Genomic DNA, 576716 nt, shown 5'->3' on the forward strand with positions numbered 1-576716 from the left:
GATGGTCTCTTAATTTTTTTTCTAATATTTTTTGCAGTTAGTTGTAGATATTGTCTTTTAATTAATTCACCAACAACTGTGTTCACTTTTCACGTAACAGACTGCTTTAGCACTCTTCGATAAACTTCATTTATTCAAATTAAGAGGTGAAGCTCTGGATAGGAAAGGTGAATTTGGGTACCAGACAACTGCTTAGAAAATTTTTATTAATAAGAACAAATATTTGATTCAAACACTACATAAGGAATGGCACAGAGCACCAACACTTATTTGTATTATGTTTTGCTTTGTTTGCATAACTAGGTAATAGCCTAATTTCAACCTTAGGATGTTGCTTTGATAATAAAATACTTCCATGTATAATTTAGGCCTGACCTCACCTTCACCTCAGACATACGAAGCACGTTTTATAAAAGAAAGGAGATCAGTTTTCAAAATAATCTTGCACTGCTATATTGATGAAGTGATCTAACTTCCTAATTGATCCAGCAGCCCATTACATACTTTCTATTGCTCAAGTGATTAAGTGATAATTGCAGTTGTTGTAGGTTTTACACCACGAAACCAGCAGTTCATCTCACCAAAAAATGATGAGGCTGCAGACCAGACAATCAAATGATCCATACGGCATTTCTGTCACACTCTATAATATCACTGATACTATATTGCATTGGAAAACACCACTTAAGCTCTCATTTTTTAACCCTTTCCTGCAAATTGTTGTAGATAAGAGTACTTACAGAGTCAGTCATGCTGCATTAGTTTCCTCTTTCCAAATATCATTGAAAACCAGCAGTTCATAAGGCCACTGGATGCCCAGGCAGCTGTCTTTGAGTGTTCCTTGAGTACATGCTGAAACATTAGACATCTTTTTCATTGCTTTTTATGAACCTTGGATAATGTTGTGGGGTGGGTTTTTTAATCTTGACTCTCAAACACCAAATTTCAGTTACTTCCCTTTTGGTTACTTCCCATTGGCAAAAAGTGCTCCTTCAAAACCAGCATGTGGGTGGTGTCAGGAACAGTATTGTGCCTTGTCTCCTGACTACTGAAATGGTACAAAGCTCCACAAAAGGCAGCTATAAAACTGTCTCCTCTAGCTTGCTTTAATATTCCTCTAAGAAATAAAAGTTCAGAACATGAAAATTCTTTCCCCTCACTCAGAGATTGTTCTGACCTGGTGCAGCATGCCAGTGCTGTGTAAGCCTTCTGTAAAATGGGAGTTACAAAAAATGAACTCTTAAATCACTTGTCAGCAGTCTCCTCTTCTTATTTTTCCTGCAGTTTGACCATAACCACAGACCCAAGCAACTCTTCTGAGTCCATGTTTGCAATCATAAGTGATTCATTTTAGGATGTTTGGCAGTTCAAGAAAAGGAGGCAAAATGGGGACTGAATGTTAAATAAATGAGTATAAGACAAAATGGAATTTTCAAACAGAATAACTACCACCGTGATGTTTAATTTACTTGTTTTAGTCATCTGCCTCATCTTTGCACATCATGATTTGTGTTGTCAGTGTCTCAAAGCTTCCATTCCCTCTGAAACATTGAGATCAATGAAATGGGGCTGAACCAGCTGAGAATTGGACCAAAGAGCTTTTCAAGAAGCTATTTTTCTCCAAAAAATAAACAGTCTATCAGGCTCTCATTGATTCTCAGGATGTTGGTAATACTGCTTGGCTGCAGATGAGGCCACTATTATTGTGTCATTTAAAGCATGGACTGCATGTCTGAATCCACTAATGTCAGTCAGTAACAACAGATGCTCTCAAAGTAAGCTTTTACCCATAGAAACCAGCTTTTGGAAGGTAAATGTGCATTTCTGCTGGGTATTGGGAGCAACTAGAGCTGCTTACAGTATAGTGAAAATCTCAAGAGACAGATAGGACAGACAAGAAAACCAAAAGCAATAACTGAGCTAGAGGAACTGAAATTACTTATCCTTCATCCTGGGCATATTCATTCAGTAATGAGTCTGGTTGCCTTTTTTTCTTCTTATATAGATTTTTTTTTGTTTTTTTGCTCTATTTAACTAATTTTAACTAATCTCCAGATCCATAGTTCCTAAGTGGACTGCAAAACACTTCCAGAAATACCCAAGACCTGCATTAAACCAGTTCAACTGGGATAATCCTTGCTTTAGAAAAATTATATCACTATGTCAACAAATGATTCCAAGCATCTTGCACATTTCAAGTGGACAACAAACAGGACATGCTGCTGTGGATGTCTGGCTAGTGCCAGGACAGGGATAAGGAGTGCTGCTTGCCAGGCTGCAAGAAAATTTACAATCTTCTTTTCAAATGGTCTCAAGAGTCCCTCACTTTCTTTGAGGTCAGCACACTCACAATTTACCAAGAAATAAAGTTTGGATAAAAAAAAACAAACAAAGAAACTTGTCAGAAAAACTCCTGGAAATGAGCATTGGCCTGTTTTGTCTTCTGTGAAGAAGCTGCTCCTCTACAGCATTCAAGGGATGAACTAATCCATTGTAAACTCTCATAAAGTTCCGTGTTATGTAGTCTTGATTATTGGATTATTATTTCTGGACTCAAGATTTAGGAGAATTAGATAATCTATGCTGAAGTAACAAATTTTAATTAATTTCCTAAATTTCCCAAACCACTGGATTAGGCTGAGCTTTGCTGGACACAAGCCTTTGCTAAAAAGCAAATGGCCCCAGTTTGAACAATTCTGTAGTTCCCTTTGTTGCTTATTCTCTCACATCCATAAGGGTTTAGATCATGTTATAATCTTCAAGTCATTACACTGAAACCAGTCCATTTTTGGATGCAATTTCACAGTAATTTCACTGCCTCAAAAGCCTGCTGCTCCTCCATTGGAAGCCTGCCCTATTCATTTTGTTTTGAATACCTAGATGAATGAAAGTAAGATTTTTTTAGTCAATCCAAGAATGCAATAGCAATCTGAATATATTTTTATTTTATATACATTATATATATACTTATAATAATGTATATATATATAATATATATTATGATATATGATATATATATATTTATAATGTATATATGATTATATACACAATTCCTGTTAACACAGGGACAGCTATTTACAAAGGGACATTCATGCCCCCTATGACCTTTATTCCAAATGAAGAACATTCCTCTCTGCTATGTATTTTTGTCCATACTCCTGCCTTTTTCTGTGACCTTTGTCTGACTTAACTTTAGATACTTTTGCTTTTTCTCACTGCTTTCCCCTTTTGCCCATCTTCCATAACTTTAGGATAGAAAACCATGAAGAGTTAAATGCCAATTACTGCTGGAATGCCAAAGCTCCGGCTCTTAAGTTTGGGATTGAAGAGACAGAAGAACTTGCAGGATAAGGTATTTTTCATTATCTCAGTCTTTGCCTGAACATACACAATGAATGTGCTTGACAAACCAAGTATGAAATTGCTACAGGCAAGGAGCATAAACAAATTGGCAAATCTGGTGCCTTAGGGAAGTGACCAAGATGACGTTGCCTATCTGAAACTGCTGTTCTGTCACTGTCTAAATATACACGTTCTTCAAGTGCCGCAGGGTGTAAACTGACAGTAGCTTGCTGAGAGGGTGCTGACTGAATACTCTAAAGGAGGCTTCATTCGTGATGGCAGAGCAGCACGTCAGCACATGCCAGTGATACATTCAGGGAACTCTTCTTGGGGTTAAGGAAGGGTATTTGTCAAGCCTGTATCATGGTGCTGTGTGGAGTATCTTGTCAAACTCATGGGTATCTGATATAACTGTAACTATTTTATAAGACCTAGGACATTGAACTAGAAATTGTCTGCTTCTGCACGACCCACATGGCCTTCATCTGCCTCATTTATGGAAGTATAAGCTGACCTGTTCATGCACTCATTTTCCTTATAAAAGACAGTTTGAGATATAATACTCATATGCAAAGTAATGAGGCAAAAGTACACTTCCAGATCAATATGCAAAACTTGTCCTCCTGTTAAGATATGGCTTGTTGTGCAAGAGTTTTAAGAAGATGACAAATTTCTAAGCATTCTAACTAGAATTTTGGTGAGCAGTTAACTGTGCTTACAGCTATGTATGATGATCACCTTTAGGTCTAGAAAAACTCAAATAAATACTTTACTACTACTGCTGGTGGTGTTAGCAAGGAACGTGGCTGCTGTCTGTAATGCAGCATCAAAGCTGACAGGAGATACACAGCTACTCATTTATCAGAGATTCCTGAGAGACAAGAGTGACCTGCTGCTTGGTTCTACAGCATTAGTGGAAATTTGCAGCTTCAGACAAATTGCAATGCTAGTTTTACAGACTTATAACAGCAGAAAAATTCACACTACTGAGGTGACAGCACAGATAGCTTCTAGGACTTGGTGTGAATTAACAGTTAAAAAGCTAGGAGATGCATTTCCTGAGAAAGGTGAGAACCACTGCATTAAAAATTTCAGACGAGGTTAGGCACAGCTGAGGAAACAGGCAAGAGTAAACACTATTCAAATGTGAAAAGAGAAGCATATCAAAGAGGGGTGTAAAAGTGCAATTTTTGTAAGTAATAAATGGTTCAGTGGGAAGCCAGGCAGCAGCAATCTTTCAGCACTTGAGTTTATGAAAATTTGTGATTTTAGCTGTATAACCTCGTTGTTTGCAACATTTTGTTTCTTCTGGAACTTACAAAAAATGTCCTTATTAGGCCTTAGCAATAGAGTTTTCCAGTTCCTAATTTGATTGCTACTCAGTAACACAAAATTTCTTCTAAAAGACACCAAGCCCAGGATATCTACAAAACAGACCTTCAGAGATTAAAGTTGCTTAAAGATCATGGCTATCACATTTTAAAAGTTATATTGTAGATAATGAAGTCCACACTAAAACAGAAGTTATCGACTTCTTTCTACCAAGAGCTGTCAACCAATAATTGGAATTTGAGGCCTCTGAACTCTGCTCTCATCTAATCTGCAGAAAACCCATACAAATTCCACTGCAGTGGAATTCTCCCTCAGTGAAATCAGTGCCACCAAGAATACTGGCAGGTGACAGAGGCCCCTGCAAAGACTTTTACTCAGGTACCCTCTGCTCAAGGCCTTTCAGCTGCCATTTCAACTCAGGGATAATAGTCTGAACACTATAAGTCCTTGAACAAAATCATTATGACAAAAAGTTGCAGTACACATTGTAATACTTGCTTCTTTAACCAGACAGGACTCTTATGGCAGAGAAATTCAAAGAACCAAAATAACAAAATAGAAGAAATTATACTTGTTTTATACTTGTTTCCAGAAATATAATGTCTGGCACCTCTGGAGTACTTCATATGGTAACATGTTGCCAGTGAAATCCCAAAGCTTTTCTAGTTTTAGATGCCTCAAAACATCAGTTTATAGGATAATATTACTTCCACATTGTTTACTCTTTGTCGGAAGCCAAGCGAGATTATTTTGCTTAGCCTTAACTCCCCTCAACATGATGCCAAAGCTCAGCACCTGATCTCATTGGAGTGGTAAATAAAGACCTTAGCAGAGCCAGCCCACTTCTAACACAACAATAGGGACTATTCAAATTCCTACTGGGAAAAGCATTCATCACTGAAGGATCACATGTACAGCATTGATATGTTCTAATGCAACCTGGGAAAAGGAAAATTGATTGATAAATATACTCTGCACTGTAGAGTAACTGCTGTTATCACAGATACAAAAGCACAAGCAAAGGTTAAAATGTGCATACCCCTGCGAGCAAGAGACAAAGAGAATAAACATGTGGAACTGGGGTAAAAAGCAAACGTGAAAGAGATGCTGCTTTTGTTTTAAATTACTTCTATATCTGATTAAGCAGGTCTCTATTAAAATCATGATCACAAGCCAACAGTTTCAGTAATAATTTCAGCAAAGCTCTGAGTTTTAGACAGTGCTGACTATTCCACTCACAGAAATAATAAGAATTCAAGATGCTTCAGACTGCCCACAAATTAAGGCAATAAAAATCCTCAGTGTGTTTGTGGAAGAAAATAATTTTCAACATATATCTGTGGTGAGTTTGATGAAAATAAAAAGCAGCAGCTGTTAGTCTCTGTATTTATTATATATAATTAATTAGCAACTCTGGTGCCTGCTCTTACTGGATAAATACTGACATATCAAAAAATAGTAGAATATTTAGCCTTGTGAGTGGCAGTCATTGTAAAGTAGTTGATTAAATCACTATAGCTCTGTCTCCTATGTCACAAAAACTTGAATCTTTCTTGTACACAGGAAAGCACTTACTGAAGAATCTATCTAGTCTGGCTAAATCAATTTCAAACGTGTAGAGCTCTGCAAACTCATATTTTCTCTTCACTGTGTTGCAATTGCAGAAATGAATCTGAGAATGGTGATTACACATTTCTCTAGCTCTCTGACCTTTTCCCCCTGCCCTGATGCACAGCGTGTTTGGGAGAAACATCTATTAGGATTTTTTTTGTCCAGCTTATATGAAACCTGCTAGGGATGTATATCTAGATCATTTATGTGTTTGGGATTTTTGGATGGAACATCTAAAAATTAAAGAGCCACTTGTATGACCAGATATTTGTAGGATAGCAGTATCTGATATACTGTATTTCCTAAGGAGACGTAGAGATCGACCTTATCCAGCAAAAAAATGGAAAGAGTTGATTGCATTCACAGAGAGAATTTGTGGCAGCTGCAGCAACTGATTCATTCCCTCAGCAGATTCTGTTTAAACTCATTTCCGAGTGTGCAAGAGTTCCATATTTCTTAATAGGATGGGAACATAAACCTTTTTTCCCCAGAAATACTTACTGCCTTTGGTGATATTAAAGCATCAGTTCAGTGCCTTACCCACATAAGCAAGGACATGTGGCTTTCTAAGAAGGCTGTCAGGGGTTTCCTACTTCACCACTCTCAGAGAGTTAGCAAAGTCCACGTCACTACCAATGGCATTTTAACTCATGCTTGAAGCACTCTCCTGTTCTTAAATCCATTTTCTTTAAGTAATCTTGCTCAGAGAAGCAAACAAAAAAATAAAAAAACAAAAAACAAACAAGTTTTAGGCTTCTCATAGGAAGAAATATTCTTTTGATTCTAAGCTAAACATAATCAGCTTATTTATTGAGTCTTGCAGTTAGTTCATTTCTACAGCTGACACTGAGTGGACCAATTACAGTGCCATTCACCGAAGTGGTTAAAAATTAATGATAAGCCAAAGAAGCCAATGCTAAATAAGTAAAGAGTAATAAGGCATAAATAATAAACCATTTAAACTGACACAAATGAGATGGTGACAAGAAAGACTGTGTTCAGCATGCAACCCTGGCCTATGACCCTATAAACAATATAGATTATTCCTGTTTAGGGAGCACTCAGAAATGAAGATCCGTGAACACGTAACATCAGAACAGCGGCATCCCACTGTCTTACTGTGTGGCCAAAGACTGGCAACAGGATTTACATTTTAACCTTGGATAAACAGAGCATAATGTTTCCCAGTAATCCTCGGTGGGAAGTCACATAGGAACTGACACATAGCTGAAAAAATAAAATTTCTCCTTGAGCGGGTCAAGCAATCTATATTAAGCTGTGTTTGAGTTCAGTTCAGGTCATACATACAAATATTGATCAATCACTAGTTGAAATACGGGTTGGCAAATCTAGAAATTACATTTAAAATGCCAGAACCCAGGACTACCTTCAGAAAAAGGCCAAATTAGATCTTCATTACTTTAAGTACTACAACAGATGCAGCAGAAGGAAGAAGACAAAGGACAGTGTGACTTATTTGAAATTACTCCAGGATTCAATCACAAGGAGGTCGAAGAATCTTTATGAAGCTGCATAAGATCTTCAGCTAATCCTTCTATTTATTTAAGTCAGTGAAACACTTGACTGGTGAAGATGGAAATGAATAGACTAAAATTCAACTCAGCCCTCTCCAGCCCCTTAATGATCTGAAAACAGCAGTTAAAAATACACAAAAATGGAGAAAACAAATATTAATGTGTCTATTACTGACAAACCTTGGCCTGCTTTCTCTGTTGCATCATTAGATGGCCCATTTGAAAAACAATATTTTTGTCTTTATTAAAATATACCTTTTTACTGAACTTCAACTATTTCAAGGAAGCATTATGAGCTTTGAAAGACTTATTTGGAAGATAAAGACATTCAACACAGTCAGAAAATGTAATAATTTAGGCACACTGGTAATCGGAGAACTCTGGTCCAAGCTTCTGTTCTGTAATTCAGCATTTTGAGAGAGAAGTGTTAATTTTATGTTTAAAAAGTAAAATTCTCTATTTTGCCTGTGATTGAACTGAGAACACATTATTCACCAAGAGCAATAGTCTTTTTCTACCAAACTTCATTTCTATTGAAATGAATAATGGCTCATATCTGGATCAACATTAATTTGCTGCCAGCCTTCCAAATCAACATTCCCTGGTAAAGATAGCATACACATATTAGTATTTTATTCTATTTTTCTACATCCTTTCATTTAACATCCCTGCTCATATTTTATGTTTTCAACCTTTTATTTTTATAACCAGAATGTCAATTTTAGGTATTTCCCATATTAATAAACTGATATGCTACATTTTAAATTACCAATAAAAGTGAATATAATCTAATATTTTTCCTGATGATTTAGACCCCAAATTAAAGAGGGAAAACTCATGGGAAACATAAAATCAAGTAGGTACCAAAAGCAAAGGAAACACTGACATGATGGAAGAAAATAGCACAACTTTGTAAGAGACTTTTAATACGGTCATACAACTTACCAAAAGCTTGGCTTTGGGAGAAAGCATCAGATGTTTTGATCTAATAAACAGCCAAATGGATCAAATGAATGCAGCTATTCACAGCTAGAGCAGGCCTATATGTGCCAAAGAGGGAAACGAGATCTGCGAAGACACAATCATGGGCTGGAGGTCAGAGCTCGTGTCAGCCGCCCTGCAGCAGCACCCTCACTGTACTGCTTGTCAGTGCTGCCCTTCTCAGTTTGCATTTATTTTGACTTACAAGAAACCAGGTGGCACCAAAAGAAATTACACTTTTATCACAATTTCTTTGCTGTTTTGTTGGTTTTTTCCTAGGTGGTGACGCTTCTTTATATGTGCAACAGCCCCATTTTTTCTCTTCGAAATATCTGTGTCTTAAAGCACCTTCAGTCACAAAAGGACAACAGAATAGGGCTTGATGCATAACATATTATAAAGTTGAACAACATCAGCTTTTGAGTCAGCTCATGAAAAGCTCTCAGGATAAAGCACATTTTCTCCTTGACCTTTACTTGCTGCTGGGCTCTGACTCACAAGATCGTGTTTTCCCTCGTAGTGAACATTCATTAAACCTCAGCATCATTTATCATGAATTCTCACACAGACTTTCCACAAAGAGATAAATGCAAAAAATTAATCGGTCTTTTTGACTAGACACCTGGGCAGACATTACAACAATGATGCCTGAGGTAGATCCCTGCTGTCATTTGGCTTTAGCTATGTTCCTCTTCCATCATCTTGTCATAAACAGAGTACTTGCCTGGCAATTTGCTGAAGGTGCCACTGAAAAGAAAGACTGGAAAAGTTGCTAAATACTGAAGACTAAAACTTAACATAAATTTTTTGCAGTTTGTTACTGTCACACAGAACTCTAATAAGAATAAATGATATAAAAGCATATGTGGCCATTACAGGCCCAGGAAGAATCTTAAAGGATTTTTCCAGGCTGGCTTTCTCAGGCTCAGCTGGGATTTTTCCCAAGCTAGAGACATTTCTCTAATGTAAACATAAGAGAAAGAATTATAACAAAGATAAACACCTGCTGGATCCATGAGAAAGCCTGGGACAAGAGGTGTCTCCTTCTCTGACCAATGAACTGTGTGCATTTTGTTTTTCACGAACACTTTTATTTAAAGCAACGGCTTTAGTCAATAAATTGCTCTCTTTCTTGCTCTTTCCTGCACCATGCAAGAGGGAGTCATGTTACTGTGTCCTTTCACTGCTCTGTAACCCCTATACAGTACAAGCACAGGGAAAAAAGAAGCTGTTTATATTCTTTATTAGTTCACAGAGTGTAGTATATGATAATCTTTTCCCAACTGGATGCACAAAACGGCAGACTTTTATCTTTATTTCTAAGTGTTAAGACAATGATATGAAAGGCAAAGTTGCAGTGTTTTCCAAAAATCACATTTCCAAGTAGCATCAGAAACAGGGCAGAAAACAAAATATAGGCGGTGGCTGCTATCCAGGCTTAGAACTGAAATAGAAATAGAGAATTCTGTTCTGTGAAATATTTACCTTATCAAAGAATCAACCATGCAAAAAGGAAGTTTCTATAACTTTTAACCTCATCAGCAGGAGCATACAAAGCTTCCATCAGAGGACAGTTACATAACATTCAGAGTTTTAAAAGCTCTAGCCCTGCTCCAATATTCTTGCTTGATCCTAAGTGTAACCCACCGAACCATGGCATCACCTCCTCTTGTCAGGCTGGTCTTACACCTGCACTGCTCCCACCAGCTGAGCCTGAGGTCACAATAGCACTGAGGCAGAGCTGCACAAAAGCCCTGTGACAAGGCCACTGGATCCTCAGTGCCACCAGCCTCACTCCACAGATCTCCCTTTATCATCCCACGTTCAAACTGATGTAGCTACAGCCTCTATCCTCCTCCTGAGCCCTGGCTCAGTGCAGGAAACCCAAGCCTAACAACTCGTTAACCCACAGTTTTCTAACAGTTCCTTAAGGCTGGGATTGATTAACTAAAAAAATTATCGTCAAATATGCCATAACCTGGATTAGAGCAGGCTTTGGCAGGCTGGAAATGTGAAAGGCACCAAGAACAAGTCAGACTTGGAGCTTCTTTTGAAGTGAACAGAGAAAGATGGGCTGAACCACAGGAAGAGCCTGGTTTGGGCCACTGCAGGAAGGAGGGAGGATCACCCTCAGGAGACAGATATTTCCCTTCAGGGTCTGGGAAACAATAGGCACCTAAAGTTGGGTGAAATACATCCACCATTTGCAGAATCTAAAATCTTTGGGTTTGAACTCTAACATGCTGCTTGCTTAATCTGGTCAGTTCAAATTCAATTTAATTTTATTTTAATAACTTTTTAGTTTAAGTGTAGCTACAAAACCAACAGGTGCAATTAGAGGAATTCAGAGCATTAAGCAGTATTTTGGGACAGCTCTCAAATGGAAATGAAAAGCAGAATTCATCAGCAGATTCGAAAAGTCAAACTATCTGTTTAGTTTTAAATATAACATACGTAACAAGGCTTCCCTATTCTTTCACACAGCTCCTACACCACACATGCAGTTTCCTTTGAGTTCCCTTGTTTTGTGATTACAATTGTGGTCATCATTAAAAATAGTCTTTCTCTTTTGTTTCTACCGAGCTTTGGGACTTTCGTATGAAAAAAGCCTTTTTGTTTTAAATTGAATACTATTAGATGCAGCCTTTCATACTGTGACTTTAGAGCCTAAATGTATAATTTATAGAAGTGATCAGCTATACGATGTTCCATTATATTGCATACCTAAATTGGATCCTTTCCTATTATAACCCACATTTTCTAGTATCTAAATTGCCTTCATGCTGACTTACACTGATTTACTGGCATGTCATTTACACCACTTATGACACCACTAAATTTGGCTCAAGCAAAGTTCCTGCAAGTGGCAGCATGCTGTGCTACAGGTAGATTTGTTGGGCCAGACCAGATGGCAGAATTCTGTTTTGCAATTGTGCTGTTGTGTGTGTGTGTGTGTGTGTCTGTGTGGAAATGACAAGACAAGAAAATACAACCAAAAAATCCTCACAAGAAAAAGATGGGGAAGCACTGTGAAGAAGGAGGCACCATTAGAAGGCGGATTAAATGTATTAATGTGTTTATGTATCTCCTTTTAATTAAGGGGATCTTGCTTTCTACAAAAACTCCTTAGAGTCGTGCTGGTGGGTTTGATCCCCCTATAGGCCATCTAATGTTGGCCAGGGATTTAAGCACAAAAGCACGAATGGGACAGGACTGCTGTGGAACTCATCTAGAGCTGCTTTATTATTATTTTTTCCTCCCAAGCATCAGTCTTATTACAAGGTTGGAACAATGGGAAGATGCCAGCAGCTCACATCCTCGGCAGCAGCTGCAGAACATGATGTTATAATGCACTTTGAAAGTTTTTTGACCAATCGCAAAAAGCAAAAACATACTGACAGTAGTTCTATCCAATCACTATAAGTACATGTACCTTTGGTTAAAACAATACTTGCTTATTTAAAATACAATACCTACTTGTAAGCCTTAAAATACAACGCACAGAGCTCCATTTTTAAGCTTAGACCTTCCTAATATCTTGCTATATATACTTTTCTGCAGCTTAGATAATTATTCCAGCCAAGCATTAATACACAGACCATTGTTCTATTTGTCCTTGCTTTCTACATCTCACAGAACCTTTCTGCTGACATGCCTTATGTTTTCTGCTTAGCTCTAATTGCAGTTCTGCCTCTGAGGCCTGCTTTCTTGCAGCTTTCCCAAAACCCTCAGATTTTAAGGATTCTCACAGCTATCCACTTGAGAGTTGGACTCAATGATCCTTCCAACTCAAAATATTCTGTGATTCATTTATTGTAATTTCAGTAGAAGTAGTGTTAGTTCATTCAGGCAATGTGAATAATGGCTATTAGACGAATTCTATCTTTCACTGAATAATTGTGGGAAGGAGAGTAGACACCACTCTGACTTAGATTTGTCAGTTCTGATTCCTAGAGGAGAGATTTGCATACCGAGTAAAATATCAAGAACTTGCTTGTTTTAGGACATGAAGTACAAAAGCTCTGTGCGTAACTCTGATCTCAAACTGTCAACATCTGAACAAATGAAGAAAAAATTCACATTTAAATCAGAAAATAAATTGAGAACTCTTTTCCCTTTGTTCACTGAAGTAGCACAGCTGTTTCAGATATATTATCAGATAACAGATCTCCTCTTCCAGAAGTTAAATTCCTAATGCATATTTGTACTTCAAATATCCAAAGTTTATTAAAAGCAGGTATATGCAACTTGGCGTGTATCATTTAGTGCAAATTCAGACAAAGTTGAGCCAGTTTGGAACTTAACAAAAGGCTCCTAATGAATTCCACCATTGAACTCACAGAGCTTTTACCTTCATGGGGATGTCTATATTTTTCATGACTGAAAAAGACTTAACATCTCTGAAAGCAAATACACTATTGAGAGAAAAAGAGATCCATTTTCCTTATGTCCACTCACAAATTTAAAATTCATTGCCAGGACTCCAATGTCAGGTGGAGAACCTAAGTGCATATCTCTGTTGGTGAGCTCTTGTTGCTGAGAATGCAGTACCTAGACTAGAGGTGGTTTAGGGGTTTTATTTTGGAATATTTATAACCTGAGTGCTCTTTAATGGTTGTGGCAAATCAGGCTAACTCTCTGAGCACATCTCTTAATTTAGTTGTATCTGAGAGCAAAACAGCTGGCAGGCTCTGAAACAAAAGGATCAGAGATAATGAGGATATTCTCTTCAAAAGCGTGAATCTCCAGCCAAATTAAAGGCAGATTCATGTACACTGCTCATCCCTAATTTAAGCATCAAAGGCAAGCATCATCAAAAGTGGGCATACTGAATTTTAAACTGAATTCTTAGCCAGAGGGGTGGCCAGAAGAATGAACAATCAATACTTTTGAATGCATGATTCTTATTTCAAATGGCTACAACCCTCAGCCTTCCCTTCCTTGACCTTTCTTAAATACCCTCTTGTTTGATGCAATGATCCTTCACTAAATATCTAGACCCATTTTGCAATTTCTTACATTTTATCTGTAATATCACTACATAAGACTATAAACTGACACATTAACTTCAGGGAATATCCCTGGAAAACACATAATAATTTAGATAATTTTCTTTTTTTTTTCCTAAGAATTTAGGGTCACATTGATACAGGATTCCCTTTTTATTTCATAACTGTAGCTCATGAAATGTCTTTTCTAAGCCAGACAACATCAGTTGCTTTCAGAACAGTAATTGACATCAAGTTTTTCTACAATCACTCCTATTTCTTTATACTTTGGGAGGTGGTCTCACTCTTTGGGGCTGCAGTGCTCCCAAAGTACGCTGACATTCCATTGCAGCCAGCAGCTGAATTTTCACATCCTCCTCATGGCAGAATTATCCTGTGATTTCCCCACTCCCCTCTGCAATCTAATAAATCGCTGGCTACATACACTAAAAATCTCAGGGAGTTCAGGGAGGGTGGAGGGTTTGGGGTGGTGGGTTAAGATAAAATAAAATGTAATTATATCCTCAGGAGCTGTGGTATTGAATCAGGGCCTAATCAACACAATCAAAAGTTCAGTATGGAAATAAAAATGTCACCACACTTGTTCGACTATTCTGCAGTACTTCTCACAGCCTTGGCTAAACAGAAAGCATTATCCAAACCTCACCAGGAGAAGCAATTTCATTGCTTCTGCACCACACAGCCCCTGCAACTCAGAGATAATCAAAGCAGCACACAAGCAGGTCACGACATGTGTTTGAGTGCTCTGCAAACACCAACCTAAATTCTGCTTTCATCTGCAGGGTTCCATGCAGTTATTAGCATTATCTGCTCCAATCAGCCTAGTTCATGAACTGGTCAGTCAATGAATCATTGTCTGCCTTGTAAAAGCAGAGAGAATTCCTTGTGCAAAACCAAAGAAGATGCTAGTACTTACCGCTGGGGGATAAGACTTGAGAATTTCTTCCGTTCGCTTGTGTGCTGAAATTACAGTTTTGTCAGAAGAGAAACTAAATCTCTTGGTAGGAAATCTTGCTTTGGCGACTCTCAGGTACCCTCTACAAAACTTCTGAAAGGGAGAAAAGATATAATGGAAAAGAAAAGGTAACAGAGTCATTTCAGCTGTGTTAAAAGGACCTTTAAATTATCTCTGCTTCTATTAACACATTGCACTCAAATTATTATTAGGCCAGAGCTATGCTGCAAATATAAGCTAACATAGGAACTCCACTTATACAATTCAACCTCCACTTTTTTTTTCCCCATCCAATGGGGCTGACTAAAAAGCATCTACAAGGAATAAGACAACAATGGCTTAACGTTTCTAGGCAGGGGAAGAACTACACACCAGAAAATATTCAGGAAGAGGTACTGTGGCCTTCTGTGCCTGTGTACAGAGACAGAGAATAGTTCAGGAGTTTAGTGCCTACATTCCTAATGTGGAGTACTGCCTGAGTCTACATTGTTTATCATTATTATTTGGTACTGCTGATGATATACAGAAACATAAGGAGAAAAGATAAAAAAAAACCCTAATAAAAATAAAGCTATGGGGAGATAGAAACCTTTTTAGCTGTGTGGAAGATTTTTTGCTCTCTCTTTGCTCCCTACTTTAAATTAAGATGCTGAGATGCGATATTTTCAACAGAAGAAATGGCAGAGGGTCTTCATTCATAACACAAATTATGTAAGATATGATTCACAGACATCAGAGGTAGAAAATGTTTTTATAAACAGCTACTGTGGGGCTATATAAAGATGTAAAGATGGCCTATATGGAGTACTTACTGGTTAGATGGCAGTGTCTATTTGTATAACAATAATAATCAAGTCACAATCATCTTTTCAATGACAAACAGCAGCATTAGTGTGAAGGATTGTTCTCATCCACTTTTAGATGCTATGAACTTTCAGAGGTATAAATATGAAACTGCGTGGTAATTTGGATAAGAGGGCAGTAAGTACTCTATTGCAGATCCTCAAAGACGAAAGAGGTGGATCAGCAGTGAGAAGACTGAAAGACAAAGGTTCCTTGTTTTAACTACAGGTCTACCCAGTCCTATAGTTAAATGCAGGCTTCCAGATGTCATTCCAAGCCAACTCATTAAAAAGAGCACTGCTTGACTTAGCTAAAGTTGAATGTATGCAGTCCAGAAAATGGAAGTAACAAGAAAAACCTAGGAAAAAAAAAAGCACTGCTAAGTAGATTAATGATTTTCAAAACAAAACAAAACAAAACAAAACAAAACAAAACAAAACAAAACAAAACAAAACAAAAAAACCCCAGCAGATACATATATAACTTTCTCTTAAATAAATGCCCATTTTCACACTATGGACATTCCTTGAAAAAAGGTGTTACCAGAAGTTCTTGGCCCACTCAAATGCTTATTTTGGTTTTGTTCTTTCGAAATTTCAAGCAAAACATTCAGAATACCTCAGTGAAGCTTGAACCCAATGCAGTCATTTTTTTAAATTACTGTTTTCTCCAACTTATAAACTATGGCAGTCTGACATTTGTACTCCACTTCTTTGTTTTCTGTGAACAATGTCCAAACACTTACAGAAAGCAAGATTCCAGTAAAGGTACGGCAGGGCATACATATTTCAAACAGAATTTTGATAATTGTTTTGCTCCCATCTAAAATAAAAAATCAATATGTTTCCTTGTTCTCCGCAAAGGGGTTCTGACAGGCTGAGCCAGAGGCATGGGAGCCACATCATCTGTTAAAGCAGAGCTGGCTGTATAGAGCAGATCCAGGCACTGTCAGCTACCAGCAAGGCTCTACCAGAATTTCCAGCCAGGCCTTCTTGATGAAAGTAGACTTAGACAATCACATAATCCATTCATCTTTCACACTATCCTGCATTCTAAATTTACTGGCCAAATCACAAACATTGAAAGAGATCTCCAAGGTAGAAAGAATTTTGGCAGGTTTGAGGTGTGGGACTGCCTTTTGGGGTGAGTGGGTGCTGTTGGTTTTCAGACTGGGGATGGGAATTTTTGAGTTTTATGAGAATGTCCAGATGGATAAAGGGAAGGAACATGCAGTGTAGGCAGAGCTGTTGGATTGGATTTGCTCATTGGGCTGTGAGCACCCGCATGGCCTTGGCCAAGGCCAGCTGCTCCTGCCCAGGGAACCAGGTGGGATCTGCAGAGCAGCAGAGCATCACAGGAGTTTCAGAGCACACCCTGGAGAATGCCCTGGGGAAGCTGAAAATGGTGGACAACACAGGAATTTAATGGAAGGATTTATGAAGAAATGAAGCTGCTGCCATAGGTATGTGAGATAAATTCTCAGAAAACCAAGCTTCATTAGTTCTATTGCTTACAAAAGAGCATTTTTAACTTAGCTATTGCTGTGGAACATTTTAATTATACTTAATTAGGTAGTTCTGGTGGAATTCTGATAAAACCTTATTTCAGACACCACTGATGAATTGCCAACAGTTTGGGGCACTATAGGCACTAGAAGCAGCAATGAAAAAGAAGCATTTGAGGTACCTAAGCGATATTACATTATTAAATCCAAAACCCAAGCACTTGCACTGATTAAATATGTTTGAATGGTGAATACCATGACAATCAATTACATCTCAATCAATTAATTGGTATTTCCTCATTAAAAATGCACTTCTCCTTCTGTAACACTCTGGATCATAAAAATACAGAAACACAAAGCTGACTGAACTGAATTTGTCAAAGGTCTGTCCTCCTCACAACCTCCTTTGACAGAGGTCAAATGGGAAGATCGAGAGCATGACTCCCCCACAAGTGAAGTTTGTGTGTGCTTACCCATCTATGCTTTTCAGAGCTGGTTTGGAGTCTGACAATAATTTATATTGTGAATAACCTTTAAGATCAATTCCAACCTTTACCCCTGCACTGCCAAGTCCACCATTAAACCATATCCCCAAGAACCACTTTCAAACGTGTTTTGAATCCCTCCAGAGACAGTGACATCATCTGCCCTGGGCAGACTGTTCCATAGCTTGAATTCCCTTTCAGATAAGAAATTTTTCCTAATATTCAGTCTAAATATGGTGCAATTCACATTGTGGATGGATGAGAGGGTATTTTTATTGAGCTCCAGTATCAACAAAAATGCATTGAGTATTTTCCAGGTATTATCCAAACCTACTTGCTCCTTTGAAATCTTGTTTTAAATGACAAATGAAGAAGTAATGGCCAAGGAAATTGCAGTGAGAATAATAGCAGAGTTGTAAAATGGATTGTCTAAGACATCCTAGGATGAGGTACAAAAATCTGGAGCTCATAACTGGAATGGTGCCTGATTGAATGAGAAGAATCTGCACAGACCAAAAGAATAACAATATTGCTGTGGCCAACTTTATTCTTCCCAATTTCTAAGTTTGCCATTACTTTCCCAGCTTAGTTTTGCTACGAGGTTGTTTCCTAGTTATTGAGAGAGGCGGCTGCAAAGAGACTTTTTTGGGGTACTGAATACAGAAAAAGTGCAGCAGAGGGCAGCTAGAAATGTATATTGCAGGCTCTCTTTAAGACAGAGAATAAAGATCTGTGTTGAGACAACTTATTACAGAGTGAGGGGAAGACATATTCACAAAGTATTCAGAGATTATGAGATTATTTTCCCAGACTATAAAACACTTTTATTTTCCTTAAATAGCAGCCTTCAGTCCATTAGTGTCAGTAAAACACTAATCAACAGCAGCTTGAAAACAGAATGCCAAATTTGCCCTATGTAACCAGCAGTACAGCAATGAAGAAACATCAGAGTGAGGATGATGTCCTTTTGTTTAAACTATTGTTCATACCTTGTAGGAAAATTTGTTCTTTTACTCATAAAGTGGCATCAATAGTAATGCCTAAGGTGGTAGGAAGGAGACAACTAATTTTTTGCTCTCTTTTTCATGTTACAAACTGGCTCTTCAAAAATAAAATGTCCTTGCTGCCATAGGAAAATACAAAAAATTCCAGTTGCCTTTTTCGCTTCATTCAATGCTCTTGGCCATCTACAGTATCAGCTTTAGTGAAGAGGTAGGGCACAGCATCAGTTGCTATTGCTGATAAAAATTTTCTTCTCTCTACTTGTAAATCAGGAACTGATTGAATGAAAACACCATGGCAGGAAAAATAAATATTATTTGATAATCTGCTTGAATTTTAGTAGAAAGCATAACTTATCACTAAACTCTACAAATAGAAGCGGCAGCAAATGTCTATAAAGATAGAAGTCCAGAAAGTTAATTTATACCAAATATATTTTAAATATTTAAGAAATGGAAAGTACATGTAAATATGTACATGTATGTATTACAAGGTCTCAGCCTCCAATTGGGAATGGGTGGTATATTATCCAAAAAAAAGACAAATCCACACTTACTTTCATCTGCCTCAGCAACAGCACACTCATTTCCCATAACAAGATTCTCCTTTTCATTTTCTTCTGCTGCTAGAAAAATGGCGAGTGATGGATGTAATAGAAAATAAGAGATTTTCAGAAGCTTGGATTCAGGAGCACAAATCCCAGCAGCAAAGAGATTTAGGAGCCAACTGACTAGGATACCTGAAAAACTCCTTTGATTATCTTTTGTGGAGCAAGGTCTCTCACTTTGCTTTTATTGTTGCTGTTTTATCTTGGAAGACGATTCTTTTAAAAGCTTGAATAGTTTTGCAAAGGCAGACTGTCAAAAGTTACATAAAGGTTTTTCAGGTAGGCTTCTGCAACTAACAAACCCTGTAAGAGCAGCCTTCTAAATTTTCAGTGAATACAAGAGGGAGGAAACCACGTGAAATTAAAAATAACAATTTACAGGGAAAATTCAGGGAATGGATTCTTATTTACAGGTCATATTCTTAGGCTCTCAGTCCAGATGCCAGACCCCTTGACTTTCAAATAGTCCAGTCACTGAAACTTTACCCAGGCAAAACTGTAACAGTTTTTAACTGAAAATCTAAGACACCATGCCCTGAAATGTCAATACATAGCACTCCTTTACTTCCATTGCCAGTTTTCTCCGTTGATTTGTCTCCTATCATGACCCAAGTCTAGCTCAGGAGAAATCAAATCATAAGGAAATGCAAAAATAGACTGTAGGCAAATGCAGAAGGATATAGATTTCATTTAAAATTGCACCATTATTCCATATGTTCAAGGTAAATTTCGTACCTCTACAAATCCTGAGATTTTCATGTCAGACTCTCAGAACTGTGCCATTTTAAGGTAAAATAATGTCCCTATCCATGAGTAGTCAGGAATCTTTCACCTCTATCATCCTGTCATCAGTCAATTTTGCATTCCACACTGCGACTCTGCATACAGAAAACAAAAAGTTTTCACATAAAAGAAGATGAAATATTTAAAGCTTGTCTTCTGGAGAATCAAATGATCCAGTATTCCAAACTGTCTGCTGACTGAGAGGATATCTGATACCTTTCTTCTTACTGGTGCTCATACTTAAAGGCTACATGCTTTTAGCACATCTTATTAAAGTCTTAGAGATTAGCTTCTCCTGAGAGATTATTACAGGTGTGCACTGAATTGAGGACAACCTGTCCTCTCAATTATTTTAACACTTTTTCCCAGCACTTAGAGATTTCAAAAGAAGCGCCTGCACAGCTTGGTCTTATTAGCTCTGATTGAGCATGAGGCTGGACTAAAAGTCCTTGGCGGTACCTTCCTAAACATATAATTCTATCATTCTAAACCAGAGCATATTTTATAGCACAAACACTAGCACTAATAAAAATTTATAATAAGCAAAAATGAAATCTTCACCCCAAGATCTAAATACACCTTCAGGAAATGTCATCTGTGAATCAGCAGCAGCAGCATCTGATGAATCCTACTTATTTTGCAGCTTGCCGTTATGAGAAAAAAAATCACAATTTTTACCAGAAGATATGCGTGAGCCACACTTAAGGCTTAGAGTCTTATGGTCCCTCTCCAATTTCTCTTTCTGAGAATAAGAGTACCTCAACCCATTCTTCATTCCTGTATCAATAGCACTTGGCTCCTGTTGTTTGGCTTTGGTTAAGCTTCTCTAACACAACTCAGAAACTTCGGTCAAAGGAGTGAGATGGTCACACAAATCAATATTAATTCCTTATAAATCTTAGTAAAAGCAGCTTCTTCATGTGTATCTCACACTTTCAGGAGGAGTGTGTGCATAGTTCATCCAGCAGCTGAAAGGGCAGAGAATGCCAGCACCTCAGACCCTTAGGCAGTGGCATTATTCTGATACAGCTGCTGGGGACATCATCCCAGCTCTGTGGAAAGTCCTTCCTTGAAGCCTGGACTGGATCAGCACATCCTTTAGTTATCAAACACTGCTTGTATCACAATACCATCTGTTAAGTGAAATAATCTCCAGAGAAGGTGGGATTCACCTTTCAAGAACTTAATTGTCAGCTTGAACTAAATCTGGCTAAAGCATTTCTACACTTGAAGCACTTTGCTTGTACCATGAAGGACAATACCTCACATCTCCTTCTCCATCTCACTTTATTTTAATCTAAAAAAGGATTCTAAACTCCTATTAAAAATTATGAGCTAGAATTAAAATTAATCACGCTCCATTTCCCTTTAATGTCTACATAGGATTGTATTAGCTCATATTCCTAGAGCAGAAAAGGTAAAAACAACTGATCCTCAAGAGATTTAAGTTCATAGGGAATTTTCTTACCACTCTTTGACATTGTGCTATTCATTAAAACAAATAAAACTGTGGTAAACACAAAACTATTCAGAACTTGACCCTGTTCACAGACACTCATGTTTCTGATGTCTTCAGAGGATTTCTAGGCAAATCAATAAGTTACAAATGCAGAATCTCTTAAGGTCTTGCCTTGGATTCATGGACAGTAAGTCACTGAGAAATGTTTTGACAGAAATGTTTCAGGTTTTACAAAACAGTATTTTCTGATTATATTTTTTTTAGGATTTTTCAATCAAATGAAAACTTTTTTTCTAAATATTTTACCTACCCATTTTGCAACTAAAATATGCTGACCCAATATTATGTGTATTTTTGACATTAGATGGTAATCTCCCTTCTCAAAGTTCACATAAAATGTCACTTTTTAGATATTAAGCCTTTATAAGCAGCTATTTTGGCAACATTTGGCTGGTATTGCTATTTTGGCTGGTTTTATAGTAATTAGGAGAATACAGAACTATATGGGAAAATAGTCTCACACTTCAATATGGACACTGATGCTAATAGATTTAATCATAAGTAGATTTTTGTTCAATGTTGACTAACTTTTGGCAGCCCAGTAAAAAATAAACTGCAGCTTTATGACACCAACTGCACAGCAAACACAATTATTGTAAGAGTTACAGTTTCAATGTTGCTTGGGAGTAAAAGGAGATGATGGCCAATTTATGAAGAATAGGTAAAATTTTATGAGTGGAAGCACCGACACATACCTCTGTTCTAAGAAAATGTATATTTGGCTAGAAACAGATAGTATAATCTGTAACATTATCTTCCCTCTGCTGACTTATGGTGGGGAAATGCTGCACCAAATTTAAAAGGGGCCACACCAAATTTAAAAGGAAACATGATGAGTGAGGATAGATTTATTAAATTATGGTAAGCTACCAGCATTACCATTTTCCAGTGCTATAAGCATAGGAGTTAGTGGGATTTGATGCACATATAACTACACATTACCATTTTTATTTTCTTCTTCAGTAAGTTGCCATTTTTGTGAAAAGAGAAATTACTGTCAGCTTCCATCCAGCCAAGACAGATTCTTTGTCTGCTGTCTTATAAAAGTGTCATCATTAGGCCTTTCCATATCTGTCTCCTTATTTCATTTGATTTGACATACATTCTTCTCTGAAGTCAGAGGTTAAAAGGTTTTCAAAATGGAGCAATTCCTTCCCCCTCCTCACCTCATTCTTGATTGCTGCCTCTCTCCTGCAGACATCTGAAGGCTCTATCAAGGTGCTGCTGTTGTCCCTCTTGCCTCTTAGAACAAATGAACCCAAGCTGAGTTTCAACATCATGCTGCTGTCATGGGCTCATGCTTCCAAACTCCTAAATAAACTGCATCTGACTTGGCAGCTGTGTTTTCTAGCATCAGTGTCCTGGCAACAGCTACAGGATACCCTAAAGCTTCACAGACTGCTTACCTTAGATAGCATAATAGTATAGTTTACATGGAGATTGCTTGTTGCTCTTCCCAAAGAAAGAGCCAACAAGACTGTGGTTATAGGCTGTTGGCTTCAAACACAACCCCAATTTTATGGTGCACTCCACAGTGTTGGCACAAGTTTACTTCCCCATGGAAACAGTCAGGTTTTTACCAATCCAGTAATGTAAGATCCATAAAAAAACATGTAGATAAATGTAAAAGGGAAAATAGCACAAAATCATTGTGAAAGTTCGAATACCTGGCTAAATGGCTTGACCTTTAAAAAAATAAAAGTCGGTAACAGAATAGATGTTCAAGGTGGCCTTGAAGTAGGCAGGAGTACAAAGCACAGGTGTTCAGCAGACTTGCTCTCAAGCAACTTGTGCATGTATTTGAGCCCACAGCTCTCTATAAATTAAAATTTTGGCTCACCTAATGAGTAGCATACTTTTGAAGGCAAGAGGATACTAAATTTTGACCATAAGATATGTGCATCTGCCAAAAAGTTTAACAGTTCCTGACGTCCTTTGAAATGAGGGATCTCTCATTTATTTCAAGGAGAGAAAGTTGGGAATTCTGCTTTCAGAGAAGCAGTAGAAAGAAATGGAGCAACTGAGTGTGCCAAGGCAATTCATCAGACTTACAGTCCACTCTCACAAACTGCAGGTGTAGAAATAGCATTTGTGCAGAGGGATACAGAAGAGCACTGTGAGATAGGAAGGGAAATAGTGGCATACAGAGCAGCATGGAGATATACAGATGGAAAGAATGATTTCCTATGGCCATGTACTTCTGTTCCTTGTGTGCTGAATCCCATTTCAGGAAGAAAAAATGTAGTGAGTTTTACTCCAGAATTTTTTCACTCTGGAAGTGGCAATATCTCATGGATCCACTCATAGCTGTATCTTAGAAAAGTGCATTCTCAGCTGCTAAGGCATTACTTCAGTCATTTCATCAGTTTCTTTCCCCATTGCTGCCCCGATGAAGAGGAGGCAGTGATAGCACTTTGAGCACTTACATGACACCCCAAGATTCCACCTCCTACTTTTCCTTGATGTGTTGAGTCTTACCTGGGCTTGGGTTTACAGAATTCTCCAACCTGTAGCAAAAATTCCTTCACCTCCTTTCAGAAGAATTGGTATATGTCCATCTGAAGGCATGCCTTCTGCTTGAGTAAGGTCCTTTGAACAGAAGAGTCCTTAAATAAAAAACCAAACACGTATATGGTGCTCCCAAATCTAGTCTTTGTCCTACTCCTTGCTTTCTTATCCTTAATATCTTGTCTTTTATGAGGATCCAATTCACATGCCCCTCTACCTGGGATTATCTTTTACATAATTTGGGATTTAATATAAGTGTCCACTCATAGAAGCCAGCAATTTTTGTCAGTGTCCCCACACATGCTTTTCTGAAACCATAAACCCATGGCAACTGTACTGCTACAGACCACCCTCAGCCAGTGCCATTACAAGAATCACTTTGCAGAGAGGATCTGTGTAGGATTATGTTAATCCTTATATCTCTGCATTATCTGTTACAATAAGAGCTGCAAGCTGGAAAGACATTTTTGAAACAGATTTTTGATGAAGACAGGTGGAGCTGGCATAGCATTTCTTGCATTGATTTGGCTCATAGTCATTCCTATCCTCCCAAAGAACATAAACATTGGTGTTTTGGACCTCTAATTGCAGAGAGCTAGATAAGAAATTTGGGAAAAAATTCCTGTGTTGAAAAGTCAAAATAAATGATGAAAGGATAAGGGAAAACCAGTATAAGAATGCCCTGAGAGACAGTAAAGTTAGACACTCCAGTAGCTTGACACATTGTGACCTATTAAAAGATCAAGTATGTAATTTACAGTTTGCAGCTATTATAGTAGTTATTTACATATTTACTTCACTGCATGCATTTCACTTATTACACTACAGTAATGTGGGCCATGACTGTTATATGCAAAAGACAAAATTAAGGAAAATCCTTTTCTTAAACACCAAAAGTTACCTTCGTGTATTCGAAGAAAGACATCTGCCTAATTAATTTTGCCATTCCTGCCCTCTCATGGAAGTCTAAATTCCTAAATAACTGAAGGATAGACTCAATACAGGCCCATTTTTAGGGCCCATTCCTACTAGCTGATCCCCCTCTAAGTGTTATCTCTACTAGATACCATTTAGAGAAATTCTATAATAGGTTTCATTGTGGTCTGCAAGGTAAGATACTACAGATAAAACCTCAAACTCCCTCCCCTTCTGCTGTTGTGCACTGTAGGATCATATTTGCAGGAAAATGGACATATACTAAGTGAACCAGCCTAAACCTTCTAAAAATAGGTCATCTCTGTGGGTAAAAAAGCTAATGTTGCAAGAAGAAAGAATAAGCAGAAAGTTATTGACAATCATGGGGTGTCAACCAGAGTAAAATGACGCTTATAGTATCAACCAATTAGATGAAGAAAAAAGGATGCCTGCTTGCCTTGTGGACAATATAGAGCTACCAATTAAAGGATGCGTGGATAAAGTTGAGCTACAAATAAAATAATGTGTGACTTTTTAATCAAAGATAAGAAGTAAATATAAACAATGTTCAGAGGCACAATAAACAGCTTTTGTTGGATTCACATTGAATCGTGCAGAGTCCCTTTGTTTTTTCCTAACAGTGCACTGTTATCAGACTTTATAACTAATTCATAAGGGAATTCAACACTAACAAACTGTGTGTTCATATTTATGTGTGTGTTTCTATCTGCATAGGGTGAAAAAGCAATTTAGATGTGAAAGACAGAGTAAACTGACTTCACATCATACACAGAAATATTTTCAGCTTGTTTGCCTGAAAATGCATCTTATATAACACAACTATTTCTGAGTGACTGATTATGGGAATCCTACTCATAAATCCCAAACATGACATTTTAAAATCAGATTTTCTTTTCATTTTGAAGCAGTAAAAGGACTTCTCCATCACGACATGATTTATCATTTTTTTTCTAGTTGAACTAACTCACTAAACAGGCCAAAACTCTGGCTGCAAAGACTCACTATAAAATATCATTCTCTATTCATGGCATGCATCCTTTTCTTTCATATTTGTCTTAAAGGAAAGAGTTAAAAATATTTAATTTAAACATAATAGGTTGATTTCTTTAAGATCCTCGTTCCTGTCAATGAACGCATTTGTTTATTTCCAGCTGCATACAAAAGCTGCTATACAATACATAACTGAGTGAATATGGGAGTATGGAGATTTTTCTTAGTTTCTAGTTGTCCTTTTCAACTTGAGTAGGAAAATTACTGATTTAACTTTTCATAAACAGTCCATGTGAAAAGATTTGTTCTGGCCTGATCTGTTCCTGCAGGATGTATCTCATCACGGAGTAATTTTCACCCTCTTTGCAAGTCTCAGGAAAACTTAACAGTCTACATAGATTTGGAGATATTTTTTTCCTACAGACAGAACATTGTAAAAAGTACATAGAGGATGACTTCAGCTTTATGGGTACAGACTGACATCAATTAAAAGTGTGCCCGTGACTAAACTATATGGACTTCTAGAACTCCCCTATTTTATCAACTCTACTTCTGGGCATCTGCTATTTTACAGAAGTCTTGGATCACACACTTCTGTGGAGCCAAGTAAGTTACATAAAATAATAAATCCCCTCCTATCCAGAGCAGAAAAAACTTGCCTCAAGAAATACTTTAAGAAACTTTGCACATATAGGTCACTACGTTATTAACCGGGAAAGCAAAGTGCTGTGCCACTGAAAGCTGAATCCACATTTTCAAAATGAAATTTATTTTACAGCAGTTTATAATTTGGCCATGAAAAACTCCTTTGGGCTGAATTTCTGTGACAGAGACTCAGCTCAAACACAAGTTCTCTCTGAAAGTCTAAGACCTGGTTCAGACATTAAGGAGATGAGTGAAAATTACAGAAATAACATTTTTCAAATGAAATTTTTAACAAAATCTGTTGCAACGGGTGGGCAACTGATTAAATTGTCAGAGTTTCATTTTTCCAGACTCATTCTCAGAAAATCCATTCCATGCACATTTATGCAAACCTAACTCTAGACTGGGAAAGCACAGGGCTCATGGGCCCAGCACACTGTGTGATTTTCACAATTATACACTTAAAAATGCAAGGGTTTGAGAAGCTTGTGTACATTTCTAATAGCTATAAGCCATATTTGTCAATCTTGCAACCAAAGGACTCAAATTTTAAAAACTTTCAAATGTATAAAACTTGCACAATCCCAGAGTTGACTCCAAATAGATGCCAAAATGTGCACCACACCATTCTGCCATGGATGCACCGTTTTGTTCGAAACAGCTGAAAAAACACCACACTAAGTAGACAACTGGGATGATGTTTTCTTCATTTTTGGTTGTGGGTTTGGAAGGTAATAGCTTTTTAATTTATTTTTTTTTTCTGCCAGTCTTGGTATTAGTCTTGTGGGGTAGAGAGAAAAGCAAGGATTCCAAACCAGATCCACAGTCAGTGAAAAACACCCCAACTAAGCCTCCTTTCAGACACACAGAATCCTCCCTCCATCTATGGGAACAGACTGGAGAGCTGAAGATTTCCTCCTACAGACTCCCACACAGAGTACATATAGATGCCTCTATTAGTGGAGACCTCATTAATTTTAGGATAACACATAGGCAGAAACATCTAAATATAATTTTTTGTACATTATTTATCCCAGCATAATCTGGATCACAGGTTGGGTGGTCTTAAAAGAGAAGAAAAGGCACTTTGACACTTTTTTTCAAAATAGAAAAGAAATTTGACAACAGCACTGTTTTTCATGAGTGCCATGAAATTGCATCTTTTAGGTTGCCTGCAAGGTGATTCCTGCTCTTTACAGAGGAACAAATTTAGTTTCAGTAAAATAAACTAAGAATTCTTCTTAAGGGGAAGTTGTACATTAAGGATATAAAGGGCTGGATTCTATCCACATGACAAAGACTGACGTGTGTATTTAAGGGCTGTGTAGGACTATTTGGTTGGTCAGAGCAGTAGAGAATTTCTGGTTTGAGTCACCTAAGCTTTCTCTCCAGTAGTCATTTATCAGCAAACTGCCACACCTTTGTGCTTCATCAGTCAATTTTGCCAGTTTCACACCTATGAAATAATTTCATCTTCCAAACTACTGCAAATGAAACAGAACCTAAAGCATAGATTTGAAATTGCTATGATGCTGTACAATTATTAGAAAATCTCTTTGCCATTAAGGTTTTGCTCATTATTTCACTAAAATACCCTCCAAATAGTCTCTATTAAAAAATAGTCTATTCATTTGATTTTGGATCTAATCTGTGTTGCTTCTTCTTTGGCCTTGAGCATGAGCAGAGATTCTTGTGAACTAAAATTAGTGAGCTATTTAAACAAGATAGAATATTTCTGACAAAATTACCCTCCAAAGTAAGTGCCAGAGATTATACAAAAATAAAACAGACCTTGTACTAAAACCTGAGGCAACAGACCTCAGGCTATTGTCATTATGTTAAGTGCCTGAACATTCCATCTACCTGAAACTTTTTTACCTTACACTCAGATATGTTACCCTGAATTAGAAGCACCAGTTTTGTTGTTCATAGAATGAACTCCTGGATATCTTTATCAGCAGATTTTTTATAAGTGAATACAGATCAGGATATAAAAGGCCTGAAGGGTCAAAATAAAATATAAAATGCCTAAAAGTGAAAACAGAAATACCTTGCCAGTGTTCTGGCTTCTAACTTTGGCTCCCTGTGCTGTCTTAGCATGAAATCCAATTAATTTTAAGTGAAAAACCACTAAGCAGTCCTTGAAATCCAGAAGAAATTGCTCCACTCCATTATTCTTCTTGTTTTATAGCTATCAACAGTATTTTCATGCATTTCCCAAATTTTAATTGGGTTTCATAACATGAGGAATAAATTTTTGTCCTTAGGCTAAACTATCAAAGATCCATTAGCTTCAGTGGACACCCATAACTAATATTCCTAAACCAAGAAAAAATATAACCTGAGCCACTCAACCATCATTCAATACACGTGCAAATAACCGTTATTGCTTCAGGATGCCACCGGCTAAAGCACAATTCTGATTTTTCCTAAAGCAATCTTTAATCTTCTGGGTTTGCAACTCCAAATGTTGCTGAGCTGCCACACAGAATCCAGACTGGTTTCTCTCACTCTGGGAGCCTATGAGAAATATTATCAGACACAGGCATCCCAATTCCCTTACCACAGTTTCTACAGGTCAATAGGAACCACTCTCTTGCAACTTGAGCATCCATTTAATGTGAGAAAGAGAAGCCATAAATCAGGGAGGACATTTTCCTCTCTTTTGAAGGGAATTGGGAATTCTAGTGACAATGACCAGATCTCATATACCAGCTAAGTCCCTTGATAATTAATTGAATTACTACATCATTAGATCCACCCACTAGCTGCCCAACCAACATATTTTTTCCCCAGCTATAGGTGATGTAAGGAGCTGCAGATCCCTCTCAGCAGCACACAGAACACAGAAAGAGAGACCGTTTGGAAAATGAAAAATTGAAGTGACATCAGTACGTCATTGTTTGAGGAAAACCAGCATTTTTAGGAAAAAGCAGAATAAACTTCCCTGTCTCAGCCTTTTAGATAATTTCATGACATTTTCCTTTCAGATTCTGCTTGTACTTTTTACTAACTTATGGTTTCTGTGTTGTCTGTACTGGACGATATTATTTTTCATATTGCACATAGTTATATATTTTTATATGCAGAAAAGAACAAGTGGCACTTGCTCTTTTATCATTTCTAGAAGCATAAGGACATTTGCAAATAATAAGTTAGTAAATGTTTTGTAAAATAAAATGTTGCTGAGATTTCATAAATGCTACATTTTGCAAGTTCTGCTACTACTACTTAGATATCAATTTTCTAGCTGATACTTCTGCATTACTGTTGACCACACTGGAAAGAAGCAATGCAGATTTCAGCAGCAGCTATATCACTCATTGATGGGACATCAGAACAGTCAAGTATGGAAAAATGCCCCAGAAGAGAAAAACCCAGGCCAATATTTATAAGCAGGGTCCTATATTCATCTTTGCAAATCAATGACTGTTTTTGAAGTGTGACAATTTGTTTTTCTCCCTTGCTTTAATTTTTACATTAGGAAATTAAAAGGAAATGACCTGTTTTTCTGTAGGTATAAATCCCAGAAACCTTTACAAATCTCATAATGCATGTGAGCTGAGAAGAATGTCTGAATTTGGAAGAGATCCCTCATGTAGGCATCTGAATAAAAACCTAAAATGCATTCACACACACACAAGTGACTAATCTCTTGCTCAGACTTGAAGTAATTGAAAGAGAGCTTTAGAAAAAAGGGAATTTGGAGGAGATGGAAGGCAATGATGTTTCCATGTTGGTTTGCTTCAGCATAATAAAACCTGAACTCCTGGTTAATGTTGGTTTTTATGAAAGTTATCAAACTATTAATGCAGTCACTAATAACTTGACTGCAAAAGCTCTCTACTTGACATGTAGAGACTTTACTTATTTTGGTGTCTTGAGCACCAGTCAGTGCTCTCCTGGAATGAGTAAGTTGGTTTGTAAAGGTCCAATGAGATCTGAGACCAAACTGTTAGATGGCCTGTGTAAGACAGAGCAAAGGCTTTTCCAACAGGTCGTGTTTGGAATCATTACTCTTGCACTTCCTACCTCATCTTTAGAAGTTCTGGTACATACCCAAGAAAACATTTTATCCAGAATTTCTTCTGTGCTTTTTACCTTTTAAGCAAATGAGAAACATCTCATAACAGCAGAAGAAGTCAGTAGAAAAAATTCCCAATTAACCAGCTACATCTTTTTAAATAAGTTCCTCATGGTCCATTCTCTATTTGCTTGAAAGCTGGCTGAACAGTAGACGTTTGTTTTTTGGTAAAATACTGATTCATAAAATTAAGTAAAATCCCCCACAATACAATCATGAGTGTTGAATGTATCTTAGGAAATTCTTAGATATCTACTCAGTGATTACATTTCCCACAGTCATAAAATTACTTCTAAAATGTGGCATTTCCAACACAACAACAAAAATCTATCAACTCTAGGTGAGACTCAGTGGATGAGCTGAAATGAACTAGATTCCACATGAGCCTCAATAAACCATTTCTAGTGGTAATCTTTGCCCTTATTCCCCTGATCAGTTTTTTCCAGCACCAGGTGCAGTGGGTATCTACTTTCCTGGTGGTAAGTGCCAGCAGATCCACACAGTGAGTTGGATCTCAGTGCTGCTCACTTGGTTTGCAATCCAGGCAGCTGCTGCTCTTCTGCACAAATACCTTCCTGAGAAACTCTATTCTGTCTAATCTCTAAAACAGACGGTTATAAAGTTTGTTAGCCAAGGGCTGATATAGGAGATCTTCTACACAGAAACAGAGAGTACGACTGTCCCTGGTAGTTCTAAAGACATCATTCAAATCATTGGTTATTTCTGTAATTTCCCCAATGAAAGCCTGTTTGTACAACCCTTGAATCTCACATTAATTGCTACTGATAAAAAATTTTAAAACTCAGCTTTTAACTTATGGAGTTCAATAGAAATGTAAATAAAACACTGTGGCTGGAATAACAGTTCCACTGCTTGAACTACCCTCTACATCCTAGGAGCCTACATTCTTTTTTGCCAATTTACCTGTCTCCCATTTAAATTTGCCAATTTGCCCTTTCCACTCCAGCACTGGTTGGTTTTTTGTTTTTTTTTTTTTAAATAACCAAGTACCAGAAATGTTGATGTGTCCTCTATACACCAGGAACAGGTGCAAGCCACATAGTCTGCCACAAGACCCTACTTCTGCACTGGAAATACAAAATACCAAAAGAAATCAGCTGCAGAGACATAGAGATTTGCATTGCCCCAGGTTACTATAAATGAAAATGAACTTCTGAGTGAAAAACCCATGGTAAGCTTACAAAGTGAATTAAATCTCATGATCCATAGAAAGGTTATGTGATCTCTGACAAATGAGACACAGGTTAATATTCTTGGCTTACTCTTGAATATAATGATAAAGGAAATGCAAGAGTCATGTGACTCTGCAGCCTGTTGCCCAGTAGGACACTGAAAGTAAAAAAACCTTCCAAAGCACAGAGTGCACGCTCTATGCTGTCACTCCTCAGAAGGCAGATGTGGGACTTGTGTGTTGCTATGATTTTCAGCCTCCAGGCTGAAATATCTGCTCCATTCTCCATTTCCAAGAGATTGCAGGTCTATTTTAATGGACAAAACACCAGTTTGGGAGGTATGGCTGATCCCAGATCATTTTCCTGTCCAAACCTCGCTTCTCTGACAGGCCATTGGTTTGGTGCATGGACTGCCTCTCATGGATGCTCATCTCACCAGAACAGGCCATCCCCAAAGGACAAAGATTTGGTCACATACAGAGGTGTTATGAAGCATCCGCTGAGTGCAGTGATAGGCAGATTCCACCTAAGCTGGTTTCCTACAGTCTGGTCAGATGCAGTTTTAATTTTCAAACAGCAAATCAATACTTAAAAGAGCACTGAGTTTTAGTTTATGCAACTGTATAAGCTAATAGATTTGGCCCATTGCTGAGAAATGGGATGTGAATTCATTGCTAATTAATTTCCCTTTACACAGCGTATGTCACATTCATTGGTCACTGTCCAACTTAATAAATGCTTAGCACTTTACAGGAATTTCTTATGATTGCAATTCTGAAAATATCTGCCGGAACTATGCCAATAAATCCTTTGGCATTTTATCCTAACACAGGCATCTTAAAAGCCAGCTTCTCTTACAGCCATTTGGAGTTTTATTGACAATAGGCTATTTAGCCTGTTAAAGAGACAGAATAAAAGCACAGTTACGCAAAACTTTTTAAATAAAAGAGGTGCTTCTTCATTCCCAAAGGCTGTATGCATAAGAAAAGCAGTTTAAAAAAGCCCCAACCAAACCAAACAAATCCCATACTTCAACATTTTCCATATTTCTCAAAATAAAATTATGGCTCCAGCCACTAAACCAAGGTATTTAAAGCAAAAAGTATAGTATAAAACCACAATAAAAATATTTCAAGAGTTTTTTACTTAATTACTTGTTATCAGATTGTCAGTTACCAAGTGATAATTATTCTTCCAAACCCATTGACATGTTAAGCATAGACACAATTTTGGCCTTTTCATGTATCTCACTAAAAATAAAAGAAAAAATAAAGAAGGAAACATGGCAGAAAATTAAAAAGAGAGACTTTTGTAAACTGACAGATTCTTCCAGAACAAGTAATGTAAAAAAGGATTTACAGAGGCCAATTTCAATGCAACTTAATTAGAGAGAAGCATTAGAAAGTGTCAGCACTGAAGGTATCATATATTTCACTTATCTCTCACTGCCCAAAGCATTAGTCATGAGGCATTTTGGAATCTTTTCAGAACATGTTTTCACCAGAATTGGCAGGGAAAACAACAGTAACAACCAAAATAATAGAGAGGGAACAAAAGACAGATAGAGAGTGCCTAAGGGAGGTAAGAGTGTTCAACCTCCTGGTGAAGCCTTGCCTTTTTTTGGTCAGTGTTTTCAGCTTTACATGACCAACAATAAACAGAAGAAAAGCTTCTTGTTGTCCTTGATGACATTATTTAGTTTCCTAGAGAAAATACTAAAATTATCAAAATAAGAGCTTGACACCAGTAACCAACTGATTTTATAAAATACTCCTTGAAACTAGAATTGCAGTCTATGAATCAGCTGTAGTAGACTGGGAGATGGATATGACAGCATACATCAGAAAAAGGCTGCAGAGTAGGACTGCTTTCAAAGATCTATTTAATTTATGGTTCCTCTCTCTTTAATCACTCTATGGTGTGTATGGCCAGGATTTATTAGTTTACTTTTAAAATGCACACAACAAAAATGATAAGGAAATAGTCTTCATAACTGTTCTTCCACCAGCCCCAAGATTCTGGCAGTGCAGTTACAGAGCAAGGAGCCAGGCTCTCCTCAAGTGTTAATTCTGCACTATTGTTCCAGGAAAATAACACATTTTTGTAGAGAAGTTCTACTCATGCACACATTCATAATTTCTTCTGTAGAAGTTAATTTTTTGGGTTTTTTTTGTTTAATTCCTACCAGTAACCTCTACTGGCCTTCATCAGGTTTTGCAGTTACTTTTCTAATGCATGATATATGCTGTGATTGTGAATCAGCTCACACTCACACCAGTTTTGTTCCCGAAGTCAAGTTAGATTTCGAAGAACTGTCTCTCATGGCTTTTTTCCTGCTCCCATCAGCTCATCCATCAGCTATGCTTTGCTATATGCAGTGGAAAAGCTGCTTACTTCAAGTTTGTGGATAACTTTTAGTTTGTTTCAGTTTGTTCCTTTGATGCACTCTGAATGTAAAACTGTTTTAACACTCTTTGGTTTCATTATTTATTAACAATTCCTGTCATGCATAATGAAAAAAACTGAAATTATGTTGATCTGATGGGGTGTTTTTCTCCCTGTACTTGCACTCCTAAAATGTATTTTGTTTTCCACATTCATGAAAATGAAACATTTTGCACAACTTTTATTATTATAAAGGCATACTCTGTGGTCCAGCAATAAATCCTGTTTTGGCAAACATGCTAGTGCACATGGACATTGTTGAAGTAAACAATATCGACTACAGGCTATGGTACAAAAAGGTAACAAAACCAATTTTAAAATTACTACATTGATATTCACTAAAGTTTTGGGATGAAAGAGCTAATTTAGATTAAATAAGGGCTGGTCACGAATAAACCATAGGATCCCATAAGCTTAAACAGAATCGGGTCCATTTATTTTCTTTCAATTTCTTTCCCTTCAATATCAAAATGTTTGAACAGATAGAATTTTAAACCCAAGGGTAATACTAAAACCAGCATTCTCAGAGGAGCTCAGATGAAATCTGAGATAAATGTCCAGCTCTTCTACACAACCATAGTACTTTGCTGCTAAGAAATTTTAGAAGGCTTATCTTTAACAATGTCCCTATGAACAAAAGGACATATTACCTGTTTAAAAATAGATGAGGAGAGGAGTATAAAATAAGAGCTTGCTCAAAGTTCAGTAGAAGGAAGGGAAAACCAAAACACAGGTTATCTTATAATTATTTAAGACTGCAGAATAAAAGATTACTCTTCTGAGCAAGCCCAGGAAGGATTAAAAGTCTCTGATACAGTTCATCTGGGGAAAATTTCCAATCCATTTTTCATCTGCTTAATTCTATTTTAGATAAACACCCAGATTCTTGAGCACTTACTGAAACCAAATTGAAATTCTGGATGCTCATTCATTATTACCAAGTACCATATGTCTAATTTTATTTTTGGAATTGTCTTTGGCAATTACACACCCTGTCTGAAGCTCTGTAGCACAGACTCAAATCTGATGGTTCTGAAATGAAATGTCAGGGGGAAGACTGTATTGCAGAATACTGTGCAGCTTCTGCCTTGGCTTTGCACAGAGGCTGTTTTGGAGACCTGTTGTCCACTAAGAATAAACAGAAGTGTGAAGAGATGAACAAAAATCTTTGCTGTGACTCATGCACAAAGGTAGAAGTAAAAAAGCTTGATAAACAAATCCAGTAATGTAATTTCCTCTCGTTCGAGTTAGACTGCAAATGCACCACAATGCCATTAACTGAGGTAAAGCAAAAAGCCCAGCCCCGAATTCTTGGAAGCATAGCAATTTTTATCAAATGAAGGAATTTTTAAATCAGATTCTGAGTACTTATATGCACAGTACATAAGGAGAGAGAGATAATAGTGAGGAAAAATGGGACACGTATAAGTTTATTTGGTTTCCTAGGACCTACAAAAAATGTAAGCAAATTTACACCACCCAGGAAGACTCATTTGTTGCCCAGCACTAATCTGGCAATCACTGAGGGCAGAAGAGGAATAGTACCTACACCTACAATTAACATAGAGCAGCTAATGAGAGACTGCAGCTTAGCCTACTGACTGACCAGGCTAGTGCAAATAGTAAATAATATTAAGAGAAGAAACAAATCAACAGCATATCCTCTAACATTATTTTTAAAAATGAAATTAAGTAGGAATAGACAATTAAAAAATATTGAGCACCCTATAAGCACTATACAATAGTATAGTTGAGGATTAAATGCGTAAGTGATTGGAGCTGCAGGGTTCAAAAAGCTAAAATTGAGAGGAGGATATGGAACAATGGGGTGGCAAAGACCTCGAGGAGCAGAGAGGGGGAAGGACAGGAGAAATGCCCAAGCAATGGCTGGAGCCAGAAGACTCCCAAGTGGAGAATAATTTGCAGCTTATTTAACTTATGCCCTTGACAAACATTTTGTTCCAGACATTTTCATTGCTCCAGACACATTGAAACGATGACCCTATAAATGCTGTTCACCAACACAATGACTATTTTGATTTTGTGAACATCCTAAAATATTTTAAAATCGATATGATAACAAAAAATTCAAGGAAATTGAAGTGCTGGACTGCTAAAATACAACAGTCAAAATGACTGTCTGACAATAGTGCAGCCTTTTTGGCAAAAAGCAGATCAGCTCTGCTTAAGAACATTCTAGGCCTTGACTGCAAAGCAGTAGTAGGAAATTACGAGCAGGGAATAAACCAGAGTAGTTAAACTGGGAGGTGACTTGTCCTAGTGACTGAAAACAAGAAAAGCTCAGTAACAGCTCACACCCTGGAAGGATGATGAAAGGGACACTACTCTCAAGCCCAATTTCAGCACATCAGTGTCACAACTGCTCTACTGTTCTACTGCTACTTCAGAGCTTCATTAGCGAATCAAATAAACCCTCAATTCTGTATACCTTGCATTATTAATAGAGTTATTCTTCATTTTTCTGTGTTTATTTCTTCATACTGTTATGTTCATTTCCTTCTATCTCTTTAAGCTTTTTTCCAGCTCCATGCTTGCTGTTTACCTGATTGAAGGAAAAGAAAACAATGGCTTCTATTAAAAAATATTGATTTTTCTTAAACTGAGCGCAAATTCAACCTTGTGAAAACATTACACTAGGTGATATTGTTTACATTAGAAAGTTACCCTCTGGGATTAAAAATACTGGAAGAAAGTTTAAAAAAAATTGATGTATTAATCACAGATTTGATTGTGCTCTGGTTTATAAATGCTTCAGGTTTCTTCTGCACAACTTCCTATGCAGTAATTTAGCCATAATAGTGGCATTCAAGTAATTTAGAAAGCACAATGCAATCTTTTGAAAACAAGAACTATGAAAATCCCAGATGAAATAATTGACTTTTCACTGAATATTAAAGAGAATATTTCTGCAAATCAAGCTGGAAAATAGTAGAGACTTTTCTTACAGTGAAATATTTTATTCAAAACATATTGAAATAAATTTCCACTTCAAAAGCCAATTTTTTTCCTCATGCAATCATTTGCTTCTGTACCCAAACATTAAGAAAAAGGCAACAGTGTCCTCCTTAGCATATAAAGGAAAATGACTGGGGAACTCACTCTGTCTGGAAATTATTAGGTCAGAGTTTGACACCACAAACACTTCCTAGAGAATTTTGCATACATATCTCCGTCCTGATTAATTCCTCATATACATGTGTATATACCTATAATATATATTTAAATATAAAACCTGTAAGATGTACTTTCAGGAGTACCTATATCACCTATTTACTCCATTTGCAGAAGCATTATGATATCTCTCAAGCAAATAGGTAATTAGTTAATAGTTAGTTAAATAGCCACTGAATTAAGTGTAATTAAGGGGATATTAAAATGTGCATTCTATGACAATTGTGATGGTCACCATGGACCTTGCAGTGCTCTGCCAACCCCAGAGAGACCCCCTGATGCTGTGCACTCTTCCAAAAGAACTCCAAGAGATGCTGCTGTTGACTCTTCATCCCTGGGCTCCTTGCACTTAGCCATCTCAAGGGAATTAAGCAAAGGGTCGCCACTGCTGTCATCCCATGGCTAAAAGGTGAAGCTTTGAGGTGAAGCCTCAAAGTGGAAATCGTGTATTACCGTCGAACACTCTGTACCTCTGTAATGAAATTGTGTTCTGTAACCCTCCCTAGGTAAAGCACACCTTTAGATTGGGATGGCCTCTGCATACAGAAATGCACTGACTGAATAAAATTCACCTGAAATCATGGCAGGCCAGGGAGATTTGCCTCACCTAAACCAGCACTGAGGAATATCTTTTCATTACTCTTAGAACTGAAAAATAAAATGAAAATAATCTGCTCCTCTACGGTGGCTTTCCCAAAGATAGATTAAAGGGATGAAAAAATGAGAGATACAAATTCACTGCTCTTTATAGACTGACTGACATGACTTCATAAACAATATTGAGCAAATTAAAAGTTGAGCTAGCAATGTAGGGGGAAAGGTAGAAAAGCAAAGGTTCTCCCTTGACTGCAAAACATATAGGAAGCGTCACCTTCCTTTTATTTATTGAAGCTGAACTCTCAGCTCTCCATTCTCCTTGGATACTGCAATCTAAACTCCCTCAGTTTATCAGCTGCCTGGACTTTCCTCTTTTATCAGCAGAAGAGGTGTTGGCTAGCAGATTTCTGAGGAAACAGAGCTTCTGTGTAGTGGAGAGCTGGCTGGGCTGAGTGAAGAGAGCAGAATGCCTCACACTGAGTCTTCCTCTAATGCAATCATTTAAATGAGCCTGGTTTCCCTTTTATTAAACAGGAGAAGATCTATAATGGTTGATCACAACTCTTACCAATTAGGCTATTTCTAGAATGAGCCCACACATCTGAACTTGAAGCGAGGCATAGTTAAGAATAGGAAATATGTTAATAACAAAACAATGATTTAGCACTAAATTTCAATAAATAGGCATTTTGTATCACTGCTGCTTTTTAATTGACATTACTGCTACTATTTTAAGTAGTCTTAAAAAGTAGACAGAAATTAATTGCTAAAAGGATAGACTGGCAGTGTATGGATGAATAACGTCGTTATCACCTTTAAATAAAAATCCACAGGTATATGAATTAATGAAAACCTGGCTTGTTCACTTTCCCTAGTAGGGATTTCTACAGGTTCTCGAACATTCCCTTTTGTTTATGAGTCCTGATGTAATTTAATTGTTTTGCCGTTACGGATGGACACAAAAACTTGACTATTTGAGCATCTGGGTACTGGGAAACATGGTTAACATTGGTTTATATAGGCAAGAAACAATAGATGATATTATTTCCTTTCCTTGCTTTTATTGTGCTTGTGTTCTGTAGGAGAGACAAAAGCTTACCAGATGGTAAGATTGATAAGTAACAATCTTAACAATATTTAAACAATTCACCTCTGTGACTTCTTTTCCTTTCAGAAATATCTGAATTGATTCATTCTGAAGGTAGGAGTCAGCTAAAGGACAAGAGTGGATCTTTCAGAAGTCTGCAGAAAGTTAAGTTCAAGTGAAGTGTGTGACAGCTCCCCATGTTGTCCTACTTGTAGGGCTTCAGACAGAAAGAGAGAAAATAGTCTCAGATCTCACAGAATCAACTGCCCCCCCCCTCCAGACTAATCTATAGCTTTCTGTCAAAAAATATGACCAAAGGTTTAACATATAAATATAGAACAGGAGGAGACAGCTAATGCAACCACATGAACACTTTGCTGAAGGAATGGCAGAAATAGAAATGTAATGATGTGATGAGATTGCTCATCTCAGTAGGAGGTGTCTCCCGCAAGTGCTAAAGTTGAATTTAATCTGGAATGATTTTTTAGTATTCTCCTGCACTCTTTTCTGACTTTCTTCCAGAAAGATATTCCTGAGGCATTACCATACATAATGTATAAATGATCTCTGCTTAGTGTTACATTTATTGCAATATGAAGTATTTAAAAAGTTCATCATATGTTTCTTCATGGTGACATACTGGGACAAATTTTGAAATATAAGTCCCCTAGGTGTCTCTAGAGGAACTTTGTGCATACAGATGAATGTGTAGAGAAAGTAGTCAAAATAACCTAAATCTTCAAAAAGCAGCAAACTATTTTTTTCTTGTTAATAAGATCAAGTTGCAATACTTGCATCTGTCTCTTTCATGTTACGGCATTTAAGACCCAATCCTAGAGAAAGGAGTTTGAAGAAAATTTGATAAGTAACATTTTTTCAGGATAGTTTTGAATTTTAATGAAATTTCTATCCAAATTATGTGGGAAAGTTTTCCAGCTTTCAGATTGGACCTATTATCAAATGATCCTTTAGTATTCTGATGTGATATAACCCAGAAAGATTAATTTTGATTTTAATCCTTAGTTGAAACAAAAAAATTAAAGTACAATGCACAGGACAGCAGCTATCTACATTTTCTTTTTCTTAACAACAACAACAAAGTTTTTTAAAAACCTCCAAAAATGAAAACCCAAGGCAAAACAAATTAGAGTAAAAGTAATAATGCCTTACACAGCTTCTAAAATACAAAATACAAATGATGCTCATGCATTTAGGAGAATGCTTACTGCTAAAGCTTTGCTCATTAGCCTCATGGGTCACCACCAGCACTGCTGTTGAAAATATTGGCCTCCCAATAAAACAGCAAACCCATATCATTGGAGAAAAGTTCCCAGCTCAACATACTTTAAGGATGTGACTGCTGCTTGCATTAATAGAGCACTTGCATTATTTTTGTCTCCCCAAAACCAATTTCTAATTTATTTTCATGTACAGTGAAAATCCAGTCACCGAGGGGCATTAACTTATTATGTGGAAATGCATACAGATACTCTTACTCAGCACAATTCCCTCTGATGTCAGTGAAAATTTTGACCAAGTGAGAAGTAAGAACAAAATTATTTGCTGTTAAATTTTTCAGTTGATATTTTGGATCCGAGGATAAGATACTCCATCTTTCCAAGTGACATGCTGGCTAAGGAGACTTTGAACAAGGTACTTCAGCTGAAACAGAAGATTTGGAAGGGACTGCCCAGGCTATGAAGTTCTCTCTACCCTCACTAATAATTATATTGTGCAATCTCTTTCAAGGTCCTCCTAAAAACTGGGCTTTTTTTTCTCTGTACTAAAATGCTGTTCTAGAATCTCGTTTGTGTGGTGACAAAAACCCATGTTCTGATTTCCAGCCTCAACAAACACTTGGAAAGTTTGTATATAATTATTCCTTAGCTTAAGCACTTGCTTAGTGTTATTGCACTATTTGCCAATTCAAGGTTCATTTTCTTCTATAAATTACTTCATCTGTCCGGATCTACCTGTTTTCAAGAGTTTAATTATACTGTACTTCACTTTTTAAAGATATTTCAAAGGAAGTAGCAGCATTTCTTCAGTCCATATCACAAATTTGAGGTTTTTCAGGCTTGAGAAAAGAATATTGAGAGTTAACAGTTCCCACCTTATTGAAAACTACTGCAGGAACATGGGTAAAAGATTTTTCTCCCCTATCAACAGGGGAAGGGACAACATGGAATGGGTTTATGGAGGAAAGAGCCTTTAGGTCAGATACCACAAAAAACTTCCAGCTGAGCCACTGGACTTGATTGCTACATCTCCTTTGCTATGGGTTTTTGTAGGAAGTGAGACAAGAGTCAGTCAGGGATGTACTGGGTGCAGCTGCCCACGGGCAGAGGGGCAGCCCAAGAGATGCTCTCCAGGTCACTCTCCAAACTTCCTGCCAGAGTAAATTCAACCTTTTCAAGGGGAATATTTATTATATAGCAAGTTGGAACTGATAGTGGCCATGCAGACCTAGTAATTTTTCATGACAATGAAGAGATAATGGAAATATCTCTGGGATCAATATCTTCTTTCTCAAGAAGCAGCATTGAATATCTCTTTTAAGATTCTTTTCTTTAGAGGCAGCAATAAAAAGCACCTTGGACTTTACTGCATATTCCTTTTTTAGAATCTAAGCCATGAGAATTCCCCTATTTTCAAGGGCCATGAAACCACAGCTCTTTATAGTTTTATTCTTCTTCAAATAGCCCACAACAGCATTATGTAGTGTCCTGTTCTTAGTTAAGAAAACTTACTCAAAGTCTAATAAGCATACTTAACCTCCAAACACACTTTACCTCAAAATATTGATTGGAGATATATTTTTAAAATTTTTTTAAGTGATAAACTGAAGTTATTTCTAAGTAAAATAAGCACCTTAAAATTATCAGTGCTTTGTACATATTGTCATTACTTTTAGTATGAAGCCAAACTGAATAAAATAGGAGAGATATTGAGCAACTTTATCTGGATTTTGATCCTTTTGTGCTCAGTTTAATACAAAAATATGGCTTTGGTTATGAGTAATATGAGTAATTGCAGAATGCACAAGGAGACTGTACCTAGTAGCAAAAGCAATGCAAGTTTGAAGTCACCTACATCTAAAATTACATCTCTATAAACCACCTTTAACACTGAAAAGCAAAACAAAACCAATGTGGATTGCTATGCAGAGTGCATCTTTGGAAGTTATGCCATTCAGCTGTAACTCCAAAAAATACTATTTGGAAGCCAAAATCGAACAGTAAATCACAGAGCAAACTCAGGTACAAATCATTTGGATATAAAAGTTATCTCACAAGTTAATAAATGCACACGCATCATGTAAAGACAGGGATTAAACTAGGAATCTCTTAGCAGAAAGGGTCTGGCTCTCCATCAGTTTTGAAGTTTTAATGGAGAACAGATAAAGAGGAAGTTTTCATTAGGAAAAGAAACAACCTGGAAGTGTTTCTCTGAGGAAAGCACTGTGGCCTAGAAGCTGCCATCATCTATCAACCTCCAGGTGCCTTCTTTAAAAGTCAGTTCTTTGGTTGCTGGACATGTCCAGCATTGCTCCATCACTCACTGAGAACAAACAATGCCAGCACACTTTAAATCCCTTCCCACAAGCCTGTGCCCCATGGAAGGAATTGCTTCCCAAATAAGAAATTAGCAAGCAAAAAGGATGACAAAACACAACCTATCATTCATTTTCTTCTTTCCATCACTATTAAGTAAACTGAAAGTCATACTCCCACTGACAACTGCAGTTGAGACTGATGAGATTAATTGAATGCAAAGACATTCTTCAGTGTGCTTGGCTTCAAAGTCACCACTCCTTTTTAAACACCAGGGATTGCCAATTACTCCTGCTTGAGGCACTCTGTCCTCCTGCTTTCCACAGCACTGGAGGGAGGATTTGCCTTGCACGGAGTTCTCCCTACATATTTTAAAAGTTAGTAATCCCTACTGGCCAACATCTTTCAGTTCACTGTCTCAGGAAATTCTGCATTAAAAAAAATGTAAAAGCATCATGGCTTGTGACAGAACCATTCAGTATTTCTTCTTGTCTCTCTCCCTATGACAATTTGGCCCATGCTATTTCCCTGAACTGATTACTTCCTCTTTCTAGTAGCTAAGTATTCCCAAAAGCACATTTTACATCTGTTTCCACCAGCCAGGGAAATATGAGCTGCAAAGGAAAATAACACCAACACCAAATGTCCCATGGGACAGAGTGCCAACTGAAATGGCCGGATCAGTCAGCATCACAGCCTAGTCTGTGGAATCTGCTTTTATCCATCAGCTCTGGCAGCTGGGATCAGGTTGTCCTCTTTTCTTTGCAGCAACAAACAGCTCATCCTTTGCCTTGACTGATCAAGTTCCACTATGAATGCTATCTATGTTTCTGGAACAATTTACACTTTTTGAAACACCCTTGCTGCACACCTATTCTACAATTACTCCAGCATTCATTGCAAAATGGGAGAAAGTCTGTTACACTGAAGAGAAGAGCAATACACAGGTGGGGAACCAACTCTCCCTAAAATTCAAGTGCAGCTATTGAGAATAATGTACAAATGGCTATTTTTTTAATCTGGAACATGTTAAGTTCTTGACAACTTCATTCCAATAGTTATGGATTCATTCCTTATAATTTGCTGTGTACTTTTGCAATTTATGACAGAGAAATTATATATTTGAAATGGAATGCCTCATGTGTTCAGCAGATTACCATTGTGAGCAGCACTGCTTTGACATTTTCAGTAGCTGTCATTTCATTTGCTGCCAGGACTATTTAGGTTGTTCTCTTCTGTGTCAGGTTCTTGAAACTGGAGGTAACAGACAAGAATGGCCAACAAGCCAAACAAAAACAACAAAAAAAAATTAAAATTAAATCTCAAAGTATAATAAAAAAGGTTATTACACCTCACAACAGGAACCCTGTATTGAAATGAAGTTCCACCCTGGCATTGCAGTTGATTCTGGACACTGTGACCGGTAACAGGTGAATCCATTCATCCAGCCAAACCTGTAAGGACAATGAGATGAAAAACCCAGCTACAACAGCTATTTCAGCTACAACTAAACCCATTTCAGCTAAACAGCTAAAACACTGTCATCCTCCATTCTGGAATACTAAAATGTCTCTGGGAAGAGCCACAACTTTGTCTCTTCTTGGGTTTAAGGTGTTTCAAATGACTCACAATGGAATCTGTCCATAGTACTGACTGAATCTCTTTTACAGAGTAGTAAAATTTATATTAAGACAGGAGCGATACCTTGATATAATAAAAAAGAAAACCAACCAAACAAAAAAAAAACAAAAAACAAAAAAAAAAACAAACAAAAAAAACACAACAAAAAAACCCCAAAACAAAACCTCAAACCATAAATATTGTCTAAGTATATGTATTTATGAAAATTAACAAACCTGAAGAAAGACAAGAATAGATGCAGTGTTTGTGACCTGCTCTTTAGATTGCTGATATTTTAAAATAGATTTCTTCTTAAAAACAATAATTTGATATTTTCAGAGTATTAGCTTTGCCCTTCCTTTTCACTGAATAAGTTCTTTTACCTTTTCATCTCTAAACACATTATTAACTCTATCATTCTATCTCCATTCTCTGTAAAGTTTATAATGCTAACACAGTTGTATAAGACAAGAACACAATTTCTTTCATTGTTAAATGCATGGATGTTTATTCATTCTACACACTGCAGCAGTTACTAATTTATTATTTTAGAAAAGTACTATTCTTTCTGTGTAAGATAAAGGCTCAAAAGTTAGCATAAAACATCATGGTCCTAGACAGCAACTGCTTGATTCAATACATCTACATTTAGAAATACTAAATTGAACACAGCAGTTCAGGTCCTTCTGTTCCTATTTTACCTTTAAAGCAAGGCTCAACACATCACTTCTCTGTGGAGTAAGGAAAGGTATAAACTGAGAATAACTGGAAAAATGCATTTATTAAAGAATGTTCACTCCTCCTGTGAAATATGCCTTAGATAAGTCATTACACATTGTTTTCATTTCTTGCACCATTTACATCTCCTGTGATTTTACAGCTCTTCTCTACCGTGCCTGTACTGTCAGCACCTCTGTAGTACAGGACAAATACTCAAGTGCCTTGCAGACAATGCAAAAGATGGCAAAGAGAGGCCTTGAGCCAGACAGGAAGTGCCTCTAGATGGGAGTTGGAGCAATAAGCAGAGCAAGAGAAAGAAAAAGGGGGACATTCAAAACTGACCAAGCCAGGATAGCTATTTGTAAGCAGATGACAGAGAATCTGAAAGGAATTGAAGCATTGAAAACCTTTTTTATTAATTCCTAAGTACATCACAGCATTCTCTACATTTACCAAAGTGCTCCCTTTAGCCACAGTCCTCTCATAATCATCCCTTCCCACATAGGTAAAGACAAAAATGGGAAGTAATTATTTTAATTTTCAGCACCCAAAAAGATGCTCCATCTTCTGACAAGAAAATACGCTGCAACAACTCTCCTGTCACATGTACAGCTATTTATTGGCAACTTCTGTTTGCTTATTAAATAGAATTATTTATTTCTGATAGAGGTTCATTGAGAGTTCTTGGAACACATTGCAAATTTGTGCCAGACTACCCTACAGAAAAAGAGCTCTTGGAGTCATCCAATTCATATGCTTAATGAGGCTGGGGTAAACAATGGAGAGGAAAGGAGCCAGAATTTTTGCAGTTTGCAAGTGTATTTTCATTCTTGTGCTTTTGTGGGGTTTGTGTTTGTTGGACTTCTTTCAGCATTTGCTGACAATGCTTATAGCATTTTTCTCAAAGTACAGCTTTGGGTTTGATCTCTGCATAACTTTTTTTTTTACTGCTAATGCAGGCTGTCCCGTATGCAGATCATATGGGCGCATATAGCACAGATGGGAAGAATAATTATTCCTATTGAGAAGAATCTGTGTTGGGTTTTTTATTTTAGAAAATTAGAAACAAAAGATTTTATGTAATCTTACTGGTATCACATAGTAAGATAATTGAGAAAGTCTACTAACTTTAATTAATAATTCAGGGCAATACTTATCATCTTATCATCTGGGTTTTTTCCTGACACATCAGTCATGCACCTCCAGGAACAGCCTTCAGAGCCCTCCTGAACATGAAGGGGCAATGGGTGTCTCCATGACCACTGCTGTGATGGAGCACGGGTGCCGTGCAGGAAACCCAGAAGTGCAGCATCTGTCAGCTATCTGAGGCACATACTGACTAAACCCAGACCCACCTCTCTGTCTCTAGCCTCTTGTACTCATAGGCTAAAACACTGATGTGAACTTTTCCTGGTTTTATCCTGTTACCGGATCTCTGTACTGGAACTTGTTTTTACCACCTAATGAGATCCTGTTTCCACCAGGAGTCACCAAAATGTTTACTGCAAACTGCAGTGGGGAAGGAATACCAGTGAGATAGTCAAATAATGAAAAGGTGTTACTTCTAGGTGGAGTCCAGAGGAGAATAGTATGATCTCGCATAATTAAAATTTCAGCATGTTTCTTCTGTGACCCAAATATTTTTGGTAGCTCCCCAGGGACTGATCTATCTTCTCAAGAGCAGTCTAAACGCTACACTAGGACTTACCACAATTTAATCGTATTTTATGTAAGTGTTACCTCGTATTTTTCACTGGCTGTTCTCTGTGCTGCTTAAGCATCTCTGCTGCCACTTGCACTGCTCACACCAAGTAACCTCAGGTTCTGTTGTTTCCCTCTTAGCAATCAGCTACTGCTTTGAAGGGTGGGCCATAATGGTGACAGCATCTCCAGGAGAGCTCTGAAAGAATTTCTGGTGCTCGTACCAAGACATTGGTCTGGCTGTTCCACCCTAATCTAACCAATCTAACTCCTAAAGTTCACACCCTCAAACAATGTTAAAAACCTGAATACTAATTTGTTCTCAGATACTAAGAACCTTAGATGTAAATTACCTCAACTGAAGTCGCAGAGTTCACCAGTTCAGGAAACTGGGTTCAGCTTCTTCAGCTTCTTCAGGTTCAGTGAGTAACAGATTAATGTGTCAAGGTGAGAAAAACAGGTCTCAGTAATACCAGTGTTAATTACCTGTTAAGTACCCAAACTCCACTTAATGATGTGACTGTAGGCAGCACAGAAGCTGGGAACACATATGACCTGGTGTATAAAACTGGTGAGAAGTTAGTGCGTCCTGCACATAGATTTGCTGAACTGGAAAACCAGATTGGGGGGAAGAGGAGGTGGAGGGGGCGGGGGGGTGGGAGGAGCAGGGAGAAACAACAAAATACCTCCTTTACGAATTACCAGGAAGTCTTGAAAAACTTTCTTTTAACAGATGTAAACGAACCTTTGGGCTACACATCTTTCCCAAGAAATACAGCTATCTTGACAAAACCCTACACAGTTTTACTTTAAAACCACATGGATTAAAAAAAAAAATAATCTGGCTTATTTCTGTGGCAAAGAGTGTGTAAAGAAAGAAAAGAATGAACCTTCATTTGCCACACGGATTCAAGTTCCCATATTATCTAATAAAACAATAATTCAGGTTGCAAAGAGCAAGATCTCAAAATCGTTTCTCTCATTTTTGTGTAAAGTAATCTTGAGCGGAAAAGGAAGGATCTGTCAGTAAATACACTGTGATGGGATAAGCGATGGGGAAAACAAACAGAGAAGTAACATTCATTTTTTAAATGTGTCAGTTCAAAGAAGGAGTGGCATGAGTTTTACTGCCATTGGTAAAGTGTGACATCAGTGAGCATGGCCTGTTCCTGAAATCAACTAATAACCATCGGAACAAAACAACCAGGTTTTGAGATGGTTATAATACTTCAAAAAATCCCAAGCATCCCATCTGCTGTACCAGAAGTGATATACTTCACAGGGTGTTGAGTCCCCTTGGGGATTCATATCAGTGTTCCTATTGCTATTTCTGTAAATATTAACCTGTGTTATTTATGGGGAAAGAGTTGCCAAAAATCTATGCAGCTTTGTGTCACTATAAACACAGAAAATTCAAAAATTAGCAACAAGCCCTTTTCTACCTCTATAAAAATCAGCAAGTTACATCAGAAACTGAGTGTCTTGGACCTCTGTCCCAGGCAGAGGAAACTACAGCAGCCCTTTCTCAGTGTGATCCAAGCACAGGTGACACTATGGAGGAAGGGGCAGCAACTTTGGTTAACTGCAATTATCAGTTCCTTGTTTTCAAGGTAAGAGAGGGAAAAGTTGGGCAAAACTTCTGCTTTTCCCTCAAATACTGCACTATCCTTGAAGAGGTGGGAAGACTCCAGGTCTGAAGTAGGATAATATCTGTCTGTAGTTGCTACTTTGTATTTTATTTTTCACCAGAAGATAATGACAGGCAGTGCACATAGCACTGTTTTAAGGTGATGAAGATACAGTTCAGGACCCAGAATTTTGGGTAGAAATCAGTTATGCTGCAACAGCTGCTGCAGAATATAGTACTGGAGCTCTGCCAATGAAACTGTTGAATTTACTCCTGCCTGTGTGACTGGATTTACCTCTCACAAAACTACAGATTTCTACAGATGCAGAGAGAAATCATAGCCTTAGAGCAGAGAGAAAGTGGTGATGGTGGAGAGGGAGGAGAGAATCACAAGTTTTTGCAATGTGTGAAGTTATTGATGGGTTCTGATAGCACAGCCAAAGAATTTTTCCCTTTCTACTTAAGTGTTGTGGCTTGATGCTGTCTGGATGCCAGGCACCACAAAAAAAAGCTTCTTGCTCACTCTCCTCTGAACTGGACAGAGGAGACAAAATATAATAATGGGTTCAAGGGTTGAGATAAGGACTGGGAGAAAACCCTCATCAATTACCATCAAGGGCAAAACCAGACCAACTTGGAGATATAGAGTGAATTTATTATCAACAAAATCAGAACAAGATAATGAGAAATAAAATCAGCCATTAAAAGCACCTTTCCTCCACAATCTCTCCCACTGACAGTGCAGAGAGACAAGGAATGGGGTTTATGGTCCATCCACAACCCCTGGTTTCTCTTGCAGCTCAGGGAGAGGAGACCCTCTCCTGTTGCACCGTGCTTCTCACAGAGACCCACTCTGTGCCCCCTGCACTCCCAAAAACCAGGCCACGCAAAACCAATACAAAGAAAACAAACAAACAAAACAACAACAACAACAACAACAAAAACAAACAAACAAACAAACAAACAAACAAACAAACAAAAATAAGCTAAATTTGAGAGTCTAAATAAGTGAGAAAACAATTAAGAGCAGCCAATTCGCAACAGAGATAAGGCATGCACTGTGTAAGGATGTTCACATCCATGCTTTCCCACAGCATGCTACTGAAGAGACAGGAACATAAGGTAAAAAAAAAAAAAAAAAAAAAAAAAAAAAAAAAGGCTTTGCTCTAGGAAGCTCACAATATATTCTTTTAAAAAGAAAAAATTAAAATAGTGTCCACTGCACAATTTATCGCACTTGCCAGAAGAAGTCCCTGTGGGCACATATCTAAAAGCACATACTTTTAATAAATATACATTGGCAGATCAAGATAAATTAATTGTTTTCTGCATTATGAAATATTAACTTTATAGGTGCAGTTAACGAACTTTCAAACCCTGCACTCCTTCTGTTGCTGTGTGCAAGACCAATTTAAAATGAGCCCCAAACCCTTAACTTAGTCTCCTGTCTGAGGCAGGATTATTAACCAGCAGAGCTATTAAGTTTCTTGCAAACCTGTACATCGTCTTGTATTTACACCTTATATTCAAATGCTCGTGTAATATTGTTACAAGCACAATTGTTCTGGATTTGGTTTTGAAATAGGGCTATTTTGTAGGATTGCACATGAAAGCTATTCAAGTTTCTACACACAGATTTCTCTATGCCCTTTATGACCTCAAACCCCCTAATTATTTAATTCCTTTTCCCCTCTTGAGCACAGTAAGAAAAAGAATGTTTGCAAAGCATCACCCAGAATTAACAGTAGAAAGCACTATAATGCCCACTTCTGTTAAGAAGCCAACAGTGATCACCTAAAGCTCAAAGCTATATTCTATGTGAAAATTGAAAAAACTGAGTCATGCTGCTTTACCTCTGCTGTTTCCAGTAATTCTACTCTTCCTTCTGGAGTTTGTTCCTGGGTTTACCTGAGCCATCTCCCTAGTGAAAGGAATCTATCTCTGAGCAGTCTCAACAGCAGAACAGAGCTGGATATTTAAGGTTAAACTGCTGAACAGAAGTACACGGAAAATAAGGATATAAGCACGGCTGATAAGTTCTCCCAAATTCCTTGAGTGATATTTTTAAGATAAAGACTATTAGTTCATGTCTCTCCACAGGGTTAGGCTGTGACTGATCCTTGAAAAAACCATGCAGAAAATAAATTTGCAAAAAGCTTAAATACAGGTCTCTCACGGTGCAGAATTTGCATTCAGACTGATCCCCCCGAGAGGATCCCTGTTTTACTGGATCAGTCACCGGTTGAAGGAGTAACTGCTCCCTCCTGTGGACTGTGCACCATCTCTTCTTTCACACTAATATCATTGTGTACACTCATAAGCACGGTTCAGAACAAAACCCAGTGATTCTACAACCCAAAGACAGCAGTCTGGTAAAACAGGAGAGCTCTGCCTTAATTTTTCTTAGCTCTTTTAGACAGCTCTTTTCTCGTCCCAGGCTTTGAGAAACACCCAAAAGAGGCACAGGATCGGGCAGTGAGCCAGGCTCTGTGCTAAATACACACACCACATCTGCATCTCCACAGGGCAGGTGTTCATCTCCTTGGGCTGGACATGCCTGAAGCCTACTGTTTTGCTCCCTCTGGGAAAGTGGCAGTGGTCTTCAATGACATAGTCACTGCAGCATTTGACATTAGCAAACTACTTCTAACATCCTTTCCATGCTGCCTCTTTCTCCACAGAGCCCATTAATCTCAAATATTTGTATTCCAAGACAGCCAGATGGTTAGAGAGAGAAGCTCCCTGAAACCTCTGCTTTTTAGTGTTAGATTAGCACATTCTTCCTTGAAAATACTAGTCTGACTTTCCTGCACAGTGAATATGATCCTTCTTGGCAGACAATGAGCATTTGAGTACTTTCACGCTGCTGAAGCAGTAAATGCACAGAGAATTTCAAGTAAGTATTCATTTGGTTGTCTCCATGCATGAAAAGATTCATAACCTTGTTACATATCAGCTTTACATCTGTCATCTCTCTTATTTTCCCTTTCTTTAATAATTTTTTTCTGGTCTTCCTCCAGTTCATCTTTCTTTTGTATTCTATATTTTTCTTCTATTCCCTTTTATTCCACTTGCTTTTTGATCTTGTTGCCAGAGGGCAAGAACTGATAGTGGTGGCACAGAGAACGCATTCAAGTTTGGAAAACATAGGGGAATGAAGAAATCTCTCACATACATAATGATAGATTTCATTCATATTCTGGAACATCTAAATGAACAAATTTTAATTTTTTTTTTTTTTAATAACAAAGAAATTCAAGTTTCTAGTTGTTGGAGAAGATGAAACTGAGGAATCTTGCAAATATGAATGCTCAGATTCGGGGCAATTGTTGGGGAAGGTAGAACAGGAAAGCCCTAGTTACTGCATTACCATAAACACAATAGGATGGCTGGATGAAGTTAATCCACTCTTAATTAAACAATGCTTTTGGCCAGAGGGCAAGGCCAAAAGACACAAAAGACTGGCCAACACCCAAAGATTAGATCTTAGAGTTTAGAATGTCACATGCTATGCTAATATAAGGATTCCTATAGGCTGCATGTAAATGCTATAGAATTAGTATTTTGTACTAGATTGGTTCTTAGAGATCAGAATATTCATGATGAAAATGGATTTATTGTGTTACAAACGGGAAGTTCCTTTCTCTTCTCTTCTCTTCTCTTCTCTTCTCTTCTCTTCTCTTCTCTTCTCTTCTCTTCTCTTCTCTTCTCTTCTCTTCTCTTCTCTTCTCTTCTCTTCTCTTCTCTTCTCTTCTCTTCTCTTCTCTTCTCTTCCCCTCTTTACCTTCTTTACTCTCTCTCTCTACCCTCCCCCTTCTTTCTGTCTTTCCCTCCTTTTATCTCTTTAATCTGCATGTGGCTGTGCCGGGCAGCTCCTTGCAGACTCTCTTATAATAAAATGCAACTGTAGCTTTTAGCATTTACAGAGCGTCTGAGTCTAGTTCCAGGCATCTACCCTGATACAAAGAATCCAGGAGTCTCCCGCATCTAGTCTTGAATTATTTGGCACAAGTGAAAATATCCTGCCTTTCAAGCAAGAAATGTAACTTCAGCAGTGCTATTTTTGCAGGTCTGACAAGTAAGTTGTTAGAAAATAAAGGAAGATTACCTTACTATTTGCAGAACTTCAATGTGTAAATACTATTTATTTTCAAATGTATAAAAGAATGAATGTTAGTGGTGTTAAAAACATCCATGAAAATTATGTAAAGCTTCCACAGAGACTCAGTCTTTCATTCATACCGTGTTGTGGACATATGGTCACCATACCAAGTTCTAATACTGCATAAGTTTGTGGGTCAGGCTGGATACACACGGAACTTCACTGCTGTGAATAACATTTCTATTAAAAGAACCATGATTCAGATGTTATATACTTTGCTAGGAAATGCAGTTTCTTCATATTGACATTTGGAAGATGTTAAAATGTTTTGAAGGTTATTCTTGTTCTATAGCAGCCTGATTCAGCACCAAGCAAGCACAAAGGGATCAATTAAGTTCTGCTGGACTGCCCAGATTTCTTCAGTTTTACATTGTAGGGCTTGAGAAGAGGTGGTAGAGACTGAAGGGATCCTTTTGTGTTCAATAGCACAGCTTTTTGTCTCCTTAGTTTATGGGCTAGCCAGCACCTTTTAAACTTCTTTTACTGTCATAAAAGCACAGAGGGAATGAATGCCGTCTCTTATTTATTGCAAATCTATTTTGCTATTAGAAGGAATAAATAATAATACACATCCTAAAATCAAATCAATCTGCATCTATATTTGTTCTGACAAAAGTAATAGACACAGAAGTAATGTTACCTCAGCAATAGTTTCTGTAGTGCAGTTCCAACACTGCATATTAACCCAAGCACAGAATCCACAGCACAGTACAGGAAAATATGGAATATAACCACAGTGGGATACCTTGCTGATTTAGTCATTTTGCTTTCGTTACCCAGCCCATCTCTTTTTATTATAAAGTATGAAATTGAGCTGCTTCATTTTGTGCAGCACTGAATATAGAACTGGATCAGAACTTTCCAACGTTCAATTCGAGTATCTGATTATTTTGCATTTTGGTTCATCGCTTCTAAGAGGAAAAAATGAATTTGTTTTCCTAAATAACTTATGTATGTGTTATACTGGTTAGCATTGTACAGTTTTAAAATGAGAACTAAACTAAATGTTAATGTGCTTCAAAAAGTTAGGGATCCAGTGTCTTTATGTCACCAAATACAAGTTTGACATTAACTGAACTTTAGCCCTAGGCAAAACCAGAAGTTACTTAATAGACCTGTAACCTTGTGTGGTGGTTTGTAAATGAGCTGGTTTGAAGGACAGTTATCTGCCAATAAAGGCAGAGGCTTCTTTTTGAAATGGAGAATGTAAACCCCCTCCCTCTAAATTACTATAAATTTGAAATTAAGGGGCGTGGTTTCTGTTCCAAATTTGCTGTTACTTATTTGTATGGCAAGTTACTGAAATTGAATTAAAAACTATATGAATGCTGGAGACATTCTTAAGAATACAAAATTACTTCATTAATAGTATCTACTCTTCTAAAAGCAGCAGGACAAAAGAACTGGTTGCCTGTTGTATGTGCATGCCTGTTGGTCCATGGTGATATTTTAGCTGTAATTCATTTAAAGAACTGATACGATTTTTACTTTTTGATTCCTGGGGAGTTGGTACATAGCTAGAAGGTGATTTTTTCTCATGCTATTTTTTACTAATTAGGAAGAAAATTCCCTCAGTTTAGTGTATTTTCTATCAACTTTGTACTTGTGCTCAAGTGAAATTCCTTTCTTGCAGAAAGTGCAACCTTGATACCACACAGACCCAATCAGATTTGAGAGTAAGACCTCTGAGTATTCCTGTTAATTTTCAATATGACAACTCAAATTCACAAAGTCAAATATATCAATAATAAAAGACCACTTCTCCTCACAACATTTGCTAAAATCTTAGCTTTTGATTTGATTGCAGCACCTTTGGCCTAAAATTGAATTGCTTATATTTTCAGACTTCTAACTTCAGACCTCTTTTCTCCCAACCAAAACCCACATGTGACACACCTAAAGTCTAATTTATTCTGCAAGTATTTTTTGAATACTTATCACTTTCTTTAGGCAACTTATTTACTCACTAGAATTGCAAGGAAAAGTGCAATTTGAAATGCGGTAAAAGACACTGCATAGAAAAAGAACCACTGGGCAGTCGGTTGCTGTATAAACTGTCAAGAGCACAAGTTCACCAATTTTGAATACTCCAACTAAAGTGGCTTTGTGGTATAGAAAGGAAAAAAAGCCTCTGTATAGAAAAAGGAATATCTCCAGCATCATTCCCAGCTGACCCTGACCTTAGCTCATCAGCTGTATGAATTCCATGAGCATTTCCTACAGAAATGATCAAATTTGTCTGCCTTCAACAGCCAGGTTACACTTAATACATCCATAAAGTAAATGTTGCTTAAGTTATACTTTTAACATTCAGAAATATTAATATTTTTCTTTTTATACTTTTTTTTATCATACACCAGGCTACAATTACCCAGGAGGGCTCTACACAGAGACCTGCAACAGTTGGATGGATGGGCAGAGTTCAATAGGATGAGGTTTAATAAGTCCAAGTGCCGTGTCCTGCATTTTGGCCACAGCAACCCCCTGCAATGTTATAGGCTGGAGATGGTGTGGCTGGACAGTGCCCAGGCAGAAAAGGACCTGGGAGTGCTGGTCAACAGCTGACTGAACATGAGCCAGCAGTGTGCCCTGGTGGCCAAGAAGGCCAATGGCAGCCTGGCCTGGATCAGGAATGGTATGGTCAGCAGGAGCAGGGAGGTTATTCTTCACCTGTACTCAGCACTGGTGAGGCCACACCTTGAATGCTGTGTCCAGTTTTGGCTACTCAGTTTAGGAAGGACATTGAGACACTTGAATGTGTCCAGAGGAGGCAACAAGGCTGGTGAGGGGCTTGGAACACAAACCCTGTGAGGAATGGCTGAGGGAGCTGGGGTTGTTTATCCTGGAGAAAAGGAGACTCAGGGGTGACCTTATCACTCTCTACAGCTTCCAGAAAGGTGGTTGTATTCAGGTGGGGTTGGTCTCTTTCACCAGGCAGCAGAGACAGAACCACAGGACACAGTCTCAAGCTGTGCCAAGGGAGATATAAGTTGGGTATTAAGAAGTTTTTCACAGAAAGAATAAAAAAGTATTGGAATGCTTTGCCTCAGGATGTGGTGGAGTCACCATACCTGGATGTATTTAAAAAAAGACTGGATGTGGCACTTGGTGTTATGGTCTAGTTGAGGTGTTAGGGCATGGGTTGGACTTGATCATCTTGGAGGTCTCTTCCAACCTATTTACTCCATGATAACAGGAAATATGATGACCTCTGGGTCATATTTTCCAAATATAGAGCCAAAGAAAAGTTCAGAGAGTCTATTCCTAAGTACCACTGACCATCACTTTTCCTTGCAGACCTCTTCAGAGCTTCTTGTGAGTAAAGGACAATGACATTGTAGCAGCATAACAGACACCATACTGGGTGTTCTGTACTAAGAGAATTATGTGTTTGATTTAGCATGACTAAGGGCAGCTAGGGACATGATTGCTGCTGAAGTTAAATTACCCTTAAAACATTATCCCTGGTGAATGCTGTGCAGAATAGAGCTGCACGGGGAGTTTGTGCACAGCAGGGTGCCTACACAATCCACACAGGCCAACAGAGGAGCTCAAGAACTGCCCTGCTGCACAGAAGCTGCAGGGATGGGACAGTACGGACCCAAATTGACCAGAGCAGAGTCCATTAGCAAATCTTTACCACACACTGCAGCTCATTTCAAATCCTTGGGATTTTGAAAGCATGCAGGAAGTTTCACTCCTCTGGAAAATAGAAAGCATGTGCAATCTCGTCAGTAGGGGTTACTGGATAGCAAGTAATCATTATACTCTTTTGCTCTTTAATCTTCTTAATTGTAATCTTAATTTACTTTAGAGCATTTTTGTAGTGTAATGTCCCACTAGGATGATACAAAGTATTAAACCATATGTTTATATAAATTGTGTGAGTTACTGCCAATGACATTATAAAGGGTACGTGGAGCATTTAATTGAATACTCTAATTTACATTGTAATGGCTCTTTTGCAAGCAGTGCTATTGAAGGGACATAGGGCACCACGACTTATTGTCAGTCACTCAACTGCTTTAGTGGTATTATATCATCATTTCCACAACTCTCCCTTCACCTGTCCTGCAGTTAGTGCTGCTCAGCACAATCATATTAATTCCTTCTTTACTACTTGCCTGCAGTAGCCAAGTCTGATAAACGTAAATTACTCAAGTTGCTTTGCAAAATGCAGGAATTTTTATTTTTCATCTTCTTTTGTAAATCCTTGAAACCAAACTTGCTTGTCTTCAATTATTTACAGAGGAAAATATTTCAGCCTGAATGAAATAAATGAATGCAGTATCTGGGTGTTACTTTTTGAACTCATAGCAGTATACTCATAAAGGATGCAAATGAGGTGGGTTGTTTTTAATTACAAGAAATAGCAAATTAAATAGGACAAGAAGATTGAAAAAACATTGAGACAACTCTGATAAAATGCTCATTAAGTAATTTTTGAGAAAACCTGAGATGCGCCTCCTCTTCCCTACCACAAACTGTTACAAAATACTTGAGAATAAACCTCATCCCTTTAAAGTTAGAATTTCACCTTTTAATAGAGTACTATGTCCCAACTGTAACTGAGATTAGGATATAGATAATGTGGAATGGCGCACATATTGTCAGTCACAAACTGGCAGTTAATGTAAGTATAAAAGAGTTTCATGTAACATTTAACAAATTAATTTAAAAAAATCAATTGAAATAAATTTAAAAATCAAATAATAGCTCCTGTTTACTGTAGATAAACACACGTCATTCTAATTTTCAATTTACTTTAACTTCATATAATAGGCCTGTTTTGTTTGCCAGACAAATTATTTGTCACTTTTCCTTTGATTTTGATTGACACATGCACAATTAGAGCTACAGACATGTTAATTAATTTAGCAATTGAACATTATGACTGAAGAATGTTCATTAAATGGAAGAACAAAATTCAATCACAACTAAATGTGTTTAAACAAGTCAACTTTGTTTCAAGAGCATAGACTTATTCTAATAAATTGATTTGGATGTATAAGTGTACCATTATTCAAATAGTTTTAAAAGTAAAGACTCAAACGAAAATGCCATTTTCTCCATCAACAGAGCATGTAATAGTTTGTCATTGCAAGCAAACTTTAATTTGCCAGAAGTTGACTCTAGTTTCTTCCAAGCTTTATTTTAGAAGGAATGGGTCATACTTCAGTATGATGCAGCATATTGTCATGTTGACTGCTTGTTGTGACCCATTTCTGACCTTTATTTTAGAGGCATAAAATAATCTTTTCTTTCCATGGTGTGTTCCTCACTTTTAGCGGCCTGAATTGACTGTAAATACTGAACTGCATTCATCAGCCCACTTAAAACATCCACCCAAAAAGTCTCAAACACACTCTGAAAAGCAGTTCACAACACATACGTACATCAAATCTCTCTATAGAATTGTTTTGGCTTGAAAGACAGGTGTCTGCCAGGGAAGGCAGGATGTTCCCTTGGAATGGAAAATGTAAACCCCCTTATTCTGAATTATTATAATTTTGAAATTAAGGAGCTCTCAGGAAAAGATATGAGGATAGGAATAAGAGTTCTTAACTAGTATGTACAACAAAGCAAACAAGCATCAACAACAATGGAATGAATAACAAACAGAACCAGGGACCCTGTGGCAGCCTTCTGGGCCGAGACAGGAAAGGATAGAGGAGAGGCTTTGCTTCACAAACCCTTGGGCAGTCGACCCCAGTGTGCCTGCAGGACTCTGAGCACTAAGCTGGAATGGCAGGACTGAGACAAAGTAGTTGTGGTAGTAGTAGCAGTCGTCGTCATAGCAGTAGTAGTGTTCCTATGGCCCTGGCCTATGTTTCTGGTGCCCTCATGGCTGTTGCACTTCCAGAGCGGCTTTTGCGGCTGCTCCCTCGGGAGCCAAGCGCATACCCTGCATTTGTAACTCGGGAAGCTGCTGCCAGGGCCCCAGGCACTAAAAGCACCGAGTATTTTAATAAAAAAATCTATGAGCTGGGAGAGGCTGATAAAGCACTTTTTAGTGGAATGTATCACAGTTTGAACAATTAAAGAAACAAGAGTAAAATGCAGCATGATGGTGTGGGTTGGGTTGATGGGGCCAGAAGTGTGTATTCTATTACCATCTGTTAAAACCGGGTGGGGTAGTGATTTCCTTATCTTCGTGGCGCATATTATCTGCTAATGGTCATCTTTAAGACAAGGTGAAGCAATCTCTTTATCTTTTCCACAACCCATCCTCCCTCCAGGAAGATATCATCTGCTGATAGCCCATTAAGTCCCATTGTATGACTGATAAAATTACATCATCCCACTGGGAGATGCTCCAGCCAGGGGGAGGAACCAAGTCTTTCCTACCTAGATAGAAACTGAGATTTTGGACAGCAAGTTATCCATCTTTCCACTGGATTCCAGAGGAACACCCGAGCTTTTCACATCATCTCTGGACCTTCAGAGGAAATCTGCACCTTCTACAGGAGCACTGCTTCAGCTGAACCACATCTGCCACTGCAGGAGGATGCAGCCACCATTGAATGGGACTGTGCCAACACCCTGACTGACTGACGGGTGTCAGCTTGGATTCTGACTCTGTCAGGGCTGGGATTGTTCTTTGTAATACTGTATTTCTATTTTAATTTTCCTAGAAAATAATTGTTATTCCTAATTCCCCTATCTTTCCCTGACAGCCCCTTAATTTCAAAATTATGTTAATAATTTGGAGGAAGGGGGTTTATATTCTCCATTTCAAAGAGAAACTTCTGCCTTTATTGGCAGATACCTGTCCTTAAAACCAGGACATGGTGCTAATAAGACTCTGCAAACAATAAATATTATCAAAATTAGGAGACATATCCTAAAAAATATTATCTCTAGTTATCAAACTCAACTGAAATACATCCATGATAAGCAGATGAATATCCAATCTAGGCATCCACCAATATATAATTGAATCCATTCAGAGAATCTAAACGTGTAGCCATTTTGCAGCAACAAATTGAAGCACATGAGTATTTACTACTGATTTGAAGGAAAACAGGACTCAGGAGAATTCACATGCTTAAATACTGTTAATTATCTTGAAGAAATAAGTAAAAAAGTCTGTGGATGCCCTTGGAAATCAGTCTATTACTATTGCTGTCTAAGGATATACAAAAAACTTTGTCAACAGGCTTTCATACTAAGAAACATTGATTTAATGATCATGGTACTGCCCAAAGAATTTGCTTTTAGTAACTCCTTCAGAGTGTGTCAACTGCATGTCAATCATTACAATTTTGACTGCACTGTAATACTTCCCTGGGTTTCTGATACCACCGGTTCTGGCACCACTGATCACAAACAGTTCCAAAAACTCATTGTTGACTGGCATAGACTAAAGTAACTCTATTCCAGTAGAAATAAGAGATTTGTTACCTTGATTTATCTAAATGAAAATAAAATAATCATCATAATCTTTTACTACATCTGTCACTAAGAATTTCACTCTGGTTTTTAGTCTTATCAAATTGAAAACAGGCTCTTTGATCATTCAGAGAGAAAATGCACAGAGAAATTTCCAGACATGCAGGACTCCTGCATCTAATGCAATTGTGAAATTCTGCTACATTACTGAGAGAAAAACATTACACTATATTGATTGTAATAATATCTAGTTTGACTAGAAGCAAAAATTATGTAGATGACTATTTGTGTAGCTTGAAGAAAAACCGATAGGAAATGAAGACTCCAGACCAGAAATAAAAGGCTATATAAACTTACAAGATGTTCTGGCACAAATAAACATAAAATCTGGATTCTTTCAGAAGCAATTTTTGAGTGACTTGAAATAAACATTTTTTTAATTATTCCGTTTCCCTGCTGCAAAAATCCAAGCAGGTACAAATGAGAGACAAAGAAAATGGTGATTCAAAAATGATGAGGTTTGCAATGCTGACACCAAACATTTTAAAACTAATTAGTGCAGCAATGAAGAATGGTGAAGCTGATGCTGGACCCATTGAGAAAAGGCTACAGACCTCATCCAGTTTCAGTAAGAGCTTGATTATTTCTTATGTATTTGGACATCCTTGTTGATTTGAGTTTAGTAATAATACATGATAATATCAATAAAGTCCTATATTAAATCACTCTCATTAGTTAACATTTTTAAATGTGTGCCCCCAAGCCTCCAGAAAGTTTTATGTTTCAGAGACAGAGAAAACTTCAAGCAGTAATTTTATTAAATATTTTCGTGTCTGGAAAATCAGTCTGCACTTAGAGGTGTCAAACTGCAGACCGGTTTGGGGTACATTCTGCAGCTCAACAATTTTTTGGGGGGTAAAATGTTTGATTGTGCAGTGGAATGAAAATTGTGTTGCAGAAGAAGCAGAGAAGTGGTAGAGAAGTTGTAAAGAAGCAGTCAGAGACAGTGCATTTAAAGACTAGAATTATATAGGCAATTATAGATTATTTTGCTCACTATGTCGTTTCACTTTCAAACCAAACCAAACCAAACAAAAGAAAAAAACCAACCAAAACCCCCTCCAACTAAGTTCAGACAACATTTTTAAGATGGCTATGATTTATTAATTGCAAATTCTTTCAAATTCTGGGATTAGAAATATCATAAATTAAAGCCATCTAGATGGGCAGCCACTAGCAAATCCATTTTCTATTGAATTAGTGCAATCTGAGAAATATGAAATAGTTCTGGTGCTATTTTATTTTCTTAAATATACAGAGTAGCCAGAGATTTAACTTAAACTCTCTTGCAGAAATGTATTTATTACTCAGGAAAGGCAGGCTGATTTTTTTCTTGGTACAGTATATAGATGCTGATTTCTGTAGCATTGGAATTTAAGGATATAGTCTTATTTTATGCTCTACTTCACACGGGTGTAGGAGCTACCAATCTATGTCATTGATAAAGTCTAACATTTGTCTTTAAACTTTCTGAAAAAGAAGAAAAGAATGAAATTGGGGGCAAGGCCACCTACTGCTTGCAAAAAAAGGAGTTAGGACTTTGAAAAGCTAATATTTTATTAATTGAAACAGGAATCTTTTTCTAGGCTCTCTAAAAATATAGTTGTCTTTAAGCTCCTGGTATAGCAGCATTTAAAATAAATTTCTGACATCCTCAAGTTGTGGTTGTATTTTCATTTGATCTCTTTTCAAACGTGCTTAACCAAAAAGCAAAATCAGTTCTTAGAGCCTGACATATCTTTATGGAAAAGCAGGTTATGGAATAAAGGAAAATCCATTAATTTATATCAAACTGCAGTCTTTTTATTAATACAGATCTTTAGTCTTAATATGGGTTTAGTATTTTACATTTTATGCATTTTTGGAAGTAGATTTCAACACATTCTGCTCATTAAAAGCATTTTGTCGCTATAATACAAGATCACAGGGCAGAGAGTACTGAGGGTAAATCAAAACATATGGTTTCCCTTTTCTTTAACATGATAATCCTGGTGTGCATAAAAGCTCTATGCCAGAAAGATCAGTGAATTGTGATTTGATGAAAGCAAATCTGTTTGCCAGGAGCTAATTTGTGCAAAAATCTTCTCATGAAGCTGCTATGATTTAGGCTTCTACTTAGAATGAAAATATGATTTTTATAATTCTTTGTATCTCAGATTCTTATCAGGAATATTTGCTTTAGTAATTGACAATGTTGATGAGACAGTAAATCTGTTTGCTGTGAAAGTAAACAAATGAACTGTGCTTGTCTTGGGAGTGGTTTGATTATTTAGAAATTGTATTTATCCCTGTAATTATTTCATCTTGATACTGCAATAGAAGTGGTTTTTCCTTCTTGGTACATAGCTGACAAAACTGTTTCCACATGGATAAAGAAATTTAAGGGAACAGTATTTTCCCCACCATCCTCAATGTGTTTTATCAGTATTCTAATCTTTCATTACTATAGTAGAGATTAATATGTAAATGTTGGATTATGGGCCAGTCCTGTCAGCACCTACAGCAAAAATGTGAATGCAGGATAGCTGATGTAGTATATAATTTTAACAATTGTATCAGATCTCCCCTGTCTTTTCCGTAGTGGACTGTTTAGCAGACAAGCTTATTGGGAGATTTAAGGATATTGTTGATTTAAGGATATCAACACATTTAAAATTCGACATTATTTTCCATTCCATAAAGAAGTATCAGTTTGGCTGAATTCTCAGCTTCCACATATATCCTTTCACCTACATGTTTTCTCATTTTGTAATTTTATAACAATGAATCATTGCATTTAGCAAATGAGTTGTAGATCTCTCCTACTTCCTCAGCTGCTGCTTGCAGATTGATTTCCCTCTGAACTCCTCCTTTTTTGTGGCAGTATTTCCATTAATGCATTATTACAAAACCTGATATTATTTAATTCCAAGTAAGAGAGGAGATGACCTTTCTTCTGAAGACACCAATTGCTGCCGGACAGCTGAGCTCTCAGTCCCCTTCTGCAGCAGGATGTGTCCTCTGAGGCTGTGCAAGCAACTATGAAGCATAAAACAATTTGTTTTGCTAAGAAGCTGATATTAGTAATTGTACTACAAGGGAGTCTGGGGAGCCCAGGCACAGATGAGGACATTGCATGAACCTGAAACTAATTCTTCACTGATGGTAAGGGAATTTGGCTTGATAATGAACTAACAAAACTAAAGTTCTGAAGACCTGGCAAATAGAATGGGTGGTAGTGGACTTCAGCATGTATCATGTGTCATGTTTTGTGTTTGTTCTTGGGAAACCACTACAACCACTTTCATTCAGAAGTTATGCTGAATTTTTGAAATTCGGGAATACAGCATGATTGATAAATACCTGCTGGTGTAAAACCAAGAATGACTGCCTCCAAATGTCCATACACTTCTAATATTACAATGCAAGAAAATTAGATTAGAAGGAAAGTCTACTCTGTACAAGAATGTTTTGACTTATTTTGGCTGAAACTTATTTTTCCCAGTTTTTCTTAGGAAGAAAATTACTGTGAAGGCTTTTCATGCCAAGAAGCAAACTGTCTCTTTATGTAAGTCTAGGATTGACCATTTTGCCAGTTTTTCTGCTGAGGGGAAGATAGTAATTTTTTCAAAGAACTTATAGTGTGTGACTGAATAAACACTATAAGTGGTAGGCAGATGCAGTGGACCTTGGAGAAAGCTATTTCAGTGATTAATCAACTTCATATTTCTGACACCTCTGATTCCTTGGCTCCTAAATATGATAGAAAGTGCTGTGTGAACTGCAGTTCATAATGGTTTATAAAATGTAAGCACAGTCCCTGGTTCCATGATGCTTGAAGTGAATTCTTCATCTTCACTGCATTTAGGCAGTGATTGGACAGTGTGTTATCTGAAACCCATCCTAGAAATTTTAGGGGAAAAGTGAGGCCCTAATATCTGGGAATAGCATTGCCAATGTGTGTCAGAAAAACAAAATGGCTTTTTATGTAATGATAGACACCGAATCTTGGAGTAATTACTAATTTCAGGATATTAACTTCTGTTGCATAGCTCCTGGTAAACCAACAATACATTGTTGAGCAAAGTAAATGAGGAATCTTTATTCCTATTGGTAGGCATGATTCTGAAATATCAGTATTCACACCTCTCTTGTTCTGACTGCAAACCCAATAATTTCCAGGTTTACCCTTTTGTTACTCAGAATATCTGACTTAAAAACCACACTGTGTTTTTTAGGGAAGACACAATCCATATACCCACAATGAATGCTTAGCAATCAAACTGGAGCAAAATCAGGGCAATTCTGCTCAGAAATAAGGACCTGCTGATGAAATATCTCAAAGGACTGGAAGGAAGACACCATATTTTACTCTCTTGTTCCTTCGCTCAGATGACCAAAGAGGCACCTGGAAGACTTGTAGTAAGCTACAGTCAAAGTAAAAGAAATAAAATACGTTTATTTCACTGCAGCTATTAAGATAGCAAGGTTGTAAATTTATCTTTTTAAGAAAACAAAGTAGTGAAACTGTTTATAGCCTTGAGATTAATTATTTGTGTGTGTATGTACACATATACCAACAAACATGCATATATGTTTAATGGAAATACATTTTTAAAAGTTTAATTATTTCAAACATAAATCTACATCATGGGGTGGGAGAGAAGAAAAAGACTACATGATAGTGTTGCCCGATGCCCCAAACAGAACACAAACTAACAGAGTTAGTTTATGCGGTGCTTTATTCAGGGCCCAGGGAACCTGCGGACTAGCGTCCAAAGTCAGGATCCCACAGTTCCCTTTTTCTGTCAGGTTTTTATACCTTTTTACAAAATGGTCTACTTGCAAAAGTACACATGCTTCAAGACAATACAGATACATAAATCTTGTAGATATCATTCCTAAAAGTTATAAATTCTGCATGCTTGTCTACTCAGAACTATAGGCTACCCCCCTTAGTCCCCCCTTGCATGTTTTCCCATCACCAGAACCCTTTATTCATTATTATACTTTAGCCTTATCTTGTAAGTTTCTAAATGTTCTATATGCCCTACTAATTCCTTATTGTTTTCACAGTTCTAAGTGTCCTATACGCTCTACTAATTTCTTTAACTATTGTTTCACAATGTTGGTTTCCAGGGCCTGTCCGAAAGCTGCAGTTTTCTAAGCCTTAGCATGACTACTACTATATCTACATTAGTCCTTTTTCTCATTATTTCGGTATCAACTGAAGATTCTAGCCTTCAGAGTTGTTAGTGTGACAATAAAATGTGTCTTAGAAATACATAACAGAACTTAAAAAGCATTTATGGAATTTAGTGACTGCCAAAATTGCAACTCCTGGTATTTGGAGTAGTAGGAGAATAGTACTTTTTTCAGAAAATTACGTCTTTATTGCCTTTTGCTGTCTATAATCATTGTTTGCACGTCTGTAGGAAACATATGAGGCTTGAATAAGTGTCTTGTATGGAGATGACACGAAACATTGTGTTTTTTCTTAATTACTCGTCAGTAAGTATGAAATGTAGGTTATTTTTAATTTGACTAATTTTAAACCCAAAGTGGGAAATATTCATATAATCTGTGACATATATCTAGAGTCATTAGAACTCCTAATACAGAGTTAAGCAGGCTGTAAACATTTCTTTCTCTGGACTTTTGCCCATCTCTGTGACAGCAAAGTTAGTGCAGCACACAGTGCAGCATAATGCATGAAAAACTGTCACTGTGTGGCTTAGAGAGGTTGGAGTTTAACATTAATTTGAAAAACTTTCTGTATTTTTTTCAATATCATTATTGTAACCAACAGATTTTCTGTGAATCTTATCTCACTCATGTGAATAACGTTTCAGAAGGAGGAGTCAAGATCCAGCTATCAGATCCCTTTCTCTCCCTCATGTGATGCTGACTATGTACAGTTTTTCAGGCTGATGCTGCTGAACGTTGGACATGTAAAACACCTAACCTGTAATGGATGAATGCAATGTAATTTGTGTAAGAATTATGTAGCAGTGTAAAGTAAGCAATATTTGTAAGAGCAAAGTAAAAAGCTAAAACCAAACCACAGACAGTAAAGACACAGATCGCTTGATTATATCATTATAACATCCAACAAAAGCAGGACAGCCCAAATTAACAACTTAATAGACCTAGCCACAGCAGAGATGGCCCTCTCTAGGGAGGCAGCCAAGCTACAAGGACCAGATAAGCACCCTTGATTAAAGATAATCAACACATCAAGAAAAATACATCTGAATTCCCGGTTTCCCGTAAACTGAGATAGACAGGATACATCTCCATGTCGCCTTCCCAAAAGCCAGGACATGTCCTCATCAGAATTCATCATCTCCCAGGATATGGTTTTGTCCAGCCCTACGTGGTGGAAGAAAACCGTATGAATATGAGGAACGACAAGAGAAGACAAAGACCTCCGTTCCAGGCTAGGAAAAACTGTATAAAAACTGGACTAACCAAAGCTGTTTTGTGAACACTTGGGGATTCGGAGAGATAGAGTTCTGTTGTAGATAAAAACGAGATCAAGCCAAATTAAATATGATTAAAATAAGCGATATTTATTTTGCGACCGAAACACGGTCCTCGATAGCCACAATTAAAAATGACAATGCCGCCCAGGGTTGGCGTCGGGTGAACACACAATGATTCAAACTCTATCTCTCCGAATCCCCAAGTGTGTTCACCAGACTCCGACCCCGGGGTCGGCGCTGTTCCTTTTTGATTGTGGCTATCAAGGACTGTGTTTCGGTCCCAAACTAAATATGGCTTATTTTAATAATTTTAATTCAGCTTGATCACGTTTGATAAACATAACCTGAATAATACATTTTGTTTTGAGTAAGATTGTTGTAACCCAATACCTAAAAAGGTATAAGGAATATGCTACCCTAACTCCTTGTCCACATCCTATTGGCTTCTTTCCAAGTCCCCTCCCTGACCTTTTCCCTAGAAAAGTCCGTTCGCTGAGACCCTAACCCTCTTTGTTCCGGAGTCATCATGCAATAAACAAGATCCCTGAGAAAGACAAAGAGCCTCTTTTAGATTCCTTCGTTTATCTAATGTAGCACACTTTAGCTCCCTCAAAGTAACTAGGAGGGAGTTACAGGGTGTTACAGTTGGTGCCCAAAGTGTGCAGCTTGTTTTAATTACTAGCCCACAAGTAGCTCAATCCCGTTTTCAGGGATTTAATAAACTCGTTGGTCTGATCAACTACTCCCCTTGCTTGGCTAGCTGGATTTTAAACAGCTCCCAGGTAGGGAGAGAGAACGGCCGATAACTCCTCTCTCAGAGCTGGAGAGAGTCAGCCGTAGAAGATAAACATCCTTCACGAATCACAGGAGAAGCCGAGGTCCGTCAGGACAGGTAAAGTCTACTCCCTGGAGGGAGGCGGGGATTCCCAGAGGGACAGGGTTTTCCCCGGGCGGAGACGGTCCTGGCGTGGCAGCAGGACGGGCTTTAGGACCGGGGCTGCCGCGGGAGCTGCGGCACCTCGAGCAGTGCAGCAGCGGCTCGAAGGAGCAGTCCCCCGCCGAGACAAGCGGGATCGCTACATTAACCCCTTTCGAACCATTGCAGCAAGCGGCTCCGGCGCTGCGCAGCTCTTGGGGGCTCCCCAGAACCTTGAGGCGGCAGGGGTTCCCCGGAGCTGGCACGGCCGGCGGAACGCGGGCCACTTGTTCAGGGTTTCATCCCGACCGTGGAGAGCCCGCGCTCCCTTTTCTGGTGGGGTTTTTTAAACTCGAGTCGGAAAAGAGTCGTTGTTCTCTGTGTGATTATTCCGTGAAGGTATAGGATATTGTGCAAATTGCTCTTATAACATCAAAATGGGCTCACAATTATCGGCACAACAAAATAATGCAGAGGATGTAACAATTAGAAAGAAAACAATAGCACAATTTGTATCTTGGCTTTCTAAAGAAATTCCAGATTTTGAAAAACAACATATGAATTTGGTTTTATTTTGAGATGATATAGGGAATTTATTGACTTCTAAAACAGAAAAAGGTAATTCTGCTACAGCTTTGTTCCTCCCTATATTTTTAAATATTCACAAACTATTATTGCAATTGGAAAATAAAGGACAGCCACAGATAAAAGCTTTGCAACCCCCCCCCATCTTTTCCAAATTCCCCTGTCCCTGAAAAGGATCCAAATTTTGTAAATTCTGAGCAGTCTGTCAAGCAATCCTGTTTATACCCATCTCTTTCGAATTTACCTCAACAGAACTCTGATGATACTCCAAAAAGTAATCTTCCTTTGTCTTACAGTGATGTGGACCACATGGTCCATGGCGGCAAGCATGCCCCAGCTTCTTCATCCCACAATCCTTTCTTCTCCACCCCCATCCCTACCCCCTATCCTCATCCTACACCTATAGTTGACCCTAGCCACCTCTTCCCGGCTCAGGTTACAAATAACAATCCTCCAGGCTACAGCGGGGCACCGGGGGACAGCCCAGAGGCTGAGGGAGGAGGAGGAGGGGGAGGGGAATCCTCGGCTGATAGCAGCGAGGGAATACAGGCTGTACCTAGCTCTGCAGTCCAGATTTTTAAGGGAGATAATATACCATCAGACGCTCCTGTAATCTATGTGGGTAGAAGAAATGGAAAGAGGGAGTATAACCCTCTCTCATATCAAGATAAAAAAGAAATTTGTAAAGTGCAAAGAGAATTTGGTAGAAGCAGTGATATTTTCAAGGGTATGCTAAGAGCAACTTTCACTTCAAATGAAATGACACCTCATGATATAAAAGATATTTTCAGGTGTTTGCTAACTCCCTCAGAATATGATGTGTGGTTTAATATGTGGAAACGTTCTTTAGGGATTCTTTTAACAGAGCTTCACCAAAGCACTGACAATTCCAAGGATTTGGAAGATAATGAATTAACTTTAGATCATTTAAGTGGTGAAGGGACTTGGCATTGCCCTGAAAAACAAACTCGAGTATTATCCAAATTTGTTTTAGATAAAATTTGCAAAATGGCTGAAAAAAGTTTTAATCAGTTACTAACAGTTGAGATAACTGGCAGTTATGTTAATATAAAACAATATGCTTCTGAGAATTTTTTGCAGTTTGTGGATTGTCTGCATGCACAGGTGGAAAAACAAGTGCATGATCCAGCAACCCAGGCTGAATTGATAAAAGAGATGGAAAAAAAAATGCCAATGAGGCCTGTCGCAGAGTCATTCTAAGTCTTCCTATTTACCCTGAACCAAACCTAGCACAAATGATAGAAGCCTGCGCCAGTAAAGCAGAATTGTTCAGAGTACCAAAAAGGAATCCAAGGCCAGCTCCCTCCAAGCCTGCAGCAGCTGAAACACCATGAGAAAGGAAGCAACCTGTGCCACCTGAACTGCTGCAGCATATCACCTGTTTCCAGTGTAAAAAGCAAGGACATTTCGCTAGGGATTTCCCTCTTAACCAGAAACACAAGAAGTCCAACAAAAGAAAAAACTGAGTTTGGAGCACGTGCCTGCTCTTAACATCATAACGTGCAAAGATATAAATACTGCAGGCACTACTGTGGCTAAAGCCTCTCTCTTAAAAACAAAGCAGGAGGATGGGATGAAAAGTGTGAGTATACCAAATAATTTAAATGTCAAATTTTCTGTTAACCAGGTCTGGCAGCCTTGCGGTCGTGTCAGGCTGGAGACTACCAAAGGTTTTCATTTCAGGACTACTGATTGGACAATTATTACAGTGGATCTGTCAAGTAGCCTAGTAGACGTGACCATATTGCACATGGAAATGGAGAGTGAGTGAGAATTTTGTTGTTGGAGACACAGCACACACACCCTTAGAAATTGAAGTAGCTCCCATGGTTATGAAAGGAAAAGTATCCTGTCTCATAATATTAGCACGCTGTCCTCAGCCACTATTCTACCTGGGCAAGGGGCAGATATTAGCTCAGGCTATTCCCATTCCAGCAGAAGTCACAGCAGATGGGAAAGGACCTGAGGCCTATTGGGCAGAAGCGGTGGGTGAGGAAAAACTTTCTTTGGCATGCAACCTAACACATGGATCAGATCACTTCCTTGTGGAAGGGGTGCTTGATACAGGGGCAGATGTGACGATCATACCTGAAAGGATATGGCCTTCACACTGGGAACTGCAACCTGTGGCTGGGAAAATTCAAGGTATAGGAGGAATTAAATTGGCTAAAATATCAAAAACCATCTTGCAAATTGAGGGTCCAGATGGGAGATTGGTTAGTGTTCCTCCATTTATAATAGATTACAAATGTCCTTTGTGGGGGAGGGACTCCATGTCACAGTGGGGAATTAAAATGATTATTCCAAAAACTCCATGGGATTTTTAGAGTTGGCTACTGTGGAGCGCCCTGCCCAGAAACTAACATGGCTAAGTGACACCCCAATTTGGGTAGCACAATGGCCAATGAAAAAGGAAAAGTTGTAGGCACTTGAGGAACTTGTGGAGGAGCAATTAGCAAAAAACCATATTAAGGAAACCACAAGCTCTTGGAATTCCCCCATCTTTGTAATAAAGAAACCGGGGAAGGACAAGTGGAAATTATTACATGACCTCAGAGAAATAAACAAAGTGATTCAGGACATGGGGTCTCCTCAACCTGGGATGCCATCCCCAACAATGTTACCCCGAGATTGGCAATTGGCTGTAATAGACATCAAAGATTGCTTTTTCCAAATCTCCCTACACCCTGAAGATGCGCAAAGGTTTGCTTTCTCAGTTCTCTCCGTAAATCGAGAAGCACCAATGAAGCGGTACCACTGGAAAGTGCTGCCACAAGGCATGAAGTGCAGTCCTTCTATCTACCAGTGGTATGTAGCCTCATTGCTGTCCCCTGTGCGTGCACAAAGAAGGGAAGCCATAATATTACATTATATCAATGATGTGCTTGTGTGTGCTCCCAATAACTCGATACTCCAACACACACTTGACCTAGTGGTTAAAGTTTTAACCTCTGCTGGATTTCAATTACAGGAAGACAAAGTTCAGAGGATGCCACCTTGGAAGTACCTGGGCTTGGAGATTACTGCACGGACTATTGTCCCACAGAAATTAGAAATTAATTGTAATCCCGAAACCTTGGCAGATGTCCATTCCCTGTGTTTAAATTGAGTAAGGCCCTGGTTAGGCCTCACTAATGAGGACCTAAAACCTATCTTTAATTTATTGAAAGGAGAAAGAGAGCTGGTTTCTCCCAGAGAACTGACCCCAGAGGCAAGGATTGCAATTGAAAAGGTACAAAAAGCCTTAGCAGAGAGACAGGCTCACCGTTATCAACCTGAGCTGCCTTTCGAATTCATTGTTTTGGGAAAACTGCCACACCTGCATGGTCTAATATTTCAGTGGATCAAGGGGCAGGATGATTCATTCTTAATCATAGAGTGGGTTTTCCTCTCCCATCAAAGATCCAAGACCATCACTCAGCCACAAGAGCTGATGGCTCAGCTAATTCAGAAGGCAAGGATGAGGCTGCGTGAGCTGGCTGGTTGTGACTTTGCATGCATTTACCTGCCAATCAAACTTTCTGAGGAGGGAAGAAACTCTCCTGAAAGGATGACCAAAGAGATGTTTGAGCACTTGCTCCAGAGCAATGCCAGCCTCCAAATATCTCTAGACAGCTACAGTGGACAAATATCAGTCCAGGACCCGGCTCATAAGTTGTTCAATGAGGAATTCCACCTCATTCCTCGTGAGAAGAGGAGTAGGAGACCACTCAAAGCGCTCACAGTGTTCACAGATGGGTCAGGGGCCTCTCATAAGTCGGTGATGACTTGGAGAAACCCACAGACTAAGCATTGGGAAGCTGATGTAGAGTTTGTGGAGGGCTCGCCCCAAATAGTAGAGCTGGCTGCAGTTGTTAGAGCCTTTGAGGAGCTCTTGGAGCCATTTAACTTGGTAACAGACTCAGCTTATGTTGCTGGGATAGTGTCTAGAGTAGAGCAGGCAGTGCTCAAAGATATCGATAATGAGCATCTCTTTAGACTGTTCTCAAAGCTAATCTATTTGGTCTCACACAGAGAGCATCCTTTCTATGTGATGCATGTGAGGTCGCACACCGACTTGCCAGGCGAGATTGCAGAAGGGAATCGTAAGGCAGAATCTCTTGCAGCCCCAGCTGAGAAAGCACGCCTACCTGACATCTTCCAGCAGGCAAAGCTGAGCCACCAGCAATACCACCAGAATGCTCCAGGTCTGGTCCGTCAGTTTCAGCTAACACGGAGTCAGGCTCGAGCCATCGTGGCCACCTGTCCCAGCTGCCAGCCCCAGGCCATGCCATCACTGGGTATGGGGGTTAATCCCCGAGGCCTTGGCAGCTGTGAAGTGAGGCAGACAGACATCACACACATTCCTAGTTTCGGACGCCTCAAATATGTCCATGTAAGCATTGACACATATTCAGGTGCAGTTTATGCCTCTGCCCATGCAGGAGAAAGGGCTGTGCATGCCAAACAACACCTAGTGCAAGCCTTTTCAGTGTTGGGAATACCTAGGGAAATCAAAACAGATAATGGTCCAGCGTACATATCCAAGGAGTTCCTGGAATTTGTCCAGCAGTGGGGAGTGGAACATAAAACTGGCATCCCCCACTCCCCCACAGGCCAAGCTGTGATTGAGCATGCACACCAGACGCTCAAGCAGGTTCTAGCTAGACAGAGCAGTTCAACTGGGTGGATGTCTCCACAGCAAAAGCTGTGCAAAGCCCTTTTCACTATCAATTTCTTAAATTGTTCATTTGAAAATATGAGTCCTCCTGTGGTATGATCAGCACCAGCTCGCTCCGGAGGAACCCTGCGGCCTGCCTCTGGACACCGGCCAGAGAAGCATCTCGTCCTTCTAGTGAAGATCGAATCATCCACGTCTCTCTTTCTCTCTCGGAGAAAATTTTTTTGTCATCTGGATCTGTGCTGGGAAGTGTTTCTCCTGTATGTGTTAATAAATAGGTTTTTTCCACTTTTCCCCCTGAGTGAAATATTTTTTTTCTTAAGTCCAGTGGGATAAAGAATTGGGGTTTTATTCCCTGGGGAGCTCTTCTGGGGGTTTTTTCCCCTAAGTTTGTCCAAACTAGGACAGTCACTTTAACATCAGTAAACAGTTCAAGTTGTTTCAGCATCCACCAGTTTTGATTAGGGACCCAGAAATGTGGGAAACCAAAGATCTTTATGAGCTGGTAACCTGGGGAAGGGGTTATGCGTGCATATCCACTCCCTCAGGCCCTCGGTGGATTCCTCAGAAGTGGGTCAAACCGTTTGTTCCAAAGAATCCAGCTCCAGCAGAAGGAGATGAGAAGCAAGTAACCCTTGCTTCAAAAAGAAGACGTCGCCGGAAGGAAGAGAAAAAAGCTTTATAAAGGACTACATTCTGGTAGACAGCGACTCATAAAATGTTTTAAAATGTTTGTTTTTCTTTTCCTTGTAATAATGGCGTTCGGGATCCTATGATATTTAATTTTCAAGGCCGTTAATGGTATCATTCCTTCTACCTCTGTAGTCAATCACATAGAAATGAAAAACATAAAACAATCTAATTCTCCCGTCAATTATCAATGGTGGGCAAAATCATAATTCGAATCAAAACAAATAGAATATCCTTCCATCACTTAAAAACAAAAAAACGGGGAGATGTTGTAACCCAATGCCTAAAGAGGTATAAGGAATGTACTACCCTAACTCCGTGTCCACATCCTATAGGCTTCTTTCCAAGTCCCCTCCCTGACCTTTTCCCTAGAAAAGTCCGTTCGCTGAGACCCTAACCCTCTTTGTTCCGGAGTCATCATGCAATAAACAAGATCCCTGAGAAAGACAAAGAGCCTCTTTTAGATTCCTTCGTTTATCTAATGTAGCACACTTTAGCTCCCTCAGAGTAAGTAACTCGGAGGGAGTTACAGGGTGTTACATAAGATAATGCAGAAATAAGCGTAAAGGTCTGAGTTTCTCAGCAAAGTGCCTTACCTTCATAGCTAAACAACCACCATCCCCTTTGGGGGTATGGATAAAGAATAGAAAAATGTGGAGAAGGAGCTGTTTTGCTAATGTACAAGACAAAAAAATTAAAAATACAGTAAAGACATTGCTGATTCAATTTCAATATCCCATAATAGACCCTTGAATCCTTTCCAACACATTCCCTCTTTTCAACTGGCTTCTTAGCTTATCTTATTTCTTTGCTTTGTAAGATCTCCAGCCTTATCATTAATTCTGGTTTTGCACAATGCCTGGTACCATAAATCTCTCATCCTGGCTGAGATCACAGTGTACCACTTAATTTTGTTTTGGCACAGGGTAAATACTGCTCTTATGCTGAACAGTGACCATGTTTGCCAAACAAGTAGGAATAAAGGGTAGGGAAGACATGCCCCATTGAAATCAATGGCCTTGCCAAGTGCTCTTTCTCAGGCTTATCAGGAACACTCCAGCTCTCTTTTCTCATTAAAAAAACTACCAGACACCCTCAAGATTTCTGCTCAAGACAGAAATAAATAGCCTGGAGATAGTAAAGGCAAACAGATCACCTTTGAGTGAACCGTGACAAATGGTCAGAGATAATGCTTGAACCTTTTATTTTTATATGAGAAGTAGCACAAATAAGATTTAAAAAAGGAAATATTGACTTCTCTGGACATGGACTGTGCAGGCTATAACTGCCCACAAGGCAGTCTGCCTAGCTCATAGCTTTCTTCTTCTCTCAGCAGCAATTTCCCCACAACAGTTGTATAGCACAGCAATGAGAAGGGACTGGATTTGGGTATTTTATTTTTCCCCCCTCATCTTATAATTAATAAATAGCAACCAAAAATTTTAACCTCAAAAGGAATGAAAACTGTTGTAGACATCTTTCAACACTGTATTCTGTATCTAGCTGAAAACTGGGTTGTCTGCTTCCTAACTCAAATTTTGTCTCAGGTGGTTTTGAAAATATTTCTGCTATTTTGAGTTGGTTTTGGTAGGTAATCTTCAGTGGGAGCCCTGCAGACAGAAGGAAGCATTACATCAACCTAACTGGGGCATATTCACCATGAAAAGGAGGCACAGGGATCAGCTTGTGGTGACAGCAGAAGGGGCAGATAGATCACACAGAGATGTTTTTTTATTCTCCAAGAAAATTGTGTCCTTTTATCTATTGCCATGTATTTCTAACCCTTCTGCTGCCTTTTGCTACCTTGTGCCCCTGCTTATTTCCTGTAGTGGCAGCACAACAATAAGGATTTTATTTATAACAGTAATGTACATCTATGGAGTTTTGTGAACTGGGGAGCACTCTACATCTGCTAATCTGTTTTCTTTCTTCACAAGGTGGAGGGCTGCAAGATTTAAATATACCTCTTGCTCAAGAAACGGAAAATGGTGGTGACATAAAACATCAGGCGCCAAAAAACATGATCAGATACAACCAGATGCACTAGAACAGCAAATGCAAAATGTTTGGAATTCTACACTGTCATAACAGTAATCTTGATGTAGGGCTCCATAGATTCTCTACTTTTATTGCATATAGAGCAAAATGCAAAGAGAGAAATCAGAATGATTTCTAACATGCTTTTTGATGACTGGTTTGAACCAAGATCCAGAAACATGCATCTCAGAGAAGTACTTCTTAGAAAAATCAATCATATCCATTGATAAATTCTCCAAGACATTCACTATAATTTGTTTTGTGACAATGTAGCATAACTTGAAATCTTGTGTGTGCAAAAAAGATCAATGTAAAGTCACTATTACAAAGATTTATTCATGGGTACACAATAGTTTCTGTCTGCCTAATTAAATCTATGGTATCCAAACCAATTCAATTGGGTCAAAGTTTGTGCACAGAGTAGCTGGCAAGTGCTGCATCTGCAGTGCCATTTAGTTATGGGAATTTGTCAGTGGCAGTCTTAAATGATGAGATGTTACACAGACATTGTCATTTCAGGCCTTCTTAATGACATTATAATTTTTATTGTTGTTGTTTGCTCTTTCATTCCTTCCCAGAAATGACTCTGAGGCTTTTCAAAATAACTCATAAACTCAGAAAGTAGAAGTCACTTATAATTCTTTGCCCACTTCCTCACAACTTTGTCGTCTATAGAAAAACTTGGCAAAGTAGAGTTTGCCTAAAGAAAATTAAAAGGTATGTGAAGTTGCTTATCTAAAGTCCTAGTTTAATGAATCAAAGATGAAAGCTCTCCATTTCAAGGACATCTATTCAGTTTTTGAAGATAATTACTGTGATTACATGGGTGTGTCTACATAGTGAGTAATTTTCTGGGTAAGAGGAAAGATAGGTGAGAAAGAGTAGGTGTCATAGCTCACTAGGTAAAAAAAAAGAAAGGAAAATGTGTAAAACTTTTATTCTCTCTGCATTCCTATAATATCTGTGTTTGGCTGCATTAAAGATCTTTACAGCTTTCTGTCCAGTTCCACGATTTTCTTGAAGGGAAGAAAATGTAGCTTGCAGGTTTTTAAGAAGGGTGTTTGTCAAGTGGTTTTGTAGCGCTAAGATACCTCAGATGGGGTATTTCTTTCACACCTCCTGTGTTGCATTTGAAAGAGAACAGCTCACAGGCACTTGAGTGGAGAGGGACATTGAGACCTTTTGGTTAAGATACCAGCTATATGGTTTGCTTCTTGAATCCAAGGGAATACATCAGGGGGCAGGGAAGATGAAACCAAACCGAACAATAAAAATAGTGCTCTGTATGCTGCCCATTACATCTTGAACAAGCTTTTTGTGTTGGGTCCAGAACTGGAGTTTCAATAGCAACATGATCTTTAGTCAGCTGGAAAATTTTAAAAGAAAGCCAATTATTAATGTGGAGACTCTGGTCGTAGTGTCATCCTCGTTCCATCTGTATGATGCTGACATATTTCATTCTTTGTTGTAACCAGTCTCGAGATTCCACATATAGATAAATACCAAAGGATTTTCTCTTGTAGACCACAGAGAGTTTTCCTTACTAATATCGTTTAAATCACCATAAAACTCAGGGCATTTTTAAGTAGGTAATGAATAGTGAAGATATTGATTGACTGATTGATTGAAAAGATCGCAGGGTAAACAAAAGCAGAGAGGAGGGATAGGACTGAAAAAGAGTTCACACATGCAAATAGCTGTCAAAGAAAAAAAGAGAATATAATAAGGCTAAACCCACCATAAAACAGAGAAATACAGTACTGGTAGTGACTTGCATTCTTGCAGCATCTTTCATCCAGAATTGTCTTCAGATACTGTAGAGATCTCATCATTCATCCCTCCAAAGAAGTCACCTTTCAGGTGAAGGTGAGAAAAACAGATTAGAAGGATATGGAGAAGAAATATTGCTAAAATCTAGGGAAAGGGAGGCAGAGTAGGCAAACCTATTTTTCAAGAATATTTTGCAAAGCATCCCACTCATAAACAAGTCATGGTCCTGAACTGAAGGCATATATATTCCATAATAATTTATATTGTGTCTGGGACCTCATCTTGGGAAAAATAGTTGGATGTCTTACCTACTATGAAACTTGAAAACGTAACTCCTTCTATGCTATATTTTGGGGCTGGTCTTGCCACATGCAGGCATCATCTCCTGAGCACATCCTAGCTTCCCTAGGGAATGGCCATCTCTACCCAGTCCCTGATTTGGACTGAGGATATAATACACTGCAGAGGAAATCCACAAGTCTTCCAACAAAAATATAATTTCAGTGATAGTTGAGGACTTAAATATTGTTTTCAACTTTTTTAAAACAGGAAAAAAAAATGGTAGCATAATTTTCTGCCTATTGTTTCCAATAAATATGGCAGACTTGTTGGAAGGGTAAAGTTGTTTCTTTGCTTTGCAGGTGCAGGGGCTTTTCATCTCCGATCCCTCACAGGCTGGGACCACTTCAGGTGCAGTGGGATACTCAGTGGTGGAACTGCAGATAGAGGCAGTCCCGTTTAGAAACAGAGCATGATCATCTAATGTACATTCATGCCCACAGTTCCTAAACACAGGCAGGAGGACGCTCTTTTTCTCTCCTCATTCCATGTTTCTCATTCCTAAAGAATAGATTTTCATTTTGCAGCAACCCTGGCTGTAATAAAGAGACACCAGTCCAGCTCCAGCAGCGGCACTTCAGCGTGGCAGGAGATGCAGTAATTTGCTGAAGAGCACTGGAGTTTAATACCCATTTCTGGGTGAGAACAGCTGTACATGGTAGCATGAGAAGGGACAAACCTTTGCTCCTGAGCTGCCCCAGTTTCTGTATTCCTCGTGTGCAGCATGCCGGGGCTGCTGTAGAGAATTCCTTGCGAGGTGCTGCGTGGCCGTGAGTGACACTGAGTGATCACACCTGTCACTTTTCATCTTCAGACACGTTCATATTGACCTTCCCTACTGGAAAGTGCAGTCCCCTTTCCCAGTGCCTCAGGCTGAATTTCTGAGAACACACCTTGTGCTCCTGCTTTGAAAAAGGCAGAAGGATGTTTAACAAAATGCTGCTGGAGGACTTGAATCCTCTCCACATTGCCTTGCCCTGTCCCCTATTGCCATTCTCCCATCAGGCAGATAGTGTGTCATTCAGTTTAAACAGCAGAAGCTACATAGTTCTCGTACCTCCAGGTCAACTGGTGCATGAAATAAAGATGTGTGTGCAGTCCAGGGATGCCCTTCACACCTGAGAAAAGCAGATAACTTACCTGAATGATTTAAAAATTCCCACTCTATCTGCCAAATTTTATTTTACTCAACTCATTTACAATAAAATGCTCCCTTCTTGTGCTTCTGTATTTACAGAACTTCATACTTAACTTCACAGTAGGTCTGCTTCAAGTTTTGGGTTTTTTTTTCTTGAGGAGCAGGGATGCTTTTTATTTTCATTTTGTCTTCTTGTTCTGGGATTTATTCCCATTATCTCTATGCTTTTATTCTGATAATTTATACTTTATTTAATCTGAGCCAACATTCTGTCTCTTTAATTTGTACCCATTTTACTGATATTCCTTTGTCACCTGTGTTTACATGCTCAACTAAGAATTTCTGTGATAAATTAAGCTATCAGATAAAGTTATTTTCATTATGAATAAGCCCAAAACATCCAATCCAAAGCTGGAGTTTTAAAGCATTTGTTACACAACTTTGTTGTTGCCTGGTGAAGAAGTAGCTCCAGATTTCACTTTTAAAAGTGAAAATATCTCTCAAAAATGTACAATGTAGTGGCATTCCACTAGCAAAACTTCAAGGAATATTAAAAGCAATTCTGCGTAGATTTTTACAACCTGTATTTATGCTAGAATGTCCTTTCCAGGTTCTGAAGGGATTCCAGAACAAGCTGTAAACTGTGAGAGACTCTTCTAAACCAGTGGGTTCTATGCAGCAACATCTACAAAATGAGTGTGGCTGAACATTGCATTTGGACAAACTGCCTCCTGTGGCTTTTCTAGCCTGCCCAGTGAGCAGCAGAGTCAAATGGCTTCTGGAAAACTCGTATCACGCTGTGGTAAATGTTGTTAGAAGAAGACATAAAAAATGTTAGAGATTATAAGACGTCAGAAGTTTCCCGGTGCAAGCAGACAGCTCCAGCAGCTGATGCTGCCTGGGTAGATTTTAGTACTTGTCTCCTTAATTTGTGCAAGTAGATAAAAAGTAACACTGAGAGACCTCTGTTCCAGCCTTGCCATTCCTTGTGCTGGGCTCTGGATAGCCCTTTCTCCCTCTCTTTGCACCTGAGGACTTCAGCCATTAGTGCTGATCAAAGTAACACCTCTGATGTGTTTGCAGAAGCACACAGGTTTCTGAATGGAAGTTATAGGAAGGGAAATCTGTAAGAAAAAAATGAAACAGTTATTCCTGGCTTGTGCTGTAAAGCAGGACAATTAAATTTTTTTCTGTGATTTACACCAAATGTCTCATCCAGTAACTTACACTAAAGCCGTACTCACTGAACAATTTTGCATAGGATACTGGGTGATTTTTCATTCATCCAGCAAAGCAATTTATTATCATTGTTGGTTAGCCTTTAATTATAGTTTTAATAGCTCTTAGAACACCACAGCTTTTTCTCTCTTTTCCCTCCTTTCTTTTTTTAAAGTACTGATAATCTAAATATGCTTGTCCCTTAGTACAATAAAACTTTTTGTTTGTTGTTTTCTTGCAAACTATTCAGTTTATTCAAATGCTCAGCAGAGACTTTTGTAACCAGGTCAAAAACACAAACTGATAAAGTTCTCCGGATGTCAGTGAAATGACTGAAAGAAGAAACCACATCTGCAAATGACTGGCAGAGAAAAGCACATGCTGCTGCAGCAAGAGAAATGATCTTTGTTTTGTTTTTTTTTTTTCTAAACACTGCTGACTCACTGAATAAACACCAAAATTATATTTCTGTATGTAGAAAGCTTTTACTGTTCTTTGTAAATAAGATAAACTGCATTTCTAAAAGGCCTGTTTTATCTGCAAGCAAATTCCTTTGCTACAGAGAAAAAACCTCTGATGATCTTATGAGTGGTGGTTTATAATAGACCCAGGATATCAAATACTGTTTTGCCATCAGTCTGCTCTAACCCAGAACCACCAACACTTGGGAAAAAGATAAGGTTAAATTATTTATTAGACAAAATATTACTAGAGGGCAGTAAGCCTTTTGTTTAATTTTCGATCTGTTCTGTAATTCGATTGGTACATTTCAGAAGAGAGATTATAGGACAGAAGTCATGTGCTAGTGAATTGCTGGGTTACAGATGACAATCAGCATCAGCCTTGTCAGCAGACATGATTTATTGAAGGCTAACAAGCAACCTTTATCAGGGTCCATGGAAAGTGCAAGGGAATATTGCCACACTGCCAATAATGAAGTGTCAAAAAGTGGGATTTCTAATGTATAAATGAAACATGGCTACTTTGATTTCAGGAAATACAGCCAAGTTCTAGTGATTTGCTTATGAGTAATGGATTTTTTTCCTCTGTCCTTTATTTTTTCCTCTGTTGTTCTTTATCTTCTTTTTATCATTCAAGTGCCTGGAGGAAATCTGTTCCAAATGTTTTCTTCTGGCATGATGATCAAAAGAAGCTTTCAGCATAAAAATCCACAAGCTATTTATAACTATTTACATGTAGAGGTTTTTTTCTGCTTTGGTAGTCAGAGGGCTATGTACAGGTCTCAAATCCCCAGGGCAGCCAATTCAGAGGAAGTTAGACATTAAAAGACATAAAACCCTGACAGCTGTAGTTGCAAGAATTGTCACCTTTTGTTGGCTTCAATCAGCAGGACAGCCTAGAGAACAAGGTGAAAAACTTCCTGTGCTGCGTGGTGACAGTCAGAAGCAGTAAAGTAAACAGACATTTTGTGTCTTCCCTTAGCTGCTGTTCAGTGCTAGAAGCACCTGGAATCTGTAGATAGTTCTCCTTCTGTACTATGTGTTTGGAGATAAAGCAGAGTGTGATAATTCATAAAACTCAGAAAAATTACTGCTTCAAATCAAAGTCTGTTAAAAGAGCTACATAAAGAACAACAGGAAGATTAAAATATAAACAAAAAGACAAATTGGCATGGATGTTTTAAGATGAATTAGAAGGTTTGTGAGACCATGGGAAAAAGTGCCTGTAGAATGTAAACAGAATGACATCCCCTGCAGTGAGGGCATTGTGGGCATGGAGCTGATTGCCAGGAATCAGTCACTGCTCTCTGGTGAAAGCAAACACATTCCTGGTGGGTCTTTGGTAAAATTATTTACTCTGAAACACAGGAAATATGGGGAAACTCTGCTCTGCTGGGACTGTGTTAGGCCTACGTGGGTATTTCTGCAAAGGGTCTGGGTTGTCACCTGGTCCTGCAGAATGTGCTCAAAACCGGGGAAAGCTCTGGAAGCAATAGAGCTGTTTGAAGGAATTTGGGAAAAGACCAAAAGCAGCAGACAGTCATAGCAGCCAGTCATAGCAGCAGACAGCCATAGATAGACTTCAAGTCTATCTCAAGTGACAATTGGGCAGTATCTATATGATGTCTGCCACAACAAACTTGTGGAAATTCATCAATGTGGTAGAGACTCTAATATGGATTTGTGGCTTTTTAAACAAGGTGCTGATCAAAAGAAGAATATTAATCTGTCACAAAAACTTTTTCTTACCAGCAAGGGTGGAAGTAGGAGGTTTCATCTGGATGTATGAAAAGCCTGTGATGATACATTAGATTAATGCAAAATAAAAATTTGCTATGAGTAGATTAGGAACATTCATGGGTTTCTAGCTTGTTAAATTGCTGTAAAATGTGCAGAAACTACAACAGTATATGTTGTGCTGAAACAAAATCCTGGTATATATTTCTTGCAGCTGAGATGGAAATAAGTTATGTTGTATGTCTTACTGTTTCCTGATTTTGACTGTATATGGAATGTGACAGATTTCAGTTGGGAAAAATTAATAATTTCTGTCTGCTTCTATGCGTGAAATCTGTGATATGAGAACAAGAACACTGAACTGAGAACCCAGAGGAGTTTAATGACTGATCACATACACTGAGGTCTCCTCAATCCAAAGAAGGCAGATACTGAAATTCTGTTTGTGTTGGATTGTTTAGTGCTTTAAATACCTCTTTTGTTAAGGACGTGGAGGAAATTTATTTGCTGAACGTGAGCGAGAAATTAATTGATTTCCTTTGTAGTAGTAGAGGATGTCTTGGCCATTTGGTGCTACCTCAGGCTGTGTCAAAGCTCCCTATGCAACAGGGACTGCTGTGGATGCAGGGAATAGAGGTGACATGTGGTTCTTACCATTTGAGGAGACATCATAAACAAACAACGCCACAGTCCAGCCGGATGAACTGATGCATCTTTGCATTCCAGAGCAAGCTGCTGTGCAGACCTTGGCCACAGGTTCTCTTCCCACGTCCTCAGAGCTAAAGGATCATCAGTGTTCTGTGCTAGTGGCTTCCTGGCTGTCTGACAGTACAAATAATGTGCAGTTCTTGTAACTCATCAGATAATAGCAACTGGCTTAAATCCTGATAGCAGATGAGCACTATTATATATGATGTCCAAAAAGAGCATTTGAAAGACTGAAATCTGGTCTCAGTTCTGTTTGTGTAAAGTCCTCCAGTGGTATGTCACAATTATCAGAAAAGGAAATGGTTTTTCCAGCTCACAAAACCTGCATCTGACTAGTACATTGAGGCACACTGAAAAAGTTACTGTCTGGAATCAAAAATGCAGGCAGAGGGACAGGGCCTAAACAGAACAATTATCAAAGTAAGACCTTAAAAGGAAAGGATCAAAGCTATTGATGATCCCTTTTCCTGAATATAAAATACTTTCTGAAAAATAACTGCTTTTGCCTTTCATTTCAGTGGCTGTGTATCAGTGTCTGGCAGCAGTATTTACATTATCAACTTTCAGCAGATGGTAAGTGTTGACTCATCAGGATGTCCCCTGGGTATTTCTTGGCCATGTGATCAAACAAGGCATTTTTCCTAACTTGCCTCCTTTGATATCACAGGAGGTATCATTCTTTGGAGTCATATTTGAGGTATCAAGTTGATGAGAAAAAGGATTCAGCAAGTGAACAGCAGCACAGGTTTCTTGATTTTGGCTTCAAGAACAAGCATATTGCCTTTGACCAATAAAAATCAGGCAGTGCTCTCACTGTGTCAATCGCTGTCTTTTGCATGCAGTTTCTGAACAGAATTTCTCTTAGCTGAGGGGAAATTCTGTAAGGGAAAGCTTAGAAAAAAATCAAGGCTTAGCTCAGTATCTACTCAGATCCTAATGAAAATCTACCTTAAGGTTACTTTACTCACAAGAAACTCTCTTCCCATTATATTTGCTTTCTGAGACTTTATACAGACTTCATTGTTGTCCTGATTCAGTGAAGTATATACACAGTGAAACTCTGGAGTAGCTCCACAGAGAAATAAACAAGTCACAAAGCCAGCGTGCTACTTTTGATTTGTATCAATGTGCATTCTGATTTACAGCTCAAAATGGTATCAGGAAGTCAAAATTAAAGAAAAGGGTTGACTTTAAAATTAAATGTTACATAACAGTTTTTAAATCCATCAAAGCATTAAAAAGTGGCCTAACTTTCATTGTAGCAAAATTTGTGTGTTGATGTGACTCTGGTGTGTTCTTATCCATTGTAGTTCAAACCAGGTGGAAACATAGGTTAAGGTAATTGGGCCTTTTATTTCTCTATAGTGACTTTTTCTAACTAACCACAACAGACTTTCTTGTTCCTTTTACCCAGGACTATGATGAAAACAATCCCAATAAGGCAAGCAATATTTTAAAATTATAAACCTTCTTGTAGGGTTTCCATCCTGTACACAATACACAGTACAGGAACCCCTAAGTAATATTTCCTTCCCATTGTAGACTTCCAGCAGCATAACTTCAAACACAGGTTAAAAAAAAAAAAATAAAAAAAGTCTGAGTCTTAAGAGATCTTTCCATCAATCATATTCTATTCATGTTTTACAGTGAAGAAGTGCATAATATGTTCACAGGCTGCAATTCCTTGTTGTTTTAGAGGTAAATAGTTCATATCATTGTGTTGCTGGGGATGACTTGTATATCATTGGAAGAAAAAGAATCTATCCAGATTTCTCTTTGGCTTTAATTAAAAAATAACACCCAGAATATTATGTCTCTCACTTCATAAGGGAAGTATCACACAGTGCAAATTATTTCAAAATTTTCATGGAATTTGTGCAAGTAATTACTGTTTGAATGTGCTCCTTTGCAAAGGAGAAAAGAAGAAAACTATACTTCTTAAGAGACTTGCTTATATTATCCTAGAGCCCACCAAACAAGGCTGCTTCTCTGTTTTGGCTATTACTGTCAGAATTTTGTTCAGAGAGAAATACATAAAATCTGCATAGCTGGAGGGATATAATTAGGTTGGTCTATCTATAAGGAGACTCCAAAGGAGTCATAGAATCATACGTATAGTCCTCACTGGTAGCTTTTTATGGGCATCTGTAAATTAGCTGGAAGATCCAAAGTCAGGAACGGGTTTTAGTGGCTGTTTTGATGAGTGCTCTGTGTTTTTCCAGTATGAAAGGACCGGGGAAATGGGCTGTGTGCATGGCAAGGACTTCTTAGGAGCAGCTCTCAGAGGTGTCTCTGTGAACCACTTAGTTATTACTCAGTTACACTAAGAACATTCTTTGTTTCAGGAATTCCAAGGTGAAAATACACCAAATCAGTGGTGGTGTAACTGAACAGATGGATAACTAGATGGTGGGATAAAGTTGGGTCAGAAGTTCTTTTGTACCCCTGTTATATTCAGATTTTTGTGAAGTTCTCATACATGGCTTGTCTGCTGTGGAAATATACATCTGAGGACCATGTACAAGATGTGCTTGCTATTATCCTACGTTGTAGTTTGAGAGAAGGAAGGTCTGCATTTTTATTCCACTTTTGATATCCTGGTGTCAGCTTCTGTCCCTTTCTTTCTCAGTCTGTAAAATGAAAAAGGCTTCATTGAACCTCAACCTTGAAAGGTAGTCAGAAATTTTCCAAATAGCCCTGAAATTTTTGCTTTGCTGTCATCTATTATGTCTAGTCTGAGTTTTTGCTCTGTAGTAGAAAACAACTCTCAGAGATATGAAGGAGAGTTTTTTACTTTTTTTCTGCAGGTATCAAGAAGTGGGGCTCTTATTCAAGCAAAATCAATATATATACACCAATGTCATTAAATGTAGCAAGTATTAGAAATTGCAAATTACAGAGGATACAGGCAGACATCTTCACAATCTAATCCTATGTCAAGTTTTTGTCAAAAGAAATTGCAAGAAATCCTGCATTGTGTGAGACTATATCTGAATCTGAGCCAAATAAAAGACTTGCTCATGCCCTTGGGAATCAATACGGCCAAGTTTTATGCAGCTCCAATTAAAATACAGCTCACAAGGGATGCTCAGGCCAAAACCCACAAACTTGATTTCAATACTGGTGCAGTACCTTATTCTTCCTTCAGTGCCGATTATTAATTAATAATGGATATTTTATTTGTTATTTAGATAAACAATTTTCTGTCTGCACTTTGATGTTCTGCTGTTTGCTCAAGTTATAAGAATTTGCATATACTGCATGAAATTAAATGAAAAATTCAAATTACCATGGTCTTTTGGCCTCTGCAAGAATGAATGGGAAACCTAAAGGAGGCAGAGTTTCTGGGAGATGCCTTCTTACAATTGTTGGGGCTGGCAACAATTTTGGTATCACATAAGCAGATCAACAATTTCTTATCTCAAATCCAAAACCCAAATGTAGTTGCATATACAATATTTCCATGTATTTTTTTTTTGTTTGGCAGTGAAGAAAATGATGTCAACTATCTTCTGTCCATCTCTTGTTAAGCTTACATGTAAACTTTTTGCCTGTATGCCCTAAAGTCAGAAGAAATACATTAAAATGGATCTTAGAAAAAAGTCTTTTGTCACCTTTTCTCATTGAACTGCCCATAAAGTGTTAGCAAAACTGTGTGTGCTGTTAGTAAATGGCTTATATATTGGTCTAGCCTACAAATTTGGAATAATAAAGCAAGATTTTTTTCAGAACTTTTTCAGAAACTTGTTAAACTTTACTGAGTTGTTTTACACATGAAATAATTTTAAGTCTTCTACTGCAGAAATGGAGAGGAGCAGTTTGTTCCTCTGTGGTTTAAGTTTCTTTATTTTGGTGTACTGATTTTGCAGCTGAGAAAGGAAGCTGCAGGTAATGACTCTGGGGCTTCTGAAAATCTGGAGTTTGCAGAAGATACACTTCCAAAGTGAAACGGGGGAATGACTGGGTAATGAAACTGAGCCAGCAGGGGCAGCAGCGTCAGGATACTGAGATGTAAGATGGGGACAATTCTGGTGTATGACAGCAGTTACATAGAAAACCCTATTCTCCAGAGCCTGTGCACACCAATGCCTTCTGCCTGCCTGTGTTCACCGCCGCCGCCTCACACACAGAACAGATGCAGCACCTGCAGCCACATGGCACAATCCATCGGTACAATCCATTGGTACAACCCATCAGTACAGTCCATCAGCAAAATCAATCAGCACAATCCATCAGCACAATCCATTTGTACAATCTATCGATACAATCCATTGGTACAACCCATTGACGCAATCCATCAGCACAATCCATCGGTACAATCCATCAGTACAATTCATAAGTACAATCCATCAGCATGATCCATCAGCACAATCTATCAGCACAATTCATTGGTACAATCCATTGACACAGTCCATCAGTACAATCCATTGACACAATCTATCAGTACAATCCATCAGTACAATCCATTGACACAATCTATCAGTACAATCCATCAGTACAACCCATTGGTACAATCCATCGGCACAATCCTCCAGCAAAATTAATTGGAGCAACCCATAAGCATGATCCATCAGCTCAATCATCCATCAGTACACTCAACCATTGACATAATCCATCAGCATGATCCATCAGCACAACCCACCAGCAAAATCATCCATCAGCACAATCCATTGGCACAATTATCCACTGACACAATCCACTGGCACAGCCCAGCCTCAGTGTAGACAGGCTTACCACTGAAAATTTAGGACCCTTAAATTTAGAGCTGCTTTGTGAGTGCAGAACTTCTCCAAGTTTGGCCCTATAATCCTTTGGGCTTTAATTCTGTCTGATGGGGTTAATGATGGGCTTTTTAACCCATTTTTTCACTTAGTCTTTGTGGCAGGGACTGCCTTTAACAGAGTTCCACTGTCAGCAAAAACGTTGAGATGCCTCTTGATTAAATTTGATGAATAACATACATACAATGCAACTAAAATCTTCAAAATTTCTCTCCCCTTCAGCCAAGTGAGAGCATTATGTTTCTTCATCTTTTCATATAATGTGTTGAGTTAGAAGGGACCTGTCAAGATCAGTATAAGGTAAAAGGTAATAAATAAAAGGTAAAAAATCTGCGTAGTAACTCAAAAGTGTGTCACATAAGATCTGCATGAACTTACTCTTGCAAATGCCATTCCAAAAATGAGACTGTACCATTTCTTCAAATATATACTTTATTTTCAAAATTCATGTTATTAAAATTATAGCAAATAAATAATGCCATGACATATTATTAAAAAAGCTGCTTGTTTTCATAAGAAGCTGGAAATTAATTTTATAGGACATTATTGTTGCTTTTGGTCTAATGCAAACAGGGTTATTTTACCTTTATGTGACTGTTATATGGAGCAGAATTTAACTTTACAAGTGTTCTAATTGAATTGAACAACTATATACAAGAAATATTCATTTCTTTATTATTGCTTTTTCCAGCCACTGTTGTGATAGCCAGGCGTAACTTTTATTTCCTTTTCCCTCTGACAATTTTAGCTCCCTGTCTCTGGGGAAATAAATCAGCAGAACATTGTCTTTGCTTTTTAGAAGCTCAAGACTGATGAAGAGAAGAGAAGAGAAGAGAAGAGAAGAGAAGAGAAGAGAAGAGAAGAGAAGAGAAGAGAAGAGAAGAGAAGAGAAGAGAAGAGAAGAGAAGAGAAGAGAAGAGAAGAGAAGAGAAGAGAAGAGAAGAGGAGAGAAGAGGAGAGAAGAGGAGAGGAGAGGAGAGGAGAGGAGAGGAGAGGAGAGAAGAGGAGAGGAGAGGAGAGGAGAGGAGAGGAGAGGAGAGGAGAGGAGAGGAGAGGAGAGGAGAGGAGAGGAGAGGAGAGGAGAGGAGAGGAGAGGAGAGGAGAGGAGAGGAGAGGAGAGGAGAGGAGAGGAGAGGAGAGGAGAGGAGAGGAGAGGAGAGGAGAGGAGAGGAGAGGAGAGGAGAGGAGAGGAGAGGAGAGGAGAGGAGAGGAGAGGAGAGGAGAGGAGAGGAGAGGAGAGGAGAGGAGAGGAGAGGAGAGGCCCTGTTCCCTCTCTGTGAGGAGTGGTAGCTGCCTGTTCCAAGGATGCACAAGCATTTAATCCAGCTGAGGACAGCTGCAGGACATGTGACTTCTGAATTTCCCTGTTGGATATGTGACTTCTAAATTTCCCCATTACATTATCATTCTAGCTTTGCCCCATGTCTGTCTTCTCATCTGCTTCACCTGACAGGTCTGTTCATATTCAACACTTCCTTCTTGTGCAAGTTCTCATCCTCTTTCTTTAGAGCAGAGTGCTCAAAACCTCTGGCAACTGAGGAGCACAGCCTGGTCCTGTCAGGAATAGCTTGAGAGGATGCAGCTCTTCATGTGCTCCAGCGTACAAGGATGAGATCCTTGCTCAAAGAGGCATGTGAGTCCACAATCAGGCATCCCTCACACCTTCTATGGAATCTAATTAATCACAACTGACAATTCTAATAGCTTTGAAATAGGCTTGTGTCCCTGGCCACACCACACTCCTTTCCCAGACCCAAGCAGAGAGAAATGTGGTTAAAATGCTGCTCCGTAGAGAAGGACTCCTCTGTTTCTATTCTTATCTGGCCCACGTACTCTGCAGGGTCTCATATTTGACAAAGTTTAGAGTTTTCTCCTCTTGGAGACAGGTAATACCAGTATTTTCTGGTTTTAATATGGATCTTGTTCAAACATCCATTGTAATACAGCTTTTGCTAAACTTCCTTGTTTCATGCAAAAATTTCTGGGTTAAGAAAGACTGATTATAGTTAATCTGTGTTATTTTGTGCTGTTGGATTTTTGTTCTTGAGTGTATACAAAAATTAGGACCATAGTGTCTGGAGATGGACTACTAACCTGTTTTGACAGGTTTTTTTTAAATGCACTTACATAGAATTAAATTTATGGGGGTTTCTCATTTTCCAGTAGAAGCTTTTCTTCATTGATGTCAACATGATGCAAAATATCAAGAGTAATTATTTAGTCCTAGCTAAATAATGACCTCCTGAGGTGTCAGTGGTCATCCAAAGCAGCCATGAAAGAAATCACACAAGTATGTTGTCACAAAGCTTTAGGGAATAAAATGCTAAAGGAATCTACAGTCCACACAGCCTATTTTTACGATACATTAGCACTACCTTTCAGTAGTCTCAATTCCCTTGAATCTGTTTGCTCCATGATTTTAGTCTTCTGGGCTTAGAGTTCTGTCCTTCTCCTTTACTACTGAGTTGCTTTAAGCAACCTCAATCCTAAAGATTTTTTTCTTGCATTTTTCTTTGAGAATGCACATTTGCTGCATAGGATGAAAGCATTCCTAGAGTAAATCTATGCATATGAAAGTCTAAACTTTGGGTTTTGTGATTGTTTATACCACTGACATTTCAATCTGTTTGACTTCAGGGAAATTCTACTTTGAATACAAAAGGACAATGAGAAAAATAATTTCTAAAAAAAAAATATGATAAATTGTCTAAGTGCATAACACATTAATATTGTTAGTAACAATAATCCTAACAACTATGCTATTGCGCAATTAAATTCCAAATTTCATTATTTTAAAGCAGTTACATAGCTGAAAGTCAAGGAAATAAAAAATTGCTGGGAGGTATTCTCTCTGCCAGGATGAAATTAAGCAGGTTACTCTGAGAGCAGGTTGAAACCATAAGTTTAATTAATTAACAGCTCAGGGCACAAGACCTCTGATAAAGCAGAGTCTTTGTGAAAACATATAAATAAAAAATAAATAAATTTTTATTTTCCCAAGAAAATTAATTAAGTCCTGGTTGCTTTTAATAGGTTTTGCTCCTGCTGCCTTGCCCACCCTTACCTGGTTTCCTAATTAGACTACATGTCATCAAGAGATGATCAAGACTCCTCGTACATGGAGTCCCTGCAGAGACTGTCTGACTGCCTCAGGCTGGAAGTTTTCAAAACCAGTTAGAAATAGTGCAGTAAAAAAGATTAGAGCTCTGGAGACAACAAAATCAATGAGCACAAAAGGAACATGAATTTTCAAGCAGTTCAGGCTATAAGATTTGGTTACAATTGTAATATTTTATTAACCTTCTTACTACACAGCGAAATTTTTTTCTTCATCATTTTTAAAGTGACCTGTCTGTGTTCATTAAAGTCAACAGACAAGACTTTTACATGACAAATTTGTAAAGTTTGATGAAACCAAGAAAAGTTCAGCTGATTTGAATCAAACACAGAACATATGCAATTTAGATGGCATTAAAATACCGTGAGAGTGAAAAGAAGAAAAGGAACATCCATAACAGCACCCTGGGTTTCCAAATCCCAGGGTGTCCTGCTTCATCAGTTCAGCTGTGGTGTTCACCTGGACAATATAAAGTGAGACTTTGCAGAATGTCCTTCTGTTTTTAAACTTGTTTGTCTGTTTAGCTGCAGCAGTGAAACACTAGGTCAGAACTACCCTGATCTATCCCAATCCAGCTGCCCTTGTGGGTGTCAACCTGGCTTCAGGCTGCAGCGGAAACTTGAGGGCAAAACAGTGGCTGGGGGACAAAGAAGGCTTAACTCCCTCTGAGCTCTTTCCTTTATGAGCTAAATGCTTAATGACATTGCTAAAGGCCATGAGAAATGAGTGTTCAGATAAGCACTTGAAAGCTCACACAGAGCTGTGGTGTGAGCTGGAGCCTGGTCCCAAGCTGGGTGCCTTCTGCCTTGGACACAGGGCAGCACTGTGGCTCTAAAGAAAATGGGAAAAATGCAAAGATATCAGTTCATCTAATACTCCTCCACCCTTCAGAAATGTGCAAATGTAGGAATTCTTGAACTGGAGACAACACTTTTTTTGCTTAATGGCTCTTGATAGATGTTTTCTTTTTGCTTGCCTCAGGTTTGTGCTGTTTCTGACAGCCTGCACAGCCCCTTGTCCCATATACTGTGGTCAGGGATAATCTCCCATAGGCTGATCTTTGTGACAGCTACTGAAAGCAGATTCTATAAAAGTGCTAGACTTGATCACCTTCTAGACAAATGAAATTAAAAAATTATTAAACTTCTTCTATTAAATTGAACTCCTTGGTCAAAGAAGTGGAAGATTCAAAGCAGAAGATGTATCAGTGGTTAAAGACGATAATTATCCCTGAGGTAGTGAGAGAGAAATCACAGCAATTGAAAACTTTTACCCCAGAGAACAAAACTTTTCCTATTAGAAAATCTGTTAGAGTGCCTTAGGGATTAATGATCTTGTAATTAATGATCTTGTATATACATTAAATGTTTCTGTTTTTTAAATAATGCCTTAAACAATGTGGTAAGTTGTAAGCATGTTTTTTTCTTATGCTCTCCTTCTGAATTAAGAAATGGATTTTTCTGGGGGAGGTCATGGACACATGAGGTGTGCAGTTTTAGTATTCTACTTGGGAAGTAATCTTTTCAGATATGATCTGGATGTACTGGCCCTGATTCTCTGCCCTTTGTACCAATTTTGTATTGGCAGCTGAAGAGTGATGCTCTCACATGGTGTCCCTCTGGGTCAATGTGCTTGAACCTCTATAAAGTTCCTATTACTGAGGAGGATCTTTTGTTTGAATGTCTGCTTTTCAGATTTTTAGCTCTGCTGGTAACACCATCGTGTCAAGTGGTATCATTTGGATTGAAAGGCTATTCCTGATCAAGCCACTTTGTCCATTGGTTCCAGTTGTTCCACATTGCATTCCATTTTTAATCAGTTGGAGAACAGAATAATTGCCAGCTCTCCATGAGAACATCTCGGAAGGGACATTCTTGATTTTTTGTTTTTGTTAGTTTGTTTACTCCTTCTCCTCAAAATCTGAAGCAAATATTAGTCTCAGCACTAAGGTATGAACAGGCAATTCAATCATCATGGCTTTAAAAAGTCCTCATGTTCTATAAGGCATGTTCCCATGTCCATGTGCATGTTTTTAGATCTAGCATTCTGATTAATTTATTCTGCGTTTGACAAGCGGCAATTTACTGCTTGTTCTGTCACTTTGGATCACTGGCTTAACCCTAAGAAGAGACTTTTCCAGCTGAGTATTAAACACCATGTTTTTGAAGGCTTTAGAACCTTAAAGAAAGCAGGAGGAATTGGATTTATAATTTTGAATTTATATTTGCAGATTTGTCTAGATCTCCACCAACAAACTGTGTTATTGCCTCTTATTGATCTCTGTTTCTTAACATGTTTCTATACCAGGATTTATTATCAGAAAATATTTCTGCAGGCAGCTGGACTACCCGGACATTTTGTTTAGATCCAGAACTTTAGAGTCCTTTTAGGAGTATCCTGTCTTTTTATGGAACCATTCCAAGCTTTGGAGATCTGCTAACTGAGACTGTCTGCCATATGAGTTAAATAGTGTGGATTAGCTGCAGTGTCTTCAGAGAACTACTGACCAATCTTAATGTTTGGTTGTCATGGGAAAATGTTAAAAAAAAAAAAAAAAAAAAATTTCATTTTCATTCCAGAGATAAGTAGGAAGGAAAAAATATGATCTTGGTACTTAGTAATGCAGTGAAGTTTCCTGCAAGGTGCAATTTTCCCTCTCAAAATAAGTAGCTCCAAGTAATGCATAATAAATATGAGTGTGAGCTGTGAAAGCAATGAGAGCACTGCTGAATATGCTTTGCCTGTAAATTTGTTTCTCTCATGATTTCATTCTTTCACTTATAAATCACAGGATGTTTGTTAAATATTCTCAAGCACAAGTAGCTTATCAAATACCATACATAATGTGCCCACAAGCTGCCTGTGGTCTTTTCTGCATCTGAGGCTTAACATGAGAAATGTCAGAAGAAAAAATGCTTTACATTAAACTTGGGCTAGAAATACAACAGGCTTTCAGTAATGATATATGATCAGAATTATGCAAAGATGATGAAAATATCCCAGTGGAATTCTGTTCAAAAATGTTTCCCTTTTGGGAGCATCCTATGAAACCAATTAAGAACAAACTCTAGAGGATTCTATTGAATTTGTTTCAAAGAGATACTGTATGTAATAAAGACCAATTGCTCTCTTTTTAGAGTTTTCTTTTTTTAATTATCCTCTGCTAGCAAATCTCAGAGGCTAGCTTTAAAAATCTGCAGAATTTCCCAGAGGAATTAATTGTTTTTGTCAGTATGATCATATTATTTAGGACAATTGCTCATTTCTTTTGTGATACCTTTGAGGATTGAGCTTTTTTACAGAGCTTCACCAAACCTTGAGGTAGAAGAGTCATATTTTGGTTCTTTAAGAAATCCCCTTGATGTTTACACTTGAAAAATCCACTCTACTGTAATGTACCCAAAGAGTTTCCTGGTTAATAGTCATTATGGTGATGGGTTACAATTTTTCTTTAATTGCTAAATATCTAGAATAGTGCAAAAGTTGTTTGTAGTTGTTCTCCTTAGTTTTCTGATATAACCAGTGCTCTCTGTCTGCTCTTCTATCAGAATTTTGCCCAGTGCAGTTCAAATCTGTGCACAAGCAAGAGAGATGTGTTAATTAGCCCTGTGATGGGAGTGTTGTGAAGGTAACCTGGTTGGTTCCTCCAGCTCCCACTGTGCTGTGCCATGGAGGCACAGCCAAGGAGCTGAGTCCTGGGCAGATTTCCATGGGCCATCACTTGTGGGCAGCATGGACTTGGCTGATAACTAGTGGCACCTACTTCTTCTAAAATCGTGCCAGAGGGTAGTGTGGAGGCCAAACCCAGTAAGATGAATAGCTACATTTTAAAGAATATTTTGGATTTAAGCTATACATAAAAATGTCCCTGTGCTATGTCTAATGATCCTATACTCCTCATTAAAAAAAAAAAAAAAAAAAAAAAAAAAAAGGTTTTGTAGGGTAAAACGATTAGGTTTTTTGTTTTCTGAAGGTTAATAGCTCCTATCTGGAAATTCATCATTGTTTAAATACTACTAGCTCCCTGGGGAGGAGAGAGGGGGCTTTCCTGAGGCAAGCCATCTTTTAGGAGTACAGGGTCTCTCCCACCATCAGTTCCTGCGTATTTTCCCAGCTGATTCTATTTCTTTGTATTCTATAGATCTTTTAATTTTTGCAGATTATGAGTTACAGTTGCTGTCTGTTAGCTATAATTTCCATGTTTATTGTAAAATCTGTTCTTGATATAACCTGATTTTGACAAAATACACCATTAGGGGACTTCTGCCAGGCTTTACCACAGAGCAACTGGGACTTCGAGCAACCTTTGTAGTCAAGTTCTGTTTCAGGTTACTTATTCGGAAAGCCTAGGTAACTGTGGATTTAATGTTGGAGGTCTCTAGAAAGGAGTAGATTAATGGAAGGCTTAATAGAATGAGAAGCTTTCGGGATGAATAAAATACTATCATTAAAAGACTCAAACAACTGAAACTTGAAATATTTCTGGACTACCTGCCTTGCTGCTGTACAATGGGCAGAATAGGTTGCCTCTTCTAAAAGTACTTATGTAGCCAAGAAGCATGACTGGAAATACAGGTGGCATTTGTCTAATAAGAAATGAAGAATTTAAGCAGTCACAATCATAACAAATGTGTGATAGAAGGAAGGCAAAATTAACCTCAGGTTTTAGGACCTGGTACACAATAATGGAGCTATTTGGAAGCACAGTACTCCCAGAGTGAGTCAGGGGATACTGGTCTTTCAGCCATTAAGGGCCAGCACTCCCTTTACAGACTCAAATTAGGAATGCTGTAAGTATTCTATTAAAATAGGAAATAAATATTTTCTTGACTTGCAAGAAGAACAAAGCTAGGTATGACTCAGAGACACAGTTCTCTCACATTTGTGAAAGCTGAGTCACTGGAGGTAGATCTGCCATTTGAATAGCCTCTTCTTATAACTCCTTAAGAGTCAATCACAGGTCCTGTAGACTGGGGTTGCACAAGAATGAATGCGCTTGAACAACTGCTGGTGCCTGCCAACCCTAATCAAGCCCCGTGGATCAGAGCCTTACACTGCACTAATTACTATATTTGCACACCCACTCCTTGCCACTGACATCACAGACCCTGCTTGCATAATCTCCTTTTACCCAGCTTCTCCCTCTCCCTCTCCTCCCTCGGTATCCAAACTGCTTTTGTCTCAGATCTCTGTCATTCTGTAAACTGCCACCTTTTCACTAAAACCTCCTTCTTTGCATGCTCTTATGGATCCAGGGTAGTGCTGGGGGAGTGTTTCCCTTGTCCTGCTGGACATGTGAGCTCAGAACCAAATCACTCCAAGGCAAGGAAGCACTCTGTGGTAGCTTCCAAAGAGCAGCACCTTTTGAGCACATCTCATATCCTTGTAGAGACCTAGACCTGACCCTGTTTGGTTTTGCTTTGGAGTAAGAGGAGATGTGAAGCCCAAATCAAGGCCCATACTTTGTCATGGGTCTTCCTATGAACTTTGTCCCTGTGACAAGCACACAGCTACTCTCAGCCAGCCAAACTTTCTCTTTGCCATACAAGAGCAATCACTATTATGGACCTGATGAACCAGAGCTGCCTCCCCGTAAGAGCTGTAACGAGAGATGCGGGACTCCAGACAGGCTCTTTAAAATGCTTATAATTATTGTACCCAGATGGTACAGCAATTCACAGGTCATGGGTGACAAGAGCCCAGCCCACACCCTGTCAGCCTCAGCTGTAGGCTTGCCTGAAGCCAACTCTAGTTCTGGTTGCAATGCATTATATACTTTTCTTTGCTAAACATTCTAATACATGACAACCAATCAATACTTTTACTATTACCTATAGCCTATCACAACTACTAACATTACCATATTCATGTTACTATTTTCCAATCACAAAAAGTTAGTATGTTTAAGCTAGAAGTTATTTATCAGTTTTCTTTCAGTGGAAAGCTCTGAGACCTTTTTTCTACTTGTAACATTGGCGTTCTTGTTTGCCTGTGAAATCTTTTAGCTTGGTAAAAATATCTTCTGTTTGAGGTGCGTTTATTCTTTGCTCTGAGCCATAAAAACCACTTCTAACTAACATACCCTTTGGCTTCTTAGTTATCCAATAAGACTGGCTCAGCAATTCTTTTCTTCTACATCAAAACTTGCTTTTATTTCTATTCCTTTTTCAGATTCTACATTCAAAGATCTTTCTGCTATACATACACATCTGTGAGACCTTCCTGTCAAATCCCTATCCGTCCCAACCCTTGCCTACCTGTAACTTAATTGCTTGTCAGTTTGTAGCCTAAAAACTTCTTTTAACCAGCAACTTTTAACTTTTATGCTGTGGACTGTGAGTGAGGGACCAAGGCGGCACAGAGTCCCCAGGCAGGTGCAAAGGAGAGATGCTTTATTGGAAAACCACGCGTTTTTAAGCAGTTAGCCCATTATCAGTTACATAGTTTTAAAGCAGAACAAACATAATTCAACCAACCATCACATACCATGGATGTGAACATGCAATGGTTACATAACTTGTTTTTCTACCTCCAATTTAGCTGAGTCTCTTTCCCACAGTCCTTTTCTACTTGGCCAAAATTACAGGCCTGAGCCATGATTTTACAAGATCTTCCTTTTGTAAAGTTCTACCTATATGCCACAATGGACTTGTAAAAAAAATTGATACAGAATAAATGTGTATTTCAGAGCAGTATTCATCCACCTTTTGTCTAACCCTGAAGCAAGAGAAGTTTTCTTTAAAGGGGAAAAAAATAAAATCCGTGAGGGAGTTATCATTCTAAAGGAGCCACTTGTTTCTGAGGTGGATATACAGTGGAAACAAATGTTCTTCTCTGTCTTGCTGACACTTCTAGGAATAAAACATTTGTTCTGTTTGTCCTTCAGCACTTTATTGAGCTCCAGAGCCTGGTTCACTTCGAATTCATGCTTAATGAAGCATAACTTGCATTAATAGCAGCTATGAAATCTAGATAGTGTAATAGAAATTTCAGCTGGACACAGAATCTGACCCAAGTAGCAAAGACTGGCAAAGCCCAGTTGTGATGCTCTCCAGAGAGTTCAATTCACTTCCCAATGACAGTGCCCATGAATCACTGCCCATGAAAACAGAAGCCTGTTTCTGGATAAGAAAACCCCTTTACATGAGCCAAAGGATGTCTTAACAGTATCAATGAGGCATAATGCACAAATACATTCAGACAAGCATGCTACAGAAAACTAAAAAAAAAAAAAAAAAAATCCAATATTAAAACTCAGCCTGACAGCTTTGGAAAGCAAGAAGACTATTTTTAATACCCTCCTATATTAAACCCTTCTTCCTTTGTGAAGATACTAGAGGGAATTTGGTATCTTGAATATCCAGAGGCTTTTAGTAGGCAGCAGTGAGCCTGAGCTAACAGGCTGTGTGAAATACAAGGTGACCGTGTGGAGCTTTGGACAGGGATGCCCAGCCTGACTTCACAGCTCCACCAGCTCAGGCCCAGCAGAGAATTCTGTGCTCTGCAAACACATCTGCTGGGTTTCCTGGCATAGCAGGCAGGCAGTGCACCTGCATTTCCTTGGCAGAGCACTCAGGGTGCTCAGCCCTTCCCAACCCATCTGCCTTTGCATCCTGGGAGCTTCTTCACCTGCGGTGCTGTTTATCCACAAATAAACTGCTAAAGTGCTAATCTGAGTTGATTGTGCTTGTCAATCAGACAGGCTGAGTGCCTTACATTCATTCCCATCTCATCCTCTGTTCCAATAGAACCAAAGCACTTTACAGAGTTAACTAATCAATACATGAAGTGCATTAGACAAGCAACATGTGTTTTGTTTCATCTAGTTATTGATCTTTGCTTGTTGACTGAATGAGAGCCTTACTTTAAGACTAGATATTTACTGAGAACTATAGGAGAAGAAGGGATGAATAGTATATAAGGAGATATAAATTCTACTAAGGTAGGTAAATCTGATACAGTGCCTAATTTGGATCCTCCAGGTTTTAATAAGTGACATTATTATAATAATTTCATTGTAATTATAATTATTATATGAAATTATTATTAGGAGAAACAGTAAGAGTTCTGTCATTTGAGAGGGTCATGAGGGATCTTATCAAAATGTATAAGTATCTCAAGGGACAGTGTAGAAGAGTGCTGGGTCTTTGCAGCAGTGCCTAGCGACAGGACAAAAGGCAAGGAGTACAATGTGAAACACAAGAGGTTTCCTCTGAACTTCAGGGAACACTTTTTTTACTGTGAGGGTGTTGAACAGTGGCAAATGCTACCCAGAGAGATTGTGGAGTCTGTATCTTTGGAGGAGTTCCCAAACCATCTCAGCGTGGCTCTGGGAAGCCTGCTCGAGGTGTAGGGACCCTGCTGGAGCAGGGGCTTGGTCAAAGGGACCCCCAGCGGTCCCTTCCAGGCTCAGCCACTCTGTGATGCTGTGACACAGCATCACCTCCACAGTACTTGGCTTTCAAACTTTAGTGTCTCACCTGAGGCAGAAAGTAGTAATCACTGTGGGTCCTCAGGAATCTCTGCGTCTCTCAGATTCCCAGCCATGAATCTACTGGTGTAGTTTGCTCCATGATTTTCAGGCTTCCTTGGATTATAAACTATTTTAATCAGTGATCAAGATGATTCCTGATGTCCACTGATTCCCACACCATGTCTCATTAATATTATTGCAGGTCAAATTTTGCCTTTAAGAAATCTCAAAATCTGTTTTTCCCAAAGAAACTACCCTGGGATTTACTTTTTAAAGGAAAAAAAAAAACGGTGTTGTAAAAAAACCCTAAAAAACTATGATGAATGTAGTGCTTTTTTGTGTATAAATATCACATAAAGTGTGACAATTGCCACACTTGTGACTTTAGTGTTGCTGCACTAACATAAACCAACCACGTCTCTTGCTCCATGTATAGATTTGCAAGTGCCAATTCTCTCAGTGTAATTGAACACACAATTGCCTTGACCATGCATATGAGAAAAATCCATTTACTTGAATGTTACATCTGAAGACTGCAAGTGAATGCTTGAATAATTGTATTATAAATTTTAGTAAACTATTTGTTATTGTAATCTGATCTCTCCAAAAATAAGTACAAAAGAATGCAGCAGTCCCTGTAATTAGGGCTTTTCTTCTCTGTGATTCCACAGACGCCGGAGAATTGGAGAATTTCCCAATACAGAGGCCAACTAGCAAAGTTAGTCTTCAACCTTTATTATTTTTAAAACCTTTATTAAGTCATGTCTAGTGTCCAAACCAGGGCTGAATCTTGTTCAGTAGCACTCCAGTGAGTAATTCCTTCTCTTTCCCCCCTCAAGACTCTGACTGACTAGTTTTTCAGTTTCTTCCTTTAGCTCCCCCTTATCCATCTTTATATTGCAGTCACATATTCACTGGTCCTGAACCTTCCTCCTCAGCTCACACTGCTACCAGTGCTGGCATGGCTGGTGAAGCTGTCTGAGTGTTCATTCTTCTTTTCACCTCTAGTACTAGGGAGCTTCCCAAAAACAGGTTTTCTGTCAGCTCATGGGCCGGGGTGTGTGCCTGTCCACTGGGAATTGGTTTTCATCACACAGAGTCTCTGAAGCAGCTGGGGAACAAGGACAATGCTCCCAGGTGAGACAGTCATGGCCAAAATATTTTCAGAGGGTGATTGTTCAATTTTGTGTGAAAATCAACCTACACTGAAGTGTCCCAAAACACCACCACTTCCAGACTGAACAGACATGGTACAAAATCCTAGCTAATTTCTTGGTCTGTCACACTTAAATGAAGAGGGCAGTTAAGATTAATTTTCCCTGTGATAATTATTCTACTTAGAAGGGAGGTATTTGCAAAATAGTACAAAAAATATCTGTCTTCAGTGAAAATCAGCAAGCAAAACAACTTGTGTGTACTCTAGACTTTTGAGACAGCATATAATTGATGCTTCCCACTTTAACAGGCTTTTTGCCTCAGCATTTTTTTTGACTAAATGCCTCAGCTTTGCCTCAACCTTTACTTAAACAGCAGAGGAATGTATTCTGCAACGATACTGTAGCGTCTGGATGGGCTCTCTCAGCTACCCTAAATGTGACTGAAACCAGCACTTTGGGAAAAATGGCGTTTATTTATTGTAAAAGGAAACCTAAAAACGACAATGCTGCCATTAAACTGAAGAAATATATGGGATACAGGCTTTGAACTCAAACTTTTGGGCATGATAATTTCGGAATTTCTACACTACCTTCTCAATTTCAAGTCTCTCCCCAGCTCTATGGTTATTGTTGTCTTCCAAACATATGTACTGTGGGAATGCAATGCTGGTGGCTGACAGTTTTATCCTTAGATACAAAGCCTAGTTCTTACTTTTTAACTGCCTCAGAAGTATTGTAAGTTTAAAAAAGTAAATAAAATGTTGCATTCTAGCAATACCTGGAATGAGGCCTTGTCTCATTGATGGATTTTCCTTGAAGGGGGATCACCTGTCAGAGTCAAAGCAAGCATCAGCATTTAGATTTAACTTTTTAAACCATAATCTGCTAGAAGGAAAAATCCTGAGAGCTGTGAATTTCAGAACTCCTTGCTGTCCTGCACCTCACTGTTACTTAGTAGGCTCGGTTTGTTCCTCTCAGGAGACATCCCCCACCAGCATTATGTACTTTTCAATTCTGGCTGGTGTAAAACTGAGATCCCCAGCATATATTGTGGAATTTTGGACTGTAAGGTTTCATGGATAATAGTGGAAGGTACTTCCGGTTGATTAAGTATTTTTTGATTTTGTGCATCTTAATATGAAAAAAATCTTCATTGTCTGAATCACTTTATTAATACGCATGCTAATATTCAACAATTGTGTGACTGTTTATTCCAATGAATTTCTAAAGATCTCCTAGAACTCTGTAGAGCTGGTCCTAGTGTTCCTAAAATCAGAGACTTCTATAACCTTAGATAAACAATATTTTTAGTATGAAACTTTCCCTAATAAGTAGACATGGCCATATCTACATTGTCATTTATATAAGGAGAAAATTATATTCAGTGTAAGTAATGAATTTGATTAGGACTTGGTTGTCACTGTTGCAATTATCTTCCTTCCTTGGCTTCCCTGGCTTTCTTTTCCTGCCTTTCACTCTTGGGCAGTTGGATGTCACCCTTTGATACAGTCTGTAAAGGAGCTGTAGGAGAACAAGATTTGATTGTAATGGCAACATTTAGGATCTGCAGTAATTGTATTTGGTTAGTCATCTTGCCTTGTAAGGTGTTATGCTGGATGGGGCACAGGCAGAATTCACATCACACATGAGAAAACCAGAGAAGTTTTTTTTTAGGTCCACTTCATAGGTGGAAAAACTGCAATACAAAGGAGGATGCAGAATCTTATGAAGATGACAGTCAAAAAGGACAGGAAATAGAGTCTATGTTGGCCTAGTTGAGGCTCATCTCTACATGTTCTGCCCTCTCACATTCCAGATATAACAATAATAATATTTTTATTACTGTGATCCATTCTGTGGTATCATTCATGTGAATAAATCCAAGTGTCTACTCTACAAAACTTGCAGCAGAAAAGACTATTCCCAAAACCTTACAAGGTAAGTTTTAACAGACCACAACAAACAGCTAAATCTCAGACAGTGGAGAGCAATGAGACAAAGCTGAGCAGCCTGATAAGAAGCAATGCCTTTTTGGAACTGTTATTCCCTAAAGAATAGCTATTTCTATCTTGAATAATATTTTTACTCATGAGTGGCACAGAAGAAAAATTCAGAAACTGGTGGGGTTCTTTTGCCCACAGAAAGGCAGACTGTGGATGTCACTATTAAAGTATCTTCCAAGTACTTAATCTACAGAAAGATTAATTATTTGGTTCTTGCTGGAGTTGCTAACAGTATGACTAATTTCGATGGTAGTTCCTTCTGTCATAAATATCTGCTTGAAGGGATGAGACAGAAATGTACTGCAGTTAAATGTAGAAAGCTCTCAGATCCAAGAATGGATGTAAAATCAGGAAGTACAAATGAGGAAGCAGCAATCCTCTCCATAAACTAAGTGGACCATTTCTTCAAGACAAAAATACTTTGCTTGTTCTAAAGACATAACTGAGCTTGAGTCATCACTCTGAAACTCACTACATCTCATTCCTCCCTATCTTCTGTGAAGACATAAGCTTCACAAACAAATCCACGGTTTTTGCTCTCTTCCTTGACCACTGCACTTAAAGACAGCAAGACCAGACAGAATCCTTCCTTTTCCTTTACAAAAGCTGCTGTCAGAGGTAGAAAGGGTTAGAAATAAAGCCCTTTTTACAAAGTTTTACTGATCTCGGATACACAGCTCAACTCTTTCACTAAATGCTAAATTTCTAAAGGTTTTGCTTATATTTCTGTGCGAACTCTGTTTAAAGGATGTTGTTTACAATAATATGCCTAAATAATATCTTCCTCCCTTTATATATGATTATGTTCAGGGAAGTTATAATTCTTCTTTTTTTAAGGTCAGACTATAAAGACATTTTAAACCCTTTAATTTAAAATACAGGAAAAACAACTCCCTGTTTTTCCTCACTTCAAGGTCTCTAGTGATTTTTGTGCCTAATACACGACTCTGTCAATGTCTCTTTGTAACACCATTAACTCTACAGCACATGGCATCTTACAAGGTCTTGGGAAATTTGGAGACAGCTCTGTGTTAATTTTATTTTACCAAAATCTTTTACATAGATTTATTTTTCTCTCTGAGCGCCTGCAGCAATTCTTCTCATTTATATATGTTTTTGAGTCCCTTTTCAGTGGTGGTTTCATTTAAGCAGGTGTTTCTGACTGAGAAGTTAGTGGGATTTGCAGAAGTCACACTGAAAAATTTGCTGTCTCAAGAGCTTCCCTGCTGGAAGGCACACTTTGATTCCCTTGGTGAGCTTTCCTCTAAGCCTTTTCATGCAGAAGCAGCCAGGGAAATTGCAAAACTGCCTGTGGTCTTATTTACTAGTCTGTCCCATTTTTCCTGAGAAACATCAGACTGTAACTTCTAACTCAGGGAGAGAGAAGAGGCAGGAGGGCTGTGAGGGAGAGCTGCTGATGTGGTCCTGAAGCCAGGAGGAAATACTTGGTCACTGCCACAGCCCATGTGTGTTGTAAAGGCAGAACCCACACAGGCTCCAATCTGTGCTGCCAGGCTACAGTCAGTGCATTTGCTGGCGTCAAACTGGAATAACTGGAAATCAGAATTTCTATACCACAAAGCCATTTGCTAGCTCATGTATTCTTCAGAAAAATCTTCGTCACATAAGGCAGGCAAATACGAATCTGTTGTTGCTGGATCTGTTCCTGCTTGTGTCCTTGCATCTAATATATGTAATCATTAGATCAACTGCAACTTAAAACACTCAAATCTATGAGCATTTGTTTGTACGTATCTATATGTGATCCATCAATGTATCATAGAATGGTTTGGGTTGGAAGGGACCTTAGAGAGCACCTTGTTCCACCTGCTGCCATGGGCAGGGACACTTTCCACTGTCCCAGCTTGCTCCAAGCCCTGTCCTGGCCTTGGACACTTCCAGGGACCCAAGGGCAGCCACAGCTTCTCTGGGCAGGGCCTCCCCACACTCACAGTAAAGATTTTTTTTTTCCCAGTATCTAATCTAAACCTACTCTGTTTCAGTTTGAAACCGAATGGCAGGGAAGAACTAAATCCTACTTTCTCTTCCTGGCTGTAATACCTTTCCTTGCCCCTTGATTTTGGCACTCAGGAAAGGCAGTTAGGAATTGGTCTCTAAGGAGGGAAGGATAATTAGATGTAGGAACTTTTTTTCTATTAAGAAAACAGGTCTTGCAGCCATGAAGGCTGATGATGGGCCCAGAATTGCTGGGGGCACACTCAGCACAGCTACTCTTAAATAATATTTCAGGCCCTCAGGAAGTTCTATTATTAAAAAGTGGAAGTGACAGGATTTAATCCCGTTGTACCAAAGGGAATTGCTATGACTGCCCTGCTCTCTGGATGTGAGATGCAGGAAAAGGTTTCTGTTTGGAATCTGTGAACTCTACCACCAGTCTGTACCTACGGTGGCACAGGACTGGTCTCTCTGTCCTGGGGTAGGATATGCGTTTTCCCTGACTTCCCCAAACTCCAGCCAGCCATGGGAGGCTGTGCCACTGAAACGGGCGTGAGGGCTGATGTTGCCTCCAGTACTTGCTGTGCTCAGCCTGCCACAGCAGGGTGTGGAGGCAGAGATTTGGATGTTCAGTTTGGCTTTTGTCACTGAGACTCGTGAAGCGGGAGATGAACCCTTCTGAAAATTGGAAGGGACTGAATTCCATCTTAGACCATACTTGGCTATGTGTGATGAAGAAGTGTGCATGGTGAGTTTGTGATGTGCAGATCAGACCGGAGGTAACCTGTGGAACGTTTTGGAAAAGAATGAGATTGAGCCTGAGGAGCTGACAAGGATGGGAGCTCCAGACAGAGCAGAAGTCAGGCACATTCTGTGATGTGATCACATACATCACTTACATGTGCTAATGCAATTCATAGGCTGGTGACCCAGAATTAGGTTTTACCCCTTGTACTATTTCACATTTTATGTGTGTAATATGTGGTGCATTCATTCTTCTCTTTAATATTTTATCATCTTTTATCACACCAAAATGAAGGGGGAAAATAGATGGCTATTAAATGTAAATGCCAGCAGCTCTTCAGAAAGTTCCCTTTCACTTTCTCAGCAGCAGAATGAAAAGTTGTGTAGATGCTCTAAAACTGTACTGAGTCTTTTGACATGTGGCATTTCCTCCCTAGCAATTAGCAAGAGAGATGGCAGACATGGGCCAGATATTTAACCTTTGCCACCAGAGGTGTGTTAGTATTTAAGGGTTATGGTTCAGGAAATGAGAACATCTCAGTAATCAGTGAAATAAAGATTACAGAACATTACCTTTTATGTGAAATTCTAAAATTATATTTATTGGCCAATTCACAGAAAATGTCGTAGTGACCACAAAAATGGCAGATATACAGAACAAGTTTTAAAATAACAGATCTATGTGGAATATGCATTTAATCAGTCCTGTGGAAAACATATGGGTACTAACAATGTGGAATTCAAAAATGGCTGTGCAAATTGACATAGCTTTTATGAAATACACCACTATGCCACAGAGGTTTTGTACAACTTCTTACTCTGTGTAAAGTTAGGGTTTGTGTACTGTACTGTGTCAAAATTTACTGTACATTTTCATTAAGAAAGAGTTGGGTTTTCTTCTTTTTAACAGCTGATTAATATCAATTCAAAAAATAATTTCATATTCATCTTTTTGCATATAATCTTTTAATTCATTGTATTGCATAAATTGTGTAGATTCATGCTTTCAGAAATGCATTTAGGATCAGCAACAAGACATTTCAAGATATGGTTTATGGTTGTTTCACATCAACAATAAGATATTTCATGTAAGAGCATTTTTCCTGGCTGAACAGTCTGTTGATTTGAGACACATTTATGGAGTACAACTATTGTATGTAGAGCCATACAGCAAATGTTTATTTAATCCCTTCTCTGGCATATTTATTATTATCCATAGAAGTGGCCACAGCAGATATTACACAGAATTTGGACAGCTATCCCAAGCTACAAAATACATGCTACCAACTGTAGTCACTGCTCCTCAAGAAGAACCAATGCACTAACATGGAAGCAATCTGGGAAATGACGAACTGTGTGGGAAAAATTGTACATTTTTGCAGGCAGATTAAATACCATTTTTACTGTCAAGAGGTGATGAAATATGAAATAGAATTGTTCCAGCCAACTAAAGCACAACTGCTACATTCAACACGATGAGATTATTTCTCAGCTCTTCAAAATCCTATACTCTCAGTAACATACAAACTATTTAATAACTATATAGTTAATTCTAACTAGAACAACGCCGTTCCCCAAACTGCAACAATATTCAGGGTGCATGTCTGATTCCTGCCCTGCTGCTCATCACATGTCATGTTCTACAGCTCCTTGCTCAGGAACTGCTCTTCTCTTTTCTCTCCTTTGTGTTGCAACCTGACTTTGTAAGGCTCATTCATCTTTCCCCCTATCCATCAGACTTTGAGCACTTCTCATGCCATGGCTCATATTGGGAAGATGGGCTGAGCAGTGACAGCAAATAGCCAATGCCAAGGCAGTCACTGTTTGCCCATGTGACCTAAACCCAGTCCTGGCAATTCATCATTTCCTACGATATGGTTTGCACAATTTACACCCTCTAGGGACAGAGATGTGCTGAGGGAAGCAGAGAGCTCCCTAAAGTCACCACTGGAACCCTCAGTGTTCCTGCTTTCCTGTTTACACCAATCCTTGCAGACAGATTAAATGAAGAAGAAATCAAATTCTATTTCCCTTGGGTCTTAGTGATGCAGTGGCTCTTCCAGCACAAGGATTTCAGTTCTGGTTTAGAGTTCAGGAACAGGAGGCTGGAGCAGATGAAGGAAACACATCAATGAAAAGACTCAAGCTGACTTTGTTCATCCTCCCTGATTGCCCATGTAGCTTCTGAGCCAGAGAACACAAGTTTGCTTGGGGCATGCTTGAAAACAAACCACAAGGTCATCATGCCAGCCAGAGACCAGAAATGGATCACAATATAAGGGCAGGCATTGCAGGAAATAGAAGAGTTGGCACAATTCTATTTCTTTCCAGCAGTTAGTGCCTGGCTAGAAATACTGAGCATTTGTTTTAGAAAGCATTCTACTGACATTTGAGGAGAAGAAATATTATCTGTCTTAAGTGGAAATACTGGTTAAAAGCTGCTGTTTAGTCAGGACACTTAAAAACATGGGCACGTGAATGACAATGTCTGCTTTCCCATTAATGACAGGAATCTAATTTTTTTAACAAATTATACTTTGTATTATTGTTTGGTTGGCTCCAGCATTTATTTTGTTTTTTTATTTATTTTTGGATTTGTTTTTGTCTTTGTTAAATCATACCCATATAAAAGGCGCTGCCAAATTCATATCACATGAGAACTTATCCATAGATTACAGAAAAGATTTTTAAAAAAGCAAGTTTCAATTTAAATTTATTGTTTAACCTTTGACAATTTATGGAGTGACGCACATCAACACAGAGCACCTTTACAGAGTGAACTGACCATGACTCATTTAAGAAGTACCAGGGGATTTAGATTGTATATTAAAGACATTTCATGAAAAGGTGAGAAATACAAGACTGAAGGAATGAATTGGGATGAGGAGGGATTCACAACCTCTCTAGTAAATTACCAAAGGCAATTAACTTGATAACTATCTAAAAATATTCAGAGGATATAAATCATAGTTAGAGGAACTATTCAGAGTGGTGCAAAAGAGTATAACTGGGACTAATGAGATAAAAATTACAAAAAAACATTATTTAAATTCATTTTCAGGAAAAGTTTTCTAATGGTGAATTCTAATAAGACTCTAGAACAATTTCCCAGGGGAAGCAGTAGAAGCCCCAGGCTTAAAAACATTTAAGTAGGTTGAAGCACTCCCACCTCTAACACTAAAAAATATATTCTAGGAAGAATTCTGCACTGTTAGCATAATACTCTACTTGCACTACTTTTTCCTTTTGTTTACTAATCTTTATTTCTAGGATTTGGTAAGTCTAGTCCCAATTTATAAATACACTGAAGTTGAGAATGAGATGATGAACTGAGATGAAACAGTTCTTAGGAACCCACCCATAGTGTGTGTTACCCTGCAAAGCAATAATCCAGTCTGATGTATCCTCCTATCCCTGTCGTGACGACCCTTGGAACAGGAACTGCCTGTTAACCACAATCAAAAATTTACTCAACTGGTGGTGCAGTATTTGTAACAGAATGCATAAAAAAAACCCCATCTCTTTTCAGATGTACCTCACACTTTAACATGAGTTTGTGGAAAAACCAAAAATAAATGGTAGTTGACTCTGATAATGGAGGCAACAACTTCATCTCTCAGATTGGCACAGGGCTGGTCCTTATCCTTGAAAACTTTTATGTATATTTTTAAAATTCAGAGTCCTGACTATGTGGCCACTTAGGAGATGGAATCACTACAAAAAGTTTACTTGAGGGCCTTCTCCATACGGAGCATAGTCTGCCTTGGGTGTGTCCAGCTCCTCATCAACCATGGAGCGTGTTGCAGACAATCTCTAGAACTAATCAACAACTGTTTGGGGGCAAAAGTTCCATTTCTCACCTCAAATTAAACTGTGTTGTAACTGTATCCTCAAACTTGAATCACAGCAGACAGAATGCTCACCCAAGCTCCCCTGGGCTGGTCTTGACTCCATATTTTCCTACTTAATGCATGCTCAGTATAGCAACACCTCTCATGGTCCTTGCTCCCTTCCCAGCTCTGCTGGAGGTGCTGTAACTGGAACTCAAAGAGGCAACTTCAGCATCAACCAGGCTAAAAACATGCAAGTTCTCCTTCATCACCACAACCACCAGCTCCCCATGGGCACCACTCTGTGATTTTCTTGTACACACACTTGTATATGTATGCAACACACCTGTGTGTTTATTGCATCTATGTCTGGTCATCTCGGAATCCTTTGACATCCTACATTCATTCTCTTTCTTGTTCATCGTGACAGTGTCAGTTCTGGCACAAAAACAGAAAATGCTTCCATTTTCTTATTATTTGACACTCAAGCTTTTATATTTCTTTCTTTTCTACAATTTTCAACTTTTTCCACATAACTATAAACCCTAATTCTTTCTGTTATTCACGCAGTATTCTACCTTACTGTTCACTCTTCCTTAAACAATAACTTGATTTTCTAACGGAACTGACTGTAATTGATCCATTCCACATTCCAAAGAGCATGTCCAGTTAAAACAACCATCCACCTTCTCATCTACTGTACATTAAGCAGTTTGTAGACAAGGATTTATTGCCAATTTCAGAACTGGTTTGAAATGTCATTGTAGTCACAGACTTGGTCAGGTCTGTCTGATCAAGTCTTGTATACCTGTTTATGTAATTAGGGGAGGCAGGATAGAAAAAAAAGACACTGTAATAACATTTTGCTTTTTTTCCCCCTTAGCATATCCTGAAACCTTCAGCCAAAAATAGTTTTATGGGTTAGTACACCAAAAGATACCTGAAAGAACAATATGCCCAGCTGGGAAGTTAAATGCCTCTGAAAAACCAAGACTGTACCCATATTTATACAAAAGGAATAGGTAGGGCTGCAGAAAAGCATTTTACTCCCATGAAATTTTCTGTGTTTCTAAAGTACAAGGATGGAATACCATTGTAAAATCTTTGTTATCTACTTGGAGTCAGCTTCTCTTTGTGTTTGGCAAGCTATGTGCACCTTGCCCAGGGAAAGCTGAACTCTTTTATTGTACAATGTACTTAACTGGAAAAAAAAAAATCTGCTGCTTCTTCGTTCTCAGCACAGACATAAACAGTGACAATACATGGCCATGGAGCTTCGACAGCTGATGAAGGCACAATTTCCCCACAAGCTAGTACTGAAAATAAGAATGAGGGTTTTCCTGAATTCTGGTTCACACATTTGCAGAGCTTCACGCTGCTGGAAGTGTTTTTTATAGGCAGTAACTAATGAAGCACCAGCCCAGAGCTCTCCACTGAAACCATTGTGTCACTCCCTCTGCACTTGTTTGGAGTGCTCTACCATGGAGGGCTGGGAGCAGGAGAATTACTGAATTATGGTTCACCACCAGGCTCTTTCACAGGGCTGCTCCAAAGGATACCAGCAGCACTGTTCCTGTTGCCAGCAGAGACATGAAAACCATAACGAGCAGACCACTGGCAATACCTACTCCTAAGGGAGCAAAATGCCTCTAGGGAAAAGGGTACCTGCTCTGTTGCCTGCCTTTTCATCACCAGGAATAAATTTATGAACATAAAAACTTCCTGGGTTCATTTTTCTCTGCTAAATTTCAAAAATGAGGGCTACAATTGTTTATTATTTTAAACTCCAATGTTAGACAGAGGTTTATGAAATTAAAAGCTCTTGCTCCCCCTTAGTTTTTGCACTGTTCAAGTGTTGTGTATTTTTAATTTATGGCCACATCTTTTTCACAGAAAAACAAAACCAAAAAGAACATACCAGCCTGAACCTTGCTAATCCTGCAAATGTGATGAATTACAATTACTTTCTCAGATATCACTGGAGCAATTTTCCCAATATATTCAGCAGAAATATTTCTTGAGATTGGGTGCGTTAGGAGAGTATGAATTTTGCTCTGCTGTAGCAGAGTTAGTGGTTATCCCTATTATTTGTGTCTTTATTCTCCATGCTAACAAAAATAAAGTTGGATTCCAGGAGAGTCCAGCAACCAGAAGTCTGATCATTGGATACACAATGTGAGACATGCAGCTTTAGGGAACCTGATCCATTTCAGTTTACATCACTCCCCACACATTGCTTGTTATGCCTTTCTTTACTTAAAAAAACCCAACAAAACATTTGGCCCAAATGTACAAAGACTGTACAGGACTGCAGCTCACGGGTGCTGCAAAAAGTATTTACTTTATATTAGAAAGCTTTGGTTTGGTGCATGGGAGTGCTGGTTTCTTTGGGAATACCAAGGCCTTTGAGGGATGGGCTGGCTGCTATTCCCGTGGCTCTGTGCAGTGCACTGGAATGCTGTGAGCTCTGCAGGCTTTGGGGACATCGAGGCTGTGCAGGAACAAGGCCTGGCAGCTTCCTCAGCTCTGCTGGGAGGAAAACCTGATGCCATTCTGTGGTTGGTGACACTGGCTGCAACATGAGGGAGATTATCTTCATGCAGCACAGGATTATGTACCATCAACAGGAATGAATTTATTGACTTACAAGGCGGTCTGGTTTCTTTGGCAATCTTTTTGATATTAATGTTTTGTCACTTGGGCCTTTTTCTCTTATTTCCTTAGATTTGCTCACTTGGTGTAGAACTACTTTAAGCAGTTGCTCCATAAAGGTCAGCAGGTCACCCAGAGGTGCATTAATCCCAGGACCTGCTGTTGAAAGCCTCGATGAGGCTGCTGCATCATCCAAGTTCCTCCCAATATTTCCACTATTTTTATTGAGTAATTTTATCAGGGAAGAACATGATAAAACCTGATATCCCCCCTGAGACTGGAGATATCCTAGTTTTGAGACACTTATTCTGGTCAGCATGTGTGAATTAAGGAAAGGGGAACCTCTTTAGAGGAGATGTACTCAGAGTTTTATTTACTCTCTTTCAGCAGCCATATGTTTTGCAAACATCCTTAATTTTTGTATTGTAATTTCTATTCCAGGATACCAGCAGCACCTCCATCCAATCAGACCTTTACCTGCTATCACAGTAAAGTCTTTCCTGGTGCTGTTCCGTGGAGATGGAGAGCTGTGTGTTCTGGCACCAACTTTGAAAAGAGGCAGTGTTGTGCCAGTGCACTGGAACCCCTACCAGGGAGAAGAGTGAAGCTGCCTCTGAGGTTACAGCTGGAGAAAGAGACAGCTGAGACACAAATTATTTACTATTTTATTATTTGTATTTTATCAAAGCTCAAAAGGCTTTGTCATAGTGAAGTAAGGGCTGCTGCTGCATTACCCTCTGCCCACCTGGGGCTGCTGATCTCCCATGGCATTATTTTCAGTTTAGGGTCAGGCAGGGACAGCTCCTGCAATGGAGACAGTGGGTTTCATCCCCACAGGAGGAACTTTAGAACCCTCAGATCCCTTCTGAGCCTTACTTTGTTCCAGAATGGAGTAAGGATGGTGCTCAGCAAGCTCAGCACCACCACATGCCAGACAGGAAAATAAACTGCTCCCTCTCATTAGCCTCTGGTGAGGTAAAAATCAGTCCCACCATCACTGCAAGGCATTGCCTGTTAGAATGAACAAATAGCAACAGTTTATTTTAATTAGTATTAAAGATGTCACAAACCCTACGTGTCTATTTCAAACTTGAGCTGGTGTCAGCCAATGCAGTAAATATTGAAATTAATCTCAACTGTGCATTTTAAGGTTTACTTGCAAAGATGAAACACCTGTAGAGAGGGTAGAAGTGAAAGGGAAATGAGACCTATTAATCACAAATAGCCACTTAGGCAGTTATTTTAATTCAGATAACATCTTGAATTTGCATTTGTAGGTTTTGCAGCTTTTCCCAGCCTTAGAACAGAACTTCAAAATCTTAAAGGCATCATTGATGAGATGTAATTTTAGACCTCTGTTGTCACCTCTGGATTCCTGATGCCATGGATTGTGGGTACCTCTTCAGAACTGCTTTCTTTGGATACACTTGTTTATTGCTATTGTAAAAAAGAACCTCACCACAAGACAGACCCTGGGGGGGGCTGCAGTGAGTCCAGGGAAGGGAATGGAGCTGGGGAAAGGCTGGAGCACCAGGCTGGTGATGAGCAGCTGAGGGAGATGGGTGGGCTCAGCCTGCAGAAAAGGAGGCTCAGGAGGCACCTTTTCAGTCTCTCCAGCTGCCTCAGAGGAGGCTGCAGCCAGGTGGGCTTGGGCTCCCTTCTCAAGTAACAAGTGATGGGACAAGGGGAGGTTTAGATTGAATATTGGAGAAAATTTCCTCGTTGAAAGGATGGTCAGGCATTGGAAGAGACTGTCCAGGGCAGTGTGGAGTAACCATCCCTGGGAGAATTCCAAGACACCTGAATGGGGGACCTGGGGACATGTTAGCAGTGGGCTTGGCAGTGCTCAGTGATCTTAGAGGTCTTTTCCAACCTGAATGGTTTTACAGTTCTAAACATTTTTTTCAGGAAGGAAAGGAAAGAATTTTGGCTTTTGATTAGGGCAAAACCCTCCACCTGTGTGTGTCTTTATGTATGTATATGTGTATATGTTCTGGCTGTTTTTTAAGCAAGTAGGTTATTAAAAAAAAATTATAGAGGGGAGGAAATATTGTTAGAATTGTTTTATAAAAAGTTCTCTGATAGTTCTCTGATTTTATAGTAGTAATTTTGCTCAGGAAGCCACTGCTCTCAGGGCTATATAAATATTCTATGGCCCATTGTGTGAAGAAGTATCTCATTCTCACTGCTATTTTGTGAAAACAATGCTTCTATTTATTTGAATGAAAAATGATGCATAATGCACTCCAACGAGTAATCTAAAATAAGAATGGTGATACATTTTAGTTTGCTGGATATCTTATTGCAAACCACATTTTAGTGATAAACACATGCCTGAATTACTTTGCTTAGGTTTAAAAATGTAGGTTTATTTACAGTAGAGAAAATACTTTGTTTGCTTCTTATGTAATGTATGAGTACAACCTGAAAAGATCCAGTAACAAAAAGATAAAAGTCTATTAGATGGAGAAACACACTGATGAATTCACAAACATATAAAATAATTAAAGGCTTTCAATAAGGTTATAAATTGCTGTTTTTAACTTGCTCTGATGTTTGCTATGATAACACCACCACCACCAATAATAATAATAATAATTAGGAATAACAGAAGCTTTAAAATAATTTAAGTCCAGTTTTAAATCTGAAACTGACTTTTACATATCTACATTTAATTTTAAATCTTTTTTTTCTGAGCAGAAAGATTTGCTGGTATGTGCTGATAACAAGCATCATGAAGAGCCTGCTTCATGTCTAAGAAAATTAAAACTAGGAAATTATCTAGGATACTGGGCTGGTAGGAACTGATCTAACATAACATTTTTGTTAAAGATATTCAGAAATATTAATATTAATTTCGTATTAAACAGAAATTGTGGAGATTTTTACAGTTGTTATTCCTGCAGATAAAATGTACTTATGTGGCCTTGATTCTGCAAATATTCTTCTAAGTTCAACACATGTGAGAGAATAAAATGGAACAGGATTGAGAACAAAAGAAAACTCCTGTGTTGCCAATCTTAACAACCATGTGACAACATGATTCCTGGCACAACAAATAAAAGCATAAATACCTCCAATTTTAAAATTAATATAGATTTTTCTTTAATTTACTTTCTAGTTATTCAACTACAAGGTCTAGTTGCTGTCAGTATTTCCCTTTAGCTATCAAATGCAGAAACTGGAATTACAAGAACCCCCAAACACACTATATATTCCCTATATCCCACGACATTCAGGAGCTGTTAATAATCCAGTATTGAGGGAGGTGGATTCCCTCAAGACTGCTCTAAGTACCCTCTGCAACATCAGCCACCATTCAGGGTGCTCAGGAAGGTCCTGTTGTGGCAAGACTGACTAGGAGAGTGGAGTGGGGGAAGCAGTTCATTTTAAAGAGCAGATTGCAAAAGCAAAAGTAAAACAAAGAAAATAAAGTACTCAGGAAAATAGCCCAGACAAGCCACTTAGCAGCATTCACTTCCATGCCATTTTGTTTCTACACTTTGGAGCAGCTACCCCAGCAAGTGTGGCAACATATAGTGAGCAGAGCAGTTGGAAATGCAAAGGTACTTAAGGAAAGGGGACAAAAAACACACCACACAGACTTACCAACACGTTGTATATGTAGTTCTGTTTTTTTTCCTTTTTAAACAGTGTTTAAGAAAAATATGCTGTGTTACCGTAACAAACTAAAATACTCTCTCAACCTCTTTAGATTTTAGTTTTTGTTTTCAACTATTTTGGTTTTGTGTAGGTTCTATTTTTCCTTGTCTACTTTATAAAACCTTCTGTCAACACTAATGGCTTCAGGAAGAAGAAATAAGGGAGAATTACGAGCACAGAAGAGGGCTCACAGTGTTGTTCCTTTCTCTTGTGCACTTCAGGCAGGCAGGGGTACAGAAGAAATAGGGCATCATGTTTTTATAGAGTACAGTCAGACAGGAATTCCAGTTGGCATTCACTAAGCAAAATATAACATTTTCCTCACCTAAAATAATTGCTTAAATCCCAGCCATACATAGCTATGGAATAATGGGGTTACTTATTTTCCACTAGTTCAGTAAGATGCTGCAGCAAGCTAATGATTTCATGAGACAGATGGTTTAAAGAATCGATTTGCTGCAAATTGCTCAATCCATAACTAATGAGCAGCTCTACAGATTTTTCAGTGAATCAATCCCATTAGAATTTACAGTTTGCATAAGACCATATTACTCAATCTGTGGACACAGAACAAACTGGGGTTTTTTTGGTAACCTTCAGCAGCCCCTTCTTGTTGCCGTTTTTATTTTTTTTTAATAACTCGTTTTTAGTTTCTATCAGTAGGTTGGATAAAAATCCCTCTCTTGAGGGTCTGACAGCATGCCTGAAAAAATACACCGCCCACATCTACACAGGCACACATGCATCCCCTGTCAAGTCCTAGATATTCCCTTGTAGAAGACAGTTAACATCCAAAAGGCAGGATGAGATGACAGATGGAAATCAGCCCCAGCAGCACTAAAGCCCTGCCCCAATTTGGAGGTGGATTATGATTTTTACACCTCTAAGAATGTGAAGTTAGATGGCAACTGGTATTTGGACCCACAGAAGTAATTCTTTGTAACAAGCTGAAATCTCTCCTGTGTGAAAAAAGTAGCAAAGGCAAAAACTTCTATGGATCGAGTGACAGGACTTTGGTCACACATCTGCAGAGTACAAACAGGAAATTGAGAACTATGCTTGCTGACAGATCAAGTTCTGGATTACTTTACTACTGTGTGTGCCAGGAGGTTTGTACCATTTTTATCCCCAGGCTTTGTAAGAAAAGGGTCAGTTCTATCATTCTCAATTACTACAACAATATCATTTTAGGCAAAAGAGTTACAGGCAAGCAAAAGTTCAAATCCTGTCAATGTCATAGACTCTGAAAAAACATTGTATTGGTTGTTACAAAAGAGCTGTGGCTGGAGGGCTGTTTGTTAGTAGGGGAGTGTTGAATCATCCCACTCCAACTGCTCTTGCCTGGTGGAATTCTGTTTGTCTCCCTTTTGGACAATTACTTCCTCCTCCTCTTCATCCTCTTCACTATCATCTGATTCAGCACTGGTTGTGTCTTCCTCTTCATCGTCTATGTCTTCTTCCTCACTCTCCTCTTCTGTCTGGTGTGGCTTTTCATATTTCTACAACACATTTAAAGAAATGAGACAGTAGCAGAAAGGTGCCTTCAATGTCAATGAGCATTTAGAAATGCTAACATGCTGGGCAAATCTGCTTATTTTTATTTAATTATGTGATTATTAAGCATCAAATTCATACAAGTTGGTAGCAAACATCCAGAAACTACTGTAAGAAGAATGGAATGTCAACAAACAATCTCTTTGTTAGCCACACTGCCAAAATTTAAACGTTCAATATCAACTTCTTCAAACTGCTGATAATTTCCCCTCCTTTTAGTGTATAAATGCTTACATAAAAAAGTAAAAACCAAAGCAACTATATCATCTTGAGTACCTACAAGCAGACATGGCTGGAGTGGAAGTGACGCTGTACCTGAGAGTTCTTCACCATCTTTAGCAATTATACATGAGAAGAGACCTGCAGCTCTCAAGTGATACCTGGTTAAGGTGTGCTGAGAACTGGGCTGGGCTCCTGAGCGCAGACACACAGCTGAACAACCGCACCCTAAAGAGGCTCAGAGCCCTGCCAGCCCAGCCAGAGGCTCCTGGGCAGGGTGCAGTGTGTGCCCTGGCTAAGTACCTCCATGGGGTTGACGGTGATGGTGAGAGCAGAGTCGTCCCAGTCCATGTCGCCGTCCTTGGCTCCCTCGTGGCCCGCGGCGCTGTGCTGCCGGGCCGTGCGCAGCCGCAGCACGCCCAGCGTGACCACCAGCACCAGCACGCTCACACAGGTGATGACCACCAGCGTGGCCACGCTGGGAACCACTGGGCAAAGGGTGGCAAAGGGAATGCAGTTACACTCGTGGAACAAGTCACCCAAATCCCACTAACCTTGTTCGTTTCCAACCCACAGCACCCCCTCCTTTGGGCTGAGAATCAGGACAGACACCTGCCATGTGCCTGGGATGACAGAAAATGTTGACCAGTGCTCATCCACTAAGGTGGAGCACACACAAATGGTGTTCACAGATATCTTAACCTGAGTATGATAAATCCTAACTAAAAAGCGAGCATGCTCATCTTTTCTCTTTGAGCCACTTAACCATAGAAGACAAGTAGTATGTAAGTGCAGAGTCAATTAGTTTCTGCAGTAAAATTCTGTTATCTCACCTGCATGTTGTCCCTTCTGATCACAGCTGAGGCCTCAACCTTACTTGAGACAAAGTGTACTCAAATCTCAAAGCTTATATTTTCAAAGGTTTCAAACATTTGTGATTTTAATCTGAAGCTCCCAGAAATAAATGCATTGCTGCCCTATTTGCCTGTGTTACAACCTTCCTGGAAGCCTCTTGAGGACTCAAGACGTTTTTCCTCAATGTTTGGTTGCACTCTGAGAAGTCCCTGTCTCTACCTGGAAGCCACAAGATGAAATCTCCCTGAACTACCACGTCTAATCAGCTCCATAATTAGGTTAGTGGAGAAATGCTGCTGCTTTCTATGTACTTGGAGGTACTGCAGTTCCAGGAGCAATGGGATAACCCAGCCCATAACCCATTTTATTGCCTTGCCCTGCCTATAAGAATGGAAGTCCGAAATCAAAACATATTTAGGAGCCAAAAAACCTAGTTTGCAACAGTTTATCCATTTCATTTCAGTGAACTGTCTGTACAATGTACAGAAAAATACAGTAATTTTCTAAGCATGTTTGTATATAGATACTTATAACTGCCTTTACATCAGCTTTACTTCTTTACATATGTATCATTCAGCTAAAAGGATTTCAGGATCCAACTTTTAAACTTTTTTGCCCTGGATTTAACTTCACTGAGAAGGTTTCAGATTTGGGTGTATATTTTAACTCATATAGCCTAAAAAATAAATTAAAATATAACCTAATGCCTGTTGCACACGACTAGATGAACTTATCTCCAGAGAGCCTAGACTGAGGCCTTGACAGCAGCTAACAGAGGCACTGCAGCAATTATGCATTTAAAAAGTAATACAATTTCTTCCTTTTGCTTTGAATGGAGTGGGCAGAAATTAATATGCCACAAAACTAGAAATGCACAAAGACAACATGAGCACAAATACTGCCCCTCAGAGATTCAATACTAGAAAGAAGGCATTTTTTTACTGTGGGGGTCAAAACCTTTAATGAAGGCTTTAAAAAAGGTTGCCAGGTTTTAATTACAAAGTACATTCTTGGACAGAATAGAATTCATTGTTACCTTATTTCACACCTGTGCAATGATCTCTGAGAGGTTTTAGAAGCTGAAACAATGGACCTCAGGGTTTTAGTCTGTGGAGCAGGCTGACTCACAAGGGAAACACTGACACACTGGAATCATTGTGAGAAGCCTCTGGGAAGGTGTCACATACCTGAGCTGTGAACTGCACTTACACTCCCCTCAGGGTGCTGAACAGACTGGAGAAATTGAGGCTGAACTATCATGTGATTTACATGGTCCATGAAGTTGGAGTTGGAACTGTGTAGAATATTAACCTGAAGGAAGAGAAAAAATAAGAGATCAGATACTAAAAAGTATTATACTCCAAGCCTGCTTGTACAATATATTACACTGGACTATGAAGTTCATCAGGAGATAGGAACACTACATCATAGATACTACTTTTTTATGCAGGTGGAAAATGCACAGATTATATTTCTAATTTGTAGCATGAAAAATGCATTCTAACCTTTCTGGCTGTTAACTCTGAAGTGGTACAGAACAGGACTCTTTTTACTTAACTGTTTGAATAAGCAGTGACTTTTTCTATTCTCTATATTAATCAGGTGTTACACGAACATTATAAAATAAATGTTAATTTTATTAACAATTCTTAAGCTGTTAATTGTCTTTATAAACAATTATTAATTTTGACCATACTGCTAAGTAGGTCCCGCAATTTCCTCCAGCTGTTACCTGGGCTCTAGGCCTCAGTGCTAGATGGGATAACACGACAGTCATTGCTCACATCCAAGCTGAACTCCCTGCTCACCTCCAGGTTGAACTCACTGCTCACCTCCAGGCTGAACTCACTGCTCACCTCCAAAATGAACTCACTGCTCACCTCCAGGCTGAACTCACTGCTCACCTCCACACTGTACTCATTTCTCCCCTCCAGGCTGGTCTCAGTGCTCACCTCCAGGCTGAACTCACTGCTCACCTCCAGGTTGAACTCACTGCCCACCTACAGGTTGAACTCATTGCTCACCTCCAAATTGAACTCACTGCTCATCTCCAGGTTGGACTCACTGCTCACCTCCACACTGTATTAATTTCTCCCCTCCAGGCTGGACTCAGTGCTCACCTCCAGGCTGAACTCACTGCTCACATCCAGGCTGAACTCACTGCTCTCCTCCACACTGTATTAATTTCTCCCCTCCAGGCTGGACTCAGTGCTCACCTCCAGGTTGAACTCGTTGCTGGTGTAGCGCCCATTGAGCTCGGAGCACTTGACCCTGAACTTCCTGTCCGCGGTGGCCGAGGTGCCCCAGTTGCGGTAGCGGAGCTGTCGCAGCACCTGCTCGTAGCTGAACATGCTGTCCACTCCTGCAGGGTGGGAGGGCAGGGACAGCTCAGGGACAGGCAAGGGAACACTGCTCTGGCAATACACAACAAACCATCTGCTCACAGAACACACAGAACTCAGCAGAATGGTCTGGAAACAACAGGGCATTGAATGTTCCCTGATACGATCGATCATATGAGGATAGTTTTCGTAATTGAATGTTGGTCCACTAATGGAGAGGGATAAATACAACAACAGTGGTACAGAATAAATTACTCAGTGATCAGAAAAAGATGGCCAATGTCCCAGCATTGTACAAGAACACTGAGGAACACCCTCACTCCCACATTCCATTGGGATGGTCCACAAGAACCCCACATTTAGAGAAAGCAGGGATGCCATTTTCCTTCCTTGGGGAGTAGCAGGAGGTATGCTGAGAATCCAAAGGGTGAACACAGCACATCCAGAGATCAAGAAGCAACTGTTTTTTTAAGATACAGTCATTCTTGGGATATTTTCATGGCTAGAAAATCATATATTTCTGTCCAATTTATTACATATTTGAGCTTTCATTCCAATATATAATTGATGTAACAAAATAAGGGAAAACAAATTTCATGGACTTACCATAGATTGAATATCCTGCAGTGGAATTTGTGGCATCTAGATGTTTTCCTTGAAGCTCCCCATTATCTAGTTCTAAACACTCTTGTTCAGGGTCTAGTTCTGCACCAATGACCAAAACATCACAGAAATCCAAGTTGTGGAGCATTTCCTCTAATACCACTTGCTTATTGACTGTGAATCCATGGCACAGAGCATGAAAAAAAAGGGAGGAAACTAAGATAAATGATCAGAGAACAGCTCAGTCATTTTATGTGCTTTGCATCAGGGCTTTCAATTTTTGCCAAGATGGCTGAACTGTTTCTGCTGATATTAAATCCAGCACACTTGAAGCAAATCAAGAGAAGTGTCCTGTCTATACAGGTGCCATGATGATGAAGGCCTACAAACACCCAGTGAGATAAACAGAAAATATACTTCTCTGTAATGAAAGGCGTCCGAGAACATTACTGGAAGTAGAAAACTGAAATTTGATCTTGGTAATAAATTAATGTAAAAAATTCTGGGTTTCAATGCTGTATTGATTCCAGCTTTCTCAAGGAGAACCAAACTGAAGAAATACACATTCAACATGTCTATGCTTGGATGATTCTCTTAGTTACTCTATGCCCCATAAACCTGGCCATCTATCCAAGAGTAGGGCATTATCATTAATAGCAAGATCCTGTGCTGTGTCACTTAGAGAAATCAAGTTATAAACTGACTGTTCTTCAACATGTACAAGTAAAAAAATAATTCTATCACTGGAAAAAGAGGAGCATATCAAATTAATATTTAAATTCTCTGATCAACTTAGCACAGAGTGTCTGGCAAAACTGCTTAAGCAGCTCCCTGAGGGCACAGACACTGCAAGTCTGGAACTTCCTGCCCATTTTGCAAATTTGATGTTAGAGAGTGCATTGGGATGGAGGGCACAGCCAGGAAAGCCTTATGCCCTAGATTGCCAGCTCCTAGTGCAGGAGCTCTTTGGGTATCTAAGCTCTAGATACAGCTATAACATATCCAAAAATGCAGCCCTAGTCAAATTTGTAGGCTTCAGGTAATCCACACCCCTAAACTTGCATATCATTATCCATTTTCTCTTCTCCAGAAATGTACACCTAGTTGCTGTTTATTCTAGTCCAACAAACAGTGTTTAGAATGTTTCCTCTAGACATTTCATCTGCGTTGCACACAAACGTTTAAAAGGAACATTCCTGTACAGACAGTGATTTTAAACTTGATTTATGCTTTTAAACATTCACATAGTGTTGAATAATAATTCCCACATTGCTTATTATTAGAATAAACTGTCATCATTGAAAATTAATATTTTAAAAGGATTATATATACATTTTATAGGTGGGAAACTGAGGCATGAGATTACTTTATCACGTATCACTCACAAGCTAGTATCAGAGATGGAAACATAGGAGCTGACTAAAACTTCAACTTTTGTTCAATTACTGCTTTTCATTTTATTGGCACAACTGAAAAAATTCTGTTCCAAGCAGAGACATTTTAATGAAAATACCCTATGTAACAGAATATGAAAGGAAGAGTAGAAAGGAATTATTCTGAAGTATACTAAATGGATGCTACATGGAAAATCTGCTTTTTTTGAAGCACCTTCTGATCTGCCACCATTTAGCACACTTTCCAATGTGCTGAACTGAATTTTTTCAGTACAGCATTACTGCAGCCTAATTAATCTGGGTGAAGTGACTTCCTTTGCATTACTTGTTTGCACCATCCTTTAAAAAATATGAGGAGATGTTATGAAATGAGTAATAATATTTAAAAGAAAGACACAAACCTCTGTCATGTTCTCTGAAGTCCACTGAATGCTCCATTTTAGTGACTGTGCTGACAATCCTGATGTCAGGTAACAAAATAACACCTCTTTCACTTTCAAACTGTGCAGCTGGTCTAGCAAAGTGGTCCATCCCAGTTATGGTAATCTTGGGCTCATTGGCCTGAAACACCATTACATAGGCATCTATATCTGGGATACTAATGCAGACATCTTCACCAAAACATCTGAAAAAATACATTAGTCATTAACTGCATGTGACACATGGCACATCAGAGGAGTGTGGCACTGGCACTGCCCCAAACCCAGCTCCTGGCTCTCAGATGAGCCATGAGCCATCATCTCAGATTCATCCTCGGGCACTGCACACCTGAGGGTATCTTTCTGTACTGCCATGCACATAGGTTGGCTCTGGCCCTCTGCTCCCTTCCCACCTTCACAGATACTCAGTCTGAGGGACAAACTCAGTCCTTCCTAAGGTCACCATCAGAATAATATTTTAATGTTTAACTGACATTTAACAGAGCAGTAGATGGTTAAAAAAGTTAACTAGATAACAACTAACTTTTGTAAACCTAAAATTAAATTCAGAAAGTACCAGCTAATGAACATAACATGGTTATCTTGTCATGTGTGAATAAAAGGGCCTAATTCTCCATTTAAATTGGTCCCATCATGAACTCTTTTTGGGACCCTCCAATATTTGCAGGGGACAAAAGTTGCCTGTACTTCCATTTTCATCTGAATCAGTGGTGTGCTTTGGAAGTGAATCTCCTGACAAGCTTTGCCTCATTTCATGCTGGCACAGGAGCTGGAATGTTCAAGCTGGGCTGGTTCCAGTGGAACTGGCACTTGGGAACAGCTGTGCCTACAGCAGGTGAGAGTTGGCAGAACTGGGTTTGTTTCCCCTCCAAAGCCCTGCTTTGCCTGCTCTTTGGACAGAGCTGAGCCCACAACAGCTCAGGAGAGGCTGTGGGCAGCTCTGAGCATCACTGAGCAGGTGCTGCACGGGGAGGAGAGGGACAGACACGGACCCTGCCCAACAGACTCCACCAGAGCTCCAGGGACAGCATGGACACATCAGGGACAGACAGACACAAGCTGCTTCAGGCACACCTACAGATACTGCCCTTGCAGATATCTCCTCTGTGAGATGGAACAGGCCTGCTTTAAAAAGTCATGGCTCTGGCTATCTCAGAAGGAACTATAAATGTTTAAAATTAAAAGTAAGTAAGACTACAGTAAATGCACTGTTCAGTCCAGACTGCATGCTCCAAACTATAAAGAGAAGGCAAGTACATTGCATTAACAAGAAAGGCTTCTTAAAATGATAATATCAAGAGAAAACCACCATTTAAATTGTAATAAAAGTAAATTAAATTAATCCTTTAGGTTCAATAACAAAGCAGTATGATTTATCAATTTAATTTAGCCAAAATTGTTCTTTTTACATGGCCAAAGAAAAAAGTAATTCATAAAAAATGTTCCTAATCTGCTCAATTCAGCTGAAGTATAACTTACTGAACTTTAGATGAGACTTTGAGACGTCGTATGCCTGAAGTAGGAAACTGTCTGGAGTTGATGTATGAGACTTTTCGGAGGGCTTGATTTATATTCTTAATGTCATCTCCTTCCATGACAAGGACTGACTGGGAAGGGTTGAAGTGATACTAGGAAAGACGCAAGTAATTAGTATTTAAGGAACCAGGTACAGAGTACAAAATAATATAATTTTTAAGGAATGTTGCACAGACATAAGTTAAAAATATAATTATTTAAGGAAAAAAATGTTAGCAGCTATCATTGGCTGAATCCATATGCTGTTCTCTAAAACACATAAAACCTAAATAAATACTGTTATAATTAATTTTGTAATAAATTAATCCAGATTTGCTATTCTTTGTCCAGTCTTACTAACCCTGCTGATAAAATTTCTGCAGCAATTTCCAATGCTATTTATTTTTGAACCCTGTAGAAGTTTAAAACCTTAACTTACCATCATGATTATTATTCTTATGGAATCTTTTTAGGTTAAACACATTCCTCATATAAAAACATTGTCTTTTGAGCCAGTCTAGTGTGCAGAAGCATATTTTGGCTGCTTTCTGTGTGGTTTTATCCTGGGCTACCCTTCTGAGATATATTTCAATGTGAACGAATAAAACAACTACAACATTTGCCTCCTACATCTTCATTAACATCAGACACAGTAAAGGGGACTCTCCATCCTGGCTGATGATCAATAAGGCTGTCATGATTTAAGATGGAGCTGCTCACTTGGGCCAGCAAACCCTACACAGTCACTGCCTACTCTTGTAGCCCCGAGCCTTCTCTGCTCCACTGCACTGAACACAGATCAGTCTTGTTGTGACACAACCAATGACTGATTTTTACCTTCATGGTAATTAATCCCAATTCCTTGTTTTGTCTTTAATTGGTTCAGTAAACCATCTGCATTGCAGAGGAAACCAGCATAACTCCCTTGATGTTGTGCCCCACTGCTGTCAGCACAGAACACAAACGCACCTTTCTCTCTTGGGTAGGCCAAAGCTGGGCATTGATTATGTGAAGATGTTCTGTTAAATACAGACAGTGCTGCCTACACTTCCTTACAGCCAGAAAGGTTAAAAAGCAAAACACATCAAACAGACTGTGAAGAACAGGAGGAAGTGCAGGGTCCTCTGTCAAATAGAACATGGAGGACTGGGTTTAAAGCTTGTGCGGGAAGGTCACAACACACTGAAGGGTATTTTTTAACAAAGAGGAGGACCAACATGAATCCCACCCTGCATACAGTTCTTTTTCCTCTCTTTAAGCTAGCAGCAGTAGAGAATAAAATTAGCAAAAGGAGACTCTAGCTAGCCAGTTAATAGCTGAGCTGCCAAAACAGCTGGAACACGGCCAAAAGGACTGAGAAAGCCCCAGTCTGAGCCATTTTTGTCTTTCTCATTAAAAAAAGCTAAAAATAGCAACATTTTAGACAGTGTCTCAGAGAACTGTTGCAGATATCTCAAAATTAGGCTGCAGCCCAGAAATGTCCAACACTATCGTATCAGAAACTGCAGCTGCACTGCTCTTTCTTAGGTGGTTGAAGGGTGACTCTCCATGGTCCTAAGTGCCCAGAAACACCTTCCAGCATCAGTCTGCCAACATTGAATCTGCAAAGCACCTCACAAACAGCCCCACAGAACCCATCGTCTGTGCAGCTGCCACACGTGCCTGTCTGGGATCAGGCGTGTCTGCTTTTGACAGCACCTTCCTCTCTCATCTTCTCTTCAAGGTCAGGAAACTGTTCTGCTTTCAACTGAGCTTCCTTCTGTCAGCCCCCAAAGAAACCCTTCCACAATCTCTCTCTGGCTGCTCCTTTCATTTTTGCCTCCTGCTGTTGCTCTTACTGCTGGCTTGCTGAGGCAGTAAAAGCAACATCAGTAACTTAAAAAACTCCACTATGCGTCATCTGTATTTCAGAAAATGAAGATATTTTTAAGGTTTGTGAAACAAAGCAAAGGCAGAAAACAATCCCTTGTCTTCCTTTTTCCCTCTGCACTGCCAGTACAGTAAGGAAGCCAGTCACAAATGCTGGAGTAGCAGTGGGTGATAGAAGAGGGATTTTCCCAAGCCCATGAAACTGGGGTGACTCAAATATTGTCAGATTTCAGAGGACAAGAACAGGGGGGGAATTACTATGCTTTTAAGCACCATGGACGAAGTATACAGTGCTTTAATTAATGGAAAATCCCAGGAAACAACTTATTATTAGGCATACACATATGGGTTCCAGAAATCCCTACCTGTTCCTTGTATGCTGCCTTTCAAAAACAGCTTTAACCAGCTCCTGTGTCCCACTGCTGTGCGAAGCAGCAATGTGAAATTCTTAATGATGTTGTTGGTAGGATGATAAAATAATTCTTTGTGGTCTTTCCTCATATGTAAAATTTAGAGCTAGCTAAATTCCTTACCTTTGCACTTTCAATTTTCATTTTTACCCTTATTTTCACACAATGTGTCAGTTTTACTACATCACTGCAACCTATCATCACCTGGACAGACATTTGAGACCACTTCACGTCAGTCTGTACAATGGAAAGGTTTGACCAGTAAAATGCAGTCCATGCACTCCACTACATGTTCCAGATGAAGAGTTATAGCACCATCCTGCACCCCTCTGAAAACCCCGCACAAAACACCCGTGTTCAGCCTCTCAGGATGCACTGACTGCACCCAAAGGGACTTCCTGGGCTGGAACTAAAGCTTACTCCTTTGGAAGTGGTATTTGTGTGCACAAGTAAATGCACAAGTGCATTTACACTGAGCACAAGACCACTGTCACCAAATAACGGTGTCAGTAAAGGAAAACTGACAATGCAGTTCATGTGAGCATTGGAATAGCCAAGATCCTACATATGTATCCAAAGAACAGAATTTCAGAATTATCTGAATGAATGCAAAGCCATCTGGCCACTAGGTCAACTGAAACAGGATTTCCCTGTCTGTTGTTCTCCAACCTTAAAAAAAGCTCTACATTACCAGTAGTCATATGCATAATGAACGTAGAAAATGACTTGTATACAAATCCAAAAATTTAATTCCTTGACTTTAGAGGTTTTTATAGTTCAATTTTCATGTACCATAAAGTTTTCCTCTTTGAACACACCTAATTTTAGAATGCTATTGCATTAGAACTTATGTATTCCACTGCTTTAAAACTTGAGATCAAAATTCAATAAATCTTTGGAATTGCGTCTATTTCTGCAGAAGTAACAAAATAAGCATGAAAACACAACCTGGCAATTCATACAGACTCTGAAATATCAGCAGTGCCTTACTTTCTGATCATCTAGCTCTGCAATAATGGAAACATTTTTCTTTGCAATGTCACTCTCTTTTTCCTTTGCATGATTTTATGGGAAATTACATTGCTTGTGGGAGTACATTTGTACTGTGTGTACTCTACCTTGGGCTCTCCACTCCATAAATCAGATCTAAATTTTTATCAAAAATGATGTCAGTTCATCCCTCACCTTTATTCCTTGGCCAAGACTCTCAAGAGAATTAATATCGAGACCTTCCTTGCAGGCCTGCAAACAGGAAATCACTTTCTGACTTTCAATTTTCCCTGGCCGGATTGTCAGACTGGCCAGGCTGCCATGGAAATACTGAGCAAACCTGGGCTTGGTGACTTCACCTCCTGCAAGAAAGAGGATGCAAAATGGTTATTGGCACCAACACACAAACTGCACATGTAATAAATCACCATGTTTTAACACATTTAAAGAATCTCTATCCATCTTAGCCAAGTGTATTTGAGATCCCATTTATTGTGGTACAGTTTTTGTGGGTTGTTGGGTGGTACCTGGTAGCAGGCTGTCTTTAACATTCTTGTTTTTCCAGGATTGTATTCAGGTATTTATGAAGCTGAGACAGCAAACTCAGACGTGAAACATGGTTTCCCAAATGTGTACAAGAAAGCATATGATTTTTAAAAATGAAGTTTTTCCAGTATTCAAACACCAATTTAATAAATGTTTAAGTCCAATATTTATTTATAGAGAAAGAGTACTGCAAGTGTTTGGTGACAAGATCATCTACGTCTGCCTTTGTCCTGCCAAGAACACAGCATCAGATGAGCTGAGAGGGGTGGCTCTGTGCACACAAACTGGCACACTCCCTGGGCTGTGCCTGAGGATGTGCTGGGAATTCCAGCAGTGAGCAGGGACCTGTGCACAGCCCCTCTCTGAGAGGCTAGGAGGGCTGTCCCTGACCCAAGGTGCATCATTTGGTGCCAGGTCCTGGTCACTCTGTGTTGCACCAGACCCTGCAGACTTGCTCACTTCGCTTCCAGGCAGCTCCCAAGGAAGACTGATCTTTAGGAGCTGTCAATAAAACGTGATTACAGACTGCCTGCTTCAGTGATCATGGCATCTCAATTACTCTTGGGACAGTTAGTGATTTACTCATCCTCCTTTAGGAGAATTTTTAGAGCTTGTCTTTCCTGCAGTGTTATCTCTCAGTGCATGTGAATTACTGCCTACCTGGAAGGACCAAGGGAGTCCCAGGGCAGGGAGCCAGGCAGACTAATTGGATTAGCAGCTGATAACCTGTTGATAAGGTGTTGTAATTGGTAGATAACTCATCTCTACAGTGTTTATAGCTTTAGTGTCAAACAACTTGTTTTTGCCAAGCAAGATAGCTCAAGCTTGAACTTTAACTTGTGCAGACTGGAGCTGGATAGGGATGAAGTGGCAGATTTTCTTTAGGCCTGCTGTTGTTACCTAAAAGCCTAAAAACCCTCACTTCCAGTCTCTGCAGGATGAGCATTATGAAGAAGGCTCGAGCTATTATACACAGTGAAGCAAATACACACTGGTGTACTGGCAGAAAAGAGGTATCCAAATAGGCTGTTTCTTCAGAGAAGTCGGCAATGTTTTTGTTTGTTTGTTGTTTATTTTGCTTTATTTTTTTGGAGGGGCTGGTGGTTTTTTGTTTCGTTTTGGTTTTTTTTAATACATTGCAGCAAAAACTGCCTCTCTTTTTCTTATCCCAGAGGAAGGTTCCCAGAGGGAGATTATTCTTGTCCACTCTCATTCATTTGTCCATTACACAATAAATTTCCTCTGGGCAGAATTTTGTTGAGATTTCCTAGGAACTTTCAAATATACAACAGGTAAAGTTCAGCCTTTCTGATACTTACCAAGACAATTATTTGGTAAATTGATAGTGCATTATGGGGACATTGGCTTTTCAGCCAAAATGCTGTTTTATTTATCTGCTTACATTGCCTTTAAAAGTACTTATACAGCAGTAATGTAACTGGACGGAAAATGGTATGACTAATTAAAAACAAAAAAAAACAAAAAAAAAAAAAAAAAAAAAAAAAGCAAACATCTCCTTAAAAAGGAGACAAAGAGAGAAAACCATTTAAGAGCTTACAGATGAAAAAGCAATCACATTTTGTTTGAAGCTTCATTCTCATACCACTACTGAATTGTGAAGACAGCAAATTTCAAGGCTAAAATACAACACTAATCCTGGAGCTTTGAAATCTAGAAACCTACTATAGTAAGTCTGACAGTAGGTCATAATAGTTCTGAGGAGATACAAAGTAAGAAGCAGGTTCAGATCAGTGAATGTATTTAAATGTGAAATGTGGTCATTAGAATGTATATAAAAGACCAGACAACAAGCCAGAACAAAGAACTCACTGCTGTGGCTTTGCCTGACAGAAACAAGCAGAATGAACCAAAGCATCCATGAATAGAACTGGCTGTTTTTCTACTTTGGACTAGTTCTTCTCTGGTATTCTTGACAGAGCACCTAGAATTACATTGCTAGCTCATTAGCAGTGGTACAGTATTTGCCCATAAATCATTAAATACGCAAAGTATTCACTGTACCCAAGCCACACTTTTAAAAAACGCTGGTGCACAAGGAGGTATTACCACCTTGGAGATGCATAATTCTTGTTTAAAGTCATCTGTCCAGCCACCAACATGAAAGCATGAAAGGGAATGTAAGTGCTGCCAAGAACAGGCTTTTCAGATACTCTGAAAATACAGGCACTACAAAAACCTTGAGCATTTAAAGAACAAGGCTTACACACATTCTTCATGGGAATAACGATGGTGCTTGTGTAGGTGCCGAGATTGCGACTGGACTGTAAAGGAGGTGATGTAATCCTGGCTTGGGAGAGACTATCGACTGTTATTTAAACAAAAATCCCCAAGTATTTCCAGAAAATGTGAGTGAAAAATAGCTGGGAGTAGTCAGTGTCATGCTGCGTGAGTAGAGAAAATCTGCAGAACCACAGCCATGGTGATGAGAGGGTGATCCAGCTGAACAATGCATGTGATGGACAAAACAAATGCAATAAAACTGGGAAGCAAAAACCAAAACTCTCACTAAAATTAAAGGAATGGCCTAAAGCCAGTTTCTCATAATTCTGCTTTCTAGCTTTGATAAAATGTTTTATTCATACTTGGTTCTACTGTATTAGTGTGTTTGAAAGCTGTGTTTCCTTCTGCTTCTACAATCTGATATTCTTTGAGTATTTGACTTCAGTTTCTCAGTGGGTGGAAATTTAGCCCAGGAGGGGCAATCTCCAAACCCTAGTCACTCTAAAATTATGAGCTCCCAAGACTAGATGAGTAGAAATATATTTAATTCAGAATGAATGTGATAATTCCATTGCATGTTTAAGCACAATGGATAACTGTGCCTTATGCTGATAGTAACATTTTACAGAATATTATCCAAATTCTTCTAAATTCTGATTTTTCAAATAGAGATCCTTTGACCCTGAACATGATTCATTTCATGCTCCCCATGCAGCTAACAGGCAGCTCAGAGTCAGTGGCTTTGATGGGCAGGAGGATGCTCAGTTCCACTGCTTGAATTTGACTCAGCACATTACCACCTGCTAAGAAACAACTGAGAAATGACCTGCTCCCAACAGGCCTTACTGCTTTAAGGCATTTTGATCTCTTGGTTCTGACATCAAACAGCCTAAGCAAAAACTTTTTTGGGATAATGAAGACCTAAATAGATTCACAGAGAACAAAGTGAGTTCCAGTGACAATGGTCTTGAGGTAATCCAAGCATAGAAAAATTTGTAATAGTTCTGTAACAAAGCATTTCCAGTTTCTCTCCAGAGCTCAGGATATCCAGTTAACCTGGACTGCCTCAGCAAGATTCAAGGAACTTCACTGCTTTCAGGGTCTTTCTGCCCTTGCCAATGAGTGAAATATTCCTTGGATACAGCTCATCTCCACGAAGCTGTTGGTAAGTTCTGAGAGAATGGGAAAACCTAGTCCTCAACTGTGTTGTGTATTGTGTCTCACTCAGCATTATGTTTATTGATTGCTATGGATTAATATGCTGTGAGTGCTAATTCCTGGTGGACAGTTAAGTAGTTAAGACTGATGAATGACAGGGCCAAGGGAGGAAAACAGAACCTTCCCCGCTGTCATGGAATTAAGTTAAATGTTTGTAACACAAAAAAGACTGAAACTATAGTTTAGTCACCAACTATTTGTACTACAATGCCTTCCATTAAAAAATTTTGAAACTACTGATTTTTTTTCTCTTCCTTAAATGTAAATGTAAATGTAAATGTAAATGTAAATGTAAATGTAAATGTAAATGTAAATGTAAATGTAAATGTTGTGGTTACTGTCATAGTTGTGAGGGAATATAGGCCATAGGGTTGTTCAGATGCTACTGATAAAATTGTGCATTGCTTTTCACACCTGACCCAGCATGCACCAACACTTTCAAAGTCTACCAGATACAGGAGGATGGATGGTAGCTTTCAGCATTAATTCACCCATTAATTCTTCTCTTCCTTCAAAGGAAGATGGTGTCAACAGGCTGTGGAGACATCCAGAGGAACCATGACATCCATAATTATTCACTATAATGCTGTTTACTCCTTAGTCATTGCTGAAATAGCATGCATCACACTTTTCACTTGCTAAAATAATAACTGTCTTCTGGACTGAGATTCTTCTGGTCTGGTTCTGATCTCTTTTGCTGCTGGAATTATCTAGATAACTAGAGCTATCAGGGTATGCCGAGGGGTAGTGTTCCATCATATTAGCTGCAGCCTAGAGGCACCTCCCACACTGGGGCCAGGGTGTTCCCCTCCCATATGAAGCCTACAAGCCTCTGGGCCCTTGTGAGTGTTGTTTCCCTCCTGTGCCACTCAGAGCTGGGGCTGAGCTCACAGCAATCCCAGCAGGGAGCACAGTCAGGGACCAACTCACGCAGCAGGACATGCAGGAGACTCCACAGACCCCTCAGTGGGGAGCGATCAGACTGCCAATAAAAGCAAGACTTTTACAACATCACTGCTTGGCAAAGATCTAAATAGACACAGGCACAGTTACCTGAAATTTCAAACACACCAGATCAAATGGAGAAGAGCAACCTACTTAATTTTAGCTGAGTATGTTGCAGATGTCTGTCTGTCTTGGGGGCAGCTCAGAGGGGATGACCCCTTATACACATGGAGGAAAACAAATGTTTTGCTATAAACAGTTGGAGATTGCCAGATGAACAACAATTTAGTGGGATTAAGAACTGTTACCTGGCAATCACCAGGTTATATCTGTTAGATATAGCGTTGGAGAGTCCAGGGGAAACTGAAGAGTTCCAGGATTTGGACTTCATGGGGTTAAAATGCATTCATTAAAGAAGCAGAGCCTGTTTCCACGACACTTTTGTTTTTCATTTTGCACTGAGTTGATATAAAGTGTGACAATTTGATTAGCATTGAATTTTACAGTTGTTGGTTTGACTACTCAGATGTAAAGTGCTGTTTGCATTCCTTATCAATCTCCAAAGAACAATCAGGCACGTCAAAACAAGTGATTTTATTGAGCTCACAGATTTTGCAGGCTTTTTGCCCTGTCCTAATAATGAGCAAGTAATTATCAAGGCAGTCAAAGCACAATGAAGTTTTCATGGGAAATGGTGAAATCAAGAGAATTTCCAGTTGAGATGCAATTCTTTTAAGATATTCTAGACTCTGGTTATACTGAGCCAGATAATTAATGAAAAATTGATTATTCAGGGCTCCAACATAAAGACTGAATGAATCTGGGAGTAGGCACAAGACATTCTGGCTCTGAAGTCCTCAGGTCCAAGCCTCCAAATTTATCCCATCTTTTTATTATGGCAGTTTAGGGACCTGGGTTTAATTCTCTGACAAGCAGATTGGCTGTTAAACAAGATGAAACTTAACACAAATTTCAGGAGTAGCCCCAATTAGTGACATAACATTTTATACTCTTCTGAGCACAGAAAAGTTTTAGTGGGGCTTTTTATATCACTCAGATAAAAATTAATCAGAAATTGGTCATCAAATATGGCCCATGTTAAGTCTGCACCTGCTCTGAATAGGCATCATAACCCAACAACCTCACTAACACATCTTTAGGCTTTAAAGCTTTATCTGAAGTAGGACACGTTCAGAGAACACTAAGGTCTCCCTGCTCATAAGTGTCCAAATGCCAACTGATCTCCATGCAATACATCCTTATACCCAAAGTGGGTATAACTTATTCTACTGAAGATGCAGGATAATAAAAACATGCTGCAATTTTTCACAATTCAGGCAATAGATAAATGTTGCTCAAAAAACCCATATCCCTATTCTCCCAAAAACAATTTTGTGCTGGTAAGTAGTGCTTCCTGCAGAAACCCAGTTAAAAATGGGACATATATCCAGGGTGACAGATTTGAATGCAAATTCAGCTCTCCAAGAAAACACCCTCCTAAACTAACCTTCCACGTCTTTATGTTTCTATTACAGATGAAATTCAGCAAAGATCTGTCAAGTGAACTGAAATCTGACCAATCTTTCTCCTAATGAGAAGGAAAATGCAGCAAGAGCACTGCTGTACCCATGGAGGCATTGGGACACAGATAATCAGCATCACACTGTGCTGAGATCTGCCCTGGTGCTCTTGCATTAAGGTGTGCTTGTATCACTCCTCTGAGGGGGCAGGTTGTGCAAGCTATGTCAGCCTCCTTGGCATGATCCAGTGGTGTTGGATGCACAGCTGGGGGAATCTTCATCTGTTGAATACCTTAATTTCTGGAGGAAGTCCAAGGTTGAGCGATACAGGCTGCTGCTACACCGCTCACACTGGCTCTCCTTTTTCTGACTCCTCTCCAACTTTTAACTCTCGTGGTGCTTCTTGCCTTGAATCATCAGTCAGTTCTCTGACTGCACTGGGTGATTTCTGTGTCAGCAGAGGGCTGGCATGTGAGGACAATAAGATTATTCCACAGAAGGGCTTTACAGAAAACCTTATCTCTCCATCATAGGTTAAGGAAAGAGGAAAATAAAAGGAGAATATAAAAGAAAAATAGAATAGAAAACAGCAATTCCTTAGAAAACAGGAACTACTACAGCCTTCTCCTGTGTCTATGACAATAAATACCTGTTGACAGGCTTCTCCTGAAGACCCTCTCTATGCAGTTTCCAGCAGAATTGCACTGTGAGGCTGCAGCACTGCTAAAGGGGCGACTCTGTTAGAAACAGTGACTTACAGTCAATGTAAGCTACAGCATAACCTTGTGACAAGCCATTCACTTGTGTCACTACCTTCCTGACAGAGCTTTAGGAGCCATATACAAACTCCTTCCCTCCCAAAATGCCTTGTATGAATTCAAGACCTTATCTTTTCAGAGAAACCATAAGGAAGTCTGTCTTCTGCCTCTTGTACAAAAAATCACCAAATCATGTAACTTCCTCTGCTCCCTTCCTCTGCTTTTGCCCCTAAATGTATAGAAATAAAGGGATCAGAGTGCAAACCTATAAACCTTGGCTTAATGGAAGAAGTTTCTTACTCTGTAAAAGGGTCCATTTGCTATGTCCTCAGATAAACTGAATCAGAATAATGAACTCAGAGAACTTCCTGGGGTAAGCTCTTGTAAAGTGTGCTCCAGGACAAGCTAACGATTTGTTTGCATTGCTCAGGAGAATGAAAAAGGATGTTAAAACATAAAAAGGAGAATAAAAACAGAAGATCATGAATTCTGATTCTTGCTGTGATGCAGATTTTTTTGTGACCTGAGGAAAAATCATCTACTGCACTTTATTCCCTCAGAGCACGGGTGACTCTCCTGCCTTGCTGCACCTCTTTAATATTTGAAAAGACCTTGAGACTCTTAAGGTAAAAAGGCAAATCTGAAAGTACTTTTGTGCTGAAGAAGAAAAATAGTAGTAATGAGAACCAAAGCTGAGGCTTGGAGAGTTCTCTCCTATCCCCATGGACCATGTCTGCTTTAATACCCGTTTAGGGAAGAAGCAGTTCAGACACAGGGCCACTTCCCCCCTGTTCTTTTTGGTGTCTCTTTTGCTCTAGGAGGCAGACATGCAAGCAAGTCAATTTTGTCCTTTAGATACCCTGAGAGAGCAATTCTGCCTGAAAATTTCTTTTACTATTAGAGACCAAGCAGTACTTTGGCCTTAAATAACCTGACCTACATCAAAATCACACCCTTGACAATCATCAGTGAGACCAGTGATGTGAAGAAAATTTTAAAGATGCTAAGATTAAGTTATATAATTAACCTCATGTACCTGCAGAGAAAGCTGTCAAACTTCACCAGGGTACACAAAGGACTAATTCCAGGAACAGCTGTACCAGGTGTTTGTTTCTGCCCTCACTAAGAGCCCAGTTTGCTTATCTCTGTGGTCAGCATTACCTTTTCACTGAAATCCCAGCTAAGGAGTAAATTGGGATTTGCCATGTATAAAAGCTGGCACTTTGCTGGGGTTACGTGCAATCTGTCACTGCTCCCGGGTCACGTGTAACCAAACCCACATCAACATTTTAGCCTAAAGATAATGCTTGAACTCCCACCCTCAAATAAACCACTCCCACTCTAGTACAGCAGTATTGAACATCAACTGCATAAAAAAGAATTCACTCTAGACCAACCACTGTGAAGGACCCTAAATCAATGAGGTAGCTCTGCTTAGATCTTCCTTTAGTAAGAGCCCTAAGAAAGAACCAAGATTTTTAGATTAGAAAAGGGAAACTATACCATAGTAACATACAGCATACCTAATTTTTAGTAGATAAAGTTCAACGTGATTATGCCAGAACAAATCATGCGACTTTCCTCATGTGCAAAGTGTCATTAGAGCTGGGAACCATTCCCCAGGCTTGGCTTTAAGTAACTGAGCCATTTCCTGGGCTGCAGTAAACTTGACCCAGTGCCTGACAGACCCTGGAAAGGGTCTCTTCTATCACTTTTAAAGGCTGGCTTTCTGCTTTTTCAAGCATCTTCACTCCCTGCTTGTCTCCAAGAATCTGCCCTTCAGGAAAAGGCTAATTTTCCCTCCTTTTTGGAGAGTCCTAGCCCTCAACTCACATTATTTAAAAAAATTTTGCATAGAATCAGGAACAAATAAATCAGGCAAGATTTTTACACTGCCAGGAAAGGGCTAAAGATGTAGGAGAGATTTTCTTATGCCACAGACCAAGGCACAGTGAGCACATCATAGGCTAAAGTTTGAATTTGTCATGTAAGGCTGAAGAATTGCACCTTTGTTTTGTTTTCATGTTATGATCAGGAGAACAGCACTGATCTTACATTGCTCTTATATTTCACTTGAGCAGCTGAAGAAGGAAACAAAAAACAACTTCCCATAATGGATGCTATAAACAAGGCTATAAAAGTCAGAAAATAGTTACTCAGGCATTGAAATATTAATGATAGGCAATAATAATCTTAAAGAAAAGAATTTTTCAGGTCCAAGATTCCTGTAGGATATAACTCAGAGAAAGACAAGGAGGAGGTGAAGCATGGTGCTTGCTACAGAACCCCAGGATGAGGATCAGTGTACGTGATGGAAAGATCAGGGCTCAGGCACAGTACGACAGAGGACACTCATGCTCCTAAAGAAGCAGCAGAACAATTCCTAGTTTCCAGACTAGAGCTGAACATTTTCATCTCAAAGAGGGTAAATACCTCATAGCAGTACCAGATTTTCATATTAGTGCTAACAGAGCAAATTGCAATTCTTGTTCTTGATTTTTCAGTGTCTTTTAAATACACTCTTCCTTCTTGCTAGTCTTTCAGCTGCCCCACAGCCACAATGACTTTTGGCTGTCAGCAAATCAGTCAGTGTGGGAAGAAAAAAGGAATGTTATTTCTTCTGATTCATTTACTTGTCTGAGACTGTTTTTCAAGTAATTTTACTCTGACAAACGGATGCTGTGTACTCAAAACTGTAAAGTGGCTTAGTAAAGACAGAAAAGAAGGTCTTGCCCTTTCTGAAAGAAGAGGTAAGAGCAGTGTTTCTTTCTGCCAGTGCTTTGATAAAAAGAAAGGAAGTAGTCTTAGCAAACCAGAGCTGGAAACTCTTCATATCCTCTTAACAAGGACACTCCTGAATGGCTTATGACACCAAATTCACTATATATTTTACTGAAATAAATCACAGAATGTTGTAAAGCAGCTTTATAACACTTTGAAAATGTTGAGGTTTAGGCTATTGCTACTGGCTAAAATGTATTAGCCTAAGTACACTTATTAACAGTTTCACAGAAAGTATTTATACTTTAAATATTTATTTGATAGGGCCCCTTTTTCTTGAAATATACAAACTTTGAAAACTATTGTTTAGACTAGAATAGATTGGTTTTCTATGTTGATTAATTATTATTTCACAGACTGAAATACAGTGCTGAATCTTATTAACAAAGTGACTTTCCACACCATTCATTTAAAATAGTTCGAGGTGATCAAAACAAATGTACCAAATGATAACCTTTGACAAAAGCAGTATCTTGAAATTTTGTTTCACATAACCATTATAAGTTTATCTTTTTGCCTGATACATGATAGTTTATCAGAATCTTTAGCACACTGTAAATCTTAGCATTCTCATGAGGTAGAAAATTTGTTTCTACTTTTGAGGAGCTCCAATTTTCTCCCTATTAATAGAGCAATAACATAATATTGCAGTAAATATTAATGGCAGCTATAGGTATTATTTCAGTAGTTTAAATCAGGTGTTTCACCAAAAAGAAAGAAGAATCTTACTCTGAATGGTTATTAATTAAGCCATCAAATTATACCGTGCAAAAATAAAAATGTTTGAAAACAATTGCAAATTTTTGCTTTTGTAACAGCTGAAATATGAAGTATAGTGCATGGTCTGAATGTACTGCGAGCCTATGTGAGCAGTTTTGCCTAATTCCTTCTCTTCCCAGTTTGAGAGAAGGAGACAGAGGTGCAAAAGGAACAAGATTATTGTTGTTGTTCTCAGCTGCCTTGGGGGCAGGTGAGCCCACGAATGCAGGGCTGTGGCAAAGCTGGCCCAGCTTTTGCTTAGGCAGGGCTTGTTGCACAGACACCTGAACTGATCCACAGGTGCCCAGATGTGGCACCTGCAGGTGTTAATGTGAGATTCAGGTGAGGGCTGAGGGGAGTGCATTCCCAGCAATACCAAGACTTTTAGGAAAAAACCTCAAAACACTGAAGAATGCTTTAAGAGAGTAACAAAAGCACTGAGTGTGAATGAAAGAAGATAAGGGGCAGAACTAATACGCATAATGCACAAAAACATTTATGTTGATCTATCCAGAAGAACCTCATATAAATATGAAAGGATTAAAATATATTTTTTTTAGCACAGCTACAGGAAAATGGTGATTTTTCAGAAGGCAGTACTCCATGTTTATTCACAGCCTCTATGGCATTTGCTCACATCTGGAAAGAACTAAATTTACAAATGACATTTGCATTTGCTAACTCTGGAACTTTGCTCTAAAAGTACTGCACCAATACCACACAACAAAAAAAACCAACCCATGCAAACACCAGCTAGACAAGAAGCAGTCCATACTTCCCCAAGCTTATCGCACCTCCAATAACTATCAGTATTTTAAACTTACCAAACTTTGTTTTTAGGGTTAGTGCAGCTTCATTCTGCATGTTATCATCAAAGTAAAGACTGGACCTTCTCTCCACTCATAATCTAATAGCTGGATTTGCTTTGAGTGCTATTTACACTGAACAGCCCTGCCATGCACAACATTTCCAAATTATGCAAATAAGCAGAGATCAAATCGGCAAACAAGGTGATAATGGAGAAAGTGAGACCACATGAAAGAATGAGAAAGAAACATAATCTATATTAAAGCATTTTTTCATAATTATAATTTCCTTCCCAACATACTTTAAGTGGAAAAAAGACAGTGTAAATAGAAAATCAACATGGAGAAGTAAGACAACTTTACAAAAACAGACAAGCAGAGAAAGAGGAGCACTTCAGGTGTAAGGCAGAGAACAGAGAAAGAAAGTGGTAAGGACTAGGTAGAAAGAATGAGCAGAATGGGATTATGAAGGGTAGAAAACAGGAAAAGGTAATATTTAAGAAAACGTCCATACAGGTATGGCTCAGGGGTTTGGACTTTTGGATTTATTTTACTCTCACTTTTACCTCTGGTGTATAATAGGGTGAGTCAAGTAAATTACTGGAAATGCTGGTGAGTACATCCAACATCAAGAGCACAGGACTGGACCATGTTGTAAAAGAAATCTGAGGGCAGGGACTGAAAAGAGGTAGCTGGTGTTCTTTAATATCTAATAGTTTGCTTAAGGCTGGAGAATAAGGGAAGCAATTAAAAGAAGTGAAGACAAAAGATAAAGAAGACAGTCTTTCACACTGAATAGACAAACTGTATCCAATACTTCTCCAGGTGATGAAAATGCAAAGCCTGTTAATGTCCTGTCCATTTTATGCTTGGACTTCATTAACAACTCTTAATCCACCTGATTTTATACCATCAATCCTTTAGCAGCTTATTTCCTATGCAATCAGCAAGACAACTAAGATTCTTTCTTGGCCTGAGCTCCAGACTGTGTTGCCTGTTAGCTGGTGTGGCTTTACCTTGCCAGCAAGCCCCCACTGTGAGCTGCATGGCGATGTGGGAGGGGTGGATGGGCCAGTCGTTGGTCACCAGGTAGGGCTCGTACGTTGTCCCGTCCATGTACAGCGTCACCACGGGGAACTCCACGTTCACCACGTAGTAGTGCCACTCCTTGTCACAGATCTGGGAGATGCAGCAAAGCATTAATTAGTTCTTACTCATGGTGATTTTTATATATTTTTATATCCTGTATGTTTTTTAAATTGTGTTGTTTCCAAATTTCACATATAGGAAATAATTTTACTGCAATTTCTATGTCTCTAACATTAATGAAAGCCAAAACAAAGTTGATAAATAATCTTGGCGTATTTGCAAAATATGTGTGATAAATAGAGGCTTCTTAAAACACACTCTGAAAACAAGACATGGGTAGAAAATAGAAAATCAGACAATTTGGTATTTGATCTGTATTTTCACATTTGTTAATACATAATATTAGTTTCTTAATGTTTGTATCTACTGTTGAAAACACAACATTTCAGGTAGGATACACATAGTATGTACTGGCATAAGTTACTAGGGATCCCTATAATCTTCAGGTTAAGAAAATATACAGCCCTTAATCACTGGATTAATGAGTTATTTCCAATGATTGCCATTATTAATTTATTCCATCAGTACTTAGAAAGTCGTGTGCAACCTGACAAGACCTAAACAGTGGTAAAAGGACCTGGGCCATGCTCTGTGTGATGCACAGGGACCAGCAGTCTACAGGTTTGGGCAGGGAACTCGCCTCTTCTCACCCTTCATTTTTTGGCCTTGAGCTTTTTCCCAGATGGTGGGAAAATGAGGATCTTTATCGTTTCCCTGATAACCACCAGCTTTGAAAAGCAACTGCCAGAGTTACAACATACTTTCAGGATGACAACATTAATATCAAATCACACATGAACTTCTGAGCTGGACAACCAGGGATTACTGCACGATGGCCAAATTCAGCTTTAGTTCAGAAATGTACAGCTGGATGAACCTGTGCCTCTAGAGACAGAAGTCTGGTGTGCAAATATCAATGTCTGCCCAATTATTCTTTTCTGTTGTTGTATCTTTCAGATTAAAAAGTTCAAAGGAATAAATCACAGCAAACTGGTAGGATGAGTGTGCTGTTTTAAAAGCAGAACAACAGTTACAACAATGGCACTCTCAGTTCTGGAGAGATCCTTGTTTTGATGTATTAAGAAAGGAAAGTGCTTGAATGCAGATATCCTTGCTGTTTCACAGAAGCAAGCAGAAAGTGATGTTTAAACATAACACTTTGTCCTTGGCCAGGTTAAGTGTTATCTGGTGCAGTATCTGCCCTTTGGAAGCAAAGCTAATGTTTGTTCCAGAAGACATTTCAACAAGCACTTAATCACTTCTGTTTCAAATGGATACATTCATTACTGCAGACATCCCAGCTCCACAGCGAGAGATAAATGCAGCAAGGGGCTGATGAAGGGAGCCTTCCTTTTGTAAGCAGCAGACAGCACAAATGTTTTCTGAAGGTTAAATGAACTGAAACCAAAACTGAAAGTAAATAAATTGGAAGACTGAAAACTTCATTGAACAAACACCAACCACCAACAGCATTATGCAGCCCTGCCTTCCAAGGAAAAGCAGCTTGCCAAGCCCCTGACCTGCTCATTAGCATATGATGCATCACAGCCACATGCAGCTGACATTTCACTGAAAACAAAACCTGGTTTTGAAAGACCTTGCTTGGCCAAACCTAGAGGATGAATACCTGGCACTTTGTGGAGAACTGTTCCATGCTATTTCTGGTTTGCAACCCTGAACTGCATCACACAGGATGCCCCAGGTGAACCCCAATGATTGAGTAACCTCATGTTTAACTAAAGCAAGGGCACTTTGACACAGCAAACCCAAACATTCTGGGGCATCACACACACAAAGAGCACGAAAATGTGTAGACAGTATAATTACCCCATTAGGCAGTTACATTTTTCAAAGAAAATGCTTCCTGGAAACACAACATTTCATAAATTCCACAATTCAAGGCTCCTGCAACTGGGCTCAGGGGCTTCCAAGAAAAATGCAGATGTCCAACTGTGGATGCCCATACAAAGTACTCAGTAACTTTTGTTTTTTCTTATACATTCTGGAACATAAGATCATGCAAGTGCAGATAGCTTGGTGATGTCCTCGAACCCTCACTTACCTGCATTTCCTTAAATTTCAACACATAAACACATCAAGTGTTGTTTTGAAGGGAACTTACAAACTTAAAGTCTCAGCTTGGTTCCTGAGATTTCAACAGCACTTGTTGAAATCTTATTTGTCACCTGATTTCAATTCAGCTTAGGGACATAGACACGTGTCTATTCCTCCAAATCATCTTTCAGTATCTGGACTGGGCCCCAGTGTAAAAACAAATATTCTACAAAAAAGCAAAAAATTACTTCCAAACTGGAATACATCCCAGTCATTCAGCAGCAGGTAGTACTTCATGGCTGGCCATTTCACAAGCAAAATAATGAAAATAAAATGAAATAAATGAAATAAATAAAATAACAAAATAAATAATTGTGGTGTGTTTGCTATGCTCTTGTTTAGGATACCTTCTTTGACTTCTTAACACAGGAAGCCAATTTTTTCCCTGCAAGTATTCCATTGTGGCAATGGAATGCAATATGAAGCAGTGAAGCCAGGAAAAGAAAATTATAAAATATACTACACTGGCAAATAAAGAATTTTAATACTGTCAAGTTGAAAATTTATTTTAAAAGTCTAATTTATAAAGCTATCGTAATGAAATAAAATTACAGATGAGTAAGCTGGGCTTTCCAAAACTGCTGGATGGCTTGGTCTAATCACTCTACAACACCAGTCTGCCTCAAAAAAGCATTAATCAAATCACAGTGAATTAAGCAGCCTGAAGTCCTAGTGCTGATTACAAGCCATTGCATTGGGAAATGCTTCTATGAAATAGCTGAAAACAGTCTCCATATAAATCTTATGGAATATGTGTCCTAGGCTCTTGGCATCTTCTAATGAAAAACGTCAGATTTTTGTGCTTTATACTGGAATGCTCAGGAAGAGACTGAAACCAAAATTCTTGGTCTGAGAACCACATGGTGCATAAAAGTAGACTTTGGTGGTCTGCAAAATGTCCCATTTTTCAGCTTTGTCCATACAGGCCTGGCGTGAACCTGGGAGAATCTGCAACTTCCAGCTCTTAAGAGCTTCACTTGGGTCAGCTGGGGCCAGGTTTAGAATAGGGGTCATCCACCTGCTGGACTACACAGCAAGGCAGCCTGTGCTCCCCAGTGAGAAGCTCACATCGAGCCCCTGCTGAGCTCCCTACACGTCCCTCTGGTGCCCCTCAGCAGCCCAGGGGGCCTGAGCAGGAAAACAGTTCTGCACATCCCAGTCTGTACATCTCAGGGAACCTGAGCAGGGAAACAGCTCTGCACATCCCAGTCTGTACATCTCAGGGAACCTGAGCAGGAGAGCAGCTCTGCACATCCCAGAGAACTCCAGCAGGAAAACAGCTCTGCACATCCCAGAGAACCTGAGCAGGAAAACAGCTCTGCACAGCCCAGTTAGCACATCCCAGAGAACTCCAGCAGGAAAGCAGCTCTGTACATCCCAGTCTGCACATCCCAGGGAACCTGAGCAGGAAAACAGCTCTGCACATCCCAGCCTGCCCACCTCAGGGAGCTCCAGCAAGAAAACAGCTCTGCACATCCCAGGGAGCCCCAGCAGGAAAACAGCTCTGCACAGCCCAGGGTGCTGCTCAGAGCACACCTGAGAGTGTCCTCTCAGGGCTCAGAATTGCATATGTGGCTTCCATCTTCTGCTTTCTGGGACTTTGCTGAGGAAGTGCTCTAAGAACACACTCAAATATCCTCAACACAAGAAGGAGGCAGGAAAGGAAAGCAAAGAAAGCGCTCTGCAAATAGCACCACTCCCTTACTGCAGCCATGAGACAAAAATCCTTCTGCCTGAGTGGTCTAAACTCCTTGTTCAGTTGGCAGAAGTGGTCTGACTGAATCACTTGTTTGAAGAAAGCATCTTAATCCACATTCAAAACACAGAGTATGTCACTGCAGTCACTTCTCGATGCCTTTTGTAGCTTATTAACATGCTCTGAATCCATTCCCCCCATCCTCACCCATCATCTATTAGAACACATCTAAAACAGTGGGCCTGCTCTGGGTCCCTCAATACAAGGAGGTGAATTCAGTGGGGAACCAGCAGAAGGGACAGCTCTGGCCATGTGAGGAGAAGGAACTGGGCTTGTTTGGCCTGGGGGGAGGCAGCCTGAGGGAAAAACAGCAGCCCTGCAGGGCCAAGGGAGAAGTGGCCACAGAAAGGCTTTTCAAAGTGGACAACTCGGCATTTTTATAGAAGAAGGCAAAAAATACAGGGAATCTTAATGGCATCAGCATTATTCACTCAGCAACTGTCCCCTGGTCAACCCTCCTGCCTTGTTCTGAAAGCAGACAAATGCTTTGAGGCTCTGCTTCAAAGCCTGCCCCTTACTACCCTGCTTCAGAGCACTGAAAATAGATGATAATTTGATGGGGAGAGCAGGCATTGCTTTGAGTTAAAAAAAAATAACACCACATTTTTCTCTTAATCTCTAAAAAAAACCTTTTGAAAGAGCTTTTTTAAAAATTTACAGGGTATGGCATTGCTCTTTTTCTGTTGATTCCAATAATTTTGATAGGTTGTCTTTTGAGACAGGAAAATATTTTTATTATGCATTTTGAACATATTTTTATAGTATTGAGAGAAATCACTGCACTGCTTACAAACAGAGAGTTAACAGGAAGGTTCTGAAAGACTGTTTCATTATACTTTGAATCAGGATCTAAGGAATAGCACCACTGCAACAAGGAAGCATAAAAAAGATAGTTTGGAATTGATTGGCAGTGGATTTCATATCAAATTGACAAAGTTACATATATTTGCAAAGAAAGTTGTTGTGTATTTAAATATGTAGATTTAAAAAAAATAAGCATTTTAGGCAGTTGAGTCATTCAGCCCAAAGACTTGCATGAAGGCAATTCACAGGTGACCACAGAGAGCCTTTCTTCTCTCCCAGTCTGAGGTATACCATGGTTGTCTCTGAAATGGGATCTTTAAAGGTACTGAAGGAGCTTTTATCTGTTACTTTAGAAACTCATTTATTATCCTATTTGTTTTCCTAATGTCAGTTCTCATCCACGACATCTGCAATTAAGGCATGCTAGTTTTAAAAGAAGGAGATACCTTGGGGCATTGCTGTTGCTATGACTGCTGCTTCCTTTTGATTTCTTCTAATAAATCTTTGCCTCAAATTTCAGTAGCTGAGCTACCTGCAAAGCTGATTAAGCAGTATAGGAAAAAAAGTTACACAGTTGACTTTTTTTGAGGTCTTTTTCTCATTGTCTATAAACACTTCTGATTTTTTTTTCTATTATCCCTACATCACCAGAAACGAAGAAAACACTGCTAAAATGTCCTGGTATAGATCTCAAGTGTGTAATTCAGTATGCAGATATTCATGTGAAGGATGGCATTGCTTCACTGGGTACCCGAGTTACCTTGTCCCTTTCTGTTTTCTAATACAATGAACAAAAATCTGTTTCTGCTCTGAATGTGTGGTTTTATGGTAAAAGTCTGCTTTTGTGGGAATCAACAGATAGGCACTTGAAATTGGCTTTGTGCTACAGTATAGTCTGTCAGCATATTAATTCTGGGGAAAAGCTTTTGGAAATAACAAAACACTGACTAATCAAATCCATTCAAATCAAATCCATTCAAATCAAATCATTCAAATCATTCTAATCAATCCAATCAAATCCATTCAGTCACATGAAATGCTGTACCTTGTAGCATTATTTATTCTACCTCAGTAATAGGCTCTGCATTAGGACATATTTGCCACATGTCTTGGCTTTACTCAACCTAAGCATTGCTTCCCTGGAAATGATTAAAACACCTCTGGGGAAGGGTTTGATATTCCTGACAACTAAGTGAAGATGTGCAGATTGCAGATAGGTCTCCAATATCTCTACAACCTCTTCAGAAAACTTTAAATAAAGCTCTAAAATATTCATATTATGTACCAGGGCTTTTTTTTTTTAAGATAGTCTCTTTGTGTTTCATGTTCTACATTTATCCTTCAGCAGCTCCTTCTCATGATATCTTTTTCCCCTGTCTGTAAAATCAATACACTCTGTCTCTGCAGTGCCAACAGATACAGTATGGAAGTAGTAATTAAGGAGGATGGAAGGAAAATATACTGCATATAGAAAAGGAAGCACTGATACACACTCCCACAGTTAAATTTACAGGTGATACACTGCAGAGAATCATCATACTCTACCAAAGCAGTGTTTTATCCATAAGAATACTGCTACACATGTAACCTCCACATAAATTTTGTAAACTGAACATCAGCCTGCACAGCCCTGCTCAAAAGTGATCACAGAGCCTCTCCCTGACCAAGCTGCAGAATTCTGACAGCTGTCTGGCTGGCAGTGAAGGAAAAAACCCAACCAGCCAGACTGCTTTGCTCTGGACCAGCTTTTCTGCTTTTGAGACCGGAGCATCACCACTCTTCCAAGTGTCAGCAGAAGTGGCTGTAGGATGGAGTAATCTGTACTCCTTGGTGAGGAAGCTGTTCCACAGCTGTCAGAGCTGTATCAGAACTTGGATGATTCTAGTACAGATGCTGATGTGATGCTATAGCTCTGTGTGCAGTGAGTTAATTTGGAAAAGTAATTAACCACTCTTCTATAGCTTCATTTGTAAATGTGATCAGTCATAGAATAAAGGAGATGAACACTGCAAATTAATCCCTTCCTTCTGGAACCTCAGCTCAGTATCAGAAGAGCATTATCCAGAGAAGGGAGCAAAAGAGACTTTCCTGCTCTTTATGGAGGTTTCAAGCAAGTTATTGCTCCTCAAAGGAGTTTTGGTGAGGAATTTGGAAACAGTTGGTATTTCCTACCCTGGCAAGGATAAAAGGAAGAGATGTATCTTGTGATGATACTGAGGTGGGCAGAGGCACAGGGCTCTGCAACAGTGGCTCATGCCCGAGCTCCTGAATCAGGAACAGGTGACATTCCACAGACATTGTGAGTCCCAGACAGATCCCTTCAGGTGTCCTGCCCTGACACCTTCTTCAGAAAGCTGAGCAAAGCAGAAGGGATTTCCCACAGCTGTGTACTTTGGAACAAACTGGAGCTGAAGCACTTCCTTGCCCTTATAATCTCACTAATTGAAGGGATAATGCAGCCTCATGCTGATTGATTTAAAATGAGAGTTTGTGTACTTTATAAAACAATTGTTTCTTCAATATGAACTATTCAGTTAGATAGTTTAGAAACATTAGAAAAACCTGCTACACATTCTTGTGTACCTGCTCAAGTAAGTGCTTTATGCAAATAAGCATGTATCTAATCACAGTATTTCCAAACAATACTTTTAACTATTTACTCATTGTCTACAAAATATTTTTATCCTTCTGCTTACTGTTTATATGACTTAGGCATGTTTCCTGAATAGTCTGTGAAAATCTGGGTTTTTTTAAGTGAAAGAAAATGTCTAAGATTTGGTATTTTAAAAAAATTATGGATAAAATATTCTGTTAAAATACCTTGAGTCCTGCAATTTATTAAACAATAGGGTTTTTTTACATGTCAAACAGAAATGTGTATGTCCATTAAACCACTCAGAAAATTTGGTGAGGAGAGTGCTATCTTTTAACCATTTTCTTCTCTTGAGAAATACCCCAACAATACCAAGTCATCCAAACTAATTCCTGATATACATTTATATAGCAGGTTTGTCAAGTGTCTTTCTTTACAGCTACGGCTTTTCCCACAAGAAATGCCTTGTTGCATTTTATCAGAAATTCTTCTTTACTTTGTAGTGACAAATAAAAGGAATTATTTTTTCCCTCCTCAGCAATTTCCCCTCCACATCCATTCAAATGAAGGAGGAGCAAGCACCTAAAACAGGCAAGTCTGTGTTTAGCACCAGACTTCCAGATGCAAGACATGTTTTGATCTTTGATTTTTCTGTGATTAAAAACCTGAATCTTGCAGAACTCTGCAGTGTGTTTTATTAGGAGGTTGACTGACACAGACAATGTCTTTCATCTCAAAAAAGAAGGTGAACACAGACACTGCAAGTCACCCTGTAGCAACTGGGGCAAATTTCTCATTACTGTGAGCTAGTTTTATTCTGGTCTGTGTGTTGTCCTTGGGGTAAAAGAGCTAAGTGTACAATACTGAGTGTGAGTTTTCCAAGCTTTATTATCTGGTTTAGTCTGAGCTCCCTGCCCCATATGCTGGGGAGAGAATGTTAATGGTGGCACTGACCTCCTTGTTAGCCAGTGTCCTCCCTGCTGGTGCTGCCAGCACTCTGCCAGGCAGAGCAAATCCCTGCCCTGCACCTCAGCATTCCCTACCCCTTTTGGAATCATAACAGCCACTCAATGAAGCAGCTTCATTTCAGCCACACATGACATTTGAGTACTCTGCAAATGAACCTTCAGTGTGTAAAAACAGAAGGGATTTAAGAAATCTCAGGGTGAACGTCTATTCACTAACTGTGGAAAAAGAAAGGACAGGGAACAAAATAATAATCAAATACATCCCTTAGTTTCTTATTCTGCAGTCCCCTGATGAGATCTTGCATGACCACGGTGCTGGCCCTTTTCCATCAGAAACCACTCTCATTTGAAATTTATCTGGCTGTTCACCCGCACAGATTCATCTCCTGTCTTACTCTTAGAAGAGATTTGACAACTCTGTCCCATACCTGAAGACTTTTACGCTACTGTAAGATGGAGAGATGGTAAAAACAATTCACTGGTGCAGTCCTTTACAGTTTTTAGTGGTACATATGTACATATGAATGTATGAGATATATAAATATGCATATGCATACATACACACAAACTCTGGGGTTTTTAATTACAAACTAGAGTGAAACATTTGGAAACAGCATTGTAGAATAGTTATGTATTTCTAAAGCTTTAAAGTAAAAAGGGATCACTGTTTTTAGAAAGTCAACATGAAATAAATAAACTCCAAACAGCTTATATCAATGTGAATATTTTCTTAGACCAATTTGCAGTATTATAGTTGTAAAAGTTCTAGTTGTAAAGATTTCAGGGTACTTTCAATAGCTTCTACCAGAATAAACTGAGAAGTGAAAGATGAAAAACATTTTCAGAAACTAAGTATTTAATAACTGAGTTGGACTGAAATTGAAATTAAACTACTGAAGTGATACACAGCTAATAAAAACTGATACCTGGTAATTCTATTATTAAAGTTATTATTGACATTCCTTAAGCTACCAAATAACAAAGTCTTGCTAGGTAGTATAAGGGAAAATAATACATATAGACTGTTATAATGGTCCCATAAAGAAAATTCCATGGGATTAGGATGAATGTTGGTTCTTCTTCACCACTAATGAAATTTTTCCTGTCATTATTCTTGCTGCCTCATGTAAATAAACCCCGTTGACATTATTTGACTGTAGTGCTCTGGATTGGGCCATCCTTCTTTCCAGGCTTTCTGGGCTGAGGGCAGAATGGGAGCAAGGCAGTGGCCTCCTGTTTCAGAGGCAATATTCCCTCCTGAAGCTGTCAGAAATTGATACCTAATGAAGGGAGCAGCGCTGTTGCCAGAAGAAGTGAGACAGTCAGGAGGAGAGCAGACCACTTAAAATGCTTTCCAGGTTCTGCTACTGTGTTTAGAAAAGTAAATAACAAACCAAACAATTTATATTTTTATCTGCTCTTCTTATAATATTTCACTACTTGTAACAGGAAGCTTTACTGAACAGTAGTTCATCCTGGTGTATTATTTCCCTTTTTTTCTTTCTTTTAAAATCCTCTTTTAACACCAATTGATCATGAATTAACAAAAGGCAGAAAAGTCCTGTGATGTCAGGGTATAAAAAGAACAAATAAAATCCTTCAGAAAAGAACTTTGCTTCAGAGATGCAGCATGGCCACTGCCAGCTTGGATTTGCCTTTGGAAATCTACTGAGGAGAGGCACTGTACCTCCCACCACAGATGCTACAGCTTGTCAGGCTCAATAAAATATTGCCTTGCTCCTATCAGGGTGGAAAACTGCTCCTATCTAAATGGAAAGAATGATCAATATTTTGAGATGAATGCACTTTCTACCGAGTAATGAACCACTGGGACATTATTTTAGATCAACTTGAATAAACTGAATCGGAGGAATAAAAAGATCAACCAAAATCTTAGCCAGAATAAACACTACAAGTTTAATTTTCTGCCTCCCAATTTAAAGGGCTTCTATGATTGTTTCATTGATATGCTAGATATTGATCTACTCTGATTTGTCAGTATAAATTTTCTGTTCAATTTCTCTTTAAACTGAATAAGCTATTTTAAATGTCATATACCCAAATGAGTATATGTATGATCAGAGACTAAAATCTGCAAAGACTTGGGGAGATCCTGTCTTTGGGAATTATTCACAAACAGAACACATTTACCACTTAGCAAATAAGGATAATATTAAGGAGAACTATGAAACCCACCAGATTTGTTGAGCTCCTACCTAACTGAAACAGCCCAAATACCTCCTTTGTTGCCTAATCTGAGACCCGATAGCTGATTGACATTAGTAATAGAAATGTTGAATTTTTAAAATTTTTACTATTACGCATTTATAAAGCATGAAACTGTTTTGTTTCCAAATGGTAGGCACTATGTTCCTGAGGGCATCACTGGGAAGGGAGCACAGGGATTAGGGATGTTTTTATGCACATTGAGGCCCAAATTGTGTCAGTCTTACTTTCTTGCATTACTAATATCCTGAAAAGGTGTGGCTTTTGAACAACCTGACTTCAAAGGCAGCTGAAATGAGCTTTTGGTCTGTGAGTTTATTCCCTCCACAAGACAGGACACAGAATTCTACTTCATTTCACTCATGAGGCCTCATCATTCATCTTTGAATCTTATCTGGAGTTTAAATCACTTTCTCTCATCTCCAGGATCTGCCTTCTCAGGTGACACATGCAGGGATTTTGCCTGTTAGCGATTTCTAGTAAGAGATTTGCAACAAACATATTTTTCACTCTTTGGAGGGCTCTGTCTGTAAATAGAATTGTGGTCATAAACTAAATGAAATGCCCATTTAACACACCTCCTAAAACACATTTTGTTTGCTAGAAAATCAAGCAAAATAATTTTCAGTTTATTAATACTACTTAATCAAAACATAGACTTAATTAAAAAACCCCAAAACTATGAGAGTTAATACAAAACAAACCCTGCTATTCTTAGCCATTACCTCTCATATATTAATATACCTGGGTTTTATGTTGCATTTTAGGCTATAGGACAGTGAAAAGGATAATGCAACATAGTTCCTCCTGCAATGGAGAAGCAAAAGAGAGAGAGCTTTATTTAAAGAAACACTACACTTTATATAGGGTAGTACATGAAAAATAAAATATAAAAGACTCATTGGTCCAAGAAGGCAACACTTTGAAAACATGCTTTCTGGAAAACATCATGAGACACTCACATGGCTCTCATGCACCCTGCAGGTGCATAATTATTGGTATAATTTCTTGTCCTTGTGAAGGCTGAGAAAGGCAAAGCTTAAGGGCTGCTTTTTCCCTGGTTCCTAGAAGCATCCAACAACAGTTTTATTCAGTTTTCTTTCTAGAAACCCGGCTGAAATGCTAATACTCAAATGTTTAAAGGTTATATTTGACTCAGGCATCCTGACTGCCTGCTGCCAGTCAATTACTGAAACAACTGAGAGATGTGGCCACACTCCTGAAGGATCCTCAGGAACTGAGAAATTTTGTCTGTCTGAGTATCAAGAGGTTGCGTGAAGAAAAAGGAGGCTGCTCACTGTTCAAAACCAGATGATGCATCCTTCCCTTGCTGCTAGTGTCTGAACAAATAAAACATTTGGTTCAGGCAGCTTTTAGGATGTTATAAAGGAACAAAGAGTGGGATTAATTCAAACTAGACCCCAGAGACAAAGAAAACAGGGTAGCTGGGGCTTGTTTGCTTTGGAGGGCAAACACTTGTGCTCAGCTCAGAAAACACCTCCTGAAGAGAGCTCCTGTCTCCTCCTTCACACACAGTCTCATCTACACACATCACTCAGTTTGTCAAACAAAGGACTACACTCCCTTATCAATCCACATCCAACAGGACGTGTTATGTGCAGGCATTAATTCATTTACCATTCATCCAGAGTTGATGCCTCAGCTCTCAGCTGCCATCTGGGAAACACTGGGGTTCCCAGGCTGGTCTGCACACAGAAGAAAGCCCACCTGGATCCTGCCCGGGGCTGCAGACTTGTCCTTGGCTGGCTCTTTGAAGGCTCCCATCACTTGGCAAATCCCTCTTCAAAGGCTCTGATCTCTGAAGGAAGTGCTGAGACTGCTTGCAAGGGCTGCTTTAAACATGCTCAGCAAAGGCAGATGGAGCTGACATGGGTGTTAAACATCTCTCATGATTTCCACGTTTTGGGAGAGGTGATTTACTTGAAAGATTATTTGCTCTGTTGAAAGTGCAGAGAGCAAATCGGGGATGAAAGAATCCCTGCTCTTACACAAGTCTCACACTGAATTTAGAGGATCTCTCCAGGGAACCATGGGGGGAATCTCGTGCAGTCCAGACCCACTATTCTGGCAGGTCTGGATGCTGCAGCAGTCTGAGCTGGAGGAGCCACAGCAGAAAAGGCACAGCAGAAATAGGTGCTCCTTCCCCATACAGATTAGTCTGAGGTTTACTTCTATTCCAGCAGGCAATTAGGACATAATGCAGGGGAAAGCAAATGCTATTTTCCTTTCAATGCAGCTAAAAGGTGGCAATGACTCATACTTGGCTACCTTAATAATTTCTGTAAAGTGAAGAATGGTTGTGCGTCCATGCTGCTGTATTTATACATAGAGGTAAGACAGAGTATGATACAACCCAAATATGCATAGTCTCTTCAATGAAATGGAGACTTCTGGGACTTTAATTACAGAGCTGGCATTTAGCAGACTGATTATATGTTGTATACCATAGGAAGGTAATTAGTAATCAGTTGTATTTGTGACTTTTCCAGAGAATGCTGTTATTTTGTCAATATACAGCTTGCTTCTAGTACTAATCATGATCATGTTCTTAGTGCTTTTATGGGAGGAGACAAGTCAGCATTGAGGGTTTGCATCCCAGAGTAGCTCTGGGTTGAGGTTAGGGACATGAGACAAATAGATTGTGGCAAGACATTTTCAATATCAGTGTTGCACAAGCCCTTAAAGTTTTATGGATCTCATTAAAGTAATTGTTTAAAGGTTCAAACATTTATTTACGATTGAGCTAAAATTTTCCCAGTGAAACACTGTTTTGCTGATTGGTGAATGGGTGCTAAAATTATTATTGTTAGAAATAGGACAACAGGTTCTTCAGGTGAAAAAAAAAAAAAACAAAACACTTAAAAATATGCCTTTTAAGTTTTGCCAAACAGGTCAGGTGTTTGCCTTCAAAATTGTAAATTACTTTAAAAAAAGAAATCTGAATATTAAGGACAAAAATTCCAACATGCTTCTTTCAATTACAGACCCAGACCATGTCATATGGAAGTCCTATGTGACATGAAACAACTGTAACTACAGAAATAAGGACAATTGTGAATTATCTGCTAGCTGAGAGCTGTGTATTTCTGAAATCCAAACACAATTAGTCCATTTGGGCTAGGAAGTGACTGTCCAGGAAAGCAAGAGCAGCTCTGCTCTTGCAGGAAGGAATCCAAGAGTGACACTCAGCAATGTCTCTTATTATCTGAAGGCAACTGGACATTTCCTGTCACCTCTGTGCACACAGGACCATCAATGATCTCCTACTGCACTCATTCTAGAGTCAGATTAATACCATCATTTTATGTTTGAATTCTAATACACTTAACTCTTATCCCAGTTCTCCTTCTATTTACTTTAGCTGAGCACTGGGTGATAAGTTACTGCAAGAATTTTCATTAAATCAGCCACATTTGGTTAAATATTCATCATATAGAAAATGAAGGCTGAATTTGAAAGCTGGGTCTCTGTGCTGGCCACAGAATTACAGCAAACCCTCATTCGGGAGTGCATCCAAATCCAAGGATGGTAGCAGAGGTGCCTCAGGGAGAGCGGGCAAGAGGCCACTTAGAAAAGAATAAAAAGTGCCACACAGGCCATGCGTGCAATTACAGCAACAGTAAATTCCTCTGAACAGGTTTGAGTCCACAGGTTAATTGGAGTGAACAAACTGGAAGGGAAAAGACTGAATCAGTAATGAAAGGATCACTGTAAGATTGGAAAATAACTCAGTGAGACCCTGGACTCTGAGTAACTGCTTGAAAAAAATTTACTGCAGTAAAGTTCTGGAGTGTCTAGAATACCATTAGCTGTCCATTTGAAAGAACACTAAAGCAGGGGTAGGAAGAGCTGTGCAGAATCAGTCTGCAGCTTTTTGTCTGTTTTAAAGAAGTTGTGAGTAAATTAGAAATAGGAACTTCACAGATTGCTGTGAGGATGTTTTAAAATTGGAAGTTTGTTACAATACCCTACCAGAACTTAGTGCAACTTCTATGGAATAGTGATGCTTCTTTTGGGAAATTTTCTTGCTGGCTTGTTATGACTTTAATATGCAATTACTTAAAAAAATCTCTAAGACTAAAAAAAATCACAGCTATCAATAATACCAAAGAATGCCAAGAATTTTCCTGGAATTACAATTCAATAAACTTGCAATTTCTAACATTAAAGTTGCACTTAGAATTTCATTTGAAAACAATTTCTGCTAATGGAAATTCAAGTGAGGATCCTGCTTTTGCCTGCCCAGGAAGTTTCTTCTGTAGGGTTCATTGCCTGCTTATAAAGAATATGCAACTCTGAAATAGAAAAAGCTTTCAAGACATGAAATTATTCATACAGGATTTCCAATTCCCAGCCAGCACTAGTACTGCTACAAAACTGCAAGTGGATCCACAATTATTTGTAACCTAATCAGGTCGTAATTGCTAATGTGAGAATGGATAATGTTAAATTTTGAAGTTATCCTGCCTCTGCCAAAGCTCACAGATCCAAGCACAGTTTGAAGAGTACATTTCTAATTGGTGACATTGAACAGAAAACCTGCACAGTTACTGTGACCTTATTTAACAGCTGCTGTTTCTCCTTTATCCACACAGAGTGAACATCCATTGGTAAGGAAGCAGAGGTTTGGGATCTTGGCCAGTGCAGACTCACACCAGTGAACTCACATTGGCTCATTAGCTCTGCAGGCACCTAGTGCAGCCCTCAGGAACTTTTTACTTTCTGCAGCACATTAACACAGCAATAACATCAAAGTTCAATATGGCAAATAGATATCAATTCTTCTGAAAGGCCTGGTGAATGCCAGAAAATGTTTATAAATCTATGTCTTAAGAAAGTCAATAGCTTTAGAAAAGTAGAGCTCTTTATGAAAAGCGAAATGGATCTTTCTTCAAATTCATGTCAATCACGCATTTGGTTTACCCACCACAGTCACTGCTAATACATCCAGGGGCTCTGTAAATAAGAATATTGATTTTTGATGACCTAGGGAGGTGGTGCAGTGAGAACTGACAAATCCATAGTACAGCTAAATGGCTCCTATAGTCTTAGGTGGGGACTTGTTTATATGGCTACTTTCACATGACAAATGCCTGATATAAGTTTTATTAAACCACTGGCAACAATACTACTATATTTTTAGATTATTAGGCATGACTTAGAGAGTAATAGGTAAAGCTGGAAGGAATTTTAAGGGGATATATAAAGTGCTTCTCTCTTTGTGCCAAGGTTGCATGATGTACACCCACTAGAATTTCAATAATAAATATAAGAAAATAAAAATTTAGTGGTAAAGTATAAAAAGGGAAGATTAGGAGATCAAGTTCTTACTTGGTATAAGTAAATAGCTACATTAGAAAATGCAGCTTTCAAGTAAGAACCTTTTTATTTAAGGTACATTCACTTGTGGCAGTGACACAGGACACTTCACTGCAGTGGCAGGAAGAGTTTGCAAACTGATTTGCATGCAAGCTGTGAGCTGCTTTTGTAGCCTTGGAACTCGTAATGTGCAATACTGATTTTCAGAATGGGTTTCAAAAATATGGATGGTTTAATTACAACTTTAAATAATGAAATTGCTTAATCATGCTGACGGATAAAGCACCTGAAAAGCCTGATTATGTACTACAGCTGCAGCATGTCTTTGTGCTGTCATGCTGTAACTTCCAGGTGTCTTAGTAAATTAGATCAGTAGTTCACTCATGATGAAATAATTCTATTATAACCCACCTTTCTTGTTGCTAAATTGCATCAAGCAAATATGTCAGTTTAGCAACGCTGACTGTATTTAGGCAGCACCCTGTGTTTAGTTTTTAACTATAGACCTAGAAAGCTGCTCAGTTCTGCATTTTTGCATAATTTTTCATCATGTGCTTGAACATATGCCTTTCTAGGCTTTGACATTGTCAAGACACATCCCAGATGTTGAAGTAAATCCATGGAAAAACACTTTATTCCTGAACTGCAGACATCCAGAAACCTCTGCTCCAAGGCTGGAATAAACAGTTCACACACATGGACAAATGAATTTATATTTATTAATAACCCAACCTCTCTGTCTCCTAACGTGCCTTTGGAAGGATAAAGGTGTCAGTCCTACCTTTGTGAAATGCTTCAGACACCACCTGAAAGCCAACCTGCTCTTCTTTTAAGCTAAATTTCCTAAGGGGACTCAGGAAAGTGCCCAAGTAATGGATCCTGAACATTTCCAAACCAATTTGTGAATGTGTTGTACAAATTCTGGTGCACAGGTGATAAATTACAGACCATGTAAAAGAGAAATATTAGAAATAGCTGACAAATAAGAGAGCAAATGTGACTTCTCACCTTCAAATCATAGTTTGATTGGGAATTTCCATTCTAGGCTTTATATTTCTCAAGTTCCTAGAGTACTGTAAAACCAGGGCATTAAGACACTAATCCAGCTTGTTTAGGTGTATTATTAAATCTGTATCAAGATTTTCTCTAAGAAATGAAATTATTTTAAGGGCCTTCCCACAGGATGCTTTAAGAATGTTATACTTTTTATTATTTCATGGTGCTATAGACAATTTTAAGTTCCTTTTATTCTATGCAGAGTTTCCTTCCTTTTCTTTTTCCTACTTTGATCAAGAAATGGATGTCTTAGGGTCTAAGGGGTGTTTGGAACAGTTCTAGCTTCCCTTGGGAATGACCATAACTACACATGGGAAAAACAGTTGTCCATGTAAGACCCAAAGGACAGCACATAACAGGGATCATTTTCAGAAGGGTGAACCCAGCTCATTTAAAGTCTTGGGTCTTGAGAAATAGTAGCTGAGCATGAACAGGTGTGAAAATTCCATACCAGTATAATAAAGATGTAATAAAACAGGTCAGAAAATTGCAAATTGTAGAATAGGAACATGCAGAAAAATGTCCAAATAACTTCAAGCAAAAGCAAGTAGAGAAATTTTAAAATACTGATCTTGGTTGCTACTTCAGGTCATAGAAGCTTTACAGAAGCACATAGCAGTCACTGCATTTCACATCAGGCTGTAGCGCAGAAATCAGAAATCCACAAACCCACACCAGTTTGTAGGGAATACTTCAAAGGGGGCCCACGGGAACTTCTGTATGTCATAAAGCAAGTTCTGAACAGGCACTGTGACTGGTTTGTCAAGATTTTGTTATTATCAGTGGTAGAGCAGTTGATTTTAAAACTTATATTAAAACAAGCTTCTTTCAGCTGGGATCTCAAAGAATATTTTTGGCATTTATCATCACTGGTGACTCATCCTTGTTCCACCAAAAACCTTTTTGAAGCAAGACACTGAATAAATATTTGTCAAAATAGCATTTAAAGATGGAAAGTGGCAATAAAGTGTGTCAGAACAGACAGGGCTGTAATGGAAGGCACTTGAGGTGCCAGGAATGCCACAAAGACTTTTTAAATCCTGGAATTATTTCATCTCTTTTGCAGAATTAGTGATTCATTTATCATTTCTCTCCTACTGGCTCTGTAGGCAAACACCTCGCTGATTTGTTTCTGCAGTTTTATTAAAGGTGTATGCATAAAGCAGTGCAGGCCTGCATACCAATTTCTAAAGTAAGTGTTTAGGAACATAAGAAACTCTTTTGAGCTTCAAGTAATAGACAACTAAACTCCATCATAAAAAGGAAAGGAAAGGAAAGGAAAGGAAAGGAAAGGAAAGGAAAGGAAAGGAAAGGAAAGGAAAGGAAAGGAAAGGAAAGGAAAGGAAAGGAAAGGAAAGGAAAGGAAAGGAAAGGAAAGGAAAGGAAAGGAAAGGAAAGGAAAGGAAAGGAAAGGAAAGGAAAGGAAAGGAAAGGAAAGGAAAGGAAAGGAAAGGAAAGGAAAGGAAAGGAAAGGAAAGGAAAGGAAAGGAAAGGAAAGGAAAGGAAAGGAAAGGAAAGGAAAGGAAAGGAAAGGAAAGGAAAGGAAAGGAAAGGAAAGGAAAGGGAAAGGAAAGGAAAGGAAAGGAAAGGAAAGGAAAGGAAAGGAAAGGAAAGGAAAGGAAAGGAAAGGAAAGGAAAGGAAAGGAAAGGAAAGGAAAGGAAAGGAAAGGAAAGGAAAGGAAAGGAAAGGAAAGGAAAGGAAAGGAAAGGAAAGGAAAGGAAAGGAAAGGAAAGGAAAGGAAAGGAAAGGAAAGGAAAGGAAAGGAAAGGAAAGGAAAGGAAAGGAAAGGAAAGGAAAGGAAAGGAAAGGAAAGGAAAGGAAAGGAAAGGAAAGGAAAGGAAAGGAAAGGAAAGGAAAGGAAAGGAAAGGAAAGGAAAGGAAAGGAAAGGAAAGGAAAGGAAAGGAAAGGAAAGGAAAGGAAAGGAAAGGAAAGGAAAGGAAAGGAAAGGAAAGGAAAGGAAAGGAAAGGAAAGGAAAGGAAAGGAAAGGAAAGGAAAGGAAAGGAAAGGAAAGGAAAGGAAAGGAAAGGAAAGGAAAGGAAAGGAAAGGAAAGGAAAGGAAAGGAAAGGAAAGGAAAGAAAAGAAAAGAAAAGAAAAGAAAAGAAAAGAAAAGAAAAGAAAAGAAAAGAAAAGAAAAGACTTCAAATAGAGCATCATGTTGGAAAGGATGGGAGTGGCAAGCTTGAGGGCTTTTACCTAGAGGAGAAATTTCATACACAGAGATGAAGGAGACTTACAGCAGCCTGTCTCTGTGTGTACCCTCGCCCCTCCTGGACAGAGATTACTGCATACCTTCCCTAAGTATTCACTTGTTTTCTCTCTCTCTGAATCTCTGAATCACTCACAGCTTTCATTATATGAAGGGTGCTCTTCTCAAAACTGAATGCACACAAATAACAATTCTAGACAATGTCTAATAACCCAACATAAAAGAACAACTTCCACGCATAAACCCTGTTATTTGATGTAAATACCTACTTTAAAAATATAAAAAAGAGTCCAGATATGAAATCAATTTCACTTTACCCTTTTACTATGTAACTTAAATTCCTTTGAAAGTCAGTTCCTGCTCTCCCATGTCCTTGAGCAGGTGCTGATTTTGAAAAAGGAGCTGGGAGTGAAGGGCTTGACTGGGCACAACTGTTTCCTCCAGGGGAAGCCCCTGGTGTGTGTGGCCACCGAAGTGGTGAAGTGCAAATCCTTCAGGAGCTCTGTGCACACACAGACAAAATGCACCCCATTTAGATAGAGATAAACCTTCTCCTGTTAGTTCCTGTTAGAAAATGAATTGTTTTGGGTTTTTCACAATGAAAAGCACTGCAGGTTAATTCTGGATTATTCAAAGCAATTAATCTCATCTTAGTAAAATACCAGTAACTTTCAGCATGTTTATCTGGTTTTTGCTGACTTAGAATGACTCCACATCATGCACTGCATTCCCTGTTTTTACTGGGATCAACAGAAATTTTTCCTATGGGATGAAGACTGTTTGCAGCATGGGAACATAAAATGATGTTGTGCTGTGAAAAAAGTACATGAAAAATCTGGCTCAGTCACCTTCTCCCACTAAAAAAGTCTTGCTATCTGGAGAAGAAAAAATACCTTTCAGCTTGATTGTCCTCATATTTATATGAAAAGTGCAATACTGTGCTGAACAGAGTGTGAAATACACAATCCTATTAAATGTTATGGATTCCACTATCACCAAAGGCTTGAATGCCTTGGTTCATCATTAAAACTAAAATTTTGATTTGGTTCACAGCTTTTTACGAAAGTCAAAGAAACAGTTTTAATATTTTATATATTGTTCTTAGATGGCCCAAATGCATATTTGGTTGCCTAAATAATTCACTTAAAATCACCTATGTTCCTACCCATTTGAGACAATTAGATGATAATTTAGATGCCTTTTACTGACTTCGGTAACAAAACTTTTTTAATAAGTTCTTGGGTTTAAAAAGTATCTAATACTTAAAGTATGAGATAAGAAATGAACATAAATGTTGACAAACACATCATGATATTCAATTTAAACTTTTGAAAGGGAAACTCAGTAAGAAGGTAATGATTCTGAAACAAAGGAAACACCTGGGCTTATAAGGAAATGGGAGTAAGTAAAAGGAAGGAACCTCGTCTACCCGGGCATCCATTGCAGTTTTCATTACTCAGTTTTACAGACTGGACACTGATTTTCTTTAAGATTGCTCTTTCCACACCTTTTCTTCCAGAATACTGCTAATGGATTCTCTCACAACTAAGACATTTAATTTGCAAAATAAAAGAAGTGGGAAAAATCCCAAACTATCCACATTTCTTTTTTCCCTTGTTTCTTATACATAACAGCAAGACTGATACCTGTGATTATCAGCACCTCTTGCAGAAGTCCTGTGTCAGCAGGTCACTGGTAAAGGCATGTCTGCCCAGGGCTGTGGCACTCTCAGATCAGTGCAGTAAGTGAAAAATTCTTCTAGCAAAGGCCATTAATGGAACAAATAAACTGAAAGCCACACTGGAAATAAAGCCTTAGGTTTATGAACTGACTTAAAGACACCATCCTCCCAGAGCTAATCTGGCAGACAGTGTCATGTGCAGGTTCCAGGCACTTCTTGTGCAAGGCTGTCATGGTGTTGAGAGGCCCCAGATGCACTGCTCAGGTGCAGCTGTATAAAATGTTTCATGGAACCCTGTTATCCAAGCAGGATGGAGCCTGCAGCTAAGGTGTGTGCCATACTCACCCACCACAGAAGGAGATCTAGACCATTAAATTAAACCTGGAATGACAATAAGCTCACATTCCTGGTCACTGCCCTGAAAGAATGAGGAGTCTCATGGAGTAGATAGAGCCCAGAGCTCTATCTATGGTATCATAAATTTTACTGCTCTGTAGTGAGAGTGATAAATGATTTCACCAGTTCAAGCTTCATCCTCTTCCAAGGTCACTGGATTCCTCTCAGCAAAAACAATCTCTAGATTGTTGCGCTCATAAAGTGAGCTCAGCAATAAAGTGCTCTGCCACATTTTCCTCTACTCTGGCTGTGCTTGGGACCAAGCCCTTGCAGAGTCATTTCTGCCCTGTCCTGGCGGCAGAGCCCTGTCCCACAGGGCAAGCAGGGGAGCAGGGACAGCAGCTGTGCACAGCTCCACTCTCAGGCTTTTCTTAACAAAACAAAAGCAACAGGGAATTGGAGGGTCACTACAGAATGAACTGTTCTGAATGTGAGATTCCAGAGATATGTCAGGATCTAAATATGCAAATAATCAACTTAATCTGCTCCTGAAAGTCTCGCTCAGCTTCTTTTCATATTGAGTAGGATCCTAACGTGTTTTATGATGTGGTTTTAAAATATCCTGTGGTTTCTAAGATACACTACTCTGGGTATACACTTAGAAGAAGGCATCATCTTACTACATTATAGTGACAATTTCTCACTGCCTTGTCTTCAAAACCATGCAAGTTCCTTCCTGGCCCATTATTCACATATGTTTTATTTTCAGTTTCTTTTAATTTACTCTACCATATAGGCCAGATGGAGCATGAAGAAGAGAATAAGGCAGCAATTTTTATGAGGTCCCTTCATGACAAAATTTACAACGTATCACCATGACAATATAAATTTATCTTCATGAAAGTCTGGGCACACAACCCATAACAAACTTTATTTATACTTTAATCTTACTTTCTTTTTCAGCTATAAACAACAGCTGAAAATATAGTGTGGAAATCAATTGACAGCAGCTGAATGAAAGGAAATTAATCAAGTGACCTAAAAAAATATTTTCTGTCTCTAGTTTCCATCATGTAGGAGTTTTCAGTAGTAGTTAGGAAGGTTCATGGCCAAGTTACAAGAGTCACACACAATTTTCATTTATTGAGAGGACACTGGCTCTCTCTCATTGTAAAGACACAGAAGTTGATTGCACTCAATTTTCAAAATCAAAATATTTCCCAAAAAACTTTGCATTATCATTAATTTAGATGTTTAGGACAGAGTTTAGAAATACAAGTTCATCTTCAGCACTCAGAATAGCATTATCTGAGGTGGTATCAGTCACTCCTGACTTGCAATCTTCAATATGATTTAATTTCAATTTGTTTTGAGACACTGTCAGATTTCATATTGACTACAGCACAAACTGATTCCAGACTGGTTAGTGTAAATGCAAAGTGAGTGCTAAGACCACCACAGGCTTTCTTACTGCACTCATCTGATAAACACTATGGAGATCTCATTTTTATATGCATTTAGGAGGTGAATAAGAAAAGTAAACATTCCTATACCTACATCTTCAATGGCACAGTTTGTACTCAGAGATAAGAAGAAACTCGCTTTGAAAATATAGTCCTTTGCTGAAGTCTGTCTTCTTTCATCCATATGATCCTTATCCTGCCTAGAATTAATAAATCTATGAAAGGCAACTCTTATCTCTTTAATAATAATTTTCTTGCAATATACTCTTAATAATAAGGCAAAATTACACAGAGCACAGCAGATGAAAGAAAAGCTCGGCAGATTGGATTTACAATATAATAGAAGTGCCTTTCTGTGTGTCAGCATACTCTTTACTGAAAAGGTTTCCATCACTCCCATTGTGCTGATAAAGCAGATTTTAAAAAATGATAAATGAAAAACTTTTAGGGAACTATATACAATGTCACTCTCTCTACTGCCAAAGGATATAAACCTCTACTTACCATTTAAAGTGGCTCAATAAAAAAAAGAAAAAAAACCAAAAACAGACTACTGCATAAAATGACTTGACAAAGTTAACTCACGTCTCTCTTTTTATGTGAATCCTAATTAGAGTTGTAACAACTGCAAGTTGCAGGGTAGTTGCAAGAGATTTCAGACAGACTCTAGACAGACTCCAGACAGAGTCTGGACAGCTGCTCTGGGATCTGGGAGGTTCCCTGGGCTGTCTAGAGGGGCTGAGGAGGAGGGATCAGGATCTGGGATCAAGGATCTGAGTGATTTCCTGTGCTCTCTAAAGAGCTGAGAAGGAGGGATATGGGATGGGGGATCAGAGATGGGGGATCTGGGTGGCTCCCTGTGCTGTCTAAAGGGCTGAGGAGGAGGGATCAGGGACCAGGGATCTGGGTGGAAGGAAGTGGGTGGCTCCCTGCGCTCTCTGAGGATCAGGGATGGGATGTGGGTGGTTCTCTGTGCTCTCTGAGGATCAGGGATGGGATGTGGGTGGCTCCCTGTGCTCTCTGAGGATCAGGGATGGGATGTGGGTGGTTCCCTGCGCTTTCTGAGGATCAGGGATGGGATGTGGGTGGCTCCCTGTGCTCTCTGAGGATCAGGGATGGGATGTGGGTGGCTCCCTGTGCTCTCTGAGAATCAGGGATGGGATGTGGGTGGTTCCCTGTGCTCTCTGAGGATCAGGGATGGGATGTGGGTGGCTCCCTGTGCTCTCTGAGAATCAGGGATGGGATGTGGGTGGTTCCCTGCGCTCTCTGAGGATCAGGGATGGGATGTGGGTGGTTCCCTGCGCTTTCTGAGGATCAGGGATGGGATGTGGGTGGTTCCCTGAGCTGTCTAAAGGGCTGAGGATCAGGGATGGGATGTGGCTGGTTCCCTGCACTCTCCAGGGGGCTGAGGAGGAGGGGGGGTCCCGGATGGCCCGGGCAGCAGGAGGGTACCTGGTCGAGCTTCCAGTGGAACTCGGCGGGGCGGAAGGTGTCGGCCTGGTCGAAGTCCTTGCGCAGCAGGAAGACGAGGCGGCAGTTGTGCACGTACAGCGCGTAGTGGTGCCGGTTCATCTCTGTGGGAACACACCCAGCTCAGCCCCACGCACAGCCTGCCTCCTGCCAGGCTCTCACACTGACAGCAAAGCCACAGAAACCCCCAAGAACGGAGCTTTCTCAGGGATCACTGCGGCTCTTCCTGAATTATCGGCTTTGTTCATGGAATCGTCCTGTCCCAGCTAATAAAGCAAACCCAAATGCATATTTTGTCTAACTAGTTTCCCTGAAGAATCTAAATCGTGAACAAATTAAACATAATTTAGCTCTTTTATCCATCAATTCCTGTGAAATCTCTAGCTATGTTATTCCAGCTGTGTTTGAAATGTAGGTAGTCATTGGGCCTCTCAATAAGCTCTCAATTCAGCAATGTTTGGAGTGGCACCATCTGAGATTAGTTTTTCCTCAAACCAAATTAAATGAGAGATGGCGACACTACTGCTGTTGATACTCCCTTTGCATAACATTTTTTCCAAATACAGACTCACCTGTCTTGTCAGAGTTGCAGAGAATAGTCTCCTTCTCAGCTCTTAATCCAGGACTAGGTCCATGTTTCATCCACAGAGTGATGGTGAATTGATCAGTTAAATTTTTTGGGACTATTCCATCTGGGATTTTGGCTCCTTGCTTTCCATCAAATTTAAAAATGATGTCATTGCTATCCATGAGGAGCCCAGCTGTCCAGTTGGTTGTTGCACTGGGAGATGGTAACAGGTCAATGGCACCTGAGGAAGCTCCTGCAAATCACATACAATAAACAACACAATAAGAGACCAATGAAAAAAGCTGTGAAGATTAATTTAATATAGGCCAGGGTTCTGATTAATTTAGACTATTTTACTACCCAAATGGTCCTACCAGCCTCAATGCCAAATCACTGAAATGTTATAAAATAAACACCCACCATTGTAAACCAGCAAGAGTTCTCTAGATTAAATGTACTGCACAGAAGACTGTAGAAAATAATGTAAAGTTATCTTTTTCACAAATGCTATTTTCTGAACGTTAATGACATTTCTTCAGCTATTTCAAGATCTGCAAAGAGTCAAAACAAATTTATCTTCCCTCCCTGACAGCATGAAGGTGTGTGGGGATGATGTGCTGTAAAATCCAGCACAGTGGGAATGGATGCAGGACAGGCCCCACAGTGTCCAGCAGCCAGCTATGGATATCCCAAATAATGCTGGGAGGAATGCCCATTCACAGAGGGGATTCACCCCAACCAGATAATATCACTCCAGGACTGGATTCTGGTACATATTTGATGGCTGGAGCTCTGTGTGCTCTCCAATGATAGACTGAGATGGAAAAGACTGTGGTGCCAAGATCTGATAAAATAGCACAGTTCTTCACAGCTCTGTGTTTGCTTACAGCTTAACAAGTGCCTGCTAGGCACTGTGAAAACCATGCAAGGAGCTACCCAGAGCATTTACCTACTGGTGAAAAATAGTCTTCAGCAGGAAATATGATTCCAAGTGTAAAAAGCACAAACAATCTTTGTATTCCTGTTGCTGCTTTGTCTAGTAACAATATGGCGAGCAAATTATGATGGCATAAAAAATACCCTGCTAAGATGTTTTGCTCTCCTTCACCATCCAAGAAGACATAAAAGATCCCAAATCTCTGCAGGAGTGAAAAAATTTTAAGCCAAAAATGTGTAGAATTGTTTCATACAGGCTTTAAAAAAAAAAGGTATTATAGCAGTGATTTGGAAAAATTCACCTTATTCTGTAAATGAATGTCTTGGATTCTTCTCCAAAATTTATTCCTGTAAAATGAGGCTATTCTGAAGTGATATTTTTAATCCCAAACCTAACACCCCTACATGTTCATAATTTGGGCATGGAGGCAAAGTGTATTATTTTACAATTGTAATTCTGGATAATACAGGACACTGCATTTGTGTAATCAGTACCAAGCTCAACAGGTTCTACTTTATCTGCCCATATTTGTATGGAGATTTATGGCTAAGTTTGGAATCTCATCCTGTTAGTGTGTTTCAATCCCGCCCTGAGAAAAACCACTGGATTATGTGCTTGGGAGATTTGGCTGGAATAAATCATGCTTTTCCTATCCTAATAAATCCAGCCAGAGTCCCAGGCTGCTCAGGCGTGTACAGAAACAGACCTGGAGCAATGCAAACAGGATCTCTCTGGAGGGGCTCCCAGAACAGCCTTCTCATGGGATCAGTGCTCTTCCAAAATGTAGTGCCTGATGCCCTTTTCTCCCAAAATGCTTCCAGAACAATGCAGAAACTGCTGCATGAAGCTGAGGTTGAGACCCCTGAGGCACCTCTTACATATAAAAGTGCTTATTTTCACCAGTGATTTATGCAGTTTGCCCCACCTCCTCTCCCAATCCTGCACATTTGAGCTCCAAACTTTGTGCCAGGATAAGCACACAGTGATGCTGCTCACTGAGCTGGACCAGACTGCTTGCTTAGCTGGAAATGAATCATCCCAATAACACCCAGCCCAAACTGTCCTTTGTGATCAGATCAACAACTTTCTTTGAGCCTCTACACCACTCAGGATAATGGAGAAGAGGGCAGGATCCTAGATGGAGCAGGCCACATGGGAGAATTAGCAATCCCTTTATTTCCTATTTTATCTACATTTAGAAGGAAATGAGACAGCACCAGAGCCATCTTTCCACTATACATTTAGGGTCCTTAACCTATGTTTATTTTAGTGTGATTTATTCTGGTATGTTTATTTTTAGTGTGATTTATTCTGGTATGTTTTTGCAGTCCAAATGGTGTCTTTTAGACAGTCTGTACTTTTTATTATTGTCAGGTGACAAGGGGAAAGAAAGCTTACTAAAATGCTTTGAGCACAACACTAATATTTCCTTGACTTTAAAATGACTCAAGTGTAATTTAATCATTAAGCTGCCCATCTTTACCGTCCAAGGGAGTACAAATCTCTGGGTTATTGAAAAGCAGACCTGAACTTTCTGTCATATAAAAAATGAATTTTAATTCACCCGTCTTAGCATCTGCCTTCTCCAGATCGCCAATAGGAAAATGAAGAAATGAGCACAGGATTTATAAACTGCATCTTTAATAATACAGAGAGAGTCTTGCATTTTACATGGTGCAGAGCTGTCTGAGTGCTCAGTTCTATACTCTCTGCAATCACACAGTGCTTCACTGTACAAAAAAATTCAGGGTTTTCATCCTTTTCAAAGGATTTTATCATCCAACCATTAGTTAGAATAAGGTAATTTCTGGGAAAAAACTATTTCCAGAAATAATTTAACCTACTTTCCTAAGAATGCTCTCTACACTAAGCATGGTAATAAATACTAAATAGCAAAGTGCAGGCCAGGCTAAATGCAATTCTCATGTAAAGCACATTGTCACTTACAAATGTTTTATCAAAGTCCTGTTACGAGTTTCTGCCATGCCTGCTCTCTATGAAGATACAGAAAATCTGTACCAAAAGAAATATTCTTTCAGCAGTGAGAATTTCCCCCGTTTACATACACTCTTACCGGTTTTCTCAAGTGCTTTCCATTCTGTTCCTTCACACATGTGCTGAGCCAGAGCTGGAGCTCAGCAGTGATGTCTGAGCACTGCTCAGTGCTGCCTGCAGCCACCACCACGGCCCTGGCAGGCCTGAGAAACACCTGTAATGCTCTTTGCTACTCCAGTGCCAGCAGGTGAGGCAGCCAAGCCACACTCTGCAAATTGAACCCCTTCCTCAGCTAAGGACTTTTACACCAGCTGAAGGTACATTCTTTCAGCCCTATACTTGAAATGATAACACTATTTGGTATGGCTGCTATCAGTGTTTGATTTCAAGATAATAATTTCGTGGTGTAGGTCTTGTTCTCAGTGACCTGCACTGAGTTACAGTGCCATTTGCAGATCAGGTTTGTAACAGCAAAAAGCAATGTTCTTTTGGCTGCCAATACAGCTTTTTAGACGAAAAAGTATTTGACTAGCTACAGCATATTTATTTTTATTAAAATTCTACTGTTTTATGAAATCAAGCCTTTCTCAGCCTCTCAGATTTAATGTCATTACCATAATTAAGATGCATATTGGGGCAGATGGATTTTCATCTGCTCTTCTAGAGCCCAGGCAGTTGAATAAATACACAGGATTCAAGTCATGATTGTTTCTGTGATCTTTACTAAGAAATTCTGAAGTTGAAAACATTCAGATTTTATGACAATTCTGCTACTCCCACTCACCTTTACCTCACTTTCTCCATCTCTGCTGATAAATGATAATTGCAACTGGCAACTATTTTTACCTGGAAATTGCTTCTCCATTTTTACTAATTTAGTAACACTGGCTGAAATTTTTCATTTACAAAAATTATTTCCCAAAGGTTAGTGTATTGATCTAAACATCTCTGTGGCACTGCTGGCTGGTTATCAGAGCAAAGGCAAGCCCTGTACCAGAGCACTCTGAACCAAAATCCACACATTTAAATGGAAAAAAATCACACAATTGCTTCTGTAGCTCAGACAGAAGCCAGGCAAAAAGATGGAGAAGATGAGAATTTATGTCCACACCATCAAGGCTTCAAAGGAAGACTCTAAAGACAGGATATTAAAACAGGAGAGACATCTGATCTCACAAGATAAAGGGATTATTACATGGCCATTGCTTTGCGAGATACAGTATCTTAAAGTCTGAGAAAAATACAGCAGGATCATCAAGTATTTAACCTGCCTTCAAAATTGACTTCTGCATTTTACACAAAGTTATCAAAAAGCACAAAAAGAGAGGAAAAAATTAGGAAATATTTCTCCACCAGGTCAGCTCTTATTTGAAGTTCATGTTTCTTAAATATTTTTGCTCATATGATTGCCCAGAATATTCTTTTATTTTTTGTTTGTTTGTCCTCTGGCACAGTATGGAGCAGCAGAACAGAAAGCTGAGTTAGGAAGACTGAAACACAACAGAGAGATTCAATTTCCTTCAGATCCTATGGTGTTCCTGTGATGGCAAATCTGCACTGGAAATCTCACTACCCTGTCACAGCACTATTTGTAGCAGAGAGAAGAAAGAAGAAGGAGGAGGTGGAATAAGGAAGAAGGAAAAATCGAGAAGGGAATAGAAACAGAAGAGAAACGAATTAAGAGAAGGCAAGGAGAAAGTATGAAATAGAGTGAAAACAAAGGAAAAGAAGGATGGAGCAGCTGTCAACTATCACCACTCTCCATTTTCACTGCAACAATCCAAAGTGAGCCAGCTGAGCTAAATCCAAGTGCTGCATGCTTGCAGGTCACAAGGAACTGGTGCCTTGTCTGCAGAAGCATTATTATTATGTTAACTGAAATCTTTATACATACCACATAATTTCTGCAGAGATTTTTCCGAGTAGGTTTCACGATCGCAGCCCTTTCCGATGTAATTGGTCTGCAGTTCAATGGTGGTGTGGATTGAGGACACTGGTCCATCACACGTCTCTAGGTGGATGCTGGGAAACAAGGGTATGCTGCCAGAGCCCGGCCTGTATTCAATCCGTTTGTTCCAGTCTGGAAAAACAAATCAAAAACCACAAGATCTAATGGGGAGTGAAAAAAGGGAAGGGAGTTATATAATTGCAAATGACATGTTGTTCTCAAAGGTCACTGTCTAAGGCAAAAATAAGAGTTTCTGAACTTGGCATCAATAAGCTACTGTCCTAAAAAATTGGATGTTGGCCCTGTTTTTCTAAGAGTGTCAGGCTCACTTAAGTAACACTACTGCTGGTTGAGACACACAAGCAGGGGCTACACACATCTCCTGACAAGAAGTGCTAATTGGTGTCAGTCTGGAACTGCAGTGCCCACCTTCCCGTGACAGACTCCAAGCTGGCTCTGCAGGGAGGAGGCGTCTGCTGTGCCCAGTTTGGCCAGATTTCACAGCCTTGTGATAAGAACTAATACCTCCAAGGACCAGGCTACACATCAGTCTAATACAACACCTCTGTTATGCCACTTCTTGTCCTTGAACATCTTCCTAAGCTTTTGTGAAGCCCTAATGACAGAAGTTCCAGTGAAAGGATGACTTGTGCTTCCAGCCATATCTGACTAATATGTGCTTATGCAGATATCTCACAGCCCACTACATTGAAACAATCCCTGCCTCAGGCAGCCACCTGTTTGTGCCACACATACCCCTGTGCTGCTCAACTGAAGCATTTAATGTTTGAAATCCAATTAATTATGGTGTTTGCAACACGCTTCAGAGAAAACACAAACAAGCAGAAGTAATTACAAACATGTATTTTAGTTGTCTTAACAGCTCATATTTTCATGGAGTCACAGAATGGCTGCAGCTGGAAGGGATGCTCAAAGCTCACTTAGTCCATCCCATCTGCCACTAAACCAGGCTGCTTAAGACCCATCCAGTCTCAGACGACTTGAGGGACAGGGCATCCACAGCTTCTCTGGGCTACCTGTGCCATGCCTCAGCATCCTCACAGGAAAAAAAATTATTTCATATATCCAGTCTAAATCCAACTTAAAGCTGTTGCCTCTTGTCCTGTCACTACAGGCCTCAGGAAAATCTTTCTATTTGTCTTTCTTGTAAGTGCCCTTCAAGAACTAAAAGGGCTCAGCAAGATCCCTGTGGACCCTTCTCCACACTGAACAACCCCAACTCTCAATCTGTCCTTAAAGGAGAGATTCTCCAGCCTTCTGACCATGTTCATGGTCCTTCCCCTTGTTCCTCTAAGAAGTTCAGATCTTTTCTAGGTAAAAGAAGACTTCATTAATGGAAAAGTTCTTGGTCCTGGCAGTCAACAAATTCCCTGAAAGGAAATGGGCAGAGATTTTTTCTAAATGTGGATACAAATATGTATGGGCATTTAATACGTGAAGGAGTTTGATATTTTCCAACAGATCTCATTTCAGAAAGCTTGAAAAATGGTGCTCTCTCCTTGGGTCTTAAATTGCATTAATATTTACAAGAAAGTCTGAACATCCATGCAAACTTTGAAGCATGAGGCAGCCATTAGTCCAGAGTCCAGGCAAAGATGCTACAACCACTGCTCTGCATTTCAGAATTCTCAGCTGTTCTTCCTGGCAATTACCCAATTTGGTAATCATGCAGCATTTTGTTCACAAGAGGAAGATGAAACTTCCTGAACATTCTGAAAGTATTTTTAGTATCTGTTTTTACCAAAATCTTTAGGACTTGTACATCACAACTAAGACAACCATGACTACATGGCTGCCTGTGCACATATAACTGAGCTGCTATTTCAGTTGCAATTTTCAGGTAATTCACTCCATTTGTTCCATATTAAGTTAGATTTGATCTACAGCATTGCATAATTTCTCTGCAATTGTCAGTTTAAATAGTTCCATTAGAATTTCAAGTACCATATATGGGACATCATTAGAATAATAGCTTTCTGTTACCTCTCCATTGCAGAAATTTGAGTTTAACACTTCCAATAGAACAAGAGCAGCAAAATCTTTGAGTTACTTCAGGTAAAAAAAAAAATTGCTGATTTTATACAAACTAATAATATATGAATTATTCATCTTTACAGTCTCTCATTCACCAGTTCAGGCATTGTATTCCTCTACTCAAAAAGGAAAATAAAGTTTTCTATTTTTTTAATATATATATATATATATATATATATATATAAAACCTTTCTGACTATTTCAGCAGCTTTCAGCCACATTTTCATTTCTCAGCTATACCAAATAGCTGAACCAATACTCATGCAAAATATTCATTAGTGGATGTGAGATGTGACTAAATGATGAACTGCAAGGTACCTGCAGCTGCACACTCACCTCCAGCTATACAAGGAGTGTCCTATAAAACCCACAACATTTAAAATACCCCTGCTCACAAAGAAGAATGATGGCAGCCCTCTGTTTCTGCCACAAGAACTGGAAGAAGTATTTTGTTTCATGGTATTACCTTTCAGCTTGGCAGAAGTGGGAATTTGTACCCAGAGATCATAAACCCTGCACCTCCTAAATCACTCGCATTTATCTCAGCTCTAAATTGTAAAACATCAACTAGACTTGAACCAGTGTCTTTGTATCTTAGTCGGCTGGATCACCACAGACAAATTCTCATCCTGAACTGCACCAGCACTTCTTTCACTGACTTAGTGCAGATTTAGGAATTCCACCAGGAAGTCCTTCTCCATGCCAAAGGCATTCCCAGGTAGGTGTGAGGCAATACTGGGGCAGGTTACAATCCTGGGATGGCAGAACCATCCCTAAAGGCAGCAGCAGCTCTGATTAAAACCAAGTGGCTTATTTCCATAGAACCTTCCCCAAGCACCTCTGCTCCCAGAGCTGTGAAACTGAGGCCAGCACCCTCTGCATCTCACTACCAGTGCAGGCAGCAATGCTGGGAAGTGCAGAGAGTTGGAACAAGCAACAATAAGTGGTAGCAACAGTACAAAGAAATTAGAGTAACCCAAGTCCCTAATTTAATTTTGAATGGGGTGAATATCAATATTTTGCTTTCTCCCAGAATAACATCCCACATTGGACTTACTAAAAAGATCAGCACCTTCCCTTCAGGAATGTGGTGGCACTTTTTTCTTTCCTCTGGAGTGATTCAGAAGAAAAGTCTTATGTAACTCGAGTCTGCAAAAGTCTCTGAATTTAGTTATTTTCTAGATAAATTCAGATACATAATCCCACCTGAACTGGCAGGCAGCACTTAGATTAGCTAAACCAAACCAACACAGTTCCTCCTTTGACACAAACCTGGCCCAAGTCCTGCTACAACACCACGTTACGCTCCAAACTTGGGAAAGTAAACACTGTCAGGGTAGAAGACCAGGAGCAAAGTTTGAATAACACTCCCACTGTTTAGTCCTGCAGCCCCTGTTTGGATTTTATAATTTAACAGGCTTTTGCCACTGGTGGCATAAAGCTGCTCCAGACAATGCAAGACAGCCACAGCTGGGCTATCCCTACAGTACAACATTCGAGTGTAAATAGCACCATGTCAAGCTTGTGGATCAGATTTCCTCAGTCATAAAGCAGCCAAGTTAACATGGATCTTGATCGCTGAGATACTCAAACTATCCCAAGATCAACATGGATCAAACTTCAGTGACAGTTTGAGCCTTTAAAAGTAAATCCCAATGCACTGAACAAATTTTCCTTTTAACGGATGGATAATGTAAAGACTTCCCTTGATCTCTAAACTTAAAGTTTTCTGTATTCTTTGTGATCCATGTTTTAAATTTTAATTAATTTCTTATGCTAGATGACACTAAGAAGGCTTTAATCTGATTTTTTTTTCCTTGAAGGAGATCATGCAGAGGAGGTATGATGTGATTCATGTCTCCTACATGTGCGTGGCCATAAACTTTGATTCCATTTCACAGTGTTAAAAATGACAGCAATGTAATTAAAGATAATTGTAACACAACGAAATGCGAAACTTCTCTTCTGTTGCACTGAAGATGTGCATCTTGGCAGCTAAATGTGAGATAAAATTTATGTGGTGCCATTAGTGAGTCTCTGCAGCATCCCTACATAATTGCTGGAACAGAAGGTTCCCAGAGCAGTGTAATTGGTATCTCTTCTGTTTCCTCTGCAGCATCTTCACATCTGTGCAGTTTGTGTAGGCTAGAGACTTGGCTAAAGGTTACTCTGGTGCCTTTTTTATGGGAAATAAGATGAGTGACTTGTTAAGGAAATTATAATCAGGTCTGACTCAGTTAAAAGGTTTCCACAGCAAAGAGAAAACTCAAACTAATGTCCAAAGCTCTGCTGGTTTGCTAAGAGATTTAAATGCACATCTCAAAGCATAAACAAACATCCATATACACCTTTTCCTTCTGCAGCATGTTGGCAGTTTTAAAAAGACAAACAAGAGACAGAAATTTGTGCTTAGTACAGGACGGTGGAAAGGCTGCTGCTGCTGGAGCTGATGAACCCAATGGCACAACAGTTACTGACCTACTGACACTGAATATTCCACCAAGTGAAAAAGTGCCCAGATCTAATGGTGCTTAATTATATGAAATAAACATACAAGAATCTAAAAACCATGAGACAGCACCTGTAAAGCTATTATTTGTTGTGAGATTGCATTTGAATAATGTATTTCCCACAGTGTCAGAGCCCCAAGGGCACTAATAAGCCCTAATGAGCCTCCACAAGCTTCACCTAGGGCCTCCATTTGCCCTAACCCCAATGAATACATCACCCCACCCTGCCAGCTCTATCATTACAATTGGCTCTCTGCTTGCTTTCCTTTAGGAAATTACCTTCTTCTTGCCAGGTTTGGGCTGGTCACAGGCTTCTGATGTCTCTGCTGCAGAGTGTGCAAAGTGCTTCTCAGATTCTCAAAGACAGACTCTGAAGCACTGCATGGAGTAGTTATACAAATCAATGAATTGAGTGTTATAACTCATGCGGAAAGTCTTCAATTTTTCAGCCCAAGGTCTAAGAATATGTGGAACTTTTTACATGCAAAGGAAAAAAATATCATAAGGAAAAGCTTCAAACCTAACTGGATATCCCATAGTACTTTAACTTTTGGGTAGATGAAATGTTAATGGAACGATGCTGTCAGCTGCATCTCAGAGATAAGAAACTTCTCAATGAAATTATAATTGCCCCAGTAAAGCTCAGGAAGATCTTGCAGTGAAAATTCACAAAAGAAAAGACTATTTTTGTAGTTGAAAATGCAGAAATCTGAACAAAGGCGTTATCTTCCACAGAGTGATATGGAAATAAAAATCTAGTTAAATAGGTCTAAAATGAATGGGGGTTTTGTATCACTTAAGATGGAAAAGACTGGCTTCAGTATTTCAGTCATTACAGATGAGCAGAACAGCCTGCAGAGAGGGCAGTAACAGGTTACTCTGCAAATGTGAAATTCATAGCACACAGGGAACTAGCTGGTAATGACCCCTGTGAGTCTGCCTTGGGAATGTTATTTGGTATTTCCATTTGCAGTCCTGGCACAAGAGCAGGGCCATGTTAGTTACTGCCAGTGAAGGGAAAGGAAGGCAGTGCCACACTAGAAGTCAATCTAGTAAGAGGATATCCTAAGCACAGATTAAGGTAACCTTGAGAACTGGTGTTACAGAAATAGTGCTTAGTAATGACACAAAGTGCTCAGGAACTTCAGCAAACTGCTGTGAAATCAGTGAAAAATGACAAATTGAAAAAGAGCTGATTCCATTAAGACAAGAACAGCATTTCCAATCTGATATGGCCAGGCAACAGCAAGGCAGTCTTGGAATATACAAAGCACTGTTTTCAGTAAGAGGCCATGGTAAAAAGAAACATGAAAGGACTGGAATGCTCAGGGATGATGTACTTAGCTATTATGCAGACACAGAACTTACTGAAGAGAACATTTCTGAAAAATTAGATGGGAACAGGTATGATTGCTTGCTCTGAATCTGTCTGGTAGTCGAAGCAAAGTAAAAACAATGTAGATACAAGTAAAAAAACAAGTATGAACTTACGTAAATTTTAAGCTCAAAACTCAGTTGTCCTCTGGAGTTCAGTTAATTTTCAAATATCTGGAGTGGTTATTTAGAGTGGATATTTTACTAAAATGGTGCCATTCAAGTTAACAGCTGAATATAAATATTTCATCCTGATTACCCTGGTTGAAGGATGTGTGGCTAGTGCATGCACATCAGTGCCAAGCCTAGACTGGCATAAAGACTCCCTGCTTCACAATAAATTTCATTTATAAAAATATAGGTGAATGTCTTACAGCTAAGACAACACAAGGATGGTGTTTTAAGCTGCTAGGTGTGTGCACAAGAGTAATACAAATTGATTTATGTTTAGTGCAGAAAATACTTGGCCCTTTAAAATTGTTCCGGAAGACTAAGAATATTATCCTCATCAGCAAGGCTTCTGCACTTGACCAGCCTCCTCCAAATAATCAATTGCCTTAGTAATCATATTCCTCCTTGTTAAAAGCATTGGCAGGATGAAAGCCAATATGGTTTTGGTTTTCCTCAGTAATTGCATCTTACTAGAAGGCCCCCATGAAAACCATTCTGAAGTCACCCAGCAGCTACTGCAAACAGCCTCCCTGAGGAATGCTGACTCAGAAGTGGTGTGATATCACTCTGCTACTGAAATGGAAAGTCCTGCCCTTTTTTGTACAAAAGAAGGATTTTACTTCAGCAGCAAGACCAAGCTGATCTGACTGCATATGGCCCCTGAATGACTATTCAACCTTAAAGAGGTGGTAGGAATGTGCCTTTAGATCATAGCAAGGGCCCAGGTCACCTCTAGTGAGCCCTACATGCCTTAGAAAAGAAATGATATGCACTTTGACACATTAACCACCTTTATTAAATATTTTTATAACCTATTAGGTGAATAAACAAAGAGAAACTTTTATTTCAAAACCATTTTTAAGGCAACACTATGTAAAAGTAATTGAATTTTTCAGGACTGTCTCTTTTAAGATGAATTTTTAAAGAACTTCAACCTTATTCTCTTTCTTAGGTAGGTGGGTGTTGATGCATAGGGGTTCACAGACCTTGGAAGATAAATGCAAGAAATCTTTTCAGATTGGTAAAACACTTGAGGCTGGATGCTGAGAAATCCTGTTTTCTATTCAGAGTCCAAACTGTCTGTTCAACTGCAGGTTAGTCACCATTGTCTATACAGGGCCCTATGAAATTTGGAAAAAGTGTTCCTTCATGAGGGGAAACAATCTGACTTTGAGTTTTGGACTTTTGTGTTTTCTCCACACTCATCTCCTCAGGAAGCACAGCCAGCCTTCCTTGTTGTGAGCTCTCTGACACTTTTCCAGGGTATTCACCTGGTTGCTTTAGAGAAGTTTTTTCCTTCTAATACCTATTTTCTGTCTGAAATCAATGGCATTTTAGGGAGCAAGAACTTGTGCTTTAATTGTGAATAATTGAGCAGATGTCTGACATTTTTCAAATTTTTGGGTCCGTGATTCTGCCCTTGTTTTTTTTTGAGGCTAAACTCTTTTTCTTCCCACACGGTACATTGCTCAGCAGAGAGCTTGGTACAGGAATAATTGTTTTCAATTTTCTGCTGTCTTGCGTCTTTCAGCACATTGGGTTATATTTAATTTCTTTTTGTTATCCCACTAGGGGGGGACAGTAACAGTTTTATGAAAATCGTTCCTGAAAGTAAGAGAAATGTGACTAAAGATTACAATACTTTAAATGAGCCAAAGGAAAACTGGTCTAGATTACAGGATTTTGTCTTACTTCACCTCATGCTATTTAATGAATATACTTTATGAATATTTAATACTGGAGTGCCACAAGTCCGTCCACCCTGCTTTGGATAAGGAAGATATAACTTTACAGAAATCAGTATTTGTGACATTAAAACAACTGCAGTGAAAGGAATCCACTGCAAGGGAATGCCCAGGAACAAGTGTAGTGTGAGCTTTGTGTCCACAGAACTGAAACCAGGCAGAGCCCTGGAGGGACAGACAGAACCTGGGGAAAGTGTTGAAGACAACAGGTTTTTGCTTGGGATGGAAACACCATAACTGTGTTTAAAAATGCTTTAAACCAAAAATCAAAGTATTTTTGACTGCAGATGGAGCCTTTATGATGTCAGGAGTATTGTCATCATCCAGCTTTTCTTGGTAATGCAGTTCTTTACTCACCTGGCAGGACATGGTCACTCCACAGTTTAGAAATCATGGACATGAAAACACGGCTAGCATTAAGAGATTTTGTGGCAGGACTCTAGAAGCCACTTGACAAAACTCACTAATGAGAATTTCCAGTTAAAAGAACTGATTAGGAATTAATTTAGCTCATTGATTTACATTTTTAGTTTGCTCAGAATACAAATAATACTCCAGAGTGGTCTGCTCAGAAAGCATATGTCAGCTTGGGTCAAGTTTGTTCCTCAAGTAGCCTCTGAATAAAGAGGAGGCTTTTTTGCTGAAAATGTCTGTGGGGATCTGGCTGCTGGTGTATTAACGTCCATCATCAGAGAGCAGGGAAGCATCTCCTGGATTTAATGAAGACTTCAGGGCTGTTAGCCCAAGGGAATATTGATTAAAGGAAAGCACCTTGGCTTGTGGAGCCTCACTTGCTCTGCCACATATCAGTCACATGCTGTTAGCCTCAAGAAACAGGAATAATTCTGAATTGTTTTACATAAGCCTCTTTTTCCCTGTCCCAGCCCAACACAGTGAAGGCTATCTGAAGGGCATCTACATCAAAATTTGCTGCACTAAAATTTTTAATACTGAATTTGCATTAGACTACTCCAGTCTCTATTCATGATAGTTACATAATATTTCAAATTACAAAATTTCAAATTACAAAAGCCATTAACTTTTAGGAACTAAGTGCCAATGCCATAAATTGAAAATCCAAGTATTTATTTGTTCAGAATAACACTGAAGAACAAGAAAAAAATCTATGTGTTTCATTCAGCAACATTTCTATTTGAACCAAAGACTCAGCATATTCCTCTTTTCTGTCAAAAATCTCCCATTATTTTACTTCCTGTAGTCATACAATCTTTACAAATATAGCATTATTTCAAAGAAGATGGAGCAAACCTGCTGGCTGCCCCTTTGTGGGGAGGTCACAGAGCAACAGACACAGGGAAGAAAGAACACCAAAAAAATTTCCCATTTCTAGTCTCCAGATTTCCTCTTTAACAACTAGACACACTCTCGGAAAGTTTTGCTTATTTGATCTTATTTTTTCCCTAGAAACAGGTGATTTTTACAGATACTGGTTGAAACTGGCAAACAACATCACCTACATGAATTTCTCCACCTTTAAAACTAAATAGGCATAAAAAAATCTCATTAAGATAAATGTATAAATTTCTGGAAGGATTACGTTGCAGCTCATTTTCAAATTACAATTAATGAAATAATAATAATTAAGGAATGAAGTCCTATCTACCCAACTGCTTACTTACAGACCTTCTACCCTGAGTGGGAGATATCCCCTTGCACTTTGTGCTCCTTGACCTGGGGATGTGCCAGGGAGGTGAAGAGTCATGTGTTTAACACATGGAAAGGTACAAGTATCATGAACAAAGAATCAAAAAAACCCCAAATCCCGACCAAACCCGTTTGAGGTTGTTCCTTTTCCTTTTATTGGCTACCTGCTGTCTAGACCCACCTGATGGAACCAGTAACAACAATAACATCCACACAACTGCGAAATAAAACTGGGCAATAGAAATACATCACTACCACCTTTGCAAAACGTATTCAATCAATAAAATACCTAAATAAAAAAAAATACAGAAATGAAAAAATATTCATCAATTGAGGGTACTAATTTATCTGAGATAACTCCATAAAATGGAAAGAGAACATTTCTCCAGTGTAAAGAGACCATAATTTGTTTTATAGAATAAATAATCTGAACAGTAAGATCAGTTAGAGAATGTGGAAATAGTTCATAGGTATTGTATTTTTTTTCAAGAAAAATGCTTTTTAAAGTATTTGGGTACTACTACATCCCAAAAAACTGAAACTGGCTCTGCTTTGAATGAGGGCTGTGGAAACCGAATCCTGCTACTGCAAACATTTCATTACTAGCTCCCCCAGACCAGAGCTTCTCATTTTACAAAGAAAACCTTTTTCTTTTAAATGTCAGCTTGCAAATTTACCTTTAAGTACAACAGCCAAATGGATTTTTTCCTCCTCAATCATAATGTTTAAAAAATCACAGTTATGAAGGTCAAATTAGTCCTGAATGACACGTGCATAATGTGGTCACATCCAATTGGTTTGTCTGTAATCCAGCCCTCATTTCCATCTTAATTCCTAACAATTAGTGGCATATCTATCTTCCCTGGACATTGTCAGCTGGGGTTTTCTCCATTCCAGACAGGGTATAGATCCTTACAGCCTTTTTAGAAAATCTAATTGATTCCTACCGAAATGTCTCAATATGAAGACAGGAATCTGCTTTAAAGATGCTTTTCCCTCTCAGCGAGGGTGCTTTGGCTCCTGCATGCCACAGAAGCCAATCCTGAACCTGGAACAAGATAATCTGAGCAACTCCAGCTCACATGGCAGAAGTACCTTGCCATGGTGGCTTCAAAAACTTTCTTTTAAGTAATAGCAGGACAATGGCAAACCAGCAGCATTTTTTTAACCTTCCAGAATATTGAGACTGACTCATAAGATAATTTATTAAAGTAGAAATCTGTCTTACATCTTTTTGTCTGGTTTCTCCTTTGCTTTACTTAGAGAAGAAGCATGGGAAATGGAAGCAAACACAGGATTATCATCCACTTTGTTAGCAGGCCTGGAATGAGGCAGAAGAAATAGCAGCAGTTTTCCACACCAGTGCAATAAGCACCCTATTTCCTTACTGCCAGGTAGAGGGAAAACACCAAAGAAAGAGATTTAAATAAAAAGTTAAAATAGAAAAGCTATTCAACCTTACCTTGCCAGCCTGGTTTGCACACAGGTTTGACATTAACTCGTACCAAGGCATCTTCTGCTGCACGTTTCTGCCCACAGTCGAAAGCTGTCACCATAATCTCATACTGGTGCTGTTTATCATAGCTCAGTTTCTCGGTGTTCCTGATGTTACCTAGAGTTCAGCACAAGAAAACATTCAGAGATTCATTCTTGGCTAAACATGCACAGACTGCAACACTTGGGTTCTGGTTCATCAAGTGCTTTGTGACTTTGAGCTCTTTGAAGCACACAGAGCATGCATAGGCAGGACAGTTCTGAAGAACAGGAAGGATTTTCTTTCCACCCAGCAGAGCAGTAAGAAGCTTGTAGGCAAATATAAGATGGGAGGGATATGCTGTGAGCATGGCTCTATCAAAAAACATCTGCTGAACAACACTTTCTATAGTAAGATGGTAAAAGTAATTAGCAGTTATATCTTGACATCTTGACTCCTTTTCCAGATTTGCCACAATACATGGCTTAAACAGCCATGTTCCTGAGATCCACTGCTGAACCAAAGTATCTTCCTGCTTTCCCAAAAGCTATTACCCTGTAGGGGAGAGACATTTTAAAAATAGGAGAAACCCCAGAATCACCTCCTGCATTACAGTTCTTACCAGAATTTGATAGGGCAGCACAGAGTTATCACATGGAAAATGAAACCCAGCAACAACAGGGTTTATCTGCTGAACCTGACATACATATAAAGGTGACAAATTACCTGCTTTGGGAACAAAGACATCAGAAGTTTCAGAAGGAAAGGGAAAGATCTTTCTCTGAATAGCTCCCAGAGGACTGGGAAAGCACCATGCAAAATATATGTGTTTTCTATTTGCATTTTAATTCTGTCCATTTCCACTGAAATTTACTTTTTGCACAAGTTGAAACTTCATCCTGTTTAATTAATTTCATGCTTTTGCTCAGGGCTGTTTGTTTTTATCAAATCTTCTTTGAATGAGAATTTTTGTTCTAGAATTCAAGGAACAAACTTACTCTGCAGCAGTGCTACACATAATAACTGCTTTCAACCCAGGATCAGCAAAATCCATTTGTTTGGGCTAAAATTGAAATAGGCAGGCCCCATGTCCTGGAATTTAGTCAGATGAAGTGAACTGATCCCCACAGGTGCTGGCCAAAGTCTCTTTTACTAGGCACAAAACGTTAGGTAAGATTTGGGCATTTGGGTTTCATTTTCTTTTTTCTTTTCACTCAAATGAGTGAGAGACGGGAGAAAGCAGACAAATGCAGCTTTTTAAAAGAAGTCTCACTCCATTAATTTGACAAGTGAAGACTTTTAGCAGGTATCTCTCTGCTGCACACTCTTTATCTTGTTAGAACCCACCACTTTTCTTACTACTACTACGACACTAAAGTCAGCTTTAGGAGTTTAATTGAAATAGATGCAAAACTTTCCAGGTTAGGCCTGAAGAAAGGTTGCTTTGCATTTACCACCACCCTCAGGTTCCAAACCTGTAGCTTAAACAGACCCTTGCATCTGCAGCTGTAAGTCAGCCCCAATACCCCATTTGCTGCTGACTCTGAGTCTCTCTTGCTCCCTTTTTGAGCAGGGCACAGAGCAGGACAAGTGCTTCTCACACTTTTATTTCTTGAAATGAGAAATGGAACAAGCTGCTGAAGGCTGATTTTGAAGCAGGGCAATGTCCTGCACACTCTGGAGTTCTCTCTCTGGGGTTCCTCATCTTGCCAGGCATTTTCAGGCCAGCCACAGGCACAGCTCTTTCCTCCCCACAAGAACTGCAACAACCACACCAACTACTTCACTGGCTTTTGAGATAGTGACTGACAAAACAAACTAATCACCTATGTTACTATCCTGAGTTACCTGAGTAGTGCATTTAATGAAAAACTGCCACTGTATATACTTAATTACTGATTTTATATTTGCTCAATTATTCTGTCCTTTCTGCATTATATTGTTTCTTACACAAATCTTTATATTTCCCTATTGGGTTCTCCTTGGTATTATTTCAGTCTGTGATCAGCAAAGATAATTACCAAGAAACCAAAATTGTCCAAATTTTCATTAGCAGATTGTTAGAATTTCTGTGGCACATTAACTGTCCTACAAGATTCATAAATCATCACAACATATTTGCATTTCATTAAATCTGTCTTCCAAGATCTGTATTTCATTATGGCCATTTCAGATTTGGACTACAAAGATTCCTACTCTTAGGTGTTATTTTGGAAGGTTATTTGGATGACTTGGAGATCTTACCCCATCACTTATTGACTTCCTAATAATTTCTTTCTCTTACCTCTGATGCTTTATTATTCTTTGGGTTTTTATAATTTAATCAATACGATTAAAAAGTAGACATAGAAGGGAAGCACTATAAACACAGACTAATTAAAGTTTTAGAGATGGTAGTCTGAAAGTTTCTGTTTACATCTCACCCATAGACAAAACGTAATTAATAACACTAAAACCAGAAAATTTTAATGGGAGAAGTAAGTACATTTCTAAGCAATTCAAAATTAGGCCATACCATTTTTTTTTTTTTTTAGCCTTCCTAAATATCTGCCTTTTCCTGGAAAAACCTTGAGCTATAACCAATTTTCAAACAAAAGGCAGATCAGTGACTACAGGAATATAAAAAGTCCTTCCTGAGAACACAGACATTTACACCTCTGTTTCTTCAAGGTCAGTTTTAGGGATGGATGGATATAGAAATCCTTTTCTGGCTCTTTCGCCTTACTTTGGAGCAGTCACAAGAATGGGGAAAGACTTGACTGATTTAGTATGGCAATTTCCTCCTAAATTCCACAGTTACTAAATCAATTTATCTTCCTGTCAAAAAAGGTTCATTTTTAAACAGTAATGGAAAGAATCTGTCATTTAAGAAATATGTAAGTATCAAATGCAGATGCTCAGCTATGAAGTTTGCCTTTGCTTTTCTGGCAATATGAAGTTTGCACAGCTCTTACCACAGCTCTGGGTGCTCTAAAGGGGGATCCTGTGACATCCTGTCCTGTCTATGACTTGTAACCTGATAAAACCTGAATGGACTGGATAGGTCCCTGTCTCATCTTCACATTGAACATGCATTTGTGAAATGTTCTCCAGAGCTGGGTGGAAAATGAGAGTCATCCTCATTTTTGAGGTGAGACTGGGTCAGAGCCATGGCTGTATTTATATCTATACCTGAGTTCCCAGATCATCTGACCATAACCCCTGACAAATAAAGCACAAGACATGTGAACAGAAATGCATTTTGCTGGCAGATCTGTGCATTGTGCTTTAATTTTTCTGTCACCTGAAAAAAATCCAACACAATACTGCTGCAGTAACTGACTTGACTTGGATTCTCTGCTAAGGAGAAAATGAGACTAATCTGCATGCAATGCTACTTTAAAACATATTACGCCTTATACCTTTAATCACAGTTCTTTGCACAGCAAAGCATAAATTTGTCCTCTGCCTTTACATGACTGTATTTTATGACTCAGAGCTCATTACCCTCCAAGTCTGGCTCATCATATACAAGACTGAATTTTATTAGTGCTGTAGTTTCAGAACACAAAGTAATTTTATCCACAAGGAAATCACATACTGAGGGCCAGAGTTGTCAAAAGTAACTGGGAAGTTTTATATTACCTTCCCAAAGTGCCTAAGTTACAAGGACCTGTAGGAAATACCCCCAAGCTGATGCTGCTTCCTGTGCCTACCTACTCCTGCCTCCCATGGAGCAGGGATGAGGCAGCCTGTGCACCAACACAGCCTGCAGGGCTCTCTCTGCCTCTCTGCAAACCTCCCCCCAATGTGTATTATAATTTTTCAAGGCCAGAAAATGCTCCATGCATGGATCTAGGGACAAGAAATAAGTTTTACCTAACAAGACAGTGATCTGTCAAAAGAAAAAGAGCTGATGGAATAGCTTCATCTTTTTACAGACTTATGTTTGAGGTTATTTTCATATGTTGGTCATGAAAGGAATCCACCATATGGGGCAGACAATGGCATGTTTTCCTCACAATTCACCCCCACCTCCATCTTTTGGGGCCCCCTGCAATATTTAGATTTGATTTTAAGGTATCTGGTTATCCTCTTTCTGAGCAATGAAGCTCCTCCACATGTGGGTGACTGAAAAGCATAAAAAAATCATAACCTGCAGAAGACACAAGAACCTAGATTTGTATTTCACAATGGCTAAAAAAACCTGTTAACAAAATCCTAATTAGCACAGTATTACCAGACAGTTCCAGGCATCTCATACATCTATTTTAACCACCCTACAGGGAATAAAAATGGGCATGCTTCCAAAGAATTTGCACCAGAGAAAGTTTGTATCAGCTGCCACAGAGAGACAGCAGTGTCTCACTGTTTCAGCAGTGAAATGTGTTGGAACTAAGCAACATATTTCTGTCACAAAATAAAAGTATAGCCATCTATTGTAACTCTGTCTCTAATCCCAGTGGGTTTAAGCAATTACCATTATCTTAAAAAATTGCAAATTAGACTGCAATTACTGTTGGTTGTGGCAGCACTGTTCTTTTAATGAACAAATAGATCAAAAATATTAATTGAATTCATGACCAAGAAACTGCAAGTATTACAACCTCATACCAATTATTCACTGCAGGCTTTAAAGCCACATTTAAATCAATGATTTTCTCATTGCCTTTGCTGAAAAGCAGGTCCCAGGCACATGAGGACAAAGATGTAACCAAGGACTCCTGACATTTCCCATGCTTTTGATCATGTCTCTGACTGTAAAAAGACATGAGCACTCCTGAGGCAGCTGCTCTGTGTGATAGGAGCTGAAAAGGCACAAGCAGTAGAAATGACTGCTCTGTATCACACCAATTTCAGGGTTTTCTCTGTCCCTTATATCTGCCACAAACCCCACAGGAAATTATGAGACAATCTCTAAGTACCTACACACAGACATGGAATCTTGGAAAAAAATGGATTCAGAGACACAGAGAACTTTCTTTCATGACAACATGGGAAATCTCCCAGTTAAAAAAAAAATCCATGGAGAGGAAAATCTTCTAGGGAATTGCTTCAAAATAACTCCTTCCAAATGCCAACTTGCTGTAAAAAAATCCTTTGTGCAGTTCTCTGCATTCACAAGAATTACTGGATTACTGTGCCAGCTACCCTCATTTACTCAAACACAAACATATTTCTCACAATTGCACTTCCTATACCACGTACTTGCTTCCCAATGTGTGATAACGAGATGGATTTTTCCCCAAAGTCATTACAATTTATTGATGTAACAGGTTGTCTTCTGATGCTCATCTGTGCATTGTGCAAGAACTGCACAAAAGCAGATTAAAAAATTTTTAACAGGGTAAAGAGTTTTTAGAAAACATCCCAACATGAAAATGACTGCTCAAAGAAAACAGTAGCTCCATGCATGCTTTCAATTTACAATTTGGACAAAAATCAGATTCAACTTCCAAACTGTATTCTCCTCCTACAAACAACATGGATTAAATGCTTCTACTAGGAGAGAAATCAGAGCACTGCTGGATATACAGACAGTTTCTTCTGGGGAAACTATTTTTCATTGTCTGAAGCAAGCAGAGAAGGGAGGAAGGACCTTGCACACACTTTGCATGCATCTCAGTTGCCATTCCCAAACTCAGTTCCATGTTCTTTGCTGTTCCAGGAAGCTGACATACAAGGCCACCAAGGTCAAAAACTGCTGCATATGGAAAACCTTATATGGCTTATTATTTTTCCTAAAATATAAAATATATTCCTCAGAAAACACAACTAAAACAAACCAACAAAAACTTAAGAAATTGTACTAATTCTCCACAGTACATTTTCTTCCATGCTGCAGAATAATGCATCCACTTCAGGAAGCACTACAACTGGGCAAGTCTGTGGACCTGTGATCCTAAAAGCTTTAAAAATCAATAGGCATATGCAGAATATTACATATTCAGGCTCTGCTTCATGAGATTAGCTGTAATCCAGTGAATAAGCCCTGCACTGGGAAATACATGCTGCCTTGGGGAATGCCATCACTTGAATGGGAAATGGGATCTGACACAATTAGGAGAATGGACTGAGTGACCAAGAATCATGCTGCTCACCTAAATCTGGTGGTTAAACTTCCACAGGAGGTTACTGTGACGCTTTCTGCCCCAGTATTACACAAAAAGGATGGAACTGCTCAGTGTGAGGATTCCTCCATTCCCAGAGATGAGAACAGGATTTCTCTCTGGAGTTCCCTCCCTGGCTCGTGCCCCAGGCCTGGCAGGCCTGCAGACAGAGTGTGGAGCACTCACCGTTCCTGTCGATAGCAAAGGGCACGTCTGTGGTGACAATCTCGTAGTTGCAGATCTGGCTGAACTGGGGGGAGCAGTCCTCGTCCGTGGCTTCCACCTGCAGGATGCTGTCATAGATCTTCCCCTCTGTCACTGAGGCCTTGTACACACTGTCCTTGAATGCTGGGGAGAACTCATTGACATCCTTCACCTGGATATGGACCACTGCCCTAAAATAGGCACAGAAAATATCAAAGAGAAAAACTAATTTATGGTGACACCTCACTAACAGTTTATTTTCAAAACACTTGAAAAGACTAACAAAACATATCTAGAAAACTATGTAAGCACCTATTAAAATGAGATATTACTGAATTTTTATGTTTAATTTGCCCAATTTAGTATCTTAGTGTGGCATTAGGTAGAAGTCTATTGCTATGGATTGTAGGGAGAGGGTTTCATGGTGCTCCCTGTTAAGGTCTGCCTCTAAAAATGAACCCCAGCAGAAAATCAGTGATATCACTACAGAGTAAAATAAGCAAAGAGAAAAAAAATCACGGTAGTCTTCCATATCCACTACCTAAAAATGGCCAGTTTACAAACATTCTGCCATATTGAGTAAGGCTTTCACCTTCAGCTGATGATAATCATCTAACCCTTTAATTAGTTACAACTCTGTACACGTAGCCCACCAAGGCCTTTTGGTATTTAGTGAGTAAACCCTAAAGGCCTTGCTCTGGAAGGATTTGCTTGCTGGTTTGATAAGCAGGGTGACAGAGGGACACAGAAGGGATGTACTGGCAGAGCCCCAATAAAGGCTGGGACCCCAGGCAGTGTGGCTGAGTGTGTGGTACTAGACAGTCTGGTGGCAGTGGGCCAGACTTCATTTAGTCAAGATTAGACCAAAACCTTTTACAACTGGATTTCTACCAGATTGTTACTGATGTGAGAGGGGGAAACATAAAATCTGATATTGTGAAGCAAAACCTGTTTCTGTGATCTGATAGTTATCTGCTATTGCAGGCTTCCTCCTAAATCTGTATTCTTCTTAAATATCCTGAAAACTTCAGAATGCATTATAGACCTAATTAAATTTTTAATTGTTGTGTGTCCTGGATGAGCGAAAGGAAGAATGATTACTATAAATCATTTATGATAACGGCTCTCAGCAAAACTAACTATTTGTACAGCACTTATACATCTACGTGAGTTAAATTCAGCTTTAATGACAAATGATCTGGAGCTAAGTTTCATGAATTCAAAGGGAAAAAAGCCACTGTGCCACCTGAGCTTATTCAGGGAACTGGCTCCACAGTAAAAAGTACCACCTACTGACCTTCAATACACTCCTCTTCAGAGGACTTCACTTTCTCAGAGAAACACTGACACTGTTCAAACGTGACACTGCTCAGCTTATGACATACATATACTAAAAAAAGGGGATGACTCCTCTCTTCTTACCATTTGAAATGAGATGAACAGAGAGAAAGCCTATTTTAAAATTGCAAAAATCAATTGAAAGCCAGCTTCTATGACCTGGATGTATTCAACATGAAAGCAAGAATGGAAAACAGAAACCAAAACTGAGATGAATTTATCCACTTGAACAGGAGTCCTGTCCAAAGCTTCAACCGAAGCAAACGAAAAAGAATGTGTTTTCTAACAGAAAAAGGAGTGAAAAAACAGGTGGAATATTGCAACAATGGTTCATCTTTGTTTTGTTTGCTTTCTACCTGACAATAACATAGACTGTGGAGCAAATTATGCCAAAGCAAAAACGTATTTCTCCTTATTTTTACCCACTTGTGAGATTTCTTCCAGTTTGTTCCACCTGGTCCTGACCCACAGTCATAGGCCTGGATGATGAATGTGTATTCCTTCTGCAGCTCACAGTCAATGGGACTCCTTGCTCGAAGCCGACCTTCTCCAGATGTCTTGTTCAGCACAACGGCCTCGAAGGGCATTTCTTGCCCATGGATTTTAAAAGCACAAATTTCACCTGTGAGGAACAGCACAAAACAGTCATAACTGGGGGGGGTCTAAGTCTCATGCGATGGAGTGACACCTGCAAAGTTCATTAGTATTTCACCCACTGTTCCAGAAGGGGAAAATAAGGACTCAGGCACCAGGTCATTGTGTGTCCAAAAGGGCCATTAAGCAGATGCCTGTGCAGTGGGAGGAGCTGAGTGCAGCTCCAGAAACACTCCTCCCTCTGCCTCCATCAGTACTAAATGGTTTCTGAAAGCCCAAGAGGCTATCCTGTATGGTACCAACAGCAACGGTGAGCTAAAATATTTTTGAGCTAAATTAAGAGACTGTATTTATTTAAAGAAAATAGCAAAAAGAAAAATAGATGATACTTCAGGGGTGTCTTTTTTTAACTGCTGTCACTCCTTGAGCCACTTGAGCTGCCAGGTGGTAGCAGATGTGCAGATTCTTGCAATTTAGTTTCCCAGTAGTGGAAAAACTAATGGTGCAGAACATGGGCACATTCAAAATACATCCTTTTTTATTTACAGACATACATCATCTTTGGAACAGAAGTAGTTGAAGGCACACAGACAAGTGTTCCTTTTGGACATCTCAGTCACTCACCCACACTCTCACTCTCATACATGAGTGCCTTCTTGGCAGCAGCTCTGCCTCCAAACTGTTTCCTAATGTAATAGATCCATAGCATCTCTCAGAGGAGCACTATAGAACAGAACAGATGATACAGCAAGGACTAAAAAAATTGATTTGGTCAAAAAAGACAACCTAAAGAATCTTCTGAGAATGTGAGACTGGAAAGGGAGAAAAGACCCAGTTTCTGGTCTTCCTTTTTTTACCCTTCATAATGATAGCAAGGATATGCACACGGAGTTAATTTTTAACTACTCCAGAATCCAACTTTAAAAATGAAATATTTATACAAAGATCAATGTGACTTAAATATTTTTATGACACATTAAACACATGCTCTTTTATGAGCAAGTCAGTCTCAGGACATGCATTATAGATTCAAAGCCATCTCCCACTCACATAATCCTTTTCCATTTATTTCCAATTTACACTTGCAGCCTTATGAAAATCTTCTTGCCAATCATATCTGAGCCAAGTGCCAAATTCTAAATTAACTCTGAATCTGTGACCTCTAATTCAGGCCTGGCTTCTTTATTACAATATGTTGTTTATTTTTGCAAAAGAGAACAGACAGTGACTTTGTAAAAGAGCTGAAGTTCCTAATTCCTATTATGTGTGAAAAATAAAAAATGGCAAGGGTGTGTGTGCAGGGAGGGTGGGGACTAGGTACACTGAGGTATAAACACATGATTTTTAGAATATTCCTTTAACTATAATCACACAGGTTTCCCTTTATGACCACAGGAGCTGAAGCTTTGCTCAGATACATTCACTGACATTCAGGCAGGCAAATCCCACACTTGACAATTGCCATCAATCCCATAAATGTCTTTAGAGGAGCAGCACACAGTTGTTTTGGAAATTCTGAGGCACTGAAAACATACATTAGGCATTGCTTAGACATTTTCCTGCTGCCCCCTCTCCCTCCAGGGGTGTGAAAGGGCCATGGAGTTTACCAGAACAAAGGTGTGCTCCTTCTGAAGCTCTCTGCTGTTTGCCCTCAGTGAGCTCAAATATTTGGACTACAGAAGAAGCAATGGGCCTGAGAATCAGATTTTCAAAAAGACAAACACCTTGCACATCCATAAAAGCAGGCTGCACAGTAATGAACCGTGTGCAGGGGCCAAAGCTCGAGATGAAGAGAAGGCTGAAAGGAAGCAGCTTGCCAGCTTTCACCATGGGCACTGATCACTGAGTTTGGATCCCACTGCTCTCCCACGCAACTTCTGAAAACAATTATTCGCATTTCCTTCTAACTTTCAAAACAAAACATTCATTTGAAATGATGTTGGGGATTTCAGTTTTATTTTAACTGAAAACAAAATAAACCAGTTCAAACATGGAAAGTTTAGAGGCAAATACTGGTTTTTGTGTTCTATAAAGACTGCCCTTCATAGTTTCTTAAAAGTTTTCCTCAGATGCACAATCCATCAACAGAAATCTTAACTTCAGTGGTTTGTGTTTATTATTTTATTGATCCACTGTTTAGTTGCAAATAAGACATCATTTGCAGATGTCCAAGCTACAGTTCTTAAAAAACAGAAATAGCTCCAGGCAGAAAAAAGTTCTTTCAGCCCTAATCTAAATGTTTATCATTTTTCCAACTCCAAAGGTAGAGCCCTGATGCAAAGCAATAGTAGAAGCAGCACATGTTCCAATTAGTTCTCAGCAAATATTTTAGAAGTTTCTATATCCCACTCCTATGCAAGATACTCCAGCTTTAAATGTAACTCTAATTTTGTCTCCATAGTCCCATTTGCCAAGGATAAAATAATGACAGCTCCTTGGATATGGCGAGATATTTGTAAACACACTGCAAAAAACCCACCTACACTTCCAGAATGTGGCTACAGAAACCTGCTTATTTGAAAATAACTGCAAATATTTTCAAAAACTGGGTAAGATTTTTATTCAAAAGGGCTGTATTGCTGTTTTCAAAGAAATGAACTAACACTGTTGAAAAATTTAAATGTATAGGATCATGATGTTTTTGAAAGGTGTCCTAGTGGCTGTATTGCAAGTGGAAATGATAACAGAGCTGTAAGAGCTGTAAAAAAGCAGAAGATGAAGTAAGGTCCACTGCCAGACGCACACACATTGACAGATATATAGAATTTGTATATTGTATTATTAAGCATTACAAACAGTGTCTTTAAAACGTAACAGATACTATTTCTCATTATTAAATAGAGCTACAGGGCTTTATTTCAACTCAGCTGAGCTGTCTCCAGACTGACATGATGCCAATGGGAACTGTGCCAAGCTTATCTTACCTACTGGGGTCTTAGGGAGGTATGGGTTTGTAACTCACTGGAGGAAAAGGAGGCAGGGTTTCTCACCTGTTCAGACTCACCACTGAAATTGCAGGACCTTGGCACCACCTTCCTCCCATCTCCTTTGCAGGGTCAAAATAACGAGAGTGAAAATTGGGACATTGTTTTTTTCTTCCAACAGACGACCCAGTAAAATTCTGTGCATTGTTCTTAATTTCATTTGAATGGGTTTGGGAGCAGGCGGATATAGGATTCTGTGATCACAGAAATGGTGGTAGCACTGAATTGCTAAAAAATGGATAAGTTGCTGACACCATGTAAAGGTAGAAGCACATTCATTAAATCCTACAGCAATTGCCAGGGCAGAAGGAAAATATCTCTTCTCCCAGGCCAGGAGGCCCACTCTGAGGGCTTCCAGTTGCTTCCTATAAAATCTTCTGGTTGCAGGGTCTAACTCTGCTGAGAGTTTCACTTTCATATGTGTTTTAACTAACATTTTTTCTTCAAATCATTCAGACTGTCATTAGCTATAAGCACCTATTAATTTTGAAGTTTACATTCTTTTATGTTTGAAAGCCTTGGTAGATCCATATATTAGTACTGCAGGGATAATAAGGATATAATTTCCTCTGTAAAAATTATAATAGCCTGAAAAAAAGGCTACTGATGGTTCATAATTTCTGAAACATAACCAACAAATTTATCCACTCTTTGGAAATTGATAAAGACAATGTTTCACATTCAGCCACATTTACATGCAAGATTTAGTGATTACAAGACTTAATCAATAAAACTGTATTACAAATTACTGCCTTCTATAAGAAACACCAGATCCATGCTTCAATCCCCAATGTTACTCCTTTAATAACTACACAGCCTCATTCACTTGAAATCAATTTCAGAAGTTATTAAAAAAACACTGCATGCTTATGTGGCCTTTCACAGCTCCCTTTGCTACTTCCTCAGCCTTCTCTACACCAAGAACGCTTCAGGTGGAAAGCTGGGCTCTCTGACATTCCATCATTGGCATCAATAGGTAAAAAAGCTGTGTGTGAATCAGGAATCACCAAATACTGTTTCATGGGTTGGCTAAGCTTCTGCAAGGCCAAGTGCCGGGCCACCACAAGTCTGCAGTGCTCCAGGCTGGGCACAGAGGCTCAAAGTGCCCAGCAGAACAGGACCTGGGGCTGCTGATCAACATGAGCCATGGGTGCCCAGGTGGCCCCAAAGGCTCTTGGCACCTGGGCTGGACCAGTGTGGCCAGCAGGACCAGTGACTGTCCCCCTGTACTCAGCACTGGAGAGGCCACACACCAAATGCTGTGCCCAGTTCTGGAACACTCAGTGTAGGAAAGACCCAGAGAGGGGAACACAGCTGGGGAAGGGCTGGAGCACCAGGCTGGTGAGGAGCAGCTGAGGGAGCTGGGGGAGCTCAGCCTGCAGAAATGGAGGCTCAGGGGAGACCCCACTGCTCTCTGAGAGAAGGCTCCAGTGGGATGGTGCTGCATTTTGGCTACAGGAGCAGTGGAAAGGATAATTCAACTTTGTTCTTCATGTAATGGAGAAGCAGAAGAGAGCTTTATTTAAAGAAACACTACACTTATATAGGGTAGTATGGGCAAAACAGAATAGAAAAGACTCATTGATCCAAGAAGGCAACACCTCTTTGAAAACATGCTTTCTGCAAAACATCACATCTCCAGCAGGTGTTTAATCATTGTTATAATTTCTTGTCCTTGAGCAGCCTTAGAAAGGGCTGCTTTCTTGGCTCCCAGCAGTATCCTAACAACAGGATGGGAGCCAGTAACTTCTCCAAGGTAATGAGTGATAGGGTGAATAAATGGCTTCAGGTTGCACCAGGGCAGATTTAGATTGGATGTTAGGAAAAATGTTTCCACCAGAAGTGTGGGTCAGGCACTGGCATAGGCTGCCCAGGGCAGTGCTGACAATCCATCCCTGGAAGGATTCAATAGACACGTGCATGTGCACTCAGGGACGTGGTTTAGCAATGGGCTTGGAAGTGCTGGGTTAGTGCTGGACTCAATGATTTTAGAGGTCTCTCCAACTGGGTGATAACTGCATGCTCAGGCAGTCCCATGATTCCTCACGGAGCAGAGCTCACCCTGCTGTGTCCAGGACACGTCGCTGTGTGACTGCACACACCGATTTGTTCCTGAGACCATCTGTTACCTTCAACTACATTTTAAAGAGATGAATTGTTTCCCTCAAGTGCTATGAAATGATGTAGCTCCACAATACAGAGATGCTACAGAAAAAGCACAGGGGTCAGAAAGAGGTCACATCTCACTAAATAGCAAGCAGAGTACATGGAAGTGTTCTAAAAGCTCAACAAGAAGAAAAGCTTCAATTCTATCTTGTACCTTTTAGGTAGCAGTAAATCAAATTGGAAGTTCAAACCTCTAGGAAAGCAGGCTTCATTAGTTTGCTGCTGACAAAATTACTCATTTACATTCATATCTTGTTGTAATTTTATTACTCTCCAGCCTTTTATTACACTTCCATGTGTGTTTTTCTCCAACGTCCAAATCAACATAGATAATTCTTTATTTAAAATTAAGGTTGCAGTTTTATACTTCCTGAGGTAAGCACAGAGACCCTGGAACATTCCAAAGTGCCTAGGAATCAAAGCCCCAGGATCACATGGCAAATTCACTCCCACCTTGAAGGAGACAAAAGCCCTGTTCAGGACAGACGCATATCAAGTTTTGATGCAATGAACAGACAGAAATGCCATCAAGGTGTTACAGTGACCTCCAAAGCTTTGCACATGAATGACAATAACACTGCTGTTTCCATAGCTGTGTCCTTCAAGAACCTAATTCAGCTCCATGGATCCATCAAGTCCTAACAGAGGTATCTGACAGGCACCACTAATGAATCTTCTCCATACACTACATGCCACTAGTAGGCTTCCAAGAATTTTGTATAGCCTGTGGATTTGCTTGCAGCATGACTTTCCTCTTGTTCTAACTAAAACTTTATCAACAAAATTGAAGTACTCTCAGTATGAATCAAATTTGAATCTTTAAGGCTTTACATATGGATGGAAATCCAAACACAGGCATGCTATTTATCAGCAAAGATCTCTCCTGGGACTTGGATGGACACCTTCAAGTAAGGACCCTGCTGGGACACTGCTCAGTTGGCTGTTTTCTCAGAAATACAGCACTGACCCCATGACATGCTGTCAATGTCAGATCTCCCAATAACTTTTTTTCGGAGTTGCTGTTTCTCCGTTTTTTCATTTTTGGTGTTTTTTGTTTGTTTGTTTGTTTTTTGTTTTGTTGTTTGTTTTTTTTTAAATCCAGCCTTCCATGATAACAGCTGTATACAAGTTTCTCTGCTGGAATCCTGCAAACACCTCCTGCAGTGCAGAGCTGGTGACCTTTTGAGTGTCTCTCTGCCACTGGGAAGCTATACAGCTTTGATGAGTTTTTCTATCACAGGCTGTAGCTACTGTTTAAATAATTACAGAATGTAGAAGGTTATGTTTTGAAGGAGGAAGGGGCAGTTGTTTGGGAAAAGGAGGCAAAATAATAATTAGAGTTGTAAAATATCTGTAAGGATAAGGAAAAAAAGGTGGTAACTACTGTATATCGTTTTTCAGATCATTTAAGTCAATACTATTAACTCAAACTGAAATACTAAATTCCAGGAAGCAATACTGAAATCATGAATAGAGGGAGGTTCATACCTTAATATAATACCAAAAATTATTATTTCCTCATATCTAATTTTATGGGCAACATGCTCTGCAAAGCAAGACCATAAATCCACTGATACCCTTCCTGTTCCATGGATTGGAAACTGGAAGAGGGGGAAACTGCACTTGCACTTCAAGTAATTAATTGCTGCCATAAGCTCACACCAAATGAACCAGACTTCATCCTTATGCTGAGGCAGGGACCAATTGCTCAGCATAAAGAGATAGTTCTGTGGGCAGCATAAAAGCAGCAGTGATACCTGGGTTTCCTCCTGGCTACACAATAAGTTTCCCTACTCTACAATTTTGTTTACATAAATCTTGCTTAAAAAGTGTCATTTTTCCAGACAAACTGTGATTCTAGTGAGGTATCTGACCACATTGCTCCGCTGGAATCCCCCACTGCTAAGATGCGCGTCCCATTCAGGTCTGCACTCCAGCTCAAATGGTGGAGAACTGATAGATGTTTATTTGAAAACTGCAATAAACATTGAGGTGGATTAGAAAAATAAGTAGCAAGAAGATAAACGTTTGTGCACATAAAGATGTGCTTAATTAACTACTGACGGTGCCTTTCACAAACACCCTTTATTCTAAAAGAATAGAAATGTAAAACATTGTCATTCCTTCCTCCCATCAATCAAACCCTTACCAAACTGACATTCTATTACAAATAGCTTGAAACATTTCTTAATCTTTTATTCTTTCTAAAACCTGCAAGATTCAAGAGAGGAAAAAGTGGAAGAAAGTGATTTTTAAGAACAGCAGCAAAAAAGTACAGCTTTCTAATCAATGTGTGGAGCTCCATGCCCACTGCACCAATGGAAGGCTTTGTCAGCCTCAGGCTTCATGTTTGGAAATATCCTGTGGATTCAGGAGTGCACTCAGTGCCACACACTCAGCACACAGGAACTGCTGTCCCATTAATTACAGTGCTGTAAGGCACAGCACACTGTCTCTAAGATGAGCATCAGTGAGAAATATTTGCCTTGGAGTTTTTTACAATGCCACACTATAATGAACTATTCGAAAAATTAATCCTGCAACTGTGTAGTTAAGCCTGTGGAAAAAGGTCATTAGTAAAAGGAACTTTATCATCCAGGAGCCAAGTGAAGCTGTGAATTACATACATCCCAGCTGGGTCATTTTCTGTCTCCTTTTGCACAGGTATCAATAGCAATCACAAACACCTGTGGGTCCTTGTCTTCACAGACATTATCTGCATTCTTTGGGCAGTGCCCACTGGAGGCTGCAAGTCTGCAGTTGGGACTGCAGCGTTGCTGCTGCTGCAGCAGACCAAGCAGCACTTGGCTTCAGACACTCCTCTTTCAGGAAACAGGCACAGATGCTCCCACTGCCCTAATTCCACATTCGTGCCTGAAAGATGGGTCACAAAGCTATTTCTCCTCTAGATTAGTGAGGTCTACATTGAGAAAAATAGGAGATAACTTGCCTTATGAGGCCCTGACCCAATTCACTGTGCATATCATTTAAAAAAAAGGTGGACCTGTTTTTAAAAGAGCAACCTAGAGGTCTCTGTACATAAAATTAAAAAGGTTATTATGATGCTTGCAGTAATTTCCTGCCACTAAGCACTACCGAGCAGTTAAAGAACAAATGCTAATAAAATATGTGAAAGTAGCTATAATGTACAATGTTTCTAAGATTTTCAAATTAAATAGAGACCTAGAAGTAGGAATGTTGGCTAGTGAATATATATTGCTTACAGAATTCCTACATTTCTCCAAGCAAACCTGACACAAATATTTCCTGCAGCAGGATAGGTGCTCCAACATGACCTGCTAGATTTGGCTCCCTTGTGAGATACACAGAGATAAATAAGAAAATGAACATCACCATGTCACACTCAGAGTAGAAAATCAGCAGCTGTTTAGTCTGCAGAGAACTCAGCAGACTGACAGAAAACCTTACTTTTTAATTAAACTACTTTCCCTAGGGCCTTATATCAAGGCAGACAATTTCTGAAATAAAGCAGCTTGGAAAACATTGAATTTATTAAATGATTATTTCCCAGAATAATTTTAAAGGCGCTGTTTTGGGGCACAGTTAGCTAATTCAAAGCACACAGTGAATGATCAATCAGTTTTTTTGTTTCTTTTGAATCAAAGGCATGAGTTAGCTCTAACTTGAGAGCTGTACCAGGAACTTTGGACTGGTTAGCACGTAATTTAAACAATAGACTCAACTATGCAAACCAGAGGAGATCCAAGTACTAGGAGCTAGGGTTGTCCTGCAAAAATAACAGCCATAAAATAATTGCAATATTCTACCTTTGAATAATTGTGGAGCTTGCATGGCATGGCAACCTATGAAATGAGTTCAAAGGGAAAGTCTGGATCTTTCCAGTGGCTCCTGAACTCTTGCTAACACACACAGTAAAATGTCAGAGATGCATTAGGTGTCCCAGGACTCTCCCCACTTTTGCCCAAGAAAACACACGTGAGAGGCAAGATGTTGAGTGAGAGGTTAGGAAAGGAATAAAGTGCTCACACATCCTCAAGTCTTCACTCAGCTATTTACTCTGCTTTTTACTCTTTATTTACAGAAGCAGATTAAATAAAAAATTTCGGAACATTAAATTAATCTTGGCATGGAGCCTGGACACAAGGGATTAGCCTGTGCATCCTGCAGACATGCAGCAAAGTAAAGCACTGAGTTTAATTGTTACAAGAGTACCATATGGTTCCTCCTGATCATGGCTTTTTTCATTTGTCTTTACTTCCACTTGCCTGTCTTTAAACAATCTGAAGTACTCAGCTCCTGATGTGAAGTCATAATTTGGATTGGATGTCTAGACATGGTAAGTTACTTTGGACACAAATGCTTCTGCTACAAAGCATCATCTCAAATGAAAAGCAACACAGTAAAAATTATAGCATCTGGCTTTTTCTCAGAATGGAAATCACATAGTGAAACTAACAAAATTCATCAAAACAAAAAGTAAATGCACATCTCCCTAGAAGAGCAGTTGTACTCTAATTTGTTTGGACATTTAGAATTGCTTTTCCTATTTCTAACAAAATATATTCAGTTCATCCTAATCCTCTGATCCTAACAGTCTCCTCCTCTTTTGTTCTGTTGAGTTTAATATTTCCTACTACACTTTTATAAAGAGAAGTGTCAGTGTCTTTTTGTACTGTGCTGGTCTTAAGCCCAAGGTTGCTCCCCACCAGCCCAAGACTCCAGGAGACAGCTCCTGCCACTGACCAGAGTTCAGGCAGCCAGCAAATGTCTGTGTTTTTGTGCAGAACAGGCTTGCAGTGCCGTGTCACTCCCAGGCAGTCAGGAGAACACGGATTTTCAGGCACAGCAATCCAAGTCTCCCCAGCACAGCTTCGGGCAGAGCTGCCTTCTCCTGCTCAGGCTCAATGTTTGACACACGAGAGGTGTGAGAACCTGAGCTGTGTGAGCTGACTGCCTCGGTACTTCAGCTGCCCTTGGGCAACTCCTGCTTGACATTTTGCTCCTTATTCCCAGCTTTTCACTCTCCTAACAGCAACACAAATGCTTAAGCAGTACAAACTCCCTGATTTTTCTGAGACAGCAACTAATTCATACTCATTGTTTACTAAGATCCTTGTTTTTCAATGCAGGACTGCCAGCCTGAAGAGGTCCTGATATATTCCATGATTCAGATGGGACTCTAGATACCAACACAATTCCAGAAGCACAGCCCCATGGCACAATAGTTATAATGGCAGGGGGATTGTGCTCCAGTAAATCTTGGACTGATTGCAAACACAGCTCTTTCAGGGGATGGTATGGTCAGTAGGAGAATAAAGTAACTTTTCCTATATAGAAACTTAGATTAAGGGTTTTATACTCTCATTGACATGAAAGTAATTATAATGGATATACAAACTGCAGCTGTGTTGACCCTGAAGATTCAGGACAGCCATTGAAAACTCCAGTGTAAAAACAGGGGCTCTGTCCCGTCTAAGATTTTACACTGGGTTATCTTATTCATGTTAATTATTCAGCAATGCAAAGAGCTTTGCTTTCTGAACTGTAAATTCAAAACCACAGTGAGCTCAACATGCTGGTGTTTGTGCTTTTTATCTAACCCACTAAAAACCCCATCTAGCCCACCGAAAAACCGTATTTATTTCCTGTATCTCTTAGATGTTATTCTATTTCTAGCCCTCTTGAGCAGTAGCTCCACAGAGGGCAGAAATGGTGTTGTTCAGCAGCTTTGAAGACGGTGTTAGCTTTTTTCCCCAATGTGAAATTAAAAACTATTCGAAACTTTTCACGAAACTGAGCTGTGTCAAAATAGCTGTTTTCAGAGAAAGGTCAGATTCTCAATCCAGTCCTCTCAAAACCCCCCTCAGCAATGCAGAATGGCAGAAACATCAAAAAATCCACAAAATGCTTCTACTTCAGTACAATTACATTTTTGACAAACCGTATTTTTGCCAGCTCTACTATAAATATTTAATGACTTTGCTCTTTCTCTTTGACTCCTGCTCCATGCCTGCTGCCCACTTCTGGCTATGCTAGTCTGTAGTCTGAGAGGTGGTTGTGACTTTTAGAAAAATCACCCCTCCTTGCTCCTTCAGACACGGAGGAGCCTGGGGGTGCCAGTCCTTGAAAACACGGAGCACTTGTCGGAGTGCAGTAGGGCTGGGATTTCACCATCAGGTTTAGCTCCTACTTTATGTGAATTTGGCCGGTCCAGGAATTCCGAATCGTCGATTTATTGTCCTCAAAGCATGCGTGGTCTTGCAAACATTTCAGTGTCTGGAAATGTACCAGGGCCATTGTTCCCTCACCTTCTGCCTCAGATCAGCCTTTGAGTAAGTCCCTGCTGCAAGTGCAAAACTGAGGGAATGACAAAAACTCTGAAAGTGGACTGAATTCAGTGGAATACAATATGAAACAAACCATGTTGTGGATACATATTTCAGTTTCACCTCTACATTGAAATATTTGTGGATTTGTGACCTATTCCTTTAAATTACTAAGAATCTTTCCTTCTTTTGGCATATTTTGCATCTCTAAGAGTTAAGACTGCTGTGGGAGTTTTGAGAGGTCTGGATTTAAGTACAGACATAAGCCCTCGCATAGCAAACCCTTTAAATGTTTTATAATGTGAACTCCCAAGGACAGTTGTGTATCGGGTTTTTGAGCAAAAAAATACCACATTACCACACTGAGATACCACTTTAAAAAAAAAAAGACTACATGAAAAAAGAGGTGAAATTAAAAGTACAGGATCTTACTGATTATTTACAAGTTTTGCATTAACATCAATGGCAAAAGCCAATCCCTTCCTGAGTGCTGGTAAAATCCATAATTGCTAAAGGCTAAATTAACCTTGGGTAACCAAAGTGCAATAAAACTAAAGGTTATAGTACAGAAATGAAGACAGATCTCACAGTTACCAGAAGCTGTTATGAGTAACATCACAGTTCTTGCTGAGAGATTATTTTTCTACTTAGTCTGTATTCCACCCCCACTTTCATTCTAGAAAGTGAAGACCAAAGCTTATTTTTTACACTTTAGGAGCTACGGCTGAACTTCAGTTGCAATTTAATTTTTAATCTGAAATTAATGGAATGAAGGATGCAACAATTAAAACGAAACATGTGCAATATAAGGCAATAAAAAAGTAACACCATGTAAGTTCTGCAATAATAAAGTGTTCCAGCAATCCAGAAAGTGCAAATAAATATTTATATGGTTTCTCTTTAACTGTTCCTCAACAGTGCAAAGAAACAAATTATATTTGCAGTTTCTGAAGTAAATTGTAATATTAATTTGAATACATCTAGTAGGAAACACAAAGTATTTTATCAAGATGTAAAGTTAACTCAAAGCCAGTTTTGTGGTAACCACTCAACAACATCGAATGTCATTTGCATTTATACCTTCGGCTGTGGCAGAACTTCGCTGTGAATGCTCAGCTCTAGCCCTGGAAAGCAAGTGCTGTGTCAACACAGTTTTTTAGAACAGCCATTTACAGAACTGAACTTTTGAGTGAAAAACGTGTTTTTGGAAGGAGGAATTGAGTAACTGCTTTTCAAGGCATTTGCTGAAAACAGCTTCTCTGCTAGCTTTTATTCCATATATTTCTGAACATTTTGATGTAATTTACAAGTGGTATTTCCTCTCAGTCGATATGGTGCAAAGCTGTCTTCCAGAATTGATCAATTATGGCAGTGTTATCTGTACTGGCTGGGTTATTTCACTCCAAGTCACCCCAGCTTGCTCTGAGGACACAGATGCCACTGAGAGAGTCCTGCAGCACACAACTCACACGAGTGACCAGGATCATTACCATATTCTTGCCACTGCATTAGCAGCCTTGTTTTCTGAAAACCTCAGTTCCAAATGCATGGAGTAATTGCTGATCCTCGGGGATTCACTGGAAATTGCAGGTGGTTACCAAGCCTAAAGACCAGGCTGTCTGCCACGATCACATTTGAGCTTAGTAACAGAATTGCACAAGTGATTTTAAGGGCATATTCTGAACACAGAGGGATCGAACTGTTGTCAAGGAGAGCACAAGGAATCTTTATTCTCATTATATACTTAGAACATTTTGTCTCTGTAAGACCGGGCTGAGTTTATACTGATGTAACAGTTAAAAAAAGCTTGTGATTTGTTTGCAAACTGAGCACAAAGAAAATAATGAAACAGAGCGACAAAAAAAGCACTGCTTTAACAGAGAATTAGCCGTGCTTGTGCCAAGGCTCTTGTCTGCAGGGCAGAGCTGCACACCATGAGACCATGGGGGCCATCTCACAAAGCCCAGCAAACACTGGGGAACAACTGGGATTCAGTACCAAAAACTGCCCACTTGCACATCCACTTGTTTCCTGGCATGGCTCTCTGGACAGGGTGCTCTCCTGGGAACCAGAAGGAACCCAGAGAAAGAGGGTGCTCTCAAGCAGGTTAATCTCACCTGAGTGAAGTTCTTCAAGCACTCCAAAAATGTGTTAACACCACTTCTGTGGTTAATGGAAAACCCCAAGAATGACCCTCATCATTTTCCCAGTGTTCCTCTACAATCAGCACATTATGGCTGTCAAAATTACTTACCAGATACAATGACAGCTCACTTGGCAGATTAAAACTACTTAAAGAGCCATAATTGTACAGAGATATGCAGCTGAGGAACCCTTGAAGAGTTTTGAATATTACAAGTCTGATAAATTAGATGATAATGAAAGGAAAATTATTAAAGCACTTCTCATTTTTCACAAGTTGTGATTTTCAACTTACGAAGTGTACCAACTTTACACCTGCAAACCATATTCTGCAGATGGGGTAAAAAAAAGCTTCCCAGCTGTGGCACTGGTACAAGTGTGTGTGATAAAGTCTGAAAGAAACACACTTGGCCCATTCCAGGTGGAGAAGCAGCTCCTTCTCCTCCTCTCCAGAACTGAGGGAATTCTCAGAAGAGCGTGTGTGGGTATGTGTGCACTGCAGAGAGCAGGTGGGAAAATACCACTAGAACCCAAACATACAGAAACTTCCTGGCTCAAAAGCAGATAAACCCTTGGTATTTGTCCCTGCACAACAGGAAAGGCAGTGACACCAAGGAGTGACTACAACTCCAACCACGAGCCAGGCTTGCTTGGTGTTTTGAAATGGTCTCCTCTGGTTTCCTTTCCACAGTGGAACAAATGTGTGAACCTTCGGGTGCAGAAGCTGCTTACACCACTGCCCTCTGCTCTAGGCAGTCATTTCAGAGTCATTTCGCCCCTCTTTTCTATTTTTTGTTTTTGTGGCAATGTAGGATTGTATGTACAGGAAAATGGACATGTCCTAAATGAACCAACCTAACCTTCTGAATGAGGTGATCTCTGTGGATACAAAAGCTGATGATGCAAGAAGAAAGAAGAAGCAGAAAGTTGCTGACAATCATGGGGGTGTCAATCCAAGTAAAATGATGCTTATGGCATCAACCAATTAGAATAAGAAAAAGATGCATGCTTGCCTTGTGGACAGTACAGAGCTGCCAATTAAAGGATGCATGGACAAAGTGGAGCTACCAATGAAATAATGCATGACTGTGTAATCCACAAGAAGAAGTAAATATAAACAATGTTCAGAGGCACAATAAACGACTTCTGCTTGATTCATATTGAGTCATGCAGAGTCCTTTGTCTCCTCATGGTGGTTTTCTGGTTTGGTTTTTTACTAGTTTAGAATTTGTTTATTTGTCTGTTTGTTTGTTTGTTTTGTGGGATAGGGCAGCAGAATGTGATGGGGGAAGAAGAATTAAGTGTTTTACTAAAATAGCCAGCTTTTCTTTTTCACAGTTTTACATTCTGGGCAGAAGGCAATCAGGTAACAGAACTGAAATTTTTTTTGTTTTGTTTTAGTGATGAACTAGATGATAAACTAGATCTCTCTCATATCAGTTTATTCATAGCATTGTTTCACTGACCTCAGAAAACTGTTCTCTGTTTTTACAGCCATAAGGGAATGAAATAAGCACAATAATGCCTGGTGAGAGCTGTAAATGAGACATTTTGGGGTAGGGGAATTCCAGAGCATTAATGCCTTTTTCCACTGTGAACAACACACTAACATGTAATGTTTCACTAGTGCACATCTACTGTAAGTATAAAAAACTGTGCAGGAGTCTGTGTAAATTCACTGGAGATCTCAAAACAATAATTTAAATATTTATTTTTACTGCTACCAGTCCATAATACTGTGACCTCTAAATCATGGATACATGGATACAACCATATCCAGAAACTGATTCTATTTGCCATGACAGAGGAATAAACAGGTGCTTTTACATCTGCCCTGAATTATATTCTCTTAGCCTGCAGACAGAAGTAAAATATGGATGTGAAAAGGATTATATGAAAATACAACCACAGTGCTACTCTGACAGGAGCTTTGGAAGGATGTTTAACAGATTGTGTTGTCTAGGACACCTTGACAGCACCATGAGAGATCCCTTTGTTTTGATCATAAGGGAAAAAAAACCAACCAACCAACCAAAAAGAATCAGAAATTCTTTAGGTGATCTAGACTTGAAACAGTGAAAGCACCAATTCAAAATAAAAAAACCAAAAGTTTCTGCAAAACTGATGACAGAACATGTAAAACACAGGTAAAGCTAGAAAAATAAATATTCATTATTGCATTAATTCCTCACTCGCCAGAGAAGAAGCTCTGAAGAGGTCACTGCCCACCAAGCAGTCTGTGTTTTGTTAGGAGTATCAAAAGTATTTAGTTGCAATGACTCACACATTTGATTTCTCCTACTGAATGGCACCATTAACAGAATGAGAAACCAGGTTTAAGGTGAATAGTTTGGCAGCAATTATTCTGAGATCCTCCCTGTGTTTTCAACTCTGTTCTGTAAAAATACACAGCTTTAAAAATACATATGTTCAACAGTGTGGCTTTCTGGTTTCTATACTGAAAATGCTACTGATGTTTGGCATGGGGACTTATTTCAAGTGAATGTTACAAGTTCCTGCCTCCATTCTACAAGGCATGGAATTGCATAAGAAATAATACTACTGGATGAGGCAGAACAAGAAACTAAACAGTGATGAAAGCAAGCATTGTAAAGAAACACCTGAGAGCTCTGTGAATTAACAACGAAGAGGTGATCAATGAGATTGCTGCTTCCTGCCAGGGTCAATGACCCTGTAACTCCCAGAACCAAACCCCTGGTGGGAGAGAAGTCCCTGTCCCCAGAACAGAGGGGTGAGTTGCAGCAGGGGTTGATGGAGAGCAGGCAAGGGGCAGCAGGAAGGGGTGTCCCTGCCAAGGGTACAGACAGACCCAGCATCACCAGAGACCAGGAAGTGTATTATTCTTATCTGGGATTATTCTTGCAACAAAGTAGTAATTAATCTGTGGAATGACACAACAAGACAGGCTTAAGAGGGTCAGACAGAGTCAGATTTAACTCCAGCAGGACGTTGTAAGAGACTGATAGCAAAGAGAGGGCCAAAAAAACAGACTTGTCAAAACCTCATGGAAATGAAGAAACCTGAAGTTTATGGTGCCAGTCCCACCTCACCTAGGTTAAACACCAGGTTTAAGTGCTGTAGGACAGACCTGTCTCTTGGAAAGCATTTTTGGTAGAGGAACTAGGGAATGAGGCATGAGTGCAGCTTATTTCTGAGCCATCACTCCATTCTAAAGAAAACAAAGCAGAATTTCAGGAGTCAGAGACAGCAAACTACTGGAAATAAACCATGGCAGGAAGTGCATGGTTTATTCTATGCTCATCAGGATTTGCTGACTATGGACACATTTTTGGAACTAGAAGTTCCTATGTACAAATATGTATTTTCTCTTAACTTTTGTAATTTTAGTAACCCCAGGGGTATGTGAGGCACGTGGAAAGATCTTGTACATCCTGAATACAAGATGTCCATTCGCCACCACCCCCATCAAGAGGTTACCTGAGGGGCAGACTGCAATCCTGAATGAGATGCAGGCTTTCTGTAGAGGCTGTTCAGAACCCACCCACCCAGAACTCTCTGTCCCCTTGGGTAGCACCACGAATCTCTTGAGCTGCTCAGGACACTCTGAAAAGATATTCCAAACATCAGCATCTGATCTACAAATCCTGTCAGGTTAGCAACTCTATCCACAGAAGACACCCAAATTTTACATGTTTTACTTCAGAAAAAGAAACTTAGTTTTTTTTCCTGCAAACTTCAGCATATTCAAAATGGAAATTGCTGAGGCACAATAAACATTAGAGCTACATCTCCAGTTTTACAACATCATTACTCACACAATGACTTTTCTTTAAAATACTCTCAAAGAAGTACCTAGGTTGATCATAAAAATCTGTGTTATAGCCATTATGTTTCTTTAACAGTTATTTTTGTTGGACGTTTAAACTTGCTGTGACAACAGGATGATTAAAGGTGAAATGAATTATGTTGTTCTGTGAAATTTCTTAGCTTGCCTGAAGAATTCCTTAGGGTCATCCTAGACTTGAGAACTGAAATACAGTTCAGTGCTTCCCTGCATGACATTTTCTAATTACGGCACGTTTAAATTTCTTTAAATGACTTTGAGGAGAACATTGTGAAAATATCTAAGCTACTGCCTTCTGCTGGATACATTCACTCTCACGTTGTAGCAGAACACGGCATTTTTCATGGTGTTTGTCTGGCTGCATCCAGAGCCAAGACCTGAAAGTCAGGAGCCAGAACTAATCCCCAAGTCCTTACACAGAGCTACCTTTTAAGGGTTCTCAGAAAAGGATATGTTGTCCTATGGCAAGTATGGGGCCACATAAAAGATTGCTCTTTCTTGGAGTCTTGCAGAGGATAAGGACGATCCAGACATTATTCTCTCCTCTGGGTGAGGGACAATCACAGTGACCTGGCAGCATCACTCCCTGTTAGCTAGTGAAGTTTTAATGAGGAGCACCCTTTCTTCCTTAGAAACAAAACAAAACGAGCCCTTCAAATGAGAAAAAGATCAGAAAAATAGTTTGAAAAATACAGAGGAAGGAAAAGACTAACCATTCCCACTGGACCCACTCAGTCCCAGATTCTCTGTACTATAGAATAAGCAGTCACACATTGATTTGTTGGTTTTTTTGGTATTTTTTTAATATGGTGTTTGATTTGTCAGCTCATTCACTCTCTGCTCCATCTACCTCGTTTTCTGCATCTGTTACTTTGTTGTCTGATGTCAGCCAAAGGAACAAAAGACTGACGACAAAGAAAAAAAGTGGAGTGGCTGATCATACACAGTGCCTGGCATCCAATTATTCCATGCAGCTTGCTTAAATTATGCAAGTCCCTCCGCTGTTGTTTGCAACCTTGTGAAACTTTCTTTCCCCAACAGTTTTTGTGGGAACTGATTTAAAAGCTGTAAATACAAATAATGGAGGCAATGTAGTTTAATTGAGGAATGAGCTGATTTTTCAAAGCCTGACCTGTTCCAGAATTTCATATTCAAACCAGAGTTCAGCCTGAACTGAAAAGAAACAAGGTCCTCCACACCAGAAGACTGAATCAGATTGCAGAGTAATTTAGTTGCCTACTCCAAAATGATTTTGTTCTCTCTCAGCATTAACTTAGCAGCTGGACCTCACCATTACTCTTCAATCTGTTCGAGCTGACAACAGTGAAAGGTGCTAATAGAGGAGCAAACACGAGTGAAGAAACACATGGGATATAAAGCAGTCACAGCTCAAAGACCTGGATTACTCATTTTCTCCTTCAACAAATCTAGCCTGCTCAGAATAAGAATTCAAATGCACTATGGCTCTAAAAATAAAAACACCGGTTGTTTTTTCTTTTCTAAAAAGAAAAAAAAAAAGAAAAAAAAAAAAAAAAAAAGAAAAAAAAGCGCCAAGCCAAGCCAAACCAAAAAAACCCCAAACAAACAAACAAACAAACAAACAAAAAACCAAAAAAAGGAAATGAAATGTGAATGTAGAATGAAAAAGAAATGAAGCATGCATAACATTCACAGTCAAAATCTACTGTGGGGATAAGAAGTTTAAATGAAATGATAAATAAATGATATGACACTTTCTTTTAGAAAGTATTTTTTGTGTGTTCTCTTGCCTTCCTCTTTTATTCTTTAATACTTACCATGGCTTAAAAAATATTTCAAATATTTTTTAATCCTTGCTATGAATTTGCATTATGTCCAGCAGGCCACCACGGAGTTCACAGGCTGGGTGGGCACCAACATATCTGCCTTGGACCAACCTCCCCCCTCTGGGGACTGGAGATCTGCTGATCCCAGAAAGGTTTCCTCTTTCCAAAGCATGATTGTGAGAATGCCTTTTAATGACTCATGAAAATTGCTTTATAGGAAACTCTGCCAACCGAGCTTTTCCTCTCCAAACAGCCACCAAACAGGTCCTAAGGGAGGAATGTCACTAAAAACCTCATTTTTCTGTGACTACACAGAAATTCTTGACTGAATGTAGGTGTAGATCTTCCAAGAAAAAAAACCAAATGACATCTCTAGGAAAAGAGCATTCCTCTTAAGGTTTCTTTCTAACCAACTTTCAGCTTCCAACCAGTATGGATTTAATGTTCTCTTCAATATTACCCAAGGCAGTATGAAATATACTGAGTGTTTTTCTTCAGTTTATCTTCAGATAGAACAGAATCATCTTCTTCAAAGAATGATTCAATTCTTTCCTCTAAATACAGTTAAAGTAGCAGTAAATGCATCTCATCAGTCCAGCTACTCGGGATTCATTTTTCAGAATAGATTTCTGCTTACAGAGATATTTATTTTCTGGTTTTCTATAGGTTTTCCTAGTGAACAATTTTGAATCCATTTACCCATAGCAATTCCCCATAAAAGACTGTCAGCAGTATCTTGCAGAATAGGAAGTAAATACAGCATCAATGACTTGAAATTAAATGAAGCCACAAGAGAAACAGTGAATTTTACCCAAATTGCTGTCACCACAACTGCATTTTAAAGCTGTTGGACATGTGTTATTTCAAAACAAATGCTTTTATTTATTTCTTTTTTAAAAGCAAAAACTCTTGGTCTCACCTGCTGTGCTATGAAAATCTCTGGTCAGAGAAAGCATCTGAGAAAGTTACAGTATTTCCCAATGACCAGGCTTCTTTAGATCCCTCTTGGAGTGTTGGCTGGGAAGACAGAAACCTGGTCCAGCATCTGGTTTAACTTTTAAATGCTTCTTGGTATTTAAGATGTATTTTGATAAAATGGGAAATAGGGACGGTAAAGAATTAATTGTCAAACAGAATCTTTGATGAGAAAAAGTACCTTTTCAGATTAGGATTTGTTTTCACTTACTGAAACTTTAAGTGCATTCTAAACCTCTTTTCCTAATTGGGCTGTTCATTAACTGAGGAAAAAAAAAAGTATTTACAGGTTTAATATACAATACAAAATTTCTGTAATGTCAGTGGCCTCCTTTATATATATAGACCATATACTACACACTTAAAGGTGCTTTTTAAAACAATTGACTGTAAAAAGGAAACAAAATTTCCAAAGAGGAGGTTATGAATATTAAAGGTAGGAAAAAAGAGAAATAATCATGTATTTTTAATCTATTATTTAATTAGATACTCCGCAATGGGGGGGGGGGGGGGGGGGGGGGGAAGAAGAAGACATGAAATATGCAGTGCATTAGGAGAAAACTATGCAAAATTTCAAATTACAAAAATTATACTTTTTCCATCACTATGCAGTTATGCAGTTCAGTCTACAGTGTAATATATACTTTAATATTCAGCTTCAAAGGATTATCCTTAATGGCAGCATATAATTTTTTTTCAGGAAAGACAGATGAGAACTAGATGGAATGGAAACATAATGGGAATTCTGCTATGCCAAAATATATATAATTCAATTAGCACACATGGCTGAAGCCTCAAATGAAATTAATGAATTGCAATGTCCAATATACCTTTAAAACAATTTAAACAACGTCATTATTAGTGCAATAATTAATGCTCCTAGTAATTGACAGGCTCTGCTTTTGTTGCCACTAATGTATTCATTTGCTTGACAGGTTCTTCTCAGTTATAGGGAGAGTGATTTTGAGGTGTTTTCCAGTAGGTAGGAAAAGGTTAAGCAGTGTGTGGACATTTCAAACCAAATCATGGTGCAGAAAATCAGACAGTATTTGCAAACAACTGGATTTGCTGATCACTCCACAGTTCTACCACAACTGTGCGTTGGTGGATGCCACCTGGGAATAAATCACTGCATTTTACTAACACTGAAAAATCTTTTCAGTGGTTTTTGTATGAGACACTCTGTAAGAATTCATACTGCCCAAGACCCTGTGGGATTTTGAACACAGTCACTTGGGCACTCTGGGTGCAGAGTCTCTAAAGGCGCAGCTTGAGCCCTTTCTGCCATGGAACTCCCACCTGTGAGAGAGGAAAAGCAAAAGCAAATGTAGGGATCTTGTTCCATTACATGTAGGACCAACAGTTGTTTGTCCCATCCACCAAGCAGACACCTGGAGTGGCAGGTCTGTGAACAGGGCCTCATCTAGAACTGCACAGTTCACACAGGATCTGTGAGCACACAGGGTCTGTTTCAACCCTCCTGGACCCTGGAGACCTGGCCAGGCAAAAGTAGGAGGCTCAGAGACAATTTCCTACAGAAAGTCATTTGCTGGGGGATCCAGTTGACCAAGGGTAAAATGAAACAGCAAAATAAAAAACCCAACCTAATGCAACTTCCCCAGCCACTTGTGTTTGCATGGTGAAGGGCAGTATAACATGGCTGCATTCCCACAGATAAAGCCAGCTTCTTTTCCATGTGAGAACACTAACTTCAAATGCCAGAAAGAAAGATATTTCATTTGTGAATTAACTATTCAAAGATGGAATATTAATTTATTAATATAATCCATTTCTAACCACTGATCCACTGAAAAAGTAGTTTGAAAATATAGAAATCATCCACGAATTTTAATTAGAGTCTATCAGAGTCTCGGTTTCACCCTTCACCTTTTATAAACTGACACTAAGTCACTGCTGTCTAATAGAATATGTCAGAATCCCCTCATTGAGACTCCCACAGACCAGAAAAAACAAAAACCAGCCCCATGGTGGCTTGGTTCATCACTGCTTGCTGCAGTGATCTGATGTCCCTGACACCTTCTAGGTGTAAAGGCAGAAAACATCTACCTGCTACTTATGGGAAAAGGTTTTTTTTACAGTAGCTCTACGTAATGAATAATTGTGAAATATAATTCGTTTTTAAATCCTGAAAAATCTGAAAATATATTGCCTTCATGTTGAAATATATCAAGAGGTCATTTGTCTTGACTAAAACTCTCTGGGAAGTAAGGGCTATTTTAAATATTGAAGGGGTCTCTGAAAATCAGTGAACAAAAAGAGAGTGCCCAATGCCCAGAAGTAAAATGTGTATGATTGTTGGAAAAGAAATGTTAAGATACAGCATCATATTATGGGGAAATATTTTTCATCTGGAATTCATTAGCTCCTGACACACACTTCTTGAGTAATAATTTACATTTCTCTCCAGTTCCTTAAAGTGAAATCTGCAGAAATAAACCACGAACACTTTAATTGGCTTTTGTGTTGCTGGCTGAGATTAAACATGAAAAGTAAATGGGAAAAATTATTTAATGCCAGTAACCTGATCATTTTGGACCAGCAGTGTTTTCCCGTAAATGCCTTTTAAAATTTGCAAATAGAAACTGAAATAATTTTTTCTAAATTTATGACATATGGATTTCACAAAAACCTCCTGAAATATTTACCTGTTTACTACTCAAAAACATATATAGTACACGGGCAACTGGCAATTTACTAGCATAATAATATTATGGTTTTGTTCAGGAAATCAGGAAATCATAAAAATTATTTGGAGATGGAATTCAGATTTTAGTTCCTATTTTCTGATTGATAAAAAGGGGCAGATAAGGAATAATCTTTCTTTTCTTTCATTATACAGTCAGTTAAATGTGTAAGCAAAAACCAGCATTAGTAGCAATCTTCCCTTACCCATAAGTTTTCCATGATTTTATTACAGCAGAGAACCAAAGCAGCCATTCTTTTACTTAATTAAAAGAGAGGATGAAAGAAATCTTTTGAACCAGTCAAAAAGATCCGTAAAACACTCACAAAACACTCTGTGATAAAACCATAAAATTATCAATAACATTATTTATTTACTTCTCAAATGTGTTCCACGTATGCAGGATTATCTGACTGAACTACTTTTATTGGGTTTTGCCTTTCCTTCTGCATCTAAATCAATATGCGAATCTATTGGCATTTCTTTAATGGTACTGTATTTCTTGCTCCAGCACATCTGATCAGATTTGAGAGCACAGTGAAATTGCTGAAGCCAACCCCTCATTTCACCATCTCGTTTGTGACAAATAAATTTGAGGAGCCGGAATTCCTCTGTGGCGTGCCCAGGTGAGGTGGGAAGGCCCTGAGGTGACACCAACACACAGCCCCTATTCTCACTGCTCACTCTCACCCCACACTCACTGTGCCTCTTCCTCAGCTGTTCACAGAAGAATACTCATGGGAATGTGTTCTGAAACAGATTGAGAGCTGAGCCAGGCTAAAAATAACTCCTTAAACCAACGCCACGTCTTCACATTTTGACATAACCCTCAGGGGCTTGGAAAAGCCTTTTTAAGGCTGTTCTCGCATCCATAACCAACCCACCCAAGCAAAAGCAAATACTGGTTGGGCATTGCCTTTTGTTCTTATACTCATCTGTGTCTGTTTCACAAACAAAGAACTATGACTTAGGTTTGTAATCTCACTGAACATTCCAAGGTCAAATCTACGCATAACCGAAGGCAGAAAATAATTTGTGCCATGTCTCAGGACCTAAGTTGACTTTCAGCTTTCAGGCCTACATAGAAAAGTTTAGGGGTTTTTTTGGAAGACAGTTTCCTCATTGTTTTGGTATGAATTGAGATTTGCTGTTGGTGTCTGTGGAACACAGCTCCTTCTTTCAGAAAAAAATTGTGCTTAAATGCTCTTCCCCATGAGAGAAAAACTGCGTACTTCAGTTGAATGGTTGCATCATTTTATGAGCCAGCAAATGTAAAATCTATCTTCTCCCTTTCTTCCTCTTGTTGAAGGGATGATGAGATTTTTTTGCCCTGCTTTTCCTATAATGGTGGTGTAAAGGCAAAGAGATTATCCTGCAGCCCTTCTTTGGGGAGCAGAGCCAGGTGAGGAGAGCAAGAAACTGTACAGTCAATTAGAGTGGGAAAAAAATAAACTGAAATATAATCCACGAAGGAAAAGCACTACTCAGAGCAAACAGTTAGTGTAGTTCAAGGTGACTTGGATTCACATATGTGAAATGAGATTGGCAGATGAAACCTAACTAAGAAAATACTGCTGTTCTCAAACCAGTCTTTTACTTAAGTGCACCCAGGGTAAAGCCCCCCAGCTCCCTCAGCTGCTCCTCACAGGACTTACAATAATGCATCCTAATGCACCCTCTATGACACAAGTTATATGCTTGGCAAGAATTTGTCCTCTCATTCATGTATAGAACATTAAAAACATTCAAAGAAATAGAGAACCACTAAAAATGTAACAAACATGAAATAGTGCAGACACAAAGCTTTAACATGTTCCTCCCCAATCAACCCAAAAGACTGACTCTGTTTTTTTTTTTTTTTTTTAATTGGTATGTGTTTGTAGAGACATAGAGTATTTAAGAGAGCAGTGGACTCCACATAAAAGCAATGGCAAGTAGGTGCCAAAATATATCTGCGTGCATTTTGTCTCTCATAGGTAAAAGCAACATTTAATCATGGAGATTCTGCAAGCAAAAGCAGGGCTTGTCTAAAGGCCAAAGATTTATCTGATATACAAAGGAACCAAGGATGATTTCTCAGAAATATTAAAAAGCTTAGTTGGGTTGTGATGATGGAATAGGAAGTCCTTTCAACCACTTTTATAATATCAGCTCCTAGCAACCACTTATTCCAACATCACACTCCTACCTGCCAAGGCACAGATATGGGACACAATCTGTGATAAAGCTTGTAAAATCCAAGCAGGAAATTGCAAAATTATGAGCAATTCACTTCCTCTGTGCAAATAGTCCTATTTCCACCACCTGCAATTTTGAACTGCAGAATGACACACAGGTTTGTGTCAATCATGAGTAATTTTGGGACTACATAAGTAACAGGAGCCCTAAAGACAAGCATAGGCTAAAAGCTTAACATAATTTTGATTTTAAATGTTAAGTTATCTGTAATGTTGACTGGTGGCAGGTCAGAGACAGGCGGCACAACACTCTGTGATTGATGTGACAAAAGCATTTTATTCTTGTGAACTCCCCTTAAACAGAGAGTTTGGGGCTCCTAGGCATACACATATGATTGACTGGGAGTTTGGATTGCCCAGCTCTCTGACCAATGGGCATCTGCAGCTTAAGATGGAACTCACTGGGTGAAATCCCTGTTTAGATTGTAATATATCCTATTACTGTTCACCTAGGGGCCTGTTTATCAGACCAGGTTACTTGAACTGAATCTCTTATCTATAGCCAAATTAATTGCCCAGCTTGTGCTGTGACAGTCACTCAACATTCCCTCAGTGAGAAACTTCAGTAATATTTTGAAGCAGATATATTATGTTCTTTATATATGTATTTTTTCCTGTTGTGTCTTCCTAAAGGAAGTCATATTAGAATCACTTGGTCTTGCATTGCCTTTTCTAACCTTTAGTACTTAGAACCCAATATTAATGTATCAGCTGCCCAGTGTGTGATAGAGGGAATCAAGGGTAAGTCGTCTCAATTCAATCAGCAAAATGGAAGTGCACTGCTCAGTTTAAAAAGTACTTTGTGCTGTTCTCATTTTTCACACCAGTTAATTCTGTGACAAATTCTCCAATTTTGCGCTTCACCTTTGACACCCTGACAATACTGAACAACATTTTCCCTTCTGTCTCCTGTATTATCAGGAGAATCTCACAGGCTTTTTTTACCCTGCTATTCTTCTGCCCTTGTCCCCCTTCATCACAGATCACAAAGCAAAGATATGCTCCTTATCTGCTCCTCTTATCAGCCTAGTAACACATCCCACCATGTCCTTTGATCAAACTGCCTGCTCAGCCTGAGGAATGCCCATCTTTCCTCTTGCAGGGTAAGGACATACTACCTTTCCTTGCCTCATAAAGGATCCAACCAAACCAAAACAATCCACATCCTCTCCATCACTTACCTATTCATGCATTTCCCTGGCTGTGTGGTGGCCCTGATAATTCCATGTGTAGTTTCTTAAAGCCAAATGTCTTTTTAAAAAATTCCACCCCATTTACTTCCAGAATTTACTGGGATCTCCCAAAATTAACACACCCCTGTCCATTTAAAATGTGGAAGGGTTTGGTCCCAAGTCCTTGTGAGATGCATGTTTGAGATTATTTAAGCTTTCAACTCTAAGGACCATTGCAAAATTTACACTATAACACATTTACATTTCATAAACTTGTAACATTTCCTGTGTTTGAGACATTGCTCCCCACTAACTTTTTTACAGCTGGCCAAAAAACTTCAGATAAGCATCTCATTTGACACTAAAAAATACCAAATATTATCTGATTTTTTTATACAATTAATTAAGAAACAATATAATAATTATCAATAACCTCAACTATATTTTACACAATGCAAAGAATCCTGAATATATTAGCTCTGTAACACCTAAAAGTTAAATACAAACTGAGTATGTGCTTTTTGGCATCAGCTCAGTTTAAGGTATTATTTCATAATACAAATACAAATGGAGAGAAAAAGGAGATGCAGACCAAAGTTTGGCACGAGTGTGGTTCTACAGAATAGCAAGCAGCTGTTAGACTTTCATCTGGCCTCACATCCTACTTACTACACTGAATTTTACTCAAATTATGAACACAATGTGGTTCTCTTAACCCCCTTTTTCAAATTAAAAAAAAATTGCCTTAAGTATTCAGACAGGCTGTACACACAGTGGTTACACTAGATAAATATTTAGGGCTAACTGAATCCAGACTTTTAAGTATCAGTCCTTGGTTTAAAATATCAACATTGCATGAGGAAAATTAACTAATTTCAATAAGCAAACATGCACCACCACCATTCATTAGCCAGATGCAATCCATTCAACAAAAAAAAGGATGGATTGATGAACATTCTAATCAATATTCAAGATTTGAGGTATTTCCTAGGTCATAGAAAGCACTTGAGATTTCTCTGCTAGGTCACCTCTCTCATTCCCTATGTGCAGGCAAGAGGAGAGCAGTAGGACAATGTTCATCTTGACTTGAAGAAGGTTTTCCACACTGTCTCCGTAACATCCTCACTGACAAACTCACAAACAAACAAAACAAAGGAAGTTTAGCCTAGATAAGTAGACAGTGAGGTCTATTAAAACTTCAGATTGCAGCACCTGACATGCAAATACTTGGAGTGGTCACTTTCAACCCAGGATTCATCCAACATGAACATTTGGCTGACATTTCACATCACTAGGAGGAAACCTCTCAACTTAGAAGAAGAATATTAACACACTTTACAGGCACTGAAAACTGGGAGAAGATAATAAAATTTTCAGATGTGTTGGTAAGACTCACCTCACTACCAGGGTAGAAATAGAATAATTAACAGGAAACTGGAAGGAAAATGAAGCAGAGCTGAGCAAAGGATTCAGAGAAAATAAATAGTGCAGCACTCTGCAGCAAGATGTGCTATGTGCATGTTCATTATTTAATAACACAACTCCTGGAAAGGCATTTTAGTTGGAAATATGCAACGTGCCGTCTTGGACTTGGATTATACCAGGTTGTACTGCAATTTATCTCTTATACAAAATGTGTGGAATCAGATATTCTGAAACTAAGAAAAATGTGTGACCACAGAGTGACTCAACATCTCTTAAAACACAAATGTATTTTCCTAAAGAGGCAAAAAATTATTTACTATTTTAAAGGATTGACAGAGGATCTCCATGTTATTAAGAAATATGATGGGGTTTTATATTTTAAATTATAATGTTACCAGTAGAATGGTTGCTTTCAAGTAGAATTAGACCGACATCTATTTATTCCAAACCAAGAGAAAATATCTGATTTTACCATTTTCCTGGTTTTGACACAAAAAATAAGAAGGCAATTTTGTCAAAACTTATGGAAAATGGATCTGAGGAGAGGTAAAGTTGTGTGAAATAGCAAACAGTTTTGTGGGGGAAAAAACCTCAAAGAAACATTTTGAGTGGTTTCCCAGAGCTCTGATGAATACCATAATGAAAGAAAACGAAGGCACACACGACAGAAAAGAGTTATCAAAAATCCAGATGAAAGCATGTTCCTGTCTCTTTGTTATTGCTCTCTGAGGAAGGAGAACATTCATTTTCCAGAAGGAGGGGTACTGGAGATGCTGCTCTGGGGAGTCAGAAGCCATTTGGAATGACACCGAAAAAGCATGTGTAAAACAAGTGAGACATCAGACTGAGAAACAAGAGACCCCCTCTAATGATGGATTTCAAAGTGCTCTGTGAACATGGTGAACTTCTGTGTGTATGGAACAAGATATCGTCTGTAGCAATCTGGCAATTGTCTCTCCTGGATCTCTGCAGAGAGGCTAAAATATCAGTTATGTGGGTTTTTCAAACACTCTCTAGGAATAACACAGGGCCTACTTTTACTTTCTTTTATCAAAAATGCTTAGAAAACATTTTGCAAGAGTATTTTGAAGATACTGCTGTGCTCCTTCTTTCTTTATCATCTCTTTATTTAAGCATTGCTGTTATGCAGGGAACTCATTCTGCTAAATAATTAACATACACCATGAAAACTACTAGAAAAGATTACACAGGTTTCTACTCTGGTGTTATGAACATTTTAATAATTCCTTCACCTTGCTGGTAAGCTATGTCACTTCATATAGTATTTGACAGTATGCAAGTATTTTAGGGTGCAGGAAAATCAACTGGCTGCTGCAAGCTCCCAGGTCTGCTCTCTCTGACCTTTTATTTATCTCCAGTAAAACAGTGATGCTGATGCATTTTTAATCTTCTGCCCTACAAGGCACAGAGCCAGCCATGAACATGTTTTATGCCAAGGGTGTGTACACATGGGCTTGCTCTTTTCCTCTCTAGACTGTCTGGAAATGGAGAAGAGCCTTCATGCTTTCAGCCACCAAAGAGGTGTCTCCTTTCCATCTACCCTTAAACATGAATTTGCTAGGCTGTAGGTCTGCAAGCTTAGACCCTTCTGGAATGCATATAAACTCAGCATAAACAGAGTACCAACACTCTGTAAATGTGATCCAGCAATTTATTATATTGAAATGTTAGTGTCTTTCCAAGAAGTGCAGCTTCTCACACACAGGGAGGGCCCCTCCATGTTCATATATTCACTTCTGAGCCAGGGAGCTGCAAAGGCCTAGACCACTTCCAAAAATGACACTGGCAAATGGGGAGGCAGCAGCAAGGCAGCTTTCCCTCATGCTCATAATTAACTTGATAAATGTCCTTCAGTCGCTTCTAGAGCATTTTTTTTTTTTTACTGCTCTTGAGAAGAAAGACTCAGGACCAGAGCAGAAGTAGCTAATTCCAGAGTGTCTGCTGGATTAGAAGCCCTGCCAGGTGGTGGGTCCATCTGTGCCTTTATTACCTGTGCCTCCTTTCCAGTGCAGGTGAACTCTTACCCAGTCTCTACCTGATCTGTAAAAACACATCAGGGTTACTCCTAGGGCAGTTCATTAGTGCAGCTCCATGGGATGATTTGCTGGCTTATACTACTGGGACTAGACTAAAATCAAGGGGGAGATTGCTGCTTTTGGCCCATGGGTGGGGTGTGTAAACACACAAACAGCTGTAGGAAATACCTGCAAACACACAAAAATCTGTTAGGAAAGTCACAGATTTGGTGAAGGGACAGAATTGCCGAGCTTTGACTGGACTAGGAAAGAAGAGAGTTGAAACTGTTGAAACACAGACTCACAGACTCAGGACCTCTCTAATTCATCTTCATTTGGAAGCTTATCAGAGACAGGGGTCTCAGGCAGGCAAAGAAAAGATGAAGAATGTTCTCCTCATGCCCTGGGGGCAAAGCAGGGCACATGGCCAGGCATCAGCCCTTCTCTCTTGGTGCACAGCTCCCTGTGGGACTATCCCTTGCTTTATTGTCAGTGCTTTTCAAAAGGATGGCCTGCTGCCTCCTTATTTTTGTGTTTTCCTGACAATCATGCCTCTCCCTTTAGGCAAGAGAAGGAAGCATTGTGTTTTAGCCTGAACCAAACCTCCAGACTTAGTTTTCTTGCCTCAATTAACTAATTATAACAAATTCCTATAATTGCTCTTCTGGTCAGTCTTGCCCTGGCCAGTTAATGGTAGAAAGCAAAATAAATTCTATGCAATTCCAATCAGGGTAATAGGCAGAATAAATAAATTGTACAAATTGCTATCAGATGGCATCTTGGGCTCAATTTTCACCAGATTACTTAAAATCTGCCTAACGTGATCTTTTTTAGACTTATAGCATTTATATCTGCTGGGGTTTTTTTGTTTGTTTTGTTTTGTTTGTTTGTTTTTTTTGTTTTGTTTTGTTTTAATTTTAATATGTAGGAGTTAAATGCCTGATGATAAAGCAGGTTGTGTAAATTCATATTACCTATAATACCATTACTGCCTACACAAAGCTGAAATATCTGACTTTTGCAACTGATTTTTGCAGTTTTTTGCAGACAAAGCAAAGAGCTGCCAGAGAAAGTTTGGATCCGGGACAGCCTGCATACTGAAACATGCTTTGTTGTGGCCTCACTCTTCTTCTGCAGGAAAGCTGTGCAGCTCCTTCACTGGATCCCTCCAGAGCTGCCCAAGACAGTGACACCAGATTTCCTGGGATGGGAGCCCTGACTGGCCAGCTCTCTGCACACCTGATCCTTTTCTGTTCAGCACCTTTAGAACCTTCACAGCATGCAAGGTGTCCTTGAGGTAGCTTTTTATTAAAGCAGAATCTTGAAAAGAAACAGCTGTAGGGAAAAAAGTAATAAAATTAATTTCCAGTCCTTAGTAGCCAGTCATCCTTCTCATCTTCTGGTATCCACATGGAAAAGATGAAGGGGAGTTTTGTTCCAAAAATCCGAGGAGTTTTACAGCCAGTCTGTGCAGGAAGCTGGGAGAGCATTCCCAGCAGTGTGGCATGTTGTGTTCATGCTGTTATGGAGATTTTGTTAATAGGATTCTGTGAGAAATGCTGTGCTCCATTAGAACAACAATCAGAGTTTGCTCAGATTTGCTTTGCAGGCCACATTTCTGAATTCCACACTTCCCAAAAGCTCCACATCCTTGGTAACTTTTGGCAGGGGGTAGAAATTGCCATGCATGAATACCTCACAGGTTTCCAACTGGGACCTGAAGTATCCGAATGAAAAAAAGAACCTAACGTGAGGTTTATCTTGTCTGCACCAAAAGGTAAAAATATTCTAAAAAAAAAAAAAAGCAGCAAATTTATTCAATGACATAACCTGAAGCAGCAAAGTCAATCCTTTCCATAAATTTCCTTATACTGAGGATTTCAATCTAAACTATAATGTTATTAAAATCAGTTAGGTTTAGTTTTTCACTTCTATCTTGCTCCTTTTAGCAATTAATTTTTTGGTTATCAGACATTTTTAGTGGGTACACATAAATGGACTTTGTAAAATAAATGTTTCACTTTGGGACTACACCTTAAGGTCACTTCTCTGATAGTTTAAATAATTGAAGAGTTTCAGGGTCTTTGTGAATTGATCTGTAAAAATCCATTCTTTTCTCACTACTGAGGATGTTTAAAAACAATATGAAGGTGGTAGTGATGGAACAGTATAGTCCAGTTATTGTCCATATAAACATCTAGTAAGAAAGAAAAAGTACTTCCAGAGTGTTTTTATTGATTGCTATGACAGCATGCAGTGGAAGAGCTGGTGTATTTATATGTAGGATTATGTTAATAACTGCTAAGCTTGGGTGCATCCCTACTTTTGCTGAAGATAATTCTCTTTGTCCTGTGCTGTGCACATCATGTTCAGCAGCCTTTGCTGTCATTCATTTCTCAGCCTCAGTCACAAGCAGCTCTGGGGACAGTATGTGCAATTTGGATATATTTGGGTGTCTAGGTGATTGTTTATCTGTAATTGCTGCTCTCTGCAATAGGGGTAGCAGTAGAGTTCCTGCAAAAACCCTTACATTTTTCCAGCTCGGAGTTGGTTGTGTATTTATTCACTCATGTGCAGAGTGGCCTCATGCTCAGCCATCAGCCAGGACTTGGATGCTACCAGCTGCACTCCCTGAGTGTGCTGGACTCACTTCCCCACATCATGGATAGATTTACCATCAGGTTATCTGCAAAGTTAATACAGAGTAATTACTGCCCTCCTGGACCATTAGCTGTGTGTCCCTCAGCACGAAGGCATCACACACTCCTTGGGGACTCTGCTTCTTAACTCCTGCTCAGACGTTTGGATGTAGGCTTCTCTTTCACTGAAGTGTGTGAGGGGGTCAGTTAAACTGTCTAAAGTTGGCTTAACTGGTCCTTTGACGCTGATGGAAACATTTGAATTACTGATGAACTGAAGTGGAATATAAATGTAGCAACATGCAGTTATGTTTTCATCATCTTGGACATAACACATAGTTTTGTTAAGGGTGTATTCTTTTGGAGTAGTTCACCCTGTGTTTCTTAGACATTTAAGAGGAAGAAGGATTCAGAAGTAATTGCAGGATAATTCTAATAGAAAGAGATTTTCATTCTGTATAACAGAAGAATCAGTACAATTTTTCTCAAAGGTTCTTTGTTCTACAATTTTTTCAAAGATTCAATTATTATTTCCTAGTAATTATACAACTCGAAATTCACAGAATGCAAGTTACTATTTTAGCCCTTATTAGAAAAAACAAGTAAGAAAACATAGCTTAATTCACTAAGCAAGTGTTCTAATCAGTCTACTGATCTGCTCATTTGATTCTTCTGCTTATTTCAGAGAATTTACATATCTGATACATTTTCTTTAAATACATTCTATTCCTTTCATTTACATGGAAAACTTGCCTTTTTTCCAGACCTAGTTCTAGCATTGCACAATATCCAAGACTGCAAACCTTAACTGTTTTTTACAAAGTTTATCAGTTGTACCTAGGGGATTAGTGGTTTGACTTTAAATAGCACATGAGAAACAGCTGGGCATCATCTTTGATGCTTGGAAATTGTGTTAGTGTTCCTTTGTGTAGAGAAATAGGATAATATTCTGTTTCATTTGAATGTTAAAAAACGTATTTATAAAGGAAGAAAGTCTAGTACTATTTTCATTCTCTTTTCAAATAAATGACAGCTATGGGATCACTTACATATATGAGATAAAACTTGTGTAAAACACTTTGATCAGAGTCTGAAAATACAACTTTTATGGAAGAACCTATACCCTTGCAAGATAAATTTTGCAGCATAACAGGTACTAAGCTTTAAGTCTGTCTCCCCAGCAGTCAGTACTTAACAACAAAAGCCCTTTCCAGCTACTGTATCCATTTCAGTCTTCCTGGCCTTAAATATAGCTGTTAATGCCACTCCAAAGGAAGAATTATTTGTATTATTTTTATATTACTTATTTATCATCTTCTGAGTAACCCTGAATGCAGTTCTGATTCTCAGGCTTAGAAATTAATGCTGTGCTGCAATTGAGTGCCGAAGATCTGCTCCTTCCTGGAGTTTTTGGGTCTTTAAAACTCTTGGAATACCAGAAGATTGTGTTTATTCTAATAGCTTTTGACAGCTTTTTGTCTGTATAATTTGTCTTGTTCAGGCTTTATTTTATGTACAATGTCTGTCTGTGTTGTTCTACATTTCAAAGTACCAATCTAGAGTCTTTTCACTCTGTTTTTAACTGTCTCCCCCCCAGACTGACAATGTCACTCAGAGTGAAGGTGTGTTTGGTCTGTGTGCTGCACTCACCTGCAGAGGGGGGCAGGTGGTGGAACACCCCACACAGTCCCAAAGCAGGAGCCGGGCACTGCTCCTCTCCTGCTGCCATTGCTTCCTCTCCGGTTTGGCCTCACGGCCCCTCCTGGTTTCACTGCCCAACAGAACCATCCACTTCAGGATGTGGGGGAAAGGCCCTTGGAAACAAGTGGGTGTGGAGAAACAGCACAGCTGAGTGTGTGGATTGTCACCCCTGGGCTTAACCTGTGTCCAGGCTGGTCCTGCCCCATCCCTGAGCCCCCTGCCAGCTGAGCACAGTCTGCTGCACCTCCAGGGAATACTGCACAAGGGGGAATCATGTCTAAATCAGTGAAATACTATCTAAAGCCATAGTGGATTTGAAAGGAGCTGTTTTTATAAACAGTTAATTTTTTAGATTATCTGCCACTGCTGTCAGAAAAAAAAAAATCCCCTTTTTACCTCTATTCTAAGTCCCTGAAGAGAACATTAATGATAGTTGGGTTTTTCAGAAAATAACCACAGCTAAATTCATTTTGTTTTATCCCTTCAGACTCCCCACTGTTTTGCTAACAAAGCTTTTACTCATTACCCTGTTGAGATTAGGGCATCTGAGGCCAGTTATTAGTACGTGCCTTTCCCCCCCTTTCATTCACTCATCTGTCCTGGAACATCCTGTTTCTTGCTGTGTGAGAATGTTACCTTCCCACTCTGGTTTCAAGTAGGGTCTGTTCCAGTGTGTCAAAGCAAGATGCCTCTGTCTCTCAGTCACTGCACTTCACCATATGAACAGTCCACGGGTTCATAAAGAAAGGATTTCCATTCACTAAGATTTTATGCTCATCAGTTTTTGGATATACTTTTGATTCTTAAGATAAAAATGTAAGTCTGTTAATGAAGACAGATTCTGCCACAGTTAGTAAAGGCATATGAAAGGCTTTGTTTGACACTGGGCATTTGTAGGGAGATGGACCCAAGCATTTAAAATGGTGTTTGTCAAAATATCTCAGTTCTTAGACCTGGAAAACGCAGGATGTAACTCAGACATTTGATGGTAGAAAGTTACAGCTCCTCCTCTAATGCTGCACAGGGCTTGCAAAGTTCACAAGAGCTTTCCTCCATGCCACTATGAGCTGGATAAGGAACTGGAATGTGAGCACATTAAGCATTATGGAGAAGGGGCTTGACTTTGAATTTGCTGCTGACAGGAGTCCTGGGAGTAAGATATTACATCCTGCCTTGGATCAGTGTTTCAGATACACAATTTATAGTTCCCTTTGTTTTTCAGTAAATTAAATCAGGAACTTGTTTGCTTTATTTACTCAATGGTAAACTGGCTTGCTCCCTCCTCAGTTGTTGTTGCTGTCATTTATTGTGGATGGTTCTCCAGAGCTAAATGAAGTGTAAGCGTAGGAAGCCTTCACAAAGTCTGCTTTATTTTCTCCTGCATCTCCCAAATGCAAGTGTCTAGAACTGCTTTTGTTACTGCTTGATATGCTTTTTCTTCATTAGATAATTACTTATGTTCAAGTAGGCTTTTGTTTTTCCTTTGATAGTGTAATTTCCTCTTTCTGCATAACGAGGCCATTAAAAAAGTAATTAAATTAAATAATGGGTGAACATGCAGAATACAGTGATTGACTGCAGGAGATAGTGAGCAGAGATGTACTTCAGACATTTATGTGCTGAAGCAGGATCCCAAATGCCATGTCCCTGTAAGAATGTATTGGAACAGAGAAGAGGAGGAGAGATCTTGAGTTATGGACTCTCATTAGCAGTTATTTGTAACTTTATTCCTGTTGACTGGAGAACAGTTTTCTTCTGTATGATTATTTACTACAGGCTTCCCTTCTGCAGTACTTGCTCGAGATAACTCTTGATGAATCAGCCCTTCTTGCTTGAAAAGTGTTCATGTCTAATAAAACAATACTTGAAAAACAGGATGGTAGGACTGCAACACAAGATGTTTTGCTGGCAGCAGATATGAGAGGACAACTCTTCCTGAGAGTGCTAAATTTAATCTGAGTAGCACTTGATCCATATTCCTGACAGGTAAAGCTGAATGGTGTCAAAGCAACAAAGCAACTTTTTTGTGCATGAGAAAGGCAGATAAAATACAATATAATACCATAGTCTGCAATACAAACAATAGAGATTTGACATGAAGCAGAGAACTATTTCTCCAGGCAGATGTGATTAGTAAAAAAAGAAGGAAGTAAAAAAAAGTGAAATAAAGCAAGCTCAGACTGTCTGAGACTGGACTGCAAAGGCTTTAAGGTGCAGAGTGGGAGGAGATTGGAACAAACCTCAAACTAGGAAAGAAAAAACATCCAGTTTGTAGCAATAAAATAAATGAATGAATAAATAAATGCTAAACCTTTTTATCAGCTGCATCAGAAAGGTCCTCACAGCACCCACCTGTGTTCCCTCAAAGGCAGAACTTTAGATGTTGCTCATTCATCCCTGATACCAAAGACAAAGCCTTCAGTAACTTTTGTAATATTTTTTCTTTTAATTCAGACTAGAGACGTATGCTTTGGAAACAGGCTGTCAAAATGCAACCCCTTAATTCATTATATACTGCAGAAAGAAAAGACAACCTCAATATTTTTAGTTTCCACGTGCTGAAAGGTTTTCCATTTCAATCATGTCAAGTTGGATGAATGGAATTCAAATGGAGAAAATTAGGCCATGTTTGGGCAGGTGTTCATTAGGAATTTTGCTTTTCAGTTATGTCCTGAGATAGTGAGGGATTTTGTCTGATTTATTCACACACCCACTCTCAAAACCATAAAACAGAAGGTGGCAGCATTTCAGGGGAAAAGAAAACCAGGATGATAACAGAGAATTTAGAGACTCAAAATGTATCTTGTTTCTTTGACACCAAGATTACTTAAAGAAAATAGCCCAACAGAGCCACGCTCAGCTAGAGCTTCCTTGTAATCTTTTGACCATTTGGAAATTCTGGCAGCAGTGTGAGTATAACAGATGAGCTTTAATTCCAAAGGAGATTTTCTTTCAGTCTTTAATATCATGCAATGTAGAAGCACAGGTCTGAAAAGCTCCTGGGAATAAAAACCATCTTTTCCTTTGTATTTTAGCATGGCTGAAGCCTGGTTTAATCCAGGGCCATTTAAGAAAGGATATTTCCTTGACTGAAAACAATTCACAACAAAACAAGGGGAAGAGCTGCGAGTGACATGGCAAAAAAACAACTAAATTTATGCAGATTATGAGTTTTATAGGCATGGAGAAAAGTAATAGGATTTTTATCTTGCATTAAGGGGAAGAAAAAGCATCAGCAATAGAGGGAACAGAAAGGCGTATTTTACAGCCTGAATAAACTTACTGTAAATGACACCAAATACAACAGAACCTGTTTTTTAAACACTTGAACAAAATGAGAGCTTTTCAATTAATAAGAAAAAAAGAGTTTGTCTTAGCCAATCTCTTTTAATTAAATAAAAACTGAAGGATTTTTATTTTAAAAATCACATTAGAAGAATCCCAAGCCCTCCAAGCCTTAAGGCACAGCAGAGGTCAGACAAACCCACTTAAAAGCAAACCAAACAGTTTACTTTATAAGAGCAAGTTTGCAGTATGTCCATGAGAGAAATAAATAACAAGACATGCAGCACCAGGTTTGAAAATGGCAAGACAATACTTTTGTTCCTTCAGGCATAGGAATTCAGAGTATAGAATATTCACAGGCTATATCTGGAGCTAACACTGCCAGAATTCCCCCTTGCAGAGAGAGGGTGACTGCTATTAGAGGGTCTGGTACAAGCAGCAAGAGTTGAGAGAAGTTCTTAAATAAGGGCAGATATTTTCAACAAACAAGGGAGATTCAAGCATATTTCATCTCCACACCAGACATAATTTTTGTACCAAGAATGTGTACAGCAGCTCACTCGGCTATGAATGTATTTATTTTGCTTTTTTTTCAAAGTGTAAATTCTTCATTATGTATTTCAGATTTCTTTTTCCATCCTAATTCATGCAGGAAGATCCTGCTAGATGAGTAGCTTAGCTATAGAGACTGAAGACCAGATTTTGTATGCAAATTTTCTACATTTGGGGTTCTGTTTATCAGTAGTTCAAAGAATGTATCTGGATTACAAACACAGATTGATCAAATTTTGGTATCTGGACCAGGCTAGGGTTACTGCAGAGTAAAGCATTTAATAAGTTGCAGGAATGACAGAACATTCCTCAGAACATGCTCTACAAGGCTGACAAAGGGGTTTTCCAGAGCAGACATCAGCTGCACAGAACACAGAATGAAGAGGTTCAGTGATGGAAGGATGTATTTTTCTCCAACTGGCATCTGAACACACAAATTAATGAGTTTGTTCCAGTCCCACCAGAATTCTAATTGTTATTGCAGCTGAAAACAAAAGGGTAGTCTGAAGGAGAATTCTTCCCTCTTCCCCAGGCAGAGACAGCCTCAGCAGCAGAGTTTAGACAACAGTTGGTATTACAAAGAAAGGCAATTCCCTTAAAGCCCTCAGAGTTTACAAGTGTCCAGCATTAGTCTGTCCTTTATTTCCTACTGACCAGGGCCGTTTGTCTGAAGACACTAGTGCAACCCAAGAACAGACACAGCCCCTATCGACCTTCCACCCCTCTGCCACTTTGTGCAATTCCTAAATTCAGTGATTCATACTAGAAATTACAGATTATAAATACCATGACAACAATAATCCCTATTCTGCTTTCTGGACTTTCCACACTGCATCCATGCCTGATGTGTCAGGGCTTCCTGGGACAGTGGATGACAGCAGAAGTGACTCTCGTGCCTGAGTGAGCCCAGAACAATGGGATGTCAGGGAACACTCCCTGCTGCTGTTCCCCAGCCTGCCCCTCTCTGTGCTGTACAGCACATGCTAAGAACAGGAGGGAGAAAGAGAAGCTGAGCTTCAGATATTTTGCACATGTATTTGGATAGGAAAAAAATCAAATCCTAAGAGAGTTGGAATAAGGCAATACATTCCAAAGAGAATCCTCTGGGGAATTTTACTCTCCCAAACCACTTTCTGTCTGTTATTTATACATCCTGCCACTGAGAGCTGTACAACTGAATGATCCACATACTTCTGTCAGCTTTTCATCATTCCCTTCTCACAGGCACCTGAAATGCCATCAAATTCTGGAGTGATTCAAGTAGGGACTGGGGACTTCTCTGCTTGAGGACAAAACAAACAGAAACACCTTTCCCGAGCTGAACTGCAATTCACTGTGCCATGGTGTTAAGCCAGGCTGGCAAAACATAATGAAGTTATTATAAGGAATGAACCACAAACATTTTTGTCTGGTCAGTTTGGGTTCTTCCACATGACCCAATTAGCCCACTGTCCTGGGATGCTGCAGGCTTCATGAGTTATCTGAAATCCATTTATTCTGTCACGCTCTGAGACTTCACAGAGATAAACTATCACAATGCTGTAACAAACTGTTTGGTTTGGTATTGGTTTGTTTTTGGTTTTTTTTGGTGTGATTTTGCTGATATTAATACATGGAGTCACCAAGCAATACTTATTATAAAGACTCACAGAAGCTCCACAACTTGTATAAAAACCCTCTTGGTAAAAATTTTGCTTTTACCTTTTTTAGGTACCACTGTTATCATTCATGGAGTTTTGGCTTCCAGAAGATAATTTGCTGTATCTCAGTTTATTATTTTATTTCTTTTATCTAAAAGGCAACTTTCCACAGTTGAAGGCAACAGAATAACCAAGCACTACTAGAGAAAATATTGTGTACCCTTACTCTTAAAGTACATGTTAAAGTCTGTCATTTATGGCAGGGAAAAGGAAGGGATTTTTCTTCTTTGTAATTCTAAGGAGCTGCTTTGTATATTTCAATTTTGAACTTCTAGAAAATCCAACTGATGAGTACCATCTCTTCCCCCAAATCTGTGCATCACAAATAACTAGTGGCAAACAGACCAAAGTTGAGAAAAATGCAGAAAGAAGTGATCCTGTGAAAAAAAGGGGTTTTGTTCAGTAAGTGATTACTACAATAAAAAGAGAACACTCATGTATGAGAGCACTCATTGATGCAGGTTGGAAAAGTTGTTTAGCAGCTTCCATGAGGGTCTCTGTCCTTTTGCTCTGCTTATCCATTCTACTTACAGAGAACAAGGCCCACTTAACTGAGGACGTTTCTAAAAGAAAATATTTGCCACTAAGAAAGGTTAGGCCTAATTCTTCTTAAGCATCTTAGCACAAAGGTGGAATTCACCACACTTAACCAAATTGACATGCATTGCTTCAACAGTGCATCCCTCAGCATGGAAGAATGAGGTGTACTTGGATTATTTCTCATGTAATATCATCCTGCAGGCATTCCCTGCAGTTTGCTTATCTCTGTAGCTTGGAGCAGTAAGCAGCTTATGGATGTGGTCCATTAAAAATATGTTTGCTTTATTCTTCTGTATTATATCAATAAGGAGAGACTGATTTAAAATTTGGAGCTAGAAATGCAAACTAAATCTTCCCTTTCAGCCAAATTAAAAAGTGAACATCTTATCTAGATTATCCAAGTCCCATCAATTTGTAGAGGTACAAAGGATGTAATCCTCTCTTGTTCTAACAGATCTCAAACACTGGAGGCTCTGTAGCATGCACAGTGCCCTCTTAGAGTTGGAAACATTAGATTTTTCCCAGTTGTTTTCAGTGTAGCACGGGCAGGCTTCCAATAATTTGTCTTAGAGAAATATACTCTATATACTTATATGTATCTATTTCTATATACATATACATATATACATACATACACACACACACACATATATATATATATATATATATATATATATATATATATCTTGGTGTTAAATCTTAAATGCCACATCTGACACACACTTCAAACTCCAGGAAGTATAGGGACACTAACAGCAGGCTGCACCCTAAATGAGTTCTGGGGGAGTTAAACTGCAACTGTAAACAAGCAAGGTCATTAATGATCTGAGACAGAAAACAGAGCTTCTGGCTGCCTTTCAAGTTCAGAGGAGTACTCAAATGGATGTGTTATACTTGAGAGCAGAGAACTACATCAGTGTAATAATTAATTCATTGTTTATCTGAAAGTTGTTAGAAATTTCAAGGGTAATATCCAGAATGCAGGAAATTGGAAGCTGTGTCCATTCTGTGATCCAGTATTTAGCACAGCAGGGGACCCAGGAGCTGTCACTGAGGTCATGGTTAAAGACACAAATGTGAAGAGACAACCATCTCAATACAAAGAGCCACCACACATTAAAATATATTGCAAATGCATCAGAAACACAATGTCATGTTAATCCATGTGTAAAAAAATGACTGATGCCCAGAAGTTGTCTTTGCCACCAAGGGGAATTGCAAATGGTGTCCTGCTGACATTTGTTTCTGTAAAAAGAAAAATCAAGAGGAGACTGAAGCACACGCTCTCTACTGGGACAAGTTCAGGAGGGGGAAAAAAAAAGGCAATTATATAAGCAGAAATGTTTTGGCAGATTAGTACATATTCTCTATACCCTGAAGCAGTGATCTTGCAAAAACCCTCTGAATTATTTTTGCCAGGTCTGCTGGCCAGTGGGAGGCTGTGGAAACAGGTACACATGACCTTCAGCTTCAGATTACAAACTGACAGAAGACAGATGGACAGGTGGACAGGCACTATGCAGATCTGGGGGGCTGTTCCCTGTCCCAGTAAGTCACAAAGTTCCTAGTAAGTCCACAAAACTTAAATACATACTTTTTCCTCTTCATTTTTTAGTATAAGTATCAAAAAAACCCTCCAAAAAGCATAAGTGATTAGAGATGCTTACTAAGGTCAGAACTTTAGAGTGCTTTATGAACATTACTATGTCAACATATTCCAATGGGAAATGTATGACACTGGTTTCCAGGAAGTGGAAAAGGCCTCTCCAAGAAAGCACAGGAGAGATTTCTGTCCCAGTCACCTTCCTCTCAGATGGGCAAACATGAATCAACTTTTAATTTCCTATGTGAATCAGAAACTGAGTCTCCTAGTTTGCTCAAGCAAATCACAAAAGCCACTTCATGTTTAATGTGATACTCTCCTCCCCACAGAGCAGATCTGCCCTCCCTTCCTGTGCACCCTGGGATCTGTTTGTGGCCAGACTGCTGCTCCTGAAGTTCGCCAGTACACAGCATCAGCAGCACTGCTCTCAGGACTCCTTCATACTGCAGACAGACTTCTGAACTCTACCACTGTTTATAGCACAAATAAGCCTTTGTTATTTTTTATTTAGTGTTATTAAAATAAATACCTTAATACACAGTTAGCCAAGTGAAGCAGGGTTCACTGTTGTAAAACAGTATGAACGAATCTGTTCATTAAACATGACTTTAATATTAGTGCTTGTGAATTTCTTTTAGCTTGCCCTCACCTTAAAGGCAAAAGCTGGGACTCAGAGCACATAAGGACTCGACCTGTACTCCAGGTGAACAGAACTCCAACGTTCAGGTGACCCTAACACTGCTTGAAGCAGCACTATGGATTTCCTCAGAGGAGCAGCTCCAGACAGTGCTCCCTTCAAATCACCCTAATGAGCAGGTTTCTATATAAGACACATGCAACAATGAAAATCTTGTCCTAGTGTGTGCTTTGTACTAAGACAAATATTAATTGGAGTTGGAATGCAAATCTAAGCACAAATAGTTGAACTAAAATTCAAGCTTACGCTTCATGATTCAACAAAAAATTGTTTTTTTAAATTTAAAACAAACAAAAACAAAACACCCCCACTGAAAACAGGTTTCTTTTTTCTTTTCTGATCTTTTAAAATAAGTGCTCTGATTTATTGTTTGATGTTTCAAATGATCTAGAAATATCTGAGTACATGCCTTTATGCCTTTGAGGCCTTGTAAAATTTGACATTTAAAAGCTAGTAATAAAGCATTTAGAATTATTTTCCCCTTTTCCCTGAAGATTATATATTCCCATTTAGGCAAAGTCAAATTCTTACGGAGTTGTATAAGGCACATCAGCTTCAAAATCTGATTCTGAAAATCAGTTCTTTCTTAGAATCTGAGGTCTGTTTTCTCAGTTGCAGGTCTTGCTTGCCTTACATTCCCTTCAAAATCAACGCTAGAGATGATGAGGCAGGCTCAAAATAAAATGAATTCTCAAAAAATGTTTGCTTCCTTGAGTATCCAGTAAGTTAAATCACTGTATTCAAGCTGCAAGTTTCAAAGCTGATATTATACTTAGTTTGAAATCCTTGAAAACAGAAGTTTGCTAAGGAAACTGACAGACCTTGAACAACAGCACCTCACAACTCCATAATGCAACCTGACTGCTATTGATTTAAAGCTGCTTTGTATTCCACTTAGTTCTGCCTCTTCATTTGAGTTTCTTGTATTATCCTCATTAATTAAACTGGTTTTGTGGCAGTGCAATGACAGCAGAGCAGTACCTTCTGAATACCCAAGCCCTGGGCCCTCTCCAGTGCTTGGTTTCCATGACTGATCAAGTTGTACTGGAGGGTACTTTTGCACCACTGCTGGGCCAGGGAGAAAAGGTGACAACACAGGTGATGTTCAGACAAAGGGAGACTTCATTTTGTCCCCAGAACTCTGCATTCCTGGACAGAACATCAGTCAAAGGTACTGGGAGCACAAAGTTTCTTTGCAGTCAGAGCTCTGCTACCAACATTTAAAAAGTGACCAAGTCCTGTCTGTGTCACTGCATGCTCATCCTTGTGCTGCAGTTTCCCAGGAACTCTGTCCAGCTTGCAGGAGAATATGGAATATCCCTGCTGGAGCAGTGCTCCCAGTGAACATCTCTACTCAAAGCAAACCCAGCAGTAACTCCTGTGAGCACTGGGCCACACCAAGCAGCACACACACATTGTCCTGAATGCCACACCAAAACATCTCCAGAGCAGTGTAAAATCCTGAAGAGATCTGAATCTGACAGGAACTGTACCAGCTCCCTGCACGAGCCTTTATCTGTTTTTATGGATGGTACCTAATTGCATTTACCAATGAGTCCTATCACATTTTGCCACACTGGAAAGATGTAGATGTGAGTCCTAAAGATTACTGAGGAAAATTACTTAAACAGCATTCATTAATAGGAATAGAATTAATTTCATTGCTGCCATGAAACTGCCCTTGCTGCACCATGATAATAACATTTCAAGTTCTCTGGGGTTTCTCTCCCCCAGCAATGTGGAAGAATAACAAAAAGAACAAGAGGGGCAGCAAAAGAGTACTTATGCAATAAAGATTCTTCAGGGTCACTGAGCCATTAAAATATAACAGCTGCCAAAGGATGGGATTCACACTATATTTCATCAATTTCCTTTAATGCAATGAACATTCTGATGTTAGCATTTTTACAATACTTCCATGTAACTTTGCTGGTATCAAAATGAGACTTTTTTTTCATCAAAGCCTTTCAGTTAATTAATTTTGTTTGACGTTTAAAATAAATAAATCAATCTCAAACACACTGTATGAAGAGTTCTCAGAACAATGAAAAGCTTAGTTTTATCATGTCATTTTCACGGAATACTAGAGGGGAAAAGGTGTTTTTCATTTTTAGCTACTTAGCTGCCTCTTTTCAACTACCTTGAAATTAGCAGGAAACGAGGACAAATCTTGGCTTTTAGCAAGATTTAATATCAATTAGTCAACTGTGTCTGAGAAGCTTAATAGGTGCAAATGTACCCTATGAGCATTAAATAACCAAAATTCTCTAATAAATTTCCTGGCGCATTCCAGAAAGAGAAATGTTATTCTACAGGAATTATTTCTTAAAATGTGCAATTTAGTTTCATATTACCATTTCATTTCCCATCAGGAGTCTGTGCTAGACAGGAATTTCCCAATGCCCCCATCTTCCCCATGCTTCAGCTCCCATCACCAGCAGGTTCAAACCTGATGCCAAAAGCCATGTTGTGTTCCATGCTGCCACCTCCCACCCCTCAGAATCACTTGGTCATTTCTTCTGGTGTTTGTCTCACTGTAATTCTTTTATAGTTTGTTTCTTTTACCAGCAACTATAGAATTGCAGTGTTTGGGCTCAGGACTGCCCTACAAATGTGCACAGCACAAGGTCCAGAACCACTTCTAATTCCAGAAAGCTGCAGAACAGGGATAGCTCAGGCAACCCATTTTTCACTAGTGTAATCTCAAAGGATACAAAACTAAATGTCATTCCAAGAAGAATGATCTTCATTTTAAAGCCATTTCTTCTTTTCATTACAATCTGCTTTTTCTAATTTATTCATTTATTTTAATGAGAAGGACTGGGGGAAGTAAGAAAGAATAAAATCATAATAAAAAAACTGGTCAGCTACTAAATAAAGACACATTGCTTCAAAACAAAAGCTGGTCTATACCTGAATGTCAGAACACTCACCTTTTAATCCTAAAGTGTGTAGTCTCCTGAGGAAGGCTTAGTATTTTTTAGGCAGTTCTGTGCTGAAGATCTCACCCTATGCAGCACATCACAGGGATGCCATGTGTTGGCTCATAGTATTAGGAAGACAAAATCTGTATCTTAGGAAATGGTCCATTCCCTACCCATCAGTCCCTCACAAGCTGGGGGATGTGAAGAAAGACACTGATTAAAGCATGTAGGCAGCAATACAATTTGCCCTACTTTGCTCTGTTTAGCCCCAAAGAGCAAATCGATGATGTGACCATAATGCAGCAAAACACCCAAGGCAGATGGCAAGATTTACGGGACAGAGGCAGGCTTGAAGAGCCTAGAAGAGGTAATAGGAAATAATTTATCCTCCACTAAGACAAAATTAGTAATTATTTCAGTAAGGTTCTGATTCAGAAAAACATTTAGTCGTGGTTGCTTCCCCAAGTGCATTCAGGGTGTGCTGAACCAGGGGTTCCACCTCTGCAGGGAGACAAAGATCCTTCATTCACAGTGCAAAGGTGAGGCAACAAAAGGAATCAACACCATCTGATCTCTCTGCATGTAAAAATCACTCACATGTTTTACAAGCCCTGTGATGTCCCAGCATTAAAATATTTTATACACTTAGGAGATGGTCAGCATTTCAACTAACTATCAGACTGAACAAGGTTCTTGCCTTGTTCCCAAAAAAACATCGGAATCAATGCACTGAGAATCTGCCTTGCTGGATGTAGAAAGGTGTTGCTGAAGGATTCTTCCCCATCTCCACTAAGAAAGGGTCTCCCCTCCTTTTTTAAGCATGTGGATCCTCTGCAGCAGTGCAAATTCCCAAATGCATGAGGTCTGTAGTCACTGCACAAACGAGTTCAGAAATCCAAAAGCCTCCAAAACTGGATTAAATCTCATGAAATTTTTAACTCAGTGTTAGAAGCTGCTGTGGTACGAACAACATGTGAGGCCTCAGGTTGTGGCTCTGATGGAGGCAAGGTTCAGCCACAGGATCCAGGAGGCTGGAATGCCATAATGCCAAGTGCCCCCAGCTCCCAGCTCAGCCCAGAGGCACAGATGGCACTCAAGGTACTGCTGCACAGAAATGTGTGTGCCCTGGCCTGCATCAAATAACCAGAGAACAGACTGCTGACAGTGCTGCATGTGCCATTGCCTTAAATCACCCTCATACTAAAGAACAAGTAGGAAGGAAAATCTGCACTGAAATCCATGAAAAAATTTCCTGCCATGTGGTCCTTCACAGCAAAGGCAGAGCTGGGCTCCAGATTTGTATGCTAGATATTTTTATTTTATAAAGCTGATCTTTAATTAGTGCAGTAGATTAGCCACAATGATGGATGCTGGAATGACAAGTAAAGTGTCCCCTTCCAAAATGTGCTCATACCAAAGAACAGATGGCTTAATAAACAAACTATTACACAGCACAAGGGTTTTCCACAATATACCAATTCTCTTTACTACTGGAATTGCTAATTTCCTGGGGCATTTGTGACCATATCTGGTTAAAAAGTTGGCACAGCTAAGCAGTCATTTCCAAAAAATGGTGGCATCTTTTTACTCAATCCAAAGCTGACTGCAAGAGTAAAGCCTGGAAATACTGTTCTAGAATACTTTCTTAATGCAGTATCACAGCTCTGATGGCACAGGAGAGAAGGAAGGTGCTTATATCCATCAGGAACAGATGGAGATCACAGTCTTACAGTAAGTTCCTTGTGGATGAGCTCTCTGAGGGATTCTTTGAGAACAGAGAAAATAGTTATTTCTAGAGACTGTGCATTCTACTTTGACATAAGCCTCGTTCCTAAAAAATTATATTTAGTACATCAGTGAGACCTCAGTTCAGATTTTTCAGGTCTTTATTACCATTTTTGCCATTAAAATAGCACTCCCTAGGTTTTAGACTCAAAATGACATTTTGCTTCTTGCAAAGGGAACAGAAAAAAATAATACAATTTAATGACCATGGCAAAGAGGTTGTCCCAAAGTGATGTTCTATGAAAGAGTTTATTAAATTCCATCCACAAATGAAAACACTTCTCTAGGAAACAACTAATTTAAAAAATATTTACTTCCTTTCTTATCATCCTTAATTCTTCAAATCAGGCTGAAAAATCTGAATAAAGATGCTATGAACTCTGTTGTTTTTTAGAAATAAAAGTACAATCTCACACTATTTTGAGACCTGAACAATGACATCATACACACAGGATATTTTTTACTCATAGCTCTCTATTTCCATATGAATGGAATTACAAGGAATATTAACTGTACTCCAGTTTCCACCTCCCCAGCTGCCAAATGAATGAATGAAAAGATCCCATGGACACACAGATAATCATCATGTAGCACTCACAGCTCAATCTAAAAAGAACCATTCTTGAGCAGGTGCAATTAAATAAATTCTAGCAAACTGATGCTGTAATACTACTTCCTATATTTTAGCTTTTCCTCTGGCAAATCTGTGTATGCCTAGAAAAAAAAAAAAAAAAAAAAAAGAGATTGGAGAAGGAGTAAAAAGCATCATATTAATTCTGGGCATAAATAACTCAATCTCGTATTTCACCTCTGACTGAGATGAAAAACTTTGAACTGTCTCCTGCACTCCAAGTGAAATCTCTCAGCACTGGGCTCAATGTAATTCTCTTTTTCTTATAAATTCTTCAGCTAAAGTTAGTTTTATTTGGCTGATTCAGAGGAGAAAGAGAAAGATAAATACTCTCTATAGTTCACTAGTAAAGGCATTTGCTTGGGATGGAGGAAGAGTTCAATTTCCCACCTCAACAACTATTTCAATATTTCTACAAAATACAGCAAGGGAAGAAAGTGATAAAAAAGCCCTTCTTGAGAAGTGCACTTGTTTTGGACAGTGCAGATCTCACCTGAGCCCTCCCCATCCAGGAAATCTCCTGCTTCTCCTCCTCCTCCTGCCTGCCCACAGCCCGTGCTCATCCCTGCCCCTTCCCTCATGTCACCACTTTGTTCTCGGGAGACCAGGAAGAACGACTCAAGATGGATGGAACTATTGCATTTAAAGTAAAAAATTGCCATCATAGAATGAATCTGCATAAAATCTAGATCTAGATACATATGGATTAGACTTTGAACTCATCCCACACTCTGGAAACCTGCAGAATTCAATAAACTACATTGATTTGCTTCTACATCAACCATATCAATCTCAATCTGATTGATAAGAAATATTTTCCCCCTCTTGCCCATAGTGCAGGATGCACTTACTTTCACAGGTACTGAAAAAATACTCTGATTATTTTTTTGTTGTTTCTCCCATCTGTAAAAATTCTAAATACAGGCTATAAACCACCATCTATTCTCAAATTATGTCTAAGTACTGAATTACAACAGCACTAAACTATTTCTAGAGGTCGGCAGAACAGGATAATTGTAAAAAATCATGGCTTCCGTCCATTTCATTAACATCTGGTAAACAACCAAATGTTAATGAACATTAAGCATTTGGCAAAATCTGATAAAATGCCTTGAGAGTATAAATTACCAAAACAACGAAAATAATAAAGAGATAATAAAAATTAGAGTAGTCAGCTTTCTCAGGAGACAGTTCTGAACAGGATAAGGCCACCCAGTGAAGATGAAGGATAATTAAAGCAAACTTTGCCATGCAAACACTTCTTTGAACTGAGCCTGCTTTACAGGCACCCCAAAAAATAGAAGGCAACATTCATTTATTCTGCCAATTTCTACATCCTCTTTTATATGCTTCCAGATCACATCTGTGCTGCACTTTCTTTATAAATGCAATAGATTAAAGGAAAAATTGCATTGTATTATATAAAACACAGAAAAATATCTAATTCTATTAAATCAAGAAAGGAAGAGAACATGTGGATATATACAAAGATATATGGATATGTATACTAATTTTCAGTTGACAGGTTTATACATTGACTTTTAAAAGGATTATGAGAAAATTCTGTATTATCAAAAAGATCCGGACCACCATTAGTCTCCCTATCTTTTTTTTTTTTCAACAAAACCACATAAGAAAACCAACTAAACCTAATAACAATCTTTCTACAGAAGACAGATGTTTTTTCTGTATCAAAGCTGTAGTCTAGAAATAAATGAGAAAAAAAGTTTTCCAAGTGAGTTAAAAGCATAAATGTTAGCAGTTAAAAATAGTGTAAAGGGAACCAATTTCTGAGACCCCAAGTGGGATTCTGGGAAGAAGGTTTTCTTTTTCTATTTCTCCCCTTTTCTTCCCAGCTTTACACATAAACAGAAGTCTTAATAAAAGAGGATAAACCTCAGCTTTTCAAGCCTCATCAGACACTGTAAATATTGTCATTTAATCTGTATTTAAGACACAACCCTGGGAAACAACAGAATAGAAAAAAAAAAAGGAGGAGCCATTAATAACATTTTCCTAGGAGAAACTGAACAAAAATAGAAATAAACAACAGAATGACCAAGGTCAAAATAAACTTGTGGTTCAGTGAATGCAATTTTAAGGACCTGGCACAGGGAAGCTGGATTGATACATCCCAGTATCATGCTAAAGAACATGTGGATTTTTCTAGCTGGTGTTGCATGGGAGCTCACGGGATTATATCCCAACAAGATGAAGGCCAGAAAAAGTCATGTGGAGGACGAGGCTGCACAGGATTCCCTCCAACTACCAAATAATCAGCACCAGCTTTTACTGACTGTAACTGGGTGGCTCCTCAGAGATATTTAACACCTTGAATTACAAGTTCTCAGCTACAGAGTGGCTGGTATTCAATGAAGTCTGGAAATATCCAACACAATGGGAACATCTCTAATAAAAACATTTAGGACTATTCAAGTTCATAAGCTTTAAGAGACACTTTAAAATATGATCCTATAGCCATATATTCTTTTTCATGGATAATAAGTAGAAGAATACATATTATATGTTGAAATGGTGCTTGGGTTTTTTCTTTACTGTTTCTAATTTATTTTGCCCCACGCACTGGATAACAGTATGGCATGTATTTACTGCAAGTATTTCAGCCAACACAGTGGCAAGTAAGTCCACTTTTACTTGAAGACAACAGAAAACATGGAAATTCAATTTGTGTTGTAGAACACAATAAATGCAATAATTAAACTATAATGTCTACAAACTTTATAAGTAACATTCATAAAGACAGGCTTCTCTGTAAACATTAAATTGCATTTCTATAGGTAATCACAGATACTACAACTCCTGAACTACATTTGGAAAAAACCCTCTTTACTCTCCTTTGAGTAGCAAACTGCAACTGGAACTTGTGCCCATTTCCAAGTGCAAGACAAATCCAATCTGTCCCAGCTGGCCAACACTACCCAACTGCACTTAACTTCTTGGAGTCACTTTCAAATGGCAAATTTAATTTTTCATATGGGAATTGACTGTTCTTTTCTGTTTGGTATTTTGTTTGGTTGTTGTTGCTATTATTAAATGTATGAAATGCAACTATCAGACACCCTCCTGTCCATGTTGTTTGCCTGAGATTTTACTCCCAACCTGTGTGGTGTTGCTTGCCCCTCTGTTCAAGCTCCTTCAGTGTTCAAGCCATAGCAGATGTCTTGCTGAATGCAGTCAATACTCCTGTGAATGCCATCAACCAGAAATTCAGAAAAGAACAGAACCAAAAGATGACACTGTATGGCTCTTATTATTGAAAGCTTATTATGGCAGAGAGTAAAGCAGCTAAGGAGGCACAGTACAGGATATGGCAAAGACTTGGCTTCAAGATTCCTCTCAGGCTTTGATGTTTAAATGCAGACAAGACAGAATCTGAATAACATTCATACTTAATCTACTAGAAAACTGTTTTCAGCAAAAATTGCTAATCAGCCATAACAGGATTTTGAACCAGAATTGGAATCTCAGCCAATGAGAGCACAAAAGAAAAAAGAAAAGAAAAGAAAAAAAAAAAAAAAAAGCCTTTGTGTCCAGATTAATAAGATTAGAAAAAATAAGAGAGGTGCTAGTACAGTAGAACAAAACCTTTTTATGCACCATAATTAGATGTCAGCACACATTCTGTCAGCTTACATGCTAATTTTAATTTCTAGGGCACACTGCTTTACATGTTTGGACATTTAAATTGATGCTTTACAGTCTAGTCATGAGTATCAGATCTGAAAATTAACCTCTTCTGACAGGCTATTATTTAGGAGTTGATTCTGCAACCACAAGTGAAGCTTATTTGAATCCAGTGCAGGCTGTGGGAGAGGCATTTATCAGCCTGTCTGCTTTGAACAGAGGCAGGTATGGCTTAGGAAAACCAGAGCAACAGCCTTGCAAAGTTTCACTCACTCCATGGAGGATCCTGATTTACTCCATAGACTTCAAATTAGTGGAGTTCAGCAGAGTCAAACAAGTACAACTATTTGTGTTTGGATCAAACTCCACGAGTGCTACATTCACATTAACCTGGGGCTGCTGTTGGTCACATTTTACTCCTGAAGGGAGAACTATTCATTCAAACATCCCAAATACATTCAAATGTCCCTATTAAAAAAAGTAAGCATATCAACTAACAAAATACATCTATTATGCAAAAGACCAAGTCTTACTGCACCAATACTTCTTCTCTTGAGTGCCAAGAGAATTCATTCTGATTTGTACAGAATTTGAGATCTCTGTCCCATTAGGGGGACTGACATTTTGCCTTCTATGCCCTCTGAGCATGAGAATATATAAGAGAAGCTTGAACATGAATATTCAAGACTTCAATTACTCTTTTTTAAGCTCTATTTAGAGGGGGAAAATTTTTCCACCCCACCATCCCTGTTACTCCCTGTTAACTTTATTCCGTTTTCATCGGAGTATTTCAATCCAATGTATATGTGCTACATATAAATTACATATGATAAATTACATATGATGTTGATTTATAGCATCACTCAATGAAAAGGCATTCTGAGATGATGCTTGAGTGGCATTTTAATTTCATACAATAAAGTAAATTCTAGGGTTCCACTGGAGCAAATTTAAGTAGAATTATTCCCAATTATACCCAGCAAAAAAACAGTACAGTGCCATATTCTTTCACTCAACACAGACAGGAGATTACAAGAAGCTTGGGGTTAGCTTTATGCAAAAATTTAAACATTTTAAAACACCTTGGAATTTATGTATAATCATAGAGGATAAAATTATGGGTACTTTAAAAAGTAAAAACCAAAAGGCCGTTTAATGCTGAGGATCCTACACAGTGTTCATCTGAGAATTCTGCAAAGGCACTGGAATGAGAAAGTAGTTTATTCTGGCTAATGAAAAATATACCTACTAAGTTATTGATAGTTTTTTTCATAAAACAATATATTAATTTTATTATATTTATTATTTTATAAAATTGGTGGTTTTGTTTCATAAAATTAATCTTTTATTAAAAACCTCATTGTTGTGTGGTTTCATGTATGTGCATGATTGCTGTTTGTGATCTTGAAAATACTGATTTGAGACAGTCAGCCCAAAAGTCTTCCCAAAGTTCTCAAAAGTGAACAAACTGCAAAAAAGTATCTTTACTATGCACTGCAATATCTCTGTAGAATCTGGACTATTGTGGAAATTTGAGTTGGATTCCATCTCCAAATACCCAGGATATGCCAACTACATTTCACTTCCCAAACCAATTTATTGGCAATGGAGCATGAACCAGGATGAACACAGCTGGATTTACATCTCAAGCTGAGCTTGTGGCACTGACAAAAAAATAACAAGAAATCCTGAGATGCTTTAGTTGTTAATTAAACAAGTGTATCCCAGAACACTTGTCTGCAACACACATCAAATGCTGCACACTCAGTTTCAAGTTATTTTATCTTTCATCCTAAAAAATAATATGCATTTCCCTTGTGGAAAAAGCAGAACTCAAAAACAGACAACCTGTCTACAGTGATGGCTTTGCATTCTATTTCTGTCCACATAAGAAAACAGCTCCAGTCAAGAGTTAATTAGCCTTTAACACATGAAAAGAATCTTCATTATATGACACCATACTAAATCTCAGAGAGAGGTAATTTATAGTAGATGGTAAAAATTGATGATGGCACATGCCCCAGGATGATGCTTTGTTTCTGAACCTAACTGGAAGCCAGAGCAGTGGAAAAAAAAAAATCCGAAAAGGCAAGAAATTAGGAAAGAGAACAGATGACAATAAAGCAGATTATGTGAACTGAAAAGTTAAAATCTAGATCACTGTCTGGCTTTATTCTGGAACCTTAAGTTGTTCAGGCTTGGATTTTAATGAGCTGGTACGTGTACAGGTATAACTTATTTTGTTCCAAGTGTCCTTTCCAGGTCACCACCACAGAAGTATATTTGACCATAGTCTTTGACATACAGCTACTCTAAAATAAAAAACTGTTTCAAAAGGAAAAAAAGCCCAACCCCCCCCCCATCAAAAGCAACAAACAAACAAACCCAAACAAAAAAAATCCAAACAAATGAACAAAAAAAAAAAAAAAAAAAAAAAAAAAAAAAAAAAAAAAAAAAAACCCCAAAAAAACCAAATCCAAAACCAAACCAAAACCAAGAAACCAAAATCCCCAACAAAGCAAATCTAAACAACCAAAAATCCCAAACAGTGGTCTGTACAGGAGTCTAAGACTATCCAAACAAACTTATTGGAATTATTCCATTAATTCAGCTGTGGAGGCAATAACCTAACATCAGTTCAGTGTTATATATGAACATCATCTCAATGCAATAGTATTTTATACCAACTGTGTGTGCATTGAAAGAAAGAAAAAGAAATTATATTCATCCAAATGCTGCTCCTCAGAGTGATGAGGCTCCCACCCACCCCTCCAGAGAATGGCAGAATTTCTCCTGTCTCTGTTCCCCCTGTGCTGCAGCCTCAGCTGCTCAGGAGGGCTCCCAGCCTCGGGAACATTTCTCATCTCCTGCACCTTGTGGCTCAAGCTTTCACTGTCACCTAATGCTGTGTCTGCTCTTTTTAAATTAACTCTGATTCTGCAGCACAGGTAGCAGAGCGTGTTTTTAAAAAGCTCTTAACACAATTTGGCTCTGCATATAACAACATTAAGGGAAAACTGCTTTCATCACTTCAGGGCATTTTCTTTTGTATCATTATGAGAATTATCTTATTATGGTGCTGTTTTGCACTGAAGTTCTAATCAATTGAGGATCTCCAGAGTGATCTCCAGTTGAAAGGAACAATTAACTACCAGCTAGAAACGTTTAGGTATGAGGCAGAAATGAGAAGTTCTGGGAGAACAGTCTCAAAAAAATTAACAAATCCATTTATGTTGATTGAAGCAGCAGAAACCAGAGGTTTTTTTCTGGCTCACATACAATAGAACTTTACCCACTGAGAAATACATCACTGGAAGTAGAGGGAAAAAACACCTTTGAGCATTAGAAATTTTGCTCTGTATTTTATAAAATATCATTTCAGCACTGATTAGACCAATAAAGACACCATGGAAGTAATAAAGCTCTGAATGAAACAGTGGCACAGTTAGTAATTAAGGATTTTGGGGATTATGAGATTTTTTTTCCTCCATCAATCTCCTCAAACATAAACAAACACACACACCAAAACACACTCAGGGAAAAAATAATTTATTTCCTAGCAGCCTAATCTAGAACTGGAATCAAGTTCAACAAAACATAGAAACACTCATGTTTTAAAGATTTTTTTTTACCACAGCATTTCAAAGACCTGCATAGGAGAAAAACTCTGCAGAGCCCCCAGCAGTTTGTTGGTTTGTTTAGTTTAAAGCAAAGCACCAGAACACTTGCCATAAATAGGGTAACAGAGTTCTGTATACAATATATAAGAAACTACTTAACTTTGACACCAAAGTTAAGTTATTCCACCGAAATAGAGGGTACATGATTATGAGTTGCTTAATTGAATAAAGACTGGCTTGTAGTAGAAAAAAAAAGGCAAATAATTATCTTCATTTAATTCACTTGGGATTCAGCTTGTTTTCTGCTTCCTTGATATTAGTGAAAAGAAATCTAATTTGTTCTACATGGCAAGAGCTGTAATTTAGATGCTTATTAATGCACAGTTCTGATAGCAGCTCTCTGAGAAATGCAGTTTTTAAAATGTTTGTTTTGTAACTCCAGGAAGCTATAAGTGTAACAAAACAACATGTTTTGCATCCAAGTACAATAATAAGTTTCAAGTAATACAGTACATTTCTCACTGCAAGCAGGCAGACTTGAAGACTACTAGAACCTGGAAAGAGAGCTTTTGTAACACCATAACTTAAAATATACATGTCAATACAGTATTTTTTGAAGTTTACTGTAAATCATGCTTAACATTAAGAAAAATTACAAAATAGTTCTCCTACAATCTCTAACATTTTGTGACATTACACACACTGGACACAATCACAACCTCCTTGGAAAAATATTACCAATTGGGCTTTGTCCCAATTATTTAAAAGCTATCACATCTGTTTTGACCAGGATAATCCTTTCTGACACTGCCTGCATTCTTGCTCCCAAGGAGTATTTTTGTTACTTCTAACTTTTTCTGCTGCATGTGCAGGAGTGTTGCTGGCTTTGTAAATCTTAGCTGCCCCACAGGTTTAAATACCTATACATATAATAAAAAAGACTTCAGACTAGATGCATAGAGCACTCTCATCATGCTGGCAATTAAGCTGGTGTATTTATAGAAACTGAAACTTGTTTTTAATGAGCGCTACAAACTTTTAAATTTTGTTCCTCAAACTCCATTCTATTCCAGCTAATTGTCTAGTCTGTTAGCTGCTAATTAGCTGCAAGTCAATAACTGAAGTTTCTGTCAACAGGATTTGAATTTCAGCTTATAAAGCAATGAAAATCCATTTCCACTAGCACACCTTAGAAATTCTTCCAATTAGCTGCCTTTTGTCCTGATTTATTCCTGTGGGATGAATACTTACAGTCCTGAACTTTATTTGTTGCTGCACATATATAACCAGGATTATTTTCCAAAAGCCTATTAATGTTTTCTTTTTATAAATCACACCTAATCTATTTCCACTAGGATGGCTGCCCTCATAATGTTAAGCAATTATTATCTTGAACACCATTTTGTAATGAAACTTAATTTGCAATAATTAGAATGTAACAAAAAATAAATAGCTATCATTAGATACCTACAGGCATTTTGCTTGGATGGTAAAATAATGAAGCTACCTACAAATGTTTTCCTCTTCAAAGTAAAGGTCCAACATACAGACTCTTCAAAATAATACATCAAGACAATATATTTTAAGATTGAAACAAGATTAAACTTTAAGACACAGTCCAAAACTGGAAATAGAAAAAAGGAGTTTCTCTTTTCCTTAATGCAAACATTCAGAAGTCTGAAGGCAACATTTATAAGCTGATAACAAAAAAAGTCACTTTTTGGTTTTAAATTTCTCAGATTTTTTTTCACTCATATTAGATCTTGCAATGGCACAAGACATATAAAACAATTTGTAAGATATCTTTTCCCTGCAAATATAAACACATTGGCCCAATTTCCTTCTTCACTTGCTGGCTTTAGCAATGGGTCCTCTGAGAAGTCATCTTTTTATGGAATGGTATGAAAGAAAACAGGATTCACTGAAGGGAGAGCAAGCCTATCAAAAGCATTGTTTTCCAGCAGAAAGCAAGTAGGAAAGGAAAGACTGGAGAAGCATTTTTAGGCTATTTTATTGGACATTAATTTTTCTCTGGGTTCATTAGATGGGGAGCATTGTGATGCCATGTTGAATACTGCCTTGAACCTGACTCCAAGAGATTTACCTGTGCATGGTACTTTTATAGAAAGAAAATTGTACTAATGTCCACATTTGATCAAGAAAGAGATTAACTCCCAGGGTCAGGAAAAATCATACAGGGTGGAGATTTTGCTGTTTTGTTTGTACACAGAGCTCAGAGGGGACAGGAGAGGCATTCACAAACTTGAAGGGAAAAATAAGGGTTATAATGAACTTAAGTTTCCCTTTGATAAAATTACATGAGATGCTTTAAAAGGAAGTGGAAGATTTGAAAAGAAAACAAGCACATGAGAGAAAAAATAAGTTCACTATGCCAGTATCTTAGTTCTGGGCAAAACTTTGTAATTTTCATCTGTGAACTCTTTATGCTAAGTTTCCAAAAATAAATCATGAACAGCCTGCCTCTAGTGCTTCACTGAGCTCTGATAAATTCCTGAAAGTGCTTCTGAGTACTTCTAGATACTGCACTGAATATTCCCCAACAGCAATTGTCATCTGTCATTGCACAGATTCAGTGCCATTAGAATTGTGGTAAATAGAAGGGGAGAATTTTAATTTGAAAATTACTTATGGACACATATCTGGGTAGATCAGAGCTGGGCAATCACCAACCATATTAAATTTAACAAAAGCAAGTGCAGACCTCTCTGCCTGGGAAGGGATAATTCCAATTATTGGTACAAACTGGAGAACAGAGCTGGAGAGCAGTGCCATGTAAAAAATCTTCTGAACACGAGCCACCAGTGGTTCCTGACACAAAAGGGCCAACCTGTCCTGCAATGCCAGCTGGTCAGGGGACACAACTGTCACACTCTGCACTGCTGCAGCCACCCCTCAAGTGCTGTGAGAAGTTTTGGGAGCCAAAAAGACAAAAAACAGTAAGTGTCCAGAGGGCAAGACAGAAAAATAAAACCATTATTATTATTATTATCTTTCACTCATAAGGATTAACATAATCCAAAAAGGACTTTGCCACTTTTATCAGACAATAAACATCCTCTGCATCCAAATACAAAAGTATTCTAATAGCAAAAGACTTTAAACATCTGTTTGTGTTACAGTAAGATACAATGACCGTCCACTAGAGAGAGAAAAACTATCAAGAAGGAATTGAAAACAAAAACTGATTGGAAAGCAACTATAGAAAAACATTACCTCAACAGCAAGCCTTTGATAGCAAGTCAACACTTCTAGAACACAGAAGAATTCCTTGAGTCTGAACTACTACAAATGTAAGCACAAGGTCTCCTAAACTCTGCTCTGGGTGTTTTGAATGAGAAATGAAGACAATGTCTGGATGGCTAATCCAGGAAAGGCTGGTCTACACAGTCTACTATGTCTGTTATGCACTCTTAAAACGTGAAGTACAAACTGCTATTTTCAGTACATGTCAACCTAAGATCTCAACAAGCTTTGCTCATATGAAACATTTGCACTGCACAATGCCAATGTGTCTTGTGAAATAAAGGTTTATTCTCCTAGAGCTGGTGCAGTCATCTCTAGACTAAGAACTGGTAGGGAGCCAGGCAAAATACAGCCCAGACTGAAGGGGTAGTCCAGGATAAGGCACCCTAGCAACCAAAAAACTTAGAATTTGTTATTAAGTGTATAGATCTGTCCTTAGTATAGCTCCTAATACCAGTATGGATGAGGATGACTTTCAGGTACAACTGGTCTTATCTTAGGCATTGTCGACAAACAAGAAGTAAAACTGCACTTTGTGGAAGGCGGTGATCAAAACATTAAAATGAGAAACAACCTTTTGATGTGCCATGTTTCTCATGTCCTGGATTTCAGCTATAGTCCACGAAGCTGTGGGTAGGACTGAACAGTGCAAGAATTGAGGAGGGGGGAAAGGCAGGCACCGCATGCAAGTTGTGTTGTTGAAAGTTTTATCCAGGCCTGATAATGCACTAAAGCTCCAAAATGTCAGAACACAGAAAAAATGAATCACTTTTCCCCCACTGCTTTTAACACTTGGAAATCCCTCTTTTTCATTAATTACATCATCTGTTTGTTTCTGTTGGTAACTCAATCTTCCTCAAAACCATTTCACCCCTTTCGGGAGCACCAGCAGAACATTACACATCCTGGTGTTGTCACAGAGCCTCAGAAGATGGCTCTGCTCATTTTGAGCTGAAGTCAGTCTGGGCTAAGGACTGCAGATGCACTTTTCCACAAGATTAGCCCCTAACACAAGCTGAATTTCCCATGTTTTGTAAGGTACAGAGAAGTGAAGAGTGTGGAAGAGAGGCAGACAAAAAAAATTGGTTTAGGCTAACCTGGAAACTTACATTTGATTTCATGTCCTGTCCCCATGTGTCTTTGAGAAAATCAACAATAACTTCAGTATTTTTACACTCCTTCTACCACTGAGCCACAAGTTATTACAGCAACCCAATTTCCAGCTAGATCCACAAAATGTGATGGACTGTGCTTCTATGGTGAAAAATGTATGAACTGGCTGAGGTCAAAGACACAAAGGAATTTTTATTCTAACTGGTTTCTTCCCTATAAAGGCTTGTTTTCAGTTTCCATCCAATTTCAAATTTACTACACAGAACAGAAATACAACTGAGAATGTCCCCAAAAAAATCTTTAGCACTTGGCCATCTACATTGTTGATAATGCCTTTGAAATATAAATCATGCTACAACAAACATTAGTTTCTCTAGGGTTCTCTTCAAGACATTCTCTCACACAACCCAGCAGGGTTTAATTTATCTCAGTAATCTTTTTAAGTTAAATCACAGGTTTGTCAAATGTGCCTCCCGATCAGGGCCTTAGATTACTCATATGATTAGAGCTAGAGCCAGAAACAAGATTCTTGGCATTCCAGTTATGACTTGTTTAGGAAATTGATATTGGCATTTTCTGCATCATTTGCTGTTTCTCCAGTGAATTACTTTCCCATCTTCGATTCTCCTAAAGAAACTTCAACCTTGTGGGAGAATAAAACTAATTAAAAAACCCAGCAAATTTAACTTCAGGCAGAGAGTCTGAGCTTCCTGATAGAATTAATGTACCTACTGATCTGTTAAAATAATAAACTAAAACTCACAGTCTATCACAGAAAGGAATAAGGTGTCTGAGGTCAAACACTATGCTTTAAAGGAGAGTATAGGGTTTGTTAACCATATGTAGGTTAACCTGGCAGCTTTCCAAGATAGGATGAGAAGAATAAATAGGAGTAAGGCCCTATGGAATGCACAGGGAAACAATTGGTCAATTAAATCTTTTTTTTTCTTTACACAGACAGAACACCCTGTAATAATACAGAGATGATGCAAAGCATTCGTTCTTCTCAGGGACACATGTTAAACTGCCTAGTGACAAGCCTTTTTTTTTTTTTTTTTTGACCATGTTACTTAACAAAGTTTATTTTAAAGTAGTCTTAATTCTGCAATGTACCTTCTGTGAACTTTTGTCCTCTTCTCCAATCTTTCCTCAATACAGCTGCTGCTATTACACACGTTAGGAAGAAAAGGTCTGCTTTAGATTTTCAATATCAAAGACAAAACAGATCAATTCTAATTTTTCAGGAGATGAAACCACTGATGCAGAAGGTCATTAAATACTGTCTATTTTCAGTGGCACTGGAGCCCAGAATAAAAGATCTTACAAAATGACAATCCCTGATTGAGAGGATGAAGGAAAAGGAAAAGTTTCAGCTCAGGAGGGGACACTGAATGTATTTACAAAAGGGACATCCTCTTTATTAATCCCATATTACTGATTATATCCAATGAGTACCTAGGTGCTATCCCAGTGATGCAAATCCTCACACAATATAGGAATTTATGACCCAAAATTCCAAAGCAAAATTAATCTTTGCTGCCAGCTGTCCTCCACTAGCATCACTATTTACTTGTAGCCTAACTTCAAATTTAAAAAAAACCCTAACAAACAAACTGATATTTTCATTTCAAATGATTCGGTCATGCTTCTTTCTGGTATCTTATGCTATGGAAGCTGTATCACAATAATTACCACAGAAACATATTAAAAATGACCAAAATTCACATAAGTTGCTATGTTAAATGGAAGCAACAACCGTACTGCATAGATGAAACCCAAGACAGAAAGAGCACGAAATCTGAAATTGGCATCTATGACTTCAGCTTGACACTGGACCACAATCTCCAAAGATGGCACATAGCAATTTATACATTAATTCTTTCTGCATCATTTGGAAAGCCTTATCAGCACAGCTGCCAGTCCCTTAGTCTTGTTGGATTCTTTGTAACACCCCTGAATTTTTATTTCCCTGATCAAAACCGCTTGTATGAATATACTGATTATTCATCACATTTTTAAGTCAGATCTAAAAATATTTGCTTGGTTTACCTTCCCAATTTTGCTAATTTTCTTTCTCTACCTATTCTCTTTCCTTTTATCCTTTAGCTGCCTTTTGCTTAGCAAGTATTGGGTTTATCCAGACAGGACCATTTTTCACTGAGCTTGAGACCAATGAGGCAGTCAAGAGCATTGACCTAAACAGTCTGATGTTCATTCCAGTTTGTCAGGTCACAAAATTCCTGGTAAGACTTTGAGCTGAGCCCATGTTTCTGCAGAGGCAGTACAACAGCAAAAGGCTGAATGAAAAACAAACAAGCAAGAAGGACTTTTTTTTTTTTTTTACTTTTATTATTGGTTTCCTCTTCTCTTTCCTGCATTTGTCTTCTTTTCACATAAAAGAAGTAGGTTTGACTTCAGTAATAGCTCTGGCTCTTCTCAAATAACTGTCTCTATTAACTCTCCCTTAGCCAATCACCCCTACAAGGAATGTCTTTTATCATCTCAAAATAGATTGTGTCAGTTGTTATTACAAACAGCAATTCCTTTTTTTCTCCTGTATCTTTGGAATTCATTTAAAAGACCTGCAACCACATGTTGCCCTTGGGATTAAACTGGCTGCTGTACACTTCAAACTGCAAGTCCTGCCTTGCTGGCCAGTGGCATAGGCTACCTGCACCTATCTTGCTCTGTACTTGTACTCAGTGTTTCTCCCTCCAAAACAATGCTGTTTCTCTAATGCAACACTGTGTAAATTCATTTTCAATATCTACACATCTAAACCAGGTAACCTAGTTTATTTTCCTAAACTCACCATATTCCACAGACTGAAAGCAGAAATGGATAGTCCAATATCAAGTGATCTTACATAAATGCTTTAGCAGGCTCATTAGTCAATACACATATTCACTTCCAAAGTTCATGGAAATTAACATGAACAAACTGATTCTCTGATTCTCAGACGCGGAACTAATAACAAAGAGTATTACCCAAACTACAGTTGTTAACAGAACTGTAATTAGGATTTTAACAATCAGTTACCATCTAAATTTCAACAGTCATCTTTTTCTGGTCATGTTAATTAGAACATTATAAAGTAAGCAGTACCATTTGCTTTCAGTGAAAAATTATTTTGTGAAGACGTGTTGTGAGAAAGGCCAGGGCATGCCCTGCCAAAGGCCAGGTAAATGACAGCCACTGCTCTCTGCCTGCCCACAAACCAAGTTGCTGCACACTAGGGAAGATGAATACTCTTGATAAACCCACACTGACTGTGCACAATCACCTCTTCTCTTTCAAGTGCCAGAAATGCTGTTCTGAGAGGACCCAGTTTATGATTTGACCTGGGACAGACTCTGCAGGGAGTTACCTTCTGCTACTTTGGGACAACAGCAGTTAGAGACCACCTTGCCTAGGAGATCATTTAATACTATATATATTATATATAATACATATAAAATATAGCTATATATATGGCCTCTCCAGCTCTGAAATCAGATTCAAAACTCATAAAGGCTGAAGTTGAATTCTGGCCCAAGTGACTGTTCAAGCCATTTGTGAACTACTGTAAGTTGCTACTGTATTAAGTGACAGGGTATCTCTATTACCTGCTACAGCTATATTAAATATTTTTGTTAGCTGAAAAAGAAAATTTTTATTCTTGTAACTATACTTCAACCAGTGTGACAAGTATATAAAATTTAAATTGACTGTATTATGGTAAGGTCCATTGGAATGGCTAAAAGGAAAATGCAAACCTGTCATCCAAGACAATTAAGAAACATTTCTCTTATTCTAAGTACCTATGTGTATTCTGCATAAAAGTCACATGAAGATCACCTGTCATTCTACAATATCAACATCCATCAAATGACAGCATCTTCCGCCATCAACTAATTGTTATAATGGAAACAGAGTCCCTGAAATACAATGTTCTAGAAGGATAAATGACTCACTTTGAGAATAAATGTCCCTGCTTCACCTCAATGCTTTATTTCCGATGAGTGCCAAGGGATTCTGAGACATTCATCCAGCAGTGGGAGGACATTATCCAATTGCAATGTTCTGTTCTGATATCCTCTCCTAAATAATCCAAGGTCTATTATTCAACATCCCTGATCTACACAGCTTCATCTTCCAGTATGTGTACTGGGTAGACTAGGATCAATCCTGGAAGATACTCACATGATGTAGCATTTCAGAGAACTTTGAAAAAGGTTTCTCTATTTTGTGGCCTTCTGTCCTTAGTTGAGAGAGAGACTGAGACATGGGCTCAGCGTTGCAGGGAATCTGAATCATTTATTCAAAGAAACAAGCTGGGTTTATACACTTCTACAAGGCACAATATTTCCTTGCATGGTAACCCTCACTACATGACCTACCCCTATCTTAAGCTGCCACATTAGCAACAGGCTCTCCATACATCATTCTATGGGGGGACCATAGTCTGTCAGCTCTCCGCAAGGCTCTGCTGTGTGGCACCTTCCCCTTCCAAGGTTAGGGAGAGAGGCAAGGAGCTATGCGCTGCCATGTGCCCCCTCTGTGCTGCCATGTGCCCCCTCTGTGCTGCCATGTGCCCTCTTTCTGTGCTGCCATGTGCCCCCTCCCTGTGCTGCCATGTGCCCCCTCTCTGTGCTGCCATGTGCCCCCTGTGCTGCCATGTGCCCCCTCTCTGTGCTGCCATGCGCCCCCTCCCTCTGCTGCCATGTGCCCCCTCTGTGCTACCAACTCTATCCCATCTCTTCCCACACTCAGCCAATGTCAAATGTGCAAAAAGGAAAAAAAGCAACAGAGACACACTTATGTCTTAATGTTTGATTCAAGTAAGGTCCAATAGCAAATTTTTCATCATTTTGGCAAATTTCATTTTTGAAAGCTTATCATTGTGCTCACTTTAAGGTCCTGAATATAAAATTATTTTAATTATTTTAGTGACTTTAGGTATTCCAACTCAGAAAAACATTCTGTGAATTATAATTGTGCTCCTACCTGCAGAGATGCAAGCTTTCTGTAGAATGAAGCATTTAGCTGAATGCTTTCCTCTGATACACAACATAACTAAGCCCAGAGTACTGTAGGTATGCTCAGCATCAGCATTTCAGCTTCAGAAAATCCTCTGATCTTCCCTTTCATACCTGTCACTTTCAGGTCCTGAGAAATTTGCCTAAAGATTCTCCTAACACCACCTATTCAGACTGGCTGCAGGATCAGGGTTACACAGATACAACTGACAGGAAAAAAGAGAAAACCTTTATTCCACCAGATACTGCAAGAAAAATATGCTCCATCTCCCTGAAGAAATCTGTTGATTCTGTTATAGGACTTATTGTCAAACAGTATCAGGAGTAGAAGTGGATGGTTTTTGTCACACAAAGTACATGGCAGCATGTTCCTAGGTGTGCACTGCCTTTTCATGTTTTTCTCAACATAAAAGCCATGCAGATTTATTCATTCATTCTAAACCTGAAAACAGTAAACATAAATTAGGGTCCCAGCTAAGTCACTAGTAAAATGAAGACACTGGAGTCTTCATCTATTTATAAACATACAAATCAAATACTAACAGAGAATTACTAAGAACAGTATCTTCATCTCAGCGTTTTGAACCTCAGAGAATTTTCCCTATTCTCTTCTGTGTTTTAAATTCTATTCTTCCACATCCAGTATCATGGAAGTGTGAAACAGGTATCTTCTCTCTTTAGGTTTAGTTGAAAACAAACACCCAAACTCACTTTGAGACTTTTTCTATCTGATTGGTCCTGCTTTGGGGTTCAAGCTTCCTTAGTTGAAAAATTTGGTTGTTAAAGCATTCTGCAATACATCTATACCACAGTGACAATTTTATTTTTCAGGTTTAACAACCATTCACTAGCAGTTCCTACACCAGTGGAGTTTCAGTCTCTAGAAGCTTCCAATAAGTTTCATAAATTTTGAATTTATGAAAGGTTACAGTCAACCTGGACAAAATTTCCAATTAAAATAAAATAATAATGTGAATTTCACATTCACCTAAGACCAGTGGGGAAAAAAAACAGGAAAACTTGGATAAAACCAGGAAAGATGCTGCCAATTAAGGCAATATCAATATTTTTGCCTAACCTAGAAGTATTTTGAACTTAGAAGCATTTTAGAAGTAGTATTTAGAATACTTAGATGTATTTAAACCTAGAAGTATTTTAAACACATTTCATTTGATGTGTGCATGGAAGTATTTTCATTTCCACAGAATCTCTTTAAAGTTAATATAAAACTTGGAACCATTTCTAGATTTCTGCACACACAGGAAAATGTTTACACTCCTCTTTCTGAATTTGGCAAGGGAAGTCCTCAAGAACTATAGACTGGAAAAATAAGAAAACTTCAAACAAAATACTGATGTTGTCAAAAGAAAGTAACGGCCTAAAAAAAAGAAAAAAAAAAAAGGCTGATACATAAAACACTAATATCAAACTGATTTTCCAAGTGCTACATGACAAGCCAGTTGGAAAGGAGAGCTCTTGAGCTCTGTGGACTGAAATATGCAGCATCCATGTCACTAGAAAATCACTGGATTCTGACATTTCAAAAAATGCTCTTCTGCATAAACATCCTTTATAAGGTTTACAAAACAGCTGCAAACTACTGCTTTTTTCCTTAGGATTTCTGTTGTACTTCTAAACTCACAGTACTTACTGTCATTTCAACTTTGTTTACCAATCTTTGCCCAACAAACCTGAAGAGATCTACAAGAAACACTACAAAGAATTTTAACAACCTCACTACTGATACATTACATTTGCCAGATGGACAACATTCTGGTACTTTCTACTTCAGAAGTCAGATCTGACCATAACACTCGCTCATTTTCCCTGACATTAACAGTATATATTTAATTTCCATGAAATTTTCACAACATACAGCCACAACTCATGAAAAGTCGTAACATCAAGTGCATGCAGTGAAGCATCTTTGAAAAAAAAACCAAAAAAACAACAACAACGTATTTTTTAAAGGAATAAAAAAATCCAAGTGCACATACTTAGAATTTTTTGGTTTATTTTTTTTAAGCAACTAAGGTTTAGAATTCAAAACAGTAAAACTAAAATGCAGGACACAGTAAGTTAATACAAGTTAAGACAACAGGATGCTTTAACCTGAGGCACCTTTCACATCACCTTAAACAAGTTAAGACTCTGCAGAAAAGTACTTCTAAGAGATCATTAAGGATTATGTCAGCATTGTGCTACATTTCACTGAAATGCAGCCACCTCTGGGATAAACACAAACATCAATCTAAAGAGTACATCCTCTGCAAAGTGTTAAAAGAAGTTTCAAAACTGCAGTGACACAGCAGCAAACTGAGCTTACCTGGCTTACCATGTACATCCTTGCAAGCCTCAGTTTAAGTGTGATAAATTTGTGTCTATTGGGCAGATTCCTGGGACAGCAGAAACGAACTAAGTGGTGAGGCTCAGTTGTGACTGTGTCAAAGCATGGGGACAGGGACATCTCTGAAAGCAGGAAGGACTGAAAGCCCTGAGCACCTCCAGCTGCCAGCTGTTCCAGGTCATACCTGTTGGATCCCACAAACCTGGGGTTTAGAGCTTTCTGTGCTGTCAGGCACTGAGCCCCTGGAGAACACTGCTTCTGACCTGAGGCCTTGGAGACAGCTTCTAAATAAGAGTGATGAAGTTAAAATCACAAGGGTGTAGTGATTAAAAGTGTGTGCTTTCACATGGTGATGGGTTTTAAATTTGAGGTTTTTATAGTATAGCAATAGGTATGGGACAACATGGAGGATTCTGTCTCTTTCTTTGCTCATCTTTCTTCTTCTTCTTCATGAATTGTAGGTAATAGTTTCTGGTTGGCCAGTCAGTGTCACAGTAAGCATCATGGGAATCTAGTTATTGGGTCAAAAGTATAAATAATACAGATATTAATTCTCTATGGGACTGTTTAGCTTTAAAAGACCTTGCAGCAGCTGTGTCTTTGGCCATTTGTCCTCACTTCTAGCAGAGGTATGTGCAGAAATATAAGGGCTAGAAACAGGTATTGTATGACCCCTGTGTCATTACCCTAAAAGTAAGCAAAACCCCAAAGCTGGCCTTTGTAGTCCCATTCCCTTCTGCTAGACTGGAAAACTATCAGCACTCAACTCCTGGCACACCACTATGCTAAATATTTATATAAAACTTCATTAGCAATTCAAGGAATGCAAATTGTAAGATAATTTGTAAATGTTCCTCCCTAATTTTAAAGCACCATGCAGCAGCACTATGAATTATAAGGATAAATCGCTATAGCTCAAGGAGAATAGACAATATGTTTACATAATTCTGTTCAGATCAATAAGGCTTGAATAATAACTAAACCCATAAAAGACAAAGAGACTTCAGGGAATCTACTTTTACTATTAAGGGACTGCCTTTGCACCTAATTTAAACGTACAATAGACAAACTATTACATTTTTGGGATCCTTGTTAATTGTTTTGTTATATATTTAACATTTGTAACAGCTCTCACAAATCCAAAATTAATAATTGATGATCCATTATTTGGAAAATAACCTTAAGTGTCTAAGATATATATAATTTGCCCATACAGATGTATTTTCTTTTTAATGAAGTATTTTCTGAACTGCCATAGGGGCAACCTAATTTTCATGTCCAACATTTACTCTCTGAATTAAGAGTAAAGCATTAAAATCAATAGGATTAAAAATGTATAGATAAATAATACCTCTTACATTGCTTCCTGATATTAGTAGTGTACTTTTAGCAGAAAAGTGTATTGAAAGGGATAGGTTACAAATAAAATAATTACAATTAATCATATTAATTGTTCTGTTGCATATTCCATTAGGACTCCATAAAGCACACTTATGTACAGCTGAACTAAACATAAAACTCCATTCTGTGTTAACCTTCCTACTTTTCAAGGTGAGTTTTTTCTTAAAGTTGTGCCAGTGTTAATTTAAAGAACAGGACTCAAAGGAAGATGCTCACCCTCTAAAAAACCCCAAACATTTGCTGCCACACCTGTTGTGCTCAAATTCTCCACAACTCCTGCAAGCACAATCATAACTACTATTTTTGCACATTATAAAAGTAAAAAAATGCCACTAAGTATGATCTAGAAACTCAGCAGCCTCATGCTTTGCTTCTTCTCTTCCTAAAGATTCCAACTTTCACTCTTCCCCAGCTCCAATTATGTATTTGCTACTTGCCCACAGCCAGCACCTGGACGAGCTTTTTGGCCATCACACTTGATAAGCCACATGCTGAGCTGCTTGTAGTCAGGTTTCTTGGAGGAAGCTTCGTTTGAGGTATCATCCCTGGAAATACTGCTGATGTAAATCTCCCTAATTGCCAACTGACAGGCAAATATTTTCTTCCTGTGTTCCTTCACCACCCTTCTTGCTGCTGTGACTGGGGGAGAGGGAAGCCAAACTCTCCCATGGTCCTGACTCTGCTCCTTTTATTTTACAGGAGAAGGAATCTTCTCAGAAAGGCTGCAGAATTCAATTTGGTGACATTTTTGGATCCTGGGATGACTCTTAACTTCTGGCATGCTACATCTTCAAAAAAACAATGAGCTACTGTGGTACTGTTTGACTGCAGATTCCGTCTTGGTTTAGTTCAGTTTCCAGGCCAATGCACCAATAAATGTTATAGTTTAGATCTGCCAATTTCAATATACTTATTTTCTGTTGTGAGATAGGATTAAGAACAAAAGCAAGGCAGGCCTAAAACTTAATAAAGTTTTTCTTTACACCCGTTAAACAACACAAAGAAAATAATAAATTCAGAATAAAACCTTCAGACTACCCCCTCCTCCCCCTTTTTAATAACATACAGAAACACTTCAGTCAGTTACCAACTTAAATAATCTTTTTCAGTTCACTTTAGAGAGAGAAGTCTCCTCTTTGTTCAGCTATAGGATTTTTTCCCTCAAGAAGAAAAAAACAATTATCTCACGGCTTCACTTTTCCCTAACTCCTCCCAGATCTCCCAAAATGTGTCATGGGCCATGTTAAACTCATGGGGTGTTTACTTTTAAGAAGGAACTGTTCAAGAGCAAGAGTCCTCTTCATCACTCTTTTCCTCTATTTATACTTCATCCCCAGGACAGAGATCCCCTTTTTTCCCTCAGGGCAAACGATCTTCTGAACACTCATGCTTTTTTTCATGGTTTATAGGAATTTTTAGTGTAGTACAGTCCACCTCCATAGCTTACAAAATGACTTTCAGCCAATCTTCACAGCATCTCATCATTCTCCTTCCATCTAGAACCTGGCTCCTGCTTCACTGCACTGGATACACTCCATTTAAATTAACATGCACATTTTTCTGTTCAACGCCATGGGCTGTAAAATTCCTAACGTTCCAAAAACCCTGGAAGTTGTCAGATTATTCAGAGGATGTAGTGGAGCATGCCTTTTATATTTATTCTGCATAAACCTCCACACACATAGCAGGCCATCGGATTCCAGCAAAAATATCTCAAAAATAACAAACAAGATTGAAACAAAGAGTCCAAAGGAACATCAAAGAGCAAATCAGCAAGAGCTTGCACTTCTGAAGTTACCAGTTTTCATGGCTGAAGTGGAGAGATGAGAAACAAGAAGAAATGCCAGCTGCAGTCACATACATCAAGCTATGGATCTGGGAATGTGAGATGGCCAGCAAAAACTGCAGGCAGCAGAGAGACAAGGACTGTTGATTTAAATATTAAATCTACTTTCTACTATTACATTAAATATTGGTATTTACTCATGCTTAGCACTGCAGGTGGTTATAGATTTATTCTAAGAAACAAAACCCACCACCCCCAGCACACATTTAAGCATTCAGACTGTGTTTACCTGAACTTCAGATAAGTGTTGATCAAAGAATGCTTTACACATAGAATGTTCATACATAAACTTCCCAGCTTTGAATGTCATCAGTGAATAAAAATACCAACTAGGTCCAAAGCTGTCAATCAATTCTTCACAAACATCTACAGCATCCCATGAAGCCAACACATACATTCACTATATACACAAAAATTATCACAGAGCACTCCAGGGTACCTTCATGTCTAGGGCAATAGAACTATTCAACAGTAATTTTGTTACACATTATTAGTATCAAAAGAGCACCAAAATTAGAGTCCCGTGAAACACCAGACAGAATTTCTCATGGTAGGTGTAAAAGCCAAATTTTCTAGCATGCACAAAAGGACTCTGGTTCAACACACTAATGTGGAAACCACAGTCTTTTAGCACCCCCATGTAGCTGAAGCTTTGCTTCTGTTGTTGCCTAAATCAACATACCAAATGGTCTGCAAATTACGTTTAAAATTTTATGATCATTTTAAAAAGTTCTCCCTCCTCCTTCCATTGAAGATGAAGTATTTAAAATCTTCCACACAGCTCTTCTCCTTTAACTATGCTCATCTATAACCTAGGGCTGGTGAGATGAAGAAAAGCCTGCAGAAAGTGCAAAGTTATGACACATTTCCCTGTGAAGTCATTTAAAGGTTCAAATATAGCATTTCATCCATTTTAATAACAGCTTTAGGAAATTGAAGTAAAAGCAAAAAACTCCTGTGCAACTTTTCAAATGAAACTCTCGTAACCTACAAAACATTACTATGAAACAGCTGTACTGCTTTTTCCAAAAACCATTCCCTTTCCTCCTTCTCAACAGCCTAAATAAAACCAAAAAATAAGGATGAAAACAAAAATACAAAATTGACACACATTAAATTTCCCTCACTTTTACCTTTGACTCCGTTTGTACTTCACATATTACTACTTTCTCATCTAAGAACAGCCTTCTCCTGTCCATAAAATGACCATGTAATAATTATTTAAAGCTCCCTGAAACACAATGGTAATTTTTTCTTTTACATTCACAGTACAGCTAAAATAATACAGCAGGTCTGATTTTCTCCTGCATTTTAACGGGGAAACAACCTGCTGAGAGAGCGGATTAAAAGCAATGTTCAGGGGGAAAGCTGTGGACAAACACTCCTCCTGAGCTTTACCTTGACACAGAAGTGATGCAGCCTGGGGGCTGCCCACACAGCTGAGCTGCCCTTGCCCCCAGCATCCCCGGCCTGGCTGGACTGGGGCTGCTGGCACGAACCAGGGAGCCCCTGGCACTGCAGCGTGGACAGCTCTGCCCCACACCCCAGCCCGGGGCTGCAGCTCCCCAAAGGAAGAGTCCAGACAATAAACATGAACAAAAACTCCCCTCCCGAGATGCTGCAGGGAAACCCAGCTTCCTGAGGCTCCCCATACATTACGAAAAGGAACCTCTACCCCTCCCAGGAGCCCCGCCTGTGGATAATTGGGTAATGGGGTAATTGCACCAGCTGACACCACCCACTCACACTGCACCACTGCATGCAAAGCCTCCAGACCCAACAGTGTGTGGCACAGTCATTTCCACAGCAAACAGCTGGACTTAATAACAGCCCGTCCCAGAAAAGAGGTGAAAAGAAATACTAAGAAAGCAATTTAATTCAATTAGTATAAAAATTCTGTTTGGTTCTTCTACTATATCAGCGCTTTACAGAAAAGCCAAACATGGTTATTCAGGTAACAGAGATGAACCTAGTTGTCATTTCCAAGTGGGCAGGAGGTCAAAATATTTTTTTTTCCCAAATTAATGAGAACTAAGAATTCAGCATGTAAATTTTGCAATATCCATCATTTATACAGCATGATTTGATAGCATGAAATGGGAGACCAGGAGTGCCTTATGTCACTGCTGTGCATGATGGAAGCCCTGCAGGACAGGTCCAGTGCCACCAGCACCGTGCTGTCTGTCCCCACAACCAACCTGCTGTGGGCACTCTGCTATGCACCAGCTTCTGAAAAGGTCACAGGTGCTGTCATGGAAATGTAAGATAAAGATTCTTCAAATGACTTATATCTCTGCTTGGATGAACCAAGCAGAATGGTCCCATTTGCTTCAGAATTTAACCACAACTGCAGACATGGCTTCTGAAACAAAGTGATTTTGCAATAGGAAGGTCAGTGTAGTCTGTGAATGTTGAGGTTCTCAAACTTTTAAGTCAGAATGATTTTATCTATTGCTACAAATACTTAACAGCTCCCTGGAAGATTAAACGAATTTTTTACTCCTCAAATATCCCTGTGTCACATACCTTTGGTCTACTCTGAACAGAGCCAAGTATACTTTACAGCTTCTAGATAGGACATACACTGGGATATTTATTTCATTTTTAGAACTGCAGTGAGTAAACATAAATTGAAAAGAAGCCTGAATATTCTAAATAGTCTTCATGGGTTTAGTATTTTTAAATTTTTACACCTTAGTGAAATTTGTTGCATGAGAAGAGAAAAAACCCCACACAGCTGGAATCATTTCACATCATCACAGCAACACTTTGTTAAATGCCACTGAGTCAGGTGAGCACTGGGGTACTGTTAAGGGGGCTCAGAAGACTGGTTGGCTGGTCAGGGCAGTGCTATTGCTGTAGAAATGATCCTAAGGGTAGAGGTGTTTTTTTCATTTATTCTTCTTGCATGCTTGCCCTTTAGCTAAATGCAGTTTTGTTGCTGTGTTTTGGCACAAGACAGGTTCTGCAGTGCTCCACAAGGAATTCCTCCCAGCTCTCTCCAGTTTCCATGCAGTTATAATCACCTCTGTAGCAGGTGGAGGGGCTCTGCAGTATGTACACAGGGCTATCTGCAGGACACAAGGGGGCATTTGTAGGAAAGGCTCTTGGTGGTTAAAGCAATACCTACAGACTTTGTCATACTTGCACACCCCCTTCCTCATTGTGTCAGTCTCAGTGCAGCCAAGAGAAAATCAGGAAAGTCAGCTCTCCTAAATTTTGGTACCACAGCCCTAAAAAAACCCCTTGCTTTACAAATCTGTGCTTTTAAACTGAGAGCAATTTTGTGCAGATACAATGTGTACTTCTCCCTGCAGCTCTGCCTTTAATGATGGTGAAAGAAGGCGGGTAAATGCTTGCCTTTACATTCATTGTGTACGCTGCCTACATGAATTTATCTTGAATACCAAGTTAAAAAAATTACCTCTAAAATATACATGGTGTCCTTCAGATGTCAAATAAAGCAGTGTAGAAAGGCAGCAATTTCCAATGAATTGCCTCTAAAGCAGACAGTTCTGACATGTATGAAGGAACAAGCCTCGGTCTCTGATGAGGCTTAATTTGCTTTTGCTTACTTGCTAACTCAATTTCATAGCAATGATTTATCCCACGCTCAGAAATGTTTTGTTGAGGAAAAACCCCATGCTTTTTGGCATCTGAAAACATCATGCAGAGACCAGGTATCTTTTTCTATGTAGCATAGAAAGGGCAGGTGCCTTTTCACAAGATGGAAAAAAGTTATTACTTTTGCACCTGCCTTAATTCAGACATGAAATCACAGAATAGCTGACAAGACTGTTAACAGTCTCTTTAAAATATTACTTTCCACAGCCCTTTGCTTAAGGGCTTTCTCCCCTCTGCTATGTTTTATAGAGGAAAGAAAACACAGGTATTGTGGGGACACTACATGATGTGAGATTTCTCTGTACCTAAAGACTCCTCCCTCTTTGTGCATTTACAATTTACAATAAACATTCTCATTATTTTAATTTGGTTGAAGCAACCAAACTCATACCTTTAAACTGAAAAAAAGGATGTGGGGAAAAAACTTCCCATTCTTCAAATCTGTTTCCAAAAGAGATGGCAGAGATGCTACAAAGCCACTTCAAAAGGTCCAGCCCATCTACTGTAAAATTGGATTCGTTCTTATGGCCAATTAGAGGAACTTTTCAGTTTGATGCCTGTCAAGCATGGTTTTGGTAGAAACATCACTGTAAACAAAAAGGCTGAAATATCCAAAGTCACCTAGAAACCTGGACTGAATATTTTAAAGCTTCTTCATGTCCCTCAGGGTAAAATTCTTTCCGGAAGATAACAAGAGTTTTAATGCACTTAACTGCCCCTGGCTATGTTACTACATCTTCAAATTAAAATAGAGACATTTCATTTAAACCCATAAGATTTTGTGATTTCTGGCCTAAGATGGTCATACTAACAATGTTTTTAGTATTTGATTTTTCTGTGGTCTGTTTACAAATCATGACAAGAAACATAACCTAAAATGGCACAAACTCTAAAAGCTTTTAGTAGTCCTATTTATATTGAGTAGGTTAACTGACCTTCTTATCATGCATTAAATGCAATACATTTTTCGTATTATCATTTCTAGTAAAAATTTCAGGAAGTGAAAGCAGATATCTGCATTTTTAATGACACTAATGTGCATTTCAGTTCTGCCTGTCAGTGCACAATTAATTCAAAAGGGTTTGCTAGAAGATACAAATAATAATCAAAAGATTAACAAAGTGGTACCTTAAATAAGGGCAGATAACCATTAAGACTGCCTATTTAGTCAGAAAGCTGGACTCTTCCCAGGGCTGCACCTTTCTAAAAGCAAATATAAATCTGCTAGAGATCCCTCTGCAGAGTAAGCACAGAACGAGGGGGTAAAGATGCTTGGAAATGAATCTTTTCAGAAGCTTTAAAAAAATACTACAGGAAGCAAGAGATGTTGTCTGAGAGGCCAGGATATGGGGACTTCTGTTTTATCATCCACTGGTTCTGCTTGGTTTGTACCAGTTTTTGCATCAGTTATGCTCTATTTTGAAAGAGTTGGTGTTTAAGGTGATTTGGCAGATTGTCACAGGCAGATTGTCCAGGGAGGGCTTAATCACTGGTGGGATTTCCTGTGTTGTTCCCTGGGAAACAGTGATGCAGCCTAGAAATGATGAGGATTCTGTGGCTTGTCTTAGAAGAGAAGTAGTGTAGCCAAAACTTGAGAAAATGTATCTAATCTACTATTAAAACACAGTGCCATTTGTCAGTGAGGGGTGCAGGGCCATGGGGACAGGGTTCTGTAATCCAAGTATCCTCATGATATTATGTTAGAAGGCTTTTTACATGTGAAAAAGGGGAGGAGAACAGTTGCTCTTATCAGATTTTTAAATTCTTTTCTCATTCCATCTCCTTATTTTACCAAAGGAATTTATTATTATTATTGCAATTATTATTATTTGGGGGAGGGTGGTACTTCAACCAGTTTCCTATAGTGTATTTCAAACATGTTCACTGGGATGTGGGACACAGTAGAAAACACTGAATGGCTTATCCTAAAAATCTCTTCCATGTGAAAGATTAAGCAAGTACTAGTGCCAATAAAAAGCTGCTTCACAAAAACTCCAGCTCCTCCACTAGGACTCTGAAACCTTCCACTGCATAAAAACAAAAGGGAATTTAGATTCAGGTCCTTATTCATGGTCTACCTGAAGGCTTCTAGCAGCCTGAAACTTTGTCAGGGTGTTAATACCTCTTAAGTAGCCTCACTGCAGAAGTTCCTACATCTTCTGTTATTCTTCTTCACTTTCAACTAATGTCCTCTTGTAAATGTCAGCCTGAACAAGAGCACAGTAGTGTAATACTCAACGAGATCTATATCAATAGAAACAAAAGGAAAAAAATCCTTAACTTCATATCAACAGAAAAAAAAAAGATGGTGGTTTTCACAACTCCAGTTTGAATGACATCAATGTTTTACCTCTTCCCTCTATAATTTTCACTTCACCATTTTATTGCATCTTTCTATTTTCTGCTTGATTTTTTTCCTAATTAAATTTATTTTCTGTTTTATCTTTCAGCTACATCTATAATTTACAATCTTTTGTTCCAGAAGCACCATTTCTTTGCCTTTCTGTATTCTCTTCTGGCAGGTTTAGTATTAGAAATCATAAGAAAAGGGGAAGGAGTATAATGACAATATCAGGCAGATGATTTATCATGAATATTATAGGCTAATAGGCCATGTCAAAGCCTGTAAGAAAATTTATGAAACACTGTCTGTGTTTTAGTGAGCTCCAAATGTTAAGTTAGAAAAATTATGACAGGTGATAATTGACAATATTAGTATGGTGATAAAACTAACTGGAAATAGAACAGTGTCCTTAAAGGTTACACACTAAAAGCCAGAATTCAGACAGAAAATAACCTGACCTACTTTAGACTCACTGTTAATAAGTCAAGTTTTTTTTATTGTAACAGGGTTTTTTTACTCTATTCTCTGTATTCAATGCAAAACAGGACAGTAAATTGTACAAGACTTAAGAGTGAAGTCTCACAGTCTTTCAAATGATACAGGGCACTGCCAGCAGAAGCCTTTCTGAAAGATGTTTCTGTGAGGAAAAAACTCCTATAATGCTTCAAACAGAGCTGGACCAGCCAATAGCTCCAAGTTTCCTGCCATGGATTTTAGGTGGGATACAGAAAACTTTCATCCCTGAATATCATATTGCACGTGTTTGGCCTTCATCCCTTGATTTTCCTGGTAGTTCCTAGTAAAGTATTATCCATTCAGTAACCCAGCTAAATGAACACTGAACATGTGAGCAGCTGGAGAGTTCTTCAGTGGCTTTATTAAAAGATAAATTTGTCCAAAAAGGAGAGGAATTGGGTATCCAGGCAGAGTCATTGCCATCTGCATGAAGATGCTGTGTCCTGGTTCTTCATTTCTCTGAAGCACAAACCAATAACTCTGCCCAAGAAGTTTGATCGTGTACAGAAACATTTGACAGGCAAGAGGTTAGAGTCCCATTAGGTTCAGAGTCCCATTTCTGGGACTCTAAGATGTCTCCACTCAATAAAGAAAGGCTGATATACCTAATTTTTCTAAAGCAGACTAGTTCATCCTTTTTCCTGCTTTAATTTCAAGTGTTGTTATTCTGTCATTCGGTGTCCACTGTCCAGCCTAATGTAAAGTCATGAAGTCTAAAAATATGGCAGAACTCATCAATCTTCTCACTTGTATTTTTATTAATTTTTGAATTTAAAATGAATTAAATACTCATATTAATTTAATGATCTCATAAAAAGATATTTAATACTTTTTCCAAATTAATTAAACCCTACTGAACTCATCTGCTGCCATATCAGCAAGGTTTCAAAAATTCATAAAAGCAGCTGGCAGTCCTTGTAAACAATAGCTGTTCCTCATAAGACCACATTAAGCTCTCTGTTCCAGTGAATTAAGAAGCATGAAATAATTTTAATGACAAAAGTTAATATTTAAACAGAATTATCATGCCAACATTTCTTCTACCAGTGGACTCTCTCACTTAGCTTGTTTCTGTTCTTACAGAGTGTCTAGCAAATTAAGGAGGATCCTGACATTCAAGAGATGTGATATTAAAATATTTGGCTTAGCAGATATGAAGAATGTATTAAAAAATTCAGTGGCAAACCTAAAAAATAGATTACAAAGAATAAGTCTCAACAGTTGTTACAATATGGCATTCTAATGATAAAATAAATTATAGATAAACAGAATATATAACAATCACAATCTCTGCCATTTATTCTTTAAAAAGGTATTTTAAAACTGGGTATTCACAGCTTTGATGAAGAAGAAACAGATAAATCAAGCACTAGGGCTGGCTGTACATCATCAAATATTTAATTCTGGTAACATTGTAAAGTATGTCTATATGGAAATGTTTATATGGAAGTACCCACCCTCTGCAGAAAGGTCACTATGAGGAACTAGAGAATGTGTGGAACTGCTGAAGCTGCTGTGATGTATGGGCTGTCTATGGATCTGCTGCAGGGCTGGCCAAGGCCAAACACCATTGCCATGATCCCCCTGCATCCACACAGAAACCCCATGGCTTATGTCCTTATCAATGACAAGAGCAACGAAAAAAGGCAATCCTCAAACTCAGAAACTGCTACGGTTTCTGTCTGTCAGCTACAGACAAAGCAAATAAGCTTTATTTACTGGAACAAAAAAAAAAACCTGTGAGAAACAATTCCTAAAAGTTTTAAATACTAAGGGCTCACTACACTCTTCCCATGTTATGAATCTTACAGCACTTAATGGTTCTGAAGCATTTCTCATCAGGGAGCTGGTAGTCATCAGAATCTCATTACTCAAGCAGGCAGCATCCTGATTGCTATCATCCACCAATTTACTCAATCAGATATGAACATTCAGCCAACCACTAGCATGTAAGTGGGAGCCCTCAGGGGAAAGTAGCCTCACTATTTACTATATACAGAAGAAATGCTGCTCTTTTTTCCCCCATGTATAAAATATGTAAAGGTTTCTGAGCCAGGGATTTCTGATGCATTATAATTTACAAGCAACTGGGTTGGCTAGCAGCTGTCAGAAAGATTAGACACTTGGATAATCATCATAAAAATCTAATCAACTCCCTAACTAGTATCAATTAATTTCAGGAAGAGTTAAGAAAACTGCAAAGGTTAGCCAAAAATATATATCTAAAGTATAAGACAACATAAAATAATAGAAAATAGAACATTATGAAAGGTATTATTTAAGTCTATTCATAGGAAATTACCTTAGCTACAGTTAACAGGTAATTACATGTCTAAATAAAGCACACCTATTACACTAACAAAGCCTGAGACTGTGATACTTAGCTACAGCCAAGGCCTGGGAATAGCCTGGATGGGTTCTGAACCTGAACCTAAAAGTTTTTGCCCCAGGTAGTGGTTTACAGGGCTTCTCATGGCACCAGAAATTCACTGCTGTGCTCCCTCTGCATGCCTTACACTGAGCTCTGTTTTAAAATGACTCAGTTTCTTACCATCCTGTATGAGATCTTTAATTGCTCAGTGTGTGCCTTCCAACAGCAGCTCCGTGCAACATCCAGCCAACCCTTCCTTATTCATCACTGCCTGTGCATTTCTTCTCTCCTGTCAGCCCCCACCACTGACACAGGGTCTGGCTCTTAGGGAAATATGCCTAAATATAATTCAGAATTTCTTCTAATCAAAGGCAGTAATGCAAATCCCATTCTCTAAAGTCCAGATAAATGTAAGAAATTCCAGAATTGCGAGGTACAAATTGCCATCCTAAGGACAACATCCCTGTTACAGAGCCTATAGTCTTTTGTCTTATTACTCACCATCTTAAATCCTGTAGAGATCCACTTGTGGATCCACTTGTGATTCTGGCAGGATCTGTTTGAAGTTTGCTCTGTTCCTCACCAAGTCTCAGCACATACTCAGAAGGAATCATCCTCTCCTTTGCAGTGCAGAGATTTTCAACACACAGAAAATTGATTTGTGTCTTGAATAAAACACCTTGGCCCTCAACAACTATCAGTTTTCAAAAGAGCTGATTGAAATGCAAACTGAGACTGTAGAGAGAGAGATCAAAATGTCCATGTATATGTGGCTGGACATTCCTGCATCTCCCTGCCCACTCTCATTTAATGAAAAATTCTGTTTCTCAGAGCAGGAGCTGCAAATGCAATCCATTTTGTCATCAAATGATGGACAATTTGGTCACCAGGGAAAGAGGTACCTATACTGCAATCCCTGCACAAATTAAGAGAGAAAATGTAAGAGTAAATCAGAATTCAGGCAGACATACAGATGCCTGATGTCAGGCTGAGTTCTTTGCTATTGGGAAAAATTCTTGCCTTTGCATGGAACATCATTCTTCATCACACAAAGAAGAAAGGCAAAAAAAGCTTTGCAGAATAAATGCCAATCATCAATTGACCTGTCAAGCTGAAGTACTCACATCCAGTGCTATAACCCAGTGCCTCCTTTGGCAGAGAACCATCATTCTACCCTCAGAAAAAACTTGTCCTAAACAACATGTGGAGACCCAGTGGACCAGCAGCAAATACAGCACCTTTCAAACAGGATACCAAGCTGTTCTCACCCTGGAAGGCCTAAAAATAAAGACATTTAAAGATTCTGACACTTGAAAAATAAGCCTAGTGAAGCTGATGTGCTCAGTTACACAGGGCACCAAGAGCACACCATACCAGAGATTTCTACTGCCAGAAGCCTCTCTCTGAATACTGATAAACTCCAGACCTTTCTCATCTTTAAAGACCTCAACAGATTTAACTGACTGTACCTGAGATTGACCCAAAGCTACCAGAGAAATCTGTATCTCAGTCACAGTCAAGAATTTGGGGGCATCCCTTGCACACAGAGCACAGAGCACTCACCAGCCATAGTTTTAGTATCAGAGAATTAACAGTAAAATACCTGTAAGCACAATATTTATTTTTGGAAAACCTAGGCATAATTTAATGTTCAAGGTATGAACTATGTTACTGAATATGCTTGTACCGGTTAAGAGATTTTAACTTTAAGGTTGCAAAGAAAAGACTTGATTTGGCTTTTCTTTCCTATATACATTTCTATTTGATTAAAGTAAAAAAAAAAAAACAAAAAAAAAAACAAAACAAAAAAAAACAAAAAAAAAAAAAAAACAAAAAAAAAAAACAACAGTTTGTCTTCATAACATGGGCTCTTAAAAAATACTAACAGCTAAGACTAACAGCTCCTCTTACAGAATGACAAAATGGGACCAACACAACAAACAAAACAGAAGATAGTTACATTAAAATTACCCACCAGAGAAAAATAGTGTAGATGGAGACATGCATGACATTTTATAAACTTCTAAAACAGAAGAATAGTATCTATCTTAAGGACAACAAATTAGATGTTAAAATATCCAAAATGTCTTTCTTAATGCTGTGTATTTTTGGCTGTGCGTCATCTGGAAAACTGGAAACAAAACTAAGAAGGATGCAGTATTTATTTATTTTTTAATTTTTTGCCATTTCTTATGATGTACTGACAACGTTTTCCATGAAAAAAAACCTTGTTAAAACAGCGAGACTTCAAACTGCTATTTCTATTCTTGTCATGGAAACTGCATTGCTTGACACCACACTGGAGGCTCCCTGCTGTAAGATTTTTAACCCTTTTATAGAGTGGATTTCAAATCCTTCATAAAATAACCAGAAGCTGGCTGAAAGGTGTAATAAGGAACTATTTACTCCAACTGTAAGAAAATATATTTCTAACCCAAAGCTTTTTCAACATCCATTTAAAAGTTTCTAATGATAGAAACGCAAAAAGTTAGGAACTTTGTCTAATAGTTAATGATCATTAGCACATCACAGGATCTCATAAAATAAAAATAAATAGCAATGGGTCAGAAGTTCTCTTGCTGCAATTTCGAAGTACTGCTGTTCTAGTCCTGGCAAGCAGAGAAGAATATTCCCACCTTCCTCTTACCAACCCTTTAATGCACCTGAAAACTCCTTTGTTCCAGCAGTCCCCTCTTCAAGAGATCAAATAACCCAAATTCCTTCTAAGGTCCCTCCTTGGGATCTCTGCTCTGCTTCCTACAGTGCAGCATAGCTGTGTGTGTGTGTACAGAAAAGAGCTGCTAATAAGTAATGGGCATAGCAAGAAGTCAGGAATCCCTGTGCTTACACACACAAGGAAAAGTGCAATAGCTGCAAAATCCAATTAATAAAAGCAGCTGTTTCATGTTATATCTTCTTTGTGAAATTTATTTGAAGAGAGTCAAAGTGAGAAGATTTGATCTTACGAGCCAAGCCACATTTAATTCATTTAAAGACCCCTTTGAACAGCTACCAAGGGACTTTTTCTTGGTCTAAGATCATCTCATAACAGGCAAGGGTGGGACCAAGGAAGATTCAGCCACTGGAACCAATGGCCAACATGAGGAGCAGCACAGGTACTTGATAATTTATGATCTTATGAGTTAATTTTCAGGCACATGAAAGTTATAACAATAGTTAGTTGTATGGCAAGAAGAAGCAAAGTTATCCCCGAGATTCAAGTCCAATGGCAATTTCAACAGGGTGCTTGTACCTCCAGGTCATGTTCTGTACACTCCTCTCAATGAAATTCCTGGTAATTGAATGAGATTGATGGAACCAGGAATGCTTGATTGATTGTATTTGCCTGTCTTTACAAAAAGATTTCCCTGAGTCCAAATCCGAGTGTGCTGGAATCTGTTTTCTTTGGACACGTTGGTATTTCAGCCAAGTGCCACCAAAGAGATGCACAACAAAGGAGAACCTTTGCCACTTCTGGTGAGCATTTCATCCTGTGAACAATTCACTGCACTCCCAGAACTGTTCGTGGGAAGATGTATTCCTCAATAAAACCTCGTGATAACAACAACACAACAGTCCTGATAACAATCCTCTCAACCTGCTTTTGACTTCATTACTTTTTCACTCCCACAAATTCATTTCAGAGACAAGTTTAAAGGAGGATTTTTATGCACTGGTGTTTGCTTGTAACTTAAGCAGCTGAGTAATTCCTAATTTATGTAGCTGTTGGAAAACATTAACTCTGAAAGAACTGTATAAAATTTGGAATTGAATTTTCTTTTCCAGTAACAACAAAGTACCATTTTCACAGATTACTGCAATTGATTATTTTATAACCTGCTCATTTGTGGCCAACTATGAAATCCTTTGCAATCAGCGTATTTTTGATTGAACTGCAACACCAAAGACTTTAATTCAATGTTTTAGACCTTTAGCAACAAAACAATTACAAAAGGAAACCTTTATTTAATACAAAAGGCAAAAAATATTTTTGTATATGTATAAAGGAGTTGATTGATTAAAAGTATTTTTATTAGGTATGATACAAATTCACCAATAGTAGGTCAAAACCTGCAGATTTCTAACTAAACTCAAAAACCATAAAATTATTTTTGCATTACTAAAAGATGTCTAGAGTGTATTACATTACAGCTCTCAGTTCTTAAACGGATACACTTTATTTTGTATTGAGGCACTCAATACTCTGAGAACTGACAAAATGGATTTATAATCCCTATTACTTTCTGACATCTCTCATCCATATGGTTTATGTACAAATACTCAATGCTATTGATTACTTAATGAAAGCATTTATATGAATGTTCAGAAATATCACAGAGTTAAGGACCTCAGCTATACATTTAATGAGGATGAATGTGTTTAGTCGTAAATCCATCTGCATTGCTTCACACATTCCATATATAAAGCTAAAATTATGAACCAATAAAGTCAATAAAATTTGCTCTGGCAAATTTCTAGCAAGAATGAATACATACATTTTAAAGAGTAATAATTCCTGGAAGCGTTTTAAGCAAATAGGCATATAAAGAGCTAATGCAAAGAGTACCTAGAGAACCAAGTTCAAGTAAGTGAAATTCATTTGATTCTCTGCATGCCTGAGAAGGTCAAGATTAGATTCCATAAGATTATATAAAGGTACAAAGTTTATTGGCTGTGTGCAAATGTCACTTCAAAACAAAAGAGAAAGAAAAACCGTATGTTTAAAAAATTCTCCTCGGTACCTTTCAAGAAATAAGGAACCTCACCTTGCCAACCCCTGAAAGGTCTACAGGTAAAGAACTACAAAAATCTAAGTATAAAAGCAAAGAAATAGCATCTTAAACTTTGGTATTTTTTAATTCCAGCAAAGTGAGTCCAGAGTGTTCTGAACATTCATTTATATATCTACACAAATATTAAAAAAAGAAAGACCCACCTACAATGAAGCTGAGATATAAAATGTCTCTAATATCAACTCAGACACTAAAAGATAAAAAATGTTAGAGCAAAACTCTGGATGTTTAAAGCTTCTCCTTTGTTTTAAGGCTTATATTATTAGCCATTATTTACTTTTTTTTCAGCAGCATTGGATATCTTCAGGATCCTACTCTTTATTCAAATTAAGAATGCTAATCACACTGAATTTTGATTAATGCTTTTCAGGGCTTATTCTGCTGATGGTTATTCTCCTACGTTGGCAGCTTGATAGATATTGCCATGCACATTTAAATAAAATAATTAACTGAACTGATTTTCCTCCCCTCTGGAAGTAATTTTGTTTATAGGCTTGCTCCCCTAAAATCTTAACCATAAATGGAAACATTCCATTTATCAAAAAGATTGGCTGCTATGAATTGTAAAATTAAATATTTAGCCATCTTTGTAGAATGGATTAAATGTCAACTGTGTCATCTAATACCCGGAAATATCTATTAAAGTTACATTTGATAGTAGATATTTTCTCATAACACTAAAAAGCTGGGAAACAAAAAATTCTTAGAATATTGCCAAATTGAAAACCATGCATAATTCAGCACTTGAATTGAATTTTAATCTTTTCATAATGCTTGGGGAAATATTTTATAGTTATGAAAACTAAGGGAGATAAAGAACATAACAAACCAAATAAGTGGCTTTATTTTCAGGCAGAAATAATACAATAGGTAATAGAAATAGTTTCTTTGAAGCAGTCAGAGGAATAGAAAGCACCCTGGACATTACAGATGCACGTCCAAGTTCACAGGACTGTTGAAGGAAATTAAAAAATATGGTATGAGGAACTCAGGGAACTTTTCATCCTAAAAGGGAACAGTGAAGCCCTTTAAGAGTTTAGAGACAGAAGAAGCTGAAAGCAGCAGCTGCCCATCAGCAGAAGCTGCTGCCCTTTGCTCTGATGATTCTTGGAGTCCTCCCTTGGGACAATTCCCCTCCCCGCACTGATTTATTGGTGCCTCCTCAAGTGCCCATGGGCACAAAATGCTGCTCTCCAGTAAAATCCAGCTTGTTTTCCCTACCCGAGGACTAAGGGGGCTCTCAGTCTGAGAGCTGAGAGGGACAGCACCTCCAAAATCACTGCCTTTTGGATTGGTAGAAGGGTCACCACCCCCACCACCACCAAAGCAAAAAACCATCATTACAGCTGGTGTCAGCACCAAGAAGAATCCAACAGAAAGAACCAGACCTGGCATGGCATTCACTCTATAAAAGCACAGAGTTTTTTTAGGGATGTAATAGAGATGCTCTTCCTAAATTTACAGCTACTGATTCCTTAACATGAGTCAAACTCCCATGGAACCATCCCAGGATACACGTAAAGGACTATTTGACTCTTGTAATCCCTCACAGCTGGTCAACAGGTCTACAAGAAGATATTTGTAAAAGGAAAAAAAAAAAAAACCAAAACAGCAGTTTCACTACCCCATCCCCTTCAAAACTCTGCAAAAACACCTGCTCTACAGGACCTTCTTCTCTTGTTCCTCCTCAGTTTTCATACTTGGAATTTGTTCTCATTCCCTTAGGTACTTTGATACTGTAGTCTTGAGCATATATCCAAAGCATTTCCTCAGCATGTGGAGTAAATCTTTAGCAGCAGGGAAGAACATCTACCTCTTCTGAAAATTTCAGGCCCATGTGTCTTTGAGGACAAGAGATGTGCAAATGAACTTCTTGTACAAGTTGTGCAGAGCTGGGAACTCTTTCCCTGCGTGCCCCAGAGGGCTGAGCTAAGCATTTAAATACTGGTGTGTAATGAACAATGAACTTCCAAACCAGGAGAACTATTTCATTTACAGAGCCCAAGATTTCCATGTCCTGCAGCTGCCACTCATCCTGATGCAAATCCCAGCTCAGACTTTTTTGGATATTACTGCTGGCTGCGGCAGATGGTGGCACACTTAGAATTGGTAATTAGTAATGAGAACAAAACACAGAGTGGGAAAAAAAAAAAAAAAAAAAAAAAAAAAAAAAGTTGTTTCTCTTTTACTGGTATTTTTGCTCATTTTCAGCCACACTGAAGATCCTGCCCTCCTGGCAGTGATAAAGATTGGCTGATTCATTTTGCTTCATAGATAACTGGATTTTGTTTGATAGTCAATTTGTCAATTTTTCAATTCTTCAAGGGCTAGAAATTAGGAAGATAAGGTCCGTCAGGAAGGTTAGTCCCTATTTGCTGAGCACAGGAAGAAGGTTATGCATTCATAATATAGCATTTTTAAAGGGGAGACTGGGAAAAAAGCCAAGGAACTGCTGTCAGCATTTCACTGAAAGACATGAAAAGTAGATCCAGGACTTGAGTCATCATTAAGAGAGCAGTGGGTTCAAATAACTCTTTAATATTTAATTCTGTATGTATAATTTTAAATCCATTACACTTTTGATATTTGCAGATCTAACAGACATTTATTTGCTGCAATAACATGGTCATAATAATGAAATAAAAGATGCAGTACTAGTCCAAGAAAACCAGAGAGGGAGAGAAGGTGGTTGGGAATTCTTGGCTGTTTCTATTTCTCAGCAGCAGGTGGATGGTCAGTTTTCCCCAAACAGCACTATTTTGTGTCACACACTTCACACAGACCAAAAATGAACTCTGAGATATTTTATCATTATTGGGTTTTCCTCATTAGTGTTGAAAACATGGGAACTGTTTTATTTATAAAGGAAGCAATTGCTCCCCCTTGGAAACCAAGAGACACGTTATTGAAATCAGCCCCAGAACTGAGCTAGGCAGCTGTCCACTCTTTCAAGCAATCAGATCTATTAGTAAGAATAAATTTTAAAATACACATTTCCTACCCGTGTCTCTGAAAAAAAGGATCACTGACATCACAGAATGTAGCCTATTATTCTTGTCAATCATATAGTAAATATGAAACCACTAAACAACTTTCTGATATCAGAAATGCCTTCAAAAGGGCTTTTTAAACAAAGCTTCACTTTCCTGATTAAAAGGGAAAGTAAATGAGAAAAAATTGTTGGGCCAGATCCATGTGTGACTTATTGGGCCAGACTCATATTGCCTTCAGTCATTTAGCAGAGCAGTGATAACTCACTGCAAATGAAAATCTGACTTATCATTTCAAACTGATCATGTCCATTTTCTTAATAAACCAGAGCTAATCTATTAAGTGCACAAATGGACTCTGGACTATTCCAATGCCAAGAATAAATAGTGTCTTCATGAAAAGCTTTCTGAAAAACATTCAGAAGAAGGAAGCAGCAGAAAGCAGAAACTGCCAATAGGTGCAGCCCTGACATAAGTAATCCTCTTCAGATGTGTGTCAGTGCAAGTCAAAGGTTCTAATGTCAGTGATGAAGTCCTTTCTAGATCAGCAATCCCATGACAATTACAGTACTGCTGGCAAGAGAAATAGAAAATACAGGAGCCAGACCATAAACACACACATTTATTTGTGGTGCAGCAGAAAAGGCATCCTCCATTTACCTTTAAAAGCCTACAAATTACATTAAAATGGTATTTCCATTGCCTATGATTAAGCCCACTTAGAAACAGCCAAAGTCTCTGTCAATAACCTCTTGGACATCTCTATTGAAGTGCACAAAAAATGAATAGCTGAGAATTCTCTGTCCCCTACAGGAAGGGCTCAGGCCCAGCACATGGAGCACTGCAGGTTACATTTTCTTGACCTAATGCACTGATTATCTGGAATAATTTGAGAGACAGCAGCACATGAGAATTGTGTCTTTAAGCTCTCCTTCAAGTACAGACTGTGATAAACAAAATAGCAAGAAATCTAAAATTAAATGCCTATGAATTAAGACAATTGAAGAATTGCAATAAGCCATGAGAGGCAAACAGCTCCCTCTCAGGACTGACCTACATCCTTTGAATGTCCACAGTAAATCAAATGAAACACTCTGAGGGATTGTAGTTGCTAAGAAGTTTTCCTTTAAGGAGATGAATATACACAGATATACATCCTGTACTTTGACCAGTTTGGACAGGGCCCTGAAACTGAAGCAAACATGCTTTTGGAAAATGGGAGAAGCCAGCCTTCCAAACCAAAAGGAAACATGAGGCAGAAAAAGTTCAAACTAATGTTGGAGTATGAAAGAGGAAGGATTGCATACATTACCATGATCAGGGCTGTACAGGGAACATGAACAGCAGTAATTCTATCAATAACAGCCACTTATTTCAACAGATTCCTCCACTGATGCTGATGGACACGAAATGATGAATGGTGATCAACCTGGGCACTTCTTAAGTGACTGCCCAAAATCTGTGTCAGATGAAAGAATTAAATTTTGATTCTGAAGTCTTCTGGGCTCTAATTCCTTCTAAGAACAATTACAGATACATACCCTGGCTCAAAGAAGAAATGATACGGATTTTTAATTCTTAAATAAGAACAAAATAAACGAAGTGTATGGGAAAACTGGCTGCCAGGTGAGGTGGAAACACCAGCTATCAGTCAATTCAAGTATTTGCTGGCAACTAATGGAAGAAAGGGAACACTCCTGTCCCTCCCTTCCTCAGTTGTTTCCATTGTCATCAGCAAAACAGCATGTAGTGGCTTAAGTGCAGAACACTGAAATATTAATTCCTATGCCCTAGTTCTGTGCTCTGTGCACCCTCCTGAAGCATGCTAAGTTACTTATATTGGTTGCCTGATAAAAAATTGATCAATTCTGGCCAGTGCAAACCTCCTAAAAAGCCTGGTTTTACTCAAGGGTCAGCTAAAGAGCCAGCACAATGTGAGCAGCTTTGGTGCAGGCAGAAAGCAGAAAACCACAGTGCAATATCACAAACCAAACAATTTTCAATAAATCACAGGGGAAGATAGCAGTTCCTTCTTCATATGCAAAATACTGAACATGTTGAGTCTGAACATTTCTTGAGATGAAGACAAACTCAGAATAAATATTATGACTGTAGCAATCACAGAACTACCTGAAATGCTCAGCATATCTCTCCTTCTGTGTATTCAGGCTTCTGTTTCCTAGAGTTTATCTACTGACTTATCAATCTCCAAAGTTAATTATAAACCAACATCAAGAAAGCCTATTTCAACACTTTAAATTACTTCCCATTAGTTTTAAGAAACAATGACTCAGCTTTCTCTTTTTTCATTCAAAGCCAAATTTTCATTTTTTAAATCTGCATTTGCTTCTCTTCTGATGTTTGGATTTTTGCATCTTTATAATAGCAACAGATTTCAAAATCTCCCATTTTCATAATAAAAATATCCCAGAATGAACTAATAAATATTTGATGTTATTTATGTATGATTTAAACTTGCAATCTGAACATAAGTCAGTATCTTCTACAATTAAGAGTCAGTTTCAAGGCTGAGTGTGGGAACTAACTTCATCTTCAATACAGCAATTTCAAAAACTCCTAGGAAGCTGCATGCTATTTTAAACAATGTATGTTATTTAAGCAAAGTAGCTGTACTTCAGTCCCTTATTCTGGGTCACAGACCAATTCACACAGAAATTGCACCATGGGCAAAATGTTACTGAAAATTCAGATTACGTTTAATGACAATGCAAATTTAAGCACTACATTAGCTGCACCATGGCAGTGCTGTCCTTCCAGAAAGTGATTCCTGAAAACCCCAAATATACCCAGCCTGTGGTCTAGATGCCTCACCCTTTTATCTTGCGCCCCTCCTCCAGTGTTATTTTAAACCTCAGCAAACCTTCATGTGCTGAGGCAGCTTAAGACATGGCAAAAGAATTAACAATGTATTTCAGGGTTTTTGACTTCAGGGCTTATTTAATACATTTAAATACATTAAATACATTTTCTGAGGGGATTTTTTGGAGATTTTAACTCCAAAAATTCTCTCCCTGTTCTGGGAAACTGCCTTTTTTTTGTTTTTCATTTCTTAGGAAGTCAGGCCACCAGCTCTAGACCTGCAGTCACAGCATCAGGACAGACAGATGTGGGAGTGTTCGCCCTCCAAGTGATCTCTGAAGATCCCATGATATTAAAATAAAAAACTTAAAAATCAATGTGCAAAGGGGAGTTACTTCTACACATAATTCTGCTCAACAAAGCCACAGTCACTGGCAAGGAAAGTTCTAACCAAATTAACTTTTCCCTGTATGTAAAACCACACCAAGCAAACCAACTACATGAGGACTCAGAAGAAAGCTGTGATTTTTCTGCTGTGCTTTCACATATAGCACAGAAAAGCAATTTGCAATAAAGAGTAGGCAGGGCCTGCTGCTTCAATCTTGCAAATTAAAGTGAAGGACTGTTTTGTTTTCAGTCCATCAGCTCAGCCCCACACCCAGCAGCCCTTGGCTCCTGCTGTGCCACTGATAATCTGCCATATGTGGCACATCCTATGGCAGCACCCCCAGAGAGATGGACCGAAATCAACACTGTTGTGTTTTGTAAAGGGCACTGGAAAACTGACAGATGGCAACAGCTGGGGCAAATTCCATTCAAGGAAGCATTTTTTAATCAAAAATTTTATACAAAGCGTATGGGGCTTTTCATTGCACATGATTTCTCTTTCGTTGCACATGATTCCCACTGCTTTTCATGCTGCTGTTCTAGCAGGCAGCTGCCACACAGCAGCCAGGTCCCACACACAAGGACAGACTGAAGAAGAAATGGGCAAACATCCATCTGAGCTGACAGAGCTGCAGAATTTTGCCCTTTGCTCTGTCCAGTTTTATGAAGTGCTGCAGAGGTGAAGCCCTGGGAGAAGAGGCCGTGCAGAAACACAGATCCCAGCCCCAGGGAAGCTGCCAATGGGGATGCAGAAGCTTTGCTGTCCTAAATAATGTATTCTAGTCCAAAAGCATCTAAAAGCTGATGCTAAACTGCTGTCATCCTTTCAATTCTAGCACGCCTGTTAATTACAGTGTTATATTGAATTTCATTTCTGTACTCTGGATTCCACACCACATACAATGCTTGCTGTTCCTGCCTTCATTCATGACTTTTTTCATTAGCACACCTGGAAGCTCTCCAAGGCAGGCAGCAGTAAGGAGCAGAAGTCTTGTCAGGAATATCCATTAAAGCTGTCACAGGCACTAACAAATCAATCGAGTACCAATGAGCCTTTCAGAATTTTTTTTGAGCAGCTGGTTAAAAAGGGACCCACCTGACTTGAAAACTTTTCAGCAACAACAAAACACACTAGGCCTGACACGTTGTGATTATTACTGCCACAGAATCACAATTACTTAAATTTCTTTGTCATGTGACAGGAGTAAGTTAATATTAAATGCTTGAACTAAATTTAAATTTAATTAATTAAATAATTAAAAAGGAAATTAATTAAATACAAATAGTTTTTTTATGGAGATGAATTTGGTAACAGGTTGGCGATTGCTCTCACTTGTTAATCCAAATTGTTTTTCTGTTCTTTTAAACTTTATATAAAGGGCAAGTAACTTAGAGTAGTACATCATGGTGTTAAAAAAACAAGAAAAAATCAGAAATTTAAAAATTAAATTTTAAAAGGTAACATAGGTTTGTTTTGCAGTCTGTTTATATCACCATGGTAATTGCACATCAACTGGAGTCACAGTCAATGAAGTTACTAAAACCCAATCACTTCATGAAACTAGTTCTTTTTCTCTCGATCTTTGTATCATTTTTTTAAACTTCAAAAAAGAGACAATGCTGTAAGTGAGGGAAACTGGCCTATGATGTGGAATACTTTATTACAAAAACAGTGTAAGGCAAGTGTTCGTGTGGATACAAAGTGCAAGGCTGGTTAATTGTGCCCAAAAGCTGCTCTTACACCACGCAAGTTTTCCAGTAATGTGCATCATAAACACCTATAACACATCTGTCTATACTTCATACCTGCCAACATTTTGTCTGTTCACACTCTCCTGGGTTTTCAGAAAGCACAGAACATCTCAGGCTCAGGGCTGTGGAAGGGGTGACAAACAAATCAATGAAATCCTTGAGTCTGACACAGGACACTGGGGGAGGCAGGGAGCAGGAATCCCAGAGTGGGAGCTCCAAGGGAAGGATCAGGCCCCAGGAGATGGCTAGAGCTGTGTGCATGGGACTGGGTGCCCATCTTCATCAGCCCAGCGTGTCCTCCTTAATTAACCTGAGCCAATTAGCTGGGCAGCCCCAGTGTTTGCCACCAGGGCAGGAGCAGTCTCTGAGCCTGAGAGTGGCAGTGCGTGAAACTGCAAAAACCTAACACAAATGATATATTGTTTTCTCAAAACATTCTGAACTCTACTATGTTTATGTCCACCCTCACCACGATGGAGGCAACAAACCAAAAAAATTCCAATATTGCCTCCACTGTCCTTTCTACACTGCCATCCAGTCTGAGAAACGAGTCACCCTGACACCAGACAGCATTTAAAACAAAATAAAGACTTGGTCCATTTAATTCAGAAGCACTGGACTTCATTTATAAATGGAGAGGTTGTTTCCAAATTTCTGAACAAAATTGCTACGTGCCAGTCTGGTGTCATTGTTACATCCCCTAAAAAAACACACCTGTATCATAAATGGTTATGGAACAGAAAACAGCTGAGAACAGCAAATCCTCCTTGTGCTGGGGCTGCACTCAGAGATGCTCAGTGCTCCACAGTCACTGAGATAAAAGCACTTGGGAGAGGTTTTTTTACAATCTAAACACACAGAAAAAAGGACAATGGAGGAAACCACAGGCCAGGAGAACAAATTGGTTTGATCAATTTCACACAGCCAGAAACGGGAGAATTGAGCAGAAAATCAATGACCTAAACCACCTGTCCAGAGTTTGAATTCTTTATATTCTCCTTCCCTTTCTTGCTTCTTAAAAGTAGCATCACATACATTTTTTAGGGGGCCCTAGCAAGCAAGGGGATCAACAGCACTTTCAGGCTATTTGGAGTGTTTGTTCTTGTCCACATTTTTTTTTCAGTTGAGTGGAAAGAAGCAGGTTTAAGGAGAAGTGGGGGTTCTTATCTATTCTGTCCACAAGAGAATTGTTGACCAATAAGCATAAGGAGCTCTAAAGAATAAATAATTACCTATTCAGGCTGTTCTTTTAAAATGTTTTGAAGACTTAGAAACCATTACAAGCCAGTGACATGTCCCTGCTGCTTTACACTAACTCAAGTAATTCTAACGTGAGGAACACATTTTAAAGCCTTGTGATTTTATTTTTAAAGCAGGCTGGAATCCTGCAGTGCCAATTTTGTTGCAGTAAACTTTTCGGTGGCAAATATGCCAATTCCACTTGTTGAATTACTAACACTTCCTTGTATTATAAATTGTTTTCCTAAGTCTGTATAAAGAATGCTGCATGCTTTTGCAAGCAGTCCTTTTTAATTTTTGTCATCATTCACCTCGGAATGTGACAACACAGGAATCCACAGATAAAAGGAAGTATTTATATAAAGGAGAGAGATGTAATTGAATTAATGGGTGGACCACAGATGGACAGAAAGTGTGAAGAAAGATATTAGAGTAGAATTTGCATTACTTGACTCAGTTTGTTCCTTCCTTTGAGTCCTCACACTGCTCTTTGAGCCCTCCCTCTGAGGGTTATTACAGCAATGGGAGCAAAGATGGGTCCAGATTTTGGATTCTCGGGTTCACACACACTGGAGAGCAGAAGTGAGCAGATCAAGTTACTACTTAATTCAACTTCAAATAATGAAGAGTATCAAACTACACAAGAAGAGAATATGTCATGGGGTATCATTCTTGTTTGCTTCAACTGGCTCACTGTAAATCTTCATGGCTTGGAGTTATGCTTGCTAGCATCATTTTTAAAATAATTTCATTTATAAAAATACATGTCAGAACATGTCCATTTCCACCTGAAATTGTAAAAACCTAAGCAGTTGTGATCTCCACTGCAATCTTAATGATGAGAGATAACTAGAGCAGTTCCACATTTTTCAGCTGCTCACACTGACTTTAATACATGAGCCTGTTCAGACCTCAGGTAACCCTCCATGTATCACTCCAACCATAAGAAGAGAATTATTCCTCATCCTTTTTACCCCCAAATAGATGAGTTTCCTATGCTGTCCTTCCTGTGACTTTCAAAATTTGAAATCCTTGAGGAACTATTTCTGATTTTAGAGAACGTCTAAAAAGTATAGAAACTGCTCTTAACTACAAAAATCACATCAAAAAAGCAAGCTACAGTCTTAATCCACACTAAAATTTTTCATTGCAGGGAAAAAAACATTGCTAAAATAATATCTACACAAAATAAATACTTCCTGAAGCTTTTAAAATATTTTGTTAAAAAAAAAGGTAATGCCTATAGTTCATTGAAATAAATGACTTCATATTTCAGCTGCAGACTCAGGCACATTTTTCACAGTGTATTTTTTAATTATAAGCAATGGCTCTCATATAGCAAAGCTTCATTAGTTTCAAAGGAGTGTGACACAAAATCTAGATCCATCCTCACATCATAACAGCAGCAACAGCAGTCCAAATTTTTGGACTCATAGGCTTAGCAATTCCAGTACTCCCCACTCTGGTTTCTCTCTGTGTTCTGAATAGCCCAAAAGTTTAACAATTCTCACTATTTTCCTGACACCTTCAGTGACAACCTCTTTTAACTAAATAATTTTTTACTTAAATGGTTATTTAGTACACTTCAGGATTCTAAAATGCCACGTTCTGTCCCTGTCCCATTGTGTAGGGTTGCAATCCACTGTAAGAATGTCCTGCCCATTTTTCTAAAGATCAAGTCTTGTGCATAAACAAACTACTCAAAAGCAGTTCTAATGTATCTCAAATCACTATTTTCCATAAGTAGTTTTAAAAGTCCAAGGGGATATCATCAGACTGGAATTAGTTGATTATTTTCCTTGCTTCTTTCTAGCTTCAAGTAATTTAAGATATTTAGGTTCAATGAAGTATCTCAACGTTCCCATTCATTATTGGTTTTATCTGTCAAGTGGAACTTGCATTCACTACCCTGCATGTAATTCTCATTTTCTCCCTAGCCTCTTCTTCCTGTGATGAAGACCCCTCAGCAGCCACTAAAAGCTCCATCAGAACAGCCTGAATCCTTGACCCTTTAGTCTTCTTTGGACACACTGATGTCACCTACTATTTCACAGCAGTAAAAATGACTAAGAAGGGCAATCACAGAAAATAATCAAACCCCAAAGCCCTCAAACCCCTCATCTCTGAGCTTCAGGGACTAACAGAGGTCAGTGTGAGAGTGATTGGTTTTTTGGTGCAGTCTAAATCTGAAACCTGAGCATGTTTATCACTCTTTACTGGATGATGAGCAGCATCCCTTAAGTCAAAAACAGCATCCCCAGACTTAAATGTGCTATCACCAATCTTTTATTTTACCTTAGAATAGGATCACTGTGAAGAGATCTTTTCTTTGCCTTTGAAGGCTAAAATCTTAACTAATTAAGCTACAGTAATAAATGTAAGCTTCAAAGCTAGAAATTAAAAATAATGTAAAAAATTTGTTATAAATAACTGCAACACTCCATGGCTTTACCTACACTTCACATTTTTTTATTTCATTTTCACAGAGAATTATTTAACACCAATGAATTCTGGGCATCCTGAACTGACTTGTGTTCTAAGTCCAGCTGACAGTGAGTAGAAACAATAATATTCAGAATGACAATTTTAAAATAACTTTTGTACTTTTAATGTTGTACCAAAAGGATAGCTGCTGTTATTAATGCCACTGCTTATCAATGCAAACAAACAAACAAGGAGGCTGGACAGCTTCACAGTCTGAAGCAGAGAAATGGGATTTTGTGTTCAGCCCCTGGGTGTAAGTGGGCTGACAAGCGCTGGATTTGTTGTGGTGCAGCAGAGAATATAAAATCCTCTGAGCTGCTAAAATAAAAAAGCAGATTTGGAGAGTTTTTGATTGCAGCTTGTAGTTCAGTGAATATTCAGACATCCTTCCTGGCTGGTTTTGTTATCTCCTTATTGTTTTCAGTGCTTTTAGCACAGCCAAAATACAGAGACTGGGACTCCATCTGCCCAGGAGGTGTGGAACTGCTTCTGAGACACAGGTTACTTGTCTGGGGGGAGCCAGACCTCTCATCTTGATAAGAAAGGCTCTCTATAATTTATCAAGAGCATAAAAGTAGCTAAAGATGTAATGGCACCCCCTGGTACAATTACCCAGCTCAGCCTCACTGGGACACAAGGCACTCAAATGCGACTGTCTCAGCCCAGAAGTGGGGGCACAGTGACAAATTTGGCTCTTTCAGGATGAGAAGGGACATCCATCACCTCACTGCCCTGAATGTAACCTCCTGCTTCAGAAAACACCACGAACAGCAGAAACCCCCTCCACACCAGGCTGTTTAGGATGCTCACAGTGCTTTCAGAGAGTAAGATAAAAGCTTCTGCACAAAAAGAGTGGGAATAATCTCCCCTGCCTTGTGGAATAGAACTAATACTAATGGGCTAAAACCACTGTACATCAAGTTCAGACCAAGCTTCATGAAAAACCAGGAGCTTGGAGAAGTGTGCATTAGATCGCCCAGGGAAGCTGTTGCATCTCTGCCACTCCAGAGCTGTAAGATTAGGACAGAAAACTATTTCTCAGGAAAGACAAGGGTCCTGCCTTGGGCAGGAGCATAGACTGATGACATCCTGAAATTCCCTTCAGATCTATTTTTGCACAGCATTGCTGATGAAACCTAGTTGCTGTTACGGGAATGTAGATAAATGCCTCTTCCAAAATCCTTCCATAATTTCACAGCCTTTTATGAGGGACAGAATCCTGACAAATTGATTCAGTAGATCCCACCTTGTTTCTAGCCAAACTATCCCTAAGCCTGAAAGTCAAATCCTGGAAGTGGTTACCAACCTCCCCACCAGAAAGCGAGCTGACTGTTGCATGGCTATGCCAGGTGTAAATGGAATTAAACTTACATTACTTCTTTTGGGTACATTTTATCAGATTTTTTAAAATAGAGATTGCTCCCATGGATGTCCTTAAATCACCCAAATCCACTTTGCACCTATACAATGCTTGCAGTTTCTCTGTGGGTTTTGCAGGGGTTTATTTTTTGGGGGGGTATTTTTGGCCAAGAGGAGGGGAGGAGGGTCAGGGAATGTCTCTGATACCCTGCATACCTCTGATACCTGGTAAGCTTAGTTATTTTAAAGGTCTGTTGTATTTCAACACCAATCTGTGAAATTCCTTTTTTATTGGCCAGGACTTGAAAAACTGAAATATGAAAAACTGCTGATCCTGAACCAGCTCACACTCACAAGGTTATACTGGTATTTTCAAGCTTTCCTTCAAAACAAGGAGACAAAAAATACAATTGCATAAAATGAGAAAGTGAGGTATGCTTATACCATGATAATTTTAACAACCAGGACTTACATATACTTCAATTATTCACAATAAATTCATTAGATAAAGAGACACCAAAAGCCATTTATTGCAATCTTGTGAAAGTCTTCATGCTCCAGTTATGAAAAATGCTGATCACATTTGACAGCCAGTATTTTCACAGGCACATTTAGTCCTGTTAGTCTCTCCTTAGTCCTTCCTGAAACACAGACCTGTTAGGAAGGTAACTGCACAAAAGACTTCTTTTTCTCCAGTCATCACCCTTGATGTCAAACATTAGATAGAGGCAAAAAAAAAAAGTGCAGATTAGAGAAATTTTCTCCTGTGACCACTCAGGTTTGATGTGCACCTAAAAGGGGTTGACAACTTGGTAGCCATGGGGATGAAAAAAGGCAGAGGTATTAGGAAAAAATGTGAAAGTTTCCATAAGTGAAAACCAAAATTCTGTTTGCAGCCTGGAGTAGGCCTGTGCCACAAGTAAATTAAAATTAAAAAAAGGAGATCATGGGAATGGGTACAGAAAACGTATCAAAGCACTAAGGGCAGATAAGAATCACTGAACAGCAAATGCCTCTTACCTGCTTAGTAACAAAGCAGTTACCTGGTGAACAATTATTTGCCCAGGTGAAAAATGCATGAACTACCTGTGCACCAGGGCAAGCAGCAAGGAATAAGGTGCAAACACAAGGACTAAGTTAAGCACATGTCCAAAAGAACTGCACCTTCACTGGCAACACATAAATATGGAATAACTAAGTGTAAGTCAGTAGATAAATGTATTAAATAAATAGGCATTCCCCCTACCATGACCTGTCACACAGTGGCAAATCCTGAAATTTCCCTAAACCTGCCACTGATGGAAGATGAGCACTTCAAAGGGAAGGCATTATGAGCAGCAGAAGGTTTCACAGCTCACAGAACACCCAGCCATGTCTCTGTGCAGGTGTGCCCTGGAACATCAGCCTGGAGGGGAGCTGACACTGTGCCTTCTGCTCTGCCTCAGTTCTGGCCCTACAGAACTCCTGCCCATCTGCAGGGAATGGGTACATGGCAGCTGGGCTCTCTTTTTTGTTTGCTTTGAGTTTGGGGTTTTGTTTTGGTTTGTTGGAGGGACTCTTTTGTCAGGTTTTGTGTGTGTGTTCTACTGGAAAAAAAAGTTTATTTCTCTAAGATGACACAAATCTTGATGGAAGAACAAATAATTTGCCTGTAAACTACTATTGCAGAGGTTGTTGCAGAGGAAGAAATCACAATTTGCTCAAGGACATCTCAGCAGACATTTCAGCACAGATCAGAATATGTCCTGAAATATTCTTGAATCTGAGCCCATTAAAAATAACCAATCAACTAAACATGGAGAACTTTCCAACTACTAGAATTTTTTTCTTCTCCAGTAGTTGCACAAAATATTGAAAATACTAACAGGCTAATGATAAAGAAACTGTTGGACCTCTGATTCTCTGTTACAACTGGAATTTCCACATTTAAATAAAACATGGTCATAAAAGATATTCCACATTACCACACTATTAAATGTACAGCTACTGAATATTTTTTATGTTGTACTTGTATATGTTTCAGTTTTCTCCTGCTAAATACATGATGCAAAATGAATTTTCCTCTAATAAATTAATGATATTATGAAACCAAATAAAAGTATATGATATTAAAGCAAAAAATACAACAGGAATAGTAAGGTCCTCCAATAATTTAAGAAGATAGGAGTTTTTTTAAAAATTGCATAGAGGTTTTTCCAAAAACATAGGGAATGCAGGCCCTTCAAGGGAATGAAGGGTTCATTCAGTACTACAATATTATGCCTGGACTGCAGCTCATGAGGCCAAATATTAGCAGGAAATGACCTTTTAATATCAGGGAATACACAGAAATAATTTACCGTTGTAAGAAGTAGATATTCTCACAGTATAATTACTTCCAATCAATAAATGGAGAAGCTAAGTTAAAATGACTGTCTAACATAACCTTTATCACAAAAGCCAGTCTGTCTGTGTAAGCTCAGTATTTCAAAGGATGATTTTCTACATGAAAAGTAAATTACTATTTAATGAAAAACATGTTGATTCTCTCAGTATAAAAGCTGAACAAAATAATTAGGCTAACAAATTCCTAGTCAGCAGAGATTGCAGTGTCAGTGACAACAGCATGTGATTAACATCCCTGGACAGGTTCTAAGGGAATGCAAGCAAAAGAACCAAATCTAAGATGGAACACCCACAGTGACAGAAAATTTGAAAAAAACAAAAAAAAATGACAAGGGCATCTTTTCACTAGGAATTGATCTTCATGCAGCCAAGAATCACTGGGCACCATGAGCAATAAACAAATCTTGATACTAAAATGGGGGTCAATATATAAAAACCATTTGGGAGCCCCCATTTGGCAGGGTAGGAGCTGATGCCAGTGTAAGCTTTTGGGAAAAGTGACTGAGAAGAATTCTTTCAGGATGCTGTAAAATGCTCTTTGGGACAAGCACCTGGACTTCTGCTTCCTGAACTTGAGAACTCCCTGAAAACCAGGATACTCATCTTTACCAGTTCTTTTCCTTAGAAAAGGTGAAGACTCTTAAGCAATATCATCTTTTTAACAACTGCAACATCTTAGGATCTTCAGAGCACTTATCAAGCTTTACTATTCTCCCTTTTCTTCAAAAAGTATTTTTAATGAAACAGGGAATTTAAGAGAAAACTTGCTCGATGTGCTGAAGTCCCATATTCTGCTTAAGAGACTCAGGACATAAAAGGTGTCAGGTAAAACAGACAATACAAATGCAAACTTGTATATGACACATCTATCATACAGCAACCTGAGCAAAAATGTTCAAAACCTCCATTCAATTTTCTGTCCAGCTCTTGACAGTTATGAAGTACTTACACACCAAGGTATGATTTGAGCAACATTAAGTATTTGTCAGACATTTTGTCCATAGCCAGAGAGCAGAACAGGAAAAGAGAAAGCAGGGGCTGTTACTGCTGAACAAAATTAATTATGTATTATTACTTTAGGCAATTGCAACGATTCATTTCTATAAAAGCAAATTCAAGTGTAATTTTGTAATTATTGTGTTTTCATTAAAAATATATTTGTAGTGGGTACCTGCTGTATTATTCTCTTTATTCAGTTCTGCTTCACAACAAATCCAGTGTAGCAAACACTTCATTGCAAGATCTGTGGGCCAACAGTCAGACACAACCTTTACATGTGTCCTTCAAATTTCACTGGAAATTCCTTCCTTACAAATGCCAATAAATACAAAATGCAGTACACAGGCTCCAAGGCTGCTGCTCATGGACATTCCTACCTGCAAAGGGAACAGGTGCATCTTTATCCAAAGCAACCAGGGGAGGGTCCAAAATCACAGTGTCGTTGTTCTCAGTTATGATTCCATGGTATGACGTCTCAATCCAGGGTTTGTGTTTGTTCACTGGAAAAGAAAAAAAACATGCCTAATTAATTTGGTCTGTGTTTCATATCCATTCAGCTCATTTTATCTATAAAGAGAAATTATTTAACATACTTTCAATATTAAGCCACTCGAAAGCCACAAACAAAATCCCCACAATAAACATTCAAATACAAAAGAAAATTGACATCCACATTGTACTGCACTGATGAGAAAACCAACACTGGCAGACATCCCTCCAATTAAGACACCAAAATAAAAAGGCAATTTGCAAAATATGTTTAATGTGTTCTCAACTGTTAGCCTAATTAGGAAGGAATTGAAGGAATTACTTTCAGTTGCACAGCCCTGATGCAAGAGAAAGGGCATCCAAAGAAACCCAGCTTGACAAGACAGAAAGCAGAATGGTGGGTGAGAACACTCAACTCTTGGTCACCTTCTCCCTTTGTATTTTTGGAACAATATCTACAATTACTTCTGTGTTCTGAGCATTATAGAGAAAACAAACATCTTACATTTTAATCACTGATAAAAGTCTGCAATTCTTTACAATTTAACCAGGAGATCCGAAGTTTTTCTGGAAAAACCAGTCCTTCAAATTCAGCTGTTGAATATTTTTGGATATCTGGTCTTGAAGCACACAGAAAGATCACAAAAAAAACCCCAAAAAAACAAAACCACAAACTACTTTAAGGAGAGGCTACACCACATCACCAGACTGTCTTATTGCTGAACCTTTTCCATTTACACCATCCATGTCCTATGGACTGGAAAGGATGATGACACAAAATAAAAAGGAAGGGGAAAATACAAGAAGCTTAGCTTTGCTCTGCTTATAAATTGAGGTTTCTTCCTGCAGGCACAATCTGAATGTTATGTCACTGGAACTCTTACATAAGGAATACAATGGTGACAGCCAAATGAATTTCAGCTTGAGAAATGTACTTCCCCAGGCAACAGGGAGCACTGCACCAAGAAATATCTACCCCATTTGCAGCAAACTCAGATGCAAGGTAATTTCTACACCTATTATTTAGCTGTGTGTACCAGGTGCTGAGGAAAATACCTGGTGAGTTAACAGAAATCACCTCAAAGATGGAGAGTTGACACTTAAAGTGAAACAAAATTAAAAAAAAAATTACAAAACCAAACAAAATCCACAGATATAACCCTAAATTCTTCCATGCCTTGTCATCTGTAAAACCCCCCAACATCAATGAGATTCAAATTTCTCCCTTTGTGAAGAAAGCAGCAAAAACCACCAAGACAATGGAGAGGGCTCTGGTCACAGGTAAACGTGGACAATTAACAAATTATTTTTTTCACTGGCTATTTGGGAAAAGCATACAAATACATTTATGGCAAATTGAAGTTCATCCTTTTCCTTTCTTGCTTCTTTGTTTGACCATTAGGAAACTGTGGACGTGGGAAGACTGATCCTTCTAAAGCTGAATTATTTTATATTCTAGCACTAATCTGGGAGCTTTGAGTTCATTTCTGTGTTGCAATAGATCTTCTTCCAGAAGAAAGCATGCTTATCTTCACAGTAGTTGGTTTTGCCCATTTTTTCAATAACTAAGCAACAGAAAGATTAAACTGGGGATGTGTCAGGGAAAGGTGAAATGGAAAACAGGGATCTCAAATCTCTTTATCTTGTAATGACTGTACAGCCAGAGGAGAAATTGGTGAGTTTATGTAATAGATGAAGGCCAAAATCTTGTTGATGTTGAAAAATGAGAAGTGATGGATGCAATTTCAGAGCTTTTTATGGCATTTGGGATTCTGGTCTGCAAGGCAGTTGAGGTATTCTGTATTTGTTATTAGAATAGGTGGACTGCCTGAAACATGCACACTCACAGATGTGCTCCAGTGGCACTCAGGTGTGACTCCCAGGCTCTGAGGGACATAGGCTGCACTGAGCCAAACAGCATCCCTTGCAGGCAGATGCAATTGAGCCATAAGGAAACAGTAAACAGGAACTCATATGAAAAGGAAACTCCTTATGCAACTCAAATTTCAAGCACCAAATGCTTTTCATTACTCCTGATTCTGTTAAAAAAATAATCAATCAAATAAAAAAAAAAAAGAAGAAAAAAGAAAAAAAAAGCACCAAAACTTTCCTCTTACTGATTCCTAGAGAATACTTTTGATGGCACTTTTACTTAAGGAACTCTCAGGATACAGTGAGTGCCTTAGCCTTCTCCAGTTGGTGTCCAATGAGCAGTAACAGCAGTCAAATCAGTGGCAGCAACATCACTCCTTAAATTATATTGGGGGAAGAAATGCACATTACACACAAATGCTACAGTTTAGAACTTAGAGGCTGGTATTGGAAAGAGGAAAAGAACAACAAAGCAAAAGCAAAATGAAATATCAAATTATTTACAAGCTCTTATCTTGGAGATGAGTCTTGGAGAGACATCCCCAAATGTAAAAACTATGGCTATATAAGCTTTGTGTGACCTGTGGTGTGGAAATTTCACAAATAATGGAAAACATCCACGCTCTTTGGAAGCACAAAGCAATTCTTTTACATCAGATCATCTCTCTTCAAATAGTTTCATATTATGAAAATTATTGATCCTTTTACACTGTTTCGGATACTTGCTTTAAAATAAGAAATCTCTAATCCTGAGATAAGCAGCTGGTGTTCTGGCTGGGGGGATTGTTTATATTCTCTCTGGTAAAGGCTAGTAAAATGTTACCACAGAACTAACTGCAAAAACCACTCTACAGGCTTTCATAAAATAATAGATTCTAAAGGAAAAACCTTCACATGTAACATGATCGATGAATACTTTAAGTTTCTTACTCTGAGACAAAAGGACAACTACAAAATATTAGACTGGTTCAAGTCAGTGTTTATCTACAGGTTAACATAGCTCTCAAATCCCTGATATTTTCCTATCCCTACACAGTGTCTTCCAAAGAATTGAATTTTCAAAATTCAAAAGTGTTTTGTCTTGTCTTATTTGAGCTACTGATTCTGCTTTGGGATATGTGAGTCAGATTTTAGGTTTCCAAACACACAGTAATACCACAGTGCATTTATTTAAGCACCACAACAAAAACGTTTTACCATGCTGTCCATTTCAGGCTTCATGAAACTGTATGTTTTACTAGAACAGAAAAACAAAATTCCCATTATTGAAAAATTTCCATAATTTTGATTATATACAGTGCTTATTAGGATATTTTTAAGATTAACATGTATCCTTTTGGGAATTCTTTAAAGTTTTAAATAAGATGAGAATTTTTAATTTAAAATGGAAAAGGCAGGAATGGTTAAAAAATATTTCAGTGCTTCTCAACAATGCTTACAAATTCAAAGTATTCTAAAAAATAAAGGCAAACTACTTCTCTTTGGTTTGCATTTGCTAAAGATGATGGGAGAGATCTATACACAGATTTGTATGTGAAGTTTCAGGAACTAAAAAAAGCAGAGCCAGTTAGGCTCAAATGAGCAAATAAGCTGGATAATCAGCAGGTAAGAGTTATACAAAAAAATCTTTTTCCTCTTAAGGCATAATAAATTGTAGCATGCTGATATTAATTCTAAAACTAGAAAAAAAAGGTTTTGTCTTTCTCACAAAAGATCTTCTCTGGAAGCATTTATTGTCTCCCTTCTCCTTGCATTTGTCTAGCTGGGTAGAAGCTGGAATCAGTCCAAGGCTTGCATGAATTAAAATATATTTAGTTAAGACATAAAGATACCCATGCTGTGGGTTGTTTGTCTTTTTAAAATTTGCCTCCCATTCTATAATTTATTAGTCATTCATAGAAACCCACACTATAAATAATTTATACCATCTAGGATAAGGCAATTGATCTTCCTGTATTACAGCTCGAGGTCAACCCACTGAAATTTGTCTCACAGGGCATTTTCCTGGTGTGTCCCACCCAAGGCTGTGGTCAAAGCCTTGGGATGCAGGGAAAGCAGCGTGCCAGAACAGGGCCCCTCTGTGCTCCCTCCAAGGAAAACCAGCCTCGTGCTTCAGGACTGCTCTGCTCAAAGTCAGGGTAAGGACAACCCCACATGAAACAAAGGGAATACAGAGAAAGGCCCAGATGATGTTCAGAACCCCCAAACCATGCTGACCTTGTCCAGTGTATTCAAGACTGCACAACATGCACAGCATTTCCCAAAGGCAATCACAGGCTGTGCATTAAATCTTCCAAGTCCTAAAGCCAGGATGTCATTAGGATACTGCTGGGAGCCAAGAAAGCAGCCCTTTCTCAGGCTGCTCAAGGACAAGAAATTATAACAATGACTAAACACCTGCTGGAGATGTGATGTTTTGCAGAAAGCATGTTTTCAAAGAGGTGTTGCCTTCTCGGACCAATGAGCCTTTTCCATGTTTTGCACAAACTACCCTATATAAGTGCAGTGTTTCTTTAAATAAAGCCCTCTCTCTTTAGCTTCTCCACTGCACAAAGAACTGTGTTGTGTTATCCTTTCCACCGTTCCTATAGCCAAAATGCAACACCTGGGAGCAACCCAGCTGTGATTTGTCAGTGCAGGAGCATTATAATAACAGGAGTACAATAAGGAGAAAATGTATGAGGCCATAAACTGATCAGCAAAGCCATCTTTTCTCTAAGCTGAGACCGACACTTGTTTGGGCGGGGGGAGAAGGGGAGTGAGTGGGAAGCAGCACGCGCACAAGGGACACACTACAATGGTATTTGCAAAATTCAGATGGTTTCTGACTCAAATCAGTTAGAAAATGTCACTGATCCAAAAATAACACATTATGAAAGAATTGTAAAAGAAAAAAGTGACTATTAGAAGGTTTAATTCCTGACACCAGGGCAGATTCAATATTGTCAGTTGATTTAACTAACAATTTCTAAACTTCAGGCAGCTAAAAACCGAGGTAGCAAATTATAATGGTTAAGAATTGCTTTATGAATCCAAATGTTTTCTTTCTTTGTCTCCTCTAAATAGCACAATGGATTTATTTTCCATTTAATTGTGTTGATAGTATGTTCTCTCATCTCTGGTTTAAAGAGGTTGTCAATTCCAGAAAACCTGGCAGAAGATGTAGACTTTCTTACCACCTCTTTCAGCTCTAAGTCTTTTCATCTGCTAACTTCAATGACCTTCAGCTCAGCCTGCTGGAATCCTGTGTAGGTGTCAAAGGCCTTCCCCTCAGAACCAACCAAGCTGAGGATGCTCAGGCAGCCTTTGAGGGATGCAGGAAATCCCATGAACTCCTGCAGAATGTCAGAGCCTGACCTTCCTGCCCCTTGGACAGCAAGTTCTGCTGCTAGAGCCCTGCTGGGGGATGCTGCACAGCAATTCCCAAGGGATGCAGCTGCCACAGGGATGGCTGCAAGGCACGATCCCCCTGGCTGGGAAAGCCCCCAGACCTGGATACCACTGCCCTGGTGGTCACTCCTCCCTGGGGACACTGCTTTCCTGGGTAAAAACACCACAGTGACACTGCTGGGAGCAGCAATGGCCACAGCTCAGGCTCATTTTTCAGCTCTTTCAAAGGAAATGGCAACTAAAACCATGATTTGTCCATTGTTGAGTTTCTGTGAGCTGCTCTCTGGAGAGCTTTAACAGCCCTGGCTCTGGACCAAGAAGGAGAATCTTGAGAGAGGGTGAGGTCAGAAGATGATCTTGACTACAAGTGTGGCTCAGGCCATGGTCATTTTTTGATAAACAAGTGAGAAGTTCTGAAGTCTCATACCCTTAACAGAAATTCACTGGAGTCTCCACTAGTTCCAGTTTCTGGTAAGTGAAGTATTTCAGAGATTGTGCATGTGTAGCTTTATAGCATAGAGACCTTAATTCCCTCAAGGTATGTTTTGAGATAGAATCCTGGATTTCCAGAATGAGCCAGGAATAGAAACCAAAGACAGCAGCAAAATCCCAAATCTCATAAAGTAGCAGCTAAGAACAAAAATGTTCAGACGACAGGCATATCTGGGGGCTTGGGTCACTAAAGAAATTAGGATTGGAGCTTGAGAAAGAATTTAAGACTTCCTCTGGAAGGCAGAGGAAACAAGGACATGGATAAATGCATTTCTGAGGAAAAAGAAACTAAGAAAAGAGTGGGAACTGGAAATGGCTGTGAAGAAGGAGAAGAAAATAAATGTTTGCATTTTACAGGATTAGATCTTTTTCATCATTAGAAAGAAAAAAAAAACCACTGAGTAGCTCTATCAGAAGCAACTGTGTTTCCCTACCTACAAAAACCCTGAAAACTTTCCAGAAACGTTCAGATATAAAACACATTTTATATGCTTTGCCAAAGACAAATTGTAGAGAAGAAATTTCTTCTCTCCCACACACGTTGTTCTCCCTGTGATGCCACCGCCTGAATTACTGAAATTCCAGTAGTTATGTCCTGGTTTTATTTTTAGATAGACAGCTTTAAACTATAATGCTTTATGTGCTTTTGGATAAAATAATAATGTGAAACTCCTGCCCCAATTAAGGCAATGGGAGTTTTGACACTAAGATCAGTTAAAGCAGAATTTATATGATTTATGATGTGTGATTATGAGATGTGAACTCTTTGGAGAACATTTTAACTGAGCAATACATTATGGGCAGTGCATCTCAGCAACATTAAATTACTCAGTGGAGCTCCTGTGGATGCCTTGGCACGGCTTTGATTGTGCTGCACAGCAGAACCTACTCTGTACCAAACACACTGCACCAAGTTTTCTCCCAAAAACAGATTCTCTGGCCTCTGAAAGAAGGCCTTTCAATAATGACAGCTCCCATCCCATTTTAATATAAAACAAAATTGGTTCTTCTATTAAAAAGGGGGGAATATTTGAAAAGGAAGACTTCTTTTAGTAGCTAAATCTTATTACAAACTGATTTGATCAAAAGCACTGAGTTCCTTGCCTAATAGACTTGATAATATCAGTAATTACTCCATTGCTGGCTATTTCTAAACATACTCTACTTATTCTGACATGTTGAAATGTTTGTACAGCTAGAAATATCCGTAATTCTCTTGTAAATCTGTTTGGGGCTTTTTTGTGAGTAGGTGACAGAAACTTCTTAACACTGACCAAATTAACATTAAACATTTAACAGGAACTTCATGAATGCATTGCTCAACCCAAACTAGTGCTGTTCAGGAAAAAAAAACAATCTAGCTGCAAATTTTGTAGAACTCCACTTACAATACTGAGATGTAAAACTTTCAGCAGCATTTTTTACTTCTGACCCCTATTTCTGAAAAGCACTTTTTGAATTTTCATATGCATCCAGGAATTAGCCTTTACAACCTATCTCATTGCCATCTTTTAGGGCACGGACCACGTAGCTGTGGTCTCTGGGCCTTGAAGTGTCTTTAAGCTTAAAAGTTATTTTAATTAACACAAAAGACTTTTCAAGTTCATCATGTCCTTATAAATTTATCTATTAACAGTTGTCATAAGAAACAGACTTCAGAGAATGAAAACCTGAATTCTGAGCTCCCACAGCTTCCATGCCTCAGCATTCAGAGCAGGAAGCTGCACATGTTCCATATCCAAGAAACAAAACTGGAATTAGGGGATGAGTCACAGCTACCCATGACAGCACTTATTGACGGCATCCTCAGACATGAAAGTTAAACAGTTAAAATCTTGGGGAAAGTATACGATAGTATAAAAACGTTTGCATTGGTATCTCAAGGGCACAAAAAAGTCACAAACAAGGTGTTTTCCCATGTATTTACTTGTAGTCAAAAAGCATTTCACTTATCTTGCTTATCAAAGCTGATCTTCAGTTCAAGAATTCCTAATGAACAGCTTCATTCTCATTTAAAAAGATTTAAAAGCTTGAGATGCCCCATATTTAACCATTCTATAATTTAATTTAACTTTCTTCAATATTTAATAACTCCAGGCTCACTGTATGAAGCTGCCCTGATCTTACACACTTTATCTCTTTTGTTTGGGCTGAAAGTTGTTCAGAACATGGATTTATTTTTCGATTATGAACATTAACAGCAGGAATTTTAAATTAACCTGACACTCATCCTTATTCCTTAAATAAATGAGAATGGAGTGAGCTCTGAAGAGTTCTGTCAGAGCTGACCACAGCTCCCAGCAGTTTCCCTGACTGGGCACCAACACCTTGCAAATACTCCAGATATTTCACATAATGCTGAGGAATACACAGATCTCCAGTGAACATTTTTATCATGATAGTGTGTTTTCACAGGAAGCAAAACAAATCAAATTCAATGGTTGTGCAGAAAAGCAAGAGCAATCCCCTAAGAGCACCAAAGACAGACCTCACTGAGGAGCTGCAGGCCTGCAGGATGCCCTGTTTAACTAAAGAACTAATTTGCATGCGTAATACCCCCCGTACTGCCTGAAATACCAAAACCAGGGGATTCCAACTGCTGCTATTTTTCCCTATGAATGTCTCAATTATGACATCTCTAAAGTGAACATTGCAGCAACTACAGACATTTTAACACTGCCTGAGCAGATTTTCAAAAGCTTTTCAGCACCTTATCATTGAGATTAGCCTGTTTTCCATCATAAAGAGTACCTATAGTTGAAGATTTTAAAAAGTATATAAGGTATCTTAGGTTTTATGCAATTACGTCTCAAGAGTTTCAGCAACACTCTGTACCTGAGAACAGTGTTTTGAAAAATTTTGAAAACCCTTATTCTGAGGCTAAAATAAATGAAAAAATAAATCTTTGAAAATTGTAGCCTTTATAAAATTTCATGCCACAGATTGGAGTGCTATCACAAGTTTAATCTCACTGAAATCCTATGCTCCTACATATAAGCCTACACATTTGGAAATCTTGGGAAATAAGATAAATCCTAATGCCATGGATTTTAAAGGAGTAAATAGTTTCTTTTTTTAAAAAATAAATATTGATTTTCATCTTTTCATTATTTGTTTAAAATTACAGCTTTCCATACAGCAGGGGCTGAAGGATATTGCAGTAGAGAGAAGCTAATCATGTATAGGACAGATATTGCTGCAAATTACCTGTCCTTTACTTCATCCAGCAGATATTGAAAGAAGGTACTAATCTTTTTCCTTCATCTGGCCACCACTCCTTCCAAATAGAACCATGTTTGTTTTGAAATTGTGACTGCACTATAGAAGAGATGCTTTATTCCCTGATGAAAACCAAGGAATTCCAACTCTTTAGGAGGGAATAATAGGAGGAGTGCAAGAAACTGAGAGAGACTGATAAATTCTAGGCATGTTCGTGTGGGTAAAGGCTCATGAGGCTGAAAGGTCAAGGAAATGAAAATGAAAATGCACAGAAATCCAGAGCTGGGAGCATGAGAACCCTTTAGAGTACATATCCTCTGATTGTCTCGCACCATTTGTGCATTAAGGGCAGACCACAGGGGACTGCAGGTGTCATGCTCACTGTTCCACTGCAAGCTACTCACAGGTAGGGTGGCACAGCTCTGTCCCGTGCCAGTCACAGAGTGATCACAACCCGTCCAACAGCCATGGACCAAACCCACAGAAAAAACATGAAGTGTAAAAATAGCTACCAGCAATGCAGGCAGAAAGGCACCACAGAGAAACACAACAGGAAGTCCAGTTGCAAGTATTTATTTTGTGTTCAGGTGTCTCTTAGAAGTCAAAATGTACCTCAAAATAAATCTATTAACTGACTTTCTATCCTCACTCCAAACTTCTCAGCATATGCCTTTAAATGGCATTTTTCACATGCTCCCACAAATGAATAAAACAAAGATTACATAAGTTTTTCTACACCAGTGCACAAGGCAGGTGTCAGTTGATGGTGTTGCCCTTCTCAGGGCCAGCAGAAGGCAGCAGGGCAGTAAGTGACACACAGGCAGGGCACAGGTAGCACTGGAGTGTCCCCTGCTCTGCTGCCATTCAGTGCAGCTCTGTCCATGCTGGTCATTTCAGAGAGACTCTCTGTTACAGTCTCCTGAAGAACAGCAAGTTTTTGGGACAGAGCCCAACTTCTTTTCACTTTCATACAACAGCTCTTATTAGTTTGTGGTCCTGACTGAATCTTCTATACACTCCAAAACAAATAATGATCTGTCTACCCCCCAAAATTCAATGGGAATGTGTGTGTTCCACATTTTAAGAGTCAAGACCTCTGTGTTTCAGCTCTCCAAGGCAGAGAATGCCTTCATTCCATGGGCTCCAGAATCCATATGGTGAACACACCGACACCCTGCTTTTTATAACTACTTTGCATTCTACAGATGTATTCTAGCTAGGCTTTAATTTTTTTCTACTTCATTTGTTTTCTTTTAACAGCTAAGTCTAGACCTAGGAACTGCCTGAAAGAAATATGTTTTTAAGCTTTGATGCTGTTTCTGATTATAAACAGCTCTGACTTAATAACACAATGCTTAATTTAATTGATTTTTATGCACCTACTCATCATCAATGCAGTCGTTATTTTTTTCCAAGGCAATCTTTTCTCTCAGTATATTTTCTACAGATTTAAACCTAAAATTATCACTCATCCTATTTGAATGGTTTATTCTTCCCTCAAAACTCCCTCACCTCTTTTTTTGCATTTCAACCTGAAAATAGGCTCTTATTTTTCTTTCTTCCCTCAACATCCTCAAGTGTCTCCTAATTGCTGAGTGTTTTGAAACATATCAGTCTATTTACATAGAAATTATACTGCCAACAGCCAAGTTTTAAAATGCAGTTCTTAGATTAGCAAGTACTCCTTCCTCATTCCCACTTTATGTATTTAAAAAACATGCTGAGTACAGGTGGAGCTTGGGGTGAAAGTGTGGCACAATTTGCCTGCATTAGCAGTCAGAGTTCCCAGATTTCCAGTCAGAGCTGGACCATGACCTTGCAAATTCTTATCCCCATATGAATCCAATGACAGCACCAAAGTGCTTTTTGTATTTCAGCCTCTTTAGGAATGAGAACACATTATCAAATTCCACAACAACATAAGACAGCTTTCCAACTCTTTTAAATTTTGACTCCAAGGAACCTTCCTGTATAACTGTCCCTCTGATGTTTGCCTGATCATATAAACAGGTGAGAAAGAAGATGTCCAAGCAGAAGAAGGTAAAGCTAGACCTAGAGACCACCTGAATGTGTGGGTTACTTTTCCCCTCCCTCTGGTATTAAACATAACTGAAGCCAGCCTTCTGGAATCTGCACAGCCTTTCATCAGATGCCAAAGCCAGTATCATTCCAAGGTTTCTTTTAGGGTTTCTCCTTCTTCAAAATTTTGTAGTTCCTGCCTGCATTTCTGCCCTCCTCTGGCAATACCAAAATTTAGACTTTTAGACTTGGGGCACACTGTACAGGGGCCCCCACAGGAAACAAAGAACTGGGGCAAGGCTGACCAATCTTCCTGACCATACAAAACCACATGTTAAAACCTCCTCCTCCTCCTCACAGAAAACCTCATCAAGCCTACAGCTGGGTTATCTGTGGGAGGGGATGAGGCAGCAGGTTCTGTGGGATGAGACATTCACCCACTCGTATGGCAACCAAGGGACATCTGCTGCAGTGATTCCTGCTGGGCAGCTGTCCCCAGCAGCAGGCACAGGGATCCAGCAGCTCCTCCCTTCCAGCACAGCCCTGCTGCCAGCCAGGTGACACAGCCTGCCAGGTGACACTGCCTGCCAGGTGACACTGCCAGCCAGGTGACACAGCCTGCCAGGTGACACTGCCCACCAGGTGCCACTGCCAGCCAGGTGACACTGCCTGCCAGGTGACACAGCCTGCCAGGTGACACAGCCTGCCAGGTGACACTGCCCGCCAGGTGCCACTGCCAGCCAGGTGACACTCCCAGCCCTGCTGCCCACCAGGTGCCACTGCCACACTCGCAGCCTGGGAACAGGGCCCTGAGCCCACCAAGGTCACACATGGCTCATGAGGTATGGGCAGCCACTGGGGCTCTGAGAACAAATGAAGGAAAATCAGATGGTGATGGAGAACTGCTGGTCTGACTCCTGATGTGAAACTTCCTGTTGTGTTGCAGGCCAGCAAGCACTCACAAAAGAGTGAAAGAATCCCAGCAGCAGCCAGACAGGAGCTCCTGCCCTCAGGAATGCTCACTGCTGAGGAGGTGACAACTTAGATGTGTTTCCTCTCCAAAAATGAAAATACACATTTGGAGAAAGCATCTGATTTTGAGAAACACTGGAACATTTATATGCAATCAGTACTTCTTCCTCCACAACAGGTGCTATATAATACTGGTATAATTAACTGGTCACAACAGTTTGATATGAGTACTTGCATAAGATACATTCTTTATGTCTATAAATTAATTCAGTTCTGTCTGTCTAATCTCACAAACAGCTAAGCTTCCATTAATTCCATATTAGCATTCTCTGAAAATTAAACAGATCATTTCCTAATTACTGCTGTCTGCTATAAAAAGTTTCCAGGGCTCAGGCCAGTGCAAAAAAACTTGTTTGTCAAACAAAAGGCAGACTGATGGAAGAAAAATGAAATTGCATCTTCTACCCATTTGAGGTTTTTTTTCTTTTAGTTAATTGGTTAAGTCTCATGACTAAATATCAAACACTATTTCCTTCATCACTTGGTCCCTAATTACCAACCACCTCTATGAATTGCTAATATGAATGATTTTGACCCATGACATCTCAGCTTTTGTCCTACAGTACCACAGATGGGACATATTTTATTGCAAATTTCATTTCATGCTTTTTATTGTGAAAGGTATGGAACACTGAACAATAATGATATATTTTACAGTTCATTCATTTCAAACTGATCATTTCATATTCATTACTCCAGTGACAGACATGTCCTGTCAGTTTTACCCCTCATTATGCACATAATATCTGCATTTGAGCAAGCAATAAAATTTTGAAAGGAGATTGCAACCAAGTTTCCATTAAAAAAAAAAAAAAACACCAAAATTCAAAAAAAGCTCTGCTATCTTGTTACATGAACTTTAGGGGCTGCTGTCAAAGAAACAGCTAACTGAAGTCACATTTCTGGTATTTTTTACAACCTGGTTAAAAAAAACAACTAGGTTTGGGCATAAAAATTTACAACTATATAAATCATTCTTATGAAATCTGAAGAAAAGGTTAAAGTTCCTGGATATATTTTCAAGAGTTTAACTTGGACTTTAATTTTTCCTAGTATTTCAGATCTCACCAAAGAATCATTATATTTTGTATTGCAAAAAGTCACCCTGGTGATAGCCAGTGATTACTTGAAAATGTATGTAACATAAAGGAGAACTTTTTTCTGTGCTTCCCAAAGGAACTACTCCAGCCAATTTCTATGTCCCAATTTTAAATAAGAGCTCTCTAGATACTCTGTTTTTGAGGCTCTTTTCATCAGAAATAATTGCTGATAATCAGAATTTCTTCATCCATTGATTACATTGGATATATTCAATGGTATATTCAAAAAATTTGGGTTGCTAATAGAAAATTGTTCTGCTCTTCCTTTTAACATCCCCAAGAAGAGGTTCTGGCTCCAAAATAGAACATTGTAAGAAATATGAAGCTATTTAAATGCAGAAATGACACCATGGTAAGGCAAAAAATAAGTATTTTTCAGTGGTCAACACTGACAGTTGTTTATTGTCTGATTTGGAGAGACCAATGCTTCAAAGGACGATAGAAGGAGTGAATCAAATCATGGTTATAGGCTTTTTAAATTTATTTGCATTTTGCAAACAAATAAAAGTTCTAAAGACCTCACCCTGCATGTATGACCCCCTGTGCAACAGCAAAAAGGTCTGGACCTGTCATATCCTCAGCTGAATGGTACAACATTCACAACTTTTATCTGATCTAAAAGCACACTTGTAACTGCACTGAACCTGTCCTGGATAAAACCCAAAATAAACCCACACAACTCCAGGTTTTTTGTGACTTTGAAACTTCATTCAAGATCCTCACACAGTAACTTGACAATCACACTTAAAAACATTAAAACTGTTCTATGTTAAACTGCAACAAAAAACAGCAGTGTTACTTCAATGTTTGGATCACGCTTGGGAGCCCAGGAAAGTGCCTGCAGCTACATAAATGCAGAGATGACACCCCATAATCACAGAAACATGAATTTAACAAGGCTGACGCAGTCATTTGGCAATTGGCTGTGTTTATATCAGCACATCTTCAGCACTGCTCATCAACCTTTACTGCTACGGCAGAGATTAAAGAGGCAGGGGAGCAAAAAAAAAAACACTTAAAAATCCAGACTAACCTGCTTTTGGAAAAAAAAAAAAAAAAGTCTCTTATGTTATTTGTGTCAGTAATAGAATCCAAATCCAAGCTCAATTAACTAAAGTCACCTGCCTGGCAAGGGTCACAGGCCTGCTCTGGTTCAGCAAGAACAGGCAAAAGGGGCCACTGTGTTTGACTGCTCTCACCTATGGGCAGTCCCCACACACAGAGGAGGAAAAGCTCTGCTGTCAGAAGGGACTTGGCATCCCCTCAAAAGCACCCTCCCTTTCAAAGCAGTCCTTTGAGTGCCTTTACATGGAGGATGCCCCTCAGTCTTCCCCAGCAGCAGCAGCAGCAGCAGCAGCAGCAGCAGCAGCAGCTCTCTGTCCCCATCCCCTGCGGGTCTGACCCGAGCAAGGATGGCACAGGGGGAACAGCAGGGCCCAGATGTGAGAGAGCTGAAAAGGTTCTGCCTTTCATGGCCTGGGAGCCACTGCCCTCCCAAACACACATCACACATGTGAAGAGAGCTGAAAGGCTCTGCCTTTCATGGCCTGGGAGCCACTGCCCTCCCAAACACACATCACACATGTGAGAGAGCTGAAAGGCTCTGCCTTTCATGGCCTGGGAGCCACTGCCCTCCCAAACACACATCACACATGTGAGAGAGCTGAAAGGCTCTGCCTTTCATGGCCTGGGAGCCACTGCCTCTCCCAGACACACATCACACACCGTTATCCCAGTGTGTTTAATGCGTTCATGCATTTTAACGAGATGCAGATAACAGGGAAATGACAAGCAAGCTGCCCTAACAAATGCTGTACATATTTTCATCAGTCTTACCACTGATACTACATTGCACATTTGCATAACGAAGTGTAAGAACACGCAGGCCTTGTGCTTGTATCATTGTGAGGGTCAACAAGGAAAAAAAGTCTCTGAATTTGCTTGGCATGGCCCTTGTTAGTTAAGCAATATCACAAATAAGAGCAATGCTAACCAAATAATCTATCTGCTCCCTCCTAGCTCACACCAGCAACAAGTCCTCCTTTCACTGTTCCTTGCTAAAATTAAAACTGAATAAAAGAAGAAAATTTTAAGATTATCATGCAGATCACATTCTCCCTGGTGCAACAAGTCAAGAATTTAAGCAGCTGATTTAAAGGTAACAAGTATATAATCACTATGAGCTCCAAGGTTTTCCATAATACTTCAGGGCCAGAGTAGAACTGCATGGCTGAAAGTCTTCTGGACTGCCTTTTACCCCATGTTTCTGACAAATACCTCTGCTCCCCTGAGACTGGGCCTTGGCACTCCACTGGGAATGAGCTCCTGAACTACTCCAGACCTTCAGCTCAGTGCATCAGCTTTGACAAGACCTGCCCACGGAATCACAGCTCAGCTGCTTCAGTCATTTCCTGCCCTGGACCACAACCCATCAGTACAATCAGAGCCCACCAACACTCTGCAGCCTAGCACTGGCATTTCCCTCTCCTTCTCCATGGATCAAAGCTGTAGTGGTTGGCTTTGTTAAGCACAGCTTTTAGGAAAGAGCCTGTTCAGAGAGCTCAGCGGAGCAGAAACACTTTGAGCAGTCTCCAGGCTCTGCAGGGAAAGCACTGCCAGAGGAAAGTTTTCTGCTTTTGTAACAGTACAATGCAATGCCAGCATTGGTATTGTGCAGGCCTTAGGGGGGCAGTTAATGTCCTGCCTTTTTAGGGAGATAGTTACCTGCAAAATCTAAGAACAAAAGGCTGAGGGAAAAGGCAGCCCATCTCTGCACTGGGAGCTTCTAGTTTTGCCATTGAATGAAGGACACTGTCAAAAAAATTAGTTTAAAGAAAGAAAACTAATGTCACATCAAATATATTATAACCATTGAATTTCAGGAAGGGGTGGAAGTATTTGTAAAAACACTTGTGTCAGTAGTTTCATTTATTTTGTGGAGTTTTTTTAAAATCAGCCATATTCTATAGAGAAATGCTATGGCCAGGTTCATTACTAAACCTTTTTATCAGAAGCAGGACAACAACCTACACAAGTCATAATTTGATGGACACTGAAATCAATGTAACTCAGCTCCACTCCAACAGCTTCATGACATCCCAGCTTTTTGTAGCCACTATCACCCCCATACAAATATACCCAAAACAATGTACAACAGTGAATCCTCCCACAGCCCACACCCCCCCCCTTGCAAAGGCATCTCTTGGGCAGTCGATTTCTTTTGGAGGATGCAATTGCAATGGTGAATTGTGCAGATTCAGAAAGTTTCTGTGCAACAAACAGCATCACAAAATTTCACATCACAACTTTAGCAAAGCAATCTGAAATAGCATCGCAGACACCAATGAGATTAATCCAGTTTTAGGTCAATAACCTGCCTTGGTCATGTTTGCACACAGCTAGGGTTGGTATATCAACCCACAGATAGGATTGAAGAATCCTTGGTGAATTAATCCCAGTAAGGCCCAAAGTCTATAAATAAATTTTCAATGTGTATTCTTCCAGCTTGTGTTGCATTTTGGCTATAGGAGCAGTGGAAAGGATAATGCAGCATTGTTCTTAGTGTAATGGAGAAGCAGAAGAGAGATTTATTTAAAGAAACACTGCACTTATATAGGGTAGTTCATGCCAAACAGAATAGAAAAGGCCCATTGGTCTGAGAAGGCAACACCTCTTTGAAAACACGCTTTCTACAAAAGATCACATCTCTCAAAGGTGTTTAATCATTGTTATAATTTCTTGTCCTTGAGCAGCCTGAGAAAGGGCTGCTTTTTTGGCTCCCAGCAGTATCCTAATGACAAGCTTCTGATCCTGCTTCTGGGCTTATTCTATGGTCATCTCGTGCTGTTTGCAATAGAAAGATCATTATGAAAGGTAAAGGGTCTAATCACCTGGTGACAGCCTCAGCATTAACATTAACAGAATGTGTAACTGGGTTTCTTTCTGAACCAAGCAAGGTTAGAATGCAAGTTCTTTTTACACAAGAGATTATGGGTGGCGGAGGCAGGGTTCAGCTCCAAGGAACATCACACGTGTTCACAGTGTCACTTACAAAAGAACACTGCCAGCACAGAGATCAGGACACAGGAGAAATCCACACCACAGTGAGCCTCACAGGACTGAGTGTGCAGTGCACAGCTACAAGCACCTTTGCTACTCCCCAGCGTGGACAAGGAACAATTCCTCAGTAAGTTAAAAATCTAGTGAGGGTCACAGATTGGGGCTTTTTTTGCTTGTTTTTTTTTTTCTTTTTCTTTTTCTGTTGCCTTAAACTTTTAGATGGTAAAGACAGTGAACTTTATTCCTGTACATCTGTCAATGTTTGGATTCACTTATCCTTGTCTGTTTCCGGTATCGATCATGGTGTGTTTACTTTTTTCTTTCTTACTTTTTACATTGATATTTTCAGTTATTTTTTTATTTTATTTGAGTTTTAGCATCCTTTTATATAACGGCCAGAAGATAGCAATACAAATTTCTCCCTCCCGAAGAAGGGTGCACATTCTGAGGCTAAAGCATATTCAGGGCTCCACTGAAAAAGAAAATGGACGAGCAATAGTTATGAGTACACTTTTAAGCTCTTAACAATACCATTTATGAACCCTCATTGAGCCAGCAGTTACTGTAAGGGGCCACATGCAGACAGACCAGACCTTTTTCCAGGTCTTTCCCTCATCATTTCCTTCAGGACATTTCTCAGAAGGCAGGATTATAACCATAACTGTATTACACCAAGCTTGCACTGCAGATCTAACACGCCAAGCAGTCTCATGACAATGATGAAGTGAACAAAGCATTTATGAATAGAAAAGCTTCTAAATTATGAAAATTAAGAGTATATCGCAGTCTTCAGACTACAATACACAATTCTCAAGGTTTTGAAGAAATCCCTTGAGCTGTGATTTATGAGTGTGAATTTATGAATGCTCCAAGCCATTCCAGTGCAGAGCCAAAGTTTTATGAAATCACAGGTGCACACGGGGTCACTTGTGCCTCAGCAGGGAACTGCAGCCACAAGGGAAAGGCAGAAGTGTGAGCCAGATGCCAGCTTTCAGAGACCCAGTACTTCCAGCTGACAGAGCTAGCACAGACTCAAACCTGGCAGAACAAGGAGAGATCTCTGAACTCAGCAGACACCAGCACAAAGTGACCACACCAAATGACTCTGCCTGATGTGGGCATCTGACCACAGAACACAATTTGGCAGCCCGACCCCAGCCCTGACACATGAGCCTAATTCTTAATGTGGCTTCAGATTTCACCGATTTCTGTTATCAAATGGGGGAAATCTGGACAAGAGACAAAAAAATCTGCAAGAAAAGCAAAGCAGAGGTGGCTTGGAGCCCTCAGCTCAGGGCAGCCTGCAGTGGCTGTCACAGCCCACACAGGTTTTGTCTTTTTTTTTGTTTTTTGCCTTTGCTTGGTCTTGTTTTTAGAACTATTTAATCACTCACAGCTGGCCTGAAAGCCTGAGACCACGCTTCTCCAAATTCCAAAACAGAAGGAAAAATGTATGATTGTCTTCGAGAGGCATGATACAAATATTCTGGCTGAACAGTGACTGGACATTAAACTTTGGAATTTCCACTTACAAAGCAAACATCAAGAACCAACCCATTCCTCACAACCTCTTTGCTTGCCCCATGTGCTCCACTTTCAAGTCTCAGGTGATATTTAACCTCTAAAGAAATACCCTCCACAGCAGCACTTTGATGTATAATAAGAAAAAGATTAAATTAAAATTAATCCATCACAATTCATTACATTGTTCCCTTCATAAATTGAACTTCTCCTCTTTCCCCAGAGGAAGGGCTCTTCCTCTTCTTCTCTCTCCCAATTTAGACTCCTGTTTTTCCAAACATGGCTTGCAGGTGCATCCACCCTAATCCCTGAGGAAGCTGAATGTTCCTTTTGTATTAACAATAAATGAAAAAAAGGCAGGTACTAGTAGGCTTTGGGAATGTTTGGTTGTGGGGCTGCCCTGGGCTGGACATAGTAACAGCTTTGTTTTGCCTTTTTAAAACAGTTTAAAATAAGCTAATTGAGCTATAAATCCGGTTTTTTATTATTCTCTCTCTGTATAGCCACCCTATTTCAGTACAAATACGTGTTCCTTATTCTTTTGTTTGAAGACAGCACAAACAGCTTTGTGGCTGTTCGTAGCTCCTGCCATTCTCCTCAGAAATTTCCAGATCTCCTCACCTCCCTATAATTTAAATATCACACTCTTTACAGCTCTTACAACAATAAACTGAGCAACTTGAAGTATGCACTCAATAGCCCTCAGATATTCCTTTAAAATTATTTTATTCAGACAGCACATTTTGTATTTCAGATAGCTCTTGTTTGTAGCCATAATTCTGTTCCTCCAAGTAGTATCATCACCTTGATTTGCCTGCAGGTATTAACAAATGAGGTTTACAAAAGCTAGGAGTACAATGCCAGTCAGCTTCATAAGACCCATAAGTTTTAATTCTATGGAAATATACGGTGTTTATAGATTATTATTTTAACTGACTGCTTTGTTATGTTAAGCAATAGGAAAAACTAATCATATTACTATTTGTTCTAATAGTGGCATGGATTTGCTTTTTCTAAAAAAACCTTTTTGGTTTTTTTCACCAACATGACAAAGTAGAGTTGTGTCACTATGAGGAAAATATCTATTATGTTGTCAGTTATGATATAATTTGCCTTCATAACATGTAGCAACTGCAAGCTCAAAAAGTGACAGATAAGGCACAGACATGCCACAGAAGTGAAATACAGAATAGCAATTAGCATAGAATGGAAGAACACAGAGATGCAAATGAACAGAGGGATAAAATCTCATCTGTAGACAGAGCCTATACATGTGTGACAGGCAAAAGCCAGAGAGGATCAGGGCTGTTTTGTGACCACTGCTTTGCTAGCAGATATTCTGCTATGGACAAAGACTGCCTTTGGGCTTCCCAGGCTGTTTACTACTGGAGATGGGGTTGTTTTCACTCCCTCTGTGGCAGGGGAACACAGGAACCAGACAGACACGAGACACTTGCTCCTAGAGCAGTCCAGACACATTTCCCCCAAAGAAGAGTGTTTGCAGGTAACACCACACACTGAGGACTCAGGTGTAATCATTTCTGGCTGACAGTGCAAGTCCTTTCTTTCCACCCGGTTTTCAGGCAAGGAATTAAACTGTGTTTCATATGAAAAGTGACAGTCACATAAAAGTACTAGCAGTAAGAGTCTGCTTTCAAAACTAAAAGGGTTATGCAACCCACAAGTGTACAAATACTATTATCCCTTTTAGTCTCATTATATGAACATTTTTGAAATGAGTGAATGACAAAAGTAAGGTACAATACAAAAGGTAACTTGCCCTTGCAGGAACTTTAAACTGACATTAAGGAGAAAGGATAGCAGTCTGTCAGTGTCAGGTCTTATCAGGCTCGAAGCTACACCTTTCTTTAGGAAATAGAACTGAAGAAGAATGAAATGTTGAACTGACAAAAAGACCTGATGTCCCTTTAATAAAAGAGGAAACAATTTGACCAGAGGAAAAGATGACCACAGGATCTACTATATGCTGAAATTAATGTAACAAATGTAACAGTCCCAATCATTCCAAATGATTAGGAGCAATGATATTTTAATTTGTTAGAGGTGTTTTTTATCTTAAAACTAATACTCTGGAAATTAGATCCATGCCGTGTGGAGCAATAGTAAGACAACAGGACAGGTTCTATCTCTGGTACACATTCCAAACTGAACTGACAACACAGCAATAGTAAGAGGTAAAATAAAGAGAATATCAGATCTTACCTAGATTTCATGCAATATGAATTAGACAATTAATAAAAGGGATGCATGTTTAAATAGTGCTGGCCAAAGATGGCAGAACACACTCAGCAGTGAAAGTTGCAGTCTGAAGTCTTTAAGATGAGTTAATTGACTTAGGGGTACACCTGCGTATTTTCAGCATATCGAGACAGAGGAATCTGATGGATCAGTATCTGCATAGAATTATCTGCCATGTCAAGTGCCAACATGCCAAATGCAGAAGAGAAGCCTATCAGAAGCTGCTCTTATTGCATCAAGAGTAGATATAGAGGCGATGTTTGTAACGAGTGATTGCTTGCTTCCAAAACTCTGCACAGAGCACCCTGGGATAACCTCTCAAATGGAGAAGAGAGATGCACACAAACCCTGAGGTACTGAGCTTGGATTTAAGCTGCAGACAGGATGCTGTAAAAATCAAAGTAACTCAGTAATTCTTCTTTAACTGCTTAGTTATGGAAAGTACCACACACCTGCAGCTGGCCAAGCAGCATATAAAAACAAACAAAAAAGTAGCCAGAAATTAATACTCATAACATAATCTACAAATTGGTTACTTCAGTCCTCTCCAACTGTTAGTATTTGAGTAACTGTTCTGATCTCAACATACTAAGCACGGTTTTAATGATATACCAATACAAAAAAATGACCACAGCCACATTAAAATCCATTTCCATGCACTATTATCTGCGTAGCATTACAGAAAAGACTTAATTTTAAGAAGGAAGTTATTTTCTCTTCACTAACAAACTACCCCTCTCATAGCAGTCACCTTTAGAAATGAATTCAATTATCCATTCAATTATTCAGTTAGTCACAGTCACACTTTGCTATTTTTCCTCAAGCAGAGGGGTGTTAACTTTGACTAAATCTACCCCACATTCACACATATTTTCCACAGGGACAGAACTGGGTACATATGGCACTCACTGCTTGCTTACCCCTGCAGCAGCAAACCATCACTACATTATGCTGTGAGGTCACACTGTAACAGGATCATTTAAATTTCTTCAGGACCAAAATAATTCTTCATGGGGAAAAAAAAAGAAAAAAAAAAAAAAAAAAAAAAAAGACTGGGAGAAAAAGTGTTATTTGGAATCACACAGCACAATTTTATGCGTGGAATGATAGCTCAAGGAGAATGGATACTGAACAAAGCTGGGCAGAAAAAAGTTCAAAACCAGTCCAGCATTGTTACACAGCAAGTACAGGAACAAAATGCAGAGGCAGGAAGCACTTGTTCACAACAAAAACTTTCTTAAGCTTTCCTACTGGTAAAAACACATTGGAGAATTATCTCTTGAGAGTGTCTGTTGTGGCCTTTCCCCCCACCTGAGGCCCCATTTATATTGAGTCTGACAACAGATTGCTACAGCTTGAAGCTGTTTACCCTCACCCTGACTGCAGGCTCTGTGCCATCGGGGCCCCAGTCCCCCCTCTCACAGCCCAGCCTGGACCACTGACACTGCACTGACACAAGCACAGAAATCCTCACCACCCTGCAGTCCTATTTCAGCACCTTGGTGAAGCCTGCTGACACGATTCCCTTCTTCCTTCAAAAAGAAAGAATGAAAATATACATCTACTTTAGAGTAACAGGTAAGCTCAAGAATAGAGAACCAAAAGAGATTATAGCAATTCCTAAGTTCAACATACACCCCATGCATTATTTTGAGATTATAATAAAACTTGATCAGTTACAATTTCATAACTAACTTACTGCCAGAGAAGTTTTTACTCAAAGGAGCCAGAGATCCAAGTCTGTAGTTGGAGACTCCCACACCACATAAACACCTTGTATAGGCACCTACCTACAGGAACTGCCTTTAATGAAAATGCCTTTGGTTGATCAATCAGAAGGGAAAAACCTCCCTCTCAAACTCCCACTCCCTCTCAAACTCCCACTCCTTTATTGTAAGTGAATAATTTTCTGTAAAATACCAACTATGATGCTTGCCCTTGCTCAGCTTGGCTGGAATGTAATTTGCCATCTGACACCTCTAGAGCCCATAAAATTCTGTGCCTGTGTTCATATTGCTAAGACCTAATGCCTCCATGCCAAAGCCACAAACATCCAGTGCTGTGGGATTACCTGTATCTAAGAGCAGTCCTTCAAAATAATGGATGCTGTACATCATCCCAATGAAAAATCCATAAAGAACTGTCATTCAGAGAAGCACTTAATCTGAGGGGGAGAGATTTACTCTCCCTGTGTCTGAGGCACTGCTTCCCATGCTTGCCATGTTTACTGTGAAGATTTGTTTGCATCCTTGTTTGATTGTTTCCTGTGTGGAGATGGGGAGTGTCAGACAAGCCCCCTTCCCTGGGATGGCAGGGGGACAATCCAAGCACAAAATTATACAAGAGCCACACAAAGATGGCAAAGAAATAGTTAACAGATTAATTAAAATATTAAAAAAAGTCTTCTGTTTTACATCACTAAAAAACCAAAGCATTTCAAGATCTGTTGAAAAAAGACAAAACCCCACAAAACCGAACAAAATCAGAGAACAACAGTGCAGATGACACTAGGCAGACAGTTTTAGCATGAAGGCAGCTCCAAAATAATCAACTGGGGTAGGAAGAAGTCACATGAGACTCCAGATCCCACATATGAGGCTAATATGTGAATCTCTAGTCTGTGGGATTCTCTTGGGGACTTCCCTTTCAAGTTTTCACTTTCATCGGAGACCTGAGGATATACTCCACAAAAGGCTCATCAAGGCTGGCATATTTCCCTGTAAAATTTCACAGTCAGTAAATCAGTGTTCCTGATAAAGCACCCTGTGCTGAAAAAATTATCACCTTCTCTTATATCCTTCTAAATGATAATTTGTTTCTTACATATAGTAATGGGTGTGCTCTGAAAGGGTGAGCAGTTTCAATAAAACTTTGTTTCCATCGGTGCTGAAAGGTTCTAAAAAGCTGTAAATAATTGTGCCTACCACTGCATAACACAAAAGCAGCTTAAGTGTCATGGACTGAGAAGCAACATATTCAAAATTCTGAATATTCAAACTCAAAATACATATTAAATTATTTAATTAATTAAATTATGACAGATAGAGATAATATGGTTTTCCAGACCCACAACAACATCTAAATTAACCTGCTAGTTCCCCCCCGTCACCACTATACTTTGGCAGATGCATCCTACAGTGCCTGAGCTCTGGTTTGACATCATCCCCACTTTCCTTGAGCCACAATCCACCACGAAGTCCCAAAGCAGAAGACTTGTCTGAGTTATTGCTCCCCTACCTGTACTCTTGATTAATGGCACAACCACAACAGTTAAAAACCCACAATGGAAAGAGCTACATGGAAATTGCAAGTTATAGTAAAAATGTTTCCTAAGAAAGGAGGCTGTGTTTGCAAACAGGTAATTTAATTTCCTTGCACTGCTCGGTAAACTGAAGTTTGTGAAATTAAAGTGAGATTTGTTTTCATGCTAAAATCCACTGGGAGGCTGATTATGCTGAAACACACTTCAAGTGCTGAAGGAACAAAGAGGAATGCAAAGAATGTTTCAATATATGGAAACTGCATATTAAGTAACTCCTTGGTTTTCCTAAATGAACACATACACTAAAATGAAAAGAATATTTCTTATAGAGCCAAATTAAGATTTACCACAGAGTAATGAGTAACTGCAAGTGAAATTACAGCTCTTTAGCCAGCTCACTTTATGTTAATTTCATTGCTAAATACTTTGAGGAGAATTTCTTATGCAAGAATTGTGTTGTCTCCTTCCATAAGGCAGGTGCAGGTAAATTCTGTGTTCTGCACAAGTCCCAAATAAATTCTTATCATCACTGCCACAATGAGCTGACATTATTTTCACATCCCAGTCACCCATTTTTCCACCAGTTTCATCCACACATATAAACTATCAAAACACCAGACAAACCAGAACAAGAAAGTTCATTTGACTCCAAGACTTCATTCATCATCACACTAAGAAACAAGTTTTGTTCTAGTTGTAGGTATCAATCATCTGGGATCAAAACAAAGACAAATGCTTGAACCTAGACAATGACACATCAATATTCAAATGATTAAGTTCTGGGGATTTCTTCCCATTTGAACTTCAAGCAAACCCAAGACAGGGATATGGAAAAACAGCAACAACTGCATGTTTCACTTGAGCTAAGGTGTTCAGTGCTGTAGAGACATGAGGTATTAAACACTTCAACACAGTGCAGCAGTGCATCCTCACCTTTAACCTGCGTGGGAGTTTGGTTTCCCAATCCTGATGGCAGTTCCTTTCCTATTCCTCCCTCTGTCTCTTTCAATTAGAGACAGAGTAGGGTGGAAAAAACATCTCGGCTGAGCTCATGAGCATATCACAAAATGACATCCAAATCAAGTGCATGCCTAATGATCTCACATGATATCAAAGTTGTTAATGAATGAAAATTTCAACAAATATTTTTGGTAAACTTCTATAAATGTGAAGCTTTGGGCGGTTTTAAGACAGTACATTTTGAACTGGTTCTCTTGGAAAATGGGAAAAAGTCTATCCCAAGAAATGCTGCTGGGTGGTTCAAGACACAAAATAGCAGGGATGTCTCACCCTCACAGAGTTGCAAGAGTTTCATCTGAGAGTATTTCCTTTCAGAAGTTTTCTGGATCTCAAATGAATTAACAGGCAAATGGTGCAGGCATTAACCCCCTGGAATTCTGCACTGCTAGGGTGCTTCCAACAAGCCTTCAAAGACTGCCCTTAGGAGTCTTATCATAGCAGATGGATTTCACTCAAATGGCCCCATCTGTCATTTCTCCTTTGTGTGGCTGCATCCTGAACTCAGAGAACACCTAGGGCACGTTTTCATCAATATGCCTGCCTAAGCAATCCAAGAGATGAAGGAGATAAAGAAGATAATGCTCCAAATCTTACAATGAGCAGAGAATCTGACAAAATGAAATTCTGCCAGCTTTGTTCACATTAAGAGATGGGAATAGAATATTCCCCCCAGCTCCCTTCACCCAATGAGCTGCAGAGATATTTGGCAGAGGGAATTTTCTCCTTGCTGTCATTTCCTATTTTCCAGGGTTTGGCCATCTGTCCACTATAAGGTCCCTTTGCATGAGAAACCAGTTTAGAAGCACAGAGTCATCTTCACAACTGTTCTCTTGCAGGGCAGATAAGGATAGAAAGGGATGATTAAAGCTTTTGCTGGCTAACAATAAAATAAAGCAGGAGGAGAAAAAGGAGCTGATCTGAGCCTGGCTTCAGACTCCTACTGCCCATAATTTGCCTGTCTGGAGGAACAGAATACACCCCACACCTCCAGCACAGCAGATCCATTTTAAATGTAAAGCACCTGGGTCTATTAAAATGCCCTCATTTCAAGCACATCCAGTCAGATGGAGACATTCCATTTCCAGTAAAGAAGGTGAATCATACAGATGGTGCACACAGCTCCAGAGGACACATCTCCACCTTTGGTGCTCATCTCTCCCAGAGTTCTCCTCTTTCACAGTCAATTCAATATGCTTGCACCTAGTATAGACTAGTTTTTCCTTGTCCTTTATTTTCTTTTTTCTCCTGAGAGTTTTGTCAATATTGTGCAGACAATTATCAAATGTAGCAGTAGGGAAGCATAATACAAGTTTTCTGATAAGGCAGCGTTGTCTCTATCAGGATTATCTCTGCATCACAGTGTATTCTATTGGTGTAAAGAAATAAAGAGTGATTTCATCTGACTAGAACAAAGACCTATGTTTCTCAAAAACACCTTTAGAAAACAAAACACCAAAACCTGTTCAAAAATAGTGTTTTTCAGAAACATGTAATTAATTTAACTATAAATCTTTGAGTTGCCAGACCAATTACCTGACCAGCCTTTATGTCATTACGAATTTAAGGTACCATCTGTTGTCTGGTAAGTGACATGGCAGTTCTGCAAGGTTTGTAGCTGTATCAACAGTTAGGAAGTCCAGACACTCACCTGTGAAGGGAGCTGACCCTGAAGGAGCCCTGCTCCCATCCCCAGGTAAAGAATGAGGCAAGGAACCTGCCCTGTTGGGTGCTAATCACAGCAAGGAGCTTTCTCCTCCTGATCAGGGACTGCTGGCACACAGCACATCACAGTTTACTCTTCCTTGCACATGTCAACAAATTCCTAACAGCATCCATGTCTCCCATTTTATGCCAAAGCACCTCTTTTTCTCAGAAAAGAACCATACTCAGATTGAAACCATATTTTGACACTGGTCTCTGACACACTTTTCTTCACCCTCTAGACTGGCACTCTAATCACCCTCTCAGATTTGAATCTACACATCAGAAAATGTGTGTGTCTTATCAGAGGGATGATGCAAATATAAATTCAGCATTTGTACCATGCTGAAACTCCAAGGCCATAAGAAAGTTGGATCCTGAAGAGAACACAATGGAAAGTAGGTAAGAATTCTCAATGGAACAATACCCTCACAAAAAGCAATTCCAAATGCTCTGCTTTAATGCAGAGAATTGCTACCAATAATGGCATTTCTGTCTGGCATTTTAAAGCTATTCTATATGTAGAACATTTTATACAGACAGATATTAGACTATAATCAAGCCAATGCCAGTAACACTTTAGTGTGACAAGATCAATCACAGGAATCCAATAGCTTGGGTAATCATTCTGTTAACTCCCAAGAATTGGCAGAACTCAGTGGCTGTGCTTTCTCCCAACACTTTATCACTAAGCCATATGATACAAAGCATTTTGTGATGCAGGCTGAAAATCTCTTTCATAAAGGTGAGAGAAGTGAGATGAGAAGCAAGTAGAGCAAGAAATACCCACAGGTAGGATCATCAAAAACTGATGGAACTACACAAAGAGCTTGCAAATCATTTGTCTGCAGTAGGCCTAATCCCAGTTAGCAAGATTTTAGTTTATGAATAGTAAATTTCCACTACATTCAAATAAAATATTTATAGTGATCGATTAAAAATATAACTCTATATAAATGTCTCTTTACATACACATATATTACATAGAGTGCTGTGACAGAGACACAAGATTCACAACACTGAGCTGTTTGAATCACTTTACAAAGCTCAAGAGAGAATTCCTTGAGTAGTGGGTAATTGCTTATTCCCTCAACAGTGCTGAATTTAGAAATGAACAGTAGTAATGATATTCATAATGAAAATCCCTTAACTGTTTAGAGACCACTACTCTGCATACTATTCACTAACTACTGTATTAGTGGCTTTTCACAGGACAGCGGATTTTGGCATAATTGTTGTTAGAAATGCTACAGTACTTTTTTACATTATGGCTATTTTCATGCCCTTTAAGCAGTCAACTCAGTCTGGGGGAAAAAAACTCACACAGGAAAGTTACAATAATCGTACATATTCATACACCATCAGTTTGGGCAGCACACAATCACACCCAGAGGACCTCCCAAGAGCCCAGCAGGAAAAGGCAAATCAAACAGCTAAAAACGACAGTGGGCAGGTGTAAGGTAACACACTGAGCCAAGGAGGAGGAGAACAAAGCTGTTTACATCAGCTACACCTCGTCTCCTTGGCTAGGAAAAACAGAAACCACATCGAGGAGGACTTGGGATAAGGACAAACAAAATTCACTGTAAAGGCACACTGATGGTCATTCCAAATCAGGCACATCACCCTCCACTCCAGACACTGCCCCAGACACATTTCCTGCTGCCCCAGAACCCGTTCAGCAGCTCTCTGTCCATCCCCATCCTCCTCAGCAACAGCAGCACAGCTTTCTGCCAGCCCAGCCGTGTATCCCAGCCAGCCCCACAATCCCTGCCTGTTCCCCTCAAAGGCAACACCTCACATTTCTGGATTCTGAAACACAGCTTAGATTATGAGGGTCACAGTACCCTGTCTAGTACCAATAGCATATTTTGATCCAGCAGGATGCTACCTCACAGCATGAGAAAGGTTTGCAGACAGACAGAAACTGTCAGAAGCAGTTTCTCTCCAACAGCCCCTTTTCTCAGTTGCTGCAGAATACAGTACTGAGGTGTTCCAAGCATTTACCAATTCTGATTCAATCAAGACTGCAGAAAAAGTAATAATTTTAATACCATGGCAAGCACAGGCAGCAAAGACTCAGGTACCACTGAATCAAGGGTTAAGAATTTAGCTAGAAGGATAGAAACAATACTTATTGATTAAGAGTTTTAGCAAGAAGAACAGAACCAAAGTAGAAGGGTTAATTATTAGCAGATGGAGCTAGTTAGAGCTAAGACAATATATAATTTGTTTGACTTTGGGAATTTTGCACACATCTTTGGGAGATCTGTCCTCGTGCGCCTGGCACTGTCAATAAACATACCACTTCCTAAATTTCATTAGCTGCAGAGTCCTTTCCACACTTCACAACTGTAATTTCCAATAAAGATACACCTAATTATTTCATTCTCCCACTTTTTGTTTTCAAGCATTATTTTTTTCTATATGTCAAACTTAACAAAGTTTAAAGGGCATTGTAATGGCTTTCATCATTCAACAGAATAAAAAAGATAACTTAGAAATAATAATATATGTTTCTCAGAATCAACTGCACAAGAATTTCACCATTACATATGAAAAACTACTTGACTGTAATTTTGTAATTTAAAAAATCAAAGTTTCCTGAACAATACTATTAATGGTAACCCAATACATCATTTTAACAGACAACAGAATCTCAGTGTCTCACATAGGTGCAATAGAGGGTTGCCCCATAATCAGGGCTCTGCTAAACTAGATACAGAAAAGATGATAAAAATTGAATTTTGTCTCATAGTCCTGCTATTGCCCACTGAAAAAACCACTTTTTTCACAGAATCACAGCAATGATAACAGGGCTAGACCTTTTGATCTTCCTATTATATTTAAAAAATTAAGTAAGCTTTACTGTGTTATTTTAAACATGGAAAAAATGTGACAAGTGCACCCATTAAAGGTCAGCACTGCTAATGACAGACTCAGAGCCATGTGAATTAGGAGTGGACTCTGGTAACACCATCAGGAGGTCAATTCAGGGCTCCCTGGCCTGGTGTCTGAGATGGCACTGGGACACCAACAGGCCACCAACAGCTCAGCACAGCAGGCTGTGGGTGGGACATCTGCCAGAGACCCTGTGCTCCAACCTTAGTTGAATTGTCTTCTTTTACTTTGCACGGTCTTTTCAACCTGAGCAGAAGTCACAGCTAAGCCAAGGCTCCGTGTGTGCCCACTGCAAGGAGTCTGAGCCTGACTCACAGGGTACAAAGCCATCAGGCAGGACGAGCTGTACCCAATGATGCACTGCTATTTCCTTTTTCACACTCTGAACACCACCATCCCAGTCCCTCATGGGCCTTTGATCCCCATTTATCAAACAGCAGCAATGTCCTCTTCTGCTAAACTGAACTGCCCAATGTGCAGTGGGATCAGCTTTCCCCCCAGCACCCTGAGCAGCCAGGTGAGCACATTCCACAAGAGCTGATCCAGGAGAACAAAGGGTTTACCTCTGATCTTATCAGGATAAGACTTTGAGACAGAAGAAATGGATAATTTTGCTTTGAGACAGAAGAAATGGATAATTTTGCTTATACAGTTTGTTTTCTTCTTTTTAAGGACAAGATCTAGAACAAAAAAGATTAATTAGAACAAAATCATAGGATTCTGATTAATGAATAATTTATCTAACTTAAAAGCAGATATAATTTCAAAGATTTCAGGATACAAGTTTGTCTTATATTCGTTTTCCTGCGTAAATAAAAATAATGCTGTGATTTCAATAGCCAATGCAGAATACACTAAAATAATTTTCATTAGCATAATACTAAGCTGCTATCAATACATTTTTTCAGTAAACATCTCTTTCATGTTCAGCCTTTCCATTGTAGAGGCACTGAGATAATTTTCTTCAATAAAACAATTTAATTTAAAGGATTTTATCCACATTTCACAGTCTGCTCATGACCTACTTCTTTGTATTTGAACTAAAACTAATCATATTTCCCATGCACTTTACAGAATAATAAGATCAGGAGAATGAAAAAAAAACACGAAAGATGCTTCTACACTGCTTCAAACAGCCTTGAGAGCTCCAAGTCTGAAACACTAAGTTTCTGCTCTGGAGGCATTGATAGCTTGGGTTTTGAAAATGTGCATGGGTTGATTAACACAGAACCTGGCCCAAGCAAAGCCCAGAGAAATGCAGTTGACAACCCAGGGTTTTTTCCAAAACTAATTGCAGTGAACAAGTACAATGAGCAGCTTTGTTTCAGCAGTATCAGTTAGACAGCACAGAGGTATGAATGCCACTCTGAAAACTCTCTGGTATATCCTTGTTAGCTGATAAATAAGATAGTGACAGGTTTCAAGCATAGCTTTGTTTAAGGAGACACAATAGCAATCTTGCCATTTTAGATACTGCTAAAGAGGAAATGTCCAGTTTGCAGATTAGCTCCTGGTTTCACTGATGATCTGAAAGGCTGATGATCTATCTGTATGTGCTGAACCCTTACTGAAAGGGTCCCCAAATTCAGACCTCTCATTATCTTTAAAAAGAACTTTCAGACATTTAATCATAATTGCTACATTTTGCAGACCAAAACACAGGGATGCTGTGTTCTTTAAAACTTTCTGCTCCTGGCAAGTCAGACTGTTGGCCTTTCAGAAGACTGGTGACACAAACTGCTGTGCATTACCACAGTGGGCTGAATGATTTATTCATACCTCAGGCTCTCTTTTCCTGCCCTGTATCAAGCCACAACAAGAATCTATACTGGATTGCAAATCATAATGACCTATGACCAAAACCCAAGGGCAAACCTGCCACTTTTATAGATACATAAATGATTAATAACTGGGAAAGGAAAGAATTGCACGTATTTTTTGCTATATTAAGTCATCTTTCTAAAGTGCATTGTATTTTAGCTTGCAACAAGTGAAATCACAGAGGAATACAAAAATCTGAGCTTCCTATTTTTGCAAATGCAACAGAGAATGAAACCCTATGGACCAGCAGATTCCATATCACCACTCATGATCCCATTTTCACTATGACAGGAGAACAAACCCTTCATACTCCTTCAAGCCTTCTCCTTAGCCTTCTCCAAAGAAAAAAATTTAACAGCAGAAATAACAATTTGTTCAACAAGAAATTAAGTATTTAATGAAGTAAAGCAAAGATTGTCTTCAATGGGATAAGTCACCTTTTGGTAATGCACAAAAATGCAATTCTCTCTATCCCTGTGTCAGTTTTACCAGTATATGAGCCTGCATTTGCAGGAAAAGTAACTTGATGTGCTCTGTGTGAGGCACAAGGAGCAGCACTTGCCACTGCAGAACTGTACAGATGAAGAACTGGAAGAACTCACATCAAGAGCAAGTGTTCATCCTCTCTTTGCAAGTAACTTTTAAAATTTCACTGTGTTCACAATTACCTGTAAATTACTTACGGTTTGCTACACTTAATCCATGCAGGAAGTTCAAAGAGCACACCACAGGGCTACATTAGCAGGTTTTTATCCTGTGGTGTGCAACAAGGATGCCTACAAAGCCCAACTAAAAGCTTTTAGTAGAAACCTTGAGCTTTTGATCCAAACTGGCAAGTTCAAATGTTTCAAAACCACACAGTTTCCCTGAAAACACAACTGGTAGAACAACAGGAATAGTTGTCATTTTTCATCAGTTTTGTCTGGATGGTATCTTCCAGCAGTCTACATGGCACTTGCTGAGCTCCCTCACTGCAGATTTCTCCAAACTCAGCCCAGCTTCCTCTGGCAGCAGAATGCAGGAATCACATCCCACTGCTCACAGGCAGGGGTGGGGAGCAGCAGTCACATGGAACACGAGATGCATGAGCTGTCTCTCCACTGATCACTGCAGGAACATCCTATTAATCAAAATACCAGCAACAAGGCAAAACACCAGCAAGGATCCAGATGGTAACTCTGCAAAAATTCCACAATACATTACCTGTTTACAGGGTGCTTCTGCAGTCTTGTACTCAGAGAAGATGGGTGTTTAAATCTGTGCCAAAAGAGGTTAAAAACCCAAGTATTTTAGGGAAAATCCTTCTTTTCCCTGAAAATAGAAGGATACACATGCAGAACAGTCGATTTTTAATTGCTAGTCCTCCTCTTTTTTCTGCACTTCCCCCAGCCATTCTACTCTGGGAAAAAAAAGAATCAATTTGATCATTCGGTGTGCCCTGACCATTGAAGCTCTAAGACATTAAGGCTGTCAAATACCTTTGTTTTTCATAAGAGTGTAATCACCTCTCCATATTAATTAACTTAATCCCCAACTGTAATCCTGAACCAGCAAATGAAGCTAAGAAATACAGAAAAATTTGAGTCCTGTGGCACAGGAAGAAACAGGTCGAACATATGTAAATCACTAAGAACCTATTCTCAACCACCTCTCGTTTTTTAGAGGGAAGATGGTAGAAGGAAAAACAAGGGGGGAAATCCCTACTCAGCCCTGTGACTTCAGGAGCCTTTTTCCCCCAAGACCCCAGGCAGGTGGGATGTATCCCACCCTCATTAGACAAAGGATGTTGGCCTTTCCATGCCCTGCAGCTATCGAGGGAAAAAGCCACTGGAAGATTCTGTCTCCTGTGAAACTTTGCCTGGCAATGGCAATCACCTCAGAAACACTCTGCAAAGCTGCTCTCACTCCTTCAGCACTTGGCAGGAGTTTACTCCTGAGCAGCAGCTCCACTTGAAGCTGCAGCTGCTTTGAGCAAGTCCTTGTTCAAAAGCCTCTTTCTGTTCCTCAACTGTTTTTTTAAGTTAATCCTACCTGGTGCAAAGGGACCACACTCACCTTCTGCAGCCCTGACTTCCCCAGGCAGTGATAATCCACCAAAAGGAGATGGTTTGGGTTTCAAAGCACTCAAGTCTCCAAGTACTGGCCTAAATCTGCCAAATTCAGTCCCAGATGGAATAAAACCAAGGTGAGCCAAACTGGGAAGTTAAACTGCAAATATATTCCCCTGCCCTCAAGGAGTTTTAGTCCCCTGCTCCAGTGGGGAACAGGTCACAGTTAAGTCCTATTATCTTGAAATTGCCTGGGTTTCATTTTAGACACTAATATTTATAGGTCTAAAATATATGTTCAGACTTTAACATTTACTTAAAATACACAAATATAAGTTCTTCAAAGTCTCAGTTATTCAAGTTCCTTCTCCCATTCTCTTTTCATATTTCTAACTCCCAAGGAGTCCAGATATACACTTCTGAATCTCCAACCCCTTACAACTCAAACCATGCCAGTCACAAAATTAGTCTGTGATTTGCAAAGGAGTCTCAGCTCAAAAATAGAAAAAAAAAAGCAGCATGTGCAATGATTACTCCATTTAAAGAGGAGGTGGGCAGAAATGAAAGTTACCACAAGATCAGAGAACCTTTTATATTGATTAGAGTTTAAAAGGATAACAAGAATAAAGAAGCCTGTGAAGAGTTATTAATACAGGGTAATCACCACTAATGAGTTACCATTAGCAAATGCATTCTAATGTCATGAGGGATCTCAGGCATGTAACCCCAAGTACAGAAGGAAGGAGGATTTATGCAATGTGGGTATTCACAGGGATGGGGAAGTTTACCCACCTCAGTACTGGACTACCCTCTACGAAATAATTAGGGAATTTCCATTTCTTTTTTTATCTTTAATCTTCCATTTCTGAAATTGTTTTAGGACAGCTATTCTCAAAAAACAAAAACACAGTAAACAGAAGCACGTGCCTGTACAAGCTCCATCATTAATTAGCTTTTACACACCATTATGATTTTAGCACACCAAGCAATTACTGCTAACTTTGTGCAAAGCAGATCAATGTTGCCTTAAGGTAAAAATAACTGATCAGCTCCAACATCTGCACTGAGTTGCACTGCAAGGCAAGCAGCTTCTATGCAGAGTCCTTTAGACTGTGTGATGCTCTGGGAGGCTTGGATGTTAAAATACATGTGGGTTAATTACAAGCAAGGTCAAACTAACAGTGTTGCTAGTTTATTTTAGAACTAGGTATTACATCAAATTTCCTAATATCAGCAAATTTGGTGTCTAAATTTGAGCTGCAAAAATAGTTCTAAATTTCAGCTAATTTAATTAGGATCATGGAGAAGTTAGTGTCTATTTAAAAGAAGAAAAAAGTAATATTGGTTGCTATTCTTTCTCCTGAACCTCCTTCATTTGTCTGAGGTTCCTCATCTTCCTTGGCATATTACTTTTCTTTTTTCCTTTGAGGCAAGAATTGCAAATAATTAACAGGAAAAAACAATGTGCACAGACCAGAGGTAAAATTTTTATTTTGTATTCTTGCAATAATTACAAGTAGGAGGAAAGGAGTGAGTGCTTAAAAAAGTAAAATGTAATGTAGTTACTGGCTTCTTTTCCTTCCCAGGAATGCTTCTGAGTCTGGTGTAAGCCTGGCTTTATTTCTTATTGTGCCAATAAGAGCCTGCAACACAACTGAAGGTATGCAAAGCTCTTCAAAGGTCTGATTGCTGTGGGCATTGTGCCAGCTTGGTGGGAGACTGTCACACTCCTATAGGAAATGCTGAATTTACCAGAGAACCAATGGCCTTCAGAATTTGTGGAAAAGATATCTCCTTGAATAGATTTTAGTTAATACAAGGTACCTACCACAGCCAAATCAGTGTGGATCTCCATCTGCTCTGGATGTGCCCAAACCCCAACAGTTCTGACAGACTTGGAGCTGTGAAGCTTCTTGATGGGATTTGGTGCAATTCTGAAAGCTTAGTCCAAGCAGTATTTGCAGAGCACATTCTATACTTCCCCTACATTACTTACATTGGTCATGTCCAGTCAAAGTCTCAGGAGTGGCTGCAATTACAGAGATTTGAGTAAAACAAGCCTGAAGTTTTCTGGGACCTCTAAATATAGAAGAGACCTTAAAAACTACTGACATTCAAATTACAGACTAAGGGAAGGAAACATGTTGGCCTCTGCTGCTTTTTTAGGTGAGGCTTGGCTCATTAGCTTTAATGAAGGGCACTTAGCCCAGGTAGCCACAGAAAGATAAAATCAGTATATTTTTCTCAGAAAGGATGCCCTTTAGTGACTTCAGATTTTTAACTCAAAACCTGTAATTATGAAACTACTGATCCTTCAAGGTCTAAAAACCTAACAGTTGCTTACATTTGTCTAAAGGAAATGCTCATGATACGTGAGAAACTCACAGTACAGAACAACTCTCTAACTGCACCCACCCAAACCATGGGAGGTCACAGGGACTTGTGCTTTCAGGGAATGCTGCAGACACTTCCTTCATCCCTTCCCCACCACCAAGGGCTGCTCTGAAAGGAGGGTCAGCTTCTCCATCCCGTTCTGGGGTGATGCTCCATGAGCTCCCACAGGAATCGGGTCACTCATCAGTCCTCCAACCTGGGATGTTTGTGACTGATGGATTTCTACCCTCACATCCATCTCAACCACCTTCCTTTCTTCCTGCTTCCAAGGTTAGGTTATAGCTCAATGCCTCTTTAATTCTGGTTTCGGTTTGGCTCTTTTAAAAACTTCCTTGTTCCAATCCTAAAAAAAATACCAAGGAAAAAAAAAAAAACACAAAAAACTTAACCTCCATAAACCCAACACCAAAAGGAAGACCCCAAGCATCCCCAAACAGCTGCCCACTCTTCTGTGTCTTTAGTCCCCCTCACACCCCAAAGGTGATGGCTTGATTTTGAACTGCTGTTCCTTTTTTTCTTACCCCTTACAGAAGGAAATACTTTTCTCACCATTCAGCAGAATTTAACTTCCCTAAACTCACAGCCCACAGCAAATATCACATGAACGTTCTGCCAATTTGTTTCTTTAATTTGAAATCTATCATTCACTCATAGTGAAGCCGTAATTCAATTAAAGCTCTTTACTAACTTCAATTAGACCAGTACTGATCCTGTTTCTTCCCACACAATTCTACCATAATCTGGTAACTTCCCACTGCAGCCATCATATTTCTCCTTTAAATCCCTAATCCCACAGAAAACTTCAGTGCTTATACCATGCAGACTGAGCAGTTACCCCAGTGTTGAAAAAGGAATGGAAGAAAAATGCAGTATTGCCTGTTCTGAGTAGATGTGAAAAACTCAGTGCCTTTTGTCCCTGGAGGGCTGCCTTTGGTTTGCACAGGTACTGGATACCATCATGATATGCAGTCTGTTCTTCCCATGTCAAAGCAGACCACCTCAGTGGCCATCCTGGTTTGCAAAGCATGGGAACAACCCCTCAGTGCCACATCCACGAGCAGCACCCAGACAGCCTGCTCTGCCCCGGGCTAATGCAAGTCTGAAATAAACACAGCATGTTCAGAGACTCACATAAGCCAGTTTGGTCCTCACTGCCTTTCCCCTCCTCTCATCCTGTCTAGATGGCATCCCACACCACAGTGTCCAGCTACACCTGCTGTACAAAGGTCCTTTCTTACAGCACATTTCCCAGTGCTCTCCCAACTTCAGCTGGAATGCTTCAGGTGGTAACACTTCCCCTGAGAAACTCCCCAGCAGCACTAAAAGCATCTATTTACAACTTTTTTTTCTCCTTTGGTATTTGTATTAAGGATACCCCCTTACTGCCCTCCTCACTCTGAACATGAAACAAAAATAGAGTTCTTTATCTGTGCTAACACAGAAATAATATGTTGACAATAAGAATATTATACATGTTCTGCTTTCCAGAGTTCCTTTCCCTCTAGCTCTCAAAATTTATCCCTTCCTTGACTTAATTACTGTAATGTGTCACTTATTTTTGCTGTAGATCTGGAACTAAATGTGACATTCCCTGTGAGGACTCAGAACTTCTATAACCTCATCTCCAAACTCGCTAGTGTTGCACCTACTGGTTTCTTGCATGTTTCTTTCAGAAATCCCCACCTTTCCCTTTCTTCTGTCTTACCTGGTCACACATGCAGCCTTCAGTCCTTGTTCTTACCAAACACACACCTTTCCCCTCAGATTTTCCACAGAGCTATTTGGTGCCACATTTTTCCAAGAGGCAAGTAATTTTGATCTCTCCTCTTGTAACACAGATACAGATTCTGGTTTACAGTCAGTGAAAGATTTCTGCTGTGAACACACATTTCTTCTTCCAGATAAAGCTATGGAGTGAGAAATTACCTCATTCAGCATGTCAGAAGACACCCATGAAACCCCACCAAAGTGCCTTACTCTGTCTGTGAGCTGTCATCTGGTTTTCCAGAACTGAAGCTGGCAAGTATTGGATGAGACTAAGAGCAAGAGCACACCCACAGCCTCGAGACACACAGAGACCAAAGACAGCAAAGAGACTGGTTTTGAGACTTGGAGTAGAGAATCAGAGGCAAATACTGTTGGGTTCACCAAAAAAGCACACATTTTCCATGTACTTCCACATATGGAAAAGAACAATGCAATAGAAAAGGGGATAAAATTTTTTCAATCTTACTTTTACTTCTGGAGCAGCGATAATTAAGTTTTTCTGCTCTTTAATCCTGTGAACAAAAAAGGTTTTAAGTGGATTTTACAGCTTAAAATTGCTACTCCTTCTTTGATGGCTTTACTCTACATGTTTACAAGCTGCTGGAAAACCAGCAGGAGTAGAGAGGAACTTCTAAAAAACCCTCATCCTCAATTATAGCAGCAATTAGAGCAATTATAGCGAAGTGTCACTCTCTAAGGAGTAAGTGATCCCAGTAAAAGCTGTCACCTGTCACATCCCCTCTGGCTGGGGAGGAACTGGGCTGTGACCTCCTGGGCAGGTGGGGTTCTCTGATGGATTATCTCTGCTGGAGCTGGAAAAACCAGAGCATGGGGGCAAGCACTGCTGCCTGGCTGCTCTCACACCTCTCTGGAGCAGACAAGAGCACTGCCAGCATGGGTGAGAGCAGGGCACTCCCAGGAGACATCCCCAAATTTCCCAACCTCAGTCCTTGGGCTGGCACCTGCTGCTGGGATCAGCACCAGTGTACAGCAACAGGATCATTAGGCCAGGAAGAAGATCTAAATTAAACCTGATTCACTATTAATTAATAAAAACATGGCACCAAGCAGCCTTCAGCAGTCCTGCAAAAGCATCTACTTGCAAATGAAGCTGATGGAAGCCACATTAAAGCCACAATCCCTCAGGGCTCCAGGGAGCAGCCATGGGGACAAGCCACAGTGACACAGTGACACAGTGACAGGGCACCTGGAGCAGAATATTCTGGGCTGGGCAGGGCCCAGATGGAACAGATGCCATGGAGGTCTTGTCATTAGCTCATCAGGATGAAACTGAAATTCCAGAATGCCTTAACCAAGCTGTTCTTCAAAACTACCTATTTGACCCATTTCTATTTTTGAAGCCTCCACTTTAGAGGCTGTAAAGATGTAACACCTTTTCAGTGTAACTGAACCATCCCACTGATTTGAAGCATAAAACTAATAAAACAATTAATCCTTTACAGATTCAAGAAGTCAATTCAAAACTGAGGCTTTTAATTTAAGAACTAAAGTGCTCTGCTACACAACAGAGAAGAAGGGCATAACCAGGTTCAGTATTTAACATCAAACTAGAGAGTCAAGTCTTTGTTCTTCCTTTCTCTGGTGTGATCTTGTGTATCTCCAGTTATATAATTGCATTTATTGACCTGAATTACTGGAGTGTAAAATAGGAAGTTGTCTGTGATGGTAAAATTCTTTTAAAAAGCATTATAATTTAGTTGGTAATAAAATGTGTTTGTACTGTAAAAATTTAATAATATTAAAAAAAAAAAATCTACTTTCTCAGGTAAGAGTCACCAAATAACAAGGCATCATCTGGAAGATGTAGTGATAATACTAGAGTAGTTCTTTATAGAAAGTAAGAACAAAAATTTCAATGAAATTTAAAAAAATCAACGGGAAGATTTGTTATTATTATGCACTTAACTAAAACAATCATATTTTCCCTCTGTGTGCCTCTCTCAGGATAGACAAGGAGTCCTATCCTGAACCTCCTCAAGCATTTCTCTCTCAAAATTTAAAACTATATTTAACTAACAAGGAAAATATACAAGATTACTTTGAATGTTGAAGACTCTCAGAGAAATGCTGCTCATTTTCACACTCGCAGCTCAGGCAGGTAGCCTTAAAGCAACACTTCTATCAATTAACTGCATCCAGTGCCAAACACCAGGTATGGAAATGGGCCTCTGACAGTCCAGCAGACCTTTATACTTGCAGAGGAGGACAGTATTTACTAGCTGGGAATAACTGGATATGCACCACTGTCTAAGTATCCCACTGCTGAACTTTCTGGAAAGGGAAGTCCACTTGTATAGGAGAATGAACATTCAGATTTCACCCAAAACCTTCACTCCTTTTAAGGGATTTTCCCACCTGGATTCTCGGGTAACCAGCTCAAGTGCCAGCAGCTGCCTCGGGCTACTTTCCTTCAGTGACAGATGGAATGGCATCTAACATGGTTCTGGTGATGAATATTATCCTTTTGGAAAGCCCAGCCTTTGAGGTTTGTCCATTCTGCAGCCACTTGTCCCTCACTGCTGGTGGCAATTTGAAACCCCAAGTGACAAAGGCAGGGAGCTGGGAAGGACCCCAGTTCACAGGAGCATCCTGGGCTGCAGGGGGAAAGCACAGAGGTGGGAAAGCTCCTTTTCCTCTAGGGGATAAGGTGTAATACACCTCCAGAACATTTAGAGAAAAGCCAGGCTACTGACACAGCGCTTTAGTGTAGCTCTCCCAGAATCTCAGGGAGACTAAGAGGTGGTCAGAGTAAGATCATTTTCTTATTTTCTTTGATAAAGATTTTACCGTTTGGATCAGTAGAAAAATAAGTCAATTTTGCTCAATATCAATTTAGTCTCTGTTCGGCCATCTCTTTAGTCTCTTAGCACTCAGGTAAGTTACATAGTTCATCTCTGCAAGGAGGCAAGGAAATATTCTTTGATAATATACTAATTATAAAGATTTCAGCACAATACAGAATCTGAAAGGTTATGAAGCCCCAAGAAGTAAGTTATTTTCACACAACACGTAGATAATGATTACGTTGATTCTAAGTTCAACCAAAAAAAACCCAAGAATTAGTTAGGAACTCTGCAAATGATTTCCATTTTCATGGAATAATTAATTCCTATGAAACTTTCCAACATTTATCATCACTTCAGTGTACAGTCAGATGAATGGATAACAAATGCACTGTCTGAAAGGAGTAAAGTTCTTATAAATCATCTGTGAAGTCAGGGTTGGGCATGAACTGAGACGTTCATGCAGTAGGATTTAAGATTAAAATGTGATGTCTTAAACTTTTGTCCTATCAAAAACATGGACAGTATCAATTTGGGTAAAAATAATTACGTGCCTTCAGTAATCCTCTCTCTCCTAATATTTGGAGGGGTTTTCTCTTGCTCATTGGATTGCATTCATTTTTTACTGACACATTATAATAGCAATTCTCAGGACAGGGAAACTGGAAAGATGTAACAGAGGAAGTAATCAGTCTAGAATAATGTTTTTTAATTTAAATTTTTTTCCCAAAGCATACCCCAACCTCACCAGGCCTCTGGAGTAACCCTGTAAAGCCTCTTTCCAGAACAGAGCAAGAAATCTGCTCTAAGGAAGGGGAGGAAGCTCCAGGTGAACAGGGAAGCTCAGGCTGCTGTCCTTCAAATACACTCCTGAGCTCCAGGCCAGGAGTAGGAGCAGGCTTCAAGGGAGAGAAAAGAAAAACCCTTCAGCCTAAAGCTGAGAGGGGGAACTTCAGCTCCAACAAAGACTCAGGAGGATCATCTCTTCCCAGGATTAACAGGGTGAGGAATCAGCTGCAGATGGGAAAGGAACCTTTATAGGCAAAGTCACCCCACAAACACTGATACAAAATAGTGCAAAGAAAATGAGGGCTCTTGTCAAAGGCCCATGCTGTATTAGCTATTTTTAACTCCTAGGATTTTACATGTAAATTACTACCAAGAAACAACACTGGTTCATTCAAGCCCCTTCAGTTTAAGAATACCTGTTACACATAGAATAGCAGCCAAATTAATCAACTGTTAAGAATTTTCCTGCTGCTAATCCATACAGCACCAATTATCAAGAATAAAATTTGGCCCTGTATATGTTTCTGTGGCAAAGTGAGGACTGCTGAGGCCAGGAAGCTTGTTTGGGTATATGAATTTTAACTGCCCATGTCATGCAAATGGTCCCCAAGATTGCCTACAACCAGCTTTGTGGAGAACAAAACCAAACCACACAAACTAATTATTATTTCAGCAAGGTAGAAATAGCATTTTACTAATTTAATTCTTCTGGATTTTTTTAAATAATAAATTTAGTTTTAATTTTGTATCAGGAATTGTTCCTTCTTCTCTCAGTACCCTTTAACTGCTAAAAAGTGCAGATGCTCAAGGTAACTGAGCCATGAGTGACAGATGAATATTTGGGCAGTGTTCCATCCAGGAGGATGTCCCTGCTTGTCCTACCTGTCCCCTCTGCCACGGCCCCAGCACAGAAAACTCCTCCAGGGCCAAGGCAGCCTCTGCCCAGCAGGGCCAGATGAACTGGGAGAGGACAAGGGGGCATCCAGAACACAACAGCCAAAGTCCCTCACACTGCACTGTCCCCTCCTCCACTGGCCCTTTATCACTTTTTAATTTCTTATTTTGATTTGTATGGCTTTGATATCATCTAAACAATGTTGTTAATTGGTGTAGGATACCTAATCTACTCATTCTTAAAACATGTACTAGGAAAATAACAGGAGTAATTTTGGTATATATTTTACTTGTTAAATGTAGATTCAGGTAGGAAACACAGTAACTTGCTCAACAGCTTTCAGCTTATATGGAACAAGGTGTTGGTGAAAAGCAATTCAGCAGATTTGATAGCAGGGAACACAAAAAGCTGTTCATTGCTGTCATGTAAATGGCAACAGGAGATGGCCAGACCTTCCAGCCTGGGAGCTGGGACAGAAAGATTCTACTTGGGAAATTCTTAACATGTTTGCAAGTCCAGAAAACCAGAAATGAGACATTAACAGTAGAAATTGCTTGGGATACTGCTGGGTTGTGGTTTTTTAGGAGCTTTTTTTGCTGCTGTTAAAAAAGGAGAGGATGCTTAAAGGGAAAGAGACCTTTCCAAAACTGCAATGTTTTGTAACATTGAAGATGATTTATAAGATGGTTAATCATAAAATACACATTTTGCTTTCAGATCCTACAGACCAGTTGCCTGTGCTAAACTATGCTCTGTATTAATTACAAACCAGAATTATGAATTTAAAGTCTTTCCATTTAGACCACTGGCATGTTCCACAGATTTACATGACTAAGGAAAGAGCATCAGTGTCTCACAAGGCAGGTAGGTTTGAAAACATGGGGTTTAAAAGCACATTTAAATCTAGGCACACAAAATGCTTCAATACATGTAGCAGCCACCCCATGCAGACCAGAAACCTTTACTTCCAAACATGATTTCTGAAAAACCTTGTGTTGCACATGACATAGCCCAGCTGGTTGTCAGTCGTGCTTGCAAACACAGTACTTTGGTATTTACCATTGGTAACTTGAAGCTAAAATCCAGCTGCTTGCTAGAGACTGATCCACCAGGCAGTGGGAAGGCATTTTCTGAGGGGATTCTTCAACCTTTTGCAAGAAATGAGCACTTAACTCCATGACCTTTTGCAGTATTTTCTTAGCCAGCTGCCAGAATTACTATTTTCTTTCGCCTTTTTCTAATATATGCTTTTATCTTATGACTTCTGATGCACTGAAATGATAAACTGTGTTAAGAAAAAGAAGAGAATTGACTTCTTCCTCTAAATTTCATTGTGCTTTTTTCATTATAAAGCCTCATCATTTTCACAATTACCATCCTGGAACAATCCCAGATACAACCGAAATATCCTTTTTAGAGGAGTACAAAAAGCTCTGAATTCCTTAAAATAAAAGTTCAGCTTGAACTGTTCAATATTGAAATTTGAAATCTGCACTTAAGTATTTCAATTTCAGAGTTTCAAACTGAAAGTAGAAAGAAGTCTAAAATCCTTGACTGCCCAGCTCTGTCAGCCAGAGAGGAAACCATTTTTCTATTAATAAATCCTGACAGGATGCTGGCTTGGCATGTCCACTGAAAAGCATTACAGTAGAAAGAATCTACTTAATTCTATTAACTGTTTCTAATATCCCCTCATTGCAATTTCTAATTCAACTTCAAATTGTCATAACTGGATCCCATTACTGCTTCTGGGATCTTTGGTAGATTAGAGAGCTATCATAAATCCCTCTCCCATATATTGGCAGTTATATGATCAAGTTACCCCTTATTTTTCTAGGCCATAGAACGCAAGAACAGACTGAAGTGATTGGAAGTCTCAGCACAAAGGACTTTTCCTACCCCTCCCTCCTGACTGCAAGGACTGATACCCATGAAACTTTATTTGGACAGCTCAGCTGAGCCACATCTTTACTTAGCTACCTGGAATACACCACTGTTCCTCACCCTTGCTTTTCTGTCTCTTTAGATAAGCTGGTAAGAAAAGGTAAAACATAGTGATTTTGTAACTCAGAGATGTCCTTTCTGCAGAGGACATGGCTGCCAGCCCAGTGCAAGGCAGGAGGTGCTGCCCAGCAGCCCTGGAGTGCTCAGTGTCCCTGTCCCTGCTCCAGCAGCTGCCCTGGGATGTCACCCCCCCACCCTTCAGAGCACAGAGCAACAGACCACCAATAGAAACCTATCCCAGACCGACCTCTGCACAGCCCACCCCTCTGGAGAGCTGTCTGAACACAGCAGAACAGCACCTGGAGCCACATCTGCAGCAACGCTTGCCATGGTAACTGAGCTGTGCTTCACCTCCCGGGAATGATCCTGCTGGACTCTCCTACCGTCAGTAACTGTGCACTGCACTGCCAAACAATGGCTGGACTAGTGACCTGAGTGGCACCTTCCTTTTCAAGTGTCTCCAGGGAAAGACACTCCATGCATCAAGAACATATCTGCTTACCAGAGGTGTCCGAAAAGGAGGCACTTCAGACTGCAGCTCACTCACATCGATTACCCGGCAGTTCCTGCAGCTCTGAGCCTTTCCCGTGCTCAGCTCCACAATACCCCAGCTGCACCCAGCATGGGTATTCCAAACAGCACAACTAAGCAGGATACACATCAGAAACACCATATATTACTTTCTTCTTGGGTCATATCAAGACTAATTTAATCCCTTTTCCTTCCTTCCCCCCCAAAAAAAGAAATAATTCATGACTAGAGAAGGCACTTCTGGGAACAATCCATTTTAACTGCACTAAACTTCTGTAGCCAGCTGAGTGCACTATGACAGGTATGATGTGCTGGGCCACATCCAAAATCAAGTTTGAGTTGACATAATAAACTGATTTATTATATATTGAACAAGCAGCTGAAAGTACATGGAATTAGATGAAACTTTTATCGTGTATCCAGAAAAAAAAAAAAACCAAACCAACAATTAGCTACTCTCACAGAGTAGTTGCTGGCAAAACCAAGCCCTTGGTAGGGAACTGTTTACTCTTTTCTGAAGATCAACAAGCACTATTGACAGAAGTATGTAAATACGACTCTTTTTCTTGTTTATTGGCAGTTATTTTCTATAGGCAATTAAGGCAAAGCTTGATTGCGAGGAAAGCTTAATTTGCAAAGAGAAATACATATTTCATGAAAGTTAATAAGGTGTTTCTAATTGTGGAAATTGCCTTACCTCCAAAAAATGCTGCAATCTCTTCTTTTGGGGAGGAGTGAGATTTTTCTATACCCTAAATATCTATTCCTGTTGAACTAATCAGTCAGTGATGCATGAAATTAGACTTCACCTGTCAGGGTGACCCTGAAAAGGTCTTTTGGAACCTATTACTTTACAAACACTCCAGCATAATTCATCAGGGAGGTCACAGTACTGGACACAGAGCTAAGTCATACCTAAGGAACAAACACATCTGGCTTTTTTGCAGCTCCGTATTATTAGAGGAGAAAATCACATTTTGAGGAACCTTCCATTGAATCTTTATTTCATATGGCTTTAAAGAGATAAAAAACTAATTTTAAAAGGTTTTTTTGCTTGTTTTTTTAATTTGCTATGCCTTATATTACCAAGCAGTATTTGATATCTACATTGATCAAATCAGCAGCTGCTAAAATAAAATCCACATGGGTAAGAAACAAGTGACATGACAGCATCTTGTACTGCTGAGTTTCCACGCAGCTCTTTGCTTCTGTTTCTGGAACAGGAAAAATGTTGGGGAACAGCCCCAGTGACCACAACTGCAGTGCCCAGAGACAAAAATAATCTAGCTCACAGCATGCCTGCACCTGGTGGTCTGAAAATCCTATACTGGCTAACCTGGTGGACTGAGACAGAAAAACAACTCTTACAGTACTTCCCACTGAAATGAGAAATGCTTAAGCTTTCAGTAGGAAAGGCAGCCATGTTTCCATTTGTAGGACATAAAAAGGAAGTGGCTGCCATCAATTTAACTGAAAACAACAAACCAGAATAGCTCAAGCAGCTGGTATGACAGATAAATGATTAGTTAACAAACAGGTGTCTTTAATCTGGATCACAGCAGTGTCTGCTGGTGGACACAGGACACATGATTTTGACAAAACATACACAGCCTTTGGTTGCAACACATCATTACTTTTTCAGGGGGTTTTCTCCCTTTTCTGTGGTCCTGTATAATCTGACACAAACTCTGTATAATGGGTTTAAATGTTTAAAGGGTTGTGTGTCTCCCATGACCTCAGAGAACATTTAAATGCCAAGGGAACAATCCAGCACAGAAAAAGTGTGTGTGTGTGTGTGTGTGTATATATATGTATATGATCTCCACTTGTCCTTAATAAAAAATTAAGAACTCTACAAAAGCAAACACAACCATCTCAGATCATTCACGTTTTCTCATAAAGCTTCTTACTTATTGAGTTAAATGCACAGTAGATTGATTTATAAACTAATCAAAGTGTAGCAGAGGAAGAGAGAAGATAAATTAGCCCTGACAGCTTTTTTTCCTTTTTTATCCAGGCAGTCCCCATTTCTCTGCCATGCCCCATCCATCCCAGCCCTGTGCTGCAGACTGCCTGAGCAGGAGGATGCATTCAGTGCCTGTGGCTGCACTCAGCTCCATCACCAAACAGAACTCCTGTCACTGTCCTGAGTGCGAGCTGCAGCTTCTGGTCAGATGGGGCACCGTGCTGGTTTCACGTGCTCGGGGAGAGGGGCGGCCTCGCCTCAGGGAAAGCACCGCATAATGCCGGGGAACGGAGGGGCTGTCCCGCCTCTCAGGGCTTCCCTGTGGGCTGCGGGGACCAATCGGAGAGCTGCTTTGGTGATGGACAGCTCGGGGAACCAATGGAAGGTTGTTTCGCTTTCACAAATCACATTGGATGACGTTCGCTGCTTTTTCCAGCTTCCGGCTCCTGAGAGGTGCGGTGGCCTCTGGCCGGGGCACCGGCCCCCTGTCCAGCTCTGGGCTCTATGGGGGCGCTCGGCCCTGGCCCTGGTGGCCCCGGCCCCGCATGGCCCCCGGCTCCATGTGGCTTTCGGCTCAGCTCGGCTCCCCTCTCCACGTGGCATGGCCAAGTGGGGGGATGGGGCAGTCACCAAAGGCTCTCCCTTCCCCCCCACCTCATTCGGAGAAGAGAGGCCCCAGATGATGCACGTGGCTCAGAGTTTTTCCAGCAGCAGCTTGGCCTGGATTCTTCACGATCTGGATACAATTTTAACTCTTTTCATGCCTGGATAAGATTCTCCATCTCCTGAGCTCCCCTGAATTAGAAGAAATAAAGCATGGAGACTACAGAGGTCAGCGAAATGAAACTAAAGTTCCTGGTGGGAAGAGATTGAAAAGATGCAACTGATGAGTAGCTGAAAACCTTTTTTTGTGGGCTAAGGAGATTGTGAATACACTAAAATTCCTTTAAACTGTGAAATATACTTGGGGAGGTTTGGGTGCTTGAGAAGACTTTTTGCCTCGGGGAAATGGAGCTCTCTCTGTTCTGGGACTGGAATATGAACAGACACATTTGATAGAGAAGGAGATGAAGAGAATTTTGTTTTTCGGCAGCCTGCCTTTAAAAGTGTGTAACATAACCCACAGCATAGCTCTGGAAGGACTGTGAAAATGGGAGGTGAGTCATAATCTGCAGTGTTTTTCCAGGCAGATGTAGATTGTGAAGGTGAAGACATCCCCTAAGCCATAACTAAAAAATGAACTTTTCTCTCTTAAGTGAACTGAAATGATTATTTGGGTGGATAACTGACTGAAGTGTTTTCTGTATGATGTTGTTAAAGAATGTGGAATGAAGGGAGGACAGAATAATCTAGGAATCTTATTCTGAATTCTTTTTGTGTTATTAACAAATTTCTTCTTGTACCTTTTTAAATTTCAAGCCTGTGTTATCTTTACTCCTAAATTCTATCTCTAAAAAGAAATTAAATGTATTAAAATTGGCAAAACCCAAGTCACACCCTGACAGGCACACAGAAACAGATGATCCCCCCCATTCCTGCCAGGATGTGCTGATTCCCACTGAACACTGGCACAGGGGAACTGGTAGCGCAGACCTGTGCTTCAGCTCCAGCTGTTCCTGAGGGGAAGCATTTCCAGGGAAACTGCTGGGACAACCCAGCAGCAGCACTGCCACAGCAGGCAAACCAGCACATAGCCAGGAGCAGGAGCTGAGCCCACTCAGCTTTTTGAGTTACTGCAGCTCCAGGGGACTCACAGGATCAGAGCTGAGCTGCAGACACACTGAGCTGCTCTGCCAGGCACCTCCTTCTTGCCCAGGAGGGTGGCTCAGAGGGAGTATTGCAGGCTGAGCCCTGGCAGTGCCGGAGGTGAAGAAAAAGATGAAAGACTGAAGCTGACTGCATGTGGCCATTCCCTGCGCCAGAGCACACTGCACTAACTCACTCTCCTGTGCACTGACCTGCTTTAACTTCCAGCAAAGCACAATTTGTAGAAAGCGAAAACTGAAGAAACTGGAGTGAGTTTGGGGCTGGCTGGATTCACTTCAGCACAGACACAATTCTGGACAGAAATGACAGAATCCCTTTATGGAAAAAAGAGATTTAAAAACATTGACAGACACATTTTCATCCACAGAACTTACTGCTTTCACCCAGCCCCAGATGTGCTAAAATATCTTGACAGCTGAAATGTGGACTTGAGGAAAACGCAATTTAAAAACAAAAAATACTTAAAACAATTTTTGTAATCTTTAAAAAACAAAAATTTTGTATGTTGAGGAAAGTTAAATGCTTTTATTTCACTCAAGGCTGATAATATACAGTCTGTCAATGATCACAAAAAAAAAAAACCCTGAAGAAATTTCAGAAGCTAACAGTGTAAAAGAATCTAACTCCTACAAATCCTCATTTTTATTGACTCTTGCAGCAGTAACTTTGAAGTATAGCCCTAGAAAGGTTCATAGATAGCTGAGTTTCCTTATACTATGCAGCTTGAATTGGGAATTTTTTGAACTTCCAGTGTGTACCCACAGGTGCTATCAGAAAAACCATGCCAATTGTTTGTTATCACGTGTCCTGCACCCAGAGAAACACCAATGGGGGCAGAACCAAAGGCAGAGCAGAATCAACATTAAATTGTAACAGCAGAAAAGTTTTCATTTCAATGTTTCCTTCACAAACTAATCACGTAGCAGACTCTTCATTTCTGGGCAAAGGAATGATGCTACCTCATTGCCATCTTAAAAAAGGCATTCCTGTGCAGTTTATTCTCCAAGGTGAAAAAAATTAATCAAAAACCAAAACCAATCCAAAATAAAAACAAAAACAAACAAAAAAAAAAGAACAAAAAAACAAACAAAAGCAAACTCAAAATAAACAAAAACCTCATACCACAAAAACAAACAGCAAACAAAATCCCAAACCCAAAACAAAACAACAACAAAAAAACAACACAAAAAAAAGAAAACAGCTTCAAGGAAAAAATGATCAACCATGATGGCCCCCTCACAAGGAATCATTCATTACATTTCAGTAAATTATGGCCTTGAGACCACTGAAGTAGCCATGAAATGAACAGGCTGTATTTATTCTCTACATTTACGAAATGGAGGAAATGCTGCAGCACAGAAAGGCTTTTCCATTTAATAATGTTTTACATTATTAACAAATACTGCTGGGTTTGTATTTGGAATTGGATGAAGATTACCAGTGTAATTTCACAGGTTCCCAATGACAGATCCAAGGAAAGTGTTTAACAGGGAGCTGAGCTGACATTTGGCTTACAAAGCCTTTGAACTAGTGAGTGCATTAATTCCACTGCAAACATTCTAAGCCCACAAAGGCTTATGCTATTGTTCCTGAATTATCCACACGCTTTGAATTAGCATGAGAGGCTCCCAGAGGGTCACAGATCATTGGTTCTGCCTAGACAAGTCTCCAACATGCTGATCAATAAGAGACATAATTGGAAGGTCTCGAATAATTGGAAATTTCAAAGGACTGCTGCAACCTCTGCAACACACAACTGGTACACAAGCATCAAGCATGTAAAAATACCTGAGTCTGAAGGGACTTTAAAACAATGCTCTAGAGTTTCAGTTTTTAGAGACTTTGCCCTTTTAGCAGCTGGCAATTCCACCCATCATTTTCTGGACAAAATTAATTCAGGTTATGAATATTTGAGATTTGAAAACTCTCTTCTAACTTATACTGGAATTGCACTGTCAGACTACAGGGGGAGAAAACAGAAATAGCAAATATGCTTCAAGGATTTTTAATCTTTTTTACAGAACTGGCAAACTTCAAAGTAAAATCAAATCCATATAAATGAGATTACACATTTCATACAAGATTTGCAGTACATCCTGGTCTTACTGAAGTATCAGAGTTCTAACAGTAATACTTTTCCCTGTCCCTGCTCTGCCAACAGAAGTTTATCTGAGTTTTGAGCTCGGATAATATTTGGGATATGCTGGTGGTGCCAGAAAAAGCATGGGAGCTGAATTCCCCCATATCATATGCCATTACAAAAGTGCAAGAACACCAACACCTCACTTGGTTTGGTGGGGGAAAAAATTGAGCTGCTGATGAGGTGTTACCTAATTCCAGAACAAACTTCAAAAGTTCCACCAACAGTGTGGAAATGACCTACTATTCAGTTTTGTAATATCTCTACACTATTTTCACAGAAAGTAGGAAAAAAAACCCAAAGTTCCTGGCTGTTCCATTTCTGGACTTTTTACTGCCGATAATCTCCAAGGGAATGGTATCTTCTCAGTCCCACTTCTAAAATGCTGCTCTCCAGCATGTTTTTGGTTTTGTTTTTACAGCCACAACTCTTCCTGGAGAACATCAGACAATAGCTCATCATCTGCTTGAATGCAGGTCGCCATGTGAAGTAGGGATTAATTGCCAAGGAAAAGACTGCACTTGAGATGTTGAAGTAGTGTAACAAGAGCAAGAAAAGGTTTCCAGCAGAGAGCTAAGCAGAGGTCATATCAGCCACAGAACCACCAGCCTCCAGTGCACATCCTGTGATTTGTCACACCAACCAATGACCATTGTGCCAGGGGTGCCACCAGGAGCCAGAGTGCTCAAACCACACCCAACACTTCTGTCCTGAAAACCTTCCTGTCCAGGGCTTGCAGCTGGCAGGAGAGGCGTGTGGGGCAACTGAGGCAGCCACAGCAGGCAGCGCCAGCCAGACCTTCAGGGAAGGAAAAACCCTTTTCTCCCTGCACTGGGAGGTCTGGAGCTCTGCAGAGATCTGGCTTTGTTTATTTCTCTGATTTATACCTGAACAGCCCGTGGGAAGGCTCTGCCCCAGCTCTAAGTTCAACACGGTGACCTGTGCAGAACGTGGAGCTGGACACTATCTGAAGGCTCCAGCTCCTCCACAAGCTCCAAATGCTCAGAGCCATGCTTTGGAATAGGAATGCTGTGCACAGGAATGGCAGAAAGGAGATTCAGCTCCCCACACAATTGGGAGCACAGGAGGGAAATGCTGTGTCCCACAGGGCAGGGGCTCAGGGCCTCCATAGATACAGATAGATAGATAGATAGATAGATAGATAGATAGATAGATAGATAGATAGATAGATAGATAGATAAAATTAATGAAGCTTTCTGCAGCAGTCAAGGAGGCTAAAGCCCACTTGGAGCCCTGAGACACCAACGCTCCTCACTGCACATCCACAGCTGGGACCTTCTTCCCTCACTCACAGCAGAGAACAAACAGCACCCACAATATGGTACATACCATGTGTTGTATTAGTGTTCATCTACTATGCAGCAAATACATGTCTTTTCTTGATGAAACATACCCAAGATTGCATCAGTTAAACACTACATTCCACCCCATCCTAGCAACAGGACTCCAAGAAAAAAACAGACAAGCACTGCCAACACACTCAGAAAGAAGGAAAACAATTCATCTCCTGGAAAGTTCCTAAATACCATGCTCAACTGAATTTTTTGCTGAACTATCCCCTCTGGAAATTGCATTTCAAAGAACTGAGAGGATACCGAAAATGAAGAGCTTGAAGTATAAATCTTGAAACTCAGCATTTCTCCATGTTTAACCATCATAAATTCATCCTAAAATATGAATCAGTCAATAATGGAAAGCAAGTCAGTTGTGTAACAGGAAGGAAAAGAGAACTGGAAACAAGGCTCAGAAAAATCAAAGAAATTTCATATCTTTAATATGACTGTGAGGCATTTTAAAATATTGAAAGATGAGTTAAAAATATAGCCCACTTGTAATTAATTGTCTTTGAAACTATAAACATGTAATTTTTACACATTTTGTGACCAACGTTTTATTTAGCCATTGATGCCATTTTGCAGCTTCTCTCTCTGATGACTTTTAATGCCCAGCATTTCACTGTGACAGATTTCTTAATCTGCTGTGAGTTTTCTCATTAAAAGTAAAGCTGTGTTAGTAGCCAAATACTCAAAATGGGAAACGTTAAAATTTAACAATGGAGAAAGGAGTTTCAACTTAACAAAAAACTCAGAACTTGAACTTTGTCAGGAAGAGCAATTTGCTATTATTTGAAGGGAAAAAGTTGTAGGTGCTAAAAGGTTTATCAGGAGTTTAATAAATTGGCAAGAAGTTAAGGGTAGAAGGTCAAAAAGAACAACAAAAGAATTATACAACACATGTCATAAGAGACAGACCAGAAACAGACTACCACTCTTTCTATGGTATAATACAAACCATCTTCAAGGATTTGCTCTGTAAAAGGCTTGTGAGAGCAGGTGTTCCTGGGACTACCTATTACCAGAAGATATCCCATTCTAATGGATACTCACTAAACTTCCACTCTTAATGGAAAACATTGCCTTTGGGGGACATGCTTTTATAACAACACTGTTCCTTCAGAAGTAAAACTTTCCTCATTCTTATTTAATAAAGCAATCTTACTTGTGCCTGATTTTCTTTAGGTGAAAAAAAGTAAAAGGTTACTAAAATATTCCAATCATCAGAACAGCACAGTACAGTAAATGCTAATCAGGCACAACTCCAAGCCATGCAATATTCCATCTCTTCCCAACACAAATGCAATGGCCCTGTATTAACCACCACAATTATGTATTCACATGGGCTATACATTTGGTCAAGTTTTATGCAGCCCAAACTGATGTTTTTTAAAGCAATAAATTATAATTTCACATTGCTTCTGCCTCTTACATGTGATATTAAGAAAGCAAGCATTAAGGGGAAGCAGGACCCTGTTCAGATTAATTCAGGTGACAGAATCAATAGACAATATTTACTGGTCAGCAGAGTATCAGCCTGAGCTTTACGACTAAAATCAAATTTATTGACAACAGCAATTCAAGTGACTTCACCCCTCCCAAGCATTAGCAGGATTTGTTCTCCTTTGGCATTAATTTCTTTAATGGGAGCTTTGGGAGTTCTCAAATCCAGATGGCTTATTTAGGTATTTAATTTTAGGCACCTGCACTTGCTGTGGTCCAGGCTCTGACAAAGATTTGTGCGTGTTTGCCCCAGCTCACTGAGAAGGGAGCAGGACACTTTGCAGCAAGTGTTTACAGGAACAAGCTCCAATACTTATATTCTTATTTTAATCATGATGTCTAGCTCAACAGCCTCTGCCCATGCAGATTTTATAGCTCTTGGTCTAAGAACCAGAGTCCCAGAGCGGACTGAACACCAGGGAGCCTTCGGACTGCGCTCAGACATCACGGCCACAGAATTCCTGAGGCACAGGATTCCAGCAAACCCATCTCCCATGCAAAGTCACCTGTGATCCTCCAGAGTCCCTAAGTGGATCTCCTCCTTCATCTATATCCCTGAAGTAAGATGGACACTGCTCCTACCCTTCTTCCTCCCCTTCTCAGTTCACTCAGTACTGACAGTACGGACCTGGCCACATGCCCTCCTGTTCAGGAAGGAGAACAGGAAGGAATTCTGGCTGAATTCCAGATATCAGCATTCCCTTCAGCTGCAGACACAATGGCACAAACTGGCAAGTTAAGTCTCCCCAGTATTTCCTGAAAGGGACAAGGTTTATTCCACACTTGTGTTTCTCAACAGAAGCTTTATTACGCTGCTCTGTGTGGCACCTCTCCACAGAAAAATAGAGCCCGGATTTCTTAAGTTTTAACCATGAAAAAACAGTTATTCCTCAGGACTAAGCACCACACGATTGCTGCTGCTTCTGCTCATGATTTCCTTGTTAAATTACACTCTTTGCAGTGTGCCAAATGTGCACACATGGCCCTGCAGCACTTCCAGCAGCTCTGAACACTCTGCACAATTACCACACGAAGGGCTGATCATGTTTTACTGCAACTGCTCTTTCTAGCAAATGCCTCAGCAAACTGCAGTGCTGCAATTACAATATGCTGATGATCAAGTCTTTCACACCATCCCAACATTTTAGGGAGTTTCATCCATTTTTATTTATTCTGTTAGGAAATCATATAAATATATATAAACATGTAACTATATAAAAATATAGTTATTTAGCCTCCTCTTGTCACTTTAATATCAAGCTCACTGTTCACCCCAAAAAGAATAGTGGCCTGTACATGTTTTCTGTTTCCCCACTCTTAATAAGCCCAGACCAAATACAGTGACAGCAGATCCCAAAAGCATTTTCTCTTTCAAAACCATCAAACCAGCCTAGCCAATAAAACTGGTGTGGTTTCACTAACCACTGTTACAAATATCATCTTGTCAGCTTTCAGTGTAAATGGCAAGGTACAACTAATGCAGCATTCTGCATCCAAGTCAGTTTTGAAAATAAAATACACTTGCTACTGGTAGTATTTTTATACACAGGAAAATGGAGTGATAAAATAAATTTAGTCAAAGAACCCTCAAGGCCATCTGCTGCAGCCACCTCCTCAAATCAGGCCAAATCTGAAACTAAATGCACTTGCTCAGGGCCTTACACACCTTGTTTTCAGTATCTGCAAGGATGGAGATTCCACAGCCTCTTTCCCCTCATCTCTCCTGTAGGGAGAGAGGGAATCTCATGGGATCTCAATGTGCATCCCCTCTTAGGCTCTCTTTTCCAAATTTATATTTGATTTAGACCCGACAAACACATTCTTGGGTATTCCATTTGGATATCTGGCCTAGAGCCACATGTCAGAAACTCATAAGAGGTATGAAACTCCTTTCAAGTGACACTTTATTTTCAGCAGCAGTTCCCATTCCCTGAGCCAATAGGCTGAGAAGGCTGGAAAGCAGGTTCAGGTACAATTCTGTCCACACCGTTCCAGGGCCTGATCATCCTCCAGTAAGGAAAACTCCACATTGTGGCTGTGGAAGGACAAGACTGAGGCTCCCTCTAGGAGGCTCTGGCACCTTCTCATCTCTCAGTGCCATCAGGTGGAACATTTCCTCCCAGGAATGGATGTATGGAGGAAAGTTACCCACAGGGGTGAAGTATGCAGGCAATATCTGGGATTTTAAACCCTAAAAGAGATTTTAAAGCCCCACTAAATCCAGACACATTTTTGATGTTTTATTTTGATGTTATTGATTCCAGAAGCTTGAGAACAGAATCTTAAAAACTATAAAAGCACTCACTGTGATTAAGATAAGCCTGTACCAGCTAGCAATCCTTATTCCTACCACATCCCAGAACTTAATTTTATGGCATCTGTTAATTCAGTTGCATTAAAATTTATTAAAAAAAAAAATCTACAAAGCAGTTATTTGCAGATGATATAACAGTCTGAGATGCAGAAATTGCATCTTTTTTCTGAAGGATACCAAAGTAAAAGGAATTCCCAAGCAAACAACAAGATAACTGCACTGGTTGTCCCTTCCTTCTTTCTCTTCTCAAAGGTTTTCTAAGCACACATCCCCCTTCCTCCCATTTAGACTTCATGGGCAGCTCTTATCAGATCTATGAGGAAATCTGGGTTGTTCTCTCTGCTCCAACAAACCCTTTCTGTCCTTGAGGGTGTGATGGAGAAGACACATCCTCCATGGCAAAGCTGATCCATCTGACCCCACCATGTCTCCACAGCAGCTCACGCACAGGGCCTGGAGTTCTTCCAGTGTCCTGCCTTTCCTCACTGTGTGAGCTCACAACACCTGATTCATGTGCATGAGGTCAGCTCATGCTGCTCCACATTCTGATTTTACAATTTCACTCGGACCCCTTTGCCATCCTAAGGTGAAGGACTGTCATTGGATACTGCTGGGAACCAGGGAAGCAGCCTTGGATTTCTCACGCTGCTCAAGAAAAACGTAAGAGAAAGGAATCGTAACAATGATTAAACCTCTGCTGGAGATATGAAAGACAAGATGTTTTGCAGAAAGCTTGTTTTTAAAAAGATGTTGCCTTCTTGGACCTTCTTGAGCCTTTTCTATTCTGCTTTGCACGAGCTACTCTTACAACTGTAGTGTTTCTTTAAATAAAAGCTCTTTCCTTTGCTCCTCCATTACACAAAAGATTTTGTTGCATTATCCTTTCCGCTGCTCCTAGAACCCAAATGCAACAAAGGACGAGATAATTGGGTCAGGACTAGCTGGACTGAGGAAGGTCAGAATAAAGTTCTAATTCCATTTTATGTCTATTAACGTGTCAGCAAACACTAAGATCAGATACCAATGCAAACGCTCATTTTTAAAGAACAGGTAGCAAACCTAGAAGAATTCTTGAGATTTTTAGTTCTGAGATGAATATTGTCCCTTTTTACTTTTCAAAACAATCTAGTTCAACTTAATAAAACTAAAAATGTATATATACGTTATAACAGGTTACAGATTGACTGATCACAGCTGAAGTTTTATATTCAACCACAAACACTCAAAGCCTTTTTTAACGTCTCCTCCATAAATAAAATTCCAGAATGTGCATCACAATTCCACCACAATGCAACTTTTAGTAATTACATGGAAAGCCAGCAGCTTCCTACATTACACCCAGTTTACAATAAATCCAAAAATAAATTGCAAAAGTAAATCTGTATTTCTCAGTAAAATTGCAACAGCAAACAGCATCTAAAATTAATTTGTAAAGCCATCATTCCATTCAAACATATGAAATGAAATCACTGGATATCTTCACATGAATCATTTTATTAAAAGGCAATAATCCATTTTTTTCTGTCTTGTCACCACCAGAACCAGATGAATGATTTCAGACAGATGTTAATAGAGGATTACATTAGACAGATTATTTGCTTTTTTCCACAAAGAATTATTTCTAAAATTCTAAGTAACAGTGGAAAAAAAAATCCCAAACTGCAAAATACCTAAATCCTCCTTCAACTATTGTTTAGGTGTAGACTGTAATGATAATAAATCACTACAATCTCACCTGATGCAAAAGAAGAAAAGCTTTGGAACATAAGTGAATCACCTTCATTATGCAGTTGTACCAGGATTTCATACATTTGGTGCTCATGTATTGCAAAGAATGAGGTTCTTCAGAGTCAGTCTTCCACAAGCTATCATTTCTATACATCATACTCCCTCTATACTCACTCTTGTCAGGAACAACCATCCATGACATATTTATCTGAATTATTTGCAGCCATGATGAGGAGAATTCCTGGTATACCTGCTTAGAAATACTTTTTCACGCCATATGCTCTCTAAATAGCTTCTTCTGTGTCGAGACAAGTGCAGCAGAACAATCCAGGAGAAAGATAAAACAAAGTCTGCTTGGAATGTGTTCTGCAAATGTCCTCAGACCATCAGAATCTCATTATTTTTAGATACATTAATTTATATAAGTTCTGTATTTAGGCAAAAGTGGCCAGAAGAGTCTCTTTTCAACCCAAGTGGTTTAAAATATAGAAAATTTAAGAGGAATTTAGGAAAATTTATAATGATGCTTTCCTTCATGTAATTTCATACAGAAAGCTACGTTATTCCTGTTCGCACATCCCCAAGAAACAACAGCAAGTCAAAAACATTCATTCATGACTCCTAGATCCCAAAGACTCTGCTTGGTTTGGCTACAAAAATACCACATAAAACATCATCTTCAAACATTTCATTTAGGCAGAGCATGGAGATGCAGACAAAAAAGAAAACAATCCAAAAAACCAAAAACCAAAAAACACACTGCTTCAACAAAAGGCTTTATTAAGCATTGATGATCAGGGTTTCCCATAATATAATTTCTCCAGCCTTTGAAAATGAGGAAGATTACTAAATACACAATTCTTCCAGTGCAAAGGGTGATGTATAATGTAGATAATTTTCCCTTTTGTTTAAATTCGTTCTGGAATCAGTCAGAGCTAGAAACAGGCCGGTAACATCTGCAGCATTGATTCAAACTTCCAAAAAATTCAAATATCAGGTACTCATCAGATTTTCAGTGTTTTTTTGATCATTACTGCTGTGATGCTTACTTGGCAAAAGCCAAGATTTAAAAGAGCAAGTCATATTTGCCTGTCGACTCTGTGAAGTGCTCCCCGAATGAGAAATGTTGGATTAAAACTCACAGGATCAGTTCATCTGCCTCTAAACTTTCATTTTGGAAGAAAAGCCAGATTTCTACTTACTAAAATTCATTTCAGCTACACAATAAATACAGTTTATTTGCCCTTGCAGAATAAACACCATCTGAGGGCGTTTTGCAGTTAAGATAATAAATGCACACACAACAGGTGGCAATATTTGCAGCTTTATCTTTGTGGCTGCTGAGCACGAGGCAGATGTGGGAGAAGTTTGAGGCAGCACTCCTCAGCCAACATGGAATCAGAGAGGATATCTGATATCCAGGAAGCAGAGGAGCATTTCCATGGCCATCTCCACCATTATCCCCTACACAAGAGATCCCATCCCTGGGTTTGGGCCGCACTGACGTGCCACTGAAAAGAAATCATCAGGTTTTTTCCCCACTCCTGGGTGGGGAAACCACATCATTTGAAAACACAGGTGAGAAATCACATGATTATCTTTCTTTAGCACTCTCATAACTTTAGGTTACCACTTCACCTTGTTTCTCTATAAGAAATCCTCTATAAGGACTTCCTCTGTAAGAAATCTCATTGAAAACACTGTCAGTGATTCTATGGAGGCAGAGAGAGGTCTGCCACCTCACAGCTCATTTTTAGCTTCCTTAAGACCAAGAATTATGCTGGCAGTATAATGAGCAAGATGAGATTCAGGGCAAAAGAAGAAGAGCATGGTTTAATCCATGCCTAATACTCTGTGTGGTGTTTTTTGAAACTTTAAAAGATGCAAGGTCTAAAACACTTCTATAAGAAAACAAGAAATTTAACTTACTACAACTACTAGAACTACAACTAGAAGTATTGGTTTCTGGATGAAGAAGTGCAAAGTGGTTTAAAATGATGGTATTTTGTTTTTCAAAAACACCCACTGATCATGTATAAGCTGAACACTGACATGCCCAGCAGTTAAACACTGCATTATATACCTCTTACATTTTTATATATGGTCTGTAACCATCACCTAAATTTTTACTGTTCCAGAAGACAAACCCAGTTCTGAAGAGCTCTGGCACACCCTAGAATAACAGATCTGTAACTTTCAGGCTTGATGGCACTATTACCATGAGAGACTGGTATCTCAGCTAATTATCCCGCTGAGTGTGGCAGGGATGGTTTGTTGTGCTCCTTGCTGGTGAGCCTGGTGGTGTTTGATTTGTCACTAAACCAGCCTGAAAACAAACACAGCAGAGTTTTGGCTGCTGCTGAGCAGTCTTTGCACATCCTCAAGGCTTTTTCCCTCTTTCCCCATTCTGCCCCCAGAGGCAGCAGGGGTGGGCACACAGCCTGGAGAGGGACCTGGCCATGCCGATTTTAAAATTCACCCAGTTTCAGCTCTACCCACTGCACGACAAATACAGCCATGGAGAAGGTTCCTGTCCAAACCAGGGCTTCACACCTGTCACACCTCCAGGTCTGGGTGGCCAGACTGAGTGACCCATCCCAGCCATGCAATGCTCGCTGGAAAAAGCAGAATTTCCCCAGGAAGCAGCTCCCAGGGGATGTCTGCTAGAGAACGGTGACACAGTTACCACAGCAGTGACAAAAGGCATGAAAAGAAAGAGCAGCTCCAAGTCTTTCAGGGCAGCTCTCAGCAATGGTGCATTTCCAGTTTTCAGGAAGATTTAAAGGGAAAAAAAAAAGGGGGGGAGGGGGGATAAAAAAAGTCTCAGAAGACAGCCTATTCTTCTGCAATCCTGCACTTTCTTTTTAAAGACAGCAGCAGGAAGAAAGATTTTTCTCCCTCAGTAGCCCACAAGTACAGGACCTTTATCACTTATTTTTTCTTTCCTTTTTTTTCTGCAGCACAAGTGAAGTCCTTGCTCTCAGCAGTCTAGGGAGTAAAAGAAAATGGCACTGAATTATCTCAGTCCTCCCCTCCACCAAGCAGGGACGCACCCCAAACACAAATGATGTTTTCTTTCTCAGTAAAGCCAACAGCCAAGTTCTCTCTTCAGTTCCAAGACCCAAACTGGTTTTGACTCAACAATACCATAAGGGATTTTCAGGTTCACATCGTCATTAACACCAAGTTGTATCTTGGTATTACAGTAACTTCCATAAATACCTGGTAGATTATACTACAGGAGGGTGACTTTTCCAACCACTAACTTCCCCACTGGAATAAAACTTTTAATTTGAATTTGCAGTAAATTGGCTTTTGTAACTGAAAAAAATCCCATCATCTTGATGTAGAACTTCTTTCCTAGATAAACTAATCTACATATGCATTGTTGAAAAGATTGCTATTTGCAGATTTCATAAAGGTAGAGCACAGATTACAATAACTTGAATGTGTTTTGTAACGACTTAGCACATTCTTAAGACACAGAACTTAAACTCAGAATGAGCAGAGGTATAATCTCTAAGGGAAAAACATCATTATGATTTACAGAAACCCATATATACTAAGCATGTAATTCTGGATCTGCCAAGTACTTAAAGCACTTTTTCTACCACTAGGGCTTTCACGGTACATTTTCGTAATGCTTCATTTTAAGGAATTAATGAAATATTTGTTTTAAGAAGTGCTGTGCATCAAAATTTATTTCCAGCTCCCTTATTTTGCCCCTGGGTGATGCCAAGGGCTGTCCCTGTTCAGGCTCCCAGTTCCCCTTCCCATGGGGAGCTGCTGCTGGACAAAGCCCTCGCAACCAGGAGGAAAATTGTCCTCTTTCTCTGGACAATCAGCCTGGACAGCAGATTCACAGTAAAGCTACAACTTCCAAAAATCCTTGGCCCTGGAAGCCAGTTAAGCTTCCTGAGGCTTTAGAGGCTCTGACCACTGAAGTCAAAGCCCAAGTCACTAAAAGAGAATCTGTTTAAATGGTGCATCAGCAACTCATCAAGGCCATTACACCAGGGGTTTTTAAATTATTTTGCATCAGCTCAGAAAGCATTTAATTTGTGAACCCCAGAATTTTTTTTGCACCAAAAAAAGATTCAGACTAAGCCAAAAATTAATACCAGTATATCAAAGTTCTATGAACATAAATTTTCTCCCCATGGTCTTAGATTTGGAGATAAGCCATTGGTATCCACCAATCCCTGACTCATTTCAAAGAGAATTTAGGAAGCTGTGATTTATTCCCAGACCTTCCAAAATGGAAGAGGAATTGGCTGACCTGAGATGGCCAGAATGTGATCCTTGCCATAGACTAACTGCTGAAAGGAGACAAGGAACAGAGGAGGGGAATAGTCTCTTCAATGCAGAGTCCTCTCTCTCTGGAAGAGACACCTCAGAGAAAGAAAATGGCAAGCAAGGCAAGGACAGATTCCAGACACAGTAATGAGGGAGAAGGAATGGAACATTAATACACTGCAAAACAAGTTTTAAGTACCTGCAGAAATCTGGAGCCTATTATTCTGTCTGGTAACTATATTAGTCCCTGATCTGAACCATCACTGCAGCAGAAATTATTACTACAACCAGTAAATAATCAGATATATAAGGACCTTGGCTCAAAAATACCAAGGCACTTGGGAAAAGAGTGAATATGAAGCCAGGGAAAGGAGAAAACCAAGCTATGTTTCATGTCCATATTTTTAATTCTAAGATAAACCAGTACATCTTGCTCAACCACCACTCACCTAACAATAGTCAAAACACAAAGATGTTACTACCTAACTACTTATTTTTAGTGAACCCTAAAGAAAGCATTTCACTATGTCTTTTTGTTTCTCTCAGTGTATTCCTGCAGGAAAATCTTCAGGAGTATGTTTGCACAAACTCAGTGTTAACACTGATTTCTGGGTTAGACTAATACTCACACAGTATCTAAGAAAAATACTCCCAATGCACAGTAAAGCCAAAAGAACAAAAAAAGTGGAATACGCTGCCTCGTATAGAGTCGAAACAGGTTAATTTTAGAAGGCATTCCAGTTAAACAGGATAAAATATTTGAAAATCCAGTTTGATCCCAGTAATTATATGGGAGGTGTATTTTGCATTTGAGAATTAGTTTTTAACTGCAGTGATAATTAGACCCTTCATTATTCTTGTACAGATAATTTTTAAGCAAGCAAGATGCTTTGAACACATTTTGACCAAGACTGTGCTCTTTAATGATGAAAACTGTAACACAGGAAAATTACCAAATAAATTTTCCTCCAAACATCCAATTAAGAAAGAAATGTAAATGTGAGTAATGTGGTCATTAAAACCTCAAAATGAAAATACAGTGCAGTTATCCCTGCAATGTGCAGCTGGAACCCAGGGATGTCTCACCTGCGAGCTCGAACTGACAGCAAACATCATCATTTCCTGACCTCTGCAGCCAGAACAGGAGACCTGTGGTCCCTTTAGTAGAGGTGAAAGCACCTCCTTCTCATTGCTCTTTTTCCAAATGATATGTCACCTCACAAAACACTTGTATATTTTCCAAAGCAGCTGATAGATACGCTGAGACCTCAACAGAGAATGCTGCAGGTATGCAAATCCCAAGGGCACCTTTTTCTTTTCTGAGAAATGAACACCCATTTTTCAATCCTTGCTGGAGGCGTGAAAAACAAACAGTCCACAAATGACAGCAATTAGACCATGGTCTCTTGAATTAATATCAAGGTTCTTTTTTTAGTTATTAAATTTTGATTTGTGTGTGGGGATAAAAGGTATTCTTAATTTACATGTGTGTATTTGTCTGGACAGCTGTTCCTGCACAAGAATGCTGCTCTCTTACAGAGGGAACACCAATCTTGTTTTCATATTCACATATGTGTTACAAATAGTGGAATTCTTTAAACAGTGCCTTCAAAATAGTTTTGATTAAATTTCTCCAGAGACCAGAACAGGATTACAGACTGCTTCACAACTCATTTATCTGTCATTTAAACAGATCTAAATGGAAATAGGTTCTGACACAATACAAACAGACAAAAAAACACTTAATTTGAACAATATTTCTGGCAAAACATTTATTTAGTGTTTGCCCAGTTTCTTCGTGTGTTTTTATTGATTAGATGAACTATTTTAACTGCTGTGGCTGAAGCAGCTGGATGAAGATGTGAAAAATGCTGCATGAATAAAGCTCTGGGTCAGACGTGCAGCCCACCAGACTCAACACCAGCTGTGAGAACAAAGGTGCTCAACATCACTGCTTTGAAACTATGGAATGATGGAAATGGTGTGACACATAACCCAGAGACACGGGAGGAGAAGCAGGAGAGAGGTGATCCTGCAAAGCATTTTCATCTTATAATACAACTGGGAAATCAATTCAAATCTGGGTTGCTAGATTTTTTTAATAAGCTTTTTAATGCTTCTCTTTGAAAATATGTTTATATGCAGTGCAGAAAATAATTGAGTAGTTTCCTGCCTTTCAGCATATCTGCCATACCTTCAAGCGCAAGGATCCTTTGGTGGCAAAAGGTATACAAAGACAAAATTTGTAAAAAAAAAGGCAGACAAGCACGTGTGCCCTTGCCTGGTGAAGGAGGCTGCAGATTGCAGACCACAACAGAAAGCCTGAGTTTCAAAGCAGAAGGTGACTTCTTGGCAATTATTCAAAAGAATTACATCCTATCGAGGGATTTAATCACTTCTCTAAATATTACTGGAACCTCCTTCACCTTACACATTAGTCACAAGTGCAGAAATTCATCTGCTATCTTGACAGAGTAAAGGGCTTGAAGAGCAGGCAGCTGGAGGCAGACAGGCTGAGAGTCAGTCTTGAGGAAGTTCCACGTGTGTGCAGATATTCCAGAGGAACAGGGAGCAATTAGGCTGAACCACCCACTCCAAAGCTGTTAATAATCTTGGGTGAGAAGTCTGAAAACAAAGGTGAAGAGCCCCACATCTCCTTCCTGCCTGTGAGGCCACACACAGCTTTTCCAAGAAGGGAGGGAAGAGGCTGCTGCGGAATGAGAGCAGCCCTAAGCTGAGTGCTCCAAGCCCTCCCTGGGCTGCCAGCCCTGGCTCTGTGCTCAGCACAACCACGGGCTGGCTGCCAGTCCACCTCACATGGCACTTTCCTAAAGTGAGATCCCAAAGAACAAGTCCTTACTGCAGCTTTACCACAGCAATCTGTACAAAACTGTAACTCTGTGCATGCTTCAGCAGCCTGCACCTCGCTTCAATACCTGCTCACCTTGCTAAGCTGCACTGGGATTCTGACATGCAAGAGCTGCCAAATGGGGGAAATACCCATCAAAGGGAAGGTGAAATTTTACACATAAAGTGAAAAGTAGGATTGGACTTGGCTGTTGACTTTGCAGAAATGTGTCACCAATGGAACTCTTCAGCACGCATTCAAGGCAAGGTATTTTGTCAAAATATTGCAACACATGCTCAGGCACTTTCTGATAGGGCAGGATGGGGATAATTGTGGTGAACAGATAGAAGTGACAGATTAAAGCAATCAGATTTCAATTGACTTATAAATGGCAAAATGCCTCATCTTCACCACAGTTTTCAACAGGCCTCTAGTTATTAGAAATGGCTAGCAACCAAGGTATCAGGAATCTCAAGAAATCTTCCCAACTCTGAGAGTCTAGTCAAAGCAAATGATGAAAAATCACAAAAACTTACAAGAAAAATAAAAAAAACCCACCACCCAAAAGCTGAGAACTGAAACCTGCTCCTCTCCATGCCCTTCTGTTCTCTCTGCTGCAGAACTGCCTGTCCCACCTGTCTGCAGAAGCTCCTGCAGAGCCCCCACATTTCTCCTGGCACACAGAGGGAGAAGCTTTTCAGATGCTCACCACGTACTGCCAGGGACCACCTGACCACACACATCAAATACTCACTTTTGTCAGCTCATATTCTTCAGAAAATCTAATTTTCTTGGGAATTGGCTAATCTCAGTTAAATGAGCTGTTGATGGTTAGTCAAAGCCAACAATAATTTTAAAAGCTGTGAGAGAAGAAAAATCAGAAATAAGTCTGATAATGAAACACAGTTATAGGCAGTTTGAGGTGGCATTTTTGCTCCTTTTACAAAGAGAGACTGCAGGTAATAAAACCAAGCAGATGTTTTCATTAGTGGATATTCTATTTTGCCTGGAGTTACAGATATATGTACAAGTATATTTAAGCTGTTTTATCAGGAACTGTTCATTGTCACATCTGGCACATCTGCTGTGATGTGTCTGTATTACAGTAGAGATGAAAGCAGTGTTGAGGATCTGTCCCAGGATCTGTCTGAGGAGGAAGGAGGCAGTGGAAGTACCAGACAGTTGGAGTCAGTACCCAAACTAACAAGTCAGTCAAGTGCTCTTTGCATGCAGCTGTGTGCACTGGGGAAAGGCCCCCTGTGGGATTAACAGAGGAGAAGATTTAGGGAAGGTCTCAACACTAGTTAGAGATGTCAAACCTTTCAGGGTGCACAGAGAGATTCATTTCCTCATAATAATAAAGATGCAGCTACACCACCACTACAAGACACTAATCATCACCAACCTGTCTTTAAGTCATAAAAAGGAAACACATTTCTGCAACATCTCTTCAATGCCTTTGCCATGGTTTAAAACCAGAGTGAAAAACATACACAGATAATCAGATGCCCCTTTCTCCTTTTTAGTTAAAGCACTGGAACACACTTGCCCCACTATGAGGCTACAGAACCCAAAGCACTTTCTGCCACGGGAATGAATTTGCACCAGAGCAGAACCACCATGGCCACATTGCCATGGCTTGTCTTCAATGGAATACCTCGTGGTATAACCTTACCAAAACCAAATTGTGCAAAAGGCTGAAATAACAACAGCAGCAGGGAGTTACAAAAAGCTGGTATTGAGTTTTTTGTGGGCAGAAAAAGAGAAAAAAAAAATCTTGAAGTCAGAGATTGATAAAGATTGTTCATCTATGGGAAAAAAGCAGAAGTAACAAGGCAGGGAAAGAGGTCTATGAAAATGACAACAACCAATCTATAAAAACAAGATAGTACATATGAAAAAAACCCTGGAAATGGTATTTTAGGTACAATAGTCTGGAGCAGGTTTTATTTATTAAGTACACATTTCATTGATGATACACACGGCTGAATTGGCAGCAGATTAATTTTGCATTGCAGCAAAGACTGAAGATAGCCAAGGAAGACATTACACATCACATGTTCCAGAGGCTGACCAAGCAGCAGCTGAGAGGGTTTTCCTTAAAAACAGACAGCATGATAGGTAAATGTGGGGAAGTAGCAGAATGAAGTACTGGAAGCTCCTTCCTGAACAAGAAAACAAAATTTTACTTCTGGATGGTCTGGCACAAAAAGCTGATCTGTTAACTACTGCCCTTCAATGAAATATTTATAAAGATTAAGAATAAAAAGTGTAAATATTCACCTTAAAAGACAGCAATTCATCACCATCTTCTCAGACATTGCTAAGACTTTGCTCCCCGATTTTCAGACTAAGGCTCTTCCTCCTTTCTCAGCTGATTCCATTAAGGATATTAAACAATATCAGCACCAATTCTGAGAATAAGGAAAAGGAGTTAACTCTTGATTAGGAGTTTATTTACTTTAAAATCCCATAACCAGGTATCACTTCTTTAAACAGTTTCATTATCGCTACTAATTTCTTAATCTAAAATTGATTTATCTGTTCATACATTCCAATGTTTTTAGCATCCACCTGTGATAACACTAGGGATCCTACTCTACACCACAGCATTTTTAAGCTCCCTTTCCTAGCTTATCCAGAGATTAAAAACAGAATGTCCCTTTAAGATCATTTAGACACCTCCTTAGCTCTCAGGGAGGAAACAGCTGAAAACAGTCTGTTCTACAGGGCAACTCATGTCGGAGGTATGAAATACCTCATCAGCTTTACCTACACAGGCTCAATAGCAAGACTGGCAGCTGTGGGGACTGAAGCAGGGAACCATTCAGACAAAAGAACAAACTGGGCCCGCTGTGAGAAGCGACAGACAAGACTAAAATCAGGGAGCTCAGTAGTCTGACATCTCCTGAGGGAACTATCAGTGTAAAAGGCTGAAAAGTTACTTTGGAAGAGGCTGGGAAAACAGAAAATCTAATTTGCAATTAAGAGCCAAAAAACCAGATCTAGGTCTGTCTTGAAGTGCATCTCAAATTGTTTAAGACATGTCTTAACTAAATAAAAACTATGCAAGAAAGAGACAGGCAAGGGCTTTCACTGTGATTACGGCCCTCAGATCTTTAGTGTTGTACAAATCCAAATTACCCCTGAAAAGGTGTTCTGATTACATTTTTCACTCACATCAAGTTCCAGCATCCATCAGTGTGTAAAGAAGAGGTGATTGTCCACAGCTCCCATGGAACACCTGCAAAGCTCTGCTTTCCTCTGCAGCTGAACTGTCCAAATGAGCTACAGGGAGGATTTTGATCTTTGGTGATATTTCAGCAATAGGATTTAAGTTTAGATGTCACAGAGGTCTTTGGCAAGAAAAATAAATACAGATGAGGTAGGCCAGACACTGCAGGCAAGTTGTCCCCTCCTTCTAGGGCAGTGTGGTACCAGTGCCTCTCTCATGAAATGTGATCCATCACAGCAATACCAACATGTGCTTCCATGCATTAATTATCATACACAAAGTAACTAAACCACAAAATTCATCAGCTTTCTAAATTTCTCATTTCCATGTGAGCTAGTGTAGCTCAGGTTGGGCAAAAACATTTCTCAAAAGTAATGAATTCCCTAGGAATAAAAAAAAAAAATCTTTCAAGCACTTGGTGCTTCTTAGATGTTGCAAAATGAATTCTCTTTGTAGCTAGGCAATAACTGGGATAGCAGATTATCAGAAAAGTCAAAATACAGTAGTTTGACCTTTCCTGAGACATACTGAAGGAGTTCACAATAAAGTAAAATAAAGTAACAAATTACTAAAGTTAGAGAACTGGAAGTTCATTTCACTCAACCTGCATTTAGGACAGTCAAGATGTAAAATTCACTCAGCTTTCCTTCAGGGGTCCCACATCTGCTCTAAAAATCTAAATCTATACCTTGAATGAAGTACCAGGACCACTGTGCAGTTAAGCAGCCTGGGACATTCTGTTCTCCTTCCTTCCACAGAATCTGTGCACATCTGCAGCAGTCCTTAAATGCTCAGTGAGACAGTGAGAAATATTTTAATACTGTCAAAAGTTATGTGACAATACTACAGCTTGCACTGAACTGAGCTTAAAATGCATGGGACCCTCTAGAAGTCCTCCTCCCCTTCTAACACTGCAGAAATAAATACTCACAGGCTTTCTACCTCCAAAAGAGGGTTCTAAATGAAGCTTCATAAAAATCTTATAATCTGAGATGCTAAATAATGACCACAAAAAAAATATATAAATATCTTCAAAATCTGGATTTCAAGGCTAAGCACAATATTAAAAACATCAATTTTTTTTCTTAACTTACAATATTCAAACTGAAAGCAGCTGTTGGAATAAGAATAATCCTGCACTGCTGCCGGAGCAGTCTGACATCACACTGCCAACACTTCCCTTAGGGAGCACTTCAGGGCAGCCTTGTCACAGGTTACCCAGGCTATGAACACAGCAGAATGAAGGTGCATGTGATTAACAGAAGGATTAATAGGTCTATCCAGGCCTGGGCAGGGGCTGTGTCCTGCAGGGCCAGTCCTGCATGAGCACAGGTGCAGGTCACAATTTCAGTGGTGTGACAGGGCCATGGCTCAGCACTGCTCCAGAGCACTGGGGATAATCAGCACCACAAGCCATACAGTGTTTTTTTAAATGGCTCACCACAGGGGGCTTCTGTTAAGGCAAGGCTTGCTTGTTCCTACATGGAAAAATGATTTATCAGTGTAACCTCTGGGCAGAGTCCTGTATCAGCTCACACCACATACCATGAACAGCTTTATTCCCACTGCTAGGACTGCAAAGCATTTTTTTCTGTTAGGACACTCCAGTGTTTTAAACTGATTTTTAAGGCTCATTTATTTAATTACACTCATTGTTCTATGTAAATATTAATGGTCCATGAGTCCTAGGATTTTGTTCTTAAGACTTTTTTTTTTTTTAAGATTAATCATGACAGCTTTGCTGCTCCTCCCAGCACTGGAAAATACATTAGAAAAATTAGCAGTGTGCCCTCCATTCATGTCAAAGAAATATGGTGTGTGGTTACTGAGAGCTCCTGAGACCCCGTGGAAGTGCTGCACAAAGAGCTGTCCCTCGGCTTTGCAGAACAAACAGAGTCAGGCAAACACAAGCTGCACAAGGCTCCACAGAGCTCCTGCCTCGCCTGCAGTTATCACAGCTATTCCCTGCTGTCTGGGATCCAGGGACTGAGAGAGACAAAGCCATCTTTTCATCACTTTCTTGGGAACAAAGGCAAACTTAAATTATTATGTCTATCTTATTCTGATCTGACAAACCCTAAGCCAATGTTTGTCTGCCTACAAACTTCCAGGAGCCCTCAAAGACCTAAGCACCAATTTATGCAGCTCCATTGCTAAATTTAAGCCTTCCACCTTACTCCTAGCAATGCATTTCAGGCTTTCACAACTCACTTCATGGTTTTTGTGTAGGTTCTTGTAGTATTGATAATCATTACTGTTAATTCTTCCCAACAGCTTTGCTCACCACTACCTGTCACAGCTCTCAGAGGCTACTCCATGCCCAGAATATTTGAATTACACACTGGCAGCACACAGCATGCTAGGTGGATACCGAATGGAGGCCTTGCTCTCCAGCTACATAAATCACTGGAGCATTTCAAAAAGGTAACATGAAAGATTTATTACCCCATTTTCAGAGTTCACATGTATTGCTTCCTAACAATAGTTTAATACTGGCATATAAAATTCAGGATTTGGAAATTATTCATCGTAATCTGAAAGGACTTTGGTCTGCATTCCAGACTAAAATTTCAAGCTCCACCTCATAATGAAGTCTGAACATGCCTCCTCTGCTCTGGTGTTTCCCATTTTTAGACCTTTCCTTGCACACCAATTCCCGTTAGCTCAAGGAGTGCTTTCAGCAAGCAGCTCACAGAAACTGTCACCAGTAACGTGGCTGGCAAACCACTGGGAGCAGCAGCATCCCCAGCCCACTGACATCTGGGATCCCTCTTGTGCTAATAGCTGCTGATGTCTCTGAACAAAGGCTTCTCACAGCCAGTGCTATTTCCTGCTCTTGAGACAGGCTCTCCATCCAAATCAGCAGCACCTTGTGATCTTTTGCATCGCAAGGGCAGCAGCTTTTATTTTCCTATGACTGCCTGAATTGAAAGCAACACAACCTGGGAGCACAGCATTGGTGGCACTCATCCCATACACAGCTCCTCAGCTCTCTAATGATACGTCCATCATTCAAAAATCAATTCCTGAGATGTGCTGGCTCTAAAATGAGCTACAAAAGCCACACATAAGAAAGTTTCAAGTAAACAGCTAAAAGCATTTGGCTCTACAAAACACACCTTTTTTTCCTCCCCCCAAATCTCCATACATTCCCTCTCTTTTTTATTTTTTTTTAAATTCACAGATTAATTTAAGACAATTACAAACATATCACCTTTAATAATCACAACCATTTTGGACGAACTTTAGTTTAAATCTCAAGTATAAAACACTGTCTGGTCATAGCCTCAAAGACTCCCTGACCTTCTCACCTGCTGTGCTGGGCACAAAAGCATTGTTCCCTTTCCATACCAAGAGAAACAGAACTGAGACAGCAACAATGTGCACAAGCCAAGGGACCAGAGTACAATAAAATAAAGAAATTCACAGATCTATAGTCTCAAGAAGTGTTTGGGGATGGTGAGCATACAGAAAATGAAATAATGTCTCAATCACTGTAAAAGCCAGGTGCTTTCTCCTTTTAAATGAACCTAAGGGACTAAAGCCTAAACAGCAAGGAACCAAAGATAACACTGGAAAGCAGACTTCAAATATATATCTGTGCTTCCAAAATACACTGGCATTTAATTTATCCAATGATGCTATATTGCTATTATTGTTATAAAAATATGCTGCAGTTAAGGTCAGTTTATCACACTATTTTTCAGGCATACAAAACTCAATGCATTGGGCAATACATAAATGGCCTTAAAAATGTATTATTGTACTTTTCTGTAGGTTTTTTACTCTTTTGGCAGCAACATATAATTTCTGTCTGGAACAGATCTTCCTTGAAGTGTGTTCAGCACAACAAAAGCCTTCCCTGCACATCTGTGTTCCAGGACATCACTGGTGGACATATTTCATTGCAATACTTTATCCAGCCAATGTTTTATGGCAATATAGTCTCATGTCAAAAACAGGGAAGATGTGCAACTTGAGCTCATCAAATACAGCACCACGGCTAGAAATCTAATTTATTTTCTACATCCACTGAACAGAGATAGAGAAAGTGTTCAGCTGGGTGAATAAGCCATTTATTTTGTCGTCCATAAGGAAAGACAGTAACACGTCAGCATAATCAAAAATTACATATTCAGCTGCTTCAACACGGAATGAACTTCATGTTACTGGCAGGAGCTGAAGATTCACACTTGTTCTGCATCCTCTGTGAGTCTATGAAAGCACTGCCATCAGAACTAAGCTACAAGATGCACAGACTGGTTGATAAATGTTCTGCATTCTCATGTGCAGTGCTAGATTAACAGTTGGACTCGATGAGCTTAAAGCTCTTTTCCAACCTAAATGGTTGTGATCCACAGATCTTCATTTAGTGAGAGCCATCACTGTTTTCAGGGAAAACAGTGCAGAACAACTTTCTGCATTGTGGAAACAGGCTCCTGTAACTTGGAGCACAACTGAGTTTCTATCACCAGTGCTGGTTGTTTCTAACTGGAAGTGCTGGGACAAATCCCCAAATGCCCAGACAATATGGGCCACAGCCACAGCAGACAAAGACTGGAAAAACAACAGTAAAGCCATCTGCTGCTTTTAGCAAAGCCTGTGATGAAGCAAGCAATATTCCAGGGAATACCCCACCTGGGAAATAGCAGAGTACTCACTCATCTAAGACAGTCTCTCTACTTAAGTAAACACAGTTGAGCATTAATCAGGCTCTCCTCAGCCTGGGACTCTGGCAGCTAGAAAAATGCTCTTGTATTTCTACTTTATCTTGTTAAGTGGCCCCTTAAAACGAGAGAATCATAGGATTAATGGTTATTTTGCTTATCTACCTGAGGGCAATATGCACAATAGAAATGTTCTCAGTAACAGGAGAAAGCTCAGCAGCATATTTCAAGGTGGCCTGGCTTTGAGGCAGTACTAAGATGACCAGACTTACATCTCAACTAAGATGTAAATAAAGGCCAATGATTTAATCCCCAGTGGTTGTTATGAATAAATCAGCTCCATGCAGCAGGAATGATTTCATTATACTAAAAAGCCACCATGGTTTATACTAACCCCTAAATGAACACTTTGGCACAATGGATTTTCCTTATATGTCAACTTCATACTTTTTCAGAAATGTTTTTATATAAATTAAAAATTTGGACTTCATATCACAGACTCAGGAATAAAGCTTCTTCAGGGAAGAGTGTTTTGCATCACACATGAGATGTGTATCTTGTCCCTGTAATCTTGCACTTTCTCTGAACCCAGGTCATTTAGAAAATTACTGTAACTTGTCTTCCTTTTTCAACTGGACAATGACTGTATAAGCCAATTTTTCAGTTTTAATTATCATTAGGGGCTGATTTGCAATAGCTTTATACTCAGTAACCTTTGAAGGCACCTCTCAAGCAAGACAACAACTGCTGGAACAAATTTCCCCAGAGCTCTAGTGCAAACTTTTGGGAGTACCAAAACCAAACAAAAAGTTAAAACTGGCCATGGGAAAGCTGATCTGAGATAGAAGTCAGATCCCTGTGTGTGAGAATGTTACACAAGCCACTGGGGCAAGATGCACTCACTGGAGCAGCTCAGAAAAGTATCACAAGTTGGAGAGGATAAACAATTACATCGTTTCTGCCTAAAATTCCAGGGTTCTCCTCCCATCATGGAAATATTCTTTCCTTTTATCAGCTAACAAGCACTTAATTCTCATGAGACCTATCATTAATGACAGAATTTTCTTTATTCCTCAGGGAGAGCCCTGAATGTGCAGGATTTATCTTGCTCAGTAAAACAAGGCCAGTTAAGATACTGTGCTCTCCCCTTTTTCATCTCCCCCAAAATCCCAACCCACTGCTTATGCTGTTGTGAACCTTTATCAGTGAGCAAATCATGTGCAACTTCCATGGCAGCTACAACTTTCATTACAAGTAAACTAATTGTCCACGTGGATTCTTACAGTATTTTGAGCAGATAAGCAACATGATAAATAAGACCCTTGATTTCACCAAGGCTACTGCACCTGCACACAACAACTTTGATTCCTTCAGACTCCTCATGCAGTAAAATTTAAGGGGAAAAGAAACTTCTTTTCCCCGAGTGTTTTCAGTAGACAAATAATGTTCCCAAATATTAATCCATTCCACTTTTTTTTTTTTTTTTTTTAATTTAGACTTTAACTTCTCAATCTTCTTTGAGCCACACTTTTCTATATTTACAGGCCTCACCAGTGGGCTGGAAATCAGTAATAGACAAAAATTTCCTTTACCTTCCTCTGAAATTTACTGCTCTCTCCCCAGGAAATTTCCAAATGTTGCATGACAAACGGGCCATGACTTACTGGCATTCCCACATACCAGAAGGGCTGAAGCTGAAGGCTTTAAGCATTGCTGAGTCAGCCAGGATTGTACTCAAGATTTAGCAACTCAGAGCTGTAAACTACAGTTTCATTCATTTCCAAGTCATAAGTTAATACCAAATGCCTCAGCTCTGGAGTAAAACACTAATACTATTAATTTTCACATTATGGTCTGAGCTGTTGCTTATGTGGAAAATTGCCATTAAATCCAGTTCAGAAAGGTCAAAGAAATGGAATAGGATTGGGCTGAGCATTCTGTATTTTGAGTTTGAAAAATCAGTGTATTTTCTGGTGAAGCTGAAATAATTTCAACCTCTCAAAAGAAGTGCATTTTGCTTTGCTTCAAGACCAATCATTCCTCTCCAATTTGAGCAAACCTCAAAATACAGCGAGATTTAGCTAGAATGAGCATTCATGGCACTGTGATCCTGTTAGCTGGTTACAAATCACTTTGTAAAAACAGAACTGCTCTGGGGGCTGCACACATTTTGCTATTTGCTTATTGCATAGGGTTAAAAAACTAGCACTCTGCAATCTCCTATCATTTGGCTGGCTTTTAGAAGCATCAACACAGCCACTGCTCCTGAATTTTGGATAAGAAATAGCTACAAATCCTGAGCACTGAAGGTAGCACAGAAGACTCTGGTAAATGTTTCCCACTCGTGCTCAGTGACAGCAATGCTGTGCACAGGTCAGACCCGAGCTCTCAGATAAGCAACCAAAGGAAGAATGGAGCACAATTACTGCACGAAGAAGGAGTAATTCACTTGGCTTTTCTGTCAGTTGTCTAGAAAACTCATTTAGTACCTTGGTATTTCAGAGCTTTCATGTTTCAAAGTCCACTCGTGTATTGGGTGCCTGAGACGACTCATACATAAAGCAGCACTCACAGAAAAGAGTTTATAGCAGTGCTACAGATGCAATACATGGATATTTACCACTGTTAATGCTCTCAAGTTCTGGAAAGAAATTATACACAATCAGGAATGTCCCATTCTGTCCCCTCCTCTGATTAGGAGCTGACAGATGTTACAGAGAAACAAAGGTTGGTGCATTACTGATGCATTATTTTGCTTTATATGTACCTTTGCAATCTTCTAGGATTTACCAGGTGAGAAGAGTCAGTCCTTTTTCCAGTAGGATGTGAAGCAAATAGGAGGTAAATTAGTGCAACTGCTTTACAAATACAAAAAATCATGAATTTCAACCACCAAGATGCTATGAGTCCAACTGAAACACGCACCCCTATTAAAGAGATAAAACCAGAACCTGCCTGCAGCAGTGATAACATGAATGCCCCCACAACCATGCTATGAAAGTAAACAAGCAATTTTTTTCCCTAAATCCATAACTCTTACCACAAAACACACAACATGACAGCCATGTACATGTTTATTTCTGTCACATACTTGCTGACATATTGAAACAAAGCACACTAAGGTTCACGAAGAGGCTTCCACCAATTCCATGGTGCATGAAATAGAAGCACACAATTCAGAAAAGTTGGGCAAGTCATCAGTAAATATTGGCCCTTATCACAAAAGATTAGGTGCCTTTTGGATGTGCAATAAACATTCCAAATTTAATTACTGATAGCTGTGACACCATTTTGACCTACCAGCATTATTAGAAATATAAAAATAGAGCAGAAAAAAAAATCTGCTTCAAATACAAAAAAACCCACCATTGAACACTAAAGTTAAATCAACAAGTAGGGAAAAAATATCATATATGTGAACCACCTGCTTACTTTCTTAAAAATAGGAACATAAAATTACATGAAAGTAAGTATTACACTTATACACACAGAAAAGCCTAGTTTTGTGCATTTCCATGGTAAGCAGCTGTAGGAATAAAAAATGAAATAGTTATTTCAAATATTTCAGAGAGTTCAAATTTCACATGTTCAGCAGCAAGCCATGAAACGTGCAGTATGGTAATATTCCTGCACATCCAGGGAAAGGACATGGGCAAAGCAGTAATGTAAATGTGCAAGTGAATAATTTGTTATTTCTGTCACCACAGAGTGAGAATAGCTGAAGCAGAGGCTGCCAAGGCTCCACATCCCCAGGGAACCACAGGCAGCTGTGGGGCACAGACTCAAACACTGCAATGCTGAGAGAATTCTTCAGTGAAGGTATCACAGGGATCAGAGGGTACAAAGGCAGCTATAAATTTAGTTCTGCCTGAAAACAAGAAATATAGGACAGATGCAAGAGAGAAAACCAGGACTGAATACTAATGGAATGGTGGTAATAGAATAAGACCAGACAGGAAGGTTACTAAAAATAGCTCTCAATGTCATCTTCTGATGATGGTTTCAGATTAAATTATGAAAATCATCAAATAAAAACTCAAACACTTTTCTGACCAGGAAAAAAAGGAGACAACAAAATATCAACACTGATGGACAACAACATTCCTATTAACTCAGGAGGGAAGAATCACGAAGCTGAGGATCATCCCACACCTTTGCAAAATTTCAACCACCAATGGTCTCTAACTAGTTCACGTAGAGCTGCTGCTGCAAAAATAAGGAAATATAATAAAGCATTATAAAATTCTGGGAACTCTTAGTAGCAGCTCATTTTGCATTATCTGGATCATAACCTGCTGGGAAAGCAGACCATTAATACTCTGCAAATAGGACTGGGTGCTGTTTTATTGCAGGCTGCTGTTCTAATTGTCCTTGATGCCAGAGCAATCATTCATACTGGAAAGCACTTAGCCCAAGACTAAATAAGAGACAGTTGCTCTACTAAAAGTTGTGAAAGGTTTCTTTAATACATTTCTTTTAAACAAAGTACTTGGAGGAGCTAATGTGAAACAGATGTTTTTGAATCACCCCAGAGAATACAAAAAGACCTATTTCATCATTATATGAAATAAGATAGTACCCAAGGCAAATGCTGGTAATAAAATTTTCCCACAGGATTCCTGTTGATATTATCTTACCCTAAATATTACAAGAACTTAATTTTCATAAATGAAGAAAGTACACAAATTTGCTGGAAGGCAATACTAAGACATTAAAGCACCTTTGAAAAGCTAACAGGTTTCCTACACAGTTTGCAAGTTGCAGTGGTTTCCATAACTTCTTTGAAGAGCTTTCACAACTCCAACGATTCCAAAATTCAGAAGATACTTATTTTATATTGCCTAAGAAATGGGGACTGATGTGATCCTATTCACTCCAAAGAAAGTCCAGGAAGTGCCACATCCTATCCCAGCCTTCCTCAAATCTCCTAACTTTGCTGTGCTGTGATTAAATATAATCAGATCGTGAACTAAAAAAAGCTAAAGCTACCTCTAAGGCTGGACTCTGTGGGAAATCTAATAACAAAGCATGGCCTGGAGAAGCTGATGTGAAGAGAATAAATCAGCAGTGGTTTGAAGTAGTTCTACAAGAGCACTTGTACAGAATGCTACTTTTTTGTTAAAGCATGGTAGTTTCAGGTGAGGGAACTTCCAAGTCAGGCAGTTTCTCCATAGGAGCACCAAGAGATTTGGAAATTCTGTGTGGAAGAAGCAGATGCTCCTTGCACCGAGGGATAAGTGTGAGGTTAAGACCTCCGGTGCTCTTAGGCACCAACTTTGCCAGGTTATCTTAAATGAGCAAAGAGCTAATACTTGTTAAAAGGTTATTTATTGCAGAAGCATATCAGTCTTAAAAGGCACAGTCACAAACATTAAAGTCCACGCTAAATTTTGGTATAAAGTACCAAACAGAAGCAGAAGCTGCTCCTGTCAAGGTCCTGGGAAGCTGATGTTGCTGTGGCAGCTCCTGTCTTCGTCTTGGGTGTTGATGATGACAGCGAGAGAGCAAAGCAAAAGAAAAATAGAAAAGCAATGGCAAAAAGTGATGGCAAAAGCAAAAAGCACCAGCTCTGCCCAATTCATGCTCTTAAACAGAATCTTCCTAACAAGCCAAGCCACAAACTCGGACCACCAGTCCTTAACCTACTAGAATTCTAGTTTCTTAGAACGCCAAGTTACATATAAATTACACATATGACCTATCTTGTTCCATCTGAAAAATGTAAGCAATATATTTACTATAGTTCTGTTATGTCTGAGCACTGTTTAAAACTATGTTCCTGGAGCCTCCACTGAAAACATTAGTGTGTTTTCAACCTTCATTAGAACTAGCACTTCTACTTTAGTATCTAAACCTTTTACTTAGTAAAAGCATTAAGCTCATAATAAAACTTACTTAGTTACTTATCCTAAAACTTAAACTTATGCCTCTACTTTACGTGCAAGTAGCTTAATACACTTCAATCCATCCACAGGCTTCAATTCAATCCCTGTACTCTGATGCCTCTCAGAGAGACCCCCGACTCACTGACTCCCAACAGATAAGGACAGGGCCAGGCAGACAGCAGTGCCATGGCAGGACACCATCACCAGCCCCAGTGACAATCACCTCGCCCTCCTTTCTGGTCATGCTGAGCACGTCCGAGAAGCAGACAACCAAACCCAGGAATTGTCTATCCTTTAAGAGGGGACTAGGCACAACAGTGAATGACTACAGCACCCATATAAATCAGCTGAAATAGCTTTTATTTTGTACTCAGGAGTCTGTAAATGGATGACAGTAACTTCTTGCTGTGTCAGAGGGCACTGCTGCTCACGAGCTGGGGTTCTGCACCTGTTTAGCAGGCCCTCATCAGGAAGGAGATTTGGACCAGATTTGAACTTGAATTTTTGTCTAGGAAAAGCGGATAGTAAGTGATTTCTAAATCCAGCACAGAGCACAACACCTATATTCCACACTGTGTGTGAAGGACACACACACACACACAGAGCCAATTCCACCCAGGCATCCCCCTGGCATGCACTTTCACTGCTCACTCATCAGCTCACTTTTACAGCTACTGCAAATGTAACTTCTACATTAACTGTTGATTCTGATCCTTAGAAACCACTGGAGTCAGTGGAAGCCTTTTGAGCACACAAAACTTTTCCTGAGAGCTTTAAAACATCTGAAACCTCTGTAGAAGCACTAGAAAAGAAACCTTTCCCCTTCATTTCCAACAAGCAGAGAAGCAGCTACTGAAATGGTTTAAACACTTAAACGTTCTGTGTCTGGGAGAACTGAAAGGCATCAGCAGGGATATGGTAATTTGAGCATGGAAGAGAAATACACAATTGCCAGGTAATTATTTATGATGCAATGTTTTATTATGCGATTTGAAGGGTATTAGTGCAATTCAGAAGAGTGATTGCTGCTGTATTGCTAAAGGAAAGTTCATATGACAATCACAGCTTTGTTTTTATTGTTTTCTGCTTATTAGGGGAAAAAAAATCCCTTCTTTTCTTTTAGACATGTTTTTCAGCTGAAAATATGAAAACCAAAATGACACTTCCATTCTGAGATTAATGGCTGCATATTTTTGAACAAACAATTCTGAATTTTAATCTGAATATCTCAATGCATTATTTATATTTATGCAGTCATTTGAAAAATACTTCCTCACTCCTATCCTAGAATTTTCCTAAAGCCAAGGAAAGCAATATTTCAGAAAATTACTTTGTACTTCTAATAAAGAAATATCTGCATATTAAAAACTCATGCAAAAACTACAATCACAACAGAACAGATTGTTTTAAGGAAGTATTTCCTATGTTATAGGGAAAAATAATGAAAAAGTTTGCCTTAGAGCTAAATAAGCAAGAAGTTTTCTTTTAAGGATGACAGTGCAGTTTATTACAGAGTCTGCAGTCACTTCTCTTGCATACAGAGGTGCTGCTGACAAGCCAACAGTGAGAGGCATTGATCAATTGGGCAAGTATTTACTTACATTCTTAGACATCAGCTACCTGTTGCATTTTATAAAATATCTGCATTTTTACTTCCCTCAGATCTATTTCTCTGACATACTATGATCCTTTGAAATATTATTTCCACCACATATGAAGACTTTAAAATTAGGATGAGACAGATACCAAGGTACTTTTTGTCTTTCCTTTGGAACTCTAAGCAAAATCTATCATCTCATGGAATCAAGGATACCTGGGTACATCAAATCAGTCACAGGATGATTTTAGCAATGGTCATTAGGAGACATAAACAGAGACATTCAAATCTTTATTCCCCCTGACTAAAGATGAACACAACGCTTCCACAGTCTGGTGGAAAAGTAGAAAAATTCATAGATACAGTCAAACAGAACTTTGATTTCAGAACTTAATTCTTCAAAATACTCCAAAAGAGCATATGCATTGTGATTACCTTGGGACCTGCTGTGCTACCTCCAAAACAGATGCTAAACTGAGAGCTCTAATTACAGAATAAGTGCCCACTAAATCAGACCTGATGCTACAGCACAGTTGTTACTGACATTCCTGCTAGTTTAAAAGAAAAAAGTACGTCCCTAGCAGGCAAATCATATTTTGTACATCACTTTCTGCCGCTGCATGGTTGAACTTAACACCTTAGCATCACTTACTAGCAATAAAATCAAGCAGTGTCATCCCCCTTCCTCCTTGGCTGCTATGCAGCTTGTTTCAGTCAGGGTCACAGGGTGCCCCTTGTACAGTGCATTAGGAAAGGCTACTCTCAAATCAGGACATAATTGAATAACAGCTCTCTGTCAGGTGGTGACAGCTCCCTCAAGTCCCACTTGAAGAGCCAGGAAAACATCATCTCAAATGTCAATGGGAATGAGGAAACAACAATAAAGAAAAGAAAGTACTTGAAATGGTTTCGAAGAAAAGAAAACAAGACACTCATAAAGACAGATATTCCTAGCATATTGAGTCAGAAAACCTTTTCCTGCAATCCACATACAAGCACGTTGTTTTTTCACTTTTTCTGGTCTAAACAATGGCGGTGTTTTCAGAACCGCTAATCCCACCGACACTACAGCACAGTTTCTTCCTTCACTAATTGAGCCTAAGGACTTGCCACAGCCACAGGTCAGACAGCATCTGACAACACTTAATTAGACAATATGTACTGCAAATGGAAAATAGAGATTTAGAGGAGAAAATCCAATCAGCTACTAAGTATTAGATGAGAAGTCACTCATTTCAGCAGCAGCCAAAATCATATTTCTGTCTTCCCCTAAGCTGTTTTCGGGAAAGCAACATCTTTAAAGTACATGACAAAAATCCAAACACACTGGAAAAACAATGATTAAGACAGATCACACCTTTCCATCCCACAGATTGCTAAGCTACTTTATAAAACCATTCCTACTATTTGAATGAAATTAATTTTCCCATCTAGAAAATACACAGCACAGAACCACAAAGAAGCCAAAGGAACTTCTCGCAAAGGACATATGAGCCCTGTGCTTACACACAGCAGGACTCAGTGGACTAACAGGCTTGTAGCAAAAATATTAAATAAAGGTTCTTCTCATGCAGTAGCCCTTGGCCCAGTCAGGATGGGACCAGAGGTACAGAATGTGCTCTACTCTGCAGCCAGGAACCATGGTCTGTCCTGGAGCCTTTGGCAGAAGGTGCCTGGTGAGACCCGAGGCCGACCCCTGGGATTCTGGAGCAGAAGTTACAAAGGGTCTGAAGCCAATTACACTCCCACAGAGAAGGAAATCCTGGCTGCCTATGGAGTTCAAGCTGCCTCAGAGGTGATTGGCACGGAAGCACAGCTTCTCCTGGCACCCCGACTGCCAGTGCTGGGGTGGATGTTCAAAGGAAAGGTTCCCTCTACCCACCACGCCACCGACGCCACATGGAGCAAGTGGATTGCCCTCATCACGCAGTGCGCCCGTATTGGCAACCCGAATTGCCCTGGGATTTTGGAGATAATTACAAACTGGCCAGAAGGTGAAGATTTTGGTCTCGCTGATGAAGAGGAGCAGAATCAAGTGACCCGGGCTGAAGAAGCACCATCGTACAACCAACTGCCAGCAGATGAAAAATGCTACTCCCTTTTCACCGACGGTTTCTGTCGCATTGTGGGGATGAACCAGAAGTGGAAAGCAGCCGTATGGAGCCCCACACGACAGGTTGCACAAGCTACTGAAGGAGAAGGTGGATCAAGTCAACTTGCTGAACTTAAAGCTGTTCAGCTGGCCTTGGATATTTCTGAGAGAGAGAAATGGCCAAAGCTCTACCTTTACACTGACTCCTGGATGGTAGCCAATGCTCTGCGGGGGTGGCTGGAGAGGTGGAAAAAGGCTGACTGGCAACGTAGAGGAAAACCAATCTGGGCTGCTGATGAGTGGAAAGACATTGCTGTAGAAGATGTTACTTCCCCCAAATTAGGCCCCTGGGATTCCATTCCTTAAACAAAGAAATTCCCTGAAACAGGGCCCTTTTCTCCTTATCGAAACTTCTCTTAAGAATTCTATTGGTTCTTAAAGTCGTAAGATGATTGGTCTTTTTCTTACTTAGAATTTTTAGGTAATTGGTTAGTTTGTAATTTGTAGTTTTTATTGGTCAGAAGTTCAATCCTCTAGAAAGCTATAAAAACCCTTTGTTGTATCATATAATCAGACCGTTGTTAGCAAATCCCTTCGAAGAAATAAACACGCCTTCGGAATCTTTGCAGCATGGTCTCAAGCCTTTATTCTCCGCTAGAGTGTAGCCGGGGCTCTGCCGCAAGAGTTCTAAGCTATTTGGACTCTAGTAGCATCGCAGGGTTGATAAGTATCTGACCCCAAAACAGCTACACATTGCCACTCGGGTAGAGAAGCTACCCGTGAAAGTCCGTCATGTGGATGCTCATGTTCCCAGGAGTCGGGCTAGTGAGGAACACCGGCATAACGAGCAGGTAGATCAGGCTGCACAGATAGAGGTCTCAAAGATAGACTTAGATTGGGAACACAAGGGAGAATTGTTCCTGGCTCGATGGGCCCACGATACCTCAGGTCATCAGGGCAGAGATGCCACCTACAAGTGGGCACGAGACCGAGGGGTGGATCTAACCATGGACAGCATCTCCCAGGTTATCCATGACTGTGACACGTGCGCTGTCATCAAGCAAGCCAAGTGGGTGAAGCCCCTCTGGTATGGGGGGCGGTGGTCCAAGTACAAGTACGGAGAGGCCTGGCAGATCGACTACATCACACTGCCTCAGACCCGCCAAGGCAAGCGCTATGTCCTGACCATGGTGGAAGCCACCACCAGGTGGTTGGAGACCTACCCTGTGCCTCATGCCACTGCTCGGAACACCATCCTGGGCCTGGAAAAACAAGTCCTCTGGAGGCATGGTACCCCTGAGAGAACTGAGTCAGACAACGGGACTCATTTCAAAACTAGCCTTATAAGCACCTGGGCTAGAGAACATGGCATTGAGTGGGTGTATCATATTCCCTACCATGCACCAGCAGCTGGGAAAGTCGAACGGTGCAATGGCCTGCTTAAAACCACCTTAAAGGCACTTGGTGGCGGGACTTTCAAAAACTGGGAGATCAATCTACCAAAGGCCACATGGTTAGTGAATACCTGAGGTTCCACTAACTGAGCAGGCCCTGCCCAATCTGAGCCCCTGGGAACACCAGATGGAGATAAGGTCCCTGTGGTACACCTGAGAGGCATGTTAGGAAAAACTGTTTGGGTGAACTCTCCCTCCAGCAAAGACAATCCTGTTCATGGGGTGGTTTTTGCTCAAGGACCAGGTTGCACCGTGTGGGTGATGCAAAAGGATGGAAAGGCCCGATGCATACCCCAAGGGGAACTTGCTTTAGGGTGAACTACCCATGATGCTGTGTCTGTATCCGCATGTATATATGTATACAATTGTATACATACTGTATTTAATTTAAAGGTTTTAATTTGATGTAAAATGTTAGTAAGGGAAAGAATTCAGGGTAAATAATGCTGGGGGTTGGGTTTCTTTCCTTTTTATTCATAAAATTCTTTTCCCATAAGTTGCTAGGAAATTATTGGGTAATAAGGGGACGTAAGAAAAACTTAAGAGTGGCCAAGGTTTGGAGAGCAGTGTAGCATCTGGCTACCGTTCTTTTTTTTTTCTGGGAGTTTCTCTCCAAAGGGTGAGATACTGCAAGATTTTTTGGAGGTAAAGGATGGGACTGGGGGCAGGTGCTCTGCTCTCTCTCTCTCCGGGTTTCAGAGAAGGATGGTTGGAGCTATGTCTGGAGGTAAAGGAATTTTGCTACCACCACCATAACCCAGCCAGGAGCTGCCTTTCCTCTGCTGTTGGACCCCGCACCCCTGCTCTGCCAGGACATCCTGCCATTTCAGCATGCTGTTTCCATTAGTCCTGCTGGAGCACCAGGACAGATCCTGCCCCAGGGTTCGTCAGCAAAGCCTCTCCTTTCCATCCCTTCCCGTCTAGGCCCAGCTGCCATCACTGCGCGCTGCCCCAGCCCGTGCCACAGCGCTCCCTGCAGCCACACCAGGATCATCACACCTGCCCTGCTCACAGCACCCCCTGCAGCCACACCAGGATCATCACACCTGCCCTGCTCACAGCACCCCCTACAGCCACATGGGGATCATCACACCTGCCCTGCTCACAGCGCCCCCTGCAGCCGCGCAGGGATCATCACACCTGCCCTGCTCACAGCGCCCCCTGCAGTAACATGGGGATCATCACACCTGCCCTGCTCACAGCGCTCCCTGCAGCCACATGGGGATCATCACACCTGCCCTGCTCACAGCGCCCCCTGCAGCCACACCAGGATCATCACACCTGCCCTGCTCACAGCACCCCCTGCAGCCACATGGGGATCATCACACCTGCCCTGCTCACAGCGCCCCCTGCAGCCACATGGGGATCATCACACCTGCCCTGCTCACAGCGCCCCCTGCAGCCACACCAGGATCATCACACCTGCCCTGCTCACAGCACCCCCTGCAGCCACATGGGGATCATCACACCTGCCCTGCTCACAGCGCCCCCTGCAGCCACATGGGGATCATCACACCTGCCCTGCTCACAGCGCCCCCTGCAGCCACACCAGGATCATCACACCTGCCCTGCTCACAGCACCCCCTGCAGCCACATGGGGATCATCACACCTGCCCTGCTCACAGCGCCCCCTGCAGCCACACCAGGATCATCACACCTGCCCTGCTCACAGCGCCCCCTGCAGTAACATGGGGATCATCACACCTGCCCTGCTCACAGCGCCCCCTGCAGCCACACCAGGATCATCACACCTGCCCTGCTCACAGCATCCCCTGCAGCCACACCAGGATCATCACACCTGCCCTGCTCACAGCATCCCCTGCAGCCACATGGGGATCATCACCTGCCCTGCTCATAGCGCTCCCTGCAGCCACACCAGGATCATCACACCTGCCCTGCTCACAGCGCCTCCTGCAGCCACATGGGGATCATCACACCTGCCCTGTCCACCGGCAGCCGCCAGTGCTCCCTGCTGGCTGTGACAGCAACTGTACCAAAGGGGAAAGTGCCTGCAGCCAAAAGGCCTGTTACTGGGACCCTGGTTCTGTTTGTTATTCATTCCACAGCTGTTGTTTTGTTTGCTTTGTTGTACACACTAGTAAAGAACTGTTATTTTTATCTTCATAACTTTTTTGCCTGAGAGTCCCTTAATTTAAAAATTATACTAATTCGGAGAGAAGGGCATGTTCCATTCCAAGAGAGGCCCCTACCTTCCTTAGCAGACACTTGTCTTTCAAACCAAAACAGACTTCCAATACACTTTTGCAATAGCTGTTTTGCCTGATGTCCTTGGCTACACCTGATCTTTCCTCATTTTACTGCCAGGATGCAGATGGCCAGAGGGAGCATTTCTCAGTAGTCACAGCCCCCTGCAATCAGTCTCTGTGCTCCTCACAGCAGTTCTCCTTGGGCTGAACCTGCCAGTGGGTCCTAGCAGACATCTGTTTAAATTAAGATACCCAAATTCCTGCTGATTAATGACCTTTTTCTGTGAATAAACACAGTATCATGAGTTAATTAAAGTACACGTTCAGTTAATCTCTCAGGCATTAGGTGCACTACTCCACATCAGATGCAAGGAAAGAAATCCTCTGGCACTTCAGGACACAGCACACACATCCCAACAGCCTGGAGGTTATCTGGGCAGACACTGAGGGCAGCACTGGGCAGCAGCTCCACACACACTCCTGCAAATCCCAGTATTAAACAGTGCAGAGACTTAATTTATCCTATCACATACTCCAAACCTTCTCTTCAAATGAACTCCACTCAGTCTAAAAGCTTCGTAACTTCACTATGCTAGCATTGAGAATTAACACAGTAGGGACCAAAAAAAAAAAAAAAGACCATTTACTTCTCTGAATATTCATCACCTGAACTATTAAGGAAATTCACTTTCAGTCTGTTTTAGGTGTTCAGCCTACCCCAGGAGCTGCTGCCAGCATCTGAGTGGTGCAGCTGACAGGGAGGAATCCCAGGCATCTCTTTGTGCACACAGGCTGAGTGAGGTCTGCAGAGATAGCCTGGGGCTCTCTTGCAGCTCCAGGGCACTGTCCACTGCTGCTCAGGTTTCCTTCCACAGCAGCTTCAGAGCTACTGCTGAAGAAATGGTACAAATTCCACTCCAAATACCATTCCTGACTATGCTCATTCTACCCTCTTCTGTACTGAAGAACATCATAAACTGTTTGGTTAAGAACATCCACTCTGAGAAATAAAACCAGACTCTTAATGCCATTAAATATACAGTGTCCCTCCAGAAAGAGTATAATTTGGGCATCTTCTTAGAGACTGTCATGAGACATATAAGAAAATAACAGAAATACGTGGAATGAGTGGCCAGGGTCCCATGTCACTCACATGTAAGCAAAATAATATCAGTTTTTTAAAACTGGTCTACTTCTTATGTACAAGCCTTAACTCAGGACTGGAAGTTGTTTACAGTTAGTAGTGTATGAATGTTAAGGCCAAAAAGTCCATTTGCCAAATACAGGCTAATGTATAAACACTAGAATGAACAGGAGACCTTAAAAGCAAGTTTCAGAGAAGCACATTGTCCACTGCCCTGGGATCATTAGGTTAGATTACAGGCGTGCAGGTCATCATTTCTACAAGGCTAATGCTGTAAAACAAAAGATATCACAGCCATGTTTAGTGTCAAAAAGACCAAGAGAACAATAACTCTATATTAATAGACAGAAAATGTGATAAACTGAGAAAAAGAACAAACCAGAAGGTTCACTCTGGAATGCCATGAATTTCACATCCCCATAGCCAAAAAGGCTTTCAGACCAGAACTCAGCAGGGTTTTACTACAGTCTTGCAGGCTCTTTAATACAGAGGTTGTTATTGCAGTGCTTTGCACGGTGGTTCTTGGCTACTTTATTCTCACCCTTCTGATCAATAAATAATGGCCAAAAGAAGCCATGTCTCCAGGAAGTTCACATGTGTTTCTCTCAACATACTGCACAAGTCACAGCAGTCTATGAAAAAACTGACTCATGATGTAATTTGCTGTCTACTAAATAGGAAACTGAAGCCCCTTCCAGCATTGCTGTCTATTCCACTGCTCATAACAGGTTTTGAACAACCCTTCTGAAAATGAAATAGTATAAAGATGCTTAAAAGCATTAATGTGGTTGCGTTTGTCTAGTTAGTTGGCAGCAGCAGAAAAAAGTTATTCTCATATTCTCATAATTCTCACAATTATACACAGTCTTCTTTTAATGCCAAGATACAAAACCTTGCAAAACATCTACTAGAATTAAAGCCAGGTCAAGTCAGTCTGTTGCTGTCACTGATCTCAGCATATTCCAAATGACCAGCTAAAGGTCTACCTTTCCAACACATCTGTACAGCAAATAAGTCTTCTTTCTGTCCAGCTTTAATGTGGCTTCATGTCATACACCTGAAAGACTCCAAGGACATTTAATACCTCCTCCAACTGTGTCCTTCATTCTTTAGTCTTCCCACTCTGTAAGGCAGAGGTCCATCTCTTCCACTAATATTTTTTCTTTACACATTTCTACAAAGAGCCCTTCTGCTTCCCTCCTGTCCTTACAATTACACATCTATCAGCCTCCTCTCTCCCAGAAACACAGAAACTTTCCTCCTGACACAGCCTGAATCTCTCCTTATTCCCAATCACCCTAAATCCTCCTCCTTAAGAAAAGCTGGTGTCCTCAAATGAGGTCCTGCCCTTATCTTCTATAGATATTTGTGCTTGACTTTAGCAAACTGAAGGACCTGGCAGCCACTTGAGCAAGAAATGACAGGGATACAAGAGAATATATGCTTCAAGTCCTTTCCTATCAGTTCTGTCATCCCCAAATCTCTTACAGAGCCTGGGAGTGGACAAGTTCCAGCACAATTTCCAAGAGTAACCCACAGAAAGGCCACAGAGGCATTGATGATCTGTGCTCAGTCTGCACACACTGCAGAGGGCCACTGCAGCCAAAGGGGATGGACAAAGCAGGGAAGGAGTCATCATGGCAACACACAGAGGTTCAGTTCCAACACAGAAATGAGCCGAGGAAGAAACGAAAGTGCAGGTTACATTTTCAGTTTGAAGAGAAATGCACTTCCCCACCTACCGCACCCCAGGCAGATCCCAATTTTCTTGTACAGCCACATGGTACAGCTTGCTACCATCTCTAACTACTTTCTTTGGACCAATGTCCAAGTTTAGGACAAAACTGGGGGAAGCCTCCAAAGGAGCCCCCCACAGAATAAGCCCCCCTTACAATTCCTCCCCCCCACTGGGCTCGGAAAGAATTTTACTCGGGGCGAAAAGTGGAAAAAACCTATTTATTAACAAACACAAGAAAAAACACTTCCCAGCAACAGGAAAGTACAATCCCAGATGACAAAAGAAATGTTTCACCGAAGTGAGAGACGGTCGCTGCTGGAAAGGGCGAGAAGCTTCTTGGGCAGGCTCCGGAGGCAGTCTCTGATGCTCAGGTCCCGTCCGGAGCCGGTACAGATCTTGGAGCTGAAGGAGAGACGGGGCGGGGAAAAGCAGCAGCCGGGGCAGCAGCAGCAGCAGCAACAGGGCAGCGGCAGCCACAGCAGCAGCGGGGCAGAAGCAGCGGGGCAGAAGCAGCGGGGCAGAAGCAAGCGGGCAGCAAGCAGCAGCAGCAGCAGCAGCAGCAGCAGCAGCAGCAGCAGCCGGGCAAGCCAAGCAGCACAGCCCCAGGGCACCACCCCCCCCCCCGGGGTGGGGGAAAGGGCACCGGCGGCAGCTCCATGCAGACAGAGAGGTGTGGGGGCGGGAGAGGAGCAGACACAACACCAACCCAGGACAACCAATCACAGACTCAACTTCACAGCCAACACCCCAAAGGGATTCTGAGCTCCCAGCAAACTGACTGGACAGCGTATTTGACAATTCCCACTGTTCTGGATGCACATGGAAAGGAGCTCTCTCCAGCACAGCCTTCGGGGTTCCCCACTGCAAGTCTCAGTGACTACAACAAAATAAGGCATCCACCAAGTGCTGCTCATATTCACCAGATGAATATTTCATGAACTGAAACCCAAATGAGCCAAACTCAGAGAACAACTATTTTTATAAAGAGAAAAATATCATAATCCAGAATTACAAAATCAGAATTATCCTCAATTAATTAATATTTGTGCTAAGCACACAATGCCTTTACATGTCAAATTCCTTTTCAGCAGTATTGAGAATGAGATCCCTGATTGGATGAAGGCAGAATTATAAAGAAAAAAAATCCCAAACCTTAATCCTTAAAGAGCATTACTGCTTCCTAAATCCTAGTCTGGGCTAAGAAATCCCTTTATCATTTCAAATATAATTTCTGTAAATACCTTATGAAAAGGTATTTGAAAATATAAGAATATGTTTTTTATAGTTGTACAAAACAATTCAACGCATTTGCTTACTCACTTAATCTTGTTAACTTGTAGCAAAAGAAAAGGAAAATTTGTCCATCTGTAAAGAAAATACTTCATGAAAGGCCCTTTGATTTTTTTCATATCCCCAAATTACTAAAGTGTTTGAAAGAACTGCACCTACTTACTTATAAGAAGGAACATAGACAAAACCAGGCAATTCAGACAAAGTTCTTTTGCTAGGAATTAACAGAAATCAGCAGCTATCAGCCATAGTGTACAAATTCCTTATCCAGCAACACTGGAAAGATAGCTACAGTCTCAAAAAGGACTTTACACCACAAGATTTTATCCCACAGAATCTTTCATAACTTTCTTTCAGTGATGGCACAGATTTTTTTGTATTTTTTTCATGTCCTCTTGATCAAGAATCAATTTAATTTGAGGGGGGAAAAAAATAGGTTTTGTTCTGCCCCAGGTGCCATCATCATACACATTAATCATGTTCCTATTGCACAAGTAAATTAAATTTTTGTTTACTCTGTTGGATTTTCACAAATGCAATTAAAGGTGGGATTTTTTGAGAACAAAAAGTTATGACAGATTTATTTCCAGATGAAGAAACTTTATTTTGGAATCCACGCAGGCTTGACAAATCAGTTTTAAAATAAGTCTCCAAAGAGGCACCATTCTTTAACCCACAATGGTTTTATACTAATGGTGGTGCCTGAAAGCTATTTATTCTGACTGGAGAAGATGCTCTCAAGTTCCATTTATTCTCCCTCTCTCTGAGAGGGGAAGAGGGAGAGAGACAGGAGTTTGTCTAACAAAAGGATATTTGGATGCCTTCTTTAACTGAGAAAATAATGATGCTTTTCCCAGGCAGCTAGGACAGACAGGCCCAATACCCCTCAGTAAAGAAAAAAGATGTATTTTTTGAGTACATCTCTTAGACATAGTGGGGCAGCTGAGAACTCAAACTGAATGTAAGGACAGAGGAATTTATGCAGAATCCTCATTACCTCTGTGAGCTCCTTTAACTGCCTGGACAAGTTTAATGTCTGGGAGGAAGGCTGCAAAATCCAACACTTCATGACAACTGTCCCCACATAGTTTGGGCAGATTCTAAGGCCCATTCAGAGAAACTCACCTCAACTCCTTCGAGTGAGCAGGAAGGCATTTAAACACTTGAAGAGCAAATTATATCCTTTCTTTCTCCAAAATTAATGTGAAAAATTTCAAAGGCTTCCCAAATGGCTATCTGCTCCAAGCCTCAGAATAAAACAGTGGGATAGAGCTGGAAAAGAGGAAAGAGCAGGCACAGAAGAAAACCAAAGAGTAGAAAAATGCAAATGAGTGCTCAACTTTTTATTCTAAGTGTGCAGGTAAGACTCAAGGAGCTAAAACAAAAGCAAGATGTAAGTTCTACAGCCCATGGCACAGAGAAATAGGAATTGAAATAATGTAAGGAAGCCTCTAAGAACTTAATACAGAACCATGAGACTGTTAAATAAAAATGGAAATATAAAAATATAAGTGCCAAGTGCAGCAGATGAAACAACAGGAATGTTAAAATAATTTAAGAAAGACTGAAGCTGCCTAGAGAGCACAGCAATCTCAGTCTAGCTGACAAAGTTAACAGATTAATTAGCCTTTAACAGGCTTGTGCAGGATGTTTCTTTCACTTTTTAAGGGCATCCATGACTGGGGGCAGACCAGGTCAGGGAGTATTTAGGACAAGGTAACTGATCATGGAAAGCTGGCTTTAAAGTCACTACAACCATTTTTAAAATCCATTATTTTGAAGATGAATAATGGCTGAAGGCAAGTCTGGAAATTCAGCAACACATCAAAGTCAGGAGGCCACAGAGACAAACAAAAGACTAAGTGTGGCATAGAAAAACCACTGCTCTATGTTCAGAGCTACCACTGATAATAAAAAAGGGTTCTTAATACAGAGCACCATATAAGAAATGCTCCTCACACAGTAACAACTACCGAGCCCTTAGTTAATAACATTTTAAATAAAATACAAGGATAATATGCATACCAAAGGAGATAATGCATTTACAGTCAAGAGATAAAAGTGTAAATACAAGGCTTCAATGCAATTATGAACATAGCATTCTATTACTCTTTTTAAAAAGCATTAAATTATGTGGGTTAGGGCTTGTTTCTAGCATTTTTTTTTCCTTTGAGCATGACAAAAAAGAAGAAATCCACATTGGATACTTGCCCCTCCTTCATCACCTCCACACAAAATTCAAATTGAAAGATGCACGTTTTTATTTTACAACAAAAACAGAATAAGGAAAATCCGCTTGCACATGCTCATAGGCAAAACAGATGAAGTTATTTAAAAGCCTCTTCTAGATCAGACAGATGAGTGAAAATTCAAATTTGAAGTGGAAGCTTCTCAGATTCAACTGAAACAGCACTCGGGACATGCAGTGATTGAGGAGACATCCCCAGCCAAGGGGCTCCTCTGATCTCATCATCCCCTGAGCAGCCTGCTCACAGAGCCAGTGCTGGCAGCCAACACTGCCACACTTCACTCGGCTCTCACTCTGGCTACCAAAACATCTCCACTGGCACACCATTCGTTCTCGAAGGTGTATTTGGAATTCCTGGAATAACACTTCACAGAAAAAAAAAACCAAACAAACATATCCAGACCCTAGGATAAGAACCCTAACTGCTTTCAATTTAAATAACCTGGCATTAAAAATTAAGTGCTTTGTTTACACACAGATGGCAAGAGACATCATATACCCAGTAGAATTTTCTGATTTTAAAAAGAGAGAAGAATTAAAAGAATCTATCTTGAGAAGACAATGTATGAGCAAGCCAGTTAAAAGTCACCCAAAAGAAAGCTTGCACAATTTCAACAGAAGACAGAAGTTAAAATCTTGTAATTTTGCAGCTGGATCACTTAAAATACATAAAGCACAAACACCATGAGAACGGACAAAAGGGAAAGATGGAAATGAGTTTTTCCTGGGAGATGAAATCATGCTCCAGAACACAGAATGAGCATAAAGCTCTTGTGCAGCCCAGGCAAGAATTCTGCCCAGCCTTCAGAGCACTGTGATTCATTCCCACTCAGCATCCCAGGCATTCCCAAGGAGCACAGGACTCTTTCAGCACAGCCAAACATTACCCCAACTTTATTTCTACTGGAGTAAACAACCACTGATCTGAGCTGTGGGACAGCAATGACCAAACTCTGAAAATCCTAGATCTGGCTAGGGAGAAAACAGAGGCATATAACCTTTCCTAATGTTCTTACTGAATTCTCTCCACTTTAAAACCCACCCAGGTCCACTGTGCCCTCCAAAAGCTGCAGCTATTGATTCAACAGAAAAGATGTGCAATCCCTTCAGTAGAGGCACAGGAAACAGCTTTGCCCTGGCAGTGTGTCTGGAAAAAAACACTTCAACCACAGACCCACTGAGGTGCTCCTGAAGCTTTATTCATAGGAGTTTGAAAGCCAGTTGAGACATGGCTGCTTCTCCATTTTAACCACTATTCTCACTAAAACACAATAAAAAGACTGAAAAATGTTCAGTCAATAATCAAGAGAACAATTGACATTTCAGTTGGAAAAACTGATACATAAAATGATGCTGGTTTACTTTCTCAAGGAGAAAGACCACAAAACAGTAAAAGGATGCTGAGGGATTCTCCATCAAGTTTAAAGGGAGGCTTTGGCATATTGTAAGCAATAGATGTAAAGAAAGAGTTTCACAAAGTAGAAGAAAGTATTTGCACAGAATAAATAATACTGACCTGGACATAAGCATCTCAAATGAATAAAAACACTTCCACATAAGGAAAAAATGCATTAATTCTTCTTTAGTGGGAGAAGGGTCTACATACTGCCTATGGACTACCCTGGGTTGGAAAGATTCTGCTATAATTAGAGCTAAAATGATGTTTCCTCTCAACAGCCACAAGACAACTGCAAGCTCTGGTCCTTGGGTCATTAAGACCTCATTCAGCCTCTGTAGTTTCCATAAACAAATAACTCACTCGTTTGGGGATGAAGACAGGAAGTGTTTAATCCAGCTATGACCCAGAAAGCAAGTACAACTCTCAGAGTTGGAAAAAACCAAGAAGTATACACTGAATTATACCTCCCTATGGTTAAAATTCTAAAAGAGGCAAATTCAGTTGCACACATCTGCGTGTGAGATTTCACTGCAGAAACGAGTTTAAAGCAATGGGGAAAAAACTGAGCAGTATTTCAGAACAAAACAACAGCAACCGGAGTGGGCATTCAAGTTCAGTGAAACTTGGCATGATCAGGAAAGTGGTTATTTGCCAAAAACTCACACTACAGTCCACCTTTCTGCCAGTACTTAATTAAGCTTTTTTCAAAACTTGCTATTTCAATTTCATCTGCTATATATTGCAAGTTATAGGAAAAAAAAATAGGCAAAAGAAAATAAAGAATGCCTTTTAGAAGAGTGGCTGTGGAAAGGCTGGCAGATGCACAGTGTAAGCCAGAAAAAGATACCAGAAATACTTCATGTGACACTAGCAGCTACCTCTGAGAGAATGAAACAACTTCATAAATAGAAGTGTAATAATAACAAAATAAAATAATAAAATAGATTAGTGGGAAGAAATTCAAGTAACTGAGCACCATACCTACCCATTTGTATCTTCTCCATGAGCTGTAAAGAAAAATAAAAAACCAAAGACCTCTCTATTCACGCTTTACTATTTGGGTGCCTCATGTCAGTGGCAATGCCACAAATGTTGAGAGGGAGATACAGAGAACAGACAAACAGCAGCAGCCTGGAAAATGCAGGAGTGACCTCTCAAAGGGACTCATGATTTCCTTCTGTGAATGAGAAGACAGCAAGCTTCAGACAATTGGTTTGGTTGGAAAAAAGATCACTGAGTCCAGTTGTTGCCTCAGCTTTGCCAACCCACCCCTGCCCCATGCGCCACATCCATGTGGCTTTTAAATCCCTCCAGAGCTGGGGACTCACCAGTGGCCTGGGCAGCCCTTTCAGTGAGGAAATTGTCCCTAACAGCAGCCTAAACCTCCTCCAGCTCAACCTGAAGCCATTTCCCCTCGTCCTAATGTGACAGACAATTTGTGCAAAACACAAGACACCACCTACCCTCAATTCAGAAAAAGGGCTTTCAATGATCTTGCTTTTCTTACCCAGATATTTTTTTTGTCCAAGCTGCATCAAAGATGTACAGTCCTCTTCTTCTTCATTCAGGGAATAAAATAAATTTTAGTTTAGAACTGTAAATGAGACATTAATCTTCCAAAATATTTATGAATGTCCTTTATGAATTGTCTACGTAATATTTTGCATCACTTTTTATTTTTCTGATTTAAGAAGAGATTTTTAAAAAATAACTGCTATACGGTACCTTGGAAGGTATTCTGCAATATATATCTCCCATATGCTGTATCTTAGTTTTTCAGATAGACTTTATGAAAACATGCCCCAGAATAATAACTCCAATTAGTGTGCAAGCAGCACAGCCAGGGGCGATCTCAGTGTTTGTCTGCAGCTGCTGTCCCTGCAAGGATGCAAGGTGCCCAGCAGGCATCCAGTGCTGCCTGAGCTGTCCTGCAGCATCACAGGAGCTGCAAGCAGGGAACAGAACCAGGAAAAACGCCAGCAGCAAAGGAGAGGCTCTCAACATGTCACGTCACATTTCCTGGCCCTGGAAACATCCCAAGCCAGCTTCAGCTTCTAAACACAGCTCAGGCACTGAGATGTCATCTCAGCTGCAGAGATGGATTGAGGGTTCAAGCCTTTGTTTGGGCAGTGATCCTGATGGGTTTGGAGCTGTCCCAGAGCTTACAGATACTGCCCACATCCTGCACGAGCTGCAGTAAGAACAGGGACAGCACACAGCCCCTGGGGCAGCACAGGGCAGGGACACTGAGCCAGAGGATGCTGAAGGAAACAGCATCTCCCAAACCCACAGCACCTGCTGCAGGAATAGCATCTCCCAAACCCACAGCAGCTCCTCCTCACCTCTCACCAGCCTGGGAAGGGAACTGACTTGTCCAGCTCATGTTCTGCTCACAAGAAACGTCCAAGAGCCAAAAGAAAAACAAGATAAACCTACCTGAAGTAATTTTTCCCCCTCACTTGTTCACTTCTCTTTCCCCAAGAACAGATCTAGTTTCAGATGTTTCTTTCTCATTTATTTCAGATGTTTACAACTTGGGTAACTTGTTTTCTTAAGCCCTTACTAAGACTGAGATAAATACAGAACTGCAGGTCCCTTGCTTTGCATTGACAGAACATGATAATGTACATTTTCTCTGTATCCCCAGAGATTAGGTTGAAGTATTAAAGTTAGGATCCCTGAATTAAGGAAACACCAGCTTGTAGTTTTTAATATTAATAAAGCTAATTAGGCAGAAAAAAGACTAACTTAGAGCACATTAAGGGGAACGAAGGGCTGTGCTGGCATGTTTTCTCTGAAAATCCAAGCTAACATTTCTCATTCTGTGTGAAAAGATTCTTTTCATGTGTATGTTCAGAGACTTCAGTAGCAGAATATTGCAAATGTGGTAAAGACAGTGATAAATTTGCAAGGACAAGCCAAGAGCAATCTAATTGTGTTGTTCCAACCAAAGCCAGCTCAATGACTAAGCTCTGTAAGGACATGGAATATAAAGCCTTTTTTTATTTAATGACTGCAATTCAATTTCTGCCACTGTTAGTCACCTGAGGAAACCCCAAACGATGCAAGATTTCCCCTTCTGGAGACAGTGACTAACGGGATGTGAGTCTTGCCTCCCTCACACAGAAACTGCAACAGTACTGAGCGCAGATCTCTCCAAATCTGGCTCAGGGAACAGAAGGGTTTGTTATTTCTGGTTGGCTGGGGTCAGGTTCCTGTGGTTCAGGTGCTGTCAGTGCCCTGCACCCACACATGACAGGTGGGAAGGTCCTGGATCAGAGCAGCACCTGCTGCTCACGAGATGTTCTGTTCCCAGCTCCTCAGGAACCACCTTGGCTTACAGATGGATTCATGCTCTAAGAGGGCCAAAAGTGTCTATTGCATATAATCTTTATTACTTGATACATTTCAGCAGTAAGGAGGTTGCTTCTTGATAGGATGCCTCAATCTCTACTGTTAATTAACCATTCATTAGAATCACTATGCAAATCCAATAATACATTACACCAGGCTGGGGTTTTTCGAAACCTATTTGTGTTCACAGTTCAAAATACCATTAATTAGCAAGTACATCCCATTATTTAAATAGGGTTAGGAAATGTGCAAAGTAATTTTTCCTTAATACATTCTCCAGCTTTTCTGCCTCAAGAAATCAATCGAGTGTTAATTGCTGTGTTTTGTGCATACAAGACTGCTCAGAAACACTGAACATACTCTGAGAATTTCATCAATCTGTGCATCCCTCTTCAGTTCTTTCACAATTCTGCAAATATATTTTATAATTTTTCCAAAAAATCATTTTCTTATGAATTACACAATGCAATGACATTACCAATGTTATAGATAAAAACGAGATCAACCCGAATTAAATATGATTAAAATGAGCGATATTTATTTTGCGACCGAATCACGGTCCTCGATAGCCACAATCAAAAAGGACAATGCCGAGCCCGGGGTCGGCATCGGGTGAACACACAATGATTCGAACTCTATCTCTCCGAATCCCCAAGTGTTCACAAAGCAGCTTTGGTTAGTCCAGTTTTTATACAGTCTTTCCTTGCCCGGAGCGGAGGTCTTTGTCTTCTCTTGTCGTTCAGCATATTCATGTAGTTTTCTTTCACCGCCTTGAGCTGGACAAAACCATATCCTGGAAGATGATGAATTCTGATGAAGGCAAGTTCAGGTTTACAGGAAGATGGAATTGAGATGTAACTTGCAGATTTTGGTTTACTGGAAACCGGCATTCAGATGTGTTTTTCTTGATGGCTCTGATTACCTTAATTGTGGGTGCTTATCGGGCTCTTATCGTTTGGGTGCTTTCTGGACAGAGCCATCTTCACCAGGGCTAGGTCTATTGTCTTGCTAACCCAGCTCTTCAGCTTTTCTTGGAAGATACAGTGTTGTGATTAAGCAACTCCCTTTGCAGCTTTTGGTTTTTAAGTTTTTTATTACTTTACTCATACACACATTGCTTCTTTTACATTAATTTACAACTTTACACGAATTAAATTATATTATATATTACACCAATAACACACAAATTCTTGCTTTCTTACACAACAATTTATAAAACTGCACCTTTACTTTTCTGTCTTCATAAATGAGAGTTCATTTTTTGTGTCTCCTGTCCACATCATTCATTTTTTATCCCTGCTTTAAAACTGACTGCTTCATCACAGGACCTGTTTCCAACTTCAGTGACATTCAAGTGGAAAAAAAAAAGCACCAAGTACTATATTTTTCTAGTGTAGAGGATCTCTCATCTACTACTAAAAATCTGTCCCATCTCCCATTTCATTACAAGATGCCCCTTTTTCCAGGGGAACAAAAAGCTTTTCAGAACCACTCATGGACTAAGCCAGAAAGGGTATTTCCCAAAACAGAAGGAATTCAACAACCTGACCTGAATTTTTGCACATGGCAAGTTTACAGCTGTGAAAATGGACTCTTAAGTCCATAACACTCAAAAGTCTCATAATTAACCAAATTTGTCAAAACTCTAGTTTCATGCTTCATCTAAAACACTTGTCAGAATTATACACACACATAGAGTTCACACAATGAGTTCCCGTTGTTTGTTCCTGCTTCTCACACTCCAGTTCTCCATCCAAACACCTGGCAGATACTATTCATTTTTCATGCCTAGTCCACAGTAGAATTGATTCTGAAATAATGCACTTCACTTATGTTTACTCCTAATTCTACAAGAGATCAAACAAAGAGAAGTAAAGCCTGTATCTAACAAAGCTTTGTTCATCACTGGTTAGTGGTGTTTGAAAACAATGACAAAATGTTGATGATCTCCCGTGCTAGTATTAACTAACCACTTCAATTATTGTACTTGAAGGTAAACAGCCTCCAGGAAAAAATTGCTCCTGATTCTTCTGTGACAGTGCAGCAGGGTTCATAATGTTGCTGCTGCCAGACCTACTTGGAGGTGGCAAAATAGTGCAGTAGCATGCAGAGATGCATTTACTGTCCCATGAGTTCACAGGTGCTGTGCCCCAGGATTTACCTCTGGCCTGTGCAGATCACAGATGGCCTCTGCACAGCTCAGGGAAAGCTACAGAAGTAGCTATGACGGGGATCTCCAAACTGACTGATGTCAATTCCAGCTCTTTAAATAATGAATTTGAGGAATTATCACATGAAAATGAGAAACACATAGGGTTTGGAGTTTTTTACAACTGAAAGAATGGATATTTCCCATTTCACATCAGCATTCAGAAACAAATAATCACAAAATAAATCAAACCTGTGGACACCTGTAATCATTTCTACAGCAAGCTACTGCATTTCAAATGCCAGTCACTAAAAAGAGAAAAAATGGGGAGAAAAAAATTATATAGCTATATGAAAGAGTATACATAACATATATACATAACATATATGAAAGTGGAGAAAAAGAAAAATTGGTAAGCCATCAAACAGCATCACTACAGTGATCTTCCCTATGAGGAGGAACTCAGAACTCTGGTGTTGGTATTTCATCACCAATCAAAAAACAAGAAAAGGAAGAGTAACAAAACAAACAAACACCAAAAAAACACAAAAAAATAAAACAAAAAAAAAAAAACCAAACAAACAAACAAACAAAAAAAAAACCCAAAAAAAAAAAAAAAAAAAAAAAAAAAACCCAAAAAAAAAAAAAAAAAAAACCACCAAAAAAAAACAAACCAAATCAAACACCAAACCAAACATAAAAAACCCCAGGAATAAAAAATGGTAGAGTTTATATCTGTATCCTTGTATTCCACGAGTTAGATACACCAGGAGCTGCACTGTGCACACAGAGCTCACACAGGAATTCTGTCCCGTGCTCATTTCTGCAGCAACCAAAGGAATGAGGGGCTGCCTCTGTGCTGTGGGTGCTGAGAAATGAGAACAAGGCTGATTGCTGCAGCTTAACTAGATTGCAGTGGTTAGCAGAGAAATAAAACCCCACTAATTACATGATCAGACCATATCACAGGCAGAGAAACGCCTGTCCACTGTAGCCTTGCCAACCTCTGGTAGTCATTTCACATGTCCCACCCAGACTCCTTTTTCACTATGCTGACTGCTAAAACAAATGCTCATTTCGGTTACAATTCTCTCTAAGTTTTCTGAGGGTACTCTACTTGATTAAAGTCCCAAGGGATATTAAAAAATGTCCATATTATACAAGGCAGCACCAGAAAAAAACTTCTTTATCAGGTCACCTAATGAACTTGAAGGATGTTGCTCTTGAAAAAAGTGTAATTTGAGTGAACAGCACCAAAATAAACTCTAGTCAAACTGAGTTGCCAATTGCTCTTATAAAGACCCAAAGCTGCACTGCAGAAAAAGCTATCTTTATGAAGGTAATTAAAATTAATTTGGCAAACGCCAGAACACCATTTGAAAGTGTGAACTGACTGTGTTCCCTTTATTAGTCTCTCTAACCTCACTAAGCATTTAGGTCCTTTTCCATATTGAAATTAGAATTCAAGTGCAAGACATTCACTTTTCATTAATGTCGCGTGCTCCCCTAGCAGAAAAAGAAATCTAAAGTAATAGAATGTTAAGACTGTACTATTCTAGAACAGGAAAAAATAGCTATTAATAAAAAACTTTAGCAGACAGTTCAAATTATGGTAAAAACATGACTGATAACAAGTTCTACCAATTACTGAATTCACTTTACTTGAGGATTTCATTTCACAACTTTACCTCTATTTTCTTTTTTTTTATTCTTATGGTAGAGAGTCCTCACAGTCACTGTCATTTCAGAAGGGAAAGTAACCTTGAATACACCAACTTCATAATGTCAGCTGCTGGTGTCAGCCCAAATGTTATGACAATCAAAACAAATTCCAGAATTCCACTATTTGTTTGCAAGAAACACCCAAACCCAACTCAACAATTCAAACATGATGCCCTGCATAGGGGCTGATTAAAGTACCTGATTAAAATAAAACTGATTAAAACTTTGCAAACTAGGGAAAAAAGTGGGAACTGTCCCTTCCAAAGCACGTTCAGAGACACGCTGTAAAACTGTTTATGTTTCTGACTCTGTTATTGTGCCTGTAATTTATATCTGGATGCAATATTGCTTCAAGATAACTCTCACTAAACTCAAATTTAGTGTTTTAGGCTCTTTTTGATCACAAGTTCTTGGGAAGGTTTAAACCTCAAAACCCAGTCTTCATTCAATGGTCTGAGTTCCTTTTCTGTTTGTCTCTGAGCTGCTGCTGGGATTATCCCTTAATTGCTCACCAAGAGATGCAACCCACACACTGCTGGAACCTCCCCTGACTGCATCCCGTGGGAGTTTCTCACTGCTTGCAGCCGATCCTGGCCAGCCTCAGCTGGACTTGTCTACACTATAACTCAGCAGCCAAAAGCTCCTAAAATTACTGATCCTGGGCACAGTTCTGTGTGACAGCTGGTATGTTTATTATTTATTTCTGGTCTCTTTACACAGTGTATTTCCCTCCAACTTGTCAAAAATTTTCCCAAAGACAGGGAGATATTTCAGGTATTAAAATAATGATGAAAGTTGGAAATTTATATCAGCAAAATTACCTTTAACAAAGAATTCAGGGAGCCATTTGTGAACAGGGGTTTCAGTGTCTAGCAGCTAACACATATGTAAAGGTGAATTATTATAAATCCTTTATACTTTTCCACACTACCCTGGCAGGAATAACAAATAAGCATAGTTAATATGCAGTTTTATGATACATTTCAAAAGAATTCCTAATAAGCCCACACTCAACATTAACTAAACTCCTTAGGCAGAGATAACCTTATGAAAAGACTTTTTTTTGCCGTCATATAAGAATAAAACTTGTAGTGAACATTTATCATGCACCTCTGTTAAATCTTTCATCATGCAAAAGGCAGCAACACCCAGAAGTTAAGGTCACGTACTGAAGCAAAACACAAGGAACACTTTACAAAAAAAAAAAAAAAATCTTTCAGAAAGACAGTTTAGACTGATTTGTTTCAAAATCCATCCAATTAGAAACAAATATTAATTAGGAAATTAGAAAACTTTTCATTTGGGGGTTAAATAAGGGTCTTGACTGAACTGGTGGATTACTTTAAATAAAGCAGCTCTTGCATTCAGAATTAATAAACATGTAAGACACATGTTTTCTCAGAGATCAAAAAATAAGAAAATATTTGTTCAAAGTTTCAGTAGCTGTACACTCCCAGTTTATTCAGTGCAAGGTTTGTATACACAAGATTTATTTCCATCCTTCTTTGTCCTCCTCTCTCATCAATCCCTGCCACTAAGATATGACACCAGTTCTTTCTGAAACACAAAGTGGCTTCAGCTCTGAGCAGAGGGAAGGGCTTATTTCTGCTTTAGGAAGGGCAACACAAGATCCATAACCTTTCCAATACAGTATATATAGGGGGGACAAAATCTAATTCAACTTAATTTCAGGTTTTGACCCCATCTCCCACTCATGCCTGCCTTAAAATGACCAAATCCAAATAAAGCTGTGAACCTCTCTACATCAGTAAAATAAATCAGGGCAGAGTCACCAAGCAGTCTCTTCCTCATGTAGGCAAGTTCTCCTTGCAGTCCAGTGTCTATCCAAACAGGCTTGGCTCCCTGAAGATCCAGTGCTCCACAACTGCCAACACATTTTCACCTGGCCTTGCCTTTCTAGGTTTTAAAACAATCACTTTTATCACACAGTGCCCAGGATTTAGAGGAGACTACTACAACAATCCTGCTCCCTCATAAGATCAATTGTACCATCAATTGTTTCAGTACTAACACTGAAATCAAACACATGAGAAATTAAAGCAAGCTCTTCACTTCATATCTCAGTTTCAATTCCCAAATACCTGGAATTGAAATCCAAACACCACCCAAGCATATTTAAAAGTGAAACACCTTGAGAAATTTAAAAAAAAACCAGTCACTGGTACCAGTGCTGGTTCACACTGTTCAGTTATTTTAGACTCTTCAGGCCACTTTTCACAATGAATTGAACTTTTTATGTTCCTCCACCAGTATTTTTCAGAAAAACAGCAGGTACAGAAGTATTAAATTGTTATTTCTAAGTCTTTGGCAATACAACTCTTTAATAAAAAGTTTAACCCCAACAACTTAGTGAAAGGAATGTTCTCCTAAATAAATACTCAGTACAAAGATGAGGGATGGGCTCCCCAGCTTGGCTAGGGAACCCTTCATGAAACAGAGGGGCACCCAGGGCATGACTGAATACCAGATCTTGATAAACCCCCACCTTACAGCCAAGGAGCTGAAAAGTCACTTCTGCTAGCATCCCCCCAACCTAATGATCATAAACCCCATTCTAAATTACAGAATGAATTGCATACAATTCATCCTGGTAACACTAAGACACTCAATAGTTGTGCTTATTCCCTTGAATCAGGAAAGCTGTTTTGAGTTTTTCCTACTGCATCACCCAGTAAAAACAACAGAAGATACCTGACAGAACAAGAGTTGTGGTGTAACTGTCAGTGATGCTGTACAATTATCAGAACTAAAAATTTTGTCCTAGCATGGGGGTTTCATGGTGACAGTGGCTGTAAGGACTAATCCAGCAATCTTCCAAAAAGATAATTTTCCCTCCGGTATTTATGCTTCTTCCTTAAAGAACATCAAAACCAGAAAAGAAATCTACAGGATTTTGGCCATTTACATAAAAATTGACTCTATCCCCTCTGAAATCAAAGTTTGCAGGGTAATACTCATTATTTGTTTGCCACCACAGTTACAGCCCCTTCCCAACTTGCAGTGGTGTGACAGGAAATAATAGGTCAGATACACCCAAACTAACCCTAACAGATTCTGTGTTTAGCCCCTTAGAGAAAATGTAATCAGATTCTTAAGAATATTCTTAAATTATCAGAATGAATTTAAAAGATTTTAAGTTTTAAAATTTTAATCAAAATTACAGAAATAATTTCCACCGGTATCTTTCCAGCAAGAACCTTGACTCTGCCTTAATGACTGAATTCTGTCACAAAATCCACAAGCACTTTGAAAGCTTATTTCAGTCTCCTATTTTGAGTAATTACAACAGCCAGGATTTGTAAATTATACTCTTATTAACACTTAAAACTGTTGACAGAATACAGGAAATGAAACAGCAAAAAATGGTAAGGGCTGCATGTAAGTAGACTGAGAGGTGAGATCAGTGGTGTTGGCCCACAGGCTCTTCTGCTGGAGAGATCTCTAACACTCCTCCAGTCTTTGAACAGGCTTCTTCTGCCCTTGCCTCGCAGGAAACACTTCAGTCTCTCATATTTTAAGTTATTTATTCAGCTCAGCTATCAAAGCTGCACTCACAAATGTCTTCCTGTGTTTCTGAAGGTCAAAACCATGTCTCTGCAGCTCAGGTCACTCTTGCTGCTCTTATCTGTAAATCAAGGTCAAAAAACCGAGTTTCCTCTCATGAAAGAATGAGAACCAGTTAATTTCACCACTGACAGCAATACCAGATGTAGGATAAATAGCAAACAGTAGCACTTTACAAAATGTAACCTCCACCTCTCTTCCTAAAGATCATTTCTGCTGGTAAAGAAATATTCTGTATCAAGTTACCGTCTTATGCCACATAAACACAGCTGAAATAAACTGGAATTTTTCTCATTTAAAGAAAGTATTTATCAACATTATATGACAATAGTTGCCCATTCTAATTCATGTGATCTCTCACCCAGTCTTACCTAGAGCAATTTGTTTGCCCTTGATTATAAATTATAAACAAGAAGTGCATGTGAACGAAGTTCTCCTTCCTTCTCATAGATGATCAATCTGAATAATTAATTACCAAACCTACCCAGTTGTTTCTGCAGCAGTAACATACTGGGCAAATGCAAAATTTTTCAAACTCGCTATTTCATAATCTAGACTTAAGACAGAGTCCAACTCTACTTACTTTAGCTGTCAAAAGGAGTGATTTGTTCCATCTTCTCTAGATTAGCCTTCCTCTCTTTATAAATATTGATTAGAGAAATAGCTTAGAGACAATTTCTAGACAGCTCAAGTTCATAAAATGGGCTCCTGCTGCAGTGTGCTGCCTAGGACTGTGCCTTCCATATGCAGCTTTGGCTGCAAAAGGCTCTGCAGACAAGGCAACAATTCCAGGGCCTTCAAGAAAAGCCACTGGAAAGGCAGGAGAGCAACACTGACTGCAGCACTGAAGTTCTCAGCTGGACAGACCTTCTCACTTCAGGAATGCAGGATCCCACGGGCAAATCCACGGGCAGTTCCAGCCTGCAGGACCAGGGCAGCCAAACAGGTGTATCAGCACTCTCACCCTGCACTGCCAGCCTTACACACAGAGAGGTGAACCTTTCCAGTTACATCAGCACACACTCAACTCCAGCCTCAGAAAAAAAATTAAATAATCTAAATAATCCTTCACCTATCACCAGGACACTGTTTTGCCGTGGAGAAAGTGCACTGCAGAGAAAAGCACTCGTGATCCTGCAGCATTACACATAGAGGAATATGCTACACTGAGCATTGGAAAGAGATTTTTACATGCAAATTGGACGGTAAGAGTGACACTTATACTTTTCCTCTAGTACAACTCTAAGCTCATTTCTACTTAATATAAAGTTAGTTACTTCCACTGACCACTTGGTTAAAAAGCTTCCTACCCTATTTAAACTTACGCATGATACACTAGGGCAGTAAAGAATAATCCTCTAGGCAAGGAAAACATTCGTGCTGTACAAATACCTGTGCTATACCTGTTCCATGCACAGCTGTGTATGACCACACATATATAAAAGTGTGATATTCACTGAAAGACAGCTGGACCTTCCTGCAAAGGCTCATGCACGAAGAAAGCCATATCTGTACATTGCAGCTGAATCCCCTGGACAGCACAAGCACTTTGTGGGGCAGAGCTGAAGACTCAAGCAGAAGCTCTATTCCCAGAGGGGATTACCCCTCCAAACACTCCTGGTTCAGAAGGTAACAGTGCTTTGCTGGGCTCCACCAGCCACTCACACAGCCAGTACCTCTGGCAGGGCTCCAACTGCAGTAGAGTTATCATCTGCCCCTTATCCATACCACAGGAATCACAGAAGGTGCCCAGCTTCCTCCTTTAATAAGGGAAAGCATTTCGTGTGAGTTGGATTGGAGATTCCAGGTATATTCCTGAGATCCCACATCCTGTCCCCTGGCCAGAGCAATGTTTCCTGCCATGGATCACATCCCCAAGCCAGACCCTGTGGTACATCAGCCATGGGAACAGGGAAATGAGGCATCATGGCCCTGCACAGCAGGCAGCACACCTGTAATGACAGGGAAACCTAAAAAGGGATTTAAACTAACTCTCACACACAGCACTTCAGAACTAACACATCTGCATTTTCAATTTGCATATTGATGGATTTGACACCACACTTTTACTTGATTTTCCGTCCATTTTCCTAGATGCAAACCAGAAAGACAAAGCCGAAATGTCTTAAGGCAATCTCCTCATGAAAGTCAACAGGATTTTCCTGAGGCTGTGGATATCAATCCTCAGACATAACATGGGACTGGATAGAACACCTCTCCACTTTTCCAGCATTTCAGTTTCAGGGAGCTTACAAGCAGCTGCAAGAACATGATGGAAGGTGAGTGCCAGCCACACAAGTCAGAAAGCTGATCCACAAACAAGCTGTGAGACACCCCAGGCAACCGCAGCAACATCTGCATTGACTCACCTCAATAGAAAAGTACTAGTGGTGTGCACACATGTACATAAATATACTGCAAACACAGACTATGAGATTACATCTGCAAGAGGACAGAGAAATACACGCAATAGAACTACTTCCATTCTCTCTCCACTATAACATTCCCCCTGCTATAAAATTAAAGTAACCCTGGTGGGTAAAAACTCCCAGAACCTTAGACTGACCTGTAAAGAAAAGACAGTCACTTTTCACTGGAATAAAACCTTACCTTGATATTTTCAGATGTAAGGTTTGCTCCATTCACATTGCAGTAACTTTGTAGAGTTTTTATTAGCTTCAATTCTTATGTTCTTCTATATCTTTTGATCACATCATGGCAAAGTCATTTCAGATCAATACACTGCCCAAGAGGTCAAAAGAACTCCAGTCAATGGGTTACTTGCACCTACCATGTACCATTATTAATTAATCCTCAGAAAGACGTACTGTTCTATTCACAAAGCAGAGATAAAGCTGGAAGAGCTGGATCAAAATTGAAAAAAAAAAAAAAATCACTTAGTCCTTAAAGTTAATTAATTGCTTCTCAATACTTTCTGGGCACTTTTCCTACCACAGCTGACCACAGCTGGCCTCCGCTATTTCACATGATTAGAAATAGTATTTCATTTCATGAACATTTTATTTGGCGATGATTAAATTTTAAGTCTTTTGTGGTTATCCTTCTCCTCTGTTTGAGCAAGGTTTTAAGAACAGTGTTCACCCTTTCCAACAACTATGTGACCTGAGGATGGAAAGAGTATCTCATACAAGTTCATGAATGAGAAAGGAAAACTCTGAAATAACCAAATTAGTTTAAGCCTTTATGAACTTCTTTATGTCTCCAAAAAATATCACTTACAGTTGTAGCTGTTACCTAAGCCTCTTTAAAGTCCCATAATACTAAACAGAGTATGGCATTGTGAAAAACTGCAAGTCTGCATAGCATCTCAATGTCCTTGATACTTCTGCAGAAATCTATTTATGTTATGACTTACAAGCTGATATGCATGCACACCTTTTCAGAAGCAAACTGGAAATCTGCAGACCCTGCTTCAAATTAAACTTTGATTCCTCAACTCTTCCTGAAACAGGCTGAAATTACTTTTTACACTAAAATAAAAAAAAAAAAGATTGGTACAAAAAAAGTCCTGTTAGCTTAGATTAGTAAACCAGGACTAATAAAAATCTCACACAGCAACAGTTTTACTATGAGGTTTCCAGATGTTCAAAAGATAGATGTGTTTTCCTTTGGCTGTGTATCCAAGTACAACAACAGCATCCCCACTCCTGCTTTTAGAATCCACACCAAAATCTTAAAGCTGTAATTACTCATATCCACTTAATAGGAATTTTTAACTCACTGGAAAACTTACTTACCGACTTAGTCACTGACTGTTACAGTTATCATGATTTTTACTTTCTCCCAGTATATATCCTGATTCCACAGAAGAGCTATGTCTGATGGCACAGAATACTGTGAGCTGGAAGGGAACCCCAAGGATCACAGAGAATTCTCACACAAGGGATTGCATCCACACTGTCATTAGCACCAACTGAGCTCATCTTATCTTCACTGTCCATCTCATGGACTTGGACTCCTCAATTCTGCCTTTACAGACATCAGCATCAAGAGCACAACTGCATCAATGCTATTTGGCAACGCTGGTTCACAGCTGCAGAGAACAAGTAGTGGGAGTCATTGTTTAATGTCACGACCAGAAAAGTGTATTTTGGAATAAGGAAGATTCAGCTGAGTTGGGTGTTGTACAAGGACCAGCCAAAAGCAAAAATAATCCCATAAAAAACAAAGAGGCAATTTACAGTTTCTTGAACTAAGACTGGCATATCCAGAAGGCCTGAGCTCCAAGAAATGAACATAAAAACACAGAGAGCACAGACATGCAACAGGCCTCTGCTCAGACACTGCCTGTTCTACTTAAACTATTTAAATTCAAGTGCAAGTCAGCTGGGCTAACTACAGAGTAGAAACACATACAGTGGGGAGAACAAATTCTTTTTCTTTCTTTCCTCTTATGAAACCACACTCTCATAAATTTCATTTCTCTTTCCCACTATCATCAGTAACTTTGCACCCCTGCATACTTTGTACTTACACCTTAGCTCATCTCCACCTAGAGAACAATGATATCCTGTTGCTATTTTACAGCACTGCTTGAACTACTGGCATGAAATTGAAAAGCATTTCTGCTACAGAACTTTCTGTTCTGATTCATGATAAACATTCTTTCTGAAATTAAATTCTCACTTCAGAAACTGCAAGTTTTGCTTGAATGAAGACAACAAGTGATCCTCTGCTGTATCAGATTATATAATATAGGGAACACAGTACCTCTAGATAATTGCAGGGCAGGATACAAATGAAGATTAATCTTTTCCACTCTGACATGAGGCAAACAACAGCTGCAGATTTAAATTATACCATCAAATTCCGTAAGACTGTAAAAGCCTAATAGTATCAACACCAATTTTCAATCTAAGTGAAATAGTATATATTCACTAAGGCACCACAAGATTTTCACAATTTAGGGAGAGAAGTACCTGATATCTTGTGCTTTGCTCTTACTCCTAAAGCTTCTATTCGTCAAAACTCAATTGCAGTTGCCTCTGCTCCCACCCCTCCTCAAAAACCTCTTATACTGCAAGAAACGCTTCACTGACTGCAGCTTGTTAAGCAAAAGAGCAGCTAAAGTACACAGATTCATACTGGGAAAGCAGCTAAACAATTACACGGGGATATTGATTACCAAAGGCATTTACTTTTATTAAAAACATTATTCAGATTTGAGCACAGACTGAACATTTCACACTGCATTCAGCCAACAGCAACACCTCCCCGCCTGGTGGGCTGCAAGCTAAGCTGCAGATCCATGCCACAGCATGTGGCAGAAGAATCTAACCATGGAATTATCCCATTTATCATCCTAATTATGCCTCAGAAGCTTCTGCATTAACATCAATATCTGCATCAAATTCCAGGTGTCACCACAAATTCTCAGCAAATGAGCAATGTCAGCATGCAAAAGATAGAGCTGCCCCAGCAGAAATCAATGGGATATCACTTCCATCCTGCCCTCCCTTCAGAATCCTGGCCAGATGAAAAAACACCTGTGTTTGATCCTTATACTTACAGAGGGCCCCAGCTGACATGATGGGCTGCTCCACAGAGCTGCCTGGAGAACCCTGACAACACCCAGACCAACTCACATTCACACCAAGTGCAGAAAGAGCTTTGTGCAGCATTTATACCAGACATGTGAAAAGAGGAAAGAAGATCCCCTGCACAGTGGGTACATTTAGACTGCTGAAAGAACAAACAGCAAAGGTATTCGGTGAAATGTGCCACAGGAACAGAGGTGCTGCTGAGCACTGAGGTATGACCAGCTGTGACCAGCAAAGAGAGCACCCATCTCAGGGTCACAGCACTCACAGACTGCCCCCAGAATGCTGAAAGCACCCACAGCATGGTGAAAAAAGGCCAGTGGAAAGAGCCACACCATCTGAAAGCAATCCCAAGAGCAGTGTCAGTGTACGGCTTTGTGTTAGCAGCACTGGAGTGGGGACATCAGCAGAGCAAAGCTGCCACCAAAAATAAACCTGGGCAGCATCTCTGCAAGGAACAGCTACAGGGACTGCCAGGAGAACAAACACCAACCTGTATTCCCCTCTGACACACAAACTGCTTCTACATCCAGCATGAGCAACACCAGTGTGAGCCCCAGCCTCCTGTTCCACAGCTACAAACACATGGAGCAGCAAAACGGGGAACTGGAACCTTCACAAAGTCACTTTTTCACAGAGGAAGAAGTATCATTCCCACAGACTGAACATAATCTTTGACCCATATCTTTACATTTAGGAGCAACAGACTTCTCACTGCATTTATATTAATGCTCAGATGGGAAGCTTTGTTGATTAAACATTCAATTGCTGTTATTACCACAGCCTTATTACCTTGTGCTGATGGCTCAGAATGAATCTAATTCTAGCCCAGCACTAGTGCCCATACCTTTTTTTCTTGATTGAATTTGCTTTTTCATACTTGTGCAAATGACTCATTTACTCAGCAGTAAAACTTCTTTGCTGACAGCAATAAAAAAAACCAACAAAACCACACCACAGCCAGTTTAATCAAAAATAGCCCATTTTACAGACCCTAAAACAAAGGGGGAGCTATGGGCAAAGAACTGGAAAGAGGAACAGCAAGCTGTCACTGCCCGAGGTGTCTCCTTAGAGTTGAGATCACCTCAGGAGGACATAAAGGTGGTCTGGAACCCAGTTCTTTCCGATGGCTGCCGATGAGAGACTGCAGGAGGCTGTTCTCAGAGGTCTTCATGGATGTTTATTGTTTCTTATCTCAGGAATGCTTTGTCCAGCGAACAGCGGTCTGCTCGCCAGACATCCAGGGCAGAATCTGCCTGGCAGAGGCAGGACTTATCTTTTATACTCTAAATTACACACTAGATATTTACAATTAATTCCCAATACACTTCAATCTTATTGTAATGTCGAGTTTTGTCCCCATCCAATCGAAGGATGCCAAGGTGGCACTCCAACATGGATGGCATGAAGAAGGAGAAAGAAGCATACCACGCCCCAAATCCTCCATCTTAACCATGAGCCCCTTAATATAAACATTTCTAAAAATTCACTTTTCTATCTTCTAAAAGTCTAATTTATACTCTACTTATTTTTCTGACTTGTAATTCTTCCTGCAATGTTGGCAAATTTCTCCAGGGATCCAAGTCCAGCCCCCAGCCCCCAGGACCCCTGGGCACCATGCCAGGGTCTCTGAATCCCCTGCCAGGGGGGTCTAGAAGCACCCAGGGAAGCCAGGGGAACACCCTGGACTACAGCACAAGATTTCACTTTTTATTTACATACTGCTCTCAAGTTGGCTGACTTTGGTTTTTTGTTACAATTTAGGCCTCTTTTGAATAGTTATTTAAACTGTGATGGCATTTATTTGATAGAAAACTGTCATAAATACAGGAAGCTCTTCCCAAAATCCATCAAACCATTTTTAAAGTCATCAAAAAAAAGGCCCAGGTAAACATGATACCCATTGGTTAAACCACTGTCAGTCTGGATTGCATTTAGAGTATCAGAAGGTTCTTCAAAATCACCTTGGCTTTTTGTTTAGTATTATCTATTCCTAGTTAATGAAAGTTAAATTCAACAGTAGTATTCTGATTGCATAATAATTGTCTAAGGGGAACAAAGAAATACTACTCTGCTGATATTAATGTAGAAGAGATGCCCTGTATCAGTCTGAAAAGAACCACAGACTTCTCTATTGTGTCCCCTAACTGATGCTGTATGAAACCCTGCAAACTAAACACCACAGGAAAACCTACAAAGAAAGCAATCAGGGAAATGATCAGTAAGTTAAGGTAAAAATGGTCTGTTCACAGACTTAGACAAAAAACCCACAAAAGAATGTGCAGCAGAGAGATGCTTCCTCCTGCAAGGTAAAGATGCATGATATGAAAAGAGATTTATTTTCAAATTAAATTTGTAATACATTTTGACAAGAATAAACAGCCAAGGTGAGTAACAACTTCTAAACTATTAAAATATGAATTGACTTAATTGTATTTATATAAAGACTAAAATAAAGCTTTGTCCTAATTTTGCTCTGAGACCTCTTCTCAAATAAGGAGTCCCCAGTGTTACACTTACGGCTTTATTATTCCCCCTGGAACTTTATGAAGTAAAAAACAAATATAACAAATTATTGCTTAAATGGCTAACACATCATCTTAGGTCCCCTTTTTCACCTTATGAAATTTTCCCACTAATCTTGATTTCAAAAAGGATGAAGGGAAGTAAAAACATTGGAGACATTATAATTAATGTTTTATCTGTTAGCGACTCCTAATACAGCAACATGGCACTTCCATCTGAGCAGTAGTTTCTGACACTTACTGCTTTTCCTACATTATTACTCCATGATATTTTAAAAAACCCACAAAAACCACGAGAACAAAGTCAGCAGTAAAATAAAATACAACAGAGATCAAAGAGTCACTTCAGAGCTCATTTTCTATTCATGGTGTATAGTTTAACAAATAATGTGTCTGTGCTTGATTTTATTATGTTACTGGGTGACCTACAGAATCTCAGGAGACCAGCTAAGAAGAGACATGACCATTACTCCATCAGTGAGAAAAATCAATAAAAGCAGTTACATACTTGATGCAGTCTAACACCTAATTCATATAGAATTTTTAAGGAGAAGAATAAAACAAACAAACAAACAATTCTTAACTTTCCCTAGCCAATAAAGTGAAAGAGAACTATGTTTAAATCAGAATCAAGGCAAAGAGTCTGCCTATTATGCCTAAGTAGACCAAATGCAAATACAAATAGAATCTGTATTACAATATAGGCTTGCTTTGGGGGTTTGGTGGGTGGTTTTTTCCCCCTTTTCAAACCATTCTTATCTATAATTTCACACCTATTAAAAATAACATCCTTGTTTTATAGTAGCTAGAAATGCTAAACTAAAAACCTACGCAAATGGAAAGCAGAGATAAGAGCCAAAGTGTTTTGCCTGGAAAAAAACAGTTAAAAAAAACCAACTAGCCTGGCAAGCTTTTCTCCCATCTCTGTTTTCTGAGGCTCCTTCAGTGCTTTTGCTAGAGGAGAAACTTAAACAAACTGGGGTGATAGGAAAACTAGTAACAGGCTAAGAAAAATATTTGTAATGCCCTGAACAGCAATTACCAGCTAGGGCACAATCACCGCACATTCCTGCCTGGGTAAGGACACAGCACCCCTGTCCCCAAACTGACCCTGCTGTGCCACAGCAGCTCATGTACCCCAGTGACACCCTAAGGGGACAATGGGCAAACAGGAACACTGCCAGCCTGATGGACACTGCACTAACACAGCACACATCAGGAATTACCAGCAGCATTCACCACATTTTTAACCACCCTTGGAACACATAACCATACTCAAGTTTAGTTTAAGGAACTAAGTGCAACTACTGGTATCAGAGCCTAGCCAAATAAAAACAAAAAAAAATTTATCAGATGTGCTGTGGGGATGCTCAGAATAATGAATAATTTTAAAAAATGCCCTGCAAACCAGAAAGATGTGTAAGCCTGGAGCAAACACCCAGTGCTGAATACACCACTGTCAAGGGCTGGGAAATCCCTCACACAGGGGGATGCCCTGACAGAGCACACACCTTGGGCATTAGCAGTGGGTGCTGTGGCACTCTGAATGGCTGACAGAGGCCCCTTCTTTGCTGACACAGGCTGAGAGCGTCCTCAGCTCTGCCACACACAACTGCACAGATGCTCTGGGAGAAGCTCCATCCCTTGGAGCAGGTGGAGAACATCAGCCCAGGGTGCTGCTCAAGCCCCTCAGCAGGCAGCAAACACCACATCCAGTCCAGCTCTGCCCAAGCTAGGAGCAAGCACTGGCTCTGAGACCACTGCAGGAAGGTTGCAACTGGTACCAGTAACACCTGAGTGTCTCAGGCAGAGCAGCCAGCTCTGGACAGGGCAGCATCTAAGCTACACGACGTCTTCCAGAGGAGATCAAACAAGTAAATCAGCTTTATCCAGCTAATGGTCTCAATAAAACATAATGCAAGGGGGAAAGAATTTAAGAGCTACCAGAGTCAGCAAAGGAAAAACCACAAAAAACATCAAACACACACAAAACCAAACAACTCCCCACAAACAAACCAACCCCCCAAAAACACAAACAGACCCCAAAAAAACACACAAAACCCCCAAAAAACCAAACAAAACCCCACCACAAGCCAAGCAACCAAACATCGAAAGAAAAAAAAAATTAACAAATCACAAGCTGTTTCCCAGAAATAGTACATAACCCCAAAGGAAAGAAAGGGAAGAACTGTAGCCTGAGACTTAAAAGCCCACAGTGGCAGTACTGCCTCTCAGTCTCTACATCCTGGGTAAAAATGCAGTTGAGTTACTGCATGTCAAAGGGATTAAAGTGTGTGCCATTAAGGACAGCTACAACCTGTAACACAGCAAGAGAAAAGAAAACTGAAATCAAGAAAATAGCTAGCTAGTCTGAGCTCCTCCAAGCTAACTAAACCTTTTGGGATAGGGCATTTGGGCTTTGGGCTGGGGAAGACGTTTTCTTTCGAAGTTTTAGTGGGAAACACATTTTCAGCACACTGCTCAAAAGCAAGGGCCTTGTTCTGCTTTAACAGCAGGGCTGAGAGTGAAAGACAGCAGTGGCTCTACCACAAAGCCGCTGGTTTGTGACAATTCAGAGGAGATTGTACCCATTCACAGAACAAAAGGAGCCAGATAAAGCCGTGTTCTGGCTCCACACACAGCACTGTTTGCTTTCATTGCACCCACCCTGCTCCTCACTGAGCTACAGAGTGGAGAGATCTGCCTTGGAGCACAGGACAGGTGACTAGGTGATTGTCACAACATGTGGCTCACCTCTTCACAAGAAGAAGCATTTAGAATAGAAAAAGCATCATGCCTCTTCCACAATAAATAAGCAGCAAAGGAAAATAAACTTCAAGCTAAATCCTGTCCATGGAGTCTCACAGAAGGAAGCACAAGGAGCAAATCTGTGGTGTTTCAGGAGCAATGTCTTAGCCCAGAGCCTTCTTTCCTTACAGTGCCACATTTAGAGACAAATCCTGACACCTCACAAGTCTTATCCTTGTGAGGGACAGGTTTAGGAGCTCCTTGAAAAAGCCAGAGCACAGTTTTGTACTGCCTTGGACACTAATCCTGATCTGCAGAATATGCAGTTATAATTTCCGAACTGATCTCTTTACTTTCAACTTCATGCACAAGCCACCCTGCTGACTTCAATGAAGGAGAAATATAGGAAAATACATTAGCTAGCATAATTAAAGGGATTAGAATCTGATGCATATCAATCCCAAAAAGCCATCTGATTACAGAACAAACCACAAGTAATGCATAAAAAAAAAAAGACATTAAATTTAAGTCAAAAAGCGTGTCTTTTCACCAAGTCATTAAGAAATGCATAAAACTCATTTGTATTTTCTGCACTTCAACTGTTTTCAGATCTTGCCTGCAAACATTACAAATTAATATTTAAGTAAACAAATGCGCCATTGTCATTCATTGAAACAGTGGCCTAAAACTAATCAATCAATTGCTCCACAAAATGGAAATGGAACAGCTGAACTCCATACACAATCATTCATTCAGAATATGCAGGGTACGTACATGCAAATAAATAAGGCATGCAGCAAGGATACACAATACTTTTAAAGCAATTTTGACAATTTCCTCAAGTGCTAACATCATATTACAGTTCTTCTTGAAGAAGTCAACTTAAAAAGAAAAACATTTTCATGAATTAGTGCTCCAAATGCATTTAAGAAGAGCTAACAGCATGAAAAATCCTTCTTTAGGGTAGAGTTTTTACAAATTACTTGACAAAAAAATGTATATTCTAATCAGCAATATATACACCTAAAGTAAGCCTAACCTTTGACCAATTCATTTCCCTCAGCTGCTGGCACAAAATTTTGTATGAGAAGCTTGAGTACAACAGAAGGAACTGCAAAAAGCACACGCAGTGAACTTTATCCTCTTCTCAGCTGCACTTGGATGTGTTGGTGATGAGATTTTTAAAACCCAGCTTCTCCTGGGAAGCACCATGCTGGGAAACAGCCCTGTCCATCCAACAGTGTGCCTCTTATGCTCCAAGTGTTGAGTAGATCAATTGCCTTCTTAGTCTTTTAGTAACATTTCTTTCTACCTGCAAAAGCTATTTTAACACATTCCACTTAGTTTTAACATCCTTATTTATTTGCTCCATGATATTCAATATTTCTCATAGGACACAACCGAAAATTCACTGGCATGAGTTAGGAATGGCAACCAGTGGTCTCCTGTGCAAAATACTCTGCTGAGTTTCTCCAAACCGAAGATTCAAGAATTCTGTCCCTGACTGAAAGGACTTGCAGTTAAACAGATAACCTGCCCAGGTGGTCAGCACCTTGAGAAAAAGAGGTCAAAAGGTCAGGGTGGTTCTAAGCAGCATTTTCCAGGAAGAGGGAAAACTTGAGCTGCAAGCACAAAGCAGGACTTTCTGATACACCATCCCAGACTGACTCAGTATTCACCTCAAACACTTCAGAACCAGGGACAGTATCATGATTTGTCATCCTCTCCTCCATGTTAAACTAAACGGTGGCTTAAACAGATGCAATAAAGACACTTTTCAGCGTATCAACAGTAACCACATCACTTGGTCAGGCAGCAATTTGCTCAAGACAAGATTTTTTTTTAAAGAGATTTACAATATTGACATATATAAAGTTTTTTTAATAAATCAACATTTTGATTCTTCTCTAGTTCTCTAAAATATTTAAAACTAAAATCTTACTCTCTTAAGAGGCTGTGAAATATGCAAACACTCACTCTTTAAACTCACCTGAGTTATAAAGAGGGTATAAAGAAGACCCAGGAGACTTTAGCCTACCTACCCATAACTTTGCACCTGAACAATTCAGAACAGGCTGCAAAAGTCTCTTGACTGTGCTAAATACAGGTTATTTTTAAAAACTGAAGACAAAAACCAACTTCACAATTAGACAGGAAAGGGAAACATTAACAGGAGAAAGAGAATAAAGTCAATTTAAAATTAGCTTTCCAAGCTATTCCGTGAATGTCGGTGCGCATGAAAAGCAATCAATACCGCATTCTAGTAATTTGTTACACAAATTAAAAATTACTTCAGCAGATAATCCCATCCAAAAATTAATACCCTTAAAAACTCAAAAAAAAAACCCAAAAAAAAAAAAAAAAAAAAAAAAACCTCAAAAAAATTTAAATCTATTCAAGAACACAGAGAACTTCTCTGGAATCTGAACCAGTTCTACAAAGGTACCTGTTTACATTCCACAGCAATTCCCTCAATGTGAAGATGATTTTGATACCCAGATGCTTTTGAAACACCAAGCCCAAGTTCACAAAAGACAGCTGTTCAAGAATTATAGCAGAAAAAGTGAAATATAGAGCATATATATAGCAATATATAGTGAAAATTATAGCAGAAAAGTCAGAACAAAGTCAGTATCTCCACTCTGAACCAAAAAGAAAACCCAAACCACTGATACTGGTCACACTGAAGTCTCTCCTGAATACAGAGGAGGAATGGTCAAACCTCATGTAATTCCTGCTATGAAAGCTAGGAAGACAAGATACAATTTTTCCCTTGGAATGTTATTTTCAGTGATATTTGAAAGTAACATATCTGTAGCTGCATGGTCAACATAGCACACACAGCAATTCATAAGTAATAACAAGTTAACCCAGTCAGCAGGTGATGAAAAATTATTTTAAAACCAAAAGCACTCTTTAACTGAGCAGGGTCTGGGCAGGAGAAAACTAATCTCAGCAGCAGTCAGGTGTTTGACTGGTCACACAGAAGTCTTACTTTATCACACACATACCCAGATATTGCAAATCACTAGAAAATCTCCATAATTTCTGCCAGCACAAAGAAACAAGATCCCTCATGGTTTGCTGGGCTTTCAAGCACACTATCTATGATGTTTCTATTTCAGGTCACAAGAATGTGGAGCATTACTTGGTACAAAGGCGATCAAACACAGTCAATACAATTTCTGTCAGTCACTCTGAACTTTAGTGTGTGCAAACCTGCAGATTACCACGGGTTTGCACACAAGGACTGACCCAACTTTCCCATAGTTATGAGAATGAGCCATTGATTTCCATTGATGTGCCCCTGGAATACATGATATTCAGAATGATACTTCAGTAAAACCAGCACACACTTTTTCTCCAGTTTTTGTCAAATAAAAACTGCATGGAAATTACCCTGCAGCCAAAGTGTCTCCAGCTAAATCACTGCAGTGAAGAGTGCAGCAACTTTCCAGGGTCACACTCTCACACAATCCATTTGGATATGATAGCAATGATATCTCCATTCCCTTCCTGCAATGGGATCATGGGCCATCAAACACATCCTGGAGAAAAAACACCAGTGTGAGCACAGGATGCTGCAGCTCCTGTGCAATTTGAGCAGCCCATCTTTTATGAGGACACAGGGGAATGCATGCTCCTCCCAAGGCAGGTGCAATTGCTGTTCTGAGCCAGGTATTTTGGCAAGACTCTGAAGAACCTTCCCTTTGAAGGGCAGAAGTCGCTCTTAGTTTGGCTGCATGCACTCCATAGTTTAGCCAAAGCAAGTTCCCCATCTGACAGGTCATACAAAGGAGTTCTTACTAAATTTTACATTTAGATCTGAGACTTGAAAATTAACCTATAATAACAAATGTGAAACCAGCTGAAGTATTACAAGTCAACCTGCAAAAACACTTTTTCTGTAATCAGAGCCCTTCAGTTCAGCCCCCCAGCCTCTGGAGCCTTAGAAGTGCTACCTCTCTTATGAGGCAGAGAAGAAACCAAGAGTAGCATGTGATGTCCCACATGTTCCTGTCCCTTCTCTCCCCAGTGAGGAGGGACTGACACAGCTGTCAGTGCTGCCCAGAACAGTGCAGAATGATCCCTAAGCAGCATCCCACTGGTGCTGTTTTTCCACGAGTTCCCACTGTGCATTTCCTTGCTTGCCTCGCCTCTCCATCATCAAATTTCTCCCCCTGTGCGTGCAACAATAGCTGAGAAAGAGATCTGCACATTATCCCCAGGAAAAGACTGCAATCAGCTCCCTGCCCACAGATTACACCAGACTTCTCCAGCTCCTGGGTGATTCAACTCCCCTGTGTATTTGGCCTTCAATTTCCTCCTTTGTTCAACACACTCATTATAATCATTGCAGCAGAAAAGTGAAAAGGTCAGCAGGTCATAAATTATATCAGAGTAATTGCTTATGCAGAATATAAGAGAATTCTCCGGCGTGCAGTCAGCCTAAAAGAACAGGGTTAGACAAGATCTGCAAAATGATACCCAGGAAATATTTTGCAAAGATAAACTCAAAAATCCTTTACAATTATGCTACAGTCAGCACTTTGTAGAAGGTATTTTAGTATAGAAAGTGGTGAACTTAAACACAGACTAAAATTAATTTTCCTTCTATGTCCCAGTTTACCCTTCAGCTATTCTAAAGGTTTCACTAAATCCACTAATCTGCCAATATTGGCAAGTCTTGCAAAAATATATTGGGTTTTATTAGCTTCCAAAGAAACAGAAGCTGGTCTATAATTAAATTTCTATAACAGACCTTATTTCCTCGCCCTTATTTTTGGAATCTGTGGTCTCAATGAGAACTGCTTCCTGAAATACAGTCAAGGTCACACACCCAAAAGTTGACAGAATTTCAGTTCTCACCAATCTGTGCTCTCTGGAGAAGGCAGACAACCAAGAGCTCCTGTCCCTATTGGGTTTGCAGTGCTGAAAGCACGGAAGCCTCAAAACCTCAGAACTTCATTTGCCAACTGCTTTGCCTATCAAAACACCAAACTGCTTTTCCTCCTGCTGTAAATAGATGTTCTCTACTGTGCAAAGTAAGTGCACAGCCTCATTCTGTGCAGACAGCATTTCTATTGGTCAGCTACAAGTACTTCCAGAGAAGGTTAAGCTAAACCATGCACAGATTTAGCTCGTCCAAATGCAGAGTTTAAGAAATCATTACAGAATTTTAGGATTTATCCCCTAGTAATTTCCTGGATATTAAAGAATAGCCTTTAAGACTGAAAAACAAGACAAGTTTGTATTTTGCAGAATGGAGGGGGGGAAAAAAGTAATCATTCCCCTGAACTTATAAGGGAACTACCTCTTTTACATCTCAAATTACTTTCTAAATAAAGGCATTATACTCAAATCTGCACTGATTTAAGTTATTAAAAATAAAACATATTGGAAAAAACATTTTAACATTTTAAAATTATTTTATTATTAGAAAGTCAAATATCCAACAAACAGACTGACCTTTTTTAGGTCATGTTGTTTCCACCAACAATATTGTCTCAGATATTTCTGCTGATCTTCACAAGCAGCTCCAGTTCTTTTTGATTTGTGAATCCCTACAAATTTAGAGGGACAGCTGAACAGTAATACAAGCCTACTGAAAATAGATGCATTTTTCTTGATTATTTTTGCAGCCATTGGAACAGGCCCACATACCCCACGACGCCATTAAAGAAGGAGTGCAGAAATTATTTTAGTTTCCCAAAATAAGCCTCAAAATATTTTTCTACAAATTATTTCATCTCAATAACACTATCTCATCTTGTGCCTTTTGCTTCAGCAAAAGACTGAAATAATTGCACTTTGATCATTCTATACACACAGTCTTTATGCTTTTTTTGAGGAAGAAAAAGATAGAATCCAACTACAATTGCCTTCAGTAGGCAATGCTTTTCCCTTTATGACACCCAATCAAGAGTTTCAGTCTACCTTTGCCAGGTTTAAAGACCTCTATCAAAAGGCTGACTTTTTAAAGCAGTTAAGCATAAATCAGACATTTAACATCTTCCTAGTTTTCCTTTTTCAACACAAATTTAAAATTCAGTTAACTAAGGAAGAAAAAATGAACTTTTAAGATCTAAGCTTGACAATACTGGCAAATACCATCTGTTCAGCTGTAGCTCAGGAATTTTTGAAATACCTCTCATAAGGAAAAGGGAAAAATCACCCTTCAAACACGACTGCTGTACAGTTTCTTCAGAAATGCCTCAAATATACCTGCCAATGCATTCTGTCCCAGACTGACCTGTGCTAGTAGTCCTTGTGAAACTAACTCCAAACCAAATTTCAGAAACCAACATCATCTATCACACAGAAAACCTTTAGACAGAGTTCACAAATGATTTTAACTTTGTTCCATCAACCCATGTTTTACAAGTTCCTCTCACAACCAAGGAATTTGACCCAATTACTGCAAATGTGCAACCCAGTATAGGCAAGGGGTGTAACACCTTGCAACCACAGTCAAACGTTGACTGAATTTCCAAAAGCCAGGTGTAAGACAAAAACAACCCACCAAGTTATGAGGGAAACTCTCATCACTTCCTTTGTGTTTGTAAGATTTTGTGATTTACCTGCACAACTTTTGCACTTCTCCCTCCCTTTGAGGTAGGGTTTATTACTTTTCATAGGGGATAAAAGGCTAAACTTTCTTAGTTGGTTCGTTTCAGAAGCTCAGAGTTTAAGTAGGAAAAAGCCCAACTGTCTGAAAAGTCATTTAAGCTGATAATGGTCACATACATGCAGTACATACATAAACACATACACAGTGTTGATAATGACATATGTATTCAGTAAGAGGAGAATCTACACGAGAAAGAATGAGGAAATCAGTCCCAAAATGAGCAGTCTATTTTTCTCACCTACTTTACTTACTCCAATCTGCTAGCAAATGAGTGATAGATGAATGCTGATCCAAAAGCAGAATCTTAATATTTGCAATTTTCATCAAATTAACTAAAAGATGTCCCACTTCATTTTAACTGTTCCAAGACATGCAAAGTACAGTAGTAGTAAATTAAATGTCATTCTTAGTCACTGTTATTAGAAAAACAGCCAAGTACCATCCATATTTGGGATAAGAAACTTCTAGAGAACAAGAAACAGCTCCACAAAATGAGCACAAGCAAAACCTTGGGAGAGTGCAGCACTGCTTGACTTCACTACACTCCCAGTATTTACCCAGTGCCAGCCAGGAATCATGGAGCTGGAACACAGACAAGGAGCACACAGACTGCTTTAAAACAGGGAAGAATAACCACACTGAAATCTGCAGGATACCCATCTTGGCCAACAGTTAATCGTTTCAAGTTCAATAAAAAGCACTTCAAAAAGAAAAAAAAAAAAAAAAAGGCACAAAAAAACACAAACAAAAAAACCCAAACAAAACAAACAAACAAAAGCCACCAAGAACAGTTCTATTGGCTCAATGAAAGCAGTTACACCACAGGAAGCCAAAAGGTGAAAGAGATTAAATCAAGCATTACTCCTGTTTGGATAAAGGAAACTATTAGCAGAACGACATTAAAAGATTTGAAATAACTGTTTACATTTATAGGAAAACACACAAAGGATGAAACTCCGATTCTACCAAGATACACTGCAAATCTCACATTGATTTAACAAAGGTCACGATTCCACACACAAAGACCAAACATCCAAATAACAGCATTAACTGCTGGGAAACTGCAAATCCATGCAGAGCCATCTTTAAAATCAATTCAGAGAGAAGCCCCATTACAATGAATTGTAATTCAGCACACTGTATTCTATTCCAAGACATATTTTTAGGTGAACTGCAAAAATCAGCTTTCCTAGCCCAATACTCTTAAATAATCTATTGATGAACTCACACTCCGTCGGTATCTCGATGATACGCAGACCCATAAGGGCCCAAAAACACCTGAACCACTTTTACAACCCCTTTAATTTCTGCCAAGCTTGAACATCTTGTACACACCCAACCTGTACCACAAAGCCAGCAGGGATACTTCACCACCCAGCACCACGAGAGACTTGCACAAACCCAAACAGTTCCTTAAAAGATGGATTTTAAGAATCATCCATCTTTCTCATAAAGCAAGATTTCAGGGCAGGGAGGGTAAAACCTGCTTAGATTCTATGTGTCTTAAACACTGATTTCTTGGGTTTTTTTTAATATCAGTTATTAAGAACAAGTACCAAATTAACTGATGCAGTGAGAGAGGCACATTCAGAGCCTTTATGCTACTTTTATCAAGAAGTCACTTGAATTTTGATGGCATATTATAATGCATAACGTTTTAACAACTTACTCAAGGTAACTCACTCCCTTGCTCTACATCTATAGGCAATCATCACATCCATTTTTATTGGAATGCACACAGCAAAGAACTGGAAGGCATTTAGAGTGAACTCTCCTAAACTGCACTTTACAAATCGACACTTCCACATTTTAAATCGTTAAGATTCCAATCCTGAACCTCCTTAACAGAGTAAATTTGCAGCTCATAAAAGGAAACAGAATACTGAAGCATTACAGGTGTCCAAATTTTGTGCTGAAAGCCCCCAGTGAGCTGCACCAGGTACAGCTGCTGGATGTTAAAAAGCCAGTTAATGAAAATTGAGGTCCCTTTTTAGTGTGCAATTTGGGCAGGAGAAGGTGTGTCCAGACACAGATACAACCCTCGGAGTTCAAAACCAGTCACTTTAAAGAAGGGAAAAAAGGATGAAACGGACTGCTCACAAGCCACCTAATACAAGGTGACAAAAGACACCTTGGAGGGTGCTCTTTAAGTGGTACACACTCTGCTGACAATTAAAATACGCTTTGGAAGCTCTTAAGTTGCCAGTCTTGGTAGCCTTCCAAGTAATGCAATTAAAATTAGTTAACAATATGATTCTGACTGGCAAACATTCTCTAACTTCATAATGACAATTTAAATATAGTTGTCAGTCTTCCATGCTGAAATACCTGAATACCTAAGCTGCTATCAAATACTGACTTCTGTCTTTTGAGACCTCTGAATCATTTCATTATCTTGACACCCAGACTTCACATTCAGACGAATCTTTTATCCTGTGAGACACACGAGTCAGTCTTCATGAACTGCTTTTCAATCAAAACACTGGGGGAAAAAAGGATTCCTAACTCCATTTAGTGATGAAAAGAAACAAAGATGAAAAAATTTACATGTCCTTATTGGGGTTTATTGGTGAGCTACAGGAAACACCAGCAAAAGAAAGCACAGTTGCTTCACCTCCCATCTTCTGACCTAAGCACTTGCCAGACATTGCTCCTTATTGTATTTTGGATGAGATTCAAAAGAAGGCTCTTGTTTTCTTTTTTTAATGTCTCCTATGAACTGATAATAAGAAACATTTCATTACTATTTACTATAAAAATGAATACAAAGAAACACTCAGTGATACAGAAAATTCCAGACTCTATGATCTGTCCAGTGTGTTCTCAAAGCTTTTCCTCCACTTTCCTCTTCTAGGCTGCAAGGTTTCTGTGGCTCTGTCTCCCTGGGTCAGCTGCTCCTCTGCTGCTGAGAGACAGATCTGATGGACTCACATCCCAGACCTGCCATGTGAGACTGAATGTTCCATTGATTTGGAAATGTCCACAATGCCTAAGACTTCAAGTTTTGCCCAAGCAATTCGTTTAATTGGAATCAAATAGTCTTAGTTATTCAGATCATTGAGAGGCTTTTGGCTGTACTTAAAAATTAAGACTAAAATGTTTTTTTATGGTAATGATGAAGTTCAAATACAGTGAAATTTCAGAGGTTGCTTATTGGGGTCTTACAAAAAATTTAGTTCTGACAGCCCTTTTAGGACTTCACTTCTAGTAGTTTAGTAGCACATACTAGAATAAGATATTAAATTATATGAGATCAGCTTTTCATACAGATTTGGGGAAACAAAAAGTTCTGCAGATTGCTCCCTGCCTGTGACCACATGGACCTATGAATTTTGAATATAATAGGGGAAAAAAACCCTTATCCTTTAGCATATTTTATTTTCCATAACTGAAGACCACAAGAGACAGTTCACACAATTTCCAGACATCATTAATGTATTTCCAATAAACCAGAAAGGGTGCCACTCTTGAGCAAAGCTATCTATTAATACTTAAAACATTCTTCTGTCCAAAATGGTGATTTTTTTGGGCCCTGTGCTAGAGATCTCAGTGTCAACAACCTGCTGCAAAGCTAACAAATTGCATATGCATATTTAATACACACATTAAGTTCTGTAACTAGCCACCTCCTAAACACTCTGATGTCACCTCACATTTCTTTTTCCTTGGAAAACTTTAGAGATTTTTTTGATGGGGGGGGGGGGCAGATTTCTACTTTCTATTGTGATTAAACAATTTTTGCAGCCTATTCTGCAGATATTTAGTGAAAGAAATTGTTATTTTCTACTGAGTGTAAAGTGAGAACCAGAAGTGTGCCTGTAATCCTTCTCCTCATCCTCACGAAGATGGGGAAAAGGAGTGGGGGTGGAAGGGGCTTAGCTTTGTTTTTAAAATGAGAAGCAGCAGAGCACAGCAAAGTAGGTGAGATGCGAACTGAAATCATTATCTTTGATTGTCTCTGATCCTCTATGCAACGGGATGCTCAGGGCACATGGGGAGCTTTGCACACACCACATCCTACCTCCATCTCCCACTAGAATGTACCTTCCAGCCACAAGTCCGGGTTATGGTTACAGCACCAAGCTTTGCAATTGTGTGTATGAGATAACCATAAAATGCCTTTTAACTTAAAATTTACTTACTGTAGAAAAACAGAGCAAGAAAAAAGCAGCACGAGGTTCTTGCTGAAATAAACCCTTTTTTAAATTTCCTCTGCTGATCAGGTGGAGGAAGAAAAAGCATGTCAGATATTAACTGCATACAACACCAAGACATCTTCTCTCATTTATTAACACTGCACTATAGTCTTTGAAAACACACAATTTTAAGAAACAAGGAAGAGATAGTAATAATCAAACACTTAAAGCAGTTGAACATCAATATAAATACCCTTAAAATGCCTATTTTTAACCACCAGCTACTGGAAGATTGTGGTTCTTGTTATCCAAAAACGTTCTCTGCAGCCCTCCAGTGGTCACAGGCACAGCAGAGCCCGGCGAGAGAACGACCCCGTTTCGCCTGATGAACTGCCGGCAGGTTAACAGACATCTCCCACGACATCTACAGAAAAAATCCTTAAAAAGGAGATAGCTACCTTGGATTGCATTAGAAAACGAAGAGGAGGAAATTAACTCCGAATCCATACGTGTTGTATGTTAATCTGGCCAGAAAACACGGCATTCCCACCAGCACACTGAGGCACGCTGGGTCACTAACAGAAGGAGCAATTCATTTCCTACAGTCACTTTCTGCTATTCATACACGTAAATGTACACAAACTCAAGTAACATTTGCTGCAAAGAATTAAATTCCTCACAAAGTTACGGCTCAAGCAGCTGACTGGTGTTCTGTTAAGAAAACAAATGCCAAACACTAAAGTTTTCCCTCTCACACACGTTCACAAATAAACACCAAAGCCTCATACAAAATATGAGAGCAACTGAAACGTTTGGAAATAATATAGACTGTGACAGAGTTCTCAAAACGAAGTTTCTAAAACTTGGGGCTCGAAAGCCAGTCCTAAACTGCAAGGAAACAATGCAAGGGAAAAGAAAACAACAGAGGCAAGAAATCGCCGACACCTGAGCGACCGGAGCGCTTGGAAGGGGCACGGCTGGCTGGGAGCGGGGAGCGGAGCGGCGAGAGCCCCGCACAGCGGGCAGGCACCGCGGGGTCACCTGGCCCGGCCCGGGGAACGACAGCGGTTCTGCTCCGCTCAGCCCCGGCCCGGGGAACGACAGCGGTTCTGTTCCACTCAGCCCCGGGGAACGACAGCGGTTCTGCTCCGCTCAGCCCCGGCCCGGGGAACGACAGCGGTTCTGCTCCGCTCAGCTCCGGGGAACGACAGCGGTTCTGCTCCGCTCAGCTCCGGGGAACGACAGCGGTTCTGCTCCGCTCAGCCCCGGCCCGGGGAACGACAGCGCTTCTGCTCAGCTCAGCCCCGGGGAACGACAGCGCTTCTGCTCCGCTCAGCCCCGGCCCGGGGAACGACAGCGCTTCTGCTCCGCTCAGCTCCGGGGAACGACAGCGCTTCTCCTCTGCTCAGCCCCGGCCCGGGGAACGACAGCGCTTCTGCTCCGCTCAGCTCCGGGGAACGACAGCGCTTCTCCTCTGCTCAGCCCCGGCTCGAGGAACGACAGCTCTTCAGCTCCGCTCCCTCCGCCCAGCCCCGGCCCGGGGGAACGACAGCGCTTCCCCTCCGCTCCCTCCGCCCAGCCCCGGCCCGCGGCCGGAGCACGGCTCCCGCAGCCCGGCGAGCAGCGGCACCTCTCGCCCGGCCCGGCCGCTCCGCACAGCCCCGGGACAGCCGCAGCCGGCGAGCTGCGGACACCGCTCCGACCCGCCCAGAGCCCCCGCCCAAACTTTGTGCCCCTCCGTGAGGAGAGCGGCGGCTCTGCCATGCAGCGCCGCTCAGCCCCCCTCAGGGCGAGGAGCCGCCCCGCGCCGCAGCCCGCGGGCAGCCGCGCCCGGCCCGCGCCCCGGTACCTGCCTTTGGCGGCGAGCAGGCTGCCCAGCCCCAGCGGCAGCAGCAGCAGCGCCGCCGGGCCCCAGCAGCAGCAGCGGCGCCTCCGCATCGCCGGCGCTGGTGCCGGCTGCCGGCCCGCTGTGTGCGCTGTGGGCCAGCCGGCGGGCGGAGGCTGCTGCCGCCGCGCCGTCACTCGCCCTCGCTGCCAGCGCCGGGGCGGCTCCGGCCCCCCCGGGACCGCGGCGACGTCACGGCGAGGGCAGGCCCGAATATTCATGAGCCCGGACACCGCGGGGCAGCGGCCGCGCCTGCCCGCAGGGGTGTCGGCTGGGACACGGGCAGGGCCGGGAGCGAGGACGCGGCAGAGCGCTGGGCAGCGAAGGAGATGGACGGAGAGGAAGAAAACGAGGCTTTGGTGAAGGATGCAGAGGGCACCGCGAAAGGGAGACGCAAAGGTGGCGGCTGGAAGAAGGGAGTGTAAGAAGAAAAGATAAAGTAGCAGTTCAGTAAAGTTGGAGGGAAACAGAAGGCCTTGGAAACCCAAGGTGGGAAGAGAACCTGAAAAGCTTTTGTTGGGGGAAAAGGATAAATTGCAGAGGTTTTAGTAAAGGGGAGAAATGAACGAGGAATGGCAGGGCTTCAAACCCGAGTATCGGAGCCATTCAGGGGGGCCGTGGGGTCGGGCCGTGGGGTCAGGCCGTGGGGGCGAGGAGAGCCGCGCTTGGGGCCTCACAGATTATTGCCAGGGTTGCACAGCTGAGATATTCCAGCCGGAACGCACCCACAGACACGAGAACACTCACATCATCACATTAAGGTTACACTGACTGCAAGGTATTAGCTCCATATAAGCTGTAAGAGCACAGGGAGTTACTGCAGGTAGCTTGTACCCTTCAAAGTTCCCTCCCTGCTTCAAATGCTCCCTCACGTGTGCTCTGTCCCATAAATTGCTCATCGAAGGCGCCTGACTCTGGAAAAGCCAGTATTTCCAACAGAGTGACTGCTCCAAGGGGTTCCTGCTGATCCCTGGCTGTCATTGTGCAGTGTCGGGATGCTCTCCTGAAGTGTTCCCTGAACATTCCATGCCTGAGAGCAATCCCAGGGCTGTCCCACAGAATGCAATGGAAGCCTTGCACCAAAGGCATCGCCGTCATTGGATAAAATCATTTGGGTTTAGGTCTCTGTCACTATTCCTCTCCATTATTTTTCCCTATATGTGGTGTTAGAAGCATGACTCATTGAGCAAATTGCTTTGAGTCCATGGAATGCAGGATTTTCTCCTCCTTCTGTCCACACACACAGAAAAAATGGGATGAGGTGCAAAGACAAGAACACAAGCCCTTTTCCAAACCAAAGATGTAATTCTTCATCTGCTAAGGAAGACAGATGGAAATACACATTTACTGTTATATTGCATTCTGACCAAAGAAAATCCAAATTAATCTGTTGGGATAAACTTCTGAAGCTCTTACTGGCTGCTTGACTATGTAATCTCTATTGTGAGCATGAGCAGAATAGAAAAAAACAGGGAAAATCAGAAATTTGAATACCAGAAAACTATACAGAAAAATCAAAATTTTTTGCCAGCATTCACTTCTTTGAAAAATTTTAAAATCTATGGAACTGTAGCTTATTAATTTATAAATAAATAAACATTAAAATAAATAAATGCATAGAAATAGTGGCAAGCAACATAAGCATTTGTTAATACAACATCCCACTTTGTGAAAGGCGAGAAATATAACCTGTGAACTAACACTCTGAAAAATATATATATATAAAAACACAGCATCATAATTCAGGAGAGGGTATTTTCCTACAGGGAACCAGCAAGTCTTTGAGGGAGCTAAAATTGGAAAATATTGCGTTTTTAGTAGGAGCCTGTTATTAACAATCCCAAATAAAACTGATTTGGTGGTGGGATGTAGAGAGCAGGTTTGCAAGGCAGATGTTGTACAGGAAGAAGTGTCTCCTCGGCCAACTTACAGTCTAAATAAATAAACTGGATAACAGAAATAAAACGGTATAAATGCTGCTCTATTCCATGGCCAGGGAGCTGAAGCACAAAAGATGAAGAGGCTTCACCAATAGATAACATTACAGTGGTGTCAGAATCAAAACCTAATTTCAGCTCTGTACCTTAATCAAAAGCTCTGCTCCTTTTTACCTTACTCTGTTTGTTTATTGATGTGACAACCTGGGTGTTCTGCAGTCTTCTGCTGGTGTCTCATACAGGTGATGGATGTAGATGGATAGAAAGGTTTACAAACAGTAATGATGATATGGCACTGTGCAGGAATTTATAATAGATAATTGCCATTACCTCTTCTATTTAATGCTGACTTGCATCCCAGTGTGCCCATTAACTCCTACAGCCTTCATCAGGACTGGAGAAAGCAAGAGCAAAATCCTTTACTCATTTTATGCTTTCTTTCTAAACATTGCTTAACTGAAGGAGTGTATCCTTCCATTTTTCCTTGCATGCATTTCTGACAGCACCGTTACAGCAGGGAGATGTATTCTTTAGTCCCAAACAGGAGCGTGCTGAAGGATTGCCTCTGACCCGAGATCCATCCATTCACGTGTCTGGGACTCCCACCTTCTCCTGACATGGTTTATTGGTCCTGTAAAATAGAAATCCTGAAACAAGGGGGAAGAGGTCACAGCCATGCATTCCCTGCAAATTATTGACACAGACCTGGCACCAGAGGCAGTCAATCAGAAAGATCCATTTGAGTCTGGAGATGTAAAGATTATTTTTATCATAATTTCCCTAGTGTGGATTCAAAATACTGCTGGAGGCCAGGATTTAACCCTGACAGGCAGTGTTTGCTGAAGAAATCTGGGTTGCTCCAAGGTCGTGGTCGATCCTACCTCATCATGTATCAGGAGATTCAGCTGTGAGCTTTAACTATTGGAATGCTCATGTTTTCTGAATAAAAGTCTTTAATATCAAGGTGAATATTAGATTTTCTAAGTAACAAAGAGGAGAGAATTTATCAGGAATATTCAAGTATAAAGTGGGGTTACTCTACTGTTAAATGTATTTGACTCCATTGGTTAAAAAATAACTGAAGCAACAAAAATAATGGAAATTATAAAAGAAGAATATATTTTAACATGATAAAAGCCACTTTGTCACCCACAGAAAAGAATTCAATGTGTAAATACACGTAATTCAGATGCTACAGCAAACCCTATTGTAGAACTGATTGTAGGATCAGGGTCTAAGGTTCAAAGTTCTTCATTTTATTTTTGGACATGTTTGTGTAACCAAAAATGGGAAGCACATAATCTTTTTGGGTGCCTATAGCCCTGATTCCAACAATGCTAATGTACACTTAGAAATAACCAACCAACTAAGGTACAGGAATCTAGATTTGATCACATTTAAAAGGTGTTTATGTATTACACGGGAAAATGGCAGCATACTTTCATGTTGGAGAAACAAAAGGGAAAGGAGCACAAGTATAGTTTTAAAGAAGAAAATGGATTTAAGTACAGCATTATAGAGCGTGCATTTTATCTGGTACATATAAGTTTGCTATACAGTCACAGAATAGAAAAATAAGTTTCCAAAAAATGGAAGTAAATTGTGGTGTTTTGGTGAATATAAAGTAATGGTTTTCCTGTGTGCCAAATGCAGCAGCAATAACAATGATGTAATTTATGTTTCTTCCCAACAAGCATGAAGCAGGCCTAGGGCCATCCTGTTTATTTTTTCTTGTTGCATGGGTTTAAACTCACCCTGGATGAGTTAGAGGACATGAAGAGAATGAGGCAGCATTTTGCTATTTCTATCACAGAGGCCATTGCCTCTGTAGAAGTTTGCAAACATTTCTGCAGACTTCTGCAGGTCAGGAACTTTCAATGAATAAGCACAGTAGCCATCAAGCAGAAGAAAACAAACAGCCTGAGAAATGAGTATAAATATAAACATTACTTCCCATATACACTGCATCTGCTAATGTGTTAATTAAACAGAAGAAAATGTGCTTAAATTATTTATTCTTAATAAATGAACCATCTGAATAATAAATACGTGTGCTCTATAACCATCAGGAAGGTTCTTAAACAAAAGAAGGAAAAATCACATGAGAGGTGGGGAGAGAGCTGTGTTTGTTTAAATACCATTAGGAACCCAAGCAAAGCCAAATATCTGTAATGGTGGGAATTAATACTGCTGACAGGCTATTGCACTGTCCCGTACACTTTGTGCACAGGGCTGTAATTCCTGCTTGAGAATACAGATGGGAGCTCTGAAAGTGTAGTTAACCCTATGGTGGCTAATAATGGAAATAGAATAATGGAAATGTGCACTCAGTTCCTCAGCTCTGCTCTTTGAATCCTTAACACTGAACCCTACTCCTCCAAACTCTGCTCCTGTCACACTCCTCAGCTTCAAAGACATCCATCCTGTTTTAGGCTGCATAACAGGCATGTGGGTTTCATTGCTATTTCCAAAGCAGTTTTTGTTCTTAACATGTTCCTTCCTGAGTTTTTATTGTGAGAGATCACTAAATAAAATCATGTTACATGCTGAAAGTTAATCTTGCTTAATCACATCCAAGCAGACCTTTGATGGACACCTGTGTAAAACACTTGTTTGTCTTTTCAGTGCAAGATGACTGGGTGCTATTACGCTTCTTTTGTGTTATCCAGTTTGGATCTTTCATGTAAGACATTTACCTTTAAGACATTTTACTTTTTATGTGAATAAAATAGAATTTGGAAGCAGAGATAACAAGATATAATTTTTTTATAGCATTAATGAGATTGTCAGCAGAGAACAAGAATATTAGCAAATCTATGGAAAATTTTTAATGAAGGTAACACAGGATTTCAACCTTAACATTAGATCCAAATTGGGAAAGATACATTTAAAATGAAGAATTGGAAGTGAGTAAGTATTTTGCCTATAGCCAAAATGTAATTTCAAGAAAATTAAACCAGGAACACACGGAATAAATATTTTGTTTTAAATTCAGTGAAATCTGACTTAGAAATAGTTTTTGATGCTTGTATCCAAAGGTACAAAAAGCACTGGGTGTAAGTCAAAGCTAGGGCACTGTCTCAGATCCTGACTAGTCAGACAGAAAGATTAATGCCTCCAGTAGAGCTACAATTGCAACTTCCCACATCCATTCCCCAGAAATTCCTTCCCCTTCTGAAAATTTGGGCAATGCAGTCTTATATTGACATTTAAACCGTGGCCGTTGATTTTTCAAGTCTCTATGTTTTACCTTTGGGGTCCCCCCAATTAATATTTTTATACTTTTGAGAAAGATTTCAATGGAAAAGTAATGAATCATAACGGCATTATTTCAAAACACCTCAAATTCTCCCCTATTTCTTTTGTGAGTGTTCTAGGTGTCATTCCTGTTGTAAGAAGTGGCAACCCTTCTCATCTCTCCTATTTGGCATTAGCAATTGGAGCCCAGGAGCAATAACTGAGTTTTTCTGTGATTAATGGTCAGACACAGGATGCTCAGAGCTGCCCTAGCAGGACACAGGACATGAATCAGGGCGTGAGGAAGGTGACAGATCAGCATCTGCACTGGGGCTTGCACCAAACACCATGAGGAGTGAACAGAGGGTGCCTGGCACAAGTGGATAATGCTCTTTGCAGATTATTAGATCATTAAATTGGTGCTGCTGTGCAACCTGCTGAACCAGGGCCTTTCTTTGGGACCATTTTTCCTGCACTCAGAGAGCCAAAATTGTGGCCTTGTGGAACACTAAGTCAGCTCTTCATGCTTGCTGAACTTGGATGGCAGCACTTTGGGTAACTTAAATATCCAGAGGAAATGAGAACATCAACTTAACTCCAGCAGTCTTAGTTCTTGGGAGGAAATGCTGTCACCTGAAGGAACAGCAAGAAAATTCTTTAACTCATTTAACTTAAGTGTTTCTTCAAATCATTTATTTCTCCTTCCTCATATTTCCTGCCTTCAGAACAACCTTCCTCTTCAACGTAGAGAATAGTCTGTAAACAGCATAGTAAAGTTGGAGGTGTAGATTGGAATCCCATTGCAAGGTTTATAGCCCATGTTCATCCATTATATTCTCCTTTTTGCTTTGTACAGACTTTAGGGAAGATGTGAATCCATGTAGGGATATATTTGAATGTGTGGAGAGGGAATAACAATAAATATCCAAGGTGACCTTTGAAGCCCAACTAAAAATGTGATTTGACAAAATTTTAATGGTACTGAAGAGAAAAATTACAGCATTTCTATCCACCCTGAGTGGTCTTTATGGCTCCCATCAGACAGCACAACAAAATTTCTGTAGGATGTTTTTCATGCTCCATGCCTTCTTCAGAAATTTCTCAACTCATAACTTTTCCTGTGTTCTAGAACTTTCAAATGAACTTTTAGTTTACTTCACCCTCAATATTTTACATATTAATCTTTCCATTAATCAATATTTGCTATGCCTACTTTCTTCTAGTTTCTGTAATTTTCTTGATACTTTCTGATGCTCTAGAACAAAATGTCAGAGTATAAATTGGGGTGAAGTAGCCTAAAATTTATGAGGTTCTCACATTATATTTGTATATAAGTTATGCTAAACTAACACTTTGAGTGCTTCTATGTATTTGGCAAAGCATAGCTTCCTTTTACCAACTCACAGATTTCAAAATGAAAAAACACACCTTTGCAGGAAAAGAATATTTTAATAGAAAAATGTAATCAAAGCTTGGAATCTCTACATGGCTATTACCATTGCTGTAGTGCTACCTTTCCTGTAGTTTAATTACCATTATTACATCAGGCTGAACATCATAAAATGTTGATGCAGGTAAAGATTTTCCACTCATGGTAAAATTTCCACCTCAAGCTAACTTTGAACCAGTTACTTTCAATTGCTGTTCATTTTTTTGATTGATGATAATTCCTTATAATTTCCTACCTTTTCTCCAACATCTGATTCCTCTTGATTACTATAATGTTATAATCCCATCATGTATCTATTTTGCTTTCTTCTGAGGTGTATTTCTCAATAGTTACCACTTTAGGTTTAGTGCTGTTTGATCGAAGCTGCCACAAGCTCCTGCATTTCAGCTGAGCACTTAACAGGAGCTGATATTTCCAGAAGCTTGTAATTTCAGAGGTAATATAGGTAAAGAGTGTCATCCAGAGCCACAGAGCTCCAGGGAAATGGGGAAAAGCTGCCTGAGCCACCTCCAAAACTACACAGAGCTCCAGCGAAATGTGGAAAACTTGTGTGCTTGGGTCACATCCAGAGCCATACAGAGCTCCAGGGAAATGGGAAATGGGAGAAACCTGCCTGAGTCACATCCAGAACCACACACTGTTCCAAGGAAATGAGGAAAACCTGTGTGCTTGAGTCACATCCAAAGCCACAGAGCTCCAGGGAGATGGGAGAAACATGTCTGAGTCACATCCAGAGCTGCACAGAGTTCCAGGGAAATGTGGAAAACCTGTGTGCCTGAGTCACCTCCAGAGCCACACAGAGTTCCAGGTAAATGGGAATGGGGAAAATCTTTGTGCCTCAGTCACAGCACCAGGGGCTTTTTGCTCAGTCTGAGAAATACAGTGCAATGTGGATTATTTTTATGTTTATACCAGCCCAGGTTACATCTGTATCACAGGAAATCAAAGTTCCTGGGTCCTCAGCAGCACCTCACATTGTGTCCTCAGCTGCTCCAACTGAGCCCTTCTCTGCAGAAGAGGAACTACTGCGATTTTGGTAGGTGACTGTATCACACCCAAATGAATGAAAACGTGGTTTGGAAACCAGCCAGAGAAGCTGTTACTGGAAGACAGGGCTTCCAAGGATGATAAATAAAGGAAATATTGCAGCAGAGAGATTCAGTGCTGAAATGCACCCACATTGCTATCTATGAATCTCTGAATTTTGGCAAAATTCAGCTGAAACCAAACAAAGGAATTGCAGTCAAGTCCTCCTAAAAAATGAGTTTGAGAAACCCAGAGTGACTTCAGAGAGGAATTACATCCAGAGGGCAGAGATAGCAGATTCATCATTCTGGGAGCTGAGATGAATTCTTAAAAATATAACCTTATTTGTTGGGTTTGTGAACTAAAGGAAATAAAACCACCAGGGTTCACATCCTAGGACCATTCCAAATGCAGTGCTATCTCTTCAGCATAGATTTCCACAAAAGAGCAATTTTCTTATGGGAAACTTGAGTACAGCCAAGGACAAATAACTCCTGCTTTAGTCCTAGAAGACATCTCCAAATCCATGGTGCCCACACTGCTGCTGGATAACTGATACAGGAGCTATTGCAATATCCCATTACTGATGTCCTGGCTCACTGCAAGGCTTCGAATCACTAATCCTTTAACTGTGAAGGTGATAAATGTTGCAATTACTCTCCATTTCCCCAAATGATAAGTTTCAGTATACAAGTAAAACATGAGCAAGGAACCTTTTTCCACATGAAATGGTTCAGAGCCAAACATTGCAAGGGAGGCAAAAAGGATTTTCCCAAATGCATTCTGTGAGCCAAATTTGAAGTATTCCTCCAAACTCTCCTGCCTTATTTACACCACCAGGGAACACATTGAGTGGCCATAACCAACAGTAACTTGCAGAAATTGTTCATTGGAACACAAGGTACCCTAGTCCATTCCCTAAAACTCAAAAAATATTTTGGCTGCTGCCTGAAGGGGTTACCCTTACTGTGCTCTTTCCTTCCCCTCACTGTCTGGCTACACAGCACAGCACTCCAGATTAAGTATATATATAATTTTTTTTATAGAATATAATTGGTGAAACTGCTCTGGTTTGAAAAATTACATCTTGCTAGACTTCCAAGGACAGTGCTGGTCTTCCAAATAATTGAGAATTGACTTTTTTGAGGACTGTAAACTTCACCAAAGCTTGTGGTAGGCAATGAATTTAGAATGAACTTCTTATTTGCCCACTAAGTGACTCAAATTCTACTGTAAATTGACTAAAGAAATAAAAAGGAAAAGAAGCAGAGCTTTTTTACAGAGCAGAGTCTTGCTGCAGACTGCAAATTTCCCAGTGAAATTTCTTGCCCCAATACTCAGAGGATTGTTTAGCAGTTGCCCAACAAGTGATTGACATTTGCATTTCATCTGTCTCTGGCAACAACAAAGTAACTTTATGTTTTAGTTAAGTTTAGAAGGCTGCAATTTAGAAGGGATAATATGAAAAGTTGTTATTGTAACACACACACACACAAAAAAAATCATTAGCTTCTAAAATCTCCTAGAATTTGATAGGGATCAATTAATAGGTAAAGCAAAAATATGTTTAAAATACGAAACAAATCAAGCAGTATGATATTGCTTCAGCTGCCCATGGATCAATAAGACATGGCCAATTCCCTGTGCAGGTGAAAATTGTCCATTAATCAAGAGGAATGTTTACTTTCCCTAAAATGTTCTTAGTAAGCACATCATTATTTTGCCTGCTTTGATTGGAGGTTTGCAGTGTCAATACAGTTGCTGGTAGCTGTGGACACTGCTGAAAGCTCATGGAAAAATCCAACTCGGATTTTTCCCAGGCTGTTGGCTTTCTCAGTTCCAGCTCAGATCTTTCCCAGGCTGGGGTCTTTTCTCAGAGACAAACAAGAGAAGGGAGAATGATTAACACAGATTAAAAATGGTGTTGACCACAGAGCCGTGTGAGTGTCTCGTGATGTTTTGCAGAAAGCATGTTTTCAAAGAGGTGTTGCCTTCTTGGACCAATGAGTCTTTCCTACTTTGTTTTGCACGATCTATCTTATATAAGTGCAATGGCCTTTCAATAAATCGCTTCTTGTTGCTTTGAATAAGTTGTGTGTGTGGCTGTATTATCCTAATCAGACAGTGACAGGTAGCCATGCTCTGAATGGAAGAGGAATGTAACTCCAAAGTAAAAGAGAAAGCAAATTCCCAGTCCCTGTTTCAAGGGGGCTTCCAGTTCCTTCCCATCCGTGTACTTATCCCACAGGAGCCTCCAAAGCAGCACCAGGACAGGCAGGAGCTCTGGGGCTGAGCAGGACCAGCCCCTCCATGGAGCTCCAGGATTGCTGAGTGGGAAGGGAATTCCTGGAGCTAAGCCATGGAAGCACCCAGCAGCCACAGCTCTGTCACAGCAGGATGGGCTGGGAGGGAGAGGAGGCTCTGCCTTCCTCCCAGGGACTGGGCCAGTGCTCCTGAGCTGGGAATGCTGGGTGTGACACAGCTCCTGGCCACCAGCAGCTGCACACAGTCTGGGACACAGCATCTCAGTCAGAATAACCCCAGCTCATCATTTGGTGTAAGCAACATCACATTGCACTGTGCCAAGCAAATTGACTGATAGGTTGTTCAGAACATTCAAAACAAGCTTTCCTTCTCTCAGCCGTTCCCACCTTACTACATCAATCAAAAGAAGTGTGATTAGATTGTAAATTAAGCACATCGAAAGTGTAAGATTTTCTTTTTTTTTTTTTATTGTAAGTGTAGCATCAGCAGCAAACTAAGTAATAAACATAATAGAAGATTTTGATAAGACAGCTGAGAATCAACGTTAACACTTCAGTTTGATTCACTTTGAAAACAAAACAAACAGTCCCAGCCCACCATGCCCTGTTTACACTGTGGAGCAAACAGAACACATGAACTGGATTCCCGTCAAGTGACATCAAAGCAGCAAATGTGGCCCCTGCCCACACTTTGTGTCCTCCAGCTCTTTACTGTGGCTCAGTCCAGAGAACCAGACTCGGGTAAAACTGAAATTTAGAGTTAAATTCATGAAATGGGGTAGTGGGCAAAGGTTCTCAACATCATGGCTGCAGCCATTCCGTCTCTTCCTATTGCACCTCAGCAGAGCACACTGAGCTGAAGTGGGATTTCATGGCATGGAGTGAATTTCAAATATTTCTCTCCAAACAAAAAGCAATCTGAAAAGATTTTGTGATTTTTATTTTGCAATCAAACATTTCAAAACACTGGAAATGGACAAATAGGATATCTGGGCCTCTTTACTATTTTATAATCATTCATGTTATAGCCTGTAGTCCCTTCTCCTTCATTTTCCTTATCTGTTAAGTTATTTCTAGAGGCAATGTACAGAAGTAATTGTACTCCTTTATGGTTGGAGAGTTTGCACTTACATTTCATTCCTTACATTCACATTAAGCAACACATGTGCATGGTCACAGTGTCCCAGACATGTGGGTTGGAAGGGCCCTCAAAGCCCATCCAGTGTCACTCCTGCCATGGGCAGGGACATCTTCCATCCAGAAGAATAATGGTAAAAGTATTTTTACAGTGGTAATCCAGCTTTGCCCATTTTGCCTTAGTGAACATCAACAGTACAGCATGTTGGCAACAAGTCTGTTACCAATTTATTGTATATATTTTCATGTCCTAAATAAATGTAAAATGATTTTGCATGGTTTTTAGTGCATTTTCAGAAAAATTAATCTCTTAAAAAAAAACCAAAAAAAACCCAAAACAATTCCCAGACTGAATTAATTATGAATGAAAGATATCTGTGGTAAATGCAACAGAGACTGCAGTGAGCAGAGCAGTACCATGGCCTTTGTTTGGGAAATTGTATTCAAGTCACTGTCTTGTTTCTATCTATATCTTGTCATACAAATGACTGTTTGACAGAGAGCTGATACCTCATCAAAAACTATTATAAAACCATAATTACTACTTCTGGATCATTAATCTGAAATAGCAATATGTTTCTGCATAAATGGAAGTGAGTTAGGAAATTCTGCCAGCCTGTGGTCCCTCAGATGTGTTATAAAACTCTTAATTAACAGAACTGAGACCTACATAAGGTCTACTTAGTTCTGTTACCTTCAGGATAAAAGCAAGACTTGGGGCCAGATTGCAATTCTGATCATGTCAGCACTCCCCTGGAAATTTCAGATGTCCATTCCCTGCTCAGCTGTCCTTACCCTTCTCACTCAGCCTTCTGTGAGGTGGCAACCTGGGCAGGAACTTCCCTGCTCACAGCACTGTCTTCTTCTCATTGGAATGCTCAGTTTCCCGGGGATGTTTGTGCCTAAATGCTTTCCAAGAAAGACAAAACACAACTTTGTCCCCCGCTCTTCAGTGTTTTTTTTTGTTTTTTTTTTTTTTTTTTTAATTTAATTTCCTATGGTTATCCTTTAGTACCTCCATACTGTGCTATGGAAAAAAAAAATTCCATACGAAAACTGACTGTGCTTAGCCTTGAACATGAGGTAATTACTGGCTGGTAAATGCACCACCCTGCCATAACATTTTATAGTTGTGCTTTCGTAGATTAGCATTCATAAAAAAGCATCTGATGAAGTAGCACATGATGAGACAACTCTTGGGAATGACAAAGTAGAAAGGACTGAGAGAAAAAAATTAGGAAAACTGAAGCCAAGGAAATAAGAGGTGAAGATATATTGCAACTGTTATTCATCTTTCCAGATCAGAGACAGCTTTACATGTGAAACAACTACAAAATTTGACCCTGAAGAGAATAACAATGCATTAGGTTTAGAAAATAAACAAGGTGATTTAAAGCTGAATGCTAGCAGGGTTGTCAAATACAGGTTGCTTTTTCACTGTGTTCTGCTATTGCTACTGAATTGTCTACAAGCACTTCCCCTGTAAATCTCCTGGTGTGATTATTTAAAGGAAAGTAGCAGAAGAGGCTCAGATCCTCCATCATTAGCAGATATGAGAGCTCTAAAGCTGTGAAAATAAGGGAATTTCTGCAGGAGCTACCAAACTAATGTCAGAACTATCAGGGGATACTGTTCAGGAGTGATGCTGGTTCCACTGAGTCCAGGTTCCAACTACTGCAGAATAGAGGATATTTCAACTCACATGTGAAAAGGAAGCCTGATTAACTCATAGGGCTACCACACATGAATCAAGAGAAAACTGGTTAGATTACACAAATAGTTACAGCTTTCAAATTATAAATCATATTTCATATAATCAAGTATTGATTACTTAAGATTTCTGAGAAAAAAGCTGTTAAATTGTTTCTCATATGAGAAAATATAACTTTGTTTTAGACTTTAATTCCCATAGAACCCTATACCAACAGGAAAAGTAGTACAGAAAAATAAATGGTGTAATCCTACCCTCCCACCAGTTAAAATCCTTATTTTGCTCTCCAATTGCTGGTATAAAAACTATAATATTTCATCCTAGATTGTTTCTCACTTTTTTGAAAAGAAATAAGAGCTCTATTGTAACACAAATATTGAAAATGTAGAAGTCATTTATTACAGCACTATTGGAGTTATAATAAAGCTGAGGGGAACTCTCATTTCAGGGTCATAGACTCCATAGGATCAACCACCACTGATTCCTCCGAGTTTTGCCTTAAAAAATATCCCAAGGCTCCGAGCAAAACTTGCAGTGACTTCAATGAGGCCAAGAAATCACATCTCTAATGCAGTCTGAAATAAATCACACGCACAAAATACAGGGGAATTAAGTCCAAAACTTATTTTTCTACGGCACTTTCTGTGGCTTTGTTTAACTTTGGTTGTGGGTTTTTGTTTGTGTTTTGCTCATTCTGGAAGTTAAGGGAAGAGCCAGAGTGTCACTGGACTGCAGCAGCTGGGGTTTGTCACTGCCCGTGGGTCAGCTCCTTTGGGGTGCAAAGGCTTGGGCTGAGCAGCTCACCTGCTTGCTTTTCTCTAACAAAAGATGGTATTACAAACTGCTCTTTTCTGCTATATTCCACCTTCAATGGCTTTGGGGTTATGTTTCTGCATTCCACCTGAGCTGCTGGTTTCTTTGAGTTCAAAGCAAGTTTTACTAGTTTGAAACTTTGAATCTTTTACTAGTTTACTACTAAGCGTTTGCTATTCTTACTGCAGCTATCAAATATCTTTCCCGTGTTTTACTTTTGTCTGCTGCTTGTAATTTGTTCCTCCTACAGCTGCTTGCATTGTAGACATTGCAAACTTCTGCATTGTAAGCACTAAAACTTCTGCAATTCCATGAATGTAGATGTTTACAAAGCTAATTACTGTATATGTAGCAACACAATTATTTAAAGGTGCATAAAGCTGATAACTCACAGAAGAGTAAGAATTAGGAATAATATATGAAAAATATATGTAAATGCTACCCCATTATGAGAAGCAAAAACGTGGATAAGTATGTCAACACACAGACTGTCAAAAAGAGATTATGACATTGAAATGTATTTTTAAGAGTAATTTATTTCTTCTCATCTGACCAATCTTTACATCAAAAACATTGCCTACATTTTAAGTCATGTTTGTCAGAAAGAAAATATAAGAAAGCCAAATCAAAACAAGGACAAACATGAGTTTGAAGAAGGAAGGAACCTAAATTGGCTTTACAGAAATCCAACAAAGAATCAGCAAAGAGTTGGAAAAATCAGTGATGACACTGCAGCCAAGGCACAAGGCAGACAGACTGGAGAGTCTGGCAGCAGGCACTGCTTATACACTTTTAATGAGGAACTTGGTGCAGCTAATTGTCTAAAATAAGTGATGCATTCAAAGATGAGGAAATTTGATAGCGAAATCCTCATCCATTTCTTGTCCCTTCCTATCTGTTTCCACAGAATCTTTAAAGATGCAGGAGAACAGGAACCATACTGTTTATTAATTATAGAAAGGCAGCTCCTTCTGAAGGATTTTAAAGCATCTTGTCAAACATTTAATTACATCTCACAGTTAGCCTCACTTCAAAAGGGTGTTGGTCCCTTCTCACACGAGATTTTTAGGAGAGGTTTCTGCACTGCAAAGTCATCAAGGAACTGAAGAACTGTTCTCAAAAGGGAGAGGAGCAGGAAGTCAGGCAGGAGCCATCCCCAAAACTCTCTGATAGATGGATCTCTCCTGGAACTCATCCCACTGCCAGCAGTGACCAGCTCTTGGATCTTACAGAAATGCTGTGGACTTGGGGAAAATGAGGAGGAGAGAAAAAAAAATCCCTCCCTGATGCTTTGGTGGACACAGCTCCTAAGATCCCTGAGGGACAGAGGTCCTTTCAAGCAAAGGGTGGTAAGGAAGGGCTGACACCTCTCTGGAACACCCCAGTGATGCTGCCTTGGCACTCTGTTGTTCCAGTGCTCATATTTATGCCAGGAGAAACCATAGAAAACCTGCAGAGGGATGATGAAACAGCTACAAGGATGTCCAGAGACCTGAAAAATATCCTTTGCACACATCAAGCAGGAAATTCAACCTAGATATTTTGGCAAAACATGTTAAGTAATTTAGGAACCAGGTAAAGTAGAATACTTTAAATAGAATGGAATTTCTAAATTATGTGGCCATTTAATTCAGGTGACAAAATGAGAAAAAATAAACACACCAAAAAGTGACACTACAAATTGAATCTTTTTTCTTGAATAATTAATCACATAGTGGAATAGATTACCAACCAAGCTGATGACTTTGCCAACAGCCAACACCGATAAAGCAAGGCATTTAAAAAAAAGCAACATCTGACTGAAAGCTGAGAGCAGCAGTTTAGGTCAGATTTGTGACTACAAAGGATTTGGTATGACCTTAAAGCTACCGAATTGCTATGAAGCACATGATTTCTGTGCAGATCCTTCCCAGTCATGAAAATGTTAAGGTGATTTAGTTATTTGGTCAAACTTTCCTGCCTTTTCGAAAGTCACATACCTCAAAAAAAACCTCCAACGTTTCAATGCATCAGGAGAAAGTGATTTCACATTAGTGAAAAGGCAGAAATTTCTGGTCTATGATTTTTCTATTTCTCTCCACAATAATTGCTTTTTCTTAAAAAAAAAAAATAAACCATTAAATAGAGCTACTCCATTAATCATTTTGTTAAACACAGCTCTTAGCTTTCAGACTTATCAAGAGAAGGATTAACTTCTTAGTTGTCATTACAAACCATTATCTGCATAACCTGGGAATAGGAAAGCATGGTAAATAAAAACTGAGGGAGCAGATTTTTCAGTCAGATCCATATGGTTTAGAGAGGTGCCACTGATGAAAATCATATTCTAAATCTGCCACTGTCTACCCATCCTGGGTACTGGCAGGTAGCTGGATAAGACAGGCCATGAGCAATCCTTTTCCCCTCTTCTCCTTGGGTTTTGGTTTTGTTTTTTCAAAGATAAGTTCTGCAGATTTTGTAGCAGCAGTTTCAGACCTGCCAACAATGCAGGGCAGAATCTTTCCTGCACAGTGGCAGCAAAAGCCACTTTAGGTGACACCAGGGAGGGCAAGTGTCCTAGGTTACAATGTAAAGATGTGCCCAAAAGTGTGTATTCTACCATCACCTGCTGAAACTAGGTGGGGATCCTTATCTCTGTGGGAGATTTCCTCTGCTAATGGGCCATCTGTTAAAACTAGGTGGGGCAGTGCTCTTTATCTTTGCCACGACCCATCCTTCCTCAAGGAACATATCTCCTGTTAATGGCCCATTGAGTCCCAGTGCATGACTGATAAAATTACATCATCCCACTGGGAGATGCTCCACCCAGGGGGAGGAGCCAAGCCTTTCCTACCTAGATAAAAACTGAGATTTGGAACACCAAAGCTGCCCTTACCCACTGGTTTCCATAGGATAAGAGCTACTAGATCATTCTACAGGATCACTACTTCAAGAAGACCACTTCATCTGGACTGCTGCCACCACCCTAACTAATGGGGTGTCAGGTTGTATTCTGACTCTGTTGGTGGTTTTTCTTTTGTACTATTGCATGTATTTTATTTTTTCTTTTTTTTTCCTATTAAATTGTATTTCTGACTTGGAGTCTTTCACTGGTTTTGATTTCAAAACCATTGCAGCAGGACACTGCTGGCAGCAGGAGCAGCCCTGGCTCCTGCTTTCCTGAACAGTGCCACTGTCACACTCTGCTCTTCTGGAGGGGCAGGAGCAGGAATTCCCCCTGGAATGGGGCAGGAATGGGGTCCCAGCCTTGTGCTCTGCTCACAGGGCTCTCAAAAGGGGCATGCTCTGCTGTCCCCCACTGGACCCAGTCCCTCAGCATGGCCAATTATATAATTACTGTACATGTCACAACTTAATTATTTAAAGGTGCGTAAAATTGGTAACTCTCAGAACAGTAAGAATTAGAAAACTAATATATAAAAAATATATGCAAATGCTCCCCCATTATGAGAAGAAAAAATATGGGTATGTATGTCAGCACATAGAAAGCCAAAAAGAGATTATGACATTGAAATGCTTTTTTTAAAGTCAATTATTTCTTCTCATCTGAGCGCCTGCACTGCCCAGCAGGACTTTGGTGCCCACTTTGCTCAGCTAAGCCCATCCCCTGCTCTGCACAGCGACCCCTTGCAGCACATCCCTGTGAGCTGCCATTGACATCAGCACGAGGTCAGACAGTGCAGTGGGGATGAACAGATAGAACTGAGGTTTTTGCCATTTGCAGTGAGGGTTTTGAAGGTCCAGATTTGCATTAGGTAATCTCCAGGGGCCCATGGGAAGGAGAGCTGCAGCCTTGTCCATGGATAACCCTCCTGGGCACCCAGAGAGGCAGTCATGGGCTCACAAAAACAACTAGCAGGAAATTAAAGGAATGGGAGAAATAAGAAAGTCTGAAATTAGTTAAAAATATAGGTAAACATGCAACATAGCACATTTTGTTATGCCACAGTGTCTCTGCATAACAATGTATAAATAATAGATGGATTACCAAATAAAAACTAGTTTAATGTTTGTGCTGGTTTGGGCTTTCCAAATCTGCCATTCTAAAAGAGTTGAACTGATGATTGATGAGTGACTTCATTCAGGGCCTTGACAAAAGATTTCAATTTCACATTAAATTTGTCCATGTGGCAACATTAGACTTTTATGCTGCAGGGATGTCACAAGAACATTTTTATTCTCTCTGCTTTAATTAATATGATAATCCAGAGTTAACTTTATTTGAAATTAAATACAAGTGTTACAAATCTAAAATGATTGCAAAGGAATATCCTAAACCAAGCGACATGAAATCATTTAAATGCTTTCTTTCTATTCTCCATTTCTGAACTAATCTACTTAGAAATTACCTTGAGAAGAAGGCATAATTGTAGTTCTCCCAATTTATTTGTATTCCTGTCAAATATACAGCATACAGGTGATACTGCCCTGGAACTTCAGTGTAAGAGCAAAGTGTGGCAGCCTTTGCATAACAAAGGAGCTCATTTTACTCAGAAGGAAAATGGAAAATTCAATTAATGCAGTGAGGACTAAGTCTAGACTTGAACAGAAGATTTGAATTCCTAGACCTTATTTTTTACACAAAAGAACATTAATTTTAAATAAATAAAGGGAAAAACATTTTTTGAAATATTGCTGTAAAATACACCAGCAGAGTTCTCCAGCAGGAACAACTGATCACATCAGTCTTGCAACAGTGCTGGGACTTTGCACTCTGCTCTTTGTGTTACAGCCTCGGGCAATGTTTTCTGCAATTGTCACTGGAAGACCTGAATATTTTTTCTTGGGTGAGAAAGATGAGAATTCTATTTCTTAGTTTTTTCCTCAACCTTTCCAAAGAAGAATATAACACTTTACTTTCTGTGGTCATTTCAGGAGCATCTCTGAGCTTCCATTAGATTTGAAGACTGCAAAAGAACAGAATCTGTCTCCACAATCTGTGGGCACCAGTTATCTGTGGGGGCCATGGACTGGTAACTGCAGCAGTTACACTTTATGGCTTCTCTTTTCCTATTTATTTCCAATTTATTAGGACAGAGGGTAGCACTACCCTGCTTTCAGGCACAGACAAACCTCAAATCTCCCTGTAGAAGTTATGAGCAAGTTCACAAAGCCAGGCATAAATTACTTCATGATTGCAATTACTCAACACTACAAGAGGAAAATATCATTCATACTTTCCCAGTGGAAACTCCTCAACCCCAAGATGAGATTGACCCAGAGGTGCACTTTGATTTTGGGAGTAGAATTCCCTGAAATTAATAGGAATTCTGTTAACCAAAAGGAAAAGGGACCACATCTTGAGACTTGGGCACAGATGATCTTCTCTTTTCTCAGTGCTGGGCTGTTGACTGACAGTGCAGGTTCCTCATCTTCCCTAACAGTGTCTTACAGAGTGAAGGAGTAAAGCTCCTGATTTTCCCTTCTTAATTTGTATTCCCCAGTCTAACCTCATTGATCCCCATTAAAACTCCAATAAAGACAATCCTGTAGTCATTATTAGAAATCATTATTTACATTCAGGCCTCTTAAGCATCTCCAGATTTTGCTTTGTGCTATGAGACCACTACTGGAGAGAAGAGTTGGATATATTGAAAAATAAAAATAATCAGTGGGATTTTTTCACTTTTTACAGTAAATAATTCTAACCTATCTCAAAAGATTTGGAAAAGGTTAGCTGCTTTCTAAATACAGGAAAAGAAAGATACTTGAAAGGGATTAAAATCTTTTTGATATTGGAGACAAAAATGACTAACTTGCATTCTGCTTTCCAGCTGAGAGATAAAATTGATGCACAGTTCCTTATGAACCCAGGTATTCACACTAATTTAAAATTCATCTCTCCATGTGCACCAGAATCCATTGCACTGAGAGTGCAGAGTAGAGGAAGCAGGAGTCTAACCAATTTGTCGAAATAATCTTCAAGTTTAATTTTTTCATGGTTTATTATAATCATAGCCATTTCAAGCAGTGTGATAAAACTGTGGATGTGTAAACCTCTGGTTCCAAGGAGTAAAACCCGATAGGTTGCAAATACTTTGCTTAGAAATACAACTCTTTCTAAATAAATAAAAGTAAGGATTCCTTTAGTTAAGGACACTTTTAAATATGTTCTCATAGCTGTATTTTGAAAAGTCTTAATTACATCTCTGTTTTGGAGTTCCTGAAAAGTGTCTGGAGCTTAAGCTTTGTGCATTTTGAGAAAGCTTTAAGACTGCATTTAAAAGATTTTTCCTCGTTTTTCCAGATACTGCCAGGGTCACTACCTGGAACATGAGAGAATGAATCCATTCTGTGCTCCCTAATCTGCTGTCTCCACTCACAAGAAGAAAAAGGAGGAGAATCCCGAGCTGGCTGGGGGCAGAGGCTGAGGCAGTTGTGGTGCAGGGAGACCTCAGTGCCTGCTAATGGCACGTTAGCTAAGCTGGAACACATAATGAAACTAAATCAAGTACAGGCAAACTTAATTCCAGTATGTGTAAGCACATTAATATTTGACTTGGAAACTGTAGGAGCATGATGGGTACACGTGGGAGCAAAAGGACCAGAAAGAGAACAGACGAGAAAGGAATGATTTAATTATTATTTAGCAATCCTCAGATCAGCTTGAAAGTTGCTAAGCACTGTAAAGTCTCAGTGTAAGTGACAATTCCTGTATAAACATTTGGAAATCTCAAAATGTATCACAAGGAAAGCTGTAAGAGGCAAAGCACTTAGTTCCAAGCCCTCCCTTCTGTGTCAGTGGCAAAGCAGTGCTTTGATTTGCTTTATGGGCAATAAATAGCACAAAAGCCTGGAAGATGCAGCTGGGATGACAAGACTGTGCAATCCTCACAGGACAGCACACAGAGCTAATCAAACACACTGGCTTATTGCCTCCAGAGCTCCTCTGCCTTGCAGTGCCCTCCTACACCTGAGTATTCCTCTTTAGAGAAGAAAAGATGGAATTATAAATCATAGCTAGCAACACAGTGGGTTTGGCACATCCTACACATTAATTCATGCAAAGCTTTCACAGAACTACCTGAGCACCTAAAGAAATGAGCAAGCATCACCTGCAAATTATTATTCCTTTGAAGTGCTGCCTTCCAGAGGCACTGAGTCCTGAAGGGGCAGGGTGCAGGAAGAACATCAGGTCTCTGAATGGCTCAGGTAAAACTGCAGCCTCTCTGACTGCAGGTCACCATCACTCACAGCAGCAGTTAGAGAGCAAAGCCAGAGGGAACATTGAGTGATCCTGATCCTATCCCCACAGAAATAGGCATTTCTGCTCCCGAGTCCAAAGGGCTCTGAACTTCATCTCCCTCTCCTGCTCTCCAGTCTCATTCCATTAGCTTGGGTGTTCTAGCCACAGCACCAAAGGTGAGTCTCCCTCAGTGTTGGAAGGTAAGTAGCTTCCCTGTGCACTCCAGTAGATAAAGTGCCATCACATTTTCTTAGAGTTAAGAGAAAAACTGCAGGTCTGCATACGTTGTTGAGAGTGTGTTTTACATTGCAATGTAATATTCAGTGATGTTGTGTTACCAAACACTGAGCAACCTGACAGATACATCTGTTAGAAGTGTAATTACACAGGATAACTTGTACTGGTGTCCCTCTCTGTTAAAGAAAACAATGGATTTTCATTCAGAGGGGCACCTTGGAAGATTAATGGTAGTAATGAAGCATGAAATATTTCCCTGCTAGCATGGCTAATCTGAAACAGAGGAAACAGTCATTTCACACTGGAGGGATAATCCTTTGAGGAAAATTTTCAGTGAAATAATGTATTGTCATATCTTATCCCATATAAGTCAACAAAGAAACTATCAGTGTTGTGCTTACTGCAATAAAGGCCAACATGAACAAAAAAAAAAAACAACAAAAAAACAAAAAAAGGAAATGCAGTCAGCACAGCCAAAAAGCAGATACACAGTGGGATGGGATCAGCAGGAGGGAGAGAGGAAGGCAGGAAAACTGTGACAAGAAGCAACAGCATAAGGAGCAAAGGAGGCCAGAGACCAGAAATTCAGCCGTGGTGAGAGAAGCTGGAAGGAACTGTAAAAATAAAAACATTTGGGCATGATTTTTGAAGTGAGCCATGAGCAGTGTTTATCAGAAGGAAGTGGCCACAGAGGCAGACACTGCAGCTGGGCATCAGCCAAGGGTGCCAGGACAGGCACTGAGTTCCCAGAGCTGCCCCTGTCAGCCTTTGACACAATTTATACCTTGAATGGGCTCTGCCAACTAACACAGAGAGACTGGTACATAGATATGTGTGTATACACAAGAAATGTAACATTTTAAAATATATATACTTTTTTTTTTTTTTTTTTTTTTTTTTTTTTTGGTAAAGCCTTCTCTAGCAAACACTGGTCTCCATACAAGAAAATAAAAAAAATTCCTTGATAACAACTTATTAGAATCATCCCCTTAGATCCTTACCAGTGCTCTATCTTCAAAGAACGCTCACAAGCCTTACATTTTTGACAGATAAGCAGTTTGATCAATATTTTCAACACTAATATAGACCAAGAGCAACTTCATTTCTACCCTTTCCCTAAACTGAATTGGAATCTAAGCAAGTGCAGCACTCAGTTACTTTGCTCATGGTAAGCAGATTTAGCTGAAGGAGATAGAGGCTTTCAAAGGCAACTAATGCTGTTCAACCGATAATACTTTATATTTATCTCACATCAACATCAGCAGAGCAGGAAATGCTAAACTTTCTCTAGGAAAAAAGCCCCATTAAATAAGTCTATTTCTAGATTCTTTTTTTAATACCTAAGTGCCTTTTTATTACTTGAACTGATGACTGCTGTTGTCCTGATAATTTTTCATTCTGCAAGATGTTTTATGCTCACAATATTCTCAGTGTGAAGCACTAATTAGAATCAGAAAACCGGTCTATTCTCATTATCTTTTTCCTGTCAGTATTTATTATGGGAAATGTCTTTCCTGCAAGAGGGAACCTTGTCCCTTGTTGTCTGGGAGGCTGGGTGAGCATGGGGGCTGTCACCTCCACTGCTCAGTGCCACCAGGAGCAGAGGCTGTGCCTCCTGAGCCAGCAGTGAGACATTCCCAGGGCTTTGCCTCAGCCTGCCCCGCTGGGATATTTTCTTTGTCCCATACAACACTCCCTGTGCTGGCCCAGCAGAGCCACAGCTGCACTCAGCACTTCTCCTGACAGGAGGTTTCAGGTGTCTCTAACTGGACAGCTTCTGTGGGAAGGAGAGCTCTGTTTGCCCACACTGGGCTGGTGTTTGCTGTCACTGATACCCCTGTCTCCTGTGGCTGTGGCCACCAGATCAGCTCCAGCAGGATGCTCTCGCTGCACACTCCCCACTTCTGTGTCACGCAGCCATCAGAACTTTGTTGCTGCCAGGAAAAGAATAAGGAATGAAGTGTTGAGAATATCAGTGTGACTATAAAAATGTTCTGCCATACTTCACTTCACTGGAAGAAAATGCTGCTCAACTATTGCAAGCTCTGTGGCAATCCCACAGACTTGCCTCTGGCTTTGAGAAGGCCATTTTGGCTTTATTCCTCTGCAGCAAACACTTTAAAACCTGTCACACAATCTGGGGACTTTTTTTACCTTTTGTTTCTTCCCCTGATATTATAACAGAAAACACACAAAAGAAAAAATTCCCTTTCCCAAACATCTCCAGGGCTAGCAAGAGCTTACTGATTGCTGTGTGCTGTGCAAACACAAATTTAAGACAATTTAATAGTGCCTATTATTTACCCAGCTATAACAGCTTCTTTGTTAGAGGGTGGCGCCGTAATTATCTGCTTTTATCATTAATAGCTTGAGTCAGTGGTTAATGCAGAGGTGACAAATCACTGAAATGCCTGACATTTTATGGCTTTTAGCACTTAGGAATGTTTCTTTTATTTCCTATCCCTTGTGTATATCGTATTTCCTTTAGATGTCTTCTGCTCACTTGCATACACATTCCCATTCATAATTAAACATACCTGATCATAATTTATTCACGCACAACCAGTTACCAAATCTCTGTTTTTTCGTGGTGGTGCCTGTTTGGAAAGTGGTGGAACAACAGGAATGCTTTTAACTGAGGAGTATCACAGTAAGGACTTCAGTCTTTAATGTCCATTCTGAAACATCAGCCAGCAAATAAAGAAAAAGTACATATCTGCTTTAATTTACCAGCCATTGGAAGGATAGGGGGAACTGCCGGTACCCTCAGCTCCACTCCAGAAAGTGGAATCAGGAATGCTTCGGGCCCAAAGCAGGAAAATGCTCTGCTTTCCCTGCAATCTCCAGTGCCCATGTTCCACTTGCATCACAGACCAAGGGCCCATCTCCAAAACTGGTGCTGCCTGTGCACGCAGAGGCCCTGCCCTGCAAGCACCAGGTGAGAATACAGAACACACTGCCAGCTTTAGACTGCCCTTCCCTATCAGGAAATGCAGCCAGTTGTACTCCATTATTTACACACAGAGTGTGGGATTCACCCTGTGTATAAACATACTTTGCCCTGTACAGTGAGATTTAGTTGCTCACCCTCCTGCCCCATGCTCACAAAAACACATTTGAAATGGAATGTAACCCCCATGTTACAACAAGTCAGTCACTTTTGGAAGCAATGAGTAGCAACTGTTAAAACAAACCAAACTCCTTTTGAAATCCACTGTGAAGCAAAGGAGCAAAAAAAGAATGAAGCAGAAATGACCTTATCCATAACTACAGCCACAAGGCTAGTTAGGATTCCTTCTGAGTAAAAAATATAGAAGAACAACTGGCAAATGTCAGCCTCATTATCATGAACTCTTTTTAGTAGTGAAACAAAAATTACCCTTAGATCTTTTTTCAACAGCCTAGACCATTCTCTGTGGAAAGAAGCCTTTCAATTTCTTTTGAATAACTATCAAATTATGGCAACATCTCTTCTCTTTAGTACTAAAAGCACATGTTTCAGCCTTAATGACTATATGCACACTTTATTTGTCTTCCACAAACACTTGATGGTAAACTAGTTGTGAAATATAGTGAGCAGGAAAAAAGGAGACGAAGCTGAGCAAAAAGGACATCAAGTTCAAAGGTAATTGCTTCTCTGTGATACCTACAGTTTTTCATATTTTCCTTTAGAAATACTAAGATATGGAACATTCCAACTCAATAAAAGAAATTCTGAAACAATTTAATGTAATGTTCTTGTCACCATTTAAAGCCAAGGTTATGCTCTTCAATCTTGAGTCTACAATGTCCATAGACAAAGAATACAGTTGTCCTTAACCTGACAGATGTCAGTGGGAGTTTTCCAAATTAATAACTTGGTAAGAAGTCAAATCCTAACCTGCTGCAAATCTCTGAGGCTCCAGTAAAGTTAACAGCGTTGTGCCATTTCATGGGAGCCCAGACTCTGGCACAATTTAATCCAGACACTTTAATCTTTCTAGCCAGCAGTTCAACTAATGCATGTTTTTACAAGGCAATTGAGTGAAAAAGGGCAGATTCTTATCTTGGCTTTTTTGTCTCTTGAATAGTTTCGATCATTTATTCTTTGATGTTCTCTAGCAGTCCATCCTCAAGTGTATCCCCATCTCTTCTTGAAGGCCAGGCCTTTAAGTCCACAGTGTTATTCCTCCCAAATATGACTCAACAATTGTTGAGTCCTGGCACAGTGATGGACCACAGCTGATTTTCCTTGTTCATGACATCATTAATTGTCCTTTACGGGAAAAGATATTTTTCATGTATCCACATCATCTCTATGTAGGCTCAGGAAAAAAGACCAGATGTTGGGTTTTGTGGTGGCTTATTGTGGGCTTTGCCCCACTTATTTCCCTGTAAAGAAACCTCTGATTGTGATCTCAGGTCAGGATCAGTTGTCTAAATTCTTCCGCACTTCCATTTGTCCAGCTTCCTGAATTGACACAAAACTGCATGGGTCTTCATCATATTTACCCACCTGGCGTCACTGAACCAGGAGTACAAAGACCCCAGACCCTTAGAGCTCCTGCTTCCCACTTCTCTGGTATCTGGAGATAAAAAAGTGAAATTGAGTGTTACATGTTTCTGTGCCCTCAAAACCCCAAATGCAGCTCTTCTCCCTGGAAGCACAGAGAGGTGCACCAGCTCTGTGTGTCTCGTGAGCCTTGGTACCAGCTCCTCAAGGTTTATCCAGCCTTGGTACCAGCTCATCCAGGTTCATCCATCCTTTGTACCAACTCATCCAGGTTTATCCAGCCTTGGTACCAACACATCCAGGTTTATCCAGCCTTGGTACCAACTCATCCAGGTTTATCCAGCCTTGGTACCAACACATCCAGGTTTATCCAGCCTCAGTAACAGCTCATCCAGGTTTATCCAGCCTTGGTACCAACTCATCCAGGTTTATCCAGCTGTGAAGGCCCCGCTTCAGCTGCTTCACCAACCTCCACTGGGCACTCTGGGCAGCAAGACTCACCTCCCCACGGATGGGGACAATGATATGGAACTGAACAGAGATGTCTGACAGCTTCCCAGGGAGCAGCAGAGAAGAGAAGGCATTCTGCCTCGAGCCTCATTCAGGAAATATCCCTCAGAGGCAACTCCAGGCAGCCAAGGCAATCTCACGCTGCTTGTGACTCACTGAGGAGCAGCACAGACCTGAGACATCAGAAGTGTGAGGGTTTTACTGTGTGAAACACACGAGAATTCCACTCAGCCACAAGTTTAAGGTCAGAATATGAAGGCTAAGCAGAACATGGCATAAGGTACAGTAAAAGGTCAACATTCATATTTGAAAAAATGGGAGTGATGATAGTTACTTGCTCCAGAGGGTTGCTATGAAGCTCAGCAAAGGTCTGTGTGATTCCCTGATGTGCCCTATCAATGCCAGGGTTTATTACCTCTATAGAAAGCATCCTCCAGTGTCTCCTGCCAAAGTATGATTTACAGAACACGCCACATAGCAAACCAGAGTCACCTCTGAGAGATGCAGAAGCAGCAGCCTGTAACACCAAGGATGCTGCTGGCAGGGAGCTAAAGCCTGTGGTAGTGGCTTCTGCAGAAAGCAGGACTGGGTCTGTGAACACCTGTCCTGGCTCTACAAGGGTGTTAATAAACCTTCCAACACTTCTCCTGCCATGTTCCATCAGCGTCTATCCTACACCTTGAATGCTTGCTGGAAATGGGAGCTTAACACAAGACACTTTTCCCCTGGACTTGCAGATACATGGATTATGTTATCTCCCCTCTTGTGACAGCACCCAAGAAAGTCACAGCTGAAATCCCAGCGAGCTTCTTGAAGTTCCCCTTCTTGCTGCTTTAGCTCAAGGCAGCAGTGGATCACTCAGGTTATATCTCTGAAGCTTCTTTTAAAATGTTATTACAAACATGGAGGATGACATTTTCCATTTTTTTCCTATGAATCCAGAAAATTCAAACACAGAGTCTGTTGAAGAATATAGCTATCGTCCTAAACACTCCATTCCTTAAATATGATGCTCATTGCTATTTCAAGTTACTTCTGGCTGATATTCCATCAGAAAACAGACAGATTCAGGATACATCAAATAAACTTTATATTATAAGATCAGAGAAATACTCACGACGATGACACAGCATTTATAACAACAACTGCTAGAAATGAAAAAATCCACAGTGGTCTAACTCATGATGAGAGTCAGTAATAATTCCAATTCAGTGCCAGGCAGAGATGCTATTAACTTGTGACCCAGTAAGCTATCAGCTGTGAAATAATATGTTCCTTTAAAAAAACAAAGCAAAAAAACCAAACCCCAACAAATCCCACCAGAAAAAAATAAGACTGAACATGTTGCTTATAAAATGTTTATACCCAGTTTACCAATTTGTGCAGTAAGGATAGTCAGAGTTTGTTTCTCCAGAATGGCTTTGAGATGCTAAATGCAAAACAAGAATTAGAAGACTTGAAAACAGAGACCATATGATTGCTACCAAAAAAGAGATGGCACCAGCATATCACACACACCCAATGAAATCCATTTGGCCATGGCTATTTTCAGCTAATTCCCTTGTTCTAAATTCCCTTGTGTCCTTTCTTCAGAGCTGATGCATTCCTGCTCTCAGGGATGTGTCCTGTAGCTGCATTTCATGGACTGTGGACAACATTTTGGACAACAGTCACTCTGGACTGAGAAGTGAAGGAAATCAGCATTTTGGGACCTGAGAGCATTGTCTGGAGGAAGAGAAGCACAGAAACACCCGGGAAGCTCGGGCAGCAGCCGGTGCAGAGAGGGCTGGAAGGGTGAGGAAACAATGGGGACCAATGTCACTGCTCTGGGGTGGGATGAAGCAGAACAGAAAAGCGTCCTCCAAAACTTCCTTATCTAGACATTTCTAGATTCCAAAAGGAACAAAGAAGAGGCCTGGATTCAGTAGAGCTACCTGAGTCTTAATGAGGTTTTCAGTTTGTTGTAAGAGTCACTGTGTGTCACAACTCTGACATTTATTTTTATGATTACATCAGATTCCTGCTCTGGAAACCTTACTTCCCCCAAGTTGCTGTTAAAGCTCAAAAAAACCCCAGTTTGCTTGTTTATATCAGTTTTGTTAAAAACTGTAAATAAAGAAACTTGGTTTCTTTATTTAAAAAAACAAAAAAACAAAAAAACAAACAGCATTTGCTTATCTTTTGATTTTGTTAGTTTTTCTAACAGAAAAAGCTAATGAAACAGTGTTTTCAAATATTTTAAAATACTGAAAACCCATACAAAAAGCCTTGTGAACATCATGTCATTGGCGTGTTGGAGTTTCCACAGTGTCTAAACACAGAAACTTGGATATTTCCCTTTTTTCATCCCTGAAATCTGACTCTCACTGTATGACCAGCTATGACAAACTCTGAAAAGGGATTGAGATCAGACCTTCTCAAGGGTCTGTTCTGATGGAGCTGAATGGAAACTCCTGCTGATGTCTGATGAGAAAGGGAAACTAGAAATGTGTGTCCTCATGTAAACATTGCAAAATAGAAGAGATGCTGCCAGGGAAGGTGTGATACTCTGAAGCACAATAGCATTAATAAATGTAAGAAGAAATTGTCCAAAGAGCAAGAATAATTAACCAAACTGCAAACTGACAGCCAGACCTGAACTTTGTCAGAGAAAAGAAGACTCAGAACTGGCATTTGTTTTGCTCATTATCTTTTTCTGAGTTCATGGCACCCACAGCTAATGAGAGGCTCAGTCAGAAATTTTCAATCTGGCAACTTTTTGAAGTCAAAAGCAGAAATAAGTTTCAGGTAAGGAGACTTGTACAGCTAAAGAGGATGTGAAATTGAAAGTTTTGAAATATTAAGCAGAGCCTTATGTTCGATGTGAAAACCCTTTATGATATCACATCTGATGAGCATTGCTGTGTGTTGGTTTCACGTGCTAGGGGGTGGAGCTGCCTGAGGGAAGCCGCATAATGCCGGGGGGTAGGAGGGGCTGTCCCATCTCTGAGGGCTTCCCCTGTGGGCTGCGGGGACCAATCGGAGAGCTGATTTGGTGATGGACAGCTCGGGGAACCAATTGAAGGTTGTTTTGCTTTCACAAATCACATTGGCTTAAGTTAATTTCTCTTCTTCGGCTTCCGGCTCCCGAGAGGTGTGGTGGCCTCTGGCTGGGGCACCAGCCGGTCCGGCACGGGGCTCAGTAGGGGGGGGCCTGGCCCGGCTCCCTGGCCCGGCACCAACTCTGCGGGGAGCCCTTGGCCCGGCCGCAGCTCAGCCCTGGCCCTGGTGGCCCCGGCCCCGCATGGCCCCCGGCTCCATGTGGCTTTCGGCTCAGCTCGGCTCCCCTCTCCACGTGGCATGGCCAAGTGGGGGGATGGGGCAGCCATCAAAGGCTCTCCCTTCACCCCCACTTCTGAGAAGAGAGGCCCCAGATGATGCACGTGGCTCAGAGTTTTTCCAGCAGCAGCTTGGCCTGGCTTCTTCACGATCTGGATAAAATTTTAACTCTTTTCATGCCTGGATAAGATTCTCCATCTCCTGAGCTCCCCTGAATTAGAAGAAATAAAGCATGGAGACTACAGAGGTCAGCAGAATGAAGATAAAGTTCCCGGTGGGAAGAGATTGAAAAGATGCAACTGATGAGTAGCTGAAAACCTTTTTTGTGGGCTAAGGGGATTGTTACTACACTAAGATTCCTTTAAACTGTGAAATATACTTGGGGAGGTTTGGGTGCTTGAGAAGAAGACTTTTTGCCTCGGGAAAATGGAGCTCTCTCTGTTCTGGGACTGGAATAGGAACAGAGACATTTGATAGAGAAGGAGATGAAGGGAATTTTGTTTTTCAGCAGCCTGCCTTTAGAAGTGTGTAACGTAACCCATAGCACAGCTCTGGAAGGACTGTGAAAAATGGGAGGAGAGTCATAATCTGCAGTATTTTCCTGGGCGAATGTAGATTGTGAAGGTGAAGACATCCCCTAAGCCATAACTAAAAAATGAACTTTTCTCTCTTAAGTGAACTGAAATGATTATTTGGGTGGATAACTGACTGAAGTGTTCTCTGTATGATGTTGTTAAGGAATGTGGAATGAAGAGAGGAGGGAATAATCGAGGAATCTTATTCTGAATTCTTTTTGTGTTATTAATAAATTTCTTCTTATAACATTTTAAGTTTTGAGCCTGCCTTGTCTCTACTCCCAAATCCTATCTCTAAAAGAGATTAAATATATTAAAATTGGCAAAACCCAAGTCACACCGTGACATGCTGATAGGGCAGAAATCTGGAGACAGGAGAAACTAATTTCTCTCTCTCTGTGTCTTTCCTGAAGCAGCTTCCAGCCCCACGTCTTCTTGTCTTTTCTGTGGCTGCAGAGAATGCTGAAAACCTTACATGTTCACACAAGAAGCCAATTTCACCTTGTTTGGCCCTTGACACCTGGTTTTATATACGTATGTATGTATCTTGAAGCATTGCTAGACCCTTACCCACAAAGGGAATTCTATCAGACACTGAATAGTTCTGTGCTCCATGAAGATGCAAGGCTTTTCAGGGCAATTTGTAGCAAGTGGCCACATGCCAAGCAAACTGCTGTGCAACAAGTGATTGATGTCCTTGCTGATATTCCCTATTTCTGTGCCAGGTTCCTGCAGCAAATCCTGCAGTAAACTGGCAGCTCCACTCAAGTGAACGAGGCTGGGGTAATTGATATGTGCTGGGAGTCTGCCCCTTCTCAGCCATGGATTTCTTTGGGCAGCCACTCACCACTAAAATCTACTCTTGGAGAACTGAGGCAGCTCTGTTTCACGCATAAATATCAATTTGGCATCCTGTTCCTCAAATTACTGCCATACTTCAAGCCAGAATGCTGCTGAGCTATTTTTTCTCAAGCCAAGAAGATAACACTGTCTTGGGTTGCAATACAGGATGTGACCAGAAATGTGTATTCTATCACCATCTGTTGAAACCGGGTGGGGTAGTGATTCCTTGTCTCCGTGGCACGTATTATCTGCTAATGGGCCATCTTTAAACCAGCTGGGGCAATCATCTTTATCTTTTCCACAACCCATCCTCCCTCCAGGAATATATCATCTGCTGCTGGGCCATTGAGTCCCAGTGCATGACTGATAAAATTACATCATCCCATTGGGAGATGCTCCAGCCAGAGGAAGGAGCCAAGCCTTTCCTACCTAGATAAAAACTGAGATTTGGAACATCAGAGCAGCCTTTTTCCACTGGATTTGAAAGGTATACTGGACCTTTGGAGGAAAACTGCACCCTTCTACAGGACTACTCCTTCAACTGAACCACATCTGTCACTGCAGGAATATACAGCCACCATTTAGTCAGACTGCTACCAACACCCAGCACCCTGACTGACTGATGGGGTGTCAGGTTGTATTGACTCTGTCAGTGTTTTGGGTTTGTTCTTTGACGGTATTTCTATTTTAGTTTTCCTAGAAAAAGAATTGTTATTCCCATTTCCCATGTCTTTGCTTGAGAGCCTCTTAATTTCAAATTTATAAAAATTTGGAGGGAGGGGGTTTACATTCTCAATTTCAAACAGAGGCTTCTGCCTTTCTTAGAAGACACCTGTCTTTTCAAACCTAGACAAACACTTACTTAGAGCAGTTGGGCACCTGGACTCCCATAAAAATCACAGAACTCCTAGGCTGAGAGCAAACAGCCTGGAGGATGACATGGGAAAAATAAAATTTAAAAAGAAAAATCAAACTGCATTCCTCACTATTGGGACTGAAGGACTTTTGCTTCTTGGAGTAGCTCCTTAAGGTGCCAATATGAACAAGGTGTTGTTTAAGACACAGGTTGAGAGGCAGGTCTGGACAAAGGTGCCAGTTTCTGGATCCACAGTGGCACAGCAGAGATGAATAGAAGGCACAGGTGAGGTGATGAGAAATCCAGAGCACACTTTTGGCACCACTGTCCTCCAGCCAAACCCTGGGGCTCAAACCTGAATGCTCACCCAGGAACTGGCTCATGGCATGGGCTTCACTCACTGGCCTGAAGGGGCAATTGCAATCCTTTGGCCACTGAATGTGGTGGATTTGGAGAACACATTAAACACAATGCTAAACTGCTAATGCAGCTAAAAATGCTTCAGAATTAATGCAAATAAATTTGAAACAGTGATTAAGATAAAAATTTCCATCCCACTTCATCAACCACAGGTGCCATGCTCCCCAAAGTGTATTTTAAGTGAGCTAACCTCTAAAGAGAAATCATTAATGCTATTACTTCTATAGCACAGGCACAATATAATATAAGAAGTACATGATCTGTGAAACATTTGGAAGGAGAGCTCAGGAGTCTAAACCATAAAATGTGGTAAAAATATGGCTTATAAATGGATGTAAAAATATCTTCTTTAGTCTCAATTGTAAAACATTCCATAGATGGGATTCAGAAAGGTCCCTCTTCACTTTCAAAAGCTTCTTTATAAAACAGTTCATTAAAAAAATTAGAAATAGCATGAAATTATATCATAAATATTGCATTACTTACAAATACAGTTCTCAGTAGAACTGGAGAACCCAAACCATCTGTTCAAAGTGCCAAGGACAACCCCTTTCCTTTGGGGTAAATGTAAATAAAGCTGTGCCATAAAGACAGACCCACTGCAGTTTACTAGATTTGCTGTTAAAAAGTGAAACCTGCTTGGTTTCCAAGCACCTGGCTGGTGCCACTTTATGAATGAAATGAGTGAGATAAAAGCATTTTTGAATGAGATCTCACCATTAATTTGATTGTTCTTCTTGCTATTTATTGACATGATTACCTCTGAAGTCAGAGAAGAGAAATATTTTTTTAATCTAAACGTTTCACATGAGTGATGCCAAGTCCAACAGTTGCCAGCTGTAAACCAGCAGAATATTTACAGCAGGCCCTACCAGCAGCCACAGCTGATGGAGAGAGCCCTGGCAAGCTGCTGAATTCTCCTTCAATGGGTCTTAGCTAAACTGTAATGCATAAAACATACCTTCAGCACACAGCAATTTGGGGTTGGCTTTTTCCTCCTGTATATTAGATTTTCCTGTATTAAAATGCAACATTTCAAGTCTCTCTACTGAATTTTTGCAAAGATCTAAGACAAACAAAACATCAGTCTGAAAGATAAAGACAATACACTCTGTTTCTATGGTTATTTTAAATCAGTTTTATGCTGGCTTTGACAGGGGTCTATTAAATCAAAATCCAAAGATTGAAGTGGGAGTTCCAGTAGAATTGAATGAAAGCTAAAATAACTGCAGTCAAAGAAGAGGTCAAAGCCTATGTACCGTTTCAGGAGCAGCTTTCTTTTATTTGTAACAATGATTTTTAAGCTGCTAAACATTCTGAGCATGGAGAGATGCCACTGAAAGGTGCTGGAGTGAGCCCCAATCCAGCAGGAGCTCTGCCTGCCTCTGAATGGAGAATTCCAGCCACAAAATCTCTCCAGAGCCTCCTCCAAAAGCCCTGAGTGCAGCCCCGAGTGCCTTCTGTGGGAGGGACATTCACCCCTGAGGAGGTCATTCCAGATTTCTGATTTCAGATCCATTGTTGCATTTTTGGCTATAGGTGAGCAGCGAAAAGGATAATGCAACATAGTCCCTTGTGCAATGGAGAGGCAAAAGAGAGCTTTATTTAAAGAAACACTAGACTTATACATGGGGCTATACAGAATGGAAAAAGTGTGCAAAACAGAATAGAAAAGACTCATTGGTCCAAGAAATCAACACCTCTTTGAAAACATTCTTTCTGCAAAACATCAGAAGACACTTACATTGCTCTCACACACCTTGTGAAGCCTGAGAAACTCAAGGCTTCAAGGCTGCTTTTTCCCTTGTTCCCAGCAGCATCCAACTACAATCCCTGATTTCAGATCCCTGAAAAACCCGGGGTACCTGAGGAGAGCATGGGAGGAAACACAGGAACAGCTTCAGCTCAGCAGACAAGCTCAGACAGGGTCCTTTTATAGCCCAGGAGCTGGTTTGCTGTAAAAGATGATTCAGGAAAGAGTACAAACCCAGGAAAATGTATTCTTGTGGGCTCCAGCCTTAAACAATAGCAGCTGTTTTGAGACAAAATTCACATGGACACAATGGTGTTAAAAAAAATCCCTATTGATTCACCGGGACTTTTTGAAAGATACGTTGGTTTTGTAAGACTGTTGTCTGATAACTCGATGGAAAATCCTCAAGGCTTTTCTTGAGAAACACCAGTATTTTTCTGTAAATATATTTCTATTTTTTCTTTTTTCTTCATGCCATTATTGATCTCAAAGACCTCATATCCTCTCAAATGTGAGAATTTAAACAAGCACGTGCTAGACAGTGATATTCTGAGCTGTGAATGTCTCCCTTTCATGGGAGTCCTATTTCATACCCATTTAATGATACCTAAACCTGTATTAAATAATGCTACAAAGACCTCAGCATGTCAAGAGCACAGGTTTTCAGAGGGGAGAAAAGGTCAAAATCAATCATATAAATTCCACTGCTTGCAAAGAAGCAACTCTGTCAGGGTGATGTTAGAACTGATGGTTTTACAATAGTTACTGTCATCATTTACAAGAGCCTGATATCTCCTGGTGGAAATGGGGATCACACAGGAAACCTCGGTCAGGATTAGAGAGGAAAGTGAACCAAGAGTGGAGAGTGCTTTGTGTTCACAAAAAACAGTGATGAGTTTGTTTATAGCTTCTGCTTTGTTTTTCCAATTCTATAAAATATGTGTGAAGAAATGCAATGGATTTCATGTGGCACCTGAGATTATGAATTAAAGACCTTCTTTAACATAAATGTTTTAGCTTCACATCACTTACCTGGTCAAATGTGACTGCTGAGCACTTTGCCTTTCCTTCTAAGCCTCAGCCACTCCCCCTCTCGTCTGGAGACCAAGGGACCTGGTTGTGTGATCAATAACTTCAGCTCCTGATTTAGATCCAAACTGCAATGGTTCTGCAGATATCTGGTTTGTGTTAATAAATTACATCAAATTAATTCAAACTCCCTAAGAGGAAAGAGTCCAGATCACAGCTATTACTATACATTTCAATTTTCTGACTTTTTTTTTTTCTTATTCTGAGAAGGACTTTTAGCTATCATCCATTTTATTATATTGGAATTGGGGGGAGTAAGGTGAGAATGAGGGAGTGGAAGCAAAGAAGAAAATTTGAAATGTACTGGAGAAAATTTGGAAAAGTAGGAGGCTGGTGGGACAATTTAGTAGCAAAGCTCCTTACAAGAGCAGGCCATATTGCTACTTAAAAAACAAACAAATAAACAAACAAGCAAACAAACAAAAACCATAAAATTAAACAAAACTGAAATGTTGCAGCAAAAACCCAGTAAAAAACCCAGACAAGCAGGTGCAAAAGAAAAGCCCCAAAACCAACAGAAAAGAATGTTAGCTTTCCATTGCCAGTTGAGAAAACTGTGTCTTTCCAGCCATGTTCAAAGGCTGCTTTTAACCTGCAGGACTCTCTTGAGGATGGTTTATTATTCCATCCCATCCCATTTTTGGGGTTTTGATCTGTTTTGTTAGACCCAGATATCTCAGCTCGTGTCCCCCAGCCCCTGTGAGGAAGAGGAACCATCCTATCTGTCAGGCCAGAACAGCAAAGGTGTTTCCAAAACAGCTTCTTAGGAACAGCTCATCTCTTTCAGTATCCAGAGAATAAACCAAAACAACAAGAAAAATATAAAAGAGAGAAGGGAAAAGGTGTTATCCAGAGATTACACTGGAGAAGAGGTAGTAAAGAAGAGTGAGTGTGCAACAAAACAGGGATGGAGCTGAGGAATTTCTTCTGAGTTTTTAAATGGTCAGAAAAATGGTGCAATTACATAACACAAATTAGTTACAGGCAGGGATGGAGATAAGAGTATTGCAATTCAGGATTAGGAGAACTTTTTCTGGGACAAGAAAAGATTTTTCTATTTTCTTACACAGGCCATTTGTTTCTTAATTTCCCAGGCATTCCAGCCAAGTGCTCAGTTGCTTAATCCAGCTGTAGTGGGCTTGTAATTTCCTACTCTCAGTACTTACACTGTTATGAAATGTCTTCCTCTTCCTCTTAAAAAAAAAAATAAAACCAAGGAAGGAAGAAAGGAAGACCCCGTGGATGTGTAACAAAATATCTCTCAAATTTTTCTATTTAAAAATTTTTCTATTTGAAAGGGCAACTAAATGATAACAGTAGTTGTACATGGGGATCACCCTGTTCACCAGCTCCCCTCCTTCCCTCGAGGATGACCAGGGGAAAGCAGCAGCAGCAGAGAAGTGTTTTCAGACAGAAGGATCTGCAAAACCACAGATGGACTGCACTTCAGGGCTCCCTGGACCTCTCCAATTCTTCCACTACAAATCCATGCATAAACAAGGTGATGTTCCCTCTAAAGAGCTGTCTGGGAACACACACAACAATTTCTAAGCCTGGACCTCTCTGCTGGGCTTGAGACTTCCAGCAGCCTGTCAGTTCTCAAAGTCTGACTGTGCTGTTGTGTCCAAGGGCTCAAAAGGGAGATTAGAGAGCAGGGGAAGGGAACAGAGACACCAGCCTGGAGGACAAGAGAAGTAAAATTGATGCTTCAACATCCCCAAAATCTCCTTTACTTCTGCCTCAAAAAGGTAAATATTTGAGTAAGAATCTCTAAGGAAGATCTGAAAGTCACAAGTTAGTGTTCCGTCTTTGTTCTGTTCTGTCTTTGTTCCAAAGGTCTGCAGACACATTTTACCTTGTTCCCAGAGGCAGATCACTGTCTCAGAAATTCACTTGGACAAGCAAAGAGCACGAGATACTTCCAAGATTTAATAGTTACGAGGTGAAAAGATGTCTTTCTGGAAATTTTCTGCAGTGAGCATCCCATTGCTTACAAGTACTTTTTAGAGAGCAAACAAAGAAAAGTGAGCAACAGAAGGAAAGTAAATTCATCCAGAGATGGGGCTGCAGATTCAGAATACATTCAGTGAGCTCTGGCACAAGCATTGGAGCCATCAGGGGTCCCTGATATACTCCTCTGACATTTCATCTTGTGCTCAGAGGGGGGTCATGTAGAGCAACCACATTGCTTGTGCTGATTCTGTGCCACCTGACCACCTCCCTCACACAGAGAGAAGTGTAAAAGACAGCAAAGAAAGAATAAAAAATTAGTGTTAAGGTGTAAGAGATGTTTAAAAACAAAATTTTGTATGTTCATCAAGTGTACCAATTATTTAAGCTATGCATTAAAAAACTTCAGGCATGTTTAAACCAATTATTTGGATCTAAAGGAGCTAAATAATTTTATCATATTTACAGTACAGGTAACATAAGAAATTCCACACCAGCTTAACAGTAAGCGATCGGGGCACAAAACAGCAGGTGAGATTTGGGTTTAAACAGGACCATCCACATAGTAAGTAAGTTCCCAGCTTGCTCATATACCCTGCTGCTGGCTCTAAAAGGAAGAGCTGGGTGGAAATGGTGCTGTGTGATCCTGGCACTCAGGACCCCGAGCACAGCCCTGCAGTGCCTCACACAGGGACAGAAACACGGGGCAGCTCCAGTAGCACGGAATGGGGAATGGGGAATGGGGAATGGGGAATGGGGAATGGGGAATGGGGAATGGGGAATGGGGAATGGGGAATGGGAAATGGGGAATGGGGAATGGGAAATGGGGAATGGGGAATATGGAATAGAGAATGCGGAATGGGGAATGGGGAATGGGGAATGGGGAATGGGGAATGGGGAATGGGGAATGGGGAATGGGGAATGGGAAATGGGGAATGGGGAATGGGGAATATGGAATAGAGAATGGGGAATGGGGAATGGGGAATGGGGAATGGGGAATGGGGAATGGGGAATATGGAATAGAGAATGGGGAATGGGGAATGGGGAATGGGGAATGGGGAATAGAGAACGGGGAATGGGGAGTGGGGAATAGAGAATGGGGAATGGGGAATGGGGAATGGGGAATGGGGAATGGGGAGTGGGGAATGGGGAATGGGGAATGGGGAATGGGGAATGGGGAATGGGGAATGGGGAGTGGGGAATGGGGAATGGGGGCTGGGGAATGGGGAATGCGGAATGGGGAATGGGGAATATGGAATAGAGAATAGGGAATGGGGAGTGGGGAATAGAGAATGGGGAATGGGGAATGGGGAATGGGGAGTGGGGAATGGGGAATGGGGAATATGGAACAGAGAATGGGGAATGGGGAATGGGGAATGGGGATGGGGAATGGGGAATGGGGAATGGGGAGTGGGGAATAGAGAATGGGGAATGGGGAATGGGGAATGGGGAATGGGGAATGGGGAGTGGGGAATGGGGAATGGGGAATGGGGAATATGGAACGGGGAATGGGGAATGGGGAATGGGGAATGGGGAATGGGGAATGGGGAATGGGGAATGGGGAATGGGGAATGGAGAATGGGGAGTGGGGAATGGGGAATATGGAATAGAAAATGGGGAGCGGGGAATGGGGAATGGGGAATGGGGAATGGGGAATAGAGAATGGGGAATGGGGAATGGGGAATATGGAATAGAGAATGGGGAATGGGGAATGGGGAATAGAGAATGGGGAATGGGGAATGGGGAATGGGGAATGGGGAATGGGGAATGGGGAATGGGGAATGGGGAATGGGGAATGGGGAGTGGGGAATGGGAAGTGGGGAATGGGGAATGGGGAATGGGGAGTGGGGAATGGGAAGTGGGGAATGGGGAATGGGGAATGGGGAATGGGGAATGGGGAATGGGGAGTGGGGAATGGGGAATGGGGAATAGGGAATAGGGAATAGGGAATAGGGAATAGGAAATAGGGAATAGGTAATAGGGAATAGGGAATGGGGAATAGGGAATACGGAATGGGTAACTGGGAATGAGGAATATGGAAATATGGAATAGGGAATATGGAATGAGGTATGGGAAATATGGAATGGGGAATGGGGAATGGGAAATAGGGAATAGGGAATAGGGAATCGGGAATAGGGAATAGGGAATAGGAAATAAGAAATGGGTAACTGGGAATGGGGAATATGGAAATATGGAATAGGGAATATGCAATGGGGAATGGGAGATATGGAATGGGGAATGGCGAATGGGGAGTGGGGAATGGGGAACGGGGAATGGGAAATATGGAATGGGAAATATGGACTGGGAAATAGGGAATAGGGAATATGGAATGGGGAATGTGGAACAGGAAATATGGAATATGGAGTATGAAATGAGAAATATGGAATGTGGAAAAATTTAATAGGCAATATGGAATAATGGAATATGGAGTATGGAATATGGAATGGAAAATATGGAATACAGAAATATGGACATGGAAATATGGAAATATGGAAACATAGAAATATGGAAATATGGAAATATGGAAACATGGAATGTAGAATGTTGAATATGGTAATATGGAAATATGGAATATGGACCGGGAAACTGGAATATGGAATATGGAATGTGGAACAAGAAATATGAAATATGTAAATACAGACTCGGAAATATGTAATATGGAATAGGGAATATGTAATGTGGAATAAGAAATATGGACTATGGAACAGGGAATATGGAATAGGAAATATGGGATATGCTATATGCAATAGGAAACACGTAATTTGGAACAGGAAATATGGAATATGTGGAATGCATCTGGGCCACTGCAGGGGCTGGACGCTTCTCTCCACCTTTCTTATCAAGTTCTGGTCTCCACCACAAAAAGAGATTGAGAAAGTGAATCCAAACCTTATGTTTCAAGACAGGCAAAAATGAAAAAGCTTTTGCCTTCCATCATTTTCTGATTGAATTTCAATTAGTTTTCAATCAAAAACTTTATCACATTGGCTCTTAAGCAGAGCACATGCTGAAAATTTCTGCCATTTCCTTTCAGTTGTAGCAGAGGAGCTTTTCTGTTCCCCAGAGTTTAACAATATCTGTGTGTGTGTGTCCTCCCACTCTCCATGGGAGAAGAGCTGGGTTGGTGCAGGTTGTGTTTTGTTTCTTCAATTTCATGTTAAATCTGACAGGGGGAACAACTATCTTCTTGTCATCCCATTGCAGACACTTCCTCCTTTTATCACCAGGCCCAGATGCTTTTCAATAGATTTCATTTCTCCTACAGCTTTGATCTCCTTTACAAAAGGCAGACTGCTCCACTGTACAAGAATGTGAAGAAAAATCCTGGAAAAGAGCCTCTAAAATATTGTATCTTCCTTCCCTATTTTTATGTTCCCTATTCTTTCTGTACTTTGCCATAGGGTTCCTCATAAAATATCTGGACAAAAAGTCAACATTTTCAAATTAATTTCTCACACAAAAAAGTCCTTTTTCCTCAGACAACCCCAGGGCACTAATAGCATCTTTTTATATATTCCTTCTTGTCTTTCCTTCCATCCATTAAATGTCTAGATCAAGGGTTCTTTGACACAGCATGCACAATCTTATCAAGCTGTTTTCTTAATTTAAATGCTTGTCTTCACTCCACAAAGTCTAATACTTCATCTGTTCATTGCAGGTCTCCTTAATTCATCGAGTTGATGAAACATTTAAAATATCTCTCTATTAATTATTCATGAGAGTCAGTTGTGTGTATCCCCTGCCCTGATTCCAGCCCTGGAGAAATACAGTCAGTCTGGTTGATTAGTGCAAGCAGAAAGGCAGATTCCTCTCTTCTCCTCACATCAGAATAATTGTGTATCACTTTTTACTGGGTACTATCCAAATATTTGTTCACTCCTGCAGTGGTGTCCCCACTGTCTCATCCCCACTGCCGAGATGCTGAGCCACTGCTGTCACCCCAGGCGGCTACACTGTAGACTTGAGCCACAGTGACACTGCTGAGTGTTGAGCCAGTGACACTGCTGAGTGCTGAGCCACAGTGACACTGCTGAATCCTGAGCCACAGTGACACTGCTGAGTGCTGAGCGACAGTGACACTGCTGAGTGCTGAGCCAGTGACACTGCTGAATCCTGAGCCACAGTGACACTGCTGAGTGCTGAGCCACAGTGACACTGCTGAGCCCTGAGCCAGTGACACTGCTGAGCCCTGAGCCACAGTGACACTGCTGAGCCCTGAGCCAGTGACACTGCTGAGCCCTGAGCCACAGTGACACTGCTGAATCCTGAGCCACAGTGACACTGCTGAGTGCTGAGCCACAGTGACACTGCTGAGCCCTGAGCCAGTGACACTGCTGAGCCCTGAGCCACAGTGACACTGCTGAGCCCTGAGCCACAGTGACACTGCTGAATCCTGAGCCACAGTGACACTGCTGAGTGCTGAGCCACAGTGACACTGCTGAGCCCTGAGCCACAGTGACACTGCTGAGTGCTGAGCGACAGTGACACTGCTGAGTGCTGAGCCACAGTGACACTGCTGAATCCTGAGCCACAGTGACACTGCTGAATCCTGAGCCACAGTGACACTGCTGAGTGCTGAGCCAGTGACACTGCTGAGCCCTGAGCCAGTGACACTGCTGAGCCCTGAGCCACAGTGACACTGCTGAGCCCTGAGCCAGTGACACTGCTGAGCCCTGAGCCAGTGACACTGCTGAGTGCTGAGCCAGTGACACTGCTGAGTGCTGAGCCAGTGACACTGCTGAGTGCTGAGCCACAGTGACACTGCTGAGCCCTGAGCCACAGTGACACTGCTGAGCGCTGAGCCAGTGACACTGCTGAGTGCTGAGCCAGTGACACTGCTGAGTGCTGAGCCACAGTGACACTGCTGAGCCCTGAGCCAGTGACACTGCTGAGTCCTGTGCTATGGTCACACTGCTGAGTGCTGAGCCAGTGACACTCACAGAGAGGGACAGAAACCCACCCTGGGCTGAGGAATGCTCCACGCACAGCGTGGACAGGAAGGGATCCCTTAGTCCTAGGATGGAGCTGGGGCAGCCCTGTGGACACCATTTCTTCCACAGTCAGGTGTGGCAGGAGCAGTGGCCTCCAAGAGCAGAGGAGTGATTCCTGAGCTGCCCCAGATGTGCAGTACTGGCAAAAATTGGGAATTGCCAACCCTTAAAATCTACTGTCCAAGGGACATCCTGTCACCCAAACTCATCCTGGCTTTGGCTTCAGGGACACTTTCAGTAGGCTAAAAACCACTGCCTTGCTCCCAGAATATGATGAGGAGATGGGAGAGCTGAGGAGGGACAGAAATCACCAAAGATAATTCAGACCCAGAAACCCCTACAATTTATCATCCAATTCCAGCACAGGTATATTCAAGGAAATTTCAGCAAAATCAGTAGAGCTAAATTTAACCCAGTCATGTTGTTGAGGTGCAACCTGAGGAATGTTTCTGAAGAGGGGTCTGGATGGGGTGACCTGTTTTCTGACATAACTGAGTGCACCATCAGATTGTAAGCCTGAAACACAGCTCCAGCAGAAATCAAAGGGAGTTCTGTCTTCAATGAAAGAATATTTCCCCCTCAAGCCTTCAGCAGTGCTTTGTAAACAATGAGACATCTGAGCTGCTGTTCAACTGCTCCAGCTCTGGTCATCAAACACCTAAAGAAAGAAGGGGCAGTTTATTCTCTTATCCTTTTCATTTCAGAGCTCTGCAGTTCTGGGGTCTGCTGTGGAACAAAACACAAACCAAGTTACGAGCCATACAACATCCCTCTGGGGAAGTGGCCTCATTTCCTCAGCAGAGGGAAAAGCAGAGGTAGCAGAGAACAGCAGCATTCCTGGAGATTTCCAAGGCCCTGCAGGGGATACCCTTCATGCCTTCAAAATTCCTCTTATCCCAGAACTCACTCCTGCAGTCCAGCCAGGCAACTTTGAATTCAACCTTAGTAATTGAAAATAGTCTGTCTTCCTCCCACATAAGGGACCATAAAAAACTTTACCTTAAAGTAGAAAACTTTAAATCATTATATGTCAGAGCTTTCATCTCAACATTTTTTTTTCTTAATGAAAAGATTTATTTCCAGCAGAAACACAGTTTAAAAATATATTCTTGCACTTCGAAAATATTTCATCTTTTTTTTTCCTTCTTTTTTTCAGTAAAAGATAATGACGTCAGTATAAAAAGCTAGATAGAAAATAATTTCCTTTATACATTAAAATAAAATAAAAGTGAATTAAATAAATTTAAACAATAAATTAAATAATTTAAATAAATTAAAATAAAATAAAATAAAATTAAAATTAAATGTCTTTTGTTGTTGCTTTGAATCCCCAGGTCAAGGTGTAAAGTTGCCCTTTGCAGGCAGAGTCTCAAACATCCACTTTGCAGGATTTGTAGTGAAGAGCTCCCTCACCCTGCTGCCACAGTTTTTCTGTGATGGACACTCCTCAGGACCACTGCACACTACAGAACTTTCCATGAATGGTAAAATCATCCTCTCCAGCGAGGTTCCAGGCTGTTACTGAACACTGATGTCATGTTTAAATAAGTCCTGCATTAAAGCAGAGAGGGGCTTTGGACTATTTCTAGACTTTGAGGTATTTTCATACTGCAGCTGCACTGTGAACACCTAATTAATATTTCTCTTTTTCTGCCACCTTCTCTCCTTTCTCCTCACCCCCTCCTGCTGCTATAATTCCTCCTCAGCTGCTACCCCACCCAGCTCCCTCTGATTTGGAGCCACTCCCTGACAGAGGCGAGCCTTAAAAGCAGGGGTTGTCTTTATTTTCATCAAGAGAAATCACAGCTGCAAGTTTCAGTACCCACAGAGGCTTCTACCGTGACTTTTTATTAGAAGTGCTAAATTGGGAGTAATAAAATCTCCCAATTTAATAGCTGAATAAAAAGAGGAAACTAAAAGCCAGCATGGCTGTGGAGGAGCAGCAGTAAGACTGGAGGTGCCAGATATTTGGGTTTTAAATGGCTCAGCTTTCTCCTGTGTTTTATGGCTCCACAGCAAAGCTCCCCAGTGAGCTGCTCTGGGCACAGCCAGGTTTTGTTCATGAGCTGGACAGTGTGGCTGTGTACTCTGCACCCACACAAACACTGGGCTGCCCTCCTGTGACTACACAGGGGTGGCTTTTGCACAGCAATGGGGAGGAAAAGTCCTGGCTGGGATTTTCTGAAGCATTCTGCAGGCAGACCTGGGGCCAGGCTTTGAAATAGCAAAGGATTTATCTACAAACAGGGCTGTCTGTCTCTTTGTGGCACAGATGTTTCAAATCTGACTCATTTCTTGTAAGAAATTTGGGGTTGTTTTCCAGAAACAAGGCAGGCTTCCAAAGTTGGTTTTGAGCAGCAAGGGGTAACCATGAAAATTCAATGAGAGTGCAACTGGAAGCTTCTGCCCAGGTAGCCAAAAGTAATCCTGATGTCACCAATGTCACATAAAAAAGGCCACACTATCAGACCTCTCTATTGCCAGATCTGCCCAGACTGCTGCCTGATAGTGAACTGTGCTTTCATTATCCTGTAACACCAGAAATATTACAGGAGTTCAGTTTTATTTCCAAAGTCAGAATTCAAACTGGACTAGAACCAGTAATCCCAGCATAAAAAACAAAATAAACAAAGAAAAACACCCCAAACAAACAACCACAAAACAAAAGACCCAAACAAACATAAAACACCAAAAATCCACAAAAAAACCCAACAACCCAAAACCAAACCACAAACACACAAAAAAATCCAACTGAAAAACACCCTTCAACCCCTTCCTTTTTTTTTTTTTTTTTTTTTTTTAAGTAGAGCTCATAAGTCAGCTTTGTGGTCCATGTAAGCCCTAATAATGCAAGCATTAAACAGCAATGTAAATGTAATTTTCTAGAAGATCTGGTTTTGTCAGAAGTCACAGCTACACATGCTAACTTCAGAAGAATTAGCAAAGGCCCAAGGAAAACCTAATCTAAATGACAAAACAAGTTTCTATATAAAATGAACAGACAACTCAGCAACATCTGTCTAAATAAGGAAAATTCATCTCTTATTCTTGAGAATAAAGGAAGGGTAGGATTTAGCTGGATTGTGCCAGCTGTCCCTGTCATTATTAGAGAGTGCTTTCAGTACACAATCTCTGCTTTAGAAAAGATGCTTTAAATGTTACTTTTAATTATTTCCTTATGCTAAAGCCAGGCTTTCTAGATTCAGACACTTGCTGTTCCCCAAGCAAGCTCTAAACCTTCCAAAGGCCTGGATGAAGCAGCCCTGAAACGTTCTCCAGGGAATTGGACAGGTTTATTAGCTGCCTCTGTTAAAAAGCGCTGATTGCTGTGGGAGTACACAGAAGTCACCAGGCAGGAATTATTCCAAGCTCCCTGGCAGGTGAAGCACCATCAGCTCATCCAAACCACAATCCCTGCTGGATGCCACCAGGAACTCACAGGAGACTGTCAGGGAGAAGAAGATTTTGAGGAAAACCAAACCAAGTGCGCACAGTCCCCAGGGCCAGGGAGATCTGAGAGCAGAGGAACCAAGGGATGCAAAGCCTCAGCTCTGCTGCTGCCAGTTAGCAAGTTCCCCTTCAGGGAAGGAGCAGCTGGGCTGTGGTTACTGCCCCCAGGCACACTTTGTGCTGGAATTGTCAGAATCCTGCACGGTTCTGTATATATATATATCTGTGTGTGTGTGTGTGTGTGTGTGTGTGTGTGTGTGTGTGTGTGTGTATGTGTGTGTGTATTTCTGTCACCTGATTCTTCCACACAAGAACACTCCCATCCAGCCCACTCTGAAAGCATGTGTTTTACCCATTTTAGTATTTGTCACTTGAGAAGTTTCTCTTCCCTCCTCTTCTAGCACCTGCTTGTCAGAACCCCTGTCAGTCCCCAGCCTTGGAAATCCTCTCTTGGGTGGCATCTCCTTCCAGAACCTGCCACCTGCATTAGCAATTCCTGTCAAAACAGAGCAGGACCAACTGCTATGAAGGAGGGAGCCCACATGGAAATTTGGGGCTTACAGTTATTGAAAAAAGAAAATAGAATCAGTAACACTTCTTGTATTTGTTCCACCAAGTTCCTTTCAAATCCGTGAAAAAGGGCATTACCCTGTTGCTTCTGAATTTTGTAATGCCTGATTTCTGAAAAGACTACAGTTGTTAAAGTTATTTTACACAAATTCCCTAGTCACAGATATTTGATGTATTCCAGGAAAGTCTGGCATGTCTCTTTTGATGTGTTTTGGTGTTCTTTGCTTGCTGCTGGGAAATCGTTGCATAAAATCTTTGGATTAGAGGACAAAGATTTTTGATAGCACAAAGGATAAAAGTTCTGTTTCGGTGGTAGATGAATAAAAATGGCTAGGGATTATATAAAGAAATATTACTTTGTTGAAACAGATTCTTACTAAATTTTCATCAGAACAGAAAATTTTATCAGAACAGACTTCTGAGGTTCACGATTCAATTCAAACCTGCAAAATTAGAAGCTATGCTGTGATCCCCAAATGACCAACTTAACCTTAGATTTATAGGCAATCAGAAAGCTCCCAAGGAAAAGGAAATCCATAATCTCTGGGTGAAGACACTCCCTGTGGCTCAGGCTCTGAGGGTCTGGCCCTGCTTCTCCTTCAGACAGACAATGGGAACCTTCCAGACTGCAAGAGCTCTCTGCTTAAAACAGGAATGGCAGCCTCATCTTCAGTGTTTTAAAGCTTTTCCCTTGCACCACATATTAGAAAACACTTTTTCAATTGGGTTTCAAACAGAAGTGAAGAATTTTTTAAATATCTAAAATATTTTCTGAAGTCTTTTTTTGTGATTTCTAAAGCTGGTCAGTTCTTCCACCACTCTTGTCCATAGACTCACACACTCCATACCCAGGGTCCTTTCCTCAATTCTCCTCATTCTCATGATGATTTTCCAGCTCTCAGTTTCTCATGCAGCCTGGCCTGACTCCCAAAAGGGTTGTTTCCTACTCCATCACATTTTACAAAGCTTTCTCCACAGCCTGCAGTAAAAAGGACAACTGCTGGATTTCAATCTCTAAAATTTTGCAATCCAGGAAAGACCATTTAATTGATTTGTGGTCATGGAGGAGATGCCAGGTGGATCTTTCTGGAGGAGAAAAAATTTCCTGGTGCTGCAAAAATGTAAAAGATGGAAACGCCAGGGACTGGTAATTCCATATCAATAAATTCCAAGGTCATCTAGAAGCAACAGCAGATAATTAAAGAGCATAACTGTACCACTGGCAACCTGGTCTCAATTAAACATTCCATCTTAAAACTGTTAAAATTAAAAGGAGAATGAAAAAATCTGCTTTTTAAAATCCAACTGTCGAGGAATTTTTAAGGTCCAGCCATGAGCTCTCCAAAAGCCCTGATTTTCCACCTCTGATCTCCTCTGTTATTTACAGCTTGGGCATTTTATTTATACACAGCTACAACTCTCCCTACTCCTTCCCCCAGAGGAGTGCCTAGTATTTAAAACATGCATTAAAGGGCTGCTGATACGATGCTAAATCTATTTCTGTCCTTGTAAATACTGCTTTGCTCAGGGGAGCTGAAGTGGTTTGGAATCCAACTTTATTTGACATTCCTATTTTGGAACAAGAATTGCCAAATGCCAGGCATAACATGAGAGCAGAGCAGGAGCTCCCTCCCAGTGCTACCCCCAGTCTGACACTGGGGAGGATCCTCTGGGAATTGTCCTTCAGGAACAATCCCTGCTGTTTCCTCTGCCTCACAAATATCAACAGCTGAGCCAGTGAAAGGCAGCACAAAGTGCTCCTGGAGAGGGAGAGACCCCTCACTCCTCCCAGAGCATCTCCAACAGCAAGGAAGTTCCAGAGCAGTAGCTCAGTAACAAAGGTGGATTTATTTTATGGAAATGTGAATCCTTCCAGTGTGCCAAGAGCAAGGAAACTGCTGTTTCTGATCATTCTTTTCCTTTTGTGCCTTGTGGCACCTGCCAAAGAGCAGGAGAGCTGTGAGTGACTCTGAGTGAGCTCCCCAAGCTCCTTGGCTTTCACAGGCACCTCAACACTTCCTCCAGGCTGCTCCCAATGGGAGATTATCAGACCCAAAGCCTCTACTGGCTCACTCTTCTCCTCAGTGTCTTCCAAACTGGTTTCCCATCTGCTCCTACATATTTTCCTGAACATTCCCATTCATACTAAATATTGCCAGACACAAGGCAGTATTTTAAATGAAACAGCATGTGCAAATGCATGCACGTATATTTTTAGCAGACTGCTTCTGTTTTTCCATGTAAATAACCAAGCAAAACAAAATTCAGGAAGAAAATTTAAATGCTGTTAATTTATTAAATAGAAATAGAATGTAATAACTAAAAAAAAAGTGCTATTAGTGCTCTGAGAATGATCTTGAGAAATTAAAGAAAAGGTCTGAAAGATACAGGTGCAAATCAGTAAGGATAAATGCAAAGCACTGCAGTGAGGACTAATCCCCTTCAAAAGCAACAACAAAAAAAACCACAAAAAAACCACAAAAAAAAAAAAAAAAAAAAAAAAAAAAAAAAAAAAAAAAAGACACAAGAAGAATCCCCACAAAGCACCATGGAGAAAAAATGCAAAAAGCAGCAATTTTCCAGATAAGGATACCAGAGTTTGGTGGATCACAAACTGAAATCAGCATCATCAGATCACTGCTCCATACCAAACTAACATAAAGTGACATTACAGTACAGAAGTCATTCCTGTGTCCAGCCTGGCAGTGTCTCTGTTGGAATGGATCATCTGAGCACTGCACTGAAGGTTCACATCCACCACAGACTGCCTGTAGGAGTGCAAGAACAAAAACCCAAGACCCAACACAATACCACAGAATCATAATTCTATTGAAATTTCTGGGGAAAGGACTGAAATGAGATTGTGTGCTCCGTAAAAACTCACATCATTTCTGTGGTTCTGAGTCTAAATCTGTATGTACACAATACAGAGGGGAAGAGAAGGAGTTAAAAAAATTGTTTATCCTCTGTGGGCAAAAGAAAAAGTAATGGGCTCAGCATTCAGCAGGAGAGATTTGGGCAAGGCACTAAGAAAACTCGTGTGGTGAGGACAGTGGAGAGCTGTGATACATTGCTTTAGCACTGAAGGCTTTTGGAGAACACATTACAGGAACATTTATCAAGAAAAGCTTGGTGGAAGTTATCTTGCCTTGTGAAAAAGTATAAACTAGATGGTGTCTTGGGGTTTTTTCAACACAAACCTTCCTCATAATTTAATATGATGTTTTCCAAAGCTGTCTATTTGTCTGCAAATTTCACCATTTACTCCCCTCTGGGTTAGTCAGATTCATTTATATTTTCTTCTTCACTGAAATCCTCTCCCAAAGTCCCATGCCATGGTCACCCATCTTTATGGCTGACTAGAAAACTGTCTGGACACTGTAAATATTTGCCCTTCTCCAAGACAGAGCCCAGCACCTTCACAGGAATCCCAGCCTTGCAGCACAAGGGGAAGGAGCTGTGACTGGAAAACCAATCAGATGGAAACTTTCCACTGAGACTGGATGCTGCACTTGTTTCCTTGGAGTGTTAGCACAGCCATAATTCACAGCTGTGTTCATGCAGCTGTGGAAAGCTTCCCCACTGCTTCCAGGGTTTCATTACAGAACTGCAACCACACAAAATTAATCAAATGTTTCAGCAGCCCAGAATGGTTTAGTATTAAGATCCTCTAATTAAATCTGGAGGGGGGGAAAATGGATAAAGGAAAATATTATTTTAGGTAGGAATTAACCAAAATGTGACCTGATGCATAAACACTTTAACCACTAGAAGGTCTGTGTTTTATTAGCAAAACATATTAGAAATGGGCTTGAGCTAGAAACTGGAACACAAATATCCAATTTGAGAGGAGCTGGCGTATAAAACTGAACCTGGATTTTCATTTTACAGTTGAAGCCTCTCTGTATTATATCAAGCTATGGGTAAAACACATGAACCTTGCCAATTTCCCTACTTACAGCCCAAATAAACAAACAATCAATATATTTAAAATCACATTTTTATATCTACTCTATTTCTTCCACATTATTTGTTTTCTCCAGATTTCCTGAGCAATTTCCACTGGGACAGTTTTCAGGCCTTACTCTTTGATTTGTATTTTCTCCAGTCAATACAGACCCTCTCTAACAACCTAGGCACCCAAAATGCCAACTTGGCCATTCATTTATTGAGGGAACTGGAGGAACCTCAGCTCTCAGCTCACCTTCCCAATGTAGCCAGTGAAAGAGCTGACTCTGAATGCAGAACCTCCTGAGACTGCCAGGTTTCACTGCCATACAAATAACCCACGACAGCCCAGATCCACCAATCATGCACTCCTGCAGGAGGGAGTTAGTCATAAATCCTCTCCACTTTTGCTCAGAAAGTTTGCTTGACTGTTCTCTGTCTCATACATCACATGCTGTCTGCTGGATTCAAGGGCACCTTCCAAGTGAACATTTTTAAGTAGGCCAAGGAACTCTTGGACAACATGACAAAACTGGATTAATCAACTACACAGTAACATTCAGAGAGCATGAGGTTTTGGGGTATTCTAAACATTAATATAAGGAAGCATATCTAGAAAAAATAAAGTATAAATGATATCCCAACTTCCAAACCTGGGTTTTGTTCTAATCCAGAGAATTAGCATGGTAACTGTACATTGTGGACACTGCTGAAGGCTTGAGGAAAAATCCAACTTAGATTTTTCCCAGGCTGTTGACTTTCTCAGCTCCAGCTTGTATCTTTCCCAGGCTGGGGACTTTTCTCAGAGACAAAAAAGAAAAGGGAGAATGAATAACATAGATTAAAAATGGTGTTGATCATAGAACCGTGCATAGGCTACATGGTGTTTTGCAGAAAGCATGTTTTCAAAGAGGTGTTGCCTTCTTGGACCAATGAGCCTTTTCTGTTCTGTATTGCACGATCTAGCCTATATAAGTGCAATGGCTTTTCAATAAATCCCCTCTTCTTGCTGCTTTGAAGAGGCTGTGTGTGTGTTGCTGTATTATTCACCATTCCTAATCAGATAGCGACAGTACATGAATTTTGGAATTAATTGTCAGAGGGAAAATTATGAATCCCCTGTTATAAAGTGCATTTAAGCCACGTGTATAACTTCTGCTCTGAGGAGTTGGGGATATGCAGAAGTATCCAGTGAGTGCAATCTGGGCTCTTGGTGTTGGGACAAAAGGGGATACAGATTCACAAAGTCCTTCAGAATAAGCCAACAGTGCCTGGAATTAGATTGGACACATTATTGGGCTGTAGGATTTGTGCTTTACAGGCTGCACTGTGACACCAGGACACTCAGTTGTGCCTCTGTCCTTGTGGCCAACTAAAGTGTTTCCAGACACCTGCACTTCTCTGCCCAAGGAGTTCTCTCACAATAATCCAAGTGACCTCCTCAACTTTGCCCAAATTCAGTTTGCAGTGCAAAGAACACCTTGGCCAATCTGTGAAGTGAGGGTGTGGCTTCCCCACATCCAAGTGCCAGGCAGGGATTCCCTCAGAATGTGAAACAAACATCCCTGAAACCTTGGCCAAGCCTTGCTGTGCTGGGGAAGGCAGGGACTTCCTTCCCTGGCAGGACACACAAGCTGTACTTGTATGGTTCTTTGTCTCTGCCAGCTTTTCAGGGGAGAGCTGGTATTTTAGAAACAAAAATAAAACCTATTCAACTTCTACCTGAGTTATTCAATGGTCTTTTAAAACAAATTTCAGTGAGACTTATTGCAATTTCATTTCATTATTTGCATTAAAAAGTCCAAAGCTACACTAGTTCTCAGTACCTCAACAGTATTCCATCATAGTCTTAACTGTGTATTTTCCAATAACTGATTGTGATTGTCTATTTTTGGCTTTTTTCTTAAAAATTAAATAGTTAATTTAAAAAACAATCAAACAGAATATTTACATAATTCTCAGATTCTAGACGGCAAAAGCATTCAGAGTGAGCAGAGGGAAACTCAAATCATGAAAAGGATTCACAATCCACAGAACTAATGTGAGTTCTGGGAGACTGGATCAACTGATTCTCTCTTAAATAGAGACATCAAATCTATCTCTTGGCATTTCTGCTGCAAACATCTAATTCTACTCTCATGAAACAACTAATCAGATTTTAAAGGCTTAGGCACAAATTCTAATGAAACAGTGCAAATCAATTACTTTCTTTATTTTATATATTCATAATAAATTCAAACAAATAACAGCTTTATCGTCAACTCTGTATTAGTCATCATTAAAAATCAGAATATCACACATTAACTATTTCCTTAGAGAAAAAGAAACCAATCAGGAATTGCAACAACACAGACCTTGATGATAAATGATGTGTATTCCTCATTCTGCTACCATTATATTTCTCATTCTGTTGTCATTTTCCATTGAAATTCAGTGATGAAAATACACTGAAATTATAGTTGGATGTAATTAGTGCAATTAAACTATAGCAGAATTCTAAGTCTGAACTACTTTTAGAAATAACTCGGTCTCTTGCAGACTCTTGTCTATCTCAGGCACCAAGCTGTCCTGGCCAGTAAGGAACCTGCTGCCCAAAGTCAGGAGAGACATTCAGACCCATTTCAAAGACATTAACATCCATCAAACTCTTCATAGAGACATTAGCACACATCTTCCTTCCCACAGGCAAAAGGCCCCACTTGTCTTAGCACTTTCAGCTGCAACAGCCTCCCTTGCTCCATAGTAAAAGTGCCCTGAGAATTCCTTGGCAATCAAAGAAGGGAAAGGCACAGAAGATGCCATAAAAATCTGTATACAACCATTCTTTCTCTGCTCTCCAGGCCATATTTTTAAGCCCTCACTTATTCAAAACCATTTTCACTTACTCCTCTCACACTAAAAAGAACTGCTGCATGACTGACCAATCACATCTCCAAACCTGAATTAAATGGCTACTATCATCCCTTAATCCAATACAAAAAAGTCCTAATAGCAGCACAAAATCAGCTGGGTAGTTATAGATAATGAAGAATTGTAAATTTTTTATGCCCTAAGATTTCATGAGTAGAGAAAGAAGCCAAAGTCACAGTCAGTGCCGAGGAAAAACAAAGAGACAGCAAATTTTGCTGTCTATCAGCTGTTCTTAATGCATTCTCTCTACTTTAATGATGACACAGATAAATCTCAAGTGCTCCTCTTTGCAGGCAGTGTTCGTGCAAGGTGTAAATTAAACCTTTTACCTCAAAGCACACTCTGAGCTCAGTCTGATGCTTTAGCCTAGTACAGCAAACCCAATAAATAGGAAAAAGCACCACATCTGGTTTAACCAGGCATCAGAAAGGCATATTGATATTCCCAAAAAGAGGAGGAAAACCTAGTCACTGCATCCATATTTTAAGAGCCTTTTATATAATGTGCACCAAAAACCCCCTATAAAAGCTCAGCTGGTCAAACATGCTTCTGTTTATTATACTTTTTGCCAAAACTATAAGTCTTTGAAGAAAAGGTTTTACTGCACTCAATTTAAGTGTACCCTATTCAGCAATGCAGTCAACCGGAAATTCTTCATCAAAAACCATTAACATCAATTTTTCCCTAACTGGAGTTGATGAATAAAAAAAATGAAGTTACTATTAAAATAATCTGTTTTATTTTTGGTTTCTGTAAAATTACATACAATTTAAGAGCTCATTCCAATCAAGTACAGATTAATTTTCTTCCTTGAAACCCCATCCTATCCAACTCCAAATTAAGTTGTTCATGCAGCTCCCCATCCTGAAATTGCTGAGCTGCTCAGCCTGATTTACCTCTTCTCATAATACTAAAAGAGAGTAAGGAAGTGCTGTAAGGCTCATCCTGTAATTAATCCCTGCAGGCAGGTTTCAGTGGCCTTAATCTCACATTGTCCAGGTCATTACAGCCACTAATTGCTCTAAGTAGCCTCACCCAGGATCCCATCCATGGGCTCAGGAGCAGCACAGAAGCTCCAGCCTGGACTTTCAGTCTCAGCTTAAAGCCCTTTGTAGATTCTTGTTTCTTCTCCCGTTCTTTTGTCGTCATAATGTGACATCGACTTGTTGCTTTGCTTTATTTGGTGCCACTGATGGGAAAAGTTGCTGGTGCATCCCTGTGCTGTCCCTGTTTGGCTTCAGCACTGAGGGACTGTGCCCTGCAGGTCTCTCTGGCTCTCCTTGGCTCCCTGCTTCACTTCCCTTGGGAATAACTGTATTCTTACTGTTCTGCACTGCTGGATTTCCCTTCAGGAATAATTGTGTTTTTAGTGTTCTATACTGCTTCACTTCCCTTGGGAATAAATGCTCTTATTGTTCTCCTGCACTACTGGCTCCACACAAGTACCCATCACACCCGAATCTTACAATTTTTGTGTCCTCTCTTGATTCCTGACTCACTCCAGTTTCATTGCAGAAGCTCCTCAGCCTTCAAGCAGGCTCAGAAGTCAGCCCTGAGTTCCTAAAACATTCCCCCTGGTCTGCCCTGCCCCTGGTGTGTCCTGCCTGTATTCCCAATCCACAGCATTTTGGGCATCCATCAGGGCTGTGGGTAGTGGTGCATTGCCAACCCTCACTGATTCTGCAGTCCCCAATTATCCCTCACCAGTTCCAGTGCCAGTGGGGAGAATGAAATCCTCTCCCTCGAGTGACAGGTTCTGCTGCTCACTGAGCCGTGCTTCTGCTTCCCTTCCTTGGCAAAGTAAATTTTGACTTTCCTTTCACCACTAAGTCTGAAAAAAGGAGCTAAAATCAGGATAAGGGAATTCTAATTGTACTCCAGCAAATCCCAGGGCTTTCAGCATGGAAGTTCCAGATTTTTCTGTGCACAGCAGAAGAGCAGGAGGCCCTGAGACTGGTAATGGGGTCTTTTGCTCTGGGTAATGGGGTCTTTTAGCACTGGGACACTGCTGTGAGTCCAGCTCAGGTCAATGGGAATGGCAGCTCAATGTCTGTGTTAACTGTGCTGAATGCCTCAGTCCAGCTCTGTAGAGCATCAATAGCTACAAATATCCCATCATCACAACTGCTATTTTCCAATAAGCTCATCAATAAATTAAATACCAAACAAAAGGTGCAACAAACCTTTCTCTCACTAATAGGCTGCTTCGAAAACAATATCTAAGCTGATGAGTGGAGTTCCTATAGTCAGAAAAAATACAGAATTTTCCTTTTCCTAGTGTATCTACAGCAGATAAGTGGCCATGATTCCATCATTTTAGGAGGGATATGTCTTTGATTAAATCAAAGTTCTATCTTATATAAACAAATGGGAATTCATTTTCTAAAGTTATCTTTGAATAGGGAAGGATTTTTCTGTTACCTTTGAGTTTATTAAAGGCTGTACTTTTAAATATATAAATCAATCAAGTTTTCTTTTGTCTCAGTGAAACTTGTAGGGAAGAAGTGAACAGCCAGATAATATAAACTGTGCTATTGAGGGACACCATAAGCAGGAAAAATTAATAGATAGATATAACCTCTATGTACTCAAGAGCCAGTTTCAGACTATCTGGCACTACAAACTTCTAACCTCTCCATCATAATCACAGCTCTTCCACAATGTCACAGCAGTACAAACTGAACTGCATGAGTGCTTTGGCTGCATATTTTTTTCTGAATTGTCTATCTTTTGAATAGAGCCTGAGCTCTGAATACACTTAATGTGTAATACCTGTTTGGGACACACAGAAAAATCTTGGTCATGTTTGGTTTTCAGCCACAACAGCAGCTTCCTTTGCCTTGGGAGACAAGGTGAGAGGCACAGCAGAGCTGAGTGCCAGCACTGCCCTCCTGCCATGCACAGACACGGGCAAGCTCCGAGGCACCAGGGCAGGGAGTGAAGGCAGGGGGCTTCAGACCTGCAGTAAAGAGCCAAGGTGCAGGTGCCAGAGTGAGCAGGATGCACTGTCCCAGTCCCCAGGCACCACCTGGTGCCAGAGTGAGCAGGATGCACTGTCCCAGTCCCCAGGCACCACCAGGTGCCAGTGAGCAGGATGCATTATCCCAGTCCCCAAATACCACCAGGTGCCAGTGAGCAGGATGCACTGTCCCAGTCCCCAGGCACCACCTGGTGCCAGAGTGAGCAGGATGCACTGTCCCAGTCCCCAAATACCACCAGGTGCCAGTGAGCAGGATGCACTGTCCCAGTCCCCAGGCACCACCAGGTGCCAGTGAGCAGGATGCACTGTCCCAGTCCCCAGGCACCACCAGGTGCCAGTGAGCAGGATGCACTGTCCCAACCCCCAAATACCACCAGGTGCCAGAGTGAGCAGGATGCACTATCCCAATCCTCAAATACCACTAGGTGCCAGAGTGAGCAGCATGCATTATCCCAACTCTCCAAGTACCACCAGGTGCCATGTCGTTGGATGCTGCTGGGAACCAGGGGGAAAAACAGCTTGAAACCTTGGGTTTCTTAGCTTTCACAAGGACAAGAAATTGTAACAATGATTATGCACCTGCAGGGTGTGTGAGAGCCATGTGAGTGTCTTGTGATGTTTTGCAGAAAGCATGTTTTCAAAGAGGTGTTGCCTTCTTGGACCAATGAGTCTTTTCTATTCTGTTTTGCACAGACTATCCTATATAAGTGTAGTGTTTCTTTAAATAAAGCTCTCTCTTTTTTTGCTTTTCCATTACAGGAGGAACTATGTTGCATTATCCTTTTCACTGCTCTCCTATAGCCTAAAATGCAACAGTGCCAGAGTGAGCAGGATGCATTATCCCAATCCCCAAGGACCACCAGGTGCCAGAGTGAGCAGGATGCATTGTCCCAACCCCAACTGCCCAAGCCTACATTGAACACTGGAAAGGCAGCATTGCTGCTCCAAGGGGATGGGGAGCTCTGCACTTCTGCTGGAGTGGTCCCATCTGGCCTAATTAAATGATCTGCATTGCCAGATTTCTGGGGAAAGGCTCATTGTGCTCTCCCAGCTGCAGGAGGAGAACACAACTGAGGTCTGCTGAAGGGGAGTAATGTGGAAGAGTCTCCCAGGGAGCTGGGATGTGTCTGATGGTTTTAAAAATGCAGGAGCAGCAGGTGAAGATAAAATCTAAGGAAGCATTATTCCCAGTTTTATGAAAAGCAGTGGCTCAATTTCTGCTTCAGATAAAGGTATCACCTGCGGGTCTGGGCCTCCTCAGAGCATGAGGCTGATGAAGAACCAAAAAGGAAGATTTCCTGCAGGATAAATGGAACTGAAACAGAACAGGAAGCAGAGTGCAAATGAAGCCATGACCACTAATAAGCAGTGGCCAGTAAGATAATGAGTAGCTGAGAAGAGCAGCAAAATGAGCAAATGATAGAGTAATTATGACTGAATATGAAGAACTTCCAGCATGAAGCACTCATATCCTGTAAGCCAGTCCACTGTGGTGCCTTTTCATCTGCTGTCTTCTTTTGCTGAGCTCTTGGAATAATTCTGTACTTTTGCTGTGACTCATAGCAAAGCCTGCTTTGCCCTCATGAGGCTTGACTGCCACTCTGAAAATGTCCCTTGGTCCCCAAAGGGGGTGCTCAGGGGGCTGTTTAGCCTGGCACAGCTAAGTGGTGCAAAACATTTCTCCTCCCTGCTTCCCCAAAGGTGCTGAGTGCTAGGAAGTCCACAGATTTTTCTTTATATAGACAGGGAGGCTTTTGTGTATGACCCAATATAGTTAGAGGATTGACATATTTAGATCATGCAGCTTTTCAAGTGACAGACCCACCTGTTTAGTGGTAACAACATTCAAATACTTCTGTCAGTGAACTCAGGCAAGAAAAAAACATTCCTTGTCTTTCATATTAATGTCTTGTTCTCATCAGTTAACTCTGTCAATTGGATTTTTTAGAAAATGTTTTGCAAAATACCAAGAATAGCACAGTCCCTTTAGACTGAAATGGACTACATCTGCCTGTAGAGTGCTGTAGAAGGTGGACTCTCTCCTGCTGTGTATGCACACAGTAAATAAGGTTAAAATGTTCTATTTGAGAGATTTCATCTGGAAGAATGAAAATTTGTTGGGCACTGCAACAGAGAGAGTGAAAGTTATTTAACTAATTCTGGTGAATCACATTCAGCTTAAAGATACTGCCTTTGAAACTGGAAGCACAGAGCTCTAATAAATTGATTGAATCAATCAGCATCATAGAACATTATGTGAATAATGCAAAATCACACAGCACACTGACCAAGATCTTTGCATCTTTCAGGATTTGTATTACCTTGCATTCTTTTACTCATTGTGATGTAGCTCTGAGAAACAGATTTATGTTAAAACAGATGATCACAGCCCTGGCTCAATCTATAATTTACAGGAACTGTGGTTTTCTGTGAATTTAAAATGAACATGTTAAAAGTACATTTGGTAGCATCTTTTCTTGTGCCAATATCAGCCTGAAACTCCAGTTCCTTCAAGAGGTCACCAAGTTTCATCAGCTGTCAAAAGTGTGAAGGTGAACCCCTCAGAACCTCTGCAGATTGGACACATTTAATGACATTTCTTTTAAACTGTGTTCTCCAGTAAAGCTCTAAATCTGATCACATCTAAATCTGCAGTGCAACCCTAGGCAGCAGATGAGAGTTCAGTTAAAAGAAATCTGTTTGCATGAACCCCAGGTGATGAATACTTACTATTGTTCTTCAAAGAAAAACCTCAGGATAAGAAATTTGGATATGTATATGATGTTTTACCTTGTGATTGCTGTATGCACACAGAGTTGCACGAGGCACATCTGTGTTATTTTTAAGGTCTTTTCTGCTGTATCTGATTGCCCAGTTTATCATGGTTCTCTTTCAACCTTTCTCTCTGTCTATTTTAAAATAAAATTTTGCCATTTTAAAATCCCCCACCCCCTTTTTTTTTCCCCTCAACAAAGATGCAAGTTCTCAAAATGGCAAGGAATATGCATCAGTGGAAATGACAGGGATGTGATTGGGCTGACTGGAATCAGACTGCCAGCTGTGTTGCTGCCCATGTAATTTCTCTGCATCTCTTCCTTTCTGGTCTCTCTCTTCTCTTGGTATTTCCAAGGCCTTTGCTCTAGAAAGAACTGGGGACTACAGCACCCACAGCATCTTATAAAATACTCAGACAAAAAACACAAACACAAAGCCATTATATCACCATGGGTGTTTTCAATTTCTTTCTGCAGTATCATCCACAAAGTCAAAGGAAGCAAAAGGAAAGACTCCCTCTGATCCACTAGGTTTTGGTTCAGATGAAATTCAGAACTGAAATTTTGCTACATCTTTTTGTTGTTGTACACCAGAGCAGTGATCAGAGCCAAGAGCTTTCTTACCATTCTTCCTAGAGTTGAAACTCCCTAATTCATAGTAAATCTCCACTTGATCACACTAGTTCCAGGCTTGTTTAGTGACTTTAAATTTTTCCCTGGGTACCTCAGTGATTGTTTTCCCTGCTGCTGTGGGGATTCCTCCCCGGGAATGAGGAGAGCTCTGCTGGTGTCAGACACAGCCAAGTTCCCCCTGGCAGTTCTGGTCGGTCAGTGCTGAAAGGAGGAAACCACAGAAAAAGCCTGAAGTGGGAAAGGTGAGAGCAAGGTCAGCAGCAGGTGGCTGAGGAGGGAGTGCAGGCTGATGGAGCTGCTCTTCTCTCTGCTACAGCTGCACCTGGGGATGCAAAATCTACACCTCAGTAGAATTATTTAAAAGACTCCAAGAAAGACCATCTGGCTTCTTGTGGCACTTATGCTCTTTAATTACTAGCAGAAATACACCCAAAATTATCTACAGACATCCACACCTATGGTGATGTAATATTTCACTCTTATTATTTATAGTGGCAATAACTGCTTCCAGATCAGAGAGTCCCTATCATTTAATGACCTCAGGCAATGCCAAGAGCACTGACTCCTCCAGCCAGTCACCAACTGCCAGGAAATACCTATTCCTGAAAGTCAATATCCTTAAATTCAAAGTGTCAGACACCACTGTAGAAAGAGGAGAGGATGCTGCTGTATTTGCTTACAGAACTCCAGCTTGGAGTTTGTGACTTACTCATCTTTGTAATTAGAATGTATGAACCTATATTAGCATATATATCATAAAAACATTCCTTAGAGGCAGTATTTACATAATTTTTTCTTAGGGAATTTCTTCTTAGGTGTGACTTACAATCAAGGCAACCCTACAGTCTCTGTGTTCAAATTGAGACATATCAAAATTATGTTAAAGCAGTGATTTGACCATGTGTCAGATTTTGTCGGTACAGAGGATATGGTGCTGGGTTCATGCTGAGAATTATCCCTTTCCTTTCAAATAGTTCTGAGCCACAAAAAAAAAAAAAAAAAAAAAAAATTATCTGGCTGCTTTTTTCATCATATGAACAGGATGTAATGATAATATTCTCCTGAAAGATTTTTTACTTATTTGATCCTTGCTGCTGGGTTGCATGAAACAATTATATTAATGCTCAGAATGTAATATAATGTCCCCAAACTTCTTCCTCTCTGCTCTGTCAAGGAAAATGCAATTTGAAGTGACCATTGGTAGAAGAATCACATCTGAGCCTCAGCTGTGTGTGAACAATACAGCTGCAAGTGTTGTTTTTTTTTTTGTTATACACCACTGGATTTGAAGATCTCCAGGTATTGAACACTTACAGTAATTACACAAAGTCCAAAGAAACTATTTAACATAAACTACAATGCTGCATTAGTAGAACATATTTGTACAGAATTAGTGAAATATTGGCATTTGCTTCAGTTTAAGAACATGAAACCTTTCTATTTTAGCATTTTTTCCACAAGCACTACTTGTGCAAACAATGAAAATACTTAATTGAGATATTTACATTAACTTCCCCTGAAGCACAGCTGCCAGGTAGCATCTGATTACCTGCACTCACTGCTAGAAAGCAGATCCAGCAGTTTATGGGGCACGATTGTTTTGTGAAAATGAAAACAACAGAAGCTATTTCAGTGGCTCAACATAGGATGCAGCACCAGCTATAATAAAAGGGTCCTGAATGGATCCTTGTTGGCTCTGCAGCATTCTAAAGGGGTGGCCTAACCACCAAAGGCATGGCTGAATTGGCAGTGCAGGACTCTGCTCTGCCATCTGTTCAGCATTCTGGACTGCCAGCCTCATCTTCTTCCAGCCCAAAAATACATTTTTTATGGCAGAAACGTATTTTTCTATGAGCAATTAAGGCAGCTCTAGGAGATGGATTATTACAAGATGCACTTAAGTCACTGAAATGTTAATTGGATATTCTGGACCAGCCAAAAGAAAAGTCCATTTTCCAAAGTTTAACTGATTTAGAAGGCCTGGTAAAAACAGCCCAACCTACTGTCCTCAATAAAACAACTCAAATCCTGCTCTCCTGGTTCCCAAGTGCAGTGTGCCCTTTACCAGAGCTATATAGGAATATGCATGCAGATTGTAAAATTAGTGGTGTGTGGTAGTGCCAGCAGCAGAAACTTATCTGGCATGACCATGGAGAATTTTCCATGGACACTGCCTGCTCTGTCAGGGAATGCTTTGGGCTGGGAGGAACCTCAGAGATCATCTCCTTCCAGTCCCTGCCATGGAGCAGGCAGCTCAGAGCCCTGTCCAGCCTGCCCTGGGCACTGCAGGGACGGGGCATGGACCTTGGGAGCAAAGGGGAAAGCAGGGAGAGAAACGGATCAGCGTGAATTGGGATGAGCTGCAGGTCAACAATAGAATTTCTCATTACAGTGTAACTGGACAGGGGAATTTCTTAGTGCTACAAGCACTAAATGCACCAGTGGAAAAAGAAATATATTTTGCAAAGCCTGACTTTACCTGGCACACATCTGCTGAAGTACAGCAGGTATAAATGTATAAATACACACACACATATATAAACATACATATATATAGACCTGGTATAAATACAGGTGTATTTATATTATATATTATATATTATATATTATATATTATATATTATATATTATATATTATATATTATATATTATATATTATATATTATATATTATATATTATATATTATATATTATATATTATATATTATATATTATATATTATATTATATTTATTATATCTATATGAGTTCCTCAGGATTCCTGAGCAGGAGTGGATCAGCAGCACCTCCTGCCAGCTGCCCAGAGGTGAGCACCACATGTTCTGCAGTGGCTCACAGGGCAGGACTCAGCTGCAGGAGCAGCTCACAGCAGCTCCGTGCTGTCCCAGCAACCTCCCACACAATGTGCTAGAAAATCAACAATGCTTCCAGTGGAAATGGTCAACGACTTGACAAGGATTCATCAAAACCATGCAACCGAATGACAAACAAGTGCTTCTCAGCTGGATCACACCTCTCAGGAAGATCTCCAGGTGTGGCTTTTCATTCCCTCATCTCTCCTTCCCAGCAGATCCCTGCTGGGTGGGTCGTTTCCCTTTGGTTCCATAATAAAAATCCCAGATTTTTTGTCCCTGAAATGCTGCTAAAACATCATCTTTTGTAAGCCATGAAATTAAATGCAGTTCACAATTTTACCTTGGGACTGAGTCTCTGTTTCCCCATATCTTTGACTGTGCTAAGGTAGTGCATTAATCTTGTCTTCCCTCCTCTTTCCTGGATGTTTGACTTGGGATGCAGCCAGTCAGAACCTGCAGGCACTTGCAGAAGTGATCTTTGATTAGTGCTGTTTTTCTAGGGGTACAATGTTGTATAATTGCCATTTTTGTACATCATCTTGGAAATCCAGCCTGGAGCAATTGAGTAATAATTGGCTCCCAAGTTTTTTTCCTTTAATCTGGAAATCAAAATTAATACATCACCACCCCACCCCCCCACCCCCCAGTAATATCCATTTCACCCTTTGAATATATTATGGCTTCATTTTCATTTTTAAATCACTCTCTGACAGCTCTTGGCTATCAGTCCTCACTTCAAATATTCAGAGATATTAATCAGTTTCTTTCATCATCTACTGAGTGTTTGTTCTAGAAACCACTACTGTTATAGTTTAGAAACCTACTTCAAAAGGGGCTTTTTATTTTTTCTTTACTTTTAGCAAAAGATAGCTTCTATCAAGTTAAAGATTACTACAGCAAAGAGAGTGAATAAAGCAGTGCAAAGAGGAGGAACAGTTTCCAGCACAGCAATAAATTCCCAGCAAATATGAGGGGGTTATTATGGGAGGCCATTAAGTGGAACATTCATTTTCTCACAGTGCTGCAATTACAGAAATATCCCATTCTTTATGAAACCCATTTCTGGACCCAAGGTATCACCTACCTGAAACCCTTGTGCATCAGAAGGTTAACACCAAGCCTGAATAATCAGGAGAGAGACAGCCAAGTCAATGGGCTTTGTACCTACAGTGTGCTTTTGTTTTGCCATGCCTCTGTCTTCTCCATTAACAACAGCTTTACTGGCTGAGAGAACCTATGGCACACTAATGCTACCCATCATTTTAAAAACCCACTAAAAACCACAAAAATCCCAACCAGCCCGAGAAGAATTCAATTCTGCCAGTGTCCAATAAACAGACCCATCATTAGATCAAGGTGGGTAAATATTGCTGCTGTTCAATGTTTGGTAGTTTTACAGCTGGCAGATGGTTGTAGGCTTCTCCAAATGCAGATCAGCCTGCCCACTACTCATTTAGGAGACTTTGTTTCTAACTTTTAATTCTACTTTTTTAAATAAACTCGCTCCTTGCCACAAACGCCTTGATGTTTTTATGTCTAGCCTTCCCAATCACTGTGTTTAAGGCAACCTGAGGAGCTGAGCTAAGGCTGATTCTGGGTGGGAGGAGTTTCTAGCACAGCAGTTATTTGGTTTGATTTCTGCATTTTAACTTTGATATTTGCACAGATGTTGTTGCAGCATGAATGTGAGATACTAGGGACACAAAATTGAGGGAATCCTATGATGTGTAAACCTAAGGTTTGGCATTTCCACAGAGTTGTCAGATTCTTGCTGCCTGTAAAAGGAATTCTGCATCTCTCTGGATAAAAATGGTAACACTGCACATTATCTAGGGAAATAAAAACTTTCTGAATTGCAAAACAGAGCAAAGATCAAAGAATTGTCAGAGAAAAGGGAAAGCAAAAAAGATTCATGAGTAGAATAGCAGATTGAGAGCTGTTTGAGAGACTCAGAGAAAAACAGAAGCACTGGCCTTTATATAGTAAATTAGAACAAAAAATCCTAGAGAATTTACAGAGAGTGTAAGACTGACATTAATTAACATTAATAAAGACAAAACCACATTTGAAATGCCTACTGAAATTTTTATTAATTAGCACTTTGATCCCTTGCTGCCCAAGGTATGTCACAAGGCATGTAAGACTCGTGAGCTCTGCACACCATGACTCAAGGCTGGGATGACAAACTTAAAACACAGATGGACCCCAGTGACAAGAATTTCCTGCCTCCCTAAAATCAGAGATTGTTTGGCAAGCAAAATTACTTCACTGTAACATTTTAATTAGTTTACCTCTTCTCAAGCTTTCTGAAAGATGTAGATTCTAAAGAGGGATTTGAATGAGAATAGTGTATCTGGCAATAGATACTGCACCTAATGAGTCTGGAATCTAATACATGTTGGTTTGCCACAGGACACAAGCTCCTCAATCACATTCAAAATCCAGAAGCAGTGAAAAGAAACCTTGTGTTATTTCTCAACCTGCCCTCACTTCTCAGAACATTACAATTTCTCAAGATCAACAACTGTTTATGCACAATGTAAATATCACATTTCTAAAATTACAGAGATCATGTGGCCTTAACAGCCCTGCAGAGAGTTTTTGCCTTATGTTTACTTCCTATGAAATACCTCACCACAGCTCCTGGTCAGCCCAAAACTTCTCCAGCCATCTAGAGACTGAATCCAACATGATGTCTCTTGGGTTAACTTACACCAGAAGAGGTTTCAGTCCACAAGAAAAGTAAACATATACCTGGAATCCAGTTTTGCAGAAATAAGAGCTATAAATATAGACAAATTCTGCAGATTCCTTTCCCAAACACTTGAAAGTGTTGCCAGCATTTATTTCCCTTTAATTGAATTTTGAGTTGAATGCTGTGACAGATTCCCCTTGCTATGCCTTGTATGCACACCTTCCATATTTTTAAACCTCTTCTCCTCCTTCTCCCACTCCCTACAGACTCACCAAGACATAAAAGGAATCCAGAAAAAAAACCTGGCATTAAGTTCTTATCTTTGAAACCTCAAGGGTGAGTGGATTTGAAATCTACAGTTAGTTTTACAAGAGCTGAACATATGGTGATAGGAAGTTTTATGTCTGTGAAGACCAGCTCTGCTTTCTCCACCAAGAAATGTGAGGAATATTAAAAAACCCATTTTTTGTTAACATTCCCCTTCTGTGTTGTCCTAGAAGCAGGCATGTTACACCTTTTTGTCTAATAAACAGTTTAAAATCACTTCCCATTTCTCATATCCATAAACCTAGGTGCTTTAGTTGGGTTTTTTTGCAAAATGAGCTTTTTCAGGTGTCACTTAGTATCTGGATGTGAAGCTGACAACCAAACTGCTTTGTACCTGCTGCTAGCACCACAGGAGCCCTTGTCAGACTACAAAAACGAAGAGATTTAAACCAATAATTGTTTCCAAACTCTCATTTTCTCCATTTTCAGCAGACTGACATCCATTTCCATGGAAACAGTGGGAGAGCAGAGTAGCAGGGATACAATCTGACCTGGAGGTTCTAGGGTTCTTCCAGTTCCCATCACACTGATAACAATTTTCAAGCAGTGACCTCTCTATTTCACCTTTAACAAGAATCAGGAACAATTACTTACTCATGCAGTAAAACTGAGCTAAAAACCTGATTCTAATTTTGAAGCTGGGCTTCCAGTCCCAATTTGCATTACTGAATTTCCAGGTGTATGCTAACACAAGCCATACAACACCTTCAGCACAGCCACCAGAGCTCCTGCCTCAGCTGGGATTTCCCCTTGCACAGCTCACTCTACCTGCAACCCTACAAGCACTCTCTGCTTCTTTTCACCATGCCCACGTTGTGTCATGAGGATCTGATAAAGACAGAAACAAAGCTGAGCAAACAGACCTAGGCAGTTCTCAGGACAGCAAGAGATGAGCACTGTCATGCTCAGCAGGAAAGGAAACAGATGCAGCTGCCCAGAGTGCAAAGGAGCAGTCTGGAGTCAGACCTGAAATTCAGAAACCAGCCCTGGAACACTTTCTGCTAAGCACCACCACTTCACTATCCGAGATTTTAATATATTTAAATGTTCATTAAGTAAATCCTAAATATTTTAAATTCTATACATCAGCAATTATTTTTTTGAGTCTTTGGACCACAACCTTTTATTTTTGTCATTGTATTTCTGTGAAGCCTCCAGAGATTTGTACCTCCACTTTCAGTGCTCAGCTACCACAGTGCTGCTTCAGACCAGTGACACCAGAGGTAAAATCCACAAGGCTCAGGGATGATTTTCCTTAATGGCTGTTATTTGGAGAACCAATACCAGGACACAATTGGTTTGCAACAGTGCTACACACTAGAAACAGACTTAAAATTATCCTTGGGGCACCAGATGCTACTTGAACAACAGATTGTCCATGTAACATCAACATCACACTTTCCTTCTGCACTGGGAGTAACTTTGGAGAGGACACCAAGAGACTTCTTAGCTGGGGAGACACTTTTGGTACCTAGGCCATTTCCAGTCTAATTCTGATCTCTGAGAGCTACATCAAGTCTACACTAAGAACTCAGGGAAAGCTCATCCTGAGTTACTTTTGGGGATGCTCAGCAGAAAAGTAGCATATTTTTTCTCGGGTATTTTTTTTCTCTTGATATTCAAGATTTCAAAAAGCACCTGTACAGCCTCCCTGCATTTTCAACATGGATTGCATTGTGCACTTCAGAGACTTTGCCTGTGATACTTTCATGCAGCTTGCCAAATGCTTTGAAAGGTCTCTGAGTTTGTGAACTCAAGTTCAACCAATGGAGAATTCTGAATTCATGAAAACCATAGGACATCAATAAAACATAAAGCCTCTCAGGTCAGTCCAGAAGTCAGCAAGTCCATTTGGCAGCCACTGAATAATGCCAAGGATGAGGAATGCCCAATAGCAATGGGAGCTTGTGGCAAGAACAGTCCACTCACCCACACCTTCACTGTGGCACAGAGAGACACCCAGACTGTCCTTTGTCCCTGAATCACTCCAGACTGAGACTGTCCCTTCAAGTGGCACTTCTGATATGTCATCTTATTTTCTGAGCCATTCTGCTCCCACCAGCCACAAGGCTGGCTCAGTAAATACAGCACTGGGATGATGCAGGAGACTGGGGTTCCATTCTTGCCTAAAGTCCTTTAGCTGAGTGACACTGGAAGAGCCAGCCTTTCCCCATGGCCCTGCAAAATCATATTTATCTCTGCAGGGTGAGATTACGTGATGGAAACAAAAAATCCAGGCACTATTTTCTTAGCAGGCAACTAAATAAATGAATCACCTCAATTGAGAGAAAATAATATTGTGTCACAGATCGTTGTGGTATCCAACTGTCTCACATCAAAGCTATTTTAACTGGAAATCTTGAAGGGCAGGAACTTTCCTGCAGCTCACAATCTGAACAAAGTGAGTAACAATTAGAAACCAAATAGGCTCTATTAGCCCTTACTCCTTCAGCTCAGCTACTGACCAGAAAGGGGAAGGAAACTATTCTTTTTTTGGTGTGTAATAGGATCTCTCCCTCCGTGTCTGGCCCAGCAGCCAGCCCGTGGGTGTGTGAGTGTGGCTGTCTGGCACTGTGCTCTTACACAATCCTGCTGGGAATGCTCCTGCTGGGAGCTCTGCCATGGACAGCTGCCTTTTCCATCCCAGACTGGCTGCACGATTTCCCTACTCCTGCTTGCCTGGCCCCAGAGCATTTTGTGGTGCTGTTTACCCCTGGTGACGTGTGCAGGTTCTGGCAGAGGACGGTCTTGTGCTGCACAGACACAGCAGAGGCATTCTCTGGCCTCAAGGAGCTCCTGATCAGAACAGACCACACATGAATGGGAAGGAAAAGTTTCTTATTTAGAGTTGCTACTTAAATTTTCCATCTCTGTGTTCCCCAAGTCCCTTGTTCTTGGTGTGTGCCCTGCATGACCTTGGGCAGGATTTTGTCAAATATGGTCTGACAAGAGGGCAACTCCTTCAGCTCTGGCACAGCCACCTCCAGCAGCGTCAGAGCCCTCTGCCTCGTGCAATTCTCTCACTCAGCACCAGGACCCTCTGAGCTCAATGACCAGTCACCAAAACAGCTCCAGGTCAAACTCTGGGCACTGAAAAGAACTGGGGAGTAATTGCTTACAGTTAATCTAAGAAGAAAAAGAAAAGGCAAGGAAAGAAAGAGAATACAAGAAGAATGAAAAAAAAATAATTTCTTAAAGCTATCTGGGTGAGATTTTGATAAAAATCATAATGCAAATGGCTATTACCAGATTCAAAAGAAGCCATGTTTATTGAGAAAATATAGCATTGTTAATTTATAGGTTTGGATGCACTGAGAAGCAGTGAGGCTGTTATTTGTTCTTTGTTTCTTCTAGGTTATGAGGGGAGGGATAATCAGGAGTAATTACTACCTGCTAGGAAATACTGTAGATTACAAGAAGGGAGAAATGAAAGGCAATCTACACACATATCATATTCCTTAACAATGTATTTCTCAGGGCCAAGACCATGTTGATGCACTTCAGCTGCCACCCCTAAGCATGAACCTTTGACACCCTCACATTTATTGATGGCAAGGAACTCAGTAGAAATGGATCATTAAAAGAACACATGCAAAGTAGTCCACAAACATTAAAGTCTGCATGGAGAGCTGACAGACAATAACACAGGGAAAATTGATGTGGGGAGGCAGCAAACAAGCAAGAACTCTGATGGAACAGAGGGAAGCTGCTCTGCTCAGCTGCACTTCTGTGCTTTGCATTGACTTTACACTAAGGTGAAAAATGGCCTTAATCAGGTCCTTGGGGCCTGTGCTTGGCTCTGTCAGCCTCTCTACTGACAGTGAGAAAGTCATTTCACTTTGCTGGGAAATCAGTGTGGGGTGGAAATGGTGAGATCTGCACCTTGACACCAGAATTATGGGGAGTCTTGGCCAGCGGAGGCAACACTCAGCTCTCTCTCTGTAAAACCATGAGCCTCTGCCTGCTTGGCTGAAGGAACACTTCTCCACACACTCTGTCTCTCAGTGAGCTGGGGATTTTTCCCACATCATCAGCTGCTAAAAAAGTAACTCTGTTTTGTTGCTTTGCAATGAAAACAAGGCAGCACAATGCCAGCTACAGGAGAGGCAGCTGACAGGGGAGAATGATAGCCTCCAACTGGGGCACCCAGCCAGGCTGCTTGAAGCACTCACAGCCAACCTGGCAGCTTGAAGCATCCATCCGGGATCAGACCATTATTCTGGCAAGTCTAAATGTTTGCCCTTAGCAGCCAGAAGCCCCAAATATTTCAGGAGGAGATAAATCCTTCTCTCTTGAAGCAGCTAGTGAGTTGTCCTCTTTCAGCTTAAAATTCCCACTTCCAACTTCAGGAGCTTAATGTTTATATTTAGTCTTGAGTAACAGTACATCTAAGTATTCTTAAATCCTTTCAAAATCCTACAACATTTGTTTGAAAGTGAGAAATTCCCCACTGAACACCTACCTGAGTTATTCCAGGAACCAAAACCAATTACCCATGGCTTGGTACACAGAAGAGAAGGCATTTCCAGTTATTCCTTTAATACTGATGATCTTTGCTTTAATACTGTGAAATGGTTTTGAAATCAAAACCAGTGAGAGATTCCAAGTCAGAAGTACAATTTAAAAGGAAAAAATAAAAATAAAATACATGCAATAGTACAAAAACAAAGTACTGTCAGAGTCAGAATACAACCTGACACCTGCTGTTAGGGTGGTGGCAGCAGTGCAGATGAAGTGGTCTTGTTGAAGCAGTGATCCTGTAGAAAGGTCTGGTAGCTCTTGTCCTCTGGAAACCAGTGGATAAGGGCAGCCTTGGTGCTCCAAAGCTCAGTTTTTATCTAGGTAGGAAATGTTTTCCTCCTCCCCCTGGGTGGAGCATCTCCCAGTGGGATGATGTAATTTTATCAGTCACGCACTGGGACTCAATGGCCCATTAACAGGAGATATCTCCTGGAGGAAGGATGGGTCATGGGAAAGATAAAGAGCATTTCCCCATCTGGTTTTAACAGCTGGCCCATTAGCAGAGGATATCTCCACAGAGATAAGGATCACTGCCCCACCTGGTTTCAGCAGATGATAGAATACACACTTTTGGGAACATCTTTACATTGTAACCTAGGACATACTGACCACCTCTCAGATTTCAGGGTTTTCAGGGGCATGTAGAACAGTTTGTGAACTATACATAAATAGATTTATATATCTATGAGTTTGCAGTGGTTTTATTTGGCAGGTACACAATGAGCAAGGTCATCTCAGCTGTGCTATAATTCAGTGTATTGGGGTATTCAGTGTATTCAGCCCCTCGGATAGGGATGGGACAGGCACTGCCTCTCTCTTTGCAGTGCTCCTGGACTTCCCCATATCCCAAGAGCTCTGTGGAGGGCAGGGAAGCAGTCTGGCTGCAGGGCAAGCACAAATTTGTGTGTAGAGTTGGACTTAAAAGAGACATAGATTAGATCCTTCTGCAAACTGAACTTACAGCTTGTTGGCAGGAGGACCAACAGAATATCGATCGTGTTGGATTTTCCAGCTGCCAAGATTTAGGTCTGCTTTAGAAGAGAGGCAATTACTAAAAAAGAATGAGATCAGAGTTCATGAAGAGCAGCAAATTAGCCAGCAGTGGAAACTCCCCAGTATTCAGATTTATCCCCAAGTTACACACAATTCATCTGTGCAGACAGTATAGCTGTGTCTATAAACAAATTTTTTGAAAATTAGATCTACCATGTCCAAGATGAAAAAAAACTATCATACATGAGTTTTAGAACAGATGTTTAGGTGAAAGACAAAAATAAGGGAAAAACTGGACCTTTCTGTTAAGGAAGCAAATAAGAAAAGCTCAAAGACTCAGTCTGCTAACCCACAAAACCACTACTCACCTAGCACAGTATATTATACACAATAGCATGAAAGTGCTAAAAAAAGTTGAAGTTTGACTTATTGTTACTTGAGATGTGATGACAAATAATATTCCACTGATGTCTGGCCATCTAACTACATTTTTTATCCAGTATTTTATTATACAATATTTTTTTCTTATATCCAAGTAAGCACAACTCTGGGAATACTTTACAGAATTCAGACATATGACTTGGAGTTAAAACAAGAATTTTCTTCTTCTAAAGACTGTCACTGTAACCAGCTGGCACCGAAAATGTTCACATTTTGTGGTATCATTTCAGTTTCAGGAAGATTCATCACTGAGACAGCTGACAAATTCCTAAGGCCACTAGAAATGGGCCTTTTTCAACCATTTTGCCTTTTTTGTTCTTTTATAGTTACAGGCAAGTGGAAACAGAAATTTCTCCATATGGTTTGGTTTTTAAATTATTTTTCTTTTTTAGTGAAAGGAAATATGGAGCTGTGAGGTATTTGGAGTTTGGTTTTTGTTGTTTTTAATAGGTACACAAGCTTAAAATCCCTCAAGGCGGAAGAATTTCTTTGCCAAATTCCAGCAATGGGAAACTAATTTATGTCCAAAGTATAAATCTCAAAAATTCAAACCTCTAGTAACAGGAGATGCTATAATAATAGAAATTCAAAATGTTAGCACTGCAGTAAAATAACAGCAACCATCTTTTCACTCATCGATGGGCATCAAAGCAGAAAACCAGGAAAGCTTCAAATGCAACCTTTTAGTGGGTTTATCAGGACACGATAGAGGTGAATTCTCAGTTTACACACTGTAATGTTACAGAGAGGTTGTAGCTCCTCTGAACCAAAAAGTGAAATGAACCAACAGAATGAGAAATTCCTGTGTTTCCTACACCAAACTTGATATCTGAGTACACTGTTTGCTGGCTGAGAATATGGCAGTGCAGTGTATTTACTGCCTTAGCCAGTTTTTTCTTATAAACATTTGGTTCCTCCTGCTGGCCAACCTGCCCATTTAATTTCACTCAGGCTTTTCCTAATAGTTGCCCCTGGTTTACAAATCATAACAAGTATAGGAGACTAGGAACTGACTTTTCCATTAATATCCTTTTGAAGAGCTGACTCTAACAGAGGCAACCCAGTCCTTCCCTCCCTCACTGCTCTTAAATATTTTAAGGTTTGGATTTCCTGCATGTAAGACAGAACCAGAGGGGGAACCACCATTCACAGGGACTTAGCTGGAATTTGTGCTGGGAGGGACCTGAGCTCAGCTCAGCAAAGTGCTGATGATTAGGCCAGCACCTTCTCCTGCTCAGCACCCACCTCGTTCAGGTGGGTTTGGGGAGAAGCTCAGCCTAAGTGGAAAGGTGGCAGAGGTGTGGCTGTGACCATCCCAGTGCCACCAGGGAGGCATCCCCTGCTGCAGTGGGTCTGGAAATGCCTCAAATTAAACTGTTCAGTGAGAGGGTTCTGACCCCAGGCTTTGCCCCAAGCTGCCCATTTCCCATCTCCCATGATCTGTCTCCCTTCCACTGCCCTAAACACGTACGTGTTCCCTACTCCCACCAAAGGAAAACAAAAAAAAAAAAAAAATAGAATCAAACTCTCTCAGTAAAGCAGCCTTCAGCTGTGAAAGCCATGAGGAGGACATAAACTAATTTTCACCATTTATCAAGTGATTGGAGGCAAATTTTTCCAGGCAGGTGTCTCCAGACACCAGAGAAGGACTGATATATAATCAATGTGACCCAATGCATGTGGCATCCTTTAGCAGCAGGAACACCCCATTTCCATCACAGCAACTCAAATATGGCTTTTAAAGGACCACTAAAGCTGCACACTAACTATTAAACAAGACAAGAAGAGAAGAAATCACCTATGAGCATGAACTGGAAGATTTAATGGTGCAGGCAACAGCACTTCAGTAGTTGTTTAATCATTTTAAATGGAGTAGTTTTGGAAGTGAAGCAGGTGATCTCACTATATTTTTTGAATTCTCCATCTTAGGTTCACCTCACCTGGAATATAATAGTCAATGAAATTTAATCTGTCAGGAAAAAATATGCTTCAAGTTCACTGAATTTTTTCTTCCTTTCAATGACATTTTAGCCAGTTTAGCTATGCTTTTGAAGTGGAGGTGAAATATTGTTGGAAGAACTACACCAGGACTACCTTTCCAACTGACTGCAATGTATATAGTATACCTGTGGTTACAGCTTTGGAAAAAATTGATCAGTAAGAGGAAATATACAGAAAAATGCTTGTAAGAATATTCTAAAGGTAATTTAAAATTAGAAAATATAGTTGTTACTGTATTTAACAGGAAAAAGCTATCAGCAAACAGAGAGAAACTGAAACTAGTGCTGCCCCATGTCTAACAGCACTCAGCATTTCATTTCAAAGGCATATTCCTGCCTGTTTAGGGTTTATTCTTTTTCTACCTAATCCCCTTCTAACTAGCACAAATGCAGCATTTGAATGTGAAGCCAGCAGCGTCCCCTGCAGAGGCTGCAGCTGCCACCTCTGAAATAGCATTTCTTTGGCAACGTGGAAGCAGCCTCACCTCTAACAATCTGTTAGAGATGGTATTCCCGGGGTGCAATCCATCCTGGTTTATGTGTGATCATGGCCCAATTTGTTCTTATTATGTTATTAGTGCTGAAAGATGTTTTCCATTAGAGGATGCAAGCTTTTAAGTTCTTGCTGGCTAAAGGTTGAAGCTAAAGGCTTTCAGCTCTTAAGGGAGAGGCATATTTGCAAACATTTAGTTTCTATGGAGCAGATCTCTTTCACTCAGTAGCTTTACTGTTTGGATTTTCAGCTGTCGTACATGAAATGAAGCTCCCAGTTTACCCAGGATCTTTCAGCATCAGCCTTAATAACACGTTCATGCTTCACAAGAAGTCTGCTCGATGTATTTGAAATCATAGTTTAAATACAAGACTCACTGACACCAGCATCAGCAATAGGAACAGCTGATTCACAGGAGGGGTGGCTGGTGCCATACATTTCATTAAACATTGGTTCCCAGCCCAAAGGAGGTCTGGGGGCAGAGCCCAGCAGCTCACTCCATTTTGGTTGCTATTCGCTGCCAGTGTTTTGTCATTATTAGACTAGGAATGGTAAATATAGCAACACACACATGACTTCTTCTGAGGCAGAAAGAAGTGGTTTATTGAAAGGTAACTGCACTTATATAGGATAGTTTGTGCAATGGAGAATAGAAAAGGCTGATTGGCCCAAGAAGTAACACTTCTTGAAAACATGCTTTTTTCAGAGCATCACTTAGCTCATGCACTGCTCTGTGATCAACAGCAGGTGTTAATCTATCTTTTGATTTTTCCTTCTCTTGTTTGTCTTTGCGAAAGTCTTCAGCCTGGGAAAGTTCGAGCTGGGGCTGAGAAAGCCCCTAGCCTGGGAAAAACCTGAGCTGGGATTTTCCCTGAGCCTTCAGCAGTGTCCACAGAGTTTGGGCAAATCAGGCTGTAGCCGGAGGCTGTCCCCTCCCAAATGTCCTCATCACAGCCAACACCTGCACTGCCAGGCACATTCACAACAGCCACAAATTGTACACATGCCTTTTGTATTTCCCTGCAGCTCTTCTGAGCTGGGAGTAAAGGAACTGGGTGCTGTCTGCTTCCTGGATACTCCTCCCAAAACTGCAAGAGCCATGAGCCTTCAGGCTTTATCTGGCATTTACTGTCAGGTGCAAATCAATAAAACAAGAATTAAAATGCATGTTCCCAGCTTGCTGAGGAATTGCTTATTCATACCTCGAGATGTCATTTTATTTTACTCAATAAGGAAACAAAACCCACATCCCTATGCCAATGCCCTTTAATTTGCCTGTGAAGAAACCTGTGCTGGTAAAGCACAGACAGCTCCAAGTCCTCCACAAAGATGTACAGTCTCTCATTTTACTGATGACAAAGTGAGGTGACTGCCCAGTACCACACTGAGTCTAGAGAAGACATAGAACTAGAACCCAGATCTCCTAATTCTTGCTTTTCCTGTTACCTGATGGACAGACAATTTGGATGCAATCCTGTAGGAAGCCATCTCCTGCCAGCTGTTAGTGTAAGTGATTATGAAGAAAAATTGTCACTGGCCAAATACTCATTCAATTGTGTGCCTGTACTGAGCTAGACTTCTGTGAGATCAAACTCACTGAAGTTTTTCCATTTCTAGTGACAAGCCTTTTTATCATCAGGACTTTTGCTCTCAGAAAACTGAGACCAGTATTACTGATCTTGAGCAAAACACAGTGCCCAGACATGGGAACTCCCCTGCACTTTGCAGGAGGGATGTCATTCCTGCTACCCCTATCAAAACCTGAAGACTGTGCTGCTTCCAAGTGACAAACACAACTTTCAGGTTACACCAAGGTAATTCCAGGTGTGAAACCATCCACTTGTGAGCTGCTGCTTCCAAAGCACAAAGCTGCTCATGCATCCATTGGAGCCCCAGAGCGTTTCTTCATTCCCTCCTGGAAAATACTGAAAGGAGCTATGACAGCAGAAACAGGACAACCTGCTTCTCACAAATACAAGCTCATATAGCTCTACACACAGAAATTAAATTTCATTTTTTTAATTGAAATCATTATTCAAGGGAAACCTCTTTTTCTTTTGCTGGTTGATACAGCACATCTTCCCCCGGTGTTTCTACAAAAGGGTTTTGGTGGATAAAAGTTTGATATCATAAATCTTTACTTTTGGATTAATAGCTCGAGGGCAAAATGTCAGAGAGATTGATTTTATAAAAAGTTTAGAAGTCGCCAATTCTTTGTGTGATTTTGACAGTTCACAGGTAATGGGCATTATCCTCAGTACAAAGTTTCAGAGGATTAACTACAAGCTTTATTACCTGTGAGATACATGTAAGATAAAGCAACTATAGAACATAAATACATCTTCCCCCCCAAGTTTACTGAATTTTTTCTTAGGTTACCAGGCTTCACAAAACAAACTATTTCTTTATTCTCACACAGAAGTTTTAGAACTACCTATAGTAATAACAAAATATTCTGACACCACTCTCAGCACTTCAAAGCAGAAATACAGAATATTATTTTAAAGTCATCTTTCAGGTATATACAATACAATGTGAATAGGTGCAAGCCTATGGTGACTCCAGTAAATATTTCAAACTATTTGAGCCACAAATGCTCTTAACATTAGCAAGAGAACAAGAGAAGTACTTGAAAAGGTTAACGTTGTTTGCAAGGTGAAGATTTAAATAGACTCCAAAAGGGACATTTAAAATGAACAAATAGCTCAAGTGGCTTAAAACAACTATATATTATCATGCAAATTGTATTTTTAATTTTAAAAGCTATATAACCAGTTGCAGTCAGACAGTGCTATTGCTGCCTTAAACAACAACAGCTGCCAAACCCCAGGGCAATGGGGGTGCACCTTGGCTCTGTGAATCAGATGTACAGTTCTGCTCTACTCCAACACAGGAACAAAAACCAACTTGATCAACCCTGGTATAAACCCTAACCAAAGCTGGGCAGCTCACAGGGCTGGGGCCAGACCCCTAAAACCTGTTCCTGTTGCCTGGCCCCATGGGAATGAAGGTCTGCTGCAAATACACGAGCCAAATCCAGGCTGATGCTGGCCCAGCTGTGGCCAGCCCAGGCGAGGCTCCTCTTGCCTCCTGTGCCAGTTCTGCCAGGCACCAGAGCTCTGGGGTATCTTGGGGGTGCTGCCATCCCTTGGCAGTCCTGTGTTCAGTCACACACCCAGCCCACTGCTGGGCAAGCACCAAGCACTGCTTCCCCATTCCTGGCTACCTGGAGTGGCCCAGCTGTGAATTACATCGACAGCACTCAATTTACCAGCTCAGCTGGAGCCTTTTCCCATAAAATACATTCATATATAAGCAAAGAGATCCACATGTTGCTCTATTCCTAAAGGAACTAGTAACTACCAACCATTTTGGAAACATTTTTCCTTGGCTGTAACTACTTTTCTAAAAAGGGAAAGGTATATCAATATTCAAAGGAGAGTGATATTTAAGAGTTTTGAAACTTAGGGGACACTGAAACAGTGCTGAGTAGTTTCTCATCCACCTGAAATAAATCTGAAAAGCCATTGAAGTCACTATCCAGCAGGACAGCAGAACCTAATCCTAATTTCAATTAAAGGCCCTTATATTTTTAAGTCTGAAGTCACTGGATTGGTCCCTATGGGCATAGAGATGAGAGCTGTGAAAATCAAAATTAATCACTGCAGTGATTCTAAGCAGACAGCCCTTAAGTCAGGGAGTTACTGATGCCTGGAGCAGCTCAGCCCAAGGAGGCACAGGCTTGGCTTGGCTGGGCTGGGCTGGGCTTGGCTGGGCTGGGCTGGAATGAGCTGGGCCGGGCTGAGCTGAACTGGGCTGGGCTGGGCTGGGCTGGGCTGGGCTGGGCTGGAATGAGCTGGGCCGGGCTGCAGGTGCAGCTGCAACCTCAGCCTGTGTTTGTGCACAGACCCTGTTTTTGTGCACAGACCCAGGGCTGGGGCAGCTCCAGCCAGCTCAGAGCTGTCCCTGCCTGGGGTCTCTGCCTGGGCCTGGATGTGCCACAGGTCCTGGTGTGAACTTTTGGGGTTGTTTGACAATAGAAGTATTTAGTGGAATAGCTTCCTTTTAACAAAATCCTGAAAGATCTCAAAAAACCCCCCAAAACTGAGGGGCAAGTTTTCCACAGGTGCCACTGTCTGATTAGGAACAGCGAATAACGCAGCAACACACACTACTTCCTCAAGGCAGCAAGAAGAAGGGGTTTATTGAAAGGTCACCACACTTATATAGGATAGATCGTGCAATACAGAACAGAAAAGGCTCATTGGTCCAAGAAAGCAACACCTCTTTGAAAACATGCTTTCTGCAAAACATCATGTAGTACACGCACTGCTCTGTGATCAACAACAGGTGTTAATCTGTGTTATTCATTCTTCCTTCTCTTGCTTGTCTCTGAGAAAAGTCCCCAGCCTGGAAAAGATCTGAGCTGGATCTGAGAAAGCCAACAGCCTGGGAAAAATCCAAGTTGGATTTTTCCTTGGTTGAATTTTTCCTTGAGCCTTCAGCAGTGTCCACACACCGGTGGAAAACTGCCTGGCTGGGGCCCACCTGATTCCAAACAACTTGAGGTGCCCAGTGTCTGAAGGAACTCAAAGCTTTTTAAAAACCTCCTCACAGAGTCCAAGTGCTCTTTTTACTGGGATCATAATGAACCTTGTGCAAAACAATGGCATGGGGAAAAAAAGTCTTTCAAGGTTTCCTTCCAGAATTCCCAATATCCAAATTTTCCCTTTGGCTCTAAGCTTAGCCATATAAAGTGTCCTGACTTCTGAATGCTTGTGTCACCATCCTTACAGAAAGCCATGCTTAAATGCTTTGCATCTTATACATAAATAATTGACTGTTATTAACACATAAATAGTTGACTGTTTCATTGCTGATACTTAGATCTGAAATATTCAGTCATGAGTTTGAATTTAGTCATGCCAAAGGAAATATTCTATTTACACATTCAGAACTGAACAAAGATTTCACTCCAACACTTGTTGCTGCTTATTCTAATAGGTTGCAGCTTTAGTAATAGTTAAATATGAGGAATCATTGGGACTGTGGACACTACAAACTCTCCCTGGTTTCAAAACTCTTGAACTTGAGAGGAAACACTGCATGTAGAGAGGCTGTCTGGTGAATCAACTCAGACTGCAGGAAATCAGCACCAAGACTAGCCTGAGCTTCATATAAAAATCAGCCTGACGTGGTCACTGGCTGGGAGCACGAGGCAGGGCATGTTTACTGGAGGAAAGATTTTAATAGTACTAACAGTAAGATTTTAATTTTGGTGTTATCTCTGATTGTCTCAAAAAGCAGGGAGCTAACCCAGAAGGTCCTACCTTCACACTTCAATTGCAGAGCCTAATTCCTATGGAATAGATTTTTCTCCTCAGCAGTACATTAGATTGGATTAGGCACACTCAGAAGTGAAGTAGGTTGAGTTTTCTTTAACTCCAAACTCCAATTATATCTATATTGTTATTATTTATTATTTATTTCCTTCTGGACCATAAGAGTCAAAGAAAACAAATTAATATATACTTCTAAATGTTTCCTTATTTGATATACTACTTCAATAACACAGTAATTTTATTTTATCTCCTAGAGAGATATAGAAACAAAGAAATAAAGAAATACAGAATCATAAGTTAGAAAATAAAAGCATAGTTTCAGCTTCTCAAAGCCTCAGAAATTTCATGGCTATTGTCTAACACAAGTGTTCAAAGCCACCATTATTCCATAATAATTTCTAGCAGGCATCAACACAAACTCCTACTTTCTCTGTTCTTTTCAAGAAAAAAATCCAAAATGTACTTCACTTCTGAATACTTTCAGTGTTCCTCACTATTAAAATCTGCATTTACCATTTTAATTACCTACCCCAGCAATACCAAAGCCCTTGTAATTGATGAGCTCTATGGTGATCACGTTATTAACCCCAATGAGGAGCTTCTGACTGAAATTGCTCTGTTCAGGTCAGTGGAAAGGCTTGTGTGAATGATTTACCAGACCACAATCTGACAGAGGATCTCAAAAAGCTCCAAGAAACCAAACCAAACATTTAGCATAATTAACATTTGTTAGCACTGGGCATGAAGATGTGATGGATAAAAATTTATGACATAGAAATGCAATATACCCCACTGAATCCCTCACTGAATTCTGAATATACATATTTAGACAATGGTCTAATTCATGGCCTTATAAAAACCTTTATGTGAGCAGTTAGCATTTAGAGCAGTGCCCACCACAATGCTCACAGCAGTGCTAATGGCCTGCACTGACCATGAGAGATATTTGAGATAACTCTGGCAGAGATTCCTCTGCCATTTTCTCTCTGATATTCTGATTTCCACTGTGCTCTGAAATATCTCTATATCTGAATTTTTCTTTGGGTTTTGGGAGGTTTTCCTTTAAGGGTCAAATTAAACAGGGTCTTGTCATTTCTGTGACCACGTTCCAGAAAATTTACAGGTCAGTTTTTTCTTTTTTCTTTCTTTTCTTTCCTTTTTTTTTTTTTTCCTTTTATATTTTTCTCTTGTAAGAATTCTTTTGGAGGATCCTGAGCAGTTTTATTATTTGGAACAGAGAATGAAAGCAAGGCAGGATTTCTGATATCAAGTCACATGAAAAACCATGTATTTGATCATATTTTTACCTTTAGACACACCTCAGTTTATATATGCTCAGATTTCACTCAGCTATGGTATTTTCTAATTCCTCAGTGTTCAACTTCTTGGCTTTGTCAGGGCTCTTGGCCATGAATATTCAGTGTCTGGCAGTCAGCTTGGAAGCCAGTGAGAATTTTGTGAGGATTATATAGACACTGGTTCCTTTCTACATATTGTGTACTGTCAAAAGAACTCAATAGTATTTGGTATTTGTTAGGGACAGCATTTACTGGCAAACTTCATTGCAATTTGAACTTCTGCAGGCTCAACCCATGCCAGAACTGCTGCTAATCAATGTCTGTCTGTGCCTCACTGTAACCTCATAATCCAGAAAAATAAACATCAGCACTGAATTTTTATAGGATATGAATAATTGGCTTTCAGATATCATGACGATACAGCAGACAGACAAAAAAGTTATCACATCAGTAGCAGTTTTTAAACTATGGTGAATGTTATGACCTGAGAAACAACAAATTACTGATTGACTCACCATGTGCTTCATCTTCAAAAGTGATTTCACATCACTTCAAGTACTCCCAGATTAATAGATTTCCTCTCTCCAGAATTACACCAACTTCAAACCATGAGGTTCCATCTCGCAGCAGAAGTTATTGTAATTAGTCCTCTACATGATTGACTTTGTGCAATTAAACTTCATTCCATTCCCATTAGTCAGGTCTACAAGACCATATAAAATTTGTGGATGACAAAATGAGAAAGTGTTGCTGGCCCTAGAGGAAGACTGCATCATAATTCAGAAAGAATTATTCCCTTAAGGCTATCTCATCCTTCGTAAATTATGACCCAGTCCTCTTCCAAAATTGGTAACACTTTCTGACGTCATGTCAGACACAAATTTTATAATTGTACCCACTTTGTTCTTGTAACAAGGTCACTAATTGAAATATTAGACGAGGTTGTTCTCCAGACCAAACCTTGAGAAGCAGCACTGGTAACTTCTCTTCATTCTGGGAATTTTCCCTTCCATAGAGTTCACCAAAGCTTCTACCTGAGCAAGCTTTTTATCCACCTCATAGTTTTTTAATTAATCCCCATTTTCTCATTCCTTAAGAATAATTTCCCTTGAGGAACTATGTCAAATACTTTGTTTAAATTCAGACAGATTAAGTTCATTGTACTCCCCTTGTTTAAAAAGTCAGCTATCTTATCAATATATTAAATCAGTCTGATAAAACCTGCACTCAATGGAACTATATCCCAAGTTATTAAGTTTACCTCTGAAGCCTTGATTGTTCTTTCATTCAAAACCTAAAGATTTTGCATATAATCGAGGTCAAAGTCATGATTTCATGCATTGCTCATAAATCCCACTTTTGTGAGCATATTTGTTTTGTTATTCTCCACATCATGGTATCAGTAGTAGGGGGATGCAGCAGAAGTAACACGAGGCAGATTTCAGGCAGGATCAAGGCAGAGATTTAAGCAGAGTGCTTGGTCTCAGAGAGCTGGACATGAACATGAGTGACTGCTCCATAAGCCCAGCACGCACCGTGGCACAAGTGTGAGCTGCCTTTAACATCCCCATCCACCCGTCCTGCCTGGGAGAACCTGTTTCTATGGAGATGTGTAAGAGCATAATGCTCTCACTGAACCTTGGTGTGCCAGAAAGTGCAGCACTGCAGAGGTAAAGGATTGGCAGCTGCATCCATTTGGAAGAATTGCCTGAAGATGGGAAGCACAGTGAGGCTGGTGAAGCCCACCCCAGGCAGGATCTGATCACGACCAGCAAGGAGGGTCTCACACAACGCTGGACACACCAAGGTTTGCAGGGGCAGATTGCATAGGCATGCCATCTTTATTGCAAAAACAAACCTCTTCTACTGTTTACACTGTGATCCAGCAAAGCACCCACAAATGACCACATGATTCCTATCCAGATGTCAAAGGAACTGCCACACCCCAGGTACAGAACATCTGCACACATCTGCAGTAACCTCATGGGGAACAGACACTTCTACAAAATTAATCCTCCAGCTTCTAGTTACCCTCACAACCATCTGCCTGCAGACTTTCTGAAGCTGCAGAAACACCACAGAGATATTTGTAAGATCACTTAAATGGGCATTGCTATGACTTATTTTGATACAATCATACATATTACAGTTAAGTTTTATCACCTCAATTCTATTTTTAATGAATATTGCCCCACTTACATTGAGTTTTGGACCACCATTAATTTTTTTCCTCAGTAATTTTCTTCTCCCAGCATATTCAGCTGACACTACCCACACCCAGCCATAGCAGCTTCATCACCAGTGGACCCAAGACTTTGCTGTAGGAAGTGCTCTGTGATAAAGTGACTTGAAAGGCACAACCACTGCTAAACTTAAAATGCAATCACTTTCTGTAGATACTCTAACATCCAGAGCTACATGGGAACATCTAACCACTCTAAAACATATAATGAGCAGTTTCTACCTGTGAAAAATTCTGTGTGCTCACGACAGAGATTCTTTATGAACTATGGATTGTTAAGAAGAAGTCACCAAGAATTAAACAGATTTTGTCATAGCCTGCATGAGCTCAAGAGCTCTACAGGTTATTGGTATTGATTTGACATTCAAAAGAACACTACCCTAATTCTTTCAAGACAGCCTAACTCAGCAAGAAACACAGTAAAACCATTTAAGTCAGGCTTGGAATACCACAATAATAGCAAGGTTCAAGTTATTTCAATTCCTGTCAGTTTGAAGCACTAAGCACAGAGAGGTGAGTGAGGAATGGGAGAGATTTTTGAAAGATAGGAAGACTTGAGATACTTCTTGACTTCAGGCCATTCATTATTAATTGGTCTTTGATACTCCTAAAGGTAAAATTGAACTAGTGACCAGTTCAAAGCTGATGTGTGTTGATATCCTGGCTGAGAACCATTTGAGAGAAGATTAGAGGACACAAAGCGAGCCCAGGAGGATGAAGTAATCCTACTGATGACATGCTTAATTCATCTGAATTCCCTCATATGGAAAGGGCAATCAGAGATACCTTAGTAATGCCAAGCTCCCTTTCTATCTATACTTTCTTTTAGTTTTTCATCACTTACATTTTGCAAAGCAGAACCATTACTTTGGTTACCTCTGGAAGTTTACTAGCTATTTGATAATGTATGTTATGAGCATGATACCTTCCATGCTGATGTTTCACATAAAACCTCCAACATCTATCATTCAATAAGCAGAAATGTTAGAAAGCCTTTAAATGTTTTTCCAGTGAACCTTTAATTTTCCATATTGTTGTTACACTGGCTTGGAAAATACACCCAGCCAGAGAGCACTTCCAAATTAGAAGTTAACTGATTGCACTTCAGACTGGGGAGGTTGTAGGGAAGGGAGAGAAGACAGTGTTGCTACCAAGAAGCATCCTTATAGTCACTAGCTGCAGAAAGGACTGCTCCAGAGGCACCTACAACAAGCAAACCTTCCCAGTAAAATAATGAGGAGCTTGAACAGTTCTCTGCTCTCTAATGAGAGTGTTGTAACCTTTATGAACACACCAGTCACAGATCCTTCAGTCCAGCCTGACATATTGCCAGGTAGAAAACCACATCTGGAAGGGCTGAATTGATCCAGACAGAGGCAGCTGTGCCAGGGGAGGCTGGGGACAAACCCCCAGTGAGAGCAGCCTTTCCCCTCAGCTCCAAACCAGCTCCTCCTCTGCCAGCCACTGCCTCAGCTTTCTGGGGCACCTGAACCCTTTCTGATCAGCTCACTGACAGAAGCAATAAACATCTTGCTGCCCATGTCATGCCAGAAATGTGCCAGAGCTGGCACAACACAGAGAGCTGTAAGATGCTGAGAGCCAGGTTCACTCCTGCTTGCTTGTTCTGCTCCCTCTCCTTCAGCAACACCAAGGGGCTTGCTGTGTCTCAACCTCAAGCTTCATTTCCCATATTCTCTTATTCACTCCCCTGCCATGAAATACCCCTCTCCTCATTCTAAAAATCTCTTCTATCAAAAAACAGGTAAATTTTGGCAACAAGTCAGAATAAAGTACAAAAGGCAGTGAGTGCAGAAAACTTCCTTCCAGACATCATTACTGTCCTGGAGCAGCTGTGGAGCCCTCAGCAGGGATCTGCAGGGACAGAAACCCTGGAGGGCTGGAGCAGCTCTCTGGGGAAAGCCTGAGGCTGGGCTGGCTCAGCCTGAGAGCAGAAGGCTCTGGGGACACCTTACAGCAGGGTCTTGGAACAAGAAACTTCTCAGCAGGGCCTGTTGCAATAGGAGAAAGGGAAGTTTTTAACCTGAGGGAGGCTAGATTTAGACTAATACAAGGAAGACATTTTTACAATAAGGCTGGTGAGACAGGGGAACAAGTTACCCAGAAAAATGGTGGATGCCCATCCCTGAAAGAATTCAAGTCAGGGCTGTGAACAACCTGGTCTAATTTAAGATGTCCCTGTTCACTGCAGAGGGATGAACTCAATACCTTTAAAGGTCCCTTTCAACCCAAACTATTCTGATTCTGTGTCTAGCTGACCTTTATTTGCACTTTTTTTTCCAGATTTTTTCAAGCCTAAGAAAAGTGGGGATTTTCTTGACGTGGTGAAAAGATGACATCCTGTATATTTTGGGGAGAATGCTAAGCCAGACTAGCATGGGAAGGTGAAATATACAGATGGACAGTAGAAGAAATGCTCTGAGGATCCTTAGAGCTACCAAGACTTGGGGTTGGACTGATCCTGCTGCATCCCACACTGAGGAAATAGAGAAGACAGTGGTAAACAGAACAGGGGTTCAAAGTCTCTCTTATTCACAATCATATCACAAGCCTTTCATATCACCTTCCTCTATTTTCAGGTTTTAAAAAAATCCAGAGTGCAAATGGATTAATTTCAGTGTTACCCAGCAAAGGCAGATATGACAAAATTATTGTTTTTCATTTGACACAAACCACCTATGGATTATGAACATTTAGCTCCAATTGCTGAATTATACTCTGTGATTTGGAGGATGGCTTTCATCAGTCCCATCTGGTCTTCAATTTTTTTCTGTCAGAGGAATCAGAAGTTACAGAGATCCTCAACAATTATCAAAAGGAACATGAGGCATGATGTAAAAATAAAGACATCTATTTCTGGATTTGTGATAACTCCAGAGACAATTTCCCATGGCTAAGGATCTTCATTTCCATTTCTAACTTGAGTGTTTTCTGTGTCAAACTTCACTTGCATCACCTCATAATATCAGAGTTTTCTGTCCCAGTTCTCTAAGACAGGAAATTTCCATTGTGTTCCATAGGTGTGTGGGCTCTGGTAGGAGCAGTGACAGGGACCCATGTCCCTGCCTTGAGTGATGCCTTCTTGGGGCTACCTAAAAACAGACAAAATTAAGGGAATAAAAAGCAGTTATATTTATTGAAGGGCCTTCAGGTACATTTTGGGCAGACGAAGCCCCCCAGGGGCTACACCCAGAAATGGATGACAGGTCACAGGTTTTCTTACTTTTCTAAGTTTGGTCCATTGCACATTGGAGATTAATATTCCAATTACAGCTTCAGGTAATGAAGTCATTTACCCCAAGTTTGCTCCTCTCAACCCACTTTTGTTTATATTTCTCAGGGCGTGATACAGTGAGGTGTCCTTGATTCCCAGCCTGGAGAGGAATTACTTTGTCTGACCAAAATGGGAAAGCAGCAGCTCACACTGTGTATGGAGTTTAGAGTTATACACTAAAGAATTGAAGGATTACAGATACAGGGAAAATATAAAAGCTAAGATCCTAAGGCATCATAAGGAATGAGAATTTCATTGTCAGTGCCATGTAGCCCCACAGTTCTGGTGAGGACCAGAGTCTTGCAGAGAGCTTCAGCCTCCTGAGGCTGCAATCTTGGGTCCTACTTCATCCTCCCACCCAGCCCTGTGTTTACTGCACAAGGAACTGCTAGAGCTCAGCATTCCCATCTCTCTGTTGTTCAAAATATTTTGACATAACCTAGTGAAAAACAAAGGCCTGATGTTGCAGTAAGTGGAACTCTGTTCCCTGCCACCAGCTGCTCAGAGGGAAAAACCCTTCCTGGCACAGCAGAGGTGAACACACAGTGCAAATGAAAGCCACAGCTTCTCCCCAGAAGGGCTGGAAGAGCCAGCAGCACTGGCCCAGTGACCAGTGGCCCTGACCTGAGCATGGAATGAGAGAAGAGATGGGATAGAAGGACAGGGAACAGGCACAGAGCAGGGATGAGCAGCTGGGTGTGCTGAGGTGGCTCTGGAGCACTCAGGCTCTAACCTGGAGGTGAGTTGCACTTCTGAGCACAGAACCTGCCCAAGTGAAATTTATTTAGCCTTTTAAGATCTCAGTGCTGTAGTTTTTGATTTAGCAGTATTTCAGAATCTGTAAAAGATGAGTTATGCACATTAAAATATACAGCTTTATGTTAATATTTATTGTTCCCCTAAAGCAGCACAAGCTGTAGAGAGCTCTGTACAGTCAATACCAATGAAAAGCAATCATTATGCAAGCAAGAAGCAGCTTCTGATTTCAACAGCAGCAGGACAACCTCACATAAGTGAGATGATGCCAGATTCATTCTGACATCAGAGATATGAGAGATCAAATTTTCTGCCACAGCCCATTGGCCTGAGCCACTGTGGCAATGCAAATCACCCAAATCCAGAGAGCCCAGGGAAGAGCCAGGGCTGGCTCCTCTGAACCAGAGGAGCAAAGCTGCAGCAGTTTACTGGTGCCACTGAGATAACATGAATTTCCTCAGCCCCATTAAGAAATTGAAAACTGCATGCACTGAATGCAGTATTTGCTGTAGTTTTTTGTGTTTCATTTTTTTGGTGTAAAGCTGGAACATTTTTTGTGTTTTCCAACATGGGCTGGTCCCTTCTGTGGGCCACCTCATTATGTATTTATGAGGTTGTCTTGTTTGCTTCTCCTTCATCAATTTCTATCAGAAGGGACTTGTCTCAACACAGCTCTCAGGGAGAGGGGGAAAAGGCATAGTGATGCATGAAGGAAGTCGAGAACAATATGTATTTTCAAAAAAAAAGCATGGAAAATACCTTAACAAAGGTCCCAAAAGGCAAGCTGAAACAAGCCCTTATTTGAAGAAGGCAAAATACTTTTCAGATGTGAAGTCCTTCCTCCTTTTATGCCATGATCAATATTAGCTCCTGTGGATCAGAATAGCATTTCTTCTTTAGAGAAAATAACCTGGTTCTAGCAGTATCTCCAAAATTTAGAATGACAAATATAACTAAACGCAGGAACATCTAGAATTAAAGCAGATAATTTTTGCCTCCATCTTTGTAGAAATCGAATATATTTAAATATTCCTAGTATTTTAATTTCACATACATTAATCAAAAGGATAGGTCAGCACATGATATCCTTTCTTTTGTTTTTGAGTAATTTCTCAGGATATCCTGAATGTTTTCAGCTGGAAATAACCCGAACAGCACATTAGGTTGTGAAGAAATTCTGACTTTAAAATCCTGCAACAGACTTTAAGCACAATCAGACTTTTCCAGTCCTTGTCCTTCCCTGCATTTATAACAACTGCTCCAGCAAATTGCTGGGGGATGCCCTTTGAAATGCCCTGCAAAAGCTCCAAGAGTGAAGCACAAGACCTGCAGTTGAACCTGGGGTCAGACAAACGCTGGAGCAGCGCCGGGAGCTCGGCTCTGTGCATCTCCCCCAGCTCAGCCACTGGTCCTGGTGGGCTCAGCCAGCTCTTTCTCAGGCCTGTGTGGAACAGCCCAGCATTCAGGGAGGGGCAGCAGGAAAAGGGGATATTTCCAGCCAGAAATGGCTGGGTGCACACAAATGAGGGTGCAATGTTTTTGAAATCAAAACCAGTGAGAGACTCCAAGTCAGAAGTACAATTTAATAGGAAAAAAGAGAAAAAATAAAATACATGCAATAGTACAAAAGAGAAGAAAACAACAACAACAACAACAACAAAAAAAACTAACAGAGTCAGAATACAACCTGACACTCCACTAGTTAGGGTGGTGGCAGCAGTCCAGATGAAGTGGTCTTGTTGAAGCAGTGATCCTGTACAAATCCTGGCAGTAATCCTGGTAGTTCTTGCCCTCTGGAAACCAGTGGGTAAGAGCAGCTTTAGTGTTAAAAAGCTCAGTTTTTATCTAGGTAGGAAAGGCTTGGCTCCTCCCCCTGGGTGGAGCATCTCCCAGTAGGATGATGTAATTTTATCAGTCATGCACTGGGACTCAATGGGCCATTAACAGGAGATATGTTCCTTGAGGAAGGATGGGTCGTGGGAAAGATAAAGAACATTGCCCCATCTGGTTTTTAACAGCTGGCCCATTAGCAGAGGATATCTCCACAGAGATAAGGATCACTGCCCCACCTGGTTTCAGCAGATGGTGATAGAATACATATCTTTGGGCACATCTTTACATTGTAACCTGGGACAGAGGGGTAAATCATTTCCCCAGGTGACGCCACTTATTAGGCCAGTTGCACACCTGTGTTTGTAAATGTCAGTGAGAATCTGGATGGAGAAGGAAGGAAAATTAGCATTTTCCAGCTTTTTAGATTCAGAGAGGGAAATTGTATTAAATAGCTCAAAAAGGAAGAGATAATAAAGCTACAGCTCTTATGCAGGACGGTATCACTTGTGCCAAATCTTTTGCTACAGGAACAGGAACTTTCCAGCATCAACCGAATATGAAGTTGTTAACAGCCTGATCACACACATGTATTAGGAGCACAACCTTTTATCTGCCTGGTGGAACTTATGATCGAGGGAGAAGTACATCTGTGACCCTTGTGCAGAAAATGGAAGCTGACATCAGATCTGGAAAGAAAAAGTGCAAGATCACACATTGAACACAAAGAATCTGTCAGTTTGCTGGTGTCTTAGGAGCTCTTTATTTTCAGGGCAGATGAACCTTGTCCTTTCACTTTGCCTTTCTTTTCATGCACTACCACAGCATATCAGCAAGGTGAGCTCTGGCACTCACACTGAGCTGCATGAGTATCTGTGTGAAATGCAAATCTACAACAAAAAAAGTGATCATTACTTTTTGTCCCGCTTGCTGGGGCAGCAGCAGTTTTCCCTCACTTTTAATATCATGTATTTCCAATGTAAACATCAGAGCTGGGTTAGGGAACAGCACATGAGTGGCCCACAGGAGCCACAGGAGCACCAAAGCAGAGCCATAAAGGGCCACACCCCAGACCCCGACACAGGAACCCACAGCAGGAATGTCAGCTGAGCTCTTTTCTATTTGGCATGGAAATGCAGGCTAAACACCACATAAACACTCCCCTCCTTACAAAGTAAATCCATTTTTGCAAACCCGTATTTCTCATTTATTCAGTCTTTTCTCAGAAGCAGCTTATGAGTGCTCTGTTCCCCAGTGTGTGAAATCTGGCTTTTCCCTGCTTTGGATTTCCTTTAGTTACAGGATTTTTGGAACAATTGTATGGATTTCTTATTAGCAGTGCCAATGTTTCATTTAAAATATCACTAAAGCCAATTCTATTCTAAAAGTGTCAAAAATCAATCTGTCATTTCCCTGCTAATCCAGTAAGTGTATCTGAGAAGTAAATGATCACCCACTGGACTTTCTGTGTAAGGTACACTTCTGGCACCATTTCAGTGCTAACAAGGATTTTACTGATTTATACTGACATATATTCCATTACAGACTCTACAGAGGCATTAATAGTATTTGAAATTTTTTGGTTGTTTTTTTTTCGTCCTCACTTACAGATCCATGAACAGAATTATGGTTTTCAGGCAGTTCAGTTTGGTAGGCAACAGATAAAGCTGCAAAAGGATGCATTTGTAGGAAGTACCTACCAATAAATTTAATCCTAAAAACATCTGGTACAATTTCCTACTAATTTTTATATCAGTTGTTTTAACTTTTCATAGTTTGTCTCCCTTTTCAGTATTGATTTTAAGTATGGTGAAGTGTACAGCTTAGGGAGAGTATTGAATTCATCAAGAATTCATTGACTTAGTACTGCTAAAAGGAATTACATGACCTGGTTATTCTTTATTGTGTTCTGTACTTCTGGATCTGCTGCTCAAACCTATTTTAACCCTTTCTTTGACAAGACAAGGGCAGTCACATTCTACAACACGTGCATTATATTTTCTGAGATTCCTTTCTGCTTCTAAGCCCATCCTGACACAGATTCCTTTATAGAAGGAATTTTAAAAGTCCCTTTTCAGAATTACTACATGAAATTCTAGTTATGCTGTTCAAAAATATTTCTATAATTTGCTAAAGAAATGCTTCAGAGGAAAATGTGGGAAAAACCAAACCAAACCAAACCAAACCAAACCAAACCAAACCAAATTTTTTTTCCTGATTCTGATGGTGCCAGCATGTCACCTTCCTACAGAGAAGCCTGATTTCTGACAGCTACACAACTTCTGCAGGGCATGGAGAGTCCTACAGGGTTGGCCTGAGACATAAATTTGGGGTTCTCTTCTTTCAAAAATTACCTATTTTACCTTGGCCAAATCACTCAAACTCAGGCCTTCTAAATTTATCTAGATTCTTTAGACTAATCTACCATAACAGAATCTGTATCCTTTTCCTCCTCCTTTACTACTTTTTTTAAGAAGTAAATCCTTACCCCACATGAATGAAAAGCTAATACACATTTTAAAGACCATCAGTTTCTCTGTAACAAGTGCCAGTGATTGATAGCAGAAAAAGTTACCCTGGTTTTTTGAAGCATGTCTTTTGAAAGATTCTTATTCTAACTTAAGGGCAAATTCATTTCTTGAATAAAGCAGTGCCAATGTCATTAACCTCACTGAACTGCAAGTCTTGGCATAAAAGAAAACCACCTTTCCTACTACTTCTTTGAATGTAATTATTCATGATTAAAGAAAGCCAAATTAGTAGGAAATGTGAATTCAGTTCCATAAAGCAATTTCAGAGGTAGGAGCAGCTGCACCTTTGCTGCAGAGAACTGTAAAAGAGAACCCTTTACTGCCTGCTCAGAATGCAGAGCTGCTGTGCTCAGGCTCAGGAAGTAGAAAGGAAATGTTAATTATGTTTCTTTTAACCTAACCCTCCTTTAATATACCTGTTTCTAGGAATACCATATCCATAGATGGTTGAAGTGTTCTTGGGTTAAGAAGCTTTATTTCAGATGTGAAAAGATTGAAGTCAGGTATTACATTTCCTAGTTATTCATTCTTTCTTTTTAAATTTTTTTCTGAGTATTTTTTGGGGTATAAGACTTCTCTTAAGGCAAGTCCATTAGCTGGGTAAGAACATCAGGCATACTTTTCCTTCTTCAATCCTGTTCACATCATTGTGCCATTTCCTGCAAATTGCAAAGAAATTGAGTCATTCTAAAAATGGCACTTCTGAACTCACTCCTTGCATTTCAATGTCAACATGCATTCAAGTTTTCAGGGTTATTTTTCCTTCTCTTTTCCACTGGTTTACTGTCTGATTTCCCTTCCTTTCTGAAACAGGCCAGCCCTTTCTGCAGTTGTTTAGTTGTATATCTTGTATTCATAAACAACAATTAGAGGTTAAAGACACCAATGTTTTAACCTTTCTGCACCTGCAAGTAATCTTTCCTCCAAAGAGAGGAATCCTTCCTGCTCTCCTCATGCATTTTTAACCAGTTCTTTATTCAGTGCCATGCTTTACCTTGAAGGTTCAGAACTTTTATCTTGCAAAGAAATCTCTCATTGTTTCCACTGGGGTTTGCAGTATTAAATTCCAAAAAAGTATCAGTCCTGCAGCTGGCACTGAAGCTCTGCTGGGGTGGAGACACTGATGCCTGGAAAAGCTCAGGGGATGAGGGGACAACACATTTCTGAGTGCATTTTCATTTTAGTCCTGGATGGGGCATTTGACTCATTTCGACAGCATCCAGAGGACACAGTCTCAAGCTGTGCCAGGGGAGACACAGGTTGGATATTAGGAAAAAGTTTTTCACAGAAAGAGTGATAAAGTACTGGAATGGTCTGTCCAGGGAGGTGGTGGAGTCAACATCCCTGGATGTGTTTAAAAAAAGACTGGATGTGGCACTCAGTGCCATGGTCTAGTTAAGGTGTTAGGGCATGGGGTGGATTTGATGATCTTGAAGGTCTCTTCCAACCTAGTCATTCTGTGAATTCTGTAATCACTGCTTTGGATTTTTGTTTATTTGAATTCCAGACAACTAAGGGGGAGAAAGAAACAAGAAAACAAGTCTGCTCTGCACTTCATGAATGTTTTCTGCAGAATTACTGTTTCTTTTTCCCTTCTCTCCTTTTCTAATCCAAGAGGTATTTAGGAAAAATCTTTTTAAATGGGCTGAATTTCCTTCTTTTGCTGCTGAAACAGCTACTAGCCTAACACAAGGCTTAGCTTTTAATTTTAACAAACAAGTATGCAAATAATATTTCTCATGTCTGTCTTGCTGCATTAAAAACCTCAAATATAATTTTGATTGCACATTTTGAGAAGTTGTCTTATTATAGACATCTCCTAGATTAGCAGAAGCAGTCATTAGAGGAAACAATAGAAGTGCTCAGTAGAGCAGGAGGAAAGTGAATGTGAAAAGAACAACAGAGGTAATGTGGACTAGCAAAACCATAAAGGTCAGTGAAAAGAAGGGGGCAAACTGCAAGCACAGCAAGAGCTGAGCTAAAGAAGGGTACTGAGATGTCTTTTCAGACTCTCTTGGGTCCCCTGGAGACAAGGTTTTGTTCAGGGGCAGAACTCAAGTATGTCCTTTGCCCAGGAACCAAGCAGGCAATAGAAAAGCACACAGACTCCACATTAAGGTGCACAAGTGACAGGTCACATCTCCCCCTCCCCTCTCGACTGAGGGACTGAGCCAACATCAGCACACATTGTCCCAAACAGCCCAACTACCTCAGGGCTTCCCCCAGGACTTGTGAACTTGGGAGTGGAATTGTGTCTTTTCTTTCAGAGAATTCAGACAGAATATCCATGAGAAAGCTTAGGAACAGCATCACCCTCCTGAATGGCTTTTATGTAAGAGACAGACATAACCCAAAGTACAGCTAGGCAGATGTGGCCTTATTCTGAGGTTTATACCTGCAGCTACAAAAATATGAGCAAAAAAATCTCAGGGACTGAGCCCCTCTTTCACATCCAGATAGTTTCATATTCCGGACAGCTCCCCCTGTACTCTGATCACATCATTAATCACAAGGGCCCCATAGCTAACAAAATATCCTCTTCTTTCAGAGGAACAAAACAATCCTGAAAGGTCAATAGGAGGAATAGCATGAATCATAATAGCAGGCAATTACATCTGCTGCAGCATCAACAAGGTTCTCAGAACACCAGAAGCTGTTTGATCAGTGGCTGGAGCAGGAGGACAGAGGAGCTCAGGAGTACCAGGAAGGCACTGAGAGCTCTGGCACAGCTCTGGCTGCAGGTGCCTGGAGCTGAGCCCTGTTAATGGCACAGAATCCCTGCAGGGTCAGCAGGCAGCCACGGAGATTTCTGCTCAGAGCTCTGCTGGGACACTGCTGCACTGATGGGGTTAGGATTTAATGCTGTGCTGCATGTTGAGGATGTGGACTGGGAATTTTAACCACACTCATTTGCTAAGTTCTCGCCAAAATATTTTCTTAAACTCTGGTCTCTTTGAGTTGCCTTCAAGAAGCTCTCACAAGGTATGAGGCTGCTGCAGCAGAACTCCACCTGCATCATCCACCTTCAGATGCTTTTACATGCCCTGTGCAGAAATGGAGAAATGCTATCCCACCTCCTTTGCAAATTTTTCTTCTGCTATGAATTTTTTTGCACATAAAATCATTCTGATCTTAAGCATTTCTCACAAAAGAACAATCCTGCAGTAAAAATTGACAAGAATTCCCTAAAGAATTATGGATTGCAGAATCAAGAACTTTTGCAATCCAATTCCAACAGAAATTCCAAATTCTAGATGAAAAGGTAACTCTGAAAGGAACATACAGTTTTCACTTCTGAATTTCTACCTCTCCATTCCTCTGCTTTCATACAGATAAACTAACTTGTCCTTGTCATCTTATTAGCCAAGAAATTCTTGCAATATCTTACAGTTACATAATTTCTGCTTTTTCCTTTATATTGCATATATCAGTTTAGACATATAAAGTCTCCATCACTTTTATTTCCTGCTTAATATACACAAAATATCAATAATAATCACCTCACATACTGTCCAGGTATTTTTTGAAAAGAAATTAATGACAAACTGTGGAAAGGGAGATTTTGCAATTTTTATAAGAGCATGCAAACAGCTATAATTACTTATGCCACAAAAAAAGTATTAGTAAAAAGTATTTTTGGAAGTCACAGAGAAGAAAAGACTTTTTTTTTTGTTTTGTTTTAATAAACCTTGAAAATATATACAGGAATATGACAATCAACTATATTCATAATTACATTTAATACAGCTGAGAATGAAGTTTTTCTAAACCCCATCTGTCTGTTGATTTAAATGGTGCCTTTCACACACTACTATAAATCTGCAGCTTTCCTAATGCTAATCAAAAATATTCAACAGATGAATGGTCTAATGCAGCAATCATAGTACATAACTGCAGTAAAATAATAAACATCCACAGCTTGAATGATGTTTCTAGTTTGATGACAATGCCAACAACCAAACAGTCAAATACTTTTCTTCTGAATAAAATTGAGGGAAATGAATAATACTTAAAACCTCATGCAGGTGACATTCATGAAGTAATTTCCTCATTGTTCAGCAAAAACTTCTTTTTTTTTTTATTTTATTCAAGCAAGTTGCAGTGCTGCCAGGACATTTATGTGGGAACATTTACCTTCATGTACACTTGTCAAAAACATTACTTCTCCACAAAACAGAACATTATAAATTGGATAGATTATTTCTTGAGGGCAAGGAAAATAATGTTGTTTACTGCTATTTTTTCTAGGTTTGTACATATAATAAGACTCTGAAATTAGCTCCTTGGGATGGTTAATGAAGTCAAGTAAGCCCATTCATTTTACAGCAGAAGCAATAACTGGTTTTAGTTCCATGTTAATATAATTTTGCCTGGATTTTTTTCTAAATAGACAAATTTCACTCCAATCTGGAGCAAATTATGTACTCTGTGCACATGCTGAGTATGCCTTGATAACCAGAGATCCCATTACATGTTTAATAATTGACTGTTCAATAGAGCATTGATGCATTTTTGTCTGGAACTAATTCACCTTTGTGTGTGTATCAAGAAGAAAGTACAGTGAATTACAGATACAGTTTTGAAATGTAAAGGCCATATGCTTTATTCATCTCAGGTCTTTTAAACTCCATATTCATGACAGGCACTGCTTGAGAATTAATATCCTGGCTTGGATAGGCCAGTATATATACAATTTGATTTATTAGAGCAATGATTCATTGAAAAGCACCTTGAACCTATCAGGGAGACAGGAACAGGTTTGACCTCACAAATAAATCCCTCACTGCTGTATTTGCAGAGATGTGTGTGGAGTGTCACACTAACAAACAAACCCAGTGGTTACAGTATGTAAAATATCAAGTTTAACCAACCCACTGGAAGTTTAAAAAGTCCACACACACATGTCTCTGAGGCAGAACAGTAAGCACAAGAAAGCCCCCACTGCTCATGCAGAGCTGTCATCCCACCACAGCCAACTGAGGAACAGAAGATCTGAATGGAGAGCTTATTCTCAAATGTAGCATGTTCCATCTCACCAAAAAATAATCATCTCCATCACGTCTGTTCTCACCAAACAATTCTAACCAAGGCAAATCAGCCTGGGTGGTTTGAATCACAAACTCACTTATCTCGGTTTCACAGCCCCATTGAATTCAGCCCAGACTGAAAAATAAGACTGAAGAAAATCTCTAAAATTTTTAACAAATGGCATTCAATCTCAAGGAGAAAGAGCAGTAATTTTCTCTCCATTGGGAAAAATTCTTACTTAGCTGTACAGTAACCAAACTGCTTTTCCATGCTTGGAGGCTACATGTCTAAAGGTGAATTTGTTGTATCTTATGCCATTCAAGCCAGCACCTTCAAGAGCAATAAATGCTCATACAAATTATTTTGGTCACTTTGCTGCAGCTGCACTATCAGCCCATGTCCTGGTTTGAAGGACAGGTGTCTACCAAGAAAGGCAGGAGCTTCTCTTTGAAATGGAAAATGTAAACCCCCTCCCTCCAAATTATTATAATTTTGAAATTAAGGGCTCTCAGGCAAAGATATGGGAAATAAGAATAACAGTTCTTTACCGGGAAAATTGAAATAGAAATACAGTATTAGAAAGAACAGTCCCAAAACACTGACAGAGTCAGAATACAACCTGACACCCCATCAGTCAGTCAGGGTGTTGGTACAGTCCCATTCAATGGTGGCTGCATCCTCCTGCAGTGGCAGATGTGGTTCAGCTGGAGCAGTGCTCCTGGAGAAGGTGCAGTTTTCCTCTGAAGGTCCAGGGATGATGTAGAAAGGTCTGGCTTCTCTGGAATCCAGTGGAAAGAAGGTAACTTAGTGTTCCAAATCTCAGTTTTTATCTGGGTAGGAAAGGCTTGGCTGCTCCCCTGGCTGGAGCATCTCCCAGTGGGATGATGGAATTTTATCAGTCATGCACTGGGACTGAATGGGCCAGCAGCAGATGATATCTTCCTGGAGGGAGGATGGGCTGTGGAAGATAAAGATAAAGATGATTGCCCAGCTGGTTTAAAGATGGCCCATTAGCAGATAATATGTGCCAGGGAGATAAGGAATCACTACCCCACCAGGCTACAACAGATGGGGATAGAATACACATTTCTGGCCACATCCTGTATTGCAACCCAAGACAGCCCAATAGTTCCTCTGAATTTCCTCTGACCATAACCAACACTGAATCCCTCACAAGTAAAGCAGCAATGCCCTGAAGTAAAGCATCTGTTACTTTTATAGTGATTTGTAAAGTCACAACTTTAGATTTGTCGCGTCACAACTTTAGATTTGTCACCAAACAAATCTAGTGAAGGGTTGCTTCCATCTGATAATCTCACCCGTTACACTACCTTGTAACATATATGAGACATAAATCTCGTCATGGGAAAAAAAACTGATAATGTACAATTTAACATTTTAAGAGATTTCAGATATAGATCCTGGTATTGCTTCACCATTCTTATTCTTAGGAAGTGTTTATCTTCAGATCACTACAAAGTAAAGAACTATTTCAGACATCTCTTTGCATCTTACCTTAATTTATGCTGTCTTCACAGCCATTCCTCCAAAATATTTGGGTTTCAACACTTCAAACTGTAACAGACTTTTTTCCTGTACTTGGCATTTGTTTTCCCTTGGAGGGTTTAAGAAATCCTTTAGAACACAAAGCAGCCCAGACATTTTTATCCACCAATACACAGTGATGTTTTGAGAGGCATTTATCAAACGAGGTCAGAGTTTTTCCACAGCCATGACAGACCCCACTACACCGATCACTCTGCAGAGATCCCAGATGAGTGCACTGTTCCCAAAGCCCCATTCCAAGGGTGCACTATCACAGCACTCACTCACTCACACAAACCCAGGGGATCCCAAACATTTGTTAAATTCTGCTTGAGCAATAGCTGCAGACACACCCTGTATTGGATAAATGATCCTTCATTGCTGCTATCAAACCCAAAAGTGAGAGTGTTCTGCTAAATAAGTGCTTTTTTGACACCCCCCGCCCCTCTGGTTGCTGATGAGCAACAGAATTTCTTTCCATCTCAAGAAAGAATTTCAAGTCATGTCAGCCACAAGTCACTAGCTCAACTCTAGAAGTGGGGCCTCTGTAACTACCCCATTCTTCTCTAGGTCTGCAGGAAAAACAAAGCAAAACACTGAAAATACCTGAACTAGGATATTTAGGAATCTACATTCATTGCTTTTGAGCACACTTGAGATGTCTAAATTTCATTTCCCTGTGGACTGTGGGTTTTACTATACAGCTATCCAAGTGTTAAACAGCAAACAGCTTCATTTGTGATTGGATGCTGCTCTGTAATTTTATTTTATCTTACTGGTGAGGCCCTCAACAGGCAAAGTCAATTTAGTGATTTTCTGAAGCAAACAATAACTTACAAGATGTGAACTCAATTCACAGTCCAGTTAAGTGTTGGGAATCTCCCCAGTGATCTCTCCACGTTTAATGTGTTTCTGCTGTGCTTGGGAATATTTCCACTTTTTCACACCCTTCTTTTTTGAGAATACCTTTGGTAAGTACCATTGATTCCCAGTGATTAATTTACTTCATGTTTATTTAACAATTTATTTAACATCCTTACCCACTTGTGTGGTGTTACAGCTCTGACATGCTGCACACTCACAGCTCCACTTCTGGCTTTGTTGGGATTGTGATCACAAACAAAAGGGTAACAAAGACAGTGGACACTGAAGATCTTAATTACAGAGCCTGTTTTTCCTTGATTTTTTTTCTTCAGGAAAACTAATAATAATTTATAACACAGACAACTGGGGTTTTTTTCCTGTTCCCACATAAATGATATGTTGTCACTGCAGTCTGTAAAACACATCTAGTGAAAATGCTTTCCATTGACCAGCTCAGGAGATAATTCTGGTCCTGCATTAGCTGGAAAATTACTGACATTTCAGTGCATGAGGGACGCTGCTTCCTAAGTGGATACTTCACCTTTTAAAGGGCTTATTACAAGCTGGGCTGTAGGCTGTACCATTACACACAGCTTTTGTCTGTCATCACCAGCAATGGCAATCACCAACACTGCTCTACAGCTCCACAGACACTTGAGCTGCTCATGGCCTCCAGTGGGGAAAATAACCAGCACTTTCTCATTCCTGAGTTTTTCTGTGCTTTTCATAGCTGGGTCTCCTGGTTCTCTGGATGCTGTCGAAATAAGTCAAATGCCCCATCCAGGACTAAAATGAAAATGCACTCAGAAATATATTGTCAACTGTTAGCACATAACAGCCAGCTATACTATTTTGCAATAATAACTGACAATGACAGTTACACAAGATTTTATGGCTCTCCTGAAGGAAAAAATCTTGACACAGCAGTTATGAAAATTAAAAAAACAAACAAACACAGAAAAAAACCCCTTAGGTCTGTTTTTCCCAGAGCTCCATGTAAAATATTTTTCTCTGCAAGGGCTTATTTCAGCAGTGATCTCTGCAGGAAGAACAGAGCTCCAGACAAAGTCAGGCACTGCTGCTGGCTTCTGAATTGCCTGTGTATGGGCAAACCAATTAGTGACTGGCAATAAGTCATCAGGTGCAATTGAAAGGAATTTGCAATCTGGCTTTCCCTTCTCAAGAGGCACTTATCTTCCCATCCATTGCTGCTAGAACTTGAAACTCCTCTGCAGCTGCCATCTGGCATGCAAGAGTGGATCTGGGCCTAAATGAGGAACAATGAAGATGGATGAAAGCCTTGATGCTTTGCACTGCACAATACAGCTTTGTAAAAGATCCTTTCTATTAAATGATACTGAAATCAAGGTTTTAAGCATTATGACAATGCCTCATTGTATCATTTCAGCGTTTATACAAAACAGATTAAATAATATTCTAGCCAAGTCACTGAAAACTAAACTAGTAAGGGATGAGAGAAAGAAATCTTCTAACTGACAAAGATAACAGAAACCATAATCAAAAAATGGGTAAAATGTGATGTTTGCAGCACTATGATTTTTTACTTTCTTAAGTATAATATTGTATGTCCTAAAAGGTGTTTTATTCATACAAATATGAACAAAAAATAATTACTTTCTTTTTAAAATTCAAACCACGTTGTGCCTCAATAGTCCTGGAGGAGGATGTCAGTACCAGGTACTCAGGAAAGGCAGCATCTCACTGGCAGTGAGAGACTGCAGCTGACCTCCTGCCATGGCCTGGTGACATTGCTAAGAGCCAGCGCACCAGCACTGTGTGGGCACAGAGGGAATTCCATGTGGGAACAGTGACCCTGCAGTGCCTCCCCAAAACACAAAGCCCGCACTCTCTGACCACTTTGTTTGTCCACAAAAATCCCATTGTACTAACCAGAAATCAGTTACAGGAAAGGAAAAATTCTCTCCATTTCCTTCTGACAACTTCAAGAGAGGAAAAAGAGGTTTATCTAAGGTTGCAATGCAAGATGTAACCAGAAGTATGTATTCTATCACCACTGGTTGAAACCAAGTGGAGCAGTGTTCCTTGTCTCTCATAACTCAGGGGGAGACATCCTGTTAATAGGCCAGCTCTTAAAACCAGCTGCGGTAGTGCTCTTTATCTTTCCCACAACCCATCCTCCCTCCAGGAAGATATCATCTGCTGCTGGGCCATTGAGTCCCACTGTATGATTGACAAAATTACATCATCCCATTGGGAGATGATCCAGCCAGGGATGCAGCCAAGCCTTTCCTACCTAGATAAAAACTGAGATTTGGAACATCAGAGCAGCCTTTTTCCACTGGATTTGAGAGGAAAACCAAACCCTTCTAGATCATCACTGGACCTTCAGAGGGAAACTGCTCCCTTCTACAGGAGTACTGCTTCACTGAACCACATCTGTCCCTCCAGGAGGACTGTAACCACCATTTAATAGGACTGCTACCTGACTGATAGGGTGTCAGGTTGTACTCTGACTCTGTCAATGTTTTGGTGGGTTGGTTTTTTTTTTTCTTTTGTATTATGGCATTTTTATTTCTGTTTTCCTAGTAAAGAACTGTTATTGCTATTCCCATATCTTTGCCTGAAAGCTCCTTAATTTTCAAATTAGAATAATTCAGAGGGAGGGGGTTTACAGTTTCTGTTCCAAAAGAGGCTCCTAACTTCCTTAGCAGCACCTGTCTTTTCAAACCAAGATAAGGTTACATGGGGAAAAAACCTGTATGGTTTGCTATCAGAAAATAGGAACAAAGTTGAGTATTTCAGCAAGCCTATGTGGCTGCAGCAACAGAATCAAAAGCTGGAGTGCCTCTGTTTCTGAGAGTGGGGAAATTATGTGCCTTTGCAGCAATTTGTCCCAGAAAAGCAGTAATGAAAGCCACATATTATACTCAGTTTTTCTTCATCACACAATTCGGTGTTACAGAGAAGCTATTCTGAAAATTACAGTGCTCCCCAAAAATTACAGCTCTGGTTCACAACAAACCTTGAAAGTTTGAAATTAGTCTTTGTTCCGCATTGAAAGAACACAAGATCTCTGTAGCTTTTCTGAAGAAAAATGTGTCACATACCACATTTTATGAAAATCCAAATGCTTTCCAGTCCTGGCCTCATCTCCTTTCTTTCTGCCCTACCTGAGCACGGGATCAGCAAGGACTCTGCAGTCAGAACATTAACAGAACAAATATGACACCACAACACATTTCCATATTGACTCCTGCCACATTTGATCTATAAGCAATTTAATTAAAATCATTAGCACAGGGCACACAGAGATCCAGGAAGTGCCAGTGTTGGACATACCACAGAGAGAAGTTCTAACTCTGCTGGGCTACCCATGTTCCATGGTGGGGATGTTACAGCACAGAAATATATTACAGATTACAGTGGCAGTATTTTTTCATCTTGGTCCTTTCTGAATTAGAACACAGCCATACCAAGAAATCAAGAATGATTTCTTTCTGGTAATGGCATTAGTCCCACTTTCAGCTCAGCAGAACTATTAAACCCCAAACTTCCAATGATACAGAGGCTTTAGGTATAGGAAAGCTGACACTTGACAACAATGGTGCTGAGGTTTCCAGTACAATTATTAAAAATATCTGCTGGTAAAATTCTGTAGGTTACAGAAGAACACAGCACCACACTAATATTCACAACAGAGATCCCAAAGAATGTATGAATGGAAAGCAAGGTGCCAAATACTTTCATAAAATCCACTAGAAAAAACAATAAAAAATTTCTTATATTAAAAAAAAACCATTTTAAAATTTCTCTTGGACTGTTATGTGTTGTTGTTGCTGCTACCTCCATACACAACCCTGCAAATTGTATTTAATTGTGATTGAAATACCAAACAACTCTAAGATTTTATCAGCTTGTAATACCACTTACTATGCTGGAAAGATAATATGGAATATCATTGGAAACATCATGCAAACAAAAGAAGCTATTTTAGCTCCACTAAAATTCAAAATACAAGCCAGTAAAGAAAATGACAAAACCAATTGATACATATTGACATAATTTTACAAACAGTGGAGAGGGAGAAAAGAGAACCCAAAGCAATTGAAAACGCATATCTTAGAGACTCTAAAAACAGAAATGAACCAAACATTTCATTCTGTTCACCTGTGGGAAAAAAAAAAAAAAAAAAAAAAGACTGTGTTGATGGTCGTGGAATCTAATAATCTAAAAGAAGTGAAAAAATTGGTTTATCTCCCTTTCTCTGTTTGTATTTTATCTTCTAGATAAGTCTTCCTTGCGTCCAAGTTAAAAAGTTTTATGATTGTTTTTGAGCCTTTTTAAGTTGGCTTGGGTTTTTTTCTTAACTTTCAGACAAAGCTTTGTATTCTGCACTGTCTCTACCTCAGCTCATTTATCTTCTGTGGCTTCAGAGGAATCAGCACACCGGAGCCTGCTTGCTTTGTTTCTGTACTGCAGTTTAGCCTTTTGATTCCTGCTGCTTGCCTCAGTAATAATGGATTTGCTAATGTTTGCCTTTAATTCCAACAGCAATCAACCAACAGAATGATTTTCATTTGAAGGAAGTCAATGTTTTCTTGCCCACCCATATTTGTGATATTCACTGTAATGTTCAAAGTAGCTGTAACAGTAGCACTTAAGTAATTTCAAGATAAAAGCTGTGCATTTGCATTATTTCCTTTACTTGTGTGTAGATGAAGTCATGTGAATATCACCAAGGCTTCAAGCTAATGCTCTCCAACTCTGTTATGGAGGGGAAAGGTTAATGAACACCTCTCTCATGTCTCTCTTCTCTATTTTATTCCAACAGAATTTTCATCAGATCTGAACTACACATCAGAACAGAGCAGATGCCAAGAACTAAAATATTATTTATTAATTTACAATTACAAGCCCTCATTCTTCAGCCTCAGCATGCACAACTTGTGTAAGACCCTGGGAGTTTTGCGTCTCAAGAACTGCATTAAATGCCAAATTTTCTTACAAAAACTGATTCACAACATCTGGAACAATTTTGGCTTGGAATTCCATACTCATAATTTCACACTTTGACACAGGTATTCTGATTTATGTTTTACTTAATACTAATATAAGAGTAACAGAATAACATGCTGCTCCAAATTCCCCCTGAAACTAGGCCAGAAACCAACCCATGAAAATAATTCTGTGATAAAGAGTAGAAGCCAGTCCAGTGATTACTATTCTCTTTAGGTAATTGTCAGAACATTACATGATTCTGCAGCAGTAACTTTGTCTTCATTTGCTTGCTGGAAGATAGGTTTTAATTAGCCCATCTTTCATTATCACTGGGGAACTTTCTGTGGTCATTTGTTCTTCCCTTGCAGAGGAGCACTTCAGTGCTTCAGTTCTTGCACACCTTCTTGTCTAATACTCACCTCCTCCTACATCATCCCTTTTACACCACTGCACTTCAGGCATGGCTTGCAATTTCACCCACTTCCAGAGGGCTCGGGGAGAACTCAGCTTAGGATCACACCCAGCGCTCTGTTTGCTCCCTTCAGCTAACTATTCTCAGTTCTAAAGCATTTTATTTATTAAACAGTTTTTTAAAAACTGCTGTGAAGTTGAAACCTTATGTTTAAAGACAGCAAGCCAGAAATGCTTATTATTACACCTGTGATTCAGTTTACAACAGAACTGGTGGAGGACTGAACCTCAGCAAGCACAGAACAGTTCCCACCAGGATCAATGGAGCCACATTAATTTCTGCCCACTCACCAGTTCATCCTCAGTTTTCCAATCTGATGCACAAGATTTAACATTTGGATTGGTTGCCTTCTCTATAAATGAAATGTTTCCTTTTATAGGGAATCTTATATACTGACAAAACACGTAACAGTAATTCAAACTCTAGAAAGAGGAGGTTTTAGTCCTAGCTACTACTTCTAAGAAAAAAAAAACTTTATATGTTTAGAAAGCCTGGTCAGCCAGAATAAGTGGTCCATTATACACAGGATGTCAGTACCATAAAGATTTTTAAAAATGGACTTTTGTCTCTCAAAGGGAGTTAGGGAATTGCATTTTCTACAAAGTTCTAGATCCTTTTGTAAGAAAGATTATTTATACAGACACATTAGTTCATTTCAAAACTGCTAATCTGGTTTTTCATCATTATATAATCCCACAGCTTTTAAAAAAGTTAAGCACCTACAGCCTGGACTGCTTATGTATAAGGAGTATAAGGAGTGGTGTAGTCTTCGTCCAACACTCTCCTGTTTTAAATAATGACAAAAGTCACCCTGCCACTAACAATAATAATTCCCTAATATCTCAAACTGCAAGTTGTAGTCTATGAAAAATGAAACTTTATGTGAACAGAGCAGGACCAAAGAAAAGCATGGAAATGTCATGGGGAAATACACAGCCATACACAATTTCAATTCAATTTCAGCACTGCCCATACTGCCACTTTATCCCCCTGAAGCTAAACTTCAAAAGTGTAAACTGCTCCCAGTCTGAAGCCAAAGCTCTGCTGCCAAAACCACCTCTTGGCCAGCTTTCAGCAAGTGCAATGAAAGATCTGAAGTACACCTCATAGCCTCTCATAGGAGTGAAGCTTCGTCGTTTACACATGCGTTTCACACAGTAGAGCTTAACAATGCTTCCACAATCTTATTTATTTTTTACCACAGTGTCAGACCAGAGGAACATTTTATTTCCCTTCAACAGTACAAACAACACGATGTTTGTGGTGGACTCTAAACCTAACTGGTGACGTTCTTCCATCTCAAGAAACAGGATTTCATACGCCTAAGAGTTAAAGCAGCAAATTATTTAAAACTCTCTGGACTTCACTTCATGCACAATCTATTTAACACACTTTTCATGACATTGGTGCATTTTGCAAAACATTCCATAGCTGACGGAGAAGATGACTTTGTGAGGCCATTTGACACAGAGAAAGCTGAGCTTCATGAAAGGAATAAGGTGACTGTGTCTGCAAACACACCGTGTGAATCTGCTTGTAGATAGGGCAGGGACTTACACACAGGGAAGTGATGGAAGAGACTATCAGCTCTGGAAATCGGTAATAATTGGCATGGACTGTTGCTCAGCCAAGGCTGTGTTAAAATCCTGAACTTAGAGAGAAAGAAAAAAGACTTCATAGAATTATGAACAGTGTTTTGTTACAATTTTTTTTTTAAAAAGGGTGGGGCGGGGGGGAGGGTACATAGTAGAGAGGGACATAAAGTAAGGGATTCAGGAAGTCTGTATCCTGCAAGAACCTCGGTCAATGGGGAAAGCATGAGCGTGATGTACATGGGAAATCAGGGCAAAACCAGGGCTGTGTCCCACTGTCATTTTAAAGATCCCATGGGAAATGCTCCATGGCCTCTCCCTTTATTTCAACCAAGTTACAGGACTCAGAGTCTCCTTTCTGGACACAAACCTCCAGCGCTGTGAATTTTCCCACACATTCATTACACACCACGACTCGCCACGACCTTCCCCACGGCGCCAGCAGGGCCCACCCTCGGTAACAGCAGGAGAACGAAAGTCTGGGAGGTCACCTTCAGGTGACACAAGAAAAACACAAGGAAGCAAGGCTGGCGCTGTGCAGCGGCGCTGGGAGAGGCCCTGCCCCGAGCCTGTCCCGGCCTGTCCCGAGCCTGCTCCGAGCCTGTCCCGAGCGTGTCCCGGGCCTGTCCCAGCCTGCTCCGAGCGTGTCCCGAGCCTGTCCCGGGCCTGTCCCAGCCTGCTCCGAGCGTGTCCCGGCCTGTCCCGAGGCGGCCCCGAGCCTGCTCCAATCCCGCCCCGAGCGTGTCCCGGGCCTGCCCCGCGGGGAGCGGGAGCAGCGCTGCCAACCGCCGCGGGCCCCGCTCGCCCTGCGGTAAGCACAGAAGAACGGACGGACGGACGGACGGACGGACGGACAGGAGGAGGGGAGGAGCCGGCTGAATCCTGGCGGGAGTCGGGAGCGGCTGAGGGCTCGGATGGGGGCTGCGGAGCGGGCACTGCGGGCAGCGGGCACTGAGGGCACTGAGGGCACCGCGGGTAGGCCTCAAACCCCCGGCTGGGGCTGCCGGGCTGGCCGCACCACCCACTCGATAAACGCATATCCACCACCATATAGACATACGTGTATATTATATATGTATGTGTGTGTGTTTAAACATAAAGCTTTTTTTCCCTTCTCCCCCGCCTCCCTCCCCCAAGTGCAGTGAGAGTCAAAGAGGACAACTTGCAGATATGGTTACTTTTATTTATTTCAATACATCTGGTTTTCACCGTGTAACTTACTCGTGTTTTCCCCCAGCTTTTAAGAGGGTGCAGCAGCTGCTGTTTGATTTTATAAACTGTGCATGATGTTTGTTTTCTTTAAGCTTTGTAGCAATACAATCCACTTTAGCTCGTTTTCCAGGCGTGATATGCTGCTGAAGTCTGCTTCCACTGTGTGATTGTACCGTAAACTGCCTTTAACTTCAGAAATGCAGATTTTAGAATTTAGCCTATCTATGACAACCTAATTAGTGTTCAGGTGATCTCAAAGACCTTTGAGAAGCCCAGAGACACACGCAGGGAGCACTGAGGGCACAGCAGGTCACAGTCCTGTCAGAGGGGAATTTGAGCTTGTGCCTTTTCAAATAATTTAATGAGACAAACTGCATTTCATGGCCGTGGTGGTTTCTGAGGACTTCAATCATACGATGTTTCAGTGGCTGCTGCTGCACCTGGAGCAGGTGAAGCTGTCAAACCCCACCTGCCTGCCCTGGCACAGCAGGTGCCACCCGAGAGCCAGCTTCACATCTGGATCTGTTCCCTCCACATTGCTGACTTAGTGCAATTACCACTCACATAGTTGTGTGGATGTCACTCTGCCCACCAAGCATTGTGCATTTTTCTCAACAATAACTAGCAGAAATGAGGAAATGAGCCCTGCAGGGTCACAATGTATAATGAAGAACTTAAAAAACATAAAAAGTACCATTCAGCCCAGTGACCTGGCACAGGCAGGTCTTGCTCTGTGTTCTGCAAATCCTGGCTTACTTTATGGGTGCTACATGTGATTATTTTGCATCTGTACTGTAGTACTGCTAGGGATTTCATTAGCTTGCTGCCTTTTAAAACCAGCTTTATAAGAGCAGATTGTCGTGATTGAAGGTGTTTTCTTTACCACTTAAATTTATCTTCCATTTGTGTTCGAGCTCAGTTTCTCAGATCTGCCTTAGGATATGCTAAGTGTGTTTTGCTAGTTGAAAGAAAATTACAGGGATGCTGATAGACAAAAAATCACTCTGAATGGCTTCTCATCAGGAACTCTTGAAGTTTTAGCAAGTTTGGTTTAACAGGCAAGTTGGTGCTTTCACTAAATCAAGAGTTTGTTTGCTTAAAAATAGGCTCCCAGAGTTGCAGCACTGCATGAATGCTCTTTTTCTGTAAATCAGTATATTGTGCATTGTGGATGACTGACTCATACATGCAAACAGAAGGAGGACTACTGGCTTTGCTTAGAATAGTTTAGACAACTGTAGAAGAAGAAAAAGCTTATTTAACAGGTGATATGGGCACAAAGAATAGGAAGGGAGTTAAGTGTCAGATGGTGAGTGATCACTAGGAATTACTGGAGCAGTAATGCTAAAGATCATACTGCAGGAAGTACAAGATACCAGGAGATGGTTGTATTCTCTTGAACTGTGGAAAGGCTGCAAAGTGGTGCAGGGAGTGGTGTTGTATGAGGCCAGTGAGATCCTCCACTACCCAGCAGACACTGGGTTTGAGGTGTCTGCTCCTTTTCTACTTATTTTCTGCATGGTTCTGGGTTAGTGGAGTATCACTGGCCTTGTAACCAGATGAAACTGCTGCAGAGCTCAATGTCTAAGTATTGTCAAGTGTTTTATGAGCAGTTGCAATGTAATTAATGCCTTTCGTACAAAATGGGATTCTTTCATTATTTCCCTTAATACAGAAAATGAACATTAAGGACATTATGCTGTGGCTGTCTTTACAAGTTTGCATTTAAGGACAGCAGAAAATCTGAAATAACCTCAGAATATTTAGTAAATGCACAAATAGGGATGTTAAAAACGTGGGAGTTTACTGTTAATGTGCATGAATGGTGGTTTCTGAATTCCATGTTGTTGAGTTGTAGTCCTTGTTGCTGTTCAGGCAATGGGCAGCCTGTGAGCATGATTATTTTGCAGGATGATTACAAATATTAATAATATATTATATTCTTAAGAATACTAAGAGAAAGATATCGTACAGGATATTATCATGGCAGTATCTCTGTGGATAATTTATTGGCTGGACTCTGGGACCAGACACTCTTGTGCCCCACTGTGGAATTCTAGTTATAAGCTTGTAGCAACTCACAGGCAAAAAAAATGTGTTGTTGACTTGAATTCACACTTGAATTTTTGTGTGTTTTGAGAATATAATCTTTGTAACCTTGTGCTAAGCAATAATTGTGCTCCAGTTTTTCAGAGTTCAGAACTGTTGAAGGCAGTGCCGTGTTCGTTATTAACTGGAGGTTCAATATTTGGGTGTATTTCACCTCATGAGTCCTGTGGTAAATTTATTATTTATATTTGTTGTGCTTTGTCAGTGTGTACTTTTTGTGGGGCATTTTCTTCTTTAGTCCCTTTTAACTGCTGATTCTCTGTAACAGTGGAGCAGAAAGAGTTGGGATTGGAATCTGAAAACAGAGAACTAGTTTCATTCAGAAGAAAAAACTAATTCCGAGTAAATGGAGCCATAAGTCATGTTTAGGTTGATTTTAGAGATGTAATTGATAGAGAAGTTTTGTTGGTTCTTCTCTGAATTTCCCCACTGATACAGCCTGAAATAAAGGAGTGGCAAGAGTGTTTTGCTGTGATTTGAAGGATTATTATCTCGGGAGAGGAGGAGACACTTCTGCAGAGGCTGCTTTCTCTGGTTGCCACCAGAGCACTTGGAATTTGGGCCACAGGCCCAATTCTGTGGTGACCAATTCTGTGAGGTGACTTGTTCACAGAGAACTTTTTGTTTTGCTGGAAAAATTGCTTTCTGGACAGAGAGGAAGGAGAAATAGTGAGTACCCCCAAAGTGAGCAGGTCTGTCTCAGGCAAAACCCCCCCGTGCATTGTTAAAGGCTGCATTTGTTGTGTTTTGAGCCATCTGCAGTGTTACATGAGAAAAAGCCCTGGTGATTTTTATAGGCTTGGATAAGTTGCTGCTCTAGTGAGTACTGCAGTGAGGAGGGGAGCAGATCTTGGGATTTCTCTGAAGCTGCAATGGGACTTGTTTTCTCTGACTAAAAGTCTGGTGTGGGGATTGGAAGGAGTAGCTTCATAATGTGGTGAATCTGATATCATGTATCCTGTCATGGCTGTCAGTGAAAGTCAGATAAATGGGGTCCACCTGAATCATTGGAATTTAACAATAGTATGACTCACCATGTGGCCCTGAAAAAGCTGTTTTGGAGGGTTACAACATATTGGGCTGTGTGTAATGTATACGTGCTCCTTGCAAAGTCCTGTATGGCTGGAGGGAGTAACTTTTTGATGAGTAAATAAGATGCTGCCCCAGTTTATACATTTTCTATTTTTCCTCATCCAGGTACATATGTTCATTGTTAAAAGGAAGGTGGGGATATACAGGTAAATATTTGTCACTGTTGTAGAGGATTGCTTTGGTGACAGCAGGTGCTCAGAACTTACTGTCTGGAGTAATTTCTCTATGGCAGCAGCTCTCATTAACAGCATGAGAAACTCTCGTATCCAGTCATATTTTTAAGGGATATTTCTGTACTGTGGCTTGCTATGATTTGGGTCAGCTACTAAATGTACTTTTATTTTCTGACTTCCAAAATCTGTCCCTCAACTCTAATGTTTTTAGTGTCACTTTGTGTACTGAGCTGGTCCCAATGCACCTGCATGAATTTATGTGAGATAATGATGTCGCCCAGTAAAAGAATGGAATTGGGCAGCATTTAACTTGTTCAAATCTAAATTTCATCTAAATTAATCTAGCTTCACCCTCGGAGGAGGTAATGCTTGAATCTTGTGGTGGGATTTGGTTTATTTCTGCTTTTTGCAGAAATGTTCCCTCCAGGGTGAGTGCCTCAGAGCGTGCACATATCAGTGTCTTGTTCTCCAGTTTACTAATTTAACAGCTCATGAATCAGACTGTGCTGCTCAGTACTCCATTCTGCTGCTGATAATTAATCAGATGTGGCTCTAATTACTGACTTTCAGCAGAACTTAACTGTGGTCATCTGTAAAATCATCTGTTATTGGCATATTGTAGGAATATAGGCACCAGAAAAAGAACTTGTAGGAATTACCTAATGAAAATCATAACTGCCCTTATCTGCATTGCCACACGATGTCCCTGTTGTTGGAAGCTCCCCAAATGCAGATTGGCATTTCTGGGAATGCACTGCTTGGCCAGGGCTGCTGGAACACGGGCCCAGAGCAGGGCACACAGACTCTGTGTTTTATCTTTCCCCAGTGTTTGATTTCTGTAGAGAGCTTAGCTGAAAAATCAGTTAACTATCTTCTTTTCTGTTACTTTGAGTGGTGTTCTAATGATTTAAAACCTTTCAGGTAATCAATACCAGCCGAGATAGCAACTGAATCAGAAAGTTTTGTTTCAAGTACTAAGAGTTGTCCTAGACTGGTTGAATAGGTTTAGGGTGCACTATATTTGGGGATAGTAAAAATAAAAACACTGATTAAAAAAAAAATATATATAGGGTGTTTGTGAGTTTATAGATGTATAATACCTTGTGAGATGGTGAGATGGCTTTTCATTACTATTAGTACCGTCTTGATTTGTTGTGGTGTTTTTTGCTGTTTTCTTGTTTTTGTTTTTGTTTTTTTGGTGGTGGTGGTGGTGGTTTGATTTTTGAATTTCCCTTATCAGTACTGTCAAGCTATCACTAAAAATCAAGGTTGAAGTCTTTCTCTGGAGTTTCCAGGGTATAAATGAGTAAGAGCTGCAATGAAACTGTCCAATACCTTTGTTTCAGGTAAGAAATAGAGTAGTCTGTAGAATTAAAAGCAAAGCAAAAGAAGTCATCCAGTTGAAATGGCAAATAGAGGAACAGCTATGGAAATCTAAACTGCACTTGATGAGAACAGGAGGGAGCACAGGAGAGCTGTGAGCAGCAGTGAGAGAGCTCCATGCAGATGCTGATGTTTTGCCCAGTTTCAGGGCAGAAACACCTTCCCCCATACAATGGAGATACATTGCAGAATTGCGGATACTGAACAAAATAACAATTTTTGGGTTTTTTTTGAATGAAAAAGCTGTACATTTTGCATACAGTTTTCATGTGTGAGTTTTTGTGTCTGCATGGGGACAGTAAACCAGAGGAGAGAGCAGGGTGCAGTGAAAGGAGCTTCTTCCAGCTGCTCCCATCACAGACCACAAAACTGTTGCTGACTTTCAGTGGCTCTACAGCCTGCAGATCTTTTCTCCCCAGTATGGCTCCCCTAGTATGATGGAAGGTATGAGAAATTAGGAAAGTAAGATAAAAACATTCTAAAACAATCATTGTACTCAGTGCTGAAGCTACAGGTAGCACTAAATGCTTCCAAGGGTTTTCTCAGTATAAAGGTTAAATGTCAGAGGTTCAAAAAGTCACAAATGACAATATTAACACTTGTTGCTTGGTGCACTTAATGCTGTTCCATGGTACAGTCCCAGTCTTCAGGTTGTAAATCCTCCATAAATGAACTGGTCATGTTGGCAGCTATAAAATATTGACTTGACATTGATTTAACCATTATTATTAAATTTTTCTAATTCAGAGAAAGGGGCAGGGTGGGGAAGGGACTGTAAGAACTTGGAACAATAAGAGGTAGGCTCTGAGCTGCAGGTACAGTGCAGATGGAGAATGAGATTTGGCTGATCAGAACACACAGTCTGTGCTGGGTTTGCTCTGTTATCCCAGGAGTTTTGAAGTTTGGGATGGTTCTCTTGTGTGAAGCAGGAATTCCATTGGATGGGGAGGGCTGAAGGCCAGGCAGGGGAGGAGAGTGGTATTTGTATGATACTCAGCTATGAGCAATGTAGAGATTTCAAATTCTAGGAAAAGATTTTAGATTTGCAGACAGGGATGTGGGGCACAATTGTTTTTATCATGCCACTTGTATTCTGGATTAGTTTTAAAAAGAGTTATACGAGTAAATAGTTCCAAGCACAGTGGATTTAAAATGATTTTTGCTACATTTTTAGTAGATGACTGACAGTTTAAGTTATATCAGTATTGTTTGTAAACACCCCTGCAAGGCTCCTCACAGCATTGCTCTCTACCCATGTCCCCTGTACACAGCTTTGTTATGCCCTGGAGATTTCCTGACACGGCTGTGCTTTCTCTCACCTGCTTCTCCCTGTTGTTGGTGCACTGTCCATTGCTCTGCAATCCAGCAGAGGAACCACACAGGCCAATGCTGATAATCTGCCTGGAGGTGTTTGGAGCTGGCTGACCCCCAGTGCTGCCTGCCCAGCTCCAGGGAAGGCACACCTTAGAATTTGGTTCTGCACGTGAGATTTTGTAAGGTGTTGCAAAGGTTCATTGTAAGAAGTTATTTAAAAAAAAAAATCTGATTTTGTAGCAGACCAACATTATCTATGGCCAGGAAGACAGAACAAAACCTTTCTCTGTAATAAAAGCAGGCTAAAAATTAAAAATAAGTTTTAAAATGGTCAGGTTTTAATAATAAGAATGTAAATTTCTAGAAGTATGTTCTAGACATGTCTGTGTGTGGGGAAGCAGAATGTTTGGTGTTCTCCTAATTAACATCCAGGAACAGCTGTGTTCCTGAGCAGGCAGGGGCTGGATGCTGGGACAGGAGAGATCTCTGGACACTACACTGGTGCTCCAGGAACACCCAGTTCTGGAAACAGCTCCTTTTAGTTCAGGAACCAAGGGCAACTCCTCTTTCTCAAGTTTGTCTTTTATTTTAATTTTTTTTTTTCTGCAGGGAGGAGGTGTAATGTTTTGCTGTCAGGATGAGGAGCAGGATCCCTGTCATCCTCCTGGCCTGTGGCTCCTTTAACCCCACCACCAACATGCACATGCGTTTGTTTGAGCTGGCCAGAGACCACCTGCACCAGACAGGTCAGTGGGGGCTGGGAAAAGCAAGAAAGAGTTTCAGCACTCACTTAGATCAGCTCTTATTTACAGCTGGGTTCATTTAATGTTCTTTACTGATATTAACATAAAGCTTTCATGGCATATTCAATATATAAAGTCTGGCATTACCTCAGTGTATAAGCAAGTATAATGAGTGTTCATGCAAAGAGAGTAAAGGTTTCATCAGGAGTTTGAAGTTCCTGTTCATGGCACTGGCTGAACCTTGTGAAATAATATGGTTAATAATTTTGAAACGTGGGAAAATCAGTTATGTTCCAATTCCATGCTTTTATGATACAATGTGTTTTAATATGAAGCAGTTTTGACAGCTGGGGTAAGCTGGTGAAAAAACGAAATGTAAATTATTCATTATCTGTCTTCACTAAGAGGCACTTTATCTATCCTAGAAAAAGATCAGAAAAGTGAGCTGCCACTAGGCTAGAATGTTTTGGCAACAAAAGAGCAAGGTGGTAACGTCGGGAATTTAAGAAAGAATCAGAAGTGCTACTGGGAAGCCTTGAACTCTAAGCTTAAGCAGCTCCTTAGCTGCTCAGGGATTTAATTTTTTTTTCTTTTTTTTTTTTTTTTCATCTGGCAGCTAAAATATGCACTTAAGTTTCTGGAAGTCATTGGGAGGAAATCATTATTTGTTGGAATCTGACAGAGAAGTTCCTAGGGAGGTGGTTTAGTAGGAACCTGAACAGCAAATAATAGTAAAAGGAATTTGGCTGTCAAATTGAGCAGGGGGAGAGAACCTGGGAACCCACCAATACCACTGTGCCGTAAAAGCAGCAGCTGCATACTCAGAGTATCCTGTGAGGATACTTTGCCTGTCATGAGTTGGAATTACAGAGCTGGCTCTGAGGGCAGCCTCTACAAGTCTCTGTTTTCCTAGAACTAAAATTATTTTGTTGCTCCTGCAGGACTGGAAATAAAGGATTAAAAAGAGATTTTAATTGAATTTTTTCACTGTAGTTTTATAACCCATTCTGCTACCCAGATATGCGAAGAGTAGAAAGGTAATATGAGACCAATTGGTAATTCTGTTTAAGTCATAAATTGCAGTCCAGTAACATTTCTTTGCCCTGAAAGAAGGACTGAGCTGGGAAATGAATTATTTTTCTGTCTGAATCAATTTGATGTCTGATCTCCTCCAGGGTCGGTTTAGAAAGACTCCACCCTTTACTCTGGGCAGTTTGCTTAAAATACAGTAAAAATCATATTAAAAATTAAATTCTGAAAGGTTGAAATGGAAATTGTGCATTATATTATACCCACTGTCAATGCCTAGTTCTGGGTAGGGTGTGACTTGCCTTTTGGCTTCTTATTTTAATTTGTGAAGCCTTACAAGTAGAAGGGCTTTCTGCATTAAAGAGTCCTCCTTTGGGTGCCTGCAGCGTTGTTTTTGCATTTTCTGAAAGCTTAACCCAGCCTGGCAGCAAGGTCAGAATCCTGTTTGCCTGCAGAAGCTTGACCCATCCCGAGCAGAGGTGCTCCAAGAGCAGACGGATGTGTTTGTATGTGTGGATACACAGATCCCATCTATGACCCCTCCTCCGCAGGGAACATAGTTTCTGTGATTTCAGAGGCAGGTTCACTGCCATGAATGATGTGACTATCCCTGATGTGTGTATCCTGACTGACATCTCCAGTAATTCTGTCTGCCAGCTTTTTGTACATCACATCAGTTTCTAATGCTGCCTAATCTTTTATTTCATACATCCCTATTTTAACTGAGACATTTCATTGGGTTTCTGATACTTTGTACAGCTTCATTGCCACGTGTCAAGTAATTAATCATTTTTCTGGTAGTATCAGCCAATAAATCTTGTCATGCTGCCTTTTAAATACAACACACATAGCTATGTGAGCCTGAATTACTCAAATTGTTCTCTTTATCTGGATTTTCTGTCTACTCATTTGAATTTGGCACTTTACACATCCTCAGACAGAGCTAAAATTTTCTGAGATTCAGTCCCTTGTTTTAAATCTGTTTTTTGAAACTTGCAGTGACTGTGGCAGATGCCTTTAGAGTCTGTTAATACCTAATGTCAGGCACTTCTACTTTTCTGTGGCTGTATTCCTCATTTGACCATGAAGACCAAAGAAATAGTACTAGAATCAATCTATGTGAGATATTTTCTAATCTTGTTTCCCAAGTGCTGCCAGTGGAGGCTGCTTACATCCCCAGGTTTCCAGGTGAAGCCAAAGAGGTGGAAGGCAAAGGAGGAGGGTGTGAAGGACAAGGTGTTTTATCTGTGGCAAGACAAATGCAAGTGGAAGGTGAAGGATAATGAGTTATTATCTTATGAAAACTGGGGGAAATCTGACCCTAGTAATGGGTTCTGTCAAATGCTTTCCTGTTCACTGGGTAGGGTAACACCAGGAAGCTGCAGAGCTTCTCTGGGGGATTTTCCTTTGGCACTGAGAGGAAAATGGGTACTTAGCAAGAGTTAAATGTTTGGAAGTGTTTCATTGATTTGCTTTTCTATAATGGTTATTTACTTTTATTATTTATTTCTGGCATAATTTCTCTTAGTGAATTCCAGACTTAGTACCAGAACAAATTAATCTTTAGAAGCCCCACCAAAATGCACAAACGATTTTTTATGAAATGGCATGTGATAAATTTGCTTTAGTATTAATTAGCTAATTAAGCATTACAATTTGTGTTAGTGTTTGTGGCAATTTACGTGACACCTTGATAACAGAAAACTAAATACCTATTTAGTTTTCCTTAATTTTTCTTAATAATCTGCTTTAACATGTTTGAGGGACAGTCTTTGTTTCATTATTTTCATTACATTTCGTTTTCTGAGCACCAGCCAGTTCTCTTAAACAGTTTTTAGAGAATATAAGTTCATAACAAGAGGAACTTTTTGCTGCTTTTGGTAGGTAGTTTTGAAAAACAAAGCCACTTAAGGGCTTGGAGGAATTTTGCACATATTTAGGACAAGAAATAATAACATACTTCATGATGAAAACAAACAGAATTCCAGAGAAATAGAATTTGAAGATAATTCTGCACCAAGGAGGGTTTGAAGCAACCTATTATAATTTACGGGAGAGAGAAGGGAATTGCAGTGGACATTAAGAAGAGCCCAAGGTGACAGAATTTAATGATTCCCTCTTTGCACGCCTGCCAAAACTGAGGGGCATATTTGAGCAGGTGAACTTTTAAATTAATGAATAGGAAACAAGTTATTTAGAGCCAGTAATAGAATTATTTCCTATATTTTGACAGCTAAAGCTTGTATTTGTGTGTGGAAGGCTCTTGTGCATTCTGTTTTTGTAGTGCAGGGTAACTCCATTGTGAATCTTCTCGAGCTGTTCCTGTGTTTGACTCTCTGAAGTGTTATCAGCCTTGATTTTTCTCTTCCAGTTGGTTTCATTTCTGCTGTGGAAAAAGCTGATATAGTGCAAGGAGCTCATCTCATCCCATTTGTGCACCTCTAAGGCAGACTAGAGATTGAAGTCTTTCCTTCTCACAAGGATGTGGCCGACCCATATCATTCTTGCTTAGCATGAGCTCACAGAAATATGATTTTTTTCATTTAATATATTCATTTAAGGTACAAGGGTACAACTTATATCCGTAGAAACTTAAAGAAACTGAAACATGCAAAATAAAATCATCATGTAGAAAAAACCTTTTGATAAGGTTAAGGTAGTAGTGTATTCAAGTTTCCTTCCCTTTAAACGAGAAATGAATTTAAACTGTAATTTCTTTCCCTTTAAATGACAACTTGTTATAGCACTGTATAATACCAGAGTATGAGAGAATAATTGTTGTTCATAAATCAAGTGGAATTATTTCCAATTTCAAATCAAGAGATGGAATTAATTATATACACATCTTTGCATGATTCTGGAAAATTCTATCTTGCTCATTTTGCCTGTAATGAGAATATTTTAAAACGGAGGACGGTTTGAAATGACATCTTAAGAGGATGTAAATCTCATTGAATCTCAGTGCTGGTTTTTATAGTTGAATTCCATGAAGTTCTTTTGAAAATTTTATTACATCAAAATAAACGTGACGTTGCTAGAGTGACATTGTCGTGTTAGAATATTGAATTGTCATATGCCAGCATCAGAAATGTCAGGGGTATTGTTTTCCTTGCAAAGCAATAAAGATAGCATGCTGCATTGAAGTTTCTTTGTTAAGATAATTGAATTAGAAAAAACGAAGAGGATTTTCTTCCTCTTCAGTATCATATTTGTCATACTGATTTAAAATGCATGTGTTACATTAGAAATAATTTTGTTAATTTCTGTTCAGTTGAAACACTCTCCCTCTCCTCAGTTTTTTGAGCCTTGCAGCTTCTGGTGGTGCTTTATTTTTGTTTCCTGGTTTGGGGCCAGAACTGCAAAATCTAACCAGTCTGTTGTGCTAATGATTATGTTGTGTTACAGGGGTAGAAAACCAGGGGCATATTGTCAGATGTATTTAACATGGTCAGCCAGACAGAAAGGCATTTAGGGGCTGCTGAGTTGATGTGTGGAGCACAGTGCTCCAAGTCTCATTTTAGACTCCATTAGCCCCATCTTTGTGCTTGAATCTTCTGATTTGTCTGAATCACATCAATCACAGCTGCAGTAATATGCTGCAATTCTTGCTTTAACAGAAAGGAAGGTGCACTGATTCTGATAAATAACAATGATCAGATCTTTAAGAACAAAGTAGTGGTCAGTTAAGTAATTCTGTGCTCTGGCTATATCAAAGCTGTACTAACTGGGCTATGAAACTTAAATCTATCTAACAATTTTGATAGTTTGCAGCATCAATTTTGACTATGTCCATGTGGTTTAAAATTGTCTGTTTACCCAGCTTTCCTTTTTGGGTCATTTATTAGGATAAACAATATAGTAATTGTGAGCAGCTCACAGAGGAATGTTTGCATTTTAATTTTGTAATTGCTGTGAATGGATTAAAAACAAAACCCAAATCAAGTTGTTCATAGCATCTTAAAACTTTGAAGTTAACCATGGAAGTTATCCTTTGAAAAGGTTGGACTAGGTGAGCTCCCAAGGCCCTACCCACCCTAAATTTTCAAGATTCTCTGAAGAGAATTTAATTTTCTTTTTTTCTTTTTTTTTTCCCCCAGGAAGATATCAGGTGATTGAAGGCATAATGTCTCCTGTCAGTGATAACTATGGGAAGAAAGGCTTGGTGTCAGCAAGGCACCGGGTGGCGATGGCCAAACTGGCCCTGGAGACGTCAGACTGGATCCGGGTGGATCCCTGGGAGAGCGAGCAGGACACATGGACAGAGACAGTGAAAGTACTAAGGTGATTGCATTATCTTCTTCCTGTCTTTATGAAACTACTGACTGCCAAAAATCTGCCAGGCTGCCACGTCAATGCACGGAATTTGCTCCTCTAAAACACCCAGGCAAGTCAGGATTCCCCGCCAGGAGTCTTTCATTTGCTTTCCCCATGTGCAGTGACCACGGTACTGCCCTCATGTCCTTCAGGTAGTCGGGTGCATGTGGAAAGCCTCTGCAAAATGATGGCCACTGCTGGGTTCTGCAGGAAAAGTTCCTGCCTCTCATGTTACCTTTCTTGGGTGTAGGTCTCTAAGCAGGTAATAGAGAGATGGTGATCAGAAAGTAAGAGAGTTCATAAATTCTGTTCTTCAGAAGCGTCTCTGTTCCAGGTTAGCTATGATAGCAGTATTATGCCTCCAGGTTTATCTATTCACATATCTTGTAAATTTTTGTTGTTAATTCTAATGGTAAATTAAGCCCAAGCCCATAACTGTGTTTTTTTTCTTCAAAATCTTGGAGTTTGCTGTGGTTTTGTGCTGTGAGGAGAAATTAAACAGGTTGTCCAAAACTCAATGCAAGGACCTTGAAACATGTCTTTTCCATATGGTAATAAATGCATATTGATTATGGGGCAGGGTGTGAAAACACAAACTTCTCGTTCTAACTGCTTTTTGGAAAAGGTGCTGCAGAAGGTAACAGATACCATTAAACTGAAAGCCTTCATGGAAGGCTACAGCAAATGTGCTGTAAGAGCTATCACTGATTCTTCATTTTTATCCCCATTTTCTAGATTACTTTCTAAGGAAAAGGTGTTCAAGGCTCTAAATTGCACCCTCCAACAGCTGCCCCAAAAGCTCTTGTGGCTCTGTGTGAAAGCAGTTAAAAGCCAGACCTGTTACTTTGCAAAAGCATCCATAAGAATTCACTACAAACTTACAAGATAAAGTAGAGCCTTTTAGATCTGCTTTTATTTGCTTCCCTGAGGGAGCACAGGCATCCAATTGCTCCTTTTTCCCCTTCCCTCCAGGTAGCAGAGCAGGGTCAGGGTGGCAGGTTTTCTGTCTTTGCAGAAAACTCTATTCTTTCTCCAGTCATAACTGTATGTCCCAGAGTGAGAAGTCACCAAGTGCTGTCCTATAGTATTGCCTAGGTATGGGGCTTTTGGCCTAAACTTCAGTTCAGTTAAACCATTTTCCTCCTGTGAAGCAGTCCCAAATCTTACAGATCAGGTGATCCTACTTTGGTCTTGCACAGTTCCAATTGAAGTGAGTACTGCTTGTAAGATTTGGCTTTTAAATTATAAATCCACTTCAGAGTTCTACAGGATAAGAGTTTCAGTAAATAAAACCTATATGTATAATTTTCTGCTAAGGCAAAGTAGTATCAATGTGGTATGAACAGCCAGACTTCCCATCTGTCTCGAAAGTGAACCTCTGGTTTTATTAGTAAATCCACAAAACTTTAAAATCACTGCCTGTTAAGAAGAGAAATGAGCTTAAACCTTGTTTTGTCCAGAAATGTTGATATGTATTAATGAGCTGAACCAGTGCCCTAATCCAGTCCTGAACCTCGTCCCTTGAGTGGGGAAGCAGCATTCTGATGAAATGCAGGTGATGGCGCTTTATACTGTATTTTAAGTGCCACAGGTGAAAGAAGAAGACAAAAAAGAGCTGGTTTTAGCAGATCCTTACTAATTATAAACAGACAGTGCTTTATTGTAGAGCTGTTCTTCACATACTTTCAGAGGTAATCTGTAGGAGTTTCACTCCTCGGAAAACTAAGGACTAACTACTGTCTTCACTATAAGCTCCCTCAGGTAGTAAACTTCAGTACCAATAGAAAGAGATTTTCTTATTGCAAGATAGAGGAAATCATTATTGTATCTAAATGTCTCTCCTTACCAGTAGTTTGAGTTGTACACTTAACTGCAATAGAACATTTTGTCCTGAAACACGTGAATTTTCCTACAGTACTTGTTTTAACAGAGTGCAATAAAAATGTCACATTTCATCAAAACCTGTGGATTCTGCAGAGGATCCCAAGCAGTTGTGACATGAAAGAATTTTAAGCAGCAAAGCTCAAATCCCACTTAGAGCAGTGCTATTAAACGAGTATGGAAGTCTTGGAGACTATCCCAAGGCTTTTCTTAGAGAGGAGGAGGGATTGTAATAGAGCTGTTTTTCACTTAGCTGCTGTTTGTGAGTGTGCCTAGACAAGGAAACAGCATTGTCAGTAGGCAAAGGACTGCATTTGTTGCTCCTGTGGATTTGATTGGCATGCAGCTATACTACAGAGTAATTAAAAACTGGCAAAGATCTGCATTACCCAACTTTCGTTGTGCTTGTGATTCAGCTCTGTAGTTACTCAAAGCTTCATACATATTTCAGAAAACGTTTAAGAAGCTGGCAGATGGGTTTGTCCTTTTTGCTGTACCTAATGTAGTGCAACCCCAGTTGTTCCAGCCCTTGAACTGCTGATCAGACCCAGGGCAGCTTAGATTTTGCAGTGGTTGTAACGTTGATCCTGCAGGGAGCTCTTTGGCAAGCATTCTTGGTTTTGAATCCTGGCCCGAGAATGTCAGAGCACAACACACAGTCAGTGTGCTTGGCTGTACGTAGCAGCAGCTTGTTTACAGCAAGGCAGGGTTAAAATTAGATGTGTGGGAAGGCACAGACCAAGCTCCTGGTACCTGCTCTCTGCTGCCATATGTGCCTCACCTCTTGGCTGTGCAGTTTCTCTGGCCAGTGGCTGAGCATCAGAAATCACTGGAGGCTGCTTTGCAGCCTGCCTGGGTGTAGATTCTTGACACATTTGCAGCTTTTTCCTGTGGCTAAAGTGTTTGCATGGTTTGAAGAGCCTGTGAATTCCTTCCTTATAGCAGACATTCCCAGGGTCAGCTGGGGCTTTGTACATGTACATTCAGACTGTTCCTTGGAACTCAGAACGTTTGTGTTGCTGCAGTTGGATAGGAGCTGATGGTCACTGGGGCTCTATGTGTGCTACACAGAAATTGGACATAGCCTTGATTCTATGTCTGTTTGTCCTGTCTGACCAGGAGACTGTATCCTTGAAACAATGTTGGCTTGTGCAAATACGAGCAATGCTTCAGCCTGGCTCAGGATGGTGTAAGGCAGGGACTGTTCTGAACAAGCAAGGCTGTGCTGATTTGAAAGGAAAAGGCCACTGCCATGAAGTTGCAATACCAGTATTGCAGGGGCAGTTAGGAGTGGTGAAAGGATAAAGTAGCAGAAACCTGTAAAAACCTGCAAAGGGATCCTTGCCTGCCTTCCTGGCTCTGAACTCAATAAAATTAGAAGCACAGCAGATGTCAAAAATCTTATGAAAATTTTTAGTTTCTCAGAATTGTGATTCTTTTAATTTAAATGAACAGGAAAATGGCAAGGGAAAAACTCAGGGAACATATTTTTGTAGAGAAGAGAAGGAGAGAGAGCAAGAATGTCTTCTCCCCAAAACAGAGCACACATTAGAAAAACACTGTCAGGAGGGGTTGTCTTTAGTCAAGAAATTACAGGTAGTGATTGAAGTCAGATTTAATCCTGTTTCAGGCAAAAAATCTCCTCTATATTTTAAATGTCATAGCTACCAAAATTGCCATAATGGTAGAATTTCAAAAAGGATTTGCAAACCACGATGCCATTAAGGAGATCACTTGTGAATTCCACAGAATGTAACTACATTGATACTAATCTCAGGGCAGAATGAGCCAAATTCTTAACAAATGGTATTCAAATCCAAAGGGCATAAAAGTAGACCCTGTTCTGGAATGGGAAGGTGCCAGGTAATCGCTTTGTTGCATCTCTTAGAGGATTACCTCACACAGAAGCCTTTATTTTAAGTGCAGGCACCATTATAACGAAGCACTCAGAGTGTTCCAGTCCAAGAAGGAGTTCATGAGAAACAAACATCCCACAGAAAGCCCTACGGAGGATTCCCTTTCTTGCCAGCAACCAGGTTGGTTCATGACTGTAAACATGATGCTGTGGTTAGCATTAAGAACTGTACAGCTTTGGCAGATTAGTAGTGAGAAAACTGAACATAGTAGCGGGTGAGTTTTGGGGGCTGGAAAGTTGCATGCCAAAACCAAGCCATGCCAAATGCCAACATAAGTGCTAGGGCAGTTGTTTTGTAACAGCTCCCACACAGATAGGAGACCCTGGAGTTGTATGGATTCTTGGTTTTATAAGCATCTCTTTAGCTCTGTCAGAGATGTACATGGTGGCCCAGCTTGTTTTGCAAAGCACGGAATGCATTAATAGAAAATGTGAAAAATCCAGGAATTACTAGAATTCTACTTGTAGTGTTAGACAGTGGACAAAGTATATGGATAGTGAAGCAGTGATGCTGCCATGCTGATGTTTGCTGGCCACAAAAGCTCCTATTGGCAGCAGAGACACAGCAGACTCTGGAAACAATATCTGTTTCCAGTTTCCTATCTAATCATCTTCCTTATCCTGGTTTGCCAGGATGCTGCTGGATTTTTGATACATTGCCTTTTTCCTCTGGTGTTGTAGCATCTCTTGGACATGAATAATACATTTCAGTTGTTCCTGGTTGTTGAGGAGTTGTATCATTACAGTTGGTGGAGGAAAGTAGTCATGCTTTTCATGCATCATCACTGGAACGTTTCTTAGGTTCTGAATCTCTCCTTTACGGTGTTTGTACAAGACTTGCAGATGTGCTAACCATCAAATAAGTGTAAAGCAAAGGCAAACCTCCATCCTTCCCCTTCATTTCACATGAATACAAGGCTTTAAAGCTATCTGGTCCATCTTTGTACAATGCTCAGGTGGAATAATGATGAGAGCTGTGGAAGAAGTTTGAGAAAAGAATTCTGTGCTGGGGCTTAGGCAGGGAACAGCAAATAAGAAATAGAGACAATAAGGAATAGCAGGGCAGGATGGTGTGCAGTAGCCAGGTTTAACCAAGTCTAATCTTTGCTAAAGAATTTCTCTTTATTTGCTTCTTCCCCTTTTTGGATTGCTTGAGTGGAGTAAAAATTCTCCTTTAGCTGTGTACAGATAATATTCAATATGCTTTGAGTGATGATGAAGTAGGTGATAAAGTAATTGTGACCAGATACATAAACCTAAACTGAACTTTTTTACAATCTTCTGAAAAAGAGCCTGGAGTAAAGTTAAATTATTTTAAAAATAAATTTAAAAAGAAAAAGAAAATGATGAGTTAAAACCAATTTTAAATATAAACTTTCTAGAAGACAGAGAAAGGATAAGAATCTGTTATTTTCTTTTGTCTTTCCAGTTCTACCAGAATTAAAGCTACTCTGTGGGGCTGATTTTCTACAGACATTTAAGACACCCAATCTCTGGAAGGAAGAAGACATCAAAGAAATAGTGGAAAAGTTTGGTTTGGTCTGCATTAGCCGGGCTGGCTCTGATCCATCTCAGTTCATCCAGGAATCAGACCTTTTATCTAAATATCAGCACAATATTTTTCTAGTGAGAGAGTGGATCCAGAATGAAATCAGCGCGACCCAGATCCGCTCTGCGCTGTGCAGAGGGCTGAGTGTGAAATATCTCATCCCAGACTCTGTCATTGCCTACATTGCCCAGCACAACGTCTACACAGCCGAGAGTGAGCGCAGCAACGAGGGCCAGCTGCTGCAGCCTCTCAGGCTGCCAAACACAACAATAAACCTCTGAGGGGCTGATTCCTGCACTGTGTGCCCTGTCAGACCAGGAGCTTTGTCTTGTAGATTTCTTGAGAAAGTTGTTTCTTATTAATAATGAAGGGAAAAGTCCAAAATTTCTTGAAATCACTTGGTGTTTTAAATCCGTGAACCTGTGTGTGGTAGTACTCAAGAAAATTGGGATGCTCAGCTGTATAGCTTAAAATACACAAAGAGCAGCTTCCTTGTGAAAATAAAAGAAAGAAGTTCTTCACAATATATCTTCTTAGTATTTCAATAGTTTCAATGAGGCAATAAATATGACTTAAGGGTCAAACACAGTACTTTCCTAACTTGTACTTCTGCAATCCTTACTGTTCTAAAACAGCAAAATACAATGAACCATAACTTGAGAGAGAGAGGTTTAAATATATATTATTCTAAACTTTGACTTTATAAAACCCTGAATAACTTTTTTGATTTTTTTGCAATTTGGACAAGACATGGAAATCAATGTTTCTTCCATGCAAGCACTTAAAAATGCACATGCTGCTTCTGGCACTAGCAAGGATCTGGGTTCTCAAATGACTGACAGTCCTTACCCCACGTTTAAAGTAGGTTTCTTTTCTTCTCTGATCCAGAGTCTTCTTAAGAGCAAGCAATTGCCAAAGCCCCAGAACAGATAAAATATCCAGTAGCGGCTTCAGTTGTAGCATACCTAAACCTCTGAGAGGCTCAGTACTTGAGCTCTGGTGTTAGCAGGGAGAATCCATGCTCCTCTCTGCTGGTTACCTGTTATGCTGATTCAGTGTCTCATTTCTGACAGGAGCCACTTTCAGAGAATACAGTGCTATAAAGTGCTCTCTCTGGGTTTCAGAGCTCCTTAACTGAAAGAATTAATGCTGCAGTGGTGTAGCATTTATCACTGTACAGGTAACCACTGCTGTCTAATACAAGTTTCTACCTAACTGGTCCTTCTGAGACCAGTTCTGGAAGCTGTCCAAGCAGCTTCCGCTGGTGGTTCTCTAGGATTCAGGAGCTTGTGGAACAAGTTAAAGAAATACCAGACACAAATTGCTTTGACTGAAAGGGTCTGCATGATTGTTTTATTGAAAGCAAGCATAAAGTAGCTGAAACCTATTCAAGAAAGAAGAATTTGGGTCACAGTTGCACAAGATAAGCGCTTTTATAGCTTTGGCTAATATCCTAAACTAAAGCTATTGAAAAGGGTTTTTTTTCTGAGTGGTATGAAGAATGAAGACATGGTTAAAATGGATTTCCTTTACACAAGTGATATGAAAGGTGAATATTTCACTCATTTTCAATCAAGTCATCATGCTGTCATTAAAAATCTCAGAGGTTCAGCCTTGTGGAAGGATTTAAAGGCGGCACTTCAACAATAATCGGATTAGAAGGACTTGCATAGCTCCATGGTCTGAAAAAGAGATAAAAGAAACCAGAGTTCAAACTTGCCACAAAGCAAGGCAGTGAGCTGTGTGGTGCACAATCAACCCACGACTCTGAGCCTGTGATTTTGACAATCACCTGGAGCAGGGATGCCTGCAGACTTCAATGGGTACTGGAAAATGGTCAGCAATGACAATTTTGAGGAGTATCTGAAAGCACTAGGTAAGGTTCCCTTCAAACTTCTTGGATGAATAATCAATAAATGCCACCTGTCTTATTCTTTACATGAATCTATTTTTTCTTGTACAGTCATTTTTGTGACAAGTATTTTTTTCAGAAATGCACTTTAAGAATTGCCTTAAGCAAAATTGTTTTGCCTTAAGCAGCCTCTACTTTTTACCACCTTGGAGCTTACATTAACAGACATTAAACTACATAGCTTGAAGGGGTAAGTGGTGGATTCCAAACATAAAAAAAAACTATCATTTGAAAAGCAGTAAAATTTTTATATTTAATAAAGATTCAGTGCAGTACTTAATACAATTTTGTGTGTTTGTATTTGATGTTGTGTTAGTATCTCTACAGAAATATTGGAGGCCTTATTAACTGTCAAATACAGATGTTATTTTTTAAAGATTCCACATAATCAGAAAATTGAAAATTAATTACTAAAGTTACAGGAATTAGGTTACAGACTTTTTCTGGATGGGAAGGCTGGTTTGAAAGATTTTGGACATCTGTTTATCTTTGTTCATTTCAGTTCTCCCTAGAAGCGACAAGCTTCTTCCTGTGGAAGACTTTTCTGGGTAAAAATAACTTTTTCTTTTTCAGATGTAAATGTTGCTGTAAGAAAAATAGCAAACTTGCTAAAGCCTGACAAAGAAATCCTTCAGAACGGGGATCATATGATCATTAAAACGCTAAGCACTTTTAGAAACTACATCATGGAATTTGATATAGGGAAGGAGTTTGAGGAGGATTTATCGGGGGTGGACGATCGCAAGTGCATGGTAAGAAGCAGAACTGTAACAATGGACAAAAAGGATTATTGATAACCTAAGACCTTTCACAGAATACATCTTTTAACCATCCTGGTGGCTATTCCTGAATTCTCAGTTTGCCACAATGTACCTACAGTTTTGAGCATGCCTTTGGATTAGAGGAATACTGATTAGAATCAGGAGCACAAAGCAATTTTATCAAACTGGATAGTAACCTCAGTGAAGCTGCGCTCATTTATACTGACATGTTTGTTAGTCAAAAAGACATTTAGGGTCACTTCCAGAATCTCTTTTATGAGTAAGGTTTTACAGTAGAGGAAATCCACTGATTGCAAGGTCACGCAATGCTCCTGTGTGAGAATGGCCAAGTGCTTAAAGATTGCCTGGGTGTATTTATTAAAGCACACACTTAATTATCCCACTGGAACAAATCTTATGAAGGGAATAAGCAAACACTAAGGATTTTGTTTTACCATAGCTCTGTTTTATGAGCTCTTTTTGCTTTTTAACTTAGGACTGATAAATATCAATTTACAGGGGAAAAACTTGAGAATAGCTAGTTCTCACCTATTAGTTTGGCAGCATGACACTAGCAATATTCTACAGTGAGGAAGTTGACAAATAAAAGAAAATTATCTCAGGAGGGGCTCTAGAGGAGAAATCTCATAAAAGAGAACTAATAGGTTTCCATTCTGAGAAAGATAGTGCTATTTAAAACTAATACTTTTCTCTTACACTAAAATTTGCAAATTTGCTTTTGCTCTGATCATGGCAGGAAAGAAAAAACTTGTGAAGACCAGAGAAAAAGAATGGTTGGCTACTGAGGGCCTCAGAAAATCCTCCTGTAGTCCTTGTTACAGAGGGTACAAGTTTGATGAGAGTGCAGAATATAACATTCATGGAAGGGAGGAGCAGATGCATTTGTGTTTAGGAAAGTGACCTAATGCCATCATGTGATTTTGGCACCTGGAATGCTCCTTAATCAGGATATTGAGGTCCAGATTGACTGAACATTTAAGAGTCTGAGGAAATATTTAAGACTGAGGTGGTTAAATTACCATCAAAGATAGCAATGCTCAAAACATCTGCTACAAAGTTTTGTGTGTGCACAGAACTGTCCCTGTGTAAGCATTATCTGTTCTTGAATACCATCAAACTCTCATCTGAAGGAGAACTAAACCATCCTCTGCATGGTGGAAAGAAGTAATATTTTATTATTTTTAACAAGCCAAAATTCTCTACCCTATTTTGCTAAATTGAGTGATAAGGGAAGGATTCAGAACACTAAATCAGAAAGAAGAAACTAGAGAGAGAATTTCAGTCACTACAACAGCTGATTGATTTGGAGTAGAACCTAGTTCTGGCTACTTTCAAAGGTTACTCAAATATTCTGTGTTTACTGTTTAGTGGGAAATGCTTATTCAGCCTTGGAAGCAGAAGGTATCAGCACCTTTCTGACTGTTACAAACAAACAAACAGACAAACAAAAAACCCCAAACAACCAGGGATAGTTGCTGTCTCTGACTGGGTGTTTTTTGAGAAGGACTTAGGGATGTAATTCCACAAAAACCCCCAGATATCTCCGTGTCTCTCTGTAGCCTCCAGCTGTAGCTGGATAGTTCAGGTCTCTGACTACTGGTGTTCCATTTGCCTTGTAGCAGCAGATCATACTTTTTAGTTCAATTTTCTTATTAAAGATTTCTGCTCTTTTGTCAATGGCAAAATAGTGCAAGAAGCTGTCTTTGTGAAGTGACTTTCTGTCCAGGATCTGATAACCATAATGTCAGCCAAAATTTGCAGTCGTTAAGCAGCAAAATTACTCCAACTGTGCAGAAGGAATCATGTGAGAGAAGAGTCATGGAGGTTATAAGATATAGTAGACCACTCCCTGAGTGGTGTTACAAAGGAACCCAAAACCACCATAAAAGCAAAGGTTGAATATCATTCTTGGCGTTCCATTTGTTCATGTAGAGCCTGTGGAATTACATGCCATAAATGGCTTAATCATTAATAGTCAGCCTGTGTAATGGGAGAGGTTGTGAATCAATTATTGTTATTTACATTGCAGACTGAGCAGACCACTGGGCAAGTTTTATCCAAGGAGCTGGATGTATGAGCACTACAAAGGAACACTGGATAAGACAAATTACACATTAAACATTAATCTATACAGCAGAGCAATCATCAGGAGACTAGCAAAAATAACCATAGAAGTAATCCTTCCTAGAAGTGTGGATTGTTTTTTCTTTTAATGAAGAATATATCATCTAGCTAGAGTTAACATATCTATAAAAATAATATCAGCACAGTGGACAGGTTAGATCCTGTGTGCAATTCACTGAAATTGTGTTCACCTTTCAGCTGTAAAACATATCCTTGAGCCAGTCAGGGTGGAGTGTAACTACAGTAATTCCAAATCAATACTGTCTGTGAGGAAGGAAGGGCTAAAAAGTTTTGCTGATACTTATATTAGAAATTGAAGTTTTGACATTAGGAACTTGATAGTCTTGTGACAGACCAAGCCCTCTCCTCCTTTGGAGTTAGGGTTCTTTCATTTTTATAGTTGGTCACTCCTAGGAGCCTGTCTGAACATTCTGGATCAGGGAGTTAATGGAGAAGGATAAACCTTAGCAATTTCAGTTCTTCCTGTGATTGTCAGCCTGGCTTTCTTGCATGCACATGTTTTTGGGTGACTGTTCTCTGGAGGGATGGAGGGAACAGCATGCTGGTGACATCAGGTCCTTTAGGATGTTTTTTCTGTTGAGAAGTGAAAATTTGCTACTTTGGAAGCTCTAAAGCCCTGCAGTTTAGTTAAAGATGCAGTTTCTGTGTTCTGCAAAACCAAAGATGGGGATAGTTGACTGCAGGAGAGATCACAAATGATAGTATCAACACTACTCAAGCTTTCCACCCAGGATTGGATCTCCTAGATAAATTACAGTTTCTCTATTCACTTGGAAATTTTGTGAAAGATACCTTTCTGCAAGGTTAATCGTACTTAACTGTCCAGGACTATCTTAAAAACTTGGCAGTTTCAAGTACCAATGTAAAATGAAAGTTTACATTTTCAGGAGTTATGAAGAATTGCTTCTGACAGAGACTTAGGGCAAGTGATCTGTTAAAAAAATCAGGAAATATTTCATGCTTCTAAATATAGAAGAGCAGAATGACAGTTGTATTATAACTAAGTATTTGTCCAAGCATGTGAGAGGTGCTTTGGTAACTCAGAACCTTGTGCTCTCTGATACAGTAATTTTCTTCTTCCATTGAAGCAGGACATGAAATGACAAAGGCAGGGAACTGGGAAACAGAGAAAATTGCAAGAATTTTAAACTGAATGTGGGAAGTAATACATCTTAACCATTTAGTTACCTAAACCTGAATACAAGTGGGATATAACCATGAATAAGTTAGCAAGTGGGTGTTTAGGGTTCGTTTATTGGAACTATCAGAACTTCTAGTCCTAGTTAAGACTTGCTGGGTGGGGTAGGGTGAGGAGGATTTGGGAGTTGTGGAATTCCCTCATCGGATCTAGAATACATTTACCATGTGAAATCTCAGTGTTTGAAGCAGACACTCAAGGACTGTTCACAGACACCTGACTGTGCCATATCCTGCTGCAGGGAGGGAGGTTGTTCAAAACTGATCGTGGCTCTGTTTTAATTAACAAACATGCCTAATGTGACACTGATTCTTCTCAGATTTGTATTCAGGAAAACTGCAGTGGAGGTAGTTGTTCTGGCCATTATTTGATTTGTACCCCTGCAAGATCAGAATAAAGCCCTGTTACAAAATCACATGGTTCGTGAAGCTTATTTAACTATTTAGGCAGGTTCCTCTGTTACACAAATGGAATTCACAGCTGTTAATCTAGTTCTGAGCAGGTTTGGGAATTAAAGCTTTGCTACTAGAAAAACACCAGCCAACAAACAACATTCCAGCACATGGAATTGCAAGAGGGATCTCCCATAGGGTGAGAAGATTCAAAATAAACTGTGCCTGCCTAGTAAGATGCAAGATCAGCAACATGTCTTTACTCGGTCCCTCTGATTTAGCTGTTTTATTTCTTTACCCTTCCAGTGCTGTCATTTTGGGCTTGTAAGTATTTTCTCCTAGTACTTTAATGGAACAAGCATATTCTAGTATCACTGTTGCTGAGGCTGGTCTTCTCTCAGATTTAGTGCCTCCTGTCTCTTTGCAGTACTGTAATTTTCCCAGCTCCTCATTGGCAAAATCCCTGATTTTCTTATTTTGGGGAGGAGGGAGGTGTAATATTAAAGAGGTAGACTGTAAGATAGTTTTCTGTTGGTATTTCTGGCCCTTTACAAACAGCTCTCAACGAGTGATAAAGAAAAATCCTTCAGTCAACTCCTCTGAGGCTCCAGAGAGCAGAAGTCCATCCTGGGGCTGTCTCAGGCTCTGTCAGAATGGAATCTGGTGCCTTCTGTCTGTGCCTCAGTGGGGAGGAGCAGTTTCCTTTTTCCTGCCTTGTAGCACCCTGCTTGCTCCGTGGGCATTAGTTACTGCCTGTAAGTGATGTGCTCAGCACATTTGCACAGTGATAGCAAATGAGATTATCTGAGTCTTTGGCTGTATAAATATCATAAACTTCACATTTTTCAGGGCTGGATTCATGTCTAAGGCACGAGGCTGATGAGAAGCTTTGGAGCTAGCTATTCACAGAACTGCTGCTAGTATACTGAAGCTCTGCAGGGAAAGTGGGTTTGGATAGGTTCTTGTGAACTCTAAAAAGCTCTGAGAGTTATAAATGCAGAAAGAGCAATCAGAATCAGCTGTAAAGCTGAGAACCAGACTTTAAAAATCCAATTTTTAATGACAAACCATTAGTGTTATGTACAATTGCATCTTGCCAAAATTACATGGGATCATGTAATAAATCAGTTATAGTTATTAATTTAAACAGTAAGCATCTTAGAATAGATTCTGATCTTTGCACAGAGTGAATTTGATGTGATGGGTTTTACTCTTTTTTCTGGCATGGGATATACACAAGTGGGTTTGTATTATTTGTATGCAATTTTATTTCAGTAAGAAAAAAAGCCACCATTCCTAAGAACTAAAACAATGTGCACTGTCTAAAATACTGATTCTCCTCCTGCTCCTGCCACATATAGCTTGCACAGCCCAGAGCTGTGCACCTTCACTGTCCTACTCCCTGGAACATACCTCATCTTTGCTTTGCTCTGCTGCTCTTATGAGCAGGGATTCAGAAGAAGCAATTGGAACATTTATGATCTGATCCTATCTGACAACAGTTTACCTTTCATCAAAAATATTTTAATCCAATCCTAAGCCCTTTTTCTAGCAGTGCTACCCCCGGTGATGCTGGCAATGGCAGAAGCAAAGGAGACTTTGCTATGACTGAGCTACAATGTGGCTGAATAAGTTCAGCCTTTGGCCAGCACCAGAATCTGGAGATAAAGGCCAGGAATCCTTCCAGGAATTGTTCTAATGTGTTTGTTGTTGTGCAGATGCAGATGTGATGAGACAAAAGGGGTTTCAGGGGGAGAGGTGACAAAGCTGCCCATGGCTGTACTCCTTGGAGCAGCTCCTGCACAGAGGCCATGGGGAGTGACCAGCTGGCAGAATTCCCCCTCACAGCTATATTGAACTTTGTCTGGGGCATCAACATGACTTTATTCTATCAAATCTTCATTTTTTCCCTAAAAAAACTGTTTACAAGAGGTTTTATATCACTTTGATACTTAGTACAGATAAAGTGGTTTATCTTGAGAAGTTGTTAAATACATTGTTGGAGATAGTGCTGTGTTTGTGTTTGACCAAAAATTCTAGGGTATTTTCTTTGGTATTATTTACAAGCCACAGCTCAAATTGGATTTTTCTGTTTCACCTGACCTAAAAAAAAAAAATAAAAAAATTACTTTCCATTTTTTAATCCTTCTTAGATCATAATTACAGTTGTAAAATGGTCTGTTATTCTCCCAACCGAGAATTACAGGATGGAGATGGAGCAGGGAGTGTGGTGCACTCCTAGCTTTGCAGTCATTTGGTGCTCTATATATAGAGACAACACTCTGAGGGAAGCAGGAGAAAAATAGAACTGGTGCTGCTGTGTTTCTGCTAGAGATAGGAAATCAATAACATATTTTTGATGAAAGGTGGGAGCTGCAATTCATACTTGTAAAGGCAATGTGTCAAAAATCTATGTAGCATTAACAAAAAAATGTTCATGAACTACTTGGAAAAAAGTTATTTTCTTCCATTCATCTGTGAAATCCATTCTGTACCCTCAGCTGCCAAGCCCCTGACCCAGGCAGGCACACAGGCATTGCCAGCAGGGGAATGAGAAATGTTCTACAGAGCCAGCACCAAATGTCTTTGCACTTAGACCTCACTGGGAAATGCAAAGTACTCTGATAACGTTTGATGACTATTTCAGGAAATTACAAAAGTCATTGTCTTTGCCTGTGAGTCAGGATGATTTGCCACTGGAAGCTGAAATTGTGCAACATTTCACTACAGTTGCTGCTACTAAAGGAAAAGCAGACACGTCGTCAATAATTTGTTTAGGGGTTACTAAGTATTTAATTTAATAAATCTACCTTGTCTCATAACTGGAAACAGTAATGAGAAAACTTTAATTATCATTTCCTCCACTTTAATATTCAGGAAGATTCAGGCAGTGCTATGCATATGAATTTAAAACTTCATAACACAAAGAGATTAAATCATTTACAAAAGTATGTGGATGCCTAAGTCATAAAAGGAGAGCATTAAAGTACACAAAAAGTGAAACACTACAGAAACCATGCCATAAAACTAAAGAAAATTTGAACATTTTTTGTGTTCTCAGGCTTCAAAGGCTTTTTCACTTCTCAGAAGAGCTCCATTCTGTAGTATTACACCTCAAGAACAAAGTGTACATAATCTGAAAAATGTGCAGTATTGGTGGTTGAAATTTTTGGGAAAAGTTTACTTGAGGCAAGACTCCCTGGTTTTTACCTCACTACATCACCTTTTCTGGCTTTCCTTTAGTATTATTGATAGTACTGTTGACTAATTGCACCATCACCATTCTCTGTTGAAGTTTCCTACAGAATTACATGCATGTGACCTAGAGGTGTTCATCTTAGGGTTAAGTATGAGCAGTGGTAAGCAAGCTTTAAGCTTGCTTATGGTGAACTAGATTATGTTGTAGTTGGAAGGAATAAACAATGTCTTCCATTTATTTTCAAGTAGTACAAGATGCTCAAAAAGGCAGAGTTCAGTTTTAGAGAAATGCTCTATTTTTAGCTAGTTGGTTCTTTTACTGGAAACTGTAGCTTTCCAGTGTCCCCCGAGTTTGTCTGCCTCTCCCCTCTTGCAGACAAGGATGAGGAGCAGGAGCTGTGTGTCTGGGCTGCTGTCCCCCAAACCCTGGCAAGGATTTTCAGTCCTTCCTGGCAGGTGGCAGCAGCTCTGTAGTCAGGCAACCCTTAGGTAATGGTATTACCAAAATGGGGGCAAACAAGGTTCATTACAAAGGCATACTTTGCTAAGAAAAGTAGCTTTAAAGGTAAAGTGCTTGTTTATATTGGGAGTGTGTGCCAGGAAGAACCAAAGGGTCACACAGAGCTGCCGTAACAGTCTGCAAGTGCTTGGCTCCTGATGGTGCCATGGCAATATCCTGATCCAGTCCTCAAAAATAAATCCTTGCTCTTTGAAACAGCAAGGGAGATTATATATACAACAATTGCCCTACAGGGTTTCTGAAGTATTGTTTTTATGTTCTGATTCAAATATTTGGGAATGTTGTAAAGCAAGTGTTGCTCTGGTTTAGGTGTTGCAGAAGGTGGAATGTTGGCAGCAGCCAGTGCACATTAACAGCCAGAGCAACTTCAACCTCAGCTAACACTCGCTTTGTGTCTCAGAGGAGATATTTGGTGGAAGGACATGTTTCAATCCAAGTTAAAAGAGAATTTTGTATCTCGTATATTAGTTTAATAAAAGAGACATTGAGACATTACAGTTTGACCTTAAAAAAGGATACAGATGCCACTGATTAGTCTTACTGTTATAAAGTGGTTGTTTCTGCTAACAAAGAAAACTACATTGGATTCTCTTGCAATGTGCTCTGCCCTTTATAACCTTCAGAGCAAAACAGCTGCATTCAGAAATCAGGAATTCTGTGGTTTACTCATATCCCCTCAGTATTTGTATTTCTCAAAGGGAAGGCAGAGGAAACCTGAGAATATTGTTTGATAAGACAGCTTGGTTAGTGTCTGTGGGTTTAGACTCTTCGTGGTTTTCACCAAATTGCAAAAAGCAATTTCTAATCTCTACTGGAAAAACAACAAATCCTGAGAAAAAAATTGTGTTGCTTTCTGAGATGAAACAATTTCAATCACCCTTGGAGGCTAAGAAGTTAACATTTCCTTGTACAGCTACAAATATTTCTCTATTTCCCCAAGTGTACTAAGTCAGTATAACACAAGTGGTTTGAATATTAGTAGGGCTAATAAAGTTGGATCCTACTTTATCATGGTGTATTGCTTCTGAATTCACATCTAAACCCACCAAATTTAATTATTTAGCTAGACTAAAGATTAAACTATGCTGATTCTCAATGGATATAAATAAGTCAGTTACTAAGCAAGTTTCCACATACAGATCCTTCATTCCAAAGTATCCCTCACATCTACAAATCATCATTAATTTTCTATTATATTCACTTTTTAGAATCAGAAATTTGTAGATATGTTAAGTTGTAAATGAAACATTATTCACTTTGACTCCTGTTATTTGTTATCTTCTATCTCTTCAGTGGGTGTGTGAAGATTCAGATCTGGGAGAGGATTTAGGTTATGGTGACCACATTAACTACAGCTTTACCCAAATGTGTTGTTCCTTTCTGCATTAGCATTTTTGGTATTAAAAGGATATGGTTTCATAAATGTTATCTAGTGCTTGGTTTAAATATATCACTTTGCAAAAGAGAACAGAAGAGTTTGTGAATGTATTTTCTAAATTAGAGAGATTTTTAGCAAGGATACGTGAGTTTGTGTCTCAGAGCCCCCCTGTGGTGCAGACAGGCTGATGTGATCAATCCATTGCCTTGCCCATGATGATATGTCCTGGCACTCTGAGTGATTCATTTTCCATGCTGGTTTAGTCTAAAGCTTCCCACGGGAGGAGGCTGCTGCCTGCACTCATTCAAAGATAGTGGCTGTCATGGTTATCATTTAAAAATTAATTGTTTGTGACATACAGATATTAAATAAATAGGACTGAATAGGTTTTGAGTGTTGAACTGGGTTTAATTACCAGAAGGAAGAATGTAGGCTGACTTCTTCTCTTAGGAACTACACAGGATGGATGCAGTAAGTGTTCTTTAATGGCAGATCAGAATTCATCATCTCTCCATATCTGACTGCTCATGCAAGCAGTGGCTGAAGACTTTTACAAGGTAGACAGCAATTCCATATTTAGTCCTCAGAGTGCCTTCAAACAAGCCAATTTACAGGCCATGTGCTAATATTAATGCTGAACTATCCTCATGGAGCACAAACTGTCAGCACTCTTCCCTCTTTAGTGTTTTACAGAGCTTTGCTTCTCTTTGGATTAGGGAGATGGGAAAGGCAAATTGTCAGTAAATGCTAACCAGAGGAACAGGCTGCAGGATGCACTGTCATACAGTGAAGGAGTTTTATGAATCAGGTTTTACTGAACCCCTCAGGACAGCACCAGTATTCACAGAAGTGCAGTATTGATTTCTGCACCTGACTCTTGACTTACTCTGCCAGTCGTGTCTCGAGAAGTTCCCCAGCCTCAGTTGCAAAGAGCAGGATGCTGGCAAAGTTACCAACTTGCTGATACTTCCAAACCACTCTGCTGAGTGAAGGAAGGCAGATTGAGACATGAGGATAAGACAGCTCAGTATTCAAAAGCTTTGTTCGTCCACAGTGCCAGGAAATGGGAATTGTTTTCAGGTAGAGGAGCTGGGGAATCCTTCTTAGGGTGAAAAAAACCAAACTGGATCTTAAGTTTTCAGCTCCTTTTGCAAATAGAGTGTTAGGCTGCAGGGCCCTTGTACTGCTCCATTTTTCAGCAGGGAGAGAGGAGTGTGCTCTTACACAGTGGTTTTGATGACATTTTTGCTTGCTCTATCCCTCCAGTTTTTGGCAGGCAGCTAGGCAGCAACTTTCTGTTCAAGATCATTTATTCCATAATTATTCTAAGTGGTACAACACTCTCCAATCATTCTTTTTATGATATACACTCATCATTAGAGATAAGTTTTGCTTCACAGAAACTAATCATAATATCAGAGAATATTACAGTAACACCAAACATGTCTGTTTCGTTAGACCACTGTGTCTTGGGATGGAGATAAGCTGCTCTGCGTTCAGAATGGAGAGAAGGAAGGCCGTGGTTGGACCCAGTGGATTGAAGGAGATGAAATGCACCTGGTAAGATCATGTAAGAGGTTTTGAATGCCCCTCCATTCAAATGTTAGATATAACACAGCAGGGAATGTGGTATGTCATTTTGGCTTACTTTGACATAATTGTGTATTGGTGCAGCATTTGAATTTTTTCTAAAGCAACAATTTCATTTGGAGTCATTGTGTTGCTATGTCCCTTACAAAGCCTGACCATTTTGAATGATCTTTCTGTGCTCAGTGTCTGTCCAAACTCACCAGGCTGAAATGTTCACACAAGGAAGACATTTACCAGAATGTCCCTCTCAGTTTGTAAAGTAGTCAGTATGGCAGCTGTGAAACCAAGCACCCAACAATAAGGGAAAACACACCATTGTTCTTTTAAAATAATTACAGGCCACATTATCGCTTAGAGAGCTAGAACAGCAGTTAAGCTTTTGAAATTGATGTTTTTTTCTGATCATCATTTTTATCTTTCTAAATTAACAGGACCTGAAAGAAGATGCCTGTTCTTTTGTCCTATACCTCTTTATAGCATCCTCACTCCCTCATCAGTGTGGGTAAAAGGCAGTGTTCCTGCTGGGATAATAAACTCCAACCTCCATTTCTCCTCACTGTGCAGTACTATTAGCATTCAGCAATCTAAATGGATATTTTCTAAATGTTCAAATCAGTAGCAGAGTTATGAAATCCTTGCAGAAGTACCCCAAGCCCCTTATTACTAAACATAATTTTGAGGAATATTGGCAGTCCCAGAATCCAGTTTAGGAGAGAAATGGATGTGGCAGATCTTCCCACCTGGACTTGGTGCAGCACAGGAAGGGAGAAGGTTGCTGTGTAAGAGAGGACTTCGTAGCTGAGGCCATGGGCTCACCTAGAGGAGGGGAGGCAGCAATTAAAAGGAGATGCCCGAATTTCCTGTGCATGCACAACTCCCTCCAAGAAGCACCTTTCAGTGTTCCCACACTCCTCCCAGTTGCACAGCAGGCAGGGCCATGGCAGCAGGCCCCAGCCCTTGCAGCTTCTCTGCTGGCAGACAGGTCCCAGATTCCCGTCACAGAGCCTGCCCCAAGTTCAGCTCACACCTGGCTGCCCCCAGCCTTGCACATCTGTGCATTCCCCTGCACTTACAAACAATAGCACCAGTTGCTCTTGGATTTCTCTGGACTGGCATCCTGCCTTCTGGCCCTTGCCAGCTGCCAGGCATTATCTCTTCCCATCTTCTGTCCTCAACACCAATTCCTTCAGCCCTGGTCTCTGCTATCCTTACTCTGATTCCTGCTCTAGCCACACAGCCTGGCCAGGGATTTCCATGCCCAGAGCACTTTCTAGACTAGTCCCTGTCAGGAGGTTGATTTTAGAAGTCAGAAGCTCAGATTCAATTGCTTGAATACTTGTGTCTTATGCCAGTTTAGGTAGCCCAGGGTAACCTGAGTGCTCTGGTACTGCTTTTCAAAAGGCTGGGAAGAATTCTGGATCATACCTGCCAGCTCATGCATTCATTCATTGGCATTTGGAAAATTTACCACAATCTGTCTCCCATGTACCTAGAAGTCAATACAAAATTAATTCATGCAAAGGAAGTAACCAAGTATTTTAGAGCCCACTCCTCCATATTTCAATTTTCTCACTCCTTGTATTTAATGAATTTGAAAAGATGTCCTCCTTATTTCTCTAATCCTTGTTAATGCAGCTCTCTCCATTAAAAGTACAGTAGAGTCCCCTTTAGTATCTTATTTTTGACCAGCTAAGATTACTAGGTCCTGTCCTTTTGAGAGTGCTCTGATACAATGAGCAGTTACCTTTAAAAAATTGGTACTTCAATAGCTTTATGATCCTATTGAACTTTACACACCAAGCCAAGTGTTAATTTACTCTTTTCACATTTCTGCAGAGAGTAGGACCACATCCTTTAGTAGTTTATTGCTTCCTATTTTCTTCATTTCATTCTGTGGTCTGTACTTTGTAGATCTTTTTAGATTTTATTTTATGTGAGTGACCATTCCCCGTTTCCTTTTGAGTTTTATTGCCCTTTTCTATTGTATTGATTGCTTCTGCTCTGCAGTTTTTGTCACTGTCAGCAGATCTCTCAGCCCTTATTGCACACTCCTTCTTCTGGGTTACCTCTGCAGGAGTGAACAGAACAGGTCCTAAGTAAAGTCAGTGCATTAGTCTGTTGTTCCACCAACTCAGCATTAAGCACTTTCTCTTATTTGGGCTCAACAACATATGTCAATTAAGGTTATTGACCTAATTTAAGGTTTTTTAAAGTCATTTTGTTAAAGTCCCCCATAAGAAATGTGCACAACTTCCTCAAAATATTCCATGAGCTTTATTAAAAATCTCATATTGAGCTGGAAAGTGCATCCCTTTGCTAAGTCATGCATAAGCACTGTCTTTATGTCCCTTAAGAGCTTCCACACTTTTTTCTTGCACCTAAACCTTGCCACAAGCACACACCCCAGGCACACACCTGTGTGCACTTCTCAGGTCAAACTTGAGGAGTTTCAGGAATGGGAATGGGTGAACAGGTGAGCACCAGCAGCCTCACAAATCCGAGCCCAGGATGGAAACTCTGCCCCTACTTGTGCCCAGCTCACGGAGATCCAGAGATCAGCAAGGGGGAGGGGGTTGGAAACGCCCTTGTGGAGCTCAAAGGAACAGCTTTGTGCATCCAAGGTGCTCAGGCCCAGGCAAACCTCACTGCTGTGCTGGTTGACAGACCTGGAGCACATCTTCTGTACACATGGCCTTTTGTGGCCATGAGCTCTGTGTTGCTAAAGTGGACCCTGATTTCTGAATTTTTAGGCTTGAGCTAGCAGTCATCACCAGACAGGTTCAGAGCTGGTGAGGCAAGTCCATCCCCCCTTCTTCATGTATCCAAAATAAAGAATGCCCATTCTAAAGGCCTAAGGCAGTTGAATATTACTGCAAATAGAGAATAATGCACCAGGAACGTATTTGGCCCTTTAAGGTTTGAGATCCCAAAATAACTTCCCTTGTTCCACCTTTTAGCAGAAAACACACCCAAAACCACATGGTTTCCTTTAGGATAAAAAAAGGCTAAAATATGTGCAAGCCTCCCAATCTAATTTAATAGAAAACTGTGGATTCTAATTCAGCTGGACGTACACATGAATCTGTAATGTTTGTGTCCTAAGTAAAAGTTGTGATTTCTGATTATTTTCTCTTCCTAGGAAATAAGAGTGTGTGGAGTCAAGTGTAAGCAAGTCTTTAAGAAGGTGCAGTGAGCTACTGCTGCTACAGGAGTGAAGAATGATATAATTTACAGACTTGACACCAACTCTCCAAATGCTGGTGCTGAGCATCCTCAGTGACAAGAGCAAACACAGAAACGAAGATCCCATTAGAACTGTATAGTTGGAATAAAATATCTTTTAGGAAGTTGAAAAAAATTACTGCAAATAAAACTATTTTTAGAAATGCCAGTTAAAGATGCTAAACTCTCTAAGCATGTGCAAACCATAATTCTTGCCTACACTAAAGAAGAACTATTAAAATAAGATGCTGGAAGTTTAGACCTTGTAAGCTGTTTTTTGACTCTCAATAGACATCACCCTTTCAGAGCCTTATCCTTTTTCAAATGATGAACTGCAGTGGGAGGGAAGCAAATGAGAGCTGTAGGATGCAGTTTCACTTAAATGCTGGATCCACTGAAGCCAGTGAGAATGTTACCATTAGCTCTGGTAGAGTAGCTCTATACTGGAAGTGTTCCATCAAAAATAAAAACAAGCAAATTTATGGATCAATACTTTGGAAAAACAAAGCTAACAAAAGCATGGCTAAGGGACAATTATTTTCCAAATGCTTTAGCCAATATCTGCCCATGCATTTTGTTTTTTATTCTGGAGAAACTAAGATCATAGCTACACCACACATGCACATAAGATCATGTGCAGACACCACACAGAAGATGAGAGCAGCATTGCTTTGTACAGTATCATTTGCAGACCTTTTTTTGCCCATCATAGTCCCATGTTCTTGTGCAAACTGAGCATAGGAAAGCCTTGGCCTGCCACTTGAAATCACAACACTGATTAAACATTAGTGGGGGAAATAATACTGCCAGATTCTCAGTCCGTCAACACACTGGATACAATGAGCACCACAAGGTCATACTAAATTCAAAAAGGTTTAAATTCACAAAGCTTTAGCATGTAACCCAGAATTCCAGGTGTCTCCTGAAACAGCTGTTGATCAGCCATTTTCAGGGACTCAGTGAATAAATCACCATGGCAGAGCCTGCTCCGAAATGGGAACATCCCTTCTCTTGTCTGAAATGGGAACATCCCTTTCTCTGCTCTGAAATGGGAACATCCCTTTCCTTGCTAAAAAATGGGAACATCCCTTTCCCTGCTCTGAAATGGGAACATACCTTTCCTTGCTCTGAAGTGGGAGCATCCCTTCCCTTGTCTGAAATGGGAACATCCCTTTCCCTGCTCTGAAATGGGAACATCCCTTTCCCTGATCTGAAATGGGAGCATCCTTTCCCTTGTCTGAAATGGGAACATCCCTTTCCCTGCTCTGGAATGGGAACATCCCTTCCCTTGTCTGAAATGGGAACATCCCTTTCCCTGCTCTGGAATGGGAACATCCCTTCCCTTGTCTGAAATGGGAACATCCCTTTCCCTGCTCTGGAATGGGAACATCCCTTTCCTTACATCTGAAATGGGAACATCCCTTTCCCTTGTCTGAAATGGGAACATCCCTTTCCCTTGTCTGAAATGGGAACATCCCTTCTCTTCTCTGAAATGGGAACATCCCTTTCCCTGCTCTGAAATGGGAACATACCTTTCCTTGCTCTGAAGTGGGAGCATCCCTTCCCTTGTCTGAAATGGGAACATCCCTTTCCCTGCTCTGAAATGGGAACATCCCTTTCCCTGATCTGAAATGGGAGCATCCTTTCCCTTGTCTGAAATGGGAACATCCCTTTCCCTGCTCTGGAATGGGAACATCCCTTCCCTTGTCTGAAATGGGAACATCCCTTTCCCTGCTCTGGAATGGGAACATCCCTTCCCTTGTCTGAAATGGGAACATCCCTTTCCCTGCTCTGGAATGGGAACATCCCTTTCCTTACATCTGAAATGGGAACATCCCTTTCCCTTGTCTGAAATGGGAACATCCCTTTCCCTTGTCTGAAATGGGAACATCCCTTCTCTTCTCTGAAATGGGAACATCCCTTTCCCTGCTCCGAAATGGGAACATCCCTTCCCTTGTCTGAAATGGGAACATCCCTTTCCCTGCTCCGACATGGGAACATCCCTTTCCTTACATCTGAAATGGGAACATCCCTTCCCTTGTCTGAAATGGGAACATCCCTTTCCTTACATCTGAAATGGGAACATCCCTTCCCTTGTCTGAAATGGGAACATCCCTTTCCAGCTCTGAAGTGGGAACATCCCTTTCCCTGCTCTGGAATGGGAACATCCCTTTCCCTGCTCCGAAATGGGAACATGCCTTCCCTTGTCTGAAATGGGAACATCCCTTTCCCTGCTCCGAAATGGGAACATCCCTTTCCTTACATCTGAAATGGGAACATCCCTTCCCTTGTCTGAAATGGGAACATCCCTTTCCTTACATCTGAAATGGGAACATCCCTTCCCTTGTCTGAAATGGGAACATCCCTTCCCTTGTCTGAAATGGGAACATCCCTTTCCCTTGTCTGAAATGGGAACATCCCTTTCCCTGCTCCGAAATGGGAACATCCCTTCCCTTGTCTGAAATGGGAACATCCCTTTCCTTACATCTGAAATGGGAACATCCCTTCCCTTGTCTGAAATGGGAACATCCCTTTCCCTGCTCTGGAATGGGAACATCCCTTCCCTTGTCTGAAATGGGAACATCCCTTTCCCTGCTCCGAAATGGGAACATCCCTTTCCTTACATCTGAAATGGGAACATCCCTTCCCTTGTCTGAAATGGGAACATCCCTTTCCTCTGCTCTGAAATGGGAACATCCCTTTCCCTGCTCCGAAATGGGAACATCCCTTTCCCTGCTCTGAAATGGGAACATCCCTTTCCTTACATCTGAAAAGGGAACATCCCTTTCCCTGCTCTGCTGCAGCTCCTGTGCTCAGCCCTGCTTTTTCCTTCCCCAGGCACTCAGTGCTGACTGAGACATTTTAAACATGCAAATGGAGTAAACGCTGCCATTCTCTCCTAACCAGAGACTGCCTTAAAACATACACTGAAACATGCACTGTTATTAATCCTGTTTAGGAGAGCTGATCTAACATGGAACTTAGAGAATCACAGACTCAGAATGGCCTGGGCTGGAAGGGGCCTCACAGATCCTGCAGTTCTAACCTGCCATGGGCAGGGATACAGCATGGAAAAAAGGAGGCTCTGAAACAGCTATTGTAAAGTCTAAAGTCTAAAGTCACACAGCAGGGATGGTAAAGTTTGTGAACTATGGTACTTGAGTGGTACCAAAGTGTACTGGTGAGTGTAGCACCAGATGTGCTGTAACAGACATCTAATTCAATTTTCTACAGTTCTGAGGTTTGCTTCACTTCAGAAGGTACCCAGAAGATATTACCCATGAAGACTTAAGCATCCCCATGTGATAAACAGGTGAGAACACTCCCTGACCATGTAAATTCCTGTGTTGCCATTGTAACAGCTGTGGATGATACCACTCAGAATCACAGACATGCAATGAAATTATTTGTCTTATGTTCCCCCATATTTTTTTTTCTTGGCAATACTTATGGCTGAGGAAGTCTCTGGGAAATACATTTGAGTCTGATCAGCCAGGTCCATGCAGAAGCTGCTTTTCTCTCCTGGGAGTGTGCTAGCCAGCTAGCTGTGTGTCTGTCCATAGCTAAATAGATATGCCCACAGACAGACAGACAGACCACCAGCCCATGGGGATTGAGTTTTCTGGTACTTGGAGTGGGACAGGTCAAAACTGGTTACAATTAAATAAGATAGAAAGGTTGTAGGAAAGGGAAAGGATCAGAAACCTGTGGCTCTTGGGTTAAAGTACTGCTCTGCTTAAGGGAAATGGTAAATACTTGCAATTTATCATCTTCCACAAGGTTGAGGATATCCCAGTTGCCAAATTTCAGTGCATCAATCATTTGATTTTCTGGAAAGATTATTGGACACATAAACTCTTTTCCTTCCAGTTTCTAATTATTGATTTCATATTCATGGACACCCTGCAGTTATCTTTCCACTTTCAGCCCCAAGGAGAGCAAGAGAACAAACAAGTAACTGTGATAAAGTTATGGCTCACACCACTATCCCCAGATAAACTTGACAAAAACTTGGATAAAAGCCTTTTTTTTAATAGTTCAGCACTGACTGAGACCTTTTTTTGAAATGTAGTTTTCCTTCAATAGAACTTGGCAGTTCATAACCCTTAATTCACCAGCTGTCTTCTAATTCTTGCCTGCAGCTCTCTCCAGTCTTGTGTAACATTCACAAACTCTTTTTGTAGAAGGTTGTAAGTGGATCTATTAACATCTAGCTAAGTAAATCCAATTGTTAAAAGCAATTATTATTGTAATCAAACAGACAGCTTTTCCCCTTTGGGTCATTTGGTACAAGGGCAAATTTAGCACCATTCTAATAACTAATGGCTTATCAAGCAGAAGCAATGTAACCTGCTGCTAATTATGGAGGACAGGCAAGCTCACAAAGCACTTCTACAGATCATGGATGGAAAATACAGAAACTTCAGAAATGTTTGACTTTGAATAGATTTGCTTCAAATAATTTCAATTGATTGTCATTATAATTGTAACCTCTTATCTCACTGCAGCAACCCTTTTCCTTGGAAAAGGAAGTTATGTTCATTCCTTGCTTCCACGATGATGCTTTCCAATTAATGTGTGTAAAATTAACCCCACTTTTTCCATGAACCTTTAATAACTGTTATAATGAAATTTAATTTAAAACTTTCTCCAGAAAATAGATGCTTACTGAATGCATAGCATTCAACAATTGTCCAACATCTGCCTCCCTAACTATTTTATAACTACTTAGTAACCAAGACCTTCACAGGGAATTCATATCCAGATTTGCTTGCTACTCAGAAATCAAACTTTATCTTGATTTCCTTGATCTTCAACAGAATTTCAGCCATGGTTTGCCAATATCCATTCTGTATTTCTACAGAGCTGCAGTACCTTCAGATAATGGACATTTTGTATTTTGTTAGGAAGGACCAGTGCCTAATGAAGCAGTGTGAATGGAAAATGTAAACAAAACAGGCTTTTCCCCTTGTTGAGAAAACAATTTTTATTTACTTGAACCTGCAACCTACAGGTACATTGCAATGTAATTCCTCCCCCCAGCCATTCCCTGTTTTGTCCATGCCACTCAGGTTTTCTTTACCCCTTCCAGAGTGTAAACTTGGCTGTTCTCATCTCTTACAGTCTCAGCCATGGAAACCAGATTTGAAAGAAGAGTTGGGGTTACAATCTACATTATGCAACAGTCCATCTGTGAAGGACAGGGAGGAGCTCTTGGTCTGATCTGTGTAGCAGTTTTATTGTAAAATAAGCAGGGACTGAATGGCAAATTCCCATGGGACTGAACCCAGGAGCACAGCAGAGCCCCACTGTGGTGTGGGTGATGTGCTCCCCTGGCTACATCCTCTTCCATCAATGTCTGTCATCTGCTTGGCTCTACTCTATGAAACTTGACAGTAAAAACAAGAGTTCACCATTGCAACATTAAAAAAACTTCCTAGTATGTATCATTTTATATTGCATTCTCTTTTGGACAGTCTCATCTGTAATCACAGAACTGGTTCCCAGCTATTCATCCTTTCACCTCTACCAGCAGCACATTTGTCTCGGATTATTACCTGGGTGGTACCACTATTTCTATTTTAAGAAGTTTTTTTTCACCTCAAAGCAAATGTTTGTTTAAGTAATTTGCTCCTGTCTAGCAAAAGTGCACACAAAAGTAGAGTCCCTTCAGTACCAGTATCTGGTATTTCATTACCAGGGCAAGCACTTTCTCTATATTAATAGCTAACAAGAATAATAATCCACACTGAGCACTTAAGCAAAAAGGCATTTCAGTTCTTCACCAAACCCTTCAATAAAACTGCCTGGCAATTAAGTTTCTGCCCCATTGAGGCAAAATAAAATCCCCTCTTTCAATGGCAGCATTCTTTTTAAAGGAAGGGGGGAAAGAAGGATAGAAAACAGTCTGTGGTTATTGACTCTACACTTACTTACATAACAAGAGACCATTTGTCTTGTAGCACACCCCTATCCTAGTGCTGAGCAAATAAAAGGCCAACATTGCGACAAGAGCATTCCAAATTTAAAATATTTTATTTAAATGTTCAGCCATTTGACATTTCCAGAGTGAAGCAGAAGCACAAGCAGTCATTTTTGGGTCCATCAGCCTTACAGAGCATCTAACAATCAAAACTTGTGTGTGCATGTGCAGAAACACACAGCACATGGTTATCAGTAGCACACTGCAGTCCTTTAAATGCTTTTAGGCTCACTTCCAGAGCTTTCCTGTGGCTGGCTGGCCTTTATTTCCCCTTCCCCTCCCATTCAGCTGTCAAGGCAACAGTGCAGAAGAGAAGAGGTGAAACACAAGGAGTGATGAAGACTTAAAGCAAAACTGTACTGAAATGTGGAATTAAACAGAAAAGTTCCTCTCCATCCTGATGTTCCCACTGAATTTTTCTCTTGTGTGTCAGTGGATGAAAGGAAGTGTTTATAATGCAGGGCAGTCACCATTATGATTTGGTGAGGCTTAGAACCAGCATATGGGGAGAGCTCCCTGGAATTCAACATTCCCTCAGCTGCAACAGCACTCACATTAGTTCCTTGCTCCCCTCCTCTAATTTGAAATCAGCATGATTTCAGTTATATTTTCTTATCAAGACACTGATGCTTGCCATCCCTAACCATTCCAATTTCCAGCACTCCTCTCCAGCTGGGGATGCTAAGGGCATGCAGAGGAAGTCAGCACAACTCAATAGAGGTTCTGTGAAATGACTGTGTGATCTTTCACTCATTCTGTCACAAAACATGTCAATGCTTGATGCTGGCATTTCCCAGGTTATTTTTGTAGAGGAAAATGGGAGGAAAGTGCCATTTTATGTGTGTTACAGCAACACAGAAAGAGCTTAGACACAGCACTGAGCAGCTCCTCCACATACCCAGCTTTGGGTACAGCAATGTAGAGCATCTCTCCACTGCCAGAGAGTTGCCAGTGCTCATCAGAGACAAACACTCAGGACAATCCTTTAGGGCAGCATATGGTCTGAAGCAGCCCTAGCTGGAGAGCCATCACTATTCCTTCATTCCCACACATCAGAATTTCATTATTTCAGCTATAAACACAGATAGTGTCTCAGTTCCTCTTTGGAATAATAAATTCCAACTCTGAAAGAATTACTTGGGCCTTTTAGACCTATTACACCTCGAGAAGCAGCCAAAAGCACAGAGCAGCCTTTCCCCAAGCCCTGCAGCAGAAACACCCACCCAGCTCTGCTGGGTCCCAGACGTGGGGGCTGGCAGGAGCCAGACAAGCAAGGGCTGCACACGAGGCTTCACACCCCAAATGATGCCGGCACTGATGAGTCATCCCCCGTCAAGCCAAACAAAAAAAGAAGTAGAACATCAGAGTTCTGTAGAAAAATAACCTGCGAACAGCCTGGTTACACCTCCTTAAGGATTAAAAAAACCCCAAACATCCACTAGAAACTTTCCTTGTCACCTTTTGTGCAACTGAACACAAGGAAAATGACAACCAAACACAGATGCAGAACTATTTCTTATAATAATATTTTTAAACATGTATTTAACCCTTTGTAATGTATTTTTCTCTCACAGCAAGTCCTCCTTGTAGACATTTGAATTATCACATTACACAAAATTCCATTTCTAGTTCCAGCTCTCAGCATGGAAACATCTCTTTTTTATTGTCTATCCGAATGAATTTTGGGAATCAAAGAAACAAGGAGGTACTTAAGCTGCTGAAAGTCACTCAGAAACCTTACAAGGTGCTTAACTTTGAGTTAAAATTAACAGTTAAAATACCTAATTTGCTTGAACATCCTGTTTTTAGAAGATCCTTTTCCCCTCTTCAGCCACAAAAATGCTTTGAAAATCTGATTAATGTCACACAGTCCTTCCCACTGCAGCTTTTATAACTTCAGGGACATCTAGGTACCTTCTCAGTCATAGATTCCCCTGGAGTGATTGGTTTTCAGCACCCATTAGGCACTAACAATCTGAAAAGGGAATGCCCAAATCCTAGTGAAGGTAAATGTAGAACACATCCCCAGATAAGTAACATTGCTCTTCTTTTAAGGCCCCCTGCACAATGAAAAGGAAAAAAGGCCCCACAACAGCAGAATCATCAATAACAAAGTAAGAGCAGATTTCAGTCACAGAGCTGACCAATGGTTCATTGCAGTTCATCTCTGAAGCATCAAACATCAAGACCCTGGATCATGAGAGAAAAAATAAATGTACTAGGTATGCACAGAAAAGGGCCTTTTTTATAAGAGATATTTCTTTGTGAAGTAAGGCTCTTCATGCACCCACTGCAACTTTATTTGGAGTGCATTTTGGTTTATTGTGCAGCAGGTGCATTCCACCAATAATTGTTGATGAAAGAGCTGGGCAGAACAAGAAGATTTTTCCTTTTTTCATACTCCCTTTCTTTATAGCATAAGTACTTCTTAATTTTAGAAAATTCAGGTTTTTAAAGATGTGCCATGGGTCATTTCGGTGCTTATTTATTTATGATTTGGTCATTTCACAATGAAAGTACTTGTTGACATAGCACTTTTTAATTTCTTTTTTATCACTTGACAAGACAAAAAAACTACCTGTAATATTGCCTGGGATTTCAAAAGTAGATATTTCCATGTTTAAGGTTAATTAATTAACTTCCATCTTAAGATTAATGCAAATATGTTTCCTTGTTGTAAAGTATCTAAATTCAACCTACTGTCTGCATTGCAAATGCCCTTGAATGGGATTCTGCAAGGGACTGAGATCTCTGCCTTGATATGGGAGCTGTTAAAGCACAATGCTATCAGTGACAGGAAGAAAAAAAGTGATGTTGATGTGCTGAGGAGATAAAAGGGAGATTAGCCAGCAGCTGCTGGGTCAGACACTAATGAAAATGTATTAATGGGGGGAAAAGGAGCAGTCTTGGTCTGCTTCTGATAAATCTAAACTTCCAATTAGGGACTCAGTCTGGTGAGTGTGTGTGTAATAGCCACCAGGGAAAGGCTGTGATGATGATGTGATGTCTCCTTTGAAACTCCAGCTGCACCTGATTGCCACACAGCAGCAGAACCTGGAGTTGTGAGTGAAGGATCTGTTGGACAGGGTGGCAGCTCAGCCTGGGAAGGCCAGGAGCACATTCCAAGGGCTGGCAATGTCCCAGCTCAATGCTCCCAGGGCTCCCAGCCCTTCCAGACACGCTGCACGGTGTCACTGTCACTCACAGTGTGCTGCTGTTTGAATCCTCAGCACTGCTGCCTGAAGATGTAGCTGCAGCAGTCAGGAGGAGGAAAAGGAATCATTTTTTTGCCTCATGCTGAATATTGTTCTAACAGACATTTTTTCTACCTTAAAATGCCCCATGGTTTCAATCTCCTGCTAGCAGAGCTAATTCATGCAGCAGCTCTTGCCCCAGAAGTCCTCCCCATCTTTCAGCTGGCAATGGAGCACAATGCCCTGATAACCAAGAGTCCTCTTTTTTTTGTCTTTTACCAGCAGCAAAGGCCATGATAAACATCATTCTAACAGATTTATGGCTTACTGAAACGACTTTGCTTTGTATTTGGCAAGTTAGAACAAACTGCACAGTTATCTCTATTTTCACAAGTAACACATTTCATTTCAGCTCAGGACTTTGTTTTCCCACTGTGGTGAAGGGACATTCCTCCTGAGGAGTCTAATGGTGCTGGAGAAATACTTGCCAGCACAAACTCCTTTTTCATGTCTGTTATTGCAGAAGTCAGAGCTGACACTTCACTTGTGCTGCTTCACACTCCTGTGTCCGTGTTCATAAATAGGAGACAATTGGAGCCATGTTGGGTTTTGCTCTGATCAAACCTCAGAACACCTGGAAATTTCCATAAAATCATGTTAGAGCCAAAAAACTACAGTAAGTATGACATCAAATACAGTCTAAAAGGGGCAGGTGGGAAAAACCTCTAGAGACCAGAGAGGATACTTTTATTTTGCACTAAACAGCAAAGAGTTTTAGCAAGACAGAGGTTAACATGGCTGTTCTGCCTTATCCATCCAGCTTCCTTAAGTGTCTTTTGGAAATATTCTAGGAAGTTGTTTCCCTTCCCTTCCCTTCCCTTCCCTTCCCTTCCCTTCCCTTCCCTTCCCTTCCCTTCCCTTCCCTTCCCTTCCCTTCCCTTCCCTTCCCTTCCCTTCCCTTCCCTTCCCTTCCCTTCCCTTCCCTTCCCTTCCCTTCCCTTCCCTTCCCTTCCCTTCCCTTCCCTTCCCTTCCCTTCCCTTCCCTTCCCTTCCCTTCCCTTCCCTTCCCTTCCCTTCCCTTCCCTTCCCTTCCCTTCCCTTCCCTTCCCTTCCCTTCCCTTCCCTTCCCTTCCCTTCCCTTCCCTTCCCTTCCCTTCCCTTCCCTTATTAAATAAAACCTGTGTAATTCTCTAGGAAGGTTTTAATGTAAATTTGAAAAGTAATTTTCGATGCTCTGTTGAAACCATAATGAATATTACTCTGAACTTCTGGGGAATCCTTTCCTAATCTGAGATTATATTTAGGTCTCAGGTTTTCAAGTTTCAATCATTTTTCTCTTTTTTCACTCTTCTAGTGAAATACAGCCTGCTATTCTCTTATAATATATGTAGATATAGGTACAGGTAAATCTCTATCTGAATCTATAAATTTTAATCTAAAATAGAATTTAAGAAACTTTATTTTCTCTTTTATCTTCTTCTCTATTAAATGTACTTGTTACATTTTACTGAAAAGTGAAATTACCATATTTATCAATTCCTTATTTTAATTCAGCTTTCCAGTGGCAATGTCAATAAAACAGATATGAATGCTCCTTCCCCTGCTTTGCATGCATGTGCATCCAGTAACTGAAACCACGTGGCACCACTGTTTACAACCCATCCTGTCATGTGTCTGGGAGAAATCTTAACTTCAGCAATGTGTCCTGGATTATCTTGGCCCATCCCCAAAAATTGATTGATTATACACATGCCTTAGGAGCCAGCTTGCAGTGCCACGTGTGCTGCATTTTAACAATGCTGAGAGGATGAACTCATTGAACTACAGCAGATAATATTGGGGTTTTTCAACTTAGATTTGTTTTAGGATTACTCTAAATTTTCATCCTTAGTACTATTTCTATCAAACAATTTCCAGCTTAGAGCCAGGCATTCACCAAAAGATCAGACAGATATCTAAATGCCACTGTTATTACAACAAATTATTTTTCAGTGTTCCAGGATGCCTTGGAGAGTTAAACACTGGTTCTTTCCTCAAACAGAGTGTGGTGGAACCAGAGCCTTTCCCACAGAAGGGATGCTGCTGTGGAGCTGGAGATGCAAGCAGAAAAGAATCAACTGTACAGTGCTGTGAGAGGAGAAAATTCATGAGATTTACTGCACAGAGCATCCCTTAATCAAGAGCAAATAATGACTTGATGTTCTAAGAGAGATGAAGCAGCCCAGGGTCAGTTACTCTGATTTGCTGCTGGCTTTCTAAGCTGGTATTTTTTTCTATCTGAAGCAATAGAAGTGATTTATGGCAAAAAGAAAGCAGTCAGGAAATAGGTACATCACCTATCCAGGAATTTTCCTGGAATGGGAAATACCAGCTGCTGTGCACTGATAGTAGCACAGAGAAGGAAAACAGGCTGGGTGTTAGTGTGGATTTCCATCAATAGCTCCAAGCCCTTCTGGGCTGTTAAGTCCTTGAGGTTATCATGGGAACAGCTCTAACATTTTTCTGAATGGCCACAGTGAACCCAAAATTGTGCACTACTTGCATGGCTGGTACAACTTCTTCTCTCCATTAGGATTCTAGAATGGGAAGCAAAATCTCTCTATCATTGAATTTTATCACTTACAAGTTATGTGGAAACTTGGGGTCTAAGATATTTGAAAGTATCCCTATAAAGTGTTATTCAGATGAGGTAAAGAGGATTCTTCCAAATGTTCTTCTAATGGATGAGACCCTGCCTTTAAATGGCATTTCAGCTTTTAAGGTCAGGCATGAACAAGCCATATTTTCTTAGCTAAATTGTGCTTGTCATGGAAGTATCCAAGAAAAAACCTCAGACTTCTTTCTATCGATTCTTTTAATTCACAATCCATCCATCAGTATTCCAGTTCAATGTCTAAGTAACCCAACCTTTACCTGATAAAGATAAGAAGTGGCAGTTGCAATTACAAAACTTTGCCACAGAATAAATACAATTAAGTTATAGATTACAGTTACAGATATTAATGCACAGCTCATGCAGGGAATTCACGTTAGGGTTGGCCCAGAAGGAAGCAGCTTCAGTGGAGAGCAGAAAGGGCTCTGCTCATTGCTTGCTCTGCCTGGTGGCTTCTTGCATGACCTTGGCCAAACCATGCTGTCTCCTCAGTTTTTCTGATTTCACAAAGGCTGATGATTTTTATCTGCTTCCTCAAAGCCTGAATAAAGAGCTTAGAATAAGTGCTCAGGAGAACTAATAAATTAATAAATTCAGTATTCCCCATTTATTTTGAAAATCAAGGTCGGTCAGTTTTATCCACAGGCTAATAGTTGTCTAGAGAGTAATATTTCATAATGTAAACCACCGTAATAAAAATGAGTTCTCAAGACAGCAGAGTCCACTGGACTATATTTTTAATGTTCTCAAACTCAGTAACACCATCACAAGAGACATTATGAAGTCTCTAAGAGCTCAGCTGAAGTCCTTAGTTGAGAGAGGAGGGAGAGTTTTGATTGATAATGTGTGTAACATCTACATCCAACTCCATCAGCAAAATCAGATGGAGTAAGAAAGATGAAAAGAGACAAAACCTCAATGGCTGAAAACCAATTATTTTATTTCTAAGAGTGATTTAAAGCATATTTTGTGCATCTTTGCTGAAGTTGAAAATAAACACAAAATGTGCTGAACTGGCATAACTGTGAGCTCTGTGTGCCTTTGTGTACACTGTTGCCTTTTTCCCAACCTGGAAATGAAGCTGAGATAATTTTAGTAAGGAGGTAATAAATAAGTAGGGATATAAATTAGTAAGGAGGTAGTAAAAAGGTGTCTTTAATGAAGGCCTTCAGGAGCAGTTATGGAAAGATGCCCATAAAAGCCCACCCCCAATGGGATAAGTACATTTCTATAGGTTTTAGGAAATTGGGAAATTTAGAACAACCAAGAGTTGTTCTCATCCTTGGCTCCCAGGAAGAGCCCTGGAGCCTTGTACCTCCTGGAGCTTGGAGCTCTGGAATTTGTCTTGTCTTTCTCCTTAAGAAAAGCCCTTGGAAAAGTACTGGGAAAACCAGTCACTAATACAGGAAAACTAAAACTAATGCTAATACTGGGAAAACTAATACTAAAACTGGTCACTAATACAATAGGTGACAAGTCACAATTATATCTGTGAAGGATGCAGAGAGCACAGAAAAGAGAAAAAGGCAAAACCCAAACCAGCATCAACACCCTCATCCTCCCAGTGAGACAGCACTGCTTTTGGCAGCAGCAGCCACCACTGAACACATTGCAAGTGGTTAATTTTCTAAAAAAAAAAATAAAAATAAGCCTAGTGCTAACAAGTTAAAAATAATAATAGGTGTCTGTGACCGTGCTGCTTCTGTCTGAATCCTTCAGGGGGACTCAGTTGCTAAGAACAACTCGTGCAGTTTGCCATATTCCCATGTTAAAAACCAACCAAATATCTACAGGCAAAAATCCCAGCTGTCAAGCATGAGGAGTGTAGGGGGGAGTACCAGGCATTTCTCCCCTGTGTTATATCTGCACATTGGATAATTTAAAAGGAAAATTAAATGAGGCAAGGACAGAGTGGGAAGCATGTTAGCATCTCTTCAAAATTAACAGGGAAAATTCCATTTGACTGGGCCTTCTGTGCTTTACAGAGAGCTCTGACAGTGCTTTACAGAACTTTTCCAAGGGAATGCACTTGCAGCTCTTCTAGACATCAAGAAAGACTGAAATTTGTCCACCTGCCCAGACTGAATTTCTCCCTGGGCAGGTCTCAGACACAATGGGAGGAACTGTTGGAAGCAGCATCCATGGCTGCTGACTCTTCCACACACAGATAGCATTTGAGTGTTTTCCATGAGATCTTTTCTTCTCAAACTGCCTCTAATCAAGCCTGACTCATGGGAATGAGGCAAGCAATGCCATCTTTGCTTCTTCACACACAAATAAAGACTGGAAAAGTTACTTAGGCTTTTAGCAGAGGTGAGTTGATTTTTTGCTTTATTTCCAAGGCCTCAATATTCAGCCATAAATCTTATCCCTGTGCTGAAAGAAAATATATGAGCTCAGTTCCTCATTTTTAGCAAGTGGTTTTGAAAGAAAAGGATGCTGAGAACAAAACAGTCATGACAATTAGGAGAGGGCAGCTTATCTTCATTTCTCCAAATGCAGACTTTTTCCATGGGAAGGAAAGACTATTTTCCCATCTTGAAAGTTTGTCTCCATGTATGCAGTAAATAAACAATAAATACAGAGCACAAACAATAATTTCTAAGATTTCAGGTGTCCATTTGATAGGTCAAAATTTTAAAACTTTGTTGAGAGGCAGGTCAGTGTATCTGGCAAGGCAGACCTGAGACTTAGAGCTCTCCAGCCAGGTCATTCCAGCAACAGTGTGAGCAGGACACCCTGTGCTGTGTCCTGGCACCCTGTGCTTTAGGCAGGCATTTGACTGTGCTAGAGGTAAATGTCAGTAAATCTCAGGTATTGATTCATAAACTGAATATTCTCTTTGTGGACCTTAGCACAACACTCTTTAAAAGCTCATGAAGTATCACAGAACTCTGTCAATATTCCATGTTTTATTAATTCCTCACTTAGCCAGTTCTCTGATTAGTTAAATGTAGTGTCTGTAAACCTGCAAGTTGTGTTTTTACCTGAAAAGGTTCAAAATGCTTATTTAATCTGGTGGATAAACACATGCTGAGAAAATACATATATTGGGGAAAAAATGTAAAAATTAATAAGTGATGAACATAATCAAAACACTGTGGGGAAAAGCTGGGCAAGTATATGTCAATGCTGCTAACTAGTTATGGTATTTTATGCAAAGGAGGAATTTATGTCATAATTAATTCTCTCAGAATGTGTCTAGCTCTGCATATCTGCAGAAATGGAACCTTCTGTTACTCAATTAGTTGTTAATGGACATTAATTGCTGATGGTCACAGGATACAGCTTCAGTCTCTTCCCCACCTCACCAAAATAAATGCCACACAGGAAGGAAACTGCATCAGAGCTGAAATCAGCATCTAAAATATCCCACCTTGAGCTTCTAGCACATGCTCTGCTTCTAGGAGGTGATTGTAGACATTCAGCCTGATGTATTCTTATTTTTACAGGAGGTTTTTGTATGTACATAAAATGTGCAAATAGTAATAATGTATTATTGACATTGGTACAACACAGAGGGTAAGAAAATACACAAAGATGTGCAAAATCAAACTATTGCATAAGCATTGCTTAATATCACTACAGAACAAAAAGGATTTAATTTTCAATTTCAATGTGGCATCACTCACAGAGTTTCATACAGAATTTCTTAGAGTGGGAGCAAACACACCAGTGATCAGCCCAATAAATTGTGCTTGAGATGAGACACGTTTCAGAAAGCTGTTCTGGTCCTGTGCAAAGGCATCAGTGACAGCAATTCCCTGGATGAACTGCTCTGCAGACAAGGTGCCCCCCAGAGCCAGGGCATTTCCAGGGGCATTCCACAGGAGTTCCTGCCTTTCAGTTCTCTGCCTTTCAGGCACTGAGCTCCCCCTGCTTTGCCTGGTGCCCCTCTCAGAACCCTCTTCGTGGCTCCCACAAGCTCAGGATACTTCTTCTTCTCCTTGCCTTAAATTAGCTCCTTAAATTGAGGCATTTTAAGAACTCAACTCCCAGAAACCCTCAGCTTTCCTTAGGTTTGTTTTGAGGTTTTTTAAAATCCCTGTACAAATTTTCAGCATTTGTGGAATTTTGCATTAAATTTTAACAAAGTAAAAGCATAGAAGAGAAATCATAAAGCCAGTAACTCTTCCCTATACTTATTTCTGAGTTAAAGATCTAGACCTTAATACTTTTTTTCTAGCATTTTTTAAAATAATATTCCCATTAGAAAAAAAAAAAAAAGGAGAGGAAGGCAAGGAGTTCAAGAAGTTTTTGACTTTTGGTCACTTCAATTACTGTCTCTCTAGAGCTATCTGTAAGTTATCTTGACTGATTAAAGCCACATAACATAAAACCTTTTCCTAAATTAATTTGCTTTTAGTACTTACTTTAAATTCCAGTAAAGTCTGACTGCCCATTCTCCATTCTGACACATTCTGAGTGTGCTCATCTGCACCACTGAAATCCATGTTTTTCTCCACAACAACGTATAAAATAGCTTTCCAATGCAAACTGATATGTGAGCAATTAAGAAATCATTTTTAGAGCAGGATTGATAGTAATTATGATTGATTTTGATTTACTTTACATTTGCTAAACTTGCTCTTAAACCAACAAAAATATGGAAGTGTAGTTGGTATAGGTACAGCTATTGGTATATGGCAGATATATTAGAAATCAAACAAAACCAAAAATATTCTGAACAGGAATATTCTCTAACATTTGTTCCACATTCAAGGCTTCCATCAGCTTTAAATGGGAGTTCTGGATGAGTCAGCTCTGTAAGACTCCACTTTGTAGGGAAAAGTGACACGTACAAAGGAGCTAAAACACAATTCACCTTGGACACTTTAACTGGGTGCTACAATTTGCCACGGTGTTCAGTGTATTTCAAAGGTATTCCATAATAGCCAGCAGTTCTTTACAAAGGTCACTGTAAAATCATATCCTGCATCACTCCATATTTCTGGAAGTGTTCCTTGTCTGCCAGCTGTTCAACTGAACTTTGCCAGTGAAAGCAAAGTTTCCAGGGTTATCACCCTGCCCCTTCACCTGCATTATCTGCAAATCATAAACTGAGTGGAAGGAGAGATATGGGCAGGTTTATAAATCCCTCTCTGAGCTGAGGCTGCTTCCAGCCCCTCCTGCTGAGCTGAAGCTGGCTTTGTGCTCTCGCCACCATGCCTGCCGATTACAATGGGACCTGGGAAATGGTGACCAATGACAACTTTGAAGGCTACATGGTTGCTTTAGGTAAATGGAGAAATGTTAATTATATCAAGAGAAAACTGTTTAATTCTAAGTCAAATCCTTCTAAAAATTAATGAGCTTTTTCTGTGGTGTACATCGTGGCATGAGGGTTTCTGGCAATCACATTACAAATCAAGTAATTATTCTTAAAATTGCAATGATCTGAATTTATAAAGCAAATGAAGACTGTAGCCAAAGATATTTTTCTTTATTTAGATAAATGAAAAAACCAGATACAGGTAGAAAAAAAAAAAAAAAAAAAAAAAAAACAACCAACCAACCAAACCAACAGGCTTTCAGATCTAGAAGCTCTTTTTTACTCCTGGTATATTCTTACTGTAACTGTGGGGCCACAATGTGGTTAAAGAGGAATAAAATATTCTACAGCACAAAAGTAACAACAATGCCATCATTTAATTAGTGCTTTGAGCTAGTTATGATACAGACATGAAAAATTTGATGCTTCAACTGATTTTCTACTAGTTTTACCAAAGAATCTTTATCCTAATTGATTGATCTGTTCAGATTGAAATAGAAGAAACACATAAATACATGAAAAGAAACTCTCATCATTATTCATCAACAATTGAAAGCAGTTGCAATTTTCTCAAAGCTTTAACTCTCTTAAGAGAGAAAGGCAAGTTTCACTATTTATAGTTTTTAGCTTTCACATTTGTGGAAAAAAAACCTCAGTAACTTCAGGGACATCTATAAATAACATGCATATACACCTGTGAAGGACAAAAAGAGAGAGTGCTTGAAAATGAGAATGATTAGGACAATGTCTTGGATTTCAGAAGAGAGATACACATTAATTGAAGTGATTCTTGTTCATATGTGCATATACAAACTCTAAGTTATATATATATATACTGTCAGTTATAGTAATTTATAACTGCCAGTGAATAAGAAAAAAGCCCAACACCAAAACCACTGCAAAATGCAAATGCTGCAGGTGATTCTCAGAAAGAAATGGCAGGGAAAGGGTGAAAAGATATTCTTGTTCTCTTTTTCTCCCCATTTTACTTTTTGTTGATATTTTAAGTATTAATGTGCTCAGATTCAAAGCACACTGAGGTTTTGAGGTTTTTTTTAAAATTCATCTGTCCTTTTAATTAATGCATACACATTTCTATACTTTAATTAAAGATTAGTTTTGCCCTTTAAGTCAGAAAGTTTGATTTTATCATAAACATGTTACAAAGTATTTGAATCTACTATAATAGAACTATATATCATTTTTAGTGCTTATTTTGTTCAAAATGCAGTTATGAAAACCATGCTTTAATAAAACCTCCCTGATTTTTCTCCAGGAGCTACAAGACCAATATATTAGTCAGAAATAGCATTTCTTTAGAGGTCTAGACACTTTTTCCCTCAGAGAGAACTAAATTTTATGTTGCCTGGCTATAAATCAGCCCTGGAGATACCTTTAATCCACCACAGATAAAATATACCCAAGAAGTCTTGAATATAAATACTGCACAAGATCATTATTCCCCATGTTTAAAAGTCACATTTTTTTCAGGCCTATCCTCTTACTCCATTCCATTAGTGCTTCCCAAGTAGGATAATGAATCCAGCAGAGGAAAAAGGCTCCATTAGCAAGTGGCACTGCTGAGCTGACAGTGATGAACACCTGGGGAGCCACCAGAGGATGGCCAGCACACCAAACCCATTCTCCTGCACAAGCAGGGGAGGGGATTCCATTTGCATCCAGCACCAAAACGAGATTCCCTGGCAGCTGGTCAGAAATATTTGCTGCAGATGGTGATGCTGCTGGCATTGGGGGCTGGCTGGGGCTGTGGCCATGGGTGTTCTCCCCATGCTGGCTGCAGTGCTCTCAGCCCCTGCAGCTGGGTGCATTTCCATGTCAGCCCTGGTCCTGACCACAGTGAGGGTGTTAAGGAGATCAGTACTGCAGAAAACATCCACAGAATATTAAACAGAAACTGTCAAATGCTCTACATAGATGCTTTTCTGACTTCTGA

At 39.9% G+C, this 576716-nt stretch overlaps 4 protein-coding genes and 2 long non-coding RNA genes across 12 annotated transcripts in view; 5 read left to right on the forward strand and 1 right to left on the reverse strand.

The window, feature by feature from the left end:
- Positions 1–116374: 116374 nt before the first annotated feature.
- CLSTN2 (calsyntenin 2) lies at positions 116375–417615 on the reverse strand. Its single transcript, XM_056498465.1, has 17 exons — positions 417422–417615; positions 289273–289395; positions 188574–188769; positions 186792–187000; positions 180505–180654; positions 169469–169654; positions 164647–164895; positions 164057–164178; positions 139924–140086; positions 127529–127695; positions 124029–124177; positions 122511–122734; positions 120719–120889; positions 119987–120132; positions 118958–119081; positions 117219–117403; positions 116375–116641 (listed from the first exon to the last, which is right to left on the reverse strand). The coding sequence occupies exons 1-17, from the start codon at positions 417504–417506 to the stop codon at positions 116441–116443; spliced, it is 2850 nt and encodes a 949-aa protein (XP_056354440.1). The 5' UTR covers positions 417507–417615; the 3' UTR covers positions 116375–116440.
- Positions 188992–212266, forward strand: LOC130256652 (uncharacterized). Of its 2 annotated transcripts, none has more exons than XR_008841160.1 (3): positions 188992–189051; positions 191143–191290; positions 212163–212266. It is a non-coding gene; the product is annotated as an uncharacterized LOC130256652 (long non-coding RNA). The 2 variants fall into 2 exon arrangements; XR_008841161.1 differs by lacking the exon at positions 212163–212266 and adding an exon at positions 192611–192689.
- Positions 417616–523331: 105716 nt separating the features above from the next.
- NMNAT3 (nicotinamide nucleotide adenylyltransferase 3) lies at positions 523332–541868 on the forward strand. 4 transcript variants are annotated; one of them, XM_056498976.1, is made up of 6 exons: positions 523381–523584; positions 527128–527168; positions 530502–530638; positions 535762–535945; positions 539786–539895; positions 541204–541868. In XM_056498976.1, exons 3-6 carry the CDS (start codon positions 530530–530532, stop codon positions 541602–541604), a joined length of 804 nt encoding a protein of 267 aa, XP_056354951.1. In that variant the 5' UTR covers positions 523381–523584; positions 527128–527168; positions 530502–530529; the 3' UTR covers positions 541605–541868. The 4 variants fall into 4 exon arrangements, with proteins under 4 accessions (XP_056354949.1, XP_056354950.1, XP_056354951.1 ...); XM_056498974.1 differs by lacking the exon at positions 527128–527168 and having other exon boundaries at positions 523332–523420; XM_056498975.1 differs by lacking the exon at positions 527128–527168 and having other exon boundaries at positions 523350–523584.
- A 182-nt stretch (positions 541869–542050) lies between these two features.
- On the forward strand, positions 542051–557835 carry RBP1 (retinol binding protein 1). 3 transcript variants are annotated; one of them, XM_056498980.1, is made up of 4 exons: positions 542051–543199; positions 543809–543987; positions 554307–554418; positions 557578–557835. In XM_056498980.1, coding segments are annotated over exons 1-4 (366 nt in total). In that variant the 5' UTR covers positions 542051–543126; the 3' UTR covers positions 557580–557835. The 3 variants fall into 3 exon arrangements, with proteins under 3 accessions (XP_056354955.1, XP_056354954.1, XP_056354956.1); XM_056498979.1 differs by having other exon boundaries at positions 554307–554408; XM_056498981.1 differs by lacking the exon at positions 557578–557835 and adding an exon at positions 554862–557568 and having other exon boundaries at positions 554307–554407.
- A 2974-nt stretch (positions 557836–560809) lies between these two features.
- LOC130256818 (uncharacterized) lies at positions 560810–563107 on the forward strand. Its single transcript, XR_008841190.1, has 3 exons — positions 560810–560973; positions 562568–562674; positions 562785–563107. It is a non-coding gene; the product is annotated as an uncharacterized LOC130256818 (long non-coding RNA).
- Positions 563108–574468: 11361 nt separating this feature from the next.
- Positions 574469–576716, forward strand: part of RBP2 (retinol binding protein 2) — a 7901-nt gene continuing 5653 nt past the window's right edge. Inside the window, exon 1 of the mRNA XM_056498990.1 lies at positions 574469–574728. Within this exon, the coding sequence (XP_056354965.1) occupies positions 574656–574728 (73 nt within the window). The 5' untranslated portion in view covers positions 574469–574655. The remainder of the gene's footprint in view (positions 574729–576716) is intronic.

The sequence above is a fragment of the Oenanthe melanoleuca genome, chromosome 9, assembly GCF_029582105.1.
Source record: "Oenanthe melanoleuca isolate GR-GAL-2019-014 chromosome 9, OMel1.0, whole genome shotgun sequence".
Lineage (NCBI taxonomy): Eukaryota > Metazoa > Chordata > Aves > Passeriformes > Muscicapidae > Oenanthe > Oenanthe melanoleuca.

Excerpts from the sequence above, each read along its gene's own strand:
- CLSTN2 (XM_056498465.1), bottom strand. The coding sequence starts at position 417,506 with ATGCGGAGGCGCCGCTGCTGCTGCTGGGGCCCGGCGGCGCTGCTGCTG. Across the intron at positions 289,396-417,421 it reads CAGCCTGCTCGCCGCCAAAG|TGAACAAACACAAACCCTGG; the intron begins GCAGGTACCGGG and ends TTTCTTTTCCAG. Across the intron at positions 117,404-118,957 it reads AAGTGCAGTTCACAGCTCAG|TGGTTCCCAGCGTGGCCACG; the intron begins GTATGTGACACC and ends CCCTTTGCCCAG.
- NMNAT3 (XM_056498974.1), top strand. The coding sequence starts at position 530,530 with ATGAGGAGCAGGATCCCTGTCATCCTCCTGGCCTGTGGCTCCTTTAAC. Across the intron at positions 535,946-539,785 it reads GAGACAGTGAAAGTACTAAG|GCACCATTATAACGAAGCAC; the intron begins GTGATTGCATTA and ends TTTTAAGTGCAG. Across the intron at positions 539,896-541,203 it reads CCTTTCTTGCCAGCAACCAG|TTCTACCAGAATTAAAGCTA; the intron begins GTTGGTTCATGA and ends TTGTCTTTCCAG.
- RBP1 (XM_056498981.1), top strand. The coding sequence starts at position 543,127 with ATGCCTGCAGACTTCAATGGGTACTGGAAAATGGTCAGCAATGACAAT. Across the intron at positions 543,200-543,808 it reads GGAGTATCTGAAAGCACTAG|ATGTAAATGTTGCTGTAAGA; the intron begins GTAAGGTTCCCT and ends TTTCTTTTTCAG. Across the intron at positions 543,988-554,306 it reads TGGACGATCGCAAGTGCATG|ACCACTGTGTCTTGGGATGG; the intron begins GTAAGAAGCAGA and ends CTGTTTCGTTAG.